General features: G+C 40.9%; 2 protein-coding genes and 1 pseudogene across 13 annotated transcripts; 1 reads left to right on the forward strand and 2 right to left on the reverse strand.

The window, feature by feature from the left end:
- The first annotated feature begins 12,858 nt into the window (after nt 1–12,858).
- On the forward strand, nt 12,859–460,507 carry TENM3 (teneurin transmembrane protein 3). 12 transcript variants are annotated; one of them, XM_088020902.1, is made up of 30 exons: nt 12,859–13,090; nt 33,178–33,456; nt 262,135–262,372; nt 294,742–294,980; nt 320,568–320,690; nt 338,502–338,507; nt 339,158–339,372; nt 344,887–345,097; nt 345,542–345,643; nt 345,839–346,033; nt 347,216–347,416; nt 353,339–353,524; nt 377,166–377,192; nt 379,685–379,831; nt 391,993–392,209; nt 393,228–393,347; nt 393,915–394,176; nt 399,534–399,801; nt 401,106–401,249; nt 405,386–405,635; nt 406,498–406,518; nt 421,324–421,556; nt 422,643–422,797; nt 423,580–424,454; nt 440,898–441,073; nt 442,334–442,569; nt 449,685–449,981; nt 453,072–454,683; nt 457,405–457,535; nt 459,656–460,507. In XM_088020902.1, exons 1-30 carry the CDS (start codon nt 12,859–12,861, stop codon nt 460,409–460,411), a joined length of 8,154 nt encoding a protein of 2,717 aa, XP_087877028.1. In that variant the 3' UTR covers nt 460,412–460,507. The 12 variants fall into 12 exon arrangements, with proteins under 12 accessions (XP_087877028.1, XP_087877025.1, XP_087877027.1 ...); XM_088020899.1 differs by lacking the exon at nt 338,502–338,507 and adding an exon at nt 378,753–378,773; XM_088020901.1 differs by lacking the exon at nt 338,502–338,507 and adding an exon at nt 378,756–378,773.
- LOC114206067 (T-complex protein 1 subunit zeta pseudogene) lies at nt 247,416–248,573 on the reverse strand (annotated as a pseudogene).
- A 64,750-nt stretch (nt 460,508–525,257) lies between the features above and the next one.
- On the reverse strand, nt 525,258–549,450 carry DCTD (dCMP deaminase). The gene is made up of 6 exons (XM_028099857.2): nt 549,360–549,450; nt 547,686–547,800; nt 547,182–547,317; nt 529,297–529,413; nt 527,896–527,992; nt 525,258–526,593 (listed from the first exon to the last, which is right to left on the reverse strand). The coding sequence occupies exons 2-6, from the start codon at nt 547,791–547,793 to the stop codon at nt 526,515–526,517; spliced, it is 537 nt and encodes a 178-aa protein (XP_027955658.1). The 5' UTR covers nt 547,794–547,800; nt 549,360–549,450; the 3' UTR covers nt 525,258–526,514.
- Nucleotides 549,451–576,716: the final 27,266 nt, after the last annotated feature.

Here is a 576,716-nt window from a genome sequence, read left to right on the forward strand (position 1 = left end):
AAGACTTTATCTCATTTCATCTTCATAATCCTTTCCTAAGAAAGATACTGTCATACGCCTTTTAGAGAATGAAATATAGGAAACTACATCTCAGAGAGTTTAAGTAACCTGCCCAAGGTCCTAAGACACATAGGTTGTAAATTGTGCAGCTAGACTTTAACCCAGATCTGTATGATCAAAACACCTGTCCTCCCAGGTGTGGTAGTATCGATTTTTTTAGTTGGAACACCCAGGGTAAGAATTTGTGGGTTCAAAATTGTATTTCTCTCGCTCTCTCTGAGGTCTCTTTTCTTCTACGCAGACTTCAGTGGCAGGCACGCTTTCTCCCATGGTGACAAAAATGTACACAAGACCCACGTTTACATCCTCCCATACGAGCGACCGCACGTTTGCTGGTTTTGAGTAGGCATGGAGTTTCAGTGCATGTCCTTGAGCTAACCTTATTGGCCTGAGTCAGGTCCCATGCTCATTCCTCAACCAATCCCTGAGATCCCCGGAAGGCAGATCCCCGACCCCAGGACCCGGGTCCGCTTCACCTCAACCTCTGGAAACCAACGTCAGAGGCAAGCGTTTATGCAGAGAAATACAAGACTTGCCCCAAAAATCCGTATGACCACATGGGCTGTGATGTAGGAGAGCCTCCTCCTCTGGGAACCGAACCGTGGGGGCTGGGAGACAAGCCAAGGGAATGGTGACTGAGTCCTCCTATGGAATACATAGTACCACAGGAAGGTATCATTTATTTTTTCCTTAACTGTCTTTCCTTGAAGATAGGCTTGAAAATGTGTGCAATATATTTTATCTTTTCAAGTTAGTCTTGAATTTTCCACCTTTCTTACTCCTCCGGTGAATTTCATTTGGCTTTTACTTTTGCTTCCCCAGTACTGTGATCTCTGCAAATTATTTATCATGGTCTTTTCAACATGGCGGCCTCCATGGACTTTCTTAATCCTGGATCTGTTGGCATCCTGACACAGGTTGTCAAACTCTGCTGTCATTTCTCTCTCTCTCTCTACTCTCTTTCTTCGTCTGTGTTTTTTGTTTGTTTTACCTTTTTAAAAATTTGTTTGTTTTTATGATCGCTTAAAGCCCCCATTTGTTCTAAGGTTTGGAAGTACAGTCTAGTGCTTTAAGAGTACAGGTCTGGAATTACACTGAAATACGTTCAAATTCCACTCGGCTACTTCCAGAGTCTGTGACCTTGGACAAGTCAATTAATCTCCCTGGGCCTTTGTTCTCTCGTGTGAAAATACCTAGCAAGCTAACAAGCTTGCTGTGAGGATTAAGTGAGGTCATATATGTAAAGCACCTGGCCTATCTTAAGCACTCAATAAGTAATCAAGATTGAAATTAATAATTCATCAAGGAGCTTTTATGTCCACTTTTCAAGAGAGGAATATGCTCAGCACTTAAGGAAATAATATTAGCTCTTCATTTAAGAAGCTTGTCCAGTTTTCCATAGCATTCCCAACTGTCACCTGGTCAGTAGTACCCATTTTTGAGTCACTTCTCTGATATAATGAGCTGTAATTGCTAAGCCATCTAGAGGGTTTGCTTATTTTTCTTTCATTATGATGAAAGGTGTGGATTTGGAGTTGATGCTCCACAGGACTTACAGTTTGGCAACTTTTCAAAGAAGTAAATGGAAGTCTCATACCAGGGTATGAGACTATGAGCGCCTGCTTCACCAGGCGCTGGTTGTCTGACTTGGAATTTTTTATTAATTTTCCACATTTCCCCATCAATAAAACTGATAAATCACACGAACTTGATGAGCTCTTGTTAAAAGTAGAGATACGATGTGTAAAATACCTAGCATAAAAAAATGTTCTGTAAATGCCAGTTCTTGGTTTTATTGTGTATTTAACTGTGGCTGGCGTGTCCACTGAGGTGAGCATGTTCATATGAAGGTGGAATGACAGTCTGTGACCCAGTTCAATCAGAACAATACATCGAGTGATAGCAAAGTTATCTTTTTGGTTGTTTTTTGTTTTTCTGTTTTTTGTTTTAACCCAGTGTATACTTGAGGCCATTTGGATAACACAGTATTATCTACATGACACATAACTGTTCCCTTGATTTTTCCTCTGAACCAGACAGGATTGCTGGCAAGATTTTCAGAGGCCTGGCTCATGCTGAAACAGAGACGAATACAGCGGTGGCCTCTATTTTCAGGGTTCTGGTTTAAAACATCATAAAAATACTTAAATTGATGATGGATATCCAGGTGGGCAGTCAAATTGAGAGATACTATTTACACTTTACCCGCAAGGTCTGTAAGGTAGGAAAGCTGCATTTAGCTCAGCCTTATTGGATCCTAATGCCTTTTCCCATCTGTTCGAAGTGTGGAGATCATGGCCTTCCCCCTACCATTCCTGGTGCAGTTGTGACCCTAGACCACATAACTGTATTAATATATATTACTATTATATTCCTATTGTCCATAATTGTTATAGGAAAAACAGAATCACTTTTAATTTCAAACTATACAAGTGAATTGCTTTATTTGTTTTTAAATCATAGAATAATATTCTTACTTTACATTACTGAGTGAACTAGCCTCATTATCCCTATTTTTTTCTTTTTCGATCATTTCCAGTTTCTGTTTCCTTCTCTATATAAATAATTTTAAAAGAATTTTTAATGATTTGATGAGGATTAAGCCACTTTTCTTATAGCCTAAGGCACTGTTCTATATATTTTCCAATTAGAAATTTCCCGGTATTCACACTTATTCAGTAGCTATTTTAGTATATTATTCCTATTTGCTTCATTTTCGAAGTTTGCATATTTGCTATCCAAGATAAAGCATGGAGAATAATTTTGAGTTTTAAAACAGTAACCTTCCAATTTGTTATTTTTAAAGTAGACATAAATATATTTTCACTCACATGAAACTGTTCACAATGTTAAGTAGAAATGAGTTACAAGATCATATATTATATGTATATATTTACATGACACACACATATATTCATACAAACACATGTACACACACACATAGATAAAGTCTGAAAATGTGAAGAGGGTAGTAAATTTTTTTTTGGAGCCGGGGCACTTATCTGTATTTTCTAGTTTCCAAATATTACTGCTGAATACATGTTTTCAATGAATTGGGAGCGTGCATTGAGTCGTGATGAGGGATGGCCTTCTCTGTGTGTCTCCAAACCGTCCCTCTCCACCAAATGCTCAAGCCAGCAATCTGCCAGTCCTTCTCAGCTCCTCCCTCTTCCTCACTCTTGTTTCAGCCCATCCCAAGTCTTGCTGATGCCATGGCTATTTCTCACATCTGTCCGCTTCTCCAAATCTTCACCGTCCTCTCGGGTCCCCTAGTCCAAGCTAGCATTCTCTTTCCCGGACTTCCATGCTCTCCACCCTGTAAATCTGATTGAGCGTGTCAGTGGCCCATTTCAAACTCTGCAGTGGTGGCCATTTTTGATGCACTATGGACAAGGCTGCTGAGCCTATGTTAGGAGGCTCAGACCCGGCTGGCAAGTTTCCTCTGGACTCACATCTTCTCACTCACTGTGCCCCAGCCCTGTTGGCATTTGTCTAGCAAGCTCTTCTTGGCCTGCATGCATTTGTCGGAGCAGGTTACTCTCTCAGCCTGGCCTGTTAGGCTGTCAACTCCTTTCCTGTGACACACGTGCTTTTGACCAGGCTAAATCCTGTTGATCCTATGCGCCTCCAACTAAATGTCATTTAAGAAAGGTCTTTTTTTGGCTCTCAGTCTCATTTAGACCACACTTTCTGTTCTCTCTCTTTAAAACTTGCAGGTTTTTTTGCAGTTTTTGTTACACTTTTTTTTTTTTTAAGATTTTATTTATTTATTTGACAGAGAGAGAGAGACAGCGAGAGCAGGAACACAAGCAGAGGGAGTTTGGAGAGGGAGAAGCAGGCTTCCCGCGGAGCAAGGAGCCCGATGCGGGGCTCGATCCCAGGACCCCGGGATCATGACCTGAGCCGAAGGCAGACGCTTAACGATTGAGCCACCCAGGCGCCCCAACACTTTTAATTGCATATTTATTTGTGGGATTAATTATTTAACACCCCCCCGCCCCCATCTCCCCACTCATATTGAAAGAGGATAGAGACTGTGGCTTGTTCATCTCTACATTTACAGTGCCTCTCACCATGTTTGACATGTATGATGAGTGAATAAAAAAATGAAGGAACACTAGTCCTTGTGCACAATTTTATACTAATGCATGTAGATCCATCCCATTCTCTTGAATTGCTGCCAAGTGTTCCTCCAGCTGGGCTTGTCTTGCTTTTTCATCCAATCTGACATTCTCTGCCTTTTAACTGGTGTGTGTAGATCATTTATTTTTATAGTTAATATGATTGTTGATACGCTTAGGTTCCTCTTTTTCTATCCATTTACTTTTTTTTTTTAAGATTTTATTTATTTATTTGACAGAGAGAGACACAGCGAGAGAGGGAACACAAGCAGGGGGAGTGGGGGAGGGAGAAGCAGGCCTCCCGCTGAGCAGAGAACCCAATGTGGGGCTCTATCCCAGGACCCTGAGATCATGACCCGAGCCGAAGGCAGACACTCAGCGACTGAGCCACCCAGGGGCCCCTTCCATCCATTTACTTTTAACCTATTTGTGTCTTTGTGTTTAAGCATGTTACTTAGAAGCAGCACATAACTTTTTTTTAACCAATCTGAAAATCTTTGCATCATGTGGGGTGTTTAGACCATTTACATTTGTTGTGATTATTGGCCTCGTTAGATTTAAGTCTGTCAACTTGCTGTTTGTGTTCGTTTTGCCGCATATATTCTTTGTTCCTCTCCTCCTATCTTCTTTGGATTAGTTGCATATTTTTTATGCTTCCAGTTTTTATGATTCCATTATTTCTTTTGTTGGCTTATTAGCTGCAACTCTCAGTTTTCTTATTTTAGTGGTTGCTTTAGGGTTTAAAGTATGCACCTTTGATATAACACAGTATCTCTTGAGGTGATATTTTGCCGCTTCCATAGTATAAAAACCTTACAACAGTACCTCTATTATAAAATTCACAATATACTGTTACAATTTATATGCAACCAGTCATCTATCTTTAAAAGAGATTTAAATAATAAGAAAAATATCATACATGTAACCACATAGCTGCCATGTCTGAGTGCTGTTCTTTCCTTTGCATGGATCCATATTTCTATCTGATGTTCTTTTCCTTCCATCTGGAATGCTTCCTTTACATTTCTTGTAATGAGAGTCTACCAGTGGTCAACTTTTGTACATTAGAAAAGATAGGTATTTTGCCTTTATTTTTGAGAGATATTTTCATTGAGTATAGAATTCTAGAATGACAGGTTTTTGGGGTTTTTTTTGTTTTTTTGTTTTTTTCCTTTCAGCATTTTAAAGATGTTACCGTACTTAGTCTTCTTGCTCACGTTACTTCCAACAAGGAACTCTGTATTTTTTCTGGGTCTGCTTTTAAGACTTTCTCTTTATCACTGTTTGTTGTTGTGGTTTTTTTTTTTATATACATGTATAATTTTGATTACAACCAAATGCCTTGGCATAATTTTCTTTCTCTTTCTTGTGCTTGGTGTTTGCTGAGCTTCTGGGAATCTGTAGGCTTATAGGGTTTATCGAATTTGAGAATTTTTCAGTTATTGTTTCTCCAAATTTCTTCTGTTCACTTCCTGTTTTTTCCTTCAGGGACTCCAGTTACCTCTGTATCTGTGTTGATCACTGAAAGTAATCCCATATCTCACTGATGACGTATTTATATATTTATTCTCTTTCTCTGTGCTTCATTTTGTTCAGTTTCTTTTACTGTATCTTTAAGTCCATTTACCTTCTCTTTGGCAATGTGAATCTGCCATTCATCCCATCCAATGTATTTCTCATCTCAGACATAGTTGTTTCATCTCTAGAAGTTTGACTTGGGTCTCCTTTTTATATCTTCTCTGTTTCCATTTAATTTCTTGACCATATGTAATTCAGTTATAATAGCTGTTTTCATGTCCTTGTCTATCCTAATACCTGTGTCAGTTCTGAGTCAGTTTCAGTTGACTGATTTTTTTCCCCCTCATTATTTTCCTGCTTCTTGGCATGTTAGAAATCTTTGATTGTATGACAGACATTGTGAATTTTACCTTCTTGAGTGCTGGGTATTTTTGCATTCCTATAATATTCTTCAGCTTTGTGATGGAATAGTTAAGCTATTTGGAAACAGTTTGAGCCTCTCTGGTCTTTTAAGGCTTCAAATGAGAGCAAAACCATGTTTAGTTTAGTGCTAAATTATTCCCCACAACTGAGGCAAGACCTTTCTGAATACATTACCTAATAAATTCTGTGGTTTTTTCAATCTGGCTAGTGGGACTATACACTACTCTTGTCATCGTGTGAGCTCTGGATACTGTTTCTGTAATTTGGTGGTCCTTTAGAAGGGCAGTTTCCCCCCATGGGACATTTGGTGATGTCTGAAGATATCTTTTATTGTCATGACTGGGAGCGCTACTGGTACCTACTGGATAGAGACCTAAGAGTGCTGCTAAACATCCTACTGTAGGATAGCCCCCAACAAAAAGGAATTTTTCCATATAAAATGTCAGTAATGTTGACGTTGAGAAACTCTGTTATAATCCTTCCAAATTGCTTGTTCTCTGGCCCATTGTAGTCTCACACACAGGTCCTGATCAGTACTCTGCTGAATTCTCAAGAAGGATCCTCTGTAATCTTCCAGAGTTCTTCTCCATGCAGCTTTCTTACTTACTATTGTTATCAAATGTCATGTTTAAAGAAAGAAACTTGCCTTGGGGCGCCTGGGTAGCTCAGTTGGTTAAGCGTCTGACTCTTGATTTCGGGTCAGGTCATGATCTCGGGGTTGTAAAGCTCAAGCCCTGTGTTGGTGCTCAGCAGGGAGTCTGCTTGAGGATTCTCTCTGCCCCTTCTCCTACTTGTACTCACTCTCTCTTTCTCTCTCTTTCTCTGTCTCTCTTTCAAATAAATAAATCTTAAAAGAGAGAGAGAGAGAAAGAAACTTGCCTTGGTTTAACTTTCTCAACCACTAATTAATTATTCACTATATTTATTTTTTTCTGTATCTGTATCTTCTCAATAAGCATCACTTTCATTACTCCTAGTAGACTCCTCTTTCCCCATATTTCTTCTCACAATTTTGTTTGTGTTTTAACTTTGTGCTTCAAACAGGATATCTTAATTCACTTGTATTCTTCTATTTAAAACTGTAAGCTTGGGGCACCTGGGTGGCTCAGTTGGTTAAGTGACTGCCTTCAGCTCATGATCCTAGAGTCCTGGTCAGGCTCCCCGCTCAGTGGGGAGTCTGCTTCTCCTTCTGATCCTCCCCCCCAACCCTGTGCTCTCTCTCTCTCTCTCTCGCTCACTCACTCTGTCTCTCAAATAAATAAATAAAATCTTTAAAAATAAATAAAACTGTAAGCTCAAATTTTAGTTGTGCTTGAATTTAGCTTACAAAAAATTCATCATAATATAATTTTATTTTTGCACTTAATTGTTTTAATTCTTGGATTTGTAAATTTGTCTCAGGAAACAAGATTTCCTCTAAAATGAACAATAGCAATTGATTTCTTCTTCTGCTCAATTGGCATTCATCTGGCTATTCAATAAAGGAAACACTTAGAGATTCTTATGGTGTGGCAAAGTTGTACTTACTGCTTGATTAACATAACTGGTAATAAATCATAAATACTAACTTATTAGGGAAAATATGAATTGTGAATAACAAAAGGTAAAATTTTCTTGATATTGTGTACAAATAGCTTAATTTAGATCTATAATCTAAAACATGTTTGTGTAAATTAGTGTTTTTCTGAAGTCCGCTTATTCTTTTGAGTGAGCTTTTTCAAACTATTATAAATGTAGTAGGACAATCTGTGCAGAAGATATTCAAAGTGACATTCAGGAATTTGTAATTCTTACAGAAAATAACTAACAGTGGGAGCATGAGTGAATTTGACCAACAGGTTACTTAATCCTTTGGGCTTGAATATTTGTTTTTATTTCAGTTGCTAGATAGACACATAAGCTCATTGAACTTTTTGAAGTACAGATGATTCTAGGGATGTTTGTTATAAGCCTGATACATTGTAATCATTGGCTGAAGGGTTTTAAAGATATACTAAGTCCAATTAAAATCAGATTACATGCTAAAAATATAATTAAAAAATGTTTCTTTTGAATTAGGAACATGTTATGAAACAATATAAGACTGTTGCTAAGTTCTGTGGCCAAGTTTCAAAGCAGGTTTAACTAATATATCTGAAATAGATGATATGATTACCCTAAATCTGGTGTCCTGCCTCTTCATTTAGTCAATCAAATACTTTGCAGAAAAAATTGAGAAAAAATTAATAACCCAATAATGGAATTTGCTTTAACAACAGCTATGTTTTCCAGAGGTGTGCTGTGGTTAATAACTGAGTTTGATCCGTTTGATATTGTTATATACATGCTGTAGCAAGTTGAATCAGAACTTTTTAGTCAACTTTATTTCTAATAGTTTTTCCTTATTTTTTCAAATGCCTTGCCCACCGTTGCAGCTAAGATCCTGTTCATTAAATGCTTTATGTGGAATATGTGCACAGTGATGCTTTTCCTGTGTAGGACTGTGCAATCACCATCAAAGTGCTTCAACAATTTAGCCCTACTTAAGCAGCTGCATTTCTTAACCTTCAAATCCTTAGCTGTGAGTGCAGAAGATAATGCAGAAAACTGCCTTTTGAAGTCATATTGAACTCATTGACTTCCATCAGAAGCATTACAGTGGTTGCAAACATTACAGTGTAGATTAAATCCTTGAAGAGTTTGAACTATGTACAAAAATGGAGAGACAGATGCAAAAGACTTTTTATTGTTTGGAATTGCTAAGATCAAAATGTCTTTGTCTTTGATGGTATATTTGAATACTATATCTCGATTTATCATGGCACTTCAAAATTGCTTCACAAATAAAGAAAAGTCATATATTTGGTGCTAGAGATATTCTATAAAGCTCAAGAATACCTAAAATTGTCTTTTTATTCCTCATTTATTAACATTTTATTGTTATTGATTTATAAACATTGGTTTATAAAGATGCATAGGGATGCATCTTTACTACTGATGATATATATTTGTATTACCACGTTAAAGAGCTTATTATCTAATTTGCAAGATCGTCATATTGTATCATGGGTTGTATCATAGAGAACACATTTTGCATTCTGAGATCCAATTAAAGACAGAATGGAAATATGGATGATCATTTTTTTCTGTCAGAGCCAGACAGTAAATAGTTGAAACTTTGCAGGCCGTCAGGTCTCTACATTGGTTTCCTAGGACTGTGGTAACAAACTACCACAAACTCAGTGGCTGAAAACAACAGAAGTTTATTTTTTCAGTTCTGGAGGCAAGAAGTATGAAAATGAAGGTATGGGCAGTGCCATGCTTTCTCTGAAGTTCTTGGGAAGAATCTGCTCCATGCCTTTCTCCTAGCTTCTGCCATTGGCTCGCAACCCTGGGTATTCCTTGGCTTTTAACTGCATCACTCAACCCCCATCTCTGTCCTCACATGGTCTACTCTCCTGTTTGTCTGTACATCTCTGTATCCAAATCTCCTTCTCCCATCTCTTAGAAAGACAGCAGTCATTAGATTTAGGACCCACCCTAATCCAATATAACCTCATCTTAACTTGATTGCCACTACGAAGACCATAAGGTCTCATTCACAGACAGGTATTAAGGGTTAAAACTTCAATGTATCTTTTTGGGAAACACAATTCAGTTCACTACAGTCTCTGTTGCAACCATTCAACTCTGTCTTTGTAGCATGAACACGGCCAAGGACAACATGTAAATAAATACCTGTGCTGTGTCCCAATAAAGCTTTATTTACAGAAACAGGTGATGGGTCAGATTTGGCTGATGTACTGGAGTTTACCAGTGCCTGGTCTAACTAGCTGAAGCAAAATTGCAGTGGAGAAAAAAACAAAACAAAACAAAGAAACAATTTCCTCTTGCTTCAGTCAGTCCATTTTTAAAGCATAAAAATGCATACATACGTGTATATATAGCAGCACTTATTTTAAAATAGATGTCAACTCAAGGTAAGAACTGGAACTTTTGTAATAATTTCAAATCCCAAAGTTCTGTTACTAAAAATGCATGAATTATGATATTTATCTGGCCAGTTGAAAGCTTTTTGATGATCATTTAGTTATGAGAGTTAATACATACAGCCTTTTTTCCAAAGAGATTGAGATCACTATGGAAACAAGATTTTTCTTGAACTCAGACATACACATTCACTCTATTAGAAAGAATGTACCTGATTCCCCTCCACAAAAGGTAGGCTCCATGAGGGCAGGGACATTGTTTTATTTAATGGTATGTCTTCAGTATGTGGAAGAGAGCCGAATACATAATAGTCATTCAATAAATATTGACCTAAAGTAACCTTTGTTTTCCCTGGAATAAAGAGAATGAATTGGTGTGTTATTTTAAACATGTCATATAAAAATATGTCCCATTAACAGTATCTTGAAATTATTTATTATCTGAAACTCAAAGGAGAGCTACAATAAGAGAAATTCAATTTCTATTAAGAGCTTTTGGAAGAATTTGTAAAGAGAATAATGGGGTAATGAATCAGAAGGGGTCAGTGAAAAAATGTAATTTTTTTCTTATTTAATCAGATTCATGGAAAATCAGAAAACGGTAGGGAAGTCAAGATGTGTTTCAACAGCCCAGGTAAATAATAGCAACTACTTTTAACAGCCCATCTCAGTTCGGTACCAGGGAAATGTGGAAGCCCATGTGAAATAACCCTTCATGGGCAGTAGGGATAGGAGAAGATACAATTTGGTTCAAGAGATAGCAAGAGGAGCCATCCAGATTTTCCAAGCATGGGCTCTGGAACTCTGTGATCATTCCAGCTCAGAATTTCACCACTCTCCTTAGAGCTGTATGGAAGGCAGAAGTTAGAAAGTGAAAGGTAGAGGAGTCATAATGTTGCTCAGACAGAACAGAGGGTTGTTGACAGCATAGATGTAAACTGAGCCGATGTGAGAGAGTCAGCACCACAGTGCCATGTTGAAAGCACTTTAAAGAGAGGTGTGATGTGTATAATGATAGCCAAAGATCAAGAGAGAGGGAGAGATTCCTTGGGAAAGGGATTCTCCATGGGAGAAAATATCTAAGAAGTCACAGCCCTAAGGATGTGGAACCAAGAGAAGATCTGGGGCCACCAGAAATCATTTGTTTCAAGTTGATTATGGAATCACTCCAATAAAAAGTGAATTTAGGAAAGAAGGAGTGGAGTGGGAGCAAACACAGAAGGCCTTTGGGGACCTTCAGATTTAAGAGAAAGATCAAATGAGAAAGAGTAAAGACAACAGAGGATCATTTAAAATGCAGATTAGGCATGCCTGGGGGCTCTGTCAGAGGAGAGTGACTCTTGATCTCAGGGCCTTGAGTTCCAGCCTCACATCGGGTGTAGAGATTACTTAAATAAATAAATAAACTTTTAAAAAACTTAAAAAGTGAAATGCTGATTAGCCCTGGGCAGCCATCCCTACTTAGGCCCAGTCACTTTTACCCCTGTCCATTGAGCAAAATCAGGAAAAAACAGTTGCTAAGCAAAGAAACATAATTCGCCTTGCGCCTTCTAACTTAATTTTGCTACTGGCAGTTGCAAAAACTACACCATCAAATTAGCCACTTGAATTGCCTTAAAATAAGAATAAGAATAGCACTTTTTTTTTAAAGATTTTATGTATTTATTTGAGAGAGAGAGCACACACACCCGCACGCAGGGAGGCAGGGAGTAGGGGGAGGCAGAGAAGCAGACTCTCCGCTGAGCAGGGAGCCCCATGCGGGACTCGATCCCACGACCCTGGGATCATGACCTGAGGCCAAGGCCGACACTTAACTGACTGAGCTACCCAGGCACTCCTGGGATAGCACAGATTAAATTCATTTTCTAGAGAGGAAAATGCACTTTTAGGAGAGGAGTAGGAGAGAAGGATCTGCTTTTTCCATGGTTGAAGACCTTTAGGTCCTTAAAACATGAAATTGTGCCAACAGAAGAAAAAGTCTTTGCAAAAACTAATAAAATGTTCAATGTATCTGACAAAATTTCACTTCCAAGAAGCTCCCAATTTGCTCCTGCCCTTAAAAAAAAAAATCAAAAGATGGGGCGCCTGGGTGGCTCAGTTGTTGAGCGTCTGCCTTCGGCTCGGGTCACGATCCCGGGGTCCTGGGATCGAGCCCCGCATCGGGCTCCCTGCTCCGTGGGAAGCCTGCTGCTTGTGTTCCCTCTCTCGCTGTGTCTCTCTCTGTCAAATAAATAAATAAATAAAATCTTAAAAAAAATCAAAAGAAATAAAATAGTATAATTTTTGTAAGAAAAAGAAAGGGAATTTATTTGTGAATGGAGAAAATGCTGTGAGAGAAAATTGTCCCATTGTGGAAAATTTAACAAACATACTGAGGCCAACTTTGAGCTGGCTTCTGTAGTGAAATTTGATCTTGGCTTAATTTTTTTTATTAATGTGAAAAATCAGTTATAATACTAATACCTTAAACAAGCATCCATAACTCTCAGTAACAGAAAGTACGCCTCACTTCCTGGTAATACTGGATATTTTACAGTGATTTCACAAATTTTCATTTTGTTGTTGTTGAAAGCAAGTTTTCTAGATAGGCGATAATATTACTTTCCACCGTTTTCCAGATTGAGAAGGATGTAAGGCAGTCTGTTTTTAGATGAATGTTATGCTGACATTATGCAAACCTTTTATCTTCACAGAGAGGCCAATGAGAGTTGAACCCTGAGTGTAATTTGTGCCAAGCAGGACTGATGTGCGCCCAGAAGGAATGAAGTATGGATGTGAAAGAACGTAGGCCTTACTGCTCGCTGACCAAGAGCAGACGAGAGAAAGAACGGCGGTATACAAATTCCTCAGCGGACAATGAAGAGTGTAGGGTACCTACACAGAAGTCTTACAGTTCCAGTGAAACCTTGAAAGCTTTTGATCATGATTCCTCACGGCTGCTTTACGGAAACAGAGTAAAGGATTTGGTTCACAGAGAGGCAGACGAATACACCAGACAAGGTAGGTCATGGTTCTCATAAAACATGGCGCGCTCCAATGGTGCCAACTTGTAGGTGTCACTTTTTCTCCCCCCTCCAAGTTTGATGCCTATCACTCTGATTCAGATTTTTGAGGTATGAGATGGTCACATCGTATTCCAGAGTAAAGGTAGAAAGCCACCTACAGGCCCACTGACTCCAGGTAAGGGGACTGACACGTGTAGAGAATCACTGTACACAGTTTGTGTGTGAGCTTTGCGATTCTGCACATGGCCACTGTGTGTGCATAAACTGGACACCCACGTCTCTTGGGCTCCCTCACTGTCTCATGAAGGTGCTCACAGGCATTGTTTCTACAGTTAGAACTGATGCGAGGGAAAAGGAACAGTGGTAAGAAAAGCCCTGTTACCCTCATTAGAAAGTAAGAATCCTTATTCGAATAATCTCATGATCCACGCAACCTCTCTGTAAAGACAAGAACCTGCTATGGGAGGGTTCAGTTTTCTCTCTGGCAGGCAATCTAGAACGTTACAGTTACACCTAAAACATCCTTGCTTCTCATAATATAATCCATGACGATTTGGTCATTCGCATGTATTTGTTGAACATTTTTATGCTCTGTTTGCTGCCTGCATATTCTACCCGCGGCATAATGACTTCTATAACTACTTCACAATCTTAAACCTACCAATTTCCACGCTTTCAGACAATAGCTTATTTTAAACTTGGCATCTGTAGTTCTATTTTGTTTCTTCTAATACATTTTTGAGATGGGGGCAAGATTACGCCTAATAAAAATGAAATCCTCTTACATTTGTATTGCTTAGTCAATTTGCATAGAACTTAGCATCCCTTAGCTAATTTAATCAGGAAATGAGGAAAAACAAATTGAACTTCAAATGTAAAGAATATCTTCATTCTTTTCCAATCACCTTACAAACAGTGTGACTAACAGTTTGATATTGAGCAGGAACAAATTTAAGAAAAAGTAATAAAGCAATAAATCATTCAAAAGTTTGGAAATTTGCCATGGTTCTTTTCTTCTCTACCTTGTGGAAAGAGCCATCCTAACTAGATTGAAACAGTGTTCACTCACCCAAACCAGTTTACCTCAAAGAAGACTCATTTGATTTGCTAAAGAGAGATTTTTTTTTCCCCTAAAGCATGTCTTACGAATATTATAAGTATCATAGTTTATGAAAGGGGACAAAGTAGCTTAACATTTTTTAATCCAGTTTTTAAGGGAAGATCTAAAACATATGTTTAAGATAACTTCTCTGGGTCAGTCAAGGGACTTTAAGTCATTGTACAATGTCTTATAATTTCCAACCCAGTTATTTTCTTTCATATTGTCTACACAGCTGACATAGATTATCAGGGCACATTTTTTCACCAATTTAAAAAATCGTAGGTACTGTGAAATGCATGCAATCTGAACTCAGTGTGAAGCCTTGCTTTTTGTAACAAAAACAACTGCTTAGTGCCCTCTTGGAAAAAAAGAAATACATTGTGGAATACCATTAAAGGAAAAAAAAACCCGCACATGTGGTGTGATGCGTGGAGGAGGCTCATCTCCACCCCAAGCAAGCATTTAGTTTTGGCAGCAAAGAGGATGCTTAAACGGGTTAAAAATAGCGAGCTGAAATTTTCACCTCCTAGGCAGCGCTAATCCAGTGCAGACTGTTGTGGATGACATGGTGGTACCATCTGTGGGGACCCTGGAACCGAAGCTCTTAGGGGACCAAAGAGTACGATTACTCAGCTTCTCACCAGCCAAGGAGGGGAGAAGGAAAGGGGGCAGAGGAAAGACAGAGTGAGGAAGGAGCAGAGGGAGGCCCCTTGTCAGGAGCCGCTGAATGGAGGAAGGAGAAGAGGTTTCAAGGCAGAAGAGAAAGGAAAAGCAAGAGTGTGACAGTGCTGCAGTCCACCTGACATGTCCATAAATCAGGCCGTGTTAAAAACGTAAATGGAATGTACTGCTGTTTATAGCCAACATGCGCTGATTCCTTAGTAGGCTCCAGGCAGGGCGCTAATCAGGTTATGTGCACAATCAGCTAACCCTCCCAGTCACGGGGTATCTGTGGGCAGTGGTTGGGGGGGGTCCCAGTAGCGCCCTTCTCTCCCAGATGGAGAGGTCTCACATCCCACGGCTGGCCACAGCTGAGCTGGCACTCGAACCCAGGCCGGTCCACCCCTAGCACTCGGCTTCCAACCTCTGGGCAGGGACCACAGCAGAAAACGGGCAGTTCCGTGTAAGAATCGCCCTTTGCTTGAGCGGTGTCAATTTGGCCAGTTTGGCTGGTGTGGATAGAGAGAAATGGGGAGACATCTTTAGGAAATAAAATTGATAGGATTCTTTGTGACCAGGTGGGGTGAGGTTGAGGGAGAGGGTGATGTTGCAGATACTTTGATTCTCCGGTGGTTTGATACAGGGAATGTGTATGGCAGGAGCAGTAAATGTAGCAGAGCAATGACTAAGGAGAGTCTGCGATCGGATTATGTTTTTCTCTAGCAAGCCGAATGCAAAATCCTCCCAGGCTTTCATTTTCTTTGAACCTGACAAATGTCAATTTTTCCTCACTGACTATTATGCTGTGGGATTAATTATTTAATTGACAAAATGTGCTTCCTGCCACAGCTCCTGACATCATGCACATAATAAAAATGAAAGATGAAAAAATACTACGAGTAGCCAGAGATCTTTGAAACAATTCCAAAGAATCATGCTCATTTAGCTTGTCCATGGAGTTTTAAAACAACTTGTCAATTCTCCATCCGCTGATTCTTTGAATGACACGGGAAAAGCCGCTCCAGCCAGAGGAAGGGCTAAGTAGAGACCCTTCTTAATGCAATTACGTGGAGAATTCAAATCTAGAAACACCATGTTTTTATGTTTCTTGACCAATTTTGTGGCCTGTCATCAAACTTGATTTTAATCATCTTTTTGTGACTTTCCTGACTGGCAGGTGACTCTCGTTAATTACATGTTCTAGTTAGATGCCATAAAGCTGGAGATGATTTCGTTTTCACAATAATGTGTAATCTGACTGGATCTCACTAAGGTCTCTCTGTCTCTCTCTCTTTTTTTCAGTCTCTTCATGTGGTTTATTAGGTGATGGAAATAGTTGTTCTTTTAGCAGTTGTGGAACTCTCTGTAGGTGTGATGGGGTTAGGGTAACAATGGCTTGTTTTGCATTCTTGGATACCATTTTCTTTGATTCATCTTTGAAGAGAATTTATCCTGTCAGGTCTAAGACACATTTCTCACGAAACAGCTGCAGAAGATCATCCCACAGTTTTAGAGAAGTGATAAAATAAGAGATCGTTTTTTTTTTTCTCTGCACTATATACACTGTTTGTAGTGTCCTTAACCAAACGAAAATGCTTATCAACTCCAACAAGGAATGTTGGCCATGAGGGTGATTTTTTGAAACAAGGTGGTGTCTGGAAGTCAGAACGCTTTTGTTCCCCAGAACCATGAGCCTGAAAAGAACAACTCTGTGACAGTCTTCGCCCAAAAACATTTACCAGTCAGTCAGTCATTGCTGTTGGGTGGTGAATTGCAGAATTTTAAAATGAAAAGACCACCATTTACTCTTCATTTATAGAATGGCAATGGGGAGGAAGGTTATCCGTTTTTAAATTTGAACAACAGATAACATTATGTCTGTATTTATACATACCTGACATCAAAACAGAACATAAACTTGCAAAGTAGGAAAGGGAAGCAGGAGGGCAGGTTGACAAAGATAGGCCCTCGTTGATGTCTAAGTGTGGCTCAGCGCAAGTCTTCCCTGACAGCTTGCTTCCGGCCCCAGAAACTCTCCTTTTTCCTTACTGCTGCTCTGGGATTTGCCTTCTCTCCCTGCTTGTCATTGTCAGTAGCACCCCTGCCCCCAGCTCTCATAAACATGGCTTCGGCTTCTCCCCTCATCACATTGCTGGTCTAAGACCAGTTCAAGTGTAGTAGATCCCACAGAACCTGATTTTTCACTGCTGTACCTCCTTAATGGGCTGCCTCCTGAGTCCATCTTTTCTACAAATACTCTTCCTTACCAAGGATAACCCCCTTTTGTGAAACAAAAGCACGGTAGAGGAGTTGTCCAGGTTTTCCTGTAAATACGTGTCCAGGATTCCAGCCCGATGGGGTATTGAATAATGCCTCATCTGCCCATCCCCTAGCCAACTCCTTACCTCCTCCGAGCCGAGCGGTGATCTAGGGTGCAAGGGAGATCTAGAATTCTACAGGGCCCTGAAGGACAAAGCTGATGTGGGCAGTTTTTCCCTTTGGGTCAGATGGGAGCTCAGAATCGGGGTGCAGCCCTGGGGTGAAGATCAGAAAGAAAGCTGTGACTTCGTGGCACCACAGAGGCTGACCTCCCTCTCCACAGTCCTTCCGGGAGTGAAGGTTGCCTTATGGGAGCAGCTGGTGTCCTTGGTCCCTCAGGAGCTGGGGAACCCAAGCAGATGCATTGTCTCCACTCTGATATTGTGAGAGTGCCAGGCAAGGAAACAGGGAGGAGAAAGATTTGTCTCTTGGTCCCTCAGGAGCTGGGGAACCCAAGCAGATGCATTGTCTCCACTCTGATATTGTGAGAGTGCCAGGCAAGGAAACAGGGAGGAGAAAGATTTGTCTCTAGAGTCTAATAGGACTTACTAAAGCACCCCAGGAAAGCCACAACATGCTTAATGGCACCCAAGAGGCAAGAAGTAGAATAGGATGCAAGGCAAGACAAACAAATTAGGAAGCTGCTCATGAAAATGAGCAATGGAGATAGAAGAGGAGAACTTGAACCCAAACAAAGAAGTAGAAGAGCACTTACAGAAATCTAAGTACGGAAAAAGGCAGCAACAACAAAATCGACAATAACCACCAAATGCTGGGGCGGGGGGAGGGGGAAAGCCATCATTTACAAATGAAAAAATGTAATAGATTCATTGAAGAAGAGTATGTACTCATCGACGAAATCCAAATTAATAGTTTTGAAGAACAAGTAGAAGAAATAACTCAAAACAAGAAACAAAGTTCCAGGTAAAATTAAAAAGAAAACACACACGTGTACACATATACACACCCCTAAGCCCATCCTAGAGAAATTTTGTGACTTTTGAGAGAAAGATATTTTATAAGATTCTATGGAGAGAAAACAAGTTACTTTTCTTGTTGCTTACAAAAGAAACAAAAAGATGGGGCGCCTGGGTGGCTCAGTCGTTAAGCATCTGCCTTCGGCTCAGGTCATGATCCCAGGGTCCTGGGATCGAGCCCCGCATCGGGCTCCCTGCTCGGTGGGAAGCCTGCTTCTCCCTCTCCCACTTGCCCTGCTTGTGTTCCCTCTCTCGCTCTGTCTCTATCTGTCAAATAAATAAATAAAAACCATAAAAAAAGAAACAAGATTGATGAATTTCTCATCTACAACAATGAAAGTAGAAGACAATACAATACCATCTACGAAGAGAAAAGAACCACAGCCCAGGGATTCTCTATGCAGGGAAGACATCATTCATCTCTCAGAGAAAGTGCAAGATAGCTAGGGACCTGCAAAGACCGTATCAGCAATGTACACCATCTAAGGAAGTATTCAAGAAAGCAGTACCGACTGAATCAGAATCACAGCCCATGAAGAGGAGAGGAAACAGTGATGAGCAGTCAACTTTGCAGTACATATGTGGATAATTCCCAAATGATGATGGCAGAGCAACTGGAAACATATACGAAGCATTACAAGGGAGACTTTAAAAAAAGGCTTGAGCTAAAACTGATCACTTATCTCAGCAATATCCAGTAGCTGGAGGAAAGTAAACGTGTTCCAAAATCTCACCTAAAGAGGGAGAGGGGGAAACAGTCATGGAATAGAGTTTTAATGGGGGAAGATAATTGCTACCTTGCGTTCATATAATAAGGAAAAACATGTATTTGAATATGAATGTCAGGAAAGGGAGGTAATCATTAGAGCAATGAGAAAAGCATAATAGACCTACCTAATTAGCAAGAGGGGGAAAGGAATGAATAGCAATCTGATCAATTTAGCAGAAACTGCTCCAAGGAAAAAGAGGAAACAAGTACAATCATGAATAACCATAAAACAGGACGAAAGAAGGCAAATCTACTATATTACATATTACATGAAATGTAAATATGCTGAATTTTGACACAAACAGAACTATTCTGTTGGTTTATAAGTTATTGGCATTTATAATAAATGGACTTAAAATGGTAAAAGAATGGTTGAGAATAAAGAGATGGATAAAGAAGTATCAGGTAAATACCAACAAAAACAAAAGGAAAGCAAGAATGGCAGTAATAATATTAGGAACAGCAGAATTTACTATTAGAAACACTAAACAAGACAAAGAGGACCATAAATCAAATGATAAAAGACAGAAGGATGAATACTCTTCAACTGCACACATTAAACAATGTAGTAGCTAAGTTTATAAAGCAAAAAGTATTAGAAAAAAATGGTTGTTAAAATACATTTATTGGGGGATATTTTGGTTCACCTGCTTCAGCATCAGATCTAAAAGACAAAAATAAGGGAGCAATTATATAATATTAATAAAAATGTTCAGCTAAGATATATGTACAGACATTTATAACCAGCAGATGGAAGGGATACAAATTTTCATAATTCCGTAGAATAGTTGCAAAAACCGATTGTGCCTTTAGCCACAAAAAGAAACATTTAAAAAAATCAGAAAAGTAGAGACTTTATAAGTCAAAATGTTTGATCATATAATTCAGTAAAATTTGAAATAAATAACCAAAAGATAAACAAAAACTCTTTCCTTCCATGGATTATGGCAACCCTAGATTTTGATAAGAAGCAATGGAAAGCAAGGAAAAGAAAGTTCTGCTTTCAAAATTTATAGGAGACAGAGAAAGCCATAATCATAGGGAAAATATATTGTGAAGGACTATATTTAAAGAATAAAGACCAACAAATAGGAATTTGCTATCCATCCTAAAAAATGGGTAAAATATCAGAAAAATAAACCAAAGGAAATGGAGGTGGGAGATAATCAAGACAAAACTGAAATTAAAAACAAACAAAAAAGCTGATTCTTTAAAAAGACCAAGGAAATAGAAAGCCCTGGATGGTCCCAATTAAAAAATAATGAGAACAAAATAGAGATACTGAAGACTGTGTAACAACTAAAAGGGACTGCTCCACACAACAGTTTAAATCTAGAGGAATTTATTTTTTCTTAGCAAAATATGATTGACCCCAAATTATTTCAAAACAATGGAGAGAACTTATCAAGACCAATTATCTCAGAAGAGATTAGAAAAGTTGCTGAAAGGGCACCATTACCCAGGAAAGAGTTCCTTCTGGTGAAATTTCTGTTCCTAGGTAAATTTTACAAAACCTTTAAAGTGTAGCTCAATCCAAGGTTCAAAAAGCCATTTAACACCACACGTAAACACCCAAAAGATTGAAAGTACTGAAATTCATATTATGAAGCTGGTATAACCTTACTAACCTGAATACTAACTTGATTAAAATAGTACAGAAGAGAGTCTATCTAGAACAAAATTACTTCTCAATATATGTGTAAAAATTAGTCTATATAACTGTTCGCATGTAAGAATCTAGCAATGTATGAAAAGGGTAATCTTCTAGGCCAAATTAATAACCGAGTAGTTACTAATCCTTGGTATAATGTGAGGATTTTTCAATGTTAGGAAGTCTATTAAAATAATTAGATTAATAAATCAAAGTGGAAAAACATTATCTTATCAATAAATGATGAAAAGGTTTGAAATAAAATTTAGAAACCATTCCTTATTAAAATAAAACTCATTAAGTAAAACAAGAATTAAAAACATTTAAATATCTTAGTCATAAATAAGATGATCAGATCATCAAAAAAAAATTAAACAGTATTCTAATTGGTGAGATCCTAGGACCATTTGAACTAAAATCAGGAACATGAGAAAGGCTCACCTACTCTCCCACAATCAAAATTCAAAATTGTTTTAGATGTTTTAGCAATTGCAGTAAGAGAAGAAAAATAATTGATTTATATATTGGAAACAGTTAAAATCAGCACTTCTATTAATTATATATCAATTGTGTACACACAAAAGTTGTGTATCTCTAAAGTTAAAAAAATATATAATTTGAAGCAAGGTACCTGGAGGAATACAGGATAAATATATAGACATCATAGGTAATGTAGCAGAGTAGTTAAAAGTATAGATTCTGATCCAGGTGCTCTGTGTTTGAGCCCCAGATCTGCCATTCATTAGCCAAGTGGCAAGTGGCAAGTGACCTGATCTTGGCCAAGCAACTGGCTTGGGCCAATTACTTAATTCTCTGTTCAATCTATAGTTTATTGAGAATGAAATGAGTTAATATATGTAAACTGCTTAGAATAATGTCCGGTGCATGTTAAATACTATTTTTAAGTAATTATTAAGTAACAATTGGCTAGATTTGGAAGTCAGAAAAAAACTTCCTATCCCAATAGCAACAAACACTATAAAACTCTTTGGAATAAATTTTATAAGAGTGGTATGGGACCTAATATGAAGGAATCTATGAAATGTTATTGGAAGACATAAAATAAGATCCGAATAAATGGGAAGACAGGCAATGGTTTTAGATGGGAAGATTGGTATCATAAGACTCTCACTTCTCCCAAAATAAACGTGTGGAGGTCAAGGTTTGTTTTTAATTGGAGAACGGGGTCTTAAAATTCACATGGAGGAATAAATCTGGAAATAGCCAAAAATATATTTAAAAGGCAAATAATGAGGATAAAATGGCCTTAACATATCTTTTTTTAAAATGCTATGAAGCCACTGTGATCACATCTATATGCTATTGGCATAAATAAAGACAAGTCAATTAGTGCAAAAGACTAAAATTTCAGAAATAGATCCTAGTATATAGGGAAAGTTAGCATAAAACAGAAAATGGTTTTTCTATTCAGTGGGATTTGATAAATGGTGCTGGCACAACTGGTTATCCATCTGGAAGAATATAAAATTGGACCCATATCTCTCAGCATATTCAAAAATAAGTTAAGATGGATTAAAGACAAATGTAAAACGTAAAGCAAAAAAAAAAAAATTCTAGAAGTTAATTTGAAAGGTAGAATAAAGGAGGAATGACTTGATCTGAGAGTAGCAGGAAGCTCCCCAAACAATGGCTTAAACATCTAACAATTAATTATTTCCTGACAAAACAAGAAGTCCAGAGGTAGACTGTTCAGGGTCCGAAGATGCCATCAAGGACCCAGGTTCCTTCTGTCTTTGTTTGCTCTGCCATCCTTAGCGTGTGGCCTTTGTCCTGTGGAGGCCCAGATGTTTGCTGCATTTTCATATTCCTGGCTGAAACAGGATAAAAGCAAAGGGGAGAAGGCCTTCCCTACTCTGGACTGTTTCTTTTTATTCCCCAGAGACGTCTTCCTACATCTCTTTTTTCAGAACTGTTATACTTGGCTATGCTTAGCTGCATGAGAAGAGGGAACATTTACTATTTTTGCTTTCCAGCTTTTATAACAGAGGAAGGCAAGGAAAAAGTGGTTGTGAATCCACACAGCCTGCCCCAGAGACCACACGTACACCTCGAAAATAGGGGAGACCATTCTAATAGAAACAGAAAACCCAGGAAGAAAAGCTTAAATGATTAATTTTCTTATTTAAAACCTTCGATATGTAAATGAAAATGCCATAAGCAAAATTATCATTGGGACGTGTGTTTACAATTCCTGTGACAGATGTAAGGTCTCTACATAATACACTAAGAGTAACTTTTACAAATTGAAAACAGAAAGACAAACAATCCAATGGGAACATGGCATGACTAAATGACTCACAGAAGAACAAATTCAAGTGGTCAGTAAACACATGGAAAGGTGATCTGTTTTTCCTGTTGGTCTGAGAAAGGCGGTAGCTGATCCCCCCCGCCACCATACAGCTCGTATCCTGACTTCTGGCGCTGAGCATTTGTGTACCTCGTGACTACCAGCGGTGTGCCTGGGGAGTTCCTCCCACCTTGGAAAGCAGAAAATTAATGGAAGAGGCTATGGTGATGAGAGGTTTTCCCTGTTGGAATTCTGAACACATTTCTTCAAGGAGACAGCCTCCTTAGCTGGATGTCATGCTCTATTGTGCTGTTAATCCAGTTCCTCAGATACTGCTAACTTAATAGACTTACATGTTCCATCATGGCTTATTTTCATGGGAAAATATACCCAGGTGACCCTTGAACAATGTGGGTATTGGGGACCCTGACACCCCACACAGTTGAGAATCCACGTCTAACTTCTGACTCCTCCAAAACTTAACTACCAATAGACTACTATTGACCGGAAGCCTTACCGATAACATAGTCAGTTAACATATACTTGTATGCCTGTCTGTTACATGTATTATATTCCCTATTCTTACAATAAAGTAAGCCAGAGCAAAGAAAATGCTATTAAGAAAATCATAAAGAAGAGAAAATACATTTATAGCACTGTACCATATAAAAAAATCCACATATAAGTGGACCCAAGCAGTTCAAACCTGTGTTATTCAGGGGCAACTGTACTGATCCCTATCAATTTCTGAACACAATGCATTCCTAAAGTGAGGACTTTCTAGACAACTGTGAAGTTTGGGCTTAGGAAGAAGCCCCCAGAAAAGAGCAATTTATGAATTGCTTTACTCAAAATTTTACTCAAAAATATTTATAAAGGTATATGAAGTAAACACAACAAAAATCCATAGAATTGGTGAGAGAGAGAGTGAGAAAAAGAAAGAAAGAAAGAAAGAAAGAAAGAAAGAAAGAGAAAAAGAAAGAAAGAAAGGAAAGAAAGAAAGAAAGAAAGAAAGAAAGAAAGAAAGAAAGAAAGAAAGAAAGAAAGCAAGCAAGCAAGCAAGCAAGCAAGCTGCATGTGTAATTAAATATGGAAAATTTGGGGTTTTTATTCCTCCTTTCATCCAGCTTCAGCCAGGGTGAGATTTCATTTGGTGCTGGGCAGAGGCACATTGTCTCAACTGAACCATAACCACAATCCTCTTAAAAACAACTTTTGCTGGCATTGCACTATAATGTTTTGCTGGATAAAGACATATTGCCCATTAGGATAATAGCATCCACAACATATCCAGGATTGTGCTGAGGGAGAGAACGAATGAAGAGTTGGTGGTAAAGGGATGGGACTGTGCCTTTAAAATATTTTCATCAATTTCCAAATAGAAAAAGGCCCATTTTTAGCTCTTAGATATAGATCACTTCGGGGGAGGGGAGCAGTTTTATTGCTGGAATATTACTAAAATGATAAATAATTTAAAAATCTTTTTATATGCTGTATGTTCCAGAGAGGTCAAAAGAATTAGATTCATATTTCTTAGATGTAGAACATGAAGGTTGTACATATCATTTTAGAATGTCACCAATAGCATTGGGCAGATGTAAAAATAGTATTGACAGTGCCTTCAAGATACCAATTATGTGTCTTTCTATACCATTTTATCCTGCTTCAGAAGGGAAATGGAATGCATTCATTTTTTTTCTTACCCCTTTTATTTTTATTTTATTTATTTGTGTTTTTTGCATTATGAAAATATATTAAACATCCCAGCATGTTGGAAATTGTGAAAGAGGAAGATTTGAGAGCCAAGAGCAAAATGCTTTTAATTTTAAAGACTGAGATTTAGTTTAGTCTTGGATGCCATTATAGTGAATAATGGGAACTGATCCTAGACTTCAAAAGAAATGTGACCATATGGTCTTACCATTCAGCACTTAATGCTGCTATGAATTTCCAGTTATACCCCAAACTTTTCATTTCCCCAGTGTTCCCCCTCACCTCTGTCATCATACAAAAATGAAAGGAATCTGAAACCCTTTTTCTGAAATACTTCTGAAGATACTTACTGGTGCCGAGAAAACTTTTTCTTTGTGAGAGCAGGGTTTTATGAAGAAAGACAAAAATCCGAAGCATTAATCAGATCCACCAGGCTCATTACCGCAACTCCAAAGTTTATTACTTTTAAATATTAACTACTTAAAATGATTCATTTAGAGATCACAATGATTAATCCTTCTCAGTCACTAGAAATGTCAGCGGCAGGATTAAAGGATTTAGATGGTCATGTTTACTCAACCTTCCATTTCTGTACTTAAAGACACAAGTTAAATAGCTTCAGTTTATCATCACCTCACGTCCATGTTTTCCTCTGAGCTCCCTCTTTTGGCTCCCCTGCCTAACTGATTGTTAACTAATTTGGGCTATTAAGGAGGAAAGGGCTTCGTTCAGACTTGGCGGCCAACCTACTTTGTGGATTACCTACCAGAAGGTGTGAGTACATAGATGTAGCTCATAGCCCTTCTCTGGCCACAGTGGGGGTAATCCTTTCTCCCTGCCTCGGCCTTTATTGGTCTGATGTCTTGAGCCCCCAGCTTCCTGCTAAGTCTGCATCCCGTCCTCACCACGTGGCCGGCTTTGGATCCACGTTGTGAATCACCACGATGCCTTCAGTAGGAATTATTAAACACCTGCTGCTTCTTGCCTGCCCTATGCCTATTTATACCAATACCTACTGTGGATGCCTCAGACATCAGCAGATAGGCGGGAGCCGTGTTATCATCCTTGGGTCTTGGATTGTTCCGAAGAAATAAATACTATGTGAAAAAAGAAACAAATTCATTTCAGAATGCTTTTGATAAAAACCAGTTGTTAAAGTTATTTCTCTAATTACAAATGGCCGCCATTATCAAAGTGGCACTATTTCGTGGTTGGGTATGTAAATCCTTCGTGATTCATGCTCGCGAAGATGCTGTTTCCTTAGAAGTCAGCAGGCTCGCAACCCAACGTTTCGGAGATTTGAGCCACCAAGCCTTCTCTTCGGTTTCTGGGTTTGCCCTCCCCTGGAGCTTCACAAATCTTCTCTTGAAGAAAATATGGATTCTCTGGGCCATTCATTCTAACCCTGCTTTCTCTGCCTGTTCCCTTCCCGCCCTCCTCACCAAGTTCACTGTGGCACCTCCGCCTCCTGTCTTCATTGGCACACAGGTGCCCTTCCCAGCTGAGTTCAGGATGAATGCCATCAGGGCACCCTGCAATGGCTTCCATTAGACTCGTGTTTTGAGTAATAAACCGGATTACAATTATGACATGCAGTGGTCATGTTCTCTGTCTTCTAAGAATTAGAGATTATCAGTCTGTGGTGATGGATGTTAATATCACATTAACAGATAAAGGGAGCAAGCTGTTAAAGGTACTTGCATTTTACATACAGAGTAACATGGGTTGGAACGGTTAAGGTATTTAGTGGGATTTAAAGTTAATTCTTAAAATGTAGTTTTGTGTAGTGCCTTTTAAGTAGAGATGTATACCATCACTGAAATTTCTATTGCATGTTCAAGGATGGGTATTCTATTCAAATAGTGACAAATTTAGCATAAGAAGGTGAAAACGTTTGGATTGTCCCATAAAATATGCATTAGGTCTCAAAGGGGAAAGAGTTACATACATTTCTATTTTTGCGTGATCTTATCATTTTGCAAACACAGCAAAAAAGGGAACGCCAGATAAGATGGTGGTGACATTAATTCCGCAAGCATCAAGTAGGAAATATTTGCCCAACTTGTCGTTTTGTGTTCTGCTCCGCCTTTGGAAGAACATCAGTCCATGCCTGAGAACGGATAATCCACGCAAACTCACAGCAACCAAGGAAAATATTTAAAGAGAGTTGTAGGTTATTTTATTTCGGTCTGCTGAGTGTCTATTGATTCTTCTATCCATTTCCCAAACTCAGTTTGGAGCATTATTATTATAGAAGAAATGGATGGGTATTCTTTTTGCAAAGCCTTATATGTTGAAAGGGCAGAAAGGAAGTGAGAGACAAATATTGCTCCAAGCTTTCTTACATAACTTCACTTCTTTACAATTAACGAGGAAGGATTTTTAAAACCCAGCTTTTCCAAGAGGGGCTAGTAAGTTAAAATTCTAATTATTGAATAGGAGCTATTAAAGAGCAAATCAAAAAAACCATATATTTGTTTCTGTTAAAAGGAGATAAGCTTTAAGTCTTCTTTATTATGTTTTTTAAATTAAGGAAATTATCATGCAAAGTAAAAATTCAAAACTATAAAATAGAATATCACTAACTTCCTTCACTTGCCGTCCCTTCTAAATGATCATCACAACAGTTTTCTTGCCTTCCTCACCTTCATTCACACTCAAAACCAGAAGCACTCACATAATCTGTTGGTTCTCTCTCTTAGTTTCCAAAAATGGCATCAGACTGTACACACCATTCTGCAACTTGTGTTTTTTTGCTTAAAATATGTATAATGGGCTTCCCTCCAGATCCAAAGAGAGAGGTCCAAACTCACTGTTTATGCTAGCCACGTAATGTTCCATCGAATGGGCTATATATAATGTATTCAGCCATTTCTGGTAAGCATTCCAGTTATTTTAATTCATGCAACAGTGCCATAGGAATCATTATTTGCACATGTATGTTTAAAATCAGGTGATTTTAGTCTCAAAGGTAGACTTTCTGAGCAAAAGAGCAGTTTTCATTTTAATAGAAAATCATTTTCAAAGAATAAATCAGCATAATAGAAAGCAAAGAAAAAAATAATAGCATAAAATTATAATGAATTCACATAGCAGGCCCAGAGAATCAACTACTGTTTAAAGGAACAACAATTCTTAGTTTGTCTCCCAAATTTCAGTGCCACTGACCTACATCCCAGTTCCCCACTGCAAACCTGCTGTGTGATATACTCGCTCGCAGTGTGGTATAAGAATCTACCGATAATAGCAGGTCCTGGGGAGGAATGATATGCAGAAATGGGACCCCTCACACACTGCTGGAGGCAATGTAAAATGGTGCAGCCATTGTGGAAAACAGCCTGGCGGGGCTTCAAAAGGTGACACATAGAGCTAACATATGACTCAGCAGTGCCTCTCACGAAGACATATATTGACAATAACTTGTACATGGATATTCACAACAGTACTTCATAATAACCAAAAAGTAGAAACAACTCAAATGTCCATGAACTGATGAAGGGGTAGGTAACTGAACCCAAGTGCACCTGCCTGTTGTGTGGCAAAGCCAATCACGGAGACATCGGGGGTGTACTAAGGAGACCGTCTCTTCAGGAGGCAGGCAGAGGAGGAGATGGAAGGGCGAGCTCAAATCCGCTTCCCCAAAGGGGGACAAGAATAGGTTTTTATAATCATAGGGGTGAGATTCCATACATATTGATGAAAAGGGGCCGCAGGGAGACTTAAGGTTAGCCATGAAGAAAGATGGAGCATGCGCATTGAGCAAACATAGATGTAACATACGTCCCGTGTTCACTTTGGGATGGAGACTTAACATCAGAATGAGGCAGAATTCAGCCCCTGACGTCCGGAGGTTATCTTGGGACAAGGAGAAGGGGCTGTGGGCACGCTCTGAGAGCTGGTATAAGCTGGATGGGGTCTTGGGCTAGTTACCCCTGGGTAAGGAACGCGGGGCCTTGCTTCTTCCTAGGCTGGAACCATATCAGTTGACTTTGAATCCAGGCCTCTGCAGAGAACGCCAGTGAGTTTGTTAGTGGGGTCTGAATGACACAATAACTGATTAAGGGAAACAGTCTCTGGAAAACAAGTTTTAAACCCTCTGCTCATTTTAACCTCGTTAACCCTTTGGGGCACAGATTCAATTCCCCCCTGCGTTATGGTCACTGCTCAATCATGAGGACTTGGGACGATGACCACTCTGGCTACTTCTTGATCTCCTCAGGGGTAGGTGTTGGGTGAAGAGCACTGTTTGTAAATCTTGGCTGTGACATGCCCACAGGCTGGGCTAAACAGAAGTTTTTAACCTAGAGGTCACAGCAGAAAGGGAAATAGAAGCTATGTGAGGTCAGACATGCTGAGTTTTTCCCTGTTAGCGATATTCCATCCGTTGGAATACTATTTGACCATAAAAATGAAATACTGATATATACTACGGTATGAATGAACCTGAAAGCATTATGCTAAGTGAAAGAAGCCGGTCACAAAAGTCCACATATTGTAGGGTCTCTTTTATTTGAAATGTTCAGAATAGTGACAGAGAATGGATCGGTGGTTGCCTAGGGCTGGGGTGAGGACGGGTGGGTACGGGGGACAATGGGAGGTGACCGATCATGGGTACAAGGTTTCTTTGGGGGTGATAAACCTGGTCTAAAACTGTTAGTGATAGTTACACACCACAAGGCATTTACTAAAAACCGTTGAATTGCACATTTTAAATGGATGCAATGTATGGCTTATGCGTTGTGTCTGAATAAAACTTTTTTTTTTTTTTTTAAATAACAAACAAGGGAGAGAGAAAGCAAAATCTAGGCATAGAGAAATCTAGACTCTGGAGGGGAAGAAAATACCATGAGTTCAGAACTGGACCACCCAATAGTACGGTCTGTTTCTTTTCAACTCACATAGAGATAGTAGATGTCTCGCTGAAAAATCCTTCCCTGCTCTGACTGGGTTATAGATGCGGTGTGAGAAAAAGGCCAAGTAGCTAAGCCATTTTTTTCAATCCCTTTCTTTTATGGCTTTGTTGCTATGTGCTGACCTTACCTGAAACATTTGTTCTTACCTGGTCCTGCCCACTTTATCGCAGACCTTCCCTCTCTTTTTCAAAATATGAATTTTTTTTAATGATACAACCTGCCTACATTGTGTTTATTCAGTTTTTAAAATAGATTTTCAAATTTATGACTGTTGTAAAACACAAATGCCTAATCCAATCCAAGCTAACCTTGCCTTTTAATCACAATGACACTCATGCTCAGGTATACTTTATTCTCGCTGCAATTTATTGTTTGGGTACCGCTTCAAATTGTAATGGGAAACTCTGTGTTGGCCCTGCTGATCAAGGTTACCAAAATTCAATGTGCAGGAGACAAATACTTATTTCACCAGTTTCAGCCAAATAGAATTAATGTAAAGACTCTAAAAAGCAGAGAAGGAAATTAGGGACATGTTAGAACCAGTGCAAAGAACACAATCTGAAGAAACCCTGGAAAATAAGGACAAATGTATCGTTATCTCCTTTGTGTTTCTTGAAGTCAAAAGCAAGATGGTCAAGTTTTTAGCTGGTTCCAGAAGCATCTTTTCTGCCTTTCTCTTTGTACTTTTCTACATTGCCCTAAAGCCCTCCGGAACAACCTCACCCAGCCCAGCCCTCCCACCTCCGTGATACCTCTGCCAACTGTCTCTCTTCCCCGAGTCAGAAACCTTTCTTCTCTCCATCTTCCCCCCCCCCCCCCGTTTGTCGGAACTGCATATGTTTTCCATAAGTATGGCCCATCTTGCTAACGCTGCTAGATTGTGGGAAATAACCCGCTAGAACTAATTTATTCTCATTTGATTGCTAGATCTCCCCAGTGGTGTTTGCATTAAAACAAGGGATCCCCCGAGCAAGAATCCTTAAAACCAAAGAGTGGAATTGACAACAATAGAGCCTGAAGCTCTGAGGCAGGTCTGGGCTAGAGGTATTTTTGAATAAAGGAAAAGGAAAAGTCAACATTGGTGGTGGAGTGCCTATTCTAAAATTATTTGGAAATGATCCTCTCCTCGTCGTCAAATTATATACTTCTCTATGATTGTTAATTACATTTGTCCAAGTGTTTATTTTTTAAACCGTTCTCATTAGCCTTGCTTTATGGTAGTCACATTTACAGAAAGCATCTCTTAAACCAAGTCACCAGAGCTCTGAAAGACGAAAGAAATAGAAGAGTAAAATGACTTGACCAGAGGAATGAGTGGCTTAACCGTAGATCTGCCGGAGGTCAGGTTTAATGTTCTTTCCTAGAGGAAATGAAAGCAAACTTTTTAATTCAGGAAGGCAGTCTAACAGGGACTCCTCTGCTTGCGCTTGCTTTCCGTCTTGCATTTCAGAAAGAGCCTGCAAGAGTTTTGAATTATTGGGAGACATTGATTTCAGAGGGTCAGATGTTGAAGGAGTTCGGGATACACATATCAGTTCACAGAGATGGTACCTTGGATATTTATTTGCAAAGTGAACTGTGTTTACATACCTGGATAACAAATACTAAAGATAGCTTTCTGCTTTCCTTCACCTCATAGATTTTTGCATCAAGATGTTAGCAGTGTGAAAAGTCAATAACGTGGAAAATGTTTAGAGTTGCATTTCAGAGATTAGAAAGGAGTTTTTAACTGCTTTTAACCTCCCTCTTATTTTTATTCTCCAATGGGCACCTCCCAAAGTAGAGGAAAGATGCAGAGGGTCTTATCATCCATTTTCGCTCCTTAAAAATTACTTAGTATTCTTATTTTGAAAAATCAACATGTTTAATGGTACTATGTAACTATTTTAGACCCCTCTCCTCCCTCTCCCCATTTAAAATGTGATGGATAAGTAACAGTGGGTAAATTCTTCTACCTCTGTTCCATTAACTGTCCATGACATTGACCTTTTGGGGATTTACTTTCATAAGTACAAGCTACACTAATTATTTAAAAACTACTGACAATACTATGCCTTAATTCATTAACTTGCCCACTTTTTCACTGTTCCATGGTCTCTTTTTTCCTTTTCTTCTTTTTTGTTTTCTGATGTATTTTTTGGTTCAGATACTTATTCAAATCTCTCTGTTAAGCAGTTTGATTTGTAGCTAATTGTAGCAACCGATTTTCATTATTTATGAGTGTCATTGTCAGAACCCATTTGGAAGTCTGACCAAGATAAAGCTGATTCCAACTTCTGATATGACCACAGCAATAAGGCAATTAACCACACTAGTTAAAATGTGCGGAGGCCTGGAGGCTACTGATATCTTTGCAACCAAATATATACTATATCAGGCCTTATGTTTGACTCATTTTCTAGAAGATTCCACATGTTATTATTTTATCACAAATAATTTATGACACCCTCTTTTTTAAAAAACATAATGTGTGTTACTTCTCACACCAGCCAATTAACTTTAAAGCGTTCATAGATTGAAGAGATAGAAGTAGGCAAATGAAAACTCTGAGTGATATAAATGCTTCATATTCTTAAAAGGTTGGTATTATGTGGCAGCATCTAAATCAGTCTTTGTGTACTGTTATTCTTTATATGTATTTTGATTCTGGTCGGTACCTAAATCTCGGACTCCATCATTCCAAAAAGAGACAAGAAATGGAAGGGCCATATATCTGCACCGTACAAGCAGACATATTTCTCTCTCTTCTCATCCATACTGTCATAAAACATATGTGAAATTTCAAGAATAAACACATGATTGGCGAAGTCATTAATAAGAGAGGTCATTTTCAGGTGTCACCTAATTTAAATACTTTTGCTTGAAGTTATGGCCTTGCTGTGAGTTTTATTATGCTCCAATTTATTAGTAAAGCCCTGTAGGGTTCACAGGGAACTTGATTTTACCATTAATTTTTAAATACATATTACTCCTGCTTTATTTTTGGAGTACATTTTATTTGCAAAAATTGGTTTCCTCTGATCCATACGGATGTTTCCAGGTGTTTATTAAAGCAGAGTATCTAGAAAGTCAGATGTCTGCAAATTTTCAAGACGTTACACTCCAAAGCATAGTGAATATATGCACACACACATGATACATGTTTATGCTAGTAGCTAACCTAAGGAGGGAAGATGTAATAAAGACTAACCAAACCCCTGTTTCTATTTACCAAGTAACCTACTCTTTTTTCTCTACCAAGGGAGTGACATCTGGGTGGGAAAGATCCCATCGCTTAGGACTAGAGCCAAGACCCAGGAAATAACCGACAATTTCCATTGCTTCACAAGTGGCTAAACAAAACTCTATAGTTGATAACTAGTCCTTTCTCTGGGTTGAGTTGTCATGGTCTGCGCTCCTTGGCTCGCCCCTCTCTCTCTTGAGGTGCTTATGGGCTTAAGTGGTTGGCAGAGGAGCTCTAAGTGGGGCGAGTGGGAAATCAGCGGAGGAGCTCCACCCAAGCCTCCCTTAATTGCACCCACTTGACCATGTGCCACGCGATGCTAATGTAAACACCTGGTGCCGGTAACTGAAAAACCAAAATGCTTGAGTGTTTATTTTAGGGAGATTTCGTTTAAAAAAAACTGATACACATACTCACTAGTTGTTATCTTTTTTTCCCCCTAATTAGGACAGAATTTTACCCTAAGGCAGTTAGGAGTTTGTGAACCAGCAACTCGAAGAGGACTGGCATTTTGTGCGGAAATGGGGCTCCCCCACAGAGGTTACTCTATCAGTGCAGGGTCAGATGCTGATACTGAAAATGAAGCAGTGATGTCCCCAGAGCATGCCATGAGACTTTGGGGCAGGGGGGTCAAATCAGGCCGCAGCTCCTGCCTGTCAAGTCGGTCCAACTCAGCCCTCACCCTGACAGACACGGAGCACGAGAACAAGTCCGACAGTGAGAATGGTAAGTGCCATTTTTTTTTGCTCTATCATGTTGGCCTTCAGTGCTTCTGTCTGTTGTAGTTGACTGTGGGGGGCATGCTTCTCTTCCTTTCTTCTCTCCTTCCCTCTCTTTCTTTCTTCTTCCTCTCTTTTTGTTTTAATGCACTAGAACTCAAGAAATGTCCTTGAATCATGCATTTATTTTTTCCTGGAAAAAATCAATAGTCGTCATCAGATTGTTAAATTATGCAAGCGGTCTGTCATGTGTTAGCTATAGTTTTGAAAAACAGTTTAATTATGTACAGGAAAAAAAAAAAGATTAGCTTTGACTTATCTGGGACCATGTCACCTGGTATCCTCTGTGGAGTAGCAAAGCCAGTGGTGGTAAAGTTTACCCCAGAGCCAGCTTGTAATCAAAGATGTCTTTGTAGATTCCTCTTGAAGATATCTCAAAGAAGTTGCAGAATCTTAGAATGGATGAGTGAGCACACAGAATAGATTATTAACAGGGCTCAAGTGATTGAAGAACAAATTTGGTCATGCTTTAAACTTACTAGTTGATGAGAGCCAATGAAAGTTTGGTAAGGAGGGAGAGTATGGTTTTCGATGTGCTTTGGGGACCACAACCAAGTCTACACACAAAAGTCAGATTTAGGATATCCAAATAGCAGCTTTACATATTGTAAGAAAGGTATCTTTATAAATTATTGGGATTTTTTTCTTACAGATAATGCAGGATCATAAAAACAGGTCATTTATATGCAATAACAGATTTCAAAGGAAACTTAATTTTTAGTCAGTATTGCTTCTGAGAAGAACTGGAGCGTCAGTGCCAACATACCAGACAATGAAAGGACATTTCTCCTTCAGCATTTAATATTAACATTGCACTTGCTACTTCAATCTAGTTATTGATGCTATGTGAATATGATGCATCAAGAAGCAGGGAGAAAATTAAAATGGAAGAATTGCATGACATTTGAAAAGAAAGATGGTTGTTTCACCAACGGTATTTCATTTGTATTATTTATTGAACAACTTTGTCAGCCTTGCTTTGCAGTACGAAAGCAGGTCTATTCAGCTTTCAGTTTTAGCTAAGTCACAGTATGAAGTGATACCTATTGCTTCCCACTGTTTATTACCCATCCTTTCTATGCGTGAAAAAAAGTCTAATTTAAACCAACTAAAGCAGTGTGTTCTCTTATGTAGAATGCGTTAGTGCACTAAACCAAAGTCAAGATCAGTAATAACATGCAGTCGATGTATTCATTTTGAAAGTGCCAGCTCTTGGTGGAGGCTGGCTTTATTCCAACCCCACACAGGAAACAAGGACAGTTCTTTCTGGCAAAATGAGTCTTCGAATCAGGCTGCCAATGTTTCCCTGAGCTAATCCATTCACCTCAGTTAAAAACTGTATTTATATCAGTTTTCATTGTGGATTCGGAAGTTACTAACCTTAAATGCGTGAGATTTGGTATCAACTTTGTTTCCCGTCTATCCGAACCTTCAGGTACAATGGTTATATTCAAATGTAGTGCTTGGTATTTGATTTCCCTAAAATACATGATAAATTTTATGGTAGTTATAGAAAAGAGTAGAACACAGCAAGATAAGGCGTTCGGTTCGATTCTCTCCATCATATCCATACCCGTATCCATTAAATATTTTCTCACATCGGGTCAACTTGTCCCTTCCACCCACAACCTTTGTAGCATCTCTTTCTCCTCCCTAATAACAAATGTATCCTGTATTGTATCTGTAGTGGTAAAATGTAAATTAATGTAGTGATTTTTAAGATTCTATATCTGCTAAAGCTATCCCACAGTGAATGCCCCAATGCAGGCCATTTTTTTTTTCTCTTAGGAAAATCTAAAACTTACCAAATTGTCAACTTTGAGTTAACAGTATAAAATATCCAACTGGTAGGGAGGAGGGAAGGAAGACTGAGTTTCTCCCACCACTGGCCCTCACCATCTGCATGGATTATCATTACCAAGAGGAAGAACGTGCTTCCCCAGGATTTCATAGACTTTGTTCATAGAGTGATGTCAAGGGAAGAAAAGGTGTGCTCTTTCCTCTGTCCAGGTGGTGGTTATGAAGCAGAATGAAGAGAGACAGGAAGAGGGTGTCAAGGGCTTTGCCTTGAAATTCAGAACATTTGTTGAGAGTAAACAGGTCAGCCAAGTTAAGAGTATAAAGCGTCAAAAACAATGTTTGTTGAGCTGGGCAAGTGATGACTTAAACTTGTGTTTACTCTTTTCCCCAAGGTTTGGCTGTGGTTGTTTAAAAACAAAAAAAACAAAAAAACATTTTAATGGTCCAGGAACTCCCAATGTGGTCAGCTAAGGGAAGGAAACAAAAGAGGAAATAAAAGAGATATGGCCTCTTCATGAACATTGGCTATTGCTTAGATTTAATATGTACGTCCCTATGAACGTTTCAGATTAGTTTCTTTGTTCTGAATTTTCAGTGATTAGTCAGAACAAGCAAGATTCCATTGACAGTAAATAATTGCATTAAGAGATGGGAAGGCATCATTTTCTGAGATATTTAGCAGACCTTTTGAATTGTGGAATGAAACAAGAGCATTGAGGATTTTTTTCTGATATAAAAACTGTGGTTGTTTTTCTTAAGCTGAGTTATAGGAGAAACTAAAATTTGTAACCCTACCATATGGTCTTCTAACATCTTTCTAAGCAATAACCTCAAAACTATTATATATTTTTACTATTACTACCTCTAGTCAAATATTTCTAATGTAAAATTACAGAAATAATTCAATTCTATCCTGTTATTTTTCATTGCTCTAAGTTTGAAAGACTATTGGTTTCCCAGTGAAATTTTCCTTTGCCTTTCATTAGTTTAATTGTCTAATATCATTCATTGTTGTACTAGCTTCAGATGCATCCTTGGAAGTTTGTTATACCCCTCTAGGTCGAAACAAGAAGGACATGTGTGAAATAACTTACCAAAATGAAACTAATTTAGGAACCAGACACTGACTTGTTTTCATCCGGTTTAGCATGGGAGTTCTCGTTGGCTGTTTTCATCATTTGAAATAACTGTGAATAAGGCTGCTTTCCCCAGAAAAAGAATGTTATTCAACATTTGTAAAATTATGCAAGCCGAGCGCCCGATGTTCTAGTTAGAACTTCAAAGAAGGGTTTAGTCACTAAAAGGGATTAGGTTTCATTTATTTATTGATAAAGAGGCCAACAGTTCAAGTTTAGAAGGCGCTAGCACTGCTGTGAGGCTAATGAAATTTTGATGGCCCGAGCATCCTGCAAGAGTAAAAGAACATTCGGACCATGTCACACGTCTCTGTGTTAGCAGAGACTCAAGACAAGTGATAAAATTTGTTCCTTTGCAAAACTAACTCTTCACCAACCATGGGGATTTGAAGTTAAAAAGCATTTTAAGGAATAAATGTTTCCAGTCTATTGAGTTTCGTATGGGATTCCGAATGTTCATCTTGTTCCGAGTTCAGGATCTTGGAGAAGTCCCTTCTTGACACAACGCTTACTGCGGTGGTCATCATCATTCTCAATAGTGAAGGGATTGGTTTGTGGCCACCTAGGAAGCAGCAGTTCTGGTAAGCGGTTGAGAGGTTATGAAATAACCACGATGAGCCGCCCTAATCAAAGGTAGAAGTACCGGTATGCTCTGGATTGTTTTAAGTGTCTTTCCTCTCTCTGATGTGTCATTAAAAGACCCCTGGCTGAATTTCCACTCTGAAACTTTGCAAGTCATCTGATCTCAATTCCAACTGTCTGTTTAAATGTCAGAAACAAAGGACTTTTTTTTTTTTCCAAGACATCAACCTTTAAGCTTTAAAAATGGTCGTTTGTGCATCGTTTCCCAGAAGCAGCCAAAACATATTAACATCCTTTGTCATCCAGCAGTGTGGTATCATGAAAGGTGCCTGGATTTAGAATCACCCGGGTCAGGGTTTAGGTCTTTTCATTCAACCAGTGAGGCTGTTGGCTCCTGAATCACCCAGAGCTCGAGTTCCCGACTTTTCCACTCTCCTTGCTACTTTGTCAGATGTACAGCAGTCCCAGAGATGTACTGGGTCCCCCGCTGGGGGCCCTCATCTTCTCCCTTCCCCCTCTCTCTACAATCTCTTATGCCCCTTGGAAAGCCATGACCTTTGAAGTTGGACAGACCCATAGGAACTGGCACTCCCCTTCTGCCTCGTGGTGATTCCTGACCTCGAGGGCCCCCACTGAGGGCAGTAGATGAGAACATGCTGTAGGGGGGCAGATTGCCTGGGTTTGATTTGGTCCCACCACCTCCTCTGTGACCTTGACCAAGTTACTTAACCTTCCTGTGCTGCAGTTTCCACAAGGGTAAAATAGAGAAAAGAGTAACTAGTAATCAGTCCTTATAGGGTCATTGTGAGGATTAAATGAGTTCAGATCTAGAATGTGCTTGGAACAGTGCCTGGAACCTAGTAACTTCCAAATAAGTGTGTGCTCTTCTTATCATCTGTAAAAAGTGAGAAATCACAGCTTTGTAAGTGGCAATGAAGATTAAGTTAGATAAACAATATCAAGTACCTGCATGGTTCTGGCCCACAGCACATCTCTCCTCCTTCCCACCCCCCACCCCTTTTTACTCTCCCTCTGTCTGCGTTAGTTTTATACATGTGGCAAGATGAGGGGGAGATAGTGATCTCCAGAAAAGGCACTGATAATTTGCATAGTCTGGAATTTCTGTCACCATTTATTGACTCTTTTATTTTTCTCCCAAACCCCACATCCTTTTTAATTTACTGTAATTAAATGAATCTACATTGAATGGTGCTGATAATTAGTCTGATGGCTGTAGACTTCAAAGACTTGAGCATGCTCCTTCCCCTCCTGGCCAAAGGAAATTTCAAAAGTCGTGTTTCCCTCAAAGGCATGTTACTTAGACAGCCAGTCAATTAAAAGGCAATTTAACTGATGCTCATCAGTTCACACGATAAAATAAATCATTCCTGGAAGACTTTATCTCTCACCTGAGGTCTTAGCAATATACCTGTTGTAGGACCCAACTAATGCCACAGTAATTGTGCATGATACTAAAGTATTAAGGGCTAATTTGGCGGACAAAGAGGGTATAACAATAAAGGGCAATATTTTTAGGTGTAATAGATACCTGCTTTGTACAGCTAAAACATTTCAAGGAACCAATTTACTTGTCCTTTGAAATACTATTTTAAAAGTCTACTGTCTGTATAGATAAAGTCTAAAAGTTGAGTTATTATACCTTAAAACGAAGAAGATATACTTCTTAAACCAATATGACAAACTATTGTAGTGATAACGTTTATTTATTTATTTTTTATTCTATTTTATTTTTTTATTATGTTATGTTAATCACCATACAGTACATCATTAGTTTTTGATGTAGTGTTCCATGATTCATTGTTTGTGTATAACACCCAGTGCTCCACGCAGAATGTGCCCTCTTTTAATACCCATCACCAGGCTAACCCATCCCTCCACCCCCCTCCCCTCTAGAACCCTCAGTTTGTTTTTCAGAGTCCATAGTCTCTCATGGTTCGTGCAGTGATAACGTTTAAAGCAATCTCTCAACAGAGGACTTTTCGCTGTTTTGCAATTCACATTACCATGTCACGCTAAATATGTTCTCTGAAAGAGTGGGCAATGCTCTTTCTTCTCTTTCTGAGAGACTGCATATAGGTGAGAGAGGTGTAGCTATTCGATTACCAATTGAATTCTAGAGTAGTTTGGGAGAAACTCTTGAATGGCATCGGAGTATCCCATTACGTCACATAATTGTGATGCTTCCAGCAACGACCCAGATAGCATTTCTCTCCTGGTTCTTTTCACAAAAGGGCTATTTGAGTTTTCTGAAGATCATTTGAAGAGAGGTGTATTATTTTGCCTACCTTAATTCCATTACTTCAACTTTATCCATGAACCTTTCCACCTACTTTGGAAATTGTAAGAATTAAGAAGGAATTCCGTTGCTGCAAGAAATAAATGATACTTCAGTGTTATTCTAATTTTATGAGATTCTGTTACACATACTAAACTCTAACTTGTATATCAATTCCATTATGGGCTCTCTTCTGACATGTAATGGTCACTTCTGGCATGCTCTGCTGTTATAAATTATATTTTATGTTTTAGGTGCTCTGGGATGTCAGAAACAGCAAAAGTAAGATGTATGCTTACCAAGTCAAGCTCAGAATTAGAGTGCTGCTTTGCAGAATACAGTCAAATAGTTTCTAATACATAAAAATAATTGCATTGCCTTGCTATGTATACATTTATGGTTTAATAGCTACTTGTCATTCTTGTAACAAAAGCTTCCATATGTCATTTGAGAATGAAATATATTTATTTCATGGATATGTTACAAGTCACTCAAGCCCAGGAAACTATGATTTAAATTAATTTTTTAAATTTAGCACTATGAAACTGGAATTAAGAAGACTATAAAGTCCACTGCCTTTGTTGTTATCACTTAAGTATTTATATACATTTATATTTCCCATCCTAAGAGGATTTTTGGAACCTCTTGGCAGTTTGCTACTCTTCACATGAATATTGCCGTTTCTACAAAATTCAATTTGTGTTCTAAGTATTTTTGTTCAAAGTATATGGAGTATATGCTCTCTCTCTTTATATTCTAAATGTTCTCTTAATTGTAGAGTTGAAATCAAAGTAAAGCATACCATGCACATATCAAAACTGATGATGTATGCTATTTTGATTTTTGAATGTGTTTTTGATATCCTTGAAAAACCACAGTGGTAGCAGTAAAATTGTTTTAATTAATGAATTGAACGGCAGCAAATGCTGAATCAGGTTTATTGATGTAATTATCACTGAAATAGAAAAATTAAATGTTAGAGCCATAGAACCTTAGTGTATTTGCCATTCTGGGGGTACTGAAGTGTTTGAAGAGAAGCTTAACTGGTGGTTTTTTTTTTTTTTTGTGGGGTTTTTTTGGTGCTATTTAAAGAATATTCTCAAGTCATAATAATTCTGTTTATTAACATTATACACACATTCAAGTATAAATGTGAACATCTTATACATTATTTACCGAGTAGTTTGAATGACAGTTTACTATATGGAAATTTTTTATATTTATCAATGGATTGGGGATAATTTTCCCATAATGAATAGACTGTACATAAACCAAATGTAAAACATTTTAAAATGCAGATGAAAATTCATACAAATGCATACAAGCTTGAGAAAAGGACAGTTAAAACATCTTATGAGTAATACCTTGCCTTTAAATATCATCACACAGCAAATGAAAAGTGAGTAAAGTTTAGATGTGACTTTTTGAATTGATTTCTTATTTAGTATAGCAACTACATCTTCATTCAATGAGTAATAAGTGCTGGGTATTGTACCAGGGGCTGGAAAAACAAAAATGAGTAAGTGTAGTCCCCGACTTCTAGAGATTCGTAGGCTAGTTGGGCCAACAGGCAAGCAGACCCTGTAATTGAATTTTAATGTGGTAAATGGAATTACAGCACAATATGCAAGGTCAGTGTCAACAGAGAGCAGATTGTTGCCAACTGAGACTGGGGAGCAGGGCAGGAGAGGATGTTTCATAAAGGAAGAAGGAGACGGCATTGAAACGGGCTTAAAGGATGTATAGAAATTCAAGAGGTAGACAAAGCAGCAAAGGAGAAAGTGTAAAGTCTACGAGGACTCTTTTGAGAGCCATGAGCTGTTTGGTACCTGGAACACAGGATGTGTGGGCAGGTGAGTGATGAGTTGAGGCGGTAGAAGCAGCCCCACGCCATATTGCAAAGGGCCACATGGCCATGCTAAGAAATCTGTACTTTTTCCTGGAGGTAATGGAGAGGCTCTGAAGGATTTTCATGCAGAGTGACAATGCAGTCCTATTTACATGTTACAGAGCATTCTGAAAGCAATACAGAATGTCGACTGTCTTTTCCACAGGGAGTAAGCTCTGTAGGGGCGTGGCTCTGTTGTTCACCATTGTATGTCTGTGCTAACCTCACAGTGTTTGCTGAGCAGAGACACAATGGACTTGTAGGTCAGACCCGAAGCAGATGGACCAACCAGATAGTATTATAACTATCCGAGTGAGAAGATACAGAAGTTGAAGCCAAGAACTAGAGAGGAGAGGAAGATTGCTTCCAATAGAAAGAATCAAGAGTTGATGATTTCTTCATCACGTTGGGGTTAGGGAAGAGGAAGACATTTTAAAAGACCCTCTAAACATGGAAGGATGGTAGAATACAAGTGATGGTATAATTCAAGTTGGAGGTTTGTGATAGAATTAGTAATTCAGACATGAGTAGGTTGTTTTTAAGGTGTCTGTGGGACATCAAAGTTCAGTAATCTATTAGGCAATTATATAGAGAGATAAAAAAATCAAATAGATTTTGTTTAAGAACACTTACCATATGATCTATATGATTGCAGTTAAAGCCATAAGGCAGCAGTAAAACTCTCCCCAAAAGCAAATATGATGAATGAAGAAAAGCACTGAAGGTAAAATCCCGAGTCCACCAATATTTACGTAAGGGCGTAAAATAAGTACCAATGAAAGAAACAAAGGGAACCTTCCATAGAGACAAAAAGAAAATCAACAAGATCAGTTCACAGGAGACGAGAGAGACAGGTCAGAGGAAGCGGAATCTAAACTTCCAAAAGTCTAGTAAGTTAAATGCAAGGATACTTTTTGAATTGCATAGGAGGTTATTCACTTCTGTATAGGGGCATTGCAGTAGGTGGAGAGATGAACAGAAACCTAAAAATATGGCACCAGCAAGCGTAGATTATTCTTTCCAAAGCCCAAGTAAGACAGGAGGGAGGTAGGCTGCTAACTCCTGAGACACAGAGGGGCAGGATTGGGTGACATTTCAGCATCTTTATAAGGAAAAGGGAGGAGCCATCCAGGAACGAGAAGGGGAAAGGAGAGGAGATTTGGGAACATTAATAGTATGTAACTGTGAATCCCTCGAAACTTTTTATCTCTTAAGGTACTTTTTCATCTTAAAAATCTGTGTGCATAATAATTCTAGTGCTTGTTATAGGAAAGCTATACTTTAGAAAAGTAAAATTCTATCTGTATTGATTGAAATCAGAGCAAATAGTAAGTCAGTGTAGTATAAGTTGATGATATTTGATGGAATTGAAAGTCCATGACATCAAAAGGTTTGGGGGAAAGTACATTCTTACTCAAAATTGATATTTTATTTCAAATAATTCTATAAAACTGTAAGAAAAAGGGGGGGCATCCAGAGTCCTGTGGAAAACAGGTAAAACTGGTAGCTGTTGACTTTGGAGCCTGAACTAACAGGACTGTTCGCAGTACTCCTCCAGATACATAGTAACTGCTTTCTTTTCTTTATCCTCTCCTTTGCTTAAAAACAAAATGCATGTTTATGAACATAAAATTGTATAACCAGATTTTATTATTAATGAATACTGTCAAGACCTTATCAAACATTAATTTAAAAAAAAGAATACAGGGGCGCCTGGGTGGCTCAGTCAGTTAAGCATCTGCCTTCGGCTCAGGTCATGGTCCTCGGGCTCTCTGTTCCGTGGGGAGCCTGCTTCTCCCTCTCCCACTGCCTGGACCACTCTGCTACTTGAGCACTCTCTGTCTCTCTCTTTCTCTGTCAAATAAATAAATAAAACCTTTGGAAAAAAAAAAACCCACAACGGGGGAGGGCCAGAAAATCATATCACAAGTGATATGTCCAAGAGAAATAGAAATACGCTGTAAAAAGCATGGAGCACTGGGTGTTATGCACAAACCATGAATCATGGAACACTACATCAAAAACTAATGATGTAATAGATGGTGATTAACATAACATAATAATTAAAAAAAAGAAAGCCAGAGTGGTAGTTGTTATCTGCAGTTAGGAAAATTGTGACTCTGAAATGATTATTCAGACTAAACTGAATAAATTGATTTGCCTTTAATTGGTTAATATCAAAGTGATCAGTAGGAAATAGGCTTGCCCTTCCAACTGGCTTTTATAGGGGTGTTAAAGTTCACAAAGAGAGATCTTAAATTTTTGACATACAGCAGCTAGAGATTCCTAGGGTATTTGAAAGTGCTTGAATGAAATGTCAGTTGCTGCAGAAAACAAGTAGAAAACATTCCCTTGTAATGGACTGTGTCTCATTTACTGTGACTGGAATACCACTGTATAGATTGCAGGCTACAAATTGTGCTTATAGATACTTAGTCATTGTTTAAATGAACCTATTTAAAAAGTTTAAGCATTCAGGGCGCCTGGGTGGCTCAGTTGGTTAAGCGACTGCCTTCGGCTCAGGTCATGATCCTGGAGTCCCGGGATCGAGTCCCCACATCGGGCTCCCTGCTCAGCAGGGAGTCTGCTTCTCCCTCTGACCCTCTTCCCTCTCGTGCTCTCTATCTCTCATTCTCTCTCTCTCAAATAAGTAAATAAAATCTTAAAAAAAAAGATTGTTTAAAAAAATAAATAAATACAAAGTTTAAGCATTCAGATAATCAGTAGAATTTTTTAAGCTTTCAATCATTGTTTGCACTATCCTGTCTCAATAATCCAAGTAAAATGATAGGTTATAACAGACGTGATAAAAATAGAACTTCAGATCAAACAAACTTAAGTCTAAAATATTGTGAGTGTTTAAATGCATGCCTTTAATGTATCTATTTTAATTATTTAGCGTTACATGTTCATCAGACAAAGCAGAGAAGCAAACAGATAGTATTCTCCGGTTTCTCTTTTGGCATTTCCGCTTTTATTCTTTTCTGTGTGTTTATTTTTTAAAAATTAAAATCGCAATTTATGTTTTGACCCTAAGCTTCCCCATGTTATCTGACATTCTTCTAGAACATAATATTTTTCCATGCTGTGCTTTGTAATAATTTGTTTCACATGTCTACTACTTTCGGACGTGTAGGTTCTTTGAATTTTCACTATTATAAACGGTGTTGTAGTAACTATCACAGTAGCTAAATCCTTGCCCCTAATTCTGTTATTACCCTAGGATGAATTCTTGGAAGTGGCACATCAGAGCCAAAGGGTACATACAATTTAAAGCTTTTGATATACCCTGTCAAAGTGCCCTGCAAAAAAATTGGTATCCATTTACACTCCCACCAGCAGTACAAAAAACAAAAAAGTGTCTTTTTCCACAAGCCATTGACAGCAAATATTGTCAAGCTTTAAGAATTTTGGCAACTGGATGGATAAAACATAGTATCTGACTGTTGTTGTTATTTATGTTCGTGTGATTGATAGGTTGAATCTATTTTCATGTATGTGTGGGTACAGTTCGTATTTCTTCTTTTGTGAATTGCCAACTCATGTCCTTTGTCCATCATTCTCTTGGGGTAAATGAAGAACTGGGTATTCTGGGACTTAAGAAAAACGAAGCGACAGTGGAATTCAAGGACACCAAGACACTGCCAGTGCTTTTTTTCCCCTCATATCCATGTAGCCTTGATGAGACAGGTTTGGTTATAAGAGGACCTGATATGTATAATCATCTCCTTAAATGTGGACCTTCTGCTCGTAGACATACGGATAAGCTGCACGATAGTGATGAATAGAGATGCGAACTTACGTATCAAATGTAAGATCCTCCAGTCTAGCAAGACACTGCCTTGCTTAAGTGGCTGTGCACTCTTTATTAGAGATTCTAGGTGCCAAGAAAATCTGCATCTACTCCAGCTCAGAGTAGCAGATTCATTTCTACCAAGTCTCTGCCTCGTTATTAAATAAATTAAAAACTTAAAGAAAGTGATGATAGCAGTAGGAGGTAAATCTCTTTTCATCAATTCTTAGCCTGATGGAAAAGATGCAGAAGATAGAGATATTAGAGATACCATATTTTTTTCATCTTGAATTGCAAGTACTTTCATATAATAAGAATCTTAACAATTCTTTGTCTCTTTTGAAATACTTAGATCTTAATCTTTTGCAGCTATTTTCCTTTGTTTGATTTTAAGATATTATTTATATAAGGAATTTTTTAAGAAACCTTTTAAAATATATTTCAGTTGTATTATTTACTTGTAGCTTTTTTATGGTTAGAAATGTTGACTTTATCCCTAGAGTAAATTATCATTTCTATTTTCTCTTTTAAAAAATATTTCTTTCATTTTAAATTTATTCTATCTAAATTTTGTTAATATAGTCTGTGTTATAGGGATTTAAAATTATTTTCTTCACACAATTCATTTTTCTAAGTGTCAATTAATTAGGTGATGCTTCATAATGTCTAATAAATGTATCCTACTATACTAAAATTTTGGCAATGAGACATCAATAAAAAATTGTGCTGTTAGGGGCGCCTGGGTGGCTCAGTCAGTTAAGCGGCTGCCTTCGGCTCAGGTCGTGATCCCAGGGTCCTGGGATTGAGCCCTGCATCGGGCTCCCTGCTCAGCGGGAAGCCTGCTTCTCCCTCTCCCTCTGCCTGCCACTTCCTCTGCTTGTGCTCTCTCTCTCTCTCTCTGTCAAATAAATAAATAAAATATTTTAAAAAATTGTGCTATTAAATCTTTGCAATGAAATAGGAAAAGGTTTATGAAATATATAAATAATAGTTTTTAGATACTAAATTCAGGTTTCTGGTTTTTTGAGAGATCTAGAATGCTAATAACTAAAAAGAAACATTCTCAGGAATACACAATTAGCTGCTAGCAGCATAGTATGTAACCTCTTTATGCATTGCAAAAAATGCAATAGTAGAAAAACAGAGTGAAATAGGTTTATGGAAGTTATATATAATGTCGCAAGCAGTTGCTAAGATCTATTTTTCATTAAAAAATCAAGCATTCATCCTGCAAACAGTTAGGATTTACTCTACTTTGTGAGCATCCTTATGTAAAATATTTTGAGAGATATTTGGGGGAAATAAAATATATCTCTCACCGTCAAGCTTATAGACTTGGAGATACAGGGCTTTACAAAGAGGAAACAATTAGAAGGCGAAGCAGCTAGATGGACTACATTGCTAAACTGCACACTGGAAAGAGAAAAGCAATGAAGATTCAGAAAAGGAAAGATTTTAGAGGATTTTTAGAATTTCAGCAGGACTTGGAAAGTGGTGAAACATGTTTCGGTATAGCAGAAGAGAGTGCCTGCTTACAGTTGGGACACCTTGAAAAAATGCTTGGAAGCAATAAGAGGAAATAATAGTAGCATCCTAGGGAGGCCACCCCATCTAGAAGAATCCTCTCAGGAAGCAATGGAGATTAAAGTTGACAGTGAAATGGAATCGATTTATGAGGAACTGTAAATGTCATGCTGAAGGTCTAAGCTTGTCGCTGTGGGTAGTGTCTGGCCAGCCCATGTCCTGAAGCAGAGTTGAGACATGATGGACAGATGATATGAAGGCGATCTTGGAACTGATGAGCCAAGATCCCATATGAACCAGGAAGGGGTTATTGTGAGCAAGGAGGAAGGAACAAGTTGTAGTGCTGTTGACGGGGCTTTGCAATGTGAGAAAGAAAGATAAGGAGCTACACATGACTCCCAGCTTGTGAGCGCCCAACCAGGGAGAATGTTGCTATCGCAGTAAAAGGGGAAAGGCCATAAATCAATAAAATAGACTTTCATCTAAACAATCACATAAAATCATAGTACATAAGAGTTCACGCTACAGTTTGGGAAATAGTCAACAGTGCGTAAAAGATGTTCTTGAAAACTAAAAATAAATGTGGATTTAAAGGAATATGAAGTGGTTTCATTAGAAAACAAGATGGACAGTGAATAATAGTAGAACTAGTTCAGACTCAAAGAGAAAGTTATTTCTCCGTATTTCCTGAGCCATCCTTCAGACCAGGACACTCAGTTGTTGTTCAGTGTCCAACAAGAACACCGCACCATGATGTTCCACCAAGCACTGATTTGCTACTAGAGGAAGAGGCTCAGCGACTGAAGAGCAGAGTCTGAGAATATTTTATCCCCCTGCATTTTAGTTGCTTCCTGTCAGATCTCAAAACAATCACGGTGTGAAATAGACTTCCTATGTTCTTTTTTTTTTTAAAGATTTTGTTTATTTATTTGAGAGAGAGAGAATGAGAGATAGAGAGCACAAGAAGGAAGAGGGTCAGAGGGAGAAGCAGACTCCCTGCTGAGCAGGGAGCCTGATGTGGGACTCGATCCCGGGACCCCAGGATCATGACCTGAGCCGAAGGCAGTCGCTTAACCAACTGAGCCACCTGGGCACCCCAACTTCCTGTATTCTTGATTGCGTGTTTATCTTCACCACAGCCATGATGAGAGTTTTGCAACTGATACATTTTCCATGGCAACCGCCGGAGAAGCCCGGGATTGATGTCAGGATGATGCAAGGAAGAAGGCTGCAAGGTTATTACTCCGCTTCCACCTGGGGTCTCAGTTCTGACAAAGATTATAAATCAAGATAGTTGAGTTCTGGAAATAGCTTGATAAAGGCACAGCAGATGTCCTGACACTTGGCCAGTGGCCCCTTGATGCTGGAGAGAGAAAGGATGTAAATTCCAGTGGTTCTTATTATTCACATTTGCATCTTGAAGGGTCTAGATGTCAACTTCCTGGTTTCACCATTAGTGCATTGAGCGTACTTATTATTTTCTATCAAAATATTAAGAGATTGGTGCAGAGGATCTGAGGGGAAACGTAGACTACAACATTTCTTTAAAGCATTGCTGTATTTTTACCTGTCTATTCCAAGAGTGATCTCTAAAAGGATAAAAAGTACTGAAAAGCAATCTATTTGGAGGTGAAAGTTTTGTAGTTTAAGAGATAAGAATATTGACGCTATATACCCATGAGTTTGGGTTGCTTTCCCCATATTTCAGGTAGTTTGTACTGAATGTATAGCTCATCAGTAGTTGATAGCTGTCCGTCAAGATTTCTTTTCCTGAAGAAATATCAGAAAGGGTGAGAGTGTAGGGTGACCCTTTCCATGAGATCCATTTCTTATTCTATTTTAATTAGAACTTTTCATCCACAAAAATCCTCTCCCCCCAACCAATTCTGGTTTCACTATTCAGATGTTATTCCTTGATGGAGTAGTCTGTATTCTCTACAAAATCCTTTGACTTCCCATAGAATGTGCCGTTACTATACAGAAGCATTTCGAAAACAGTCATTTTGTAACAGGGACATTTCCAATTATAATTGCTAAGGATTTGGGTTATGAATGTTGTTGTTATTGTCCTTTAGAAAAAATTATGATATGAGAATCCAAATGGCAGAGTAGAAGTTTGATAAGGATATAGGCAGAGACAGATTTTGGTTTTTATTGAACACCTATTATACTCAATCTACCGCCCTCTTGGTTTAGTCGTATTATCTCTATTTTACCATGGAAAGAAAATTAAGGCTTAGAGAATCCAGATATCTTGCTAAGGTCTCACAGATACTAAATGACGAAGCCAAGTTGTAAAGCCACTGTTTAATTTCAAAACTCACTGTAATACACCTCCCATTCTTAAGTGGAATCTATCAGTACCAGACAGCAGTAGAGTGTAGGTCCCTCAGATCACTTACTTTTCAAAAACCGGGAAAAAAAAAAAAATCTGCCAATGTAAATGTCTTCCTTGTCACCATGAGCTTCTGTGTAGTTGAATTTATTTCACACTTCTTAGTTTAAGACGTAATTCTACTATATTTAGACAAGAGTTTCATAGGCGCAGTGATAATGACACTTGATTAGAAGTACAGACATCTGATTTCTTATTCTGGCTCCATAATTAAGTCATTGCTTGACCTTGGACCATTCACCCAGTGTCTTTGGGTCTGAGTTTATTCAAACTGTGTCTTCTTATAAAATAATTTTAAAAATCTGCATTATTTTATCTTTGGTTAACATTACAAAGCTAATATTGCAAAGTTTTCTCTTGAGGATTTCCCTCAAGGGAGAGAAGTCATGTTGGGTTAGGATAGGTCCAGCAGAGGGATGATACAAAGCGTAAAAATCTAATAAACCAACTAAAGTAGCAAGAAAAATTAGATTTATTATTTACATCAATCAAACATAATCCAAGCTTCCTTTGCTTGTGTGCATGTCTCTGAGAAGTATTCTGTCTACGAAGAATGGAACTACGACCCTTGAACTAAGATAATATACATTATTGCCTACAAAGTTTTGTTATCTTTTGTTTTGTTTTGACTAACATTCCATCTATATTATTCAGTCATTTCAGATTCCTAAAATAATTTGTTTCAGTGCTAAGAGTCTTATCTAAATAAACACTAAGAATTTCTATGGGGTATTTTATTACATAAGTTTAGAAAATTTGCTTAGTAGTGATATTCAGGAAAAACAATTTTTAAATACCTTGCCATACCTAGCAAGGAGGTCCTTAATGTTTATTGGTGAATAACAAAATAAGTGACATTACCTAAATATTTCAATAAATCTTTTTTTTAGAAAGATAAATAGCCAGTTTTAGCCAACAAAAAATAGGCAACATTTTCTCTTCTTTCTCATCTACTTTTTAAAGAGGAAGATCTGGTTTGGAATATACTATTTTGTTTTGACTATGGTCATACTGGTTTTCATGTATGAATCATTCCTACCCCCGATTTTCCCCACGTATTATTATCTGTGTCTTTCTTGAGATACTATAGACTCTCAAAACACAATGTGGCTCAGGTTATTATTTCACTGGCTGAATGTTCATGTGATAATCAGCTTGTTTCTAGGGGAAATGATCTGTGCAAATCAATTCTGCTTTATGTTGCTAAAGGACCTGCCAGATAATTGAATATCATAATCATAAGTCTGACAGAGATCTTATGAGACATAAGTTATATTCTCTGTAAGGCAGCCTAGAGAGACATGACCGAAGTAGATACCATGATTTTCTGGAATTTGCCCATATCTGTGTTTAATTGGAAATTTTTTTCCTGATCTTTATCCTAAGTTCATGGATTGAAATAGAAAAATTTCGGTGCTTAGCTTCATGTCATAAGCCTTCTTATACTTGAGAAACAAGACTGTTGTCCTTCTTTTCTCAAAACTAATTAGGCCCAATATTCATTCCTTGTGATAAATTGATCCTACCACCTAGCCCTAATCATTTTCATTATTCACTGAACTTTTTCCCAATCTATCATGTCTCCTTCGTTTCTGAGGACCTCAAAACACACACACACACACACACACACACACACACACACACACACACACACAGGCTTTTTCTCTTGCTTTTTTAAAGGCAGTGACACTACATTTCTGCTCAGTTATTTTTACTGCCTATGATATGTATCAACAGTGTGCTAAAAAGCATGATGTCTGTCCTCAAAATATGTTTTCAGTGGTTAAATCCCCGATTAGAGTGCTTTTATTCAAACTCTGATCTAAGTGTTAGCATGCTGTTACTCTACCCATTGAAAAAATCCATTACCTATTACTTTTCCTTTCCATATAAATATCTTTGTAAATATTTCATCAATTTCTTTGTAGTTTCAATTCTGGATTTCTTTAGAACTGCGCATAAAGCTCTTGTTTCCCGGATCTAATTTCCTACTATAGATTATTGGATCAGAACTTTTTCATAACTCTCTTCTCAGATTGGTGGATTTTACTAATCTAATAACATTGTATTGTAATGTGCAATTTACTCTCCTGCTTAAAATGTCCCACTTTTTCCTCTCTCCTGTCATCTCTAAGTTTCAAATGCATGTTACTTTCAACCCACAGTTCCTAATAAGCCAGGATGAGCAGTAAATACCTGTTTGAAGGACTGACTTAGTACCTTTTCAAATCTTTCCCACACTCGAAAAGTCAAGGTAGCTTTCAAGAGATCTAGGTTTAAAAGCGAATACAATATGTGTGTTGGTGAAAGCCTGCTCCACAAACAGGATTTTTTGGTTATATCTGTTTTAAACAACAATAAGGGTACCTTATTTTAGTTTGTAGCTTAAGGTGTTATATAGGTAAATTATGCAAACACTCATTAACAAAAATAACTTGTTATCTTTTGCAAATATCCTTCCCGTTGGAAACCTGCTACTGAGGACTAGAATGGTAGCTGTCTTTGAGTAGCCTACTTGTTTTTTCCTAACGGGTATAAATCATTAGGAATAAATTGTGTTCTGTCATTGTAGCCAGTAATTGGTGACATTTTCTTGTCACTACAGAATTATAAATAACAGCAATATACATACTGTCAACAGATTCATTATGTTATGGAAAACATAAACCGGGAGTCTTTTAACTATACTTTGCATATTTTCTATATTAAGTATGACACTGACATCTTCACAAAATTTTTAGGAATACTCGACAGAGCAGTTTTCATCGTTAATAACTTCAAATTGTTTTATTATGCTTTAAATGAATTTTAATTATTTCTATTCCTTCTGTAGTTCACCTGGAAAATACATTCTTCCAAGGGTATTTTGTTTGCAGATATTTGATCAATAAAACAGATAGGGGCTTTTTTTTTTTTAGCAGTAAAACACACAAGAGACATGCAAAAGACTGTAAGCATTTGTAATGCATTTGAACATAGCTCATGTGATTAGGGTAACTAAAAATACAAGGGTCTCAAATTATATATAATAAATAGTGATGCTCTGTCCCGCGCTCAATGAAAAAAAAAAAATAAGGCATTTGGAGGCAACACTAATGTGGACCAAATCTCATAATTACTTGCTTCCTTGATTATTAAATCAGCACATTACTTTCCAGTTTGAGGGTCCTAGCACTATTATATACCCATCACCTCTTGGACCACCACTCCCTATAAAGGAAGGTATCCCTCGCCTTTGGTAGCTTTAGTACTTTCTGTATGAATCATTCCTTCAAAATTAAGACAGAAAAGCCCCTGTTCGGTTATGGGCCCAACAGGCCAACCCACTCCAGCTTTGATTAGACCGCCATCTTCCTGAACAAGTTTATCAGCCTTTTCTTGGAAGTCTCTGCAGTAAGACTTGAAGGATGTTGCTTCTGTCCAGTTCACTGGAATCGTGTTTGGGAGCTCTTGGCATCCTGACTTCCCCACCGAGAGGATGTCTTCTATGCTCTCTCTTGGATTCTCTCTTTCCAGTCATACAACATTTTTGACGTTTACCTCAGATTCCTCTACTTTGTGAAAATATCACTTTCCACATTTTTATTACTCTGTTTTTCACATATTTATTCGACAAATGTAGCCAAGGCCTTGCTCCTGACTGTCCAGGGGCCACAGGCTGAAAACACAAGCCCTACCAGGGTGTATTGCAGGGTATTTTAGAAATGACTCTACCAAGAGCTAGAGTGTTTGTACCTTTCAGACCTCCTCAGTCATGTTTGTCTCTTAATAGTTCCGTATTAACTTCTCATTTTTTCAGTCAATACATGGTTCAGCTGTTCCTTTTTTTCTCCTAAAGGTTAGCCCTTTAGCAGAATGTTTAGTTTTGTTTTTGTTTTGCTAATGGTGTTTCCAGATCTTTTTTTGTTTGTTTCACAGACTGACTCTGAATTTTGAATTCTGCTTTTCCTTTGGCCTCCGGATACTTCTTTGATATCCCTCCTGTTCTCTCCCTACTTAAAATCATGTTGCTAACTAAAGCTGCAAATATGAGCTCTGAGCTAAACATACTCTCTCACAATGGAAATTTTTAAAAGGATTTTGCAAATATAAGCTTCTGTAAAAATCTTTTAGACTTTATGAACCCACAGGCCATGCATTATATATTTTTCATCATGGCAATCAAAATGATTTCCCAAAGTGGAACTCAGTTTTCTATTTTTTATTCCCTCTTATCATTTAAAAATCACTTCTGAAATTTCAAGCTTATTACTTCATCTTCTCTACTTGAAATCTTTCCCTTTCCATATCCTTTTATCAAACTCAAACAATGTATTTATTTCAAAGCTCTCATTCACAATTCTGCTCTTCTTTTGTCCTTTCCTCGCATCTAAAAATCTTTATTTCTTTCCTGCAATTCTCTTGATTCCTGGCTCCAAAAAAAACAAAATGTCTATTCACCAGAGAAAACAGTATAGAAATTAAGTCAATCTTCTTAGGAAGACTTAAATTCTCTGAGCTTATCTTTTCTGTTATTTAAACAGCAAATAATCTTATCTTGTTCTTTTCCTTGAGGTTCCTTGTGAAAACATTATAATGGACTTTTCTTTTATGACACCATGTGCTTTCTTGCCTCTTTGCCTTGATCATGCCATGCTTGACAATCTACAAAACCCTCGGAGCTCCTTTTTCCTGATCAAATTCCTGCCCATCTTTCAAGGCTCTGTTTAGAGTACTTCTTTCTGTTCATGGTTCCTATAATCCAAAGGCTAACTGAGCTGGCCTGCCTCTAAATCACATTGTGTCTGTTTGCTCTACTTCTTCCATGACATTTAGCATTCACTACATTATTTTGAGATTCTCTGTGTATCTTAACTTTCCTACGCTGGGTCGTACATGTCTAGAGAAGAGGAACTCAGCTTCTAAATCTCTATCAGGGATTGTGTAGCAATAGAACTACACCCAAGAGAGGTGCCTGCTTAAATTTTTGCAACAACTGAACGGATGCATGAACAAATGAATGAATGAAGTGTCCATTGAACTAGGCATAATGTCAGAAAACGTTGGGAAGAATAAATGGAAAAACTTAGCTCCCTGCAGACAAACGTTGTGATCTTGGTAGGGAAATGCATATCTCTATACTCTGACCTGTAAAAATATTTTATGAAGAGTTTTATGCTGCAGATGTTTTTAAAATCACACCTGTAAAAAGGAGAATGAATGCCTTGACTTCCATGACATACTGTTTTAATTAGAATTCAGACCATTTGTGCATCCCTTATTGTGATTCCTTCCTGTTTGCATTCACTGAGTTTTCTTTTCTAAATGATTTATACACTTGCGGAACTTGAAATTTTAAACATTAAATTTATTGTACATTGTCATTATATATTAAAGTTATTTTCATAATCTTGAGTACTTTAATATGTCATATGTTCTTATATAATTTATGTTAAGAATTTCCTTTAGCAAGCTTTACAGTGTCATTTGGAGCACTTTAGAAATCAATATATTATAGAACACTATACGGAGAAAAAAATATTTCTAAAAGTACTCCCCTGTGTTCCCATTAATTTGTTTATTATCAAGGTCTTTATTAGGAATGTAGTTGCTAATATAAGCCTATAATAAACAGAGTATAATTGAATTTTCAATATTTTGTCACCTGGGAGTAATTTTCTTACAAGACCTCTGTTCCGTCTTCTGACTAATTGTCAGCAGTTACTCACTATCACCACATTAATGTCACCAAACACTGCAGAAGTATCTACCTGATTGCATTATATTTAAAGATATTCATTTCAAGCCCTTGATGTTTTCTCTTTAAATTATTTACCTCAATTTTAAATATCATTTAAAATGCAATAAATGTAATGAGCCGACATGTTTTAAAAATACAAATTCAGACATAAGCTAAGATTTGTTTGGTAGACGAGAAAGACAATGATGTTGGGAGTCCCACAGCACTGTAATGATGACAGGGGAGAGCAGGGAGCTGTCTGAACAAGAGTCCGTGCTCCAACATTACAAGGGTAGGCTTGGCACCCTCTACTCCACTGTGGTCAGGTGGGTTTTTGGTCGTTACTATTACTTTTTTTCTGTGAACCTCACCTGGGGTGAGTCAGATGTTATCCTGATATTATTTTATGCCGAATGATATCTTAATATTGTATCATTAAAAAAAATAAATGAAGACAATAACAGTTACGAACGCTAGACACAGGTGGATTGATGGGGAAAACAAAAACCTTTGTTTTTGTGGGTGGTGTGTGTTTAGAAATGAGTTTTTGACAAATCCAGAACACAAGATAACAGCCCTGGAACAGTCCAGGTTTATGTGTATTATCCCAGTGTAATCAATACTGCCCCCTCCGCCTTTTAAAAGTGTTTCTGTTTGGTCATTAAATTAAACGGTCACCCCACCTATAATACATTTTTTGTTTAGCACTCCCTCTGTCTCCCAGACAGCTTGCTAATCATCCATCCAGGAAGATTAAAACAATTGTGTTCTTGTTCAGGAATCCTACTCTTGACCTATTTTGCAAAAATTCTCAAACTCTCTTTGTTCAACAATTAAGTGTTGTTCAACTATTAAGTTTTGAATTTGGATATAAGCACCGTTTTTTTGATCCAGATATTTTCATTGTTTGCTTGTCTGTGATACCATATGTATACAAAACAAATCGTATAAATATAACAAATCATGTAAGTGTGTATCAGATACACGTATATGATTTTAAATTTTTAATTAGAAAGAAAATTCCCCAAGGAAAATTCTCACTATATGTGGAAGCAAGAAAACATGGTGATGCTAGCATATCATTGTACACTCCTACGTGTGTACTCACTTCACTGGGCACTGTGCTGAGTTTTACTGAAGATGCAGAGAGAAGGCAGTTCCCCGGCGGGGGGATTGTGGTTTGGAATGGAAGTGGGAGTAGCTACCAATTATCAGGAACCAACTCTGTGCAGACTCTGTGCTCAGCTTCTTAAAAGCAATGAGAAAACGGAGGTGAAGAGAACTGTGACTCTTTGTCGGCCTTGAGCGTCTTCATGGGCCATAGTGCAGGGCACAGGAAATGGCATGATGAAGCAAACAGGGACGTCCCCTGTCCTTAAGGGAGCCTTCCACGTCCAGGGGGAGAAATTGACCTGACACAGTAAACCACAAATATGAAATCATATCACACATGAGGAAAGAAACTGGCTTCAGTGAGAGCGAGTATCCAGCGGGGGAGGAGGAAGGGACGTCTTTGGATCAGATGGTCCAGGAAGTCTTTTCTGAAAAATTGACAAATTTAAAGCTGGGACTTGAGGGACCAGAAGAAACAAATCCGATGACCCAGCGGGACAGGTTAGGGAGAAGGAGGGCCTGGTGCTGGCCTGAGTTATGCAGGAGCTTGCTCTGGAGCATTTGAGAAACGGAAAGCAGGCCACAGAAGGGTAACTTAATGGTCAAGAAGACTGGATGACTTTTGAAATAAGGTTGGGGAATAGAGTTGGGTTGTGTAGGTTGGATTTTTTTTTTAATTTTTTATTGTTATGTTAATCACCATACATTACATCATTAGTTTTTGATGTAGTGTTCCATGATTCATTGTTTGTGCATGACACCCAGTGCTCCACGCAGAATGTGCCCTCTTTCATACCCATCACCAGGCTAACCCATCCCCCCACCCCCCTCCCCTCTAGAACCCTCAGTTTGTTTTTCAGAGTCCATCATCTCTCATGGTTCGTCTCTCCCTCCGACTTACTCCCCTTCATTCTTCCCCTCCTGCTATCTTCTTCTTTTTCTTTTTTCTTAACATATGTTGCATTATTTGTTTCAGAAGTACAGATCTGTGATTCAACAGTCTTGCACAATTCACAGTGCTCACCATAGTGCATACCCTCCCCAATGTCTATCACCCAGCCAGCCCATCCCTCCCACCCCCCACCACTCCAGCAACCCTCAGTTTGTTTCCTGAGATTAAGAATTCCTCATATCAGTGAGGTCATATGATACATGTCTTTCTCTGATTGACTTATTTCACTCAGCATAACACCCTCCAGTTCCATCCACGTCGTGGCAAGTGGCAAGATCTCATTCCTTTTGATGGCTGCATAATATTCCATTGTGTATATATACCACATCTTCTTTATCCATTCATCTGTCTCTGTCGATGGACATTTTGGCTCTTTCCACAGTTTGGCTATTGTGGACATTGCTGCTATAAACATCGGGGTGCATGTACCCCTTCGGATCCTGTAGGTTGGATTTTAAAAGAATTTGAATTTTTTAAAAGTTATGTTGGTTCCCAGAAGTCTGTCTTCACTCAAACAGCAATAGGAAGCCACCAAAGGGTTTTGAGCAGGGAGAGATCTGCTATAACTTACCTAAGATCTCGGCGCTAAAAATTCCAAGAGCTAGAATGGCTCTCGGGCCAATCTGACTTCAGAGTCCAGCTCCACACGCTAAGACACTGCTTCCCCGGGACTCGGCAAATAACTGAGTGCATGGCAGAAGGTACGTGCATTACCAGGCACCTACAAAGCATTTGGTGATTCTAAGCAGGAGGATAGAGCATCCATTTGGACTTTCATTTAAAAAAATCCAAGGGTGAAGGTGCCACATGTCTGGAGGCTAGCAGAACAATTCAGGAAAAGAAAAGAATGTAAAAACAGGGCAAAAAGTGGGGAAGGGGAAAGTTGGCTGTTTGTGGGGAAGAGTGAATAGTTAAAGCCCCTGAGTATCGCAACCCATGGGGGTTGGGCCGAAAACTGCTGAGGTTGGTTGAAGACTGAACAGGGCTTTCTATGCTAGCGTGAGAACTTTGTATATAATTCAGTTAACTAGTAAAGAGTCAATGAAGGTATCAAGGAGGAGAATGACACAGTCAGAGCTATGCTTCATGTATATGTCCTCCAAGAGTGTAAGGTGTATGAAGGAGAACTTTGTAAGAGGGTTGTGTACCCAGATGGTACAGTGGGTAGAGTCTAGCTCTGGAGCCAGAATGCCTGGCCCCACGTTCCACTAACTAGTTCTGTGGCCTTAGAGAGTTGTCTTCATCCGTGGGTGCCTGCATTTCCTCATCTCTAAGTGGGGCTAATTATAGAACCTACTTCACAAGTTTGTTGAGCAGCGTAAATTAGAAGATCTGGGTAAAAAGTGTTACCAGGGTGGTTGGCATATAGGCAGTACTGGATGCATGTTTGCTACCTCAAAAAAAAAGAACTAGAACAATAATACCCCCAAAAGGGAAACCTGGGTGGCTCAGATGGTTAAGCACCCTGCCTTTGGCTCAGGTCATGATCCCAGAATCCTGGGATCAAGCCCTGCTTCACTCTCTTCTGCTGCTGCTCCCCCTGCTTGTGCTCTCTCACTGTCTCTCTAAAATAAATAAGTAAAATCTTAAAAAAAATTAAATAATACCCCCAAGAGCTACTTAAGGTACAACTGGAGTGAAGGCAAAGTGAAGAGAAGGGAGGAACGGTTTGAAAGGGTTACATTAGACCAGAAACAACTTGAGGACAAGTACCATGTCCCCTTTGCTTCCTGTTACATCCTCAGGAGCTATAATACTGTACCTAGCATTGAGTAAGCATGCAATAAATATGTGTGGATTTGGGTTGAACTAATAAATGACATATAATAATTGCGTGTGTGTTCTGTTATGTATAAATTATGCTTGTGTAGAGCAGACACATATGCTGCTGATGACATTGATTAGCTTTGAATCATAGCAAGACAAACACCTTGAACTGCATATGAAAAATAAGCTAAAGGAAGGAAAGGTATTCAGAAAAATATTAAATTTTGTCTCCCAACTGTGGGAGTTTATGCAGCTCACAAAACTCACCAATTTCCCAAAATTTAACCGAGGCCCCATCTTGCTTTCCCATTTCAGCAGGAGGGTGATTCATTTACCAGTGACGCAACTGAGGTTAACCCAGGGTTTGGCTGACATCCCAGAATAATTTAGTAAAATCTTCTTGAAAGTCTCTACCGCATGCCCCCTCTGCCTTTCTGACCTCGTACCAAACCTCTTCTCATTTGGCCCCCAGAGCATAGGGGAAATTGATGAGGGGCCGGCCACGCTTGTGGGTTGGGCAGCTGCTGTTATCCCGCTATGCTCAGCTAAGGGCCGAGGTTGACCAGAAGTCTCCTTGTGCTGGAGCCTTTCTGTGGATTGGCTGCCTGGAGGGAGGCATGTGCTCTGACCAGCGACGAGATCGGACAGCTGTAGGACAGCCCGACCCGTACTGAGCTGAGGAGTGAGAGCAGGTGCTTTTGACAGCTAAGGAAAGAATCGGTTTGGGAATCTCCCTGACAGGAGGGAAATCACAGAAATTAGAGACAGAAAAAACCCTATTAGTCAATTCTCTTGCCAAAGATAAATTGATCCCTGGCGTATATTCCTAGCTACCTGGCCACTCCAGTTATATCTCTGTCAACATGTAAGAATGAGGAGCCATGGGGATGTGGACAAAAGACTCAGGGCACTAGGGTAGGCTTAGGTACTGGGATGAAAAAGAATCAGTAACCATTGAAGGAAAAATAATGATTTGGGGGAAGAATAAGAATAGTTGACTTTTTTTTTGTTGTTTTTAGGACTGAGAGTTGGATAGAAAATTCCACGCCAGGTTCTGTGGTTATCGTTTTCTTAATAGATAGCTAAGTAATAGGTATCCAAAGGGAAGAAGTGTTTTTATTCACATTTTGTTCATTTTTTGCCAGGAAGTAAAGGTGTCGAGTAAGTATTTTTGACATTGCAAGCCTAGAATTAGAATACCCATTTTGCTTCTGGAACAATGATAGCAAAGAAACTTCATAGGATAGTGCCGTGACAGAATTCACTGAAGAGGGAATTGTATGATAGTTTGTTAAATATATGGAATTGACTGACTAGACCTTTAAGGGAGCCAAAGAATTTTATTGCAAAGATAAGATCATATTTAGATGCAAGTAGATAGAGAATGAAATCTGAATTGGTTCTTAGTGGCTTGGACCATTTTAGTCCTCATTTACAAGGGAAAAAAAGGAACTAATTGTCAAAGAAACTGTGCGTTAGCAATTTATCTTGGTTTTAGTCACATTAAACAGGATGGCTGATTAATTGAACTGACTTGGATTATCTGATATTCTTTTCATTACTTCATGTTTTCTGGATATTTTCAAATTATACGCAGTCATCTTGTTGCGAATTTCACATTCAGAATAGCTGCGCTGAGCAATGTCATTCCCAGCCAGCCTCGGTGTCTTTCTCAGTCATGTTAGGGGAGCAGGACCTAGGCAGGAAGTATTCAGAGGACTTCATTCGTCTTATAGCATATTCATTTTCCAAGCTCAGAGTTTTAACTCCTGCGGCACCCTCCTTCGGAGGATTCAGGTCTTCTGGACTGAGGCTGCCTCTCAGATTTCGGCTTCCTGGGATCCGGATGCTGGCCTGATCCTTTAGCCACATCAACTCTGGGCATCAAAAGGCAGGCAGCGGTTGAAGCCCTAAGGTGCAAATCCAAACGGTCTTTAAAAACCTTTTCTCACACACCCTTTGCCTTGATCACACCCTCTCCAAGTCCCCCGATGCCACACCCAGGTGACATCTTGACCCCTGATATTTGGGCCCGTGCTTGTCACTCTTGCAGTGGTCCTCACCTTTCCAGTTCTTTATCTGGAATCTGGCTCCTTGTCTGGGACCACGTACAGTTGATGTTAAGGAAAAAATTATTCTGACACTTGTTAAAAGGGTAAGGAAGACTTTATTCAGGACAACCGCCGTGGGTGTCAAGTTATTGCAGTCTTGTGTTTGGGTTCAACTCTGAGTACAAGAACGCATAGGGATTTAGAGCCAAGGAGCAGGTTAGTCGGGGGAAGGGGCGTGGGGTGGATGGAAAATTACTAAGAGGAGGCTCCTAGAGTAGGAGGATTCTTGCTGAACTGACTTAACAGGATTCTTGCTGAAGGCAGGCCAAGGACTCATAGATCAAAGGCAGGGGATAAGGAATTTAATCCGATATGGAGGGTGAGCCCAGCAGGGATGGGAAAGGGTGGGGGTGGGGGGCTCAGGGGACCTGAGGGAAGTGTGGTCAAGGAAAGTCATGGTCAGGAGGACAAGTAAGTAGCAGTTTTGTCCTGAGAACATGTATCTAGAATTCAGCTAATTAGGGCCCTGCTAGTGGCAGGACTGTGTTTGCGTGCTCTTAAGCGCACGCGCTTACCACCCCCCTCCTCCCCCCCCCCCCCCCCCGCCTTCTGTCTGAGACATTTTGCGCACACCCTCCACCATCCTCACAGGCCTGAGAAGTCTGGCCTTCAGGTTTCACTGGAGATGGATGTGGGGGGTCGGGGAGGGGGTTGAGAAAGCCTTGAGAAATGGCTCAATAATGATGCTTACACATCTTTCACACTCACCCTGTGAAGCAGATCTTACCAAATGAAGAAATACACACCCCTCACATGTGACATTTTATTCAGAGCCAAAATTGTAAGGGAAGGGAGTTAATACTCAGAAAAAATTTATACTCAAAAATTGGCAAAGTTTTCTTTAAAAACATCTTGTGCCGTTCATTTTTTTTTTCTTCTTGAAAGTATAAACTATTCTTCATGTAGGACCATTACGTTGAGAGAGGTTTGCAAAGGAAATGCAGGGAGGTGTTGCTGAAGAGTTTTATTGTTATGTGTGTTTACAAACAAAGAGCATAAACAAAGAAAGACATTTGTTATATTTATTGCCCCGAAAACAATTTGTACTAAAGTAGCCCTTGAACAAGCTAGAAAATCTTGTGGAATAAATGTACTGGTTGAGCTCCTTTCCATTGGCTTTTAAAAACACCACCGATATTGAAATATTTGTGTTTTCTTTGCTGGAGTGCCAGCAACATAGTAGATGAGGAGTGGATATTCACCGTTCCCCCGAAATAAAACTTAGCCTCTTTTTGCAACTTGAGACTTCCTTGTCTCTGGGACTTCCTGCCTGCTCCCTCCTCTAATTACTCTTCCTTTTGTCAGACTCTTTTCATGACTCTTCTTTTTTCTCCTTCCCCTTTATTCCCTCTTGCCTACATTCCAGTTTCTTTTCAGCTCCCCCACCCCCACTTTATTTGCTACAAGTGCTTAAGACTAGCATTGAGTCTCAAAGGTGAGCAAGCGCCTCTCCTGAAAAACAGTTTTACAGATTTTCTATTGGAAAAGTTAGCATCCCGGCCTCAGCGTTAGAAAGATTAAAACAGAGATCGACAGCCCCAAAGAGAAGAGCTTCCTAAGAAGGGTAGCAAACTGTTCATTAGCTTTAGGCTCATTTTTATGTATATTAAATGAGCTGGCCCTGATCACTGTAAGCACCAGTGCATCATCAGGCATGCAGGATGGAAAAACCCTTTTGCTTTTCAAAGTGGAATTCAGAATTCATCCAAACATTAAACCAAGAGAAGAATGTGGAATTGTACGAGCCGGGAATCTTACAAGGTAAATCTGGTGAATGGAAGTTCTGTTGTGCATCTTATAAAAATAAGACACTGCTATTATTACTCTTTTCAAGAAAAGTCCCTTATAGTACTTGGTAGTAGCATTTGGTAGGGCCTTTTGTTAGAAATGATTTTTAAAATAGGTAAAAGCACAGTGAATGGGCAGTAAAATGTAAAAAATGTGAGATTTTTGTGAAATTGTTTCTCCTGTTCTCCACCTCTAAGATACATCATTCCAACAAGTAACAGATATAAATTGAGAGTTTCTTTAAACTCTTAGTAGATGAGGACTGTATATTTTTAAATTATTTCAGGAGATGGTTTTTGGTCTCTTGAAAGAAGTTATCATTCATACTGTAATTTTTTCTATGGCTTTCTTGTAAAGTAACTAAACTGATACCCAAGTATCTTATTGAAGATGAACACAACAATGAGTTACTGTTTGGAGAAAATCATTTGTGCAACCAATCAGAATTCACAAAAGTATCTTTGTGCCTTTGGCTTTAAAAGTTTAGTAAACCTAGCACGGGTATGATTTGGACCCTAATAATTGTGAAAAGCCAATTTATTCCAGTAGGTTCTCATAAAAGAATCTCACAAGAAAGTCTGGGTGCTTTTAACACAGAAGCGATAGAATTTTTTACCTTATATTTGTTGAAAATGTTATATGAAATAGGACTCTAAGTTCTAGGGGATAATAATTGGGAATTTAAAAAAAAAAAACACAATAATTCCATCTTGGGGTGCCTGGGTGGCTCAGTTGGTCTTGATTTCGGCTCAGGTCCTGATCTCAGGGTCCTGGAATCAAGCCCCCTGTAGGGCTCTGTGCTCAGGGGAGAGTGTGTTTCAGGATTCTCCCTCTCCCTCTGCCCCTGCCCCACCCTCACCCCCCCCCCCCGCCCCCGCTTGCATTCACACACTAGCTGGCTCTCTCTCTCAAAATGAATATAATCTTTAAAAAAATAATTCCATCTTGCTTTGGGATATTTCTTCTCCATGTGGTTAAGCAAATCTATGAACACGCATCTGTTTGTCCGAATGGTGAATGGGCTTTCAAAATTATGAGGAGCTGATATCTTGGATTCCTTTTCTTTTCTCCATGACTGCCCCTTCCTCTCCATTCTGGTTGCTCCCACCCTAGCTCAGAGCTCCATCACCACTTCTCTGGGATCCAGAAACCACTTCCTACCGGGTCTCCTTAACTTAAGGACCTTCCCTCTCAATCCTCTGCCATGGCCAAATCGTGCTTCCTAAAACCTGTTTCTGTTATGTTATTTTCCTGAAAAACAATCCTCTGGTGATGATAATAATAGCAGTAGTAATGTAATAATTATGTATGGAGTGGTTCCATACATAAACGTTGATACGTTGTCCCATTGAATCCTCCGAGCAATCTTAGGAAGTATGTTTGAGTATTAACTGCATTTGATAGGTAGAGACTTGAGGCATAAACAGGTTTAGGTACTTTGCAGTAGACTCCATGCAACTTTTAACCATCCCTAGTTCTCTTACACCATGAGTATGAAATGCTCGGCCTGACTTTCAAGCACCTACGGAATCTATACCCATCCTACTAACTGAACAACACGCGCATTGTTTTAAATGTAATCCCCCCCCCCCCCCGGGACATTTGGTAGAAGATCAACTTCATAGAACATCTGGAAATTTGCTATTATTTGGTTGTATTATCATGCTTTTAAATCTAAAGTTTAGATCATAAATGAAATTGAATGTGAAACTCTCTAGCCACCCCGATTTCTCGGAAACATTTATCTGTATCACAAACCCGAGAGCCATTTTGAAAGGGTTAGGAATCTATGACCAAAAGCAGTTGACCTGCAGACTGATAGCCAGCACGAAGACGGATGAAAGGGATGCTCTAGGTAGAGGTTGCTTTAAGACCTTCCTTGGCACTGTAGTCCTTAGTCAGTGTTATTAAATCTGCTCCCTTCCATAACTGAAATTTCAAACGTAAATTATATTGTAACGTCCCCATGGAAACGTCTGAAGTCATAAATGAAGAAGGAAGGAAGATGCTGTTCTCAATACACCCCACATCATTAACATGTCAAATCTCTGTCCCCAAATAAATGAAACTGGGATGTTTTCCAACTTTTCATCTCGACTGTAAGTACAGTTGCCCGCGTCAGGGAGAGAGGGAGGCGTAGATGAAAGTACTAGTTTTGTGTTTCGACTAATCTGATCCCCTCAACCAGCTGGCCTTCCCACCTGCCCCACCAACTCTGCTCAGAAGCTGCACAAACAACCTGTCAGAGCCAGACCCCTGTTGTAACCATTTCTGCCAAGGGAGCCAATTCGGGTTTGGTCGATGAAATAAAGAGTTTAAGGAGTGATGCCCAGGCCATAGAAATTAGGCTGCAAAAGGGATCTAAAGTAATTTTGAGGCCATTTTACCTGTCAGAAAAAAATAAATTACACGCAACAATTTTAAGAATTAGTGACTTTAGCTCCGTGTATGTGGCACAAGCAAAGAAATCGGAAATGGAACTATCCAACAAGGCATATGACAAAGTAGAAATGTGTTTAGCCGTGCGTCCTGTTATAAGAAGCAAGTCGCCAATCTCAATTAAGTAATCCTGTGCAAGCTCAATGTTGTAGTTTCCAAGCTACATTTCAGGAGATGACTCTTTAAAAGTCATTTTATGAAGCATAAGGTAAATCCTTTGAGGGTGCCCAGAGCCCACCTCCCTCGGTCTGGTTTTATGTTTCATTGACTGTCTTAGCATTAAACTCTTTAAGAGTGACAGACTACAGTAAGGGGATCCCAGGTGGACTCTGGGATCTGCAGGGCCAGCTCTTCCTTAGCTCAGATAATTCTTCTTTTTGAGATTTACAGATCTGTTTGCATTTGACAGGCCATGGCAAGTCTTTGTACTGCCCAGTCCCGGTGTTTTAAAGGAAGGCGGCTTAATAATTTATCAACTGCTCCATTTCCTCTGGGCTTTATCTGTGTGATGCTGTTGAGTCACAGAACATTAGAAGTATGAAGAACTTAGCAGAAGCACATTCTTGAAGAGAGCTATGGCCTTTTCATTGTTGGCATTGCTGTTGCCAAGGACACCTCTGAGAGCTGGTGTTGGTTTACCTGGTTGGAAAGTTGCAGAAAATGATCAGCCTTGTAAAGTGGGACTGCAGGATCGCTTTTGAGGTTGCTAACAATCTGATCCACAAGATACTTAGCGATGTAGTGACAGTAAAATGTGGTTGCAGCATGCTTTTAGATGTTTCTGAGTCGCCTGTGTGCTCCGGTGACATCACACCGTGCACACTTGCCCACCTCGTGCCTTGCCCCACCCCCCCGCGCCCCGCCCTCCTTCAACGGGATGCCCACTGCGGTCCCGACGCCTCCACCCCTTCAAAATCTTGTGCATGTTTTTAGACGACTTCAAAAGTGACTTTTTGCCACGCGGCTTTTATTGATCCTCTTCAAAATGGATATCACTTTGGCCTTCTTTGGCTTGTTTATGGCACTCCCATACCCTACTGCTACTTTTGCCCAGTATGGGATCGGAATGCCGCAATGGCCATAGCCGTGTAATCCCGTTTTATTTCCTGTATGGCCCAACGCGATATCCTACAGATGGTAGATGTTTATTCGCTTCATCAGTTTTAAGAGATGCTGCTAATTCTATGCCCTAATCCTCCTTTTCCATGCTTCTTGTCCCTTTCCCAATCACCTGTAATTACATAATGGTGTTTTCACAACTTTGTGAAACTTATTTTGGCGTGAAAAATCAATCGCTTTTAGAGACTTTTGTGTTAGACTAATAATGAAAATAACAATACGTGTGTTTGTAAACTGTTCTTCAGCAGACAGAATATTTTCATAGATATTATTGGCCATCACATGATGCTTATGACCATGCGAAGGACTAAGGAGAAGCCGCCTCTTACAGATTAGGAAGCCGAGCCGTGGAGAAGTTAAAATTAACTTGTTCGCAGTTGTGTATGTAATAAATCTCCATGGTTAAAGTCAAACCTGGATGTCCTAAACATTCCAATAGGATTCACTCCACTTATGTGTATTTTTTTTTCATCAAATGGCTGTTGAGTGTCCATTTTTAGGCCCTATATAGACACAGACAAATAAGACAGAGGTCTATATGAATAACATAACTACAGAGCCGTTGGGACTGATGGTACCGCCATGCTGCCTCACTGTCCAGACTAATGCACAATTAAAAGGCAACATTCATTTTCAGTAACTGAGCAGATTCAATAAATGTAATGGCATTTAATGATTATTCAACTTGTAGCATCTTTTACTCAAAGGTCAAGTCCAGTGCATTGTAAACACTATTTACTCTGTTTATAAATGGCAGGAGTAAACGAATAGACAACTGGCTACACTGAAGAAATACTTGCCACTGCCCTGCATATAGTGGGCACTTAATAAATGTTTATTACCTAAGTAGAAATTTCCTTTATGTTTCTGAACTTATCTCTTTATGATTGGCCTCTTCCTCTACAAAATGGACCAAAAAACTGACTTTTGAAGTACAGTGGGGACATATGGCATAATATTTAATTTAAAGCAATTTCAGGCAGATGCCGAACAAATTACTCAAATGTTTTGTTCCTTAATATTGAAAGGGATGCTCGAGAGAATAGCATCTGACCAGAGCTTTCCCTGCTTTTAGCTAACTTTACTTGTTATTCAACTACAAGTATTCTCAAGTTACTGATATACCAAATTGAATGGCTGTTTTTATCTACCGTGTTCTCTTATATGAAGTTTTTTTTTTTAATCACATTTTCAGTATAAGGGCTATGGGATTTAAATAGTTAAGGGTAATCCTTCCTCAAGGCTGCTTTATGTCCTTATAGCCACCTGCTCTACCATACAGAGTTGAGGTAATTAATGAGAGGCATTAACACGTCTAGTATCGCCGGAGAGAGGGAAAAACTGAAATCTGTTGAATAGTTTTTAACTGAGAAACAGTAAATGTTGATTCACTCACCATCTTTCACTTCACCTCCCAACTTGAGATCATTTTTGCAAGATGAGATAAATGGTAAGCTCACACCCCAGTGGAATGTTAATGGGTCTAATTACATGTGACTTGAAATACATGTTTGGCTACGTGATGTATCCAGCCACTGGTCCATGACCAGCATTTTGGAAAAGCAGAGCTCGTGCCCAGGAGAGAAATGGGGAGCTGGAAATGCAGACTGGGGATGACAGTGAAACTGTGTAGCATGAGCTATTGTTCCGCAGGGGGCCATGAGAGCAGAGGGAAGGAGACAGAGGGTCTCCCAAGACACCAAACCTAGAGGAATACTGCATCCGGAGGGAGGGGCGGAAGAGAAAAGGAAACAGGCAGGGAACAGTAGAGAACTAGCGACAGACTAAAGAGAGTGCGTGTTACCCAATTAAGAGAGAAATTAATTTCTTGAGGAAGTGGGTCTGGAATGCAGGGGATACGTGAGGATGCAATAAGAAAACTAGAAAAAGCTCTCCTGGCTATTTTTAAAAGAAGTTTAATAGTGAATGAGAAGAGCTATTTGGGGTATAGCATCAAAAGGCAAGGAACTAAATAAAGATAGAAATGTATTTTTTGAGAATCTGTAAGATCTGTGACTGTCCATGCGGGCTGAAGTTGAAGACCCGACGGGGAAAGAAGGAGTAAAGCATGATCAGTGGTCGTTTGTCTTAGTGGGGTTTATCCTTTAGGACACTATCAGAGGGCTGCCTCCTAATGAGGTCCCTCACCATCACCATATGTGTGTGGCTCATCGTTAAAAATAACTTAACAGAAAACGTCTTTTTAAGTGACGCATTAGTTTGTTTAAATCTTTACATCTGAACCCTCTTCCTACTTATTTTCTTGGACTTGTGGACAAGTCATCAGCAAAGGGAGTGTTTGGTTCAGTATTACCTGTCATCTGAGACCTGTATTGCTTCAATAAAGACTTGACGCACTACTGCTGTTTTTAAAACAAAAAGCAAAATGCTCTGAATGGTCCTGCCTCTGTTCACAAGCCGTAAATCTATGCATTTTCAGACATACTTAAAGTAAAATAAGAGGCGGGAGAAGAGTAACGTACAGAAATCTAGGGAGTTAAAAAAAATGAGGTGGTTGGAAATGTATGCAAATATCATGTAATCAAAATATAGAAGTGATCATCGCAAAGTCTAATTTATTTAACATATATCTGCTGCCAAGAAAATAAATTTTTTATCTTAGAACTTCATAATAAGCCCAATAATTAAATTACACGGGGTAGACATCGACAGACATAGCTAACAGACTTCGCAATTATCATGTTTTAAGATACAAGATTCCTTTACCCTGATCCCTTGCTTTGATATTATTTTTAAATACCATCTAATATCCTGTTATAGATTTTTTTAGTAGACTGGTTAACAAAATGTCACCAATCCATGAGAGTTGGCAGGAAGTCAATGACACTTTATCACAGAGGATTGCTGGCATGTTCATAATAATAATGATACCTCTAATATGCATTAACAGTTTCCTTCCGTATCTCAAAACTATTGGATATGATAGATACCACTTGAAATGTGGCCAGCTTGATATTATGACACATGAGTCATTTAGAGCTCTTATTCACTGACCAGAAACCACACACCAGGGCAGAGAATAATTACAATTTTATAGTTGTAATCCCAGGAAAGAATAGTTTGTAGGTAGCACCTGGTGACTCAAAACAAAATTTAGTAATAGAATAAAACAAACACCACCCTTGGGCTATTTCAAAACCCGCAGTGTAATTGTTAGGAAGGTCACCAGTGCCTCTAAGTTATCAACAAGAGCTGTGCGTGGCCTGTAACTTACGGAACCATCCCCGGGTTTCTCTTGAGCTGCCTAGTTTATGTTTATATTTATTTCTCTAGAGAAGAAATCTGAGGATGTTTTTCATTATGGGGACTTGATTAGCAAGAGGGAGGAACCATGTTTATTTACCCCACCCCCTCCCCCACCACACTTACCTACAAACATAAAACCAACCTTGCACAATTGAAACATATAGGCGAAGCAAAAACCTTATATGAATTAGCATTGACCACATACGCATTGGTTGACCCCACTTACCTTATAAGACACGTAAGATCACACCCTGAAGTGACAGGGTAATAAGCAATTAACCAATGAATTGGGGTGGAATTTATCCTCTTAATAACTGAAGTGTGGTTTTATTGCATTTGAGAGCTATACAGTTTCAAAGAATTCTATGTAAGCTCTGGAGCATGAAGTTCTAAGGGTTTTTTGTTTGTTTTCATTGTTTATATAGTTTAGTTTTCATAGACACTGGATTATCTTATGCCATCCTTTCTCCAGTGGCTTGAAAATCTAGTCTAGAGAATCGGATTGATTTTTAATTATGAGTTCTTGATTTTAGACCTCAGATAAACTAAATTGAACCAGCATATTCTTAAAAGCATGAACAATGGATTGCCTAAATTCCCAGCTCTCATTTCACGTATTTGCTAATGTGGCATTGATCAATCTACAATTCCCAGACTGAGGAGAAGTGATAGGAATATTGGATAAAAAATGCTGTACAGGCCAGAAAGATAAATTGTTTGGGTTGTCTTTTTCCAAGTTTGAGGTCACGATTCATTCATCTTGTTACTTTGCTATATCCCTTTAGTGGCTTCAATTGCAGGATTAAATATTGAATGGTGGCAGATCATTCAATACATAGGCTCTCATAGTTGGGCATTAGAAGGCTTTTCATGCTTAAAATGGAACTGTGTGCACACAGAATGCCAAAGATAATCGTGCTGATGATCTAGTCTGTGAGATTAATCCCTCAACAATATTATCAGACAATTCTTAACACATTGATTTGTCCCTGATATGACACTTCTGAAACAAATGGATATACTAAGCATTTTAGGAATAACATTGAGCCTTCTATACTACCTGGTTCTTTCAGAAAATTAACCCATTAACAGATTTGGCTGGAGACTTCCAACACATTACCACAACCAATGTTTGTTACCACAAAAATAAAACTATATTTTAAAAGCTTCAAAATGCTTTGAAAGAGTATTAAATAATAGAGGATTAAAAAATAAAAATTGCTATGGGTAAAATTTTGCCCTCATGGCTAAATATGCCGAACAAAAATACTAAATTAATATACTCTCTAGTAAATCTGATTAGACCAAGTATATCAAACATCCTTTTAGCCTAAGATACTAGACTTAAAATATTTAGTTTAATGATTGCTCTCCTTATACATTTTGGGGATTGCCTACATTCTAAGCCCATTAAAAGGGAAATGAAGACATTAAGGGTTAAAAATATGTTATTTAACCAAGAGACCCAAGGGGCTTGAAGGGGGAATGCATATACTTTTTAAAAATAAAAATGTTTTCTTTATAAAACATAAAAATTAAACTTTGACAAGAACTAAGAGGTCATTCAGTGTCTCTCTGCCTGGGCAGAATTTTTTTCTTCCACACTTATCTGGATTGTCTAAAATGCTCCAGATGATAGTTTTTCTCTTCTTTCTGAAGTTGCAAAAATCCGGCAGTTCTTCAAGGTAAAATTGTTTGGGGGTGGTTAGGGAAGGGGAAAATTTTCACTAAAATGTTCTTTTCTTAGAACCAGCCCATTCATTCTCCCTAGATATGCTATTTTAAATCATTATAATAATTCCATTTTGCTCTATAAACAGTTAGGTCATATTTCTTTTTTTTTCCCTCAGCCTAAGCACATTTGGATTTTTGTCATTTTCTCATAAGTCATCCACGCTGTTCCTTTCATCACCTGGATTTATCTCTGGCCTCCTTCCAATTTATCTACATCTTTGTGGAGCATGAGGGTCTAAGTTAGGTTTCCTTATGACGATGAAGTCTGAAAATATTTCTCAAGGCAGTAGAAGCAGTCTTCGGAGTCAGCTCTGACTTTGAATTCTGTCTCTGCCACTTACGGCTCTGAGACTTTCCTCTAGTTATTAAAACCACACTGTGCCTTGGTTTTCTTATCTCTAAAATGGGAGTAACACAAGGTAAACAAACAAAAATAACTATCATTATAATTATTGTGAATTTTTAATTGACATGTTATAAATTATTTCAGATTAATATGGCTTCCCTGTAAAATATTTTGCGTGGATTTTTTTTTAATAGAAGAGATTTTTTGGATATGCCTATGACTTCTTCTGCATCCAACCTAGTTTAGGTTGGATTTTATAAAAGAAACAAATTCTTGAGTCAGTACACAAATGAAAAACCCTGAGATTATAGAAATCAGGAATCCTTAAGTCACATGTATACTCAAACACAACTGCACACATCATTATGTGTTATGAATTAAGAATGGAGAGGTGAGCTGTGTAAGGCAGGGGAAAACCTAGAAGGATGTAGACCAGAAACAAGACCCACCGAGACCCTGACTCGATCCAAGAAAGACAATGTGAGCAGAATATGAAGACAGTTAACAAGCAGTTTTGACATAAAAAAAAAAAAAATCAAACACGAGATAATGGGGACTGATCAGGACAAGGCAATGAATGGAGAGTCTAGGAGTAGAGAATGGAGTTGAGTTCTGACTGTGTGAATCATACGAAGCATTTGTACCAACCCTATGATGGACATTTTATCCCACTTTATAGATGAGTTGTCCAAGGTTGCGGAAGGTTAGAATGGCACTTGCTCAGAATTTACTGAAGCAAGCAATGGAGTTGGAGTTCCTCACAAAATCATAACCCTACATTGATGTACTCAAACTTCAGTGAGCATGTGAATCACCTGGAGGGGCTGTTAAAACCCAGACCCATCCCCCAAGTCTCCAACTTGAAGGGTCTGGGGTAGAGAAGCTGAGAATCTGCTGTCACCACTGCTCTGGGGACCACACTTTGAGAACCACTGCTCCAAATTAGTGCTGTCCTTTTTCTGCGGGTTCATAATTAGGAAATGGATCTCTATGCCAGGCCCAGCTGTGATTTCCTTTAGGTTTTTTTTTTTTTTTTTTTTTTTTTTTTACATAAGGCAATCCATGTGAGCAGGCTTTTGTTCTCTGTTTCAGGGACATCTGGCATTCCATATTAAGAGAAGGACTTTCAGTCCTGGAGACACTGGTGCCCTGGCCAGCCTGTGAAAATAGAAATTCAAATAAAGTGACTCTACTTACAGGGACCCTTCGTCTCAGGAGAGAAGCAGAAGCCCATTTAGTAGAAAATGAAACTCCAGGTCGGCCCTAGCATGGAGGGCATGTGTCACTGAATCCTTTCCATATTAAACTAGAGCACATTGAGCTCCTTCTTACCAAGGGTGAGATTGATTCCAGATCCGGGACAGGCATTAGGCTATAGGGTCACATGCATGCCTATTGCTCCGAGGAGAGAAGAGATGCAGGGACAGAGACAGGGACACACATACCAGACACCCACCCCTCTCTTGGGGCCACTGGGAATACTGGACAATCATCACTGCTCTCCTCTGTATGGTCCCCGCTCTCCGTGGTGCTACTGAATGGGCTGCAGGGAGCGGACCATTTAGAGGTTGTTGACTGACTAACTGCCCAGGTGGTGCTGGCTGACTTCAACCTGATTGACTCTGAGAGGTGAGGGTCCAAGAAAAGCAAAAGTGCCTCATGCTGATCTTTCTAACTTACTCACTGTGCTGGGTTCCTGGGAACGAGCCACATGCAAAGAGGAGCTGAATACAATCTGTCTACATGCTTGAAGTGTGGTTATCAAAGCCACTGGAAAGCCGGAGGAAAGGCAAAATGTTACATTTTCAGTTTGCATTTAGCTAAGAGCCAGGATAACCAGATACATCTGTGGCCAGAGCTAGGTGCCTTTCTTTGGGGTAAAAGAGAAGGCATTATCTTATCACCAGAAAGCACGTGGTAAGCGCCTCTTTAAAGGGGACAACACCTTGGGTCCTCTGTGGAAAAAAGTCCAAAGACTTGGCCTGACATTTGAGAGTTAATATGGGTTAGTTGCCAGCTCTTCAATTCAATTCCATTCAGTTCAATTCAGTTCAGTTCAGTTCAAGTCACTCAGCATAATCCAGCAAGTACTTATTAATTGCCTGCTTATGTTTACATGCTGCCCAGTCCCGGACTTGGTCTTCTGATGGATAAATACAGGACCTGGCAGGCTAGTGAGCTACCCTGTGCGCTTTCGGAGGACCATTTCAGTTCTCGGATGCATTGACTAGTAAGCTTATAAATCATTGCATATAATTTAGGGGCTAAGTGGCACCCAAAGAGTTAGTGGACCTCAAATGCCAAATTCACACCGTAGTTAAATTAAGAATTATATGAGCAAATATTGTTGGTAAAATATCTGGGGTCAGTATGAATGCAGACACTGTTTTGGAATACTTAAGCTGGTCATTTTTTTGTTTTGTTTTGTTTTCAAAATAGCCAAGACTCTATTTCTTTGTAGAGCCTCCTAACTGAATTCTAAACACGTCAAGTGTTGCCTCAGAGTGGAAGCCCTGGACAGATGTTGGCCACACTGGTTCCCTTTGAATTAGCCTCATGCGATGTCAAAAGCGTGCTATGTAACTAGTACAATTTGTTCACGAGGATATATTTTTTTACGTGTGAAAATTAGCTGCAAGTTTTCTTGGCCTTAGCGATGGGTGATACTTCAACTACCTGGTCAGAGGAACATTCTGCAAATCCGCTCCCACAGACTAAGACAAAACAAGTTTGCCCTGCAATCTCTGTATTATGCCATGGCCCATTTGAGCTATACAATGCACTACTTGTTCAGTTTTTGTTCTAACCTTCATAGAAGATGGAAAACGTACCCCAAACTGCGATGCAATAAGATCACTGCTTGCCTGCCAGTCCGAGGTTTTATGTACAACGTGTTATTGTTGTGAAGGTGAAGTTTATGGCGAGTAAGTCTCTGACAGTCTGTCACTCCACCTAAGGTAAAAGGCTCTCCAGATAGGCTGTGTTTGCAACCACAGTAAATATGCCTATATCTGTAGCATCTTGGTAGTGAAATTTATGATTAACCAGCATTCCTTCTTTGCTGTTTTAAAACTGAAGTTTCGTTTCAAAGGCCATTACCTATTTTACTTGTGTGTCTTGGGGGAAAGAGGAGACAGCAGTTAAGATATTGAAAATATTTTCTTATATTTTCTGTCTCGAAATTTTTTTTGTTACACATTAGAGACCTTATGTAATGTTTAATGTTTCAATTTACTGTATGCATTTTCAGCTCTAGTATTTGTCATCTTGTTCCAATTTAATGAAAGCCTATTTGGCTATGGTTTTCATTGGAAAGCAGAACACACGTACAACTTTCAGCAATAATATATATTTTTCCTTTTCTTTGGATTTGAACAGCCTTCTAAAATTTTCTCTACTGAAATTCTGGCAGAGTTGTTTCTTCAACATTTGGCTGAGGGTTTGGAATGTTTTAAACATTTGAAGTGACTGGGATCAATTACTGTAACCTAAAATGGATAACCTTTAAGACACAAAGCTCATGTTTTTCTTAATCATTTCATTACATGACATTTTTCTGTTTGTATATCGATAAAACACTGTGTGTTGGCTAAATAAGGCACATTTCATTTATTTCCAAGTACTGTTGATATTGTAAAGCTAGCATATTACATATAACTTTAAAGTTATTTTTAAGATATAACATCTTTGTGGATGAGAAAAATAAAATTCGGAAGATGGATAAACTTGTAACAATTTAGCAGTCTAACAAAGTATAATAAATAGCAAAATCGTGTATTTGAAATGAATCTCAAAAAAAAAAATGATTTACAAAACAAACATATTTTTTAAGCTCTGTTTTTCTAATTAAGGGAGTGCCAGGAGTTTTCCGATTCATTCTTACTAGTGTTACTTCGTTACCGAAAGTTTTTCTTTTTCCACTGTAAAATCATGGCTTCCTCGGAGAAATGTTTACAGAGAAAGGGTTATGGAGTAATAGCCTGTTATTTTTATTTATCAGGTTAATTTAGAACTCACATTGCACTTTCAGGGTGGAAAGAAAGTAAGGACTTGGCAGCTTTAAGATTTGACTTTTGATAAATATAAATGCAGAGCAACCCTGTGCTGATGGCACATAGTGGATGTGACCCATGACGGGCAGATGGCTGTGGCGATGGAGAGAAATATTACAGCCAGAACATTCCTGCTTCTGCTCCAGTGGACTCAATACATTAGCAGGGCTCTCTCTCAGCTTGGAGTTTTTTCCTGATGATAGATTAGTGATAAACTCGTATGCAACTTATTCCAGAGTTCCTTTGAGACCTTAGCTTTTCATGAATGAAAAGGTCATTTGTAAGTGTTCTACATTCTTTCAGTATTTTTCCCATGGAACCACATTGCCTCCTACAATTTTACGTCACTGTATTTTCTTTGAAATAATAGCTTGCACTTGTCCAGTCTTAATGTCCTAATTATTTGTTTGGTGGTTTGGAGAAACCTACTGTTTCTTCATGAAATAAATTCTATTTAGTAAAGAGAGAACTTGGAGTTGAAATCATTCTAGAAACTAAAAGCTCAGACTTTTATGAGGCCAGAAGTCTCCTTGCTCATTTTGTCCTAAATGACTTTTGATATAAGGCCAAACTTTGTACCAGATGTGTGGTATTTTATAATAATTACATGGTGCAAACCTTCAATCATTTTCCACTGAGACCATTCAACATCTGCTTTAGCAAAATGGTTTTTGGTTGTGTTTTTTCTTTTTCTTTTTTTTTTTTCCGGGCTGCAGATGAGTACGAATATTAAGTAAGACACTGTGTCACAGATTCTCTTATAATGTGAATTTCTCTTCCATGAATCTGTTATAAATGACCACAGACCTGATTTCCTTTAATGACTAAGCTTAGCAGAGTTGGTTTCTCTGCTATTTAGGGGTTCAAGTTTTTAAAGTCATTCACTTAAGATTCACATTTATTGTTTTCTTTATTCTGTTATCAATTATAGTTCCACAGACAGATGGAAAGTTAATAAGGAAGGGGAAAGCAAGTGGATGGGAAAGGGATAGGGTGGCCCACTGTTAACCATTTCCACTTGGAGATCACTCTATTTTACAAGCCCACTTCACTCTAAGTCTTCTTCTCTGTGCTAAGCAGAGTTTACAGATACTGATTAACAAAGACAGTGGTCAGAAGTCATAGGTGGAAGAGACGTGAGAATCAGGTGACAGCAGCGAGCACAGATAGCTGTTAGCATTTCCTACACGATGTGAAGGGTGATTCAAGAGCTGCCCACAGTTCTGGTGACGGGCAAGTCTCTACCTCCGAACTCAATAGCTGCTCATTTCACTCACTCTTTGTGGGATAGTAAAATGCATGGGGACTTTGCTGTGCTATTCTCAACTGCTTCATTTAAAACTCTAGGAGGAAAGACATTTGTTTTAATTGTTTCTAACTTAATGGGCAAAATACCATCTTTGCAAAAGTGTGTACTTCCTCATCATCCAGGTTTGGAGTCCGGTCGTTCCACATGCCTCACAACTTTATACACCAACTGGCTACTATTACAGTAAAGACAAAGTCGGTGCAGCTTTTCAAAGCATTTTGCTTTCACATTGACACTAGTACAGTAGTCTGTTTTCTGGGCCAACACAGACATAACCAGCCATAAAAATAAACATGTGCACATCCATGGCCCAAAATAAATCAGTGTGGACATAATGAAAATATTCCAGTGAGCTTAAAAGAAAATTTAATATACTTCACCTCCTTTTTGAAAGGGCGAGGGAGTTGGTTTGGTTTTCATCGGAATTTTGATGTGGGTAAAACTTCCTGTTTTCTGCACCTGCCTAGAATTTTCTTATCCTGTGATGATGACGTGCACAAAGAGTTATGAAATTATGTTCATAAATTCTGGTGAACCAAAGGAGTGTTTCATGAGACAACTCAATTTTTTGTAAGCTATATGATATATGAGTATAATTTAAAAGATAATGAAGCCCCGAGAAAGGAAATTTATTTAAAACCTAACTTTTTCCGGACGCCTCAGTGGCTCAGTCGGTTAAGCGTCTGCCTTCGGCTCAGGTCATGGTCCCGGGGTCCTGGGATCGAGCCCCGCATCGGGCTCCCTGCTCCGCGGGAAGCCTGCTTCTCCCTCTGCCTGCCGCTCCCCTGCTTGTGCTCTCTCCCCCCCCCCTCTTTCTCTCTGACACATAAAGAAATAAAATCTTTAAAAAAAAAACAAAAACAAAAAAAAACCCGTAACTTTTTCTTCAAGGAAATAGATTTTTTTTTTTTTTTTTGGTCATTTCTCTGACAAATTTGATTTGAGAAAGGAAACATATAACCAGGATGGAAATATATTTATGTCCCAAAGCTGGTGTGTGTCTTAAATGTCATTGGTCACAATTCAATTAATTCAAAATTATTTTTAGATTTTTAGATTCCTGCTTTGGTCACCATCTAGATTTTGTTCCCAAGTTCTGACCCGAGGGTAATCGCGAGCATTTCTGAAGCCAGGCTATCCACCATTCCTACCATTCAGACACAATTTGGCAAAAATGGCAGTTCAGTCAAGTGAAATCTACTTTTAAGTCCTAAGGTTGATCGGTCGAGAGTAAGATTTCTCCAGTAAGACATTTTTACAAAGGCACAATGACTGTACTTTCATAGTTCAAACAGAGCATAAGGAATTATTTTGAAATATAATGATGGCACACCTCTAACAATAAAAAGGTCTGTAATAAATAAAAGATTGTGCATCTGTTTGGGAAGACCTCTGACTGTCATTCCTTGTAACTTGCCACAGGCGCTAGGCACTGTATCTTAACTGTAAGTACAAATGCTAGAATAGGGTATACCCCATAGGATGTTTTGTCTCAAAGACTGTCTGGCAGTTTAGGGACATCCTATCTGATGAATGGGAGAGTGAAATGGAGTTGGGACATTGGACTAAATTAAGTTGAAGTGTATCTATTCTTCAGAAAAGATTAGCTTTCATCTGTTTTCCTAGAAGTGGTGGCAGATCTTTGCCAAGATAGGCACGTTCTTACCCCACAGGACAATAGGATAACTTTGCAAAACACGATACATTTTAAGAGTAGGTTCTTTTTACATAGAGTTTATTTTCTTAATTAGGAATAAAAACTTGGGCTTGTGCTCAGAATTTTCTAGTCCATTTTTTCAATCACCATGAACACAGTCTGATAAAAAAAAAAAAAAGTTTTCTGAAACTTTGCTTCCCCTCTCGTCGGGTAAAATAAGAATAACCGCAACCCTTATATTATTCGGGGCAGCAAGATGTCACGAGGACTGTTAGATACAAAGTTCGTAACAGTTTTTTAGTGCACAACCTAAACGTGAAAAATCTAGGAGTGCTTAAGAGGAGACTATTCCATCTAAATCTTTCCCAAGGTCAGAAATATTATTTTGGAATATGAAAACTACACCTGCAAAGTGAAGTAATTCATCACTTCAAAAAACAAATTCGAGTTTTTATTAGAAGCAAAACTAACTCTGACATCTAAGGCATCAAAAATCTTGCCAGAATTTGAAGGGAACATCACGATGCGACTCTTTTAATGGATCAAGTACAAATGGAGTTGACAGCGTATGCCTAATCAGAGTGCCAAGAACTGGAAGCTACAAAGACTAGTATTTCCACTTTCCCCTGTTGACACATTGTGTGTGTAGGCCGGGCAGCCAGGCTGATTAAAAATGTCAAGGCTTTGCTAATGTGAGGCACATGCTTCCTGCGTCTGAATTCTGAGTTCAAGAGGCCCCAAGCCGCAGCATGTAAATAAAGCACGTTTATTAATTAATGCATCCTATTACATTGTATTCAAACAGGATGACACTTCGGAAATCCCATCAATGTAAGCTTGCCCTTGATTAGAATATACAGCTCCCCATCAAAGGAGCCTGAGAAATGTAGCCACGGTGCTGTCAGCTGAGGACAAGGCCAAGGTGGGGGCACATAATCATTGGCCTCTCCTTGAATGCTCTTCATCATCACCAGTCATGGTGCTGACACCGGCCCGTGGAAGGCAGTGCTCCTCATAAATGGAATAGAGAGCAACAGGAAGGCAGCTGAAAGTTGCCCCTGGTGAAGTTTATTTTAATATGGCACCACTTTCACTCCCTTCTGACTGGCTTTTTGCATGAGGAATCAAATCCAGCCTCCAGATCTGAAAAGAGGATTAGGCAGAGTTACTCGCAACTCCCCACCAATAGGCTCCACGTTTTACCTGGTCTTTTCAGAAGGTAAAGTCTGCTCCCGGCCTCCTTTCTGGAAGCTGACCTTCCTGATCTCTGTCCCACACTTCACTCAGCCGTCCTGAATGTCTCCTGTTGTGCTCAGAGTTGAGGCTGTGTGAGAGAGGGAGTGGTCAGCTCGAGGACTGACTGTCTTCACGGTCTCACCCCCGTTCTGTCTGTGTACTGATGAGACTGTGCTGGGCATCACGTATGTAGCAGGAAGAGACAGAATGTGTGCTGAGTGCCTGGCACTATGCTAGACACTTACGGAGGTGCCAGGGGGATGGGAAACATCATCTCCATCCTCGAGGAACTTGACATATCCTGGAGGCTGAATACCTGGGGCATGATTCTCTGTTCTCAGTTTCTAGAGCTGTCAGATTTTTCAGATAATTTATAAGCACCGTTCTTACTTTTAAAACAAGACGCTTTAAAGGTTACTTGTTACTATTGTCTGGATATCAGATTCACTGTAACTTCCTCAAGAGCCTATGGAGATAGAAATGTCAAAGACAGTGTTTTAATGCTAAAAGGTAATATTGCAGAAGCACATTTTAATCTTTGTCTCTATTTGCACTAACAAAAATAGACTGAAATGATGTTCCATTAATTACATTTCAGATGTTTTTAATTCTTGCCCTGTTCGTGACAAGCAGATTTGCTATCTTCAGATTGTTAGGACAAAGGAAAGCAATGAAACAAACTTAGATGTACAGCAGGAAACAAAAGAGTGACAACCTTTATATCTGGAGTGCTGTTTGCTTTCATTCCATTTGTACTGATTAGAATTATAAGGAGGTGATTTGAGTAACTTTCTATCCATGGCGTGGCTATAAAATGAGAGGATGGATTTTTGATGTGTGGCCTCTGGAAATCAGTTTTATTGCTTTATACTCATTCCGTGAATATCTCAATCCAGTTCTGGTGGATAGAAGTCTAACATAAAAGCCAGTTTCACATAAAATAAATGCAATAATATGAAAAGGAATAAATAAACTGTTGGTTATCAATTTAGAAACCTAATTTCTTATTTGTAGGTTGGATCTTACCCTTTTCGGTTGAATTTTAATACAACCCAGATGTATCCATTTAAAGAGAATAGAGATTCTCAGGGTCAGCTGCTTCATTTTCTAACAACTAAATGTATCAAAATATGTCAACATAACATATTATAGGGAAGTGTGACCCTTGAAACCTCTATGAAGAAAAAGCTAGTAGTAAGTAGTTCAGATCTTTTAAATAATGTCATTCCCACAAGAAAGAAAATGTCACATTGTTTGTTACTTTTTATAACATTGTAACCTAAATGACTGGTGTTGGGACCTGGGACCTTAAACATTTGTTGGGTGAATGAATGAATGAATTTTGTTACATCCTGACCTTCAATAAGAAGGAACACTTAGGGTGGAACATTTTAAGCTATAAAGAATGACTCTGAATTTTAAAAGTTTCAATAATGAAATTGACATTTGTTCAAAATATATTGCATCATTTAAAAAAGACATCATAATAGATTGTTAGCAAATGATCTGGTTTTCCATAATACCTCTGCTGCTTTCTGCTATATTAAAAAACTTATTCTTCATTCCCAGATCTTCTGTTTTGTCAAGCAGTATTATCAAGTACTAGAATGGTAATACCAATGCATTAAAAAATTCCCTTTCAGAATTAATATACAAGTAATTGATATGAATAACCTTGAGATTTTCTCAAATGTTTATAGCAAACTCCTTCCCATTTTTATAAACCTGAACTACCGAGTTCAAATGTACCTGTCATTTCTTTCTTCAGAGATGAACTCATCTTTAATCCTGACTCACTGACTTAGTAAGAGCCATCTAGAAGTATAATCATCAACTCACCATGGGAAAAAGGCAAACAGGACTATAACCTAACACCCCAGCGTGTATGTAGTAGGAGATATGATATTGACCAGGGAGCTGTCCTTTTCAGGTCCTGTTGCTAGTCAATCATTGTAAGAATAGAGATAAATATTAACTTAGTTCTGTTTAAACTTTTTCTTCCCCAAAATGATACCAATTTATCAACCATTTCTCCCAGAGCCCCTTCCTCCAAATTCCTTAGTAGACACTCCCTTCTGTGACCACACACCATAAATAAAATACAGACAGAAATATAGGCCATATTCCTGCGAGTTTAGGGTAAAGGTATGAGAGAGCATTGACTGGAAAGATTGTGTTCTCCTGGAGAAAACGTCAGGACCAATTGCAAATACCTATCCTTTGCATACTTCTTGAAGAGGAGAAAACAAAAGGATTCTTGACATGAGAACGTGGCAGAGATGGGGTGGCAGGGATTGAAGCTAAGGCTGCCAGCTATGGTTAGCATTGAGTACCACTAAATTGAGCCTCCCCAGTTGAGAAGTTTAAAATAAAGAGTAATCTTTTCTATTCCCCTCTTTTCTTATGAAAATTCAGTGGGCTCAGTGTGGATGAAATAGAATTCATCCATTCATGGAAGAGGCGTTCTTCCCCAGGAACCCGGGTCTCCTGGCCAGTGTTATTCACAATGAAATACTCAAAAAAAAAAAAAAAAAAAAAAACCCAAAAACAAAACCCTATCACATGAGGTGACCTGCATGCCTCTTAGCAGCCTCCTTCCTGTAAAGTTAGCAGCATGGGCATTGTTTACGGAAGTGAAACCTCAGTCTTGTTTGGATTAAGTCAACGAAGCCACAGAGAGGTAGGTTCCAGATAACTGAAGCCATTCAAGGAATCAGATACACACGGCCGGCTGGCAGGGGTTTTGGATAACTAAAACTTGGTTCATCGATGCCGTGGCAGTCTGACAAATGAGGTAAACACACCATACTGAGAGGCAGAAAAAGTAAGGAGTCCGGACAAATAGATGTGGCTCCTAGCAACGTCCACTTTTAACAATGGATGGGCTTTGCTGCTGACCTTCTCTGTGCAGGGAAGGGCTCTGCCACACAAGCTCTGTCGCCCCATCAGGACATTTTTGGTCTTGTCTCCCAGCCACAGGCTGGCTCTTATCTGATCGGGGCACCTGGCATCTCTGTGAGATCATCTCTCAGGATGCACACAGTATCCTAGAAAAATGAGAAACACAGTACGTCTGTTATGATACAATTTCTAGGAGAAACTCTTCCAGTTTGAGTTACAGGGAGCATATTTTCATTCATCCCAGCAGCCAAAACAGAGGCCTCCTGGTCTCATTTTAACTGAAACAGCCCCAGGAGCTTTGGCTGCCGTCTTTTTCCCTGTTGGGAGCAAATCCAGCACTTGGGCTTGATATTCCAGAGTACAAATACCTGCATCCCTTTGCATGTGTGCATTGGTGTAGGACCTTGTTGGTCACATCTCACCCTTCAGAGCTGGATGAGGAGGACTCTGCCTCAGCCACCCTGGGTAATTTGTCACCTAGATACTGACGAGAGAGGGGGCTTCACCATTTTATATATCAAAGTCTACCCTGAGGACAATACCGTAACGAGAATATCGCAAGAGGCAGAAAAACGGGGACGTTTTCTCTGGTTATTGCCGTGTCCTCAAAAACGTCTCTCTGATTGCCATATTGTGTTTTATAATTTTAAGCTCACAAGGATCGTGTCCTTCGATTTAAAATCCCTACAGTATCTCATACAGAACACCAAAAGTCATGGGTGCTACCAAGATGTCAGTAATGAAGATGATAATAATGACAGTGCGGTCAAGCGTGTAACAATTAATCAGGCAACACTTGCATTTTCTTGTTCTGAAAATGGTGCGGCGTACTCGGAAAGACTTTTAACTAGCTGGGTGCAGAGTCTTGACTGCATTTGTGTCCAGACCCATGACAACTGTGAAGGAAGGCACCAGAACCTTGAGAGACAGGAGTCGGCTTTCCCTGTGTCTTTAGAAAAACGCACTGTTCCTCTTTGCTGGGCCTTGCTAATGATTGGCTCTCCGCTGGCATGTTGCCACACAGATGTTTTTAAAGGCATTTTTTTTTTCTCATGTAAAATAATTTTGTGACTCTCCAGTTACAACACATTGCTATAATTAATGGGACTCACTGCCTACTTGGAAGCTCTGTAAGTGTCAGCACCACATGAAAATTAGGATGCAGTAAGGAGGGAGGGGTTCACAGCAGAGAGAGAACAAAAGGAGAATTTGTCTTTAAAAGTGAGCACCACAAATGAAAAGCACATAAATGAAGATATGAACAAGAGAAGTTTTCCCAGGTTATGGAAATATGTAGGTATAAGTTTCACCCTTTATTTTTTGGTACACCATATTGCATGACTGGTGGGAGAAAAGAAAACATTTCTCATTCATTTCTCATTCGCTCTATTTGAACTCAAGGATATTTGGAGTATTTCCTCCTTTCTTCTTTGAAATCCATTCTACTTGTACATTAATGTGCTTGGGACTGGCACTTGTCATCATTTTTATTTGATTCACATTTCTTCCCTTGTCATTGCCTCGGTTTGCTCAAAGGCAGGTGTAACAGAGGGAGGTACAACGGGGCATTAGCCTGCTGTGAGTCGCCATCCACTATAGCAGTTTGATACATGGACTTATCCCTAAGCCCTGTTCCAGTGGTCAAGAGCCGTTCTGTAAAGCTTGTGTCTCATAGCTTTCTTCATTCTCGAACCTCACAATGCCTTGTCAGTCATTAGGTAGGCATCATGGTGATTACACAGCAAGTGATTTCTTGATAGTAACTAACAAGATAACCATTTTAGAATACTTTTTTCTTGCTTTTAAGGTCTTCGTGGAGGGTTTTTGACCAAGTGTTTACTTTCCTCTATAGTCCAGAAGGTAGTGGATTGTTGTGTTACACACCTTCACTGTCCGTCTTGCGATCAAAGGAGACTGACTGCACCTGGAGGATTCTTAGAAACAGGATTTTACAATGAGTGGCTTGCTGGGTGTGCACTAATACTCAGAACTTCAGTTTGCAGAGGAAACAGCTAAAGTGCAGTTAAAAACGCAAACAAACTCCACCTTCAGATATTCCCATATGGTAAATCTGGAGAGGGGCCCAAGAAGGTGCATTTTTAAACGGATGTTTCAGGTTATTCCAGGGCAAGTGCTCTGGGGTCCTTGATTTAACTAACGAAGGAGGGGAGTGGAATGGTGCTGTTCCTTTTCCAAAATTCAGACTCCAACAGGAGACACTGTCCTCAGTGTGCATTATATTAATATGTTGACATTGTAGTTTGGAAGACAATGATTTCCTGTGAAGATGGCACTACACCCTCCTCCACCCACTCATATATTCCTTATTGCCTCCTGGATTCTAAACATCACAACTGATAAAATATAAAAAGGGGAAAAAATTTAAAGCCATATCTGTCTCCAAAAACAAGATAAATATCTCTATGGCTGAGAAAAATAACAGAAATGCACCAGTCAGTGAAACTGAAGCGAGAGTCCACTGGAGTTTGGGGAGGAAGCAGTCAGAGCAGGCGGGAGTCTGTCTCCTACAGAACGAGTGGGGCTAAAAGTGCCCCATCAAAGGCCTGGACCCAAGCCAGCCTCTGTGCTTGAAACCAGGGACTGAGCTGGAGCTGAAAAGTAGTGAAAGGAAGCTGGAAAACAAGTTCTATAAATTGCTCCCTGGAAAGCAGAGTATCTGGGGGTAGCTGGATGGAGCAGATGCAGCCAAGTCAAGACCTGAGCCAAGATACTCCCTGACTTGGAGACCGTATGTGTAATATCTCCAGTTGCATGACACATCAAAGGCTCCAAGTTACTGATCTGGTTCTGGACCAGGGGTACAAATGGCTAAAGCAACCAAAATACCATGAAACAGAAAGAGATGAATGAAAAAAGAGAGACAGAGTCAGAGAATATATAAAATACTCTTCCAAAGGAGTATGCAAATCAAAATTCCAAAATATAGAAGCAAAATTAATGCCAAGAAAGCAGTGAAATTAATGTTTGGGGGATGAGTTCACTGCATATGAAATGAAAATACTTTGAACTAAATATGTTTATTATATTCAAAGTGGTAAGAGAAGGAATAATATCTATGAAGAATAAGAAACTATGAAAACAAAATAGAAATGAAACAAGAGCAGAATATATGAAAAAGTCCCACTAAAAATTCTGAAAGATGTGGTCCTTAAAATGAAAAACATTAATAGATAAGATAAATTCCAGGGTGCCTGGCTGGCTCAATCAGTAGAGCATACAACTCTTGATCTCAGGGTCAGGTCAAGCTCCACACTGGGCATGGAACTTATTTAAAATAAAATAAAATAAAATTTTTATTTAAAAAATAGATAAGATAAATTCTAGTTCCATTATAGTTAGAAAAAATTAGGGAACTGGAAGATACTATGAAGAAATTCAACCAGAATAGAGCATAGAGAAATAAAAAGATTAAAAAATATGAGAGGGCAAACAATAAACATGGAAGATAAAATGATAGGCTACAAAAGTCAAGTTAAAGGAATATCAGAAAAAGAATGAATGAAATAGAAGCAAAGCAGCATTCAAAGGAATAGTGGCTAAGGATTTTCCAGAACTGAAAAATGACAGGAATATTCAGGACTGACTGAACACACACTGTGCAGAGCAGGAAAAAAAAAAAAAAAGACACCTTTGGTAAGAAAATATGGAATGTTAAAGATAGAGAGAAAAATATTAATGTAACTTGAGAAAAAAGATGATCTCCAAAGGAATAATTCTGAAACAGAAGTCCTCTCATGAGCATTAATGAAAAGCGAAAGATTTTCCCAAAATGCTTTTGAGGTACAGAGAAAATAAATAAGTGATTTCTATTCCCAGCTAAACTGCCATTCAAGGTATTTAATTCAAGCTCCGAATGGAAAGGGATAAATAATCTCTCATTTAATAAACACTGCACAGGGTGTAGATCCAGAACATTCCTGTCCTAAAGGAGATTTCAACCAAGTTGGGGACTCAGTCCTATAAACATCACTCTTTTGTTTTTAAGATATTTATTTAGAGAGCATGAGTGGAGGGAGGGGCAGAGGGAGAGAGAAAGAATCTCAAGCAGACTCTGTGCTGAGCATGGAACCCGACCCAGGGCTTGTTGCTGGGCTTGATCTCACCACCCTGAGATCATGACTTGAATTGAAATCAAGAGTCAGTCGCCAACCAACTGAGCCACCCGTGCACCCCTGCTTATAATAAATCTCTTAAATCAAGTAGGTAATAATGTCAATGAGAATGTAATTTACTCCATTAGCACAAAAACACACTAAGATTGGTATATAGTGTAATGAGATAATCATGGAAGCTATAAGATCATAGTTGAAGATTTTTCTCATTATTTTATACACACAGAACTCAATATATTCCTTCCTGAGTTTAGTTCCTAGAAAAATTTATTTTTGCAAATAAATTTGATTTCTTCTTTTATAAAGTGGAAACCATGTAACTATTTTAATTTTTGCTGTAATTGCTAAGAAACTCCTAGTCAAATTTTGTGCCTAATTGTGATGATTGGACTTTTTGGATATCACACCAGAGTAAATCAGGATTTATTTACTTTTTTAAGTTTTTTTTATTTATTTGATCGAGAGAGAGAGGGTGAGAGCAGGAAAACAAGCAGGGGGAGAGGGAGAGGGAGAAGTAGGCTTCCCGCCAAGCAGGGAGCCTGATGTGGGGCTCAAACCCAGGACTCTGGGACCATGACCTGAGCCCAAGGCAGATGCTTAACGACTGAGCCACCAGGTGCCCCACAAATCAGGATTTATTTTGCTAACAGCGCATGCTCTTCCCTACCTGTATTTCTATCAAAATGTATCCCTGACTGTATATGTTATTTAATTTTGCAAAGTACTCGGGATCTATTTGGAGGTAGATACTGAGCTTGATTTCTTTTAGAAGAGAGTTCAGTGAAATCTACCATTTTTCTAACTAGTATGGAATAAATACTATGGTTTACAGAAAAATTGGTTCCTAATAATCTAGTTATTTTATAATGTGTGTGCGGGAGAAAAGAAAAGTGAGCTTTATTTTTTTAAAAGCATGCAACTACATTTCCAAAAACTACCATAGCAGTTGGGGGTTGAAGCAATGGTTTGAAGTGGTTCTTTAAAATAGGAATTCTGATTCTGCACTTGCAGAGAAATGTAATTCATTTAGAACATGTATAATACTGACCTAACCTGAAGAACTGTGTGAGATAAATTCTACAATTTCTCAGAGATCTATTGTGAAGCTATTTAAAAGCTTAGTATATGTGTACATAGTATATGAAATGATTGTTCACAACACAGACACGCACACATACATGCACATACCTGATAAATGTAGGAACCAACTCACATAGAGAAAAAAACTATATAAAATAAATCTCAGCTTTACATTTAATTTTTTAAAAATCTTTTATTACTGGCACTGAAAGATTAAAACAGTGTCCAATGATTTCATTTGTGCCACTTTGCTAGTTTTCAACCTTTGTCACTGTTGAAACCAGTGGGTAAATTTCCTGCCTTGAACTCTAATTGGTGACATTCTGTTAATCAGCATAACATTTTTAAAATATTTTTATGCCCATTACGTCTATTTTTTTCCCCACAAGCCTATGGATTTCAGATGGATCTTTAACAGGAGGGAGAAGAAAGGTCAGCTTTTCCTTGTTTCTTTTAACAGTGCTTTCTGACCACAGCGATTTTCAAGCCTCATGGCACATTTGAATGCTTGGTTGTCTCATCATTCTGGCACTGTTGTCTTTGATTCCAAAAGAGACTGTAGCATTTCAAATGTTGGAAATGTGCTATAGATTTTTTGGCAGTAGGAAGGAAGTCAGTTTGACTTTCGTGTCTTTAAGAAACATATAATGTTATGACCAAAATTAGTACTCAGAAATTATTTTGCTCTGAAATTGGAAGGGACTAATATACATCTATTATGTTATACATGAACACTTTGACTGGCAGCCAGGTTTGAACATTTTTTACTAGAAATCAACTTTCATATATTCATGTATTCCTTTGGCGTGAAAAGAAAAACAGACAAAGATGGAAACAAAAAAAAATTGCCCATAAAAATTTTAAACTAATGTAAAGTAAGGTTCATTAGCATAGAGGAATCATTTACCTATTTTCATATATGACAGTGAATAAACAATCATGTACAAGTATTTTAAGTATAGCAGGTTGCCAGTATATCAAAAAACAGAAAAAACTTAAAATACATCAAGATAAAATAAAGTATTACTTATTGAAATTTTTAAAAATTATTTCAAGATGGGATGCCTGGCTGGCTCAGAGGGTGCAGCATGTGACTCTTGATTTTGGGGATGTAGGTTCAAGTCCCCCCCTTGGGTGTAGAGATTACTTCAAAATAAAATCTTAAAAAAATTATCTCAAGGTAAAAATTGACATATAATTTAGATACAAGCTTTTTAATCATATCTGATGTACTTTTTCCTCTCCATGTTATATAGCACAGCTATGCTAGTTACTTGTAGTCATTTAAAAGGAGTTGTGTGGCATGCACGTCATCCTGAGACACCTTATAATAAATCCAATCCCCCACCTCCCCAACATACCATATGTGAAATTAATTAAAAATAAAACTTTTAACTGTACTTGCAAATGTACCAAGAAATCGTCTCAACTAAAAGGCACCTGAAGCCTATGTCTCAGAATCCCTACAGTTAGTTGCCATAATACTTGTGAAAATCGAGTATTTTAGGAAATGGGCAGTCTCCACTCCCACCCCCAGAGATGTTGCCTCTCTCTTATTGGGTCTCCATTCACATAGCCACAATGTGTTTTTATTTTCAACAGCTGCATGATATGTTATTCAAGTTAAAGCATGGTCAAGCTTGGTCACAGGAAACCTTCTGAGACATCAAGGAATGTGATATTTCTGACCAGCTGCAAAAACGGTAACCTCTCAGAAAAAAAAAAGAGGGGGGGGCATAATAAAACAAAAAGGAGGCAGCAAGCATATTAATCTCTTTTCTTCCTTGTATTTTTCCTCTCATACTTCTTTCTTTTTTTAAAAACCTCTAATAGAGCTCTAACCTTTAAAATTCTTCGAATCAAGCAATTTTTCATGATCTGGCTGTCTCAATGATTGTTTTTATTTCAGTTTAACATTTCTTCTGATTCACTACAATTTTTCAGGGTATTTATGAGATTTTACTCCTGAGTTCAGTTGAGGTTAATAACTCTTGATTTAAATCAGATTACTGAAGATATGCATGTGACCAAGTCAGTTCTGTTTCTAAGGTCACAACTGATTTCCCCAAGTAACTGTAACAAAATTGTTTCTAGATAGAATTTGCTGTAAAATAATGAATTTGTCTATACAGTCAGGCAAAGCCTGTTGTAATAAGTGTCCTTCCATACTAATAACATGGAAATGATTATATTAATCAAGAAGTACCTAAGCCTGCAATCCAATTTTTTAATCTTACAGTAATACCTTGTCTGCAGTCCTGTCTACATCAATATTATGTTTTGATCAAAATTTTGTCACTCGGCATATTGTTAATCTGAATGACAAAATACTTAATTCTGAGGTAGTGAAGCTCCAATATACTGTGCAGAATGGAAAACAACAATAGCGAATAAATCTTCAGTTTTCTCATCGAGCCATAATTTGTAACATTGATATCCTGATAAACATAAAAACTATTATCACCAATGTGAAACCTTACCCCATCCTTCTACTATTGTGAGTGGTATATTTTTACATTGCATATTTTTGTTTGTATTTTGCTTGCATTTGTTTTTTTTGTAGGTTGCTAACTAATAATCGGTGTATAGGCCAATGATAGAAAACACATTCATAAAATATAGTATCCTGTAGCTAAAAATAATCAGTGCCAGAAAGGGACTTATTATCTCATTAAGGCCTAAAAACTACGTTGAGGGGAAAAAATTGTCACATTGGCATCCTTGAGGATGAAGAAGCAAAGATAAAAATAGGTATCAGGAAGAAAAAGTTTTTTTTTTTTTTCTAAATGATAGTTATATATTTTCACACAAGTTTAGTAAAGAATTAAAATCCATGCTCTCGGACGGACCCAAAGGAAAAGCCAGATAGAGTCAATCATTTTAATGTTTTGTTTATGTTTTTTAACATAGCTCTAGAAATGTAGATGACCGAGCACACTGTTCATGTTTTAACTCAATGTTTGACAGCTGTATGTCTCTCCAAAATGAAGATTTACATTTAAAAAGTTGAATTTATGCCTGAAGATGTGTATGTACATGGTTTTTAATACTCCTAATTTGAGGGGGGGAACCATAATTTGGCCCTACATTGTAATAAAAATGAATTACGATACTATTATTTCCAAAACACTTATTCGTGCAGGTGCTAGCATAAAAACAAAAATATGCTCTAAGATCTGCCTTGGGAACAGATGTTTTCAGAAATAGCGGTGAACAAAAGCAGATCAAAAAAGTTGGAAAACGTTTCAATCCAAATGTGTAGGATGCTGGGATTGCAGTAGATGGTCCAGAAAGCTGGGCATTCCTTTTAGGAGCCCTGTCACTTTTCTTTTCGAGTAACAAGCAGAGATAACGTGTCAAGGAGATAGAAAACAATGCCATAGAGCTGGTTCTCCAGCAAGCATTATCTGTTGAAGCCTAGAATTCATCATGTTCTGTGCTGATCTGGAAAGCAGGCTTCTAGAATTTGTTAGGGGTCCACAAACACAGAGGTAATCAAACCTGAATGATTGTTGGGGATAGTGATAGGATTCTATGACCTAGTTTGCGTGTGGGGGACCCAGGGGAAGACAGGAGCTGAGGGCATAAGAATTCAAAGAGTGGAAATTCGAGGCAAGTCCTAAGAGTGATATGGCAAGTATCTCAGTCCACACATCTGTACCACATTGGTCCTAAGGGGGTAGGCATGGAAGTGACAAGGAGATTATATACAGAAGATGATTTCTTTTTTTTTAAAAGATTTTATTTATTTATTTGAGAGAGAGAGAGAGAGAGAGAGAGAGAGAGAAACAGCATGAGAGGGGAGAAGGTCAGAGGGAGAAGCAGGCTCCCTGCTGAGCCGGGAGCCCGATGTGGGACTCGATCCCGGGACTCCGGGATCATGACCTGAGCCGAAGGCAGTCGCTTAACCAAATGAGCCACCCAGGTGCCCCAGAAGATGATTTCTTAAGAACGCTTTTAGAAAATTTGTCTTCAGTGCTGAAAATTCTGAATTACGAGGACCCTCTATGTATGAATGTGTTTATGTATTTAAGATTGTTATTATTCATAGTAACCATCAGCAAATTGTACTTCCTGAGCCCGTTGTGCTGGCTCTATGCTAAATATTTAACTTTTTACATAAAGCCTCTGAAGTAAATACTATTATTATCCACATTTTTCAGAGAAGAAAATTGACAGATGGAAAAGTTAAGAAATGTATCCAGTTGTATCCATCTAGGAAATGGTAGAAATGGGATTTGGGCAAGTCTACCTGATTGCTATATTGTTGCCCAGTTTGCTATGCAGTATTCTATTTTGGATGGATTTCTAAATCTCACAAATTTGGTGGTTTGTTCTCCAGTTCTAAGATGGCTGAAATTTTCATTACATTAATTTTTGTGTCTAGGAAATGGACTGCATTTGACTTGGTTCAGGCACTGTGACTTGTATACTATCTACTCAAACCCAGACACCCATGCAGAATAGTCCATGCATACAGACCTCTCTCTTTCTCAAACGTACACATATACTATACGGGTGAAGATTTATTATTGCCACATATGGCCCCTAATTTGGGAGGCATGACCTCCGGGACTTTTCTGTGAAATGATGAGTTTTGCCTGGAAGTTGCTAGAGCCATTATAAACTTAAAAAGTGGAGCATACGTACAATTATTCCATGGTAAGCCTTACTGAGATAAATCAGTTGCAAGAGGTTAGGCTCAGAGCAATTAAAGGAAAATTTAGTTTCCCGGTGGCTGCTTTGGGGGCAGCATCTTGTGGATAGGATTGTATCACACTAACATTCATGTGAGGATTGATAAATGGATATATACCAAACCATAGGTATGTCCCAGGTAGTGACTGTTACAAAGACGTGCTGGGTTAGAGCCATACCAGCAAACCAATGATAAATGGACAGTTTGAAATTGTTTTTTATTAGACCCACTGAGAAGGCACATCAGTGTGAACAGATGAGGAGTTTTCTTATATCCTCCATCAGTCCATTCTGGAAGCCAGTTGCTTAGCCTGTACGTTGTCCTCACGGCCAGGAATTGACATAAGTGCAAGACCAAAAAAAAAAAAAATATATATATATATATATATATATGTATAATATATAGCACCATCGAAGTGATTCTAGTTCTTCCAGAGATTGAAAAGGTCTCATCACTGAACAGCTTGTAGAACAGCTTTCCGAAGGTAATTCTGAAATGCATGCAGAGAAGTGATACTCCCGAAGGGAAGTTTCACTGTGAGACTACGTCAGCTCCAAATTTCTGTGAGCCAGTGTATCCTCACCCATCGTCATTTTCACCTTCATTATCATCATCCTTCATTATTTCATGGTCTCCTTGAGGCCAACCACCCTGAGAAAAAGTAGTTCGAGAACGTACTATTCCCAAAGCAAGGGACAGCCTAGAGAGATGAAGGATTATACATTGTCACTTACTTCAGCTTGTGGTCACGTCAGGAAGACACATGAGCCCTGGCACAAGAGAATCACCCTTCTAGATCACAGTGTCCCCGCTTCTTACGTGCTTTATGGATGGCTTTGAAACATGAACTAAATGAGAGCTATCTGGTCTTGGTTCCGATTCATTGCTGTATATTCTCTGAACAGTTCCAAAAGAACTTCTGTTAGTAAACGTTTAGCCTCTGGCCATAACTATCTTCCTCTTCAGTGCACTGAGGGCAAGCAAGAAGGCCAAAATGTGACAATCTGAAAGAATCAAAGAAAACTCAGATTTCTGCTCTCACATTCATATGGATCAGGTCTATTTTTATGCTTATTAGGATTCTTTTAAAACAAAAGAAAATAGAATGAAAAGAGCTATGCAAAAAAAGGCAGAAGAAACAATCAAAGCTCTTTCTAATCAGCAGGGAACATTGAATTCTTGATTTGCAACTTAACTCGCTCCAAACCGGCTAGCCCAAATCTTCCCAACCGTGACCTCAGGGGCCAGAGTGGCCCTTCTGGAATTCCTGGGTTCGGGCTGGAGCTCATCCTCCTGGATTACCATCAGGTGAAGGTCAGATTTAAATGCCAGTTTTGCAAGTCGGTCTTTGTTGTAGGCAGTTACCCTGGGAAATTAATCCCACTGTGGTTAGGAAGAAACTGTTTTAAGCTATCTTCTTAAATGCTTGTGGTAAAACATCCCTCATCTCCAAGCTCAGTCTTCCTTTTTTGTCTGTGTAAAAACGATTTGTCATGCAAATGCGTTCCTCTGCCATAAAACGCTTCTGAAGCCATGCAAATTTTTATATTGCCAAAATTTTATAATGCCATAAAGGTGCTTATTTATCAATGGATAGCTAGGCTTTAAAAAAAAAAAAAAAAGATTGCCTTTAGAAGAGTGTCAATTGTAATGTTAGAGGCGACTAACGCCAAGCAAGCAACGGTCTGTAGTGCTTTGAAAATGGCCTCCTGGAATGAAGTTGCATCTTTTGAAACCAAACAGGGTTCTTCCGTGGTGACACGCAAGGCAGAGCTGAGTTGTTGTGACCTATTGTCACCCTGCCATTGTGGCTTCTGTTGTTGGCTTCTGGTAACCTCATAACCAACTCCCTGCTGCCTTAAAAATTAATTATGATAAGAATTTCGTTTCAGTTCAGACTGTTCAAGAATGCCTCACGTGCAGGCTGCAAATTATGAAGTGTAAATTAGGGCATCACTGAGCAGGAAAGGTCCCAAGAAACCAATTTAAGAATTCTCTCCGGATTTAGGGGAGACCTGGAAATCGTCCCTTCTGGAGAAAGAACTTGAAATTAGAGTCGACTTGCCATTCAATTTCACTGCATATTGGGATCAAACTTCTTGGAAAGAATGTGCTAAATGTATGTGGACAAAAAAAAAATTTTTTTTTAATTTTACTGCTTTTAGAGTGACTCTCACAGCTTTATGAAAAAATAATCACCAATAATTGCCGTGTGCCATTCTAAGAATGCTACATATGTAGCAGCTCACTCAATACTTCTAGTGACTCTAGGAAGTGGGTATTATTATTGTCACCCCCATTTTACAGATGATGCAGCTGAAGCACAGAATGTTTAAGATGTGAAGGCCACAGGGCTAGCAGATGACAGCCTCACTCCACGGTCCTTGCTCTTAACCTCGACATGTTAGTTTGACTAACAAATAACTTAGTTATTTGACTCAGTTTAGGTTCTCTCTTTTATGATATTTACAAAACAAATGGTAGATAGCCTCTAAGGCGTGATCAGGAAGACACTTTAACAATTAATTTTCCATACACCAAACTTTGGGAGCACGAGGAGTCTCTTTGCCAAGCTTCTCAGACGTTCTAGAGCAGGAATCCACTTGCCCTGGTTGGTTTTCCTTTCTGCTGACCCTTGCTTGCTTTAACTTCCTCACCCGGCCTTGCCAGGTTTCTTTCAACTGTTCGTTTGTTTTCCACCTTCCAGAATCTGTCCACATCTCTTGTCGGCTGGCTCCGCATTTCCTGTTCCCTCTGTTCTCCTATGTGTGTGTGAGTTTTTAGGAATGTTCTCTACTATCGTTTTATTTTCAGAGTTCTGCTCAGGTTGTATAAATATTCTCTCTGTCAGACTTTGGGAAGAGAGGTGGACAGAAAAGAAAATATTCGTGACACCTTCGCATCCTGAAAACTCTTTCTTGCAGATCACCTGGTATTTGCCGAAGTTCAAGTTTAGTCCCAAATAGCTCTGGATATATGAAATCCATTGTATAAAGTTTTCACAGCTGTGGTCAGTATGTGCCTATTCTGTCAGGCTGTTTGGAAATGTGCTGCATTAAGGATGTAGTGTTCTGAGAAATTGTGCTTCAAAACTGGAGTCAACGAAGCCCAGTGAAATTGTAAATCGAAAGTTCAAGATCAGCAATACGTGAGAGAACAATACTACTACAAGATGCTCTTGTTTTCTCAAATATACGCAGAGCTTCATATGTTAATACCCCAGACTCCGAGATGGCCAATTTATTTTTAAAACAAGAAACAAGAAACACCTGTTTATTATCAACCATAACAATAATATGTTTAATTTTGAGAGAATGTTTTTGGCAGTTGCTAATAAGCTGTACTTTAAGATTTAGAATAGTTTTAATATATTCTAATGGGCTACTTATGAGGCACGAGGAAATATATTTGGATGCATTTTAGCTTTACTTAAGTTCAGTGAGTATTGAATGTATACCTTACATTGACTTTAGTCCTTATTTTACCAGATTCTTATTATGGAAAAAAAGAAATGTAAAGTTCCATCCTAGGGCACCTGGGTGGCTCAGTCGGTTAGGCATCTGCCTTAGGCTCAGGTCATGATTCCAGGGTCCTGGGATCAAGTCCCGCATCAGGCTCCCTGCTTAGTGGGGCGTCTGCTTCTCTCTCTCTCCCTCTGCCTGTCCCCCAGCTTGTGTTCTCTCTCTCTTCCTCTCTCGCTCTCTCTCTCGGTCTTGCTCTCTCTCTCTCAAAGAAATGAGTAAAATCCTAAAAAAAAAAATAAAGTTCCATCCCTTTATCTTACCATGTTCTATTACTCAAAGAAATAATTAAGGTAGGGTTATCATTGCCCCACAAATATATTTTTGAAAAAGTGGTTTCACTCATACGAGCATATGAATGTTTAAATAAAACACTTGGAGGGATGCCTGGGTGGCTCAGTTGGTTAGGCATCTGCCTTCAGCACAGGTCATGATCCCAGGGTCCTGAGATGGAGTCCCGCATCAGGCTCCCTGCTCAGTGGGAAGCTGCTTCTGCCTCTGCTGCTTCCCCTGGTTGTGCTCTGTCTCTGTCTCTGACAAATAAATAAAATCTTAAAAAATATATATTAAAAAAAATAATATAAATAAATAAATAAATAAATAAACAAACCACTTGGGAGGGAGAGAAACCCTACAGGTGAACAAGCTACAGGTAGTCACTCCATTCTGTTTCACGGGGTTGACCAGAGCAATGTTTCCTGTATTTTCTTTGGTTGCAATATGATGATTGCCTACAATCAAAGAGAAAGAGCTAACTAACATTTTTAAAAGCGCATGTGACAATTCAACTAGGAGCTCTTTTTGAAAAAATGCAAAAGCAAAAATATAAACAGAATGTTTCTTAGAAATTTCTGTGTGAAACTATTTTAATAAATTTTTAATGGCAATTTGCATTTTCATCTTTCTGAGATTTAAGGCTTTCAGTTAAAGTCACTTTCTTTCTGGTATTTACCCCTTAGAAAGCAAATATTGAAGGAAATTATTTTCCCTGTTGATTTTGGGGTTTTTTTTTGTTTTTTTGTTTTTTTTAGTTTATTCTGCCTTTTTAAATCTTGACTGTTTAAATGCTGTCATCTCTGGTTTAGGCCTGATTTTTTAAAAATGTACATGGCCAAAAAAATTTAACATAAGAATGTTCAAAGCACATGTTTTATCTGCGGATTTTGCACAAGTCTTGCCATGTCACCACCCGTAAAAGAAATAACCCTTGGACAAAAATGAAGCAGTCAGCCTAAGATAAACTAAATTGACCTCTTTTTTAAGTTAATTCCATAGAAAAGTGAGGGCAAGATAGAGTATCACCCTCCTCCTCCCCACGGTCCCTAGATTTGTTGTTTTTTAAACAGTTGAGGTTAAGAAGAATTTAAAGGGGGAAAGAGTTAGTAATGGAGAGAAAAGTGCCATTTTTGTAAGCTAATTAAATTTTTGCTGACATTATCTCTTAAAATTATATTGAACCTCACTAGGTATGTCCCAAATGAATATAGAAATATTATGTAAAAACTGACTATTCTCTTTGATGATATGGCATGATATAGATATGAAAGATTTCTGGGATGTCTCATCAAAATGTAGTGCCTGCACATTTAAGTCTTACGTTCATATTTTTTTGAGAATATCCATGTCTTACATTAGTTGACTTTTTTTAATGAAGAAAGTCATCCAAGGAGATAACCACATGACTTTTTATTTTTCATTAACGCTTTATTTTTCACTCCATACTCACTGTTGTGCTGTTTAAATACTGGCTTCAGAAAATAAACAACATTTTGTATAATTTGGGGCATTATGTTGAACTCGATTATAGTCTCTAGAGCAATCAAGGAAGATGTTTGTTGTTTTTATTTCTTAAAAAAAAAAAAGGAGTTGAACAACACAAATTATTCTGCTTGCTTAAGACCACTACTGGAAGCATTCATATTTTTTTAGATATCCTAAATGTTGATCCTGTCTAACTCATATTAACCTTTCCTGTAAGGATCACAAATCTTCAGGTAATCTCCTATATCTTAGTAATTTATTTTCTGTCAAACACATAAAACAAAGCTTGGTAAAACATTCCATTAAAAAGGGAGAGAGGTTGGAGGAAATTTTTTCATTGTGGTATGTACTGCATTTTCTGGAGTCTGATGAAACACAGATGTTTCAGAGTGCCCACAAGGATGGCTAGTTCTAACCTGCTGGATCCCTGGTTAATCTCTGAAACCCTGTGCTTCCAGCCTATCAAATAGAGTGCTGCCTTTTGCTGAATGAACTCAACTGAATTTGTGACCAAAAGTTGAATCAAAAACAAAGTGGAAATTGAACACAATAGAATTTCTGCAATGGTTTATTATACATTCCTTTCCAAAATGGTCCATATATAATTTAGTTTGGGAGCCAATGTCTCTTTTGACTTGAAGCAGTGCCAGTTTTACAAAGGGACCGTAAGTCCCGTTCTCATGAATATTTTACAATATTCTACAGTAACAAATAATGGGTTTACTTAAGAAAGTAACTAGTTGTATGGGTAGCTCCTACATTCACATCTTGGAGACCCGTTGAGAATGTAGTTGTCTGGGTCGAAAAAGTCTCCTGCTTCTAGCTTCTTTGGCTGGTCTAATAATTAAATTGACATAAGACAAATCAATGGGAGAAAAACAAATTTATTTTTGTACCTAGAAGAGCCCCAAAGATATGAGACTGAAGGACAAGTCAGAGGGTTGCGACTTCTATGTCGTCCTGAGCTAAGCATGGGAGAGAGGCCTGGGGCTTCAAAAGGGATTCACAGAAAGATTAGAAAGCAGATGTTTGGTAATCAAATGTCTGCCCTGCCATATGGATGGGTCTTTTAGATAAAGTTATCTCTGGTAATAACTCTTTTCCTAGGTCAGGCCCCCTACTTAAATTCTTTTACGTGGGTAAGGGAGAAGGAGAAGTTTGTCCTGAGTCTGCTGGGTCTTGACTTCTGATCAAAATAATCCACATGCCAAAGTGGTACACTTTGGGGTGGCATGCTGTGCTCCCCTTCATAGTATTCTATGTAGTTTTGAATCTTTGACTTTGAAAACCTAATGAAGAACAGATGCCCTACTCTAGAAAAATTGTAAAATCAAAGCAACAACCTGAAAACTGGTAAAACTACCAAAGACAGCGACTGAGGACACTTTGCAGAAATGTGAATAATAAAGGAGTGAATGATTTTTTTTAATCATCTTGATTGTGTTATCAACTTGGAATAATTTGTACCACAAGTTAAAACCAAATAGGGATTAATTTAGTCATTAATGTATTTCTCAGTAAACTAATTGCATTTCAGAATAGTTAGCCCTTATTTCAGTGCCTTGATTTCTTTAGGGCCCAGATCATTCTCTCGTTCTCCTTAACTAACATTGTATAAAAACATGTGATCATCCCATTATCTGACCTGACAAGTATTTTTAAACTTTACATGATTCTGAACCTAAAGTTAATACTTTGATAAGTATAATTCAAAATAATGAGTATTTATTGAATTTATAGAATAATGGCTAATCTTTCAGACAGAAAATATAATACCTCAATGTTCATTATCTTTTGAAAAATAATGAGTTTCCAAACATGTTTCCAAAATATTTGCCTTTTGGTTTTGCATATTTGTATTTCTAGTTTTCTTCCATGCTGAGGCATCTGTTCATGATTTCTAGCTTATTTTCAAAATCTTTTTGTGTTAATGTTTAGATTTGATATTCAAATTCTTTATATGCTGGGTGAGTGCTAGACATCCGCTCAATAAGACTTTTCAGCTTCATAAATTTTAACTTAAAACATTGTAGGAACATATTCATCTTTTTCCTTATACCAATTAAACAAAGGCTGTGTCATTACTTTTAACACTTAGACTTCCAAATACATTAATGATTGAGATAACATTTGCAGTCTTTCTGAAAATTTATTTTTTAAAATAATAGCTTTGGTTCCAGAACACAGAGAAACCTTAAACAAGCAAGAAGGAGCTTTTTGTTTGTTTTATGGAGGGATAGTCATATTTTGAGAGGAACTTCTCCTTTGGGAGAGAGAGGAAGCTGGATTCCCCAGCATGGAACTTCTTGGCTCTCTTTTCTGCAACAGGATTGCTACTCATTAAGGTAAAAGGCTGTGGTTTTGGTTTTACGTATTTTCTGTTAATTCACTTAAAAATGCTTTCCCCCTGTACATATTCCTTATAAACCGTTAAGTCTACAGGATAATATATGTGCCCATTTTTATCTACGGCCATAGAAAATGACATAGATAAATATCACTTTGTGCTAAAAATAAGTCTGTAGTAATACAGAGGTCAGTCCTGATTCATATGGTACATAAAACAGACTGGATTTTGAGTCATGACATCTACACAAAATGCAATACTGCTGAATTTTCATATTAAGAGGTTTTGGCTGAAGGAATTCAGACACATACACAGTATGGCCCCAGAAATCCTGCCAAGAAAAGTTGAGTTTAAAATGTAGGGGAACTGATCCAAGAATAGACATGTTGCATTCATTACACGCAGCTGTGTACATGAGAAGTGACTTTTTATCCCACCTACCAAAACCCTGGCCAGAGCTGTCACTTTTTTTTTTTTTTTGCCAACTTGCTGACCTTTCTGTTCCCACAAAAGGGAAATGTGATTGACAGATGATTATTCAAAACATTTTGGCAATAAAAAAATGTATTTGCTATAAATACAGCACATTTTTAAAGAGACATTTCTTGTGAGTAAGTATTAACAAACCCAAGATATGGAGGAAACCAACTTGGATTCAGAATGTTGATGGAGACTATAAGAGGGGGTTTTAGAAAGTAAGGATTTAGAGGTACTTGGGTCACCAAGGTGATAAAGAATTATTTTAAAGACTTGGCAAAGAAAGAGAAAAACGGAGACCCATTTCAATATGCCTGGAAGAAACGAATGTCAATCATGACACATCAGCAGCTGTTCAGTTGGGTTTTAGGGAAGTGGAGTGAGTGTTAAAGAGATATCCATAGCCACCTATTTATAATTACCTGGTCTGGTCACAGGTTCTTTCCTTCTGCTTCTGCCTCCGCTGCTGATTGATGTTCTCCAGTTTCATCTCCAGATCCAGCTTCCCAAGTATAGGATCTAATCGATGGAGAATAGACTCCATCCCATAGACAGCACAGCCATGTTGGGGAGACCTATCATGGCAGACCATTTTATGGACGCTGGCCTTGCCAATAGTTGGCTTTCTTTGGGTCAGCTACGGATTCAGTCAATCAAGTGGAACTGGAATTGCAGGAGTGATGCCATGAAGCCCAGCAGGGAATCCAAAAAAAGGGGGCTTTTGGAAGGCTTTGTGTGACTTTGGCAGCCCATGTGTTTTATCATAAATGCATGCATTAGAATAATAAGAGATATTTCTAAAAATATATGATGAATTTTAACAATATTTTATTTTGCTCAATTTTCCTCACCCGATGTTTCAATTTCTCCAAGAGGAAGTATATAATACCAAACAAGATAATGAGAGAGTGATTTGTATTGTTGTTTTTCCTATCTCTCTGATGGTCACTAATTCTTACTACGAAGATTATGCTAGCAGAAGTGCTTCCCTGGTCCAGGAAGCCCAACAGATGAATACAGTTTAATCTGCGTGGAGATATGCATGACATACAGAGAGCAAGGTCCAGTATTTCCCAGCGCTAGGAAATGTATTCTGTCTTTTGACCCAACAGATCCTGAGGCTACTTCTTTCCAAAGACTCTAACCAACTCCCTGATTTTCTTTGGGGAAATGTATTTGGGGGTTTTATGACTGTCGCTATTCTAAAAACAGGAAAATAATCTTTGCCTCTTCCAGACTCAAAGAATATTTGCCAAATCACACATAGCTAATTTGGGTCAGAAATAATGATGCTACCTCTGTCTCAAAATCTTTTTCCAATTCCATAATATCATAGGACTGTTAAGCATTATTTGGCATTCTTGGATATTAAGAACTAACTTTAATTTTTATTTGTGTCCATCAAAATTATTTAATTTTTATAACTTAAATCAGTGCTGTGCTTTATTGTACTACCTTTGACTATGAAATATATTTGCATGCACATATATAACTTGTATGAGCAGTTTCTTCAATATTGCTCCAGATGAGTATGATAAAAATAGAAATACTTAAATACTTGATTTTACTCATATCGTACCTATATTTTAAACTCTTTAGATGCAATATTAATTTTTAAGTAATTTATCGCCTAAAGTGATTGATTGAATTAATATTTCCAGTAGTGCCAGGGAGTAAAACTATTCTGCTTTAACAATTTAAATCAAATTCAAATTACTAGTTTTAACGTTTGGAAAATTTCTAAATCTTTATTACTGTAGAACCAAGTGATCGTCTAACAGCTACAGTTGTATTAGCCATGGTAATTTAAAATTTGCCACAAATACAGTTCAGATGAAGCAACTTTATTCAGTGTGTAGACATCCTAAGTACTGTGGGGGCTTGAACAATGAATGAAATGTGAACCCTGCCTTTGAGGTTCTATTGTGTTTCAGCTCTATGATAGGTATGTGTCAGAAATTATCTCATTTAATTTCACAGCAAGCCAATGACATAGGAATTGCATTATTTTTATTTTATATACATTGCTGAGACTCAGAAATGTCAGTTAATTTCCCTAAGATCAGACATCTAGTAAGTCTGAAAGTAAGGCTGAGGCAGAATTTGAACTCAGGGCTCTCTGACTCCTGGGCCCATGGTTTCTAGTTTTCATCAGGCCTCCATGCAGCGCTATCATAGAGGTAGATGATACAGCTGTGGTTTTGGTGTGGTGAGTAACAAAAGGTGGCAGGTAGAAGAAACATTTGATTCCTTTGAATTTGCTAGTTAACGTATAGAAGAATGTGCATAGGCCCCTTACCCTGCAAAGAGGCAAAGAATATTTGAGGAGCAGTAGGTAGCAATTTGATGAAGGAAGATTCTGGGGTGGGTTGAAGAAAAGCAGCAAATGAAGATTAAAAAGAAAGGCCCAGGACCTGTTATAAAAGGCCTAAAGCATCCTGCTAAGGAGGTTAACTTTGGCTTTGTAGGAAGCAAAGTAGAGATACAAGCAGGGTTTGTGTTATTAAAAAAGTAACTCTGGCAGGAGTGGAAAGAGGGACCCAATAAGGTTGAAGGGAAGAAGAGGGAGAGAATATTTAGGATGCTATTGTAAAAATCCAGACACAAGATGATGAGGATCTAAGTGCGGACAGCAGTTGCATGGACAATAAAAGAGGGGTAAGATTCAAGACCTATGTAGGGAGCAGAAGCAACAGGATATGGTGATGGATTCTCCGTTGGAGTTGAAGAAAAGGCAGTTGCAACTTTACGTTGGTCAACTAGGGGGGGAAAATATATGAGTTGAAATACGAAGGGCAAGAGGGAGGAATGGCTTTAGGCGTGAGTGTGACATGTAATATGTTTGACTTTGGATATGTTGCATTAGAATTGTCTCTGAAACGGCCACCGCAAATACTGGGAATTATGCAGTAATACAGTCAGAAACGAAGAGCCAGGGGAATACAGACAGGAAGAGATTAATGTCAACTTATTGGTCAAGGAAGGCTTTGAGAAGAAAATGACATTAAATGCCAAAGGACAGATAAAATTTCTGTGTGCAAAAATTGAGTAAAAGGACATTTGAGGTAGGTTGGAATTCAAAATATGTTTGTTGTTTACTGTTTTGTTGGATAACCATCTGGATGTGCGCACAATGTGATATATTTTTATTATAATTTCCTCTAACATGTAAAGTCTTTATGTTGGGCAGTAGTCAAGTTAAATACCTTATATATCCGTTCTTTTGTTCAACCAATATTAAGCCAATCATATTTAACAACAGGAGGTATGTTGAAACAATAGGTACAGTGTAGTAAGGGCTGTGGTTGTTACGTTTTCTCAGTATAGTGATTTTGCAATAGTCCGGTGGCATCTAGCCATGAGGGGACAGGAGACTTTCCGGATAGAAAGCGGAGGCATCTGGGCTGACACATGAAGGACAAAGAGAAGCGAGCCAAGGAGGGATCTATTCCAAAGAGAAGGAATAGCCTTTGCTAAGTGCCAGAAACCGTTAACTATAGTAAAAACTGCAAGGAGCGGCTAGGTCCCAAAGGATCTTATAAACTCTACTAAGGAGTTTGGAATTATCTTAATGGTAGTGGGGAGTCATTTAAAATTTTTCAGTCAGGAAATCGATATGATTATATTTCTCATTTTGAGACATCTTTTCGGAGTGTTGTGTAAAGAATGTGTTGGAAGAAGCCAAGAATGGAGGCAGGTATGATACTGTATCCAGGTGGGAAATGAGGATTTCATTAATGAAGGCAATGACTATGGTGAGAAAAATAGTGAAGATGGCGGAAGGCTGCTGGAGTGATGTGGTGTGGGGGGCAGGGCTGATAGAAAAGACGAGACAGTGGCATCCGGGTTTCATTCTTGGGCATTTGGGGGGGGCTTGGGGACACACAGGTTTCACTCACTGACACAGGGAATACAGAAGCAATAGAAGTTTCTGGAAGATGATTATTTTAGCTTTGAACATGTTCCATTTAAGATGCCGGTAGGACATCCTATTGAAGACATTAAGTGATTGGATATGAGCCGGGCTGGGAATTGAAATCATGGAATAACATAATTTGTGAATTAGGCCTTGAGAGATGGCAATGACTGTGCAAGTCAGAGATGAAGAAAAGGCTTCTTTGGGGCGGGGGGGGGGCGGTGGTCCGGAGAGAAGAGGGATGAAGGGAGGTAGAGGGGAGGGTGTCTAAGAAGAGGGAGCAACGTGACTTACAAGTGGCAGAAAGGGTAGGGTTGTATTTGAGAAAAATCAGATTGCCAAGGGCGAGTTGAGCCTGGAATTGTCCTCTTAGGTAACAGACTTGAGGACTGGATTTATTCTGTAGTCAGGAGGCAGCCAACGAGGATCTGATCGTGGGAGGAACATTTGCAAGAAAGTCCTTAGGAAGACTCGCCTGGAATATGGATTGGAGTGGGAATGCAGAGGCCATGTCAGAGCTATTGACACATCCTAGGACAGAGGTAATGAAATGAGACTTGAATAAAGAAGGTTTCAGAGGAAAGAGAAAGAAAACAAGAGTGCGAGAGAAGAGGAGGCACCTGTGAAAATACAAGCACTATAGCAACTTCCGCCTGAACACGGCGAGCACGGGGAGAGCCGGCAAAGGACATGACCCCTAAGCGTCGAGAAGTTTCGGAGGGAACGGGAAAATCAGAAGGGGAGTCTGGTTTCAGGAAATAAGTAGCTTGTACTGCAGTGAGAACTTTATGATTATGCTTTACTGAATTAAACGAGAAGAATAATAAATCGGTGTATTTTATCTGTAAGTTGCTTTTCTGTCCTGTTTTCCTTGACTTTATAAAACTATATCGCAGAGATTGGACCAGATGATTTTTTTTTTTCTTTTGCTCTATCCTACAAAAGGGAAAAAAGGAGGGGGTGGGGCGGCTTAGAAATCCACGTGGAAAGAAACTCAAAGGAGAGAACCGCGTAGTCCTTACCAAGAGTGCGAGGCAGTCACCTTCACGGGGTGGGACCCCCCTCACCCCCCCATCCCCCCCACCCTCTCCCCGGGAAATTGTGGAAGCAGCCACAGCCGTAGGACTGAAGGTCTGGGCGCCCCCTTTGGCAGAGATCCGTCAGACACAGGAGACAGAGAAGATGTGCGGCTTTTCCAGGGGAATTGCCCGGGTGCGAGTCGTTCTTCTGAGCGGGGCGTCTTTGAAGTCCACAAAAATATAATTCCGGATATATACCGAGAGGAGTCTGGTGACCGAGTCAAACACATCAAGGAGGCTAGATGCCATTTCCACTTAGGGAGCTGGCTCCTCGAGGGTGGAGGTGGGCGGGGAAATCTTTTCACGGCCTCTGCTGGTGGTCTTCACCAGTTCCATGGTTTTATGGAAGTTTCGGTTTTGTTCAGGAGAGTCCATTCTCCCTGCCAGACCTGCCAGAGAAAGCTATTTTATTTTTTTAAAGATTATTTATTTATTTGACAGAGAGAGAGAGAGTACAAGCAGGGGCATCAGCAGGCAGATGAAGAGGGAGAAGCAGGCTCCCCGATGAGCAGGGAGCCCCCTGCAGGGCTCCATCCTAAGATCCTGGGATCATGACCTGAGCCGAAGGCAGACGCCTAACCCACTGAGCCAGCCAGGCGCCGGAGAAAGCTACTTTACTTCAATTGTATTGCTTCAGGCACTCTACAAATACAGTGTTTATTACATGACTTCTTCCATTCTTCAGTATTTACACTGCAGGTGCATTTTTTTTTTCTTTAGTGACTTGACTTGCCAGTTGAATATTGTGATTGTTTTCCTTTTTCATAAGAGTCTTTATTCCAAGGGGGAAAAAAAAAAACATTTTTAATTCCCATTGAAAAGAAAGTCAGGGGACCCCAACCTGTGGACCCAAGTGTGAAGATGCTTCTTAAGACGGGGCAGTTGGAAGCTGCTGGTAATATGGAGATTAGACATTCTGTCTCCAGCCTAGGAACAAGCCTGGCGTCCGCTGAACAGGCAACTGCTTGCCTGCCTGTCTTCCTCGGGCCAGATAAAGGCCCAGAAGGAATAGCTGCCAGCCGGGAGGAATGCGAAAAAATAGGAAATTGATTTGAAATAGGATAGGGAAAAAGGCAGAAGACTGAATTTAAGAATTTTCAAATATTCCCTTTTTAGGCATTTGTAGTTGCTGTCTCTGCAGAGGAAGGTGATCCTTAGTCTCTCACGAGAGCAGCAAATTCACAGGCAGTACAGAAATAAGAAAGACCGGAAGTTGGTTTATTTCTTCATAATTGGAGGAAAATTGAATATTGATTTGTATTTTACTCTTTGGAAAGTCTCCTTGATCCTTTAGAAGTAAAAAAAGAAGTGGAAAATTATAAACGTTCTAATTCTAGGCTCAGGAAAAGATTTTTTTCCCTGCCAGTGACAATGACATTAATTAAATTTCACATTAACCAGAGGGGGCGGGGCAGTTTCATGTTTGACTGTGAAGGTCGAGGAGATTCTTCATTTTCTTTTTTTTTTTAAAGATTTTATTTATTTATTTGAGAGAGAAAGAGCACATGAGAGGGGGGAGGGTCGGATGGGGAAGCAGACTCCCCGCTGAGCAGGGAGCGCGATGCGGGACTCGATCCTGGGACTCCAGGATCCTGACCTGAGCCAAAGGCAGTCACTTAACCAACCGAGCCACCCAGGGGCCCAGATTCTTCATTTTCTATCGACAGTGGTTCTTTGGCTTGAACAGATGCCTTCAGGTAAATGATAATGTTTCTGTTTCTTCACTTAAGGAAGTATGGGGTGGGTGGGGATCATGCTAAAAATATTTAGGATCGGTGATAAATAGGAGAGATGTCTGTTTTTTAGGGTCACATACACTCGCTGCCCTGTGAGAAGGTAAGAGGTTTGAGCAATAAGCTCTAAGTTTCTCTTGGGTCCTAACATTTGGTGATGTTGTGTGATCTCTTCAAGACCGGAAACTGGTAGTGATACTGACTACGCTTACCAAGAGCCTCTTCCTTGTAGAACAGTTCACTTGAAGTTGTCGATAGGACACAGAGGCATTAGAAGAATGGGATCTTGCAAGATACGGAAATCTTAGCTAAAAAGAATAAACACACACGATGGCCACCAACAATAATGTAACTCACATACACCTTGTCACCTCTCTTGGCTTCTGAAAAAAATCACCAAGGTTGTTCTTAGGAAAGAAAGAACCTTTCACCTCTTACACGCATTGGAATGTGGCCAGTATCACAACTGATGGAATGTTCATATATGGAGTCAAATAAAGATGAAAATACCTGCTTTCTAAATCACATCTGCCTTAAGAAGTCAACATTTGGAAATGACCAAGTGGGCCCTTGAACTTAGTCTTCCAAAGAAACAAACAAAAGTTTGATCTGTAAATTGATATTGGATGGACAGGCCACAAAACAATCGGGAGAGTGGAAAGGCAGAGTAGAAATAGAAGAAACGTTAAGAAAATGCAGGAATCCAAATATCCAATAACTGAACACTAGGATCCTAAGACATCAAAGAAACTCAAAGAAACTGCTTGGTCATTTAAAGGATTCAAAAGACCTGAGAGATTTCCTTTTTTAGAGAGAAAAATTGAGGCCCAGATCAGGGAAAGCTTAGCAAGGTCACACAGCCTATCAGAAGAGTCCTGTCTGGACGACAGATTTCCTGATTCCTAGAGAATTTGTAGAGAATCCTTGAAGGGCGGGCTGTGATGTTTCTTCCCTGGTTTCAGTGTACCAACTGTTGAAGCCTCTTTTTGCCTTTTAGGTTCTTTTAGTTTGCAGCAAGCCCATTTTATTGTCAGCTTCAGTGGGGCCTATTCAAGAAATCTGAAGATACCTGCTTATCTGAATTACAGCCGTGAATTTTCCTGACACTGATTATGACACTACATGTTTTTATTAAATTTGCTAGAAATAATCACCATGCAATAGAAAAAGCTTTTTATGGAATAAATGCCTAGGTGTAATTTAGGACCTCTCTCACTAATCATAAATTGCTGTTAATCACAGTCTAATCTAACTGCTCTTTGTCAGTCAGAAAATTCCTCATTCTAACCATCTTTCTGAAACCCTGACAGAAATTCCTTGAATGGTAAATTTCACCCCACATCCATACTAGAATATAAACAAAAAAGGTACAGTTATTCAACATGGACTCGTACCTAACTACAAGAGCCTTTCTGCTTGTACCGACTGCTTATATCACCTGCACTAAAGCTGAAACTCTGTAGTTAAAGTGACACAGTGATATATTGATCTAATGAGTAATATTATGAAATTAATTCTAAAATACTCTTAACTTGTTCTGCCTTAATCTTTAAAATTCATTTGAATGATCACATTGTACAAACCTTTTGTTGAAAGTCTTGCAAAGGCCTTCGGCCAAAAATAACATAGAGCTCTCTGTATTTTCACAGTAGTTTCTATGTCAAAAGCAAATTGCCACCGAGGAGGGGAGGCATTCAAACACCTGTATAGTCTAGTGCCGATATCTTCACCTGGACACTTGCCTCGGTGGTCAGGATCTTTTGTCTTATGTATTCATCTTGCTCACCATCGGTTAAAGAGATGTCCTTATTTTGCCTTTCAATTACTCCAGACCTCTGGAGAGAGGTCTTTTTTGCCCCGGTTTTCCAAAGAAAGAGACAGTTCCCGAAGCTTGCTATCACTCAGAAGCTGACAGCCCCCAAGACGAGGAACACTACAACTGGAGTTCTGCTTACCTGACAGCCTCTGACTCAACCTGTGTTTTACTTCGTACTCCCCTCCCCCTTTTTGGAAAACTCAGTTCTCCCCCATGGGTGTCTTTGTATGATTCCCCTTATGCTGCCGAAGCTGCCCCTAATAAGACGCGTGAAGCACGTTTGCTTTTTACAGACGGAGAGAGACCTCGGGTAGAAATTTGCCTAAAAGAACCAGTATATGTTTCCCTACAGAGTATTTTAAGTAATGGAAATACAGTTTTCTACCCTAGGTTTAAACTTGTCTGGCCCCGGGAGGATTAAAGAAGGCATCTCATGTGAAAACACCTAAGGTGTTCCAGGCACATAATAGGCATTCAATAAATGTAAGTCAAGTTCAAACCTAAAACCTTTGAAGAAACACGCTCATTTGCAGACGTGCTGTCTCCATTTCCCCACCATCTTGCTTTTAAATCCGACATTCACCCCATTGCTCTACTAAACGGTCTTCTCCTTTAGGCCACAAATTTCTGCTTCCTGCCAAATTCAGGCGTAAGTATTAATCTGTGACATGGAGCTTTGTTAACCATCGCCTTCCTTGTTCCCTGCCTGGAGTCCTGAAACCTCTCTTCTGGGGTTTCTTTGTTGTGCTACACTCTTGATTGTCACCAACTTCCTGGACCTCGCCTTCTGTCTCCCTTGGTGCCCCCTGGATGGAGGCAACCCCCGTGATTCCATTCACTCAGTGCCTCTCATCTCATCTATTCTCAGAAATGTCAGGGTGACCGAATAGGTTAGTAAATGTGCATCGCAGAACAAATGCTCTTCTCCCTACTTCTGAACCCCTTGCTGGCATGTTTAAAGAGCAATATCCAATGAAGTGCTTGCTTCACTCTCTTTCCCTTCTTTCTGGTTCCTTGGCCTAGAGCTGTAAATCTAGAGCCTGATAACCCAGTCAACGTGGTTCTCAGCAACTCTCCACTCCCACGACATCCTGTGAAGGAGGTTCAGAGAATAGCCATTAAGATGCTGAAAGAGATGAAAATTAGACCCATGAGGAACTGGTAAAATAAAGTCAAATAAAAAAAGTCGAGATTATTTAGCCTGACAATGTGGATCTTAAGGGGAGATTTAAGAATAATCATCTTCAAGAATATGAAGGACACTTATTGACAAAATGGTAACCAGCTGCTCCTTGTTTCGACTGAAGACAGAGCAAGAGCATTTGGGCATAAATCGTGGCTTTAGAGATGTAGAGACTTTCAAAATAGAATTGCTCATGGTAAACAATGTGAAATATTGTAATGTATCACTTGAAGTGGATGTGGCAGGGTAGGGGTTAAAAAAACAAACAACTAACAAATAGGTTCATCTGTGTCTGGGGATCCAGAAGGGTATGACCAAGTTAGATCAACTGTTAAGTTTATGTCCAGTTTTATAATTCCATGATCTTACAATGAAAAAGTATACATTCATAGTTTTAAAAAATAGTGATCTCAAACTATCAATGGTGCTAGGTGCCATTAGGTCATAGTCTCTGCCCTCAAAATGTGGGTTAGATTAGATTGGGGTAGGTTAAGGGTGTGTGTGTGAGACAGAGAGACAGAGACAGAGACAGAGAACCAAATAATTACAGAACAGTGTGATAAATACAAATGATAGACTTGTTTTGATTAGCAAGCAGTTTCTTCAGTCTGGACTATTTGTCTCTCATGATCCATCCATCTACCCGTTCCTAAATCAGTATTTATTTAGTGTCTCTAGTGCAAGACACTATGCTAAGTGCTAGGGAATCAGCAAAGAAGTGGTTCCTGCCCTCATGCGTTTATGGTCTGGAGGGAGTTACGGACAAGTCGACAGCCGGCAGAATATAGTATGAAAAGGATATTTACAGAGTTCACTGGGAACTCAGAAAGGGGGCCCTTCAACTATTCTTAGTGGATCAGGAAAAGACTAAATGGAAGAACTGTCTTCCAAGCCAAGTCATGAACAAGCAGAAATTGGCCAGGTGAAAAGCGAAGGGATCAAGCATATACCTACATCCAAAATGACATATGAAAATATGTGCTTAGACATGATTTATGTTCACAAAATAGGAAAAAAATCATTAAAGATGTGTTGCATGTGACTATGTCATGAAACACCTGAAAATAATACATTATTATCTAGATTCATTTGTCAATAAAGACTTGTTAAATAAACTATTTCAAAAATGATCTTAATACATACGGGTTTATGTTATAAATTTTCAAGAGTGACTATAGAAGTTTGTGGGATTCTGTGCTCTGTCAACTGCACAAAGGATTTGACCTGTGGATAGCTTCTTACTTCTATAGACAACTACACGCCTATAAACATCAATGAGTACCTAATTCTTGGTATCTGAACAAAGAAGACAAAGTATTTGTAGAAATGTATTTAACTTCAAGATATATTGCCTAGCTTTTTAACATTTAACTGAAAATGTGTTTTTGAGAACTAACACTAAAATATGCTTTGGGGTTGGGTAAATGGAATGATGGTTGGAAACAAAGTTCAGATTGACAAAATGACTGCAATTAAAATAATTCAGTCATTTTTATTTATCACCTTTACATCTCTTACATATGGACTGTCAAAGAATGCATTCAAAGGACCCTCCACCGGGAATGTATTCTCATTTTCAAAACATAAAAATAAGTTGAACCCAGTAAGTTGCCAAGCATGGACAAATACTGCCATCCCTGGGTGGGCCTGAGAATTAGTCTTGCTGCTTGCAGCCCTGGTCTCCAACCAGCCATGGATGAGTAGCACTCCAACTTGGCCTCTCCTGTGCTTCCCCAATCATGGCGATTTGTACGTGGAACTAGGGTTCTACGCACTACTTTACTACAGAGTCCCTTCTAACATTGCCTTTGGACACTTGGTGGTTTGACTTGGGTCCTCGGCTCCGGCTGTATGCCCAGTTCCTGGCATAGTTACCCCCACCTAACTCTTGCTGACCATCTGGATTTCTCTTGAAGCTCTGCCCTCTTGCCCCCTGTCTCGCTCTCACCACTAGAGAATCCTTACCCCCTTCCCTCCTACTTGGATACTTGCCAGCACAGGGCTGAAGTTCACTAAGCCTTTTGGATACAGTGCATTGCTTGATTGCCCCCTGCAAGGAGTCCAGACCTCATCACACACTCCCAGATCTTGCTTCCTCCTCCTTCCTGCCTGCCCAGGCTGTGGAGGACCCAGCATGCTCCTGCCCAAGGTCACCTGAATTAGGACAAAAATAAGAACCAGTTCTTTTGACTCACAACAAACATGATTGGAGATCTAAAGAAAGAGTCTTAGGTCTTCACATAGTATCAGATTTCAGAAGGCATTTGTGTTTTTGGTGAGATAACATCTTTACAAATAAAGCAGAAAACTTACCTTTTAGAAACGATTTTGGATGTGGGTCATTGCAGATGGTTGTGAAATAAAAAGCTATATTGTGGGTGGATTTTTCTGTGGGTTAAATCAAAGAATCACCTAGATGTTATACTACCCTTTTAGATTTACTGTAAACATCTGTGAAAATTATGAATTGGACTTTATTATGAGCCTTTTTCGCAAGCCTTTATTTTGGTTCCGGTGTAAATGATAATTGAACTTTATTGGAAAAAGGACCCAGAAATATGATTTTAAATACAGCTTTATGTCAGCTTACAACAGCGTCCACGTAGCTGTTAGAGACTTTCTTGCTACTGACAAAAAAACACTTTGGAAAACAGAAGATGAAATCTAAAATTTTATTCACAGCATGTACCAAAGTAATTGTACAATTATTATGTACCAGTTGATGTCAGTGCACTGTAATTTTGGTGACATAAACAGTGTCTTTGACATATTTGTTTATTTTAAAAAGAAAAAAATGTTTACAAATAAATGTGTAATCTTTAACAAAGTTTCCAAACTAAATTCTAGAGTGACAGATACATATTGACCTATCCCTCAATCCCTCAATCAGGAATGTTTATTAACTCTATTTTATTCCTCTATAAGATTCCAACTTGCAGAGAATACTAGTATGTGCACTATTGTTTACCTTAACTCTTAGAGTTAACCTCAAAACACAGGGAGTACCATGTGCTGTGTCTCTTTTTCATCCTCCTAAATCCACACATAATTTAGAACTGAATATCATGTTTTCATAACCTTGGTGTGGCTTATCCTGACACATTCGATTTTGAAAGTGAACTACATGCCTAATACCAGTTTTAACTACTAAATACTAAGTATTTAGTCAAACAGCTTAAGCTTCAGGCTCAGGACACCTGGGGCTGAATTTAAGCTCTGGTATTCTCTAACTATTAGACCACTATTAGCCTAAGTTCCAGTTTCCTCATCTCTAAAATGGGATAACAATATTACTTTTTCATAGGGGCTTGCTTAGAGAAATAAAAATGTGTTAAATGCTCAAGAGAGTGACAGTCGTATGAAGTGCTCAATGTTAGTTGTTATCATAGTCGTATGTTTAGTACAGCAAAAAGTGTTTGATTTTGATTTTGTACCAGCATCTCTGACAGTATGGATTCGGTACTTAATCATTAGCAGGAAAGATAATGATCCTAGTTTTGGTTAAAGTGATTTTTTTCCCCAAGATTTTTGGCTTAAGTAGAGAGAGGTCAGAAGAATTCTTAATACTAAAGCTAAGTTGGTGCCAGTTTGAAGTAACAGCTCATTCATGGACTTTTTTTTTTAATACGATTTGCTTGGATTTGGTTTGGTTCATGCATTTTTAAAAAATCTTCCTTGTGGTGTGCAGTCATTAGGCTTTTATGCCTAAAGAACTGAATTCAGTTATAAGTAAAATTCATTTAATAGCTCAAGTATGATTCCATGTGGTTATTTATTCACAACATAAAATAGCCACATAATTCAACATATTTAATAGTGTCTGCTCATGGAATTGTGGGGAATTCTGCAGATCTTAGACAAGAAATGCTTAAGTTATAAAAGGCAGTATCCATAATGCTCATTATTCCTGATATCATCAAGATGGCAAACCGTAGCAGATGAAAATACAAGTTTAATGTGTGCCTTATTATATGTCTCTATACAACTCTTTAGTAGACTCCTTTATGTGCAAGATAACAGTGATTTACTGTATGGATGGGGGTGGACACAAAACTTTGTGTCTTTTCTTGGGAAGATATATGTGGAAGCCATCCTTTACTTTTCAGTGAGAGAAACTGTTTAAAACCACATCTCTCCCTCTTCCCCATGGGTTGCCACTGCTGCTCAACTGCGTTCAAAGAAACCCCTTGATTATTCTCAAGGGATACTGTCTTCGTGCAATTTGGAAATAATTAGTTTTGTATTCAGAAAAGGTAGAACTAGATATATATGTAGAATATTCCAGTATAGTCCAGTATAAAAATTTACCTAACCTGTATCTGATATGTATAAATGGGCATTGCTTAATTAGCATTTTAAATTGGAATTTTAATAAATGCTATCAATCAGTGGCCAATTTACATAGCAGTTATCTGGGGAAATGAGTATGCCAAGTATCAGTCTTCTTGAGATTCATCTTGACCCAAACAGTGATTTAAGATTTTAAAACCTTTCATTCCTCCCATTAGAGTGTTCATCTTTCTGTCCTCTAATGTTCTAATTCAAATCCACATCTGCTAATGTGCGTCATTGAAAATCCAGGCGTACATTTCTGAAACATGGACAAGACCGGCAAGTCCTGAAAAATTCCAACTGTGCAATGTTTTACCTATTTCATTCTTCTAAGAGTCCAATTAAACAACACCCTCTTCATATTACAGCTTAAATAGTTATATAGTGTTTATTTGCAATTATTTCAGGCAAACCCCGCCCCCCCCCGGACCGGAAGAGTCACACACATCACAGTGATCTGTGAAATGATCACGTTCAAAATATTATGACTTAGGAAGATATTTGCTTAAGAGCAAATATCTTAGAAGTCTTTTTGGTGCCCCACAAAATATCTATTGTTCTATTTTTTTGACCCAATTTTACTAAAGAGAATTTCAAAACCCTGAAATAACTTTGAAGTTTAGACTGTGTCAAAGAAATGTTTAAATAATTTCTGGGATATCTTACTAATGTCCTAATTAAAGGGTGAACATATTGACCATTCAGGGAAGAACAGACATGATGGTTGTCATAATCATGTTGTAACAGAATGCTTGTGAGTCAGGATTTAAGCGGAGCCATTATTACTGAAAGGAGAGAACACTACAGGATAGAGACTTTACTTAAACGTTGAGTAACGTCAGACATTTCCATGTATGATGATGCATGTGTTAGATGGTAATGAAAACAGAAGGAAAAGTATCCACCAAGAGGCAGATGAGCTGTATTCACATCACTGTAGGTAGCATTCGATGTAAAAAGTGACAAAAGTCAAGGTAAAAGGAGAATGCTAAAGTGTAAAAAGAAATTACCGTTTTGAATCACGGATTGAGGTAAGAATACATTCATTACTGGATCTTACTGATAAATGGAGAACACTAATCCTTTCTTGAGGTATTAATTTTTTGGTTTAAGTCCGTATTTAGAAGACAGTTCGTTCAAATGTGGAATGACAGCTAATAATATAAAGGTGTGCTGATTGATATGAATATTGTAAAGTGCTGCTTGTTGTCCTTGTTTCTTTATTTATAAAAAAATACTTTGACGGGTTAGGAGGAATTGGAAAGAAAGCACGCTGAATCCCAAAACTCACGAACACACAGTCATTCAAGTCTCAGTTTAATGGAGGAAGAAGCTGAGGGGGATGGAATGTTCTAGAAAAAAAAAAAATTAGGAGGAGGGACGTTGGACTGGAGGCAATACAAAAATCATGAGAAAAGTGGATCTGGAGGGGGAGGGGGAAAGGACAGTTTTTAAAGAAAAACGTTAAGTACTGCAATACTGAAGTATCTTTCATTTCAAAGTAAAGCTAGTTAGAACACTACCTTAGCTATTCCAGGTCAGGGTTGTGCAGCCCTGGCACATCATTTAGAGTTCGCCGCGACCACTGGAGCACCCACCCCCCCCGCCCCCCGCCCCCCGCCCCAGCCCCAGCCCCAGGGACCTTCTTCCCTCCGCGGAGTGCGCGCCTGGCCCTCTCCGGGGCGTTCGCGGGGGTCCCCAACGGCAGCCGGAGGAGGGGGGCGCGGCGCGGCCGCCGGCCTACTGCACTGGGCGAGCCCCGGGGGGCCGGCGGGGCCGAGCGGGTCCCCGCCGCGGCCGCCAGCCGCACCGGCGCGAGGAGCGCGCGCGCCCCGCCGGCGCTCGCCTGCAGGCCGGGTCCCCGGCCCCTCCCGCCTCCGAGACACCCACCTCTCCCGAGCAGCGCGTCCTGCGAACGAGAGCACTGAGTTGCGCTGAGGCCGGGGGAGCATGGCCATCATTGTCCCTCGGACTAAGTAAACAGCTCAGCTGGGTGATGCCTGAATGGTGGCGGATCGGGGGTCGGGATTCATTCACGTGCGGGGAAAGAGGTTCTTTTGTGAGCACGGCAAAGTAGCGCTTATAGAGAAAACCTATTTTGAAAAATCTACAGCAACCCGCAAAACCACATTAGAGAATAGCGATGTTTTATGGCCTGCCTGTGGGCGTGTGTGTGTGTGTGTGTGTGTGTGGAATACCTTCTATCAGGGTCTTTAAAGCACGCCTGTAACCAGTTTTTGGTGCAGTTTTCGCACTCTTCGTTCGGGGCACGTCTGTTAAAATGCCCCGGCGCGCGCGCGGGCGCGCGCGCGTGTGTGTGTGTGTGTCTGTCTGTCTGTGTGGAAGGAGGGGTCAGAAGGCGGTGGCCGCTCCGGGCCGCCTCTTCCAGCCGCGGCGGCGGCGGGGCGCAGGGCTGGCGGGGCGGCGGCGGCGGCGGCGGCAGCCCGGCCCGGCGCGAAGGGGTTAAGCGCCTCCACCGCCCCCTCCGCGGCCGGGTGTAAACAGAGGAGCCTCAGCCTATCATGTCTGGCTGCCGCTCGCAGCCGGAGCCGCGAGCCCGGCGCTGTAACATGATACGCTCCAGACCGAGGCAACTTGGCAGCGCCGGGCTCGGCTCCGCACGGCCACAGCGAGGGCGCGCCGCGGCAAGGTGGGTGAGCGGCGGCGGCGGCGGCGGCGGGGGCGGCGGCGGGGGCGGCGGCCGGGGCCTGGGCGGCCGGGCGGAGCGCGACTCCCCGCGCGGTTCCCGGCGCGGCTCCCGGCGCGGCTCCTCGGGCGGCGGGGTCGCTCGTTCGCTCGCTCGCTCGCCCGCCCGCCCGCCCGCACTCGGGGACGGCGGCGGCGGCGGCGGCGGCGGCGGCGGCGGCCCCGCTTTTCTCCCTGGTGGTGTCGGAATGGGAGGAGGCTCGGCGCGGGTTAGAATCGCTGCAGAGGCCACATTAGCATCAGAAATGAGGTGGCTTTTTAACCCGTGAGGGACCAAATTTAAGGGTTTGGAGGAGGTAAAGGCTGAACTTTCTCGATTACTCTTCGTCACTCGGAGTGGTGCAGGTAGCCGCGGGGAGAACGGAGTCTTTTGTTCCCGGTATTTTTAATTAGGTGGATTTTTTTTTTTTCTTAATGGGTAGTATACAGTCCTAATCCGTGAGGTAAAGCTGTCTTTTCCCTGTGACTTTTGCGATGTATCTTGTTGGACTCGTTCGGAGCAGATGTTAGCAGTAGAGATTTTTGATCATTTTTGTCTTGGATATGTTTTAAAATCTGCGTTGAGCTTAAGTTAATTAGCCCTTTGGTTCCATTAACTAAAATCCATCATACTGATTGCTTAATGGGGAACGAGGTACAAAATAATCGTGCTAATTAAAGGAGCGGTTTTTCTCTTGCGAAATACTTAGTGTGCGATTTTTGCCAGGAGAGGGTTTTAAACAGCAGAGTCTCTAGAAGAAATGCAACTTTGCCGTCCGTGGTGCTTCCATGCAGGTTACTCCTGGAAAAAGAGTTGGGGGGGGGGGGGATGATTGGGAAAAACGTGCGCACTGTCTATGAAAGTAAAACTCATTTTTTACCATTTATGTGTGTATGTCCATAAAATAAAACAAAGATCTGTGGCAGCTCTGAGAAGGAGAAGTCACATTTCCTCCCTTTCCGTGCTGGCGTCTCTATCTCTCTGGAATATCTCAGAAATGATACGTACAGTATATATGTGCCTGTGTCACAAAGTCATTCTGTCTTCTGAAAGCCTAATATAATCAAATTCAGTGCCTTAAGATGGTGTAGTTGAAGATTTGATCCCTTTCCACTGAAGTGGAAATACTTTCGGTAATTGAAAGCAGATTCACGTCTGGAGTTGTACAAGCCAAGGTTTTCATTTTTAAAATAAACCTTTTGTTCTCTGGTTTTAAATGTTTCAGAGCTTCATCCAGAGACCTCTGTGTGCTAATTGTTAAAGTAGTCCTTAAGAAAGGACAGAAAATATCCAGAGAAGGCATTATGGAAATACAGCTAACTTAGTAAGCCTCCCTCTCAGGAGGAGAGTATTTTAGTTCAGCATATACTGTGTGTACCACACATTTTTTTTCCCCCAGCGGATTCCCTGGCATTAAAATGCAACTGTATTCTTCAAAACCCCCAAGCCCCAAACAATGTCCGTCTGTCTTAAAAGGTTAAAAAAACTTGTGAAATTTTGGTGTTACCCCTTTTAGACTGTGATTTACACAATTTGGTGATAAATTTGAGATCAAATATGAAATATGTTTAATTTAAAAGAGATGCTGATTATATAGTAACTGATACACTGAAACTTTAAAAATATGATTTCAGGTTGTTAACCTGGTTTCTTTCTCATCTTTGGAGGCTAAGTGTTAAAAGCTTTAAAAAATTGGCCATTAAAGACTGAAATTAGGGTACATTCTAGACAAAGAGGGAGTCACTTGATGTCTTATTAGCTGTGAACATAGACAGGAATGGTGATAGGGGAGAGTGTCACCTTCCTTCTCCAGGACATGAAATCTAAAAGGAATTGTGCCATCAGGAGGAAAAAGTTAGGAGAGTTGTACTTCTAACAATGATAACTGAGATCAGAGGAAGAAGGGAGTGTTCCAAATGTTTTTAATTCCTAGCTTCTTGAACCTGTTGTGCTGATTATCAGTAAGAGGTGAATGGACGTATTTACAGAGTGTAACATGGCAGTTCGATTTCTTAAAAACTACTTGGTAGCTTTCTATTTTACCTTGCTTCCTTGTCTTCCTGGTAGTTGATCATTTGGGCATGTTAAAACAAACATGAAGTGAATAACTTGGTCGTAATTTAAATGATATTCTTGTTAACATTTCTCATGTGCAAGCCTTCTTTCATAAAATCAATATTTAAAACCTTCTGCAAATCTTTAAGTACCAAATAAAATCTGATTACATGTTGGCTGTGTCGCATCATGTTTCCTAGATATCAGCGGCCTAATGTGTGGCATCATAGAATTTAATTCCTCCTAAAGACTTAGAAAAATAAAAGTGACTTAATATGGACTCCTGATTTTCAGTGGAAGATCCTTGTCTAAACATTTAAACTAACGCTCTCTGTGACTTCTATTTACTACTAGTTTTTATGTCCTTATTTTTTTTCTTACTTGGAAAACGGCGTGCACAGGATCTTCTGTCATCTGAAATAATACATTTAATTAATCACGGGACTCCTTTCTTTAATAATGTAGGAAAGTGGCAAAGGAGGCACTGTCTAAAATACAGTGATCTTGATAATTAATGCCATAAAATAGATTAAAATGCTGTATTCCAGGTATTCATTTCCTTAAAAGGGCCACCAGAACAGCGTTGCTAAGCACCCGTCACTACTGCAAGTAACAGAAAATGACCCAAATTAAAGAACCTGTTCTAAGCCGTATTCTTGCATTTTCTAAAGTGCATTTCAAAAGGTTTAACAAGACTCATTCAATTAGTGGAGAAAAAAAGATCTATTTTCAGCTCTGATCAGCAATTAAGAGATTGGGCTTTGGAACATCAGTCTCTTTATGTTTATATTTTGTTTTTTGGACTTTAGACAACTGTGAATGAAGATTTTTAACCACCTTTCTAACGATCCAGATGTAAAAGCTAAATATAGGACATTATATTTGTTTTAAATCTTTATCTAAATGAGTAATTTTTATTAACTTTTCCTCATATTGAAAAAGTTTAAATTTTACACCAATATATTATTGCTTTACTATGGATTTCTTATTCTCTGTGCAAATATATATATATATATATATATATGTATACGTGCATTACCCACATAGATGGGTAGTTTAAAGTATGGCTGAAGTTACTGCATCTTATCCTGGATGTGAGTGCTTTCGTGCCAAACTCTTGAGAAATAGGATATTCTTCCTTAGGGATGTTTGGATGTTGTGAATTTGGTACCATGAAGGACATCGAGTGATATGTCCAAGTGAAAAAGTAAGTGATTACAGGCCATAGTTTGTTTGTTTGTTGACTATCAATGTAAGCTGTACCCTTCTGAGTTAGATCAGAACTTCTGCATAGTTTTGGCTAAAAACCTAGTCACAACTGTGAGAGTGTTTAAAGAGTTAGATTTTGCAGTGACCTGATTTTTGGCTAATCCAAGAGCAGTCACAAATAAAGGTGTTGGAACTTCCGGGCAGAGAGAAAGGAAGAGAGAGATGGGGAGGTTAGAGGAAGAGAAGAGAAGAGCCAGGGCGTTCAGGTTCCCACAGTTTTAGATGAGGATTACTTAGCATAATTTTGCTGTATCACGTTGATTTGAAAGAGTCTCAAGCATATAAATATGGATGTTAAGTTATCAATCCTAAGTGCTGTTTTGGCTATAATCATATTGAAGTAATGCTATATCCTCAAATAGTGAATACGTTAAAGCCAAAATAACACTTAATTCTTTCTTTAAATAAGGTATTTTACATTAGACATTATATTTACATTTATCAGATTGGCATTGCAGATTTCTCTAGTAAATAATATAGAATAAATGAAAGTAATATGACTCTGGTAATAGTTTGTCTTAAATAAAAAGTTATTGTAATACTCAATTATGTCTAAGGCCTTTTAAGCTGTGTGAGTTTAGGTATTGGTAATGAGTTGTTTTTGACGTGTCAAAAAAAATTTTTCCCATAGAGAATAATAATTTGATGTGTACCAGTTATTTGATTATATATGGTTTTAGCAGTTTTGTCATGGTATATATTTTAATATTTAAGAAACCAGTTGTCTTAAAATGTATATGTTGATTTTTAGTTACAAACCTACCTGTTCCGTTACAAATCCTATGTGTTTAAGTTTTGAAATATCTACTTTTTAATTTTTACTACAGTAGGGTGAGAGTAACTACCTCTTTGGTATCCTAGAAATAGTTTATGGCATACATATTACTGACGATAAATTCATTTCACAAGGGAAGAATAAAAATTAAAAAGTACACACAGATATTTGAGCGTACATCACATCTAAATAATAGTAAGATTTGGGAAACCACGTACTACAGTATTTAAAAGAAAAAGAGTTTCTCTCTTAAGAGTTATTTCCCTCTCTTAACATTAAACACTGGTTCCCATAAACATCTTGCTTTGTATATTTCCAAGGCAGAATGGATTAGAGAGTATACCAAAATGACTAATATAGAACTAATATGGAAAAACACTTCAGGCTTATTTATTTATATATGTATATATATATATATATATATATATATATACACACACATATATATCAGCCTAAAATTTTTTAAATTAAAATGACATGTGGGAGTTTTCATGAATTTTTTTTCATGTTAGTTTCTGCATGGTACCTTTTCTCCATAGTCTTCCAACTATTTCCGGCAGAGAGAGAGAGAGAGAGGACCTGCTGTCCAGAGACCTGTGAAATGTAGCCTGGAACTCTTTTTATGCTTTTTCTTTTAAAGAAAACAATTACCATTTATAACAAATTTAACATTGTTAACCTTTTATAATTATTTAACCATTATTTCATTTTACCTCCTGCTTAAAAGTTGTGCGTTAGTGGAATAGACACCTGGCTGTGCTCTTAAAAGTTTATTTGTCTTGCAATTCCTGTGATCGTAGGGGGCAGTACATCTCCTTAATTATCTTTGTTCAGGGAAATGCTAAAAGGCGTAGTTAAACAAGGCCATTTGGATTTGTGAGGTCGAAGTCAGATGCAAGGAAAGTGGTTAAATGCATTATCATCTTATTGAGCCCATCATCAGTAAAGTGACCTTGATGGAGGTGGAAAAAGCCATTTGGCTACTTTATGACAGCCACCCTGCTTGTTTTATCACTGACAGATTGTTTGATACCATTTTATCATATTTCCTTTTTTTTTTTCTGTTTTCAAATATTATTGCCTGCGATTGTGGATCATCAGAGTGAAGGTGAACATTAAAATTAGTTTTTTTTCATGACAGGAGATTTTCCTTCCCACGTTTGTTTCATACATTGATATGTCTGAAGATATTCCTTCATTAAAAATTAAGGCGATCAGGCTGACTGACCATTCTGTATTTGCTTTTAAGGATCTTTTAATCATGATGATTAGTCTCTCTGCAAAGAAGCTGCTATCCTGCTACTTTTGAAACTGTTTTTAAGCTATTAAGAGGGGAGACTTGCGAGCCTCAATTTTAGCATTGGGAATAATGTTTGTTTTAACAAGTGCCTAAGTATGTTTACTTGAAGGTTATTCAACTTTTAATAGTTCTGTTGCTGCTGTCTACAGTCATCACTTTTCTTAAAAAGTTAAAACCAAAAGATTTATAATTTATGTTTCTTAACTTTATGGTCAGTACGTCCCTCATGAGGCATTTTCTATCAACTCCATTAAAATGAAATTCCTGCTTCAATATTTGAACAAATATTGTTCAATAATAGGAAGAGTTTTATTAAAGAGTACAAGATCTAACCTTTTTGGAAACCCTCGTTAGAGCAGTTAAGTGCTGCGTACAACAGTTTTTGTTTTCCTAGGCAAAGCTGTCAAACCTCACTGATTGGAGGTTAGCTTATGTTTTACTTTCTACTGACTTCTCTTTTCTTATATTTAATCAGAACAAAGTACAGATCTTATCATAAGAAAGAAAAAAAAATGGCCCATTATCAAAATACCTAGAATACTATTTCAGACCTTATCGGAGATACCGCCTTATCATCTTGCTATGAATTATGTATCAGTAAAATCTAAAAGGAACTCAAAATCACCAAAAAGAGTTATGACAGGAGAGTCAGACTTTGTGGATCGCCAGGGATTTAGTACTTTAAGGACTTTTTAGTTTAAAAACAAACATATTGAATTGAAATGCATTTGAAAGGAATTACAAACTCCCCAGTCTCCCCCTACTCTTCCCACGGCTGGGGGGGCGAGGGGGGGGGCGAAGTTCAGGCTCTTTTCACGTGGTCTCCCTCCTCTGTCTCTTCTTTCCTCCAGCTTCCAAACTGTCATCCTAGTTGTCATTCTGACTCACAGCTCTGACCCTGGTACAGCCCTGCATCACGTCTTCGTTATGTTTTTCGGATCGAGTCCAAATTCTTTAGTATGTCTCATCAGACCTTTCATGACCCCACCTATCCCTCCGTCTCTCCTGTGGGTGCATATGTCTCCACCCATGCTTCGACATTTTCCCTTAGTCCATGCTACTTAGGCCCTTTCTTACCTTGTCGCAGCTCTTTCAAGAGCCAACTTCTGTTGACATCTTCTGTCTGAAGCCGTTACCGACTGCGTCCAGCGGAGCTGGCGTCTAAAACTTCTGTAGCACCTGGTGCATGTTTCTATGCCGCACTTAGCACTTTGTACCCTCATCATTTCTTTAAGGTTCTCTCTCCCCCACTAGGGGGACAAGTTCTTTCAGGTCACAGCTCTGTCTTGTTCATCTTTACATACCAGCACTAACCGCAATGCTGAGGAAACAGTAGTCATTCAACAAGGGTTTGCTGAATGCGTAGAGAACAAAGTAGATTAATTATAATTTAACTTCTTGGTAACAGAAGATCATCATCACGAACGTCAGTTCTGTTGTTCCATGTCCCAATACAATAATTTATCCAGGAGCTGGTGAGGGCTAAGTATTCCCAATCCAAGACACCAGATAATGATACTTAATATTACCATTACTTGGGGCCCTTACTATGCACAGCGTTTTATCCATATCATTTCATTTTATTCTCACAACCTCCCTTTTAGAAGGGGTTTCTCCGTTTTACTGATGGGAAAATTGTTCCTTGAGAGGTTAAGGTAATTCAAGGTTACACAGGTCTTAAATGGTAAAACAGTGATCTGAACGTGGTACTGTGTGATTCCAGACCTGTCCCAGATATCACGTTCCTTCCTGTAAGAATTGTTAATTCCATGTGCAGCTCTAGGTGTAATTTTCAAGATAGGTTTTCCGTTTTTCTTCCTTGTCATGCTCCTACTTTCACTTATTATCCTGTCATTAAACAGCCAAGGTTATTTTGTTGTTACTGTAATTTTTGCATAAAATAGGAATAGGAAGCTTGTGAGCAAAGACTATTCTCAGAGCTACTTTTATTAGCTTTCTTAGTTTGGGCCTCTCAGAAAAGCCTTTTTTGGCTTAATACCTTCATTTCTTTGCATTTATGGTCAGGCGAGAATTTGTGGTAGCAGGGTTCCAATAGGTGTTAGGTGTTCAGGTGAAGCAAAATGTTAATTTCCACAATTAAGGACTTTTAAAAGGAGCCAGGAGTTCATTGAGTCATAACACTAAATTTGAATAAGAAAAAAATGCTGACATTGCATACATAGATACATTTGAAACTTAAAAATACCAATAAAGATACCTGTGATTCTAATTTTTTTTAAACTGGCAAACGTCATATCTAATGAGACTCTTCTAAGTGACTAATGTAGGGAAGACGTATTCTTTAACGCGATCAATTGAAGGAAGAGCTAGTACACCTTCAGGGTTTTTGTCACCAGAGGGTTAATAGATGGGGAGTGTTGGAAAGGAAACCCCATATTTCTGTTCTCTTGCCCCCTCTTCTTTGACCTTAGGAGTAAAAGAAAAACCCAAAATTTTAAAAACCAGTTTTACTAACTTCTGTGAAAGTGAGTAGGATTAGACATTTTCAGAACTGAAGTGAAGCTGGAGATCCCCTAATCCAGACTACACATTTTATAAACTGGAGAAACAAGGCCTAATACTAGCCAACGTTTATTAAGTGTTTACTAAATGGTAGTCTCTGTGCTAAACTCTTTATACAGATATTTTATCTCAAGAACAACTCATGGAGGTCAGTGCTCTTATAATCTCCATTTTAAAGATGGGGAAACTGAGGCATAAAACAGGTAAGTAAGTTGCTGGTTAGAGGTAAAGCACGCACCTGAGGTGAGCTCCTGCCTCCCTTGGGAATGACAGAAGGACCGGACCTCCCTCCCTTAAGAAGTAACGGGGCCCCAGAACCCCTGACTTCCAGTCTGCTTTTTACATTAGAAACTATTATTATGGCATTTTAAAAGACCCAAGATGTAGCAGGCAGTTTATGAAGTAAATATTCTTACTCCCTATTTTATAGATGAGAAAATTGAGGCTTAAAGAGATTAAGTAATTTGTGTCAGGTTATTCATTTACTTAAGTACAAGGACAGGTTGGTCCTAATTTCAAAGTTCTATCCTTCAGGACTGAATTCTGCCTCCAGTTTAAGTCAGATTGGGTTTTGTTTTTACTTTAGTCCTAACTTTGCTTCACACGTAAGTTTTCTTTACTGTTGTAGAAGAGAAATATGCCTGTTTCTAACCTGTAAATGTTGTAATCAATGAATGTTACAAATATTTCCATTTGTTCAAGGCAAAGCATTTATCAACAAGTACTTACTAGTGAGTATGTGTTTAGTATTGTACTCTGTTTTTAATATCATTTAGAATTTTTTTTTTTAGTGAACCATAATTATAAATGACTATCTATGCTATGGCTAATGTCCACTCCCTGATTAATATCCAGCAATGATTAGCATCATTGATTAGAAAATTAGTAGATTATTCCTTTATTGACAGTTCTAGTCCCTATTTAATGGTTTGTTTATTTAATTGATGGCTAATGCCTTAACTGTTAAAGGCTATAACACATCAAAATGGTATGTATTGAACCTGGCAAAATGATAAATTATATTTGTGTTTACTCCTTTGTGCCCAAGGCTAATCTGTTGGTGTTCTTGTTTTTTTCATAGTTTTGGTCTGCTAAGAACTTCTGCTTAGGAGTCAAACAAATTAGCATTTAAACTATTATCTGGTTGTGTGACCTTGGGAAAGTTGCTTGAGTCGGAATTGTACTTGTGAAAGGAGATAAACCAGATCAATGGCTTCAAACTATGGATTCTAGTAGAGGTTCTTTAAAATTTCTTCAGTGGATTTAAAATTATTGGGGAAAAAAAAACTTAAAATGGTAATAAAACATTATGCACGATAAAATATATAGTAAGCTTTTACATATTGTGCTACAGGGTTAGCTTATTTTTATGTACATGCCACATCTGCTTCTTCTGTGCCTGTTATATTTGCATTTTTTTGTGAAGGTGTCATTGGTTAGGGAATCTGGGGCTCTGCACTGGCTTTTTTGGGGGTTAATTCAGCTTGCCTAAGGAATAAGAAGAGAAAGCATCCCCTGCAGAGGAACTCTGGGAGAAGTATACCCTACTCACCAGCTTCCGGGGAAGTGGCTAATGTACTGTGGGCCATGATTTGGCCTTTAGTTGTAATAGAGATCCTGAAAGTGAAGGTGGTTGTCCTCATTATAAGTAGATTGTTACTCTTCCCATGTTCCCGTTGTAGTACCTTAACCAAACTTCTTTGAAACTACTCTTTTGAAACTGAGCTTATTTGCAAGACACAGATAAGAATAGCTCTTGTCATATAGGCATGTTTCATTTTCATCAAATGCCAGTTTGGCTAGTTTGATTATTTACTTCCTTCCCAGGCCTCAACTGACCAACATTTGGCTGTTTCATAAAATTAGATCTATATGCAGCGAGAGAGAGAGTATTTACCACAGTTAAATATATTCTGTGAGTTCCTTTTCAAAAGAGAAGAAAAGAGGATAACCCCTGAGATGGCCCTTTGAAGGCAATAATAGTCATCTGGGTGAATTCTGGTATTTTTAAGAGTTGAGTGGCATTACATGAGAGCTCCTTTTTACATGTCGAGATTCAAGACTGAGCCCACAAATGGTGTCCTTAATGGGCAGAACAATTAAAATTTCAAAATTTAGAAACTAAAGCTTTATAGTTGATTTTAATGTACAGTTGTTTATTTTAAATGGTTCTGAAAAAGATAAATAAATAAATAAATGGTTCTGAGACCTTTTTAAACTACTAAGGTCTGTGTCTGCTGATATGTTTGATTTCTTTAAAGTATATTTAAATTTCATGCATATTACATTTCACTCAGAAAGCTAAGCTCAATCTTTCCTTTTATGCTTCCAGTTAGGAGTAGAGGATTCAGATGCCAGGTCTTTCATAAATTGAAAAAAAGTTATTTACTTTCATGCTCAGATATCAGTATAAACACCTGAAAATGCTTATTAATAACGTTTATTTCATAATGCCTCAGTTTCTCAAGAGGGAGGCATTAGAATTGTAAACGTATAATATCTTCCTACCTCCAATGAGGAAGAACATGGGTAGAATTCAGTATTAAAGATTTTTAAAGTATATTCATGGGCAAAGACAGCTGATAGTATCTTCATTTAAAAGAACATCTCCTTGTATATATTTTGTAAAATTCTTTTCTGACCCCCCCATTTCCAGGAATATGTCAATTAGCAATACCAAGATATCCACTTCTAAGTTCCTGAGGTATACTTTAAACTCTAACGAGGTATCTCATTGGAAGGAGACCACTTGAAGATTTTATTAATCTGTGCAGTGTGGAAAAAGAAATACCGTGAAGAAGAGATAAGTAGTTCCAGGCTCTGATACGAGAATAGGTCACCATTGTGACCATAGGACAGAGGACGTTAGGAGGGAATAAAGGTAAATTTGGTATATTACATTAAATTATTTCTCTATTTCTTAAGTTCACCAAGAATAAAATTTTAATATATAAAAATCTGCTCTGCTTAGGAGAATTCCTCTGTTACATTTTTTTTAAATGATTTAGTCAGTCGTAATCTGGTCAAATGTCAATATCTGAGCCCCTGATTCCATTGCCAAAATAGATGTCAGCCACCTAAATAAGCCTGCTTTTACAGTAGGCTAACACATTTGAGGTGGCGAGTGAAGGCCACTGGAAAATACTGAAGCTGTGGGCCTGGGAGGGGTAAAGGGCAGTCACACGGAGTGGCAGTATATGGAAAGACAGACGAAGGGAAGGGGAGAAAGACAGGAGCAGGGGCAGTGGTGTTTCGCTCTCTCTGTAACATTTGATTTCTTTCAAATAAAGCAAGAGATCTGAAGTTAACAACCTTTTATGACCTGGTTCTGTGTGTGCTATTTATTACACATAACTCGTCCTTCCCTTAAATGCAGGGAAATTGTTAGTGAAATTGTTAGCGTTGAACCGATTTCTCTGTAAAAAGAGATTTTTAACCCAGTAATCACTGAGTGTAAGTCACTGTACTTGGTCATGATTACTGTATAGCAGTTTTTTTCCTCTGGCTGTAAAATCAGAAATCAATATATAATTGACTATCGTGTATTTTAGGCAGTTACTGGTTTAGTAAGGAAAATCAGTTCGTGAATTTTAAAAAGTGAATTTCAACATTCATTGAAAGCCTACTACGTGCCACCTGGTATGCTCTTTATCATTCTATTCATAATCATGTAATTTTGAGTCCATTTAGACTAGTTTCTTTCCATTTATTTATAGATATTCAATCATTAGTCATAAAGTAGTGATTCTACAAACCAGAAGTTTTTTGGATTTACCTACTATAATGCAGTTACAGTCATGTTTTATAGTATCTCCTCATTAGTTTCCCTGCCTTTAACTTTTCTCTTCAAAAAGACAAATTATCTTCCTCAGGGATTTTCTCTCTCTTCTACTCAGAAAGTAGCGCCAACTCATAGCGCCATATCAAGAAAATATCGAGCCCAATGGAAGAAGCAGTAGGGTTATGGACAAGTGACAGAGGGGAGGCATTCTAGGCAGAGGGAAGCGCATGAGCAAAGTTGCAGAAGTTGGAATGTGAGCAGTATATTTGAAAAAATATCAAATAATCTGCTTGGAGCATGAAGTTCCTGAAAGAGAATTTTGGAAGATAAGGCTAAAAAAGTCGCTGGACGCCAGGACATGGAAGACCTTGAATCTCAGATGAAAGGATTCAGGTGTCCATCTGGAGTCCACTGGGGATTTGGCATAGAACACAGTGATAGAATGTGTTTGGGGGAAGATCGCTCATGTCGTCATGATGTCATGAGGACATCATTCCAGACTGGCTGGAAAAGGATCACTTACATTTACTTGATATTTTTGTAGTAGTTGGAAAAAACAGTGATGAAATTTTTAAGGGTCCCTAGCTCTATATGAAAGCCATTGTCTTGTGAATTAAAACAAAAACAAAAACAAAAAAAGCGTTTGTCATTTTGTCATTTAAAAGCAAAAGGAAAGAAATTCACAGTGTCATTCTGTCTGGTTCTGTGAGACCACCTTGAAATGAGATGTCACATAAAGAACATTATTGGATGAAGCCTTTGCAAAAACTGCGAGGTAACCCACTATTGTCTGAATTTTGCTCACAATATTAGTCCTTGCATGTGTTGCCAGCATATTGCTGTACTTTGGTTCAATAGTGCAATTGGTAGAGTACGTTAGCCCAAGTATCTCTTATTTGTGTAAGTCTTTTCCTGAAAAAAGTGCTATTCATTAAATGTAACAGAGGCTCTTACTGTGATTAATAAAATATTAAGGAATAAATGTTCTTAAATAGACCAAGCAATTGCCACTCTTTCATAAACATTTGTAATTGTCAGCAAATCATTAACCTTTAGATTTAGAGATGTTTTCCTCACAGTTGAAAAGATAAAAGCTAGAGATACTGTACTCCTGAAATAACGAGTTTCATAAAATATAAAATATTCATCTGTGATTCAAAGGAGTCCTGATATTACTACACTTGCCAGATTTAAAACTTTTTAAAGGAAATTTTACAATAAATTTAGTCTCAAAATGAGTTAAAAGTACTAAAATATGAACCAGGCTTATGCTGAATACGGCAGTAATGAGTAGTTCTACATGATATTGAATTAGAGTTTTAAAAGTTACAAAATTACAGGGCGCCTGGGTGGCTCAGTTGGTTGAGCGACTGCCTTCAGCTCAGGTCATGATCCTGGAGTCCCAGGATCGAGTCCCACATCGGGCTCCCTGCTCAGTGGGGAGTCTGCTTCTCCCTCTGCCCCTCTTCCCTCTCGAGCTCTCTGTCTCTCGTTCTCTCTCTCTCAAATAAATAAATAAAAAATCTTAAAAAAAAAAAGATTTAAAAGTTACAAAATTACAGAATAAAAGCCTTTAGGCTTTTCATGCTGTAGAGAGATTATTTCAAAGAAATAATAGGTTTTAGATGGATTCTGTGAGAGAACCATAATCCTGTTTTTATTTAATTATCTTACTACTTTATAATCATTTAATGTCATTTTGTATATAGGTAAGATTAATATATTTGTATTTTTTGTTTGTTGATTCGAAGCTTTTTGAATATACGCCTCCCTCAGTTACCTGCCTAAGCATGTGCATTTTTTTAATACTTACTCCCTGAATTTACTTGGTTTTTAGTCTATGAACTTTCCTTGGCATATTTTAGAGACAGAATTTCTTCGTAATGCTTTTGACATTTTTTGGGGTGGGGCACGGGGAGGGGATATTGATTAAAAACTCTTAGGAGAGTTGAGTAAAATATCTCCATAACCCATTAAAGCTATCTTCTAATAGTTAAAGGAAACTCTTTCTTAAGGAAAGAGTTGCTCATAGTAAAACAGATGTTTGTGGTGGTTTTATACAAACTAGTAAAACACTAAAATGTTTTGGGGGCAAATAAATGTCTTAGGGAATTGGAAATCACTGTCCCCAGGTATTTTATAATAGTAGTGTACTGTTAGAGTATTCACTCTAATTTAAGAAATACTTGTTGAGTACTTACTATGTGTTTGGCATCAGTGCTTAATTAATATAAGATAGAAGAAATTCACTAATAAGTATACCGCATAGTAGGAAAGTAAACACAACAATAGTTCTTTTATAACCCTATAGTGCTTATAACACATTAATACATATTGACCAGTTTCTTGTAAAAATAACATGGTTTTTGTTTTAAAATTTTTATTGAGAATGTTGTTCTATTTTTCTTTTTTTTTTTCAATATTCTATTTATTTGACAGAGAGAGACACAGCGAGAGAAGGAACACAAGCAGGGGGAGTGGGAGAGGGAGAAGCAGGCTTCCCAGTGAGCAGGGAGCCCGACGCGGGGCTCGATCCCAGGACCCTGGGATCATGACCTGAGCCGAAGGCAGACGCTGAACGACTGAGCCACCCAGGCGCCCCTGTTCTGTTCTATTTCTTATAGAAACAGAGGTGGATCCAGATCTCATTTCTGTATCAAACTTCATTAAACATAGACCAAGCTAAATCATTACTGGAAGTTGAAGCCAAAATGTAAGACCATTTTGAGTGGTAGTACTAGACTGTTAGGTTGATGACTAAGTTCCCATTGTAGTGTAAATCACCAAAGAGTAGATGAAAACAAAAAACAAGGCCCTGTACTGGCCCAAGAAAGATGTAATGCTTCATTGGCTGGTTTCTTAGGCATTTGAGGATGTATGGTTCCCTAGGGTTACTTTAACAAATTATAAACCGGGTAGCTCACAACAACAGAAATGTGTCCTCTCATAATCCTGGAGGCTAGAAGTCCAAAGTCACAGTGCCAGCCAGCTGTGCTTGGCCCGAAGGCTGGAGGGGAGAGCCTTCCTTGCCTCTTGCAGCTTCTGGTGGCCCAGGCATTGGTCAGCCAGTGGCTGAATCACTCCCATTTCTGCTTCTGTCTTCACACGGCCTTCTTCCCTCTGTCCCCTTATGTCCTTTCCTTACTTTGCTATTTATTCATCTTACAAGGAAACCAGTCCTTGGTGGATTTAGGGCCCACCCCAACGCAGTAAGACTTCCTCTTAACTAACTATATCCACAGAAGCCTGATTTCCAAATAAGGTCTCATTCTGAGGTTCTGGGTGGACAGGCATTTTGGAGAGAAGCTATTCAACATACTACAGAGGGATAGAAAGTAGCAAGGAAGAAGTAAAAAATGACTGTCTTTGCTGGCCTCAGTTTTTTTACTTCCTCATTTCTTAGGGGTTTAGATAAGTTAGAATTGAGCATTCATACCCTCGTACTGTTATTCTTTTTAAAAAAAGAGGGGCGCCTGGGTGGCTCAGATGGTTGGGCGTCTGCCTTTGGCTCGGGTCATGACCCCAGGGTTCTGGGATCGAGCCCCACGTCGGGCTCCTGCCTCGGCTCCTGGCTCGGCGGGGAGCCTGCTTCTTCCTCTCCCTGCTCGTGCTCTCTCTCTCTCTCTGTATCTCTGTGTCTCAAATGAATAAATAGAATCTTTGGGGAAAAAAAAAATATTTTATCTGCTGGGGCACCTGGGTAGCCCAGTTGGTTAAGCATCCAACTCTTGATTTCTACTCAGCTCATGATCTCAGCGTGGTGAAATTGAGTCCTGCATAGGGCTCGTGCCCAGCGTAGAGTCTGCTTGAGATTCTCTCTCCCTCTGCTTGTCATCCCCTCTCTAAATAAATAAATAAAATCTTAAAAAAAAGTATTTTATCTGCCAGAACTGGCATTTGCCTCTTCTCTCCTGAGTCTCACATTATGGGTAACTATAGCAAGAGAAGCATAGAATATTGTTTGCTGTTCAGTCATAGGGGAAATGAAAATTTAGTTTTTATGCTTCTTGTTTGTTTTGAGAATTTGAAAATCTAAGAAGAAACAAAAAACTATTAGACTGTCATACTACAGATACAGCACTCAGAAAATATAAACTTTCTAGTTGTAAATTTAGCTTTATAGTGTATGCTGTAGTTATTAGTTATAATAAAGATTATGTGGGTATGGGTATGGTCTTGTGCCTCCTGATTTCCCTTTGTGTTTTAAACTTATAAACTATTTTTAATGAAAAAAATAAGTGGTATAACAAATGAACTTTACGATTATCAACAAAGCTTATTTGTAATTTATTCAAAAAAATTACCCTTGGCTTTCCATTTAAGGTACAAAATTGAAATACCCATACATACCAGGAAATTTTTTAAAATACCAACCATATTTTAATAAATGCTTGAAATAGTTCTCTGTGAGAATGAATAGGTATCTAGGTCAGGAATTTCAAGAGGTTTATCATCATCCTTCAAGACAATAAATGATATACTGAAGTCTAAAGTGTTATATTCCCAAGGAGTGATGGATGAGATCCTTTCCTGGGAGCGGCTGTTGGTTAATTAGATGGGAAAGACCCTTTCAGGGTAGTGGCCTAGAAGGCTGAGACAAGGGAAGAGCCTCGAGGCGCACACTATACCTGGCTTGTAATTCTGGCAGGTCAGCCCTGCCGAGTATCTGTATAAAATAGAACGCTATGGAGTATGGTTTAAACCCCTCTCTGTGAACACGCTCCCTGTAAATATCCAATCTGAGAGTGTTAGAGTAGTCTCTGCCTCTTTGGGGAGGTGAGGGGTGGAGAATAAGAAGGAGTTCTGAATCAGGAACTTCTCTACCAGTCAGATGTTTTGCGGTCTTTATCAATGGGGTTCACCTCCTGAGATTTCTCATTTAGTCATGAAAGCGTATCTACTTATGTTGTTGGGTCATCACTCAGCTTTCTCTTCAACTGGTGGGGTATTTTTAATACATTTCCACGTTTCTGAAGGACATACATGTTTTCCCCAGGTGTGACTTGCCCACCCACAACTTAATGTCAGCCCAGAAGCTGGTTGGGGGAGAGCGATAGGTTTTAAATTACACACCTTTCCCTGTCTTTCTTGTCTACATGCCATTTACAACTGCGGTTGATTTCATAAAATAATATAAATTTTAAACAAATATTTGACAGGTTTTCTCACAAGTACATTTTGCCATATGAAAGCATATCTGAATCTTATTGCAGAATATTTTTCCATGGAGGATATTCCAAAAATGACTGGCCCGGGAAGATTTGGGTTGGGTACTCCTTCCTCACTCTGTTGCTCAGTTTAGGTCCTCCGTTGTGGGAATTGACACCATCTTCCTTGAAATGAACTTGAGGTACAGTGCTGTCAAAGGAAGTCAGGGACACCCAGGTCTCACCTCATGAGTTCCTCAGGTCGCATGGGAGAAAGAGGAAGGAGTGATGATCTGACTTACAAAACTTAAATTTCTAATACTACTAACAGTATTAAAAAATAAAAAAACGTTTGCCAGTTTAAAATGTTTCAGAGTTCAGAGGCAACAAATAAAAGGCATAAAAATGTATCACCGTCATTTATTTTATTAAAAACCTAGTTTCTCATACTTTGTTCAGAACCAAGTTACTTTGTTAACTTGTTTTCCTTACAGTATTAAGATCCCCAGTATATTTGACAGTGGTCAGATCTCTCTTCACATGGGCCATGGAGTGGAAGGACAAGGTTTATCTCACCGGATGTCAGAGATGCGGGTTCTAGTCTGTGCCCTGCTGCCCACTGCCTAACTTGGGTTGGATAACAAAATCCCAAATAATGTCTCAAAAGACCTTTAAAAACGATTGGTTTGGGATAGAAGATCTCAGAGATTCTTTCAGCTCTGAAATTCTTTTATTGTACTTTAATTTAAACTGACATGTAACACCCCTCTTTTCAAGTGTACGTTATCATAAACCAGAACTGTGTTCTTTCACTATACCTACGTGGAAATTTTCCTGCTAATGAAAATAACTCATTCCTTTTTTTTTTTTACATCTCCTTTTTCAGTTATGTTGGTTTGTTTAGGAATAAATAACCCATTTTGATGTATTAATTTTATTAAGTTCCCTTTCAGTCCTCTATTAGGCTTTGTAGCCACAAGTTCTTTAATTATTTCCCAGGAGTCTTTAAGTAAATTGAGAAAACAAACAAAATCTCGTGTGTGTGTGTGTGTGTGTGTGTGTGTGTGTGTGTGTGTGTGTGATAATTAGCATATTAACATTATCTCTTTTTTGTTTCCGGTAATAATAGTCACTAATTTATCTATGTTTTAAGCTACTGGCCAGTTACTTTGGGGGAAAAAACATCTCAAGGTGGCTATTTAAAATAAGTGATTTAAAGCAAAGATCTGTAAATCAATGATGATGATTTTGGGATTTCTTTTATACAGTTAACCAGAAGAGTCAGCAAGTGATTTTTTTTTTTTTAAAGTTTGTGTTTATTTGTACAAATCTCCAATGGAAGCATTGTTTCTATAATTTTTATTCTTGAATATGGATAAGCATCTGAGTTTCTGCATAAATGAATTCTTAAAACAAGAATAAAGAAACAAGCTGAGATTTTTATCTGTTTTGTTTAGTATTAAGCTCTGCTACCATATGCCCCAATTTCATAATTTTACAGTGGTAAAATAAAATTAAAGCCTTAATTGCCATGTTTTCTATTCACCTAATTCATATTTCATGTGTTACAGTTCAAAAGAATTATGTAACTCTAGATAGTGAAGGACTTACCGAGATCATGAGAAAATCAAGACCCAGAGAGTTTAAGAAATTGGACTGTGGACATCTGTAGGTATTGGTGGAAAGCGAACCAGAACCAGTTCTGTATTCTTACGTAGTATTCTCTCCTTTGCACCACTGTTTTGTTAAAATAATGGCACCGGCCTTAGATAAAATAAAATAGCTATCTTTCTATCTGTGTAATATATATGTAAAATCCTGCTTTATATTAAATATAAAGGAGTGATTTTAATAATGTTTTTTTTTCTGTTGTGTCAGATATCCCTGGACATTTGGAAGAGTTCCTATAAATTTGAATTTTTTAATTACAAAATATCCAGCTGGGACTAGGCCATTTTTAGAAATGAGTAATAGAATTGTAGAGTTGGAAAGAATCTCAAGCGGCTGTGAATACTAACTTATCCCTCGGGTAAGGTCATCATTAAAAAGTATGGAAGTTTTTTATATGTACTATTGGAACTAGTTTCATGCTGGGCCCCTAAAGTCATTTATCTGGCTATATTGTCCTAAGTGACTTATTTATTCACCAGTAAGAATAATATATAAATGCTGTGCTATAAATTTGATAATTAAACACTACTTAAACAGATGAAGGCAACCCCTAATTTATTTAAATCTCTAATTTAAAACCGTGCTTGGAACTCGGAAACTATTTCCTCACAATACCTTAAGTTTCACAGGATAACCCGCAAAATCTTGTTTAAGCCAGAGTATAAGGTAAGAAGAACAATTCTAAAAAAAAGAAAAGAAGAAAGAAAAAAAAAAAACACAATTGTATAATATTCTCAGTCCTGAATGCCAGGAACATGGCGCCTTTGGTTAAATATTTGGACTTCAACCTTACCACTTCCTGTAGTATACTACAGAAGATGTATTTAGATAATTTCAATGTGGGGAAAGGAAAGGGAACAGCAAACCTTAATGACTGCAAAGAGGAGAAAGCGTCTAGGAAATTCAAAGGGTCCTTGGTTAATCTTTGCCAGAAGTGAGAATAAAATACATTGGTTAACACTGCCATGCTTTGGGGGCGCCTGGGTGGCTCAGTCAGTTAAGCGACTGCCTTCAGCTCAGGTCATGATCCTGGAGTCCCGGGATCGGTCCCGCTTTGGGCTCCCTGCTTAGCAGGGAGTCTGCTTCTCCCTCTGACCCTTCCCCGTCTCATGTGCTCTCTCTCTCATTCTCTCTCTCCCTCTCTCTCTCTCTCTCTCAAATAAAATCTTTAAAAAAACAACAACAACAACACTACCATGCTTTGGAGCTTCTGCAAACACCAGGTGAGAGTTTGAGAGATTTGCTCTGGTGTACATCCATTATGCAGGGGCTTGCAAAACTCTTCACCACGAGAGTGGGTCAGGTCTGAGATCTTTTGAAGCTTTGAAGGTCCTTAGAGAACTACCCTCAAAGCAAAACTCCCCCATAACCTACCCCAGGTAAGTTGCTGCACATTTGGTTGCAAAGCCCCGAAACATTTCCATTTGAATAAAACAGTTACAGCATTTTATTTTATTTTATTTTATTTTATTTTATTTATTTATTTATTTTAAAAAGACACATTTATTCAGCATCATGATCAGACTATTACATTTAGCAATCAACAGCATGGGTGCAAAAAAAAAAAATCTACATTAAAACCCTTTGTTGGAATGCTTTACACTTTCCACAGAACAGAAACTAAAATAACCTGTTATACAATTAGTCACAAATACAGTCCTCGAGTTTTTTGCCCATACACATGAGTATTGTCTAAAACATGTCTTCCTTGTAGCAGCTAGGCCCTGCCACCACTGTGCTCAGCTGAGTTCACAAATCTGTTGTAACCTGTAGCTTCCCTGTCACTTCTCTGGCTCTCCGCTCCTGCTAAGCTTTGTTCCCTGGCAGTAATTAAAACCTTCTGCCACTGCCATAGCGACTGCTGCTGCTGGAACCACCCACCATAGCCACCTTGGTTTCGTGGTTTGGCAAAGTATTGGCCTCCACCACCATAGGGGCCAGAGCTTCTGCCTCCAAAATTTCCTCCTTTCATGGGTCCAAAATTTGAGGATTGATTGTTGTAATTGCCAAAATCATTATAGCTTCCGCCACCTCCAAAGCTGCTTCCATCATTACCAAGTCCGTCATAGCCAACCCCACGGCCACCATAGCCACCACCACCTCGACTGCCACCAAAGCCACCTCGACCACCGAAGTTCCCTCCATGACCAAAGTTGTCATTCCCACCAAAACCACCCCCACGACCACCACCAAAGTTTCCAGAACCACTTCGACCTCTTCGGCTGGATGAAGCACTAGCCATCTCTTGCTTAGAGAGGGCTTTCCTTACTTCACAGTTGTGGCCATTCACGGTATGGTATTTTTGAATGACAATCTTGTCTACAGAGTCATGGTCATCAAATGTTACAAAAGCAAAACCTCTCTTTTTGCCACTGCCTCGGTCAGTCATGATCTCGATCACTTCAGTTTTCCCATACTGTTCAAAATAATCTCTTAGGTGATGTTCTTCAGTGTCTTCTTTAATGCCACCAACAAAAATCTTTTTCACAGTTAAGTGGGCACCAGGTCTTTGAGAATCTTCTCTTGAGACAGCCCTCTTTGGTTCCACAGCTCTTCCATCCACCTTGTGTGGCCTTGCGTTCGTGGCTGCATCCACCTCCTCCTCCACAGTGGCATACGTAACAAACCCAAAGCCTCTGGAGCGCTTGGTGTTTGGCTCTCTCATTACCACACAGTCCGTAAGCGTTCCCCGTTGCTCAGAATGGCTCCTCAGACTCTCATCGGTTGTTTCAAAGCTCAAACCTCTGATGAAGAGCTTCCGCAGCTGTTCAGGCTCTTTGGGAGACTCTGACTTAGACGTGACGGCGGTGGGAGGGGAGACTTTAACGATGCTTACTCTGTGGCGTCCACAGGCAGAAACCAGTGACAGCATTTTAAATAAATGAGATTTGGAGCAATATTTTAAGTAATGTAAATGAAGATTGGTCTTGTTCTTCTGGTGTAGAAATTCTCCAGTAACAGAATTTGCCATATCTGTCAATAAGAATAGGATTATATTTGCCTTGAATTTTATTTGGGTTTGTTTCACTGACCATTTTCTTGTGGAAATTTTAATGAGCAGTGAAATGACCAAAAGCTGGACAGCCAGGGGGAGGAAAATAAAGATAATCTAAAACATGCTTAATTATCCTTAGTATAATAAAAACTTGTCTGTAATGGGAGTAATGCAAGAACATTCAGATTATGTAAAAACATTTTAAAGTGGCCTTCTGCTGTTAGGAGAGCAAATATGCCACTGTATATTGTCTCTATTGGATGAGCTTTCTCATAGATATAAAAATAAATATATTGTTACCTTTATATGCCTATTATTATAAATTAAGTAGGTTACTTATAAAAATCAGTACTTAAGAAATAAAAATGATATTGAGATAATCATAGATGAATAGATCATTTAACCATATTCCTTATGATATCACAGTGCATCATGTCTTATTCTCCTATTTTCTTAAAGATTTTGTTTATTTATTTGAGAGTGGATGAGCAAGAGAGCATGAGTGAGGGGGGAGGGGCAGAGGAAGAGGGAGAAGCAGGCTCCCCACTGAGCAGGGAGCCCGATGTGGGGCTCGATCCCAGGACCCCGGGATCATGACCCTGAGCTGAAGGCAGACGCTTAACTGACTGAGCCACCCATGTGCCCCTTATTCCCCCAGTTTCTTAAAAATTATATTCAGAAGTCCACTGTTATTTTGAAACTTCATTAAATCATTATTTACAACCAGACATAATTAAGATAGTCAAATTTCATTTTAGTGGAACACAGTTGTCTGGACTCTTCCTCTCTATCATTATTTCCAATTAAACTTTACCTAGAAGTTAAGAGTAGTTTATTTTAATTACTAAAGATACCCAGGTTGGGATGGGGGCTGGTTTTCTTGAGTGAATTCTTTAATTTTAGAAATTTCGAGGGATTTTTTGCCTTGTGCATAAATTATAGAGGCTAGGACCGCCATTCTTTCTAGAACCTTGAATTTTTTATATTATTCTGCCTAAATATAATTGTAACTGCCTTTTTCTTATCCTAAAGTTTTTATATTTATGTTTTCAGGGTTTTTTTCCTAATTAGACTAGCAGTAGGTCTCTGTTACATTTTTTTTTTCAAATCTTACCTCCCATAATTTATATTTTTTTCTTTTCTCTCTTTTCTAATTAGTTAACCTCCGCTCAATCTAATTGATTCCCCTTTGCTTGTTTTCCTTGAACATAATTATGGCTATTAATATGTTGGCGAGTACAGCTTTGTCCCCATTCCATGTGTAGGTGTTCTTTTTTTAAATCAATATTCTACATACATTTTGTGACTGCAGATTTTATTTTTCTAGGTGTTTTGTAGGCCATTGAAATCAGATAACGTGACTTGGAGAATGTTAGCTTTTAAAAGATCAATTGAGATTTTCTTTGCATTTTTTACAGTCGTCTTCAAACTTTTGGCTTACATTCTCACTAAAAGAATTTTGAAAAACTGAATGCCCCCTCACACATTTTTTAGTTAAAATCTAATGTTTTTCATCACAAGAACAGTTGCAGAGGATTAATTTCCACGTGTGACAAATATTGATATTTTGAATAAAACTGTTTACATCACAATTTTAAATGTGCATTACTAATAATAAACGATAAATGTCCTAACAATTTTATGCTCACCATCATTTATTTACAAATAAATTAAGAAACTGACAGTTGGTTACTTAAACTATTTTATGTTTTCTTCGAGACATATTTTCATTCCACTTTCCCAAGAATATTTTATTTTAATGCAATTTACTTTTATTTACTAAATAATATTATTTATTCTTGAAAGTCCTTTATTTGCAGCCATATGTAAATAAAAATTTGAATTAAAGTTGTTTTCTATGTCCACAAGGTTCTAAGAACTAGAAACAAAATTTCTGCTTTCAGTTTTTAATATAATCAGTACACACTTGATCCAAAACCAAATATGCATATTTGCTTAAAAAAAATGATTGACTGTAAAAATAAAATTCTTTTGGAAATGTATCTTCTATTGGAACGGGGTGTTAAGTGTTTGTAATGCTTTGCTTTATTGCGGTACTCTTTAATTGTTCATTGCTCTTCAGTTTGCTGCTCTATAGTATATGTTGGGGTATTGCCCCATGGTAAGGTTTTGGATAGTTGTCTTTCTTTTTTTGAGTGTAGATAAGAGTAAAATTTCTTCTGCACCTACATCTTCAGGCAAATCAATATCAGGGCCTGAAATTGACTCCTTTGAAGCTATTCAGGCATGCACAATTCTTAGAATGGCTTTTCTTACTCGCAGAATTACAGATATAACAACTTGAAGACCTTTTATATAAAATATGGTATGTTTTTATGAATGATTGTATTTTTTTTTTTTTTGAAAAGGAGAGAGGGGCAGGGGGAGAGGGAGAGAGAGAATCTTAAGCAGGCCCCACACCCAGCATGGAGCCTGACAGAGGGGTTGGTCTCACGATCCTGAAGTTATGACCTGAGCCAAAATCAAGAGTTGGATGTTCAACTGACTGAGCCACCCAGGCACCGCATGAATGATTGTATTTCTTAAAAGGTGTATTCTTTATTTGTAAGTATCAACATTTGCTCTGTACCTACTAAAGCAAATTCAAATTTATTTAATTATTTAGAGGACTGAGCATAATTCCCACTGGGGTACTGTTTAGCATTATGGATGAGGCAAGTCTTGTTTTTGAGGAACTGTCCCTTGTGTTGTAAGATAACCTAGTGTTCTTAACTCCTATCCATAGACACCAAACAGATTTTGTGGCGACCCAAACACCTACCCCTCCCCACACCATCTTCCCAGCCATTCTCAGGCGAGTGGCACTGTCCCTGGTTGAGAATCACTGATTGAAATCCAGAATATTCTTTTGAAGTCTGTTAGCTTTTTCATATATTTAAAAGACCTGTTAAATTTTTAAAGTCTTCCACTACAGTTTTGTTTCTGTTCATTTTTTAATGAGTTTCTTCCTTTCTGCTTTATTTGCTACAGAGTTTTTGCCTACTATATCTTCATTGTAGATTGCAGCCTTAATAGATCCTTTTAATCCAAATTAATGCTTTTTTTTATATCAGAGATTTTTACCTTATCTGATATTAATACTGCATCCCCTGCTTTCTTTTTAATTGAACTTTCCTGGTTTATGTGTGCCTCTAGCTTTACATGTAACCTTCCCATTCTAGCTGCTGCTTTGTACTGTTGACCCCCATGAGTAAAATGGGTTACAAGTCATGTTGTTCCATTTTTCCTAGACCTACCCCCATCTGTACACCTCAGCTCTTCATTGGTGGTGACATGAACCATGTTTCATCAGGATTTCCCCTGTATGAGTCCTCTGACTCTTCAGAGGTTTCTCAGGATGTGCAGTGCAAATTCATTGGAAGAATCTTCCTTCTAAGTGGTCGCAGCTACTGTGGAACTAGCTGAGGTACCACGACAGTTTTTGTAATGTGATGGGCTCCTTCAGTGCTAGATTGTCTCTTGGCTTTATATCCATTAACCATTTCAGTTGTTACTAGGAGAGGGAGAAGCAGGGAGCCTGATGTGGGACTCAGTCCCGGGCCCCTGGGATCATGACCTGAGCCAAAGGCAGATGCTTAACGACTGAGCCACCCAGGCATCCCTTCAGTTACCATATTTCTTTTTTTTAAAAAACATTTTATTTATTTATTTGACAGAGAGAGAGAGAGAGAGAGAGAGAGAGCACAAGCAGGCAGGCAGCAGAGGCAGAAGCAGAGGGAGAAGCAGGCTCTCCCCTGAGCAGGGAGCCTGACGCTGGGCCCGATCCCAGGACCCCGGGATCACGACCCGAGCCGAAGGCAGACGCCCCATGACTGAGCCACCCAGGCGCCCCTTCAGTTACCATCTTATTTGAAAGTTAGTTATTGGGAAATTCTAGTCTTTTAAAAATATATCAGTGATTTTTCAATGTAAGTATATTCAGAGTCCTGGACAAAGAGATGGAGAATGGGTATGTCTACAACTTACGTATATTATGTATTTAAAACTGGTCCCTTTTTTTTGCTCTAGTTTTATGAAAGTTTAAATACTCTATAAAATTACTAGACAGAAGCTTCAGAGAACAAATCACATTTATGATAGAGGATATGTTTTTATATATTTAACCTTCGACTGAAATACCATAGCACCAGAGGAAATGCAGAAAGTATTTTGCAGTTCTTTCAAGATTGATACTTCAGTGGCTTGTATCATTAGAAACCCTAACATCTCTTTGTACATACATATGCATACTTCTTTTTTCTCCTCATAAATTTCACTTATGTAAATGACAAATAGTAGCAAGCCCACACTCAGGGATTTTATCTTCACTGACTAATTCATCAGACATTTTACCTTTCTGTAGTCACACATGGCTTTAATATCTGTCTCTACTGAACAAGCACTCAGATATGTCCATCTCCATCTTTATTAGATAAATAATAATTCAGTATCCCTCAAGTGACTATGATAATTGGATTCCAAAAGAGAATTCAAGTTTTGCACAATTTGTGCTCCATGTTCCTGTCTGTTTGAATATATTCCAGCTTCAGTGGAGTACATGGGATGGTGCTATTTCGTGTAAATTACTTAGACTGGATTTTGTGAGGAAGCCCTAGGTGGAACCTCTTTGCTTTCTAAAAATGGCATTTACCATTCCTAACTCTGTCCTTGGTGGGGTTACTTGACTCATTCCAAAGTGACGTACACTTGATTAAGTGAAGTCTCATCTAATAGCTGAACACCACAGAGATTTTTAGTGGGTGTTTAAAATGAATACCTTTATGTAAAGCCACTTTAGTCTTTACCAAACCTTTATTTTTTCCCCCCTATTTTCAAATTTAGAAAACAGGTTTCTTTTTTCAGTCCCCTGTTAGTAAAAACAGATGACGTGGCAGCGGTTCATGTGTATGGTTTTAAGTTGAACTGTTTGCTTGGCAAGGAGAAAAAAACTGATGAAGAAATGAAGTTTTTAAGACTGCCTTGTGGATTTCCTTGATGCTGGAAGAATGTTTTGTTTTTAACGTGAAAAAAAATTTTTAAGAATTAGAAAATGTTAATTTCTAAGCATCAAATTTCAGCTGCCCATTGTATTTTTTTTAAGTGTTTGAAACTATGTGCAATGCACGCATGTATTTTATTTCTTAAGTTTTTATTGTGCTGATTTAATACTCCGAATGTACTCCCTTCCTTAAGTAACCCCATATCAACTGCAGAAGTGAACTTTTGGATCTGAAGTGAAGCTGAACCACACTCAGGACAGACTGTGTAGTCTGGAAGATCAGATGTTTTAAATGTCACAAGAGCATACTGCTGATAGGAGAAGCTGCCGGACAAGTTTCCAGTTGGCTCCCCAGTAGGCCATTACTGACAATGGCCTCGACACCTGCTCAAATCTTCAGAAAAGTTACAAATGTCTCCTTCTGAAAGTTTAAGCTTTTTCAGATGGACACCATTTTCTAAAGCCACATTTCTTCAAATATCACATTTAGCAGCTTATGTGTTTAATTAGCGTAAGATTTGGTGGCAAAGATATTAGTAACACTTACTATGTTTATATACTTTTTTATGTTTCTGATTATGAGATAACACGGAATGTTAGCTCAGTGAACCCATTTACATGATAGTCTGAGCACTCATTTTTCTTCATTACTCTTAAAGCCTTTTTAAATTTGATACATGCTGGACCCTAGAAAGTGAACGTAGGGTTGAAATTAAAGTATTTTGCCAAAATTTATGTAAAGAGAGCAAAATCGTCCTTGATGCCTCTCTGGTCTTTCAGCTACTCATTGCTCATTTCCTGTCATTAGTCCCTCTTTGCTGTCTGGATTCGATTGGCGACTGATTTCTTTCTACTCTTTCTTCTCAAAGACTAATTGTAATTAGATTATTGCTAGAGAGATATATTATCCTAATTTCTTAATTCTGGCAAACTTCTTAGAAAACTTGCATCCGAAAAATAATCTGGTTTTTGAAAGCAGTCTTGCTCCGTTTCTGAACATATATTGGAACTCAATTGGAATGCGTCTGTGTCGAACTGTTCAGAAGGTTCTCCACACCAGAGGACAGCTGCTATCTATAGTGGAATGGGAATGAGACAAATCTTTCTGTGAGATATTTTTTTACTTTAAATATTAATTTCAAGGATTGTGCCATGGTTAATATTCTTTAAAATTTTTTTAATTCGTGTCCTTGTCTGCTGTATTTGTTGCTAGAATTGCTCCAGGCAGTGCTTTTAAAATGTTCTTTTTCATTCAGAATTTTCCATTCGATGAAAATCTTTAAGCACTTTACACTTGAACCTTTGAAATGACTAGATAGCTGTTCACGATTGTGCCACCTCCCATGTAGAAAGCGCCTCATGGACCTCCTGATGGTTTTCATGTTTGGGCCCAGAAGAAAGTGTGAAGACACTTTTCTTCCATGTTTTGACACAACCAGCCTTAAACATTTATTGAAATCCCTAGAAAGAAGGGCCTGGTGGCCGTGGTTTGCAGGCACTGTTTACATTGTGTAAAAACAAATAAATAAACAAAAATCATCAGGCACACAGTTTATTTCCCATGATCCTAGGGCTCCTGAAGTGAGAAGCTGAGAAGAAGGGATATGCACGGGCCCGTCCTTCCTGCCTCTGGTATCCATTCTCCTGCAGCTTTTCTGTCAAGGGTTAGAAGTTTTTTTCTTTCTTTTGGGTTATTTCTCTCTTGCCTTCTACAGTTTTCCTCTAAGACAAGTCATGTGAATAAACTACATACATTTCCAAGATTACACTTTTTTTGATACAGGAAAGCTATTTGGCAGATTTTATATCTGCGATACAGAAGATCACAGTTCATCTAAGACTTTATTTTCAGTAGCTATTTTAATAATCATAAGTAAGCATTTTATTTGTGTCCTAAAAATACCATTATTTCTGATGATGGAAAATGGATATTGAAAAATAAAGCAAAATAATAAAAAATGATGCAGATACCCGGAGAGGGCTAATTTGGTAAAAAACAAAAGTTAGTTTAAAATTATGTATACTTTTATAGCCTACCAATTGTAAATTTTATACATGGTATAACTGTTGCCTAAAATCTACTTTGTAAAATGTCTTTCATGAACAGATCTGAATATTAATTTAGTTTACTTGGTTCTGTGGTATTTTCTTTACACTTTTAATTTAGAATTTAACGTTTTAGAGAACATTAAAAGTAACTTTTGTAAGGTCACCTCTAAGGTCTAAAAAGAGCCAGTCCAGTAGAATTAAAGAATTGGTCAAGTATTCGCTAATGTCATATAGAAAAAAATTGATTTTTTTCATTTTTTGACCAGCCGACTGTGTTTAATGGTTGATGCACAGTGTTGTGACTTCATTCATGCTGCTCATGTAATTCTTGCAATTTTTTTAGCAAATAGAATTTGACTTTCATATATACAGTTTTCTTTTGTTTAATAATTGATTTCCAGAAAAGAAGTGTGACATATGGTGTAAAATTTTACTGTTCTGTTTTTCAAGATCTTTTTATAGCCCCCCATGTGTCTTCCTAATCACAGGCTTTGATCTTCATACAGTGACTTGACTCTTTGCCACTAGAGGGCAGTAAAAAAAACTGATGTTAATAAACATCATTGTAGAAATAAAAAAATTTTTTTCTACCATTGTTCAAGACTCTCAACCCTGAAAATTTTATCTAGATGTCTAACTGGAAATGCACAAACCTGAGTAAAGTTTATCTACATACCTTCATAGATTGTGATTTAAAATCTTCCCTTTTTTGTTAGTGGTATTAAATTTGTTATGATTCTAGACCAAATGTTATTTAATCATGTAGAATTTCTAGAAATTTATGATTTAAAATATTCTTTGTTTTATTAATGTTTGGGCTTATTGTAGGAATAGAAAACCTCCATGGTTGATGGTTGTTGACTTAATTTTATTGGTTAGATTGTGATTTGCCACATTTTATTTACTAACATTTTACTTGAAGGAATATTTGTCTTATAAAATATTTTCCAACTTTATTGGAAATTGGAGTTAGAAAGTAAAAGCTTCAGCACTTACCCATATTTTTCAATAACTTCATACGCCAAGTGTCCATTTTAATTTGTTAGACACGAAAATGTACATTTTTAGCTTGAAAATGTAAAACTCTCTATAATTTTTTTAAAGATTTTATTTATTTATTTGACACAGAGAGATCACAAGCAGGGTGGGGCGGGACAGAGGCAGAGGGAGAAGCAGGCTCCCGGCCGAGCAGGGAGCCTGTCGTGGTGCTTGATCCCAGAACCCTGGGATCATGACCTGAGCCAAAGGCAGACGCTTAACCCACTGAGCCACCCAGGTGCCCAAAAACTCTCTATAATTTTGACTGTTACTGCTTTTCTAATTCAGAAGTGGTAGAATTACTAAGTGATAGAAATATTAAAATTCTTAAATGATACTACACATATTTATTATTTAATCTTGTGATGAAATAGCAAAGATCACTTTTAGGGATTTTGTATTATTTTAACTTACCTTCTTATTTGTTTTATTTTTATGAATTTAAATTCATTAGTTTGAAAGTTATAAATATATTTATCATAGTCAGCCCATCATCCCCAGAACACTACCGCCTAAACTCAGGCTTATGAATACTTAATTACTAAATTTGAAAGTGTTAGTGTCTTGTTAAAAAAAGCAAAGCTTATGATATCGAATGTGCAATTTTGAAGAAATGAGGAGTGCCATTTGTTTTTATTAAGCTGGGATTTGGATGTTTGAAGAAAGCATTGAGGGAGGCATTTCTTTAGAAATTGAGGTAATAATCCTCATTTGTAGTGTTGAAAATATTATTTTTACTGTACTCTCATTTTTTATAAACACAGGAGTCCATGCTTGAAAGAAATAGGTTTACTTTATGTGTCTGCTGATAAATTGCTTTTTGTCATTTTCCATTCTATGGAGAATTCTACCTAACTCCAAAATTAGAAGTCCAAAATTTTGATCTCTAAATGGGGTATCACTTTCTTCTGATGGAAATACCAATATATTGATTTAGGATTTCCAGGACATAAGAAACTGTCTTATGGTGGTGTTGTATTAATTCTTTGAGGATAAATAAATGGGCAGAATTATAAAAAAGCTTTTCCCCTGACTTTTGCCTGCACATTTAGAAAATAAATATAAAGAGAGAAGATAAAAGAAAGGTATAGTGATTTTTTTTTATTTTTTAAATGGAATCTACACCACATTCTTTTTTGGATATGATTGATAGCACCAGGAAATATTTCCATACATTTTCAAAAATCGTATCAGCAGTTACTCCGTTTTGAGAAATATTCTCTATATTACTGCAGAATTTTCAAGCTGTTTTTCAAACCATCACATTTTTATTCCCTCTAAGCTGTGTAGAAGATTAACTTATGTTCATCATGAAATTGATACTAGAAATAAAACAAAAACCAGTAATAATTTAACAAAATCTTAGGCGGAATGCAGAGTATTATACTAATGTGAGAGCTCACCATAGATTTCAGTCTCTCAGAGAAAGCTGTTTGCCGCAGAAGCTAGAAGAGGCTGTTGGCATAGTTAATTGTTTGCCAAAATTTCCTGCAAATACAAGCAGGCCACGTCCTAATGGTATTTTTCAAAATCACCATTTCATTTCTGCTAAAGTGGGGAAAAAAGCATTTTTGAAATACAGTTTTTGAGTTTATTTGAAGGCCTTAAGTAGCAAAGTTGTTTTGATATATATGTCCATATATATATATATATATATACACACACACATATATATATATTTAATTTAAAAAGCGGTGTTAGTAAAGATGAAAAGTTAAAACTTTGGTTCTAATTGTATTCAGAAATTTGTATCTTTGAAAGCACATGAGTAAACTATAATGAACAATTAGTTGTGTCATATTTCTTTTTCTTTTACATTTTTGAAAAACCAAACACTTAAATATGAAATTTTCTTAGGCTTCTTCTTTTAAAACTCTGGATTTGTGTGGTGATTTCCAGATGCAAAATGAATTCTTGCACAATGACTCAAGTATGGTTTTAATATGTTAGATGTCAACTGACTTCAGGTAATTATTTCAGAGAGGGGAGAATTGGGTATTCAAGGAGTGACTTTGAGGTATATACTGTCATTGGTTTTGAAGGAAACATAATTTTGTTTCTATTAAATATTAGCCTTTTTGAAGATCAGTTTTGTTTGTTTTAATATAATCACCTTTAAGAATTCTCTATTTCCTGGGGCTTTGAGTTAAGAAATTTTGTTTTGTCAAAGTGAATAATTGAGTATTTATAAACAAACTCTGAAAAATAATTCAAAGAGAGGCTAAGATTTTCTAAATTGAGTTTTAAATGTAACAATAAATAAGGAGACAAAATCCTGAAAATCCTAAAATTTAAGTAGTTTTCCTTCATCTTTTACTTTTTAACAATAAAAAAGACACTGAAGTATCTCTCCTCCTTTACCTTGACTCTTCCTAAATTCTTTTATAGTAAATATTCCTCAGATTTGTTTTCTGTGGTCTTTAAACAAATTTTTGTGGTAAAGATTCCTTATACTGGGTAAATCTTCAGCTTTGTACTTATGTTGGATATTTTTTAAATGATAGTTTATTTTAAAGTATGATTTATTTTAAAAATAATTCAGTGATTTTTTAACTTTATATAAGAATTTAAGAAGTGTGTTTATTCTCTCCCTTCCATGGTTATTTTGATGAGAAGGAGACACAATACAGCAAAGAAGCAAATTTGTCTCACACAATTCACATTTTAAGTAAATGCAGATACTGTATCTTAACGAAATATTTTTAAAATGCAGTGTAAATTAAGTTCATATCTTATTGTTGCTCTATTAACCTAAAAACAAAACCATAAATTATAAACTGAATTTTATCAAATATTACACTTTAGCAGAAATATATTTATATCTTATCAAAAATAGTATAAATTAGTTTTCTTGTTTATATCCTGAACTAGAAGCACTCACTGAAAGCTAGGTTTGGGAGGATAATTATTGTTTTACTTTATGTACACATTTTTTGTTACAGTGATGCTTCTGGTTTTATGACGTCTTTCAAAATAATGACAAACTCAGTCATTAATATGCTTAAATCCACATTGTAGATTTATTATGTATTCTTATGAACATAGTAAAACAGACTGATTTTGTTTTTTCCCAATAACATGGAGAGACTATAGTGTGAAGAGACCACCACTAACTGTGATTTAAAAAAATACTAAGTCTTCTCCTGCAAATATTATTGTTGAAATATTAATATGATTACATTTTGGCATTGCAGAAAAGAACCTTCACTACATTGTAGATTAGGATGATAGTCTTTCTTTCTTAACTTTTTGTAATTTTAGCATGATTTTCATTGCTAACCTGTAAAAATATCTACATATAGGCCATTATCTTTTATGTGGGAGGGTAGCATTGCCTCTGAGAGATTCACATTATTTGAGAAGTATATGTATACTTCATGTCAGCTCCTTTCAGAAACCACAAGTAGGTATTACACAGGAATATGATCTATTTTTATGGCCTTCTCCCATAGGATGCCTTCTTGTAACATATTACAATGTTCTTAAAAGAGGTCATTTTATTACAATAAAAAGGATCCAAGGAAGCAGATACTTGTGCAGATTTTCAATATATGAATCACATTAGGATTTTAGATTCGTCTCTAAATTCAATATTTTTAAATTTGTATTGGTTTTGTACATGTCATATGCTTCCATGTTTTCATTGAAACTAAGACTACCATCCAAATTCTTGTATTATTTTAGGAACACATACAGGAAAAAGATACTTGTTTGTTCTTCAGGTAATTTTTTTCTTTATGAATGAGTACATCACCATGATTTCATATTCAAGCTTTTAAAGCAGGACTTATTAATATGTGTTATGTATGTTTTCCCAAAACACAAAGTTGGTTACTTGCTTTATCTGGTGATGACATTTTTAAGTGGAATAATAGCATCGTGGTTGTCTCCATGCAGTATTAGAAATATGTCTTTACATATTTAGTAGATGATAGGAATAAATAGTAGATGATAGGAATAAATAGTACATTTGGACTGTAGAGTGTGTGTTATGTATGCAACAGTTAAAAATTTCCAGAGCCCTTATGCAGTACCAACGCTTTGTGCCATATTGAAGGGCAGTTGGGAACCCGCTGCTTGATGTTAGTTTGTAGCTGAATACACAGTTTAATAAGCCTAAGTGATCAGCAACTCAATTTCTTTGATATGAGGGCCATTTAGACCCCAGTTGTCACGGAGGTGATCTGACCATTGTTTGTGGAAATCAGAGATGGAACTTCCGCGACAAAAGGAGCATTCTGTCATGTGCTGTACTCGGTAACCTCCCTTATACCTCAACAACGAGATATACGTAGAAACACATAGCAATATGAAAAGATTGTCAGAGTGTTCATTAGTACACCTGTTAAGAACTTCATGAGCTCAGGGGTCATGTTTGTCTTGCTGGCAATTTATTTCTAGTAGCACAATACCCGACGTAGAGTAGAAAAGAAATGATAATATGAAATATTATGTGCCAGGTACTATTCTAAGTACCCTATATAGATTAATATATTTAATCTTTACATCGACCCTATAAAATAGGTACTATTTTCATCTGCTGTACAGGAAACTGAGGCACAAAAAGATTAAGTAACTGGTTTAAGGTGCAGCTAAAACTTGAGCCCAGGCAGTGTGGCTTAAGCGTTTGTGCTCTTAATCATTACCCTGCTACTTCTCATATTAATGGAGTGAACCCTTTCCACAGAAGCTTAAAGCCTTGGTTTACTTGTCCTCCCTTTCACAAGTGATAAAATAGTCATAATATTTTACCTTATCTTTTCTACATGGTGATTTTTCATGCATAGAGAGAGAATGAAAGAAAGTTGTTAGCTGATATAAACTGCCCTTTGAATAGGATTCATTTTATCTGATTGTGTGCCTACAGATGAGAATGTTTGTTAAAATTGTGTAGGTCATGAGATTTAGGAAGTATCATATTTTTAATGGAAATAATGATGATAAAATCTGTCATGTATTATTTCTGGGTATGTAGCCATTTTAAAAATGTATTAAAATTTTTGCAAATTGCTCCTTATTTGAGTTACAGATGATTGTCTGCTTTACTGTTAATCTCAAAATCTACTGCAGTTTGTATGATCTTTGCATTATTTATTTTAAAAGTTATAAGTGAAAGTTAACTTTTTATTCTGTATAGTTGATAATGCACTTATTGTTATTAAATATATAGTGATAAATTAAGAGTTACCTAACTACCACAAATACTCTCTTTTAAGCCATAAACTAGAAGTTTTAGGTTTCATTTTAACTGAGAAACGGTAAATAATACTTTTATTTTAAGTACTGTTTTTTCATAGTATTTTATATTAATTCAAATATGTTTTTCATAGGTTTTTATATCAATAATTGAAATACTTTGAAGAACATATTTTACGTGTGCTATAAAGAAAGTTATAATTATGTTTTTTTCAGACTCACAAAAGGTTTTGATATAATGTGTAAATCAGTATTTTTTGGTAATGGTTATGCAAATGGCTTTCACTATATTGACCACATTTATGTTTTTAGGAGGAACATAATAACTGTATGTAACAAATTTCCTTAATTACAGGTGTTTTACCCAAACTCCTGATATTGAACTTGTAAGAGGAATTTCTTAGGGTTTCATTTGTATCTTAAACAGTATTAACTGGTTAATTTTTAAAATGAGAGTGATAAAGGCACTCTCTAATGGCAACTTTATGGAAATGAACATTTCAAATGATTTCACAAATTATTTTTTCTTTATATCCCCCAAACAAACAAAAAGTATCATGTATAAACCCAGCAATTCTATCCAACAACAAAGGCAGTCACACCCAGTTTCAGGCCTGACCAAACAGTAATCAAGTTAACTATGAATAAATGTTTCACTAGACTCTCCCTAAAATTTTCAGTATTTGATCATTGACTCCAGAGGTGAAGAGTGAGCAAAGAGGCCAAAATGTGAGATGTAATTTGATGTGACTCATCTTTTTGGTTTTTTTGGAAGCAAATGTGACAAATAGTGTTTTAGTATATTAAGTATTTATTGAGGAACTGCTGGTGTGTGTTAGGTACTGTGTGAGCCACTGGGATATGGGGCCGAGGAAGACAGAATCCCAGTTCTCCAGGTCTTCACATCTGTTTGTAAATATGGTCAAGTAAACAGGAAATGTTAGGGTGGCCCCAGTTACGGCAGTGTTGAGTGCAGGACTCAGTGGGAACCCAGGAGGTGGGCATCTACCTGCCTTGGAGGACCCCAGGCAGATCTGTGGCAGGAAATCACACAGCTGCTGAGACCCAAGCCAGGAAGAGAAGTTAGGCCAGTGGAGACGTGTCTGTGTTGTGAGTTTCCCAGAACACGGCGTGCGCAGAGCTGGTGTCTGGACAAAGGGTGAGAGAATGTGCACCGATCAGAGTTGATGGAGCGCTGTGTGAAGGGAGAGTGTCAGGGATGCAGCTAGAGAGAAGGGCCCTCGTAAGCCAATCTGAGATGTTTGGACTTTATCTGGAGGCTGCTGGAAAGCCATTTAATAAACCTTAAAAAACAAATTTAGGAAAGAAAATATTTTGCCTTGCTGCATGTCATTCTTAAGAATTGATTTTTAAAAAAAGAATTAGCTTATTTTTGTGGGACCACCCTATGGGAAATACTAGCTGCTGTAATAAATAAGCTCCCAAATTACAGGAGAGCAAGTAACTATATTACTACATCCCCAAGACACCTCAATTCTAGAAAAGGGGAGCATGGAGGTTTTGGTTCGCAGCTACCAATCACTGATATGACATGCGACCTAAAGTAGCTAAGGCAATTCTCATGCAGTGAGCAGCTACTCTTAAAAAGAATTAGGCTATATACTAAAACACACAGAAAATTTAAGAAAAAAATAGCTAAGAAAAAAAAGAATTAGGCTGATCAAAGTAAACCAACAAAAAGTGTGGTAATAAAAATGTTATGTAGGGGGGCACCTGGGTGGCTCAGTCCTTAAGCGTCTGCCTTCAGCTCAGGTCATGATCCCAGGGTCCTGGGATCGAGCCCCGCATCGGGCTCCCTGCTCGGCAGGAAGCCTGCTTCTCCCTCTCCCACTCCCCCTGCTTGTGTTCCCTCTCTCACTGTGTCTCTCTCTGTCAAATAAATAAATAAAATAAAATAAAAATGTTATGTAGGGTCCAGGATTACAAAAGCCACTGGAAAAATATAAGAGTGGAAGAACTCCCTCCCATATGCTGCACTTTTAGTTCAGGAGAGTCCCAAGAGATTCAGCTTTACCATGTCTTCCCTTATCAGCCAAGTGCATCAGGGTGGTCCGGTTGATTTCCAGGCTTGTCTCATTTTTAAGGGCTACCTTTTGTACAGACGGCCCTCGATGTGTGTGTGTGTGTGTGTGTGTGCGTGTGCGTGTGCGTGTGTGCATGTGTATTATATATACTGCCCTGTCCTCAGAACTATTGAAATTCCTTAAATGGTTTCATGGCAAATCTCCTTCCTTGAGGTCTTCCAGATGGTGTTAGCGTACCTAGGAAGAGCTCCAGTTCCGGGCAAAACCAAAGCCAAACAAAGAACTGTATTCCATAATCAAGCACATGGCCTGTCTTCTTACTGTCCTCCTCTCTGCAGTTTGTCCAGTGCTGCACCTCACCCTGTGTCCTAACCTTGTTCCAGACGTCAGCAATGCTAAAGGAAATCCGCAGTGGATATTTCCTTTAGCTTCCGGAGTCCCACACATGGTTTCTAGGATTTGAAGAATCACTGGGGTATGGGATATGATGGAGAGGTTTGTATAGCTGCTGCAAACCAGTGTCGAAATATAATTGTGTGTTCCTCTCATCTGATGCCAGAGTATCTCTGTACTAAAAGCACCCTGATAAAATGTGAAGTGCCTTTCCATTATAAGTGCGGGCTACTCTTGTTATCATTTTGTGTGTGTATCTCTATCTTTTTTTACTCTGCACGGAGATTGCATAAAGGCAGGTATTATATAATGGGAAACCAGAAATTATTGATTATGTGGAAGTTCTGGAAGTCTTTGCCCCCTTGGGGGGCAGGGGGAATGGTGGACAGGGGTCAGGAGAGATAGCAAGAAATGAGGAATTGAAGAATTAGCCCCAACAGTACTTCACAACTGCTAAAAAAAAGGGGGGGGGATTCACTTCATCTTCACTTTTAAATGACTAATTATATAAATGTTCCTCAATGGTTGAAAGATCATTTTGTATTTTATTTTCAGTGAATTTCAGATTACTTTTTGGAAAGTGATTACATACTCTTGAAAGCATACACGCTTTCATGGATATAATATGAACATGATATGTTTGGAATTCTGAATAGTTTTTGTTTTGTACAGTGGACAGAGTTTTATGTTTAAGGTGATGGTAGACTCTAAAATTGATAGGTGAACACTAAATTGACTCTCGGAGCCACAATTGTATTTTGAAAGAGCAAAACTTTATGAAAGGTACTACATTGTATAATGTGCTCTAATAAACCAAGGGAAAAATGTATCCTTGCAAAATAATTTAATTCATTTTCTATTTTTTTTGTGTTTACATGATCTCCAAAGCTGCATGTTCATATTTATCAGAGAGATATTACTATGAGTTAAAGTGGTATAGAGTAGAAAGTTCCAAACCAGTATTGTGTCTTTCTGTGAGTGTGAACTGTGAAATAACCTTTGGTTATTTTAGTAGTAAATTACACATTCAGGGTTTGTGTGAGTTTGCAGGGTGGGGGAGAACATGCCAAGTCACACAGTGGGCATGTATAAAATATTTAGACTTTAATAGAAAGAAAAACCAACCTTTATTGAGTTAAGTGTGAGTAAGAACACCGTGCTGTTGGAATGATTGATGGTTTTCCCCTCACATGTAACAGACTAACATAATTTCACAAAACCTTTGCTTACCACTTACAAATTATCCAAAATGTTTGCAGTAAAGATAGCAATATGTGCTCCCTGAGCAAAACATTGCCTCACTCTGTCCTTATTTCTTTTTCCCCTTCCTTCCTTGTTTCTGATTTCAGAGGTTTTTTAAAAAATATTTTGTATCTTTCTTTAAAAATACAATTTGATAAATGTTTTTGGTCATTAAATATATAGTAAAGAAACTACACATAATAGAAAATGCCCTGGAAAAGAAGGTGGGAAACTAGAATGATTGGTCTCTTCCTTTCTCTTTTTTTTCTTCCTTCGTTACACAAATATTTATTTTCAGTGGCGATGTATATGAAACAGAATGCCAAGAGTGGTGAGAGACAGTGAGAAAATTTCGTTACTTCATTTATTCAACACACAGTCTCTTGAGTGCTTGCTTGGTGCTAGTCATTGGTAATTTATCATTGAACAAGACAAGGTAAGTTCCTGCCGGAATGGAAACATACATTCCAGGTGTGCAATCAGGTAACAAAGTAATTATGTGAGGAGGAATACCCACTGTAACAGAGGGGGGTAGGCAGTGAAGGAATTGAACCAGTGACGCAGAAGGGAGCCACTGGAGAGTCCATCGGTGGATGGAGTGGTCAGGAAATGCCTCCCTGAGGTTCGACGTTGGACCTGAGAGATGAGGGTGGGCCAGCCAAGCCAAGATCTGGGGGAGGGGTGTTCAGAGCAGAAGCTAGCCTGTATGTAAAGGCTTGGAATGAGGAAAAACTTGGTGCTGTTAAGGATCAGAATGGAGGCCGGCGTGGCTCCAATGAGTGAGCCAGGCAGAGAATGGTATGGAGGTGGGCGAGGTAGGAAGGCGATAAATCACGCGGGGGGCGGGGGGTGAGGGATTGAGTTTAAGCAAGGGTTGATGTGGTCAGGTATATCTTTTTAAAAGATACATCACTCTTGGGTGATGGGTACAGATGGAATAGATGTTACCTTAATAGAAGTTACAGTGTAATAGGGAAGCTCAAAACATGTAGGTCATATAATACAAAGTAAGAAATGATGAATTTCTTGTGGGGTAAAGACCAAATTCAGTCTGAGAGGCTTAGCTAAGAAGGTCGGAAAAGACTTTAGTGGAGACGTGTTTCAGGGACTGAAGGATTTAGATATTTAGAAAAAAAAGGAAGAGTACTCCAAAAATGAGATGAAGCCCCTAGAAGAAAGGTTTGGGGATCTAGTGAGTAGTTCAGTTTCCTTAGAACTTAGTGGAAAGTAAGTTCGGGACCAGATCAAGGAAGACCTTGAACTCAGGATTAAGAATGTGAACTTTGCTGTAAGCAGTGGGATGCCAGTGAAGAAATTAAGTGTAGCAGTGTCTCACAAACATTAATTTGGAATCTGTGTGTGAAATAATACTGTGGAGGTTTCAACTTAACTTTGCTACTGACTAGCTGTGCAGCCTTGGACCAAGTTTATGTAGTTTTGTCTTTCTCATCTGTGAAATGAGGTTAAACTAGGTGTCTCTGTGGTCCCTGTTATTTTTAAACACAGTGTATGGTAAAAAACCCCAATATATTTTTTTTAAATATTTATTTATTTGAGAGAGAGAACAAGAGTGAGGGAAGGGGCAGAGGGAGAGAGAGAATCCCAAGCAGAGTCACCTCCAAGTGTGGAGTCTGATGTGGGCCTTGATCTCATGAACTCGAGATCAAGAGTCAGACGCTTAACCGACTGAGCCACCCAGGCACCACCCCGCAAAAAAAACCCAATATTTTTAAAGTACAAGACAGTTAAAGTCATTCATTATTTTTACAAGAACACTGATTCAAAGGGATACATGCACCCCTGTGTTTACAGCAACATTATTTACAATAGCCAAGGTAGGGAAGCAGCCCAAGCGTCCGTCTATTGATAAATGGATAAAGAAGGTGTGGTTTATATACACAATGCAGTACTATTCAGCATAAAAAAGAATGAAATCTTGTCATTTGCAGTGACGTGGTTGGAGCTAGAGAGTATGATGCTAAGCAAAATAAGTCAGAGAAAGAAAAATACCATATGATTTCACTCAAATGTAGAATTTAAGAAACAACGCAAATAAAGGGGAAAAAAGAGAGAGAGAGAGAGAGGCAAACTAAGAAACAGACTCTTAAAGATTTTATTTACTTATTTGAGAGGAAAGAGAGAGAGAGATCAGGGGGAGGAGCAGAGAGAGAGGGACAGGCAGACTCCGTGCTGAGCGTGGGGAAACAGACTCTTAACCATAAAGAAAATTTGATGGTTACCCGAGGCGGGCGGGGGGAGAGGATGGGTGACATAAGTGATGAGGATTGAGGAGTGCGGGAGTCAAAATGAGCACCGGCTGATGTACGGTATCATTGGATGACTATATTGTTCACCTGAAACTAATATACCACTGTATGTTAACCAACGGGAATTAAAATAAAAAATAAAAATTCATTCATCATTTTAACGGGTTAGTTTACAGAGAAAGACTGCAGACAGCATTATTAGGTGAGCTCATTATAGAGCATCTTTATTGTCCTTTCCCAACTGTGTATGTCCTTGTTTGTTGGTCTGCTTTACAAACAGCAAATCTGCAATGCTTGCTGGGTAGATTCCAGATATATGTTTTCCCAGTGCAAAATGCAAAATATTCAACACAATAATTTTTCTCTACAATAGCAGTGTTGTTCTGTTGACATTACCTAAAAGAGGGGTATATGTTCGTTAACCCAAGCACTCATGTCGGAGTATAACATTCTGGCATCGTATGGATTTGCTGTTGGTTCTCACACTGTAATTTGCAGGCTACGCACCATGGCCCTCTCCCCTACTTAGAAATCGGTAAACCATTCCCCCCACTTCCATTCTTCTACAACAGACTACGCTGATGGTGAGCAGCAAGAAGCCACCATCTAGCGCAGGTACAATCCTGTAATTCTCACTATGTTCCGCTAGAAATTTTTCACCACCAGACTGAGAACAGAGTATCAGAAATTGTAAATATCTGGGGGACTATATTTTTGCAACTGTTATATTGTTAAATAAAATACTTTTCCAGCTTGAATAATTACATTCAAATATTTCATTAACCTATAAGAGTGTTTACCAAGGATATAATATAGTTTTATTTTTTGTCATGATTAAATAACCATGATGACCATCTCATGTTGATAGGAGTTACATAAGTTACTCTGTAATTAATTCCTGCACCTTTAATCATATAAGGTACTTTGTATATCATCTTTACAATGCTGTCCTTTTCTCATTTTTTGCATTGGTGAGAGATAGTGAGGGATAGCATCATCCCTGGTGCTCTTCTCCACTGGGCCTTGCAAGTCAAGAGCGCACCAAATAGTAGGTCATATTGTCATATCGTACTTGGTACTTAAAGACATCAGATTATAGGGAAAAAACTGGTTATAATTTTTGATTTGGTGGAAAGGAAGACGGGATGGGTTGTGCTTGGAGTATTGTGTGAGGTTAAATTTCTCCATTATTTATTTTAATTATACCAAAAGAAATACATTTGTAATGATTTTGTGAATGACGGGGTTTCTGAGACTGTGTCCCTAGGCATATTTAGTACAAAATGAAGGGATTCCTCGGCAACTCTAGTGGAATCTTAGCCGTCCCAGTGAGCTTAAACTTGGGAGCTCTTGGCCTTGGAGCACCAGCACTCAAATTGGTGCTGAGCTACAAACCTACAGTTTCCTGAACCTTTTCTGCCCACTGAAGTTTCAGCTCATGCCTACGTGTGTTTTTCTCATTTGTCCTCTTAACTTGCCAGTAGAGTGCACATAACAGATGCAGGAACAATTTCAAGAGAAAAGATAAAGACTTTAACACATGCAGGTGTGTGTGGTAGTTCGCATCTACGACTTTAAAACACTCAAGCAATTCAACAGAACTTTACATTTTTGCTGACCTCCGTTTTGAGGCAAGTAAGCCTGCTCTTGGTTTTTATGTACTGTTTTGCAAAGAAAGATCTGTAATGAGGTTAGTCTTTGAATGCAATAGGGTCAGTATGTTTTTTCATTAGCAAAATAAACTTTAAGGCAAAAAACCTACCTACAAAAATGATTAAAGGACTAGTATTTTTATGTAAACTTTGGGAGCTATTTGCTTATCATGGTTCAGTTTGGGACACAAAAGATGTTGGTCAGATGAGGAATGAATTTCACTACATGTGTGTCCCCAATATTTTGAAACAACTCTATCTGCTTATTTTCATTACATTAAAAATTTCAGGGGTGGCTCAATCAGCTGAGTAGCTGACTCTTGATTTTGGATCAGGTCATGATTTTAAGAGTTGTGAGACAGAGCCCCAAGTCAGGCTCCACACTCAGCTCAGAGTCTGCTTGGGATTCTCTCCTCTCCTGCCCCTGGCTCGTGCATGCAGGCTTGCTCTCTCTCTCTCTCTCTCAAATAAATAATATTTTTAAAAATTCAGTGAAATTTGTGTATATAAATATATATCCCACATATATTTTTTCCACATATATGAAAAAGCAGTTACAACTTATAATCAAACTTATTAGCTATAGACATTTTGATGGTCTGATATTTTCCTGTACCATTTTGATAATGTTTCATATCCTGGTACATGCCTCTAATCTAATCTCAGATCCTGATTTTTTTTTTTAATTAACTCCTACAACATGATATTTTGTTTTTGGCATGTATTCCTATTTATATTTTCATCAGCGTGTTTTGTTAATGTTAAATTTATGAAACATGTTAGAAAAATTGTGTTATTTTTTCCCCCGTTCTTTTCTTTTAGGGCTGAATTATATATACTCAGTTGATGATAAGAAGCCTCAGGGTAGTGCTTTTTGGCAGCTTCAAATTGTTTACCATAGATTTTAATGTGGGACACCTACAGAATCCACTTTTGACGTGGGGAAGATTGTGATAGGATTGCATTACACTGTCAGCAGGTGCTGCCATGGACATTGGTGTAATGCAAGAAGGAAGGGACTGGGATGCAGAACAGTAATTGGAAAGAGAGAAATAAATCCTTCCCTTTCCTTTGCTTCACTGATTCCCAGTGTTCCAGGTAAAGTGCACCTGCTGAGTGGCTGAGAATAACAGGTAGATGCGGGCATTCCAGTAATTTCAGGAGAATGTCAGTGGACTGCATTTACTCAGCAGGTGTGATGAGCTGAAGGAAGAAGATGGACCGAGGGCAGAGGTTAGAGCAGGAAGTGGTACCCCAGATAGTGCGGTTCTCAAAACAACGGCCGGTACGCGTAGGGATATATCCCTCGAAGCTTATATTTCTAATAATTCGCCTGCAATTCCTAATGGTACTCACAAATTCTTGTAGTAGATGAAGCCACATTAGAACCATGACAGCATATGTTAAAATAGTGCAGTGTGGTTCAGTAATATAAAGCTAACATTTCCTGAAATAATTTGAAAACCTAGCAGACTGTGAAGTTATCCTGATAAGGAACTTGGTTTTGATTACAATAATGAGATATACGGTGTGGTGTCAAAAACTGTCTTCCGGTTGACACAACGATCCATAATTTATAGATTGCCTTAAAAATTAAAAGACGAAGTCAATTATAACTAATTATAAAGCTACATTTACTCGAGAAGTTATTATATCCTTTGGGATAAAGGAAGTAATATTCGTGTCAGTCAGGAATCTTTAGCTACAGCTTCCTGGTTCTATCTTAAGAATTCTTCAGTTTCGTTTCATGAGAATCCTAAGCCACTGAAAGCCTGAAACCCCTGCTATTTTTAGAAATAACTGTAGTAGCTTCTGTACGTCGTTGCACATTTGTTCCTATTCTGAGTTTCTTAATGGTGCCAAATCTTCAGAGAGGTTACTGGAAGTTTTCACGACGACTGCTGAATCAGTCAGAAGCGAATTTTAAATCATGCCGGGGAAAATAGTAATAATTAATCTGAGTTACCTCATCAGAGTGTCATCGTTATTCCTATCAGCAATGGTTTCAAATACTCAATAGAAATTAAAAATCCCAAATCCTGCCTATTTATTTAATCTTTATCTCACGGTGGTCAGCATTTTTTTTTCTTTTACAGACAAATGCCAAACTACCTGCAAATGATACTCTGCTTGTATGAGCATCTCCTAAAGAAGTGAAAAGGAGTAGTTTGTATTTTCCAATAATTTTATGGCATAAGGAAAGGAGATCTACATTCTTCCTTCTTCTAAGAGCATGAGTTGTTAGAAGAAAAGAAACACTCATCCTCGTATCAACTTCCTAGAAAATTTAATGACTTTACAAATGAAGAGCTGAGTATCAGGTTGTTGGCGAGACCTTCTTTTGCGTATGCTTTGATCGTGAAGCTGTTTATAAGGGCAGCACCTGTGCCTTACGTTGTGAAATCAGACACAGTGCATGTAGGTAGCATAGATTTCTTTCCTTATCTGGGGGTTGGCGGGGTGAAGGAACATTCTGGAGTAAAATTAAGGTAACATGTACCCCAAGAAGACAAACTACAACATCCTAGTTGTTTGAGTAAAATTGTAAGTTGTGATCCTTTTTATATATTTAAGATTTCATTTTGTTTGAGAGCTTTCAAAGGGTAACCTGGTATACGTGCCAATGACAAAAGCTCCTTGTAACAATTCAGAGCATGCTTTATGCTTTATGAAATGGGATTGTAAAAATCCTCTCAAAAATGGCATCTGAAATAGCATTAAAACACAATTTCCTTTGATAAGGCTTTAAGGCACTCATACGAAAAGTGATACCACTTTGAGTGAGCCTGTGTCAGCATTACTCAATGTTGTGTTGCTCATAACTGACATTAATCCATTAAGGGTGCGAGGGTCATTTATTTTCCTCGTGAAGTCATTAAATACCATTATTGATTTCTGTTCAGTCAGTTAGGTTATACCTTCATTTTATGATCATTATATACATTAATGCTAAGTGTTGATTTCGTGCACTTTAAATAAGAGGTATTATCATATTTAATGTTAAAGTTTAAAATTAAGTTAGAAGAGTAACAATTACGAGAAAGAAATTCTGTAATTGGTTCCCTAACCAGGATCATGTGTGTTAGGATTATAAAAGTAATAATGATGTTTAAAATTTTGGAACTTACACATCTCTAGTGTATTGTTTGCTCGATAGTGAAGAGATAACTTTTTATTCATTTTTAAATTAATAAAGTAAAAATAAAACTGGAACACGGGTCTTTATAATACTCTTTTACTGCTGCCATTTTTTAACTCAATACACTACTATCTGCTGATTTGCAGATGGGTCTAGTGCTCTTCCATTTTAGCAATTCCCTACTTTTTGCCCTGTAAACAAAAACAGAGTAAATACTTAACCAGATTCCTGGTTCCTTGGAGTGTTAAGCAAGAAAATGGGGGGGGGGGAGGACAATGAAAAAATACCAGTATATGATATTCTGTTCCAAAAATACAGATGGATAATGCAACATGGTTTTTGTTACAGAATTCATTTTATGATAAGTTGTTCATTTAATTGAAATGACATAGAATTGATATTTCTTTACACTCCCTCGAAATAATTTTGTCAGAAGAAATGGCAACATAGAGAATTCTGTTCTTTCTGATTTCTGTCATATTTCTTTTAAGACCAGTCATTTTTTCCTGAAACACAAATCTATTATACCTTGTGCTTTACCGGAAGACATACTTGAATAGTACCAGGAACTTGGTAACCTCCCTGTTTTGGTGGCATCTTGAATACGTCTCTTACCCATCCTTTTGGAACTTGATACAGGATTTCTCAGTGTATACAGAGGTGCGATGGTGTTTATTAGATCACCGTTCTCCCAGGAAGTACTGTGGAAGGTCCTCAGCATCCAGTGCAGTAGAACCAAGTGGTACCACGTTTATTACCAACAGCATCTTTGGAGAAGTTGTATGCTCAGCACTTTTTCATAGGCTTCTTGCCTGACTCGTTGAAGGCAACCCGAGCAGAGCTGTGATATTAATGAATTATGACAAGCCTTTTGCCTGTCAGGCAAAGGTTCCCGCCTTCCTCCTTAAAGACAAAAACTTAATGGAAGATGCTCAGATGGGCAAGCTCTCTGATGATAACGCTTAAGTGCTCATCCCTTTTCTGATGTGAATATTCAGAGAGCCGTGAAGCTGCAAGGGGCAGCGTTTAATATCGTCTTTCTCATAATGCCTGAATAATTTTCCGGAGACTGATCGCTGCAGCTACTGTGAACATGGTTATTTGTTTATTTTTCACCTTGGTCCTGGTGGAATGCTGACCTAGCTAATCCTCAGGACTCACAGGGAAAATGGTTTCATATTCATAGCTCTCGTCTGTTCTCTCAAATAAACACAAAACTGAAGCTTATAACCAGCCACTTTAATAATAGAGAAACAAGGAGGACGGGCTCTTTAGTTTCCTTTAAAAGTGTAAACAAACAAACAAAAAAGACTGTTAATGAAGAATTTGGTGAAAAATGAAGACTGTCTTGCACATTTTTAATGGATGTTTGTGAGAGGAAAGGAGAAAGCGTAGGCTGTCGTGGTGAGTTATAGTATGTTTTCGAGATTTCCCTCTGGTCGTGCTGCTCATTATGTCAAACAGCCTAGCTTTTAAGCTACTGTAGTTTTCGTTTTATGTGTATTGGCCTTCATTTGCTGAAATGCTTCAAGTTCACAGCACTAAAGTCATTTTGAAAAGGGGATGTAATTACAAAGGTATCTTATGCTTACCAACAGCTTTTTTGGATCAATTTAATTATCATTACTTGTGGATACTGTAAATTGAATATCCCTTCCCTAATTACATTAAACTCAGGGGTTAGCTGCTTAAACATCTAAATGAGAAAAGTTCATCCTTCGCAATAAATAGGAGAATTGTTCTCTTATTTAGACTGACCTTAGAAGCTAAGCATTTTACATGATATTGTCAGGTGAGCATTATAAAGACAGTCTGTAATGAGATCTGTAATGAGGAACTAAGGTATAATGGCCCTTTGAAAAAGTTAATTTATTCAGCATTTTCTTATTGCATGATGGAATTAAAGTTTGTATGTCCAGACCCCTTTTTTTAAAGGGGCCGGTCACAGCGTTCTTGCTTTATTCATATTCCGCCAGTAGTCCGAAGTGGTTTAATATTACTCTTCCAGCTTAATGGAAGCCACCGTAAAAGTAGTAAATTAGTCTTGCCCTTTTAAACAGAGCTAATTTATTTAGAGACTACGAAAGCTATTTGCCTGCCTTCCCCTTACCCCCTTTTACACAAATGATATACAGGAATTTATTCAAGCCACAGAAGAGTGTGTTTTTCTCAGAGGGGGGAAAAAATGCTTTTAGACACCTACAAACAAGAACTGTTTTTTCCTGTTGTGGAAAATCGGCCTTTAATTAGTTGATGTGTCTTTTAGTATTTGCTGTTTGTTTAGCTCAAGTGATTTTGTGCTTTGTAAGGAAACAGAGATTGTTTCTGGAGAGAGATTTGATTGATTTCTGCTTGTTTTAGTCCTTGTAAATTGTATCGCATGCATAGCTACTTGCTTTTATTTATTTTGTCTTCTTCCTCAATTGTAGCTTCATTAAAAGTCTGTCTGTTACAGTTGAAACTTAAAAATGTAAGCATGAGTACTTATTTTCACAAAGCAGGCCCTGCTGAGTGTGCTTTATGATTTAGTATAAAACTTGGAAGATAGGACAAATCGAGGCTAAGCGTGTTAGGAGCTGAGGCAATTCCTGGGGTAAAGTAACTAGAAGAGGGTTTTATTGTGCCAACAAGTAGCTAAAATCATTAATGGGTAATGGCTAATTGTGGATCAAAACCCATCCTGAATGGTTTCTAGATTTTCTATTGAGGTATATCGTAGAATACAACGAACCAAGAGAAAATGTACACTTAGTACCGTTAAAGAATTAACAAGTGGTTTTGAACTCTGGGTTTTCAAAAACCAATTACGTGTTATATTAAAGTATACCGGGCGCCTGGGTGGCTCAGTCGTTAAGCGTCTGCCTTCGGCTCAGGTCATGATCCCAGGGTCCTGGGATCGAGTCCCACATCGGGCTCCCTGCTCAGCGGGAAGCCTGCTTCTCCCTCTCCCACTCCCCCTGCTTGTGTTCCCCCTCAAGCTGTCTCTCTTTCTGTCAAATAAATAAATAAAATCTTTAAAATTTTTTTAAAAATACAGTATACCAAGAGTGGCGTATTTATAGCTATTTTGAAATATTTTCAGCCATACCACCTTGTAGAAGCTTACTTTTGCTGGGATGCTGAATAACAAAATGAAAATTCTTTGGGTGTAGGTGTGTCTTTTAATACCATTTTAAAACTAGTTTTAAAAATAGAGAGTCTCACAGAGCGGTTTAGTGGTTAAAGGTATGAAATTGAATGTTCGTACAAGTGGCAATTTTCCTGATCAATTCAAACAGGCACTGAACTCTGGAATTGCATTTCTAATATTAGAGGACTGACCATAGGCAACCTAACTTGAAAAATACAGGCAGCAATTTTATGCATCTGATACAATTAGACACAGTTAACAGTGATATCAGCCCATTATCAGTCAGTCAAGTTTTATTCTTCATAAAAAGCAATCAGGGGTAGGCATTTAAACATAGATGTGTATAGATACGGTGGAAATTTCAAAGAGCCCTAAACGTACAACTATTCCAAAGAAGGAATCTTTGTGAAGATACTATGTATCAGTAGTCGCGTAATGAACACAGGATCTTGAAGAGTGAAGAAGCAATGATTTGAATCTGATTTAATCATCAGTGTATATGATGCTTTTCATGTTACATGAAGTAGGGACTTGTGTGGGTTTTGCTTTGTTTCATCTGGTGGTTTTATCTTCATCAGTACATGAAAGCTCAGAGTCATAAGAGTTGAGGTTCTCAGTCCAGAGTTTATGAGACCAAAGTGTATGTGAGCCATAGGCTTCTTGGAAGGAAGGTGCCGACTCATGTAATCTCCTTCTGTAATATCTACTAAAGCTCCAGGATGTAAGTGTTTTTGATGTTGATTGTGATAATTGACACACATTAAATTTAGCTCAGAAATTAAGGGCTATTAGCAAAACTGCTCCTAATCATTTATCCTCTGTTCTTGAGAAATTTTTATACATTGTGGACTATTTTTACTGCTCTGCATGCCCAGTTAATGGTGTCATGATCCCTTCTGATCACTCTAATTATGTTTCACTGTGATGGTACCAAAACCAGCGATATCTTACTAAAACTTTCCTCCTGTTAGCTTTTTCAGTGGCTACCTTTGCACCCTCAAACTGTAAAACAGTTCATTTCTCAGAAATTTATTAAAATTCTAGATTTCAGTACAGTGTACAAGATGGTTTATACAGCAACATCTGTATAAAGTTGGCCATAGGGAAGTTTCCTCAAAGAGCGAAGGAGTCTTGTCTCAAGTAAGAGTAAGCATTTACTGAAATGTGTAGGTGCTTCGTAGGATAGTTTTTGTAGCTTGTTCTCTAGCTTGAAAATGCAAGTATTGAGTTTTTGCTTGGCACAGTGTGTGGTCCCTCGGTGTGCGTAAACAGTGATAGGAGCGTGAAACCACTTGACTCGGTAATGAAACCATTTGTCTGGTCACGAAGAAGTATATGGAGGGCTGAGGCTATTTTAAAGTAAGATGATCTGAAGAATGTCATTTAAAGTTGGAGGTAAAATGGGGTGCATGGGTGGCTCAGTCAGGAACCCAGGGTCCTGGGATTGAGTCCTGCACCCGGCTCCTTGCTTGGCCAGGAACCTGTTTCTCCCTCTGCCCCTCCCCATGCTTGTGTGCTCGCTCTCTGTCAAATAAATAAATAAAACCTTCAAAAAAATAAAATAAAAATAAAGTTGGAGGTAAAAATTCCATCTTAACTTTAGGGAAGAACATAAATTAGAGCCTCGGTTGAAAAAAAAATACCATGACATTTAATTTTCAGTTACTCTCTGAGGTGTCAGTCCCACTTCTCAAATGGCACAACTGAGTCTCACAGAAGTGAAGACAAATTATTTTCCCAGGATCAGAGCACTAATATAACTATCTAGTATGTGAACCCAGGTCTGTATATTTCTGTGAAACCTGCCTGCCTGTACTCTGTGGCCCGTGGATATGGCGCAAAGACAAAATATTAAGGGAGAAAAGCCTTTCCCTCTCCTATGTCTTCTCTCATTTCCTATTTGTATGTTCCTCTCATGAGCTCTCATTGCCCATTCTTCTCCTGTCATCGTCATTACTTGCCCCAGAGTCATTACAAATAAATAAGTGTAAGGAAGAAGTGTGTTTGCAGAGCAAATGCATCTTCAAGACAACCCCTTAAGCCTCCACTATTAAGAAGTTCTAGAACTCTTACTGCCACAGAACTGAAAAAAATAGGCAGCTGGTAACAGGACACACAATTCTTGCAGGTTAGAGTTTATTGACTAACTGGCAATTCTGTAAACCCAGCCATAGGCCAGATTCCCAACTACTAAAATCTCTACCACCCTTCTCCCAAGATACAGACTGTTAAAATGCTGGATTCATAAACCTTGGGTAACAAATGTCATCATAAAGTATCAATGTATTTTTAAGGGGAATCTTAGAAAAGCTTCTTCCAACATGTACCTCTTTAAATAGCAACAAAGCCAGAATCCAAAAGAGTGAAAAATAACTTTTAAATAAGGCACTTACATGACTTCTGGTTTACATAACCATCAAAATATTGTTCCTAAGTGTCAGAAATAGTTCTGGTTTATGTCTGAAGCCGCTACAAGAGGCATGGAATCCAGGAAATAAATACTCAAGTCGCTGAGACATAATAAAGAGAATAACTGGAGTTTATCAATGAATTTTTGAATTATTATAAATATTGTGACGGTATCATGTTCCAAAGACCATCTTTAAAAAACGTGTATTGCCAATTGTATTGAAAGTTAAAGGTGATTCTTCCGTGATGGTAACTTATTTTTATCTTATTTGTACTGTACACTTGGCTTGCATTATATTACCCCCTCCTTCCCTATAATCCATTTCTCCCTACCCCCAACTGCATCCTTGTCTGTTTGGTTTTTTTACCCAGAGACTAAGGAGTAAGTTAGTACAACCTGGAATAATTCTTGTTGTGCCAGCCCCAGCCATTGTTTTTAATCTTTACTCCTGAAGCTAGATCTACAGTCCACTTCTTTCCCTTTTTTTCCTTTCTGGTTCCCAAATTATGGTTTATGCTGAAAATCTTGTGCCAGGTAGGTTTGTCAACTAGGAAAAAAATGGACATCAAATGGCAGAGTGATTGTGGTTGATTGCTGTTTATCTTCCTACTGCCTTAATACAGACACATCAGCAGACCTGAGTTAATATAGCAGCATACCCGATCATATGTTTCACTTACTAATCATCAAAGGCGCAAGTCAATGGTGTTTAACTCCAAACTTTGCAAAATAGCTTTGTGTACTGACAAGAAAGCATTAAATGTTCATCACAAACTCTCCATCCAGAGACTAAATGTGAAAAAGAAGCTTTAGAAAGATGCAAATAAATGAGTTAATTATTTACAAATATTACAGAGGCTTGATATTCTTAATATACAAAGAGTTCTTACAAATCAATAAAAAAGAGACAAAGAGAAAAATGGAAAATTTATAAAAGGAATCCATTTGTAAAATGGATAGCTAAGACCCATGAAAAAATGTTCAGCATTATTAATGATCAATGACTTTGGACTAAAACAGCAGTGTAATATCTTATTTCATTTCTCACACTGGCAAAGATTTTAAAAGCTTATTAATGTTACTGTCACACACTTCTGGTGGGAGTATTTCCTGGTGAATAGTTTACGGAGCACAGCCTAGTAGCATCTGTTTTAAATTTTTTTTAAGTATTTATCATTTGGTTTAGAAATTTATATTTGAAATTCTAAGTAAACAATTTGGAAAAGTTTTCATGTATATGTGTGTATACAAAAACATTTATCAGTATTATTTGTAATGTCAAAAAAAACCTTCAATGGCCAGCAATAGGGGATTGCTTAAAGTACAAAGTTGAACATCCCATAATCTTTGAAAGTACTGATTTAGAGCCACATGATCTCTAATAATTATTGATGGAATTTATGACAGACTAAGTAGAAAAACGGGTTATAGAAGAACACATGTAGTACGTTCCTATTTAATATATATGCAGTGTATATTTGAATGGGAAGAGTCTAGAGGACACCCAAAGTTATAACCATATATATTTCTGGAGGAAGAGAGTTGGGAGGTTTTATTTTTTTTATTTTATCTTTTGATTTCTTTGATGACTCCCAACTCTTTTAGAATGATGAGCATGTGCTTTTCATATATGTAAGCAGTGAAGAGAAAGCCGTGCAACGCTGGTAATCAGAGATTTAATCAATTCTTACCACCTCAGAAAGTTCTGCCAAGCCAATATTTGTCTTAGGAGTAAGAGCCAAAGAACAGACTTACTTAGTGTAGTAGTACCTGCTTTGCTTAGTAACATGCTTACCACAGCCAGACTGACCATCAGGATTAAATCAATCAATAAATAGGGAATAAAAAGTGGAAAAATTAGATAGAAAAATCCAGTTTGAAAGAGATATTGAGAGTAAAAAATTAAAGTTGTATCTAAAAGCAAAGGATTTTTGTTGAACACTGTATCACATACCATTAACCTTTGCAATTTATCTTATATGACACCTTAGGTGTAGTAATAGGGTGACTTACTCAGACTTTATAAATATCCAGGGGCTTTTACAAAAGTAAGTTGGATTATATTTTAGAATATTTATTCTTTCATAAATTATGTTTAGTATAAATAATTTATGTACATAGTTCAAAATTCAATAGTGCTGAAAGATCTATCATGAAGAATGGTAATCGCTCACCTCACCCCATTCCATATCCAGAAGCAGATACTCTTAACACTTCTAGCTGTTTATTTGGTGGTTAAATCCATGTAATTAGATCATATACCATTATTTCTTAATTTATCAGTTTTAGGTATCATCTGTTCACATCTTATGACATGAGGATACATTTCTTTGCAGTTTGTCCACTTATTTTTTTCCTCCATTCTTCCTAGTGTAGTTAAATGACTATTGAAATTTAGTCATTCAGTACATATTGTTAATTTAGAACCACAGATTGTATACTGATGATATGTATTCTCCCATACAGCTCTTTGTTTTTTCTTCTTTTCGCTCAAGTGTATTCTCAAAGTCCTAAGGTTCAGTACAGGGAAGTAAATTCCTTGAGTTCTTATATATCTGAACATTTCCTTTACTCTGCCTTCACATTTGTGTGATGGCTGGTGTAGAATTTCCAGGTGAAAATCATTTGCTCTCAGAATGAGGAAGGCCTTGCTCCATTGTCTTCTACTATCCAACTATTAGTGTTGAGACCTCCAGTGCCATTCTCATTCTTCTTTGATTAGATTCCATTTCCACCCCACCCCGTACCACCTAGAAGCTTCTAGAATGATAACTTTGTCCCTGGGCTTATGACATTTTGTGATAATGTGCCTTGTAGAGGGGGGCGGTGCATGTATGTGTGTGTGTTCATGTGTTTCATTCACTGTGCTTGTTACTCCATGGGTCCTTTAAATTTGGAGACTCTGTTACAATGAATTTCCTTAGGATCTTTCTTTGAGAACTCCCCACCTTCCATTTCAGTTTTCTCTTTCCAGCTCTCCTTTTGAGTGGATATTGAACCCCTTTTGTTGATTTTCCGGTCTTCTCTCTTCTTTCACATTTTCTCCCTGTCAGGTTTTTTGTTCTCCATTCTCAGAGGTTTCTCAACTTTTGCTTCTAATCCTTCTATTGACTTTCATTTTGACCTCGTGCTTTTAATTTCCAAGAGCTCTTTCACATTTTTTTTTTTTTTTTGCTTATTTATCATAGCATACTGGTTCTGTCCTTGGATGTAGTGTCTTAATTCTTGAATGTTAAAATGTTTGGTTGTTCATTTTAATGTTTTCTGTCCCCTGCATTATCCATTGATTTTGGCCTCTTTTGTTCATATTAAGATTTTTTTGGGTGATCTTTGATTATTCATATGTGTTAAATTATGAGGTACTAAAGACTCAGTGGAAGCTCTGTGGGCTGGGTGTCGTGCACTGAATGTTTCTGTTCTCTCCAGATTCACTGTTGAAATCCTAACCCCCAATCTGATAGTGTGTGGAGGTCCAGCTTCTGGGAGGAAATCAGGCTTCGATAAAGTTGTGAGCCGTGGGCCCTCATGATGGGATTAGTGCCCTTGTCAAAAGAGGGGGGGTCGTGGGACCTCTGTGTCTGTTCTTTTCCATGTGAGAAAACATTGAGAAACACAGTCATCTGCCAACCAGGAAGAAGGCTCTCATCAGACACTGGGATCTTGGACTTGTAACCTCCTAAGGCATAAATTTCTGTTGTTTAAGCCACTCGGTCTGTGGTATTCTATATATAGCAGCCCAAACTCCCTAAGAGACATGGGTTGGAGGTTTTAACTGGTACACTTCACTGTTTTATGATTGAATGAAAGTCACTTTTTTTTTCCTTTTTTCCAAATCTCCATATATGGATATTTGCATATGTCCAAATGAACATATTTGATCTAAAACAGATTCATTTCTCTTTAAAAGAATCTTTTGCTCTCTTGTCTTAAGGGTATGCAGCCCAGCTACTGACGTTTCTGTGCAGAGATTGAGAAAGGGGCTTCTGAGGCCCACCGGTCTTTAGAGCTGCCATCCATTTAGCTTTGACACCCCATCTCACCTTTGCCTTCTGTCATGTCTGATGCCCCAAAGTCTTCCCCATTCAGTTTCCTGATTAGGGTGAGAGTTGGGGAGAGTGTGTACAGTTGACTGTTGGGATTCTCTCCCTGGGATGGGGTGCGAATCGACTGGTTATATATTTAGACTTGTAGCTTGTTTTCCAGTGTTCTGTCCCAAATGTCTTCTCCATTTGTCTTACCTGGGTCTTCCCAGTCTTTAGCTTCTCTAGGGTGGTGAGGACTGAATCAACTTTCTTCTCATTGCCTCCGTGAATTCAGCGGCAGACTCTGCCCCTCAATTATTCCTCTTCAATTTCACTAGCTTTTTGCTGTTTTATTTTTCATTCATTTATTTATAAAATGTCTAGTCTGCTATAAGCCAGACATTGTTACTAGGTCCTAGGAATACAACAGTGAACAAAATAGACAAAAGTTTGACTTTTGGAACTTACCTAGAGGAAGAAATGATTTTGAACAGTGTTAAAATAAATTTCCAGGCCCAAGGAAGGGGGAGCTGCTCCCACTTGGGGTGACTTGTCTGCTTTTGCTGTTTCTTATATAAATTAGGCATACTCCTACCTCAGGACCTTTGCATTTCCTAGTTCCTCTGCCTAGAATGCACTTACTACATTTATACTACTCCAACAAACAGTCCTCAAATATCAAGAACTTGTATTACTTGAAGGTTACAGATTGGCAGTGGCTCTCCTGGGATTGGCTGGGCTCAGCTCCACACATCTCATTTTAAGATCTGGATAATCTGTCTGGGGTATATGGTTTATGGTAGAGGGCAAAAACTCAAGACGGGACAGAGCCAAAATTGGCAGGTGCGTTTAAAGCTTCTGCTCAGATGTGACAGACCTCACGTACGTTCGTATTCCATAGGTCAAAGCAGCTGACATAGCCAGACCCCAGATCAGTATATCAGGGAAATGTGATGAGGCCAGGAGGGAAGATATAATTGTGAACAGATAATTTAATCTTCTACATCCCAGATAACAGCATGACTCATTCCCTCATTTCCTGCAAGTCTTTGTTCAAATAGCATCATCTTTGTGATGCCTTCTCTGACTCCACCTTATCTAAAATTTTATTATTCTCCCACTTCCTCTTACCCTTTCCTGACTTCCTTTTCTCCGGGGCACTGTGTACCATCCAACGTATTATGTACTTTACATATTTTTTTTTTTTTCAGTTGACTGTCTTCCCCAACTAGAATCTCTCTATGAGGGTAGAAATTTTCTGTTTTGTTTCTCACTGTTTGCTCAGTGCCCAAAACAGTGCCCGACACAAAGAAAGAACTCAAAGATATTATGAATATCTAGAGATCCCTTCTTTGGAGCTTCTGGATCCTTCAAAAATCTTTTACCAAATCTCAACAGTCTGTTGACATAACTCATCCACTGGTGTATCTGCCTCCATTCTCTTTGACTTTGTGATTTATACCTTCACTCTTATTTTAAAGGACCTGCAAAGGGACAGGAGATAAATACTTTTGTTGTTGTTGTTTTTTAATCAAGTTAGCCACCCTTAGCTAGAAATCTGACTTCTTAAATATTTATTAAATAAAGAAAAGACTCTTGATTCAACATTCTAGCGTTCATACAAACTGATGTCCAGTTACAGATTTGATTGGGATGTTTTGTTAAGGTAAAGGTAACAGAGGGCGCCTGGGTGGCTCAGTCGTTCAGTGTCTGCCTTCGGCTCAGGTCATGATCCCAGGATCCTGGGATCAAGCCCCACGTCGTCGGGCTCCCTGCTCTGTGGGAAGCCTGCTTCTCCCTCTCCCACTCCCCCCTGCTTGTGTTCCCTCTCTCTCTGTGTCTCTCTCTGTCAAATAAATACAATCTTTAAAAAAAAAAGAAAAGGTAACAGACTCCGGTCCTCTCTAAATACTAGAGTAAGGAAACTGCTTAACATAATGACTGTTAAAGATAAGTTTTGGTTGTGATGCTTCTCCCTGTGAATAGGGGATTCTTGCTTGTCCTTCATTTCAAAAAGTAATGTAATAGTCCTCTTGCTTGAAAGTGAGTCGGTTCTTGTGTGGGGGTGAATGAAGGGGCCTGTGTGCGATCAAGAGCATTTTTATACTGAGCACATATGACATTTGTAATCCGTATTCCAAGGACCCATTTGCTATTTTTGGCATGCTTCTAACCTTATAAATGCAAAAAGCAACCCTACTTATAAGCTGTATACCAGCCTGTCTGTCTGATACCATCATTTCCCATCAGATAGTCATAACTGCTTTCGACAGCATTTCAGTGCATTGTTCGCGCATTGCTTTTTGCCTTCACTGCTTGTGATTTCCCCAGCCCAGGCCCCTGTACAGCCGATATTTGGATATCATGCTGTTATATATTCTTTTCCAATTCAGCATAGCAGTGCTGTGATGGTGATCTTATTCCTTTTATTCATATGTGAGCCTGATGAAACTTGTTTCTTTGTAACACCATAATACCTGTTTGTTGACTGCCAAGAGACCCATAAACTTATACCAATATCGTCAGTATCAATCAAAACATTCTGAAACTCCTCCTGTAGAAATACCTTTAGAGACAGCTCACAAGCCACATTTAAAAAGTAATGTTATCGTGTATCAACCTCTTATTTCTAATAGACAATGTTAACTCCATATGAACATGTACATTCTCTAGCATTTTTGTACTTTGAATAACGTGTTTATTCCCCAAAATAAAATCCATTTTGCAAAGATGAAAATCTATATCACACCTAAAATTGTGTGATAGAGTTCTCAGAACTGCCTGATAGCATTCCAAAGCGCTTACTTTGAAGGGAAAATCCTTATTTAAATGTCTAAATTATAATGTTTTTTTTAAATCTACTTACTTTATTTCTGTGCCTCTTATTACCTCTTCTGCTTTATTTTTACACTCCAAATCTTACTCTTCGTTTCCTCATGACATTATCACTGACTCCACATAAATCATTCCTTTGGCCGTGTCATCATGTGCATACTGAAACATGCCTTACATTACAAGGTAGAAGGAGACAGATTTCATGTTTCTCCTTATTAAACCAAAGCATTAAATTTCTCTCAGGAAAGGTAGATGTTGATTATGAAATAAACTCAAAAGATGAGGCTTCACATAGTAAGATCCCAGAATGTTATAAACGGAAAGGGCCGAAGATAATTACTAATGAAGAGAAATACAATAGCTCTGGTCTAGAAAGGAGCAGAAATTACTAAGACCTCAGGAAGACAGAGCCCCGGAAAAATCCTGATTGAGCATTATCAGCGTGTTGCGTATAGTCAGTTAGCATTAGCTTCACTTTAGGCTGAGGTGGATGCGTAGATCCTGAAACCATGTGGACTGGTACCTGTCAAGGCCATTTGTTGTTCCTGTTTTTAGATACCCGTGATAGTTGAAATGTTTTCCGTATTTAGAGATAATACAGTATGGTTGAAAGAATGCATGTTTGGGAATTGGGAAACCTGAAGCTTAATCTTGTCTTCACCTTCAGCTAAATATCCCCATCTGTAAAATGGGTCTATTAACATCTAAATGACAGAGCTAAATAAGAATAGTGGAAACAGTGTATGAGAAGAGTCAGAAGATTTAAGCACAGGCCTGGTACAGGTGGATGCTTAAAAAACAGGCTGTTGGCTGTTCCTTTCTGTCCTCCTTAATTATGTAATAACATTTGTGTGGGGTGTGTGCGTGTGTGTGTGTGTGCACGTGCACGTGTGCGTTAGGATTTATACATCTCTGTCTTACATGCTGTGCGAAAATGGAAAGTGATCATAAGCTGAATGCCTACTATCAAATATTGCCAATATTTTATACTCTGGTTGGGATTAACATAAGTATGTGTACTCCAAGTGTATTTATAAAGTAGGTTTTATTAAATGAACTAAGAGATTTATACACAAAAGACTAAAGTTAAAAGAATGATCAGAGTTTAAGGAGGTGAGTTTGGACCTGATACTGAACCTTCCATGGAAGAAGTCCATTGTCATCTTTTTGAATTTCCTTACCTGTGCTTGAAAGTACTTTGTCAGTTAGTTCAATCATTCTTCCTGTCTTAGGGATGGCTAGCATTTATGGCCCCAATAGTAGTGAAAATGGGCTGGTTAGGTTTATCAGCATTTAATCTCCATAGGCAAATACTGTGGAACATCTTATCTGTCATATTCATGATCCATAAAACCTCTTTTGAAGTCAGGTTGCATATTGCAAAAGTAGAGCTCTAAAGTAGGTCACAGTCCTAAGAGACACACTGGAATCAACATCTGAAATTGAAAAGCTATTCTCCATTCGTATTAAGTTTTTAGGTTACCACCAAAAAAAAAAAAAAAAAAAAAACACACACACTAAAACGATGAAATAAGGAGCACTGACTTATTCAAAATGTAAAGACTGTAGAATTATGCTAACATTTTTCTTGTGTCCTTTTTTCTCTTCTGTCATTATGTCTAAAAATTGATATATAACGTTATATAACATTAGGTCTCAAGATCTGAGAATTGATCAGCTCTGCTGTCTTTTTTTCTTTCTTGTCCAAGTACTCTTGCTCTTGTGCCTTTTTCTCTGTTCCAGAAACTCATTGCCAAGTGTCTTTAAAAATCAGTTACTGTGGACTTACATATTTAAGAACAGAATCAACTCCCCAGTTTGATTTTTCAGGGGTCAGTCTTTCATAGATAATTGCACCAGCTTTTTCTATAAATCAATGTATAAGGGTTGGATTTTCTTCATTCTTGTCCAGGGAGCTTTTGAAGCCTGATGCTGAAGGAGAATGTTTTTCCATAGAAAGGAGATCACAGTAAATCACCAATGCTGTACCCTTTTTATGAGAGACGTTTTGAAAGCAGAAGTTTATAAATTTCAGTTTAGGGAAGGAGACACTTTGCAAAACATTTAATCAAGGATGTGGGAATTTCTCACTTTTGAAATGTAGTTCTTCCAAACCCATTTCTTTAAATGTCTTCTGTATAGTTATTGTCTTCTCCTTTGGCAGATTATGGCAAATAGAAACATGAGAAACGTGTCATGTAAGCATACTGCCTTAATAGTCCTATCTTTATGTTACCTTCTTATATATTGTGCACTGATTATTTCATATACCTAAGTTGTAAATAGAATTTTTATCCTAAATTACAGTTTGGTCACAGAGACTTCTGCTTCCATGTGCCCTGGAGTGGATGGTTTCTGACAACTGAGTGGTTAATACTGCGGGTTTTGGTGTCAGATTTCCTGTGTTGAAACCGTGGTTCTGTCATGAAATAGCTGATTGATCTGAAGCAGTTTATTGAATCTCATGAGGCCTCAGTTTTCTCTGTCCAAAATGGGGGCTAATATGCTTCCTTCCCTGAGTCATTATGAGGATGAACCATCATATGTAATATTGACAATGCCTGGCTCACAGTAAATGTACAATACATGTTAGCCATCATTAGTATTGTTGGGGTTGTTGATGGTCCTTGAAGGGCTAGCTTGCATTTTCTCAGTTATAAATAATTTGTAGGGTAGGCCCCACGACCTTGGTTTCAGATATTCGCAAGGAACGGTTTCTTTCATTTGAGATTTTCATAGTATATTGCTTTCACTTGAGTAACTTTTTCCGTAAGAGTTTGCTCATTGTGATTGCGATGCTATAAATCCCATTGGGCAAGTAAGCACCAATAATATGATATTCACAAATTAGGCGTAGCTACCTGAACCCCGACCTGCTGTCAACAACGACTGAAAGTCCACTTTGTAAATATTGCCACTGTGATGATTATTTCAACTTCATGAAATTCATGAAATACTTAGCTTTCTTTACAGCAGATCAGTATAGTTTGCTTTCATATATCACACAGGCGAGTAATAAATGATACAATGGGATTCTTTTCCTCTAACAGATTGTAGAACAGTGTATTCAGATACCCTGTATCTTGATAGACTTGTGTGCTGATCCGTATACAATTAGTCAGACTTCGTGCAGGTGAATAAGAAATGATGAAACCCCGTCCTTTCTTCTTTTCTTTGAATCAAAGTGACAACCTAACTTAGACTTTCAATTAAGCTTTCCAGCTTCCTACCTGTGTTCTTGTATTGGTTTCTTAGGTGGGAACATTTTCTCTGCATGGACAGAAACAGTTGATAAACTCAGCTCCAACCGCGAAATAAATTACATGCCAGCTATAATGAGACATCAACGCCTAGTAAATTTTCTTTTGCTTGTAAAAATGTGGCAGTATGAAGCAAGAGTCAATAATTATTTATTGTTAATTCCCTAATGTTGCCCTCTGATGCACATGTAAATTGTGATGTGACTCAATTAGACAGAATTATCAGTTATTTAACATATTCACTCTGCTGCACATGGATGAAAATGACTGTGATAATCTGGCGGGGATCTTTTGTGTTGTAGTGAAGCATGTAGGCTCCCATCCTGCAGTCCGGCACAAATGTATTTCTCCCTGAATTTAATGAAAATTACCTTTGCTGGCAGTGAGCCACACACTCAGATCAAGGAAGAGTCGCTTTCTCCTCAGATGTGTTTATCTCCATTTCAGCGGTTCCCCCTTTTTTTTGTTTGCTTGTAATTTCTAGTTATAGATTCTTGTGGGAGGTCCAGGGTCTATTTTAAGCAGTTTTGTCTTTCTTAACAAGAATACCATAATAAGCACTATAAAAATATAGGACACCTTATATAACATAACATAATAATAATGTCCCGAGTATTGATATTTCTTTATTAATTGTCCTTCTTGCACATTTATGTGATGCTTCAGTAATAATGCACAAACTAGCCTTATAAATAATGATTCCATTTTCTAATTTATTTGAGGAAAATACTACATAGAATTTTATTTTCACATGTAGAATTCATCTCAATAACTTGTCAGAAGACCGTGAGTATTTCTCATGAACAAAGACCATGTATGTAATCAAGGAGAGAATTAAATCCATGAAGGGAGAAAAAATGAAAAACTCACCTTGAGGAGATACAGATATATTGTGTATATTTCATATCATATTTCATTTCATATCATATCATAGGATCATTTCTGAACCCGAGCCAGAAGACCATAAACACTTGACACAAAAATACAATGTGCCACTTAAGATCTTAGTTGTGCTTTTACCAAACCCTATAAAATTTTCTTCATATTATCTATCTTTTCATCTCTAGTTCATTGCCACCGCCATAGTGTAGTCCTTCCAGTTGGTTTATTTTGAGTTTTTTTCCCCTAATAAAGCAGCCATATTAATCTGGCTTAAATACTGCTTTGTCAATCACCATGTTGCTTAGAGAATTACAAAAGTTGCCTTTTTCCTTCTCCGTCAGTACTAAATGTCTCCCTGGGCCCAGGCCTTTGTAGATCCAGCTCCACTCTAGCTCCCCACACTTATGTTCTTGACTCTGAAGACAAAGCTGTGCTTCACCTGGTTCCTTTCCCCGTATGATCCCACTTGCTTAAAAGACCTTTCACTACAACCCTCAGTTTTTCTTTTTTTTTTTAAATTTAAATTCAATTTAATTAACATGGAATGTATTATTAGTTTCAGCAGTAAAATTTAGAGATTCATCAGTTGCATGCAATACTCGGTGCTCATTCCATCACGTGCCCTCCTTAGTGCCCATCAGCCAGTGACCTCATCCCCCACCCCACCCCCTCCAGCAGCCCTCAGTTTGTTCCCTAAGAGTTAAGAGTCTCTTACGGTGTGTCTCCCTCTCTGTTTTTATCTTATTTTATTATTCCTTCCCTTTCCTTATTTTCATCAGTTTTGTTTCTTAAATTCCATTTATGAGTGAAATCATGTATTTGTCTCTTTCTGACTGGCTTACTTTGCTTAGCGTAATACCCTCCAGTTCCATCTGTGTCTGTAACCCTCAGTTTTGAAATCCTCATTATCCTTAAGGATCAGCCTCTAGGATTGATGAATTTTCTGATGATTCCAGTTCTTATTGACAATTTTATGCTCTTAAATCTTCTTGTAGCATCAATTTAGCATTTAATTATACTTATGGATAATGTGAGTCTTAAAATCAATGACATTTCTCTGTCTGTTCTTCCCACTCGGAAGCGCAGGGCTGACTTGCTGGCCTGTCTTTAGTAATTGCAGAGAATCTTTGGTAACCATTTCTATGTATTTACAGTTCTATGTAACTTTCCCTACAGTGTTATATTTGTTGTGATACTTTTCTTTTGCAACAAGTCCAATTTTTTAATCTTCTTGTATATTTTGTCTTCTTGTAAGCCACCTCAGATTCTTGTAAGGAGAGGTAATCTTCCAAGGTCCCTGACAGCCCTGCACGTTCTTGCTGCTAAGCCAAAACTGTAAGACCCTGTCTGCTCGTTACGCAGACCATTTCTCAGGGTTGTGTTTATAGCGGGAAACCTTAAGGGATGGGACACCTGGGTGCCTCAGTCGGTTAAGCATCTGCCTTCAGCTCAGGTCATGATCCCAGGGTCCTGGGATCGAGTCTTGCATCGGGCTCCTTGCTCAGCGGGGAGCCTGCTGGTCCCCCTGCCTGCTGCTCAGCCTACTTGTGCCCCCTCTCTCTCACCAACGAATAAATAAAAGCTTTCAAAAAAAAAACAAAAAACCTTGAGGGCTGAGGTGTTAGCCACGAGTGGGCTTGCTTCCCGGTTACTCTAAAACAATGGATGCCCCACGCTCGGTATTCAGCTGTGAAATAAACCTACTGTATGCACAGCATCTGTTTGGGCACTTGGACTTGGGGGCCAAAGGAGCTAACACATACTGATACTCCTGTCGCTTGCTGTGCCATAAGCAATAAAATTCTTTGCCCCTGACCCAGGAGGCTTGTGTCTTCTGTCCACATTCATGAAAGCAACAGGCCAACTTAGGTTGTAATTCAGATAAAATGAAGTCATAGACCAAATAAATCATGCTTTATGGAAAGACAAACTATCCATAAATTAATATAAATAAATGTGTTTTGAGCCTTTATAAAACAACCCACCATGCATAGCACTGTCCTAAATATGCTGAAATGTAATTAGATGTAAGTGTATATACTTACTCCGCTTTGCAGAGCTAAGATTTCATAAAATCATGGCAGCAGTAACAATAATTAAATCGGTCATTTCTTAGCATTATGTGGAGGATACTCAAGCTGTTAAAATTGTTTGGACTTTCTGTTTCACCAAAAAAGATGAATAGAGAATACATTTTACGTCAGCTTTCTTCTGGGGAGGTTTCTGAAGAGCATTCCAGTATAGAGTAAGAGTTCTTTACTTATTTACCTCGGTGTTCCCACTCCTTCCGTTCTCTTTGTTCTTTTGTCATTTTTTGTTTTTTTTACTCTCACTGAGATTTTGAGAACGAAGCACTTCTATGTGGATGAAAAGCGATAACATGTTTTCAAATTGTTCAGGTTTTTTTTTTTTTTAACTCCAGCCTTAAAAGATAAAAGGAAATGATGAGCATAGAAATAATGACATTGACCTCTGAAGGATTAGGGTAGAAAACACATTAACATTTATTGATTAGTTACAAAGGGCCAGGTCTTTTTACAGTACTTTACATGCATGATAACATTAAACCTTCCAATCATCTAAGAGTTAAGTATTATTCAAAGAAGAAACTAAACATTAGAAAATGAGACTAGGGGCGCCTGGGTGGCTCAGTCGTTAAGTGTCTGCCTTCGGCTCAGGTCACGATCCCAGGGTCCTGGGACTGAGCCCCATGTCGGGCTCCCTGCTCGGCAGGAAGCCTGCTTGTGTTCCTGCTCTCGCCAGCTCTCTCTCCCTGTCAAGTCAATAAATAAAATCCTAGAAAACAAAACAAAACAAAAAAAAAAACCCTTCCCATCCAAGAAAAAAAAAAAAAAACACGAAACTAAATTCCATATTATGGCAAAGCATGATTGGAACCCAGAGAGATCAGCCATCAACACCAAAGGTGCGACACGTCAACCATTAACTCTCATCCAGCCCCTCTGATAAAGTAAAGGAAGCTATGGCAGGGCTGGTGTGTGCTCACCAGCACCTCCTCTCCTACCTTGCTGGGCTCGACTACATATCCCAGCCCCCCCACCCCTGTGCATCTACACAAGGACACGCGCCCGCTTCTGTGCAGCGGGATGTGAGCAGAAGTGATGAACCAGGCCAACAGCACACCTCTCTGTGGTCTCTTTTTCCATCTGCTTGCTACAAGCACAGGGCTTCAAGGATCATAGCAGATGACAGAGTCACAAGACGGAAGGAGCTCAGGTCTCTGAGGGATCACATAGAAGACCACCCTGCAGAACACCAGCACTGGGCTACTATGCTACTATTAGAAAAAGAAGGGCGCCTGGGTGGCTCCGTCGGTTAAGCATCTGCCTTCGTCTCAGGTCATGATCCTGGGGTTCTGGGATCGAGTCCCAAGCAGGGCACCTGCTTCTCCCTCTCCCACTCCCCCTGCTTATGTGCTCACTCTTTCTCTCTCTCTGTCAAATAAATAAAATCTTTAAAAAAAAAAAAAGGAAAGGAAAAACTTCACTTATATATTACACCACTAATATTTCAGCTTATCCATTATAACAGCTCATGTTACCTTACTATGGAAATGATCACATAACACCATTAGGAGCATTAAGATATTTAAATATTTGATGAAATCAGGATGGCATTGTTTTTGATACTTCCAAAAGATTTGATTATTATCTTGCATATATGAAAGAGCGAGTATTACTTTTATGAAAAGAAGAAAAACTCTGAAAGTATAAGAATATTGGGAGTGTGGTCAAGATACCGGTAGCCTGGTCCATGAACTGCCTCTGTTTAATCAGGCAACTGATTTCATCTCTACGAGCCTCACTTTCCTAATCTAAAATAAATAATCCAGCCTCTTTTGGGTTGCTGTATATTGCTAGACTAGTAGTACCTAGAAACACAGTGGTGGGTCCACTCCTTTGGGATAGAAATAGTGTCCAATTTATTTGTGTATGTGTCCTAGCATTGTTTTAGCACACCGGACAGGTTAATACATACAGAATGAATTTCTAATGGACTAGAACATGCTTTTAGAAAGCATTTTGACATTTTGAGTCAAAAGCCATAAATGTATCTATTCTGGCTGGCCCAGTATTAACACTCAGCATGATTTGTGAATAATTCCCAAGCAAAATAAAAAGTGAGATAGGATTCGGTCACAGAAGCCTTTCCCTTTTCCCTCTCAACCTGAATGTGATGGAGGAATCTGGTCAAGTATGGTAAACTACTGCAAAGCTTTCCTGCTATTGAAAGGTAAATAACTCATGGTGATTATCGTTAATAATACCGTATTGCATATTTGAAAGTAGCTAGCAGAGTGGATCTTGAAAGTTCTCATCGTGAAAAAAAAATTTTTGTACCTGTGTGTGGTGATGGACTTTAAGTGGGCTCTCTGTGGTGATCATTTCACAACATACACAAATATCGAATCGTTATGTTGTGCGCCTGAACTAATATGTCAGTCATACCTCAGTAAAAAATAAATAAGTGAAAAATGTAAATAACACAAACCATATTAGCATCATGAAAGTTTACATTACATTAGATAACTAACAAACACAGCGTTGGAGCTATGTTTTTATGGAAAGCACGGAAAAAATTAAATTTACACTTGGTAAAGTATTAGAGGGGAACACATAGGAAATTGAAAATAATTTGATATGTTGGTGATAGAATTATGGATTTTTTTTTCCTTCCAATCAGTTTGCAGGGTGAGATGAGAGAAGCTAGGAAAGAATTTAGGGGCTAGCTCTTTAAGGATCTCGAATGGAAAAAAAAAAAAAAAACCTTTGGATTTCATTTTGTAGGTCCTGGCGGAGGGGGGGGGGGGCATTACTTAAGAGTTTTCTATAGATCTGTGATTGGATCTGGCTTTTAGAAAGATAATTTGTGGTAAGAGAGTTTGGTAATAGGGAGATAGGTTAGACCACTATAGCAATAATTCGGGTGGTGGTGGCAAATGCGAATTAACCATGTCTTTTATTTTCTGTTTCCTGATGCTTTGACATCTGGGGCCTTGCTGTCCTGGAGGGACTGCTCCTCCCAGGGTTAGCTAATTCCTAGAGGTAGGAAGCAACTGGCCCAGGAGGATGTTTTTCCGTTGGGCTCTCACACTCTGGGCCATTATTCACCTGCCCTAATCACCCCCCGGCCAGATACTAGACATCTAGAGACAGCCGCTCTGCCCCCAGAGCGTGCTGAAATTATTCCAGCTAGACAGTCATAAGCCTTGTTTACCCACTTTGCCCAGTCCTTCCTGCAGAAACCACAGTAAAGGCTCTCGGTCCCACGTTCTCTCCCGCCCCCCGCCTCCTGACTGATTCTGGTGCTCCCCCCGCCCCGGCTCCCCCCCAGGGCCCCACGCGGTGTGGCATGTCTCTTCCACTTGGGAACGGTGCACTACAACTATCTTTTCAATTATAATAGTCTCCTGATCTGTTGGCCTTACTGTACCTCAGATTTTCTGGGAGTCCTTTGTATTTTAAAGTAAGATGTTGTGGGCCTAAGTGAAAGCAGCGAAAATGCGGATAGAGAGGAAGGTTGAGAGATGTTTAGGAATCAGCATTCTAGGGTTTGATGGTGATAGGATGTGAGGAATAAAGAAATAGAGCAGGTGATTACAGACTTCTAGCTTGATGATATTAACTGTGCAAAGTGAGAAACAACAAGTTTTGAGGGGGAAAGATTATGATTTTGGCTTGGAACTTGTGGAATTTAGGTGCTTGAAATACATCCATGTAAACGTATCTAGTAGGCATTTATAAAGGTGTGTCCTGAATCTTTTATGACCATGACACACAGTAACAAATACATTTTATCTCTGATACTATACGAAGATGTGATTTCCTGTCTCACAAAACAATGCCCCCTTTCTTTGTGTGATGTACTCTGGCTAGTTTCTGTCTGTGACATCCATTTTGTTTCATTTTGAAATATGTGTTGTAAGCCACTAAACTGAATTCACAAATGACTAAAATGTCACAGCCTATTCTTTGGAAAACCCTTGTCTGGAGCATAAAAGAAACTTAGACTTGGAGAGATTTGGAAGTCATAAATCTACCGATGTTAGCTGAAGCTATGGGGCATTTTCTAAGGGCCAATGTGGGGAGCTAAAAATTTCTCAGATTATAGCTCTATAGGACAGAAAACATTTGGGGCACCTGGGTGGCTCAATCAGTCAAGCATCCGACTCTTGATTTCGGTTCAGGTCACGATCTTAGGGTCCTGGGATCAAGGCTTGTGAGATGGAGCCCTGTGTCAGGCTCCATGCTCAGTGTGGAGGCTTCGTGAGATTCTCTCCCTCTCCTTCTGCCCATTACCCCACGTGTATTCTCTCTCTCAAAAAAAAAAAAAAAAAAAACACCAGGGGCGCCTGGGTGGCTCAGTTGGTTAAGTAACTGCCTTCGGCTCAGGTCATGATCCCGGGCTCCCTGCTTCTCCCTCTGCCTCTGCCTGCCACTCCCCCTGCTTGTGCTCTCTCGCGCTCTCTCTCTCGCTGTCAAGTAAATAAATAAAATCTTAAAAAAAAAAAAACATTAAAGAATTTTAAAGCTGATAAAGAGGAGGCAGCTAAAGAAAGTAGGAAAGAATAGTAAATCTTAATAGTAGAGTCAGTGAAGTAAGGCTGAGAAACCAAGGAAGGAGAACATTTCAAGGAGGCAATAATCAGCAGTTAACAAATACTAAAGACGCACATAATCTGAAGAATACCAAGATGAGAGTTGCAGTGTAAGATGTCAGTGGTGGTAAATGAGAAAACAGTTTTAGTACCCCAGGCCGGGGAGAATAAGTTGCAATGGGGGGTAAAGAAGTTAGACTTCTTTTTCAGAGAATGTAAACATATATGTAATAAACATATATATGAATGACATAACTAAGAGGGGCAGAAAGAGGGTTAAAGGGAAATCCTTGAAACTGGCTAGTTTGTTTGCCAGGGATTCATGTTTAAGACTGAGTAAATGTTTGCTGGAAGTTTTTGCAAAAAGAATTTAAAGAGTTTAAGAGGAAAATTGATGAAAGTAGCTGACAGGCAGAAAGATAATAGGAAACCAACTGAGCCACCTAGACACCCCAAAATTTAAAAATAAAAATATATATGTAAATTAAAAAAAGAAAGATAATAGGAACAATTAGAATAAGATTGCAACCATTTCAATTATTTAGCCTAAAAAAAATGGACAACCTGAAACTAATAACAAGAATCATATAATAGCTGTGGTTCAGATTAAGAAAGATCAAAGAATATCTTTAATTCATATTAATTAATATAGTAATAATGTATATTTAATATATATTTGAGTATATACATATACAAATATGTGCACGATTATTTTATTAATAATTAACATATATATAATTCCTTCGATGTAAATTGGTTTGGAGAGACTTAATGAATATAAGCTTTGTTAAGCATAGGAATGAGGTTTAATGGAGATTGAGTAGGCTTTCTGAAATGTGTATTATTAATACATACTTCGGATGATTTAGAATCAGTCACCTAGAAGAAATGATAAATTACTACTGGAAGTTATTTACAATTCTGTGAGTTTGTGATCTTCTTTCCTGTCTTACAACAGAAGTCTAATACTGATTAAAAAGCTTTAAGTAGAACCTGCTCTATAAACTTCTTAACATTTTAAACAAAAAATTTTTCTAATTCCACATGCAGCTTAAAGAAGAAATTCTGGGGACTCCTGGGTGGCTCAGTCGTTAAGCGTCTGCCTTGGGCTTCAGTTCATGAACCCAGGGTCCTGGGGTAGAGTCCCGTGTCATGGTCCTTGATCAGCGGGGAGCCTGCTTCTCCCTCTGCCCTTCCCCCTGCTTGTGCTCTTTCTCACTCTCTCTGACAAATAAAATCTTAAAAAAAAAAAAAAGCAGCAATTCTGTAGTAACCACACTTGCACCCTGCACGAATGTCCTTTTTCAGGGTGTACCCCTAGGTCATGCCAGAGCAAAACCTTGATTGTTGACTCAGGGAGAAAAGCATGATGCAAAAGTCTAACATGAACCTGTTCATTTCACCACGAATTTAAATACACTGTTGGTTGCCTATGATCATAAGCATAGAGTTGGCTAAAAATCTCCACCTGATTTGTTGTGGGAGAGTGGAACCATGAAGTAATGTGAGCTATGGGAGATAGCCCCGGGGTTCTGAGTCTAGAACCGCCAATTCTCTATCGCCTCAAGCAAGTCAATCTCATTAAATTGGGTAGAAAATAACCATACTTCCTCTCTCACAGGACTGTGATTATTATTCAATGAGATAGTGAGTGTGGCAGTACTTTAATCAATTAAAAAAAAAAAGATTACTATAAGGTAGTAGTAATGTGATTATTGGGGTTAGATATGCCCAAACACTGATCCTGTCAGAGTGGCTTAAAACAGCAAATTCTGGGGTAGGCTGGCTCATCCTCTGCCTAAATCCCAAAGTAGCCAAGTGGACTTTTTTTTACTAGGGTTCTTTTTCAGAGTTACTGTGAACTTTTTTAGAGACGACACTACTTCCCCTATTATGTATTAGTGATAGAAAAGTTTTGCAGGACTCTTTAGAGCATGACTTCAGAAAGTCTGTGATATGTAAGCAGATGAAAAATGTTATGTAGGATTAACGTAGATCACAGGGGAAAACCCAAGAAGTGACTCGTGCATGTTTTCTCTGAGTTTCCTCTGGTTCACCCTCATTGATGTAAGAAGAATTGAGTGTATTTTATTTCAGAAAAAGAAGATTCCAAGATAGGTAATTCCTACTGGATTTTGAAATATGAGGCAAGTAAATGATTCTTAGGTTTTTAAAAGAAAAAAGAGAAGGGAGTATAAACTCTACATTTTTAAAGATCTTCTTTTCATCACTTTAACATGCAGGCAGAAGCAAAGAAATGTCCAAACCCAACCAAGAAGGATTTTAAAAATATGAGTTTGGGCAAACTTGGTGGGAGCTGCCAAAACCCTAGTTTAAAAATAAGGAGAAAGGTTCCAGAGTGTCATCATTTTTGGAAATCTCAGAGCTTCACGGTGGCGTCGGAATCCAACAGAGTCTTCTTCCTCTTTTCTATAGTCTCTCTGGTACTCTGTTTTTAAAAAACAAGGTTCATAAAAAAATAGTAATGGGGCGCCTGGGTGGCTTAGTTGGTTAAGCGTCTGCCTTTGGCTCAGGTCATGATCCCAGGGTTCTGGGATCGAGCCCCGTGTCGTGCTCCCCGTTCATGGGAAGTCTGCTTCTCCCTCTCCTCCCCGTTCATGCTCTCTCTCGCTATCTATCTCTCTCAAATAAATAAAATCTAAAAATAAAGTAAAAAAAAACAAGCAACGTTCATCATAACATAATAGATTGTTAGTAAACATAACGCAGGTGTAGGAGAAGAGATTAGCCAGTTTGTACACTTAGACCTAACATTTGTCTTTAATCATTTCAAAGTATATGCTGCAAATATCCATAATGCCCTGAAAATTCAAAATCCTGTGAATGCACATAGGACAAATGTAGGAATAGATACCTCATGAGAGAAAACTACGTATTTATCTGCATGGAAATAAGGGACTCCTGGGCGGCTCATTCGGTTAAGCGTCTGCCTTCAGTTCAGGTGATGATCCTGGGGTCCTGGGATCCAGCCCCGCGTGGGGCTGTCTGTTCAGCAGGGAGCCTGCTTCTCCTCTCCCTCTGCCCCTCCCTCCCGCTTGTGTGCACACGCGCTCTCTCAGATAAAAAAAAAAAAAAAAAATCTTCATGGAAATAAATACAGGTAATCCCCAGGTGTCCAAACTAGTGGCCTGTCTCTACTGGGTTTACCGATGTCATTACTTGATAAAGACGCCCAGATCCTTGATCTTTTATCCTTTTTCTTGTTCTTTTGGATTCGTAAGCCTTCGAAGCCTCCAATCCAGATGCATAGATCTAGATCAAAAAGTCAAGTGGGGGGAGAAAGTGTGTTAACTGTGTTACTGGGACATAAGTAATAATAATCTTTGGAAATACTATTTGAATCAGGTACACTGGAAATCCTCAAATGGTCAGGAAACACTGGCCACTATACTAGAAGATGACAGTGTTAGGCAGAAGTCTGTGATACTCAAGATTCCCGCCCCTCACTGTTCCTATTCTGTATCAGCTTCTCCCGAGTGTGAGTGGGATCTGAAATATGATGAAACATCATTCCTATGATTATCTTACATTATATGGCAAAGGGATTTTGCAGATGTAATTGTGGTCCCTAATCAGTTGACTAATCATTAATCTAATGGGAAATGATCCTGGGTGGGCCTGTTCTAACTAGGAGAGCCCTTAAAAAGGTAGATGCAGATGCAGCAGATCTTCTCTAGGAAGCCTCAAGGTTAAAGCAAACAGCAGTGTTGTGAACTTCCTATGGAGAGAGGCAACATCCAGGGGCCCAGGGCCTCCATCCTGTAGCTGCAAGGAACTGAATTCAGCCAACAACCTTGAGGAACTTGGAAGGGGACCTTGACCTCAATGAGCACAACAGCTTGGCTGACACCTTGTTTTCAACCTGGTGAGATCCTGAGTAGAAGACCCGATTAACCTATGCCCGGGAGGTAATACATTTATTGTTGTAGAAGGCCAAGCTTTCATGACAAATTGTTACTCGGCAGTAGAAAACAGATACAGTAACACGATGAAATCAAAGACTACATGAGAATCCCAAAACTATTCAGAAAAACAAGTGATAACAACTGCAGTTTATTTAGCACCTACTGTGTACTGGACATTATGCTGGAAGTTTTCACTCATTCTCAGTGTATGTTTTGTGAGGAAAAGTAAGACTGAGCAAAAGTTTGGAACTTGCCCGGCTTCCTCCCTCGTCCATTGTTTGCGTGGTCTAGTATAGTATCCACTGGCCACATCTGGTGCTCTAGCATTCTGAAATGTAGCTAGGCTGCATTTGAGATGAACTCTTAAGTGTTAAATAAACACTGGGTTTTGAAGCTTTCGTGCCAAAGAAAATGAATGTAAATATTTCAATTATTTTTATATACTGATACCATGCTAAAGTTTTATTTTGGACATACTGAAATAAATTATATGTTATAATCAATTTTTCCTATTTCTTTTTACTTACTGTGGTTACTAAAATTAAATGTGTGGCTCCCGTATATTTCTATAAGATGGAGGAGAATTAGAAAAACAAGAAAGAAAACAAAACTCCCATCCCACTACCCAGAAGGAACCATTGTTAATATTTTTATGTATTCCCCTTTTGTTAGTGTGAAGATGTCAATTTTTCTGTCCCTCTACAGTTTATTCCAATATGTCAAGCAACATTTGCAGGGCCAGAGAAAGAAACCCCAGATGAGCTTAAAATGTTTGCCTGAGATGTTACGTTTGTTAACGTGAAGAAGCTAAAATGCAACCCCATGTCTTTCTGACTTCAAATCCTTTTGCCTCCAAAGCCTGGGTTCTTTCTACGATACTACAGTGCCTCTCCTGAAAAGTCTTTACCAGAAAAATTAAAAGACGACTTGCAGTGTGGTACATTACAGAAAGCATTAAACATAGGAAAAAAAAAAAAAAAAACTCGACAGGGCCTGAAGATTTACATTTTTGTGAATAGTTTTATTTGGAAAAAAATAAGTTTTGGGATTTCTAAGTAGTTGCCAGTGTTTATAGGATTGATTATAAATTTTTTTCTAGATTATATTCAAAAGGTGGGCAGAGGATGCTAGTTATGGTTGGTTTTGGCTGTTAATACTTGCAGTTATTACCAGGTATGTATAGAATGGAGTAGATAACCACTTTAGAGATAATTCTTGTCACATGAAGTTTGCAAGAAAAAGAAGTCATAGGCATGTAGATAGGAGGGAAAGAACCAACCTTTGTTGATCTTGTGTGTAGATCATAAGGAATCTTTAAAACTTTTTCTAGAACTAATAAGAATTGAGCAAGGTCATAAGATGTAAGATCAATATACAAAAATCAATTGTGTTTCTATATGCTAGCAACAGACAATCTGAAAACAAAATTAAGAAAACAGTCTGTCATCGGTGGCAAATCTGGTCTGTGCACTAGCAAGTTCATTTCCATCAAAGGAGATACAGTTCTTTGGTGTAGAGGCGTTTACCTTAGATGTGTGGTTAGGGTGTTTTACCCTTAGAACATTTCATATGGCTTTGATTTCAAAATCCGTATTACTAACTTGGAGTATTCATTTCTGAATTTAGCTGCAAGTAGCTTGTTTCACATACTAGCTTTTTCAAAAAGCAAACACAAAAAGTTACGCACTAAATTATTCCTGCCGCATGCATGAGTTGACTTGACAGTTTGTTGCTGCTTTTTATTGCACAATAGATGTTAGCATTTCAAAATAAACACAAACTTTTCCCCTTAGAAGTGAATTTCCTTCTCTATGAATCAGGTTTGGACAAGTTAGCATAGGCTTGTGTCTACTAGAGACTACATGATTTATTATTTTTATAACAAAATGGCTTAAAAGAAAAATAATTATAGTACCATGAAATTCATACATCAGCTCTTTCCTTTTCTCCTGGGCCATAGTTCTAATTATTTTTTCTAATGGTAATTGATAACCAGGTGAATTCCCTTGCTATTGCAGCTTTATAGAATTTTTTTGCTCTTAGCTTTCTAGGGAATAACAGAAAATCTCCAAGTTCAAATATATGTCAAAGTGATGTACTCCTTCTGTACATAAATAATAATGGTACAGAAGCCTGTTAAAGGTGGCTTTCATTTTTTATTTCAGATTTGCATCAGAAAGGTAATGACAGTTCATTAGCACTTGAAGTATCTAAAACTTAGAAAATATATTTCACAATTCAAGGTTAAATGGGTCACCACCATCAGTTTTAAAGGCAAGTCTTATGCGCTCTGTGGAACATTTCACATATTTCAAAGCGTTATCTCTTGCAGGGAAACACAACTCACCATTCTTCAGCGAATGACATGCCGATAGGAAGATCTATACTGTCTTATCCCTTAATATATATGTATAAAGAGTTGGCTCTGCAGATTTTTCCTCGGGGAAAGTTTCCTACTGACTCTAGTAGTCGTAGCCGGTATGAAAACATTAGATGAAAAGGATTGTATAAGGATTATAAATTATCATGCTTTGTGTGTGCTTTTGCACCAGCACATTTTAATACCGCTATATTTGCATGTAGAGTTTTAATTAAGAGATAACTGTCGCCACAGGTTGGCTGCAGAAGGCTACAATCTCCAGCAGAGAGAGAAATGCCAGTGCCAAGTCCTACAGGTTGCGTAGCAAATGGGGGGTCGGTAACATAAAATAAGCTTGTAATTAAAAGCATAATAGTCACTTCTATTTAATTGAATGAATAACATAAAAATATTTAAATGCCATCACTTATTTTTTTAATAACTCCCTATCCCTTTTAATCCCTATTAGGAGTATTCTGAATGTTGCTCCCCCTGTAGGATTTTTTTTTTTAAGTTTGTTTTCTGAACTGGGTGATAATAATTCTTAATCACAAAAGTTAGGATCTAAGAAGGTTTAATCTTTTTTTTTTCTCTCTGATTGATTAGAGTCAGGATTGAATTCCATGATCACAAAAGAACTTTTTGCACAAAAGCAACTTAGATCAAAGGTAAATTAGTCTTCACTTCCTCTCTAGAAAAATCACTTAGAAAAGAGACTCGTATGAAGTTCTAACTCTGATTAGCTATCAAGAACTAGTGGCTAGGAATATTTTATACATAAGGGGGGAAATAAACTTTAAATAATTCTGCATTATTTATTTGTCGAGTCTGTTATCCTGTTTTTAGATGCATTTTGAGTAAGACTTCCCTTGAGATTTCCAATCTTAATCCAGACCTACACACACCTACGAGGAATGCTCCCATCTTGAGGTTGTAATTCAGTTCGAGGCTCACTGTTTTTCCTTTGTGTTCACCCTGTCAACGAAGTAATTATTGCTGCTTTGTCCTCCCTTATCTTAACCAATTATAACCCTTTGGAACAGGTAAAGTTCCTTTATGCACTGTATGATGGATGCATGGTAAATTAATGAGTACTAAGAAAATAATTGCCATCATGCTATATACCTTAACCACTTAACATAATACAGTCTTTTGTTCTTGAATGAAGTATTAAAATTTTGGCAAACTTTTTTTTTTTTTTTTGCCCCAAGAGGAAATTTTGGACATTGTGAAAATGTTTGTGTTCGTAACAGTGTATCTTTCCATGTCTCCTGTGATTGGCTTTGGTTTTGTTTGAAACTTCTTCTTTGCATTATTGACAGCACACTTGCATGGAGCCAACACTCCCTACGTTCTCCCGTGAAAATAATTCTCCGAGTGAGAGCCAGACGGGATATTTGGAGAGAATAGAAATAAGGCATTTTACTTTCTTACTTTCCTTTATGGTATCACATAAATATTCTAGAGAGTATTACTTTCCTCATTCATATCATAACCTGTAAGGGACAGTAACCAGTTTAGAGGAAAGAGTTTGCCATAGAAATAAAAGTAACTAGAACACCTAGAAATCGGAGTGTTCCTGCAGTCCCTGTCAGATCTGTTCTTCCTACTGCTTTTGTTATCTATCACCCTCCTGTGATTTGGATGAAGTCATCATCCTTTTATGTTTGCAGTTCAGTTGGCTTTTAAGAGGCAGCAGTTACTTAGGTTTATTTAGACAAGGGGAAGAACATGCCCATAACAGGGAAGCAGAAGCCAAATTACGCCATTTAGTATTTTGCCAAATATTTGCATAAGTTACGATTTCAGATGGTGACGTCCAAAATCGTTCTTGGAGAGCCAGAATAACGACTGTCAGTTAATTCAGAATAATGACTCCATACACTTCTGTACTGATGAATCTCGTTTAGAACCAACCCAGTATATGTAAGTCCAGACTTAACGTTATAGCTTTCTAAAACAAGAGGGAATCAGATTGCATGCAAACAAACAAACAAACAAACCAAAACCCAAGACCCAGGAGAAGCTCAGTAATTTACATTGTCACATAAGGAGGTACTAGATCCATTACTACTGGACCCTTAACTACTTTCCACTCATTGACTCTGCCTGTGACTTGAGTGAAGAGGAAACGCGGTGGTCCAAAAATTTGCAGAAGGACTGACCTTGGGGTTACTTTACAAAGCAGACTGCCATAGTATATTAAAGATGGAATTTTAACATTGTAAAAAACAGAAACTATAGTAGCTACCGGTTCCAGACATAGAGTTAACCATTACAGCCATGCTGTTGGATACGCATTATTATCTCCAGTTTTGCGGATTAGAATATGGAGGCGTAGAGGGGTGAGTTAGATTATTTGCCCAGGGTAGTATGATAATTTAAGCTGCCAAAACCCAGAATTCATTGCCTGGCTAACTTCAAGGAGCAGCCACTTTCCGTTTCACGATGCTTTCTCTCCTTTGTATTTTCTACTTTTTAAAAAAATCGATTTCTTATGCAGCAAAGCATATCTGTTTGGACAAAACTGGAATACTGCTACAAAGTAGTATAGAACTGTATTTATGTCACCCATCCCACTAACATCTGCCTTATATCAGTTACGTCGAGGAATTGCTCTACCTGGAAGGGTTCTGCACATCGTGCCAATCTCCGGGGCCTCCATGCTTATAATTCACTGTGTCCCCACCATCCCACAGAAGTTCATAGGTCCAAAATTACTCCAGTCTTTGTCAACAACTCTGGGTGGTGAAGCCAGCAGGACTTCCAAATAAATGAGGACATTTTGATAAAGAATATGGAAAATGTTGAAACCAAGTAAGAGGACGTCATCAGGAAAAACGTGGAATGACTCATGGTGGGTGTGGCTTATTTTCCACCATTTTCAGTGCCTAACACACCTATTCCTATCATATCTGCCCCTTTCTGGTACGTCTCTCCACTTGGCAGAGGCCGTCTCGGACCATCGCTAGCACTAGGCATTGTGCTTTCTTTGTTTTTGTTTTTTTTTCCTTAAGATTTCTTTTATTTGACAGAGAGCACAAGGAGGGGGAACGGCAGGCAGAGGGCAGAGGGAGAAGCAGGCTCCCCATGGAGCAGGGAGCCGATACAGGACTTGATCCCAGAACCCTGGGATCATGACCTGAGCAGAAGGCAGATACTTAACCGACTGAGCCACCCAGGCGCCCCTGCCATTGTGGTTTCTGATCCCCTGAGTAGCTCTGTAATGTCAGTCCCATTGTTTGGCAACCCCCTTCTCTTTTCACTGACCTTCTGCCTGAGTCAAACATACAACTCTCTCTCCTTCCTGAAATGGGAATGCATACCCGACATGGTTATTAACGCATTCTAGTTACAAGGAGTGACATCAATAAAGGAAAGATTGGGAAGGAAGAATATCATTTGGTTTGGTGTCTGCACCTCACTGGAACGTCACCTCCATGAAGGTAGAGCTTTGACTGTCTTGTTCGCCTCACCATCCCCAGCCTTGCTCAGTGAGCACCTTGAATGAATGATTGAACGGTCTGTGGTCATTTACCGGAAGCCTCGGTAGCTGAGCATTGCTCTCAACCATTTTACTTTCTAACTTGCAACATGGCAACACATCTTTGTTCATAGAACATACAGATAGTTGCCATTCTTGTGCTGACTTGTTGGACTGCATCTGATTCATCTTCAGACTTTGAAAAAATACTTGTGTTTTAACTTTCTGAAATGGCGATGTGGTTTGTTTTTCTTTTAATTGATGTCAAAAGACACTGGTGGAAGAGTAAATTGTGACATGCTTGTCACCATGTGTTATACCTAATTACTGATGATCAGAAGTGATTCAGGAGGGTCATTAGGCTTTAAATGAGGAGAAGGCCTGTGATTTTGTTACCAGTGCAAAAGATGGCATTTAATTATGTGTGCTAAGGGGAGCTATTACCTGTTGATATTAAAAAAAAAAAAAAGCTGTGTACATGTAATGTAGCATTTTACCCCATACAAGATGTAATTAAATGGTTGATTGAGGTTGCAATCCATGACGTCACAGAGGAAATGGAGTAGTTGTGTGATTTGGGGAAGGTTGTTGAAAGTCTCTTAGCTTTGCTATCTTCACCTTAGATATAAGGATTTAGGCCAAGGATATTTCAAGATTTCTTCCAGCCCTAGTTTTCTGTATTTTTACGTTGACAGTGAATCTTCAAAACAAACTGAGGGTTGCTGGAGTGGTGGGGGGGTGGGAGGGATGGGGTGGCTGGGTGATAGACATTGGGGAGGGTATGTGCTATGGTGAGCGCTGTGAATTGTGCAAGACTGTTGAATCACAGACCTACACCTCTGAAACAAATAATACATTATACGTTAAAAAAAAAAAAAAGATAGTAGGAAGGGAGAAATGAAGGGGGGAAATCGGAGGGGGAGATGAACCATGAGAGACTATGGACTCTGAGAAACAAACTGAGGGTTCTAGAGGGAAGGGGGTTGGGGGGATGGGTTAGCCTGGTGATGGGTATTAAGGAGGGCACGTACTGCATGGAGCACTGGGTGTTATACGCAAACAATGAATCATGGAACACTACATCAAAAACTAATGTATGGGGGCGCCTGTGTGGCGCCTGGGTGGCTCAGTCGTTGGGCGTCTGCCTTCGGCTCAAGTCATGATCCCAGGGTCCTGGGATCGAGCCCCGCATCGGGCTCCCCGCTCCGCGGGAAGCCTGCTTCTCCCTCTCCCACTCCCCCTGCTTGTGTTCCCTCTCTCGCTGTGTCCCTCACTGTCGGATAAATAAAATCTTTCAAAAAAATAAAAAAAAAAAACCCAAAAAACTAATGTATGGTGATTAACATAACATAATAAAAAAAACTTATTAAGATTTGAGAACTCTTAGTCCCCATCTGGTGTCATATTCTCTGTAGCCCACAAGGGTTTCTCCAATGCCTGCTTCTGGGATGGTTTCAAAAATGGAAATTATGGAAGTATTGTCAGGCATTTAACAAAGTCACAAAATTCTGAAGAGAAAAAACCAAACATTTTCTTTGATCTATTTATGTATTGGGTGAAAAAAAGAAAGAACTACTTATTTATGAGCAAAGACCTTAACCCAGAAGGTAAGGACAAGTGGGGGTCCCATTTATTCATGCCAAAATGTTTCTTTTATTACAACAATAGTTTATTATGGGAAATGATGTGTTAATGCTAAAACCAATTTTGTCACAATATGAATCATTCAGATTGTGAAGTTAGATTACCTCAAGGATTTTACTTTGATCATACCTGCCTGGCACTCATATCTGGTCTGTACCCTCAGTACTTAGTGCATGATTGTGCACTGCCTAACTGCATCAGTATTTAGCTGCAGTGACAAATTTTTGTGATTGCTGTGCTTGCACCTGAAACTCACCTTGGCTCCTGAGCTTGCCAATTTCTATTCCCATTGTTCTGAAGTGATTTCAGGATAGATTCCAGTTCCTCCTGTTTTCGTATGGAAGGGGGGAGCAGTTGACGTATTGAGGTCAGTGTAGCAATTGAACTTGAAAGGATTGGGAGGTATGGAGAAGAGCACTAGAAAATTGGTGTTCTAGAGAGGAACCCCAAAGTGAACCAAAATTTAAATATCACTCTGTCCTCAAAGGATTTTCTTTATGGCTTATTTTGTGTTTTATGGATAAGTCTCTTGTGCTTCTGAGTATATAAAAATCGCCCAATAGGTCTGTTATTAAGCACTAACTTTCTTATTACTTGGGAATTTGTGAGGGCATAATAAGAGACACACATTTTGGAAAGACAGGCCTCTTTTCTCTGTTATGTTCCACTCACTTTTCATGCTTATCTAGGTCTCTGGACCAGGATGAGTTTTCGGGTCCCATTTCATTCTTCTTCCCTTTGTGCTAGAGTCATATACATTTTCCCCAATCCATTCCGTTTGCTTCGGGAGCCTAGACAGTACCAAAGGCATACAGACCTTTCCCCTGCCATTAGCTATGAGCAGTGCCCTGTTTCATATCCATCTGTACATCTGTGTGTTTGTTTGTATATTCGTATATATGTTCAAATACTGAATAAATACTTGTACAGCACCAATTTATGGGCCAGAGTTTCCTGACTATAAAATCCAAGTTTGCCACTGACCTCATGCTCATGGCTTCTTGCATAACCGGGGAACAGAGTAAGTCAACAGTTGCCCTACAGTGTGAAAAGTACAAAAGTAGACATCTGCACGGGTGCCTGATCTAAATTAGACTGGAGTGAGAGACAAACATTGTTTTAAGCCTTTGCTCTATTCTATGTATCCATAGGATTTTACATGATTAGTTGGTTTTATGTGTTTAGTTTGGTACGGATGTAGGCAAGATATCCTAAAATCAACCAGGAAAGGAAAATCACTTCTTGAGATAAGTGGGAATTTCAGATTGGTCAGTGAGAGATTTCCTCTGTTTTAGAGTTACAGGTGTGGCTGGTGTTGCAGCCTGTTCACAAACTTACTCATATCATATTAGTGACTTTTTTTCTAACTTTTTTTTTGTTTGGTCCATGTAGCAAAAAATATTACTCAGAGGAACTAGGATGGCAGTCTCGTATTTTCTTTTGGTCACTGAAGCCATCTCTAAATGTTATGCATGTCACACTTTTTCAGTAGGCCTCCTCTCCAGTGTGTGGCTTTAGAATCACTGCGGATTTTGGTTCAGCTTGCCGCTTCCTTGTTGATAGTACTCAACTTTACTTATACTCTGTCCTGTTCCAGACAGGATCGATGGCAGTTCAGAAGGATATGTAAAACAGACACCGAAGCATCGATTAAAAGCAAAGCAAATAAGTGTGGCAGTGGTCTATACTGCTTGGTCTCTAGCACGGATTGTCAGCCTTAGCACTCTTGACATTTGGGGCCACACTAGTACTTATTATGGGGGGCTGTCCTGTGTATTGCAAGATGTTTAGCAGCATCTCTGACCTCTACCTATCCTCGTAGTCATGACAACCCAAAATATCTCCAGACGTTGTCATATGTCGCCTGAGGGGCAAAAGTGCCCCCACCCCCCCCCACCCCCCCACCGAGAACCACTGGTGTAGAGTGTAAAGTGTAGAGAAGTGGATCTGTTTGGGAGGTAGCATTGGCAGGACTTGCTTATGGATTCCCTGTGGCGTGGAGGTTGAGGAAAAGGAAAGAGTCAGGAATGTGTCCCAGATTCTTTGCTCATATACTCAGTGGCAGTTGGTGCCATTTTCTGAGATGGAGAAGAATGGCAGACCACAAGGTAGTATGGGGGTGGAGTGAGGAAATCACAGAGTTGTGACTGATTTGGACTTAACAATTGCAGGTGGGTATTAGAGATCCTGGGGAGCCGGCAAATGGACAGGTGAATTGTAATCTGGAGCTCAAAGGAGAATTTTCTGAAGCAGTTGGACTAGATGAGAACACTTCTGGAGAGAGTAGAGGTAGGAGAGAAAAAAGTGATCTTAGAACCAAGGCCTAATGAGGGGGTAGAGGCACCCTGGCCAGGGACGGACATGGGGCAAGACGGAAACAGGGAGGCTGTGCGATCAGGGAACCAGGGGAGGAACGTATGTCAAGGGGAAGTATTCACTTGTGTACAATCTTCTGAGACATCCAATAAGTAATGTTAGATATTATTTTATTATTATAAATAACTAAAATTATGTTTAGCTACCAAAATATTAGGTCCAAAAGCAAATAAAAAAACAGTAATAGAGATGGAAAATGGGCCATGGACCGAAGTTAAAATGCTGAAATTTGTAGATCCTGAGGACCTGAACCCTTGCACTCTCCAGGTGTGCTACACATCTTGGCTTTCTACCTTCTATAAAGGCAGTGTTTTTATGTAGGTTCACAGGGACCATAAAGTAAAAGCACACTGTGTCAGGAGACTCCTAGACCATCTCTAGATGAGATGATTTGCCAGGAGGACTGACAAGACTCCGTATCTAGATATCGCCACAGCTGAGATGTCTTACAGTGAAAGGAGCCAAAGCAAAATCAAGCAAAGGGAAAAGGCACTTGGGGTGAAGTCCAGAGGAAATCAGACACAAGCTCCCAGGAGTTCTCTCTTCACGGAGACACGCAGGATACCTTTCTGCAGCAATGAGTTACGACCACACGTGTGAAATGTTGTTTGCCAGGGAAGCTCACGAGAGGCTTTGTGTCCAGGACCTACTGGGGGCTAGTCATGTAGGCACTCTTGGCCTGGCCTGTACCAAAATTCCAGACTCACAGAAGGAAAGCAGGTAGTCAGTATAAACCACACTGTTCCCATAAAATAGTTTCAGCACAGTGAGCCACTCTTCAGTCTGGGAATGCTGGGAACTCGTCCAGAATCTCGCTTGCCAGATGCCAGCCAAGGGCCAACCACCCAAGCAGCCCTTTCTAAGGGTAGCCACCCCAGGCCTGCTGTGTTAATTCCTTTTTTGTACATGGGACAACGCCCAGGAAAAATATAAGCATTGTTGGTACTAAGACTAATCAGAATTTCTCTGGAATGGACGTTTGAGTAATCAACTGTTTCCAGCCTATTCCAGGTCATTGGGAGAGCTAGTAAGCTAAAATTGTTGTCTTTGTATATTGGAAGGCAGTCTGGCATATAATAAAGTAACCATAGATTGGGATATGGGACAAACCCGCCTTCGAGTTAAGGCTCAGCTACTTGTTACCTCTTTATACCTCCGTGTCTGCTAATAACACCCACCATTTTGAAGATTCAGTGAATTATACACGGTGCCCGGGATAGTGACTGGTACATAAAAGACATTCAATAATGGTGGTATCGGTATTGGTGCTAATAATTGCAGTAATAGTTGTTGTTTTATTATTGTCTTTCTTCAGTTAGCTGTGCCATTACTTTCCTTGGATTAATCGGTTGTAATATACATCCTACCATATTTTCAGCTAAATGGCTTCCAGTTTTTCAATTAAAATTTCAGTTGAACAGTATTATCAGAGGCATTTTAATAAAAATTTTACTGAGCTTGATTAGTTGATGAGAAGTAAATTGCTCATTTTTGATTACCACATTAACTCTTTCTGGCCATTAGGGTACCATTTAGTAAATTACCTCTTTTAGTACAGTACTCAAAATGTCACCCAAGTGACCAGAAAGAGTTAATAATGTACCAGCAGGCTGAGCAGTTTACTACCTTCTTACTAGCAGATCAGTCTCATTAGATTAAATGTTTTCCTTTCTATGATTGTCATTTTCCTTAAAAATGAAATATTGGATGCTGTTTTTCTATTTTTCATAGATCTTATAAGCGCACTGCAAAGTATGGTGAGTTCACTCACAAGCCTTCTAAGGGGATTTAAAGTATTGGTGCTTGCTATACAATATAGAGAATAAATCTGATGGGGATAATACATCCTACACAGTGCACAAGAAGGGCATTATTTCCTGAGGGCACAAGTGATTCCCTGATTATGATCTTGAGTACTAGGGAGTCGTATTAATGTGTCTTTTCTGAGTGTTTGAGCACTGGAAAGAATTATGTCTCATGGAACTGTAGCAGGTAAACTTTTGTGTGGGCGGGAATCTTGCTTTTTTATAATGTATATGTTATCAGTTCTCCTGTGGATGTGTTTTTACTACAAATTCTAATGCAGCTCTTAATTATTCAGGAGCGTTCCTTACTTTCTCCTGAGTAGGGACCTGCAATCGGTTCTTAAAATGTACCTCTCTAACTCAACTATTTTTTCAGGTAGCCTGGGAAAATCATTACCCTCACTGGGAAAGAATACTTGACTCCTGAAGTACTAGTTTTTTCACATAAAAGGATGTCGTTTCGTTGGTATGTTATAGTCTGATAATGTATGAGCCACTAAGTATTTACTGAGTCTCCCTGTATGTGTAACATTATGTGGAGTGCTTGGAGTGATACAAAAGTAATACATGACTGGCTCACTCGGTCATTTATTCAGTAGATAACTTATTGAGCCAACTGTGTGCCCTGTACTCTAAGAATATAAAGATGAGTAAATAGCATCGAAGAACTTGAAGTTTGGTTGGGAAGATGACTAATTATGTCACCATGTTATAACTCCATTGGGCATATAAAAGTGTCATAACAAGAATATGCCCAGCTATTTACAAAGGTCAGAGAGGGAAACCCCACTCAGCTTGGAAGGAGTCAAGGAAAATTATCTGCAGGAAATAAAGCTGAGTTGAATCTTACAACATGAACAGGAGGCATCTAAGGGCAACGGGCATTTCTACCACAGAGGACAATATCAAGGCACAAAGTTGAGCAATGACGGGCAGGGGGCTGGTGATTGTATAAAGCTTGTTTGTTGTTGCCGAAGCAATGTGCAAAGCAGAAAGCAAGGCTAGAAAAATAGGGAGCTGTCCGATTAGTGATAGTCCGTGGTTTAAATTTGCTGAGTTTTAAAACCTAGCCGGAGATAGTAAACATGACGTACATAGTACTGCATGTGGTTAACAGTTAGTCACTGCAGTTCAGTATTGTGTACATTCTTTCCCAAAACCCAGGAGGTAGCATTATTTCCCTCATTTTGTGGCCGAGGAAACTGTTTTTTAGAAATATTAAATAAATTCCCCCAAGAAGGCAGAGAAAACAAGTGATGGAGATAGAATTCAATTCTACAGCATTCCAGAACACAGATTCGCAGAGAGATTGAATAACTTGCCCAGGACTACGTAGTAAATGCCTGAACAGGTATTCGATTCGAATCCTTTTTCCTTGCACGAGGGCAGTATTGACGACGAGTTCTATTTATGTAGGAGGCAGGGAGGCGAAAGCTCAGGGTAAACGTGGGGTGTAGGGGAAGGACGCTGGCGTGCCAGCATCTCGGGACCAGGCATGCACGCTGGCTTTCCCCAGACAGTGCCTGATCACACTCAGAGCCTGGGCATAATGACTAATAACATCCTCTTTCATTCCTAGAAGTTTTCTAGTTTGGATGAGAAATCCTATGATCATGCTAACTATAGAACATTGTACAAAAGTCAGGTTTTGTCCCAAATGCAACGGAGAGTGCTCCTGGGGGAGGACTTAGAAATGTTGGTTTGGGAAGAGGGTGCAGTGTATGTTTTCCAGTTGTAATGGAATTAACTGAAAATGGAAGTGGGACACTAACTGCTTTCACAGTGATATATTCTTAGAGACGTGCCGGAGAGCAAAATGGATCTTTTCTCCTCATATACTCTCTAGCCCCTGGGATATCCATGCTGTTCGTTTGTCCAGGCAAGTTGAAACTTGGTGGATGATTTTCTATAGCAAACTTCTTTGACGTATTCACAGAGCCAGGATTCCTCTGGCATTTTAAGTTGCACCCTGCTCCTCCAAACTGGCCCATGAGCCTCAGAATAGATGTATCTGGAAAGGATAGTATGGAGGATTGTAGGAAAACAGCAACCGAGTTATAAATTTCCCTTGGATTATTAGCCCTGCCTTAGAAAATCCTCTAGAGGATTTCAAATAGAAAAGCTTCGACTTTTCCTCTGGAAAACAAATTCTCAGTGGGACTAGGTACTTATTATTGCCAGCTATCCCCCATGTACGTATTTGGGTGAATTTTGATATTTGTCCTGAAATTCCTATTGGTATTTCTATTTTTTAAAAAGAACTTACGATTATTGTATTCTTTGCATACATTCTGTAGCAAAGACAGAATACTGTTTAGGCCAGGATAGGAACAGAGGAGATAATCTTACCTGATTTCAACAGTCTCCCAAGTGACTGTTACTTGTTGCCGTTTTATTTTGTTTTGGCAAGTATTTCTTCACATATGTAGGTCAAAGAGTTAAGCTTATAAATCTGTAGAGTTTTTTCACATTTTTATTTTAATGGCATTTGATCCATAATTATGTTATGAACCATAAATGGCATTATGTATTATTATGTTAATAATAATAGTACCTACCTCTACCTGTCACATTTAATGTAACAATTAAATGAGTTAAAATAGGTTAATATACGTAAGTCACTTGGAACAATGACCACTATACAAGGACTGGCTATAATTATCCCTTTTCCTAAAATAGCATGTTGACCTCCTAACAGTGAAGAGCTCTGTCCAATCCGTAGATAAATGCTACAAGCAAATGTGGTGTGTTTTTATTTACATTATATTCAGATGGGTTAACTGCTGTTGTTTCTATTTTTACTATCATTGCTACCTTTTTTCCTGTTTAGAGCAAGCTTTTCTTCTGGCGAGATCAAGTTCGTAGCTGGTGATTATGTTGGGGCACCCAGAGTCCACTGGTGCGCTGTCCAGGGAAAAAAATGGGTTGAGGTTTATAAGCCATTCTTACAAAATTAACATCCAAATAGCGTCCCGAGTCTTTCTTCTATCGGGGTGGCCGTGTTCTAACAGTGGGGCTGCAGGACCACTGAATGGGGATGTCACGGCTAATGCCTCCTCTGGGCATCTGAGCCCAAGAGCTGCCAATGTGCATGCCATGCTTTTTACTTCAGTAAGATTTCAGTTAGAAAGCCTGTGAGGTTTCTTAGTGGCTGATGACAGCTCGCAAGTGGGTCAGAGGACCAAATCCTGGCTGCCAGGGAAAGCGTACGCTTTTTTTTTTTTCTTCCCCTCTGCCAAGAAAAAACCCCCACCAACTTGCTGAAAAAATAAGCAAAAGTGACCGCCATTCCTCTTTACGCAGGGCTCCTGTGTTTTCCTGCTCCAACGACTTGGAAGAACCCCATGCGCACATAAACATTCCGTGTTATTTTCTTTTTTTTTTTTTTAAAGATTTTATTTATTTGAGAGAGAGAGAGAGAATGAGCGATAGAGAGCACGAGAGGGAAGAGAGTCAGAGGGAGAAGCAGACTCCCTGCTGAGCAGGGAGCCCGATGCAGGACTCGATCCCGGGACTCCAGGATCATGACCTGAGCCGAAGGCAGTCGCTTAACCAACTGAGCCACCCAGGCGCCCAACTGAGCCACCCAAGCGCCCATTCCGTGTTATTTTCGGCTGCATTCCTTCGCGTGGAGCCCGCCCATGCGCCAGCTCACGGTCAAAGTTGCCGTGAAGTCACTGCTGCTCATCCCATATGCCCGAACATTGCCTCTCCTGGTCTCTGAAAGCCAAGGTTGAACTCACCTGACCTATTAGCTATTTCATTCATTTGTTAGCTAGGATATCGTAACTACCCTTTCACTGTATGTCAAGGAATCTCTTTTTCCCCCTGCTTGTTTATATTTTTATGCATTCCATGATTATTCGCTAAGAGCCTGATGGTTGGCAAGATATCAATATACTGGATGTTGTGGAGGAGTGTCCAGAAGAATGAAAGGCATAAATAGAGTTAACTGTGTGTAATTCAGTCAGGAAGAATAAGACTCCTGAGGAAGTACAGTATGGTTGAAGTGGCGTGCAAGTTCTGATTCTGCCATCTCTTTAAGAATATCTCGTTTTGGGGGGCGCCTGGGTGGCTCAGTCAGTTAAGCATCTGCCTTCGGCTCAGATCATGATCCCAGGGTCCTGGGATCGAGCACTGCATCAGGCTCCCTACTCAGCAGGGAGTCTGCTTCTCCCTCTGCCCCTCCCCCTGCTCATGCGCTCTCTCTCTCTCTCTCTCTCTAATAAATAAAATCTTTAAAAAAAAGAATATCTCAATTTGGGGAGCCTGGCTGGCTCAATTGGTAGAGCATGTGACTCTTGATCTTGGGGTTATGAGTTCAAGCCCCACGTTGGGCATAGAGATGACTTAAAAAAATTTTTTTTAATCTAAAAAAAATATTTCGTTTCATTTCTAGACCTTCCCCATCTCATCCTTCTCCCATTTTCTCAGTATCCTGTGAAGCTCGTGCTTACATCAAAGCGTGCCAGGGCTGGTGTCTTAAGTCAGCTTTCAGAAGGACTGTCTCACATGGTTAGCCGTGAACCAAGATCCGTAATTGCAGAGTATAAATTCTCCCTATCTCAGTATCCCTGGGTCCTTTCTCTTCTGTGTAAGCTCTCTCTTGTCTAGTTCCATTGTCTAATTATATACATTGAAGCTTTTTACCAGTTGTTCGCACCAGCTACTTTATCTTTCTGCTTTCATGGTTCATTCCCCGCGGTACCAAATTCTCAATTTCCGTCAAGTCAATGATTTATTTACCATTCCCCACTCAGGCAGTTTGCTCTCTGCTATTTCTTGGCCTCTGCATTGCAAACCCTTCCGACTCCCATGCAGAATGCCTTTCTTTCTCCTCCACATGAGACCGCTTTTTTGCCTTTGTTCGAAACTTTTCTTCTATGCTTTTCCTGCATAATCTCATTGCCTCTAGGAATTCTAAATCTTCCACTTGTGCTTAATTACATAGCCTTGACTAGTTACTTAATGTTGATTTTGTATTGGGTGTCCGTAGATCCATTTGTGTCTCTCCTGTTGTATGCTCTCATGTCTTCTTCAGTTTCCTGGTGCCCCAAACTGTGTTCTCTGTACACAAAGGCAAACTGTCTACACTTGTTTCACGGTGGAAGAATTGGTTCTTATCTTGCTGCTTGATGACCACTATTTTAGGGAGTGCATTGTTTGTAATCTTCCCAAAGGCTGAACTATTTTTCATTAAATAAGGCTTCTATAAAGCACTTTCCCTGTTGACTGTTCTTTTTGAACAGGAGTAAAAATGTTGGTAATGCCTGACATTTGAATGTTAAAATATAGAAATTAATTGGTCCAGGATAAACTTTTGGATGGTATTTTTTTCATTCACATGTCAGACAGGTAGGTGCCTGTCCTTTACTTGGCATTGGGAGCAATAGACCGTACTGGGCAGAAAGATAGCTGTTTGGCCAAAAGTCTGCCCAGGAAGAATTTGATACAACAATTTCATGAACAAGTATTTATGGAGTGCCTAGAGGCATGAGACGTTTTGCTAAATGCTGAGAATACAAAAGTAAGCAAATCCAGAGAAGGGTCCCATACCTTGGGGAGCTTATAATCTTACAAGGCCTATCAGTGAAATGATCACAGAAAGAGATGTAAAGTCACCACTGAGATAAGACTTACTCAAGAAACTGTTACCCACCCTGAGATTTGAAGGGTGAGTAGAACATAAATGGGGCACAGGAGGGGGAAAAGGAAGGGGATTACAGGTAAGGGGTAGGGCACATGCAGAGGTAGCAGGAGGGGATCGGACATGTTTGAAAATTGAGAGATAATAATGTGGCTGGAACACAGCAAAAGGGAGCATAGTGCAGTGGTAAGCTGTGTCTGAGGATTTGGCTCTTTACCCAAAAAACAACAGGTGCTGGGGCTTAGAAGGATATGTGTGACCAGATTAGTATTTTGAATTATTACTTTGACTACAATGTAGAACAAATTGGTGACTGCAAGGAGGAGGTGGTGAAGATGGATTTAAGTAGGTGGAAGATATTTAGGAGACAATATCTATATTGAATGCAAGAGCAAGGGAAAAGGAGGTTTCCAAGATGACACCGACATTCTGATTTGCGTGAAAGGATGGATGATGGCCCCATTTTCTGATACGCAGTAGACTAGAAGACAAGAAGGTTTGGTTTGTCGTGAGTTTTGTTTGTTCATGAACATACTGAGTTCGAGGCATTTTGCAGCATCTCACTGGAGATAAATAAGCAGTTAGATGTAGCTCAAGGGAAATGTCAAGGCTGTAGATAGAAATTTTAAAGTGGTCATTATATGGATGATAATTGAAACTGTGGGAGTAGATGAGGTTGCTTTCACTTAATATATGATTAGTTCTTATCCAGGTGGATGTCGGCACATCTCTAACCACTTCCTGGCCCTCCGTTTTCTTACCTGGATGATAGTTGGGGTAGATCAGGAGCTCTGCATCAGTACATCAGAATGGAACAGTAGAGTCTCAGAACTTGCATGCTGATCTCTTTTGATGAAGTCCTCCCAGGGATTTACTTTTATTCTACTTCTCCATGGACAGTTGCTGCTCCTCATAAAATGGGTATGTCTTTTTAGCCAAGGTGATTTCTAAGATCCCATCCAGTTTGGTAATTATGGAACTGTGATTCCATGAAATGATTAAAATAAAACTGAGGAGGGTTACCTGGTTGGCCCAGTCAGTTAAGCAGCTGCCTTCAGCTCAGGTCATGATCGCAAGGTCCTGGGATCGAGCCCCATGTAGGGCTCCCTGCTCAGTGGGGAGTCTGCTGCTCCCTCTCCCTCTGCCCCTCCGCCTGGCTCATGCTCTCTCTCTCTCAAATAAATAAATAAAATCTTAAAAAAAAATAAAATAAAATTGAGGGGAAAAACGTTAAGACAACAACAGCAACAAAAAACCCAAATGGTTTATTTGATGTGCTTATGGTTTGCATGGAAACACCTCTTTTTGATTTGTAGGTATTCATTAATAGATATGTTTTTTAATAAATAATATATCAGTAACTGTTGTTATCCCCTCTATCATATATCTCAAATCTACCAACTGGTCTTCAGCTCCACTTCAACCACTCAGGTCTGAGTCACTCACCATCATCTCTTGCCTAGACCACTGCAGTTGCCTGCTGGGCTGGGCTTCTAGCAGGCAGACTGTCTTTTAATTGAAAAGCCACATCTTAGTTCTGTACTGCTCAAAACCTCCCATGGCCAACAGATTCTGTATAACCTGGCCTGTGCCTTCTTCCCATTCTTGTCTTGTTCTCCTTTTGCCCCTGCCCTCTGACCTCCTTTTGGTTTTAAAACTTGCCAACAGACACACACAGTTCAACTGCATATTTGGTTTCCTCTCCCTGGAATACTCTGCCTCTCTGGCTCAGTATGGCTTCTCTTTCTCTGTATTTAGTTCTCAGCTTAATGTCAGCTCCACAATGATGAGAAACCTTGCCTCACTGTTTTAAATGGGGTCCTTCACTTTTACTCCATTTCTTTGTCCTGTTTGTCTCTTTTCATAGCGATTAATTTGTTTCCTTTTTTCTTATTCCTTTGTCTTTCTAGAAAAATTGAAAGCTCTTGATAGCAGGGGACAGGCCTGTTTTGTTCACTACTCTACACCTAGGACCTGGTACCATGGCAGGACCATGGTGGGTGTTCTACAAATATTTGTTGAATCATTGGACAAATTGAACATTTACCTTCTTATTTGTGTTTTGCTTCAGTTAATTAAAATACATTTTTATTCTCTGAAAACCCACACTATCTGGGAACTGACATAGATAGTCTGGAGATGTGCGAAGAATAGGGAAGCCCACCAGACATTTAGTCTGTCCACAAATCATCCAGAAAATGGATGCGTTACATATGGATAATCTAAGGAGCATCCAAGAGGTATCTGTTTTTGGACAGGTCCTACACATGCCCCTTCCTCTATTTGGTGATCACCTCAAAAGATACGCATATTAGAATCTGAATACATATGAGTTAAAACATATCTTAATAAATATCTAAATACATAGGACTTAGTCCTTAGATGTAGGTTTGCAACATGTTTATATTTGTAATGCCTGATCTGCATGATTGCTGCTGAACTAATCGTGTGTGTTAGTTTCGTAAATCTTGAATATGCATATTTTTACAAAATGAGTATCTCCTCTCTCCCATTTCTTGATCTACCTCATGTGGTAAATTCTTATAAACAAGCAGGGATCTTGACCTGTAGCTATTACATCTGCCTATTTGTTTAATAGATCAGAATTATGGTAGAGCAGAGGAATGATTCAGATGTATGTGTTTGTTTTGAAATACTTCTCTCTTCTTGGTCTGGAATATGCTGTGAGCTCTTAATTTTGGATTTTCTTGGGTTTTCTGTTAAGAGAAAATAGAGTGCAATGTTTTATAAATTTATTTTTAAACTATATTATAGTTCCTTTACCTCCTTGTGCTTTTTAAATATTTGATAAATTGATTATATGTTATCATGAATGCAAATTCATTATTATATGCTAATGAGTAACATTCCTTCAAAAAAAAAATGGTGATCCTGTGCACTTTTCATCTGTAATATCCTAACCCATATTTTCGTTTTTAGTTATCTTCCCCTAGTTCCTTCTATGTCATCTTTATCTGGTCCATCAGTTATCGAACCTACACATTCCCTTCCTCCATTATCCAATCTCCATGACAACCAGAGGTGGTTGCTAAATGCTGGTTTCATTCAGGGCATTTTGATGCCAGTGCTGAGTACATGACCAGCCCCTCTGTCATGTGGATTGGTACACTTTCCATTGGAGTTCCATTCCATTGAGAGAAGGTGACAGCTTGTTCCTAGTTTGACTAAATTCTCTATTTTTCACATCATGTAAGAAACCGAAATCTTATTTTATTTTATTTTAAGATTTTATTTATTTATTTGACAGAGAGAGACACACAGCCACACAGCAAGAGAGGGAACACAAGCAGGGGGTGTGGGAGAGGGAGAAGCAGGCCCCCTGCTGAGCAGGGACCCCCCCAATGCGGGGCTCGATCACAGGACCCTGGGATCATGACCCAAGCCGAGGGCAGAAGCTTTACGACTGAGCCACCCAGTATAATTCTTACGTGTCCGGTGACACTGCAGAAAATTTTAATTCTTTCAAAGCAGTGTGTTATTCTGGTTCCTGTGTGAGAGACAGACTGACACAGAGAAAGAGAGGGAGGGAGGGAGGGCAGGAGATGGGAAGGGTGTGCGTGTGGATGTTACAATCAAGTAAAATGTCAGCATAGTAATTATAGACCAAAGAAGTTCACTCCAAAGAATTAATTCTGTTCAAAGGCAGATTCATGATCTAGAGACTCGCGTTTTAAAAAATAAAGCATTTTCTTCTAGTTCCTCTTCAATCAAAGATGGGTGGAGTAGTTACCCTTCTAAAATGAAGTCTGTAATAGCATAACAATGCCCCTGGATAAGAAGGAGTGTGTTGTTTGAGTTTTCCAGCTCATCTTGGGGGGATTTCAGAACTCTTTTAAGTGCTTAGCCTCTCGTGTTTTTCATCAGGACTATGTGTTGGGTTAGTTCTTGTAGAGGATCAGAAGGCAAGTGTTAGGCTTGTCTGCATCTGAGATCCACAGAAGCAAGCGGTCCCCGCATTGTTTGGGCCAGCTTCCAGAGCTCAGCACTTTGCACCGAGGAGCCTGCTTTTGAAGTCTTCTCCTTGCTTAATTTTCTGCACCTTTGAGATCCTTTCAGAGGTATTTTCCTTTTGACATATCAGGCATTCTTGTTTAGAAGAGTTGGTCTTTCACATAGTATAAAGAAGCGCAGGATACTTGTAATCTGTCAAGTATGGCTAAAAACCTTAGGGCATTAAGGACAGACAGAATGAGGGTTCTGGAAGAAGCAGCTTTGCAATCATTATAGATCTGTTTTTTTTCCTCTTTAATTTAGTCTGATCAGAGAGGAAGCTATGTAGGCTAAGAAAGTAAGAAATTTTGGTTTCATTTAGGAATTAACGGTTTGTTCTTTTCTCACGTAGTGGGAAATCAAGGTGGACTCCCTCTCTGGAGATGTATGTGTCAGAATCCTCCTTGTATATGAAAATAGTGAAAGGTCTTATAAAAATTCCACTCAAATCCAACACCTATTTTAATAAGGAGTAACTTTTAAAAATTATCAAAGATGACCATAAAATTATTTTGAAATTTTAAGTTTAAGAAAGCCAGCATTAATTGTTAATGTGGGAGTCACATTGAGAAATAGCAATTCCTAGAAGAATTCATATGGTCGTATATATGTATGTAAATGGATTTATAAATTTAAATACAAAATTAAGTAATCTGAGTATACTCTGATTCACAAAGTAAATGAAAAGTATTTGTCCTTACAGATCTGTCTGTTGAGGGCTTATCCACAGAATAATATCATATACTGCTAAACTATAGCTTCTCTTCCTTTCCAAAAATAAACACTGGGATCACAGTCCCTGAAATAACTCCTACTTCCTTATTCTCTTTCCTGTTCTAATTAATCTGTGTCTTTTCTCTCAGGTGGCAATGTCTCTCACAGATGTTAATAATTTCAACATCTGGTAGGCTTGTTCTTGATTCTGCTCTGTGAAATCTTCTGGCTCTAATTGTTAGCCGGTGACACTTGCTTAAAATGTTTATTTCAGATTTCGTGGGTTTTCATCACTAGAGACAGGTTATTAATACCTCTAACACTCAGGATATATGGAGGATCTTCTATTACTATCAATCTGCCCTTGCTTGCTGGAAACTATTTGAGACAAAAATAAAAGGTTTCTGTTTTTGTAACCCCAGTCCCTAATGTAGTGCTTAATATACAGTAGTTAGTTACTGAGTAAGTGTTTATTGGATGAAAACATGTCCTGAGGTGTGGGGACTGGAAGGAAAAATATTCATTTCAACTTCTGCAAGGGCTGAGCGGTGCTTTAAGGAGAAGCCAGGTGGGGAACTGGTTTAAGTAGTTTCTGTTAAATCTTTATATATATTTGCACCTCCCTCCCCACTCAATAAGACAAAAAAAAACAAAAAAGCTTCCCCCTTCTTCTAAACAGAGCACTCAGGCTAACTTTTCTGACACTGACAATATTCTGTTCATGCTACTCATCATTTTTATAAAAGTGTAAGGGCAAGGGTTTGGGGATAGCTTAATAAACTGCACAAGTACATGCTCAACTAAAGTGGCGCCTGGGTGGCTCAGTTGGTGAAGCGACTGCCTTCGGCTCAGGTCATGATCCTGGAGTCCCAGGATCGAGTCCCGCGTCGGGCTCCCTGCTCGGCAGGGAGCCTGCTTCTCCCTCTGACCCTCCCCCCTCTCATGTACTCTCTCTCTCTCATTCTCACTCTCTGAAATAAATAAATCTTAAAAAAAAAAAAAAGAAATAACTTCAATCTGATGACTGGAAATAGTACTGCTGAAGTGCATTAAATCTATTATAAGGTATACAAAAAGAGGAATAGTCATATTCATAACATAATAAAATTAATAATGTACATATAATTGAATAAGACTACTGAAAACATCGTTACGATTTTACCTGACTTAATGCGACCCCCCCGTCCATTATGCAGACTAGTAAAATTTGATAATCATGCAGAAGCATTCCAGGGTTTCCTCTTTTACTGTATTTAAAGCTAGATGAGACATGACATTTGAGAGTGACAAGACCGTTCATCAGCTTGGGCCTTGGCAACAGTTTTTCCAGTCTTAGCATTTTTCCTTTTTCCCACCATCGCTTAAAAATAACAACAAAGAAATAACTCTTGATTTGCTTTCCAGTAGTGAGTGACATTTTGAGCTCCAGTGATTGCACAGCCATTAATTCATCATTTATTGAACACCTGCTATGTTTCAGATACTGCAAAGGCATACGAGACTTGGTTTCTACTCTCAAGGATCTCTTAGCCTGGCGGTTCAATATTTGAACTATTTTATTTTGCATCAGTTGGACCTTTATCAGAATTCAGTTTTGCCGCACCATTCTGAAATTTGACAAGTGTTCTGAGGGCCACGAAGCTAATTAGAGGAATAGAAAATGAGACTCATGTGAAGAAGAAAAAAAAAAACTCAAGAATTGAATTATTTAGTAGAGAGGACAGAAAGCTAAAGGGAGATGTATTAATCGTTTTTGAAGTGTAATAGATGATGACCATCTGGTGTAGCATTGGCCAAGGATGGGAAAAAGAAAAAGTGGATTCAACTGTAAAATGAGATATTTAGGTTAGACTTGGAAGGTTTAAGACCAAATGCATTATTTTAATATGGGTCCTACTAATTGAATGTACTCTGGACATTTTTAAAAGATACTTTACAGCTACATAAGATATCTGTTGTTTCCCTAAGTTGAATCTTGACTGAATTTCGGGATCAACCACAGAAGAACATTCAGAGTTCTCCACAGTCATTCAGAAAATCTCAGAGCCTGACCAGGGAGAAAGCAAACACTCGGTTCCAGGACGTACGTTACAGTGAATCAGTAAAACAACAAATGGTCACAGCAAGGGCAGCCTTGTTATAAGAAGTAAATCTTAATTCACTTCTATCATCTTAAGAAATCATTTAGAAAATTGAAACTCATTTACTCTGGGTAAACGTAAGGGCACTATTTTGATCCTTTTAATGATTACAGTTTCTTTTTAAACAGTTTCTCACATCTTGCTCAGATTGCATATTGCTTGGGAAGATGTGTGTGCCCAATGAGGTAATGCCTCTCATTTAGGATCCAGAGGCGTTCTTGCTTTTGGCTTTTCTAAAAGCATTTTTTCAAATGACAACAGCTTGATAACTTGGGTTAGGATCTCACCCTTCAAAAAAAACAGAGTTAATGTCCATCCGCTTCATGATTTAACTTATTTCAAAGCCTCGGATTTTAAGCTCTTTCAGAGGTGCCAAATTTCCACAAAGGACGAGACCCCTTAACTCAATCTTTCCTCTTTGCCAAATGAACAACTGTGTGTTTACTCCCTTACCATACAGCCCCTGGCATCTAATATGCACTAATATGCTTAAGACGGTGTCTCAGCTTTTTTTTGTCCGAAAAACCTTCTGTATCATATTACTTATGGGCAATCGTAGGCATTAATGTCCATACCTATGTGGTGCCAGACCAAAAAATTAGCCTGGGGAAGGTAAGGATCCCTTAGGGTAAAAAGCTATTCATTTTTCCTCTCTTGTGCTTTGGGAGAGTAGAGAAGTGTTTAAACATAACAAGGGTTTTCTGATGACAAGCTGATTTTTGAAAATCTCTTCTTGATCTTTGATAGGAGTGATCTTTCCTTTTGTGCTTTTATTCTTTAGTTGCAGTGCCAACGCTGTTTGTACTCTTCTTCTAATATACGAAAAATACATATTTGCTCAGTTTTATTACATATTCTAACTTTCACCAAGAGGTAATTACTGTCCTCATCACATCTAACCATTGACTTGCAAAAATCAGTTTTTTTAGTGTGGTTGAACAGTTAGTTGAACTGCATTATCCTTGTAATTCATTTTTTCCCCAAGAATTATAGATTTCTACTTTTTTTCCTTAATGACAGAGACAAAGACCAGTTCTGCCCTCCAGTTCTCTCTCTCAGAGAAAAATGTCCTCTACACCTCTGTCATTGACTGCGCGTCTATCTCTAACAATGATTTCATCCTAGTCACAGATGAAGAGGTTTGGAATAGCAAATGATTCCTTCCACAAGGAGACTATCTCCCAGATGGGCTAACTTGCCAAAAGTATATAGAACATGCTGGAGACATGATGACGTCCAAAGATACAGTCCCATTAACATGTAATAAGAGAATGTGAAATCCAAAAGAATCTAGAAAGGGCATAATTGATTCTACAATGGAAGTGATATCAAATTTTTGTCAAATTTTGTCAAACTCAAATTTTTAAAAAACACGTCTTCAACTAAAGGACACCATTATCTCCAAATAACAACCAGGTTAGGATGCAAAAACTTGGTTCCAGATAACTCTACACAATCAACACTAAATCCATTCATGTTTCATCCGAGCTACTCTGAAATGTGCCGTTAACAAAAAATCATGAGTAGTAAAAAAATAAAATTCAGAAACCTCCACAATTAGAAGGGTAATTTGGGAGGCCAGCTTAATTCTTAATCTAACTTTTAAATACCCACAGTGATGATTAATTTTAATGTTTCTTTGCTTTTTCAAACGGGAGTTACTTTAAAAACATTACTGAGATGAGAAATGTAAAGCTTATTATTTTAGATGTGTGTGTATGTTTTGTTTAGCTTTGGTGACTTTCCATGTGTGTCAGTGATGTGAATACACCAGGAAATGAGGGAAAGGAAACCAGTATTTATTGGTGCCTACTATGAGCAAGCCAATACACCCGACTGTGTGTGTCGGGTGTGTGTGTGTGATATTTAGTTTAATTTTCATAGCCCTGAGGAGGTGGTATCATTAGCCCTGTTCTACAGATGAAGAATCTGTGGCATGGAAAGGTTAAATAACTTGCTCAAGGTCATAGGATTATGAAGTGGCAGTTAAAATGCAGATGTATCTAAAAGCCAGGGAGAACAAAATAATCAAAAGAATTCGGAAACAAAGCCCACTTCATCATATCAAGAGCACTTGGGAGACCAGGAGCGGTTGCCTGATTTGTCTTTTTGCAGCTTGAATTCCATTTCTGCTGCTCTCCTTTTTCCTTGTAAGCTTTCCTTTTTCCTTTGTCATGATTTACGTGTCTCTTTTTTCTTCACTCTTCCTAAAGCCAAAGCAGTGAACAGCTTAAAAGGTTAAGGGAAAGAGAGACTAGGGAGGCACAGTTGTGGTTCTCTTTGTTTTTTATGCCTCAAGCGTATAATGCCATCATATCCCGGGTCTTCCAAAAGAAGCAGCAAATGTGGTGACATAGCTCACATTATTGGCCATGTGAGTACCTGCTGAAAATATATGGTAAATGCGAGGTAAGACCATAATTAACATAACAAACCATTCTAATAGAGTTAGTCTATCACTAAATGAGGCAGGTGATTCCAGATCATTCTGTATTGTTTAGTACAATTCTCTCTTGATACCAGGTATAAGTTTAACTATGTGTCATAACCACTGACAACCTTTGTTTTTTTTTAAATCAAGAAATATTGTTTGACTTGTCCCCCCCCATTAGCTGTACTGCTCTTTAAAGTTTATTTAAAATATCATGCTGAAGTTGTAGACGTTATGTTAGTATAATTCTGAAAAAAAAATTCAGTTGCCTGGTTGTCGTAGTGGTTGCTTTTAAAAAATTATTTTCATTCCTTTTAAAGAAGTCTGTATGACTTGGGGCTTCAACATAGATTTGGGGTTTACAGTACATTTAAAACTGCAACATTAGAAATAAAAATTTCGTGCCTGATTCATAGTAGGTGCTCAGTAAGTAAGCATTGAATGAATGTTCTAATAAATAAAATGCTAGTATAAACTAAACAACCATACAAGTAAATAGCATGTCAAGGAAAATTCAATAGCTCAGAAAAACAATTGCAGGTAGTAACAGCAGCACTATATGAATTTTAGATTACCCTTCCGAATTCAATATATTCATTGATTTTGATTTTTACTTGTAAAACATTCACCGTTTTATATAATATTCTGAAAATTAAATTTAAAAATTTAATTCACTTATCCAGGACTCTCCTGCATGAATTTTTTTTTTTTACAAACACTTAATGCAAAAAAAAAAAAAATAGTAGGAATATATATATATTTTTTTCCTGCATAGTCTCTTTCCCTGTCCAGATGCATCACAGAGGTCAGCCTCATGGTCCCCAGTCCGTGCAGAGCAGCCCCTTTTACTCCTCTTCTGCACCCGCTTCTGAGGAATGTAGAAATCTGGCAGGAAGGCACCGCAACCGCCCTCCTTCCTAGTAGACCAAGGATTCCTATTGTCGGATGCAGTGGGCATGAAAGCAGCAATTTTCCTGCACAAAAGCTCCAATAACATTTCCCTCGGTTGGCTGAGATTGAAATGCGCACAGGCACTGCTCAGTCTTGGTTGCTTAAGCACCAGCTTCCCTTGGCTTTTTGCCACTTTGTGCATTTCAAAGAGACAAGTCCTTTAAGGAAAGAATTTTCCTTGTAGCTTGCGGTGGAGTAAACAGACCATTCAGGCATACATTATTGCATTACAAACTCAACTCTGCAAACTATTCCAAATTGAACGCAACAAAGTAATTAGTGAAATCATTTGCTCGTTAGAATTCATAAGCATGAATTGTCCTATTTAATAAAGTTTTTCTCTTCTAAAGAATCACTAAAAGTTTTATATGTAGAGAAGGATGACCTGGCTCTAAAAGTTTTTCCTTGCTCAAGTATTGAAGTCGAAGGTTCTCCGTGTACAAATGTCTCCTTCCCCTTCCCACTCCCCTATAGCCAACACTTTGTTGAGTTAATGTGGGGATTCCTAAGCATGCACATTACATTGCAAAGCAGTCATCAAAATGAGGATGATCTGTTTCAACAGGATAAGGTGTTGACCACACCAGTCCCATGTTATTATATAAAGAATAAGCAGAGAAAGGCCTACCTGATAGACCTACAGAAACATTTAAATATCCTGACTTAATGCTGAACTAGGTAAAATTGCATGCACATTATGGCCCCTTACTTCATCAGAAAGGCCCTAGAACACAGGCAAGGAAAGGCAAGACTGTACCTTAGGTGAGCCTAGAATCAGTATTAATCAAGAATGAATGATTCATTCCTGCAGCCAAATTTTATTATGCATCTGACTTGTGCCAAGAATGAGTTGCCAACCAGCCACGCCATCCCTCCCACCCCCCACCACTCCAGCAACCCTCAGTTTGTTTCCTGCAATTAACATAACATAATAATAATAAAAAAAAAATGAGTTGCCACATATGGTGACCAGACATTATCTCCTTTCTATAGGATTCTTAGTTTCTGTATCTGTATTTGTGGGAGTGGGGGCCCAGGGGGATCTTAAAATTATAAGATGTCATGTAATTGTAAAATGAAAGGACTTTTCTCATTTCTACTCAACATTATCTCTAATGATTACCTGTTTATAAATTAGTTCTGTTCATACTAGTCAGATCAAGTTGCAAATTTCAAAAAGATGTTATCAAAACTGTACAAAATGATTAGCACATTTATTAACTAGGATCCTGTTTACTGTTCATATGTCGACTCGAATCACCTGTTTGGGTGAACCAAGCAGTCTGAACTTCGTTAAAGTCATTGTCCTTATTAAGTAAATTAATAATAAGTATCTGAATTTCCTCAGTTGTGTCTTTTTTCACATTTTGTTGAATAAGCTAGGGTTCAGGTCCCTAATCAATATTTTCAAGTACTCCTTTTAATAAAGGACAAGTGTCTCATTTTAACTAACAAATGAGCCATCATTCACAAAGAACCCTAAACAAGGCCTTATTAATCCATGCATTAATAGTTTCCCTGATGGATGGATTTGTCCCCCTGCTCTGTTTAATCTGCCTGTTGTCTCCATCCACTGATACTCAAAGAGAATCCAGAAGGCACAAAATTATGGGAGTTGGAGTTCTAACCTCACAGTCTCCCTTTTCCCACCCTGAAGATTCGAATCACACCCCAGGGCAGACAGATGTATACACACTCTTCTCCCCACCCCACACCCACCTCTGCTCTCCCTCCACCCCCCCTTCTCTCCCCCACAGCCTCCCGAATTGTCAGAATTGTCACCAACCGGCTGAGAATCAGAATCAGTTCTGCATTGATCCCGCCCCTCAGGTCTGCTTGGGCATAAAAGACTTCATGTGCATCAAAAACACTTTTACCTAGATGCTGCACCTTTTGTACGCACGGCTACTTCTTTTTTTCTGGGTAAATATATATAACTATCAAAATTTCCAATAGTTACCTGCCGGTTGCAGAGTTGCAGTCCTGGTTTACCTCTGGTTTGATTGGATTGGTTCCATTTTTTTTTTTCCCCCAGAGTCATTAGAAAGAGAGAGAACTTACAGGCAAGCTTGATAGGTTTTGCCTCTTTACCTTGCTGTGTTTTCATCTGTGGCTACAGTCTGATTTCCCATGAATGTATCAAGGAAGGGTTTCAATGGCATCTGAGTCATCTTGAGTTTCTGGGTTACTTTTCAGTGGTTTGCCCTCCTTGGAGTGCTGAAGAAGAAAGAACGGGAATAACCCTGCCCTCTCAGTACCTGCCCATAGCGTAAATGCTGCAGAAAACCAGTGAAGCACTCCTAAGGAATTGTGCTTTTGGTTCCTTGAATTTGCACAGCATCTCCATCAGGTTTTTACAGCTGGACTCTAGCTGTAATTGCTACTGGAATGAGACGCATGACATGGGGTCTTGAAGCTAAGTACTACAGTGTTTTAGTGGCCGAAAATACATGGCATGGCAGGAGCGTCAGGCTCCGTGAAATTCACACTTGTAGATCTTCATGTTCCTCACCCATTTCTGACATGCTGCTGATTTGCCAGCAGGCACTCTAGATGAAGGTGATAAAAATGGCAAAGCTGAAAGATGCGGTTTCTTAAAGGGTACTGTATATCAATTGAGCAAGAGGAAGTAGAATGGGATTATAAACGTATAAAAAGCCCCTGAGGCCCTTTATTCCTCAGTACGGAGAGTTGATATTAATCTCATCAGTGCAACCAAACGAAAAAGATAATCGTCTTAATCTTATTATAACATGCTACAAAATGGTACACATTAAAGTATTTCTCCTAATATAAACAGTAATTCCGTATTTCTGTAGCATCAGCTCTCAGACCCTTTGTCCTGATTTGTCCTTAGATATAAATCAGTTTTTATGCTTCTTCCAGAGAAGCTTTAAAGCCTAATGTTTTCTTATTGGAAACATTATAATTCTAAAGAGGGTAAAATTGAGAGTTTCACTAGTGAAAAGTATCATATCCAAAATTATAATGTATAAGAATAATCCAAACATTCAGGCTGAGCCACCCTTATGGTTATTTAAGGCATAATCAATGAGGCTTGGAATTTAATGCAATTCACTTGGCATCATGATTCTCCAGGGTGTTAGCTGTGACCACTGAGTCTCCAGTCAAGTTATATTATCCTTTAACATTACTCTCTTCATTTTCTATTCTTTCTCTTTTTTTTCCTTCTTCATATTTTAGTTTTGTTTTCTGAAAATCAACCCTTCTTGTGTCGACCCAGCAGAACGTTTTCATGGTGCTTACATTAACTTGTGTCTTAAAAGCAATTTAAATGTATATATTAATTATTCCCAAGAATAAGGCAGTACACAGGATTGAATTATTTAAATGAGTCAAAACGGGTAAAATGCAAAGAGTTCCCTAAAACCTCTGAAAGGAGTTATTTTCTCGTTGCCATAGAAATGAGTTCCTTGTGCTTTGGGGCCTTACCCAGATCACGCTACTTTTGTTTAATTACAATAAAATACTAACCACTAATCAAAAGGTCCTTTGTTCTATTTAGAATTCAAACTTTTGTCCTTCTGAACATATTTACCTGCCTTGCTAGGATTACCTTCTGAGGGGGCAAAGCCAGAAAATGCTAATATGGTAGCCCAAATGGAGAAAAAAAAATGCATTCCTTATGCAAGTATCCTATAATAAACATTAAGATTTTCTATTGATCTTTTTAATGCCCAAGCTTTGCTATATTCTTTCTGTAAAGTATTTTTCACTCCACTGGTCACTTTAAGCTTTATTGCATTCGGAATTGCTTTAAAGCACATGCTTTTATTGACATTTAATTTGAGAAAGAGTAACTATCCCCACAGTACAATACGCATATGCACATGCTCCCCTTAATCCTGGCGACACCACAGTACACACTGCGTCAGCTGTTAGAATGAGAATTCCGAGAGTATTTTAATGCAAACACACCTATCCTGCGTAGTCACACACACACTTCTATGTGTTACAACCTGAAAAGGGAAGTCAAAAGACTGAAAACGTGTAAAAAAAACAGTTGGTATAACCATATACACATATTCCACGATATTTTTCAGATTTCTTCGCTAATCATTCGAGAGTGAATTCAACTTTGAAGGTGATTCAGCCATTTAATATTTCAAAACTTGGGTTATTCCCTAGAGTTCAGTTCCTTTGCTGCTTCTGCCAACAGTGATTTCCTAGTAATGTCCTCAGAAGCAACAGAGTGAAGCTAATGCAGTCACTTTGCTAGGGAAGAGAGGTTTTCAAGGGAAGCAAAGGCGGTTTCACTCCTTCTTTCCTACTGGTTAATGCCATCAGTGGGTGGTCATGCCTGCTCTGTTCTTGAACAAAGGACTCCTTCCTTGGAGCAGCACGAATAAAACTGACAAGTATCACATCTGTTTCCTGCTGCTTCTCCAATTCCCAAGGGCTAGCGCCACATACGTATATAGCAGCAGTTCTGATGGTACCACAAGGGAGACAAGGCAGTAGGGCATCCTGAATGAACGTATCCTGCCTGAGTGAGAAAGGGACAAAAAAAAAAAAAAAAAAAAATTAACCATATAAAAGAACAGCATTCCAGAGGTACAATAAATGGGCAAAGACACAACTTGTCAGAGAAGACAATGCTTTAGAAATAGTCTCTCCATTTGGTATAAAATCCGATTTTTTTTCAGTCTCATAGGATAGAGGGCGTCTGTCTCTCCATGTATGTGCAAGGACCTGGTCCTGTATAAAGAAAGCGTGGTTTAATTTGAGGGACACTTCCATCTGGTTATAACTTCTGGCCTTTGCTGTCACTGTTTACAAATGGAAAGAGACGTGGTAGGCACATTTAAGGGCCAGAGAGGATTTTACAACTCTAGTTAATAACTGAACGAATGGAACATCAGGAGATGGGCTCAAAACAACATTGATGGAAATGTTGTCAAAATGGATTGGCTGATGGGTATAAAATTCTGGCAGTTTCTTAAAAATTGTTGATTTTTAGTTCAAATTTCAAAATTACAAATTTTACAATATATCAATGATCCCTAAGTAAAGGTGTTTAAAAAACTGGCTCATAGCTCCATAGTTCATGACACTTTAAAAAATTCTTCCAAATAGTCATTGACATAGGAAAATGCTTACAACGTGAGGATACATGGAAAATAGCAAAACAGAACTATATAGTATGATTTCAGTTGTGACTATATCTGTATAAGAAAAAGAAGACAGGAAAGAAATAAGACTGCCCCTGGGTGTATGGATTACAGATGATTTTTGTTCTCTTCTTTTTCTAATTTTCTTTATTTTTCTATAGTTCTGGTTTTCCCAGTATTCATATTGAGCATGTGATATTTTATGATGAAAAAATGAAATTATTGAGAAAATTTTTTGTCAGTACCTATCAAAATTGGTTATGTGGATGCACTATTAACTCAGGATCTTGTCTGTTTGTATCCTAGAGAAATAGATGTAGAAGTGATTAGACGTCCTAGAGAGACTTTAGAAGCCTTATAAATGCCCACCAAAGCAGAATTCATGCCCTGTAATAATACTCTTCAGTTATTAAAGAACTTTAAAAACTATACATATCCAAGATTATTGTATACATCTGTATGTCTGTAAACAAGTGTGTATGTATATACACACACAACTTGAAAAGATACCTATAACCTGTCATACAATGGATAAAAAAGCAGTTTGCAAAGCTCAGTATGAAGAAAGATTGCACTTTCAAAAGAACATATGGGTACAGTGCATTCAGGCAAACTAAGGCTACATAACAAACGTAACTGTCTTTATTCTTTTAAATAAGTTTTTATTTTGAGCCTCCATTCCACCAGGTGATAGAAGCTCTTTGGATGGACGTAGTCAAATCAAGGTTTCTTATCAGTTTCCTGATCCCATTTTAGGAATAGGATTATATTAATATCCCGTTATGCTGCGTGGTATGGATTGAACGGTGTCCCCGAAATTCATACGTTGAAGCCCTAATCCCAATGCGATGGTATTTGGAGATGAGGCTTTTGGAATATATTTAGGTTTAGTTGGGGCCATGAGGGTGGAGGTCTCATGATGAGATTACTGCCCTTCTAAGAAGAGACATCAAAGCCCTCTCTGTCATTTGAGAACACAGCAAGAAGGCAGCTGTCTGCAAAACAGGGGGCCGAGAAGAGAGCCCTCACCAAGAACCCAAGCCTCCAGAACTTGGAGAAATAAATGTCTGTTGTTTAAGCCACCCAGTCTGTGGTATTATGTTACAGCAGCCTGAGCAGACCAATGCAGTTCTAAACATTTGACCGTCTTTCACCCTTCGTCGATTGAGGTCTATCAGTATCTTTGCTCATACTATAATCACTGCTGCCTCAACAGTCCATAGTGACCACAGCACCTTTAAAAATTATGACTTGCAGGGCGCCTGGCTGGCTCAGTCAGTTGTCCAACTCTTGATTTCAGCTCAGGTCATGATCTCAGGGTTGTGGGGTCGAGCCCCGCCTCGGGCTCTATGCTCAGCAGGGAGTCTGCCTGAGGATTCTCGCTCTCTTTTTCCTTCTGCCGCTCCCCCTGCTCTCACTCTCTCTCTCTCCCTCTCTAAGTAAATTAATAAAACTTAAAATATATTAAAAAAATAAAAATTCTGACCCTCTCTCAGTGGTTTCTGTGACCCAGTGAAAACTGGGTATGGCTTTCCCAAGTGACACACTGGGCATGGTAGGGACTGGGGGCAGGTGTGGGTTGTCTCTTGGAGGCTGCCTCAGTTTCATCTTCTTTAACACCCAACGCAACTATCTTCAGTCTCATACTCATTCACCGTACTGGGGAAAGGGAAAAATCTTGTTACTCTTGGGTCCATCTTTTGTTTCTGCTCTATCCAGCATGGTAGGGGTTGACGTTGAGTAGGGTCCTCCTCAGTGCATCAACACCTTCCAGATTTTCTTCTCCTCCCATCATACAGTCTTAGTCAAGTACTATGGGGTAAGTTTAGGGGGTTGAGTGCTGGAAAAACTGGCTCTGCATATATAAGAATTCTTCCAGAATCTTTCTGTTTCTTGCATAAATCTAAGTTTTTGGAACTCAAGAGATCAAGAATTTATTTATATATACTCTACTTCTGCTTTAACAACTTTTTTTCTAAGGTACTGTGTATTCACAGAACGTTGAGAAAGATACAAGGGACAAAGGCAGTGGCGGTGATGGTAGGGAGCTTTGATTAATATTTCAAAATATTACTCTGGTACAATTGGTTATCTTCAGAATCTAGGATTAGAGCAGGGAAGGGAGGACTTTCACTTCCTGCTTTATATAGTTATATAATATTTAAAATTCATAAGCATCCCTTTTATTTTTTTAAATTTTATTTATTTGTCAGAGAGAGAGAGAGAGAGCACAAGCAGGGGGAGCAGCAGAGGGAGAGGGGAGAAGCAGACTCCCTACCGAGCAGTAAGCCCAACGCGGAACTCAATCCCAGGACCCCCCGGGATCATGACCTGAGCCGAAGACAGATGCTTAACCAACTGAGCCACCCAGGTGTCCCAAGCATCCCTTTTAAATAAAAAGTTAACCACATCCGTAAGTTGCACATCAATTGATCCTTACTACAATACCATGACCTAGGTAGGGCAGTTACTATTATCCCCATTTTAACAGATGAGGAAACGAAGTCATTCACACAAACTATAAATATCCTTAATCTTGGACAAGTAAAAAATGGGAGGCAAACATGGAATGAGCGTCTCCAGTGTGTAAGGCACGTGCTACGAAAGAAGCTGTTAAAAATGTCTTAATGCATCATGTTTCTCTACAGCCTTATTGATTAAAAAGCATTTCCAAAGTTACTTTTTTGATTGATTTTTTCCATTGAAATCGCTACGTCCATTCTTTCGTTCCCAGAGGCATCTCCTTCATTCTGGTCCTGGTGGTTTCATGTTTCAACTCCAGCCTTATCCTTCCCTCCTGCTGTGTCCATTCCTGCTCCGACACATTCTTCACACCAATTGATTTTACTAAAACATGGCTCAGATCGTATAATCATAAGGGCCTTTGATTTGAAAGAGCCTCACAGGCAGCTCCTTCGATAGCTCAGGAATCTCTTCTGGACGATCCCTGGCATATGATTTTCCAACTTTTTCTTCAGCCATGGGATAGAGATTAGCTACTTTACGAGGCAGCGTGTCCTATTTTTAGCGAGCTTCAAGTGTTGGAAGGTTCCTTCTTATTGCTGTACCAAATGTCTCCCATTAACTTCCACACGGCATGAGTTCAGTCTTCCTTTTAAATGATGATCTCTCCACAAAAATAAGAATGTCTTCCTGTCTCAATTCACCAGCTTAGGTATTCCTAGTTCCTTTCTTGTTTTATTTGTTCCTGTATGCCTGAGACTACCACAGTTCTTTTTTTTTTTTTCTTTTTTAAGATTTATTTATTTATTCGTCAGAGAGAGACAGAGAACACAAGCAGGGGGAGCAGCAGACTCCCCACTGAGCAAGGAGCCCAGTGCAGGGCTCGATCCCAGGACCCCAGCATCATGGCCTGAGCCGAAGACAGACGCTTAACCAACTAAGCCACCCAGGCACGCCTCTCTCTATTATTTCTTAAAACTGCATATGAATCTACAATCGTCTCAAAATTTCAGTTAAAAAAAAAAAAGTGGTTAATAATTTTCAGGAGCCGGATGGCAGACGCTTAACTGACTGAGCCACCCAGGCGCCCCGAGACTACCACAGTTCTTGACACAGAGTAAACATGCAGCACCTGCTTGTTTCATGGGTTAATAATAATAAATGGTTAAAATGGCCAATCGTGACATTATTACTTTGGTTCTAGTTTTATAATCTGTAAAGGAAAGCATCAACACGTCTCCTCCATCTGGTAGGTGATCCGTAGTAACTTCTTGCAACGATAGAACATCTGTTTCTTCTTTTGGCTTCACAGAAATGTCCAGTATTTCTATGCCAGGATAATTTTTCAATCTGTACATTTATTCCCTCTTCTGCTTTTATAGCTGTTGTTTTTGAACAGCACATTCCAGCACGAGAGTATAAATATCTTAAGAGAATATGTGCAATCTTATTTATCACATGTATTGGAAACATGTCCCACTCGGTTTCAGTTTTTACCCATTGTGTGTGAGAAGTTCCCATTTTCGTTGGTGTTCATATGTAATTAGGTCATCGCTGGAATGAAGCGATATGGTTTTTATTAAAATGTGCAGTTATATCGTTAGTAAAGACGCTGTGTTGCACAATTTGTAAAGTGCACATCCTAAAGGAATAGGACTAAATTATAAGAGATATTCCTGGTGAAATCGTAGTCTTGATTACCACTTACTTTTGCTTATTTATCCTACTGTCTAGACTTTTTTTTTTTAACCTAGATAATAAAACCAGAAAAGCTGAGAAAGTAATAAATCAGCTAATTCTTGTCTTGTGATAGGTGTCTTGGCTGTGAAGATTGAAGCTACAAACGAAATTATATGTGACTTTTAATCATACCCACACCCACTTATCACAAATAGTCAAGGATTTTCTGAAGTTGAATTTTTTACAATTATCCAGAAGCAGCTGTTCCAAGTCCTCTCTGAGAGAATGTTGTAGTGTTGCAGCTATATATGTTGGTTAGTCAACAATAGAATTTTTTAAAGGAAAATATAAAGCCAGATATCTCAAGAAATGATTTTAAAATTATCACCTTCGAAGTCAGCATCCCCTCACACCGACTCTCTTGTATCAGTACGTTTTCAAACTTTCTGTCTTAAATCACAGTGTCTATTTTTTATAGTGCCCCAGATTACTCTGTTAAGTAAAATAGTCAGAAAACACATTTCCTCCTTGCCATACATAAATGGATTAGACATCTAGAGTATTCTGCTTTAACGAAAATTCTTCTTGGCATTCTTTAAAGAGGAAAGGAGAGAGAGAACAGTGGGATTTTCACATCTGTTAAATAATCATTAGCATGGAGGATTGAAACGCTATCTTCTTTTTCAACTTAAGACCAGCTGTTGAGGTAAACTTGAAGGGCCCCTTAATTATTGCATATTTCAATAGCTTGTGGAGGATTCAGTTACCTCGTTCCACCACTCCGATCAAAGGAACTCATTTACTTGGTGCACCATTGTTATTGAAAGCATTCCTCATTTGATTGTTTTGCTTCTGAAATGTTCTGTAAAAGGTCAGACAGGGTGTCTTTCTCTGATTTCATCATGCCTCTGCGAATAACCTCTGCTACCAATTATGTGTTACTTGGATGGGTGCTAGGATACCCCAGGGCTGCTTTTCTTGGCCTTAGTATGTGTTTGCTTTTGTCACTTACATTGCTGAGTCAAAGATGTTTTAATGTCCATATGATATTTGGAGTCCGTGAGAAACAAATTCAGACAAGTGAACAGATTTTTTTCTCTGTGTAGTGTAACATGATTTGGTAGTGGTACCAGAGACATATTTGCCATGAGCTGTGCCTCCCAATCAAAGGCTTTCATTATGTTGAAGGCTTCTCATTGCCTTTGGCTTCATGACTTTTTCTAACCATGGAATAAAATCTTACCCTGGCATAACACAAGACTTGAGGAACGAACAAAAAGCGAAAACAACGCATAGAACTTTGGCCCTCCCACAGGACAGCATGTGAATGACTAAATATGAAAATCAAATCTTGACTACTTCCAAATAGATCGCAATACTGAGTTACTGTGCTGGTGTTATGTTTATTGTTTCTTTCTCCCAGAGCATAATGTGCTGTATCAAATTGGCAAACTATGGAGCTGGCCCATAAGCTCTTGCATTTGGAAACGGGTGCTCTCCCTTTGTAGGTAGCCTATGGACTGACTGTCCATACAGAGTTACAAAGCTGTATTCCTTTTGGAATATGCTCTCATGTCTGCACAGTGAACAAACTTTGGATCTAAAGTTACTTTCTCAAATAGTGGATGTCAAAATTTGTTCAGAACCCCTTTATAGCAGATGTACAATAAACTGCTTACCCGGGCACAGTTCTTTTCTATAGATTAAATTTATTGGTAGATACAGTGACATATTTTAAGACTTAAAAAGACTGAAGGCTTCTTACTGTGATGAAAGGTTTTTTTTCCCCTAAAGATGTGTGAAAGAAATGAAGCAGTGCATTACTTCCCACTACAAAGGGTACATGGAAAGGGAAATAAAATAATAATAACTTTTCAATAAAGAGGTAAATATCAGAGACACAATCTAGTCTGTGCTCTTGAAATCCAAATTTAGGGAGTGAAACTCAAAATGGAGGTTGCTCTTCAAGATTTACTTTTTTTGTGATGGAATGACTTGTATATTAAAATCTGAGTAGGTTGGCTCCATTGGCAAAATATACTCAGAATCCAGCAATTTCCTATCATCTCTACTGCAAACACATTAACCTTAGCCAGTGACATCTCGCGTCTGGATTTAGGCAGAATTTTCCTCTGTGGTCTTTCTGCTTTCACCCTTGACACCCCCCTCACCATCTGTTGTCAACACAGTGGCCAGAGAAGATTCTTTTAAAAGGTGTTAGGTTATGTCTACTAATCTCAAAACTCTCTCCTGGCTCCCCATTTCACTCAGAGTAAAAGCTCGCCTTTATAATGACTGACAGGTCCCATGTCATCTGGGACCATCTCCGAACCTCCTCTTCCTCCTCCTCCTCCATCCTTGTACTGCTCTAGGCATGTGGACCTTTCTCCTGTTCCTGGAATACACCAGGCATACCTTTGTACCATTAGTCCTTGCCTGGAACCCTCTTCAACAGATTTCCTCCTGTTTAACTCTCTCATCTCCTTCATTCAGTCTTGGCTCAGTGAGGCTTACCCTGCTGTCCCCGTTTAAAAGGACAGCCCCGCCCCCCACGCCACACTCCGGAGTTTCCCTGTCCTGCTTTTATTTCTCTGAAGCACCTGTTGACTACCATGTTACCATGCAATTTGCTTTGTAATTATATTTATTACTTGTCTTCCCTCAAAAGAACATAATCCTCAAAAGGAGATTTACTCTGTTTTGTTCACAGAAGTAATCCACATGCCTAGAACAGTGCCTGGCCCCTACATAGTCAATACTTACACAATATTTATTGAGAGAATGAATTAAATCAAAAGAACTAGTGAGGTTGGAGAGTTGGCTTTAACAGAAAGATACGAGTTCACTACAGTCCTACTGAGTTTTAGAAGTCAGCAGTAGAGCTTTGGAAAGACAAAAACTGTACGTGCAGTTACAGGAGTTGCTGTGCATCTAGATCACCAGCAAATTCTGTCCATTCTACCTTCAAAATACGTTTAGAATTTACCACTTTTCACCACTTCCACACTCCCGTAAGTCACCATGGTTCCTTACCTGAATTACTGCAGCAGCATCCCATAATAAACCCCCTTGATTCGGCCTTCACCCCTCTCCCTAGTGTAAGCTCAACACAGGGAGTTGGACGGTAAGGATCCAGGGAAGAGAGGGCCAGAAGCTGCAGAAGAGAGGCAATAAATAATGACGAGGTGTCTGAGAGGAGGCTGGAGAAGGTTAGCTTAAGAATGAAAGTAGAGCAAGGAAGAGCAGGCCTGCCTGTCCTTCGCAGCTGCTGGGGAGTGACTTAGGAAGATGGAGAAAGTCTGAGTACGGTTCCCCCACTAACACCAAAGAGGCTGGTAACACCAACTATCAGGTAGCCTGTGACATGGCTGGAGCCGGCATACACCACTGTTGAGGATTTCGTATGATACAGACACCTTCGAGAACCGTTTGACGGCTGTTTGTAAGCTAAACATCCACCCTCTGACCCAGTAATTGCCCTCGTAGGTATTTATCAAAAAAGACATGAAAACATATGTTTAAAAAGACTCATACAAAAATGTTTAAGGCAGCCTCATTCATAGTAATCTAAAACTGGAAACACGTCCAGTGTCCATCAAAAGGAGACGAGGTTATGGTATATTCATACAACGGGATACAATTAAACAATAAAAAAGACCACTGCGTTCACCACACAATGGATGAATGCATCTTAAAAACATGTTGAGCAGTGGGGCACCTGGGTGGCTCCGTTGGTTGGGTGTCTGGCTCTTGATTTCGGTTCAGGTCATGATCTCAGGGTTGTGCGATCGAGCCCCACGTCGGGCTCTGTGCTCAGTGCGGAGTCTGCCTGGGATTCCTCTCCCTTTCCCTCTGCCCCTCCCGCCGCACACACGTGCGCTCTATCTCTAAGGAAAAACAAAACAAAACAAAACCATGTTAAGCAAAAGAAGCCAGACATGAAAAAGTACATGTTGTTTCATTCCAATTACATGAATATATATAAAACCCGAGAACACACACAAAATAGAGGATGATGGATCTCAGAAAGCAGCTGTCCGGAGTGGGGTGGGGAGGATGGAAATGACCGGAAAGGGACCACAAGGGCATTTTCTGGGTGAAGGAGACACTTAACATCTTGTTTTAGGTGGTGGCTACAGATGGATGTGCATAGTTGTCAGATTTGTTGAACTGAACACTTCAGGTCTGTGCACCTTAGTGTATGCTAATTTTACCTCCATAAAAACCTAGATGATAAAAATGTAATGAACCCTTATCGTGAGATTCTGAGCTGTGAACAGGGAGGAGAATGGTAGAACAATGCGATGGCTCAAATCTTAGAAAAAAGTAAGATACCAAAGTCATTTCCTGTGCTTGATACACGAGTGATTAGAAAAACGCTTAGCTTGGCTCCTTTAAGGAATGTGACAGGAAGTTGAGAAGAGAAAGCACAAGTATTAATAAGCAGAAGGGAGGGCAGTGCTGAAGCCGACGGTATGACTGTGGAACCAGTCGGTATAATTTTGTGATTAGGGGTGAATAAATTAGGTAACTGCTGCTTAGGAAGACAGGGGGACAGTTGGAGTCTCAGGTGTCCGTGTCTTTCTGGCAATCCTCTCAGTGAAGTGGGGTTTGAATCTGCCTCCAAGAGTGAATTGAATTTTCCCCAGTAGAGAAAGTGCAGATAGCATACATTGGGTTGAATGGAAGGTATTATTAAAAATTAACTCCACTTGCTTCTTTTTGCTTTCTTTAATAGAAAATCCAAAATTATATATATTGCTCACCTTATATTTCTTTTGGACAGTGCTGGCCTTGAGGCACAGAGAGAAGTTAAACTATTTCCATAATCAAAGCAAATGATGATGACTGTCTGGCCAAGGACCATGGCAGTAGGGAAAAAGAGGAGCAGTGAAATTCAAGAGAGATTTCTTAGGACAGTGTTGACTGACTTGGTTAGTGATTGCATTTGGCAGTGCCCGGGTTATGGAGTGGGACAAATCAGAGATTGCTCTAAGATTTCTAACTCGGATAGTATTGGTTGGGATGGGATGCCATATTTGACATTAGAGAAAACACAAGGGAAAAAGAGAATCAGATCTGAAAGTTTAGGAAGAAGGAGAATAATACCACATATTGAGTTCCAGGCGCTTGTCATATATTAAATCATTTTAACAGCTGCAAATATGGAAGAAATTAAGACCCAGAAAGGCTAAGTTAGCCAAAGATCAGTCACCTGGAAATGGTAGACCCCGGATTCAAACCCACACCAGTGGCGGTGCTAAATGATTTCAAAATTTGGGAAGCAAATGATAGTCTGGCTTCTCTACGTAGTGATAGGGGTGTTTATCCTGAGTCACATTTCAAGAATGCCGTGTGTACCGTAATTATAGTTTCCTATAAGAACTGACCGACTAAACCCAGAATACAGTAATCAGAAATGGCGAGATTCATTTCATGGGGGTGGGGTGGGGATGATTGTTAACTAAGTGCAAGATTACAAAATCTGTACCATTTTATACAGTCAGCTCCAAACAGATACGTGTAAAGGACAATACCTATAGTAAACAATAATTAGTAACTGTTTATTACTGTCTTAGAGGAGTAAAGGCACGTGCTCTATGAGGATGAATGTGTATTGTCACAAGGACAGGCCCTAGGCGGGCTTTGTATTGTGTTTTCTCTAAGTTCTTTTTTGTCTTTCAAAAATTGAAGAATAGGAAAAATACCAGTTAACTAAGAACTGTAGTTATTTTGGTTCGTATTTCCTGGTGAGACATTTTGGTAATATGGCCTAGGTTTTAGACAATGTAAATTTCCACTATAAAGTAACTCGATAAGAAACCAATGGTATGAGCATTTTAAGAATGAGTATTCCCCCCTCCTTGTATATAATTAATACACAAGACTGCAAATTTTCAAGCGCTGGGACATAAGTATAAACTGTTACAAAACAAAAACCAAAGACCTTTGGCACATAGCAATCAGGAATGATGTGAACTGTTTTAAAACAAAGACTTTGGACTGACTCTGGAGTGAGTGGTAGATTTGCACACAACAGTGTATTTTATGAACAGCCACAAACTAAAGATTAGACTTAAAGTGAGAACATTGTTGTAAAGACGGTTGCTTACCTGTCAGATCGGTCTTTTCATGCACACGTAAGTAGCTGTCAGTCTGGAGGAGCATGTATTTAAATGCCCAAGATAACGATATAATACTCTAGTGCACTGAGTCACGTATCCCAGCACCATCTGGTAATCTTGGGCCCCGGTCTATATTGCATTATAGTACCTTCAGAAATTCAGTACCTTTGAATAATTCCAACAATAGAGTTGACCTTGTGACATAGTCAGCATTGAGAAGCCTACTTATTTGCAGATGGGTATACCTATTCTCAGTGACCTGTGACTCTTCCTAAATTTAGCTAAACTGGTATCTCAAGAGCTAGGTAGAAAGACCAGAAGATACTCAAGTTAAGGAGACTTCTTTTAGTGGTTTTAAAAGACACTAGAAATAGTTGCCCCTAGTTTCAATAAAGAGGCTCAAATTCACATTCATTGTTGGTAACTTCCTGATTCAGGGTTTTGAGACATTTTTAGGGCCCCGTTGGGGGCAAAGAGTGCCATATATATTAACAATACCTGTTAAGGTCACAGACCTAGGGTGGACATGAGAGAATGGGAGGGTAAGTATATGAGTGCTTCATATAGTTCACCAAGGCTTTGCTGATTCTGCTTAGGTCAAACTAAAAAGCTATTATTTATTGATCATCTACTATCAATTGCAAATTGTGACAGATATTATTTCATTGACTTTCATTCTCCTTGAACATCCAGAATGGTAGCTGTTAAGCCACATTTTCTACGCTAGAAAAATGAGACTCAGAGATTCAAACCCAAGTTGACCGGATTACAAAGACATCGCTTAGTTTTTGCATATCAGTGTTGTTGAGATTTGAGTAGAAGGACCCATCTGAATAATAAGAATTTTTGGAATATAGCCAGTACTGTGGCGTGTACTCATGAACTAAACGTGTTTCTGATATTGACACCATAAATTTATCAAATCTGTTTAAAATATTAATTTTGAAGAAATTTCTATAAAATGTTTTTGTCAAAATGTGTCAGTTTTCAGATATATTACTCTGAAAAAATAATTAAGCTTTTTGACGTGGGAATCGAGTCTCTGCATTCCATTTTTGGGAAAGCACCACAATAATACAATGATGAAGTTCTATAGACACCATCATAAGCAATTATTTATAAAGAGAAACGGGGATTTAATAAAAGTGAAAAGAAATATGGAAAATCCAGTATATTTGTGGTTTAGCCTAGTTTGCCACATTGAATGAATTTCATAGATATTTATGACTTTGAAGCACTGTATCTGTTGAAATTCCTGAAGACTTTCTCAAGGATTTGAGATGGGTCATAGAGAAACAGATATAGGAAAATGGAGTACTGAAGCTTTACATTAGAATTGGATTTTTGTGTGATTTCATATTTAAAAGAAAGTTATTTATAGTTTACTTCCGGATATTCCCAAAGGTCATAATATTTTATTTATTACTAAGGAAAAATATGGAGATTCATATTTCACACATCATCAAAATGATTGTACTTAAAGCAGGAATTCTCACATTTCTCATGATTTATTACTACTTACATTTATACAGTTGAAAACATATTTTTTTTTGTTCAGGAATAAAAATAAATTAACTACAATAAAGTACCAACAACTAAAATGAATTCTTAAAGGCTTTTAGCCCAAAAGGAAAAAAAAAAGGCCTTACCTCAAAAGTATTTCCCATTTCATTTCTAGCACTGAAAAGTATTTTAATTCACAAAAACTCAGTTCTTGAACATGCTGCCTTCTGCCTTTGTCTTAGTTTATCCAAAGTCCCATAACCTTGGCAATTTAGATTTGTTATGTGAGGCTGGAAATTTATGTTCTTTCATATGCCTTTTTTTAACCTTTTAAAATGACCGGTCAGGTCAAATTGATTCCCATAACATGTAGATTTCTACACTTATCAGAACGGCAATTTACCACAGCTTTATTATTTATCATTTATCTTTCACTTTCTTCCAGAAAGGATACTCGTAAGAAGGGTTTAACTTATGGATTGTTTTCATTTGGTATGCATTACTTCATGCATTTATTTATTGCCGTTTCTACTAAATTGTACTTTTGAAACTTCTGCTTCATTAGTTCCTTGCTTTAGGAATGAAAGAAGCATCTTTTTTTTTTTTTTAAGATTGTATTTATTTATTTGAGAGAGCGAGAAAGAGAGAGAGAGCTTGAGGTGGGGGTAGGGTCAGAGGGAGAAGTAGACTCCCCACTGAGCAGAGAGCCTAATGCGGAACTCAATCCCAGGACTCCAGGATCATGACCTGAGCCGAAGGGAGTCGCCTAACCAACTGAGCCACCCAGGCGCCCCGAAGGAAGCATCTTTAAGCAAAATAACTTTTCTGAGCTACTACAGGAAGAATTATTTAAAATGTTAAAGCATTTCATCGAGCCATTCATAGGTGCTATCTTTTGTATTTTTAAGATTTTATTTATTTATTCTAGAGATAGGAATGACAGGGACAAGCAGACTCCATGCTGAAAGCAAAGCCTGATGTGGGTGGGGCTTGATCCCAGGACCCCAAGACCGTGACTGGAGCTGAAACTGAAACCAAGAGTCAGACACCCAACTGACGGAGCCACCCAGGCGCCCTTCTATTGTATATTTTAACTCAAATGAAACACAGAGTAAAATATATTATCTTTGCCTTCTTGATAATAATTTTAAATGATACATGTAGATAAAGTTTTAATTTTAAAGCAAATATTTAACTGACAAATAACCTAAATTTGGTTACATTTTGTTCCTTTCTCTTCCCCTACCCCGCCACTGCCTCCCAAACCCTCCGTCCTCCCCACAAGATTGGGTAGTAAGAAGGTAAACTTCTCAATAAAACTTATTTCAAAAGGGAAAATCTTTACAATGCAATTGCAGATGGTAAAACAGTTTATTCTACTCATAGATGTCGAGCATATGTTTCCTTTTTAAAAAATAACTTTACAGACTGGCCTGAAATCTGGCTATCTTTACAGGTTATCTCACCAACTTCTGCTAAATTTCAAGCTAACATGAACTTTACAATATTTGGTTTTGTAACTGCAATTTTTACCTTATAAACAAAGGATAAGAAAAAGTTCTTATTATTGAGGAAGCAATTAACAGGTTTATGTTTAAAACTGGTCAGAATAGAAATGTAGAAAATTGTGTACAATACACATACATATATATGTATGTGTATATGTGTAGGTACATGTATATATCCAGGACTTCAAGTAAAACTGGGGAAATCTGAATAAGAAAGGTGGATTGTATCAATGTCAATATCTGGTATAAGTTTTGCAAGATGTTACCATTGGGGGAAATCAAGCAAGTGTACATATACCTCTCTGTATTATTTCTTTTTTTTTTCCAAAGATTTTATTTATTTATTTGAGAGAGAGAGAGCACAAGCAGGGGGAGGGGCAAAGGGAGAGGGAGAAGCAGGCTCCCCGTTGAGCAAGGAGCCTATTGAGGGCTGGATCCCAGGACCCTGGGATCATGACCTGAGTGGAAGGCAGACGCTTAACGACTGAGCCACTCAGGTGCCCCTCTCTGTATTATTTCCTAAAACTGCATATGAATCTACACTTGTCTCAAAATTTCGGTTAAAAAAAAACTGGTTAGTAATTTTCGAGAGCCAGATGGTGAATATGTTAGCCTTTTTAAGGGGGCTTGAGGTGGCAACTGCTCGAATTCATTATAATGTGAAAACAGTCAAACATAAACAAGTGGGTGTGATGGTGTTCTTTTGAAACTTTATTTAGAAAAAGTAGACTTGTGGTTTGCAGACCTCTGGTTAAAAAAAAAAGACAGGAGCTTTTAATATTCTATATGCTACTCCCTTCCAAAAAAAATGGTAAGAAAAGTAAATCATATATTATAATGCTTTAATTTGCAGTGTCTCTGTCTTCATGATTTCCTTAATTTGCATAAATATTTATACATACAGTATGCATACACACACTTACATTTATCTTAAATATTCTGTAAAGCCCTTCTTGGGTACCATGTTTCTGTATTTTGGGAAGTCAAAATGAGTTCAAGTTGTTTGACTTAGAAAAGTAAGAAATCCTTTTTAGGCAAAGCACTCTATTAGAGGAAGATGTAACATGGAATTTCTGTCCTAAAATTTTCATCTGTAAACATGAGCAGTAATCAGTTAAGGAGTAAGAGTCGAAGTTGAAAAATAGCCACTTTCTGTGCTTTCCTTTCTTTTTATCTATTATGTCCAGGGGTTGAACATCCTCCGCAAAGGTTTAGACTGTTCAATTACTTTCATTTTCAGGGTGCGACAAAGCATTACCGCAAGCAGAATCTAACTTCAAGTAAGAGTGCAGTCAGGCTTATGTTTCAGACAATTTCCAAAAAATCCACTCTACAGGATATCAGTATTTATTCTGTAGGCATATTTGTTAACTTTTTCTTTCACTCCACTCTGCCCCATCATGAGCATAGTTTTCAGAAATCAGCTTCAGTTTCCATTGAGTCCAGTTGCTTTCTTCCCATATGATTCTTTTTCCTTCTGCTTCTTCATCTCTTTTAAGGTGAGTGGCTTGTGGAGAAAAGCACCTTGAAAGTGGGATATAAAAAGGAAAGAATATGCTTTGCAGAGACGTGTATTAAGTTTCCCTCCGCACCCTGGAGAGTTATAAAGACTTTGCAATTTCAAAGAAGAGACAATATAAACACTAGGAGGCACTGGTGAGAAAACAATTTTAATGCCCACAATTGAGCAGAAATATAAACCAGTTCTGGAGAGATTTCCAGAACGATTAGAGCAGTGAGAGCCAAGTAGGGTTAACATGATGAGCTTGTGTGATTTTAAGTAATTTTAAAAGATGAAAGATATTTCTGAGAGTGTTTTGAAAATTCCATGCACATCCCTCTCTTGTACCCTACCCTTCGTTTAATCTTTTGCTAAGGTCATCAGTTTACTCTGCCTCTTCATTATCTCTTGAAGGTGGCCCTACATCTTTATCCCCATTGAGGGCCTTTGTTTATGTACTCCGTGCAATAATGAAAATATCTACTAACCTTCCTCACTCACCACTCATGCAGACACAACACACACACACATACACACACACACACACTCTCTCTCTCTCTCTCTCTCTCTCTCTCTCTCTCTCTCACGTGTTCATCCCACATGCATCCCCATGCTGCTGCTAGACTGATCTTCATAACGTGCATCCTGGACCTTGTCATTCATTTGCTTAAAACCATTCAATAGCTCCCTGTTACAGTACAACACGGGTGTGAATTCTATAGCCCATAGGCAAGGCAAGGCAAGTTAGAGTCTTTTTCCGTCCTATGTTTCCAACTTCATTTCCTAAGTCATTTGCCTTTCTCCTGCCTTCCTTATCCCAGCATCTGCCCACACCTGTTAGAGTTCAGCCACTCTGAACTATGGCTGTATTGTGCACGTGCCATCTTGCCTTTGCTTCTTTCCCAGCTGTCCTGAAGCCTTCTCTGCTCGAAATACGCATTCCTCGGGACAATTCAAGCATTATTTTAATCGGAAAAGCATTGTGTGAATCTTTCAGAATTGAACATATTTCATCTCTTAGATTATTTGCCAAATAATACTTGATCTCTTTGTATGTTTATACCCAAGAGTGGGAGGGCAGTATGGTATAATAGATAAAAGAGCTTTGGAGTCAGATGTAGTGGGAGCTCCAAAAGGGCAGGAAAGAATCCGTTTAACTCAACACTGAATTACTAGCCCCTGGCAGGTACCTGAAATACTATAGGTATTCAGTGTATATGTCTTGCATGAATTATTGAAGGAGTCAATCAGTCAATAAATAAAGGAGATAATTTGTGTCTTACTCCTTGGAATTGGTTGGAATATCAGCCTGGGAGGCATTTCTAAAGATATTAAGGGTTTAAAGGAAGACTCCCTTCTATAGTATTTCTGTAATGAAGGGGTGACCATCTAAAGGGAATTTCTAACCATTTGGAAGAAAAAATATATAAGTTGGGGGAATATATTCTGTTTTAAACACCAATAGTTACGATTATCATGCACATAACTAATGCACTTCTTTTTTTCCAGTTTCGGCTACCCTTACAACTCCTCAAATATTCAGCAACCTGTAGGACATCTTAATAAGATATCCTAATATGTAAACATTTCGAAACCACTATCGACAAGGCTGAAACCTAAGTTTTTAAACTAATACATCTCTCATGCTGTGGCAGGTGCCCAGTAAATACGTGTGGAATGAATAAATGAACCACTAGCAAATGAGTCTATTCAGCTCCCACACTTAAAAAGATAGTCATCACGGGGCGCCTGGGTGGCTCAGTCGGTTGGGCGACTGCCTTCGGCTCAGGTCATGATCCTGGAGTCCCGGGATCGAGTCCCACATCGGGCTCCCTGCTCAGCGGGGGGTTTGCTTCTCCCTCTGACCCTCCCCCCATCTCATGTGCTCTCTCTCTCTCAAATAAATAAATAAAAATATTTAAAAAAAAAAAAAAAGATAGTCATCACTTTACAGCCAGATGCCGTCCCAAGATCCTTGGACCCTTGACAACTACCCAGGTTAATCGTCCTTCCACTTCTTTTCTCATAATAAATCCCTTGCAAGGAACCTCTGCATAGCCTTACCGTATTGAGTAAAAATTCTCCTGCTTGGATTTTAAAGTCATCCAACTGAGCGCATGTTGGTCTATCCAGAACTCTCTCTTCTCTTGCTTTCCAAACCAGTGTCTTTGCTCACCTCCTGGTCTTCTTTATGATGGCCCCATTGACTTGCCTAATCCCTGCTTCTCCTTTTGGTTTATCTAAGGTTTAGCCTACACTTGAAGCCTTCTAAACTAACCCAGCACAAAGCAAAGGTTTCCTTATTTGCTTTCCTCATACAGTTTGAATTGCTTTAAATTGGTTTTTTTGCACTTGCCTGAGATTTGTGTTCTAGCTGCTTCGAGTATGTAAGTCCCATCTCCAGAAACAGCATAAGCTCCATTAGGCCAATCAACCTGTCTTCTCCTTCTGTATCTCCACAGTACTTGAACATTATTGGGGAAATAAAATTTGTGGTTTGGCAGCAGTGAACCATTGTTGACTCAAGAAGAATACATTTATGAAAACAAAGTTGTCCATTGTATGCAGGATCGACTTGCGTGGAGAGAGTCAATAGACAAAGATGTCAGCATACAATTTTTTACAACGTTTATACCTAGTCAGCAGACAAGGGTTTTTATCTAATAAACGAAGGGCAGAGAGGGAGGGACGGTAAGGATCTAGATACAGTGAGGCAGTGGGAATCCAGTGGAGGGTACATAATCAAGGTACATTTTTATAATCAGCTAACAACAAACTTGTTGATGACTGAATACAGAGGATCAAAGAGAGCGATAAGCCAAAAATGTCACCAAACTTTCAAGTAGAAAGCGGTGATTTCAGTGGAAAAGTGAATGGTTGAGAAAGAGGCAAAGTGTTGGGCCTCTTTGTGTTGGGCTATGGAAGGAGCGGGATGACTTTAGTTTTGGGCGGATTGGCAGTGTATGTGAAGACAAGAAATATGATTCCTTTAAGGTGCGTTTGGCTATGAATGATGACATTACGTTGGCTACAGTGGATTTTTGAAATTGTATCCACAGATTTGAACATTTCTCTTCCTTCCCACCCCCCCCCCCATATAGATGTGCTATCTACATTAACCTTCAGGGATCACACTTTACACTGATTTTTCTTTCTTTTTTTAAATCACATTGGTTTTATTTTGGAGCAAAGTTGTTACAGTAGTCTGGTATAGAGAAAGTTCATTGAAACACTCATACTAGTATAATTTGGTTGTAATTCTCATTTCAAATGTAATGGATCGGTGCCTGCTAGAGAGGAGGAGACACACTAGGAACTAATTTACCTGTAAGAAGGCAGAGGGCAGAGACTGAAATCCTTGTTCCTCTAAGAAAATTGCAGGCTCAGGTTTGTTTTTGCTGTTGGGGTTTCTCTTGCTTTGAATAGGCTATAACTATGCTTGAGGACCACTAGAGGACAGAAATCAAATCTTAATCAGTCTTAATGTTTTTTTTTTTTTCTTTCTCTGTTTAAAAGAAAGTTTCAAATTCACTTTAAAGCCTAGGGAGTTTAATTAAAGTAAGTAGAGACAAAAGTACTCTTTTGAGAGCTGTCATTTCTTTTAGTATGACACTATTAATGTAGCATAATGCTATTTTGGAAGTTTGGTTCTTTCCTTGTCTTTTGTCTTGTTCTGACTCTTTTCTGTGTTCTAAATGAAAGGGGGAATAAAGCACTTAAAGGAAGGTACTCTACTGAATCCACTTTCTCCTCCTGCACCCCATCATCTCTGACCTTCGCTGTAATTCTTTGAAGAAATAACCCTTGCAAGCACTGTTGTTGTTGTTGTTTTTCTTTCCCTTCCTCTTTTGTTGCGAGCCTCTTTAACCAACAACATTTACAGGGTTCTTCGCAAAGAATTTTTTTTTTTCCCCAATTAGGGTGAAAACTAGATCATTATGTGACCATTTCATTGTGAGTGTAACTTCCCTTTTTGACAGCTCCATTAGCTCTACCCGGTTCTAAATCTTCGTATTTCTGACTTGCCTTGAAATCAGAAAGCGTTTTCATTACGCTAGTCTTTGTGAGCAACAAGCATGAATGAAGGCATGGCAGATATCATAGCCTCTCCGGGGAACTTACCTGCCTTACAACTCAGGGCCAGGGCAAAATGTTTACCGCTTCGACCTGATGATTTAGCTTTGATTCCTAATTAAGTGTGGCACAGTTTTGAATCTGAAGAGTGTTTCTGAGGTCACTTTTTGTTTTTGTGTGCACCGTAATGTTTTCCCGGTAACTTGGATTTGACGATCTCCGTTGTTTGAAAGTTAATTAGTATTCTTTGTTTAGAATACCTTCTCATTTGCCTAAGTGTGTCATTGCATCCGCCTTTGTCACTTGATTTCGGTGAATATTTTTTAAGCCTGATGATAGTTTTAAGGTGTGCTACCTCTAATTGCATTGACTTGCAGAAAGCCGGTTATTAAACGTGATAATGTAAATTGCACTTTTATTCTGTTCTCATGCTCTGTTTTTATAATATGCATAAGGTTGAAATATTAGAATTACCCAGTATTTTAACATGATAGGTAAGAAGTAAGAAACTGTAAGGGAAGCAGAAATTATTTTGTTCTAAATGTAATATATGAAATTTACCCTAGTTTGATGTCCTCACTACAATATAAAACATGGCAGTGTATAATGAAGGTAAGAAGTTAAAGAGTTAACAGTTCTTTATAAACCAGAAGGCCATTAACTTTTAATAATGCCATCTCAAATATTTGTCTGTAAATTGTGGTGATAATCAAAGATGAGCCTATGGGATTGTGCTTTGTAGTACTGTTTGATTTGATAACTCTGGTAATCCCTTAAGCACGTTAGGAAAAATATTTTATGCTTACATTAGCAACTATCGTGAGTTTGTAAAATAACCTGCCAACCCCAAGATGTATTATAAGGACAAGAAGAAAAGCAATTATATCTCAGATTTTGTGGGGGCTTTTTTGAATGATTACTTTTAGAAAATTTTTTTCAGCCTAATACATTTTTGTTTCTAGCTGTGAGAAAGAGATGAACTGGCTTCAGAAAATTAAAAAATGAGACAGAATGCTGTCTACATACTAAAAAATGTTGAACTCTTTATGAAACAAAAATAACTCTCCAAGTTATCTTTTTATCTGCGTTTCCCATTTAAAATGCTGTGCAGTTTCCCTGTAATAAAGCAATGCTTTCTCTGTCACTGCTGGGTTGTGGTCTCTACCACGGCCCTCACTAGACAGCACTCTGACCCCAGAATCAAAATAAAGCAAGCATTTCTTCATTTAAAATTGAATTTCTAAAAAGTTGAAATAAAATCAAATCGAATTTCTACAGTACAACTTTTTTTAATGGCGGTAAAATTGATATATAACAATATGTAAGTTTCAGGGGTTCAGCATTCGAATTCAACATCTGTCTGCCCTACAAAGTGGTCACCACTAAAAGCCTAGTTATCCTTCACCACCATAGAGTTGGTCTCCTTCACCCATTTCACTCATCCACCTCTTTCCCACCTGTAACCACTGATCTGTTCTCTATATCTACAGGTTTTTTTCCTTGTTTGTTCTTTTGGTTTCTTTAGATTTCACATATAAGTGAAATCATACTGTATTTCTCTTTCTCCATCTGACTTACTTCACTTAGCGAAATACCTTCCATGTTGTCGCAAATGGCAAGAGTTCATTCTTTTTTTATGGCCGAGTAATATTCCATTCCGTTCCATTCCATTATACATACACACCACATGTTCCTGATTCATTCATCCGTTGATGGACGTTTGGGTTGTTTCTGTTTCTTGGCTACTGTAAATAATGCTGCAGTGAACATAGGGGTGCATATATCTTTTTGAATCAGCATTTTCATATTCTTCAGATAAATACCAAGAAGTTAAATTGCCGGATCACGTTGTAGTTCTATTCTTGATTTTTTGAGGAACCTTCATACTGTTTCCACAGTGTCTGTACCAATTTACATTGCCACCAACAGTGTATCAGAATTCCTTTTTCTCTACATCCTTGCTAACACTTGAGTATGTATTCTTTGGAAAAATGTTTATTCCCTCTGTCCCATTTTTTAAACAGGTTGTTTTGTTCTTGTTGGGTGGTATGAATTTTGTGTATATTTTGGAAATCAATGCCTTGTCGGATACATGATTTACAAAAATCTCCCATTCGGTAGGCTGTCTTTTGACTTTGATGATGGTCTCTTTCACTGTGGAGAGGCTTTTTAGTTTGATATAATCCCATTTATTTATTTTTGCTTTTGTTTCCCTTGCCTTTGGGGTCGGATCCACAAACTACTGCTAAGACCGATGTTGAATGTTTTCCTTTAGGAATTCTGTGATTTACAAGTCTTTAATCCATGTGAATTAATTTTTGTGTATGGTGTCAGATAGTGGTCCACTTTAATTCTTTTGCATGTGGCTGTCCAGTTTTTTCAACACCATTATTGAAGAGGCTGTCCTATCTCCATTGTATTAGCTTGGAGATAGGACATTGTATTAGCTTGGAGCTAAGATCCATTCTTAGCTCCTCTGTCATAAATTAATTGTCGATATAAGTGTGGGTTTAATTCAGTTGCATTCCACTGATCTGTTTTTATACCAATACCATACTGTTTTGACTCATGGTATAATTTGAAATCAGGGAGCATAATGCCTCCAGTTCTGTTCTTCTCTCTCAAGATTGCTTTCCTAAGATCTTATTCAGGATCTTTTATGGTTCCATAAAAATTTTAGAATTATTTGTTCTAGTTATGTAAGAAATGCCATTAGAATTTTGATGGCAATTGCTTTGAATCTGTAGATTGCTTTGGGTATGATGGACATTTTAACGATACGAATTCTTCCAATCATGAGCACAGAATATCTTTTCATTTATTTATGTCTTCAGTTTCTTTCATCAGTGTTTTATAGTTTTCAGTGTACAGGTCTCTCACCTCCTTTGTTAAATTTATTCCTAGGTATTTTATTCTTTTTTGGTGCAGTTGTAAATAGAATTTTTTTTAAATTTCTCTTCCTAGTAATACATTATTAGTTATATAAATGCTACAGATTCCTATATGTTGATTTTGAATCCTGCTACTTTACTGAATTTACTTATTGTAACATTTTGTTTTTGGTGGAGTCTTAAAGATTTTCCATATATAGTATCATGTCATTTGCAAATAATGACAGTTTTACTAATTCCTTTCCAATTTGGATACCCTTTTATTTCTTTTTCTTGCCTAATTGTAGTGATTAGGAATTCCAAAGCTATGTTGAATAAAAAGATGAGAGTGGGCATCCTTGCCTTGTTCCTGATCTTAGAGGGAGAGCTTTCTGGTTTTTACCATTAAGTATGATGTTGAGTAGTAGGAATAACTTTGGGTTTGTCATATGTGGCCTTTATTATATTGAAGTATAGTCCCTCTGTACCCAGTTGGTTGAGTTTTTATCATAAATGGACGTTGAATTTCATCAGTACTTTTTCTGTGTCTATTGAGGTGATCATATGATTTTTATTATTTGTTTTGTTCATGTGCTATATCATATTGCTTGATTTACAGATATAATGTTGAACCAACCTGCATTCCTAGAATCAATTCCACTTGATCATGGCACACTATCCTTTAATGTATTATTGAATGAAGTTTGCTAGTATTTTGTTGAGAATTTTTATCTCTGTTTGTCAGTGATATTGGCCTGTAATTTTGTTTTTTTGTGGCGTCTTTATCTGGTTTTGATATCAGGGTGATTCTGGCCTCATAAAATAAATTTGGAAGTGTTCCCTCTTCTTCAATATTTTGGAAGAGTTTAGAAGGATAGGTATTAAACCTTCCTCGAATGTTTGGTGAAATTTACTGGACCTTTTTTTTGTTGGGAGGTTTTTGATTCCTAATTAAATCTCTTCGCTAGTGATCAGTCTGTTCAGATTTTCTATTTCTTCAAGACTGAGTGTCGAAAGATTGTTTTTAGAAATGTATTCCTTTCTTCTAGGTTGCCCAATTTGTTGCTGTCTAATTATTTGTAGTAGTCTCAGATGATCACTTCTATTTCTGTGGTGTCAGTTGTAACTTCTCCTTCATTTCTGAGTTTATTAGAACTAGCTCTCTCTTTTTTTCTTGGTTGGTCTAAAGATTTGTCAATTTTGTTTATCTTTTCGAAGAACCAGGTCTTAGTTTCATTGGTCTTTGTTATGTCCTTTTTTCTGTTGACTGAGGGCTTTGTTTGTTCTTTTCCTAGCTCTTTTATGTGTAAAGTTAGATTGAGATTTTTCTTGTTTTTTGGAGGTAAGCCTGTATTATCATGATCCCTCTTAGAACCGCTTTTGCTGCATCCCCAGATTTTGACATGTTGTATATCTGTTTTCATTTGTCCCTGGGTATTTGTTCATTTCTTATTTGATTTCTTCATTTACCCATTGGTTGTTCAGTAATGTATTGTTCGATTTTTACGTTTTTGTGATTTTTTCCAGTTTTCTTCTTATAATTGATTTCTAGTGTCATGCCTTGTGGTTAGAGAAGAAGGTTGATAGGATTTCAGTCATCTTGAATTTATTGAGCCTTGGTTTGTGGCCTAACATGTGATCTATCCTGGAGAATGTTCCATATGCACTGAGAACAATGTGCATTCTGCAGTTTGGGGATGGAACGTTCTGTATGTATCTGTGAAGTATATCTGGTCTAATGTGTTGTTTAAGGCCAGTGTTTCCTTAGTCTGCAGTACTGTATTAGAGCTAACATTTCATCTTCATTTTCTTCTTGACAACATGTCTACATCAAAACTGACAAAAATAATTATCCTTGTATAAATGAGTGTGGAAAGCTTTGGAGTCATTTTCTCTGACCATTGTGAGAGCTCTTAATTTCTGAGAACTTTCTTTTCTTGCTTATGAAATAGGAATAAATACCGACAGCTTATGGTGGCTGTGAGATTAAATAAAATAGTGTATGTTGAGCACCTAGCCTAAAGAATTTAATAAACTTTAATGAGTATAAAATTTCCTCTGTAGATTTCTCCCTCCCATTGTGCCCCCCACTTTTGCATTTCAGGTCTATAGAGTTACATTAAGCCTAGATTTTTAGAAACTCCCTTTTAGATTTATATTAACTTTTTTCTGAAATTACTGGGTAGAGCAATTTAGTTATGGCTAGCAAAAGAAAATACAGTAGAGAAAAATATGTAGTTCCTTTGTTTTTCTCTTTCTTTTTTTTATAGTGAAGAGCATTATCTTTGAGGCACACAGTGTTTTTGAGTATCAGGGGTTAAAGGAATTGTTATAGACTGGATATGGATGTGTTGGAATGCTTTAGAAAATCGATTCTCACTAATGGAGAGAATGTTTTTAAAGTGAACTATTGCCATTCTTTCAGTGAGCCACATACAGCAGAAAAAATTCAAGTAAACACTGAAGGAGAGGCAAGCTCTTCCTTATAGAATTAATGAGAATTGCAGTGATCTGCCACGGGGAATTCGAATTGGAAAAACCTTTTCCGTGTGCATTATTCCCTAATGTCTAGAACCAGAGAAGTAGACTCTAATTTTAAATGTGCAATTATCCAAACAAGATGAATGGGCAGGGCAACGCTGGGTAGGACTGTCGGTCTTCATGTTAATATTTTTATTCTCCTCTGTGATAGACATATAGTTGGCAAAACCCCCATGTCTGCGGGATCCCTGAAGACCACAGCTAACTCAGGAGAGACGTAGCCAGCTTTATCTTACATCAACGATGGAGATATAGACCAGGAGAGACACATCCCAGAATAAACCCCTTGCTGTTGTCCGTTATCATGTCTTCGGTCAGTGGTTTTATCTTGGGGAGATTGTTTTGTTTTGTTTTTGAAGGAATACTTAATAACAAGTTAGATCACATATGCCGATCTAACATGTATTTTTTAGATCACGGAAGCTAAAGCCAAGCATCCTGTTCCTTGGTAAAAATGGCCTGCTTAATGTATGTACACTGCAGTGCAATTTTTAAAATGCTGTAATTATAATTCCAGAACTTAAGAATGCAAATAGATGTCAGAGTTTTCGCCTTTATATGGGAAATTACCTTGAAAAAGCATTTGAAGCTTGGACAAAAATTCCATAGCTCTATTCTTAAGAGCACTGTGTAGAGTCTTCATGATTCAGATGATACAGGGGAAGCTTCAGTTCGACCTTCTAGAGAAGGCATGGCGACTTGCACGATCTCATCAACCGGGAGAATGCTGGCGGCCATCACAGTACAGGAGTGAAGGAGCTGTTTCTTCACACATTAGTTACGCCATTTGCCAACGTCTGCTGCTGCCATTGGCTCAGCTCTGTTTAAGTGCACACCTCCAACAAGTTGACCTGATTCTGAATGTTCTGCTTTCGCTTTAATTTTAATTCATGCTTCTGGAAAGTCAAAACCAGAACTCTGAGCAAGAACCATGGGAATAATGAACAACGCATTCGCAAATGCTTGAACTCCCAAGTTGCCCGTTACTGGCCTTATAATCGGGGCTTCTCCCATTGCCAGCTCCACTGCCCTGGGACCTGGAACCACCCAGACATCAGCCATAGCATTTTTAACAGCCCTCAAGTCATCTCTTATTGCATCCTTGACTTGAGTGAGGATGTGCTTATTTGGTCCTTTGACCAGTAACGTGACAGAGCGAGGATTGTTAGATTTCTCACTAAAGGTGAACTTCTCTTCTCCAGATGTATACTCAGAGCCAAGACCTGCATGTCCCAAACAATCAGGATTTAGGTCATCAAAAGAATTTAGGGCTACCCCACCACGAGCAAGAGTCAGCCTTTCTATATTTCTCTTTTCAGCTCTGCACAGGACTGTTAACACTTTTTTTTTTTTTCTTCTGCAAGAGCATCTAAGGAAAAGGGTCAGTTCCCTTTTGATTAAATAACAACAGATCTTTTCTCTGAATCACCACAGACTTTCTTTTTCAGTTCTATCATGTTTTTAATTGTTATCTTCAATGAATTTTCTTTCAGCTTTTACTAGATTCTCTCTCTTCTGAATTCTTATTTTAAAAAAAGCCAGAATTGACTTCTTTTTTTTTTTTTTCATATTCCTAGAACACATCGCACGTATGAAGACGTATGAATCTGCTACTGTTTTTTTCACATCGGGATACCATGCCCTTTGGTCCAAAACAAGACCTCTGATTAAGCTTGTATTCATTTCAGATTTATGTTTCATGTCTATAACCTCAGCCGTGAAAGGGTCAGTAGGTTCATCTTGTTTTGTAACAGCCAAAATGGAGGCCACCACAGCCTCTCTTAGGACATATAGCATATAAAATGCTATAAAATTGTGGAATTTTTTTTAAACTGGAAAAGATACTAGAAATCATGCTCTATCCCCCTAATTTTATAGATAATGGTAACCAAGGCTGAAAGAATAGAATATGTTGAAGATAGAGCCAAGAGGATACACATGTTGGTTTATGTTCAAAGCAGTATATATATTTATCAAATACAAGAATTTCTTTTTTTCACTTGTATCCTCCTAATTTATATATAAGTAAGATTATATTATGACTCTGGGTCTTTAATAAATGAAAATGAATTATATATGATATGATTGAGTTTCAGAAATTTTAAGATTAATGTCAGGACACGAGTTTCTATTAAAAATAAATTAGTAATTATATATAAAAAATAAAATACATAATTTTGCAGCACAAACCCAGTCAGGATTCAATAGTTAATGTATATGTATATCCACATACTACATATTTTCCTTACTAGGCAGAAAATGCACATGCTTACAGATGAAGGGTTTTGTGAGCGATGTGTATTTGGCACGTATTTTGCATATATTTAGAAGAAGTGATTTAGTAAAATATTTGGGGTAAAAGCAAATATATTCAAGACTGTGCAAATGGGAATGCAACAGATTCAGGTAGAAGAATTTTTTATCGATAAGTGAATTCTAATAATACAGATTCCACCTCAGTTTTAAGAATCATCATGATTTTCAACAGAAGGGCCTATTTATTGTAAACTCTGAGCAGTCTTTCTGAAACCTGAAAAGGATTTGTGAAAACAGCCTGCAATAAAAATCACGCACGCTTCATAAAACACTACTTGATAGATATCACTTGCACCATTAGGAACTAAACGACAAAGGATGTAATTTCAGTTCTGGCATGCAATATTAATCGAAAGCCTTTAAAACATCTTGCTGATGGGAACTATGACAACGTGACATTGAAGAATTAGGAACTAAAGACATCTATCTTAATCAGATTTTCAAAGTAAATGCCATAAAACACAAAATTGTTTCATTCATTTCTCCATTTGCACATGTGTTGGTGGGAGAATCATTTTCTTCTGTGTTGCTTTAAATGCAAAGAGTACCAAGTCAGTACCTGATAGTATGAGTTCATTACCCAGGATGGAAGCACATTTTAGCCACCCTGCACACACATGGAATTATTTTGGCATTAATGTACATGCATTGCATCTTTTATGCTAGTGATACATTATCATCCTCAGCAAAACTCCAAAAGTTTTGCAGCAAAAACAGCAAAAACTCTAAATGATGTTAGAAGGTACTTCTAAAAATATTTAGGGGGGTGTCTGGGTGGCTCAGTTATTAGGCATCTGCCTTCGGCTTGGGTCATGATCCCAGGGTCCTGGGATCGAGTCCTGCATTGGGCTCCCTGTTCAGTGGAAAGCCTGCTTCTCCCTCTCCCACTCCCCCTGCTTACGTTCCTTCTCTCACTGTCTCTCTCTCTCAGATAAATAAATAAAATCTTTTAAAAAATATTTAGGTTATATTTGCATTTATAAGTTTAGAAATGAAAACGGAATGTTTTTAAAGACCTTGTAGAAAGAAATTAAGGCATTATCTTATGGACATACTCGCATATAAACACCTTCTTTGGTCAAAAAAATATATATATAAATATATATATTTTTACATATATATATGGTAAAAATATTTTTATTGCTTTATTTGAATAAATGGGGAAGTCTGGAAAATAAAACCTTACATTAAAATAACACTTCACAGTTTATAAAAATACTTTAATATACATTTTCTCCTTTAATCCTCGGTATAGGAGTAATTGTTAACCCCATTGAACAAATGAGGAATCAGAGAATTTAGAATAGGAAATTGATTCGCTCAAGTTACATAGTTACTAAATTTTAGACAGGGAACTTCAACCCAGGTGTTACAGACTGAATGTTTGTTTCTCCCCAGATTCCTATGTTGAAGCTGTAAGCCCCGCCCCATGTGACTGTGTTTGGTGATGAGAAGTCTAAAGAAGTACTTAAGGTTAGATGAGATAGTAAGGGGGAGGCCTTGATTCAGTAGGATTGGTGTTCTTATAAGAAGAAAGACCAGAAATAGGTGAGACCATATGATAATTGACTTTCTCTGCTTGAGTTATTTCACTTAGCAAAATCTCCAGTCCCGTCCACGTTGATGTAAAAGTTGGGTATTCATCCTTTCTGATGGAACATAAGGAATATCATGGAGGACATTAGGAGAAGGAAGGGAAAAATGAAGGGGGGTAATCAGAGGGGGAAACGAACCATGAGAGACTCTGGACTCCGAGAAACAAACTGAGGGTTCTAGAGGGGAGGGGGTGGGGGATGGGCTAGCCTGGTGATGGGTATTAAGGAGGGCACGTATTGAATGGAGCACTGGGTGTTTTACGAAAACAAGGAGTCATGGAACACTACATCAAAAACTAATGATGTACTGTATGGTGACTAACATAATAAAATAAAATTTAAAAAAAAAAAAAGGAAGAAGAAGACGACCAGAGAGCTATCTTGCTCTGCCCGGTGAGGACACAGGGGGAAGGCAGCTGTCTGCAAGCCAGGAAGAGAACCCTCACTAGAAACGGACTCTGCTGGACCTTGATCTTGAATTCCCAGCCTCCAAAGCTATGGGAAAATAAGTTTCTCTTGTTTTAAGTGTCCCAATCTGTAGTATTTTGTTATGGCAGCCTGAGTGGACTACTGTCCAAGCTCGTTTTTACTCTTCTCCACTGTAAATCCATTTATCTCTTCAATGGAAAATTCTAATAAACTGGCCTGAAAATGTTTGTGGACTCATGAAAGGAAAGATCAGAAGATCTGTGAAAGAATATCTTAGTCACCTGCTTTCTTTTGAACCTCTATTGTGAGAGGAAGGTTTCTAGTGGCAATTAGCATCCTATAGAAAGTCCTAGCCTTCCAGCTTCAACAAGTCATGCTTACTACTATTTTAAAAGACACAACAAAGCCTCAGGAACTCCAGATCGTTAATCTCCTAAACAATAGTACCTCACATTTCTATAGTCCTTTGCAGTTTTCGCTGTACTGTCCTTTCTGATAGTGCTAAGTCATTATAGCAGCAGAAAAATATATGTTGGGAAGAGGCTTTTAGTGTTGCATACACACAAAAATTATCCCAAAATTATTGACAGGGAAGGGCATTCACCAAATATCAAGTGTCAGCTTAAACGAAGATGTGGTCCCTTTTAATCAAAGAGCATCATTGCAGGGTTTCCACTTAACAGATCAGCCTCATTGCATAGGCCAAGAACGGGAAGGATACTGTGGGTTCTGTTGAAGTTTTTTTGCGTCTACATAATAGTTAATGTTTGCGGTAACACACTTCTCTGCCTGGAGGCCATCGTGTGATTGGAAGGAAACTTAAAAGATTTTATTCTGTTTCAGTGTAAGACATTTATAGATAATGTCTCAATAAATATAGTTAATATCTCAATAAATTGCAGATAACAAATAGGAGATCAAATAATATGCTAGGGGAAAAGTCAATGGCAAAGGTAGTATTTGGGGGGAAACAAGATCATCAGTGTTGTTGGATACTCTCTGAGTGTTTTCTGATCGCTTATTTTTCCTATAGTTGCTGAAATATCCAAAAAAGAAAAATCAGAAAAAGGTTTCAAGTAAACTGAATCTCTTTTTCCTAAAATTGATTAACTGTAATTTTTAAAATGCATTATAACTGTCATCATAACTTTTAAGAGACTGGTTGGTTTTCTTTTAAGTTTGAAAGTTTCATGCTGGATTTTTTTTTCCAGTTGTTTCCATAAGCAATTTTATATTGAAATCTGAAGTCAGGGGCGCCTGGGTGGCTCAGTAGGTTAAACGACTGCCTTTGGCCAGGTCACGATCCCAGGGTCCTGGGATCAAGCCCCGCATGAGGCTCTCCGCTCAGCAGTGAGTCTGCTTCTCCCTCTCCCTCTGTGATCTCTCTTGCTTTCACTCTCTCTCAGATAAATAAATAAAATCTTAAAAAAAAAATCTGAAGTCAATTTAAGTATGATACAAAATGATTTTGACTATACATACCTTATGACGTTACTAGTCACAACATGTGTAATACAGAATGGTTTATTTTAAAAATAAACATTATTTTTAATATTTATAACAAGATCATATGCTAGGCTATCTGTGCCATGAATTAATATGGTCAAGTTCTCATAATACTTCAGCTGAAATAAGGTAATTTTTTACTGTATGTCCCTTAAATGTTTTATATGTATGACTTGAGACAATATGGGGCTTTTAATTACCTTAAAATTTGAATATTCATAACATAATTTAATATTTTACAGGAAAATATTATATAGTGCCTAAAAGAATTTAGGAGCTAAAAAACTTCAGAATTCATTGCCTGAGCCCACCCTGTCCCCAAACACCCTTTTTTTTTACAGAGGAGAAAAACTGAGCCCCAGAAGTTAGTTGATTTATATGAGGTTATGTGTAGTTAAAACCAGCACTAGGAGCGCCTGGGTGGCTCAGTCCGTTAAGCGTCTGCCTTCAGCTCAGCTCATAATCCCGGGGTCCTGGGATCGAGCCCCGCATTGGGCTCCCTGCTCAGCAGAGAGTCTCCTTCTCCCTCTCCCTCTGCCTGCCACTCCCCCTGCTTGTGCTCTCTCTATCTCTCTGTCAAATAAATAAATAAAAATAAAATCTTAAAAAAAATAAAAATAAAAAAATGAAATAAAACCAGCACTAAATACTTTGTCTTCTCTTTCCTCTTATAGTACTTTCTTCTGTACAAGACATCTTTGTGACAAAGAATATATTATCTGAAAAGCATAGCAAATTTGCATTATTTGGAATATTGGAGTTGCTTTTCTTACTCTTTAAAGCCATTTGTTATATTGTACTAACTTTTAGTTGCCTTCTAGCCTGTCCTTATCCATATCACAGATATCTGCTTTATTTATATCATATCATGTACTCCATCTAAAGTCAATAAATTTAATTGCACTAAAATCAAATGCTCATTAGGCAATGAGAGAGGAGAGAAGTATTTATTGATTTTATGTCAACGATTCTTTATTGTCAAGATTGGGATAGTTTCTTCCCTTTTTGCTTACTCTCTTAGGTAAAGTATTTTAAAATGGGTGGAAGAATATATCGAAACATATACTGAGACATTTTCGAAGGTATTTTTATCCAGTTCTCTATGCATGTATAATAAGTAAGTTTTATGTATGTTTCTATGAGAAATGATTATGCAAAACTAAGAATTCCATAGAGGATAAATCTGTGGCATTACTGGGGTTAAGTAGAGTAAAAGATGAACTGTTCTACAAGCACAAGGTAGCCATTTACATTTGTTTCCATCCACTGAAATAAGTTAGGGTGCTTGACATTTGAGGTTAGCTGCATGCTTTTGAACAGCAACCACAGAAGTCAGAATATCTTCAAAGAGAAGTTACAGCCATTTAAGAGAAGTTACCTTTTATAAAATATATCCCCCCAAAAAGCTGTCATCCAATAACAAAAAAGACAATAGTAGAGATAATTTATATGAAACAAGAAAGAGATGAGTAAGTCCATGTCCTGTATAATTTGGCAGCCATAAACATGGTATTAGGAAGTTTGGAAAAAGCTGTTTAACTCTAAAGAAAGCTCTGTTCTTGCCTTCTGCAACTCTCTCTGGATATATATTGAGCTCCTTTATCCTATCTTCTTTCGTCTTAGACCTACTGTTTCATATTTAAGCACTCTTCATCTTTCTGATGCCATCATCTGAGTGATTTCCTCAGATCTCTTTTCCAATTCCCTGATACTCTCTATAGTTGTGTCTAATATCCTGTTTAAACCATCCAGTAAGTTTCTGATTTCAGTGGCTTCATTTTTCCTATTTATACACATTCCACTTTTTTTAACTTCCTTTTTCTCATACAGTCTTATTCATATGGTTTTAATTTCTTTTAAGTCTTTAATCATTGTAAACATACTTAAGTTTTATCTGATGGCTATATTATCTGAAGTTTTGGGGGAGATCAGTTCTGGTGTCTGTTTTGTCTATAGATTTTGGCTCAAGGTGGATTGTTTCCTCTTATATTTTGTAACTTTAGACTGTAAATTTATCGAAAGCTGTGTTTTATTTATGGAAATACTTTGTGACTTCAGTTGAGAGCATATTCTTCTAAGGAAGTTTCACTTTTGTTTCTGCCAGGTGCCCCAGGGAGGAGCATTGCACTTTTAATATTAATTTATTGGCTTGGGGTTCCAGAACTACATTGAGAGTATAAGCTTCAACCTCACATGACAACCCCAGGGAAGCCCAAGCCAGTGGTTAAAATTTTCAGGAGTTGGTTTCTTCCCCATTCAGGGCTTAAGAAACACAACAGCAAGAATCCTTATTGTTCCATTTGCAATGAGATTTTTAAGTCTACTCTTAAACTGAGGGTATAGCACTTCAGAGGGCCCAAGCCTCATATATGTAGGGGTCTCAGTAACAATTGATGTATTATCTCTTGTTTCTTCGTTGGACATTAGAAAGTTTACAGAGACAGGCAGATCTCCTCAGATCGCCTAATCTGAACAATTTTTCTCTCCTCTTGGTTTCCGGCCTATTCTTTCTTTCCAATTCAGTCATATTAACCTAAAGTATAAGTTGAGCTGGTAGGCTGAGACTGTTGGCTGTTTTGTTTGCTGTTACATCCTCAGTGCCTGGAACAGAGCCTGGTAACTGTTAGACACTCAACACGTATACTAAATGAATCAGTCCAAAAGGTATTTATTATATTTTACCCAGAACTTCCAGCATTTTACGGCAAGGGAGTTGATGGGTCATCCAGATGGCCACATGGTTTGAAATAGAAAGTACAGTGAACTCTCAAAGGAAAAGAATGCAAAAGTTTAAAGTTTTCACATCTTTCTTCTAATCCTCATTTCAGGGTATGACCCTAAGGAAACTAAACCAAATGCTCCCTAACTCAGTTAAGTACAGTAAATCGGTTCATCTGTGCTCACTGAAATTATACCCTTTGGTCAGTACAAGTTTTTCTTTTGTATCTTCTCATTTATCTCTCAGGTTTTCATACTCAAATGTTTTTATATAAATTATCTTGCAGTCAGTTGTCTGGTCATGAAGGTGGGTGATGAGAACAATATTGTTTATTTATATAGTATTTTATGGTTTTTAAAGCACATTTAGAATTTTCATTTGATTTGCGTGCAGCTGTGTGAAATGTTTAAGTGACAGATCATTTGTGGTGGGAATTTTTACATGGTGCCATATTTTAACCAAAGGCTTATAGAGGTGCATCAGTGAACAGTTGACTTTCAAAGACTTGTCTTCTGTGAGAATCACTAGATAAAATAACAAACCAGAAGGACAAGTTTATGTGAAAGTCATTTTCTGAATAAGGTGAGGCCTTTCTTTTCCAATTTCCCCTTTACCATTTTAGGTGGTTATCTTATTAGTACAGCGTTGTGGGGGGAAAGAAGAGTAGGAGTCACCCTCAATATCTAAGTATTTGTGCTCTGATAGGAGCTCCACTGACGTGTGGTCTGACTAAAAGGACCTAGCTCCTTAACTCAGATTTTCCCCATTTATAAGGAAAAGTCTTGCTACTTAACTTTTTTTCCTCGTAGGGAAATAATGACAGCTAAATATCTGTAAAGTATATATGAGATTTTCTGGGCAAAGGAAAAAATTATGTATAATTTATGATTTTCAGTGTCTTAAAACTTTTTGAATTTATATTACACCCTTCCTAGTAGCTCCTGGAATGTAGCCAGATGAAAGAGGTGTTGTTGGGCGCCTGGGTGGCTCAGTTGGTTAAGCGACTGCCTTCGGCTCAGGTCATGATCCTGGAGTCCCGGGATTGAGTCCCGCATCGGGCTCCCTGCCGAGCAGTCTGCTTCTCCCTCTGACCCTCTTCCCTCTCGTGCTCTCTATCTCTCATTCTCTCTCTCTCAAGTAAATAAAATCTTTAAAAAAAAAAAAAGAAAGAGGTGTTGTTACATAAATTTACCTTTGGAATTAATTTCCATCAGGCCACAGAGTTAGTTGATAATGGAACACAAGATTAAGCTAAATCCAAGAATTAGATTGGGATTTTAAAACTCAAGAGCTAACTATGATTTGGTCCTTGTACATTTGGAACATCTACTCTAAGCTCTGATCACTACAGTTAAAACTCATATGGTAATAAAATGTGCAACAAAAAGTTGTTTTCTTTTGGTGACGTGTTTAAAGGAAGAGGTCAGCTTTGAAGAAGATTCAGGTTTCATTTGTAACAGGTAGGAGAAGATTAAAGATACAGCCAGGAAGTGAAGTGAGAAGGAACACATGTTACGGTATAGAACCAAGGGCTTTAGCCCCATCTTTGCTTATCACCAATAAATGGGTTGGCCCCTTCTGAATGTTTGTCTAGTTCAACATGTTCTATGTATCCTAACATTAAACTGTTAGAGGACCAGAACCGGAATCTATTCCTTTATTCAACTTGCTGCTGGTGATGTCCAAGGGGACACAAGCCCTAGGCAAATGACTGCCTAGAAGGTGTTTTCTCTAACAGCACTTCTCTGGGATTCAGTAAAATTAAAAACGTTTTTGTCCTTTTGTATTTCTTTCTCTCTCTCTCTCTCCCCCTCCCTTCCTCTCCTTCCCCTCCACCCCCATTTGTCTTTTGTTACCAGATTGCAAACAATTGTTTTACTACAACACAGCTGTCAGCTCCTCGCTCCTATCCCCCTTGTGAAGTAAGGTATTTCTTCTGTAGGGACCTTTGCTGCCCCATAACTGAGATCCAGGGAAGGAGAAAGACAGACTCATGAAGGAAGTGTGTGGGACAGAGCAGTTGGGGTGACTGTGGGGATACCTGCTCAGTCCCCCCCTCACCTCTCACCTACACTTACTTTCAGCCCCTCCCACGTGAACAGGCACGTGCGCACACACGCACACCCTGCTCAGTGGGGACCTGCTTCTCTCTCTCCCTCTGCCCCTCCCCATCACTCATACTCTCTCTCTCTCTCTCTGTCTCAAATAAATAAAATCTTTTTAAAATTTTTTAAAAATAAAAATTATCTGCTCTAAATTATGTTTACCAAATAAAAACAAGCAGCTGCTAAGGTGTCATGAAGTTATATGTGCAATAAGAACTTGAAAAAAATCAGGCACGTAAAATTTTTAAAAAGGAAGAAAAAGAAAAAAGTCAGGCAAAAAGAAGGAGTATAGTGAGTAAAGGCTTTCGTTGGGTATAAGACATGATTTATAGTAAGCATAATGCAAAGAATTTTATTTAAAAAAAAAGCAGGGAAGACTATTTTGAGAAAATAACCTACACCTTTTCTAAAATACCTAATCTGGAACATTTCTAATCATAAGCTTTAAAATACAAGGAAGACATAACTGTGTTTGGTTAAGCTATACTATATATAGATACATATATATATATTTATATAGTTTCATATCTTATAGGTTTATATTTTATATAGTCACGTTTATGTAATCTTTTCATTATTTTCACACCTTCAAAGGCAGATTTTGAATATTGGAACATCTGCTGTGGTTCCAAAGAAATATTCCTAAAACCTGATGTCTGGGGGAAATAACGTGGCGCCCCGCCTCTATGGAATGAGCCCCAAGGGTGCCATTATTGCCTAATTGTTACCAATCAGATAGCACATTTCTAGGAGTCTTTGAAGTACAAAGCTGATGAAGATATTGAAAAGTCCAAAGAAATTTAAGTTAGAGTCCCGGCCTTTCGGGATCTAAGAATTGAGCTAATAAGGAAGTAAGACAGGTTGCAAATTACCTTACAATTAAAGGTGCTTGGGCAGGCTCTGCTCTTTACCACCTCAACATTCTCGTCATTGAATTCTGCACAAGTATTCATTAACCAAATATGGATTGAGTGAATAAATATTTGCTGACCACACATCTATCCCCATGTGCTTCTTAGGGGTTCCAAGGTGAATTCGATGTGAATCCTGCCCATGTAGAGTCTAACAAGAGACATGAGACCTATAAAGTTAATTGTAATTGGGGAGATGAAAAGAGCCATGAAAAAGGCATAGGTAAAATTCTCTAAGACTCACAGAAGAAATAACTGATTTCTACTTGAAGAAAACAGGAATGTCATCTTTCTTAGAGCTTGAAGTATGTAAGATTTGGCTATAGAAAGATGGAGGAAAATGTCTTTCCGGTTAGAAGCAAATACGCTTGTGTGGAAAGGTGTGACGTATACAGTGGATACTGACGAGAACAAGATAGATGAAGGGGCTTCCTGGGGGAAACACTTGCAAAAATATTTTGAGGGCTAACTGAAGAAATATGACATTTGCCTTTAGAGAGTGCATTTTACGTTTTATAGGTGCCAGGAAGTCATTTGGAGTTTCTAAGAAGGAAGATGACATGTTCAGAGCTATGTCTCAGGAACATTAAACCTGATAACTCTGTGAGGTCTAACCATCCCCTGTATAACTCAGAGTCGTTATATCCAAAACTTTCTCAGATCTACCGAAAGCCTGTATCAATGAATCAGCTTAAAAGCAAAGGCTACAATTTTATGTTTTGGTTGTTCTTATGTGGATCTGGTCACCAGTGTTAGATTCTAAGTGCTTGTCTCCAAATCCACACCCCTTTTCTGTTTCCTTGTGTCCATTTTTTTTTTTTTTTTTTTTTGGTAGGGGAGGGACCGAGGAAGCAGGAGAGAGAGAATCTTAAGCAGGCTCCACACCCAGCACAGGGCTGGTTGCAGGGCTCCATCTCACAGCCCTGAGATCAGGACGGGAGGGAAAATCAGGAGTCAGACAGTTAACCGACTGAGCCACCCAGGCGCCCCTCCTTGTGTCCATTTTGAACCCAGGTCCTGAAATTTTCCCTGGATACTCAATTTTTCGTCCTGTGAGGACTTAAAAGAGAATTTTCTATTTTCAGTACCACTAACGGTTAACCCTTTTCTCAAGCAAACGTTGTGATCTTTAAAACATCCCAAATCACGTAACTGATCATGTTTCCCTTTTTGTGTTGGCAACTAGATAAATAATTTAGAGCCAGATTTGTATCCTACTTAAAAAATGTACAGAACTGTGCAGCAGGCATTGTGTCCACTCGCTTTGGATCTGGCTTTACCTTATCTTTCCCACTTTATTTTCTTGTATTCTCTCTTTCTTCCTTTCTGTCTGTGTTTAATTTTCTTTTATCTTGTTATATTTTTTAAATTTGTGCTGTCTTGAATAAGTTGGGAGAGATACATACTTCCACTACTTCTTACATCCCGTAAGCCCAAGTCCCTAGAGGTAGCATGCACCTCCAAATGAATCCTCGGATTTTGCCTCTGTTTGTGGACTGCTGCAGAATTTACATTTCTGGCCGTCCACCTCCTCTCACTCAGGATCTGCATTTATTCCCTTCCCTAAAATTTTAGATTGAATCTAGCTTTCATTATCTGGATTTATTTTATAGGGAGACCTACTGATTATGTAGTCAGATCAAAAGAGGTCCCAGCAGACCCAACACATTGCGCTGAAATCACCTGGATAGACAGTTGAAAAGGGCATGGATCTTTGCATGATGTCTTGTTCATTGTAAGTTCTTGACAGGTACTTGCCAAATGAATGAGTGAACCTAGAGAAAGCCACCATAGTACTAATCATTTTTGAAACCTTAAAGGGAAGTTTCTTCTCACTGTTTAAGAATAAGAATCTTTTTTTAAAAGATACATTTATTGGGGCATCTGGGTGGCTCAGTCGTTGAGCGTCTGCCTTCGGCTCAGGTCATGATCCCAGGGTCCTGGGATCGAGCCCCGCATCGGGCTCCCTGCTCTGCAGGAGGCCGGCTTCTCCCTCTCCCACTCCCCCTGCTTGGGTTCCCTCTCTCTCTGTCTCTCTCTCTCTGTCAAATAAATAAAATCTTTAAAAAGAGAACCTCACACACATTAGCCACCAATGAGATTAGCTGTGTTCTTACTTAAAAAAAAAAAAAACACAAAAAACTGTATGGGTAGATTAGCCCTCTCGTTACCTCCAAGGGTACCTTCAATTTAACTGAGATGTAGATACTCTTTTAATTTTTCATGAGCACTAAAGCAATGGACCAAGCAAGATTTCTATTGTTTCTACTATAAGAATTCTCAAGAACAGAGACTGTGCAAGAAAGTAACTTTATTTCATATATTTAGGTTTGTCTCTGTCCCTCATTTCAAGAGTAAGAAATTATTAGTTAAGTGATATTATATGGATTGTTAGAGACCATTAGAAATACGCAGTAATTACCGGTATTATGTGCTATGGGAGGAGTTATTTTAATTATTGTACCCCGTAAAGAAACCTCTTTACAGATAATATATGTTCAAGCTATTACATATCAAGTATTCATTTCATGCAGTCAGAATTACAGTGTTAGACTCTATTTGGCATAACAATTACTGCTGGAGTTCACACTGCAGATGAAAGATAGTCCCTGTGTTTCCTATTCTCTTTTAATACGTGCATTTATATTAATAGCATGATTTAATACATCACTTTAAAATTATATTGCACTTTGAACTGCATTTAGTCAAAAATTGACATTTTCTATGTGTGGAACCATAATAAGTTTAGCATTAAATTAGGGAGTCATCTGTTTGTTAAAATGTGGTATTTGTGAATTCTGGCATGTCCAAAGGCAGGTAATGAGATTGAAAAGTCAGTCTCATGTTAACATTGATTTGTAAATTTTAACTTATGACTTACTAAGTTTTAAGGAATTTTTCCATGGTTATAACCTAGCATCGTGTTTATATTTTGAAGTTGCTGGATCCCTTACAATTGTGGTTTAGAGCAAAATATTTGTACCACTTGACACAATGGCATGAGTCACTCTGGTCACCTATGACTTACTCCAAAATGTAGTCATATTGCATACTGTGAAATTGGAAAATCTGTTCTGTGTGTGTTCTAATGGATGTAACGGTCATTAAGTATATGAGCCTTCTGACGTCGTAATCAGATGTGATTCAGTCTGTTAAATATCCATGAAACAACATCTGCTTCACAGAGTGACCTTCTGCTAAAGAATACTTAGTGTCTATTAGTGGATCATAATGCAGATCTGCCTTATTTGAAATGCACTAAACTAGAGTAGTCTACTGCTGTTTGGCAACTAGCTTGTAATAATTTATTGCAGTTAAATAAAGCTTAAAAAACTCCATTAAATAATTATAGGGATTATATGCATTTCGAAAACCTTTGTGTTCAACTGAAATTACCCATTTAATTTCAGGGTTGGTTTGTTAAAAAAAAGCTGAAGTCTAAAGGCACATGAGGGAAGCTGTCAGATACTGTTTTCTGTAGGTGTTAATAAAACCAGTTGAAAAAAATCTGAAACAAATTAAAACCAAAATCAATTTTACCATCTGTTGTATATTAATTAGTACTTCATGTATCAAGGGTAAACTTGCTCTTAGAGAATGTCACTGAACACCCGCTTAATAGAATAATATGCAGATTTATTAGGTTATGGATTTAAATGCAGGTTTTAATTCTAATTCATCTGCAGTGGATCCCCCAAGAAATTGGTGGTGTGTGTAGCTACGTATGTACATATACATATATCAGTATATATAATGAGTTTCCTTTTCTTTTTTCAGAGCAACCTGCAAACAACCAAGGCCAGCCCACTCTGCAGCCTTTGCCACCACCCCATAAACAGCACCCCGCACAACACCATCCGTCCATCACTTCTCTCAACAGAAACTCCCTGACCAATAGAAGGAACCAGAGTCCGGCCCCGCCGGCTGCTTTGCCCGCCGAGCTGCAAACCACACCCGAGTCCGTCCAGCTGCAGGACAGCTGGGTCCTTGGCAGTAATGTACCACTGGAAAGCAGGTAACTCCTCTGTGGGAGACTCTCAGATCATCTGCTTGCTAGGGCTGCACGATGAATCTGCTTGGAGAATGGGTATCCGAGCATAGTCAACAGACCATGTTGTTTTAACGTCGAACATTGAAAAATGCACTAGTCTCACCCTTTTCTTGCTAAGAAATTTAGTGTACTTATATACTCTGTGTTTTGTCTTCTCTGAGAACAGCTCCAGGTTATGGGTAATTTTTTAGTTGCTGGGCCCGTGGACGTTCTCGTCCTTTCCACACATTGTGTAGGCTACAAGAGACGAGAATCAATGCCTTCAGTGGAACTCTTCCTTACTATTGTTTTTCTCTTCCTCATTTACAAATTATCGGGCATGTCGAGAAAAAGATGGAGATGTAGGATGTGATTCTGCGTCCCCTGTGTAGCTTGAGTCAATGAACACGTTCAGCAGAGACTTGGTTCTAGACATCCCTCCTTTCCCAGGATACGTTGTGTTCATTACATCATAAAATCATAGTGGATTCCTAAGCAGGAGAGTGAAGCACAAGTCAGATGACCATTTGTGAAGGATATTTCCGTTTCCTGCCATAGAAAGGACATGGGACCTACTCTCTAAGGTTCCAACATTATTTCCTGGGACATCCCACTTGTTCTTAGACAGTAATATTAGACGGTAATATTCTTCCTTATGATGAACTGAGATACCTAACTCCTGAACTCCCATCCTCTGTTGTAAACCGTGCGACACATCATCTGTCACGATACAAAGCCATCTTGCCCCATTTCTGTATGAGGACCCGTGAGCTTCTCTCAGTCCTGTATTCCAGAGGCTTTCCCAGCTTAGTGTCCTTTCTCCCAGGTGTGTTTCAGTGAGGTTCTTAAGTTAAGACTTCTAACGCGGCTTGGCCCGCAGGGAGCAAACTGCTCAGACGAAAGTGTAGATCAGGAAGAGCTGTTTTGAGTTAATCCGTTGCATTTGCAAATATCTCCAGGCACAAAAATTTTACCTTCTTTCTTCGGACAGAACCTTGACAATGTCTTCTTTATACCACGTTCTGCACAAGCCAAGGGTGGTGTCCTTCCTCACCGGCTTTCTGTTCACAGCTTTGTGACAAAGGCCCCCCAACATTCCTGTCAGTGTTTATTTCTCTTCTGCCCTAGGCTTCCAGTTGGCTCAGAGAAAAAGAATCATCCCCACATAAAATCCAGAAAATAGAGGATTCTGGACCCCGGGGAGAGTATCCCCGCCAGAATGCCCTGTCCCGTAGAGCGCCTGGCTAATGTCAGCATTAAATGAGTTTATATGATGAAGAAACAGGTTTCACAACAAATAAATTGTAATTTTTTTTTTGCCATTAAATGCATGATCTAAACCAATTCTGCCCTGAGGATGAGCTAGCAGGAGGTCCTCACAGTTAGTTATCAACAATAAAAATCTTTTTCTTTTCTTTTACTCTTGACCTAAGTAAGAACATGGTTCTGAGGAACTCGTCTTTTTATCTGTAGTGTCAGCCAAGACTAGTTGGCCTTTATTGTTTATTTTGTATTATTGAACACTTGTCTGGGAGCGATTAGAAAGAGAAAGTACAGAAGAGAAGTAGGCAAACAGATTTCTTCACTTAAGATAAAAAGTCATGTCTACAGATCTTTTTTTTTCCTGAGGTTATTAGCACAGAACTAAATTTACCCAGTGTAATTAATTAGCACACACTGAGCAACTCATCAACACCGATTCACTATTGTCTTTTGGAAGAATTTTATTAGGAAAAAAGTAATTTTCCAGTTGAGTCATCAAACTGAATATGGATAATTGCATTGTAGTTGACAGTAATTGTTTTGACAAATATGTGTGAAATATGTCGAGTTCAGTCAGCAGAAGCGTGTTTCATTTTAGGGATGTTGTATCGTTCAGGAGCCTCAAAAACTGGGTCAGTAGAAGGGTTGATATTCCTTGAATCCATGTCTTCTAGTGGAGATATTTGGAATCATTTGGGAGGAAGATAAGGTGTGTTCTTGTTATTCCTCATATTGTACTAATGAATCTTGGTTGGTGGGACATTAGGAGAGAAAGTAGTGGTTTAGAGGACAACCCGTTCTACCCATTTGTGTAGTTGTAGCTGATTTCTCTGTATTCAGACCGTGTAAGAAATCACTCTCCGGGTGATCTGAAAGCAATACCATTTGAAATTCCATTTCAAAGCGATGCTGCCAGTGAACCATCCATGGAATTATATTGTATAGTTTTATGAACTGACATGGAAAGGAAGATCTACCGGTTGCTATTCTCTCACGAACGTGTAGATGAAGAATAATGAATACAAAAAATGTAAAAACTTTCCGTCGTCTAGTTGTGTTGTCTTCTCGTTTTCAGGTGTCCACCTCTTAGAATATTGCCAGTCAAAAGAAAATGGTATTTCAGCTTACCACATACTCAGTGTATCAACCTCAGCAGCGATGTGAAAATCTCACACTGTACTAACAGAGTACTACTGTGGTTTCTTTAATAGTCTCACTTGGTTGGAACTCTTGAGGTGAAGAACCAGTCTTATTTATCATTGATTTTTCCTTTTTTAGTTAAGGTTCCCTATTGAGTATGATTCTCAGGCTCCGTTTCAGCTGTATTAACAACTTCATCCGGGCATGTGTCTGCCCTTGACTAGTCTTTTAATCCAGGGCACGGTTTCGTCTTTGGCAATTATTTCTATTTGCACGTATACTCATTTTACGGATTCTCACTTTTCTGAAACTGTCGTTTAAAGGGTGTAAGTTATGAAGCATGGCATTCCAGTCTGTGTGTGTGTAAGATTCTGCAGGCTTTCTTTGTCCCCAGCCCTTTCCTCCTTCCAGCATATATTATTGATCATGGCTGCTAGCAGACTGGCACGTAATAATCCACGAAACTCTTGGTAAATCGTAGACTTCGTCTATGCGAATTGGTGGAGAAAGCATCAAAGATTTTCCACCTTGCCCTGTTTCAGTACAGTTTCTAGTCTGATTTATTAAAGGCATTTATTTTTTCACCAGCAGTTTCTTGCTTCCATACCAATGTTTATTTCCTTTCCCTGATGAATTTAACATTTGTTGCTGCTGGAGACAGTCGATATGATTGTGTACCATACATTTCTACTCAGTAAATAGAGCCGTTCTGGTCTATAATCTCTGGTGAGTTTCAGGTCTCCTAGAGTCACATCCAGACCCGGACAAGCATTTGCAGTTTACAAGCATTTCCTTATTATCTTATCATCTCCAATAAATAATAGCACCCACATATACTACCAATCCTTGCTTAGAATTTTTCCTTCCAGATTCCTTTTCTTGGCACTCAATATTTCTTATGCTTTGTATGATTTAGTTTTAGGGCATTTGCTAGCCTGTAGCTCATCCTCTGTTTATTTTATATGGTAGCTGCTTCAGTGCATGGTAGTAGCTACTACCAGAGTACAGAGCAGCTGAGGAAAAGCTGGGACTCGACCCAGTACAGCGGCAGCCCTGAAAGGTGGGAGTACAGCAACTCTCATTGGGAGCCCTGACCTTCAGCAATTGTGAAGTTAATTGCCTGCAGGTTCTTCATTTATAGATGTGAATTAAGTAGCTTAGTAGTTACCTATTAGATGTTAACAAAATGGTTCATTTGTAGCCATTTAATAAAAGATTTATTAAAGTCTTGTTTTATTATGAAGTCTGCTTTGGCATCGATAGTTCATTAGTTATGTTCCCCTAGCTCTGTACCTTGCAGCTCAGTAATGCTTTGCTAATTATTAATGTATGAAATTGCATATTAAATTACCTCTTTATTATCGCATTTTTTATTTAAATATTGAAATGTCCTGGGCTGCTTTAATGTGAGATCAATTGCTGTGTCTTAAAAAAAAAAAAAAACCTAAGCAGAAGTATTACTTACTAAATTAAGATATTCTCCTTTTTCCCCCCTCTTTTAATCTTCACTCTAAACGGTTCTAGGAGAAGGCAAGACTCCCGTACAAGCTTTGGATATCAGTCATCCTTTCCTATTAAAAACCCAGGCAGCAACCTACACGTTATGGCCTTATCATACCAGGAAAAGCTTTCCCATGTGAAAAATGGTACCATCACCTGCATGCTGGTAACCAGCGACCTTTAGCAAGATACTAAGTAGTTAGATGCTCCATAATTGCAGATATAGCTCTAAGTAAAAGATCCCTGGGAAGGTAATCCACTGACTTAAGTTTATGGACTGATGCCATATCCTTTTGTTAAAGATAGTTTGGGGGGGAAGGAGAATATCACAGAATGTGGAAAAGAGATGCAAAAATGAAGCAAAGGTTACTGAGCACCAACCTCAAAATTGGATTTGGGCCTAGGCTAAGAAATTCTTAATTAATCTTTGAGAGTCTCACCATTCTGTTCGTTAAAAACAAACGAACAACAACAAACCCTGTAAACCTATCTAAAATTATATGCCAATGAATAGTAAAAAATCAATTGGATTCTAGATCTCTTGAAATATTTCACCTTCAATAACTTACAGTATTTCTTAAAAGGCCTGTAAAAAGGACATGTGTGCATTTGTAAGACTAATAGGAAGAAGGGGCGCCTGAGAGGCTCAGTTGGTTAAGCATCTGCCTTCGGCTCAGGTCATGATCCCAGGGTCCAGGGATCAAGTCCTGCATTGAGCACCTTGGTCAGCGGGGAGCCTGCTTCTCCCTCTGCGTGCCACTCCCCCTGCTGGTGCTCTCTCTCTCTTTCTGACAAATAAATAAATAAAATCCTTAAAAAATGTTAAAACAATAAAAAAAAAATTAAAAAAAGAAAGGGTTATAAGAACAATTGCACTGGAACTCTTACAGGTGTAAACTGAGTCTGTCCTGGACACAGAGAGACATATTTCTACCCAACTAAGTTTTAGTCCCACAAATAAAGTTACATATTAAGCCCATATTATCTTATGTCTAAGATAAATAAGAAAAAGAAACCAAGTGAGAGAGGAAGTAGAAAAGCAGCCATTGGTTGGAATATAGCCATTGGTTGACTCTCACCTTGAACTTTCCTACTTTCTATGCCAACTTGTAGCAAATATTTAACCCTTTGTCAGGGAAAAGCTTCTTCAGAGAAAAGGCTTCTGTTTTTCTCTAAATGTAGTTCTTAAAATAATACATAAAATATTTGTTTTTATTTTCTTCTCGCAATACCAAGAAGACAAGAGGGAGCATATATTGAAGCCAACATATTGAATGAAATTTTTTTTTTTTTTTTTAGTTTTTGATGTAGTGTTCCATGATTCATTGTTTGTGCATAACACCCAGTGCTCCGCGCAGAACGTGCCCTCTTTAATACCCACCACCAGGCCAACCCGTCCCCCCACCCCCCTCCCCTCTAGAACCCTCAGTTTGTTTTTCAGAGTCCATCGTCTCTCATGGTTCGTCTCCGCCTCCGATTTCCTCCCCTTCATTGAATGAAATTTTGTTTAAGAAGTTCAAATTTAGAATTTTAAATGTAAAATGTTAGATTTACAGGCAAATCATGTATTCACCAAAAATGTAAAACAAAGGTAAAATGTGGTCCTGAATTTACTCAAAGAAGGAACAACTGTGTGTCTCTAGCTCTCTAGCAGTGTTATAATTTTTGTTTCCAAAACTCTGCAGCTATACTGAAATAGAGACCTCATTCTAAAATAAAGTATGAGATTGAAGGTGACTACTAAAATAAGGGAAAGCAAAAGCATGATTTTTATTTATATATTTTTAAAGATTTTCTTTATTTGAGAGAGAGAGAGCGTGCGCACAAGCAGGGGGAGGGGCAGAGGGAGAGGGAGAAACAGACTCCCCGCCGAGCAGGGAGCCCGATGCGGGGCTCCATCCCAGGACCCTGAGATCATGACCTGAGCCAAAGGCAGACGCTTAACCGACTGCGCCACCCAGGCATCCAAAAAGCATGATTTTTAAAATGAGATTATTATTAACTAATTGTAATGCTCCTGCCTCCAGCTGCTTGTTTAGCAGGTATCATGCCAAAAATTAAAATAGAAAAGTAGGCTGTAGATTGATAGTAGCTCTAAAATGAAGGTCATTCCCGGAGTCAATATTGATATATATTCCTGAATAAAACCTAGTAGTTTTACTTTTAAATATCTTTTTTTTTTCCTCAGAATGGTTTTATGGAAAAACTAATCTTGTCACAAAAACTTGGCATTGAGTGTGAAGGCTCCGCCAGTCTTGAGTGGAGCATACAGAGGTTCCTCGGGGACAGGGTAGGAGGGGGGCCCAGACATTTACAACAACAGGCATTTTCTCCTTCTCTTCCTGAGAGGTGGGCAGAAAACCGCCAGAACAGTTTCCTCAAACTCCATCCTGAAGCCTCGCTGTGTGAGAGCCAAGCACTCCGGGTATTTATTTATTTGGGAGAGAGAGAGAGAGAGCGCGAGCGCACAAGCGGGAGGGGCAGAGGGAGAGGGAGAGAGAAACTCAAGCCGACTAAGCTGAGCCCAGAGCCCAGCTCAGGGTTCGATCTCATAATCCCGAGATCGTGAACGGAGCAGAAACCAAGGGTCTGACGCTTTTAACCGACTACACCACCCAGACACCCCTGCACAGACATTTTCAAATGAAGCAGGACTCCAAGAGAAAAGAAAGTTAAGAATACGTCTGTTTACGGATGGGATAGGGGACGTAATCTAATCGGTCACAGTCTTGTCCGGCTGTATCCATAAGCCCAGATAAAAACACAGTTCAGCATCATAAATAGAGCCTGTGCTTTGCAGTTAGACCAGGGCTTTCATCCTGGATCCATCATTTGAATGATCTTTATAATCATCTACAAATTATTTCAATCTTAGGTCAATTTCCAATGCCATAATACTACTTACTAAAAAGAGTGTTTTGACTTAAATGAAATAATGTAAGTAAAGTACCTGGCAAATGATAGGTGTTCCATTAATGTTTTTAAAATACGACCAAATAATAATAGCAACCATGGCATAGGATAAGATAACCTAATTAGTTAACAGTTGAACAAATATAAATATCATTTATCATCAAGTAGCTCTCTTCTCTCCAACGGACAAGAAAAGTATTTGTCTCAACTGGAATAGTTACAGTCTAATTTATCTTCATGGGGTACGTAGGTCAAGCCTGCAGCCACAAATTTATCAGAATAAAATCTCTTGCTTCTTTCACTATTTCTATCATTCAACAAAAAGTCAGGTGAATTTTTGCAGATAGGAAACGCAAGTCTGCTTATTTCATCCCTGAGAAGGAAAAAAGAAATCTTTAAATTATAATGAAAGGCAACTATTCATATTCTTGAAACATTTAATTAACTAAAGTAGTAAATGTTTGGAATGAATCAGTCCAAGCCTTGATAGATGCATTGTCTCCACATCAGTCAGAAGTTAGACCTCAGTTTTACTTAAGGTATTTAAAGCTTTAGGTGTCGTTTGAGCATGATGAAGATACTGTACAATAGAGTAGGCGTGTTATTTTGTTTAATTGAGGTTTCTTTATAATAGCAATTAAAACACCAAGAAAGCATGCATTAATATTCGCTATGGGCCTTAAGTGATTTTTGAAAGCATAATTCCAACAAATTGCAATTACTGTATACTCTGATAATGTTTGGTTTTGGATAACCAGCAATCTGTATAAAATATTCATACATGATAACCTTAATTTCCCTAGTACCTAGGAAAATGAATTCTTAATTAGTTCTAACACATTTCTAGTCACTTCTCTGAACATGATCAAAGTATAAGGTCATCCATGCCATTACTCTGGTCACAGCTAATGACTGATTCAGTCCTTATCTTTTTCTGAGTATGACCTATTCATTTTGAGGCACCTCTCTTCCTCTTCGTCAGCAACCGTTTTGTGAGGTTTTTTTTTTTTTTTTACATCCTTTTACTCTTCCCTAATATTGTTTGAAAATGTTTCAATCCTCTTGTGTGCGTGCACATGCGTCTGTGTGTGTGTGTGTGTTACCTCTTCCTAAACATCACTACTACAGGGTGATTTTTATCTTTTTCCAGAATTAATTTCTGTCCAGTTCTAAAACTGTGTTTTGCTCTAAAATTTCATCCTCTGGTTACATCACCAATTAATGAACACCCTGTCAAAGACAATTGCTTCTCGCTTCCTGTGTTTCTTCATTTTTCCCTTGACATATTTTGCCTTTTGTATTTCTTTCTTCAAACCTGAGGTGAAGTCTGTTTTCTATTATTTTCTCAGAATACTTTCTCCTTAGCCTGCAAGATTACATTCTTAGACATGCAATTAACCAGCTAAGCTTAATAAATTCTATTTGATAACCCCTCTGATTCTACTGTGACCCTCTTTATGATTTCTTAGCATCTCACCTCATATTGTGAACCATTTGAAATATTACCACCAGAAGTCATCTTGTTCCAGTCACCCCCGGCACTAATATGATAGGGCGTCTTTCTGCTCATGGCAGGGGTGGAAAAAAGCATTGGTTTGGGGACAGACAAATCTGGGTTAAAATCTTAACATTCTACTAACTATGTAACCTTAGGCAGATTACTCATATATTTTTATCTCTTTTTTTTCCATAAAATGGGTTTGGTAATATTTCTCAAAGATTTTATAAGGATTTGTTGAAATGTCATTGCAAAGTATCTGGCACTTTAGTTTCTTTGCTTTTCTTTATTCTTTTCCTCTGCTATACATTTAAGAGAAAAATAATTCCGTATTTAGAAAGATGAATAATAACTTGGAAAGCACTAAAGGCTTGGCAAAGGAAAGGCAATGACAACTAACAAGAATTGGCATGTTTAATTTCTGTGAACAATTGGATAGCCTTTTCAACTTTGGAGATAGGTATTTTTTGATTGAGAATAACCAGTATTTTTCCTGTTTAATTGGGGTGACTTCCTACAGGAGATCAACTATGAAGTAAATTTTCAAAGACAGGTTTGCTTTAGAAAAAAAATAACAGGGGGCGCCTGGGTGGCTCAGTCAATTAAGCGTCTGCCTTCAGCTCAGGTCATGATCCCAGGGTCCTGGGATCGAGCCCCGCATCGGGCTCCCTGCTCCGCGGGAAGCCTGCTTCTCCCTCTCCCACTCCCCCTGCTGGTGTTCCCTGTCTCGCTGTGTCCCTCTCTGTCAAATAAATAAATAAAATCTTAAAAAAAAAATAACAGTGATCCTAAGGGATGGAAGTTATCTGAGATCATGGTGGGGTAGTGATATTTCATAAAATGGAATCCTGAATGCATTCACTCATTCAGTGGGTATTTATGAACATCTTACAATGTACCAGTATGAAACACTCAGGGTTGTTGTAGAGGACCTGGAGAAGTTGTGACTGCTTTTGAGAAATATATGGAGTGCATTCCAGAACAAATTCACAGTTGGAGTGAATTTGGGAGATTACCTGATCTTACCTCCTTTTAGAGCCCATTGAGATCTAGCCATCTGCCCGAGGTCACATGACTGGTCAGTGGCAGCTCTCAGCTAGATCCCAGATTCTAAATTTATTCCTTTTCTTCTTGTAGTGACTCCAGTTTTGTTAATTACATATGAAAGAAAATAAAAGCACTCAATCCCAAAATACATGAATTTATTCAATTATTAATGGTACAGATGTAGCAATGTACTAATCTTACGCACGTTATCATATGTATATAAAATTAAAATTTGAAAGGATGAAATGAAATAAATAGCAGTTCTAAGTAACTTTATTTTCTTTCAATCTGTCATTTATATTTGTTTAATAAATTATTAAATATACATTTATAAGATAATTACATATCAAATATTAATCATATGTAAACATTTTTTGACCCTAACAACTATATGAACCTCCTTTTGACAAATAAAAATTATATACATTTAGATTGCACAGTTTGATTTTTTAAGGTGTACAACATGTTCGTTAAAAATATATATATATATAGGGCGCCTGGGTGGCTCAGTCGGTTAAGCGTCTGCCTTCGGCTCAGGTCATGATCTCAGGGTCCTGGGATCGAGTTCCGCATCGGGCTCCCTGCTCAGTGGGGAGCCTGCTTCTCCCTCTGCCCTTCCCCTCTGCTCATGATCTCTCTCTCTTTCTCTCTTTCTCAAAATAAATAAATAAAGTCTTTAAAAATAATAAAATAAATACACACACACACACACACACACACACTGTAAAATGCTTAATATATCCATCCCCTCCCCCGGTTAACCTTTTGCATGTGTGTGTGTGGTGAGAGCGCTCAGGGTCTACTCTCAGCAAATTTCAAGGACCCAGTACAATGTCACTAACTATAATCACCTGGCTGTACCTCAGATCACCAGCACTTAACTCATCTTATAACTAAAACTTTGTACCCTTTGACAGACATCTCCCCACTTCCCCCACCTGCCCAACCCCTTGCAACCACCACTCTGCTCTCTGGTTCTATGAGTTGGACTTTTTAAGATTCCACACAAGTGGGATCATACAGTATCTGTTGAAATTTGACTAATGCCTCTGATGTTCTAGCAAACTAATTAGAAGTTGTTACATTTGCACATCTTTAAATAAACAAGGACCAAACTCACTAACATACTGTGTTTTGCAGACTTTTAAGAAGTTTAGAAAATTAAAAATTGTAATAGATGGCAATCATTGTTCTTGGCAACAAAATAATATATGGATGGGAATATTTCCAAACGTGAGTTTTAAAAAATCCTGTCTGAACTAAAAGTTTCTTTAAAGAAGCAGTACTTCCTTCCTTGTTCTTGAATACTATTTTACAAACTTGAGGGGGCAGATTAATAATTTCCTGAAAAACAGATTCTTGGTAGCTTGCTCCTGACAGCCACTTGGAATCCCAGAAAAGGTCATCAAATTTGGACCCTTCTCCTTTTTATATATGTAATTCGCTTTTAAGGTTTATAACTCTTTTGGGTACTTTGACATGAGCCAGCTGGCTCACCTTGATGTGGTTAAAAAAAGATTTTCAGAGGAGGTGAAGATGGCGGAGGAGTAGGAGACCTGGATTTCGTTTGGTCTCAGGAATTCAGCTGAATAGGGACCAAACCATTCTGAACACCTACGAACTCAACAGGGGATCGAAGAGGAGAGTAGCAACAACTCTCTGAACAGAAAAGCGACCACTTACTGGAAGGTAGGACGTGCGGAGAAGTGAATCCGAGGCGATATTCGGGAGGACAGACGGCGGGGGAGGGGGCCTCCGTCGGCCGCTTCTGGCAAGTGCTAGAGCCGCGGAGCACAAAATCGGACCTTTTAGAAGCCGGCTCCGCTGAGGGACGTCGCTGCACTGGCTAAGCAGGGGTGAAACCCTCGCAGGACGGTGTGGTCTCAGGACCCTCGGGGTCACAGAAAGACCGGGGGTGCCTGAGTGCGGCAGAGCTCCCAGGGATCGGAGCGGGGAAGCCGGCTGCAGAGACGGAGCCAAGGCGCGGGCTCTCAGCTCAGGGTTGCCATAAACCGTGATCGGTAACACAGTTGGGCCACTGCTCCTCCAGCAGGGACCCAACAAGTGGCAGATCCGGGGAGACTCCCCTTCCTCCCCCGGGAGGAGCGGCGCGGGAGCGCACCGCAGGGATCTGCTGGGTTTGGAGACTCCACACGGGGTCGGATGCCAGAGATAGAAACACTCGGTCACAGGCCGGGTGAGCACGGAGTGCGGCAGGAGACTGGGGACACGGGACTGACTGCTTTTCTCTGGGGGCGCACTGAGGAGCGGGGCCCCGAGTTCTTGGCTCCTCCGGGGGGAGATTGGGAGGCCACCATTTTCGCCCTCGTCCTCCAAAGCTGTACCGAGAGCTTGCAGGGAACAAAAGCACAAGAGAGCAAACCCGAGCAGCTTGCTTAGCCCGGACCGACAAGGGCGGGGCAATTCCGCCTCCGGCAAAGACATTTGGGAACCACGGCAACAGGCCCCTGCCCCAGAAGATCTGCACGAACAGCCAGCCAAGACCAAGGTTACCGATCAAGGACAACGGGAGAACTGCAGCGCTGGGGGAATACTGCACATAGAATCCATGGCTTTTTTACCATGATTCATTAGTTTTTCAAAGTTTATTTTTTTAATTTTTTTTCCTTTTTTTGAATTTTTCTTTTTCCCTTTTGCAACCAACATCTTATCAATGCCTTTTTTAAAAAAAAAAATTTTTATTTTTCATTTTTTAGAGTCATATTTTATCCCTTCATAGTAGTTACCCTTATTTTTGGCATATATATATATAAGTTCTCTCTTTAAAATTTTGAGATACAGTTTGTTCTAACAGATCAAAATATACCCTAAATCACTAGTGTATGGCTTTGTTCTAGTCTCCTGCCTGATCACATTCTCTCCCTTTTCTTTTTTCTTTTCTTCTTCATTTTTTACTCTTCTTCTTTCTTTTTTCAAACAACTTCTTATCAATTCCTTTTATAAAATCTTTTATAATTTTCATCTTTACAGTCATCTTCCATCCCTTCATTGTATCAACCCTTATTTTGTACATATATAAGTCTTTCTTCCTTTAAAATATTAGGAGGCACTTTCTTCTAACAGACCAAAATACGCCCAAAATCTAGTGTGTGGCACTGATCTATACACTAGTCTGATCATATTTGATCATATTCTGTTTTTTTTTGTTTTGTTCTGTTTTTGTTTGTTTTTATCTTTTTTTTTCTTTTTTTTTTTTTTCTCTTTCTTTCCCTTCCTTTTCCCCTGGTCTCAGGTCTTTTCTGATTTGTATAGACTATCTTTGCTGAGGACCTTGTTAACCTGTTAGCATTCTGTTCTCCCATTCATCTATTCTCCTCTGGACAAAATGACAAGACGAAAAAAAATCACCTCAGCAAAAAGAACAAGAGGTAGTACCGTCTGCCAGGGACCCACTCAATACGGACATTAGTACAATGTCAGACATAGAGTTCAAAATCATCACTTTAAAGATACTAGCTGGGCTTGAAAAAAGCGTGGAAGTTATTAGAGACACCCTTTCTGGAGAAATAAAAGAACTAAAATCTGAACAAATCAAAATCAAAAAGGCTATTAATGAGGTGCAATCAAAAATGGGGTACTAACTGCTAGGATAAATGAAGCAGAAGAGAGAATCAGCAATACAGGAGACCAAATGATGGAAAATAAAGAGGCTGAGAAAAAGAGAGAGAAACAACTACAGGATCATGAGGGCAGAATTCGACAGATAAGCGATACGCTAAGACGAAACAACATTAGAATAATTGGGATCCCAGAAGAAGAAGAAAGAGAGAGAGGGGCAGAAGGTATATTGGAGCAAATTATAGCAGAGAACTTCCCTAATGTGGGGAAGGAAACAGGCATCAAAATCCAGGAGGCATAGAGAACCCCTCTCAAAATCAATAAAAATAGGTCAACACCCCGACATCTAACAGTAAAACTTACGAGTCTCAGAGACAAAGAGAAAATCCTGAAAGCAGCTCGGGAGAAGAGATATGTAACCTACAATGCTAGAAACATTAGATTGACAACAGACCTATCCACAGAGACCTGGCAGGCCAGAAAGGACTGGCATGATATCTTCAGAGCGCTAAACGAGAAAAATATGCAGCCAAGAATACTATATCCAGCTAGGCTGTCATTGAAAATAGAAGGAGAGATAAAAAGCTTCCAGGACGAACAAAAACTAAAGGAATTTGCAAACACGAAACCAGCCCTTCAAGAAATATTGAAAGGGGTCCTCTAAGCAAAGAGAGAGCCTAAAAGCAGCATAGATCAGAAAGGAACACAGTCAATATACAGTCACAGTCACCTTACAGGCAATACAATGGCACTAAATTCCTATCTTTCAATAGTTACCCTGAATGTAAATGGGCTCAATGCCCCAATCAAAAGACACAGGCTATCAGATTGGATTAAAAAACAAGACCCATCCATATGCTGTCTGCAAGAGACTCATTTTAGACGCAAAGACACCCCCAGATTGAAAGTGAGGGGGTAGAAAGCCATTTACCATGCTAATGGACACCAAAAGAAAGCTGGGTTGGCAATCCTTATATCAGACAAATTAGATTTTAAAACAAAGACTGTAATAAGAGATGAAGAAGGACAGTATATCCTACTTAAAGGGTCTATCCAACAAGAAGATCTAACAATTGTAAATATCTATTCCCCTAACATGGGAGCAGTCAATTATATAAGGCAATTCATAACAAAAGCAAAGAAACACATTGACAACAATACAGTAATAGTGGGGGACTTGAACACCCCCCTGACTGAAATGGACAGATCATCTAAGCAAAAGATCAACAAGGAAATAAAGACTTTAAATGAAACACTGGACCAAATGGACTTCACGGACATATTTAGAACATTCCATCCCAAAGCAATGGAATACACATTCTTCTCTAGTGCCCATGGAACATTCTCCAGAACTGATCACATCCTAGGTCACAAATCAGGTCTCAACCGGTACCAAAAGATTGGGATTATTCCCTGCATATTTTCAGACCACAGTGCTTTGAAACTAGAACTCAATCACAAGAGGAAAGTCGGAAAGAACTCAAATACATGGAGGCTAAAGAGCATCCTACTAAAGAATGAATGGGTCAACCAGGAAATTAAAGAAGAATTAAAAAAATTCATGAAAACCAGTGAAAATGAAAACACAACTGTTCAAAATCTTTGGGATACAGCAAAGGCAGTCCTGAGAGGAAAGTATATAGCAATACAAGCCTTTCTCAAGAAACAAGAAAGGTCTCAAATACACAACCTATCCCTACACCTAAAGGAGCTAAAGGAAGAACAGCAAATAAAGCCTAAACCCAGCAGGAGAAGAGAAATAATAAAGATCTGAGCAGAAATCAATGGAATAGAAACCAAAAGAAGAGTAGAACAGATCAACGAAACTAGGAGCTGGTTCTTTGAAAGAATTAACAAGATTGATAAACCCCTGGCCAGACTTATCAAAAAGAAAAGAGAAATGACCCAAATCAACAAAATCGTGAATGAAGGAGGAGAGATCACAACCAACACCAAAGACATACAAACAATTATCAGAACATATTATGAGCAACTCTATGCCAGCAAATTAGATAACCTGGAAGACATGGGGGCATTCCTAGAGATGTATCAACTACCAGAATTGGACCAGGAAGAAATAGAAAACCTGAACAGACCTATAACCACTAAGGAAATTGAAGCAGTCATCAAAAACCTCCCAACAAACAAAAGCCCAGGGCCAGATGGCTTCCCAGGGGAATTCTACCAAACATTTAAAGAAGAATTAATACCTATTCTGAAACTGTTCCAAAAAATAGAAATGGAAGGAAAACTTCCAAACTCATTTTATGAGGCCACCATTACCTTGATCCCAAAACCAGACAGAGACCCCCATCAAAAAGGAGAATTACAGACCAATATCCTTGATGAACTTGGATGCAAAAATTCTCACCAAAATACTAGCCAATAGGATCCAACAGTACATTAAAAGGATTATTCACCATGACCAAGTGGGATTTATCCCTGGGCTGCAAGGTTGGTTCAACATCCACAAATCAATCAATGTGATACAATATATTAACAAAAGAAAGAACAAGAATCATATGATCCTCTCAATAGATGCAGAAAAAGCATTTGACAAAGTACAGCATCCTTTCTTGATCAAAACTCTTCAGAGTTTAGGGATAGAGGGTACATACCTCAATATCATAAAAGCCATCTATGAAAAACCCACAGCGAATATCATTCTCAATGGGGAAAAGCTGAGAGCTTTTCCCCCAAGGTCAGGAACGTGGCAGGGATGTCCACTCTCACCACTGCTATTCAACATAGTATTAGAAGTCCTAGCCACAGCAATCAGACAACAAAAAGAAATCAAAGCATCCAAATCGGCAAGGAGGAAGTCAAACTCTCACTCTTTGCAGATGATATGATACTGTATGTGGAAAACCCAAAAGACTCCACCCCAAAACTGCTAGAGCTCATACAGGAATTCAGTAAAGTAGCAGGATATAAAATCAATGCACAGAAATCAGTGGCATTCCTATACACCAACAACAAGACAGAAGAGAGACAAATCAAGGAGTCGATCCCATTTACAATTGCATCCAAAACCATAAGATACCTAGGAATCAATCTAACCAAAGAGGCAAAGGATCTGTACTCAGAAAAGTATAAAATACTCATGAAAGAAATTGAAGAAGACACAAAGAAATGGAAAAACATTCCATGCTCATGGACTGGAAGAACAAACATTGTGAAGATGCCAGTGCTACCTAGAGCAGTCTACACATTCAATGCAATCCCCATCAAAATACCATCCGCTTTTTTTCAAAGAAATGGAACAAATAATCCTAAAATTTGTATGGAACCAGAAGAGACCCCGAATAGCCAGAGGAATCTTGAAAAAGAAAAGCAAAGCTGGCGGCATCACAATTCCGGACTTCCAGCTCTATTACAAAGCTGTCGTCATCAAGACAATATGGTACTGGCACAAAAACAGACACATCGATCAATGGAACAGAATCGAGAGCCCAGAAATGGACCCTCAACTCTATGGTCAACTCATCTCTGACAAAGCAGGAAAGAATGTCCAATGGCAAAAAGACAGTCTCTTCAACAAATGGTGTTGGGAAAATTGGACAGCCACATGCAGAAGAATGAAACTGGACCATTTCCTTACACCACACACAAAAATAGACTCCAGATGGTTGAAAGACCTAAACGTGAGACAGGAGTCCATCAAAATCCTAAAGGAGAACACAGGTAGCAACCTCTTCGACCTCAGCCGCAGCAACTTCTTCCTAGAAACATCGCCAAAGGCAAAGGAAGCAAGGGCAAAAATGAACTATTGGGATTTCATCAAGATAAAAAGCTTTTGCACAGCAAAAGAAACAGTCCACAAAACCAAAAGACAACCGACAGAATGGGAGAAGATATTTGCAAATGACATATCCGATAAAGGGCTAGTATCCAAAATCTATAAAGAACTTATCAAACTCAACACCCAAAGAACAAATGATCCAATCAAGAAATGGGCAGAAGACATGAACAGACATTTTTCCAAAGAAGACATCCAAGTGGCCAACAGACACATGAAAAAGTGCTCAACATCGCTCGGCCTCAGGGAAATTCAAATCAAAACCTCAAATGAGATACCACCTCACACCAGTCAGAATGGCGAAAATTAACAAGTCAGGAAACGACAGATGTTGGCGGGGATGCGGAGAAAGGGAAACTCTCCTACACTGTTGGTGGGAATGCAAGCTGGTGCAGCCACTCTGGAAAACAGGATGGAGGCTCCTCAAACAGTTGAAAATAGAGCTACGATCCAGCAATTGCACTACTGGATATTTACCCCAAAGATACAAATGTAGGGACCCGAAGGGGTACGTGCACCCCAATGTGTTTAGCAGCAATGTCCACAATAGCCAAACTGTGGAAAGAGCCAAGATGTCCATCGACAGATGAATGGATAAAGAAGAAGTGGTATATATACACAGTGGAATATTATGCAGCCATCAAAAGGAATGAGATCTTGCCATTTGCAACGACGTGGATGGAACTGGAGGGTGTTATGCTGAGCGAAATAAGTCAATCAGAGAAAGACATGTATCATATGACCTCACTGATATGAGGAATTCTTAATCACAGGAAACAAACTGAGGGTTGCTGGAGTGGTGGGGGGGTGGGAGGGATGGGGCGGCTGGGTGATAGACATTGGGGAGGGTATGTGCTATGGTGAGCGCTGTGAATTGTGCAAGACTGTTGAATCACAGATCTGTACTTCTGAAACAAATAATGCAATATTCGTTAAGAAAAAAAGAAGAAGATAGCAGGAGGGGAAGAATGAAGGGGAGTAAGTCAGAGGGGGAGACGAACCATGAGAGACGATGGACTCTGCAAAACAAACTGAGGGTTCTAGAGGGGAGGGGGTGGTGGGATGGGTTAGCCTGGTGATGGGTATTAAAGAGGGCACATTCTGCATGGAGCACTGGGTGTTATGCACAAACAATGAATCATGGAACACTACATCAAGAACTAATGATGTAATGTATGGTGATTAACATAATAAAAATGGGAAGAAAAAAAAAAGATTTTCAGAATCACCACACAGCTCATCCCAAAGTATTGGGATGTATTGAGTCTTGTATTTGATTAATCACACACAAGCCGCGGAAGTTAAAAGGTGAGAGCTGTTGACTCCTCAACTTGCTGAGTTCTTCCTTCTCTCAGGGAGCTCATAGACATCAGTGCCTTTCCCACAAAAGGACCGAAAACAGCCTCTACTATCGTCCCTGTATGACATATTATTAAAGCTGAGTATCTTGCTTATTCTCTACAGACCGGAGATAAGCACAAACTGAAGTGTGTTTTATACACGAGCTAAGATACATACCTCGTATGGAAACTACTACTGTATTATGTAACTCGTTATGAACAGTAATTTTAGGGCCAAAAAGACCTGGCTTTGCCTCTGTATAAACTTTAAGAAATTAAGGCTCCATTTCCTCATCTTAAAAAAGTAAATTTTATTACATACACACACACACAGTGGAGGTTTTGTGAAGTTTAAGATTAGATAATAGTTTCCTTGCACGTAGTAAATAGGTGCTCACTAGGGTTTATTTAAAACGCCTTCCTCTCTTTGGACTGGTTGTTTTATGTTTTGTTTTGTTAAATACTTACGGTTCACTAGCACATATATGACTGACTAAGATACACACCTTCAGCATCTCTTACAACCCTGAAATTCTTTTATGAACTTACACCTACCCTTGAAATTCTTCTTTTTATCTAGATCATACTTCCTTCTCAAACTTCTCTAGAAACTCTGAACAGTTTTAAGCATAGATGGCCATCAATAAATGAATGAGTTAATTAAATTAAATTAAATTAAATTAAATTAATTAAAATCTTGCTCAAATAGCACATTGGAATTTTAAGACCTTCTTTTTCGTTCCTATGTTAATTTTAATATATTTGGTATGTAATTGCCAACAGTAGGTGTAATTGATAATCTTAAAACATGCAGGAAAAGATCTAATATAGATTTGTGCATTTGATGCTATGGCCACACCATTATAATAACTAAAATTTGAAACAAAGACTGTTAAGCTATCTTAGCCTTCTTGATAATGGTAAAAATGGAAAAAAAAGAAAAAAATCTGCATATTTAACCTGTTGTTCAGTTCCTAATCCTCCCAAACTCTGTGACACGATTTTGTGCTTGATTATAGATGTGTCTGTGTTTAAATAGTCATAATAAAAATATTTTGCTTCCTGTTACAACCCTATATATTTTTATACAGCTGTGGTTATACGTAAGTTTTATATAGGTTTCTCACTTAATACTGAAAAATAAATATGAATTCACTAAAATGCATTTCCCACAAATCACGTTAATACTCTAGAATTTGTCTTCCCAGTTTTCAGAGATCAATGCTATACTTACCAGGAACGTGTTTGTGTATTCAGTATAATTACAGATTGATACAGTGACAATTGCTAAAATATATAATTATTCATACATTCATATTGCAGAATTTTTTGGTAAAATATTAAAAACAGGTTTGTCTCAAAGCACTTTTTTGTACAACCACTAATAGCTCATACTAATTCAGGTAACAGCAGTGAAATGTATATTGTTTATAAGCTTTTCATTTAAGACATTCTTCTTGCTGGGATCACCTCCTGGTGTGAAAGTTGTCCAAAGATAATAGCACATCAATTCAAAAGTGTAATAGATTGGAGACCACAACATGCTATCAGCGTGAAGAAGTAGTTTATCAGTCTCACTAACTCACTGTGTCACAGCTAGAATCATTACATATTTGTTCTTTTGTTTTCACATCAAAATATATAATTTATATTCTAATGTTGATTACTCACTTGGGGGTCTTTAATTTTCTTATTTAAAATATTTTTCTTTAAAATGCATACCGTAATTAATTCAGAGGCAATAAAAGAAGAAGCATTTTAATTAGTAGGACTTTAAAAAACATTTTCTTTTTACAATTCAGGGATGCATGGTATATCACTTACTATAAAACATTTTCAATTAAGTTTATAGTAATAGTACCTTTATATTAGAGGCAAAACAATTAATCCATTTTGAACCAGCCCTGGCCGGTTCTTAGTAAATTTACACACACATACACACACGCACACATACACCTATGCTTGGACTCACCCTATTTCAAAATTATCAGAGATTAAATTATCAAAAGAAAAAAGAAAAACTAGAAGTTCAGTCTGTTATTCAGGCTCAATCTAGGTAAATTTTATTATTTCCTAACTGTTTCCCTTTATGTCAATCCTTGACGCAAGCCTTTTCAGTTTTGAGATCCCATTTTGCAAGTTTTTATTTTTAGTTATAGCTTTTGTCGAGTACTATTGCTACCACAGTGGTTATTGAAGTGAATTAAAACCTAGTCCTCTAAGTCTCCTGCTCCCACCCTTGAAAGCATGTTTGAAAATAGTATCAAAAGACTGAGAGAAGAAACTGTCTTTAACTGTAGTAATGAGGGTTCAGGATGGGTTTTGTTTTGTTTTGTTTTCAAATATGCTGGAATTCCGCTCCCTCTGAGCCTTAGTAAGAGGATTTTTTTTTTCATCCTGTTGTCTGGTAGATCTGAAGCTGTCAGGGTTACAACCTTGGTCAGAGTGTTGGGGGTGCCTCCCCGGTGGCCCGTACTAAGAACACCGCCTTGATTGTCACTCCTGGTCCTCAGGAGCTTCAAAGAAGGAGAAAACTAGAGGAGAAGGCATTTATGCAGGAAATACTTTTATTTCTTTCCCTTCTCCTCAATAGAGCAGATGTGTAAAGGGGTTAAGAGGATATATTTGTGTGTGGGGGGGGGGTGCGTGTGTTTGTGTGTGTGTGTGCATGGTGCCTTAAAAATATTTATAACTGAGCTTTCCAGAAGTCTCTGCTAACAGATAGAGAGAAAGATGAGAAGTAGCTTTTTTTTTCCCCTATAAATTTTAATATAGGTTGTAAATCGAAGCCAAGATTATAGAGGAAAAAAGAATGTATAAAAACGATTCCAGCCAGAAAGGTTAAGGGTAGAGAAATAGCATTTTCTGTATGAAGAGAGTAGGAACCTTTTGGGAAGTTGTAAATACCCATGGTGAACTATCAGCTAGACTTCTACATGGCTCACAAATCCCAACTACTAAGTCGAAGAGAGACAGAAAGAGAACCCCCTCAAGAAGGGACTTGTGGAATAAGATAGTGTTTTGGTGAATGTCTGAGAGACACACGGAAATATAGGTAGTGTAGGAAACACAGAAGAACCAAGAAAGAACAGATACTGGTATTTCATTTAGAGATAAAGTCCAGTAAACATGCTAGATGCTTAAAAGTAGCAACGGGCTGAGAAGGCATGAAGGGCCTGATTTCTTAACAAACAGACGAATTTGAAAGGGAAGTACCACAAAGAGGAAGGTTGGAAGTAAAAAATTAAGAGTGAGATGATGTAGAACGATGAAAAATGTTGAAGCCGTTTGATCCTGGGGTCAGATGGATTGAGCCCTCGTATTGTAAAAATTCCATTCGTTCTAAGTTGACAGCTTGAGGTGAGCTACCATCCGTTAACTTTCTAAGCAGGGGGGCGCCTGGGTGGCTCAGTTGGTTAAGCGACTGCCTTCGGCTCAGGTCATGATCCCGGAGTCCCGGGATCGAGTCCCGCATTGGGCTCCCGGCTCAGCGGGGAGCCTGCTTCTCCCTCTGACCTTCTCCCCTCTCATGCTGTTTCTCTCTCTCTCTCTCTCTCTCAAATAAATAAATAAATAAATAAATCTTTAAAAAAAAAAAACAAACTTTCTAAGCAGGAATCTTTTGAACGGTTTTCTGATTTGTTATAGAATCTTGATGAGAGTCTTGAGTGAAACTAAAGCTAAAGAACCAATACTCCAATACGTTACTGTAGCAGTTCTCAAAATGTGGTCTCTGGACTGGCAGTAAAGCTGTGGGGTTCCCCTAAGACCTTCTGGTTTAACAAGCCCTCCAAGGGACTGTGATGTGAGCTAAAGTTTGAGGACCACAGCTTTAATGGATGGCATGGTCTCTAAGTAGATCTTGTTCATATCAGTGGCCACTAAGTTTGCCAGGCCTTACCAAAACCTATGATTCCATAATCAGTCTGGTTAAAATGTTTTCTTGTGAAAGATTGGAGACTGCAGAACACCTTGTACAGCCTTCCTCAGCTGCCAGTGTGGGTGGACTTCTCCCTGAAAATTCACAGCAGCCTCTGCAGTCTCTTCGTTCAGGAATCTCACAGAGCTTCCGAGGGCCAGCATCCTCAACTGATGGAGATTTCTTTCCAAATAGCTAGGTATCGAGACACAATAAGTAATTGTACTAGACGTCTTAGGATACCTATCGAGAATCAGTTGCTAAAAGGTAAAGAAAAACAAGCAGGAACCCAGCCTTGAATAAGAACAGGTAATTTTCTATATAGGCTTTTGCTTTCTTTAGTTTTCTTGTTTAAGAGCTGCCACAAATTTTGTATTTCGCTGCATTAATTTTTTTTATTTCGCTGTGTTATTATCTAACGTACATCACTAAAAAAAGTAAACTGCTTTTTCAGTCTTTTAATTAGTTATAAATACAATACTAAATATACATTTAACAGATTATCCAGTTGGCTTTGGAACTTAAAATTCAGGATCTGGTAGTGAAAATTCGGAAGACTGTGATAATGAACCGCAGGTTATTGGTAAGTTTTCACAGTGTTTGGATAGTAAGTTAGTATCATCGTTCAGGTATATCATGTCTTTCAAATATATACTGACAAATACTGGAGGCTGTTTCAACAATTTAATCAATATATTCTCAATTATAGACTACAAGCCATTAAGTAAGTGGTAATGAGCAATATGGAAGGAGGATAACACACAATAATTAAATTTTATATGTTTTGACAGTTCTTGCAAAGTATTTTATCTTAAAATGAATTCTAGGCAATCCGCCCATTGTTTTGGCATCGTCAAGTGACTAAAACTATTTTGAACTTGGTAGTTAATTTTAGCCTTCATATATTTCCAGGTAAATTTAATCCATAAGTGTGAGATTCATTTGCTTTAGATCTGAAAATATCATTCTGGAAGAGTTGTTTGATGTTGAGGAAATCTTGTGAGACTTTTAATAAGCCTCTTAAATCCAGAAAGTTGTTTTGCCTGCAGGAAAAGGAACCTATATCTTAAAATTCCCTCAGCTCCTTTTTTTTTTTTTAAGCAGTTAAACGCATTTTATTTTTTAATGAGGAATTTAAGAACATCGCCACTTTCCATTGGTTACACCAGAGTCCCTGTATTAATAATTACAAAGCAAAATTTCTGTTTATCATTACTCTAAGGAAAACTATTCCATGGTTTGTAATGAGGAAAAATATAATCACATCATTTGTTTTGTTTTGTTTAATTTTATTTTATTATGTTATGTTAATCACCATAGATACCATCATTAGTTTTTGATGTAGTGTTCCATGATTCATTGTTGGTGCATAACACCCAGTGCTCCATGCAGTACGTGCCCTCTTTAATACCCATCACCAGGCTAACCCATCCCCCCACCGCCTCCCCTCTAGACGCCTCAGTTTGTTTCTCAGAAGTAAGAGCGTTGGATTCTGAAAAGGTTGTAATTGTGACCAAATATAGTCAATCTTTCTTCTCATTGACACACTGTCTTTGAAATGAGAGCACCTAATTTGAAGTAAGCAATCTGTATTCCAGGTAAAAGTTTTATTAATTTGCCCAGAAACATAAGGAGAAAGCAGGACATCAAGACGTTTTATTTAAGCAGTTCACATTAAGTTTGAAGTAGATTACTCTCTTTGTTCAACCAAGATTGTAAGGAGAGCAAGAAAGCATTCACACCTCCTGGGCCGTAGTGTCTTTCTCCCCATAAGACATAATAGATTATATACAAAAGAAATAATATTCCAGGTATTTGTATGTCACTAGTAAAGGTTTCAACTTGCCATAGGGACCGCACTAAACGCTGTGACACTCTTTTTAGTCATTTGCTCTGTTTGCTAATCTCTAAAAAGGTTTTTAACACTGTATAAAATACTGAAGAAAAGAAACCTCTTTTGTATGAAGACAGCCAGTTCTGAAGGTGATTAATTAAAATTTCATTCGGTGGTTGCACACTTTCTTTTTGACTCTTATTTTCTCTCTTAATGTCCCATTGAGGAAATGACTCAAACCACTTTGAGTAATGCTGTGTGTTTTCCAAGGATGCTTTTCATTTCGGTCCCTGTAATTTGCAACTTATGAAACTGTGCTCTTGATATTAGAGGAATAACATGATTATATTAACCTCCTGAACAAAAGACTAGTATGAAACTGATTGTTTCCTAGCGACTCTTGTAAGCTCACAATTTTATTATAACTTATTTAATTTTGTACTTGATGTCACGATCTTTTCAAATGAGCACTGATATGGTGATATTATAATATAATATAATATACAAAAGGACACTTAAATTTACTTTAAAGATCTGATTACTTCGCCATTAAAAATTTTATGATAGTTTTGTAGTTCATTATTTTGAATGACAAAACCAATCAAAAGTGAAGAGTTTCTAAGGAACAAAGCATACCTGCTAAGAGATGGAGGGAAAAAAGCAAAACAAATGACAAGAAGCAGTTGTAAGCGGCCTGAGATAAGAGTAGGTAGGCATTATGACTGGCTGTATAGAAGTAGTTCCGCATACTGTGCAGATCTGGTATTTAAAACATGAGGTTTCATTTGAGAGTAGAAAATGTGAAATGAAAATGTTACTTTTGCCTCTCCTTTGTCTCTGCCAAATAGGTTCAAAAGAGGACGTTGAAGTGTAAGAACTCAGAAGAAGTTCTCAACCCCACAAAAAAGACAGACAGACAGGAAGGGAAAAGGAAAGGAAGGAAAGAGGGAGGGAAGGAAGGAAGAAGGAAGGAGAGAGGGAAGGGAAGGAAGGCAGGAAGGCAGGCGGCCATAAAGGAAAGAATGTAGGGTTCTCTGGCAGGGTAGATACTGGGCTGGGGGGTAGGTAGGGGACTGCCCAGGGCAGGCAGGCTAGAAGAGTAATTGAAATTTGCCCCTGAGTCCCTCATAGAGACCCACAGGATAGAGTTACTAGTGACCCAAAGGCCTGAATGGGGACAGCAGGAAAGACGGGATTTAGTCCTTGTCCCTACGAATTTTAAATTTGTGACATGACCCGTAGAAAGATACATCACAGGATCGGTGGGAAATATAAGCTAGGACAGAAGGCGGAAGCTGAAATGAAAAGGTCGGTCCCGAAGGCCGGTCAACAAAGAAACAGCTCTTTCAGCTTCAGAAGAAAAACGATAAGTTATTAATTGTGCTTAATCCAGAGTAATTGTTTCCATTGCTGTTGGAGCGGCTACACCACGAATCATGCGGTGCGTGCCGTTCGCCGGCTCCTGTCTGCTTGTTGTTGTTGTTAAATAGAATCCCCCCTCAAGATTCCAAAGCCACAAAGCAATGGTTAGTGTTCAGTGACCTTCTGCACCAGCTGTCTTTGGGGCTTTGAAATTGATTTTCCTCATCTCAGTCTCTGATAGTCTCTCTCCAAGTGTGCCTGTCTAGTTCATCACCAGAGTGGAAACGGTGGCTCGGAGAGCTGAGGGAGTGGAGGTAGGCGTCACGCAGGGCATCATTAGAAACATCAGAACAGAATCAGCCTGCGCCCGTGTGCTCTGTGTTAAAAAAGAAGCAGCTGCTTTATTGCCGAATACAATGGGGAATATTCTCACAGGATTCACTTTTCACATTCCCAAACACGGGCTGAGAAGTAAAGAAAATTCCTCCCTTTCTTCTGCAAACCTCATGGGGATGCCAGGTCAAAACCGTATGTTTTTGATGGTAATTTTTGCAGAATTTTTTTTATACATGAGAAGCATATTCCCGAGGCTGGATGACCTGGCAGAGAGTCACAGGCTCAGGAGAGGCTAGAATGACACACAGAAGGACGTGCCTGATGGAGAATTCGATGACAGAAAAATTCTCTCGTAAGAAAACTCATGGGCTACTCTTCACGTGGCTGAATTTCAGTGCCCACTGGGCTGTTTCTCTTTTTGATCGTGGTGGAGTCTACACATACGCTAAGCGTTGTGTTGGACAAAGAAGTTCTGGGCTCCAAGATGTACATTAGTCCCAACATACTCTTGTCAGCGTTTTACATTTTCTGTGTTGCAATGGAAAAGCCATTTTTGGCCTTGGAAAGAGGTCGTCTTATCTGAACCTCAAAATCAGATTTTTACCAAATCTGAAACATGTCCCACTCTATACAAAATAGGTTGACAAAGACCTTTTCTGCTTGTCCACTTAGTGTCCAAGAAGTTATTGCTTGTGTGTTTTAACATACCTGCTTGGAGGCCTCATTTTACCTAAAGGAATCACCCTCACACAGATGATACCATTTGTCTGTAAACAGTTTCAAAATACATCATTTAAGCCATCTTTGCAACTTATTTCTCTGCTTACATACTAGAAAGCCATGTAAAATTACTGAAGACCAGTGGTTTGATTTGATTTGATTTGGTGATTTGATCTTTTGAGAGAGAGAGAGGGAGTGCAAGTAGGTTGGGGGAGGGGCACAGGGAGAGGAGAGAGAGAATCTTAAGCAGGCTTCGCACCCAGCGCAGAGCCTGACACAGGACGCGATCTCACAACCCTGAGATCATGACCTGAACCAAAATCAACAGTCAGACGCTTAACCGACTGAGCCACCCAGGCACCCCAAAGACCAGTGATTTTAAGATATAATAGATAGTGTCTCCAGGGCATTAATTTGATATGGATAGTCGTTTGGACAGAGGAAAGAGAGGTGTACTTCTGAGTTTTAAAGTCAGTGACCAAAAAACTACAATTAAATTCTATCTTCTCTTGCAGCAACAAAATTAAATGTATATATGAAGTTAGAAACTCTTTCAAAGTATAGAGTTATTTTCCAGTTCCACTAATATTGATGAATAGTGTATTTTTGAATATTACATCTTTGTTTTCAACAATATCTCAAAGTTGCATTTTGGTGTAAGAAAAAATATTAACTTCACAGCAATTCAAAGCCTAGCTTGTGAAAGAGTTCTTTGCCAGGGTTACCAAAGCAGAAGGACATCATGTTGGAAACTTTTGGAATTTGAAAGCGAGACGCCTGATTTGAGGTTGACAGGTGTCTAGCTCATAGTTTTGCACATGGTAGATGCGTGTTTCAGTGTCGGGGCTGTGATCAGAATCTTTAGGGTTACATAGCTGCAGGCTCAAATCCCATTTCCTATTTGAAATGACTCAGACTGCTTTGAATAAAGCTATGACACATTTTCCAGGGATGGTTTTTATTTGGGTCCCTGTAATTTTCAACTTTTATTTTATGATTAATTTATTGGCTATAGGTCTTTAGCCAAGGTTCTTGATTTCTCTAAGACTCACTTTCCCCATCAGCACAGTACTCACCATTTTGGTGGTTTTGCATTACTTATTGAGCAACTACTATGTGCCCAGAACTTTCTAAGTTCTGAAAATACAGAGGTGAGTAAGATTTCATGGAGCTCACATCCTAATGGGAAAAGACCAACAATAGATTAGTGCTGTGGACATATCATTCTTATTCATCACCTTAGTATGAAAGATAAACAGTTTTTTAAGTATATTTCTGTCTAAATGTTATTTAAAGCTCTCATGCCTAGAAACTTTACGCAGATGACTTTGGTCTCTCCCCGTCCCTCCCATCTTACACGATGCTATGGGCATAGCAAGAAGCTCCTCATCTTTGAGTCTTCTCCCCCAAAACATCGAGCTTTCTTTTTCTTTTTTTTTTTAAGATTTTATTTATTTATTTGAGAGAGAGAGAGAGCACAAGCAGGGGAAGTGGCAGGCAGAGGGAGAGGGAGAAGCAGGCTTCCCAACAAGCAGGGAGCCCAGTGCGGGACTGGATCCCAGGACCCTGGGATCATGACCTTAGTTGAAGGCAGACGCTTAACTGACTGGGCCACCCAGGCGCCCCCAAAACACTTGAGTTTTCATGCTGTCTCTTCCTTCATTGTTGATGGCCATGTTATTGCTGAGACAGCCTTCATTCCTACCTGCGTGGCCTCTTCAGGCCCAGTGAGCACTCTGCTATATCCAAGCTACTCTTGAAGCCATAGAAGTAATGCTGCTTCTTACAAATGATGTTGAGGCACAGAAGTCTCAAGGAGGCTGTCTCTGACTGAAACACCTACATGCTCCATGCATCCGTTTGCTCTTTGGGATCCTGATGCCTCCTCAGGCCTCTGTCTGATATTTAAGATACAGGTTTCTATTTCTGTCAGGTTCTGCTGACACGCTCTGTAGTCTCTACTTCTCCAACACCAGGGAAGCCAAGAGCAGGGCCTGTGTCTCTCAGACACGGGGAATCTTCTGCCCTCATCGACCCTCTCCCCATTTCCCTCCTCCTAGATAATAAAATGAGAAATTTTTTCTAATCTAAGGCAAACCTTTAAACTCTTAAATTCTGTATCTTTCACACATTTTGGTTATATCCCAAATCCTCTCTATGTCTGCTTTTCTCCAGAGGCTCTAAGGCAAGGAAATGGAATCTGCCTTTGGCCATGGGCCGCCATACTGGTTGCTATTCAAATGTGTCTTGTTTCTGTCCATAGTTTCGTCAGGCAGTGCTCTCTGCTATTTCTGTACCCTCATGCGTGGCATGGCAGTAGTAGAGAGCGCCTCATACTTCCCTGGAGTCATGCCAGCTCCCCAAGATGCTGCCTACGAAGTGGAGGGCAGGCGTCTCTCCCTGGGCCCTGTGGAAGCCTCTGTTTTATTAGCTCGCCTCCCATAGATTTCCTCCTCATCTGGAGGGAAACCCCCTTTCGTCTCACCCCACATTTCTCCCAAACATTGTGGCTGTTCCCCAGTAGACGGGGCTGTAGGAAACCAGCTAGAGACCCAAGCTCTTTCTGCTTCTCATTTTGTCTCCTCTCTCCTGGGGGCAGCGTGGTGAAGCAGCCACTGGACTTGAGAGAAGTGAAGTAGAGCAAAGACAGCCGGGGGTGGGGGCAATTTCAGGAGGAAAAGCACACTTTAAAGAGTATTGTACAATTTTTACCCCCCACGCAAGTCGATAAACAAGAACTGATTGTAAGAAGTGCTTTGAAGAAAGAAAGCGTGATGGTGTGGGTAGGATGGAGAGTGACCAAGTCGGTGTCACCTTCTCCAAGAGCTGTGCATATGCATCCTTCAGACTGCCTTGTTAAATCCTCTCCAGCGGCATCCAGGAAATAGTCTGTTCCTCTGAGCTGCTAAACATCTTGCTCACTCTTCATGTATAATCCTAAAAAAAGGTAAGAATTCAGATCAGAGGACCAACTACCACTCACAGGTCAAATCCAGCCTGTTGTTTTTGTAGTGACCGTGAGCTAGGAAGGGTTTTTATACCTTCAAGTGACTGGGAAAAAAATAAAAATTAAAAAAAGAGAGAAAAAGAATATTTCATGACTTGGGAGAATTCTACAAAATTAAAATTTCCGTGTCCATAAATCATTTATGTATTATCTGTGGCTGGTGTCATGAGCGGGCATGGCCAGAAAAAGCTAAAATGCTTACTATTTGGTCCTTTACAAATAGATGTTGCTTGCAGCTCATCTGAATGATCAGGTTCCTGCTTGGTCTGGTACAAATCCATCTTCTCATCCAGAGTCCCTGCCCATGGGTAGAACTGCCAATATCAAGTTCGTAAACCTAGGAATTCATTTTGCAAACATCGGTTTCAGAGGCTAGTAACATTTTGAATTGGAATTTAAGGTCCTCAAATCATCCTTTTTGGTCTTTTGGAATACAGGTTCTAATACGTGACTTTGGGAAGACAAATAGCTACTGCTTGTTGAGCCCTTACCTTGTGTTAGACATTAACAGATACATGGCATGTGTGTTACTTCCATTTAATCCTCATAAAATATCTACACAGTTGCTACTACTCGTATTCCCATTTTACAGATGATAAAACCAAGACGCAGAAGATTTGAGTCATTCACCAAACATCATCCAGCTCATTATAGGTGAAGTCTGGATTTGAACCCAGATAGTCTGGTTCCAGAGCCCACATTCTTAATAACCGTGCTGAATAGGGATATGGTAGGATCAAAAAATGCTGTTTCCAATATAACATTTAATTCAGACTATAAACTTTAAACTTTGCCTTATAAAATACTTCCATGGGGGAAAATGGATTCACAGTACAGTTACTAGTATAATTTATAGAAGTAGCAATTGATCATTTGCATCTGTTCTAATTTTGTGGTTGACACAGCATTCTTCTGGGATTTTATTTTATATTTATTTATTTATTTATTTATTTATTTATTTATTTATTTATTTGACACAGAGAGAGAGCGAGCACAAGCAGGGGGAGTGGCAGGCGGAGGGAGAAGCAGGCTCCCCACTGAGCAGGGATCCTGATGGGGGCTCGATCTCAGGATCCAGAGATCATGACCGGGGCCAAAGGCAGACGCTTAACCGACTGAGCCACCCAGGCCTCCCTGACAAAACATTTTTAGATGCAGTAACTGGTTTATAACCCTGTGAGATAAGCAACTCATTAGCTCCATTTTACAGATGAAAACCAACAAAACTGAGGCTTTGTAGGATCATGTATCTAAGAAATGATCGACCAGGAACTTAAACTCAGATCTGATTTCTACTCCAGAATTCTTTCCACTACCCCTGTGTTAGGCAAACTTTGATGACTTTTGCCCTATTTCTACTCCAGCTAAGCTGTTAATCACTTAGTAACTTTCTTGAAATGGATTCTTTGTACCCGATTAGCCCTCGCAATAGTAATACATAAGCAGTAATGTGCATAGAATCATGAGTCTGATTCCTCTTTGATTTACCCAACACTTCTGTTGTGCTTGCTATGTTCCAACCCCTTTACAGTAAATATTAACTCCTTTGAGCCTCATAGCAACCCCTGAAGGGTCGAGGCTTTGACTGTCCCCATTTTACAGATTAAGAAACCAAAACACAAAGAGATGAAGTAACTTGCCCAAGGACATATACCTACAAAGCAGTGAGTCAGGATTTGAACCTCAGAGTCTAGCTTCCAAGTTCTATCCTCTGAACCCCTTAAGTTATTTGATATATTCAACTTCTTTTTTTTTTTTAAAGATTTTATTTATTTATTCATGAGAGACGAGAGAGAGAGAGAGAGAAGCAGAGGGAGAAGCAGGCTCCCAAGGAGCAGGGAGCCTGATGTGGGACTCGATCCCAGGACCCTGGGATCATGACCTGAGCTGAAGGCAGACGCTTAACCATCTGAGCCACCCAGGCGCCCTCAACTTATTTTCTAATACATTAAAATAAGTACATCAGTAGTAAAATTTAAAATATTCAGCTGTGTACCATCTGTAGTCATCTTTCATAAAAACTGTGTTGTTCCATAGTGGAATATGCCAGAATACCCACCACCTCCTGACTATGTAAGAGAGAACACAGTCTGGTGACTTCACTGGGCATGTTACTAGGAAAAATAATAATACATGTTAGGACACAAAGTGAATACACAATAACTTACTGCTACAATGTGAAATATAAACCATGAAAAACATGGTGCGTTGTTCTTTAATGTGGGGACTTTTATTGTTAATAGGAATTTTAAATTAGCTGTCTTTCCTGAAGAATTTCTTATACGGCACTCTTATCATGTGAGCATTTAATTTTTGCTTACACATTTTCAAAATAAGAGACTGTACAACTTCTAGAGGCAGCTTCCCCCACAGCCATCCAGCTCAGTTGTTAGAGACTGTTTCTGTATTTGATCTAAAACCTGTTTCACTGACCCCTTCATTTATTTAGGTTGGTTTTAGAAGTGTTCTGTGATTCCTCCCTCTTTCTCCCCCTTCCCTGGTTATGTTTGACACAAGCTAAAAATAAAATTAGTTTGCATCCCTCGAGACCTGACCAGCTGCCTGTGGCCAAGTTTGATAGTGCTTGTTAGTGGGAGAGCAGGCTGGGGTTAGAATGTTTCCGTGGACTTCCAGAAAATAAATCAGTCTGCAGAACATCAGCGTGATCATGCATACTTCTGTTTATACGAGTACATAGTCTCACATAGTGGTAAATACACATGTAGCTCTAAAGTAATGTGATTTGTCTTAAGTGGAATGTGACCGTGTTCTTAATGCAGTTCATACGAAGAAGTTCCAGAATGGTTTTGTGCAGGAAATGGTATGATTAGAATAACTTTCTAGCATCTCAAGATACCTACTTGAAGGGACGGTAATAATCGGTGTGCCTCAATACTTCTATATACAAGTCAGTTTCTGTCATCAGAGTACCCTTATGAGTTGGTTAAGATATTCCCTTAATTTCCATTTTTTTAATGACATGAGGTGACTAGACAGAGGCAGAGAGAAGACAGAGGGAAGAGCTAATGTATAGCTGTGTGTGTCTCCCACTCATTAGCGTATTTGTATCTTCTGATTGCATTCTCCTGTTCCACAGGCATTTCCTATTCAAAACAGGAACAGGGACAACGCCACTGTTCAGCACTGCAACCCCAGGATACACAATGGCATCTGGCTCTGTTTATTCGCCGCCTACTCGGCCACTACCTAGAAACACCCTATCAAGAAGTGCTTTTAAATTCAAGAAGACTTCAAAGTACTGTAGCTGGAAATGTACTGCCCTCTGCGCAGTAGGGGTCTCCGTGCTCCTGGCAATACTCCTATCGTATTTTATAGGTAAGAACACAGTTTAACAGTTGCTTTGTCTGTATGTCGGGATGTTTTATTGTTGTCTTCTTGGTTGTATCCATTTATGTGGCCAAGAAGCATATTACCAGGTTTATTTTCTGGAGGAGGGATTAGTTAATACCTTATCAATCCACAGAGCATCTTCAGTAATCTTCGGGCAAATTTGGATAAATAGGAAATCTGTATTTGCACAAAAAAATGAGGTCTAGGCCACAGACTAGAGTGTGAACTTGTGTTCGGCGTATCCCTCTTGAAACATGGACAAGTCTGTGACATCTCATGTACACATAGTCATTCTTGCACTTGCAGGAAGGGACACTACGCAGGTGTCCCCTTCGATGCGTATTCGATGGGGAACTCTCTGCCACTTGTACTACATTACACACCTTTCAGCTAACTCAGCTATCTACGTGTAAAACTCATCACTCAGGACCATGATCTTGCACTCAGATCAGCTTGCACTCAACACTCTCCAGAGAACTGTGCATCCATAAAACAGTGAATGGCTTACATACTCATTCATATATGTGGATTTTTCATCTTCTGATGTCGTATTGAGCATGGTTTTCATTTCATAGTAACCCCAATGATGGGAGCTGCTAATAGAAGTTGTAAATAGTGCTCTTCTTTAACTGTTTAATAACATGTATGAGCATCTGCACTATTGGAAATGGCTTTTGTAAATGCCAGAAACGACCACATCAGATTTTGATCTGTTTGTGAGTGTGGAAAAGGCCTACCACATCGAAATGCTAACAGTGTCCACTGAGATTCATCACCAGCGATATGGTTTACCCAACAAGAGCCATAGCCAGTGATGTGTCCTCAAGTTTATAACGCGATTTGTGATGCCCATGAAATTCTAGAACCAAATACGAGTATTACGGAGCCGTATATAGAATAGTATGATGCTTTTGCCATGAACCCGTTTCTGTCATTCTCTGCCATACTCCTTATAAATGATGTATTTTGGGAAGTGAACTAACCATTTTGAATCACAACATTTAAGAGAAATACAGAATTGTAAAGCATAAAGGAATTTTAGAGATAATTGAGTCAGGGATGGCAACTCGGGGGCGTGTTGCATACTATAACTTCCAGTTCTTTGGCCATGGCAGATATCACTAATGAATCGGGGCACTCCTTCCCCCCGAATCTGGAGACAGTCTCATTATCCCCATCACTGTGCCTCATACACCATCTCATAGAGCCACTGTCCATCAGAGATGAAACCTCCCTGTCATTTTTCAATCTGAGTTAACTCCCTCCTCGTAAAAATGCTCCAACCAGGTACCACCAGGGTTGTCGCTTGGCCAGGATCCCACACTCATGAACCAATGCTACGCTCTTTCATAACTCAAGGTAAATGAGGAATATCACAACAAAAAAATCAGTATTCAGAGACAGATTTCTAGTATTCAGCTAGAAAATACCTAGCCATTAAGAGAATCTCTTCTAGTTAGTTGTATAAATTATGTGTATCTGTCAGTGGTGTGTTGCTAAAGAATTTTGAAAGGTTCTGAAATGCACCAGGCATAAATGGGATGTAATAAATTAAGCATACATATTTGTCAGGGATTTTTTTTTTTTACCATGGTACATGCCAGACAGATCGAGAACTATGTGGGGCTGGAAGTCAGTGTCTTGTGTTTTTGCTCTGTTGTTAGGCATCCTTTCTGATCGCCCTACCAGATGTGCGATATTTGGAATATCAGTTCTGATACCATGTAGTTTTATTTACAGTGGGTACTAGCAGGAAAAATAGCATTTTTAAAAAAGATTTTATTTATTTATTGGACAGAGAGAGAGAGACAGCGAGAGAGGGAACACAAACAGAGGGTAGTGGGAGAGGGAGAAGCAGGCTTCCCGCTGAGCAGGGAGCCCAATGCAGGGCTAGATCCCAGGACCCTGGGATCATGACCTGAGCTGAAGGCAGCTGCTTAACGGCTGAGCCACCCAGGTGCCCCGGAAAAATAACATTTTAATATGCGATTAGCTCCCTGTTATTTGTGAGACTTGTCCTCCTTTCAAGGGCCCCTTAGTGAATATAACTGAGTATCAGACTTCTAAGTAAAAACTCAGAATGTTCCTTTTCTTCAAGCTTCCTGTTTTCTCGTTTCGTAATTAGCACATTATACTTTATTCCACTGTCATCAACTTGTCCCTCTGATTTTATCTCACCCCACATGGAAAGACACAAATTATATAGTTAATGTACTCAGTTCAACAGGTATTTGTCGAACATTTGTTATGATCTAGTTCTTGTGCTAGAACTTAAGGTGATGCGATCCACCTGTTCTCTGGCAAAAATTACTTTTATCGTCAAAGAATTATCTCAGATTTCCGTTGCTTTAATTAAGTCCAAATATACTTACCATTTTTACTGGTCGTCCCGTACTTAAATGACTAAGACACTAATGCAATGATTTTTTCCGTTGTGGTTAAAATCAGGTAAAGGATTTGTTCATCAGTTAGTGCGATACGTTTTTTCAGGCCGAAGAGACCACCTCTACCCTTGAAAACAAGAACAGGGCACTCCTCGTCAGGGAAGGTTGTCCTTTTCTATTGAATGTGGTGTACAGCAGAGATAGAGACAAGGGACCCTTGCCTGTCCAGCTTAGATCGGTCTGATAAATCCCAGAATCAATGGGGAGACCGATGTCCTCATCAGGATGACCTCACGACCTTTAACAGAAGTGCAGCCATCCTTACACTTTTTTCCCCATTCCCTTAGAGGTCCCTTTTCTCATATTGACTGTCAATAGAAAGCCAAAGCCTTAAGAAAGAAAGAAAAAGAAAAGCTTGAGGAATAACTTCTGTTCTTTGTCACCTTCCAGGAAGGTCGTGAGAAGTTAGGAGAATGTAATATTAGCATTTCTCTTCTCTAAGATAAAGTTATCTCAGCAGAGTAAAGGTGAATAACTTCTGAAAGGGAGGGAGTAGGGGAGGAGAACAGGCTTTGTTGTTTGCTTTTCCTATTTGTATCAGAATTTCAGAGAATAAGGAAAGAGTGAAAAAGAAAGCGAAAATACATTCCCATAGGTCGCTGTGAACTTTTTGCATAGGTAACCACTTATTAACTTCTTGGTGTATACCCTTCCAGATATTTGTCCATGCATATGGTACCAGGCTTTCTCACTTATCACTTATTAAATATCATATGTGTATGATTTTATTTAGTGGCTATGTTTAACCAGTTCCCAAAAATGCAGTGACTATTTTTGTGTGTGTGTGTGTGTGTGTGTGTGTTCAGTTGATCAAAATTTTTTATTTTTTTTTTAAGATTTTATTTATGTATTTGACAGAGAGAGAGACAGTGAGAGAGGGAACACAAGCAGGGGGAGCGGGAGAGGGAGAAGCAGGCTTCCCGCGGAGCAGGGAGCCCGATGCGGGACTCGATCCCAGGATTCTGGGGTCATGACCTAAGCCAAAGGCAGACGCCCAGTGACTGAGCCACCCAGGCGCCCCGATCAAATATTTTTAAAAGATTTATTTATTTATTTTAGAGAGAGAGTGAGTGCGTATGCAAGCGGTGGGGAGGGGCAGAGGGAGAGAGAGAATCCCAAGCAGACTCCCCTCTGAGCACAGAGCCCCACAGGGGGCTGATCTCAGGATCCTGAGACCATGACCTTAGCCGAAATCAAGAGTCACACCTCAACTTACTGAGCCACCCAGGCACCCCCAGAATATTTTTTATCAGAATAAATTCTTTGAAAGGGTGTACCAAAATAGTGGGTACGTTTTACATTTTGCAAAACCATGGCCAAATTACCCTTTTTGCACCAACTACAAATGCTACTTTCTATCAATGTTTTTGATCCTTGACAATCTCAGTAAAACATGTATTGTTGTTTTCATTTATTACCGAATATCTTTTCATAGACATATTGACCATTTCTAGTTGTGTGTGTGTGTGTGTCTGTGTGTGTGTGAATGGCCTAGTTTCCCCCATTTTTCTACTGGGGCTTTTCTCCTTTTTTTTCCCTTTGATTTGCAAGTGTTTATTTAGGATATTAGTCATTTGTCATATGTGCTATATATTTCCAGTTTGTTATTAATTTTGCTCATAATTGTTTTGCTGTATACCATATAGAATTTTTTAGGTAATTAAATTTATCAGTTTTTCCCTATGATTTCTTCTTTTTTTGAGAGAGAGAGAGAGCACGTGAGTGCACAAGCCATGGGGGAGAAAGGGAGGGGCAGAGGGAGAAAGAGTCTCAAGCAGGTTCTACCCTCAGCGCAGAGCCCAACATGGGACTCAGTCTCATGACCCCGAGATCGTGACCCTGAGCCAAAATCAAGAATAGGACGCTTAACTGACTGAACCACCCAGGAGCCCCTCTCTGTAATTTCTGATTGTCATGTTATACCTTATAGAGTATTTATACTCTAAAGAGTAGTTTTTAAAATTCATGTAAATTTTCTTCTGGTACTTTTATGGTTTTTCCATAATTACTTTTAGGTCAACATTTTTCTGGGCACTCTGATAGATGTTAGAGGTTCAAATTAGCTTTTTTCCAGAAGCTCATGGTCAAGCGACGTGCATGAACACACTTTTAAGAGTACATAATTTCATAGCAACTTGAGCCTTGTGAACAAAAACTAGAAGAGAAAGGAAGGAAAATACCAATCTCTGACTGAAGATGTTAGGGAAAGACTTGATCTGGCAGGTGATGCCTGAAAGATGAAGAAGAGTTCAGTTCACTAGGTTGGACAACAAAATGGTTAGCAGGAGATCACCTTGAAGAGAGATCATCGGAAGCGGGGAAAGGAAGAAATGTGGAGTATCCACAGTGGTGCGCGTGGAGTGCTCACAATGGGCCAGACGTGGTGTTTGAAGCTGCGTAGGAACTGCCTTATTTAATTCTCACGACACCGCGAATTTAATAGGAAGCATCTGTCATCCATTTAACAAGAAGAATCTATCACTTAGGGAGGCACCTCGCCTGGAGTCACACAGTCAATGATGGAAGCTGAACAGGAAAGTGTCGAGGACCCCACTCTACTATATCACATCCCCTGAGGTTTGTAAAGAACTGAAAATAGGGAAGAAAGTGAAGATATTAAAGCATAGCAATGAAAAATAATCATTTCTGTTGTTGTTGTTCTTTATATAAGATTGGTTTAGTGGTATTCCAGAACATGTAATTTGAAGACAAACTTGTGCTTCGTAAACTTCAGTCTGCCTAGGAATCACCTGGGGAATCTTGTTAAAATGCATATCATGACTCAGCAGAACAAAGAGTATGTATTTTAAAGGGGGGGAGCAGAAGGAGAGAGAGAGAATCCTAAGCAGGCTCCAAGCCCAGCCCGGGCCCCGACGCAGGGCTTGATCTCACAACCCTGAGATCATGACCTGAGCCGAAATCAAGAATCGGACTCTTAACCAACTGAGCCACCCAGGTGCCCCGAAGGGTCTGTATTTCAAACGGGCTCTCGGGTGATGCTGCTGTGGTCCATAGGCCACACTTTTAGTAGCAAGGCCATAGGCTAGCACTGTCAACTGTTCTATTTGATGATGGAAACATTCTGTTTCTGCCCTGTCCAATTCAGTAGCCACTAGGCACATTGACTATTGAGCACTTGAAATATGGCTAGTGAACTAAAGAACTGGAGTCTAAATTTTATTGTTGATTAATTGAAACTCAAGCAGCCACATGTGGCTAATGGCTACCATTTTGACAGCTTAAGTATAGACCAGCTGCTAGAAGACTAGCCTAGGTAGGAGATCATGAAACCCTGTTGGGATAGAGGAGTGAGCAGAATTGAGAAGGTATAGCTGAAACATAATAGAATAGATGGGCCATGATTGATCACAGCCCAATTTTAAAAATCAAATGTTCTAAGCATGTACACATGGCAAACTTCTTTTTGGCAGAGTCACATTATGATTTTCTTTAGATGAATGAAATCCCATTTAAAATCCTCTTTTAATGCATTACTCTTCAAGTTGGTGTATCTTTACACAATGAAAGTTCTACTGAACACAAAGGTGAAGCTCAATGATAATACTTAGTAATACGGACCTATCAAAAAAATACCTGTGCCACTTTTTCTGGGCCTGAATTTACCCATTCTTCTTTTTTTCTGTTCTAAAAGTAGAAAATTATAAAGATGGGCAGATATCCAGCAGTTGTTCACCAAAGAATGGATAAAAAAGGGATGATCTGTTGGTTACTTTTGCTTCTGTGCACAGTTGTGGAATGAGCAAGAACCTTGATTATTCTTTACTCACAGAACGCTCTTTTTCCTGGGTGGGAGCTAACCTGGAATTTTGATGTTGCACACGCAGAAAATGCCCAGAAATCTTATAAATCAGAAATGTTATTAAAACATTATTAAGTCAAAATAAATGTTGGAATAATTATGTTTACCCCATTTAAAACTACAACAAAATCAAGTCAAACTTCCAGTGACACCATGAGGGACATTTAGCCTCACTAACATTTCTGTATACTTTTAGGCAGAGTCTGAAAACTCAAATAATTTCCCACATAGAGTAGCATCAGAAGTATTTGCACAGGTTCTTTAAATTTCAGGAAGATGAGAGAAAACAAAAATCTTAACAAATCATATTTGGCTAACATATTTTCTCAATTTTTGGCCCAGTTTATCCCAACAAATAATTCCTTGGACGACAGGGTTATTTTTTTTTTAATACAACAGCTTTATTGAGGTATAATTCACATATCTTACAACTTACCCATTGAAAGTATACGATTCGGTATTTGCACAGTTTGCAACCATCACCACACTCAATTTTAGAACATTGCCATCACCTCCCAAAAGGGTACCCTGTTCTATTAACAGTCACTTCCCAAGTCCCTCCAATGGTTCCATAGTCCGTCCCCCTGACCCCCCACAAATATCTTAACTTTTAAGGGACTGGTTTGTCAGCTCATTTCCTAATAACAAGAAATAACTCAGCATTGTTTTTCTTCTGGACTCCTGACATTTGCTGCGAAGCAAAGAACTACTTGCATTTTCATTATTCCTTTTCAGTTAAAAAATACATGTGTAGTTATTTATTTCCTTTGAACAGCTGCTACCAACCGATTCCTAAAATAGATGTTGTCACATGTCTGCTAAAAAGGCTGTTTAACAACATAAGCGTTCCCTAGATCTAGCAAAACATAACCTGTTGAATTTATGTTCATTGCAGTTATGATTCCATGGCAGTTATCTGTCCTACTTCTGTGTTGATTTGCATTTTATGAACATTTTTACCTCTCTGTGTACCTTGAAATTGATTATGGTACTAACTATATATATGCAACTCAGGGTCAGAGGGAAAACACGCCAGCCTTTTATGCTTCATGAAAAATCAACCATTTAAATATATATGGCAAAATAAAATGTGTTGTGACATTCTTTTTTCTTTTTGGACATGTCTTCGCAATAAAAGTGCTGTTTTATTAGGTGATAGAACACAGCCAAGCAATGAATTACATACCATTTTTCACTATGGCTTCTTCCCTTAACTCCTGCTTGCATTACATTCAGAAATGCATTTTGCCTGAGATGAAGTGCTAGCTTTTTAATAATACGAATGTGATTTCATCACAGTGAAGAAAAAATATATTGCCTATATTTTAGAGGATTGAAATGTATAAACTAAAAATTTTAAATCAGTATATCAATATTTTATTTTATCCTTGGCCACATGAAATTAGGACATATTTAAGCCTGATTCAGTGTTGAATGCAGGATTAGAATGGAACAGTTTACCTCTAGAAGAACAGGAAACTAGTAGTATGATAAAGCATACTACCACAGCACTCTGAAGGGAGTCTGCAAATTCAAAAAAGAAAAAAATCTACTAAGAACCCATTCTAGATAGTTGTATTATTTTTTTCTTATTGAGGACAGTACTTTGTATGAGTGAAATTGTGTTTTCATATATATATATATATATACGTGTGTGTGTATATGTGTGTATATATGTGTTTTTGTATGTGTGTGTATCTGTGTGTATCTGTGTGTATATGCGTGTATATGCGTGTATATGTGTGTATATATGTGTGTGTATATATGTATGTGTGTATATGCATGTGTATGTGCGTGTGTGTGTATATGCATGTGTGTATATATGTGTGTGTATACATATATATACACACACACACACACACATATCCCTCCAGCATCCACAGAAAGTTTAGCTCTCGTCATATTTGCACTCTATCCTGACTTTCAATATGAACTATAGAAATTTATAGAAAATATTAGTTTAATTATAGAAAATATTAATTTATAGAAAATATTAGTTTTCTATGTCTGGCATATCATAAAGAAACCTAGCAAAGGTTGAGAGGTCACTTAGAATTCAGTTCCTTTATAGTCAAACCCGTATAATTCATCAGTGACTTCTGAATTAAACCTAACGTGAGAAAAAGGTTGTATACTGCACACTCAACTTTTGGACATTATAATTTTTTCTTGCCTTTTATTAGCACAACATACAAATGTTCAGTTTTTAGTTTATCCTCATATTGTTTATGACTATACATAAAAGAGAAATCACCACCAATTTCAAGAAATTAATACAAATGTCAGAAATAAGCTCCTCCTCTCCTCCCCCAAAATAACTTATTTTACTCTTAGCTTGATACGAGGTCAGCTAAAGTAAATAATGTATGAGAAATACTCTATTTACACAGACTGTTTTTACCATCCAAATGTAATGATCTCCCTGACTTGAAAAACACCCAAGGACAACAACAAGAGATACCTTTAAACTCCAGTTTCTGCCAGACATAAATATCTTCTCTGTGAAATACCGTGTTGTTTCTCTGTTTTAGGCTATCATTTTTATGGAATGTAGCAACATCTCCTGCCTAATGACAAGTGGAAAGCATAATACAATATTTACCATTTCAGCGCTGCATTGCATAAATATTTAATTGGTGTTGCATATGCCATTTGCTTTTACATTAGCGGTACTGAGAGCAGTGTGTTTGGAGAGAAATATCTACATATAGAGGAGTGAAAGGAAAAGTAACTGGCACATATACGATTTTTTACAAACTTGATAGATGGCTAAGAGTTTTAGGAAGGAATTCATCATAAAACCTTTAAGTTCTATTGAATCTATATTCAAACAAAGGTCTCATCCTAGTATAACAGGTAAAATAAAACTCAAATATGTATCCACTCTTTTATTGTTTCTACATACCCTTAGCATGTCTACTGACACCTCACACCTCATCTTTCTTCCTTAAAATTAAGGTTCCACTGTTCCTTTGTTAGTGCTTTGTAATGTCACTCTAGAGAAGGAAGTGACCGTCCATTCATCTATCCATCATTCATTCAATGTTTATTTATTGAGACACTGTGTGAGATACAGCAGTGAACAAGATAATACAGCCCTTGCTCTCTTGGAGATTGTATTTCAGGGCATGCAAACAGTGAGCATTTAATTGTCATCATGAGGGCTATTTAAAAAGGAAAAGTGTAGGAGACTAGAGACTGCATAAAAGGCAGAACTTACTGAGTTTGAGCATTAGAGAAAGGTTTTCCTGCTAAAGCCTGAATAATAAGTAGGTTTATATGTTTGGACAAATGCTGACGTTAAACCTAAAGGTGGTTTAACCACATAAACCTAAATGTGGCCCAAAAAAATTAATACTCAGTATTAAAACCAATATATTGTGATATAATAAAGAAAATCTCGATGTGTCTGAGGGGGGAGAAAAGTGATGATATTCATTTGTTTTCTTTGTTGAGTTAGCATAGCGAGGAACCTGTCTTGTAGTTAATACCTAGAAGGGGAAAGAAATGTTACTTTGGAAAGTTGGGGCAACTGGATTTAAAATTGTCACAAAAATTTATGGTCTGTTCTGATTTATTATGGTCTTTCTGATTGTCCCTTTCCCTTAATTGTATTTGTAAAACAAACATACATACTTTAAGAGTTTTGTTTATCAAGTATGCCCAGAAGATTGTTTTAAAACTGTTAAAAGAAACGGTATCTGAGTTGTTAATAAACATTCCTGAATACTCTATTAATCTGTTCTGAAGAAATTTAAGAAATATATGCTTCTTGTATTTCAGACGTTGCTGGGAAAAGAAAATCATGTTGCTCTGCATTTGATAACCAAAGAGCTCAGCATGTCCAATTTCCATTATTGAGTTGGACCTAAAAGGCATTACTTTGAGGCCCTTCCATTGTGCATTTTAAGCACATACCAAACGGAATCAGAGAACAATTGATAGTTTTATCTAGACCCACTTCTGTATAATACCAAGATGGTTTTTGAGATAATATTCAGTGTTTTTATTTTATTTATTTTTTTAAAGATTTTATTTATTTATTCATAAGAGACAGAGAGAGACAGGCAGAGGGAGAAGCAGGCTCCCCGCTGAGCAGGGAGCCGGATGCGGGACTCGATCCCAGGACTCAGGGCTCATGACCTGAGCCGAAGGCAGACGCTTAATGACTGAGCCACCCAGGCGCCCATAATATTCATTGTTTTTAAAGATAAGAACTTCCGGTCTTTCCTTCACCTGTTGAATGTCCTCACTGGGGACTTATTCAGGTTTCTAGAGACAGAACTAGTGCTCCTTTCCTGGTGGCGGTCTTCATCAGCAGGGCTGCCATGACATTGACTGGCTCCCATCCTGGAATTGTCATTTCTCCCTAATACTAACCCACAGACTGCTCTTTCCCTTTCTGCCTTCATTAGTGAGCTTTTTGTCCACTTCATCACTTTTCATAGGCCTTCTCGTGCCTCTAGAGAAGAGAAAGCCTTCCACATATTACCGTACATTTGCCAGGGCTGTTGAAGGACATCCAAGGCTACCTTGAAGATCACCGCATTTGATTCTAGAATATGGGGCCCTTCATTCTTTTTTTTTTAAAGATTTATTATTGGGGCACCTGGGTGGCTCCATCGTTTAAGCATCTGCTGTCGGCTCAGGTCATGATTCCAGGGTCCTGGGATTGAGCCCTGCATCGGGCTCCCTGCTCCGTGGGGAGTCTGCTTCTCCCTCTGCCTCTGCCCCTCCCCACTGCTCATTCTCTCTCTCTCTCAAATAAATAAATAAAATCTTAAAAAAAAAAAGATTATTCACTTATTTATTTATTTGAGAGAGAGCATGCCCGTGTGCACCATTAGGGGAAAGGGCAGAGAGAAAAAAACCTGGGTGGCTCAGTTGGTTAAGCGACTGCCTTTGGCTCAGGTCACGATCCTGGAGTCCCGGGATCAAGTCCCGCATCGGGCTCCCTGCTCAGCGGGGAGTCTGCTTCTCCCTCTGACCCTATTCCCTCTCATGCTCTCTATCTCATTCTCTCTCTCTCAAATAAAATAAAATCTTTAAAAAAAAAAAAAAGAAAAAAACCTTCAAGCAGACTTCCCGCTGAGCGTGGAGCCCCAGGCCAGGCTCAGTCCCAGGACCCATGAGATCATGATCTGAGCCAAAACCAAAAGTCCGTCCCTTAACCAACTGAACCTCCCAAGTACCCCAAGGTGGGAGGGGGAGCTTCATTCTGAGAAAAAAACGATGCAGGTAGTTTTGCATTTTGCATATTTTAATTTGTTTTTTCATAGGCATTTCCTTGTAATTATGACCAGTATCACAGTCAATTTAATTCCATTAAGTTTAGCAATTATTGAATTTCCCTCCTAAACACTGAATTCACAAAGGGAAGACATAGTCTTCACCACGATGATCTCACAATCTTATATGGAAAAATATAATGTCCAATTTGCATATCCCATTACAACATATTTTTAGAACACTGTTTATAAGTGCAGAACCTCAAAGCAGTAAGATTTGAGGTTTTTTTTTTTAACTTTATTTATTTGACAGAGAGAGCCACAGCGAGAGAGGGAACACAAGCAGGGGGAGAGGGAGAGGGAGAAGCAGGCCTCCGCTGAGCAGGGAGCCCGATGCGGGGCTAGATCCCAGGACCCTGGGACCATGACCTGAGCCGAAGGCAGACGCTTAACGACTGAGTCACCCTGGCGCCCCAAGATTTGAGTTTTGTATCCCACCTCTGTTACTTACTAGCTATGTAATCTTGAGCAAGGTACTTAACCCTCCATAAACTGGAGTTTCCTCATCAGTGTAGACAGGATTCGTAATAGTACAGCTCTTGGAAATCTTTAATAAAATAATTAATGTGCCTGATAAAATGGAAGTGCTCATTTAGTGTTAGCTGCTATTATTATTCCTTATAACAATCTAGTAAATCAAATATTCTTATCCACACATTTTAGAAAGAAAAGTCTTAGGCCCAGAGAATCAGTGGCTTGTCCTGTGTTAAAGTCCAAATGTATTTAAACCGGGACCATAACCCAGGTCTTTTTGTCTTGAGCCTGGGACTTTTCCCCACTGTATGGAGGGCACTGTTTCTCATAAGGATTTCAGAATTTAAAGGTGGTACATGGACAATAGAATAAATAAGACTGAAGGACAAAATGAGGAATGTGCTCCCTTCTGTCTTCTTACCCCATGGCATCTGATTATGTCACAATGAAGATCTCAGTAGATGTTTGCATGTCATGACCCACCTCTTTCACAAATAAAGAACACTTCTGCTGGCTATCATTTCTATATAGATTTTAATAATGTTGCTTATAGTTTACTCCATTTATTCTTACTGTTGCCTTCTGTTTGTATCAAAAAATGTTGATGTTTTCTTTTAAGGTGGTGCTATAAAATTTTCTTTTAAAATGTATTTAAATTTTTAAGCTAGTCCTCTCACAAAAAATAAACATATAAATGTAAAAATATATTTAGTTATAAAACAAAAAGGCACAGATGGTTCAAATTAAATCATAAAGGTGATAAGCACTTTTTTTTTTTAAAACATGTACAGGAATCATTACTGAGGAGACTGAAAATGCTATCGGTCTCTTTCATTGGGCCTTTTAATTCATTCTAGATCCTTAATCTTTTCATTAACTACATTTGTATTTTAACAGCCGAACTGCATGATGTAGTTAGTGAGCCCATGTGAGTTACATAGTATTTGTACATAAAACCTAACCCGTCATTTCAAATAGTCACAGATTTTACCATTATTTTCTATTTTTAGAGTCAAGATATTTTTAGATGCTTTTTACTGCTTCAGAGAAATTCTTTATGATCTTAGAAAAGAATCACATAGCAAGAGAGAAGCAATGCATGTTTAAAGTGGAAAAGTGGGCCACTTATTTCTAGGAGAGGAGAGTGAGACCACCAAATACAAAAGCAGGTTGGCGGTGTGAGCAGGTATCCTGGGGATCAGAGATGACAACTCCCTTTGTATCTTGCTTTGAAATAGACGTCCACAAGTGCTTCATAAATCTCCATTAATAATAGGTAAGTTCATAACTAAGGAAACCTGCTCTCCACCTTGGCCCAGATTAATGGGGGGGCAGCTGGAAAACTGGCTTCGGAGGGTCTGTTTCCACCTGCGTGATGATGCGAGCGGGTCAAGGAAAACTGATAAGATCTGTCAAAGTTACCATCATGTACTGGATACTAGAAGTGGGGAAGCATGGGAGTCCATGCAACAGAACTTGATAAGGGAGACGGTGACCCCATTTTTGTTGATGAACAGATGGTAAACAACAAACTGCATGAGCCGGTTGTACCTAGATTCCTGAAGAGTCATTGATTTTGTTTAAAGTCGCCACCTGAGAACCATGCACACGTGTGTGCACGCACACATTACCAGATCACATTTTCCCTTTCAAATGTAACCGCTTAGAGAAGTGGCCTGTTTTGAAGGGGCTGTTTTTCTGGATTTTACCATATTTTTTAATTTATTTTTTTATGTTGAATTAGCCAACATACGATAATACATCATTAGTTTTTAATGTAGTGTTCAACGATTCATTAGTTGAATATAACACCCAGTGTTCATAGCAGAGATGTCCACAATAGCAGCCAAGATGCCCTTCAACAGATGAATGGATAAAGAAGATGTGATTCATATATACAAAGGAATATTACTCAGCCATCAGAAAGGATGAATACCCACCATTTGCATCGACATGGATGGAACTGGAGGGGATTATGCTAAGTGAAGTAAGTCAAGCAGAGAAAGACAGTTATCGTATGGTTTCACTCATATGTGGAGCAAACCATGGATTTTGCCATATTTTAATATACCAGTTTTCCTCTAGAAATCTCCGTGTCCCTAATAGTTGGATCTTTTAATAATGAAGGTCAAAGTGTCTTAAAATTTCAAAGACTTATAATTTTCAGATCTATTCTACTACTTTTTCAAAAAGTCAAAACAAGCCGGGGCACTTGGGTGGCTCAGTCAGTTGAGTGTCCAACTCTTGATTTTGGCTCAGGTCATGAGCGTGGGGCTGTGGGATCAAGCCTCATTGTAGGGCTCCAGACTCAGCATGGAGTCTCCTTGAGATTCTCTCTCTGCCCCTCCCCCCTGCTGTCTCTCTATGTCTCTGTCTCTCTCAAATAAATCTTTTTTTAAAAAAGCCAAAACAAGCCAAAGAAAGTTTTATGTTTGAGTAGATTATTAACATACGTACGCATTTGTCACATAAAAGGAGGAGATAGCTCTTAAAGCTATTATGGAAGAAAGGAATCCAGATGAAAACTGAGTCAGTACAGCAGGCTTTTGAATAATGAGTGGATCCGTGGGGCTTCAATTGCAAAGCTGCTAATAACTGTCACTAATGAATCCTTTTTTTTTAATTTATCTATTTGACAGAGAGACACACAGCGAGAGAGGGAACACAAGCAGGGGGAGTGGGAGAGGGAGAATGGAGCAGGAAGCCCGACGCAGGGCTCGATCCCAGGACCCTGGGATCATGACCTGAGCCGAAGGCAGACGCTTAACTACTGAACCAGCCAGGCGCCAGGCGCCCCTGTCACTAATGAATCTTGTGTTACATACATTTTGTGAAAACAGCCAAGTCAGTATATTGGCATGTGGGGAATCATCCACAAATCATGTAAATGATTTCATTGTGTATTTTGAACGTTTTTGAAATAGGTCCTCTTGCCGTATTCCTTAATGTTGACAACTGTTACCTCAAAGTTGATTGATAATGACTGGCCCCTTTGGACAGCTAATCATAATGGTGAACACTTTGTTTTTTCCATGCGATTGGAAAGGGAATGCTTCTTTCATTCAAAGAACAGAGCCTGGACATGAGAGAAAACTAATGAAACATTAGGAAAACAGCCTGTTTTCAAAGTCCTGACTTAATTCCCTTGGTAACAGACACAGCAACTTGATTTTCATAAGCGCTGTCGGCTTCAGCGTTGGCCGTCAGCAGACAGGTAGAATAACTTTCCTCAACAGCATCCTTCAACGTGTGATAACGAACCTACATAGTGAAGAAAGAAAAAGTGCAATGCAATTTAGAGGTGGAATTTTTAATGTACATTTAATTTGCAAAAGAATATGAGTCAAATATTCTGGCAAATCGGCATAACTGAGTCACTGTCCCATCAAGACATTTCGATAGCCAAAGTGATTCTACCTTCCCACTAATGACATACTGCCAAAAAAAAGAATAGAAAGGAAAAATACACAGCATGGATATATGAAATAGCAGCAGCCACTCCTTGTCTCCTTTCCCGTCTCCCCACCAAAACTATTAGCTTACATAAAACCTATGATTTTAATATTATCTTACAACACTCAGAGAAACTTGCTACCTCAAGTGTTATCAGTGCCTTGGCATATCAGAATATCCTATAGTTGGGATAATTCCCTTCTTCTTAATGACAGCTTCAGTACATATTCATAGGAAAGCTTTCCAAAAAAATTTCAGTTTTAAAATGACCACATTTGGAAAAAATAAAATAAATAAAGACCATGTTTGGGCCAGCAAGATATAGACTGTTCGGATAATATTAGACTTGAAAGCTAAGAACAAATAATAATGGATTAGAATGCCAAAATATTGCCTCACACACTCCGTCAACATGTATATGAACACAGCAGGAAATCCAAAACAAAAGCTAATTTATGGAAAACTATGTATTCCTAATGACAGTTTAGACTGGTAGGGGTCCAAGTTACAAACTGCATCTTTACATGAGATGCTTTCATTTTACATTGAAAACCTGGCTGTATTCTGTAAGCATGTATCAAAGCAAATCATTGTCCTATATTTAAGAGTATTTTTCTTATTTTATTCTGTAAAATCTAATCACTGCACATGCGCATCCTGTTTATTTATGTATTTCTGAAATTGAAACATAAAATGATGAAATTTTGCTTTCAAAACCCAAGATACCAAAGGAATTGTATGCGTGAAGTGGTGGTTTGACCCCATGCAATTTTATTTTATTTTCAAATTTTAAAAAAAGGAACAAAAGCATTGGTATTCTAATATGTTGGTATCTTATTGATGCCAGATGTCTTTGCCTCTACTCAGTGATGTAACCTAATATTTATATTTGAAAACATACTGACCTATCAAAGAATTTAAATCTGGAAAAGACCTTAGAGATCATTTTGTGCAAGCTCTTTGGAGATTTATATAAACGGGAGATCTAAGCCTCAGAGAAGCCCCGTGACTTGCCAAGGTCCCACAGCTAGTTCGAGCCAGAATGGAGACTGGGACCCAGTTCTCTTTTAATATCAACAAAGGCTCCACAAGACTCCACAGGCAATCCATGTTGAAAACTGCGCTTTTAGCTAGAAAAGGTCAGATTCTGATTTTCTTTTCCTGCAACTTCTGATAACATCTTCCTAATGAATCTTTCTCAGGGAGATTATTTTGGGGAAAATGTACCATGGTGGATGTGAGGTGAATTACAAGATGGGGAAAACTTTAGACCTTCGCTTGCCTCCATGATGAACTCTCAGGGTTTTGGAGGCAGACACAAAACTACATTGCAGACATTTTCAGGATGATATTTTTTAAGTCCATTTTTTCTTACCACATTCTGGTTCTCATATGATCTCAGTTTTTTGTTTTTTTTTTTTTGTCTTTGTGAGAATGTTTGCTTGATCTTGTAATAGTAAACAGCATTTAGCCAATAATGGCAGGCCTGCTAAGAACTGCGTTCCAGGTTGCCAAAACCTCAGAGTGTTACTCTTCAGGGTTCTGGTGACAAAAGCTGCACTCGGGTTTCCGATGGCTAGGGTGCTTGCTTCTGTCTTCGCTTCACAACATCCCCTGTAATTTACTCCAAGGTTCTGGCAGATTGCTGGACCCTGTCGCCAGCTGTCACCACCCCTCCTTCCCATCCGTATTTGGCAGTATCTAAGAACACAGGCATGCCAGCAGAAATAATAGTAGCTGTGATATAGCAACGTCAGTGCCATGGTCCCCAGAGACAAGATCAAAATTTGGCACCTTTTCCCTCAACACAGAACTAAAAATGGCACTGACCTTGCTACTTGGTGGTATATAATTTTCTTTAATTATACATTTTGGTTTCAAGTATACCACATGCTGGCTTTTAAGTATCAAACCAACATACATTGGTTAAAAACAATGGTATGCCCTTTTTTTTTTCCCTATGGGGAAGAAGTGGAATCCTAGAATATCATGGATTCCTTTCATCTCCATCAGCCTGGAAAGGTAAAAGCAATGTATGCTGTAATTTCTTTCACTGGAATGGTCTTTGAGTTGGAAAGAAAATGTCTTCATAGAATTTCACTACCATCTTGTCTCAAAATTATCTCAGTTAGTGAGGCTTTTTTGCTCAACATTAACTGGGAAAGCCCACAGAAAAAAACTAGGAGGCTTTGGAATGAATTTTTTTAATTATATAAGTAATATTTCATTGTAAACATCTTCAGATTGGTTGAATCCAAGAATACCATGAGACAACCTAGAAAGCTATAGTCTATAAAGTAGACCATTTGGCGGTTAGTTACATAGTTTGCGATAATGACAGATGGCTTCACATCCATGTGTGTTATTTCTAGAGTTGATATCATGATAATTTTTATCATCAACGTGGGTGACAGTATTAAAAGTATGCTCATTAAGTTTATAGATGACAAATGTTAGATATATTACAACTAACTTAAAAGGGTTCTGGGACGCCTGGGTGGCTCAGTTGGTGAAGCGGCTGCCTTCAGCTCAGGTCGTGATCCCAGGGTCCTGGGATCGAGTCCCACGTCGGGCTCCTTGCTCAGCGGGGACGCTGCTTCTCCCTCTGCCTGCCACTCCCCCTGTTCCTGCTCTCTCTCTCTCGTTCTGGCCAATAAATAAATAAAATATTTTTTAAAAATAAATAAAAGCATTCTGACTGGGAATCATCTTGGAAATCTATGTTCTCTTGCCCCCAGAAAAAGGGAGGAATTAGACGAGGTGCCCGCAAGGCTTCTTGTGACTGTTAACAGTCTCAGGGGCCCTGTTAGTCACCCCCTGTTTCTCAGGAACCAGTGCAGTTACAGAGATTCAGGCCTCTAAGATCAACTTTCAGCAAAGTATTGAAAAAGCTGAATTATATATTAAGCCTGTCTTATTTTTTCATAGCTAAAATTCTATCATTTCTTCTCTTTCTTCCCAAAGTCCTCTCTCTTTTTCCCCCCGATGTGCCTGTTTTACCCCCTCACCACAAAGATCCATTTCTGTTTCTCTTACAACTCCTCGCTCCTCACAACTGCAGAAAGTAAAAAATTTATTCAAAGAATGGGATGTTTTAGGTAAAATACTACCAAATGCTATGGTAGGGCAGGGTAGTTATTCATTCCAGGAAGGCCTCGTGAACAAATGTCATGTCAACTGGACTTCGAGGTATTGGTGAGATGTCATCCAGTAGAACTTGGGGGCGGTATCCCAGAGGCCAGGAATGTTAGGAGCAAAGGCGCAGAAGCAGGGAAATTAAGGGCATGATTTAAATGGTGGACAAGCAAATCTGGCCAGTTCATGGGCCCTGTGATATATTCACACGGTTATGCAACAGATCTCCAGAACTTTCCATCTTACAAAACTGAAACTCTACACTTTTTAAACAACAACTCCCAATTTCCCCTTACCCTGACCCCCTGGTAACCACCATTCTTTCTGCCTCTATGAATTTGAACTACTTTAGATACCCCATATAAGTGGAATCAAAACCGTATTTATCGGGTGCCTGGGTGGCTCACTTGGTTAAGCGACTGCCTTCGGCTCAGGTCATGATCCTGGAGTCCCGGGATCGAGTCCCACATCGGGCTCCCTGCTCAGCAGGGAGTCTGCTTCTCCCTCGGACCCTTCCCCCTCTCATGCTCTCTCTATCTCATTCTCTCTCTCAAATAAATAAATAAAATCTTTTAAAACAAAAAACAAAAAAAACCGTATTTATATCTTTTGGCAACTGGCTTATTTCACTTAACATCATGTCCTCAGGGTTCATCCATGTTACAGCCTGTGACAAGGCTCCCTTCCTTTTTAAGACTGAGGAATATTCCATTGTGTGTATATATTCTTTATCCATGCTTCTGTAGATGGACCTTTGGGTTGCTTTTGCCTCTTGACTGTTACAAATAGTGCTGCTTTGAACATGGATGTGCAAATTTCTCTTCGAGAGACCCTGCTTTCAGTTCTTTGGCGTGTATAACCAGAAGTGGCATCTGGGTCATATAGTAGTTCCAGTTGTTTGTATGTATGTATGTATGTATGTATGTATGTATGTATGTATGTATTTATTTTGAGGAACCACTATAGTGTTTTCCATAGCAGATGAACCACTTTACAATCTCATCAACAGTGCACAAGGCTTGCAGTTTCTCCACAACCTCACCAAGACCAGTCATAGTGTTTTAGCACTACAAATCAGTCTGGGAAGGCCATGAGCTGACAGTCATTAACCCAATACATGAATTTGTTTAATCAGATTGCTTCCCGTCTAACCCCCGAGATTTCCACTGAGCAAGCCTTTCCTCACTCTCCCCTCTAGCTCCTATCTGATGAAGTCACTTGCCATTCTACACTGGATATCTTTCCTAGGGAACACCTGGGAACCTTTTAGAGACGAGCACCTGCAGGTAGGGTGTAGGGAAGGTGAAAATACACATCCTTTAGTTATGCTATGTGTTAGATGGACTACTTTTAAATAAAATTTTAATTTAGAAAAGTGTACAGATCGTAAGTGAACACACCAGTGGACCCACTTCCCAGATGGAAAAATAAAAATATTACCAGCATTCAGAAGTCCCCTATGGCCTCTCCCGGTCATTACCTAGCCCCCCTCCCTAGAGGTAATTACTCTGGTAATTACTTCTGTTCCTACCAGTTAATTTTACCTGCTTTTGAACTTTATGCACATTGCCTTATACAATATTCATCTTTTTTTGTGAATGGGGTCTCTTGCTCAGCACTGTGTTTCTGAGATGTACCCATGCCATTGCACCTGGCAATGCCTTGTTCATTTACTTTGGTCTATAGAGTTCCTTGGTTGACTCCAATGATATGGTATGATATATGATAAACACTATAATTCGTTTATCCTTTTTACTGCTGGCAGACATCTGGGTTTCCAGTTTGAGGTTATTACAAATAATGCTTCTGAGAGCATTCTTGTTCATGCTTTTTGGTGCTATGTAGATACATATTTCTGTTGGATATAGAGACAGACTTTTGTAGACCAACTGGGGACTGAACCATCATTTCTAAGATTTTTAATGTAAAGAAAATACATGCGAATTCCAAACAAGCAACTTACAAATGATTTTGCGAAATGCAGCCATTTTCAGTGAGTCAACATCTTGTATTCAGAAGCCCATTTCAACAAATGGACAACCTCTGATTATATGTGCTGCTGTTGAAAAAGAAATAAATCAACAATTTGTGTTAAGATTTTTTTTAATTCCTTAAATTTTAGATTCAAAACAGTTGAGATTAAAAAGGACAACAGCTCAGTATAGGAAAAGGAATCCTGACATTGGGTCAAGAGATCTGGTATCATGAGTCCTCTTTATACACTACCTTTTTTTTTAAAAAAGGCGTTGGGTCAGTCACTAACCTGCTCTCTTCCTGTGTTTCACTCGTACAACAGGAATGATGACCGCTGCCGTGCACCATTCATTCGTTATTAGAAGATAATAGACATCGGGGCACCCGGGTGGCTCAGTCGGTTAAGCGTCCGACTCTTGGTTTCGGCTCAGGTCCTGATCTCAAGGTCCCGAGATAGGGCCTCACGCCAGCCTCTGCACTAGGAGTAGTGTGTGCTTGAGATTCTCTCTCCCTCTCCCCCTTCCACTCGTGCTCTCTCTCTCTCTAAGATAAATAAATCTTTAAAAAAAAAAAACAAGTTAATAGACATCAAGCTATTTTCAAAGGTAAAGAACCCACTTGAGCAGACATACAATGTTACTGCGGTCATTCACAAATTCCCCTCTTCCTTGGATAACATTTTAGATATGAATCCAGCCCCCACCCCTCATTAAAATCACCCAGAGATACATAGAAATAACCGTGTGAAACTATGAAACATGATATCAGAAACTAATTTTTTTAAGATTAAGTCTACATGAATGCTTTCTATAACTTTAAAATACACACGTATAGGGTTCACATGTAATTTTTTAATTGTTTTAAAGAGTCTTAGAGGGGCGCCTGGGTGGCTCAGTAGGTTGTGCCTCCAACTCTTGGTTTCGGCTCAGGTCATGATCTCAGGGTCGTGAGATCAAGCCCCGCGTCGAGCTCCATGCTCAGTGCAGTCTGCTTGTCCCTCTCCTTCTGCTTTTCCTCCAGCTTGCGCTCGCTCTCTCGCTCCCTCACTCTCTCTCTCAAATAAATAAATAAAATCTTAAAAAAAAAATACTCTTAGAATTAACCAAAGTAGCCTGTCGTGAATTTTCATCCTTATCATATTACTATAAAATTTTCTTCTACAAAAGAGTGGAGTGGAAAAGTTCTTGTACAGAAGAACCATGCCTGCATTACACAAATGTTACTTAGAGGAATCTTTGCCCATCCTCTGCCACCAAATAGTATCTCTGCCTTCCGTTTTCTAGATCTAGTAGAAAAACCTTATCTATCCTGTGGCCCTCACTGAAGGTACATTTCACTTCCTTCGGTACAGATTTTCACATTCCTCGGCCCCCTGGGAGAACAGACAGGTGTATTGGGCTAAGCCCTTTGTGATCAGAAGGTCTGGGTTAAAGGGCAAGGTCTACTGTTTGCCTGCTTGAAACCTTAAGCTCCCCAAAAGCCTCAATTTTCTCCGATTTAAAATGAAAAAAAAGTAATAGCAGTAAGTATTCATTGGAGTCTCCATGAAGATTAAATGAGATAAAGCAGGTGAAACACTAGCACAACATTTGATATATAATAAGTGCTTAATGAATGTTTTCTCTTAAAAAAGAAATACTGCATCGTGATGTCCTAACACCAACACAAGAACAACATTGCTGCCGGCCGATAACTCCTCACCTAAACTATGTGCCCAGAGGGGTGAGGGACCCCGAAGGGGCACAGAGCTCCCAGCCACTCCTTGACACTCTGGGTACACCAAGGATCGATTTTCACTATTCACGAGTAGTGGTGCCACAGGCCCTCCCGTGGGTTCAAATCTTGCTTTCCAACTCGGGTATTGAAGAATTGGGCTCATCCTGCTGTATTTACATATGTATTTTATTTCACTGATTTTCCCTTATTTGTCTGCCAAGACCTTCCCATACAGCACTATTGTGCAAGTGCTCAGAAATTACTGTAGCATTTTTTTACTTTTACGAGTTTGCTGCCTCCCTTGGTCTCCCCCTCTCTCATTTTTGGAGTCAGTTTTACTAACACCCCGTATTTGTAGAAAAATCTCAAGTTACACATAATGAGTGTCAAGAGCATTGCTAAATACCGAACGCCAAGATTTTCAAAGTACATAATATCCCAAGACCAAACAACTTGTTGGTCTCTGTTTTCAATGCAGTGTTAAACAAGATATAATATTATTTGATATGGTTCTCATTATACAGCATCTTAAATAGACTGGGATTTCATTTTATTGAGATTTACTCTAAGAAGAAAATATATAATAAAGCTATTGCCCATCTGGCAAAAAAAATAAATAAATAGCTTTCCAAACAGAAACATAGCATTACTTTCTCACATTTGACATCTGTGCAGGATCCCGTGGATTATCTCTCTTCTTCAAAGTCTATTAAAACCAATAATATAAGCAAATCTATCATTCAGGAAGACTTTTTATGTTACATAAAAGCTCACAATGATGATAAATTATTTTGTTAGAAACTTTGACCCTTTTGGAATATTTATCATCACTATGCCAAAGTATGTCTGTCAAAGCTTTTACTGTATGCAGAACAAGTTCCCATTATTTTATTCAAAAATTGCTGAAATACCTAAAACCTTGAAAAAAATGTATGAAGTGATAAATGTTTAGAAAGCTCCTGACATTTTGCTACTCAAACACTATGTAATTTAATGCAAAATGACATATGAAGTTATACCTCCTTACAAGTTGACAATTTGTGAATTCAAGGATTCTATAACCTATATCTCAATCCTTAAAAAAACCAGAGCTTGAAAGGAATTGCTGCCAGATTATAATTTAAGAAGGGGAGTATATACATTTGTTAAAAATATACAGAGTAGATGTAACTATGTTTGTATGTGTTCGCTGTGTTTCTTATTATAGCATAATTTTATATCAGGAGTGGTTAACAAAAGAATGTAAAACGTGTAGAATACCCGCAAACTATTGAATCTTTTTTTTAAAACTTTAATTATATAAAGTACTAGTGGACTTTCACTCAACTGCTTTTCATATACCATTATGCTAATATAGTCATTATTTATTAATAAGATCACACTCTATTCTTGGCCATTTACTTATTTGTTTTATATTTATTTACTGTTCCCTTCAATTACTATATTTTTATCCACAACAGTGTTTTCTTAGATTTGCAAACATCAGAACGTCGATTTCATTTACCTACAGACACTTATTAAGACTACTAGGTATTGGGCACCAGATAAGGTAAATGAGGTACAAAAGTGAATGAAAGCAGTCTTGGGAGAGATGCTTGACCCAGTCAGGGAAGGCTACCCCACAAAGTTGGTGTCTACCATCTGAGCGATGAATGGGTATTTTACAGTGGATGAAGAGCCTTACAGACAGAAGGAACTATTTATTGAGAGGCAGCGTGGTCTGGTCAGGTGACTTCAAAGAGTTCAGTAATCTAGGGGCACCCGGGTGGCTCAGTCGGTTAAGCGTCTGCCTTCAGCTCAGGTTGTGATCCCAGGGCCCTGGGATCTAGCCCCGCGTTGGGCTCCCTGCTCCATGGGGAACCTACTTCTCCCTCTGCCTCTCTCTCTCTCTGTCTCTCATAAATAAAAAAAAAAAATCTTTAAAAAAATAGTTCAGTCATCTAGAGTCAATAAATAAATGAAATCCCTATGTACTAAGAACGGTCCTGCTATGTACCAGCTGTCCATGATATACCCCCATAGACCTATCCTGTCTAGAAATTTCACATCAATTAAGTAAGGTAGGTTTAACCAACCTCACTTTTTAAGTAAAACGAATGTTAATAATATTCCATCATTTGTCCAAGGTTAAATTCTAAATTGAAGATTAGACCAAAATCTAACGCCACCTAAAGCCCCTGCTCTTTACACTGCCAATTTAATTGTGTTACTACATATATTACATATTTAATAAGGGCTTGCCTTTTGACAGTGGTAGTCATCACACTATTTCTAACAATACTTCTTAAACACTATGTCTTTCTTCACCTCTCTGGTAAATTCCATATATATATATGGTGAAATGTCAAACAATGTCCAAAAAAATCTTTCGTGATACGGTAATATGATCATCCCTGGGTTTCCCTAGGGTTATTTAGCCTCCTTAGGGATTAATTCTGAAACTGTATTCTGTGGAACACAAATGAAAGTTTAGTTGAGCGTTAGTGGTCAATATCACAGGGATTATTCTTGTAAGTATTTCAAATAAATTAAGAAAAATAATATAAAAAATTTTAAGTATATTACATTTGTAAATGTATAAAGTCTTATAGTTGTCTATTTTCTAAATATTTCAAATAAAGAAAATTAGTAAATCCGTTTACAAAATTTTTATAAATTTGTAAGATTATCATACCCACATCAGAAACTCTACATGAAATTAACCTGACACAGCATGTTGCTTCATCTGTGCCGTTGATGAATTGAATGTCATAAACACATCTTAAATCTAGAATATTCAAATATTACTATATTTTGTGCATATAAATCCATTCTGATCATTTCATATGCCAGCAAATTTATCTGGGAGACCAATTGTTACTTTTTACCTTAGTCCAAGTGAACAGCATCATGTTTCTTGAGAATCTACAGATGTTGCAACTAAGTATTCCACGTGTGCAAGTGGCCTGAGCTCAAGCAGGTTTGGCGGATGCTGCTACAGAGCATTCGACCACTTACCTAAATGACAGAGGGCAGTGGAACTCAGAGCAGAGCAAATAATCATTCATTCCTAAGAGCCTCCTGGTACCTATATTGCACAGCATTGCTACCTAAGCTGCATTTGTTTGAGGAACGGTTTCCTTTCTAATTTTTATGTGCAATTATCTTTGGCATTTCAGAACATGGAAATTTTCACTTTACATGTGAATCTTGTTATAAACATGTTTACCATTTGCTATACTGCTTAAAAACAGCAGAGCTTTAAACAACTTGTATTCTTTGCTCCCAGCAATGCATCTCTTTGGCCTCAACTGGCAGTTACAGCAGACTGAAAATGACACATTTGAGAATGGAAAAGTGAATTCTGATACTATGCCAACAAACACTGTATCATTACCTTCTGGCGACAATGGTAAGAGAAAGAATTATGTGTCTTGTGTGTTTCTTTTAACATCTCTTTTCCATAAATTTATTTTTATCCATGTCACATCCAGCTATATCTGGGAGAGGGAAAAGATTTTGAAATACAGATGTCATCTTTTAATGAGGGGTTTTTATTCATTTACTTGAAAGATTGGAAGTTCACATTTTTATTATAGGAATAATACGATTTTCTGCCTTCTGATTTGATGGCTAGGCTTTTCCGGCTTTCCCTCTGCAAGTGTGTATTTTGTCTTATTTTTAGTCTGTAAATAGGCTGTACTTCAGTACATCATCTCATATATTATATCTTGGGTGTATTAAGCTTTTTTCATTCAACTAGCATGTGGAGTTGGAATACTATATGAATTTTGTTTTAAAAGCTTTCAAATACAAGACACATTAAAGGATTATAATTTATTGACCTTTCCTCTGCTTGTCCTTTCTGTAAACCTTCAAAAGTTTGCACTTTGGGCTAACAGACTTTCAGATCATTTGGTTCTGAATTAAAAACAATTTAAGAAGCTTGAGAATGCTTCCTTTCATTTTTCCATATAAACACCCAGGAAAATGTATATCTACCTGTGTATATTTATATTATATGTACTTGTCCATTATTTTGATGTGTGTGTGTATTTTGACCCTTGGCAATCTCTGACTTTTTGCAAAATGTCATAATATTTTGTATCTCAAAGCAACCGGATCAAGATACCTTTTTTTGTCACATAAATATATTGTCTGCCTTTAAGCATTTCCCAAGCTTTTCTTCCCCCTTTGTTTCTTCTTATCTCATGTATTTGTATTCTGCTTTGGCATCAATTATGTCCGTCCTCATGTGGCTAGTTTCTTTGCAAGACTAAAAAGAAGCTATTGTGTATTTATAGATAACATAAATATATTTATGTTTTTATATATATATATATATATATATGCTGCCATTTGACATGTCCCCATTCACTATGACTAATGCCTTTATCATTTTTCTGTTCTCTGTTTTCTCATCTTCTGTTTTATTTTAACAACAATAATTTATGGCATTTCTCTTCCTTCTTAGGGAGACTGAGGAATTTTATAAGATGTTAGATTTTCATGGTAATAATAAATACCCTTTGCCCCACACCTGTATGGAGCCTTTTGATATAAAGCTCCACATGTTCCAAGAAACTATAAGTGGTAACGTATTAGTAATGAAAACTGTAGGTGGGGGAAATTGCAATTAAGTAAACAATTGTTTAATGTTTTATACACTGATAACAGATGAACCGCTTAAGAGTGTTTATTTTGGGTTTCTGTAGATTAAAATGTAGCCTGTCTCTTAAAGCGGATGGTTTCTATGAAAAGAGCCTGATGGCACATACTAACCACACGTGGAGGGAACTTTTTTTAGACTCAAGAAATTAGACTAAAAAGAGAAAGGCTTATTGTAGATATGTTTAGTTTTACAACATCCTAACCTTTTATCATGGTTAAGATGGAAATAGAGCGCAGCTAATCAGTTTCACAATACTTAAGCAGCATAATACTAAGAGAGCTACGGATTGAGAGATGCTCCCCCAGCCTCATGCTGGTTCCTGGTATTCTGCCGGGGAGTACCTTCTCTGCTTGAATCGGCAGCATTCCTCAGCTCCCATAAACCATGTTCAAATCCTTAGCTTCTTCACCTGTTTACTTTGTAACCTTGGTCAGGGTGCTTTCATGGTTCAGATCCTAGAAGAAGATTTCAGGACAACCCTGGAATGAACTGCCTGGGATCATTTGAAAGAACATCATGGGGGCGCCTGGGTGGCTCAGTCGGTTAAGCGTCTGCCTTCGGCTCAGGTCATGATCCCGGGGTCCTGGATCGAGCCCCGCATCGGGCTCCCTGCTCGGTGGAGAGCCTGCTCTCCCTCTCCCTCTGCGGCTCCCCCTGCTTGTACTCTCTTTCTCTCTCTCTGTCAAATAAATAAAATCTTAAAAAAAAAAAAAAAAACCCATCATGTACATACGGCTTCAGAAATTCTGTGGAGTTAATAGAGTTTTAAACTCTTCTCTATGACTACAGTAAGAAATCCACATTATGTCAAAATCCACAGACCCATGCACATACCCATCTGAAATACGTTTCCCAAAATAGTGCTTCTCCTCGTTTTGTGACATGCACCCTGGTTTTCTCACTCTGCTGCATTTCCCATTTATACAAGTGCTGGTTGACACAAAATTTCACGGTTTACAAAGGATGGTGGTCCACAGTTTCAGTAACACTGCTCTGAAAGTCCCCTCCTCTAGGAGAGACTGGAGTTCCCCCACGTGATCATAGAATGCACTGCGGACAGTTGACTCACATGAGCCTGTCGGACTGTATATACACGGAAGCAAAGAACCTATCTTCTAGCCTTGTAAAGAAGCCCCCCACGTAAGGAACAGCCACCAGATGCCCCAGGATGAGTTAGGAACTCTGGAGAAAAACTGATCCTCCAGCTGTCAGCTGGACTGGGGATTCATAGTCATTCCTCCTTACGGAAAGGAAGGCTGTCTCTGGGCTCAGACCTTGTCCACAAAGTGGGACCTAATTAGTAGTCACTTGTCCTCTTTATTATTTCTCGGATAGCACCCCCCCCCAAAAAAACCCCTAAATTATAAGGAATTCCTATTTCCGTTTTTCCAAGTAAAGATTCTTGGTATGTATCTCTTAAATACTTGCAGTCACGGGGTTCAGGGGGGCAGGAGGGGACTATATTTACAAGACAGAGGAGGTACCTGAAAATCACAGCTTTTAAACCCCTGTGATGATCCTGCACTGTCCAGACACCATCGTCCACAACCTCAGCTTTATCCAGAGAAGCCTATCACATCATCTCTTTAGAAATTCGAGATCACCACCCTTAAGAGAGCCTTAGAATTCAGAACAAAGCTCATTAGGAGAATTAACTGTGCTAAACATAATGAGACAATTGAGTCACGGCTTCTAAATACAGTACTTTTGTTTATGCAGTCCTATTTCATTCTTATTTTATAAATAGTGTTCTAAGGAACACTCATGCTGTTAAGGCGTCAGGAAACTCCAAGCTAGCTTGTAAGCCCATTTGAATGGAAGCTTCTACGTGGTATTTAGTATATAAAAGAAGAATTTCTGTTATATTCCACAAGGCCATCTTTGACTGCCACTTTTAAAGATGAGATATCAGAAGTGTGGGGTCTCAGGCAAAACTGATGGAAGTGGACAGTGTGAATGTAGAGGTGAGAATGAGGCCTTTTCAACTTCCAATACCAGTCTCTTTCCAGAAATTAAAATTATTCCCTGGGACCAAGGAATTCATTTAGCCTAATGTACTGGAAAGAATGACACAGGCCTATATTCAGATCCTAGCTCCTTCATTTATTTACTTTGTAACCTTGAGCAAGTTACTTAACCTCTCGGAGCCTCAATTTCCTCATGTGTAAAGAGGGAATCATAATACCCATCTCCTGGCTCACTGACCCCAACAGTCTGGCCGCCCTACTTTTGTTCCCTTACAAACTCTCTTCCACATTGTTCCACATCTTCCTACTGCCCTCAGAATCCCCGCTCTCTCAACAGATGGGCCCTTCTCTTCAACCACAGATAGAAACCTCCCCAGGAAGGTTCTCTTAATTTCTTAAAATCAAAATCCTCATTCCTCTGCATGTCTGGGTCTGTACTTCCACTCTTTGCCCTGTATTCAAGGCTAATCTTTCCATGAGCACTCTTGATCCTGTTCCATATCTTCCAAATTTGCCCACTGTGGACACCTTCCGTCAACACGTGAACCTATGGAGGCCTCTCAATGTCTTAAAAAAAAAAGCCAAAAACCCCTTGACTCTCCCTTCTCCCACAGCTCTACCCTATTTGTCCCTTCTCCCTTCACATCCAGCCTTCATGAGCAGAGCATCTGTATTCGCTATATTCATTTCTTCGCTTTCTATATACTGCTTTCTCATAGCTGTTCTCTACCACAGTGCATTGAAACCGATGTCTTCTTGGGTTATCAGTTGCTATGTTGGTAGCATCTGTGAATACGCTTCCATCTTTATCATACTGGAGTTCTTGGTAGCATATAATTGTTAACCTATCCCTCCTAAATGAAATGCTCTTTTCTCTTAGCTTCTGTGATACCGCATTCACCTTGGCTCTCTTCCTGACTCTTTGGCAGTGACTTCTCAGTTTGTTGAGTTGACTCATCTTTCTCTGTCTGATCCCTCAACATTGCCGTTACTCAGGACTCTGCTCTTTTTTGGAATATGATTCCTCTGGGTTCTCTTAACAGCTCTCCAGGCTTCGGTCACATTCTGTATGCTGTGTGCTATGGTACATTTTACCTACTCCCAAATCAATATGTGAGGTGTAGATATTTCTCTCTTTGAGCTCCAGACATCCCTATGCAAAACCTATCCAAGGCCCTTTGGAACTTCTCCACCTGGGTGTCTTCCAAGCTCCTCAAACTTCACAGGTCTAAAACTGAACCCATTGACTACTTTAGTTCTCTGTTACTGCATAATAAGCCACATCCAGATTCAGTGGCTTAAGAGAACAGTTGATATCACCTCTCCTGATTCTGTAGATTGACTGGGAAATTCTGGTGATTGTGCTTGGGTGTTTTCGTGCAGTTGCTTTCAGATGTCAGCTGGGGCTGTTTGAAAGCTCCACTGAGCTGGAAGTCCAAGGTGGCTCACTCTCATGGCTGGCACTTGGTGCGGGTGTTGGCTAGAACTCAGCTGTGGCTGCTGACCAGAGCATTCCATGGGGCTTGGAATTCTCAGAGCATAGCAGCTGGTTCTGAAGAGAAGTGTCCCAAGAGGGAGCATTCCAAGAGACCCACACAGAAGTTACAAGCCTTCTCAGCTCCTACAATATTGGACACTTGAGGATGTCACTTCCATTACATCCTGTTGGTCAAGAAAGTCAGTAAGATCAGCCCAGATTCGTGGGAAGGAGAATTAAACCCTGTCTTGCATGGGGAAATGGCAGGGATTCATTTCATGAGAGCATGTGCGATGGAGGATATTGTGGTAGCCATCTTTTGGAAAACACAGTCGCCATATCATCTCTCTCTTTCCAAATTTGCCTCTCCTTTGGGGCTTTTGGGTCAAGAAATGGCATCGTCATTCACCTACTTACCTGGGCCAGAAGTTCAGGAGTCATGTCTGGCTCCTCCTACTCTCTCACCTCCAGGTTCAATAAGTTCTCTAGTCCTGTCAGTTCTAACCCCACAGTATCTCTTGGATCCATCATCTCTCACCTGGATTATAGAAGCCACCTTCTGTCTGGGCTGTTTTGTCTCTAGTCTTGCTCACAGAGTCTTCAAACACACATTTGAGATATCAGGACCCCGCCTGAACCGCTCCAGTGACCTAGACTCCGTCAGATGCCTTTAAATGATTTACAGGGCTCTCCACAATCTGTCTGTTCATCACACCATACTCTAATATAGAAACAGTATAGGAGGCAGATAGAGTATAGGCTTTTAAGCCAACCCACCTGGCTTCACATCCTAGTTCTGATCATTAATGGCTCTGTTACTTGGGACAAGGTATATATATATATATATAGCTTCTTTGGCCTTAAGTTTTCTCATCATTAGAACAGTCTTAAGGATTCAATGGAAATACTTGAAACAGTGTGTAGTATGTAATAAATGCTTGAAAAATGGTAAGTGGCTATCATTATTCCTACTTAATGTATGTCTTCGTTGCTAGAGTATGAAGCACAGATCATATCTGTTTTCCACTGCTTTGTCCCAAGTCCTCAGCCCAGTGATAGACATGTAAAAGGTGCTCAATTAGTGTTTGTCAAGTGAATAGGTGAAAACAGTACAACTAAATGCTATAAAGTATATAAAGAGCCCAACACTGTGCCTTGCAAAGTGTACACAGAGCAAATCTTGGTAGATTTGGTTAAGTATTGAAACGCTGTCACTTACTGGGTGGCTTTACATAAATGACCTTCCCTAACCTCCTGTTTCTCCACGCAGTAGTACTGAGGTTTAAATCAAATCATGCATGTAGGCTGCCAGGCAGTGATTGGAACATGACAGGTATTTGATACATGACAAAAATTATTAGTTCACTCTTTTTAACAGAGTTCCAGATCATGCACTTGTAATTTGTAGCTAAATTTTTAAGAAGATACATTTTAAATCAGCATCAAGATTATTCTCTAAAGTAATGATGGAGGGGCGCCTGGGTGGCTCAGTCGTTTAGCATCTGCCTTCAGCTCAGGTCATGATCCCAGGGTCCTGGGATGGAGTCCCACCTCGGGCTCCCTGCTCGGCGGGAAGCCTGCTTCTCCCTCTCCCACTCCCCCTGCTTGTGTTCCCTCTCTCGCTGTGTCTTTCTCTGTCAAGTAAATAAAATCTGGAAAAAAAATAGTAGTGATGGAAATCCTTATTATTAGTTATTTGGATTTTATGAAAGGAATCTTACCCTTAATATTCCTTTGAATGCATAGTATTGTACAGTTATTTATTGAGCATATATTACATGCCATGGCACAGAGCAAGGCTTTGAGAGTATAGCAGTGAAAAAAAATAAAAGATAATCACAGTTGTTCTCAGAGCATGTGAATTGCTAGGCAAGATAGAAATCAAGCAGGCAATTACAATGAGTTGGCAAATGCATACCTAGTAGGGAAAAATAGAGGGTACTGTGGCAGGATATTTCTTTTTTTTTTTTAAGATTTTAGTTATTTATTCATGAGAGACAGAGGAGGAGAGAGAGAGAGAAGCAGAGGGAGAAGCAGGCTCCCAAGGAGCAGGGAGCCCAATGCGGGACTCGATCCCAGGACCCCGGGATCATGACCTGAGCCGAAGGCAGACGCTTAACCATCTGAGCCACCCAGGCGCCCTGTGGCAGGATATTTCAATACTACTTTATTTGAAAGGAACAATAAGACAAATGCCAAAATTTAGCATAGAATAGTTTGGGATCATATAAGACAAAAAGCCATAAATTTTGGCTAGTGTAACTCTGGCAAATTACTTCTCCAATCAAAAAAAAAAAAAAAAAAAGCAAAAAAAACCAACCACTGCTTTTGTACACACTTCCAGTTATAAAATAAATAAATAAGTTATGGGGTATAATGTATAGCATGGTGATCATAGTTAATAATAATGTATTGGATTTTTGAAAGTTGCTAAGAGAGTAGATCTTTTTTTTCTTAATTTTAGTTAGTGAACATAGAGTGCAATATTGGTTTCTGGAGTACAATTCAGTGATTCATCATTTACATACAACACCCGGTGCTCATCACAGTGCCCTCCCTAATGCCCATCCCCCATCTAGCCCGTCCGCCACCCACCTCCCTCCATCAACCTTCAGTTTGTTCTCTATCCTCTATCATTAAGAGTCTCTTATGGTTTGTTTCCCTCACTAAGAGAGTAGATCTTAGAAGTTCTCATCACAAGAAAAAAGTTGTAATTATATTAATTACATAATTGTTAATGTGAAAAAATAACAAGACTCCCTATGGTGATTACTTCACATTGTGTACAAATGTCAGGTCATTTTATTGTACTTCTGAAACTAATATAATGTTTTACATCAATTAGTTAGGAACAGAAAATTTTTCAACTCCTTTTGTTTGAGTACGAATTTAAAAACTACATATATATATGATTCATCCTGTTTAAACAAAATAATTCCAATGCTTTTAAACTTTATATTATTGTTCATCATGTATGAATATCCTCAAATACTGGACAATTTCAGAGAATCAAATTTTATAGAAGTTAAAGATTGACTATGATTTGAAGAAATGGGCTATCAGAGCTGCAGGTGCCTTGCGTTTTATTCAATATTATATTGTTTATACACTTTGTGTTGCCATGTGCAATAGTTCCTTACTTAGGTGCTGTATTGATTTTGTTCATTAAACTATGTTTGCAAGGTAGTTATGTTTTATTTCACTTCGCTTGTGATGTCACACTCTGTGTCCACAATGTTAAGTTATGGCATGTGGTTGTTTATAAAAAGATATGTTCTGGGGCACCTGGGTGGCTCAGTCGTTGGGCGTCTGTCTTCTGCTCGGGTCATGATCCCAGGGTCCTGGCATCAAGCCCCGCAATTGGGCTCCCTGCTCGGCGGGAAGCCTGCTTCTCCCTCTCCCACTCCCCCTGCTTGTGTTCCCTCTCTCGCTGTCTCTTTCTCTGTCAAATAAATAAATAAAAATCTTAAAAAAAAAAAAAAAAAGATACGTTCTCTCAGAGATCTCAAAGTCAGGGTGTGAATCCAAGGTTAAGTCATAGAAGTGGAGGGTGGGCTATTGATTGTAAATGCCTACCCTTGCTTCCTGACATCTTAATTATTAGTGCCTCCGTGGAGCTTCAGATGATATCATCATTCACCCTCCTCAACAATTGCGTTAGACTTCTACAGTTGGATGTCTTTAATAATTATGGGCTTGTTTACTCACATTATGTGCAGGCAGCAGATTCATGATATGGAATGGCAAAATAGTATTTTGCTCTCTCTGTTTTTTCTGATGTCACAAAATAATTTTCAGACAGATACCAAACCTCCTAATTACCAGTATGATTTAAGTGTTCCATTTTGTCCTTATAACATCTAGGGTTGGGTAAATTATTATTTATACAATATCTCAAAGGTCAACGCATGGTTAATGCAGTATCTGAAAAATGCCAGTGTTACTGAAAAAATTTCTTGAACCATTTTCCTATAAACAGGGGATCACCTAAGAGGGAGAGGAGTAACAATAGCTTTGGGGATGTGGTCTCTTTATGTGTTCGCACTCTGACAACCGTGTTTTAAGACACTGAGACTGTTGGGACACATACTTACTGATGAAAGGGAAGTTCACAGTTAGTAAGTAAAAAGACTGCTAGTGGTTCCCACAATCAGACGCAACAGGACGCGTTGGAAAAAAATCTTCAAGATGATACCCTATTGTGTTTGAAGACATGGTACACCTCACTCTTACTGTGAAGGCTTTAATTGGTTTGATTCCTAACCTACACGCTTTGAGTTTAGAATACCTATAGGGCGCTCTGCTGTCCTGTCTATTTTTTCCTCCATTTTTCCTCCTTTCTCTCTTAGTAAAGCCTACAAACAACCTTCCCATTTCCTATGATCATTCCCAAGTTCAGGCTCCGGGGGCTTAAGTATGAAGTGATCTCGGTGAGGGAGGATAGAGAGCACCAGAACTGTCCCTCCTTTTATTTCCTCTGAAGCCAAAGTGTTCTGGAATTCAGGACATGATGAAAGACATCTGTGTCCAGGCTTCTATCTGGGAGGACGGATGAGCTTCAGACCAAAAGGTTGCTCGAGTATTTACAAGTTTATCAAACTGTGTCAGTGGCTCACTGACTTCCAGGTGTGGTGCCAACCAATAAGGAGCATTTGAAAACGCTAACAGGAATGACCACACTTGACTTGGCCAAATGAGAGAAGAGCCAGGACTTGAAAAGCAGTAGTGCAGAATTTAGAAAGACAAAGCACCTTCACACAACTACGGTCCCCTGACATTCACACTGGAAGCTTCAGCAAGAATGTTACACTAACCTAAGCTGCTGGCTCAGTGGATTTAAGTAAAGTCAGCCATGTCCCACTACATCACTGATTATAATGAGAGGTCAGGTCTGCATCTGCCTTTTAGAAAAGACACGTCGTAAGGCTTTAATTCAAAATAAATTCTTTTTTTTAAGATTTTATTTATTAGAGAGAGAGCATGATCGGGGGTGGGGGGGGAGAGGGAGAAGGAGAAGCAGGCTGTCCGCCGAGCGGGGAACCTGACATGGGGCTCGATCCCAGGACCCTGGGATCATGACCTGAGCTGAAGGCAGGTGCTTAACTGACTGAGCCACCCACACGCCCCAAAATAAATTCATTCGAAGTGGTGTAACAATCGGAAGCAAATAGAAGTGGATGGGCACTTTAAAGTGAGAGTCCTATTTCAGAGGAAAAGCTAGACTAGATACATGATCTTCAAACTATTTAGTTCTTGTGCCTTAAGACAAAATAGGAATACACATTTAAATTAAAACGTATTTCCTGCAACCATAAGACTCATAAATATTTTAAAAACCTGTTTTCTTTTGTATGGAATTGTGCTTATAATTATTAGTTATACACATTTGACTAAAATCAACCTAATTATTATATAACTATGTGAACTGTTTTTGTAACTATTAAATATAAAAAGCAAACAGGTACCTCTCTGAATGAGATGAATGGGGACTTTTCCAAATAGTTCATGTAGTCATGGATGGATATTATTTATTACAAAAGCAAAGGAAGATGATTCAGTATCAATTTTATTCCTGTACTTCTTTTTTTTATAAATATAAATATAAGAAATCTTGCTACAAAATAAGCAGATGGGAAGGAAAGGATTTTTTTAGAGTGATGCCATTCGACTATTTGAAATCCTTATTAGTCATATGTCAAGAATCACGTTGTGATCTATTTCTAAAAGGTGTGTTTAGTGGTCTACAAGCTGTTGGCTCCATCACATTTCTTTGTCAGTCATATGGAAAGAACAGAACTGACAAATACCTGCTTTCAAAAATATTTGTTACCCAGTCTTCCAAATCCACCCATTTCTCAGCTTCTGTGAAGTATACCCACAAAAAGCATTCCCAAGGCTTAGCAAAACACTAGCAATTGTGCCTGTTACTCTTTTATTTAGTGGCTTTGTTTAATCTGGTATACACAGAATGACATGGAAAATGGGAGTTCTGTTCATTTTATTTTATTTTTTTTAAGATTTTATTCACTTTTTGGCAGAGAGAGAGAGAGAGAGCACAAGCAGGGTGAGCAGCAGAGGGAGAGGGAGAAGCAGGCTCCCCGCTGAGCAAGGAGATCATGACCTGAGCAGAAGGCAGATGCTTAACCAACTGAGCCATCCAGGCGCCCCAGCTTCTGTTCATTTTAATTCACCTTTGTTATTATAATATCTTTTGAATGCTTTTGTTGTAGCATATGCTTTAAGTACCTCAAATTGCCTCATTTACTTTATGGGAAATACTATATAATTTACTGGCAGAGCTAGGACTCATTAAAATGAAACTTTCTGTCAGAAAAACTCTGACTTACTTCTTCAGTTCAAAAAAAGTAATAATACATTTTGTCACAATCATCACAGTTCTGAATTCCTACTCTAAGGTGATAGTAGAGAGACAGAGCACAGGTCCTTGTCATGAGTTTGGCAGTTGGATCAAATGATGCATCACTGCCTTTAATATTTCTTACCTTATGGATGTTGTCTTCATAGTCATGAAACTTTTCTGCCAGTGAAAAGCATTCTCTGCCAGAGGTTGGGATGGATGATGAGGTCACCAGATAAACTTGTTCTCTCTCCCTCTTGATGTATCAGACTTCAAAACCTACCAACAGTCTTAAATATTCCGGTTCTTTTTTTTTTAAGATTTTATTTATTTATTCGAGAGAGAGAGAATGAGAGATAGAGAGCACGAGAGGGAAGAGGGTCAGAGGGAGAAGCAGACTCCCTGCTGAGCAGGGAGCCTGATGTGGGACTCGATCCCGGGACTCCAGGATCATGACCTGAGCCGAAGGCAGTCGCCCAACCAACCGAGCCACCCAGGCGCCCAATATTCCAGTTCTTAATGCCACACTTTGTCCTTGATAGAAATACATGCAAGACAGGGAAAAACACTGAAGCCCTGACTTGGGTTTTTTTTATGGTGTCTCAAATAAAGGAGGCTTCATTGACAAAAATACATTCAATTTTGCCTTTGGCACATTAGAAGCTTTATTTTTTTTAAAGGTTTTATTTATTTATTTGATAGAGACACAGCGAGAGAGGGAACACAAGCAGGGAGAGTGGGAGAGGGAGAGGCAGGCTTCCCGCCGAGCAGGGAGCCCAATTCGGGGCTCCATACCAGGACCCTGAGATCATGACCTGAGCCAAAGGTAGACGCTTAACGACTGAGCCGCCCAGGCGCCCCGCATTAGAAGCTTTATGCTCAAGACAGTATGTCATCATAAGATTCTGAATATGTGAGAGGTATGCCCTTCTGTTGTAAAGAGAGTCTACATATGGAAATTATTGAGGTTCTAGAAATTACTTCCCTTAAAGCAGACTACTCCTTTCCTCATTGAAAATCTTCCGGAAAAAAGTATGGAGGGAGGGAGGGAGGGAAGGAGGGAGGGAAGGAAGGGAGGGAGGGAGGGAGGGAGGGAGGAAAAGAATTCTTCACATAGTCTTGATACCTAGGTCTATGGGTCCTCTTATTTAAAGACTCCTGGAGTAAATGCCCTCCATGGCACTTGAACTCTGAGATGCTATGGTGTTATGATTAGTCAGTCTTTTACATTATAGGGAGACAAGAAAACAATTATCTCAACTACTATTGCCCCCATTCAAGCACATCCAACCAACCTTGGTTCTTTTGTTTTACAAATGGAAGAAACTTCTTTGTGAAAAAGAGCCACCTGTTTAATTGCTGTGGGACTAACTGGTTAAGTAAATACACATATTGGCACAACGGTACACACACATATCATTTCTGTGAGAAAAATCTTAACCCCTTGAAATCAGTATACAGAGAAAGGAACAAAGCAAAACTGAAACCCTGCAAGTCACAACTTGAGTACTATTTCCAAAGCTAATGCTTGGGCCAAGATGATGGTTGGGGGAAAGAAAATTCTGTGATGAGCACCATTTTATGCTTATCAGCATTCAAAGCACAAGTATGCTATCAAAGCTGCTAAAAACCCTTTACAGCAGCACTGCATACGATCAACACCATTGAGTAGATTAGATCACATAAGCTTTGGAAAGTAACAATAGAACTTATTAATAACAACAAAGTATAATGATAACCTTAGTGATGTACGAACTTGATGAATGAGTCCAAATATGAGCCATTTTCATATTTAAATATGACACGTATATGAACCAATCTTCGCGGGGAAAAGGACTACTACTTTATTCAGTATTTTAAAAATAGTTTCATGTGGAAGTCAACCAAAAGACAAAAACCTGTTAGGAATGTAGTATAAATTATTACTCAAGGAATATCGCATTATGGTATCCATGGCAGTCTTTATTTCATAAGAACTCATCATTTCTTCTAATAAAAATAAGTATAGGGGCACCTGGGTGGCTCAGTCAGTTAAGCTTCTGCCTTCAGCTCGGGTGGTGACCTCAGGGTCCTGGGATCGAGCCCCGTGTCAGGCTCCCTGATCAGCGGGGGGCCTGCTTCTCCCTCTCCCTCTAACCCTCCCCTCCCCCTGCTCATTAGTGCACTTGTTCTCTCTCTCTCAAATAAAATCTTTAAAAAAAAATAACTATAGAAAAACCTATAACTGTATATCCTAAAATTGAAAGCCAAGCAGATTCTCTAGTGTGGTTCGATGGGTTTTACCACATCTGATTTTATATGAATTAGACAAACTCAAAACTTAGTAATTTAAAATAATATTTTTTAATAAAAAATGAAGATTTTACTGATGACTATGTAAGACACATAGTTTTGGAGTTTAGCAGACCTCATTTTGAATCTTGACTCTACCACTCACTTTGTGCAAATAATTTACTTCTCTGAGCCTTAGTCTCTTCATCTCAAAATAATATCAACCTCATGGAGGTTTTTTTGAAATTAAAAACAAATAAAATAGGTGAAACTACCTGACATATCATAGGCTTTCAGTAAAGTTAGTTCCATTTCTCTTTCCACCCTCTTGAATCTTTTCATTAAAAACTAATTTATGGGGATGCCTGGGTGGCTCAGTCGGTTGAGCACCTGACTCTTGATTTCAGCTCAGGTCATGATCTCAGGTTTGTGAGATCAAGTCCCATGTCCTCTGCGCTGAGCGTGGAGCCTGCTTAAGATTCTCTCTCTCTCCCCACTTTCTTCCTCCCTCTCCAAAACAAAAAAAAAAGGGGGGGGGTACCTGGGTTGCTCAGTTGGTTAAGGGACTGCCTTCAGCTCAGGTCATGATCCCGGAGTCCTGGGATCGAGTCCCACATCAGGCTCCCAGCTCAGTGGGGAGTCTGCTTCTTCCTGTGACTCTCTCCCCTCTCATGCTGTCTTTCTCTCTCTCTCTCTCTCTCTCTCTCTCAAATAAATAAATAAAATCTTAAAAAAAAAGCTAACTTATGACAAACGTAGGTGCTAAGTGCAGAGAAACATCCAAAATATAAAGTAAAATTTGGCCTCGGGTATTTAAAATTTTCTGTGAATAAAGAACGCTGTCTGATTAGAGAGGAAACTAACATAATCCCTGGGTGGTCAGATTATATTTTTTTATCTTTGTATTTAGCTCTATGTTTTGATTTCGCTAGAATGAGTATGTATTACTATCGTAAATAAATATTGGATATTTCAGTGAGTGATGTAGTTTGTAATCTATGAGCTGATACATAAAAAAATTACAAAGATTACTATAACTCAGTTTTTAATTTTTATTCCCTAGAGCATATCATATTACTAAATTATTAGTTAAAGGAAAACAGACCCGGTAGCTGATGCGTTAACCACTGCCATGGTTATGGACATCAAGAGAAAAAGAGGGGGTGGGACTGGAAATAATGACTTTTTGTTAAGCTTTCTTGTACAGCCCCCTCCTGCCTCACACCTGGGTTATAGCAACTATATCCTGTCTTGTGCCTCCACTTCCAAGCTTCTCACTATGGTAGACCCCCTGACCTGCAAGAGCATGTGTCCCAAGACCCCCAGGGGGTGCCTGAAACCACGGATCCTACCAAGCTTTCTATGTACTGTGTTTTTTCCTATGCGTACATACCCATGATAAAGTTTAACTTATAAATTAGGTGCAATAAGAGGTTAACAATAACTGACCATAAAATAGAACAGTTACGACAATACAGTAAAATAAAAGTTACGCGAATGTGGTCTCTCTCTCTCAGAATACCTTACTCTCCTTACTCACCCTTCTTTCTGTGGTAATACGGGGTGGGGTAAAATGGCTCTGTGAAGAGATGAAGTGAGGTGAACGACGTAGGCATTGTGATGTGGTGTGAGGCTCCTATTAAACTTCTGAGGATACGTCAGAAGGAGGATCATCTGCCTTCAGACCACAGGTGACAGCAGGTAACTGAAACAACAGAAAGTGAAACCAGGAATAAACGGGACTACTGTATATGCCTTTAATGTCCTTGAATATTACTTCATCTCACCTTTAGCCAGATGGTCTTCCTTTACCTTATAATTCCTTTGCAACCAAAGGTTCTTTGGTCATTGTAGGCTATGGTAGGCCGGGTAGAAGACAATCCCCAGCACTTATGAGTAGTAATATACTCTCCCTCAAACTTCACATTTATCTATAAGCGTGAATTTATTGTGAATTATTCTAGACCCCAGTGGGCATAACTTGGATATCTGCTCTACTCATCTGTGATCACAAGACACTTTCTTTAGTAATCTGGAATTCTGTTTCTCCTGATCATAAACACATGTGCATGCGTGTGCCCACACACGCACACCACGCATGTGTACACCACACAACATAGGAAAAGTGTTTTTATGGCACTGAAGTACAATTTACCCATATTAAGTCAACTTCAGGTATCGATTTTTTAAGTTTTTATTTCAAGTCTAACATACAGCGTAATATGAGTTTCAGGAGTACAGTATAATGAATCATCACTTCCGTACATCACCCTGTGCTCATCACAAGTGCCCCCCTTAACTACCTTCACCTGTTTCCCCCATCCCCCACCCACCTCCCCTCAGGTAACATCAGTTTGTTCTCTATAGTTAAGAGTCTGTTTCTTGGTTTGTTTCCCTCTCTCTCTTTTTCCACGCCACTCATTTGTTTTGTTTCTTAAATTTCACGTTTGAGTGAAATCATACGGTATTTGTCTTTCTCTGATTGACTCATTTCACTTAGCATTATACTCTCTAGCTCCATCCACATCATTGTAAATGGCAAGATTTCATTATTTTTATAGCTGATTAATAATTCCATTGTGTATATATACCACATCTTCTTTATCCATTCATCAGTCAATGGACACTTGGACCACTTCCATGACTTGGTTGCAGTGAACTGTAGGGGTGCATGTATCCCTTTGAATTACTGTTTTTGTATTCCTTGGGTAAATAGTAGTGGGATTACTGGATCATAGTATGGTTTTATTTTTAACTTTTTGAGGAACCTCCATACTGTTTTCCACAGTGGCTACGCCAGTTTGCATTCCCACCCACAGTGCACAAGGGCACCTTCTCCACATCCTCGCCAACACCTGTTGTTTCTAGCATTGTCGATTTTAGCCAGTCTGACAACTTTGAGGCATTGTAGTTTTGATTTGCATTTCCCTGATGACACGTGATGTTGAGCATCTTTTCATGTGTCTGTTGGCCATCTGGATGCCTTTGGAGAAACGTCTGTTCGTGTTGGAGACCAGACTCTTTAAGCTGGCATTCAGGGCCTTCCACACGCTGATCTCACTCTCCCTTTCTAGCTGTATCTTCCATTACTCCCATGACAAACCTGTTACCGTCTCAGTATATACTGACAGCCAAATGCTTTATATATAATGCCTTATGTAATTCTTACAATAGTTCTGTGATTGCATTATTATCACCCCCGTTTTACAGATGAGGTTTAGAACCAGGTATTTAATATCTTCTTTAGGAGCACACAGCCAGTTATTGACAGAGCCGGATTCAAACCCAGTTTGACTCCAAAACCAGTTTTCTTAACTTCCTTTCCAGCCAAACAGATCTCTCTGTTCACCATCACTGTAACACATATCCAATTACACGTCCATGATTTTTTTTAAAGATTTACTTATTTGCGAGAGAGAGGGAGAGAATCTCAAGCAGACTCCCTGCTGAGCACAGAGCCTGACGTGGGGCTTGATCTCACCACCCTGAGATCATGACCTGAGCTGAAATCAAGAGTCAGACTCTTAACTGAGCCACCCAGGCACCCCTACACTCCCATATTTTTAATCAGATTGTTTATTCCAACTCAGAAACCGTACCCTGCCTGTCCTTCAAAGTTTACCTCAGACTTTTAACACTTCTGTGAAATCTGTCAACCACCAGCCTACAGTGATATCACCTTCCTCCAGCATCTGAATTTTTATATTTAACTGTATATGGTTTTAGATTGTCATTTAGTTTATTAGGTTCACGGTGTTGTCTTCCCAACCACATAATTGGTTGCTTGATGGCAGAAACCATGGAAGCCAGGTTAGCTACGCATATAATCTCTAAGATTCTGTTCTTTGGTTTATGTTTCTATCACCTGTAGTCCTATGTCCCTGGTAAATGCTCAAAAATGGACTCAGGGTTAAACTAGTAACTTTTCATAGAAGACTCTCTCCTCCTGCCATTAGAGGAAGATAGTTCACAGGTCTGTGATTTGAAATGAAACCCTCTAAATTTTGAATCGACAACTTCTCTGGAGGCTATTGTGTAAATAGATGTCATATAAGGTTACGTAATACTTGAATGAATATTCAGATTAATATTTTTAAAAGAAAAATCGTAGTAAGTCGTCTTTGTGACTTTAAATAGTTTGAATGGACAGAGGATAATTTTCCCGTTTCATCCTGTCCCTGAGCCTTCATGGGCCTTTTCTGAATAAAAGACAATGTGGTTTTACTTCTATTTAACACAAATTGTAAAACCTCCTCTCTCACGGGCCCTTTCAGAACCCTGAGAAAGAACCTTAGCAAAGAGGGAAGGTGGGGAAAACCATGCCCAAAAATATGAGTCTTAGATCTGTTTCCTAAAACCAGGAGGTGGCAGAGACTCATGGAGGAGAGAGGTTTTGTTCCTTGGTTGAAGGTCATTGAAAGGGGTAATGCAAGTATGCTTGGTGAGGCTGTGAGTGAATTTGAGGTCAGGGTCAAAAGAAAATGGTTATGGCAGCCTACTTGAATGTCTTCGTGAGAATTTGAACTTACCCCTCCCTTCCTTCCCGGCATAATGTCCCCACTCCCCCTTCTCTGCCTCCTTTTCAGCATCTGAGTTTTTATTCATTCTAATGTAGAGTTCAGAGGGAACTACGTGAATCTGTGCCATTGATTGGTTTTGTTGTTTGCTTAAAGATTGATTTGGAAATCTCCATAATCCATTCCGCCTTAATTTACACTTTGCAGTGCTATGGTACATTTAGAAGGACTGATTAGTAACAGACTTAATCTCTCACAAGAAATAACAAGACATATATTTGTAAGATAATTACGTTTCAAGTGATCAAGAAAGACTGTAGGTGTGAAAAGAGTTTCAGTAATAGGCATACCTTGGGGGAAGTCAAAGGATTTTTACTTAAATATCTTAAAGGCTAAATCAGAATTCATTGAACAACAGTAGCTCACAAAAAAAGCTTTTAAAGTGAGAATTATAGGAGAGCATTTCATTTATCAGAAGATGGAATGCCTGAGCATTTAGTGAAAAGAACTTTTAGAAAGGAAAGCTGTTTGTTGTTTGAGGCTTTTCGGGGGTATTTGTTTTGTTGTTGTTGTTGTTTTACTTTTTCATTGTTTTTCGATGGATCTCTTCCATTCAGGAAAATTTGGTGGATTTACACAAGAAAATAACACCATAGATTCTGGAGAACTTGATATTGGCCGAAGAGCAATTCAAGAGGTTCCTCCTGGGATCTTCTGGAGATCACAGCTTTTTATTGATCAGCCACAGTTTCTTAAATTCAATATCTCTCTTCAGAAGGATGCATTGATTGGAGTATATGGCCGAAAAGGCTTACCACCTTCCCATACTCAGGTAAAAGTAGGCTTTGTTGTCAATAAAATGGGAAACTGCTAGTTTGCATTTTTAAAGTTATTCTGTTTCTTAAGTTCAGCTGTTTAACTGTTGGACCACTTTTGTATTGATCTTTTACAGTGAAAAGAATTTTGAATGTAGGTTACACTTGAGGTTTTCGGATTAGTAGGAAGAACGGCATTTTCTTCCTGACTTGCGTTAATCATTATTGATGGATTAAAATGTACTAAAATTTGTGAGTAACTAAATGAATATCGAACATCATCTGAACACCTAGGAAAACATCATGGATTTTCCAAGTGTTTTACAAAGATTCTAGGAGGATTTCAGAGGATCTTATTCCTTTCATGTAATAGATGCACAGTATTTTCATCTCAAACATTGTATTCATGGAGTTGAAAATATATTGTATTTTTTCTGCTTAATGCCAGACTTACTGTTAGTAAAGAAATTATGAGAACATAAACGTAAAGAGGATGACATGAACTTTGATCAACTCAAGCCACAGTTCCTCAAAGAGGCAAGAGAACTTTCATATATAACCGAGGGTGATCATCTAAGTGTGGTACTCAAAACAATTCAAAGACCCTTCAGTCATGCATTCAAGGAACTTTAAAGTCAATCCGCTTGCATGAAAATTAGGTCACAGTAACAGTCACAGAGAACTACTATCAGTAATTCTATAGGCGTTTTCGTAATCTAATACCGGATCAGGGTATGTAAGTTGGAAATTGTGGTTTAAAAGAGGTCCCATTGTTGGGGCATCTGGGTGGCTTAGTCGGTTGGGCATCTGCCTTCCACTCGGGTCAGGATCTCAAGGTCCTGGGATCAGGCCCCATGTTGGGCTCCCTGCTTAGCGGGGAATCTGCTTCTCCCTCTCCCTCTGCCTTTCCCTCACCATGCTTCAGCTCTCTCTCTCTCTCAAAAAAATAAATAAAATCTTAAAAATAAAAAATAAAAGAGGTCCCATTATGTCTAAGAGAAATTATTTAAATTACCTACTATAAATTTGGAGCTCGGACTTTCCTAGGGTCAACTATTATGTTAGTCAACACAGGAATTCCAAAAATGTAATAGATGGTTAATTAACATTGACAGTTGGATGAGCCTAAAGTTATACTTGATAACCAGTTTATGTACCCATAGAATTTCATGCAGATTTTAATTTGATTTATGAGTTGAGGACTGGAGGATTTTCATGTATGCTTTAGAGTATGTAATTTTGTGAGAAATGCTTTTTCTATAACCTAGGAATATAAGTTAGGAAGAAAAATTGATCATATACCAATAAAAGAATCATATCTTCAAAGAAAGAGGAGTAAGAAATTTTGAACATGCTTTCTCTTATGTCACTGTAGATCAGGGAAAGTTTTGTATACATATATAAATTGTATAGCTGTGAAATTTTTGAATATCAGGCTTTGGTGCATTCATCTTTCTGATAACGTTTTTTCATATCTACATTATTAAAGTAAATGCCTTTGGTCCTTGCACATTAAATACTCCCCATTGTGGGGCCACCTGCATGGCTCAGTTGGTTAAGCATCTGCCTTCTGCTCAGGTCATGCATGATCCCAGGGTCCTAGGATGGAGTCCCGCATCGGGCTCCTTACTCAGCAGGAAGCCTGCTTCTCCCTCTGCCTGCCACTCCCCCTGCTTGTGTTCTCTCTCTCTCTCCCTCCCTGTCAAATAAATAAAAAAATCTTTAAAAATATAAAGGCTCCCCATTGTGTACTAGTGTCCAATTTAAATTTTTGATTGCAATTCTGTTTGACACCAGTTTATGCTGTAGGTGACACAGAGTACGATATAATAACCAGATTGACTTAAATGGAAGTGTGGATCTCTCTAACTTCACTGAAAGCAGAGAGATTGCATTTATATCAATAGTCTGGTGAAATAGAAAAAAAATTTTTTCCATTGGAACCATATACATGTTTAAATCACTATTTTTGTAACTGAAGAAATATACCTCCAAAGCTAATAAGCACAACAGTGCACATAGAACCTATAAATTCCAGAAAATAATTTCAAAGAAAATTGTTGTGTACTTTAAAGATTTATTTAAAGATTTAGGGTTGACTCTTTTCCAAGTTATATATACCATATGAGATTAGGGAAATAAAAAGTGCAGTTTCAGGTTTTCCCATAATTCTTCTGGTATTTAAATACAATATACATAATATCCACTTTTCCTTTCTACCACAATATATGTGTTTAACCAGATTACGCATTTTCTGAAGCTCCACAGTTATTAGAGTTCCTTCCTCTAGTTTATTCAAGATCAGCAGAGCAAACAACTATTTCTGAGTTCAGTGTTTAAACATGAAATATGCTATAAAGCAGCCCAAATTGAACATTTCTCTGTTTCTGGGGAACATTAAATAAATCAACCTGAAATAATTAAAATTGGCCAACCATTCAGAATAGTCACTTGAGTTTTAAAAGTCTTTGTGACCCTTTATAAAACTGTCCGTTTGATTGTTGCCAAGGAATCAATTGACTTTTTTCTCCCTGATGCCCAACTCATTCTCCTGGACATTTAGAAGCCTAAAGAAGCAATTTGACGCTTCTCATTTAAGTACATTTTAATTTAACACTGTATCATTTAAGTACGTTTGCATGAAGGCTGTTGCAGAATGGTAGCTGGAGACCTGAGTTCTGGAAGCATACACCCCTACCACTCTTTGACCTTGTGACCTTGAAAAATCACTTCACTTCTCTGCGCCTCTTTCTGTCCAGAAAATGAAACCGTTGGATCAGATGATGTCTAAAATCTCTTCCTCCTCTATGTGCCAATGATTTACAGCAAGACCGTGCCACCACCAAAAAGCTGATTTAAAAATACAGTTAATGGGACACCTGGGTGGCTCAGTCAGTTAAGCATCTGCCTTCAGCTCAGGTCATGATCTCAGGGTCCTGGGATTGAGTCCCTCATTGGGCTCCCCGCTCAGTGGGGAGTCTGCTTTTTGCTCTGCCCCTCCCCCTGCTTGTACTGTCTCTCTCTCTCAAATAAATAAATATTTAAAAGGAAATAGTTAAGTATTCATAGATTCTGAGTTCTCATCCTTTTCTTTAAAGATTTTATTTATTTATTTATTTATTTATTTATTTATTTGAGAGAGAAAGAGAGCAAGCACAAGTGGGGGCCAGAAGGGGAAGGAGAAGTAGGCTCCCTGTTGAGCAGGGAGCCCAATGCAGGGCCTGATTCCAGAACCCTGAAATCATGACCTGAGCCACCCAGGTGCCCTAGTTCTCATCGTTTTAATAACTGAATTGAGTTGAGCATTTGGATAATCTAACTGCTCAGAAATGACCCAGTAGGATAGCTTTATCAAGTCTAACCTTGTTTCATGATCACTTCCCCAAAGTGGTGAGACTGAATAAGATCCTAAGACTTGCCCCCACAAAAAAAAAAAAAAAAAAAAAATCCATGTCTCCATCTTATGAATAGGTATTACAGAGTTAAGCCAGTAGCCCAAGTTTGTTCATAAGTGATTGCTTTTTACTTTACACCCTCAGAACAACAGTTACTAAATATTTTTGTTACATGTAATTTGTTTACTTTTTGTAGACATAGGCTTAGTGTTAAGTAGAGGACTTGTCTTTAGGTATTTGAATAACCCTCCTGAAGGCATGTGTGAAATGCCCCTACGGAAGAGCCTAGACAGATTCTCAGCAACTGTGGCCTCCTGCCCACCACCACCCCACCCCCCATGCCCAGCAACTCCAGCCTCATTTTATTGTTCAGGGTGTGATGCAAATGGTGATTTCTACAAATGAAGGTGATTGACTATGAGTATGAGCTTGAAAGACCAGTTAAAACTCAAAATTTCCTCCCTTTCAGTCTTTCAGCTACTGAGTTTAATGTCAGAGGAGAAAAATGCTTATATGCAAAGGAGCCATAAAAAGAAACTTTTCCCTGCCTCTTTGCCAAGCTAATATAAATATTTAAATCTGATGAGAAAACGAATGGCTTATTTGAGATACAGACACCTTTAGAAAGTGCTGCATTCATTTTCCTCTGATAATTTTGGAATACAATTCCAGTGAAAAATTTGCAGGTTAAATATCCATGCCAGTGATTATTTTCATCCTTGTAAGATAGAAATGAAAAAAAGTTACTGAATGCTAACCAACTTATGGCTTTTTGTGTGTATTTCTCACAGCTGCGTGATGTCATGAGGTAGTTTTACTACACACACAAAAAATAAAAAATGCTTTTACATTTAAATAAAAATTTTAATATGTTGGAAACTGAATTAGATATTCTAAATTCTGTCCAGTAGTAATGTTAGAGTTCTGTGATCAGTACAGTGGCGACACATTTAATCATGAATCTTGGAATCCCAACGGCTGATTTTATTCCAATTTGGCTGTATTAAGGGATTCATATAATAAACTTGTCTTCAAACAGGGCTCTGATGAAATTCCATTTCTGAAATCTATCAGAAAGTAGAATATTGGTAATTCACATAGCTAGTGCTGTAAAATTATATATATTGCACTGTGGTGTATTTTTCACCCTCAGGAATAAAGTGAAACTGGGTAAGAGTCTAAAGCAACTGAATCACTCAGGGATTTAAAACTCAAACAAAAGTTTAATGAACTTTTATCCAAGTTTATTAAAACCATGTTGGAAAGTCTGCAGTGTCTTCCAAACTCACTGCGTTATCTCTGGTTACAGAACTACTCTTACCAGTCACCCTTCGTATTTTTAATTATCTAATTATCTTTAAATGCTCCAGTTCTTCTAGCTACCCAATGTTCATCATTAATCTTACTAAATCAAAACTTGAGCTTAACGATGTTGACTTCATAAGAATAATTGGGCATAGCTACTGTTACTGTCATCCCTTCAGAACCCGTCCATTGTTGAATTTTTTGGACTTTCAGTCAGAGATGTACCCCCGTCTTGATACCGGTTTTTAGTTTCACTATAACTGAGGACAAAGCCATGGGTTTCTCCATGGTGCCTGGGATGGTAACATCAGGGTCACAGGGAGGAGCATGGTGGGTGGTTGGAAAGACCTGAGCTTTCTCACAAACCGACTCCACTGCTTACGAGGTATCGAACCCTCCTCAAGCTCCTCAAGGGTTGGTTTCTTCCATCTTTGCTGTGGAAATATCCACACCATCCTAGAAGGGTGGCCACAAGGATTCAGTATGATCCTGACACAGAGTATTTATCAGTGATAGTTGTTACCACACAGGGATTAAGTAGGAGATGACCCGAAGAGATGATCTCCTGGTCTAGGGTTAGGTTGCCATGTTTGAAATGTTACAGGCTCGTGGTTGTATCCACACATGGCCTTGCACTCATCAAACTCTTTATCAGTTGCAAGGCTTAGCTCTAAATCTAGAAACCGACTTTGTTTGTATCAGAGCAGAGGGGAGACGTTGGAACAATAAATAAATAAACAAACAAATAAATGAATGAATGAATAAAGCGAGAAGCAGCTACAACCGAAATGTGGCTGAGCACTAAACATATGTACTTGTCCTGCCCCTCAGTATGACTTTGTCGAGCTCCTGGATGGCAGCAGGTTGATCGCAAGAGAGCCGCGGAAACTGCTGGAGCCCGAGAGAGCAGGGCGGCAGGCGAGGTCCGTCAGTCTGCACGAGGCTGGCTTTATCCAGTACCTGGATTCTGGAATCTGGCATCTGGCTTTTTACAATGACGGGAAAAATGCGGAGCAGGTGTCCTTTAATACCATCGTCATAGGTAAGAACGGTCTTCAAAAGCATCTTTTTCCCGGGCTGCAGCCTAAACGGTGTGTTGAATGGAAGCTCGGTTGTCTTCACTGATTTGGAGTGATTCCGAGGGTGATAAAGACTGAGGTAAAACGTGAGACATATTTTTTAAATCGTTTATTTATGCGTATGTGACATACCGTGAAGCATTGGGAGAACCTGTTCTTTGCAAGTATCTTGGAGGACGGTGCATCTTGAAAACACTTAAAAACATCTGCATTTGAGATGGCAGTGCTTTGCTTTTTACTACTCGAGTAATCTGGTGCAAATGAACCTTTTTTTTTTTTTTTTTTGGTGATGGAGCGGGCCATCCATCACTCCTTCCGTGGGGAGCCAAAACGATCAAAGTGACACAGTTTACCTTGTGCGAGAAGCAGGCTGGACCATAAGTGTTCCTTCTCTCTCTTTTCTTCAGAGTCTGTGGTGGAATGCCCCCGAAATTGCCATGGAAATGGAGAGTGTGTTTCTGGAACTTGCCATTGTTTTCCGGGATTTTTAGGTCCGGATTGTTCCAGAGGTATGCGAGTTAGAGCCTTTTCTTAAGCCAGTATAAATAAGCCGTAGAAACACGAGTAATGCCGAAAACCAGCCAGACAAGAAAGGAAAAGGGAGAAAACCGGCAAACTCCCTGTTCCAGCGACGCATCGCCTTGCTCTGGGGCTCTCGCCTGAGAACGTGGCCGTTAATCCCTCTGTCGTGTTTTATTTCACAGCAGCCTGTCCCGTGTTGTGTAGCGGCAACGGGCAGTACTCCAAGGGCCGCTGTCTCTGCTTCAGCGGCTGGAAGGGCACGGAGTGCGACGTGCCCACCACGCAGTGCATTGACCCGCAGTGCGGGGGGCGTGGGATCTGCATCATGGGCTCTTGCGCTTGCAACTCGGGATACAAAGGAGAAAATTGTGAAGAAGGTAAACTGTGCCCGTATCTGCAGAAGTCTGTGCTTCTCTTCAGAGAGTATCTCTGTAATCTTCACTTTGGCGGCTGCATCTTTTCTTGTGCCTCCTCGTGAAAGTAACTTTGATTTCCATACTTAGATGCATCATTTTGTTAACATTTCGACTAATAAAAAACACAAATGCCAGAGAGCCCCTTGGCTTTCAGTCCTGTGAGTCTTTTTTTTGTTTTGTTTTCTTTCCACTCTGAGGAAGGAAGCAAACGTTTGTGTCTTGAAACCAACAGTGGACTGTTGTTTCGTTTTGTTTTGTTATCTTTGCTTTTTTGGGTTTGTTTTGTTTGGGGTTTTTTGTTGTTTTGTTTTGGGTTTTTGTTTTTTTGTTTTTTTGTTTTTTTTTACAGTTTTTCACATTGATGCCAGCTTGTAAGTCTAGTATTTGGGCATCTCTAGAAAGATGTACTATACATTACGTAATATACTAGTGGAAAAAAGTAGGCCATGGGCTTGTTCCATAACTGTATGTAGTGGTGGTAGTCAAGATGTTATACTGTAAAGTACAGTTGAATTGTTTTTTCCAAAAGCAGAAAAACATCATTTCCGTTCTTCAGTCAAATTGACTTTATTGATCTGCACACAGAAAGTAATGCAATTAAGTCTCTGGAATTAAATTTTCAGGCCATTGACCCTACAAGTGTAAAGTTTTATTGAGTCAAATTGCTAAGTTAAATCTCGTCATCTAAAGCACATTAAAGTGAATTAAGAAGGTTAGAGAGTATGCAACTCATTTATTTCTCAAACAGTTTGAGAGTCCCATACAGCTGTCAGGATTCAGTGGTTGTGGATTAGGTCATCTGATACAATTTTGTTACAGAGAAGCCAATACTTATTACTATCTGATTAAGCAGAACAGAGAGCAATAGTCTGAAATCTCAGGAGCTTGTATGTGTGCAATTCGCGAAAATTCCAAATCCTTTTAAGAGTCACCATTACCTAAATGGCATGATCCTTAATGCCGTATTGTATGATTCTTTGCGTTTCCAGAAACAAGTTCTTGAAAATGGTAGGTAAATAATTGAGTCTCCAGAATTTTCATATACATTGGACTGGGATTTAATTCTTTATCCTGCATGCACTGTGTATGTGTGACATCTTCTAGATTTAATTGTGAAATTGTTCTCTTTTCTCTCTACTCCAGCCGACTGTCTGGACCCCGGATGTTCCAATCACGGTGTTTGTATCCACGGGGAATGTCACTGCAGTCCAGGGTGGGGTGGTAGCAATTGTGAACTAGTGAAGACCATGTGTCCAGACCAGTGTTCTGGTCATGGAACGTATCTTCAGGAGAGCGGGTCCTGCACTTGTGACCCTAACTGGACTGGCCCAGACTGCTCAAATGGTAAGGTGCATAAGTGCAGGGAGATTGCATGCTTAATATTGTGTAGCTAAAGATTAAGATACTTTAATTTTAAAAACACACTTATTAAACTTAATACAGATTTTATTAAAGTTATGATTTATAGAAATAAATGTTAAAAGTAATGAAATTCCGTTGCCTTGTAAGAAGGAACAGGCTAGGTCAATTTGTCATTAAAATTTCTCCTGTAGTAGCATGGTAAAGAATAATATTTCATTTGTGCAGAATACTCCATCTTCCTAACTCTCAAGGCCTGTGTAGAGCTTGGGGATTGAAAAATGCACATTATCTCATAACAGAGAAGCCTCAATTAAAAAAGTATTTGCCACCATAAGGCTAAATGGGATCACAATAGAGTATACGTATATAGATATTATGATATGCAAAACGGTCTGACACTGATTTTTTTTTAATTATGATAGTATGATTGTAATAAAAATGGCAGGTAGTAATTTTTTTTTTTCAGTCAGTCAGTTCATTATTGAGCAGCCGGCTCTGTGCATGGATGAGCCCTGTAAGAATAAAGAATAATGAATCATTCTTACCCTCTAGGATAGCGGCTTTCAAATTTTTGCTTTCAAATTTTTGACCGTGACCCACAGCCTCAAATAGCTTTACCTTGTGACCTAAGGTGCGTACACATAACACTCACGTAACTGAAACAAAGCTTTACAAAGTGGTACACACTGATACTTTCTTCCAAGTATATTCTATATTTTTTTAATGCTGGTTATATCCCATGAATTAACTCCATGACCACATTAGTCCCACAGTGTGGAAAGGTGCTGTTCTAATCTAGAAGATGACAGTTTAATTGGGGAGATGAGATTGAACACACATGAAATACTTAGAAACCAACACATCCCATTTTAATCTTTTATTGCATATTACATGGAATAATATGTAAATACAATCAACATTCAGAGGAGTGCTCCTGCATTAATGCACACTGGAAGTTTTCAAGGAGATTTTGATTCACGTGCGTTGCCTTCTTTTAGAGATGGCAGTTAGTGTGGGGCTGGGAGGTATTTTCTGACTCAGGGAACAGTATGAGAAAGTACTTCAGAGCATAGACCCTGAGATCAGATGCTTGGGTTCATATCCAACCTCTACTCCTTAACAGCTGTGTAAACTTAGGCAGACTACCGTATGTTTTAGTTTACCCATCTGTTAAATGGATTTAATCAAGACATTCTTTACAGAGATGCCTTGGGAATTGCTTGAATTAATGTATATCAAGTACTTAGTACAACGCTTAGTCCAGAATAAATTCCAAATATACCTGCCACCTCCACTGCTACGATTTTACTGCTACGACAACTACCTTCGACAAGGATACAACTGTGAGAATAGCGTTCTCCATATGGGAGAAGAAAGGAAAGGTATTTGGAGGCAAAGGTTGGGTTGCACCCGGTTCTGAGGGACGCAGCTTAGCAATGATGGTTCAGACAACGGAGAATCCACTCGTCATGACGATGTGTGCCCATCAGTGTGATGAGAGCAGTATGTGCGAACTCCCCAATTGATTCTGTGTCAGAGAGGGTGGCTAGTCGGAATTTGACGGCTGGGAGGCAAGTTTGAGAGCTTTCCCAGAGTGTGTAGTGCTGAGAGTGTGAATTCCTTTGGAGTTCGTAGACATGAAAAGGATAAATCTGAGGGCCATTTTAAAGGAGAACTAGACAGAGCTTGCTGAAGAGACAGCAGAGGAGTTGGTGCAAAGAGCTGAATGTCTGCAACCAGGGTGGGATGGGGCAGTGGCCGTGGCTCTGGAGAAGGCAGGGAAGCTGGGAAGGGGTGAGCGGCGAGGCAGGATGCAGGGCAGGTGATGGTGAGACACGGAGGCGAGGATGCCTTCTGTATGGGAAAGTGGAGGAGGAGGGGGAACTGAAGAGGGAGGGGGGGAGGAAAGGAGAAGGCAAAAGCATAGGTCTTGTTAACGCTGTTGAGTAAATAGAAACATCTGCGTAAGCCTTGGCTTCAGGGAAGAGGGCTGTCTATCCTTCATCCCATTGACACTGATTGCCTTCTTCCCTGAAGCCCTGTTTGCAACTGAGTGGCGAAGAGCAGGAAATCTGGAGCCTGGGTTCAGGTCTTGGGTTGGCCATTCCCTAGGTCTGTGGCGTTCCATCGGCTATTTAAAATGCTTCTCTGTGCCTCAGTTTCTTCCCCTGTAACATGGGGACGACAATAGTACTACCCTATACAATCGTCATAAGGATGGAAATGAGTTAATATGTGAAAAGCACTTAGAATAGTGCCTTATACATGGCAAGTACTTGATAAGTTTTATCCATCAATAGTGATGGTGATGGTAGTCGGAGTTAGGGTGGTAGAATCCTAAAGGCGAATTTGGCCCTTACAGTTTGTCATCTTAATTCTCCATTGATTCAGAGGAGTACTTCCACATGAAAGTACTGCTTGGTTACGGTTCCTCCAATTGTGAAATTTATGAAATGCAAATTATTTCATCTATTAGTATAGCCTAATGGCATTAACCCAAGAGAAATCCCGCTAAGCAGTGAATTAACACGCTTATTTTAAGAAGAAAAAAAAAAAGACTAGTAATTTTTACAAATCACTCTTTCCTGGCACTTTGAGAAACTTGGGTGACATGACTGCTACCCCGTGAATCATCATCAGCATGACAGATTTGTGTGCCGTTCTTCACCGGCGACAGACTCCCTTCCTTCCTCCCTCTGCTTCTTCCCTCCTCTGTCTCCCTCTCTTCCTCCCCACCCTCCTCCCTCATCCCCTGCCCCCTCCCTCATCCCCTCCCTCCTTCCCTGCCTTCCTTCCCTTTCCTCTGCTTCCCTCATCTTTTGGCCATACATTTTTGGAGGCAGACAGGCTTATGTTTGTTCCTGCTTCATAGAAACACGAGTTGATTCACATAGTTAGGAGAACTAGAAACTGGTTAGGAAATTCATGGCCCCTAGAGCAAATAACATGTACCGGACAACTGGGAGTGAAAACAAAAACTGAGCGGTGGGGTTATAGAGGACCTTGAATGCCCCACCAAAGAGTTGTTGGAAATCATCACCACCCAACAGTACCAAGCACAGGTGCAAGGCATTATTTAAATAACACATTAACTTGTTTTGTCCTCTGTTCTTAAAAATGTATTTTATAATCACAAGCATCAGAATAGGCATTTAATTATGTCTGTTGAGTTTTTATTTCCCTTTCTGGCTTCTGTACTAAAAAATACATCCCACCAAAAAAATCCACTTAGAGTTTATGGATATAATTATTTTTATAGTAAAGCTCTTGGGTTCAGGTCTCTTATGCCTTCATCAGTAAAATAAGCATAATAATACTAGCTGTAAAATAATACTGGTTTGAAATATTGCCATTCTAATTTGTCTCCCACAATTATTGGAGTAGGAAAGAAATAATGAAACAGCCTTTTTGTTTCATATAACATTATTTAATGTATTTAATACATTACCTGAATTATTTTATAAAGGATATTTTTGTAATTGATACTGTAGCTCAAAAGATAAGTCAGCCTTGGGCCACCTGGCTGGCTCAGTCAGTACAGCATGCAACTCTTGATCTCGGGGTTGTGAGTTCAAGCCCTCCATTGGATATTACTTAAAAAAATTTTTAAAAATAAAATAAAATTTAAAAAGATAATTCAGTCTTCTTCATAAAATGATATTGCCATGAATGGCAAAAAAAAAAAAGGTATAGATGTTAAATAAAAAATTAAACTGGCTGCCAAAATCACCTATCATTATTTTACATATTTAGACTGATTATTTTTCATGCTGATATAATTATTTTGCCAGCTGAAAATCTAATTTTACGTGTAAACAAAATGACACTTAGACATAGTGGGCAAAGATCTTCCTACTATTCATCTTTACACCCCCAATGCAAAGCAGAAAAACATATATTAAACTCTCAATATATAGAGTTGAATAATGGATACAGTACTCTTCTTGGAAGAAACTAAGCACAGGGAAAAAAAAGACCTTATTAAATTTTGCTAGGAGCTGCAAAAAGACAGAAAACTTACTTAGAATTATTAATAAAGATATCAAATATGCATGTATTCACCCTGTGAAAATATCCTGGTTCATGTGCCTGAAGTTTATCTGCATGTCTCACAGCTGTCATTTGAAGTTTACAAAAACACAGTTGGTGACTTACGTTTGTGGCTGGAAAGTTTACTAGCAGCATTATTGGGAATTTCTACCTAACTGAATCCCAAAGCAAAACACTGTACCAGCTGCCTCTTTTGTTGTTGTAAAAATGACCTTCAGATAACTAAATTCAGTAAGAGTAGATTCTACACCTGCAGAAGCATTTGGTTAAACTGCCAAAAGAGAAGAAATGAATTATTTCCATCAGAAAGTTCATAGGTTTGAAAGCAACAGAGCTTTCCTCTATCTTCATCAGCAGTTTGTCCATTAATTAGCCCTTCAATTCCACTTCAATTAAATTAACTCTAATTAATAAGTTCATTACAAAGATTGACGCACCTTGCTCAAAGCTAGTGTGCTAAACGCTGATAAACACCTTCACCCTAATGAAAAATTGATTAGATTGAATAAAAGGGGTACCTCAGAAAGAAACCTCTCTCTTCTGGAGCTGAGTTGACGTTCTGTTCGTCTGAAGTTAATCACCATCTTGGATCTCTTAATCAAAAATTTAATTCAAACGAGATGGAAAATGTGGCATGAAAAAACATCTACCACTCTCTTCCAGTTAATAGTCCGGGCTGTTGTTTATAAGAAATGTTACAACTCTCACAATGCCTTGATTCGGGGTTTAAAATTCTGCAGGACTGAGCGGCAGAAGGAAGGTGCCTGAGAAATGTTACCTGGGCAGTGAGTAGGGAAAACAGGAGCATGGGACTACATAAACAGTTACTGTTTTTTCATGTAAAAACAAGGCTGCAGTCCATTTTCTGTTTGTTAGAAATGCTTTCAGGTTTTTATCGTTCAGCATTATTTTTGCAAGGAAACCGAAACCAAGCAATGGTCTGCAATTGTAGAATAGGGCAGTTGATTTTAACTTTATATGTAAAAAGTAAAATATAAAAATATCCTTCAGAATTCATTTTAAAGATCGAACCTATTGTTAGGGTTTTGAAGTCCTTTGGTCACTTGTGCTTTTAGTCCATTCGAGTACCTGAAAAGCCTACTTTTTCCAATGACAGAGTCAGTAGTTTGGTGTTCTGGTTTTCTACGGTGGTGTGTATCTGTCCACAGTACGAATTTACTGACTAGGAAAAACAATTTCTTTTATTTAACCAGCATGTGTGTGCCTCAGAAGCAAGCCGAAGTGGGTACTACAAAAGATTCTTTTTAATTAAAAATTTCTGAGTAGTTTAGAAATTTAAACATTAGGAGTAGAAATAACCCCTTTGCAATTCTTGCTATGGGGGTTAAATAGTGGACATGCTTAGACACTGAAATATTTTATTAATTTTATATGAACTTGATGTGTGTGTTTGTATGTGTGCATGTGTCCTGGGCTGCCAAAAGATACTCTCAGATACATTACGTGTGTATTTTCCTCTCCTTATGAATCATGCGTTGTTTTGTTAGTCGCCTGTGTGTGTTTACACACACATACATATAATAGAGGGAATTATAACAAAATTCTCGTGTATTTCATGCACAGTCACAGTGGGCATTTGAAATTAAATGACTACTGACAAAGTAAACTTTGACCATGTATAATTCTTACAAGTCGATGCTAATAACATGTACTGAGTCTATAAATACTTTTTATTTTTCAAAACGGTTCTGTTTTTTGAGTTGAAGATGCAGTCCGGCTGATTCACGCCCTTTCTCACTCCGCCCCACCCCGCACCTCCCCACCCCACCCCACCCCACCCCACCCCACCCCATTGCCCTGCCCTTCGTGCTCTGCTTCCTCTGTTCAATGCAGAAATCTGTTCGGTGGACTGCGGCTCGCACGGAGTGTGCATGGGGGGCACGTGTCGCTGTGAAGAGGGCTGGACCGGCGCCGCCTGCAGTCAGAGGGCCTGCCACCCGCGCTGCGCCGAGCACGGCACTTGCAAGGACGGCAAGTGCGAATGCAGCCAGGGCTGGAACGGCGAGCACTGCACCATCGGTAGGCCCCGCTCCCCGGCCGCCCTGCGCGCGCATCCCGGGGCGGGGCGGGGGAGCGCTCCGGTTGCTGGCTGTTTGTTTGACTCCCGCTTGGAGAAAGCTGATTTCCTCTCGTTAATTTTCACTCGTCTTTCTTAAAAAGGAATTGTGTTTTCAAGTGAGACCATCGTGTTGCACAGGCAGTTCGGTTCTTTTGTCGCGCATATGTCACGAGCATGAAGTATAAGGATTTTTTACTCACTGTTTTGTGATGGCCACAAAAACGGACTCACCCGAAGACGATTTCATTTCTTTCTTATACGGACGCTTTCACTGAATATTATTTTTCGGTGTCCCATAGGGCCGTTGCATAACCGCAGTATTTTTTACTTTAAAAGAGATGCCACATAGGGGGTCTTTTTGGCTTCTCTAGATTGGAGCACCACACACCTTAGCACCTGTCGGTATATTTGAGTCTTTCAAAAAAGAGGTTTGACTTTTTTATGACTTTATTTTGTAGTCGCACAAGAAATAAAGTAGAATGAAATGCACAAGCCTAGATGTTCTTCAAGTTATATGCTAACACGTCTTCAGATACGATGTTGGTGGAACTCCGTAGGTTAAATAAAACAAGCAAGTGTTTAATTAATATCAGAATGTCGGTACAAAAACGGTAGTTAGCATGGATGCAGAAGTGTCCAGAACATCCACAGTACCGTATTTTCAGGGTGTTCAGTGCCTTTGTTTTTTACTATTTGAGTCGCTGAAATTAAAATATAACAAACGTTAAGTAGCCAAGGTCTACGTTACTTCCCTGAAAGTGTACAGTGTCCATTATAAATGGCACAGTCCCACAAAAATTTCAGAATTTGAGGTATGGTGTTTTATGTCCATAGGGTATAATTTGATAAAGCTGTTGGAGGGAGTCTCAGTATCTGAAAAGATTTCTTCTTCCAGTGCAGCTCTAAGTATTAAGTACTTTACTTTCCTGCTTGCAGGAACTGGCTAGCTAGGAATTTTTTCATGGGAAAGCTGAAATCACATACATCTTATAAATTGTCACAGTCTTTACAGAACTTCAAGTAAGGTCCTTTTCCATCTGAGTGACATTCCTGGCATCTGTTTTAAGGGTGGTGATGCCCCCCCACCCCCACATGTGATGATCCACAGGAGGGCTTACATACTCAGGGCTCTTGTGCTCATGACTATAATAGTTATCAGAAAGGGAAAAGACCCATCAGGTGGTGTTTGGAGAAATCCATGCTCAGGCTTCCTGTGTTCTTTCTCTCTCACCAAGAGAGGTCACATGGATCATGTACCTTTCTCCCACAGTGAACTGTACCGACACGTGTGCAAGGAACACATGCTTCTTCTGAGGGAAGCCCATTTGAGACTGAGCTTTTTATTAGGGCTGCTCTAAGAAGGAGCCTCTGTCAGCCACAGCCACCAAAATTCCAGATTCTCCGAGGAAAAGATTCTCCCGGTAGGCAAAATCACCTTCTCATTGTAGAAAACATCCAATTTTCCAGATGCCAGCCAACAACCAGCCCTGCAGACTTCTACAGGTCAGGCATGTTGTGTTAACTCTTACCTGGGAACCGTCCGTAGGGTCTCACTTGTTGAATGTGAGCTTACTACCTTACATCCGGGAAGCGTAGGGTTCCCACGGGGGAAAACTGCAAGTGCACATATTCCTGGCACTCACAGAGTGCTCATCCCCACGAGCTTGATACGGCTTTCCCCTCCTCTACTCTTTAAGACAGGAGTCTAGGGCAGTGGCTGCCTGTTGTCTATGTGAACCACACTTGTGAACTACAGTAAAACAGAAAAAGTTGACAACCACAGTCTGTGTATCTTTCTGTGGACATAGAGAGGAAAATGCAGCGCCCCTAAGACCAAACAGCACCATGCCCCAAATCTCAGAATGCCCATATTACCAGAGGCAGGGCAGGAGAAATAGACCTCTAATCATACTCCATCAAATTATGTATGACCCCACCGCCCCCATACCCATCAGAAATGAATTGATTCTAGCTAGGGTGGGTGGAGGGGGGAACGTTATATTTTTGACCCTATGGGTCCTAGGAAGTACAGCAAACACACGAATATACAACTTGGAAAAGCAAGAAGTGTGCTAAAAAGTTTTCCATAGGCAAATTTAACCTGCCAATCTATAGTTACTAAATAAATCATCCTGTTGATGTCCTCACTGACCATGACAATAGTACATGGTTAGTTTCCCACAGATGAACTCTTCTTGAACAACTTCTCAGTTCTCTGGGAACACATAGGATGTTTGTTGGTAGGAGGTCTTTGTTGGATAACTTAGCATATCTTGCTGTGGTTGTTAACAATTCCATTTTCTATTGTTTTATTTCATTTTGTTGCTCTTATACTCCATATGAGTAAAAATGTGGAAATAAAGGACCTGTTTCATTTAAATCACTCTTCAGAGTGGACCTTTTAAAAGACGTAGAGGACCTCAGATCACCGTTTTGCTCACTTGTACTGTTAGAGCTACTTATTCCAAGCTTTGGCTTGCAAGGATCCAATTACTTGTTTCTGTCTATTTACAACCTGTGTATATGTCCACGCTGAAGCCTAAGGGGCCATTTAAAAAGAGGCCTTTGTGAGCCACAGGCTTAAACATCCCAGGAAAGTACAGTACATTTTCTTATTTGGGATAGTTCCTGCTCTGTGCATTTCCTCTCAGTTTCAACACTTACACATCTGGCTGAAAGAAGCTGCCACTTCATGAAAGAACACTCATAAATCCGCAAGATTTTTTTTTCTTTCTCCATATTATGTGCCATCTCATTGAATATAAACAGGGAGGTTAATTGAAAGAGAGATGGAGGAGAAATTAAACAGTTAGAAGCAAACAGAAGTTCCCAATAGAAAGCAAAGAATATTCTTCGTTAGTCATCTTACTGTCTTCATAAACTGTTCATGCTTTCATAGGCATTTTGATAGTCAAATAGGCTGTGAATTTAGAGTGTTTGCTAAAAACCCTATCTACCTGAAAATATTCCATCTTGGTATTTTTATTAATGTGTTCATATTTTCCTCTCATTATGAATCATGTGTTCAGCAGATCGGGCACACTAATCATCAGGTTCATTGTCCCAAGTCCTTCTCCTTTCTGGGGTTATTAGGCTTTGACTAGTGGTGCATGCAGGTGGAAAATGCAGCAAAGGGAAATCTACTTTAAGAGTGAGGGAGAGGGAGGAGTTGGGGGTAGGGGCAGAAGGAGAGGGAGAGAGAGATTATCAAGTAGACTCCATGCCCAGAGCAGAGCCAGAGGCAGGACTCAATCTCATGACCCTGAGGTCATGACCTGAGCCGAGATCACGGGTCAGACATTCAACCAGCTGAGCCACCCAGGTGCCCCAAGGGAAATCTACTTTCAGCAATATTATGATTAAAATAAATATTTCTCCCTTCCTCCCCAAAAAGCATTTATGACTGTTGGACCCTTTCTTAAATTAAGAGAAGTTAGTTACATGATTGAACCGCAGCAGTTAACCACCAGCAATTATCACCACCATCATTTAATAGTAATAGCACTGCTGTAGATGCTCAGCTACCCTAATGTCATCCTTTGTATGTGACCGTTCCACAGGAGGGTCACACGATTATCACACTCACGTTCCTGTTTTTGTTTCTCATGAGAAAGGAAAGATGTAAGAATATTTAGAGGACCCAGGAGCAAGTTAAAGCATATTAAATATAATTAAGTAGTTTATAAATAGGAGTTGACATAATTGGAATATTATGTGGCTCTCTCTGTATAAAAGGCCAAAACAGTTCTGTATCGATCAAGGTCAGATCTGTGAACTGGGACATACTTGTCGTGGCCGAATTCAGTAAGTTCACTGTCAATGTGTTTAACCGAAACCAGAATCTATAATCACGTAAAGGCAACCTCAGTTGCTTCGGCCCTCCCTATTCTTCTTGGTTAGAAAGACAGGAAAACAGCTCTCAGGCCTGTGCCCGGAGTTAATTGGCCATGGAAGCAAGGCAGGTGCCACACCAGCCTCTGCTGAACAGATGTTTGTGGACAGAATCCCCAGCTTTTGAGTGCAATACAGCTAAGTATTCTGGACAACGATAGATCCTCAGTTACCACATTTTGAGTGTTACCAACCTGTACCTTCCCCCAGGAACTCTTCTTTGTAGCAGTTGCTGGAAAGAAATTGTCGCTACAGCCATCCATCTGTATCTGAGAGCCCTGGAAGTTATAGGGGTGAGACTGTGACCTCAAGGAGTGAAGGGAGCGGGGGTGGGGCCTGGGTAGCCCGTTTGATTGTCATCTACCATGGAAGGTTCTTACCAATGTAGGGAAGGCTCAGATCTGTCCGTAGATGGGAGGGTTGTCTCCTGGAGGCTGACTGGGCGTTCCCATTTCCCCACAGACGGAAATTGAGACTATGGGCTTAACACCGTTCACATGTTGGTTAGATAGAATGAAGAACCTCAGGTTGGAAGACGTATTTAAATCCTGGAACGAGATCCCAAAGAAATGTTTTCATCTCAATCCCTATGAGCTTTGGCAACACCATAATTATTTAGTTGTGGAACACTGGGGTTTTTGTTTGTTCTTTTTGTTAGTTTGGGGAGTATTCTTTTTTTTTTCTTTTTAAGATTTTATTTATTTATTTGACAGAGAGAGACACCGCGAGAGAGGGAACACAAGCAGGGGGAGTGGGAGAGGGAGAAGCAGGCCTCCCGCGGAGCAGGGAGCCCGATGCGGGGCTCGATCCCAGGACCCTGGGACCATGACCTGAGCCGAAGGCAGACGCTCAACGACTGAGCCACCGAGACGCCCCAGTTTGGGGAGTATTCTTAAGAGGGGAATTCTGTTTAACTTTTTTCCATCCATTAAGTCTCTTGAGTAGTGTCCCTATCTGAAGGGCCTCTGGAGGTCTCTTACAATTCTAGAATTTATTGATGACTTCTGCTTTATTTGGAAAATTATGGAATTTAAACAGGGGATTCCGTTTTTATTCTCAGTTTCATTTTGCTTTTGATTTTTCCTGTGGCATTTACATGCCTCCGTTACCTTCCATTTCTGAACTTCTTTCTTTATCCATTAAGCAATTATTGATCAGCTCCTCTGTGACATTTTAATACTTCTTATGCAAGTTAGTGGTAACATAAATGAGAAAAAGTCTGAAAGAAAAGGAAGATACGTTTTCAATCGGCTCTCTAATTTATCACTGCAACTTGTATCTTAACTGTTCCTAGCCCCAACTGATTTTTTTCCCCAAATATAAAATGTCTATAATAATCTGTATCATATGTGATTTTGAAGCAGAATACTCTAATGTTTAAGAGCTTTGGGGGAGAGATAAAAGATGAAGAAGAAAGAAAAAAGGGGCTTTTGGAATTTGAGTCATGGCCACACCATTATTTACGTAGCGTGTTGCCAGCGGTTGAGTCCTGTTCCCCAGCCTTGGTTCTTGAGTTGGACCAAGAGAGAATTCAGAGTCAAACTCTTCGGCAAGCAAGGGTTTAATGGCAGTTTAAGCAAAAGTACACTCTCCAGATGAGAGAGAGCTGGTGGGCCCCGAGGGGGCAGCTGCATTGGGGGTCAGGGTTGTCTTTCCTTCTTATGTTTGAATAGGTGGTGGGTCATAGCTAGGGTGGTTCCTGAGTAGGGTGCAGCCAGTCAAATAAGGGACTCCTCCTACCGGTCGGGAGGGACAGTTTTTGGCCCTCTGTGGTCCTTATCAGAACTGTCAAGGCAGCCTTCGGGGGCGTGGTGTCGAAACTGTAGGACAGCAGCGGTCGTTTGTATGCGTGTCCCCTGGGGTCTGAGCCGGCTGGCTCTTTGAAACTGGTTTCCGTAAGAAAGCACTCGTTCCCTGCTCATATCTAACTGCCTACTCTATCAGTGTGACCTTGGGCAAGTCATTTAACCTCCCTGAGTATGTTTCCTCATATGTAAATATTATGTATAGGGTTGTTAGAACCAAAGGCACTACTGTAGTGTAAATCACTTGTGAAAATGCAAGCAAATAGTGTCCAATACATGAGAATTCTTAGAAGTATAAATGAGGCAAACTGCAGCCCAGACAATGTTTTTTTGGGTGCTGAAACTTACAAAAATAAATAAATAAAACAAAATTGCCATCATTGTTATAAAATGTAACCTAGTCTCAATGGGTGTGGCTTATCAAGAAGTTAATATGTTTGAGTTGAGGGTTTTGAGAGGTGTTGCTTTCAGAAAGAAAGAAAAAGAAGGAAGGAGGGGAGGGAGGGAGGGAAGGAAGGAAGGAAGGGAAAGGAAAGGAAGGAAGGAAGGAAGGAAGAGTTTAGTGTGGTATTTGTCTTCCAGTGATGTCTCAAACACAGACTTGTTTATTGAGCTACATTGATTTTCATGTACTTTCAGGCAATTCAAATGGAAATTTGGCCTAGGGGAAATCCTAATTCCTTTAAGCTACAAAAGACCAGCTATTTGTTTTTATTCTAATTCTTTAGTACAGTGGGAACCGGGATCATTAATGATCACAAAGGCATGCTTTGTTTGTTCAGACAAAACTTATACAGTAGTCAGCATCCCTCTATTAAATACTGTGGTTGCTCTGGGCTTTGGGCTGCAGAAGATTAGAAATTAAAGATGAAATACACAAAGCTGAGGGAGTTATCCACTAAACAATATGGGGGCAAAAACAAACAATGAATCGTGGAACACTACATCAAAAATTAATGATGTAATGTATGGTGATTAACATAACAATAAAAAATTTAAAGGAAAAAAATATGGGGGCAAAAGAGAGAAAGATCAAAACTATATCAGTGTGGACAGAGCTTAGCCTTGTTGTTCTAATTCTTATCTCAGGATAATGCTGAAAGAATAGTATTTTCGTTGTTAAATTTAGAAATAGGTGACAATTTGGGAGAAAAAAAAATGACCACTCTGATAGATACTTCACTTAGATTACAAAATCAATATTCTTTGTAACTTGTAATGTTCCCAAGTTGGGAATCATATTTATAATAACACAGATCATGGAAATTCTCAAACTATCTTTCTACATTTTTATTGAAACTTTATAAGTCCCCCTTAAAGGAATACAGGGTACCACATGACACCTGCAAATGAGTGCTCTGGGAGACATTTGGCTTCACATCTGTCAGAATGATGTAGTAGTTTGAAAAAGGGGTGTCCAGTGCCACCTGCCTGGATCCCTGGCAGGTCCAGTGACATACTTGTCATCAAACTGGAAAAGCTGGAGCATCTCACTTGCACAGCCCCTTCTAAGGTCTTGCAAGGGGACGTGGGTTTATATGGTCACATGTTCATCTAAAACTTGCAGATCAGTTAGGACCTTTATCTTTTTTCACTTCAACTTCCTTTCCATCATGCCTTTCCTTGTATAGGATGGCCCTGGAGTGACACTGTGGGCACTTTAAGGACTCAGCTAAGGAGACTTTGAGCTGGGGATACATTTAGTGTAGATTTAATTGGATATATTTATGAGGTGTGGAATCATTGCTGTCTGTGGTTGTTATTGCTAGCCATCCAGGAATATTCCTACCACCTGCTGACTCACCTAGTGACAAGGAAGTCCAGGGTCAGAGATTATATGAAGCTATGAATTTGTCCTGCGGAGCCCTGCACCAGACGTAAATAGGTAGTAAAGGAGAAATAAGGTTTGAAATGTACGGAAACGGAAGTTAGTCTGTGGAAAATTCCTCTTGTCATCAGAGGTATTATAAAATGCCTAATCAAAAGGGAACTTTCCTCCTGTCAGAAATGTACTTGACAATGGAACTTAGATAATTATAAACTTGCCAGAATTTTCTCCTTTTTGATGAGTATTTCTTTTCTGAGCAATTTATCAGAATTCTTGCATTTTGAGGGCACAAACCCGTAAGCAGTGTTGCAAAATTGAGTCCATCAGCGTGTGAAGTCACACGTGCTGTGCATCGCAGTGTAGCCCTGAATCGTAGGAATGTCGCAGAAAAAGATTTCTTGTTTATGTGACATGAAATACTGATATTGACAAAGATAATATAAAACTCAATATTCTGTTGTGTTTCTTTTTGTTTTAGGTTCTTATTTAAATTCTGGTTAGTTACATATAGTGTAATATTGGTTTCAGGAGTAAAATTTAGGGATTCATCACATACATACAACACCCCGTGCTCATCACAAGAGGTGCCCTCCTTCACGCCCATCCCCCACCTGGCCCATCCCCCACCCACCTCCCTGGGGCAACCCTCAGTTTGTTCTCTAGAGTGAAAAGTCTCTATGGTTTACCTCCCTCTCTTTTTCTTTTTCTTCCATCCCCTAGGCTCATCTATTTTGTTTCTTAAGTTCCACATATGAGTGAAATCATCGAACACTCATAATATTCTATGAGGATATCACAACAGAGTATCTAATGAATGTCATCAATTCAGAGTATTTAAGATTTGTTTATTACCTAATAAAGTCTTCCCAGCTTAGCAGTAATGCCAAAAATTTACGTGGCATTAATAATAACACATTTTGAAGCCAAATGAAACTTTTCTAAGCTATCAATTATGAAAACTATATTAAATAATTACATTGAATAAAGGCTAAATTATCTTTGCTTTCTATCGATAGAAAATATTACAAAATCATTATCTTATAAAGAAGCAATGAAAGAGTAAATATTGCCCAAAAATATAGAAAGAAAAGCGTTTATTAGAGACCAGTCAGGCACTTAATAAAAAAATGTTATGTGCTTTTCTGACACTTGTGGTGTTAATCAGCTCAGAAATAATTTCCTGTGATTTCTTACTCTAAATAACTCCTCACCTTATACCTAATTTCATATTCATAATTTGGTATTCTTTTTCTTAATGAGGGCCCCCCCACATTATGTAATTTCAGACCCCACAAAACCTGGATCCGCCTCTCTTCCCAGCTCTGTTTCTTGATAGCTGTGTGATCCTGGGGAATTCACTTCTGTGCTCTGTGCTGCAATTTCCTCATCTCCAGAGTGGGAGTGAAAATAGCACAGCTTCAGAGTGCTATTTCGCAAGAGTGTGAAACGACTTCAAACGTGTAGAAGAACACTTAGAACAGGACCTGGCACAAGTAAACACCATCTAGATGTTTCTTACTGTTACTGTAACTGTCGGGAACTGAAACTCACGTCAAGGTCACAGTGACTGATTCTTCCCTGCTGAGTCTTCTCTGTCTGCAGAGGAATTAGCCAACAGAAAGACAGGAGTGCCTGCTGGTTCCAGAACTGCTACGCCCCTCCACGTGCTGACCTGACCCACTGCCACTGTGGACAGGGATGCCTCCTGATCTGTCAAACATGGTAGAGGGTGGGTCCACAGGAGTCAGCAGGCACGGAGTGGAGTGGAAGGAAATTCTTCTAAGCCGACTTGGTTGGCAATAAAAATCCAGAGAGGCCAAAAAGCCTCCATGGGGCATGCAAGAAAGAGAAGTTCTTAAGATCCTCTCTGCTCTGCAGTCCTAGCTACTCTAAGTCATTTAATGTGACAAAGAGGACAGCAATTCCTAAGAGACCATTGAAAGCCCCCTCAGAGCTCATTGTGTATCCCATGATCTGAGCACCAGGCTGATTGTTAGATATCTGTTTTTTTCCTTTGAGGTCAATTGTGCCCAATTGGGGCCTCCCCGTGTTATTTTTTTCATTTTAGTCTTCTGTGTTCAGTTCCCAGTTTAGACATGGTAATCTAAATCTGTAATCCCCTCAGAATGGGTTGGGTTTTTTAATTTTTTTTTTTTTTTTTTTTTTAAGCAATCTCTACACCCAGTGTGGGGCTTGAACTCACAACCCTGAGATCAAGAGTCATGTGCTCCACGGACTGAGCCAGCGGGGTGCCCCTGGGGATTTTTTTTTTTTTTTTTTTTTAATGAGGCCCTTTGGTCCCTTCTAAAGAGGCAAAACTAGTCCCTTGACCTTTCTGAATGGTGGAGGCCCTATTAGGTTGTCAGTGCTCTCTCTACTTGGTTTCAATCTTTTTAAAACTATCCCAGAGATAATGCTTATTTTACTAGTTAATTCAACGATGCTGCATTTTGCTTCATTATGATAAAGAAGTGCCTGTTGGTGACAGTAGCTAGGTAGCTGTTTTCATTTTTTTTTTAAGATTTTATTTATTTATTTGAAAGAGAGAGAGAGTGGATGCACAAGCAGGGAGGAGGGGCGGAGGGAGAGGGAGAAGCAGACTCCCCACTGAACAAGGAGCCCAATGTGGGGCTCGATCCCAGGACCCCGGGATCATGACCTGAGCCAAAGGCAGACGCTTAACCGACTGAGCCACCCAGCGCCTGTTTTGGTGTTTTAATGGACCTAGCCTTTGGGTGGTCTTTTTCTTCACTGTAAGTTGTTCTATTGTAGGAGTCTTTTTTCTTTACGTGTACCGATTTCAGCATAAAAGGACAGGAAGTTGTGGGTTCAGTGTAGGTGTAGCCAGCACCTTCAGCAGGGGCCGCTCGGCACTCTGGGCTGAAGGATTCTTTCACTCTGAGCTTAGTAGCCGGTTGCAGGAGAGAGTCATCAACCAGCAGAAATGAATTTAGTGGGGGGCACCTGGGTAGCTCAGTCGGTTGAGCCTCCGACTCTTGATTTCAGCTCAGGTCGTGATCCTAGGGTTGTGAGATCGAGCCCCACGACGGACTCACACTCAGCGGGGAGTGTGCTTGGGATTCTCTCCCTCTCCCTCTGCCCCCCTCCACAAACGCATGTGCACTCTTTCTCTCTCTAAAATAAATAAATCTTTAAAAAAATGAATTTGGTGGTTGAAATTTGAAACTTTAGTAAGTTTGACTGTGTTACTGTCATATTTTAGTCTTCGGTACTGCGTTTGGTCAAGGTTTTTGCATCACTCTTAATTTCTGCTCACTTTAAGAACCTGTATCCTCTAAAGCTTCAGAGTTGTTAAAATTTGACTCCTCTACTAACATTTTGTGAAGTCCCTTGCAACTTTAACTTTGTAGCATCCCATCCCCCCTTACTTTGTTAACCTGCCTATGCAAGTCACATAACGTCTCGAGAGCCCCCTTAGAATTACATCCTCCAGTCCGACAAATCCTCAAGAAGATTTGGATTCGAATCTTCACGTAACTTTTGCACCTGATTTGCTGTGTGACCGTCAGCAAAATCATAGTCCCAAGGGCCAACTTGATAAATGTTCTCTCATCGTCTTGATGATTTGTTTCCCTAGACTTCATTTTCTTTACCCCTAAGAATGGGAGTAACTGTTGTAGACATAAACAACTTTTACTGTTGACATCAGGCATTTGAGTCCCCCTTCTGCTCTGTCCTGTCTTTCATGCTGTAATTTATCCCCAGAGAAAAGAGAGGCAGTGACCTAGCCGTATCCCCGAGCCGTAAAACCTCGGTGATGGTTAGCCTCTTTCGGGAAATGTTAAATGTGTTCTGTATTTCAGAAAAGGGACCTTTTATTTTTTATTTTTTATTTTTTTTTGGATTTCTAAAGCTCAGTTCTGAATGTAGTCATTGTTTTGTGGATGAATGTATTTGGATTAACATGTATTTTTCCATGTAGATGATTTATACATGGCCTTACAAGGATGAGAATTCTGGGTTCTTTAGAAGGAATAGGCTTCATATACTTTAGAGTCATATGATGATGAATTCTATACTATGATCGTTATTTGTGTACAGATTTTCCCTCCCATCTACGTGCTGTGATAGAACTTGGGTCTCACCAGCTGCTATAAATTAAGCTGATTCCTGCTCAGCTTTCACTGTAACTGCCACCGGCTATAGAGGCAGTATGTTTGGGGGAAAAAAATGGAAAATTAAATCCACTGTCATGTTTTTCAAATTGCAGCAGTGTATAAGAAAATGCTGATTGTTTGTGTTGTTTTACGATCACTTAGGTATCATTGAAATATGCCTGATTTCTTTGAAATTGATCAACCTCATTCCTTCCTTTCTTACTGTCTTGTGTTTATTTTTCACCGTGAACTTAGTGGTTTTCTAGCTAGCTTTTTTTTTTAAGTCTCCCCAAATAATGTACTGTGTAGGTGCTCTGCATCTTAGACAAATGATTTATAAATTATAATTATTATACCAAGGAATATTTTGAATCTGTTAATTTGAATTAAAATGTTATATGCCATAACATATTTTTAAAGTATGAATTTACCCATACCTAGGAGTTCCCTTTCGCTTTTTTAAACTTCATTTCTCATCTTGTCAATTTAAGTTCTTTTTTTTTTAATGATTTTTTAAAATTTACTTAGAGAGCGCACAAGCAGGAGGGGCACAGGGAAAGGGAGAGAGAGAAACTCAAGCAGACTCCCAAATGAGCACAGAGCCTGGATGCAGGGCTTGATCTCACGACCCTGAGATCATGACCTGAGCCCAAACCAAGAGCCGGACGCTCAACCAAACAGAGCCACCCAGATGCCCCTAAATTGTCTCTTAAAAGTTTGTAGAGAGACATGATATCTGAAAAAAAGCCAGTCATATGTCAAATTTTTATCATACTGTTTTATTAACCGCCTGCCATTGTGTTCCTTTACTAATATACTACAGTATCTTTTTCTGTTTGGAACACCTCATTGATTTGCATCTCTTAAAAACCATCTTAAGACCTGAATTTCCACCAAAAAGCTAGTATACAGGAGGTTTTAAAGCTCGACTGACTGGATATACAATTTAACTAGAAATAAAGATGGAAAACCCTCCTTTCAGTTCTTGCCAAGTTCATCAGAAGGCTTTTATTGAGGAGGTTAGGTTCAAGGCATTTGGGAGTGAAACCAGCTGCAAAATAATATGGTGTCAGCTATTTTACAATGGTAGCAAGGAAGGGAAAGGCTGTGAGTAGTGTCGGATTATAAATTATGTCCGTTCTCCTTAAAGCTCAGGCCGGGGAACTGCGGAGCGCCAGCCAGCTAAGGTAGTATTCTGTGTAGAGGGTCCTTACTACCCTAGTGGAGGAAATAAAAAGTCAGAACTTTGCATCCCGTTTAATCTAAGGGTGGAAGAATGAAGCCCACAATTTTAAGGGATATGATTCCTTCCCACAGTGGTACATTGGTATCCTTAACAATGGCAGAATTTACCTCTAGCATTTCTTGAATGTGACAATTTGAAAATAGCCTTCTCCCATCCTGAAACAGTTCCTTTCCCACCTCTCAGTTTTTAAACTTCAAGTGTGCTTCTGGTGTTAGTCCACACAGAAGCCATGCCTCCCCTTTCTTTTTGTATTTAAGATACTATATTCACAGATTACAGTGTGACTAGAGCCAGTTTTTTTTCTATTGCTCTTCTTCATGATGGGTTCACTGACCCTCTCCTGTCTGAGTGCCTCTTTAGTGAAGCTGGAAAACAGCTGTCTGAAATATGGCTATTAGTTCTAGGGTTTCGCTGACATGTGCCTTGGATAAATTAAGGAGCAGTCAAAGGAAGTCCATAAATATGAATCCTTTGCCAGTTGCTTTTCCATTAAACTCTGTTGGTTGAATGAAATTAACAAATAATTATGCTGGTGGGGAATCTACTACATCCAAATGTAATATAATGTCTTCCTTTAACGACAGAGCTTAATTTTTCCTGTACACCAGATTAGTTTTTAGGGTAATCTACATTGCAAATTGGCCGATTTGCATTAGAACCATGCCTACTTGTTCTGATTTGTCAACACCTCTTTTTTAAAAAAAAGTCTTTACCATTGAGCATGGGTGGGTAAGACCATCTGCTTGTGGAGCTCGCTGGCAGCTCCATCACTTAACACATGAGACAGGGTACAGCTGTTTAATTGTTATGGTGCTGAATGATTACCATTCTATTCAAAATTAATATTTATATATGTGTGCATAGAAAGCATGTGGTTAAACATAAGTGATCTAATTGTGAATTAATGGCATTAAGTGTTCATTAATTAGTCCCCCCATGAACAATGAAGGGTAAAATAATGCTTTTCGCATACACTCCCAACTCTTGGCTTTTAAGAAGAGTCCCCAGGAGTGATTATTATGCATGTGAGTAGTCCACTCCAAATGCATTGGTGTGTAGAGAGAAAAAAAAAAAAAAAAATCACTGTATACCTGCCATGAAAAACAAAGAGAAAAGTATCTATATGGTGATGACATATACCCTAACTCTTTCCTGCCCCCAAAAGCATGATCCTCTGAACTGTGACCCGTGTAGGTTCAAGCCACGCAGTGCAGGCCTACAGGTATGTCTGCTATGATTGCATGTACCAGCATGTCACCCACAGGAGCCACCACAAGCAATTGGGAGCACTTGCTCAGCTGAGAGTGGGTTTCCTCCTATACTTAGGAATGGTGACCCACAAACTTAACAGCATTCTGCTACAAAAAGTTAGCAACCTATATTCCATCATGTCTGCTCAGTACATTTGATAGTGAGGAACAAAAATGAAAAATTGTCAGCAAAATTGCAATGTAAGGATAGAGAAATGCATGTAAAATAGGATATTTAGATGTCTTTGTTTCCAAGTAGCTCCTATAAAAAGTGACTTGTATTTATGGATATTTATACAGATATTTATACGGCTTCAGGAAATACTGACTTGCCCTGCCCAAGTACGATTACTAAGGAGGGAACGTACAATATATAAGGACAAGTTGTGATGGGTTCTTTATTCCCAAAAGCTGAATCACATTTTGATTGGGAAGTATGTATCTACGCCAGTAGAGGGTTTATGGGAGACAAAAAAGAAAACTTCTGGCACAAAAGTGGAATTCCCCACCCTGGGAATTAGCCAGTTCACATAAAGAGTGTTCCCATGAAAGGGAGACTCTGTGGAGGAGGTAGAGAGTAAGAGGGCTTATCCTGACATTATTAGGGTGGAGTGGGCCTCATGGCTTTGAAGACAAAACCACTGGCAATTCCCAGCTCCTTCAATTAGTCAGATTTCTTACATTCTTCAGTCTCTTAAAAGATACCAATTGCTTCCTGCATCAGTCCCTTCTAAACTCTTACTAATAAGATGAATTAATACTACCTAGTATTTATTGAGTGTTTACTGTGTGCTAAGGCAACAATGCAACGTTCTCTGCATACAATACTTTTTTAATCCTCACAACCTCAACAGATAGTAGCTGTTAAAATCTCCATTGAGGGGCACCTGGGTGGCTCAATCAGTTAAGCCACTGACTCTTGATTTCTGCTCAGATCATGATCTCAGGGCCCTGGGATCCAGCCCCATGGGCCTCCGTGCTCAGCGGGGAGCCTGCTTGAGGATTTTTCTCTCCCTCTGCCCCACCCGCCTGCTCATAAGCACAGGTGTGGCCCTCTCTCTCCCTCTCTCTCAAATAAATAAGTAAAAATCTTTTTAAAAAATAAATAAAATTAAATCTGCATTGGAGGAATGCAGGCTCAGAGAAGTTACCTAATTTTTTTATGGTTGCACAGCTAATAAGTAAGAACCTGAACCCACAGGAGCCATCCCCAAGCCCATTCTCTTGAGCAATAGGCTATGCTGTCTCCTTTTAAATTGTTTTTGCACGGATGTGTATAGGGGAATAGGCAAAAATTAATTTTCTTCTGTGATAAAGAGAAATTAGTATCTATGAACCTGTCACAAAAGACTGAATTTTCATAGAAACTGGTGCAGTAATAATGTCAATGATGTCTCAATAATAAAGTGTCAGTTCTTTTATTCAGCAAAATTTAAATTATAGCTGATAATAGGACCCATGGCTTGCCAAAATAAAAGTAACAATTACAGCAACAAATAAAGGCTTGAGGAAAATGAATTTATACTGTGAGAGATTTAAGAAAATTGTAAACTATTTATTGAAAATTCCATATACCTAACCTTCCAAATTTTAAACTTACTTCCAGTTCTTTTCTCAGCTGAAATTAGTAGGCTAAATACCATGTACAGACATTGACCAGTGAAAAACACTCACAGTGTGTAGATGACATGTAACTAGTATCAGCAAATGCAAGTGGTAAACATCTGCACATGCTCTTCTCTCGCCCACAAATAAAGAAACATTACTCCCTGTGTAAGTCGCCTTTGAAAAGAGCCAAGATTATCTATGGTTTTCCCAAAATAAATTACGGTTTATCTTAGGTGAGTTAAAGATTGTTCAGTTATGTTTATTGTCTTCCCTGGTGTCTTCAAGAAAACTAATAAGAGGAAGACCCGATATATTTCACATAATTATTTACAAGTCTTATTCTATAAATTTTCCTTAAATACTAAATTTTACACAGAGGCAGAAGCAATGATGGCAGCCCAGAAATTATATTCATTGCTATTGATCAGTTCGGTCGGTTATTTTTATGGTTTCCTGCCACTCGACTTGTTAGTACTATACAGACATGACTTTAATCATTGTCATAACCAAGTTCATTGTATCAATTTAAAGATCCGAATATTCACTGATGTAAAAAATGTTTGTGTTACAGTTTTTATTTATTAAGGTTGAGAGCTGGCTCCGGATAGTCTTGTTCCCAAATCAAGGTGCCGAAACAGACCTGACAATTTTTAAATCTAGGAAACCCTAAGAAAATGTGGTTATGCTTATGTCTGCCAGGGAGTGCAGATCTAAAGGAGACGTGTGCTACCGACATGTTTATGTATGTGGTCCAGGGGATGAAGTCCCACCACGTGTGGAGACCACAGAACTCCTGGATCACATGCTGAACAACACTCATCTCCGTGTAAACTGTGTACTTGCCAACGTCAGTGAGTCAGTGTGCTGTCCCCATTCTGAGTGTGCCACGCTTCCTTCCATTATGTAGACATAGTCCACGGTGAGGCACGAAATTCTAAACTGAGGGAAAAATACCAAACATTTTTCTTTCGGTTATCTTTACAAAGCTTTGCAGCTTATGGCACTTTTCCAGCAATGCTGACTTGATGAAATTCGGTTTGTCTTATAGCCCCTTTTCCATGGAATCTCTTTTTTTTCTGGACTGATGTAAATCAAGAAAATATTCTTTCACTTCCTTGGAATGTCTTAGGGTAGTGGTCCAAACTGAAGTACGGTATTTTGCTGGGGTAGGGCGCATGTAAGAGGCCAGTGTATTTGTACAGATAATTTGTTTACCAAATTTCCAATCTATAAAAAAGAACAGAATATGTAAAGTTTCAAAAACAATTTGTTTGAAACAGGTTTTCAAAAATGCATTGCCAATGTTAGGGAAGCAAAAGCTCTTCCAAACCACATGCACACGTGTGTGTACACACAAATACTCACACAAACTTTTTTTCCCCACTGGCACACCTCACTTTCTAGTTGTTAAAATTCAAATTAAGTGACTTGTCTAAACGGGATAAAATATTTGTGATGTTTTATTCTAATCTTAGAATGAGAATTCTATGGTGAGGGAGAACATAGTCTAGTAAGGGGTCCGAGTAAATTGTTTTATGACATTTAAAATTAGATCACTGCCATAATCCTTTATGACAAGGTAATCAGTAATTGGCAGTGTGTACCAATTAAGGAACATCAAACCAATGGGTGTGCAGCTTGTACACTGATTTAAACAGTTACTGATTGGAATAAATGGATTTAATATGTACTTATTTGCAGACTGTTGCATTCCTGTCATCCTCCAGGAGCTGGTAGTGAATAATCTAAGAATGATACCTACTTACAATTTTAATGAGATACTAATGTGAATCATTTTTTTAAGTCTGGGTTATAAAGTATAAGGAAACACCCAATGCTAAATCAAAATTTGTCCTCAATTCCAAGGACGTTGCGGTAATCGGCATAGTGAAGAATATGGCTGTGTTTTATTATGTTCTCATCTGATTGAATTATCCTCTTCTGAAGACGGGCGCCCAAGATTTTATTGTTGTAATTAAACTGAGAAATATTTCCCGCTTCTGGATTCTGTGCTGTTTGCCTGCATCTAGGCTCTACCCAGGAGTCAACTCAGTGGCCCAGTGAAAATACTGTACCATTTAATATGCTCCAACCAAGCATACTGTCAACAGTAGAAACAATGTGAATAGAATAGTTTGTAACTATATACATCAGCAACTATGTATACACAAACGATTTCTATTTTTCCCTTGTGAGCTGTCTAATGGATATACAAGCAACTTGGTTTGCCCTTGTTTCTTCTTTGTGTTTTTAAGAGTTCTTTTGACACTGAAAGGAAATTTGGCATTGATCCCATTCTGTGTAGACCTCCAAATATCCTAGTTCTTCCCCCAAGGTGGACATACATCCTCCACTGACCTCTTTTTTTAAATGAGCAAGCTTCTTTTGGACTACCACTCAAAAGACATTTCTTATACAGAATTTATACCTTAACGGAACTACTTCTGTTCTTTTATTTTTCAAACTCACTTGTTTTAATTTTTTCTTGGTTTTCTCCCTCTATTTTAATATCTTGCCGGTTGGTTTTCCAAACTTTGGGTTTTTCGAACACGTTACAGCAATTCTTTTTTTTTCTTTTAAGGTTTTATTTATTGATTTGCCAGAGAAAGAGCACAGGCAGGGGGTGTGGCAGGCAGAGGGAGAAGCAGATTTCCCCGAAGAGCAGGGAGCCTGATGTGGGGCTCGATCCCAGGACCCCTGAGACCATGACCTGAGCCGATGGCAGACACTCAACTGACTGAGCCACCCAGGCGCCCCCGGTTACAGCAGATCTTATCATAAAGCTTTCTTTAGTCTACATAAAGTACTCTCATATTTATGAAGCTGTGTCAATAGATGAATATTTTAAATTAGTTTGGATTTTAATATTACTTCCTGAGGTCTCCCTTTAATTGTCAGTGTTGAATTAAGGATTTCCACATTTTTTCATCTTATTTTTTCATGCAACCAAGTAAATTTATTGACCATTCCAAAAACGGATGATGCTTCTAGTCTTCCATAGGTTACATAGTTCCGATTCTTCTGAGTTGTGACTATAGCTGATTATCAAGTGCATGGACTTTGGCCACAGGCTACTTGGTTGGAATTTTGGCCTTGCCACTTGCTGGCATTTTGACCTTGAGAAAGTTGTTTCACTGTACCTCTGTTTCTTCATTTATGAAGTAGGGAAGATAATAAAAGTACCTATTAACCCATAGGGTGGTGAAAATTAAGTCATCTCGTAAAATGCTTAGCATAGTTTTCAGCACTTAGTAAGAGTAGTAAATGGTAGTTATTGTTAATACTATTTTATGTAGTTAGGATGGATGGATGGATTGGAAGAGGGGAGAGGAACAGATGAATGAAGAGAGGGGAAGGATTTTGGAAACGAGGTATTGCTCACACATGCTTCTCAAAAAGCAGCCACTGTATTATTCATAGAGTTTCTTCAAAAGCTGCAAACACGTGTAAGATGTACTAGAACCCCCATAATAAGGACATTTAATCATTTTATTCAGCAGATATTAAGAATCCCTTATGAACCAGGCAATGGGAAGACAGGGATTAGCCTGGCCTTGGACTTTACATTTCTAATGGAGGAGATTCACACATTCAATTCCATATGTCTATATATCATTAAAGCCTTAGATTTTTTTTTTAAGATTTTATTTATTTATTTGTGAGAGAGAGAGAGAAACAGCATGAAAGGGGAGAGGGTCAGTGGGAGAAGCGGACTCCCCGCTGAGCAGGGAGCCCGATGTGGGACTCGATCCCGGGACTCCAGGATCATGACCTGAGCCGAAGGCAGTCGCTCAACCAACTGAGCCACCCAGGCGTCCTTTTATGGAATCTCTTAATGAACTGATCACAGCTAGTTCTTGTTTCTCCTCTTCTCCTTTCACATCTACTCTAGTGTCCATACTCCGAGACTTCTTCCAAGACAAGGACTCAGTGAGAAAAAAGGGAAGAATCAGATAACTAAAGGAAATGGAGGGAGGTGGGTGCCCATAATTTTGATAGATCAGCAGATGAGGCACCAACATGTAGGTAGACTTTCCCCGTTGCTCTTCCTTTCTAGTGTACTCATTAGGAATTAAAAACCGTTCAAGACTAAATATGAGCAAAGTCCCTCCTACGGGACCTTAGACTCCAGATCCTTCCTACGGGGTACAGATGAGAGTAGATCATTTTGTGTCTGCCTCCACCCATCTTCCCCAAAACACAGAGGGGAAAATACGATCATTAGGGTCTTTGAATAAAGAAATTATTCTTTTTAAAAAGAAACATCTGGGGGTAGTGTGTGAAAAGGATACAGTACTTCTCATTTGCTTGGGTGATACTGGAGGCCTCTGGGCTATTCATATGATAAAAATATTCTTGATGGCCCAGACCTTTCTTCCACATCTGCAATTGCACCGAATCTTTGCCCACATGAACCAGCAAGTAGGCCAGGAACCTCCAAACCCATGGGCTTGAAACCCGAGCAGTCATTTCATCTGTTACGTTCTAGAGATGACTGTATCTGAATGTATTTTGAAAGAGAGGCAACACAGACCAAGAATTAGCTCTGACGTTGAAAAGACACTCAACTGCATTCTGCCATTTAAGTTAGGTCCACCTGGCCATTTCCCAAGGAAGCCATGTAGAAAACATCTAAGAGACAGTAGAACTACCCTCTGGCTTTGTAGCTATCTGCTTAAATTCATGTTAGGTCAGGAATAATTGCAAAGTACTTCTGAGTAAGAAGAGGCATCATGACGGAGACGGTGCCCCTGCACACACTGTCTGTCCCTCCTCAGTCTCTCCATCTGTACTCACTGTATCAACTGTGTTTATATCATAGGGTTGTGGGGAAGATTAAGTGAAAGCCCAATAGAGAGGGCTGAGAGCAGTATCTGACACAAAGTGAATCTTTATTATTTTCAGGGAGTAGAGCTGGGATCAGAGTACTTTAGGCGTGTCCCCTACATTCTTCTGAATCTGGTCTGGACCTGGACCAAAGCTAGAAATTTGGGGATCATTAATACATCAGCCGGGTGCTCACAGTCTGCAATTTATAGGACCAGAGCCCATGGAAGAGCTGAAACCACAGACAGCATTTTGTGTCTGTAAGCATGCGTGCATTGTGTCGGGGGGCGGGGGGGGTGGGGGTGGAGTCCGTAGCTCACACCACTTTTCTGAGACGTGAGACCCCAGAAGAATTAAGAATCACTGTCTTACAGGAAATACGGTAATTCTCACCCCCTGTGTCCCACGCGGGTCTTTTTAAAAGATAAAGAACTGAAACTCCAGGGAGAGTGTTTTATGAATACATTTTCCTGGAGAATAGTTTTAAGAGGTTCCATCTTATACATCTAGCACTGATGTTTATAAGAGTTTTCTTCTATAAAGCAAATTTAAAACTTTTGGTGAGTAGATCTAATAGGAAGGATTTTGTTTTTGTGTCAGAGCACACAGTTTTCAAAGCAGGTTTTTTGCAACTTAATGTGCATTTCAGCCATTGTTAGGTATATTAATTTTTAAATATACTGTATTATTTTTACGATTATTGTTCCTAATGGCTTCTTGCAACATGCCTGCATTTTTCTGATAATTTCCTGTAATGATGTTTTTATTGTCGCATTATTATTTTTAATAATTATTTGAACCTCATATATCGACATCTCCTTTTAGCGTCTTTATTATTTAGAACGAGGCTTTTGTGCGATTGTCAGAAATTTTCATCTTCGAGGACAAAATATACGTGGTGGATTTTACCCCTTTCTGTCTTGGTTTGAAACTATCAGCCTCAAAAAAAAAAAAAAAAAGAAAAAAGAAACTGTCAGCCTCACAGTTATTTCCTATGATATAAAATGCAAATGACAAATCTTGGTATCTTTTCTCAGTATGGATCCTGTTCTTATGGTTGGTTTTAACTGTTTGCAACATTTGTGTTAAATATTTTTAATATCTAAAGTGTTATATAACTTTAAATTATAAAATTGACCTGTTGTATATTTGAACTATATTTGCTAATTTCATCTCCACTTTTGTTTGTTCTTTTGACCCAGTGACAAACCTACCTTTACCTGTAATCAGTCCACTGTTTTGTATAATTGATTCTGTTTGCTAAAATAATAGGATTGGCTGGATTATAAATAATCCATTCCTCCTTTAAAACTACTAATCCAGATCAGAATTAATTGCATTCCTTATTTTGGTTGTGTTACCCGAAGTGGACCATACATAAAAGCAAAAGACTGTCCAACTAAGATCTGCGTGATTAATTTTTATAAATTAAGAATTCCTTCAAAAATACTACCCTGTCTGAATCAGAAACTCCAGAATTTTTAAACAAGGCACTTTGTTTACATTTAGATCATCAGTTGAGCTATTATGAGTCTCTAGTATATTATATAATGTCCGCAAGGGATCACTGAGAAATCATATGCATGATGTTATACAATAGTACACTTTTATTTTAACATCTGAAAATAGAATTATTTTCATTAAGTTCTCATTTCAGAGTCATACCTACTAGGAGTGTTTCTTCACCTTAATTTCCCCTGCAATATATTGTCAATTAGTTATAAACACTTATGTTTAAATGCAATTCAAAAGCCTCTAATGGAATCCTGTGGCAACGTGAAGAATCCTTTTATATATCCACAGTACAGATGTGTCAGAAGCATTTATGGTTTTGTTTATGCACATGACAGAACTACCAGATCTGAGTGGCTCGACTGGAAGTTAGAGTTTAAATCATTCTGTTAGGAGTTCGGCTATCACTTGCATGTGTCAGTAATGAAAAATCATCAACATAAGCATCTTTGAAAAGCAACTTTAGATCATTAAAGATGTATGAATTTTGACAAAGCAAGAAGATTTCAGACTTATTAAGAATATATTACGTCTCTATGCTGAGTGAAGGGAGAGAGGTGTGTATGCCTCCGTTCAAGAGGAAAGGTGTAGCCAAATTGTAACCTCATGAAAGATTAAATGGACAGGTACAGTAAAAGACTTCAGGCTTAATCCTGACTGTTCCTACAGAGCTTCTGTGAGAAACAGAGCTGTTCCAGGACGAATCCTGAAAAGAAACAGGATCTTAGGAGAGTCTGTATCTCGTAATAGACTACATATGCGATACACCACTATCCATCCGACATGTAGTCAAGGGCCACGGGGTAGTCATTCTCTATAGAGTTTACACATGCCTTTTTCATATTATATTAAGTTTGCTCCATTTGCTCAAAGATTCTCAATTACTTCCTTTTTTTTCTTATTTACTAGACATTAAAGTTTGATAATATGTAAATACACAAGTGGCTCAAGACAGAAGGTGAGGGCAGCAGGATTTCAGTGTGTTTATCTCTCAGGTTGAAGAAAGCCAGCATCAGAACACACATAAATGGTTCCTCCACAGCTTCTGTGTTGTCCTTTTTGCCCTGACCCGTGCAACCCTTACAAAACTACTTTGTTAAAAGCAAACGCTTAAAAATTAGCATTATTTTGTTTGTTTATTTGTAATTCTCATCGGCCTAAATTTCGCAATTTCTTTAGTAAAAAGAATTGATTCCATTTGTTCTACTTAGCTATTAAAGTATAATCTCCAGAAGGATCCGGGTGGGTGCATTCCAGGTAATCTGTGAAAGGTAGTGTTAGTTTACCTGCACACTTCTCTTGAAAATGCTGAGTATTTCCTGGAATCATGACCACACTTACTGAAACATGAATATATTGCAGTTTTAGAAGATAATGAAGTGCATCTCTGTCGTGTGATGTGAGTCTCATGTTAGCTAGAGCTACTCGATTTGCATGTGAATTCTGAAAATTTCCTTGTCCCATGTGACACCTCTGAAATGTCTGTCTGTTCTTTTTTCCTTTTTAATTTCTCAAGCTCACTATTTGGATAAGATAGTTAAAGGTACTGTATACTTGCACTTTGTTGACATATCTACATATATATCTATATATAACCGTGTATCAGACTGTACTAGGTATGAAAATAGACTGTTTCTCATGCATATTTTTGTAAATTATAAATCAGGCTTACATTATGTGAAATGCCTTGGATTTAAAGTATTGAGACTTCAGTGTCCGTGTCTCATTTTTATAATTTTGGGTTATCACAGATCTCATTCCTATGTAAAAGCATTAGTTTTCACGGGAACCAAAAACTGAAGATAACAGTACATTTGCTGTTTTTTGTTTGTTTTCTCTTCTTTTGCCTTAAGATCTTCATTGTTGGCAATTCAGCTAATGAGCTTTAAATTCTGTCTTGAAGAATCACAAATGCTCACTCTCTTATCATAGAATAAGAAATTGTCAGTCTAAAGAAGATTCTGGCTAATATATGTTGAGAGAAGTCTCATTTATCCTTATATGGAAACTTCTTTGGCTTCTTCTAAATGTTTCAAAATATACGTGATATCATAATTTCCATTCTGTTATTTTCTGAAAAAACGACAAAATTACAGTGCATTCTGCCAAACAGAAATGATAACGTTGCTCAGCAGAAAACAGCAGATTCTCGTCTCTTCAGTTCTCGTAGAAATAGGTGGAAAATATTTTTTCAGAAGAGAAAATTCCCTCTCCCTTTCTCCTCAGATTACCTATTTTCTATTCCTTGTTTGTGCTTTTCATTAGAATATGAAAATATTCATGGCAATATCCAGGCTTTCATATAATAACTCTTATGTGCATGCAGTCAGCTGATGCACCTCTTCTTCAGTGGGGCAATTAAATCTTTCTTTTTCGTTAAAAACAAAACAAAAAACATCCGGAAGGAAAACTGACTTTTTTAGATATTGGAAATCCATAGATACAGATGATAATTGTCTAGGAGAAAAGAAGCAGCAAAATTAATCTTCTCCTAACCTGATGGTATCCATACGTATAATTTCATTTTCTCCTGCCACAAGAGACTGTCAAGATAGTCTTCTTTCTCTTAGCTCTCATCTTAAGAGACAGAACGTCTCTTTGAGATATTTTCAAGTTCCACAGTGGAGGAGGGGAAGCCAGTATATGAATAATTCTTTTAAAATGACATAAAATAAACATCTTTAAACAGATTGTTCCCTTAAATTTTGTCACTGAAACAAGAGTAGCATTCTAATTATAAGAAGCTGGATAACCCCCATGCTCTAGCAAGTATTTTTGGCTAGTATGTATTTTATGGTCAAATTATAAATAATTCTGTCCAAAGAGATCTGATCAATAGCTAATTATTCTTAACAATTTTGGAGCATCTATATCCTTGTTTCTGCCAGTGTCACATCACACTCATAGACAAGAACACCAAACTCTACCTAAGTGTCCATCCTCATAAACAGATCATGTTGGCCGCATGCCAGATATCATCAGTAGGAAGTGGCAAAAAATTGTTTTTTTTTTTAATGTCATGTTAGACTGAAACAATTATAGATTTTGGATATATTAAATTATTTTAATTGTTTCCCAAATTTTCCCTCCTTGCCCATAAAAGCAGACAAGATAGGATATAAAGGTAACAGCATAAAAGCCTTAGGGAGATTGTCACAAAATACCACTCTTCGCTCTCTGTCTTGAAGCACGTCACTACCGTGTTTTTGTTCAGTCTATCAATGTTTTATTGTGGTCCTTATGGTATTTCATTTTGTCCGTCCTAAGTAATCAAATATGCACAGCTATTACATTTAGTTGGAAATCCTGTCGGTCCTGTCCCATCCGTATGCAGCCTGAATCCTGATGTTTGTTAGAATAGATGCTAAGCTGCTTCACTATTTCCTGGGCTTTGCTTATTCTGTGAAAAGGAATGTACTCTTGGCATAAAGTATAGTCATCAAGACTGGCCTATACTTTGTGCAGTTATTTAATGCACTGTAATTTCACATGAATGTACAGCAACTCTGAGGCCAGATAAAATTAATGTTGTCTTTTTAACATCGTTCACATCCTCATACCTACTTTCATGCTTTTGAATTTAGAGGGAATTTTTTAAAGCAACAAGGTGCTTTAAGAAGGCATGTCCTAATGAGTAGCCGATAATGTCTACAACGGATTAAAAATCTATACCAGGGATTCTGAAATTGTCTTGTCGAGATGTTTTTTCACACCGTACGGTCAACCTTGTTGCTTTGCTAAAGGGGGAAAAAAAAGTTAATTTTGTCTGGCCTGCGGCTAGTTAGTGGATCGTTGCATATATTTCTGTCCTGCACAGGTAAGTGGTGTCTCAAGGGTCAGGCCAATCAAAGATGCCACTTGGATAAGAATTAGATTCCTTAGAGACTGTTGCTGTTTCTATCCATGTGCAATTACAGTATTTGTGCTGTTTACAAAGGCCTGTTCCCACTAAGTGTCCCTTATCTGTTTATTTTAGGTGCAAAAACTTTCAATACTCAAGTCACTTGTGTTTTCCTTCTTTGTCTCCTTTGATAGAGGGTTGTCCTGGGCTGTGCAACAGCAATGGAAGATGTACACTGGACCAAAACGGCTGGCATTGTGTTTGCCAGCCAGGGTGGAGAGGAGCAGGCTGCGATGTAGCCATGGAGACTCTCTGCACAGATAGCAAGGACAATGAAGGAGGTAAGAAATGCTGAGTGTGAAAACAAGTGTGTGCCAGAGCACAGGCTTATAAGTTACGTAGCTCTCTGGTGCCAAAAAAATGAGATCCCCATAGATTAGATTGATTGAAAAATGTATGAGTGCTGATCCAGTGATTTTGCTCCCTATTTTCCCCGAAACAAATGCAAGATTATTATCATTCAGGGAAAAGGCAAGGTAACCAAGCTACTGTATAATGTCCATTGTTCTCCATCGCTTTTCCTGATCTCCAGATGACGATTCTCCTCATCACGGTATATACGGCCCTGTGAATTGGGAGCTCTAAAGCAATATTTTAATAACTAAACATTCCAAAAGTTGCAGGGCATTTCCCAAGCTCTTCTGAAAAAAGGCACGGGTGGAAAAAAAAAAAAAAAAAACAGTAAAGAAAACAGCCTCCTTGAAGCTGTACTCCCGGTGTCTGTCTATCCTAAACTTAACAGCCTGCTAAAAGATTGTGATATTCCACCCAGCGCAGGCCCTTGGTTAAGAAGTAATTCTTTCCCCTGTTCGCATTTTCATTTCAAAGAATAAAGAGTGAGAGCCGGTGATTTCTTCTCCAGTGATGAAATGGGTGTCCCCGATAGCTGCTTGGTTTTGGCGTATCTTTGGGGCTGAGTTTTTAGAAGGGATTTAGTTCCTCTCTGGGCCCCTGTGGCCACTTGCTCTGTGCATGAGGATGTGTTTCCTCAGCCCCTCCTTCGTTCCCCCTGCTCTCTGGGAATGTCCACAGGAGCAGTAGTGTTGGGGAAGAGTGCAGATCTTCACTCTACCTTGCACCTGTGTGACTTTACAATTGCTTCATCTGTGACATAGGGACAAAAGAGTTTTTGAAAGGGCTAAGTGAGAGAATGCAGGTACTTAATACAGTGCCAGGCACATAGTTAGGTCATCAGTAGGAGTTGCTCTGACTCCCGTTTTCCTTTTGCTGTCGTCTCGGCTAGCTGAAATTCACAGGAGGGTGTCAGGGAAGATGAACAGTCTTTTCTTTCCTACATAGTGTGGATCTAACTACTGTTCTTTGGGAAGCAGAAGGACTAGAGCCGACCCTCAGCCTCCCCTTTGCCAGCTCCCCAACGCACATGCGCACATACTACGCGCACATGCGCATGCACGCGCGCGCGCGCAAGTGAGAGCACGCACACACGGACGCGCATGCGCACCCTAGCCCATGCCTACCGCCATTTTCAAGCCAGATGTCGTTTGTGTCTCGTCTTCCGGACGGCGGGCTGCCATTCTCACTTTTAGTTTCTAGCTAAATGTTCAGTTTTCCCTATTTTTTTTTTTTTTTAACTTGGGCTGTGGAGAAACCTGAGCCAAAGCTTCTCTTCCTTCTCGTCCTGATAGATACGGTGGTCCTTAGCCCTCAAACCTTTTCCTGCCTAGTGATACCTTGTTGCCTCAACTTTCTCTTAACGGTGCGCTTTGTAGAAATGGCAGCATTAATCCTCTCCGACCACAGCCCAGATGGCAGCGTTCCTCATTGCTTTTCCCCAAGAAGCCTCTGTCCCATTGTTTTCTATTGCCTAGGGAAGAAAGGGAGCTTCTTTCCCTCCTTGACCGTATATTCCAGATTTTGTCTTCTAAAGGAGAGTACATTGAGGTGGTTACCGACTCTCTCAGAGGGAAAACGACGGCAGGACCAGGTCTGCAGAGACATGGCAGAGTAATTTAGGGACTAATCAACTCTTTAGTGTTGTTATCAGCTAAGGAGGTTTTTCCCTTGCCCCAAACTTTCTCAGCTGTGAATTGGCCTGTTCCCCCTTTGTTTATTCTTATTAGCATGAAACTATGCTATCTCTAGGCTTCCGTCTCCAAGGGGAAATCTGAGCTAATAGAAGACCTCCTGTGGGTTCTTTACTTATTTCACATTAATAATTTCTATTCTTGTCCCTAACCTGATTTTGTTGATCTTCTGAGAAGGAAACTCAATGCCAGCTTTATTATACCCTGAGATCATAACCCGGCTGCCTTATAACCTAAGCTAGAGGGTTGTTTGGACTTAAGCATGGACTGTGTGAATAAAGACAGTATTTTCCACACCAAACCCCAAATCAAGGCATATAATCTGGCAATTAAGGCTATCATTGGCATCATATGAGGTCAGTAGAGCAGAATGTTTAAAATAAGGCCCGTACCTGAAATTTCATGACATACACTAACTTGTGCTGATATAGACCCATTGTTCAAAGTAAGTTTGTTATCAAATGGTGAATTTGCCAGAAGGTAGCTAAGTAGTTTAACATGTTAAGTGAGTAAGGAGGAAGAACAAATGAAGAGATTGGCTTGGCTCTAACCAGCATGTCATAAAAACAGCTAGTAGTCCAGTCTGAGCAACATTGTACAACACAATCTTTGTTTAAAAAAAATAAAAGAACAAAGAAGGTTGCTTACTATCCCCAGACCTGAAGAAGATACATTAAAAATGTTTAGAAAAGACAACATATTTGGGGAAATAATCATATTTTTTCTTAGACCAAGCATCTTCCTTCCCCCCCCTAAAATGTACTTTTCTTTACCAAATCCAGCTTGCCCCATCTCCACTAAGACTACAGATCCTCAACATCTAAATCTCACTAAATAGGTGTTCCTCTTTGCCCATGGAGTCCCATTTCCCCTTTATGTCTCTAAAATGTGTAAGAAAAGACAGTCTTACGAGGGAATTCTTTAGGAGGCACAGAAGGAAGAAGCTACCATTAAAGTGGATTGGGGGAATTTATCTGTAGCCACTCCCTTGACACCCACACAGTCATAAGAAATGAATCTCCTGTTCATGAGATGGACTTCAAACTGTGGACCGTGTTCCTTTAAGGCTCAAATAACTCTTGTCATGCACTCAGGGTCACCAGCATTTCAGAACTAAGGGCAGTCTGTAAAAGCCACAGTAAAAGCCCTGACAAAGATCCCCACTCTGTATGGAATCAACCAGTTGCCTCCCCAAACTGCTTCTCGAATCTAGCTCCAGGTATCAAACAGAGGCTGTTGGAGCAGATCCTCTGGACAAAGGCAGGCAGTGGAATAGACGATTTTTAAATCACGCCGCGGAAGTGAGAAATGAATAGTCGCTGGACCAGGTAATTGTGTATAACATCTCCCAACAGAGCATGGAGACGCTTTGGGAGCAACCTCCCCATACCCTGCCCTAGTTGAGAAAACTTTCAGGGCAAAGAACGAGCGGTGCATGCCTAGCCTTGGCTTCTAAATAATTCTTCTTCAACTCTTTCCACACCTACAGAGTCAGCCTCCCTCTGGGCTGAGCCATTTTCCCGTTCGTACCCCAGAACGCACTCTGATGGTGAAGTTGCTAAGATCAGCAAAAAGGCAAGTGAAGAGCTGGGAACCGGTCACCATTAAGTGCAGTGTGACCAGGACTGGGGTGTCAGACCGTGAGCCTCTGCTGCCTCATTGTGTAGCTACTCGAGTGTCCCCATCAGTCAGCTTCTGAAAATGGCCCCGTCTGTCTCACAGCTACTCTACCGCAGGCTTCAGCTTCCCCTCCACAAGGATATCCCTTGCGTTTGTTACTCTCACCAGGAGAGACTCTTTGGTGGCGCATGATAGAAATTCCACTCAAACGGTCTTAAGCTTTTAAAAGAGAAAACCTTATTAGCTTATACAACTGAAAAATTCAGAGATAGCTGCACCTAGGTGTTTAAACAATGGTAACAGAAATCTGGGTTAATTCTTCGGTCAGCTCTGCCTTATTCCGCATTGGCACCATTCGTTGACTGTCTCTTCCTCAGAATGACCCCCCAGCAGCTCTGGCTTTTACATCACACCGCATAATAACCCCCGTACAAGGAGACAACCTTTCTCAATGGTTACAGGAGGCCTGGGTCTGAGCCTGACCTCGTCCCCTCGCCAAAGGAAAATTGACATTCTATCACCAGAACAAAGGGGTATGGATGCTGCATAGGCAGAAAAACAGATTCAACTATGGGAACATTAATAGCTGTCCACAGCCTTTAGTTTTAGTATACCCAGGGAATATACTCCATTAACTCTTTCATATAGCTCATAGGCTTCTGTTACTCTCAGGAGAAATTCTTCTTCTATTCTTTATTTCCCTCTTTCCCCCAGAATTATAGCCTTCTCACATGAGAACAAGAAAAGCAGTGCCGAGCCTCGATATGCTGTCCATGCCCCAGGTTGGCAAAGCACGCTCCAGTTCTCCCTGCATACTTTTATGAGCACCCTTGTTTTTTACCTAGCATACCCACTGAGAATCTCATTCAGTAGAGGATTTCTTGATTTTAAATAGTTCCCCATATGGTGGCCCCACTATGCAAGCATCAAAATGCAAAAGCTTGCCAGAGGCAATTCTACCTTTATAGCAACTTAAGATACTCATTAACAAGACAGTTTCTTGGGGCACCTGGGTGGCTCAGTTGGTTGAGCATCCAACTCTTGATCTCAGCTCAGGTCTTGATCTCAGGGTTGTGAGTTCAAGCCCCGCATTGGGCGTGGAGCCTACTTAAAAAAAATTTTTTTAATAAATAAATAAACGAGATGATTTCTCCAAAATATGTTATCATTGTTACCATGTTCCCATCTTCCTAGTTAAGAGTTCCTTTGACATCTTGCTTCCCCTGTCTGGTCCTCCAGTGGATAGCTCCCCTGTGGGTTCTTAAGGCATGGGACTCAAGCCCTCTCCTAGAGATTGGGTGGTTGAGGACACAAAAATACTAACCTTTATATGTAAGAATAGGGGCATGCCAAAATACAATGCCAGGTGTGATCCATCTTACTTGTAATTAGATAATTATTTTTTTGCCCTTCAGAAGTATTAGTTTGTGGGAATATGTCAGGAAGATGGACCTAGAACAGGCTTTTTTTTTTTTTTTAAGTGGAGGCTGATGATAATGGAGAGGAAAGCACAATTCAATTGAGGTTATTCAGAAATTAGAAAGATAAAAACAGTCAGGAGAGAGAGGGAGACAGAACACAAACAGAAGTTTCAGACTGCAAGAAAATGTGGGAGTGCACTAGCAGTAAAACCCAGAAGTGGAAAAATGAATGAAATGTTAATGTAAGCAGCATATTGAGTATGGTGAGTGGGCAGGGCCATCTAAGTTTGGAGATTACCAGATGAAAATAAGGAAATGTTTGAAAATAGATTCCTTAAAAAGTCCTAGCAGGAAGATGGGACTACTGTGTTCTCCAAACACATATTAAAATAAAATTTAAATAAATAAAATAGAGAGTACCAGAACTGGGAAGAAAGGGGGGATGGCTTAAAAAATGAAGGAGAAGAAGAGGAAAAAAGCAAAAAGAAGGGAGGGAGGAAAAAAGGAAATTAGGAAGAAAGGAGGGAAGAAGGAAAAGAGAAAAGAAAAAAAGGATTATAGGAGATCATAAGTACTTCCCGAGAAAAGATTCCAGATATCAGAACATAGGAGTGGCACTCAGAGTCTCCAAGCATTCAGATATATTTTCCTGGTAGATCATAATCTGGGGGGGAAATTACAAGTTTGAAAGACTCTACCAGCTCCGCCTTTAGGGGAGAAACTCGGGCTCGTCTGAACCCTTTTGCTCTGCACAGAATTTTTAGAGCAGTGTCAATTGCATTCGAGGAACGAGAAGTCCAGCTCGTGCTGTCCGACACAAGGCACCCCAGTAGTTGCCCAATAGTATACAAGGAACACGGGGGTTTACCGCTATACTGGAATAAGCTCTAGGGGGAGAGAAAAATCAGAGCCACACAGGCTGGAACTAAAAGTCCTCCCTATAATTTACAGCCAGTACCAGTAGCTCCTACTTCAGGTTTCGGACTATAGAAATGGGCGGGACCCAGGACGTCTTCAGAAACAGGTCTCCTTGATGCACGTGTCTCCACCTTAAGAACCTCTGTATTAATGGCGAGAAGTAGTAACCACAGTGTACAATGAGTGCGTTCGCATTGTCAAAGAGTTAACTGCTGTCAACGACTTGCTGTGCATATTTCTGCTCCTCCTTCAGTGAATTTATAGGCACATTTATGTTTTTAAACTTAAGTGCGATAGGTGCTGTTCGAAATTTGATTCTGCCAAAGAATCTATCTTTTTAGAGATTTTTGTCAAGCCAGTACATAGAGGTCTACCTCGTTCTTTATAATAGAAACCCAGACGTAGTCATTAATTTTACCGCTACTACATTAATAATAATTATTAGTAATAGCCTAGTTGTTTCTTTTTTTCTTTTCTTGCTCTTAGTGTAAAGACAAATATGTAGTGTGTCTCTCTGTCTCTCTGTGTGTGTATCTGCATATAAATCCTTCTGTGAATGTACAAGTATTTCTTTTGGACAGATTTTAAGAAGCGAAATTCCTAGGTTAAGGGGTATTTAAATTTTTAAATTTCATAGCCAAATCGCCTTGCAGTGGGTTTTGCCACTTGTAACGTCATCAGTACAAGAGTGTTTATTTTCTCCATGTCTATAGTCTGTACATAATCATAATACACAAACAAAATTGCCCAACAAGTGAAAAGTAGGAATGTTGTCTGATGGGTGAAAACGATTCCATTTTTATTGTTTTAATTCGCATTTCTCTAATTACTGATTCAATTGGTGATCCGTATACATGCTTCTTGGCCATTTGTATTTCTTCTTTTGCTAATTATTTATTTCTCTTGCCCATTTTTTCCCTATCAGTGGCTTGATTATCCTTTTTAATTTTTAGGACTTCTTTGTATATGCTACTTATTAATTCTCTGTTAGGCGTATTGCAGGTATTTTATCCCAGGTTTTCACTTCTCTTTTAACTTTCTGAAGGTGTCTTTCATCATGTAGCAGTTTCCATTGATATGAGGTCAATTCTGATGAGGTGTATCTTTTCACGAACTCTGGGTTGTGTGTCTTCAAAAACAGATAGGGCCTTTTCCCTTTGTAAGATTATACATCGTGTTTCATATCATTTCTTCTAATGCTTTTTTAAAATTGTGTGGATTGGTTAATGTCAAATTAATCAGAACATTTAAAAAATAACTGTTTGGGTGAAAAAGAAACCAGAATTCAAGGGTGAGCATAGTATTGAGGGTTGGAGAAGGGTAAGGAAAGAAAACCAAGAGGGTGTCTCTGCTGCACCTTTAAGACATCATTTTGATCTGTTTCAATCTAATTGTCTCTAGGAACTGAATCCATTCTTCCATTCTTTCAGCAAATACATTGTATGCTGACTTGGTGCCAAGAAGTGCACTAGATAACTGCGGATACAGTGGCGAACTCAGCTCTCAAGGAGCTTCCTGAGCCATTGCCTGAGCTGCTGGCTTAAGGAATGGGGAGTGGGGTTGGGGGTCCAGGGAGTAGGGAGCTAGAGAGCAGACCAGAGGTCTCCGGGCAGTGGAAACAATAATGGTGAAAGCTTTTAAAAGCCCCACAGTAAGGAGTCCTGACTACTCAGAAGGCAGGAGAGGACGTATTTGAGCTAGGAAGTGAAGTCATCAGATCTGATTTCTGCAAAGATGACTCTGATGGAGCTGTAGAGGATGAATAGTGGGGACAAGGCGGGAACCCAGGAAACCAAACCATCGTAGAGATCTCCTCGAGAGATGACCATGGTGGCCTGAAGGGCGTTTTCAGTGAAATGGAAAGAAGGAGACTGATTGAAGAGATATTTGGGGTGAAGGAAAGAAGGACCTGGTAATTGATTAGGTGCAGAGAAAAAGGAAGAGAGGAGTCAAGGATGACCCTCAGGTCTCTACTTTGAGAGACTGGACGGGTGGATGATGGACCATTCATCGAAATAGGAAATAACAGAAGAAAACAGCGTGTTTAGAGGAGATTCAATATGCTGTGTTTTAGATCCACTAAGTTGTTGCTGCCCGTGTAATATCCAGATGGAAATATCTAGAAGGCAGTTTGTGGATTTGAAATGCAGAAGAATGATCAGCCTGAAGACATATGTGAACATAGAGACACACACACACACACAAAAAGAAAACAAGAAGAGTCAGAAAGCCAAACATGATTCCAATTCAGTAATAAATGAATTTCATGCGTATCACAGAATGGTGACTTTAAGAAGTAATGAAAGGTATACCTATACCCTTTGAAAATTCTGAAGTCTACAGATAAACTATTCTATCAGAATTTCTATCTGTACCTCTAATTTGGAATGGGGGAGAGGGCCTTCCAAATACTGTGGGGAAGGGTGGTGGACATTAATTATCTTTTGAGTAAAAAAGGAAAATTCACTGAAAGGAAATTCATGACTTTTTATCCAGTCAGTAAACCAAGGTTTTGAAAAACAGGTTCAGGTATCCATAGCTACTTAAAAGGAGCAAGTGAGTTTTGACAAGCAGATCAAAGCCAGCATAGGAGTAACCTAGGAGAAGACCTGGAGTCAGAAGTTTTAATAATCTGGCAAAATATGCATTGTGTAAATTTGCCAGAAACAATGTCAGGAATGATCGGAAGATCCAAGGAAATCGAGCAGGGTAGAAACATTAAAGCAAGACGAGAGGCTTGCAAGCTATGACCTCTGGGGCAAAGGCTGTTTTTGTAAATAAAGTTTTATTGGAACACACCTATTCATTTCCATAACGTCTACGGCTGCTTTAGCTCTATAAAGGTGGAGTCGAAAGGTGCGACAGAGACTGCATGGCCCACAAAGCCTAAATTATTTACTATCTGGCCCTTTGCAAAATAAGTTTGCCAACCACTGTTATAGTCCAACGAAAGCCTGAGGTAAGATTAGAACATGTTTTAAAATGGTAACTAGAGCAATAATGTTCAGGATTCAGTGGACGGAAGCATAAACTAAATTCTCTGCTTTACTTCAGAGTACCACTTATATTGCAAAGAAAGAAAAGCTCTTAACTGATCATTGAAGTTATTATTCAGTGGGGTGTTGAGCATTTCTGATTTTTTTAGATTTTTTTTATGATTAATTCTATTAGATATGGTGTCTATACCAATATAAATTTATACCAACTGAATATTCCTGGTACTAAAAGGAATCTCAATGATTTCGAGAAGCTACTCCACAAAGACAATTTTACTACGGTGTACATTTGGGCAAGCGGGTAATCAACTTAGCTGTAGTAGAAAGCCCTAGCTATATAAGTACAAAGATTGAAAAATGTTTTCTCAAGTTATAGGGAGCCAGATTCATAACCATCCGTCACTTGCTTGGGCAAGTTACTGATAAACTCTGCAGAAAAATAACAAACTGTGTGTCCCTGCATCTTGGCTGTTGAAAATGAGATTCTTTCTCTGATTGATGTTAGCAGAGAGGCTTGTAAAAATGCATTTCCAACTGATTAGTTCAGAAGGTGTCAATCTCATGCAGTTTTATGACCTGCAGACTACATGCCAGATGTACATTTGCTTTTTATAAACTAACAAAGATGAATGACTAAATTTGAGCATTCCTCTTCGGCAACTGTACCATATATTTTCTAAAGGAAGATACTGTAGTTGTAGTGTGGGGGGAGGAGAGGACGAAGGCATTTAACCTTTAATTTATAAGATTAATGAAGATAAAATATAATAATTGGAAGTACTTTCTCTAGTGAGTAGTTTCTATTTAGGTTAAAGAATGAACGTAAGGGAAAAACCTGCCAGAATATAAAATATTTGTGTTAAATGATTCTCCCAAGCATCTGCTCACCCATTCAAAAGTCATGGAGTAAGAACTCTTAAATATATCATAAAACACGTAATTGAAGCTTCCTTATAGTCTCAGTATATAATCATGGGTTGTTACTGAAAGGGTTTTATTTTTTAATTGGTTTCTTTTGAGCCAGAAATGATATTGGAGCAATAGTTCAGTAGTCTACTACTTTAAAAATCCAAGTCTTAATAACTGCTTCTATTTCTTTGAGAAAGATAGAGAAAAAAATATATACAATGTATTGCATTATTATTATAGCTTCGTGAAAAGTAAGCCTGTAGCGTAGTTTTATCTTCCAGAAATACAGAGAAATATTTAGACATTTTTCATCTTCATGGCCTTTTGGCTAAGAAAGTAGTAGTATTTTGATAAATCTATATAAAATTTCAAAGCTCAGTTTCATTTGATTTGCTTAAAACATTTAAAATTTTTATCAAAGGAATAAAACTACACTTTCAAATAATTAACACATTTTAAAAAATGTAACAGACATCTGCATACAAATGTAACTATTATAAAGGAAACAATATATATGAAGATCTGCCTGTCAGAAATTCTGACTCATCATCCTAACAAAAAATTAAAATATTAATGTAAAAAGGAGTCCAACACCATAAATTTAATCCACGTATTCACCTCTTAAGCTTGTTTCTTGACTACAAGGGAAATAGTGAAGAGATTTTTAGTTGCTGTCTCTAGATAAACTAAGTCTCTTTCGGTTTTAAGTGACAAAATCTAACTCAAACAGGCGTAAGGAAGAAGAGAATAGCCTGGCTTCTCCAACTGAAAAACCCAGGAGCTCAGGTGCAGGTTGTTGCAAAAACCCTAAAGATGCCACGATGACCTCTTGTTTTTCTCTCCAGCCCTTGGCTCTGCTTCTTGAATGCCGAGCTGCCAGACAGGTTCTCCTGTAGGAGCAGCAGGATCGAGGCAGCAACCCCAACCTCACAGCCTTACAGCTCCAAGTCTCAGGGGAAAGGGGAAGGGGAATCTCCGCAGACAGTTCCTGAAATTCACTTCAGATAGACAAGTTAGGTCAAATGGACACATCTGAACCAAACATGAAGGGGGAAATGCACACAGACAGACGGGGGGACGGATGGGTATATAAATGAAAGTGTAGAGCTGTTGCCCAAAGAAGAGGAAATGAGCGTTGGGAGAACTCACAAGTGTTCACTACATTCTGCTTCAGGTGGGCAAAATGACTGAAGGACATTGATCCAGGACCCCTCGTCTCTTATTTCTGACCTTTCCTGTGTTGTCATTGACGTACTTTTAGACTGGACAACATAACTCAATTTAGTCTTATTTTCTTGCATCTCGGTTTGCTGTCGGATAATGAAGGAGCAGACTTGTATTCTATTAATAAGAGTGGCCTAAAGCAAAACATATGGCTAGTGTGGTTTGTTTTTGTTTTTTGTTTTTTTCCAAATAAAAGTTACTTAAAAAAGCCCTTGTGTAAATAAAATATGTAGGTCAACTAGATATTTTCAACTGAGTTTGCCATAATAGGGTCACACTAAGACTTGAGACTTAGGTGTGAGGATAACCATTTGTCCGATCTCTCAAGAATGATTTAAAGTCTTCAGAAACTAATGTTTTTGTTTATCTGTACTGAGAAATGTCATTGCCAAGCAGATCAAAATTCATGTATCAGCTGGGCAGTGAAAGAATGATCTTAAGGGGTAACGTCACTAAATCATTATAACCTGACACTCTTGTCCACTAATGAGTTGGTTTATATGTTTCGAACAAAATATTTACATGGACCATGGAATGTGGTTTCCTTTTGATGTTCCTGGAGAAGGCACTAGCAAATTCTTTCTTTCCATTACACTCTTCACGTCACCAGCCTGTAGGTCAGTGGGTTTTTTTTTTTTTTTTTTTTGTGGTAGGCTTCTAATCATTTCCAATATTACGACTCACTTATATTTGCCACATTTTAATGTAACACCTCCATTTTAGCAGGGGCATACGAGGGGCTCAGGATCCTGTTTAACACTTGAGAGATGCCTTCATTTTATTTGGAACACACTTTACCTTCCTTGAGAAAGCTATTTCTTTGAAAAGTGGTTGGCTTATCTCATCCATTGTATGTTGATTGGTATTTGCTTCACTTCACGGACTTTTATTCTCTGACCCTGCCCCACATTTTAGAACTTTACCCTATGTAGGTCCCGAACCACTGACCCATCGTTCTCACTATGTTAACTCCTAGTGCATTTTCTATAAAATAGAAAAGGCTTCAGCAATTATACTTAAAATGAATCTGTAGTCCTTCCTAGTCCTAATAGATTATTCTTATCAGCAGTGTTTTACTCCTGACTCAGAATCAGCCATCTCCAATCCAAACATTTATTCTATGTGAAAGAGGCTGTAAGTCTTGTATTAATATTTTATCTGTTTCCAAAAAGTGTGCCTTGTAGAAATTACTCTCAGATGGGGGAAAGATTCACTGGATCTGAAAGAAAACGAACCAACAAACAAAACGCGTCTCAGGTCACCATGTAACAAGAGGAATTCTCTTACTGGCTTGCACTTCTCTCTGCAGATGGGCTCGTTGACTGTATGGATCCTGATTGCTGTTTACAGAGCTCCTGCCAAAGCCAGGCTTACTGCCGAGGCCTGCCTGATCCTCAGGACGTCATCAGCCAAAGCTTACAGTCACCCTCACAGCAAGCTGCCAAATCCTTCTATGATCGAATCAGTTTTCTTATAGGGTCTGAGAGCACTCATGTCATACCTGGAGAAAGTCCTTTCAACAAGAGGTTAATGCATTTTCTCCTTACATAGATTTGTAGTGATGTTATTATCAATAGTTCCATGCACTTTTCGATGAAATGCTGATGACTGTGAATTTGAAGAAAGAGCTTTTTCTTTTAATGCAGTTGTTTCTCTTTCGGCAAATTCCTCACCAAACTTCGCATTTCAAGCATTTTTGACACAGTTCACGTGCTTTGTCAATTTCAGTACCTGAGCCGGAATAGGACATCCCGTTAAGGAGTCAATAAATCTTCATTTAACTCGTTGATTTTGTTAGCGCAGTTGGAAATGTTTCAAAAGAAGCAGTGAAAAGACCCCAAAAGGCAAAACAGAAGTGAGCTTTTTTTTTCAGCTGAGCTCGCTAAATAATATAAATTATGAATTAATGTAATAGAACTGCTAACGGCATGGCAATAAGATTGCATAAGCTGTTTGACTGGTGCTTTACAGAGCAGTAATGACCTGAAAATAAACCAGTAAGTGAAAGCAGGTGTCTCGTGTCTTACTGAGTAAAAGAAGATGATTTACACTAGAACTCCTGGATCTGCAGTAATTTAACAGCATTAATGCTGTTAGACCCAGCAGTTGATTAAAAGTTGTTGCACAAATGTGCCTTATTGCCCCTTTAAATCTTGTACTTCTTGGTCCCTGCAGATTTACGGATTGCCTCGGAATTAATTGGAAGGTATACCTTCCTTCATGTAAGCACCAGATATACGACTTATGAAAAAGCACAGTTTATAATTTTAAAAAAACCCATCTCTAAATTACGGATCTTGATAACTCTCCAAAACCCAGATTGCAACAAAGTAAAACCCAGGGTAAACACCAGGCATTTAGAGAACGTGAATTGCCCTGAATTAAAAGGGAGCATTGTCTTGGGACTCTTTCAGGTCTGGTTTTTGTGAAGAACAAGTATGTGTGACAGTGTTATTTTATCCTTAGGTTGAATTATCTCTAAATCATGATAATGTTGACCTGAGAAGACAGATGTTCATTTTAATTCTTCTACTTTTCCCACAGCCTTGCATCCGTCATTAGAGGCCAAGTACTAACTGCTGACGGAACTCCACTTATTGGAGTAAATGTGTCGTTTTTCCATTACCCAGAATATGGATATACTATTACCCGCCAGGATGGAATGTGAGTCAGTCCCACCACACTCTCTCTGTGTGAAATATTTTCAGTATAAAAACTAGGCATTCTTATAGCTCCCAATAGGTTTTATTGTCCCTTTTCATATAGAACTGCAACAACTTTTAGGCTCCAGAAATCTGTGCATGTGGCAGAGTTAAAGTCACATGCTCATGTGGTTCCTTAAAAGTTGATTTCATTTGCCAAGACATGGTAACAGTGTTGTGGTTTCGTAGGAGAATTTTCTTTGTTTTAGAAGATTCGTGTTGAAATATTTCGGAGTGACATTCCATAACACCTAAAACTTAAGCTTAGATCGTTCTGAAAGAATAAGAAGATGGGTAGATAGATAAAGCAAATTTGGGAAGATGTTAATGAGTTGGTGAATCTAATTAAAGGTATCTGGGTGTTCATTGAATGGTTATTTTAATATTCCTGTAGATTTGAAACTCTGTCATATACAAGTTGGGAGAAGAGTTGGTTTTCTTTGTAAAGCATATTTATTTAAGGAACTGAGTGTTGTTGGAAGCTGTATGGGATCCAGATAATTCACTAAGTAATCTTGTTTTTTCTTAGGTTTGATTTGGTGGCAAATGGCGGGGCGTCTCTTACTTTGGTATTTGAACGCTCCCCATTCCTCACTCAGTATCATACCGTGTGGATTCCGTGGAATGTCTTTTATGTGATGGATACCCTCGTCATGAAGAAGGAAGAGAATGACATTCCCAGCTGTGATCTGAGTGGATTTGTGAGGCCAAATCCCATCATCGTGTCTTCTCCTTTATCTACCTTTTTCAGATCTTCTCCTGAAGACAGCCCCATTATTCCCGAAACACAGGTAGAATGTTCTGGCAGGCAGTACTTTTAAGGAACCTGTTTTCAGATCATGTGGTTTCCAAAGAATCTTTAAAAAGGATTGCAGAGTTCCGGTGCTATCCCAAATAATTCTACAGATGGAAACACAGAATGTGGGGTGTGTACGTGTGTGCGTGCCTGTGCAAGAATAGGTAATACTGTGGTAGGATTATTTAAGAAATAATCTAGTTATTTCTTAAAGATCTATTCAAAATACTTTTTTGTTCAAGCTGTACTATATCTGTATATATTTATTAGTTGTAACCAAATGGAAAAAACAGCTTAAACTCAACAGCTAATAACGTCTTTGTTCATGTACTCATTCACTAGAAAAAGGCTTTGATACTTATATGCTCCTGACCTCCTGACTGATGTGGGAACAAGTGCTATTATATGTGGTCATTACTCTCAGTGACTTACTGTTTAGTTATACTTATAAGTAAAAAGTGTTTCAGAAAAGATGATTTTTAGCAGCAAATGTTCATTAATTTACTCAAGATATTTTTATCTAAAAAACTTGGTATTATGTCTTAAGTTCTAATAATTTGTGGTAAATCCTGTTCTCCTCAGGGGGGAAAATACTATGTAACTTTTCTAAAAATAGCCATACTTTCACTATTCCTTTTATCTACTGAAATATCTGGAGAAATATATGGAGATTGTTTTCCTTCCTCTTTATTTCCAATTAGAAATAACTTTGAGAAAAAAAAAGAACTTTGAGGTCTTGAAGATAGGACATTAGGTACAATAATAATAGACTTTATTCATAAATAGCTAAGTAAAACTGCGGTCTTTATTTTTTTAAAGATTTTTTTTATTTATTTATGAGAGAGAGAGAGTGGGGGGGGGGCAGAAGGAGAGCGGGAATCTTAAGCAGACTCCCTGCTGAGCACAGAGCCGGACACAGGGCTCCATCCCACGACCCTGAGATCATGATGTGAGCTGAATTCAAGAGTAGGTCGCTTCACCAACTGAGCCACCCAGGCACCCCAAAAATATGCAGTCTTTAAAATACAGCGGCACATAGCAGCTTTGTCCCATTCACTCTTCAAATATTTATTTGATATCAGGTGCTGTTAGAATTGAGCGAAGCAGTAAGCCAATCAGATGAAGTACCTGCTCTCAAGGAGCTTCCCAGCTAATGGGGAGAGAGACAACAAATGTGTAAATATATGTCAGCTTGTGAATACGACTTATTTTTCAAAGATAAAACAGGGTCAATTGACAGAGGTACAGTTTTGTAAAGTGTGGCCCAGGAAGATCTCTTTGATAAGTTGATGTTTCAGCAGAAACTTTAAGAAAGTGAAAGAATAGGGCGCCTGGGTGGCTCAGATGGTTAAGCGTCTGCCTTCGGCTCAGGTCATGATCCCAGGGTCCTGGGATCGAGTCCCGCATCGGGCTCCCTGCTTCTTGGGAGCCTGCTTCTCCCTCTGCTTCTCTCTCTCTCTCTCCCTCTCTCTCTCTCTCTCCTCCTCTGTCTCTCATGAATAAATAAATAAAATCTTTAAAAAAAAAAAAAAAAGAAAGTGAAAGAATAAATCCAAAAATAGAAGGGTATTCCAGTTAGCACTAGGAGCAAGTTCAGAAGCTCAGAGGGAAGAGCATGCTTGGCTTGTTCACAGAACGGCACAGAGGCCAGCAGGTGTGGCTTGAGTGAAGGGGTGACAAACCACAAATCATTGAAGACAGTGGCCTTTTTTTCTTTAAGATTTTATTTGAGAGAGAGAAATCGGGGTGGAGAGGGCAGAGGAGAGGGAGAGAATCTCAGGCAGAGATTCTCACTCCGAGCTGAGTGTGGAGCCCAATGCAGGGCTCGATCCCACAACCCCGAGATCATGACCTGAGCTGAAACCAAGAGTTGGATGCTTAACTGAGCCACCCAGGCACCCCTACTGGTTTCCTTCTTAAAAGGATCACCGTAGTTGCCACACTAAGAATATTTCCATATTGGGCAGAGTTTTGAAACGAGGAGACCAGGTAGGAGACAATCTCAGTAATAGGAGAAATGGTGGCGTGGACAAAGGGAGTTGGGGAGGAAGGGGTAAGAAGTGGATGTCCAGGGCAGAGGTTGGAAGTAAAACGGAAACTTGGGGGTCATCAGTGATACAGCTAAATATAAAGCATAGGATGAGATACCCTAGGGAGGGAGTACAGATGGGGAGCAAAGTCTAGGATAACAGGTAAGAACTGTCACGGGCAAATTCAATGCACAAGAGACACCTCAATGATTTACTGCATAACAGTCAAGCCAGCTTTGAGCTGAAGCTTTTGCAAAGTCATTGTAGCCCTTATGCAATGTAGTACTTCCTCACCAGGGGCCATCTTGCGGTAACTCTGAACTTCTTAGCCACTCCTTAAATAGATTTAATCTTGAGGCTGTGTCTGTCTGTCTGTAGGTGGCAAATTGTTAGCAAACTGAGTCATTGAAATGGGTTTCAGATAGTCAACAGTTGCAGGAATACATGAAGGGTTTTGTTTTTTTTTTCCATTCCATCAGTCTGCAAACATTTAGTAGAAATTTACTGAGAACCGATTATGTATGAGGTACTCTACTAGGATAAAAAAAATAATAAGACATGGATTCCCACCACTCTAAATGTGGTCAAGATGTGAAAGAAGAACTCTGAAAGTTCAAAAGAGTGGTCTATTCCTAAGGAAGCCCCAAAAAAGCATCACTGAGGAGGTTGGCCTTCGAAGCGGGGAAAGGATATTCCAGATTGAAGAAAATGTGTGAGCAACCACAGGGTGGTAAAAACAAATTATGTCATAGTAAAACTGGTGAACTACTGAAGTGTAGGGCATATAAGAGGAAAGGTTGGGGCTAGATCATGAGTGGCCCCAAAATACCATACAATGGACACCTTGGATTCTCTAGGCAATATGGAACCAGGGGGCCAATGGTGTCTTTTCAGATTTCTCTAAAGCTAACTCGAGGCAAAGTGTGTAATTGATAGAAGAAGACAGATAAATCAGTCGACTGACTAGTGTTCGCTACATTTCTGTACATATCCAGCACTGAGATGGGGAGGGCCCAACACTCACAACGGTGGTGGAGGTGGAGAAGAGAGAACAGATTAGACCTAGACCTGGAAGGTAGAATTGACAGGATATAGTTTCTTTTTTTTTTTTTAATGATGATATGTAATTTTATTTATTATAAAATAAAATACTAAATTATTATAAAACAGAACAAAAACAATAACAAAATTTTAAAAAGTAAGTCTTTTATTACATTTTTTTATTTTAATTGTAGTTTCTAACTGAATGTTTAATGGGGTGAAGAATGGGGCTTACAGATCACACAGTTGGCAAAAAATAGACTTGATGGTTTATTTTTCCACTCTGGCTGAATGTCCGTTTCCCACTAATGCAAAATAACATGGTCACGTCAAATTACAAAGGAGAAACACGTGTTTTAATGAACTAAACTCAGATAGTTGTTCCATGGAAATAGGTTTATGATGACAAAGACAAGAATCTGTTATTAAAATTGGGAATAACATATGGTATTTTGAATTAGAGAAGCAGATCTTACCAGATCACAGGAAATACATATTTAATTAATGAAAGACTGCCTTACATATAGAAAACCTATCAGATTTATGAGAAATTATTTTGAAAATAAATTATGAGGAAACAAATTATATGCTTTAGGGTTCAATCACTTAACATTTTCAGAGAGCCAGTCAAGAGTCACAGAATCCATTTTTCAAGCCAACCCACTGATACTTCACCCCAGTGATGGCAGAACAATGAGTCCTGTTTAGATTATTCACCCTGTAGCCTACAGCCACACAAAAAGTGCTGTCAATCTTAAATGTAATGTTCTCCGTGAGTCAAACAGAGCTCTGGAAAGTTTCTGTATGGCCATAAACTATTTTGCTTCAGACAGTCTGCAGCTGAAGTCAGTGCACATGTTCAGTAAAGAAACCCCCCCCCACTGTGCTGAATAGGTGCTATGAGAGCAGAGCAGTGCCTTCGTAGTCCACGGTATCGCATCCCATTGCTCTTGATGCCAGCACTGGCCCCCGATCACCATGGAGGTTTACTCAGCCCATCCTTTGGCGCTCCTCACCTATACTCACACTGACCACTACAAATATGCATCGATCCCAACTTCTCTGTGCAAGAGGAGCTGGATCCTACTGACCCCTGGGTCGCTATGCTAAGATTTTTCTAACACAGTCTGAATAATGAATCTCGATAAGCCAATATGAGGAAATCTTGGAGAATGTTACTTAATTCTTAGTGGACAAAATGGTGACTTCCCGGTGCAGATTCTTGAGCCTAGATGGCCTTGCACTTCACAATATATGTATTGTAGTAAGCCTCTGGAGAGCTACCATTGTTAACCAGAGAAATAGGAGCTTAGCAGTAGTCCTTAGCACCTGCGCCATCTGGAAAGATGTTACACGCTACATAAAATCTAGTTTTCAAAATAAATAATGTTTGGCATAATATACTTTGGCATATGTCAGTATAAATTTGTTGATGTTCACTGAGCCAGCCACATTGATGGATAAATTGTGGGGTTAAGAATATGATTTTTTAAAATCTATAAAGGAGATCATTCTTAGGCAGGGAATTATTTCAACTTTTCACAGTCCAGTTTCAACTCAAAAAGTGTACATTGAGGGTCTTGCATGTGCATTCAATAACACATTAGTTGCTCTCTCAGGGAGAATTTATGCAGCTCTCAGTCCAGCTACTCTCTTAGTCCAGCTACCATCATATCAAAAATCAGTGGTGAGTCCTCGCTCAACGTTTAACTAATTATGAGAATATGCTGTTGTTCTATTACCTTTCACCATGGATATAGAATTCACTACAATTTAACTCAAACGAATTGGTCTTTTCTGTTACTGCTCCTGTCTTTCTAGGCTGTGACCAGTCAGCTGCCGAGGCCGTAGACACAGGATTAATCCCTAAATGAGCCAGCTGGCGTAGGCCAGATCTTTGGCCCAGACCACATCCCTGCTCTGAGCTAACCATCTTACAGATGTCGGCTCTGATTCTCCAGGGTGACGGGGTGAAGGATTGGGTTAGTGAGAATCCGCTGTGACCATGAGCTAACAAGTCAGTGCATGTCAAGTGCTGTGTCCTGTATGAGGAGTAGCACCTACTCCGAATGAATGACAGGAAGCTTTTAGCAGGAGAAAAATTGGGCTGGTGGCAGAGTTACTTTTAATTATCGAATAAAGTAACAAGCTCAGATGTGTATTTGTGAATAGTGACTCTTTGGTGTCTTATTTTAGTTGCTCTCCTCGCTTCTTTTAAATCTGCTTTACCTAATAGTTACCTGTGATCCCAGTTTGAAGCTTCTGCTTTGTGCAAACCTAGGTACTCCATGAACAAACGACAATTCCAGGAACAGATTTGAAACTTTCCTACTTGAGCTCCAGAGCGGCGGGATATAAGTCAGTTCTCAAGATCACCATGACCCAGTCCGTTATACCATTTAATTTAATGAAGGTTCACCTTATGGTGGCTGTGGTAGGAAGACTCTTTCAGAAGTGGTTTCCCGCCTCGCCAAACCTGGCCTATACTTTTATATGGGATAAAACAGACGCCTATAATCAAAAGGTCTATGGTCTATCGGAAGCTGTTGGTAAGTTCCGTATCGATATATTCTGTGTCAAAAACTATCACGAAGTTGATTGTCAACCCATGGGCATCGATGGATAAACAAATTGGAAGACAATAAGATTATCCTTGGGGAGTAATAGGCTGGTTGACTGAGACCTACCGTGGGAAAAGGGAATGTATTCCATATGATGAGGAGAAAGTGTCCCTTCTTTTCTGGCTGAAATTCTGTCTTCGAAAATGTTCTGAATGAGATTCCAAGTTGTCCTAGCCTTTCCTTCATATTCTTTTTCCTTACTGTTCTCCTTCCTTTTTTCACTTTTTGTTTCTTTCTAACTTTATCTCCTTAGCTTTCTTTATCCTTTATGTTTTCTGTATCTAACTATAAGGGTAGTTTCAACTCATAATGATATTTAAAAGGGTATAGACAATATTTGTGCCCAAAAATTATTTCAGCTCTTTTGACTAGGAGTCAATTCAGTGGAATGCCATTCTTAAAACATCAGTTAAGCCCATTGTTTCACTGAATGTTGGGACAATGCAATCAAAGATTGGCATGTTGAGATATATATGGTATAGCTTCATGCTCAGGCTGAGAGCCAAAACTAATGGATGCTTTTTGTTCCATTAGTTTTTACCTGAGACTATCATAGATATTTCATTCTGAAATTAATATATAACTTGGGCTTGAATTAGTTCACGTCAATCAGATAATTGCCACTTCTCCCTTCACTTTGCTCTAAATTTTAAAACCCATGTTTCTTATAACTCTGAAGCTTTTCATTGGTGATTTGTTCACAGTAATTTACTGCTAGTGTTATCATTCAGTCCTGATAATAACATGTGAATATAATGTCATAATCAGGCTATCTTCTGTGCTGTGTTGAACCTTACTTATCATAAACGTTTTGCACAACTTTTAATACTCTTGGAAACTAGACAGCTCTAATTACTCAGATACCAAATATTATTTTTAGTTGTTACCATCTGATCACCACCTGGGGCTGATTTATCTGATCTAATTACTTAACCAGTTGCCCAATCTGGTCTTCATTTTGTGCTGTGAACCCTTGTGAAAAAGTGGTGTGAGGGGAAAAAAATACTAATTTCCTATCAAATCAATAGAAAAATAATATTTGAAGATCGTTTCTTAGAAAAACACCTTTTATGTGGTCAGATCTTCTCATATAAAAATAATTTCTACACATAAATGAGTGGAAATAGTGTCTTAGAGTCTTCAATTGTGGGAAAAAAGCAGTTTTATCAAAATAATAAATTGCATTTCTGCCTGTAATTGAGAAGATGTACTGTGATTTGTCTTGACTCCAGTGTCGGTTGGATACGAATACGAGTCATGTCTGGACCTGACTCTGTGGGAAAAGAGGACCGCCATTTTGCAAGGTTATGAATTAGACGCTTCCAACATGGGTGGTTGGACATTGGATAAACATCATGTGTTGGATGTTCAGAATGGTAAGATCTTGTTCGTAGTTAATATCACTTACCTTGATTAGATTATGGCAACATTTTTATCCTATGCATGCTGTAGGATTAGAATTAGTAGAAAAAATAAAGATATATTTTTAAAGACTATACATGTCTGAAGTGGGAACTACCTAATATTCTTCTTGTGGACTTTGAATCATTCATAAATTCATCACCAAAATAGGTCTCCCATTTGAATGTAAGAGACTTTGGTGCTGCATTGAAAGTACTCTATGTGGTAGTCTTCACGACAGATTCATCTAGAAGTATCTAATTCTATAGTAAGCCCATGAGTGGATCCAGAGTGCTTTAAGAAGGTTTACCAAAAATGGAGGGAGGGGACTTTTTTAAGTAAAGAAAAAAAATCCATGTGACTTTACCAAAATATTTCTGATAGATCTTAACTCTTAAGTAATTAGCCTATTCTGAGCATGTAGTGGTTTTTTTTTTCAGTTCTTAGATTGTATGTGAGAAAAAAATTGTTCTGCTCAAATTGGGTTCCATATGCTCTTATTTAACTTTGTAATTCTTAGGAAAAAATAAAGGAATAATCTGAGAAGAAAGCAAGGATTGAGAGTTATTACTTATAGTAAACCTTATACTATAAAGGAATATGGTCTGAAAACACGTATTTCAGATATCACAAAAGACATAAATTATTCTACAAAACTTGACCAGCTTAATCTCATAAAGGATATTATTTATATTAAACAAACTCTGTCGTCCTTACTGTGTGTCTGACATTTTTGCCCACATGCTGGCTACACCTCAGATAATTTATAGGTACTTTTCTAGAAAAGCGGAACCTTAAGGTGACTTCCTCTAGCCCCCATCCTAAACCATATCATGCTGGTAACTCTCTACTCTCCCTTTCCAAATAGCCAAAGGAGATTTCACAGTCGTGGCAAATCATCTAGCTTTGACTTCACAAAGGTTTTTGGAAGAATCAGAATTTTGAATTGAACATGTAATACAACTAAATGTTTGAGTAATGGTCACTTTTTCAGATTAATGTTACTTTGATATTTGTTCTTTTTATTAAAAAAAAATTTGTTGTGGAAGCTGGAAAGGGTGCATTTTCAACTTCCAAATGTAATAAATCTACAGTAGTGTCCAAGCCCGTGCTCTAGAATGCTGGTGTCTTACCTCTAGAAGAAAGTAGTACTGAGCAAATCAATATAGGAAAAACAAAACGGAAAAACCCTCCACCCTTTTCCTACCTTACAGCAGTGCTGAGCTCTGCCCCTGGTCCAGCTGTGTCCTGGACATCCAGTTGCCATTCAGTGAGCATGCCAGAAGGTTGGGAGCAAAGCCCATAGCTAGTGCCACGTGCAGCTCATACTTTGGAAAAGTGAGACTCCCAACCAAGAAGGATGTTCCGTATGTTATCCCTAATCATCAGCGGTGCCTGAAGCCGTGGTATTTCAGTCTGTCATGTCAACAACACCAGGTGTAGTCGTGGGCTTTCAAAATGCAAAGCCACGTGCCAAATGTGCCCCTCCCTGGCTGCTCTTGATTAAATGATGTGAAATTGTATTTCACAGAGTTTGACATATTGCTGGATTCCTTCGGAAGCTCTTGATAAACAAAACCAGGGGAACCTCTCTAGAAGCATTTTAGCTATCATGGGCATATAGGGTCAAGTTCGTAGCCCCAGGATTTCACCAGGTGATTATGAACTGGTAGGGGGTCAACAAGCAGAGAGCTCAGGAAGGCCCATGCCATAAACCCATATCATAACAGTGTTAAATTACACTGTAACGGTACCCAAAACTGAGTACAGAATTCAGGTGGATTTGAGAAACGTGTAGATATTCTGTGTATGTATATGTAATAGAAATACACACACAGACACACTGTCTACCAGAATAATATATAGTCTGCTTTTATTAAAATATCAGGTCAGCTGTAGAAACTGGGCTACCCCAAGTTCTGTCCTCGAAAAACTGCTATAAATTATAAACTCTGTGTTGTTTTAAAATGTGAGGTAACCTAATTCACAGGGTAAACTGATTGTGATTTCAAATTTTACCCAAGAACCACTTGACAAGTAGCGGCTTCTCAAAGTGACACGTATCTAATTGAATAAACAAAGTGATTTGTAATCGTGACAAGGTGGATGAGCTGTGAAATGTAGTAAAGAGGAAGAGAAGGCCAAAATGGAGACAGTGACAGGTGTTTGCAGGCCTGGGACGTGGAAATAAATATTCTAATGTTCATCTTTGTCTTCTGTCAGAATAGAGGAGAATCATGAAGGACCAATCCCTTAAAAGAATGGCTGAAAAAATCAGGCTGAGCAGAGCAGTAGGTTGGCTTGTAGGGTTAGCTCTTACAGGAAAATATAGTTCCATAATTGTCAAATAACATAAGCACAGAAAGAAGGTTCTTAGGTATCATTAATGTATTCTTTGAATATTCAAGGTAAAAGGCTTTTCATGTGTTACGATCCAGCCTTATTTGGCTTATTTTCCCTTAAATTTGAATAAACCTGTTTTATCTCCCCTGGTTTCTTTATGTAAATTTTCTGTGATTATTACATCACTTGAAAAGCATTTAAAAAGTAATCCATAGAATCCACCTAAAAATGTGCTGCGCTATAAGGGGAACATAATCATTCTGATCTCTTCTTCACTTTAAAATTATCCCAAAGTGGGAGGAAGAAAGCACATTTTTCGGTTTCCTGTTTGCTCTTTCATGGATTGATTCTTTTAACAGCATAGCTGCTAAAAAGTATAAGCATTGGCTTGAAGAACTGCTTTGAAATAGAGAACATTCAATAAATACATAATACGTACAACTCCAAAGTCCAAGGAGCAGATGGTTTATACAGATAATCGCCCTCTGCGAAGTGTCACGAAATATGTATGGTAGAGTAAACAGCTGACCAGCCAGGGTACCTCAGGCCATAATGAAACCATTGATCTGCCGTCTATATAATAATGGCAAATGAATAAAATTAGAATCGCAACTCAAATCTAGTTTCTAGAACTATGAGAATGTTTTAATACTCATTTGGGATTTTTTTCCCTCAGATTTTCATTGAGGACCCAATGGAGCAGACTGGCATTGTGTCTTAAAATGATTGGCACTTTCATGCCATAAAGCAGAATTCTCCTTAAATAATAAGTTTGCCCTTCCATAACAGTTTTGTTATGTTTGGAATTTTGAATAACCGCATGTGTATGCATCCTCATGTCAGATAAGAGTCTAAGCAAGAAGAATGTTCTTTGACAGCATAGTAGTATAGAGGGGCATTGATATTTATTTTTCTAACTTCATTTTCCACAAAGTACTTTTAACATTTTCAAAATCAGTGCTAGACTCATAAGGAAGAAATTCATATTTGTGGTGCACATTTTTATTGATTGGATTAATATATAATATTATAACATCATTTCGCAATTAGGCAAACTTGTTATTCCCTGAAGAACATGTAGAGCATGGTTCTCAAACTTGGTTGTACATTAGGGTCATTGGGAGGTTTGGGGATTTTGTTAAAGATTTTGTTTATTTATTTGACACACACACACAGAGAGAGAGAGAGAGAGCGCACAAGCGGGGGGAGGGGCAAGAGGGCAAGGGAGAAGCAGCCTCCCCACTGAGTAGGGAGCCTGACGTGGGACTTGATCCCAGGACTCTGGGATCATGACCTGAGCCGAAGGCAGACCCTTAACTGACTGAGCCATCCAGGCGCCCTATCTGGAGGGTTTTTTAAAAGACTGGCCCCAGACCAATTAAATCAGACTCTCTCAGGATGAGATCCAAGCACTGGTATCTTTTACAGTTCCCCAGTCATTCCGATGATGTATAGCCAAGTTTGAGAACTGTCAATGTTGACAATTGGGCTTTTAATTTTTCTGGTTAGTCCTTTGTTTCTTTCACCAGCCCTCCCTTACATTCATAACAGACAGCATTTTTCATATATATCCTTTATATTTTGCCAAATAATATTTTGCACCAGATAAATGAATAGAGTCTTGTTCTTTCCAAGAGAACTTGAAATAGTGTTCCCAGGCTATATCTACAAAGCACTGAATTATAGTTACATCTAGAGTGAACATGTTTACTTTTCATCTTTCTACTTTTTATCACAAGAAAATTCTTATGCATTTTATGTCTTCTAGGTATACTGTACAAGGGAAACGGGGAAAACCAGTTCATCTCCCAACAGCCTCCGGTTGTCAGTAGCATCATGGGAAATGGCCGAAGGCGCAGCATCTCATGCCCGAGTTGCAACGGTCAGGCCGATGGTAATAAACTGTTGGCTCCAGTTGCATTAGCTTGCGGGATCGATGGCAGCCTATATGTAGGGGATTTCAATTATGTTCGGCGAATATTCCCTTCTGGAAACGTAACAAGTGTTTTAGAATTAAGGTATGTCTTTCCTTAATTTGGATTTGTTTTTGTTTTGTTTTGTTTTGTTTTTTAAGATTTTATTTTTAAGTAATCTCTGCACCCAACATGGGGCTCGAACTTTCTAACCCGGAGATCAAGAGTTGCATGCTCTACCAACTGAGCCAGCCAGGCACCTGCTTAATTTGGGATTTTTACCAAAGCTAAGCGTGCCTTTATAAGGAAAAGTGTTTAGTCTAATGGACCAATTTATTTATTTAAGTATACCTTCCCAATGTTTAAAATTTGCCCTGAAAAGAAGTTAGATTCTTGGTTAAAGTTGGGAAAAGCACAATACATATATACTGTGCCATAAATGTATAAATGTATAAAAGAGTATAAAGTCACCCAACATATAAAATGTCTCACTGATTTCAGGGCATTTTCTGTGCTTCAGTAGGGTAGAACTATGATTTTTAAATCCCTTTAGTTGTTCTTTAGAATAACTTCTTGATACAGGTTGTTACTCTTTTATTTCACATTAGTTGAAATTAAGAGAGAAAATATTTCCCTACATTATCAGGACATAATAGTAAGGCTATAATTTTTCCATTAGAATACTGGATCTTCAAGTTGGGTTAACCCATTAGCCATAATACCAATAGTTAAAGTAACAAATCGTTGCTTTGCTTTTGTTCATTTAAGTGTGATTATTAAAATCATCCTATTCTGTAAATTATTTGATAAACCTTGGCCTACAAAATTCATGTCCAGTGTTATTTCTGCTTAAGTTGGCAATTTTCCATTCAAATAATTAAAATCTCAGTATGCAACTCATTATATTTTAGAAACTTTTTCTAACTGTGCTTTTTTTTCCCCACCTTTTTTATCTGCTTCCACCAAGAAATAAAGATTTTAGACATAGGTAAGCATCTTGCTGAAAGGTTACTGTATATTTTCAAATGTCCTTTTTACATTTTGATGTGACTCTCTGACATTGTTTTCTAAGAACATTACACATCATGAGAGAGGAAACTCAGTATCACAGAATATCTAAGGAATTAAAACTGCTATATGAACCATTATTATATAGCATATTGCAAATTATGCAATATAATCTGAAAAGCTATTTTCAAGTTGGTTAATAAAATAAATTTTGTCACAAAAAATACTATAATGAACATGTCCGTAGAACAAAAAATATTTCTAAACTTCAGTTACTGGCTTACATAATCTAAGCCATATTGAACAGAACCAAATTTGAAGCAGAGTAGGAGAGTTTAGGACACATTTAATTTGACCAATAATCAGGGCAGATCCTGGCTTATTCAACTGGGGGATTCTGTTTAAGAAAAAGAATCTAAAAAATATTTTACTTTGGCAAGTTTTTAAAAACCTAAGATCATGTGATCATGTTTCCGAGGACCTCACTGGGCTTGCAAGGAACCATACAAAGGAACCCTAATGCTTAGGCTTTGTTAACTTCCTGCTGTCGTTTATATTTTCCCAAGTTGAGAGAGTAACTACATTTGAGTACTACTTTTAGGAAGTAATGTTTTCATGGACAGTATTATGAAAGAAAATACTTTCTTCAAAGCTAAGGATAAACAGTTGAAGCAAATATGTAGGCTCAGAAGTTTTTCAGATTCTACTTGTGATGTATACTTAGCTAGTGAAGGTATAGTAAAAGCTTGTTATGGACACTTTTGACTGAAAAACTTTCCCCAGGGCAACAAAAAAGGAAAAAAAAAAAAAAATATATATATATATATATATATATATATATATTTTTTTTTTTTTTTAAAGTAAAGCTCACCAAAAAGCTAGACATATTGGACCTGCTGGATCTAGTTTGGCCAGTAAAGTATCTAATGAAATGATATCAGATGGAAAAATTAGCAGTAGTTTATGTGACATCCTTGAGATGAATACATCAACGTTGCCCACTGGAACTGTGTTGTGGAGATGGACAACTAGGAAATAAGAGACGAAGTTCCACCGGAAGATGAGTAGCTGTCGCATATCAGTGTGACCAGGCATGGCCCCATGACCCTTCCCTGACATCCCGTATTGATCCTGTGCTCTCAGCTAATAGCTCAGTCACGTGCTAAGATTAACTCTAAATTTCTCCAGACTGCTGAGCACACAGAGCTCTGCTATGAGAATCCATGGCAGAATATCAGTTTTCTGGCCTCACCTTCTTGGTAACTGTGGAGAGAAGAGGAAAGACAGACACGTGTGTCCACCATCTAAATTATGAAAATGCTGGAGGCAATAGATAAAGAAATATCAAAGCAGCTCCCTTTGAACAAACCAGCCTATTACATGCCAGGCTCGGTGCCAGATATTTTATACACGTTACTGCAGATCCACACAACAGTCCTTCAGGATTACAGATGAGGTCATTGAGGTGCAAGGAAGCCTTGGGGAAGCCTTTTCTTCCCCCAAGACACATAACTAAGAAATGGGGAGCAGGGATTTGAACCACTCTAAAAAGTGTGTTCATTGCACTATACCACACAGCCAGTTTTTATGTATCTTTTTTTTTTTTAAAGATGTATTTACTTAACAGAGACGGAGAGCACAAGCCCGGGGAGCAGGAGAGGGAGAAGCAGACTCCCCGCTGAGCAGGGAGCCCAACAGGGGGCTCAATCCCAGGACCCCGGGCTTGCTGCTGAAGGCAGACGCTCAACTGTCTGAGCCACCCAGGCACCCCAGTTTTCATGTATCTAAATGGCTAGGTTTCTGTGGGATAATTCCCTGGGTATACACAAAGCTAGATTTATTTCACCGTCATTTGACAAATTACTTAGAGCTATAATCTCTCTCTCTGGGGAAAAAAAACTACATTGATTAGAGGTTAGAGCTCCATTATTATTAACAATACTTTCTAATATGAGCTCATTCTGTAGTAGCTCCTGGTGTCTGGCAGTGATACTCACTGTAATCCCTCTCTCATGATCCTCCTTAACCTTTCCCCTTGTACGTTATCCTGGCTAAATGTGAGCTCCTGCATTTCCCTTATGCTCCATGCATGTAAAATACACTGTTTGGGTTTTATATTGCTATTCATCCTTGTTAAATTGATGTGGACTGATCACTTCCCTGGTACTAGGCACTTTGACAAATAGTAGTATAAGAAAATCCAGGCTCTCAGAACTCAACAATCTAGTAGGGGAGACAAGATATATAAGTAACAGACTAAGTAACGTGATCAGTATCATTCTTCGGCACTTTATTGTATCCATGGCTTATACGGTGAGAGTAATTCTATGGAGGAAAAGATTACTGGGGATAGGGGTGTGGTAATGGAAAGTTCTCTGGAAGGTTGATGTTTGATGTAGGTCTAAAAATGAAGTCTGCTTAAACAGAACAACAGAAAGAAAGGCAGGGGGTGGAAGACGGTCATGAAGAAAGAATACAGAACAAGGGAAGTTACTGGTGTTTGTGAAAGACAGGAGCAAGACATGTTCTGGGAGGAATCAGATTTACCTGGATGGAGCAGGGGATCCGTGTGGGAAATAGAGATACAGGTAAATTAGTTTTTGATATAGTGTTCCAAGATTCATTGTTTGGGCATAACACCCAGTGCTCCACGCAGAACGTGCCCTCTTTAATGCCCATCACCAGGCTAACCCATCCCCCCACCCCCCTCCCCTCTAGAACCCTCAATTTCTTTCTCAGAGTCCATTGTCTCTCATGGTTCCTCTCCCCCTCCGACTTACTCCCCTTCATTCTTCCCCTCCTGCTATCTTCTTCCTTTTTTTTTTCCTTAACATATGTTGCATTATTTGTTTCACAGGTACAGATCCGTGATTCAACAGCCTTGCACAATTCACAGCGCTCACCATAGCACATACCCTCCCCAATGTCTATCACCCGGCCACCCCATCCCTCCCACACCCCACCACTCCAGCAACCCTCAGTTTATTTCCTGAAATTAAGAATTCCTCATATCAGTGAGGTCATATGATACATGTCTTTCTCTGATTGACTTATTTCACTCAGCATAACACCCTCCAGTTCCATCCATGTCGTTGCAAAAGGCAAGATCTCATTCCCTTTGATGGCTGCATAAGATTCCATTGTGTATATATACCACTTCTACTTTATCCATTCATCTGTCGATGGACATCTTGGCTCTTTCCACAGTTTGGCTATTGTGGACATTACTGCTATACACATTGGGGTGCACATACCCCTTCGGGTCCCTACATTTGCATCTTTGGGGTAAATACCCAGTAGTGCGATTGCTGGATCGTATGGTAGCTCTATTTTCAACTATTTGAGGAACCTCCATCCTGTTTTCCAGAGTGGCTGCACCAGCTTGCATTCCCACCAACAGTGTAGGAGGGTTCCCCTTTCTCCGCATCCCCACCAGCATCTGTTGTTTCCTGACTTGTTAATTTTCACCATTCTGACTGGTGTGAGGTGGTATCTCATTGAGGTTTTGATTTCGATTTCCCTAATTCCGAGCGATGTTGAGCACTTTTTCATGTGTCTGTTGGCCATTTGGATGTCTTCTTTGGAAAAATGTCTGTTCATGTCTTCTGCCCATTTCTTAATTCATTTGTTCTTTGGGTGTTGAGTTTGATAAGTTCTTTATAGATTTTGGATACTAGCCCTTTATCTGATATGTCATTTGCAAGTATATTCTCCCATTCTGTCAGTTGTCTTTTGGTTTTGTGGACTGTTTCTTTTGCTGTGCAAAAGCTTTTTATCTTGATGAAGTCCCAAGAGTTCATTTTTGCCCTTGCTTCCCTTCCTTTGGTGATGTTTCTAGGAAGAAGTTGCTGCAGCTGAGGTCGAAGAGGTTGCTGCCTGTGTTCTCCTTTAGGATTTTGATGGACTCCTGTCTCACGTTTAGGTCTTTCAACCATCTGGAGTCTATTTTTGTGTGTGGTGTAAGGAAATGGTCCAGTTTCATTCTTCTGCATGTGGCTGTCCAATTTTCCCAACACCATTTGTTGAAGAGACTGTCTTTTTGCCATTGGACATTCTTTCCTGCTTTTTCAAAGATGAGTTGACCATAGAGTTGAGGGTCCATTTCTGGGCTCTCGATTCTGTTCCATTGATCGATGTGTCTGTTTTTGTGCCAGTACCATACTGTCTTGATGATGACAGCTTTGTAATAGAGCTGGAAGTCCGGAATTGTGATGCCGCCAGCTTTGCTTTTCTTTTTCAACATTCCTCTGGCTACACAGGGTCTCTTCTGGTTCCATACAAATTTTAGGATTATTTGTTCCATTTCTTTGAAAAAAGTGGATGGTATTTTGATGGGGATTGCATTGAATGTATAGATTGCTCTAGGTAGCATTGACATCTTCACAGTGTTTGTTCTTCCAATCCATGAGCATGGAACGTTTTTCCATTTCTTTGTGTCTTCTTCAATTTCTTTCATGAGTATTTTATACTTTTCTGAGTACAGAGCCTTTGCCTCTTTGGTTAGATTGATTCCTAGGTATCTTATGGTTTTGGGTGCAATTGTAAATGGGATTGACTCCTTAATTTCCTTCTCTTCTGTCTTGTTGTTGGTGTATAGGAATGCCACTGATTTCTGTGCATTGATTTTATATCCTGCCACTTTACTGAATTCCTGTATGAGTTCTAGCAGTTTTGGGGTGGAGTCTTTTGGGTTTTCCACAGAAACTATCGTATCATCTGCAAAGAGTGAGAGTTTGACTTCCTCTTTGCCGATTTGGATGCCTTTGATTTCTTTTTGTTGTCTGATTGCTGTGGCTAGGACTTCTAATACTATGTTGAATAGCAGTGGTGAGAGTGGACATCCCTGCCGCATTCCTGACCTTACGGGGAAAGCTCTCAGCTTTTCCCCATTGAGAATGATATTCGCTGTGGGTTTTTCATGGATGGCTTTTATGATATTGAGGCATGTGCCCTCTATCCCTATACTCTGAAGAGTTTTGATCAAGAAAGGATGCTGTACTTTGTCAAATGCTTTTTCTGCATCTATTGAAAGGATCATATGATTCTTGTTCTTTCTTTTGTTAATGTATTGTATTACATTGATTGTTTTGCGGATGTTGAACCAACCTTGCAGCCCGGGGGGTAAATCCCACTTGGTCATGGTGAATAATCCTTTTAATGTACTGTTGAATCCTATTGGCTAGTATTTTGGTGAGAATTTTTGCATCCATGTTCATCAAGCATAGGTCTGTAATTCTCCTTTTTGAGGGGGTCTTTGTCTGGTATTGGGATCAAGGTAATGGTGGCCTTATAAAATGAGTTTGGAAGTTTTCCTTCCATTTCTATTTTTTGGAACAGTTTCAGGAGAATAGGTATTAATTCTTCTTTAAATGTTTGGTAGAATTCCCCTGGGAAGCCATCTGGCCCTGGGCTTTTGTTTGTTGGGAGATTTTTGATGACTGCTTCAATTTCCTTAGTGGGTATAGGTCTGTTCAGGTTTTCTATTTCTTCCTGGTTCAGTTTTGGTAGTTGACACATCTCTAGGAATGCACCCATTTCTTCCAGGTTATCTAATTTGCTGGCATAGAGTTGCTCATAATATGTTCTTATAATTGTATGTCTTTGGTCTTGGTTGTGATCTCTCCTCTTTCATTCATGATTTTGTTGATTTGAATCATTTCTCTTTTCTTTTTGATAAGTCTGGCCAGGGGTTTATCAATCTTGTTAATTCTTTCAAAGAACCAGCTCCTAGTTTTGTTGATCTGTTCTACTGTTCTTTTGGTTTCTATTTCATTGATTTCTGCTCTGATCTTTATTATTTCTCTTCTCCTGCTGGGTTTAGGCTTTATTTGCTGTTTTTTCTCTAGCTCCTTTAGATGTAGGGTTAGGTTGTGTATTTGAGACCTTTCTAGTTTCTTGAGAAAGGCTTGTATTGCTATATACTTTCCTCTCCGGACTGCCTTTGCTGTATCCCAAAGATTTTGAACCTTTGTGTTTTCATTTTCATTGGTTTCCATGATTTTTTTAATTCTTCTTTAATTTCCTGATTGACCCATTCATTCTTTAGTAGGATGCTCTTTAGCCTCCATGTATTTGAGTTCTTTCCGACTTTCCTTTGTGATTGAGTTCTAGTTTCAAAGCATTGTGGTCTGAAAATATGCAGGGAATAATCCCAATCTTTTGGTACAGGTTGAGTCCTGATTTATGACCTAGGATGTGATCTATCTATTCTGAAGAATGTTCCATGGGCACTAGAAAAGAATGTGTATTCCATTGCTTTGGGATAGAATGTTCTGAATATGTCTGTGAAGTCCATTTGGTCCAGTGTTTCATTTAAAGTCTTTATTTCCTTGTTGATCTTTTGCTTAGATGATCTGTCCATTTCGGTGAGGGAGGTGTTAAAGTCCCCCACTATTATTGTATTGTTGTCAATGTGTTTCTTTGCTTTTGTTATGAATTGCCTTATATAATTGGCTGCTCCCATATTAGGGGCATAGATATTTACAATTGTTAGATCTTCTTGTTGGATAGACCATTTAAGTAGGATATAGTGTCCTTCTTCATCTTTTATTACAGTCTTTGTTTTAAAATCTAATTTGTCTGATATAAGGATTGCCACCCCAGCTTTCTTTTGGTGTCCATTAGCATGGTAAATGGTTTTCCACCCCCTCACTTTCAATCTGGGGGTGTCTTTGGGTCTAAAATGAGTCTCTTGCAGACAGCATATTGATGGGTCTTGTTTTTTAATCCAATCTGATAGCCTGTGTCTTTTGATTGGGGCATTGAGCCCATTTACATTCAGGGTAACTACTGAAAGATATGAATTTAGTGCCACTGTATTGCCTGTAAGGTGACTGTTACTCTATATTGTCTGTGTTCCTTTCTGGTCTATGCTGCTTTTAGGCTCTCTCTTTGCTTAGAGGACCCCTTTCAATATTTCTTGGAGGGCTGGTTTTGTGTTTGCAAATTCCTTTAGTTTTTGTTTGTCCTGGAAGCTTTTGATCTCTCCTCCTATTTTCAATGACAGCCTAGCTGGATATAGTATTCTTGGCTGCATATTTTTCTCGTTTAGTGCTCTGAAGATATCATGCCAGTCCTTTCTGGCCTGCCAGGTCTCTGTGGATAGGTCTGTTGCCAGTCTAATGTTTCTACCATTAGAGGTTACATATCTCTTCTCCCGAGCTGCTTTCAAGATTTTCTCTTTGTCTCTGAGACTCGTAAGTTTTACTATTAGATGTCGGGGTGTTGACCTATTTTTATTGATTTTGAGAGGGGTTCTCTGTGCCTCCTGGATTTTGATGCCTGTTTCCTTCCCCACGTTAGGGAAGTTCTCTGCTCTAATTTGCTCCAATATACCTTCTGCCCCTCTCTCTCTTTCTTCTTCTTCTGGGATCCCAATTATTCTAATGTTGTTTCGTCTTATCGTATCGCTTATCTCTCGAATTCTGCCCTCGTGATCCAGTAGTTGTTTCTCTCTCTTTTTCTCAGCCTCTTTATTTTCCATCATTTGGTCTTCTATATCGCTGATTCTCTCTTCTGCCTCATTTACCCTAGCAGTTAGTGCCCCCATTTTTGATTGCACCTCATTAATAGCCTTTTTGATTTTGACTTGTTTAGATTTTAGTTTTTATTTCTCCAGAAAGGGTTTCTCTAATAACTTCCATGCTTTTTTCAAGCCCAGCTAGTATCTTTAAAGTCATGATTCTGAACTCTAGGTCCGACATCGTACTAATGTCCGTATTGAGTAGGTCCCCTGGCCGACGGTACTACCTCTTGTTCTTTTTGTTGAGGTGATATTTTTTGTCTTGTGATTTTGTCCAGAGGAGAATAGATGAATGAGAGAGCAAAATGCTAACATGTTAACAACGTCCCCAGAAAATATACTCTAAACAAATCAGAAAAGACCTGAAACCAGGGGAAAAGAAAGGAAAAGAAAGAAAAAAGAACGAGGAAAAAAAAGAAAAAGAAAAGGATAAAAACAAACAAAAACAGAACAAAACAAAAAAAAAACAGAATATGATCAAATATGATCAGGCTGGTGCGTAGATCAGTGCCACCCACTAGTATTTGGGTGTATTTTGGTCTATTAGAAGAAAGTGCCTCCTAAAATTTTAAAGAAAGACCTATGTATGTACAAAACAAGGGTTGATATGAGGAAGGGATGGAATATGACTGTAAAAATGAAAATTATAAAAAATTTTAAAAAAGGAATTGATCAGAAGGTGTTTAAAAAAATAAGAGGATTAAAAAAAAAGAAAGATAAAAAAAGGGGGAGAGAATGTGATCAGGCAGGAGACTGGAAAAAAGCCATACACTAGAGATTTAGGGTCTATTTTGATATGTTAGAAGAAACTGTATCTCAAAATTTTAAAGAGAGAACAACTTATATATATATATATATATATATATATATATGCCAAAAATGAAGGTAACTACTGTGAAGGGATAAAATATGACTCTAAAAATGAAAAATAAAAATGTTTTTTTTAAAAAAGGGATTGATAAGATGTTGGTTGGAAAAGGGAAAAAGAAAAATTCAAAAAAAAGTTAAAAAAATTAACTTTGAAATGAATCATGGTAAAAAAGCCATGAATTCCATGTGCAGTATTCCCCTAGCGCTGGAGTTCTGCCGTTCTCATTGATCGGTAAACTTGGTCTTGGCTTGCTGGCTGTTCGTGCTGATCTTCTGGGGCAGGGGCCTGTTGCCGTGGTTCCCAAATGTCTTTGCCGGAGGCGGAATTGCCCCGCCCTTGTCGGTCCGGGCTAAGCAAGCTGCTCGGGTTTGCTCTCAGGAGCTCTTGTTACCTGCAAGCTCTCGGTACAGCTGTGGAGGACCAGGGTGAAAATGGTGGCCTCCCAATGTCCACCCGGAGGAGGCGAGAACTCGGGGCCCCGCTCCTCAGTGCGTCCCCAGAGAAAAGCAGTCAGTCACTCCCGTGTCCCCGGTCTCCGGCCGCACTCCGTGCTCACCCGGCCTGTGACCGAGCGTTTCTGTCTCTGGCACCCGACCCCGTGTGGAGTCTCCAAACCCAGCAGATCCCTACGGTGTGCTCCCGCGCCGCTCCTCGCCGGGGGAGGAAGGGGAGTCTCCCCGGCTCTGCCGCTTGTTGGGTCCCTGCTGGAGGCGCAGTGGCCCGACTGGGCCGCGGATCACAGTTTATGGCCACCCCGAGCTGAGAGCCCGTGCCTCGGCTCCGTCTCTGCAGCCGGCTTCCCCGCTCCGATACCCGGGAGCTCTGCCGCACTCAGGCACCCCCGGTCTTTCTGTGACCCCGAGGGTCCTGAGACCACACTGTTCCGTGAGGGTTCCACCCCCCGCTTAGCCACTGCAGCGACGTCCCTCAGCGGAGCCGACTTCTCAAAGTTCCGATTTTGTGCTCCGCGGCTCTAGCACTTGCCAGAAGCGGCCGACGGAGGCCCCCTCCCCCGCCGTCTGTCCTCCCGAATATTGCCTTGGATTCACTTCTCTGCACGTCCTACCTTCCAGAAAGTGGTCGCTTTTCTGTTCAGAGTTGTTGCTATTCTTTTCTTCAATCTCCTGTTGAGTTCGTAGGTGTTCAGAATGGTTTGATCCCTATTCAGCTGAATTCCTGAGACCAGACGAAATCCAGGTCTCCTACGCCTCCGCCATCTTGCTCTACCCTCTTGATTCAGCACTTCTTATTGACTTAATATTTAAAAATCAAACAGGCACAGAAATACCACATCCCAAAGCCCTGTTTGCAAGTATAAAAAGTTTTCGTTGCCAGAAAAGAGGCATTTTATTGTCATCCACAAATATAATTCACTCTTTTCTGTGTTCTAAGGGCTATGGCACAATTTCCAATAAAAAGATGGAAGTACTAATGAAATCTATTCTATAGCTTGTTCTTTGCAAGTATTTTCTCTAGTCTAAGAAGGTTGAATTATGACAGAATGAATAAGCACATCTAGTCTGTGTTTACCGCTTGATCTGTGTCCATGGAGAAGTTTCGCTAGGGAATCGTGATAATCTAGGCAGTGCAGGATGGATACATCAAGGTGCAGGATACTAAAGGTTCTTAACTTGCTTTGATTTTGCTGCCCTTAGTCAAAAATCTTAATATTATCCTAAACCTCTCTGAAATGAAAATCTCAATCAATTGTACAAGAAGGCCATGGTGCTTCTCCTGGTGAACAGGGACTCCCGCAAACCATCCATTTTGTTCAGCCACACTCAGTCACTGTAGCTTCACATTTTCCACATGAGACCTATTGTTGACCTAAAAACTCACCACCCATTTGTACTAGTGCACCAGCCTCTCGAGGGCTTTGGCTTTTCAGGAATTCAGAGCACAAGGGCTAGCTCAATCTGTCAGAAAGCTCTTGCTTACATCCAGTGTCCTTGAACCCCTGACCCATCCCATATATTGTTCAGAGCTTCTCTGCATCCAGTCAACTGAAAGTTTCCAAACTCACCTTTTTTTTCTTTTAGTGCTTGGTACTGATCCCTCTTTTCATTTAGAAGGGGCTGGGCTCTAAGAAGCAGCTCTAATCTGCCATGCTAGGCTGCACTGCAGAGAATTCATCCAGTTCTCATTTCCTACCATTCCGTGGGGGAATATTTCCAGAGGTAAATTCTCTTCTCCAAGACTCTGTACTCCTCCACATTTGTTATTCTGGACAATGGAGTTGTGTGCAAAATTAGAGCTTTCATTTGGCAGACATTTTTAAAACCATTGACATATGTTGCTTGATTTAGACATCTCTGTGTCTTCAAAGAAGGAGATGCTTCAGGACAGGAAATGGCAAATGTAAGCACCACTTCGGACATTCTCTTATTACTATCCCACTGGAATAAAACTGACGTCAGTAAAGGCAAAGCTTATGACTCGAATGTCCACTATTTTTGGACTCATGTCCTATAGCTCAAGCAGCCACTTCAAAGATCTGGTTTTTTTATTCTCAAAATGAAGCACATCATGAAAAATCATGTATAATTTTTTAAAAGATTTTATTTATTTATTTGACAGAGAGAGACACAGCGAGAGAGGGAACACAAGCAGGGGGAGTGGGAGAGGGAAAAGCAGGCTTCCCGCTGAGCAGGGAGCCCGATGCGGGGCTCGATCCCAGGACCCTGAGATCATGACCTGAGCTGAAGGCAGACACTTAATGACTGAGCCATCCAGGCGCCCCTAAAAATCATGTATAGTTTGTATATAATTATTTTGTTTTAAGATTTTATTTATTTATTTGAGAGAGAACGCACGCAGGCAGAGGGAGAGGGAGAGAGAATCTCAAGCAGTCTCCCTGCTGAGTGTGGAGACTGATGCGGGGCTCCATCACGACCTGAGCTGAAATCAAGAGTCAGATGATTAACCGACTGAGCCACCCAAGCACCCCTTTTTTTTAGATCATCCTTCATCAGGGTCCTGAAGTTTTTATTCTCCTTTATTGTAAAACCATGATTTATATAGTTAGAACTGCTCAGTATTAAAATTCTCCCTTATACGCTATTAAATGAAAAAGGCAAGGTGCAGAACAGCTTTGGTGCATGATGTATTTATAGACATATGTATATGTCTATAAATAGGTACGTCTTTTAGGATAGATGCTTTTTTTATCATGAAATATTGGAGGTAAGGGACAAGGGAGAGTCCTTTCACTTTTCATTTTGTACGGTTCTATATAGTTTATAAGTGGGTTAAATAGATGGGGAGATCATGATCTAAGTTTTGCTTTGTTTTTATATATCTTTGGACTGAAAAATTGAATTAATATTCTTTATTTTAAAAACTATCTCCTAGAGGTTGCTCTTGAAGGATTTTGCTACAAATAGCCTTTTCAACAGATATTTTAGAAAAGATTTGTAAAGAGGGTGAAAAGGATTTCATGATTAAGTCCCCCTAACCCTGGGCTTGGATGTCATTTAAATGAATAATTCTGCATATTATCCTCCACTTGAAAAATTACTGAATATTCCCAGAGTACCCCAAAGGTCTTTGTCCTTGAGCCAAACCATATGTATTTGAAGACCAAGTCATATGGCTCTGAAAATTCAGAGGAACGATTGATGATCGTCCTTCAACACTGAGAAACAAAAAGATCCTGGCCTGCTCTCCTGGAGTTGGTACCTTCCCACCCTTTGTACATGTGAAAGCGAGAGAGACTTCTTGATGCTATTTTCTTAAAAGTGACCTTGTGGCTTTATAAAGGTATTTCATACGAATACCTAACTCCAACTGAATTTACACTGGATTGCATTACTCATTTACCTTTATCATCCTTACTCTAGAAACAATTCCAAGTGGATGTTTAAAGAAGGGTCTGCATTGTTTTAATAGTTTAGGATCTTATAGCATAACAGCAGGACCAAGAAAACAAATTTGAAGGTATCCCAAGTTTAACTAGTTATTTTTTCCTTAGTAACATTTTCAGAAAGCTAGTCATACTTGAGGTCATTAACAATAATTATATTACACTCCTCTACTATAGAGAGTTACAAGGCAAAAGACATAGAGCAGTGTGAGAGGGGCAGAACAAAAGCAAGTATTAAGAATAGCTAATGCTTATTGAGTGTGTATTATGTACAAGGCACTGTTCTAAACATTTTCTCCGTATTAGCTCATCTTATGAAATGTGTACTATTGTTATTATCACCTTTACAGATAAGGAATCTGAAGCACAGGTAAGTTCAATAGGTTGCTCAAGTTCATACAGTTAGTGAGTGATGAAGCTAAGATTCACATCCCAGCGGTCTGGTCTAGGGGTCATGCTCATAGATACACAGCCGACAAGAAAACGAAGTGTGTGTGTGTGTGTGTGTGTGTGTGTGTGTGTGTGTGTGTGTGTGTGTTCTCATAACCAGCTATCTATTTATAATTAGTATATAATTGGAGAGAGAGGAAAGACTAGAGAAGTCTCTCCAGTGTCATGTCCCTCAAAATAGACCCAGTTTGGTTGAGTTGCAACCTTGTCACCAACTGTAGATCTGAAAGACCAGCTCTGTCCATATTAGGCTGTTTTTAGGGGGAAAATAACCTCTTAAAATTGCCCTGAAGGTTATATTGATATGTTGTAGCTTTTCACTTAGTTACAAAGTAATAAACTACCACATCAAGGAACACAGTATGTCTGTGCATTAAAAATTTCAGGCATCAATTTAGAAAAGTGACATAATAACACTTAACATGGCAAGGTGATCATTTGGTAAAACCCAGTAGGTCTGAAATGGTCTTACCTCAAATGACTTGTATCTCTTTGAGTCCTTTGCTTCAGTGTTCACCCTTTTACACATATTTACCCACTCAAGACTTCTTGCTCAAAAATGTCTCGTTACTAAAAGATATTGAAGACTAGAAAGGAGACCCGAAACCTGAAGTTATTCAAGGCTTTGTGTGTCTCAGTGTTTCCATTAAATCCACGTCATAGCCATAGGCCTTTTCAGAGTTCCAGAAGATTCCATGCAGATTCCACGTGTGGCCAGCTGTGCACCCACCAATGTGAGGCACACTCATGAAACCAAGAACTTGCTGTTTTAACAGCGGTCTCTCTCACAGGACCCATAAAGTACATGTATTCACCACTTAAGAGGAAGAGCATTAAGTGGTGAGAATTGTCTCCTTAGAACCTAATTGTAATGAGGAGACTCCTACACCATTATTTAGAATCAACATTTTCATATAGTTCGATTTTTACTACATCTTTTAGATGTTCACAGATAAAATAAATGGAAACAAGAATAAAATGTGTGTGTGTGTGTGTGTGTGTGTGTGTGTGTGTAGAGAGAGAAGGAGAGAAAGTAAAGCCAAGTTTATCATCAAGATAATGTGGAATCTGATGGATTCTTATCTGTTGACATCTTTATGGGGACACCAAATTGTTTTAATTCTTTTTGGAAATTTTTTTTCTAGAAGGCATTATTTACACCATGTACAAAATCACATTAACCCTAAGAACGTGGTGTTGAGTGTTTATCAGGAGATTAACTTTCTCATTCCAGCTAAGTGTCATAGTTTGTCCAGTCCTTGATGATGTTTACATTTGCATTCCTTGATATGTATAAAATTGAGGCATGGTATTTTGTGAAAAATGCCTACATCTCACCAAATTCATAGAAAGGTCTTAGAGCCGCTTAATTTACAATTTTAAAAGTAAAACTGATGGGTTTACCGTTCTGGCTCACTGCATTGGGCCACCGACTGAGATGGCCTCCTGCACATGAGTGACCTCATTTTAGTATTTCACTCCCTAGCTCCAGACAAACGTCATAACTGCATCAGATCGCCTTTCTGGATGATGCTAGAGCAACCAAGACAGACACAATGCTACTTTTGTGAGGGGCAAGTGTTCGTGTGATTTGGATTTGTAGCAAAACAGGAGAATTCCCTGTGACGAGGTGTGAGTGGAATCAGTTCTGCTTCCCTGGAGTTGGACAGAGACACCCTCCCCCCAGAATAAACTTCATGTCTATCACTCAAGGGCAATTTATTAATGGCTTTTCATCAAACCAAAAGGATTTTAGAGAACTTGCTTCTCTCTTTGTTTTAGGCTAAAAACATATTGCCTTCTAAAGGGGATTATTTTCAAGATGGCTGTTTTAATAAATTTAATAAATTAAATCCTCCATCACAAGCAAGGGAGGACAACAGTCCTATCAGAGTTCGCTTTCAATTCTTCTCATTCCTTGACGTCGTTATTAAATATGCTGTTCATTTTCCGGTCTTTAATGATGGATTTCGGTTTATAATCAGTTCCTCATGATCTGTTTTGTTTTGCTCTTAATTCTCCCCTGTGTGTTAGGAGTAACTGTCTTGGGATGTTTACGTATGATCCTTTTTTTTTTCAGCAGCAACCCAGCTCATAGATACTACCTGGCAACCGATCCAGTCACAGGAGATTTGTATGTTTCTGACACGAACACCCGCAGAATTTATCGCCCAAAGTCACTTACGGGTACAAAAGATTTGACTAAAAATGCTGAAGTGGTCGCTGGGACCGGGGAGCAGTGCCTTCCATTCGATGAAGCCAGATGTGGAGATGGGGGGAAGGCCACAGAAGCAACACTCATGAGTCCCAAAGGTACTGGCATTTATCAATTTGAGGATTTCTTTTTATTAAAATATATATATATAGAAAACCCAGTTAGTGCCTGATTGTGTTTAATGCTGAATCTAACATTTTACCCTCAACTGTATTCTAGAAAGCTGTTTCACATCCAGTGTTTTTCAAAGCCGTGAAGCAAGAAACTGCCAGAATCCTAAGTTGATTTTACAGTAAATACTGGGTTCGTGGCATTTTTTTTATCATATCATTTTTTTTCAACTTTTCAAAGAATAAAGCAACTAGTCCATATTATTCAGGTCACATCCTGTTAAACTTCAAGGAAGTGTCCAGATTCTTTCATTGTCCTGGAATCTCTTTGTCGTGAATGAGTCCCAGGCCTCTTTAAAAACCATCACTAAGCAACGCTATTAGTCCTCACCCAGTCTGGAGCTATTAAACTTTTGTTTCTATGCCATGGGAAAAAAATGCTTGCTGTGAGGAATTTCTAGAGGTAACAAGGGGTAAAATTCTATGTGATAAAGGTTTCTAGCTTTTAAACCAGTTGGGACTGACTCCTTGCTCATGTATTATGCCATTCATTACAGTGTTTTTTGGTTTGGGGCTTTTTTTTTTTTTTTTCATTATAGCTAGCAACTACTATGTGAACAAGGACTGGAAAAAAAGCATTTGTTGTACTGAATTATTCATAATAGCAAATTTCATTGTAACAAGGTCAACGAAACGCTAACCTTGGCTCAGATCTATTTTTGTTAGAATACAGTTATTCTAAGTTCCGAGTAAAAGAATTTGACCTGTTTCTATAATTGATAGATAACAGCATTATACAGAAGTTTTAATTTTATATTTAGGATGCAGGGAGCGCCTCTATGATTCATACACTAAGTGGAGATTCTTACAAATTTTGGTTATTTCTTTATTACATTTTACATAGATTTGTGTTATAAATACCTCTGTTGGGTTTTTCCTAATGTATTTGCAATCTACAACCTTACCTGGTACCTATCACCCATGTTATCCCTGGCGTTGAATGTTGAATTTAACGATGGGCCTAAAAATGAATCCCGTTTGAAAAGTTGGTCATGCTTACTTCTCTTGGAAAAGGAATGGCGATTGATAAGAATGGATTGATCTACTTTGTTGATGGAACCATGATCAGAAAAGTTGATCAAAATGGGATCATATCAACTCTCCTGGGCTCTAACGATCTGACTTCAGCCAGACCTTTAACCTGTGACACCAGCATGCACATCAGCCAGGTAGTTAAAATCTTAAGCTGCATTGTTTGTTTTCCTTCTGAGCGTCTGGGTTGACTAGGTCGGTAGTCTGTGATGGCCCCATATTAAACTGGATATACCATGTGTGGCATTCGTGGTATTAAAGCTGTTCCATCTAAATGTTTCTCAGGAGCTAATAAAAAGCTGTTTTCTTCTGTCGTTCTGCGTTTGATGAATTCAATGAGATTACAGAATAATTAGCACAAAGAAACGCTAAAGCATTCGTAATAAAATACCAGTAAAGTAGCAACAGGCAGATATTCCAGAAAGAACAAAACAGCTTAAATCTCTAATCTTTTGATTGCATGAGCTCTTTAAGTAGTAGAGAGAACCCACTATGATTAGTCCCACGGGACTTATATTTAGAATGAGGAACTTTACTGTTGGCCCGATTGAAAACACAATAGAACACTCATGTATTCATAACCTAGAAAGCCTCGACATTCGGTGGTTATTACAGCTGAAGGAACATATGTGTTCATATCTCATTGATACCTATTAACTCACTGCTTAGAGGTTCGTTTGCTTGTTGGCTATAACGTGCAAATCTTCCAATGAGCTGCCTTTTTAACTAAAATGTTATTTCCTCCATTTGTCTCCCCTCGAAATGTTTAAGTTTATTTTACAGTAGCTATGCCAGAAAACAATTTTAAAACAGTTTATCAAATTAAGGGGAATTTCCTTGAATGGTTCTAATTTACTCCTCTGGCAAATTAACTGCCGCACAGCAAGGGACTAACCAGGCCGTTTCTTTTTTTATTAAGGTGCGTCTGGAGTGGCCCACTGACCTCGCCATTAACCCTATGGATAACTCCATTTATGTCCTGGATAATAACGTAGTCCTGCAGATCACTGAGAACCGCCAAGTGCGCATTGCTGCTGGACGGCCCATGCACTGCCAGGTCCCAGGGGTGGAATATTCCGTGGGGAAGCATGCGGTCCAGACGACCCTGGAATCCGCCACCGCCATCGCCGTGTCGTACAGCGGGGTCCTGTACATCACGGAAACCGACGAGAAGAAAATTAACCGGATAAGGCAGGTCACCACGGACGGGGAGATCTCGCTGGTGGCGGGGATACCTTCCGAGTGTGACTGCAAAAATGACGCCAACTGCGACTGTTACCAGAGCGGAGACGGGTACGCCAAAGACGCCAAGCTCAGTGCCCCGTCCTCCCTGGCCGCCTCCCCCGATGGTACCCTGTACATTGCGGACCTGGGCAACATCCGGATCCGGGCCGTGTCGAAGAACAAGCCCTTCCTTAACTCTATGAACTTTTACGAAGTTGCCTCCCCAACCGACCAGGAACTCTATATCTTTGACATCAATGGCACTCACCAGTATACTGTAAGTTTAGTCACTGGTGATTACCTGTATAATTTTAGCTACAGCAATGATAACGATGTAACTGCTGTGACAGACAGCAATGGCAATACTCTCAGAATTAGACGGGACCCGAATCGGATGCCAGTTCGAGTGGTGTCTCCGGATAACCAAGTCATATGGTTGACAATAGGAACAAATGGATGTTTGAAAAGCATGACCGCTCAAGGACTAGAATTAGTTTTGTTTACTTACCATGGCAATAGTGGCCTTTTAGCCACCAAAAGCGATGAGACTGGATGGACAACATTTTTTGAGTAAGTATATCCAAATTCTGCTCTGATTATAAAATGCTGTGATAAGAGTAATGTAATCTAAGAATAATGATATAATCTCAAGGGCAGGTGGGGTCCAGGTTTGGGGGGACCTGGAGCTTCTATAATTTGGGGATCCCTCGCTCTCTGAAAAAGAAGACAAAATTAGACCAAAGGAGGGGCCCGTGCAATGAGAGGTTCTAAAGCTTCCACATCATTGGCCTCCCGGTCAGTCTACTTCTGCTTAAGGATTAACATTTTGCTTCATGCAGACCTAACCTATTAGCAGCAAAATTTGGGGGAAATACGCTACAGCTTTGGTTTTTGGCATAAACACTTTGGGCTTACATTTGCCCCTGTGAGAAAGCTGTCACTGAAGAGGACCGTTAAAAACATTCACAATGAATTTGGCGGTTTATATCAATGCTGCCGACGTCATTCCTATCCAATAGAAGGCCTTGACTTTTTATAATCAGTTATGGGAGAATCTAAACTGCACTAAAAGGACCTTTCCACTAAATGCAAATCAGCAAGTGCTGGTTGCTGTGGAAGGCGTATGAAAAAGCATGAGTTTCATGCTGCCAAGATATTCTTGTACTAAGTATGTGAGTAGTGGCCGGGGGGGGGTGCTATTTGAACAGTCACATTCTGTGAGGTCAGTCAGAATGAAATGAGAATCGGCCATTGTATATTTTATGGGATATGTACTTTGCAGTGAACGCATATGTAAAATCATTTTCGATTACTGTTCACTTCACTAACATCACACAAACCATAAGGAGAAATTAGATGTACAGAGATGGCATGTTGACAAATGCAAAATAGTCCTTGAAATGAATATTGAGTTCCTTGGTGTGATTTTTACAATGATATGCTGAAGCAGAAGTATTTTCTGTAGGAGTACATGTACTCTAAAATTATAATAAAAGTCGGTAGAAAAAAAAATGATCCAATATACAAATATTTTCCGTACAACTTTTCGGGAATGGATCTTATACATAAAGCTGAGTTCTCCTGTAGCTTGAATTGCTTTTCTTTTTTGACAGGTTCCCTTTTAATAAAATGAATGTTCCCCAGCAGCATGATTTTGTCAGAGGAACAAACCTTTTCAATTGAATTACATTAAAATTCTGTTCTTAGCATTCCTTTTGCTCATTTTAGGATCGCAATAGGAAAGGAATAAATTGGAAGTTAATGGAAAGCACTTCCTTTGCACCATTTTCAAAGTGATAGCAGGCTATATTGCCAAAGAGGCAAAAAAGAGTGTAGGAAAAGTGCTACCATCAGATGAGACTGGGCAGGAGAGCTGCTCTGATTATAAGACCTTCAGGAAATCATGGTGGCGTTGGTAGGGTTTCGGTTTAGTTCAAAGCAGGGAGGAAAAATAAAATAGAGCAATAAGTTTTTAGTACAGTCTAGGACTCAAGCTCTGCTCTGTGGGCCACTTTTGAATGTGTCCTTATTTGTTCCGGGAATTGACACTGCATAGAAGTTTATCGTGTGGGTTACTGCTGACACGTGAACTTATTGCAGCAGATACAGTGGTTTACTTGTGACCTACAAAGGAATTTTAATCAAGTTTGGAAAAATTAGAGAAAGGGATATACTCGATTGGTAGAGTTGATCTGGACTGGTATAAACAAATTCAGGATTTTTGCCTTTTTTTTTAAAGTGTGGCACACAAAAACCTATATTTCTCCAGTAGCAGACACTCTCCAAGAACCCCAAACTTAGTTCAGAATCAGCACAGCCAACGAAAGTAGACGTTGAATTGGCAAGCCAATCTCGTGAGTATAAGGGGCAAGCATTGTTTTAAAGAATAAATTTGTAATTAACAAATACATCACAATCATATCTTCACCGATACAAATTCGTTACACATCATATTTAAAGAATAACTATTAAGTCATAAAAATAAGCTAAGTGAAGGCAACTTATTACCAAAACCATTATTAAAATATTTTTCCAAATATAAAACTGCATATATTTATACATACAAATATACCGGGGTTATAATTTAAGAATATAGTGGTTTAGTAAATCAGTGCTTGAAAAATCATTTCTCTAATAAAATTAACAGAAATATTGCTTTTTAAAAACCATGCTTTCATCACTTGTTCTCTGGATGTCTGCAGCAAAAGATGTGACTAAAAAATGTCTAAGAAACATTTCTGCATTTTGCAAAACAGTGTGTTACAGTCTGAGAATGAAAATAGGGCACTTAACCCAAGTAATTCAGAATCTACATGTCAGAATAACAAGTGATCTTTTTTTTTTCTTTTTATACATTTTCACACTTTGGCTGTGAAAGAGCAAGGGCCCACCTCTTCTAGCTAAGCTTCAGAAACTTTAATTTTTTTTATTTTTTTAAGTTTTTATTTATTTATTTATTCATCAGAGAGAGAGAAAGGAGAGAGAGTGCACAAGCAGGGGGAATGGCAGGCAGAGGGAGAAGCGGGCTCCCCACTGAGCAAGGAGCCCGAGGCAGGACTCCATCCCAGGACCTTAGGATCGTGACCTAAGCCGAAGGCAGCTGCTTAACCGGCTGAGCCACGCACGTGCCCCTAAGCTTCAGAAACTTTAAAATACATTCAGAAGTAAGCGCACGAAAGAAGGGAGGGGAATGCCATTTGCAGGCAGCCCCTCTGATAGCCCTCCCTCTTGAGACAGAACAGCGCGTTTTGTCTGCGTCTGTTGGCAGCTGTGGGTGGGTAAGCTTAACCCCTGTCTCCCCCCATCAGTCTTGAGGAGAGTTTCTGCTTACTACCTCCTGGCTTGGACACGTGACTGGGTGACGGTGCTGGGGGGCAGGGGGTGCGCAGCCGGGGCGTCTGAATTCCCTCCCAGATTTCCTCGGTGTTCACCATCGTTGATGAGCCAGCACACTCCCAGAATGCTAGTAATATCTGTCACACTCCCCTTCGTATTTGTGCAATACTGCGTGTTTAAGTTAGACCTTAGAAGGATATTTGGTGATTTCATAAAGAAGGGATATGGGAGGTTTGACAATGGTCAGAATTCTACGAAAACCACAAGGAGATTGTGGGGTGGGGGGGGGGGAGAATCACCATTCCCAACTGAAAAACACCTGTTTTCTGTGACTTCCATGACCCCAGTCCCTAGAGCTGATACAGGCTTTGTAATCATATTTCTGCACAAATTCCTCTTTCGCAAAGAGAAATTAAACTTTTCGGCCCAAATTCCCACCTGTACATGTCCGGCTCTCGTCCTAGCCTAGTGCCTTAAAAGCCTTGAAATTAAAAGCTTTCTAGGACAGAAACAGCTCGCAGAAGACCTGAGGATCAATAAATCTGCCTACTGATTAAAGTACAGTTGCTGTCCTTTCTACCAAGGAAATTGTAAAAGTGAATTAGCTCAATTACTTACCTTACATGTTTTAATTGTATTACTTTTTTCTCGGTACAAACTTTAGTTTACCAGTAATGTGCCACAGTACTGCTGTGAGTACAGAATAAAATGTGAAAGCATTTTATAAAATGCAAACTAATTATCTTTGTGGCTCCCACAACTCCCGGAATGTCGCAGTGCATACAGAACTCTTCCAATAACTATTTGTTGGTCGAAGGAATAGAGAGAGAAGCCAACGATGTAGACAAGAGAATATTTATTTTTACAAAGAGCCCGAAAGAACCCATCACTGGCTCTTGCCCAGGCTCCATGGAAAGAGCACCCTATAAAGTTTTCTCACTCGATTTCTGAGACAGTTTGGACCTCTCTGTACCAAGAGTCAATGCTGAAAATATTAACAATTTTCATTCTTTGTTGTTGACATTTTTAAATATATTTACCCAATATTACATGTTTACTGAAGTTTCGTTTGCTTTGTACAATCAGAACTTCCTCAGTTGGTGTATTAGTAAAATAGTTAATGAAAGAATTACTTCATCTTGGGCGCCTGGGTGGCTCAGTTGGTTAAGCGACTGCCTTCGGCTCAGGTCATGATCCTGGAGTCCTGGGATCGAGTCCCGCATCGGGCTCCCTGCTCGGCGGGGAGTCTGCTTCTCCCTCTGACCCTCTTCCCTCTCATGCTCTCTATCTCTCATTCTCTCTCTCTCAAATAAATAAATAAAATCTTTAAAAAAAAAAGAATTACTTCATCTTGATGGCACTGTGTTCTGAAATGTTGGTGTTAAGGAGTCAGCTTGGAGTAAAGACAGAAAATGTGTCCCAGGAAGGTGCAATTGAAGTACATTGTTGTACCTGTGATCAGAAAGGATGAATCTAGGAAGAGAAAACCCAGTTCCCAAATTGAGATTCTTATCAGTCACCAATAAAATAGGGTGATTTTTCAGGGTACACAGATAGTTTCCAAAGTACAAGTACCTTCATTTCAAAAACTAGAGGTAGCATCTTCTCCTTAGCAGCAGTTTTTCTCCTTGCTACTTGCCATGATTATGTCCCTATCGTGACTTGTTAAGAGAAGTGACCAACATTCTTAGACGTGCCGCTGGACGGGATGATAGGAAGACTGCAGTAGGCAGTAGAGGGTTTGTAACTCAGCTTTGATATCTCGGAGGTAGACTGATCTGTTTCTTGAACTGAGTAACTCTGTATTGCTGATTGAATAAGCCATCCCGTCCAAGATCTCCTCTTCCATTGACTTGCCAGGCAGTACAAAGGATGTCCAACTAGCTAATGGGGCCCCCTTGCGTGAGGACACTGTGATAAGCCTCGTTACTCCCTTCCCTTAGTATTAGGGACTGTGTCATGCTGGTCTTCACACCTTTTAAAAACAATGATCACATATTACGATTCCTTAGCTGGAATAATTCCGGGATGGTCAAAAAGATCTCACCTGCTAAAAATGTATTATTTGAAACGTTCAGACCCAAAGCAAAACTGCGGTTCTTACACTTGAATGCACACAAAAGCAAATCCGGTGTATTGAAATGGGGCAATAGAATAAATTATTGAATAGTAAATGGCATTTCACAGTTCTCTGCTTGCTCACCCCCAGAAAAGACAAACTGTTTGGGCATAGCTTTCTGATGCTCTTCTGTTTGGTTAAAGAAGACAACATGTTTTTTTAAATGCTGTGTGAGTCCTCACTGATCTGTACAGATACAGAAGCAGGTTGAGGGTCGTTTTTCTCTTGGGACTCTGGGTGTTTAGAGCTTTGTATCTGTGGAGCTGACTCTGTGATCTTTCATGAGCTATATTCAGATGGAGGGAGTAAATAAACGAGTTTCAGCTTTTACATATTTATGTAGGTCTATCTGGGTCTCTAGCTTCTCATTTGGGTGCTTTATCATCCCTCATCCAAGCTTAGCAATTTCAGAATGAGCTTCTGTACCATTTCTTGATAATGAAATTACCTCTGTGCCCATGGCAAACCCATCACTCCCCCTGACATCAGTTCTGAGACTCTGGGAAAGTATCAAAGAGGGATCTCAGAGGAGAGAAGACAGGCAGGGTAGAGAGGGTCTGGAGCACAGACTCAACCTAGTGCACGGAGGGCGCAGGTGATTTGGAAAACTCAGTGACAGTTAATCCAAATGAGAAGAGATGTGTCCGTACCCGTGAACACCGAATCTTGTCTAAACAGCCTGACATCCGTGCCGTGGTGTGTCCTCCTCACGTGTGTTACCGCAGGAGCTTGTGATGTCAGGGACACTGGAGAGGCATCTGCCACAGGACAAAACAGAGAGAATCGCCTTTCCTGTGACGGGCCGCTGATCTCCGAGCCTAAACACTCCAGCCCGCAAACCACGTTGCCAGGCTGTTTCTGTCAGAAACTGCGTGAAAATCAAAGCCCATTTTATAAATACGTGTCTAAAAATGGTACTGGCCCCCCCACCACCCTTTATTTTCTTTTTTCTTTTTCTTTCTTTTTTTTTTTTTTTTAAGTTTCTGTTTTCATTCCAGGTAGTTAGCATACCGTATAATATTGGTTTCAGGTGCACAATGCAGTGATTTCAACACTTGAATGCAACACCCGGGGCTCCTCACGACAAGTGTCCCCCTGAGCCCCCATCACCTGGCTCCCCCATCCCCCTACCCACCTCCCCTCTGCTAACCCTCTGTCTGTTCTCTGCTTACTTTGTTCATGGAAGGAAACACTTAAGACATGGAGAATGATATTTAAGAGATGTTATCAGATCACTTAAAATCATGGGGAAACACTACGGTTGATTTCCGTGTTTGCCATTTTGTTTAATTGTTTAATAATTTTGCTTTAAATTTTTAACCAGAATGTGTATTCCCAGGGACATCAGTAAAAAAAAAAAAAAAAAGAAAGAAAGAAATGTGCAGGCATTTGAAGAAAGTGGCTGCTATACATTTCAAACATTAACCTGAGCTCTACAAAAGCAATGCTTTTATTAATACTCGATTTATTCTAATTTTCTTCTGCAGTCTAGTTTGAAGATATAGTTAGTTCTGTCCAGGTTTGAAAACAGAAAGCGGAATAGGGTGTTTGTATTATTCATGGTACTTGAAAAAAGTCCCAGCAAAAATAAAAACAGATTAGTCAGATTTTTTTCAGTAGATCTCGGTATATAACGTAATAGAAAATTTTCTCAGATTTTCTCAGGATAATCTGCAGTGTTTCAACAGTTGCAAGCCTACATTAACCCTTTCAGTGTGTTGTTCCATTTAGCAATTTAATGTTCTAGATGTGTTAAATTGCTCCATAATGGTTCAAGAGTGAGTAAATGCAGCTTCCAAAAGTGTTGAATTCCCTCTTTAATCATGTAACTGTCTAAATCTGATAGCCTCATATGTGTGCAACTCCCCTTTGACACAGTGATTATCCAGTGATTTACTCTAAGACTGAGTTATGTACACCAACCATTTTAAAGGATCGTTCGATAACAGGACAAGAAATTGCACACTGACAACCACTGAAGGGGAACTTCTTGTTTTTTAACAATTGCAGAACTGAAGATCCACAGTTGGGTATTTTCCAGAGCCTCTCCAGTATCTCGGGCTCATCCATGATATCAAAATAAAAGCAGCTTCAGCGGCCCCCACCCCCTGGCTACCCTAGTTCCTCAGCCTGCCAGAGAAAGCCCCTTGCCTATATTCCAAGGGCCTGGAATGCTTTCAGAATGTCTAGGGGCTGCAAATGCAGAACTCCTGTGGCAAACTCTCTCCCAGGGTTGGGGAAGGCAGTCTGTGAAGAAGATAAAATGATTGGGGGTACCATCCACATGCTTCAAACCACCCCAACTCCTCACTTAGCATCCCTCCCATCCATCACTATCCCCTCTCAAACATACACACACACACTTCAAAACACATTTCCCAGGCCTTGGTTCATCCCAAAGGTTGGTAAATCTGCAGTTCGTAAAGTGAGACCCCCCCCAAATAAATAAATAAATAAATAAATATTAAAAAATTAAACTTCTGAGGAAATGTTAATGTAAAGAAATACCACATTGTATCTCTGGCTAAAAACTAGGTTTTGCTCAGGTTAAACCTATGTTAAGAATTTAAGTCTTATATAAACTAAGATTTTCCCATCTGAGCCTCATAATGAAAAGCAGTATATAAACAGCAAAAACTGAACAAACTTGTAGTTTATCTAAAGGAGTAGTGGATAAATTTTTAAGTACTTAGTGAATGTAAGGCAAGCATCAGCTAGAAGGAAGACTTCTTTCTGTTTCCAGCTCTAGGAAAGGGAAAAAGGAACCAAGTTCTAGTAAAGGCAAGCCAAGGCTGCCCGGAGGGATTGGAAGAAATTTCTTTACTCACAGATGCAGTTTTTAAACTGGATTGTTAGAATCAAAGTAACAAAAGAAAGATTTCAAGAGTGTTCTAATCCAGGGACACAAAATGGCTGAGTATCCGAAAGCATCACACAACTCCTGCGTGAACCAACACCGAGTCAGGATGACTGAATAAACCTTTAAGACCCAGAGGAATGAGTTTAGGCAGGGGTTATTTGAGCTAGTGAGAAAGGTAACACCCTGCAGTTTACCAGTCTGTATGTGCATATGCAAGTCAAGATGAGCTCACTTAGGGGCACCTGGGTGGCTCAGTCGGTTAAGCAGGTTAAGCATCTGTCTCTGGCTCAGTCATGGTCCCAGGGTCCTGGGATCGAGCCCCACATCATCGGGCTCCCTGCTCAGCAGGGAGTCTGCTTCCCTGTCTCCCTCTGACCCCCCACTCGTGCTTGCTGTCTATCAAATAAATAAATAAGATCTTTAAAAAAAGATTAGCTCACTGAAGCCTTATTAATTTAATCAGGAATTCTGCTTTTTTAATGTAATTTGTAAAATATACTTCATTCTCCTTAACATGGAGGTGTTCCCACAGGCCTAGTTAGTCAGTCCCACTGGGGACTGGTCCAGGCAACACCAGCCTCAAGGGAGGTACTTTTTCCAAAAGTGGTTACAGCACCTAAAAGAAAATGCAAGACTTTAAAGAAAAGGAAAGTCGTTACGTGTGATGTCCCAGAGGCACACTGATTTGCAAATTATGAATTTATTTCAACCCTCCTAGGCGCTGATGAGCTGGGAATTTGGTGCTTGCCCTTGGGACATCAAGCACTTCCCATTTTCCCGCTGACTTCCTGGGTTTCATTTACTCACTCTGTACAGTGTTCGTTCAGTAAGAATGTATCATGTGCCAGATGCTAGTGTTAGATGCCGGAGAATCGCAAGCTAGTGTTAGATGCCGGGGACTCAGATGCTAGTGTTAGACGCCAGAGAAGGATGCTAGTGTTAGACAGGGGAATCGGATGCTAGTGTTAGACGGAGGAAATCGGATGCTAGTGTTAGACGCCGGAGAATCGAATGCTAGTGTTAGATGCTGGAGAATCAGATGCTAGTGTTAGATGCTGGAGAATCAGATGCTAGTGTTAGATGGGGGCAATCGGATGCTAGTGTTAGACGGAGGGAATTGGATGCTAGTGTTAGATGCCGGAGAGTTCAGAGTGAAGAGGCACATTGGCTCCTGGCGGGGAGCTCAGAGTCCACGGAGGGAGACAAAGAAGTACACAATCACGTGAACGACGAGCACAAAGGTGGAGTTGTTAGATGTGCGGTGAGAATAAGGAGGAGAACCATCTCCGTCAGGTTGGGGACTGGGGCAGGCATGAGGCGAGAAACACTGCCCAAGGCGGGTCATTTTTAAGCTTTGTCTTAAGGATTACAAATAAGGCTAGCAAGAAGAGCTGGAATGTTCTAAGCCAGAGAAAGCCTCTACTCGGGAGGCAGGATGGCAACTTCTGGAAAGAACATATGGCCCGAGCATAGAGCATAACACGCACGTGGGGCAGGAGGAGGGTGGGACCTGGGCAGGTGGCCGTCCAGCTCAAGTCGGGCTTGTGGTGACGTGTGCGGCGGGCCTTCCGTCCTGGGCAGACAGGGCTCCTGTGAAGGAGTTTAATGGCAATATGGTCAGTCTGGTGACAACAGGAGGATGGCTTTCACGTAGAAGGGAGAGGCTAAGGGAGGGTAGTGCGGTCAGGTAGGAGACAGCGGATCCAGTTCAGAAAGGAAGGCCTGAACTTGGGCTGGGCACTGAAGGTACAGGGAAGGAGGCTGACCCGCCGTGAAGAAATGACTAGAACTTGGTGACTGAAGGCTAGCAGAGAGGGAGAAAGCACCCCCCTGACCTCCCCAGCTGAGGTGACTGCGTGGAAGGGAGAGGCAGGGAAGAAGCAGGGTGTGGGCAAGCCCTGAGTTCTGATTTGCAGACTATGAGTTTGAGCTTAGCATAGTGCAGTCTAGCATGTGGTCCAAAATGCCCAGGCAGAACCTGGCAGAAGCCAGGCTGGCTGGGGAAAGGCTGGGAACCTGGAAACAAAAACTCTGGCTTCCCAAGTGACTGATTTTTTTTTTCCCCCAAATGACTGATTTGGCCACTTCCTCCAAACAGTGTGACCTTGGGCAAGTCACAGCACCCCTCCAAAGTGTGCCTCCACCTGTGAAATGAAAGGCTTTTTTTTTTTTTATTTTATTTACTTATTTGTCAGAGAGAGAGCACAAGCAGGGGGAGCGGCAGACAGAGGGGGAAGCAGGCTCCCCACTGAGCAGCTGAGCAAGGAACCCAGTGCGGGGCTCGATCCCAGGACCCTGGACCATGACCTGAGCTGAAGGCAGATGCTTAACCAGCTGAGCCACCAGACATCCCGAAATGAAAGGCTTCTTAATGATCAAAACTCCCTTCCTATTTTAAAACCTCTGTGATTCTGACATTTCTTCCCAGCTTTTCACAGAGGTCCCTTCCAGGCTGATTGCAAAAAAAAAAAAAAAAAAAAAATTTCACCAATTACCAGTCTCCTTTGCCAAAATAGTTAGGCACGTTTCTGTCAGACCTAGTATCTTATATATGATGCTGGTGTTAGTAATAGCAACTTATAATAATAAATACATGTTATCTTTCCAAATGGGCTCCCTATTTTTTTTTTAGCTTTTCCAACTGACCCTCAGTCTCCTTGTCATCGCGCAGGGCAATGCCCTTTCCCGGGTGGGTGTCTGTATTTGGCAGAACAAGGGCCAAAACACAAAAGAGGAAGACAAAAGAGAAGCGTGGCTTTGTCCTCCGAGCACTTCCTGGCCCCGTGGAGTAGATCCGGGAGGAGGAGGGCATGCCCAGTTCTGTCTTACAGATTCTTTGAAGCCCAGATTTCCCTTGACATCAGCTCTCTAGCAAGCCGAGACCTGTTCTCTAAACAAATGAGTCCTGCTCGTCTCAACCCTGCTCAGTCAATAAACAGAGTTGGTTTGTTTGATCCTTCTCCTAATGATGGCCAATCCAGAATCTTCCAAACCTAAAGGGAACTAATTCTGGAATGCCCTGACTTGGATGCCTTTGTCTTGAGGCAGATGAATTTCAAAACTGGGCCGTATGTCCTTGTCACGACTCCCCGATGTGGTCATCATAACTGTGTAAGGAAAGAGGTGTCGGGTCACTTTTCTTGGATTTGATCTCTGAACGATATGTCTTGTCTGACCGTCTGTCACTAGGCTCCATGCTCAGAGAGAGGGCTGGACCAGAGAGCTGAGGAAGGAGGGGTCCATCAGGCCTCTGCCTCTCTAAACTCGTTTTCTGAGGTGTTAGAACAAGAGAAGAGTGGCTTTGTCCCGGTTTGTCACCAACAGCAAAGACCTGTGACTGAGACACAGCGTGGCAGTGTAAATAGGTCTAGCCACGTCCCCAGCCCCATGCAGTTCTCCCCTGCTCGTCGAGATCCTCCCAACACCTGAGACAGAAACCATGTAAATTAATACTTTGTGTCTTTCTTCTTTTGCACTTTCCCTGTCATTTTTGGTGATATGTAGGGAGCAGTCAACCCAGGGCCAGATGGACTCATGATTTAGGAGTTGGTTGATTGCTCTGCTTTCCTGAGTGATGGAAGCATTTTACATTTTCTCTCCGGAACCTAATTTGTGCGGATTTTTTACTGATGATATTGCTACTGAAACTCAAATTACAAACTTGTCTCTGAGATAATTGTTAAAATGCCTAAACCTCAGATTCATTTCTAGAATAGGTCAATGTAAATTATTTGGCTGTTAACAGTGTTACAAATCACAGTCTTGTTATTAGGGTTCCCAGTGAGTCCACCATTAGAAGTTTAAATCAGGCTCCACTTTGCGGTTTTTGCTGTTGTGCACGCCCTTCATTAGGAATGAGGATCGAGGAAGGATTTGGGCACCGTTTTGCTATGAGAGGGTTAGTAATTCTGCTTTCCTGCACTGAAGTGAGATAAGATGTTGTGCTACATTAGCACTGTGAAAAAAAAAAGTATTGCCATAACAGATGGCGAGATTAGGGGAGGATTTTTTTGGCCGGGGGTGCTGCTGGCTGTTAAACTATGGAAGGAAATTTGAACCTAAGGAACTCTAGTAGTTGGAAGGGAACATTCTCCCTCTGTATTAGGGGGACAGTGGGGAGCAAGGCAGGTTGGGTAAGTCTCCTTCGTAGTCATCCTTACTGTGTCACAAGCCTGAAACCAGAGGATGTGCCCTCACTAAGCAGCCCCCAGAGTGCTGGGATGGCCCCGGGGAGACAGGGAAGGGCCAGTCTTAACTCGGACTTAACTGGAACATTTATCCCCGCCAGAGGTCTCCAGAATGTCCTCAAGCCAACATCTCCTGCTGTCTTAACCTTCTCGGAGCAGGTTAAGGGCTGGAGAAACCAGTTGATTAAAAGCATACATTTTTAGCTTCACTCTTCTACAGGTGAAGAGAACAAAGGTTTGGGAGAGGGGCATCGCCAACATTATATGAGTAAATACATAAGCCTGGCTCATCTTTGAGAAAGACCAGCTCAGTGTCAGGCTGAATCATAAGCCCACACTCAGCGTATGTAAGGGGTAAAGAACGAACCGCTCCCCAAAACAGCCCCACCTCTCCAGAGTGATCATTCCTTCTCTTCTCGGGTTTACTTGCTTCTCCGAAGCCCTACTCTCATTTACACAGATTTTTCTCAAAAGCAGAAGATAACTTTAGAAAACATAATATTTGACGAAAGAGGCCATTTTATGGGAAAACACGGAAGACAACAGATATTCCTGTTGTTGAGTTTTAAATCAAGTTTTCCAGAAGGGCACATTGTCTCCACTTGAATAAATTTGCAATATCAATAGTCTATTGACATTGTGTTGGTAACAGTCTGACTCAGGCGATTTTTCTCTCAGTTGAGGAGCCACAGAAGATGTGTAAGCAGGGAAGTACTAGAATTGTGGCGTTCCAGAAGATTAATCCGCTATCTGTGACTGTGGGGAGGGGCAAGAAGACGCGTGTTTACATCGAGGGTGGCTGTGCGAATGGGAACGGAGGTATCTGAGAGATGGGGAAGGGAAAAATGGCGAGTGGGACCCTCCGTCTACAAGGGGGAGGGAGGAAATTTCACGTCAGGACGAATACAGCATTTCAACTGACAAGGGCTGAGGCTCTAACTCTCTGGGGCATTGGTCGATAATCGCGCGGCTTAGGAAACTTAAAAAGATTTAGAAGTACACCACAAAGGCTAAAACAGCAAGTCTAGGCAAAAATGCAATCAAAATTACAGACGAACAAATAAACATCAAATAAGGGCATCCCATCAGTGAAAGAGCAGAAGGTCATGAAGAGCCTGAGGGAGTCTGTCTTTACCCAGTGAGGGTCTTTTGTGAAGAGGAGCAATCAGGAGCAAAAAGAATGTGCTGTGTTATGAATTTGAAGCTATGAGACTGAGACCAGAGGAGTGGAATGGAGAGCCTGAAGTTGATATTCTAGTCAAATTCCCTAGAGCCTATTGCATTGTAAGTTCAAAAGGCTAATAAAAGAAAGCTATGTCTGATACACAAGCTGGGCAGGGCTGGTTCCCCACCAAGGCCGAGCAACATTAACTCGAGCCACAGAGTTGTACAGAAGCAGAGAACATGTCCTGAGGCATATATTTGATGGGAAGGCCTCTTTGGTACGGAGGGTCGGAGCATTCCAGAGTACAGTTGGACATCTGCTGGTGCTTTGTTTTCTCTTCTCTTGCCGAGGTAAAGAAGGGTTCACCGGCCACTTCTGAATGTCATCCTGGACTACTTCTCTTCTCCCGGCCCTTCTCCAGAGTCCCCTGGTAATTAATGTCAGGGCCTCTCATCCATCTTGTTTTTGGTTCTCCTGACATGGGTGCTAATCTATGGGAAAAGTTTTCACTGATCCATGCTGAAATGGAAAACATAAACGATGTGGAGAATTTTTTCGCCAAGCTTTACTTACTCCTTTTAAACAACGGTCTCTCACCCCCGAAGTTAAGTCCTTTCTACCTCTGGTTTGCTTCAATGGCCTTTTCTTTATGAAAGGAAGGGGGTAACAGGTATTGCTTCTTTAGACAAAAATGCTCTGTTGGTCCCTGTTTTTTGTTTGTTTGTTTGTTTGTTTTTTCCCCTGGCTGGTAAAATTGGCAAGTCTGGGAAATGCTCGCTGCCTGACCTGTGAGGGTGACCGGGAACGCCACACCTCTGAGGGCCCCTCCGCCCTGGCACCCGTCCTGACCTCCCTCGTGCAAGCACTTCAGCCTGCCTGCACCTTCATGTCGACCCAGCCCCTGCTCGGAAGGCACAAATTCGGGATGCCCAGGGCCCAACCAGGAAGCTGGGCCCCTAAGATGCCGGCTTACCCCCGTGTCATTCTGAGTATACCACCTACAAAGGCTACTTGTATTTGTATTTTCTGAAGAACCAAAGGCTAATAGGTTAGAGTCTGGATGTGCGGCATCCCATGGTCTGTCCCAAATGTGCTCAACATCCCGTGATACGGAATGCCTGCCCAGCAGGACGTGGCGCACGTGGTCAGCCGATGAAAGAGCAGAGGCAAAGGTTGCGGAAATGCTTTCTGCAGGAGGAAGGTGACGTTCCCACTTAGATTAGAATGGAGCTAGAAAACATAAGCCAGCAAACGGGTCAGAAAGGGCAGGTGAGTGACGGCAGCGAGAATGAATCAGCAAAGTGCTTGCAGGTGGCTCTTCTATAAAAAGCAGTAGCCTCTGTGATTTACGGAAGGATCCTGGACCTGGGGTCCGGCGCAGGGGAGCCCCTTTATGGCCCAGTCATTGGACGCCATGAGAGCCTGATCGAGTCACTGGAGCACGGCGTGTTTTCATTTTTCCACCTGTAAAACGGGAGGGAGGTGGGGGAGAACGCGGTACTGAACTACCTTCTGTGTAGGAGCATTTCTTCAAAACACAAGAGCCTGCGAGAAATGTAAAGAGATGCCAGATTTCTGTCCAGGTGAAGATTCAGCCTGAAGCTGGTTTTGTCAATAATTCTGCCTACACAAAGCTATGCCTTGTTTGTTTCTCCACGAGCAGTAATTTCTTTTAAGGAGCAATGACAGCAGTAAACCATGTTGGATTTCTTTCATTGATGTCTTCATCTGCTAGGGGTATTTGGGTTGGTGGGGAGTGGAAGGAGGTTGCTCTTTTTATTTCAGCTCTGCCTTTTATGGGTCCAAACAATGATTACACTTAACGGTGCATTTCCTTTCTCTTTGCTTCTCCCTTGCTTGCTTGTCTCTCCTGAGTGCCCACGCGTGCCGCTGGCTAAGCAGCATGGCAGACTGTCAGATCGGGTCAGTCAGACCCTCGGTCTGACTAATGCTGTCCCCCTGGAATTAATGGGATCACCTCCTCCCTGGGCCCAGAGCAGACATCCTCTCTCCTCCTTCCTTCCTGTCTCTACCATGCCATTGCCCTTGCTGAATCTTCTCTACCTTCATTGCCTAGAATCTTCTCCTTAAGTACTAACCACAGTTTCCAAAACTACTTGTTTTACCCTCTAAAACCCTCTCTTTTTATTGCGAAGTATCATTTAAGTTCTTCTTTCTACCCCTTATTCCCTGTTGCCCCAAATTTACACCTCTTATTGGGATCGTCCCCACCATTTTTCCCCTCTCCTGGGAACTTGTTTCGCTAAGAAGACCCTTTCTCTACCGTTCTGCGTCTGGGCTTATTTTAAGTAGGACGTGGTGCAAGTCTTCATCTTGCTTAGGCCTTTTCCTAACGAACAGCCTTGGTATCAAGCTGAAATCCGAGCTTACGTGTGCTGGAATTTGCGATCTGTTTTTTTCTTTCTTCAAACTGCCCTGTCACTTCTGAAATTTTCTCTGGTGCCACCACAAATAGAAAAGTCACCCAAAAATCAACTCTTTATTAAAATGTTATATCAATGATGCATATTTATGATTATAGGACAGCTTTTTAAAATATATCCTAACATTTTAATCATATGTCCCTCTTCTATTTACATGCTAAAAAAAAGTAAGTGTATAATTGGAAAAGCAACTAATCATTAAATGTCAGGAAACAGTACAATCACATTTCAGTAAACATAATAAATCATCATTCAAGAGCTCACTCCTACGACATCAGTCCAGACGAGATAGAGTATCACCACCCCGCCAACATTTAGGTGCCATTTTACCATTCTAAAGTATGTCAACAATGAGGAATAAGAAAGTCTTTAAATGGCTTTATTGTATTAATTTGTTGAAGATGTCACAAGCTACTACAAGAATATTTTTACTTATTGTATACAATGTATACATACCATTTTACAAAGTTTCATGTATTCCTATGGCACTCCTATTCCGTGGAGGGCGTAAGTTAGTAAAACTTTAAAAACTGATATAACAGTGAGTTAATTCTACTTCGTAGAAAATACCGCGAAGACTAAGGAATTTAGTATCAGTAAATATGTTCCCTTTGAAACAGCAAATTGGATGTGCAGGAGGATTTTGGTCACACTTCAGAGAAGAAGATGCTGAGGTGGAGACCTCTTCTGTTTACTCTTGCTCTCGCCGGTGAGGTTTTTCTCTTTTAAACAGGCTTTTGATTACTTCAAAGCACGTTTGAAGTCCTCACTCTGCATGGCTCATGCACAAAGGCAAATATCCTTCCAAATCTCTACAGCTGATATTGCCGCCCCTGGTATTTATATGTAAGGAGAACCTGCTGTTTGCTCTTTAACACTGAGTCGATGCCTCTTTTATGTAGCTATGACAGCGAAGGTCGTCTGACAAATGTTACATTTCCAACTGGAGTCGTCACAAACCTGCACGGGGACATGGACAAGGCCATCACGGTGGACATCGAGTCATCCAGCCGTGAAGAGGATGTCAGCATCACTTCAAATCTGTCCTCGATCGACTCCTTCTACACCATGGTTCAAGGTAAACATGAAAGCCTAATTTGGGACAGGTAACCTTAAATGCCACTAGCACCCCCCATAGGATGTGGTGACCCATGTTCTAAGATGAGCCAGAAAAGGGAGGGTGAAAACATAAACCTCTAGAGATGTTGGTGAAACAGCCCCGTGTCTATAGGTACTGTTTGTTTTGTGATATCTATGTATCTTGGATCACGTAACGTATACTCCAGCTTCCAAAAGCAACTTCACTGCAACTCTTCACGTGCGTCATCAGACCCTTTGTGAGTCATCTGCAGTTTTGGGGAGTGGGTCCTTTTCAGGGCCATGGAACTGCAGTCATTTGAGACAGAGCAGGTTCTGAGTCCGCATATGATGCTGCATTTCAGTCCATATATGATGTGATCCCTGGAAATTTGACACCAAATTCTGCGTGCCCGTTTATGTAATAAATTTTTTTTTCCCATTCGGTCCATATCCAATATATTCGTGGCGGAACCTCCTGCCATATTCCTTTTTGACATAATCTTGGAAAAGCCTGTTTACCGTGACAGTTGCAATTGTTGAGGTCACAGCTCTAAGAATAATTACCAAATCTGAGTTAAGCTTCAGCTTCTTTGATTCATTATTTTTACCAGTTCTCTCAAGTAATCTCTGCAGTCATCTAAAATTAATATTGCTTGAATTCCTTTCTTCCCCAAATGGTCCAATATCATTGAAAAATTTTAAATTGAGGCAATAGCCTATAATGCAAGAGGGGGTTTTTTACAAAATAGAAGATGGCTTGCTTTTGTAAAAGTCCAGTTTCAGGGAAATATCGTCTTATCTTTTTGGTATGCAACATATGGATATGAAATCTTTGCAAAAGATTTTAAATAAGGGAGGGATGGGTGTAGGGGAGGGGGGTTCTTCTGAGACCCTGGCAGGGACTGCCGCGACACACCAGCCTCCCAAGGGGGCACGAACGTGGCTCTTGGCAGAGCCTTCCTGGCACATCTGTGGAGAATGACCCTTCATGCATTCCATCAGGCAAACGAGAAAAAGAAATCTCAAGTGGAGAAGGATTTTAAATTCCCCTGAAGCCTGCCTTTACTATCCAGCGCGAAACGCCAGAAATCAAAGTTGTCGTGATATGTTTTAAAAGGACAGCATTCGGTACTTTTTGTTTCCCTATACATGGAGTTCGGTCAACATTTTAAGAAATGTGTATCACTTCCAACTGCACAGACCAACCGAGTGTTTAATCCATATCTGTAGTTCCTGTTTTCGGCTCCTTGTCTTTCAGATCAGTTAAGAAACAGCTATCAGATCGGTTATGATGGCTCCCTTAGAATCATCTACGCCAGTGGCCTCGATTCACACTACCAGACGGAGCCCCACATTCTGGCCGGCACGGCTAATCCGACGGTTGCCAAAAGAAACATGAGTCTTCCTGGTGAAAACGGTCAAAATTTGGTCGAGTGGAGGTTCCGGAAAGAGCAAGCCCAAGGAAAAGTCAACGTCTTTGGTCGGAAGCTTCGGGTAAGCCAGTGTCAGAGAGTAGGCGACGGCCACCCAGCCGTCCGTGTCCCCAAGGGGGGGCCTAGCCCTCATCCCCTCCTCATCCTCATCTGCCCAGAACCACATGCAGGGCGGCACCTTCCCTGCCTGCACGAGGTGTAGCCAGCCGTCAGGCCATTAGGTCATTCTTAGTAAAAGCCAACTGTTGGAGAAAAGCTTTTCCTCAGTGTGCCTGTGGTTAAAAATCAGTTCTTCCCTGAGAAATCAGGCAGTTGCATGGAGCACAATCCCAACTAGCCTGGATGTCAGTTCATTGTTGTTTTACTAATATTATCTTGATCATCTTATACTTTTCCTTTAGCCACTCGGTAAAGATTGATGGCTTCCTAATGGGATGAGGATAAATAAGAGCTTAAATATTGAAAGTTTTCCAAATCATAAAGAGATGGGCTGGCCATTGAAAAGCGGATTCTTTCTTTGCATTCTCAATATTTTTAGAGTATAGCGAATATATTCACGTGGAAGAATATCAGTGGCAGAACCTAAGTGCTGCCTCCTCGCTATTGATTTATATTGTCTTTATGAGAAATGCAATGATGTTTCTGATTATGCTAGTGTAATTGATCTTTGCAAAATGTTCTCCACCTTACCTTGTAGGGTGTTTTTTATTTTCCCCTCCCTCCCATTGTGAACCAAATATATCGAGAAAGCAAGCTGTGATTTATGACAGCTGTTTGGTAGAGACAACATAGATAGGTACTAAAACACAGGTTACACGAAACCACCTTCAGACACTGTAAACTGAACCTGGCTCATTCTTTCTATTAGCAAACAGATTTTAGTTTATCAGATGAATGGAGACAACTGTTCCTAAAAATACTTCCCCTTGCCATTTAAAAAGACTGAAAGTCAAGGAAAGAGAACAGAACATGGAGCATACCATTAATGTCCTTTTTCCTGCACCAAAAATGGTTAAATTATTATTATAAGAGGCCCACATGATTTACCTTGACAATCCTTGAGGGAGTAAGAAACAGCTACTATATATTATGTCTGGCTATTTCCAAGAAACAGAAATAAAGGAATAAAGGATCAGTGGATCACATACAGCCAGTATCCAACTTACAGGTTACATTCTGATGTCACTTCAATTTCAAGGCAGGTGTTTGGGACTCTAAATACATGACCTTCTGGAACCAGTGCTGTATGCTCCCACCTCCCCCATCTCCCAGGCTGCGGGAGCCAGGATGCCCTAACTCCAAGCCACCTGGCTCCGGAATTGTGGCAGGCAGGAGCTAGGGGACACTGGAGAGGGGGGCTTGTTCAGAGAGAGAAGTGAGGAGGAAAAGCAAGAGAACCTAGAGGGAAGAGCACAGTAGAGGTGAAGGTAAAGTGACAGGAGAGGAAGCCAGCTCCTGATTTGCTTCCGGTCCCTTTCCTAGGGTTGGCCTGTCGACCGAGTAGACTCCAGCTCCCCCGCCTTTCCCACTCCTGAACCTAGGAATCAGTGGTGGCTGCCCCCATCTACTACTTCTTTCCAGGACCCCTGCTTCCTTGGGCCATTGCAATCTGGAAGCTAGTTCACAGGCTCTATCTTATCCAGCTCTCCCTATAATGGGCATGGTGTACATGGACACGTGTGCTTGTGCACGCACACGCACAGAGTCACACCTACCCTCAGACACAGGACTTCCTTCACCAAAAGATACAAAGATGCTGCTCACATTTGTGCTCCTCATTCCACATACCAGAGAAGACACAGCACTAACTAGAATTCCAAAAACGAGGGTTCTAGATCAGGCTCCACTTTTTGCTAATAATAAACCTTATGGGAAAATCATAACATGTCTGAAACCTGTTTCCTTATGTATATCATGATAATCCATATAGAATATAAGTAATATGTTATCAAGATAATATCATAACATTATGACATTATAACATAGACATTATATAGGTCATTGACATACACTTCATAGCATAGACAATACACTGGATACAGATAACGGATAAATACAGTTTTACCCTGCCCTGCCTCCACGTCACACAATTGTTACAGAATCAAATGAGACAATGTGAAAGTACTTTACAAATAAAAGGCATGATTATATATTCCCTAACCCTAACCCCGAGACTCTGTACCACATAGGCATACGTTAGGCATTTATATCCACGCAGCCGGTAAATAAGAGAGAGCCCTTTAGCACACTGGTTAGGAGAACAAGGGAAGAGTGTGGGACACGCTTTGCCCAGAAACTGGCCGCAGAATATGCTGCCTTCTCTTCTTTGAGACAAGCTCTGTCTAAGCGTGTCCTCTGTTTCTTTGTAACATGGCTTTTCTAGGCATAAAAAGAAATCAGGAAGAGTAGAGGAAAAGATGGAATCCTATCTTGCGTCTCTGGTTCTCTGCCTGATTCAAAATGAAGCAGATACCTCACTCTGGGGGAAGAAAAAACAAGAGCGCACAAGCATGGGTGTTAGTTTCTTCTAAATAGTGGGCCCACCACAATGGCCTTGGCAAGTCGTTTCGGAGAATGCCCTGTTTTTAAAGTAGCCTGTTCAGCCACACTGGGAGGAGATTTCCAGCTGATAGGTGTGATTGCTCTCATAGAGACAGTGCCAAGATCACAAGGGAGGGTTTCTTTCTTTTAAGATAAGATTGGATGTGCCGGCTCTGACTGTTAATTTCATTCCTCTGTGGTTCTAAGGGAGAAATTCTAGGGAGAGAGTGACGATAGGAAAACCTGGCTTAGACTGGACCGGAGTCTGCCAAAATAGGGAAGAGAAGTGAAGGGTGGGGGGGTGGGGGAAGGACCAAAGGCCCCCGAGGCACACTGGATCAGTACTCACCTGCTTCCCACCCTTCCCTGAAACAGAACATTCCCTCGCTTACCTTTCATTATTTCCTAGCAGAAACTTCTTTTCATTCTTAAGGTATTTGCCTAAATTCAGCAAGCTGCCTGACACAGAGTGGGTCCTCAAATATTTATTCAGTGAATGAATGAGGAAAAGCCAGTCTTAAAATATGGATTATCTCACTGCATCTAGATCCAAGGGAGAAGCTATATGGATAGCACATCCTTGCAAATGTTTGACTGCTATACACAAACGTAACTCTTAAGTAGATGACATATCTATAATAGAACACCAGATATTGTAGTTTAACGTTTTTTAAAGCAAAGAGTAGAAAAGGAAAACTAACAAGGAACTAGCAACATGGAAAGCATTTGCTCTGAAACGTGCAGTAAGGGGAAAGGGAAATACAGTCAGGAGTCACAAGCAAATGAAATGGTGAGAGATGTGGGAAAGCATTGCAAACTAAAGATTAGGTATTTCCAGAGCTCACTTGTTTGTGGCTAAGTTGGAAAAAAAAAAAAAAAAAACGACACAGGCATAAAAATTTCTTGTCTTTCTCTTATGTTTGGTAAATATTCCTCATTTTTTGTCTGTGATGGACTTTGGAACCAGTCTTTCATCAGTTATAAAAAAAAAAAACCGCTATGGTATTCTGAAAAGAAAGATGTATCTTCTAAACTTTCCCAGAATTCAGATGCTTACAGGAAAAAAAGTTAGTGAATCACTTAAAAAAAAACAGTTCTCAAAATTTGAAAGCCAAAAGTGTGTTTTAAAGGCCTACACGCATATGATAGCGTACTTGAAGCTCATTCTGCGAGTCACGTTCGCGTGCTGTGCTGTTCCTCACTCGGAGCCGAGCGGCGCAGCCCGGAGTGGGATGGTGCCATGCTGTTAGCCCTGGCTGACATGCAGAGAGACACAAAACCGTCTGCAACCAGCTGATGTTCCAACAGGGACACAGGGGAGTCGTGATGTTGTCACCGAGTGTACTGGGTAATGAGACAGCCCTTCCTCACTTGCCTCCATAACATTCCAGATACATGAATATAATCTGATGGTGCTTGATGTCTTTAAACATAAAGGCGTTGTTTAACATCTTTATACCTTAGTTTTTCAAGCATTCTGGAGGGAAGATGATCACTACCCCCATTCCCATATCCAAGGGATGCTGTGATCTCCTCACAGTCACGCTAGACATGATCTTTGAAAACAGGGACTTTCCATGCTTGCTTAAAAGAAATGCTGTATATCACAAAGGACTTCATGGTGATCTCTTCTCCAAACACAACATTTGGCTTCATTTTTATATAGCTGGAGGTACAGTAATGATCTAAGGTTTTTCATCTTAGATGAACTATTCAATTTGAATTGATATTTTTTATATTAAAACTATTCATTTAAAAGGCCACTGGAACATGGAACAATGCCGGGCCTTTATGATTGTCCAAAAAAAAAAAAAAAAAAGCGGTAGAAGCGTTGCCATAATTTCATAAAGGTAGAGTTAAGTAGGACTGTGTCCTAGAATGGAAATGTCCCTTGACTTCTGCACTTTGTTTATAATACCCGAAGGAGAAAGTTTGGGTGTGTATGGGAAGAACAGAGGAAACAAAAGGTCTATTCGTATCTTTTGAAATCTTACATATTCAGTAACAATGACTGGTATCTGGAAACAATCCGAAAATGGTTGAAACCTTAGCTCATTGGGAATGTGGGGGGAAATAGCCACATGCTAATTCTTTCCTCATTGCTCTGATCTGAGGACGCAAGAAAGGCATTGCACCGCGTTTGTCTGGATAAAAAGGAAAATTGAAACTTGTACCCAGATGTTCAGTATCCCAACGCTTCTAGATGTTTCCATATGGCGGCATGTTGGGTACGGTGGCACACACAGCAACTACCACGTGATTGTCTCCCGGATGCTTTGGTGTTGCGTAGCCGCATCCACGGACCAGAGGAAGAAGAGGGCGGCAGGGTGCAGGCGGTGGGAAGAAGGGGCCCCGCGCTGCTCTCTGCCCAGCTCCCTTTGATACGCACACAGTCGGAGCAGGCCTGCAGTCCAGTCTGCCATCCAGATTGCTCATGCTCTAACCAGAGGCAGCACTGCAGAGAGCAAGTGTGGTTAAGGAAGGCAATAAAGAATTGAAATACAAATTAAAATGAATACAAAGTAAAATGCAAACAGATGGGGCAGTCCTGCAGGCTGCACAGTCCTTGGAAACTGCACAGGCAGTCCGACGGGGCTGGCTCCAGCCTGGAATTACCTACGGAAGGAGAAAAGAGGGCAAACCTAAACATTCAGAGGTGGTGGTTTTGTTTGGTTTTTCTTTTAAGTCACAATCGGAGAAATACGTCCAAGAACCATAAGAAACCATTTAAATCGTGCAAAACCTCATCCTAAGGTATCAAAAATTTTGTGCCAAGATAAGCTGAAGAAGAGCTGGATCCTGCCAGTTGACTGTTGAGTTCATCTGATGGCAAATCAAATCTTCCTAGAGGCTTTAAAGTAGGTATTTGTAATATTAGCCAGCAGCTTCTCTTTGGGGTCCGCAAAGCATTCTGCAAGCCTAACCTCGTGAAGTTCCCCAGAATTCACATAAGGCAGGGACTAACATGCAGGCGTTTCCACATGGGAGAACGGAAGCCCTGAAAGCCTCTAGCTGGCCTGGCAGAATTCGGTCAGATCGCTGACAGAGCCTACAGCCTCTCACCCGAGCACCTCACAGATGGACAGACAGCTTCAGAGGTGCCAAAGCCCAAAGTCATGCTGCCTCTAGACCCTGTTAGGTAAGGAGATGGGGCTCCTCAAGTCCTGGGCTCCTCCCCGCAGCGCACCCACATGCACACACACATGCACGCCTTACACACCAGATTCTGCTGTGGCAACCAGCTGGATCTGCAAGGACGGAACCGGAACATTAAGATCTCCGGATTGCCCTCCAGGGCTCTACCCTTTCTCAGTTTCTGTGCCCTGTCTGTCTGGGTACTTTTTTGCCTCCAACATCACCTAGTTCGCTCCGTGGACTTCTTAGTAAACCTTTCCATACCTTTCCAGGGCCATTACGGTACTCCCCTTGAACCGCTGATTGGAAAAGTTTAAGCTTGAAGAGTATCTTTTCATGGGGCTTGGTTAATGTCAATAATGGAATGCACAGATGAGTTTTATCCCAGAGTTTACATAAATACACATGCATATTGTATGTGCACGTACACGTCGGTGTGGATGTCGGTGCGGAAGTGGTGTGTGTGCTTATGTGTGTCTAACTGATCAGCTGCAGCTGTCCACTTCGAAAGTTCTAGCTAAGACATGCTCATGTAAAATTCAGATTTTCCTGTTTAATGTTTAAAACAGTCCAGTAGTCGATGCAGATTTTTGGTATATCCAGGCTATCACCATCCGAAAGCTTCTGTCTTGCTACAGAAAATCCACTCTTCGGGGGTCCTCAGTACGCTGCAGACTGTTTCTAAAGTAGAGTGTAACCACGGCCACATTTCCTTTGCAGTAACAAGTGCTGGTCTGTATGAGCCTTGGATCCCAGACAGTAATAGCCAAATGTAGTCAGAGATTCTGGACATGGCACAGAGCCACACGGAGACCCAATTACAACAACATCGTGCTAGATCTGTACCCTAAGCATAATTGTCGGACCCTGTAGATGCGGGAGTGAAGCATCTGAGGTCCCTGCCAGTTAACCAGATGTTATTAAAGGGAAAGGCATTCTAAAAACTTGTGACATTTCAGCACGGGGCCAAAAGCAATGATCATGTTTGTAACCTCCTGCTATTTAGACTCATTAATAATTTACTGTAATGTGGGTTCCAACTTCTACTTAACTGTTCTTCAAAGGGCCAGAGTCACATTTACTGCTTTTATTTAATAGAGCCATGATTAATCTACTAAGCAGTTGTTTTCCAGTGTCTTACAGAGGGAGGGGCTCTGAGTAAGTTACAGAGATGTCATGTTGACCACCTTCATATCTTCTGAACAAACTTTAAAGCAAATACATTTTGGTATTTTTCTCATCAGTTGCTTAAGTTTACATTTAATTGAAGAGGTTTTGAACAAATGCCAGGCTTCTCTTTCTGCTTAATGAAACCTTTTAAAGGAGCTGTTAATCTACTACCTTGCACTTGTACCCAAGAAGTTGCTAAATTAATTTACTGACAAAGAGAATCAATCATCATAAATGGTGTTTAAACAATAGCAGGGCCTCTGAAGAGTAATAAGGGACTGGCGTTGGAATAGGATGATTCATGTTATCATCCTGTTTGTGTTGTAACAGGTTAACGGCAGAAACCTCCTTTCAGTTGACTTTGATCGAACAACAAAGACAGAAAAGATCTACGATGACCACCGTAAATTCCTGCTGAGGATCGCCTATGACACGTCAGGGCACCCGACTCTCTGGCTGCCCAGCAGCAAGCTGATGGCAGTTAATGTCACCTACTCGTCCACCGGCCAGATTGCCAGTGTCCAACGGGGAACAACGAGCGAGAAAGTGGATTACGATGGCCAGGGGAGGGTCGTATCTCGGGTCTTTGCCGACGGTAAAACCTGGAGCTACACATACTTGGACAAGGTATGCCTGCACGGTGAGAGTCAGAGGAGGGAGCCATGATCAGTATTTTTCAGCAGTCACGTGGGGCACTGTGGGGGAGGAGAACGGGGGGCATGTGATGGGGCTCCATTTATTATTCTAAGTATCAACATGCAAGTGGCACTGGTACAGCGGGTGATGAATTTCTGCATTAGCAAAGTAGTTTCTCCTTAGTTAAGTTCTACTACCTGAGACCCTTGTAAGTGATTTATGCCACAAACAAACAAGCAGTAACGCTGTCCACCTGCCAAGTTTCTACATCGACAACATTCACAAATTAGACCTTGAGCATGTAAGTCATTAGTAAATAACCTCCATGCTAGCTCTTTCATTTAAGAAGGAGCCTTACGTCAGCACAGCGGGAGCTGTGAGTGTTGTACTCTCGCTGGCAGAGCTTCAACATAACCATAAAAAGCATGGAGACCCTATTTATGCATATTATTAACCAAAAGAGGCTATTTTTAAGGAAGCCACGTTTCAGGCACTCTGTGGCATCTCTCCTTTCTTGTGCACATAAAAGGTGTAAGCATCCCCGCTTAGGCTTTCCCCCATCCTTAAGCACTAGGCACGATACCTTAAAGTTACCCGTGTGCAAAATCCTTGGTCGTACTCTGAGAGGTTTGGGATGGTGACTTGTGGTCCCGAGGGATGAAAGCAACAGAAAAGGGACAGGGAACCGGCCACCTCCCTGCACTTCCCTTCTGAAAAAAACAGAACCCGCCAAAGAGCATATTCGTGGAACGTTTCATTTGCCCTTGAGACAAGCATCAGCCCTAGGGAAGGGTTCTGTTTTGAGTCCCAGTGCCTGTCGCACCGCAGAGCATGCCACCACCAGGCAGGCAGCAACCCAAGTTACAAACACAGCAGTTACTGCCTCCAGCCTTACGTGCATCGGTCAGAGTGACCTGTCACCCAGAACACAAGTCCGCGCCACTGTCACTCACACTGTCGTCCTCACTCACCTCACACTGTCTTGTTCTTCACGAGAGGCCTTCTGCACAACTCCTCAGTCTACATCTAGCCCCACTGCCTGGCAGTCATCCCGTCTACATCTAGACGGCCTCGACACGGACTAGCCTTCCAGAGAACCAGCGTCAGGTTCAGAGCTCACCACGGATGCCTCCCAACTCTGAAATGCTTCCCCTACTTGCCAGTCTCTTCTCTCGCAAACCTGCTCATCTGTTCTCCTTTGAAGAGACTCAACCCTTGAGACAGTGGACCGGCCCACTGGGTGACAGTTCCCCTCCACACTAATCATCACACTCGACAGTTACTCTACTGGTGATTTGATGAGAGACCACAGAGGAAGCCCTCCTACACACATCCCTTCCTGGGAGCAAGTCCTCATGCCCGGAAAACACTTCACCCTCCAACCTAATAAGCCCCAAGACAACTTCGTCCCGAAGAAACTGGGAGTGGGTCCCCACTTCATCCTGGAACACTTTTCCCAATGTAAATTAAGTGCATTACAGAGAAGTGTAACAAATACCAAGACCTTAAAAACTGATAGTAGTGATCATAATGTCATGGGAAATTGTTTAAAAGGAGATAAAGAGCATGTCATTAATAAGAGCCACTACCAGCAGTAACTGAGGTCACATTCATATATCAGTGGGGATCAGAAAAGCCAGTATTTTCATCATCTCTCCCAAATCCCTAAAATCCATCAAACCATTTCCATTTCCTTGCTAGGATAGGCACACTAAACCAAAACCTATTCATAGCAGAAGTAGTAATATTTTATTATCATCAGATGTGATTTTAAATGACTACACAACTAGGTACTAATTCCCGTGAATTCAGCAATAATCCAAGCCTTCCTTGGCACAGTGCAAACTATTAGGAACAATTCGCAAGACATCTCCTACACAGCCAGCCTACAAAGACTGCCCCTAGATATGCCCACAGAGGAAACTGCAGAACCTGGCTTGCAGGCTGCTTTCAAAGATGGTGGACGGTAAAGAGAAAGGGAACAAGCCTTGGACAAGGGATTATGTGTTTCTCTGGCAAAAGCAAAGCATACGTCCCAGGAGGGCACCTAACACACGCATCCTTCCTGATCTGCCATCACTGCGTTTGGTCTAACAGGGTTTGGGAGAAGCTTCCTCATAGGAGAGAATCACCCATGCTCTGTATTACTATTGAGCTGTATTATTCACTATTGAGCCTCAGGGTTGAGCTTCTCATGCTGGCCTAATAAATGATTGTCTTGTGTCTTTCTGCAATTACTTGCAAAATAAGCAGAACTCATTTTAATTTATATATTTATTCACCGCGTTATTTAGCACCAAAGTAGAACGTAGCCCAGAAACCTTCTTACAGCAGCTGAGACACAAATCAGACTTGGTACTCGCTAAAGGAAATTTCAAAATGTAGATTTTATTGTCATTCCAGATGACAGGTAAGAATTTGCAAACAAACAAAACCCATACCTGGATCCATATTTCAATTAAGGGCCTTTACAATTGTCATTCACCGTGTGATTTAGCAATGTTTGTTGACGTTGATGCTTTATACACACATTATCCATTTTTGACTAATTTTATGTCTTGTCTTCATAAAGTAGTATTTTGAATGCTTTGCTCCTCCCCCACATGCACTGGAAATTAAAACATGATTTGAGTGGCTCTTCAGTCAAATGAGGGGGAAAAGCCACCTTCCTAAATAATTGCTAATTATGGATAGGATTGCTTTTCCCATATGCTGTTTTCTCCTTGAAATATTGTCTTTAAAGCAGCTTTGCCCGTGCCTGTATCATGACTTACCCACATCCATTGACAATCTGCTGCTTGGCTGTGAATGCCTAGAAAAAGAATGGTACAATCATGACAAGTGGCACATTATGAATCTTGAGCCACTAACTGCAGAACCCCTCACAATGAAGCATCCAAGCAAATTAGGCAGGGAATCGTTAACATGTAAGGTCAAGGATAACTCAGTTAAAACGAAAATAATTTTCTCAAGCAAAATGTTTATACGTGTGGTCACTGGATCTACTTTTGCCCCCCCCCCGCCCTTAGCCCCCCCACCCCACCCACAAATATTGAACAACAGTCTGTTCTGTCTTTCCAGTCCATGGTCCTCCTGCTTCACAGCCAGAGGCAGTACATCTTCGAATACGACATGTGGGACCGGCTGTCTGCCATCACCATGCCCAGTGTGGCTCGCCACACCATGCAGACCATCCGGTCCATCGGCTACTACCGCAACATTTACAACCCCCCCGAGAGCAACGCCTCTGTCATCACGGACTACAACGAGGAGGGGCTGCTTCTGCAGACGGCCTTCTTGGGGACCAGCCGGAGGGTCTTGTTCAAGTACAGAAGGCAGACCAGGCTCTCCGAGATTCTATATGATAGCACAAGAGTCAGTTTTACCTATGACGAAACAGCGGGAGTCCTCAAAACGGTAAACCTCCAGAGCGATGGTTTTATTTGCACCATTAGATACAGGCAAATTGGCCCCCTGATTGACAGACAGATTTTCCGCTTTAGTGAGGATGGGATGGTAAATGCGAGATTTGACTATAGCTATGACAACAGCTTTCGAGTGACCAGCATGCAGGGTGTCATCAATGAAACGCCACTGCCCATTGATCTCTATCAGTTTGATGACATTTCTGGCAAAGTTGAACAGTTTGGAAAATTTGGAGTTATATATTATGATATTAACCAGATCATTTCCACAGCTGTAATGACTTATACGAAGCACTTTGATGCCCATGGCCGCATCAAGGAAATTCAGTATGAGATATTCAGGTCACTCATGTACTGGATTACAATTCAATATGATAACATGGGCCGGGTAACCAAAAGAGAAATCAAAATAGGGCCCTTTGCCAACACAACTAAATATGGTTACGAATATGATGTTGATGGACAGCTCCAAACAGTTTATCTAAATGAAAAGATCATGTGGCGTTACAACTATGACCTGAATGGAAACCTCCATTTACTGAACCCGAGTAACAGTGCCCGTCTGACACCTCTTCGCTATGACCTGCGAGACAGGATCACCCGCCTCGGGGATGTTCAGTATCGGTTGGATGAAGATGGGTTTCTGCGTCAAAGAGGCACAGAGATCTTCGAGTACAGCTCCAAGGGGCTTCTGACTCGGGTTTACAGTAAGGGCAGTGGCTGGACAGTGATTTATCGGTACGACGGCCTGGGAAGGCGCGTATCTAGCAAAACCAGTCTGGGACAGCACCTGCAGTTTTTTTATGCTGACTTAACTTATCCCACGAGGATTACTCATGTGTACAACCATTCGAGTTCAGAAATTACTTCTCTCTATTATGATCTCCAGGGACATCTCTTTGCCATGGAAATCAGCAGTGGGGATGAATTCTACATTGCGTCAGATAATACAGGGACACCGTTGGCTGTTTTCAGTAGCAATGGACTTATGCTAAAACAGATTCAGTATACTGCATACGGTGAAATCTATTTTGACTCCAATGTTGACTTTCAACTGGTAATTGGATTTCATGGTGGCTTATATGACCCACTCACGAAATTAATCCACTTTGGAGAAAGAGATTATGATATTTTGGCAGGACGATGGACAACACCTGACATAGAAATCTGGAAAAGAATTGGGAAGGACCCAGCTCCTTTTAACCTCTATATGTTTAGGAATAACAATCCCGCAAGCAAAATCCATGATGTGAAAGATTACATCACAGGTAAGCAGGTTTTGGGGTTTTTTTTTTCCTTTCCAAATGCTGAATTACTTTAATCCTTATATGAGTACACACAATAATGGGAGTTGCTTTCTTTAGCCTTACACTTTACTCTTGCAAAATCAAATGCCTAGCCTTTTAAATGTGTTTATTTCTCTATGGAACCATAGAGAAACCAGAAAGGGAAACTGAGGCATAGTTTGTTACTTCCTATTCTGTCTCCAATGCCCAAGGCCACAAGTTTCTGAAATGACATGGAATCCAGTCACTTAAGGAAGGGAGGTAACATGGGGGTGTGGAAAACAGGATGAACTTGGGAGTCCCCAAATTGGAACTCCGATCCCAACCCCTCTCCTGTAAGTCATGTGGCTTTAGAGACAAGTCACAATTTTTTTTTTAATCTGTTCCCTTAACAGTGAAATGGGGAGAATAATGCCTCCCTTAATGGTATAAAATATGTGCAATTCTGCTTTAATTACTAACTCCCTTACAAATGTGTAACATTGGTTTTTCTTTTATACGCGTGTGAAGTTCTAATGGAGGAATTGTGAAACACGGCAAAGTGCGATTCACCATCTCATTCCCGGGATGTTAAACTCTCCACCACCATCACCTCAGGACAATAAAGGAACAGTTTCTCCCACCACTTGCTCAGTCAGCGGATCCTGTTTCTGTTTTCACTACTTTGTGCTATTTGAGGCAGTCCGTGTGTGGTTGCACTACTAATAGACACACACAAATTTTTCTGCCAGTAGGGGATAGTAAGATCTTTCCAGGTTTCGGGCATGATCTGATTGAAACATCTCATCCCACTTCTGCCACCACAAAACCACCAGGATGAGAGAGACACAGTCTTTGCAAGCACTGCTCTGGCTCACTTCAGTTTCTGACTTCTCCACTCATCCTCCACTGCATGTATTCTGAATCCTTCTGCCCCCACCTTCCTTTCCTGATTTACACTACCACATGAACCTCTCTACCACATGTATGCTTCCTGGAGGAAGGTTCTTTCCTGTTTTCTTTTTTGTTGTTGTTTTTGGTTTGGTTTGGGGTTCCCTGTTTTGTTTTGGCTTGTGTTAGGGCCTCCTTCAAGCTGTCTCTTTTCTTACTCAATATTTGAGGCATAGTGAAATGCCTGTTTTCTCAGTTCTTGGTACAACTCTCAAAATGCTGCCCCCTGTTCATTTCACATCTGCTTCCTGCTTTCCCAGACTGCCAAAAGCTTGTCATAGCTCTCCTCCACGTGAACCAGCTGAAACTTGCTTCTTTCACAATCCTGGTTCAGCAACACCCTCATGGTGTTCTCCTTCAGCTTACTCAATACACATCGGCATCTGAGTCCCGTTATTTTGGCAATGCTTTTCAATACTTAAGACCCTGTGATCTTTTTATTCTTTTACTAATACACAGACATTGTTCATAGTAGGAGAACCTTTGCCCCCGACACTGCCATTCAGGAGAATTTTCTCCAAAACATAAGACCCTCCGTAATCTCTTATGTACTCACACACACACACATGCACACCCCAAAAAAGTAGCGCTCTCTATTCTATGTGATGAACTTGGGATTTCTCTCTCCCACCACCACCACCACCCCTCCTTTTAAAAAGGGAGAATACCATTGCTTCTATAGCCATATGACGTTTGGACAAAGGACCTGCCAGCCTGGTGATGAGGTGAAGTTTGTGCCCTAGAGGAGGAAATAGGAAGCAAGTGGCTCTCCATCATTCTGACAAGCAGTTTACCACTGGTTATTTAAGAGGTGTTGACAGGGCTGCCTGAAAGGTGGGAAAGCCCACAGCTCCTGAATCCATCCTTTCCTAGCAATGTGGACTGCAGGGAATGCCATAGCAGCAGTTTCTGAAAAACATCAAAAGAGAGATGGAACAGCATAAAATATATGAGGTGAAATGCAATTTCAAATTTTCCAGCAATGTGCTTAATATATAAAATAATCTACACCCAACTGTACTCATAAAGCTGCAAGCCTGCTGAGTCGTTCTGTAACATTATAACCTCCAGAATAGAATAAAAGCCTTATTCTGCGCTTAATGGCTTTTGGAGTCACATGGCAATATTTTAAAATACCATTTTAAAGGTTTCCAGGTTCTCTCCCCAAAAAGTTCGCCCCCACCTGTGCACAAGTGAGCCTTTGAAGTCATAGCTGATGGTAATCAGAACTTTTGTGCCCATGGCCAGTTCTGCCAGTTTTCAGCATTAATCTTTGATTAAGAATCAACTCTTGATTTTAATTCTCTCAATTTAGGGTTTTTATTAATAGAAAATGGGTTGTGGAAGCTGCATATCCTTGGGCAATCGCTTTTGAAAGCTAATAACACACAACTTCTATTTAAGACCAGTCTTGACTACCAATTCCCTTTGTTTACCTCAACTGTGGCTCTTTCATGCTGCTGTGCATTGTTATTACCCCTGTTTACCACTTACTTTTAGCACAGGATGCACCCCCGCACGTGTGACGGTTTATGCAGTCTCAGTGAGCAGCTATCGGACTGTGTTTTCCGTAGCCCTTGCCATAGCTCCATTATGGAGGCTAGTGGCTTCAAGTCCGCGAATAGGGAATGGGGTCCGAATTGGAGAATGAAGGCAAGCATGGACTCCTCTTCGGGTTACTGTTTGTGAATTTGGGGGTTTCTTAAGGTAAGAATTTAAATGTATGAAAGCATAAAATAACTCTCACACCGTTCATTTTGAACATTCTCTTAGATGTTAACAGCTGGCTGGTGACATTCGGTTTCCATCTGCACAATGCTATTCCTGGATTCCCTGTTCCCAAATTTGATTTAACCGAGCCTTCTTATGAACTTGTGAAGAGTCAGCAGTGGGATGATATACCGGTAAGAACAAAAAGTAAAACTGTGAAAGGGTGACAGATGGCTTACCTGTGTCATATTTACCCATTTAATCAAACTGCCCTTGTGAAAGCTGGACCACAGACCGGTTTTTAATATTTTTTTGACTCTTTTAGGGTAGAAAAACATCACATTTCTGTGCAGCAAACCAGGGGCCTGTTAAACAGCCTTGAATTTGTTTTTAGTGATGCTAATAAAAACATAAAAAGACATTATCAGAAGGTAATAAAATGAGGGAGCTCATTTTTTAGCGCAAGCTTTCTACAGAGAACCCCCGTGAAAGCACATTTATAGCACTTGGGACCTTAAGGCAAAGATACTATAAATGGGAGGGCAGGGGATTCGTATTACAAATTAGCAGCCCACAAACAATGCCGCAAAGTTCAACTTCTTTAAAATCTGAACAGTGTTTAATGGGAACAGATTGAAAATAAAAATAAAATGTCCTCTGATAAAGCTCCATCTGCAACTAGGTGTTTATAGAATTTTCCTGAAAATAACATTTCAGGAGGCCTATAATTGTTCTGAGAACTAAAATAAAAGAAAAAGAACGGAAAATTGCAAAGTCAAAGCTGCCATTTCAGAAAATGGCCCTTTTAATTCCTGCCATTGAGAGATCAGAAAGGAATGTACAACGAAACACTAGAATCTCTAGCTTAAAGCAAGAATAATTAAAGATCAAGAAATTGGGTTACCCCATAATGATAAGGAGAAGAGAGGGCAGAGTTTCTTAGATTAATTCCCCCCCCCCGAGCAATTTCCTATAATTTCAGTGAATACAAAGAGAAAAGGCAATCATGGCTGAAACACACACACACAACACACACACAGTATATTCAGTGCCAATACCTCTGTTTTCTGGTATAGGTTTCATACCTCACATAAAACAGTTCCTTCTTCAAGATGTCACCTTTCCATTTAAGAAGCAAAACCCATCAAGTTTCCAAGGTCTGGGAGCCATTTTAACATTTCGAATTGCAAATACATCTACAGTGATAAAGTGTCACGAAGACACACTGAAGTTTCCCAATGCATTTGAATAGGCATGTCCTTACTGTGTCTAACTTCCCAACATGTCTGCGAACACTTAAGTCCTACTGTACAAATGGACTTGCCAACTTTTTTCCTAGGCAGCCTCCTAAATGTGGTTCGAGTCCTCTGTCAAAGAGAAGCGCACCATAAGGACAGCTTAGGGAATCCCCAGCAAAGACACTGGAGGCTGCCCCAAGCGCCGAAAAAACAAATGTTTCTTTCACTGCTGCAGATGAAACAGATGTTTTTGGGGAAACACTGGCCAGGCAAACATCTGGCAGGAGAAGAAATGGCTGAGTTCAGATGCCCCCAATTTAAAACGCTTGCCAGCATAGATGGTCCACCGTCCCTAGGTCTCCAAAAAAGTAAACGTTTTCCTAAAGTGATAAATACCTCCAGCTGTCCCGCTGTGCACTCAGCCCTATACATTTCACTTGTGCTACCGGTAACAGTGGCGAAATTTGGGTAGAAACTGTGTTCGCCGGGACAGAGGACAGAGTTCACCTAAATTAAAGCACAGGAATTTCAAAGCATATAAAGTAGGAGGACACGGTGGTCCCGTGCTGAGTACCCCCACCCCCAGCCTTTCAAACCCTCAGCCTGTGTTGGCTCCTTCCTCCCCGGGCTCCCATGGAGAAAGCCGCAGTGACCCTGAGAAACGGGGTTCCCCATATGGGATGAGCGTGGGAAAGGGGCGTCCAGAAATCGAAAGAGAAAAGCTAGAACCATTATTTTGCCCACATCAGAAACTAAAAAGCTCTTAACTAATACATGATGGAGTCACCTCCTTTTACGTTTCAAAACTCATTTGGATCAACTTGAGGGGAGGAGACCTCTGAGTGCCTTCCTCTACCCAGAGTTGTTTGTTTTGTTGTGTTTTTAAGCCTTTTCATCTAGAGAACCCACTGAGGTTTTAATAAATGCCTGGGAGCTCTCCACAGAAGGGCCCCCACCCTCCTCTTTTTTGGGTTGTTGTCAGGACTGGGCGCGCTGCCAGGAGCCGGCTCCCCGGCAACCAAGAGCTGCAGATGTTCTCTAAACCGTCCTCCCCCTCTTTCTGTTCCGCTTTTCAGCCCATTTTTGGAGTTCAGCAACAAGTGGCCAGGCAGGCCAAGGCCTTCCTGTCCCTGGGGAAAATGGCGGAGGTGCAGGTGAGCAGGCGCAAGGGCAGCGGCGCGCCCTCGTGGCTGTGGTTCGCCACGGTCAAGTCGCTGATCGGCAAGGGCGTCATGCTGGCCGTGAGCCAGGGCCGCGTGCAGACCAACGTGCTCAACATCGCCAACGAGGACTGCATCAAGGTGGCGGCCGTGCTCAACAACGCCTTCTACCTGGAGAACCTGCACTTCACCATCGAGGGCAAGGACACGCACTACTTCATCAAGACCACCACGCCCGAGAGCGACCTGGGCACGCTGCGGCTGACGAGCGGCCGCAAGGCCCTGGAGAACGGCATCAACGTGACCGTGTCGCAGTCCACCACCGTGGTCAACGGCAGGACGCGCAGGTTCGCCGACGTGGAGATGCAGTTCGGCGCGCTGGCGCTGCACGTGCGCTACGGCATGACGCTGGACGAGGAGAAGGCGCGCATCCTGGAGCAGGCGCGGCAGCGCGCGCTCGCCCGGGCCTGGGCGCGCGAGCAGCAGCGCGTGCGCGACGGCGAGGAGGGCGCGCGCCTCTGGACGGAGGGCGAGAAGCGGCAGCTGCTGAGCGCCGGCAAGGTGCAGGGCTACGACGGGTACTACGTACTCTCGGTGGAGCAGTACCCGGAGCTGGCCGACAGCGCCAACAACATCCAGTTCCTCCGACAAAGCGAGATCGGCAAGAGGTAACCCCCCGGGCCGGCTGCGGCGGACGGACGGCGGCCACCCGGCGCTGGGAGGCGGACCCAGCCGGGGGAGGGGCGCTGCGTTTCTCTCGAGCCTCAACCACACCCCCCCGCTCGGATTTTTCTGTAGCACAATCCGAATCGGACTCTCCGACACAGAAGAGCCTTCCGGGAGAATGGACTGCTATTAAAAAAAAAAAAAAGAAAGAAAGAAAGTAAAAGAAAATCCACACACACACAAAAAAAGCGAAAACCACACTTTTTTCTGAGGGACCTTAAAGGTGATCGGCTTTAAAGAATATGTTTACATATGCATATCGCTGCACTCAGTCGGACTGAAAGTATTAAAAGGAAAAATCAGTAAGTGAAAGAAAGGAAAAAAAAAAAAAGGCCAAAACAGTTTGCGCGAGGCCATCCGTTCCTTCGAGGCACTGTATTTAACTAAGGTAAAAAATGCATACAGTGTTTCCAGATATTACCGAATTGTCGACCTTTGCTTACAAGAAGTAGTCTCTCTGCATAGGATGTGATATCTATCTCTGTTAATTTTAAAATGTGGGGCAAAATTACTGTTTATAGACATCCCAACTGCTTTGCCTGTGCTACTTTGTAAAAGGACATTGGCACACGTGACTTCTGCCCTGGCGGGGATTTCATAATGGATTTTACAGAGCTAACGTGGTTTGCCTTGGGGGGAAAAAAACTGGCAAATAGAATCCTTGTCACTGATAAGCAAAGGAGACCCTGATTTTTTTGTAAATTATGTGAGACAAGTTGTTTATGGATTTTTATATGAATTACAATTTACTGTACATCAAATAATTAGTCTCAGAGGAGTTAATTTATGTAAAGTGTTTAAAAAGTTTATACTTAAAAATAAAATGATAAAAACATGTGAACTGTGTGATTTTTTTAAAAGGATTGCACCTTTTGTTATCTGTTATACTGTACAGTATAAATTATATTGTAGAGATATAACGACTTATGCCTATAATGTCCAGAAGTGTTAATATTTTTGTATTAGGTTGAAAAAAAATGTGCAACTTTCTATCACTAGATGGATAGGACAGTGCAATCCTAAGTGGGTGGCTAATCGGAGAACTGCTCCTTTCCCTTTCTTCTCTTTCTCATCAGGCCAGTGTCCTCAACCATTATCAACTAAGAGGCACAGTAGAAAACTAAGGCTGGTGGAACGTAGCAGAAGATATGAAAAAAAAAAAAAAAAACTGGGCCGGAGAGGTCCTCTCTCGTCCCTAAAAGTCGAGGGGAGTTGATAGAATTAACCACAGGGTTTTTACTGTTAACCATTCCTTGAAGCTCCATTTCACGATGGAGGCGAGAGACCACATCAGATGCTCCGGGGAAATGTGCGTGAGAAGGAAAGGATCTGATGTAGTCATGACCGTAAACATGTCTTAAGATCTAGGAAAGACAGCAGAACCCGAGCAGCGGGGAGCCGGCCCGATGGGGAAGGTCAGGGTCCCTCTGCTAGTTTTGGGTTTGGACCGCCAGGTCACCAAGGGGGGGACAAAAGGGAGACAAAAGCTCCTGTAAGGCCACACGACCCACCGGTCCTGGGAGCTGGTTTGAATGGGAGCCTCTGCTCTGTCTGGGGGAAGCCGGGGGGCCGGCGGGGGGGGGGGGGTGGCCGATCCAGCTGGAGGTGAAACGGCAGCTGTGCCCTCCTGAACGCGTGGCGAGCAGGCCCGGGCACAGCGGCCATGTGCACTCTCGGGTCGGCCCAGCCGCTCTGGCAAATAAATCTCTTTTCATGAGCACTAAATTCAGCCACAAAAATATTTTTAGAAAAATATTTCTCAGTTCATTGAGCTATAGTACACACTGTTTTCCTCTATGTATAATGGTGATAAAATATAGCAAGTGAACATGTCGTAAATATAAAGGTTCAAGTGACGTATTGAAAATAATTTTCTAACTGCTTTGTATGTATCACATACTCTAAATTGCACAGTAGGTGTGTTTATTAAACAGATTGGCTGGGAAAGTTTCAAAATAGCTACTGAATTTACAGTATCAGTGCTATTACTGTCTTTGTGTATTTGGTAGAGCATACCGAAGTAATTAATCTTCTAATGAATGCTGATATTTTATTAGAATGAAAGCACAGATTAGCATTAATATTTTTTATCCTGGAAATCCTTTGGCAAGTATTACGAAGCCCCAATTTAGAAAACTATGAGATCTCAAACCACATAAACATGGCTCCGTCTTAGATTTTATTTTTTAACTGTTAACTTAGGTGTTTGCAGTTCTGTTCGATGGAATTTCTGCAGGACTGTGTTTAGCATGCTGTTAAGTACTTTTGGTTGAAATAGGCTCTGAGTCTAAATTCTCAGAAATGTTTCTGATGTATTGACCATGAAAAGCTTGTACCACATGACAGAAGTGAAATCATAATCTTACCCTCTTCTCGACATGGACTGGTCCTTTAGGTTGGCACCGATAAATAACAGATTGGGAATATCTCTTGGTGCTTATTTTAGATGAGGTCAAATCAACCCAATTAGTGTCTTGTTAGTAGGTATAATGAGCCTATTTCTCTCTAAAAAGACTTGTGATCTGGACATGCTTTTACAAGAAATAGTGACCTTGGGGAAATATGTAAACAAAAGACCTTTTTCTAAGAGTTGGGGGGTGGGGGACTGTATAATGGAAAGAATTCGCTTACAAAAAAAAATTGATATTCAAAGTATTTTAGGCAAAGCCAGTCAAAAATGCTTTCATGATATTTTGAGATGTAAATTTTGTCTGATTTGTATTGTTCTTTTCATTTGCCTTCTTAACTTTCTATGTGACCTGAATTTTCCATAACTTGACTATAGATTGCATCTAGGCATTCCAATAAAAGCCAACCCAATGTGTGCGTGTTTATATTTTTTTTAAATCGTGGACTAGCCAGCGTTTGTTTTAGGGCAAAGGATGCAAAACAGATGCCTTGTTGGGGGTACTGATTCATCTGCAACCCAGTTGGTAATTTTTTTTTTTTTAATTTTTGTGTCCATTGGCCAGACTGCCAGCTCAGCATTGTGCACTTCACAGGGGACTCCTCCCATGGCCTACTTTAGAAAAACGTTAAATACACCCCCACAAAGCCAAACATTATCCCCGTAAAGAAGAAGAAAAAAAAAAAAAACTGCCCATTACTGCTTGAAAACAGGCCTTGTTCCTGCGATCCTGGCAATAAGTGCTTAATTAAAACACTTGATTAGAATAATCAGTTTAGGCCTGATAGGCTCCCAGCCTCCTGGAGATATCTAAATCTACATACAGCCCGGCTGATGGGGGGGGATGCTTAGGTCAGCAATTCCAGGCTGGAAGGCAGGGCTTTGATTTTAGTCTGAAAAGGCGGGCTTCATCACACTTGCTTTGTAGTGACAACATGTTGATCCAACAAGAATCAGGTCACTCCGCTTGGCAAACGGGTCTTTTTTTTTTCCTCCTCAAATTAGAGTTTAACGGGCTCCAACCGGGGAAATCCAGAAAATCCCATGTGGATCCTGACTTTCGTTTTCCCCACGCCTCTCCTTAAAAGCCATGTGTGAACAAATGCAAAGGGAAGCACTGTAGGTAAAAATCGTATCCTGGGAAAGAATTTTCTGGGTCTGGGGTACGCTGCTGGCACATCTGTGAAATTCCCGTTCACCTGTTCACATTCATCACTCGTTACCTGATACTTGCATGTGGACCCGAACATAAGCACAGCACCTGATTATAAACAGCAGCCCTCAAGCACCTTCAAAGAGGAGAGCATCCTGCCCGTGGTGCACAGACTAACCATGCCCCCTGGCCTCTGTTCACCGGTCTTTTCTTTCTTTTATCTTGGTCGGCTCCCAGATGAAGCTATTGCTCTCGCCTGCTGAACAGCAAATCAGCTGAGGTGCTTTTGAAATGGAGGATTCCAAAAAGGGAAGCAGGGAAGGCAGTGATCCGCATCCTGTTCTGTCTGGGGCAAACCCCCCACCCCAATCCCCTGGGCAGCGCTCGCAGCAGCTCCCTCGCTGTAATGCAGAGAACTGCGCCCACCCTCCCCCTTGGGGATGTTGAGCTCCTGCAGAGTGGAGCCACCCACCCCCACCCCACCCCACCCCGAGGCCCTGAAGGGCGACTCAGCTCTTACTCTTTTCAACAAATTTACTCTTTTCAACAAATACCCAGATTCTGTCTCACTTTCTCTGAGAGCAGCAAGCTCATTCCAGCACCCCAGTCTGGGAAATGCATCAAATTCTAGATGTGGGGCCTGAAGGGACTTAGAGAGGTTTGAGTGTGTTGTTCAAGTTCACAGAGGCAGCTCAGGCCAAGGCGAGCAAAGATTGCTTGTCAGCGAGCACCCTCCACTGCATCAGATAGTCTCCTGTTAACACTATCCACCAAGGCACTAGGGACACCCCATTCCACTCTCATTCCGTCACTTAGTCTTTCCAAAGTTGCCATACTTCAGAGTCATCAATTTTCATCATATAAAAATGCCCAGGCCCTCTAACAGGGCATGTGTCTTGAGCTCCCCTCTGCCTGCCAATATTTCTGGTTCCTCAGCCCCTTCATCTTAGATAAGAAAGTCTGCCATGCAATATTAATGACTTCGTAATTTCTCAAAAGACTTCTAAAAGAATGACCTCTGATTTGCATATATGCACGTGTCCGGCTATTTATCTAGATTTTCCATAAGCTATTCATCTGGCTTTGGTCATCCGATGAAGCCAATGAAAAAATAAAAATTAATTATAAGTCATCATAACCTATTTTAACCACAGCGTTAAGCCAGAGTACCAAGGAGGTACTGATAAGCCATTCGAGTTTTCTACCTTCTCATTTAAAGCACATGATGAATGTCCTCCCTCGCTGGAGTTCCCGTTTGCTCTTCACCACCTCAGCCAGCAGTGGTCTCTTGATGTCAGTTAATTACTAAGACCTTTTAGGTAAAAATTGAGAAAACCTTTTCATTTATGAACTGACTTAAAATTCTGTTGTGGAGGGATACAGGCTTCCTAGAGTCCCGTGTGCAGAGAATTTACCAGAAACTGATTCTAGAATAGCGTCATTATTCAGTTTAGCGTTAATGGGTTCCACAAAGCAAATTCAATCAATCCTTTGGGGACCTAAGCTGAGGAAAATTAAAATTAGGAGCATAAACTGTGACTTCCAGGGCAAGATGGTGGTTCGGTTACATCCTCCTGCTTACAGGGTGATTTGTGAGCTGGACCCTAGCCGCAAGCATCCAGCCTGCATTTAGGAAGGGAAACCGCCTCCTTTTACATGTGTGCAAAGATTTTCTGGATTCCGCCCACTATGGCTATTTCCATACAGCGTAACTTGCTGCATACGACTGACAGGATTTACAAGTGGTCCCCTGAATGGATCAAAATGAATTCCATAAAATGTTCACAGGTTAACTTCATCATTGGGGTCTGAGGGGAGCCTAAATACCCAAGGAGTTAAAATGGCCAGTTCTGTGACCGAAAGGCTGAAAATGGAATGGCTCAGTGGCAGTCTGTGAGGACGCACACCAAAGGCGCCTTTCAACCTGGACTTCCTATCACATTAAGTGATTAAAGACCTTCACCTAAGTGCAGAAACTGCCCTATCCCAAATGTTTCCCTTCAGAATAAATGCCAGGGAGATTCTAAGAGATCCTAGTCTACCAGTTCTATTGGCTATTCTACAAAAATCAGCCCAGGACTCCTGTCTCTACATGCATGAGACCCTTTGCTCTCACATGCCTTCTCTCTCTCTCTCTCTCTCTCTCTCTCTCTCTCTCTTTCTGATATTACCCTGGTAGAAGCTGTCTGGGTTGCAACCCTTCAAGTTGTATCTAAACATGTCTCTTTCTAAGGCAGAGAAGGAAAACCATACACCTCCCTGCAGTAGACCAGATTGACTTTAAATAATGACCCAGGGCATCACGGGAAATTGGAGTCGGTTGTCCCCAACTTACTTACAAAAGATTATAAACAAGCAGATTTTTAAAGTCTCCTCACTTCAGCTATTACATTATTTCTAGTTTTGACCCTGTGGGGGCGGGGGAGGCTGGGGTTCATGCTTCCAGCTCAAGCATTGCCAGGTGCCACGGCATGACACACAGAAGATTCAGGGGTGACCCAGCAGCATGAGAGAACCGATCCAGGCTGAGGGCCCAGAGGGAAGCTGCACGTGGGAGGTAGCAGAGGGAAGAGCATCTTTCCCTAAAGTCCCCTGCATCTCCATCGCGGGTCTGCCCTCGTCTTTCCCTCAACTTCCAGGGCTCTGGCTCCTGCGGAAATGAAAAGCCATCCCAACATCCGGTGGCACAGTGGGCAGGGCCTTTGGGACGCTTCCTTCTCCGAAAATCCCAAAGAGGGTCCGGGTTAGGGAGGACTTGGGGCCACAGGATCTTCCTCGGCCATCCCCCGAGGTTAGTGCCGCTTCCCAGGCACTTTCGGGTAGGGCTCTAGCGCCCCCTGGTGATGAGCATCGTTGGCGAAGACCGCGACCGATGCCAAAGCAGCCTCTCCCAGACCGAAACCAGAAAGCAGCCCCCGCCCCTCCCGCCACCCTCTACCGGGCTCCCCGGTTACGCCAATGCCAATCACCCTCCATTTCCCCATCTTTGCCCTGCCCACAGAGTTTCACACGTAAAACGATTACTTCTGCTTCACGCACTCCTTCACTGAGGCTTGGTCCTTGCAAAAATTGCTCCCGGAAGATTTCCCTTCACGTCAGGCAGAAACTTTGTCAAACAATGTTCATCTTGCTTGGCAGATCAAAAATAAGGCCCTTCCTCCCAGGAATTGTCCGCGGGCTATGTGAGTTTTGCAGCCCCCCGAAAACAGTGATTTCTGAACTAGCACATTGTTTCCCTTTTACTTTTCATGTTTGAACAGTCCTGTTGCCGGGGAGAATTTCCCAGAAGGGCAGATCATTTAAATTCAGAGTGGCGTTTTATTTCTGAGGGAGCCAGGCTCTCACTGTTAAGTGATCGAGTAACAGCCTGGAAAAGTGAACTCCCTCCAGATTCACCGGGCAGCTGAGGCCTGAGCAGGGTCTGCTCCTCGCCTCATCTTGGCCTCCGGGGTGGAGACATCCATCTCCTTCACGTGCCCGGCCCTGCGGCAGCCACGGGAGGGAAAAAGGGGATTTCAACCTTTTGCTCCCTTGTTGTCACCCAGAGAAGCCAATGGACGCCATTTGTAAATGGCATCCTGAGCGAGCGTCCTATTTCAGAAACGATCTGTGCTAGAGCCCACTGTCATTTTTGGAGGCCTGTGTGGAACCAACAGCCCTTATTCCCTACCCAAGTTTTCATGGAAATAAAAGGACCAGAGTTGGCATATTAAAGCCAAAATATCTCCTTAGATTAAGACCAAGTTGAAGACTGTAGCTTCACATGAAAAGTAAAGGAGACTGCTAACCAGATGCCAAAAGTAGATAAGGTCCCCCGACTTCATTGGCAGGGCTGGCCCCTGGCAGGCTTCTCCTGGTGGGGCAGCGAGGCCCTTCTTCTCCCCGTGAGCCAAGAATGCCAAGTTCATTCTCCCCAACTCACCCATAAGGGTAAGCCCCTCTCCTGTCCCTTGGGGGCTGGAGTGATGGGGAGAGAGCACCAGGCATGAGATCTCTCTCTCTCTCTCTCTCTCACACACACACACACACACTCGGGAGCCCACACGCCCTCAGAGTCACCAGGGAAGAAGAATCTTGCACCACATCTCAGAACCCTTGGGTTTACCGGCTTCTACCGCCAATGCCTTGTGGCCTCCTGCCAGGTCCCTGTGGGCCTCTGACCAGCGCCCCCTCCCTGCTCTAACACCAGTGGGCTGCTTGGAAACCCATCCTAAAACATAAAGTTCTCACCCTGGGAGCAGACCCCAGCCCTCCAGATAAGGAGGCCCTGTTTCATAAACCTGCTCCCCGCCGCGCTCCTAAACCCCATCACCCCCACCGCCACGTCCATATCCCCATGAGCCACGACGCTCTCTGGGGGAGGAGAACCAGGGCTCTGGATTCTTAGAAGGCAGTTCCTCCCCAATTACTCTGCTGCTTGTTAAGAGGGGGACGCAGACTTGCCTGGCTCTTGTAAATCACAGGGAAACAGGGCCAGCCTTGCCACAACTCAGGGCTCTTTCTGCGGCCTCCGCCAATTAGTGCTCTGGTTAATCAAACTTAGCAATTCCCCAGAGAGGCTGCGCGGCTGGGAGAAGCCCCGCAGCGGTGGAGAACCGCCTGTGAGTCCCAGCTCGGCCCGGTCCGAGTGAGGTGGCTACTGCGGGCTCTGCGCCTCGGTCTTCCCCATCTTTAAAGTGGGCCCAGACCTGTGCCCCTGAGCCCCTCCCTCCGGCCTCCCGTGCCCTCAGCTGCTTGACAGAGACAGATCCAGAGCCACAGCGCTTCTTTCCACGGTTCATACAGAGGAGTGTATACCTGGGTGAATACCTTAGTTTCTCACTGCGGCGAAAGCCCAGACAGGACAGCATCGGGTCTCCCAGGTTATGGGTCTTCCGCTCCCCAGTGATGGCAGCTACCACAGAGGCTTAGCCAGCCAGGCAGATCCCTCAAGACGTCCCTGTCAGGAGGGAGCCAGGAGGAAGGAGCTGCCGTCCACTTGAATAAGTGGGGCCCACCCAGGGCCCACCATGCCGGCACCCCCTCTCCCTCCCTGGGCACCTCGCCCCTGGAAGCCCAAGGAGACCCTGCAGAAGGCCAGAGCCTGAGGATCCTTTGAGAACCCTCATCCATGGTTTGCAATGGTTTTTACGTGTGGATCTCACATGAAACCAACACAGGCAAAGGCCCTGCTGCTCCAACTGAAGTAGGAGTCCTACATGTGACCGGCACTACGGCAGGTCCCAGAAGAGAAAGGCCCCTGTCCTCTAGGGGTGCACGTCCAGTTGGGAGGCAGATGCGGATTCTTTCTCAACAGAGCAGGGATTGCTGTGAGAGCACAGGCTGAAAGACCTGAGTTCTGCCTGGGGGCACCCCTCAGCTTCCTGGCGGGGGTGGGGTCCTATCAGCAGCTGGGAGGACAGACGGACGTTGTGCAGCATGGAGTGCAGGTGAAGGTCGAGGTAGAGGCCCCGGATCCAGTCTGCGGGGGTCTCCCAGCTCTGCAGAGTACTAGCTGCAGACACCTGGATGAGTGACTTCGCCTCTCAGTGGCTGTTTCCTTTTTGTAAACTGGGGATTATGGCTCCGTGGGGTTGCAGTGAGGTCCGGTGAATCAGCAGGTGTCAAGAGCTTGGAGCGGCGCCCACCCAGGTTCAGGGCTCAGTGTGGCCTATGCTGGGGGACAGGGCTGCCCTAAGGACTAGTGCTCCTGGCCCTCCCTGCTCTAGGGCAGCGCAAGGTCAGTACCCCACTCCGCATGCATAGGGATGAAGGCCTGGGCAGGGCAGAGCTGCTGAATGCACATCCCCAGGATCATTCCAATGGTGCAGGTCCAGGAAGGCCCCCACAGCAGGAGTCTGGAGCTGGGCTTCCTTCCAGGCTTTTCCCACCTCCCCCAGGCTAGGAACTGGCCCACGCCCCAAGGCTGGTTCTGCAGGAGCTAGCGCTGTATCCTAGTCTGCCTGACGACAAAATCCATGCCCTTCCCACTCATCTTGCTGCACATATAATCTAAGTTCCAAGCTTGATGTCTCAGACCCCAAGCCACGTCGGCTTCCCTACCCACTCGCTCTCTGGACTCTCCGGGTCAGGACGTGCTCGACACATCCTGAAATCCAGTTAAGGGGACTTTCTCCCGTTTTCCAGGAAACCCCGCCCCTTCACACCTCTGTGCCTGTGGGGCTTGGCTGCCCGCTGCGCCAGGCTCCTCTCTCGACTGGCACCTGCTCGGTGGCGCACGAGTCGGTCCGAATCTGGTGGGTGCACATGCCCAGGCCGTGAGCAGGTCTGGCTCCCTGGCCCCCATTAGGCCCCGGGGGTGCTTGTGGTTCGAAAAGCGCCCCCATGACTGTGTTCCAGACACCTGCCGAAATCCTAAGTAGCTGCCGTTCCAAGAAACCTCCAGAATGCCTCCAGATTAGCCCTTATTTCAAAAATAAACTTTAAATTTTAAAACATCAGCCATTTACGGTGAAGAAAGAAATGGCCTAAATTATTGAGCAACTAATTAACAAAGTGAAGCAGTAGCAGGTGATGGGTTCCCGTCAGCCCAGCGGCCCCGAGATGCGTGAGGGACACACTCTCCACACAAAACACCAACCCGACGCCCCCATCCGCCTCCATCTGCGTATTGGGGCCTGTGGGTTCCCCCTGACTGCGGGGTGGGGGGGCCTCTCTCCCCAGGCCTGGCGCCTCTCGGGGTTGCTCCCTCCTTCCTCACCTCTTGGCTGGCCCTATTAAGGAGGGAGATGCCTCCTAGAGGCTTCCGAGCACAGGACTGACTGAAGACTGACCCCCGTCCCAGGCCTGAATGGGCTCCCTTCTGGCCCCTTACGGCCGCAGCAGAAATCCCAAGTCTCCTGTCTCCCTCTGGCCTTCATTCCTCCCTAACAGGAGGGAGCCAGGATGAGGGAGCGGCCCTATACCAGGATAAGGAGCCTCCTGGGCCCAGATGGCGGCACGGCATCTCCCATCCCTGGGCACCTCATCACAGGAAGACCCTGCAGAGGGCCAGAGCGTCAGGATCCTTTGGGAACCCCCGACCTATGGTTTGCAAAGGTTTTTTTGTTTGTTTGTTTTTTGGTTTTGCCGGTCTTTACACCAACTGAATTCCTTCATTCGGGAGGACCAGACACTGAGGGGCCCTGCGGGGTCCCTCGTGTTTGCATCACCAGCCGCCACCACGGCGTCAGCTGGGTCACAGGACTTCACGTTTGCTCGATAAATAAGTGGGCGAGCAATGAAAGAATGAACTACCTAACTGGCCGACGTGCCCTTCTGTCTAGAAGCACCCAGACCCCAGTCCCCCTGGCCCAGGAGCCAGGGCACCAACCAGCCCGACGGCTCTAGAACTGCTCTCTATCTAGAGTCAAGGCCCTGCCTCTGCTGCACAGGGGCCCAGGCGGGAGGCCTGCGGACCCACGAAGCCCACGCTCACCTCACCGCTCCAACACGCCTGTCCTTGCCTCTCTTGTTCGCGACGGCGGCCGCCCTGGCTCACGGCGGGGGGACCGGCGCTGCGGCCCGTCGGCCCCGGACACCAGGGCCTGGCCAGGCCAGCAGGGGAGTCCGACGGCAGCTGCGGGCACGGGCAGCCCCAGCCCCCAAGGCAGATGGACGTTCTCCCCCGGGCCCTGGGGCATGGGGCGTCTCTGGAGCAGCCTCACGCTGATCAACACGCCTCTCTTGGAAGGCGACCAGCTCCTCTCTGCCCGTGCACATGTCCACCATGCTGCTGGGCTAGCGCTGCTTCCAACTCCTCTTCCTCCTCCTCCTCCTGGGATCTGGTTTTGGGAGATGGCACCACAGGCCTCCTAGAACGCAGGCTTGGGTTCTCAGCGTCACCTTGTGTCCATGTCCGAATCAGTTACCATGTCCTGCACATTCCTCGCGAATGCGGTGGCCGGCACTCAGGCCCCAGCCCCCGCGGTGACCCCTTGGCCTCCCCCACCCACTCCCAGGCCTTTTAGGCCCCCGGGCTCCAGCCAGACTGACTGCCGCCTCTCCCCCTCACCGCGCCCCATCTTCTCTGCTTTTGTCTCACAATCCCTGTTCCTTAGAATTCCGCACAACTCCGCCAACTGGCTTCTGGGCTTCCAACCGCCCCTGAGTGCCCCTGATTCACTCCACCACCCGCCCCCCCCACCCAGCCTCTTCTCCCTTCCCCAGGAGGGAATTGAAGCCCGTTTAATATAGAGCAAATCCAAGTGCAGAGGCAGGAATCACTGGGAGGCTGGCTCCCTCCTGCTGGAAGGCCTCCTCTAGGCAGGCGCTGTGCTCCCCTCTGTGCCTCCCCCCGCGTGTTCCAATCCCGCCAGACTTGCCTCCAGCTGGTAGACATGATGTTCAGACTGCAGGCTGCTGGCCGGGCTCAGGGAGCCAGGAGAGAGGAGCATGAATGGGTTTAGAAGCCGCTCTGCATGGCTTGCTGGCCGCCCCCTCGACCTTCCGGGGGCACAGGTCCATGGGCCCTTCAGAGAAATGGCAGGCTGGGGAGGCAGCAAGCAGGGGCAGCGGGCTAGGAGTGGCATATAAAATGCAGGACTCCCAGGGGAGCCTGGGCGGCTCAGTCGTTAAGCGTCTGCCTTCGGCTCAGGTCATGATCCCAGGGTCCTGGGATCAAGCCCCGCATCGGGCTCCCTGCTCAGCGGGGAGCCTGCTTCTCCCTCTTCCACTCCTCTTGCTTGTGTTCCCTTTCTCTCTGTGTCTCTCTCTGTCAAATCAATAAATAAAATCTTAAAAAAAAAAAATACAGGCCTCCCAGCTAAAATTGAATTTCAGATCAACAAGAAATAATTGTCGGTATAAGTATGTCCCGTGCCCTATTTGGGACATACTTACACTAAAACATTTGTTTGTCGTTGCTCTGAAATTGACATTTAACAGGGTGTCCTGTTTTGGTTTTTTGTTCTGTTCTGTGTGTGCTAGATTAGGGCAACCCTAAGGGAAACTCTGATGGTGCCTCTTCCTCAGATCCACACCTGCCCCTCCAGCTCGATGGAGGGGACGAGAAACAAGGGGGGAGGATATGCCAGGTTCCTGGGCTACCCTAACAAAGTACCACACCCTGGATGGCTTCAACGACAGAAAGGCATCTTCTTACAGTTATGGAGGCCACAAGTCTGCAATCCAGGTGCTGGCAGAGCCATGCCCTCCCGGAACGCTCAGGGGGAATCCTCCCTCACTTCTCCCAGCTTCTGGTGGCTGCCAGCCATCCCTGGCATCCCCTGGCTTGTGGCAGCATCGTTCCAATCCCTGTCCCTGCCGTCACGGGGTGTTCTCCCCGGGTATCTCCCGGGTAACGTTTCCCCTGCTTAGAAGGACACCAATCACTGGAGGCGGGCCCACTCGCCTCTCCCAAGTGTCCCATATCTGCTCACAGAGTCCGTGAGGCGAAACCCGCACGACTCAGGGCAGCAGCTGACCTCCTGGAACACCCTGGCCAGAGCTGCCTCTCTGCTCTTCCTGCAAAAAGCCCACCAGAAACGACACCCAGCTGCGCCTGAGAAACGAGCCTCATGCCACCAACCCCACCCCAAGAAAACCCTGGCCTCAGGGTTCATGCGCCTGGGCCCATTAGCTGGCCCGGCCCTGAATGTCTTGCGAGGCTGAGAGGCTGAGTGCTTGCCAAGGAGAAGGAAACATCCTCTGAGGTCAGAAGCGCATCTCGATCTGCGTGTCGGCTGTGTGGCCCGAGGTGCCCACGCCCCTGGCTCCGCTTGCCCTTTGCTCTGACTGGGGCCTGGGGCCTGGCCAGTGAAATGCCCACAGCTGGTAAACGGAGGTTCAGAGAAGGGACTGAGCTGCACAGGGTTCTGAGGAGCAGATCGGAAGCCTCCCAGAGTCCCACCGAGCCCCCAGAACCCCAGCCCACCACGGTGGCGGCTCCAGCCCCAGGGTCTGGGGTTCTGGGCCTGGACTGTGTTGTGAAAATCCACAATGTTGCGGAGCTGACAAACTGGGGCCAGAGGTGCTTCCCTTATAATTTGGAGCCTCTCTGAGTGGAGAAGCCCTCACTTCAGTTATGTAGTACCAATAATTAACTAATGGAGCCCATTGTCTGGGTAGTCATACTAAATAGTAGAGAGTAGAGAGTAATCCGTGACCTACTGCATTAAAACCACACACACACACACACACACACACACACACACACACACACACACGTGCCCACACGCACAGAGGCATGTAGGCACGCCGTGGACAGCTCTTTCTCAGGGGCCCTGTATGCCTCCCTCCCCTTGGCATGTCCCTCATGCCCCCATGGCACAATTCTGGCCCTGGGCCCCAGGTGACCTCTCTTAGGGCTGAGAGTGGTCAGGCTGGGGCTATGTCCCCCTCCGCTGGGTCTGCAGGGGAACACTTGGTTTTCTGGGCCTGTGACGCTTCTCTCTGGCAGGCGAAGCCCCAAAACATCCTTCGGCCCATCCTCCTGGCCTGAGGCACTCACCCTTACATGCCTGTGGGAATCTTCGGAGAAGCGGGAATTCAAAGCCTTGAATCCTCCATTATGTGGCCTCTGTCAATGGTTTCACGTGGCATTGAGGGATTCAAAAGTGTAGGTCTTAGGGGCGCCTGGATGGCTCGGTTGGTTAAACATCCGACTCTTGCTTTCAGCTCAGGCCATGAACTTAGGGTTGTGGGATCCAGCCCCAAGTCAGGCTCCATACTCGGCAGGGAGTCCGCTTGAGTTTCTCTCTCGCCCTCTGCCCCTCCCTACCACCCTCTAGCTCTCTAGCTTTCTCTCTCTAAAAAACGCATACATAAATCTTCAAAAAAAAAAAAGGGGGGTGGGTCTTTGAAGCACTTAGGATGCTCTCATCTTTCCAGATTCTGCGGAGCATTCCAGCACCTTGCATATGCTCTGGCCTCAAGAGCCTAATGTGCCATGATTTGTGTATCTTTTCTAAAATGGCATAATGTGAACACGATGGGTCCTGACCTAATTAACAGACTATTTTAGTATAAAGAGGAGTAACTCGTGTCTGAGTGATCTGCTCACACACATCCACTGGGGCCCCATCTTCAGTCAAGTTAGTCTGTTCAGAGACAGACTGCCTTCCTCAGGTGGGGAAGTGACAAAGCAGCCTCCCCGGGGTGGGGGAGGGGGGACGAGCCCAGAGAGACCCCTGCAAGGGACAGAAGCAACTTCAGAAACTGCTGGAAAGAAAGCAGAGGATCCTTGCATCCCGCAGTTTCCTGCCTCAGGCCAGAAAGAGGAGGGCACCAAAGGAGACCAGCGTCTCTGACAGCAGGGAGACCCCAGAGACCAGGACCCCAGAAAGGAGCTTTGTCACAAGCCAAATATGGGGTGGGGTGAAGTGGAAGAAGCCGCGGGAAAGGCCGCTGGGTGGGCCGTGCAGGGAGTCCTTTGCTCCTCCACACGGGGCCTTCCTGCGTGTCCAGGACGTCCCTTAACAGTGAGCAAGAACGTGTGATTCCAGAGAAGACCATCTGTGCACCACGCAAAACCTCTGTCACCTTCAAGGGATCTCTTCAATCAGACTGCCTGCCTAGCACCTCGCGCTGAGCCAAGAATGGCTGAAGGTGGTCACCGCACCCCAGCTTTCCCTGGCACGATTTCTTTGTTCACATAAATATAGAGGAATTCCAGGTGATGCACAGAAAATGTGCAGTAGAAATTATTTCATGTCTGGCCTTTAAAAAAAAATCTACTATTTTTTTTTTTATCTATTCCATCCAGAAGGACAGAGTTCAATGCCATAGCAAATTTTCAAAGTAAAGTTGGGCCTAGAGCCCTCTTCCCTAGCATTCAGATCCCCTCGGACTTTGACATCTTCTTCCGTCTGCCTCTTAGGAATACAGATCTTCCAGGAGGCCCTCCATCCAGACTCACCCCCCTCCCGGCATCCACCTGGCCCGAGCAACCCCCACAGAGCCCTGTGACCCTGAACCACTTTTTTTTTTTCCTCTCTCTCTCTCTCTCCCTTTCTCCTGAAGGTGATTCTGAGCTAGGAAGCCTCCCAATATTTTACTTTGCTATGTTGACAATAAAGGGAAAAAAGGAAGGGTTTGTATGTCTCTATTTCTTCTTCTCTACCTTTCTTGTTCTTAGGCTCATCTTTTTCTTCATGTGACACACAGGAATACCTTTTGGGAAGTGGATTTCACAACCTTTAAAACCAGGTCCTGACACCCTGACTGGGGCATTTGCCCAATTTGCCCCCTCTGCCCCTGGACACCGTTTCCAAAGGTAGGCAGGTCTGTCTCCGCGCCCTTCTCCGCCCCCCCCCGGAACCTCTCTCCCCGCCCCCCCGCCATCTTGTAACCCTCCACACGCCCGAGGGCTCCTCCTGGCCTTCAGACCCTAACCTCCACGCCAAACACTCCCATTTACAAGAGTCAAAAACTCCAACGGGCTCCACTCAGGAAACACGATTTCAATAGAGAGACTTTAACAAAGGAATGGGTCACATGGGTGATGGAGGGCTGAAAGGGAAAAAAACAGGGTGAGGGACACTGGAGCACAAAAGATAATAAGAGGAAGCAGCTACTACCCCTAGTGTTGCGGGGGGAATGTAAGGGTCCCTACAGAGCAGGAACACAGACCTCCCGGACGGGGTGATGCCCAGCTAGCTGCTGGCTGGTGCCTCTAAGGAGGCATCACGAGGCTGCTTCTGGGAGCAGAGCGGAGAAGCCCACAGCGGAAGGACATCTGCTGCCACCAGGTCGGGACAGAATGCCAGTCAGAGCAACAGTGACAAGAACAGTAACCAAACAAGAAACAGGGAGTCTCCTCTCCCTCCTCCTTCCCCGCCCCTGGCTCCTAGGGGCCCTTTTGGCTGAACCACCAGAGATCAGCCCGCCAAGGAGACAGGCGGTTTGCAGTCTCAGCCCAGCAGCACAGAGCTGAGAACAGGCGCCCGGCTTTGGGGTGAGAGAGGTAAATGCATGGGGCATTCGCTGCACGGACAAGGGCTCCGGATTCCAACACCTGGCATCACCTCCCAGGGAGCCCGGTGCTTCCGGAAGCCTTAGAAATACAGTCATGCCAAAAGATATTTCACAGGAGACATGTATTTCGTATCAAATCTATCGACTGAGGTCGTTGCAAAAGTCCGCTGTCTTAGGATGTCCTCGGGGAACAGCGTCCTCACTCAGGTGTGAGGGATGGGGTGCAGAGGCGGGGGCAGGGCTGGGAGACGCCTTCCTCATGAATCCTTCAGTCGCCGCCAGCGGTTTTGCAAAAGCGCTGGACGCCCCCGGCATCCCACCTACATTTAGTCCCAGCACCGCCCCCCCCCCGCCACCCTCTCTGTCTTCCGGGGCTCCCCACGGTCCCAGGTTCTGCGGACGCACAGCGCCCTTATCCCCGGGACCCGAGGCAGGAACTGGGCCGGCGCTCCCCCTAGCGGCGGCCGACGAAACTCCTCAAATGACCTGCCCTCCCGGAGAAAAGATCACGGTCCGCGTTTCACGGCACACTGAGCGCTGCCAGGCCGGGTACTCAACTCCTGACTCTCCTTGTCTCGTTTAATCTCCACCACAGCCCTATTAAGGAAGTGCTCTTGTCAGTTCCAATTTACAGATGGAAGCATTAAGTCTTAAAGAAACTAGATAAAGACCATGGACAGGCTGATCTTCTGATTAGGGGAAATAATGAGCACACCGCTCAGGGTCCTGCCCAGCCAGTGCCTTTATGCCACACCTGCAACTCTCAGGTCACCTGGGTCCTTCGGCTTTGTTGGCCACGAAGTGACACTGTTGCAGCTCAGCCTGGCGCTGGGCTGTGGTGCTCCAGGTGCCCAGATCTGGGTTCCTAGGCTATGTTAAGACCCTAACCACTGATGTGGAAAGTAATTTTTCTTTTCCCCTTACAAATTCGTTCACTCCGCTCCGGCCCCCCCAAGTCCCGCCCCCTCTCCGCCAAAAAGCCATTTTCTCAGAATACTTAATTAATCTAGAAGATTCTCTGGTTGGAGAGATTTAACCCCATGCATAAAACAGGCTCATTTTCCTGGGTCAGATATCTGTGTTTTTAGAACACTTTGCTCATTAAAAGAACAAGCAAACAAGCCAAAGGAAGGAGGGAAGGGAAAGGGGAGTGGGAAGCAAGAAGGATGGGGAGAAAGAGGCGCGATTTCTGTCCCCCCCTCTGATTCGCCTACCTTGCCAGGAAGTAGCAAGTGAAACATACAGAATGCCTGCAAACATCCCCCCCTGCCCTGCGCTGTATTGCTGGTCAGAAACAGGTTGCTCAAGAGTCAGGGCAGTCCCCTCCCCCTTCCCTCAGGCACCCTGCCCACCAGGTGTGCCGTGGCCCAAGGTTCCAGGAGACTTCCTCTGGGGACGGTGCCTGCTGGTGTGGGCTCCTGCCAAACCTATTCTGCAAGAAAAATTCTGCAAGTTTTCTGCAAGAAACCTCCACGGGGTCTGGAGAGCCCCTCTTAGAGGCAAGGATCCCCCCTACCTGGCATAGAGGAAGGGCCTCCTGGTCAGAGTGGCCCCAGTCTGGATGTCCCCAGTGACCAGGACACTCCTAACCCCATGGGGTCTCCTAATCTGATGCTGGCCAGCTCCAGTGGTTAGGAGCATCTGGCTTGTACTAACCCAGGACACCTGTAACTTCCAACCTCTGGTCCTCCTTTGCTCCTGGGGCCCTGCAGAATAAGTCTGATCCCCCTTCCACAAATGTCTGGATTGTCCTGGCTGCCCCCTACCACCCACTCCAGCCACGATCCCCATCAAGTCTGCCCTTCTCCCACTGCTCATCCAGCCACTGTCCTCTGGACACCTACCTATTGAAAAGGTTCATCAGTCTCTGTTAAACTTGACCCACTAACCTAAGTGTGATGGGACGAGCTCAGCTCTGAATTCCACACTTAGAGGGCATCTTAAGATGCCAAGTCCAAGTCACTGAGTGGGTAGTGCCAAGAGCCCTGCAGCAATCCGCTAGAAAGCCCTGCCATCCATTAGGCAACATTCCTTATTCGTTCAGCCAGTTACCTGTACACATATATCTTCCAGTTTACTTTTTCCATCTTGTACATAAAAATTGGCCAAAAGCCTTGCTGAAATTCACATTTTTATTTACGCATTCATTCATTCATGCATTCATTCATCAAATACTTACTGAACTTTTAATATGTGCTGGGTACTATCCCCAGGGCTGGAGCTACTATATCGAACACGATGAATGATGTCCCTTCTCTTAGGGAGCATAAATTGATGGGAGGGTGGGAGAGGAGAGGAAGCAGTCAACAAACAAGTGAAGAAATTAATGAGATAATTCCAGACAGTGCTTTAAAGAAAATAAAGGGACCTGGGTTGCAGCAGGGACGAATATGGAAGCAGAAGAAGACTTGGGACACCCGTGATGTCTCAGACGCATGACACCTGCCACACACCTCTCACCTCCCAGGCTAATTGCCCTAGAACTATGCAGGGTTGTGAGCCCAGGTTTGTCCTTGGTGACCTCGTGCTGACCTTTACACACTCACTCCTCTCTTGATCACAGACCCGGGGTGATGTGTTTTAGCAGTTTATTGGGACCCACAAGGTTGCCTCACTTTCCTCTCTTTCTTCCACCTTGAGAGAGCTGCCCACGGCCCCACCCAGACTTCTAGCAGGAAGCTTCTCCAGGGCTCTCTTACGGCTCTGGATGTCCTCACAGCTCCCTCCCAGCTTCCCAAGGGGGGAAAGCACAATCAAGAGCAATCAGGAGCTTCGCTTCACCACTCTCCCCTACCTTGGAGCTTATTTTCCTATTCTCAAGGTGTCGTCCACCTTTTCCCACCTGGAGATCCTTCTCTTAGAGAGAAAGCAGATGTGGACAGGCCCGGCACTCCAGACACACCCTGCAAAGCAGTGGGTCGGTCTTGACCTAGTCCCCATCTCGCTCAACTTGCTGAACTTCTCACGCCCTTGATGTGACCTTTTAACCCCTGAGGACCTGCTCACATCTTGGGACAAGCTTGTGCAAGGCCAGCCATCATTTGGCCCGTGAGTTGATGCCTGCCTTCTGCTGGGCTGCCCAGAGTGCCCTGTATAATGACCCTGGCTTCCCTAGGCACCTTCCCCTCCCCCTCCTCCAATCATGGGGCAAAGGACCCTCAGGAGCTTACCCCTGAGAACTCCCCATCCCTCCAGCACAAGGCAAGGGTTAGGATGCAAACTTAGGAGGCTGCCAAATAAACTCAGGAATCAAGATCAATATGATTTTAAGGCAAAAAAATTTTTGAGCTGAATTAATGCAAAAAATCCAATGATGAACAAAATTAACAAAATACTACCAGCTCTAGATAAAGACAGGGTCAGAAGCGCCTGGGTGGCTCAGTCAGTTAAATGTCTGCCTTCGGCTCAGGTCATGATCTCAGGGTCCTGGGATCGAGCCCCACATCGGGCTCCCTGCTCAGTGGGGAGCCTGCTTCTTTCTCTCTCTCTGCCCCTCCCTCTCCTTCACTTGTTCTCTCTCTCTCTCTCTCTCTCTCTCTCTCACACACACACACACATGCACATACTCTCTCTCCCAAATAAATAAATAAAATAAAAATAAAGACAGGATCCGTATTTTTCCTTTTGCCTTGGGTGCCAGTATGGCCTGGCACGGCCTTTTTCTAAGTTGTAGTAAAATATACATAACATAACATTCACCATTTTAAGCATACGGTTCGGTGGCATGCACACGTCCACACTGTTGTACCACCACCCCCCAGGGAACTGCCTTCACCCCCCTTCTCTCCTGAAGCCCAGTCACCAACCACCCCGACCCCCTGCCCGGGGGCGATCTGCCTTCCTCATATGGCCAGGACGCTTCTCACTGCCTACCTCGACCCCCCAAGGCAGCCTGGAGTTTTCCCCCGAGTTCTCCAACCACATCCACGTCACTCTGTATCGGTCAGAAACGGAGTAGCGGTTTCCTGGTCTGTTCTGGTACCTTCGGAGGAGGGACCATCGGCCCGGGCTTCTGCCGCCTCTGCCAAATGAACCGCCCAGCAGCTGTGCGCACAGATGGGGCCCCTCGTCTCCACTGGCACCCCCCCCCCCCGCCCCGCGTCCCCACGGTGCATCAGCAACGCTCCATCCCTGTCCAGCAGGAGGCAACCGGCCCCACCTGAGGCACAGATCCTGAAGGCTGGGTATGAAAAGGTCAGGCTGCTTCCTCAGCTGCTGAGAAGGCTTTTTTGTTTGTTTGTTTTTACCAAGTGCTGGAAAAGGAAAAGGAAAAGCTGTTCTGGATAGTTGACTCGTTCCTCTGATTAGAAATAAGAACAGGCTTTTTTTTCTTTCCCTCCCATCTTCTGAGGCGGCCACTGTGGGACTCCACCATCAAGTGATTAGTGAGACAATCACAACCATGACTGAGCACCGCGAAATGGGCGCTTGGCTCGAGCGGACCGAAGAGTTTTCCCCTTACTTGGCTATTTATCGATTCGGTGTACCCTCCCTTCTACCTTAATGGTTCATAGTTTCAACTTGTCTACATGATTTATAGACAGGCTCTGAGACAACTAGTATTTAGCCCTGGCTCTGGAGCAAGCACCCAGGGGAGCGACGCTTTGCATCACTCCCGCCTGCCCCGGGAGGTAGGGGAGCTGAGGAAGCCGCGGGCCGACCCCACCAAGGGAGGAAATGGGTCAGGAGCGAGTGGGAGACTCGGTCTCCAGGGACTAGAAGCAGCCGACTATTAGGGAAGTGAGCACGAAAGCTCAGGCAGAACCAGGCCCGCCATCCCCCAGTCCTTTAGGGGGGCTGCCGTGTCCGCAAGGCCCCCCTGACCTGGCGGGGCTGGCCTGGCTCCCGCCACCTCCCCTCCCTCCCAACGCAGGGACGTGCAGCCACTCCTCCAGCAGGGCTGGGGGACAATATTAATAACACTGATTGTGGGCCTAATCTTTTTTTTTTCTGGGCACTTATTACCAGGGCTACGTGAGTGCTTATTATTAATAATAATAATTTAGTGCAGACTTTACTGCTTTGTGTAACACTGAGTACCTGGATTCTAATTATCTGTCTTATTTTAATATTTATGGAATTAATCAAACTTTTTAATGGAAAACCCCACAATGAAATTACTGAGAGCATGCTTCAATGAAGACAGATGGGACGTGCTGGGCGAAGAGACAGCTAGACTTGATTAACATCACTGGAACCAGCTCAGTGAGGCAGCCTGGCGCTCCCTGCCTGGAGGCCACAGGCCTGGCCCACCATGGGCCCAAGAGCACCCCGTCTGTGGAGCTCAGAAAAGGAGGTCTCCACAGCCCCGTCACCCCATGTTTCAGAGGGCGGGGCTGGCCTGTTCACCACTGCCGACCTGTCCGCGCAGGTGGCCCCACAGGCCAGGCCTGGTGCTGACAGATGCTGCCGGCGCACCTGACGCCCCTGTGGTAGATGGGCAGCAAAGCCAGACCGTGGCCTTGAGGCCTGCGCTGACGTTGGAAAGGTCGGAAAGGCCGTCACTCACCTGATCTCAACCCCGGAGGACCCTCATCCTGGGCTGATGGGGTGAGCCAATGGTCACCTGAGACCCCGCTAAGGTTGGGCAGCTCCCAGGGCCTCAACAAGAGGATGACAAGTGACTCCAGTGAATCAGCCAGGCCACCACTCACTAAGAGCTTACCCCGGGCAGGCGCTGTGCAAAATGCTTTCTGGGCATTTTTGAGTTTGTGTTTTACAGCACCCTGTGCATGGGGCAGTTCCTATTTGCCTCTCCCAAGTGGGAAAACCAGGGCTGAAGAGGTTCATCAGCTTGTCCGACGTGGCAGGGAATGCAGAGGCCCCACGCTGAGCTCTGAGCTCAGGCCTCGGCTGCCAGGCTCCCCGCCCTGAACCAGTGCCCTCCACGGCCCTCACCTGCTCTTCAGAGCCCCTTTCTCTACAACTCCTCTCTCGGGGGCTGGGACCTCTGGCTTCCAAAGCGTCAAGCTCCTAGAATCGTGGGGGCCCTTTCCAACCCACTTTCTTTTTTTTTTTTTCTTTTTTGTAAGACTTTATTCCTTTGACAGAGAGAGAGCACAACCAGGGGGAACAGCAGAGGGAGAGGGAGAGGCAGACTCCCCGCTGAGCAGAGGCTCGATCCCAGGACCCCGGGATCACGACTTGAGAGGAAGGCAGATGCTTCACTGACTGAGCCACCCAGGCACCCCTCCAACCCATTTTCTACCTTACTCTACACGCCTTACCCCAAACACCTTGAGGAAACTGAGGAGCTGGAGAAAGCCTGATGCCCAGACTACACACTCACCCACACCTCAACCCCCCGCCACCCCGGGACCCAGGCGAGGCCAGATGAGATGAGCCCATCCATATAAGACATCTAGCTGATTCCACTGTGCAGCCAGAGTTACACTGGGGTTCTCAGTTCTGACTTCTCACAGGGAGCTTTTCTTTTCTTTTCTTTTTAAGATTTATTTATTTATTTATTTGAGAGAGAGAGAGAATGAGAGATAGAGAGCACGAGAGGGAAGAGGGTCAGAGGGAGAAGCAGACTCCCTGTTGAGCAGGGAGCCCGATGTGGGACTCGATCCCGGGACTCCAGGATCATGACCTGAGCCGAAGGCAGTCGCTTAACCAACTGAGCCACCCAGGCGCCCTCACAGGGAGCTTTTCAAAACACCCGGGTTGGGGCCCAACCCCCAGAGAGCCTATTTAATTGGTCAGGGGCTACTTCCAATGCTCTGAGAGTTGGCATCTATCTTCTGAAGCTTACCAGTCGGTTTTAGTGTGTCATCTATGTGGAAATGTCCTGGTTTCAAATGAAAACCTACGGTCTAGAGGGGAAAAAAAATGACATAATAAATTTATAAATAAATGTATTATAAATTCTGAAAAGAAAGGTTAGTGGGGTGAGTGAATAATACTGTCTTCTGTATTTGCAAGTTGCTAAGACAGTAGATATCACAAGTTCTCATCACAAGACACAAAGTGTGTAACCATGTGTGGTGGTGGATATTAACTAAACTTACGGTGGTGACCGTTTTGATACATAGATACATATCAAATCGTTATGTTGTACATCAGAAACTAATATAATGTTATATGTCAATTACATCTCAATTTTTAAAAAAGAAAATTAAAAATTAAAAAAAAAATTTACGCTAAGAAGTAACCACTCTTCCCACAGCAGTCATCAACCCTGTTGGGAAAGAGGGTCTTTGCACCTGTGATGCAGTTAGAATGACATCATCCAATGACGCGTGTCCTCATTAGGATAGAGGTATTTGGATACAGGGACACAGGGGGGGATAAATGTCAGAGGCAGACACAGAGGCTGGGGTGACTCATCTCCAAGCAAAGGAATGCCCAGCATGGCCGGCAGCTCATAGAAGCTGGAGGAGGCAAGGAAGGACCACCCCCCCCGACCCTGAAGCCTCTGGGGAGATCATGGCTCTGCTGTCACCTTGATTTCAGACTCCTAGCTCCAGAACTGTGAGACAATAAATGTCAGTTGTTTTGAGCCACCCAGTGTGCGGTAATGCGTTGCTAACACAATCCCCACGTGAACCCATGGGTTGGTTCCCGTGTTGGCTTGTCCTTTGCCCTGCTCCCCAAATGGCACATCGGCACCATGGTGGCCTCAACACCTAAAACAGTGTGTGGCATGGGGTGGAGGGGTGGGGGGCTCAAAACTTTTGCTTGAATGGAGAACTAAAACAATAAAAGGCATAATCCTGCCTTGTAAGGCAGATGGGCGAAGCTCTGTTAAGACCATGTGGGCCGTAAGGAGAAACAGTTGTACTTTCACACTTCTTATAAGAGGATTCTTGTTCTAAATGCTTTATACGGATGTTATCGTTTAACTTCTTAATGAGCCTGTGAAGTAGATGCTATGATTATCCCCGTTTGATAAGGAAGGAACCTCGGTTCAGAGGTGAGGTCAGCTGCCACTCAGGTGGGAAAGTGGAAGAATGGAGCCCAGGGCTTGTGACACCAGAAACCCCCTTGCTTTCCAAGGAGGGGGCTGTCCCTGCCAGTGCCCACTCAGATGCCACCCAGAATGCAGCCCCAGAGGCCAGGCTGAGCAAGCCGGCCCCTCGCGTGGAAAGGCCGTGAGCCTCGGCCTTGACAAACAAAGATCTCTCCAAATTCCTCTTCTCTCAATGGTATTTCTCTGTCTCATTCTGATCACACCCGGAATTGGAGCTAGAGAAGGAATTTATCAAGGGCCCTGGAGATTTCTGAAAGATCACCTAAATAGGATAAGCCCAAATGAGAAATGTTTTTCTTGCTTCATCTGACGTTGCATTTCAGCTCTCCCTAGAATGGACTTTTTTAAGGGATGGAGAAGGTGGGCAGACCCAACCTACATTAATGTCCCAGGTGGGGAGGGGGTGCTGAAGCGCCACACAGACACGGCCCTCTTTTTTTTTTTTTTTTTTAATTTGGGAAAGAGAGGGACAATAGTATCCCCCACTGAAGCGGATACATCGGATCCTGGCTGATCCTTTCACGGGGACCTTAAGGACCCGGAAGAATCTGGTCTCTCCAAACTCCGGAAGCCCAAGTCAGCTCTGTCTGAAAATGACTAACAAGGACATGTTGATTCTCCTTTACGATGATGATTGAACATGCTGCTAAATCGAGTGTTCTGTGATTTACCTTTACCGTGCCTCCAAATTATTCTGACATCTTCTCTCTCCTCTTTGCCTCTGCTGGAGTCTAGTTTTAATTAATTTTCAGGACCAAGTCAATTGTCGCGTTTGTTTCCCCTTCAAAACGTGTTCATCACCAAAGCCACATTAGTCATAAGTGACAGTTACCAATACAATCAACAGCCACACAACCATGGACATCGGAGGTACCAAAGCCCTTCTCCTTTCCCGTCTCATTGACTACCTGTCCTCCCTGGTGAGGCTGCACCAGACCAGGGTGACCGCCCCCATCCGGTTCATTAGTCCCCTAACCAAGGAAGGACCCAGAACTGAGGGAAGGTTGGAGGGAAGCAGGGAGAAGAACAAAGGGCAGGGGAAATGAAGTTGCTGGTAGGGAGAGTGAGCAAGGGGATGCAGATGGAGGGGAAGGAAAGGGATTCAGGTTTTAGAAGTTAGGAGCCTGGGAACCCTCTCTTCTTAGTGTTGTTAAGGAACGCCCCTTCCCCCCTGGGGAAATAGGAATTGAAGAGGCTGGGTGGATAAAGAAGATGTGGTGTGTGTGTACAACGGACTACTACCCAGCCATGACAGAGGACGTCTGCCATCTGTGACATGGATACACCTTGAGGGCATTACGCTGAGACAAGCCAAGCAGAGAAAGACAAATCCTGTAGGATCTCACTTATATGTGGAATCAGGAAAAAAAAAAAAAAAGCCAAACTCCTAAAAACAGGGAGTAGAATGGTGGTTACCAGGAGCTGAGAGGGGGTGGAAGATTTGGGGAGATGTGGTGTAAGGTTATAAACTTGCAACCAGTAGATCAGTGAACCCCGGAGAGCTAATGCACAGTATATTGATTCTAGACAATACTGTATTATAAACTTCAAAGTTCCTAAGAGACTAGATCTTAATTGTTCTCACCACAAAAAAGAAACGATAATTATGTGACATGATAGAGGTGTTAGCTGACACTAACAGTGGTAATCATATTAGAATATGTAAATGTATCAAATCAATACCACGTACACCTTGAACTTACACAATGTTATATGCCAATTATATCTCCATAAGAAGCCCGGCTGCCACTCTGCCTCCTGTCGAGTCCTTCCCCACTCACTCCATGCTCCCCAGCCACCCAGACTCTTCTCCCTCCTTCTGCTTCTTACTTTCTCAACACCTAGCATCATATGTACATACATATGTATGAATGGCAGGTGACAACATCCTGCCCAGGCGTTGAAGAAAGACCTCCCAAGGGAAACACAGGAGACCCGAGAAGTGAATTCCAGGTGTTTCCCTGCAATGCTCCCCAGGAGAGGCTAACCCTGGTCTCCACTGGTCAGAAGTAGCATCCTTCCCACCGGTGAGCACCACTGATGATCAACGGCTCCGTCCGACCCACGAGGAGACCCTGTCACCTGTCTCACGGCCCACGGTACCCCAGGGCCCACGAAGCTTCCTTCTCTGCACGTCTGGTGGCCCTAAGACCGAGGTCTTCTGATTGTAAGAAACAGAAAACCAATTTATTCATTCAACAAACACTCTTCTGACACAGTACTGGTGATAGAGTGCCCAGGATTTACGTTCAAACTGTTCAGTAAAGATGGAGCCGATATATGTGTGTGAATTAACTCTAATCCATTCCCAAGGAGGGCTTGGTTAGCATTCAGAGAACTACACTCAGGGGTCTGCCCTTCAGCGGCAGAAACTCCATGTTCCGGTTAAATCTGTACCACAGGGTTCAGTCGCTGGTACTGGAGTCTTAGAAATGACTTTCCCTTGTGCACTTAACTGGTGTTGAGGCTGTGTGGTTGCCTGGAAACATGTCTTCTGGACTTGCATGAATGGGCTGTGCCTGTCTGGGAGCCTCGGACTTCCCTCTGGGGACAAACCCTCCACCCCAAAGACATTTAGCAGAGAATCTACTGCCGGATTCGCCCAGAAAGTTACTTGATCCCGCTGTCAGAATGTTCTTATGTGTGTCTCAGAGTAAATCCTTCCCGAAGGGTGGTGAGCAGGGACTCTGCCCAAACCATAGGTACAGGTGGCGCATTTGTTTGGGGCCTCCTAAATAACTGTTCTTTTGCCAACAGTCAGCTAGAGATTTGCTTTCATTACAAGACACCACCTGGTAGGGAGGATTAGGAAAGAAGACATATAAGGCTCTGCAATGCGAGGATGCTAGCAACATTTTCCATAAAGTATGGACAAATTGGTTTAGGCCCGTTATTACCTGCTTGAAGAGGCGAGCAAGTAAGAAAAGGTTCGGATCTCACACCTTCAAGGCGAGGGAGAACTGGAGAGAATTATTCAAATAAAACGCTTACTTTTTGCCAGAGCTCTGGGTTTTTGCTTGGAGACCTCCGCACTGGAGGTCCGAAGACCAGCCAAGCCAGGAATTGTGTGGCTACAGCATTCATGCCACTCACATGCTGTCTGGATGGTGGGGGCCAGGTGGGACAGACCCACTCCCAGGAGCACGTGGGGGGCGGGGTCGGCATGATGCTCCCCACACCCTAGGGCTGCCGGGCAGGGATGGGGGGCCTGTGCTGGCTCTTCCAAGCCAGAAGAGGAGACTTCATCCCAACACGGGCATGACTGTGGAAAGTTCCGGAAGGCCTTGGTCCTGCCTTGCTCAGAGAGTCTAGCTGAGGCCAGTGAGCAGACAGTCAACAGAAAGGAACCGTTGCCATCACAATGTGCTGAGAACACACACTGTTCCATTTCCTTCTGTGTTTGTTCAAAATTCCCCATAGTGAAAACACTGCGGGAGCAATATTATACGATCGAAATAAATACATTATTTAGTGATATGCATTTACTTATTTTGTTATTATAGTCAAAGTATGGAAATACAATGTCATTTAATAACCATGTCATTGTTATATAATAAATACATTGTACGTAATAAAATCGATATTATAAGGTAAATATTATTAACATAAAAATCAATAAAACACATATCAATAGATCTGGCTAAGCTCCTACCCATTCTTCCTATCTCGGTCATTTTCTGGAACTGAGGGCCCCTCTTTTGGATTCATGAAATCCAGGAACCATGGCGAAGACTTTGGTCTTCAGCCCCTTTGGGTTTACAGAGATTCACCGACAAACCAAAAGCACATGGCTCTTCTGCTCCTCTTCCTCATAGCCAGGTCACCCACCAGGGTCTTCCCAGAGGCTGCCAAGGCCACTCCGGTCCCTCAGTCCCTTAAGGTCTCTGTCGCCCCCGCCCGGGGGGGGTCCTGTTGTCCTCAGGCTCTGGGTGGGAGGAGGGTGTGGATCTTTGCCATTCTCATCACCTGCCACCTACCAGCCTCCCTATATAAGTTAACCTCCCTCCTGCACTCTCTCCACCCCAAGCAGCAGCTCCTACCCCCGCCCAACCTACACACACACCCCAAATGGTGTCATTTAGATCAAAGCCCTTAAGTCAGTAAACCGAGACTTACTACCTAACCTAACTGCAGTTTCACACCCCCCAGAACTGCCACCTTCAACCAGTGGCCACAGCAATTTCCTGGTTGGCACTAGGAAGTTTACTGATAGACCCCTTCCATTCCCCGTAGGAAGGCAGCCTTATGATGGACTGTTTGCTAATGATTTCCTTTTTTTCGGCTCCCTCTCTACCGTTAAAAACCTTTCCTTTTCTGTAACCCTTTGGAGGAATCCTCTCCTTGCTAGATGCAATACTGCCTGATTCATGAATGGATTAATAAAGCCAATTAGATCTTTAAAACGTACTCGGTTGAATTTTTGTTATTTAACACTAGGGAAACTCCAGAGCTAAAGAAAGGGAGCAATCTCTTTTCCTTTCCCATTTCTGAGGGCACGGCCAAGTAGATGAGATACTGTTAATTTTTCCCATCGGGTTATTGCATTGCTCTCAATTTTTGACAAATCACTGTGCCTCAGAGGATGCTCCAGGGCTGGGGTCAGACACCCGAGGCCACCCTGTGCATGGAGGACACACCGACGCCAGCCCATCCGTCTGCAGCCCGGCAGGGAGACACGTGCCCCATCTCTGCCGCCCTTCAGACCAGCGATGAGAAATCCAGCATGGTTACTGGCCCCTGGGGCTGTGAGGGCTTCCAGCCCCGCTTCCCTGCAAATGCCAGAGCTAGGTCCCTCCAACAGCAGCGCTCCTTCACAGAGAACGGCCCTCTGCAGAGAAAGTCCCTTTGGTTGGGGTCTCCGCAGCGGTGCCTTCGTGAAGAGGGTACATTTATTTTATTTTATTTTATTTTATTATGTTATGTTAATCACCATACATTACATCATTAGTTTTTGATGTAGTGTTCCATGATTCATGGTTTGTGCATAACACCCAGTGCTCCACGCAGAATGTGCCCTCCTTAATACCCATCACCAGGCTAACCCATCCCCCCACCCCCTCCCCTCTAGGACCCTCAGTTTGTTTCTCAGAGTCCATAGTCTCTCATGGCTCGTCTCCCCCTCCGATTTCCCCCCTTCATTCTTCCCTTCCTACTATCTTCGTCTTTTTTCTTTTTTTAACATATAATGTATTGTTTGTTTCAGGGGTACAGATCTGTGATTCAACAGTCTTGCACAATTCACGGCGCTCACCATAGCACATACCCTCCCCAGTGTCTACCACCCAGCCACCCCATCCCTCCCACCCCCCACCACTCCAGCAACCCTCAGGTTTGTTTCCTGAGATTAAGAATTCCTCATATCAGTGAGGTCATATGATACATGTCTTTCTCTGATTGACTTATTTCGCTCAGCATAATACCCTCCAGTTCCATTCACGTCGTTGCAAATGGCAAGATTTTGGGTTTTTTGATGGCTGCGTAATATTCCACTGTATATGTATACCACATCTTCTTTGTCCATTCATCTGTCGATGGACATCTTGGCTCTTTCCACAGTTTGGCTATTGTGGACGTTGCTGCTATAAACATCGGGGTGCACGTACCCCTTCGGATCCCTACAGTTGTATCTTTGGGGTAAATACCCAGTAGTGCAATTGCTGGGTCGTACAGTAGCTCTGTTTTCAATTTTTTGAGGAACCGCCATACTGTTTTCCAGAGTGGCTGCACCAGCTTGCATTCGCACCAACAGTATAGGAGGGTTCCCCTTTCTCCACAGAGGAGGGTGCATTTTAAAAGTGATTAAAATATTGTGCTGAACATTAGGACTTCTGCCGGATCAGTGAGGGAAAGCCCATAAATGGGTCCTGAGAAAGCTTCAGTCATTCAATGGCAGGTGCAGTGACAGGGAGCAGGGGGCCTAAGGCAGGGCATGGCCCCCCGATCCAATGTCATGTCTCTCCCCACTGTCCTGCCAGCAGAGCCCACTGATCAGGGGTCCATGCACCCTTCCCAACGGGCAGTGGTGGGTGGGTTGTATTGTGTTTCCCCCACCGCCCTACTTCATATGTTGAAATCCTAACCCCCCTTACCTCAAAATGGGACCTTCTGTGGAGATGGGGTCTTGGCAGAGGGAATCAAGTAAAAATGAGGTCATTGTGGGCCCTGATCGGACATGACTCTGTCCTTATACGAAGAGGAAATTTGCACACAGAGACAAACACAGAGGGAGGATCATGGGAAGACACGGGAAGAAGATGGTCATCCGCGAGCCAGAGAAAGTCTGGAACAGACCCTTCCCTCCCAGCCCTCCGAGGAAATCAGCTCTACGGCATATACCTTAGTTTTTTCACTTCGCTTTCAGCCTCCGGAATGACGAGATAACGAATGTCTGTTGTTGAAGCCCCTGGTCTGTGGTGCTTTGTTACAATAGCCCTAGTACAGGCAGCCCCCCTGTTCTTCAGGACGCATGCCCCCCACCCTACAAGCCCCCCACCCCAGCCCCACCTGCTCTCCGCTAAGATCCCCGGTGAAGACCATGTGCTACTTGCTGCTCTTCACACACACACACACAGTAATAACAATAGAAGAAAACAAAGAGAAAGGGCAGTGATGAGCTGGAGACAGGAAGGTGAAAGGTGCACATCCCCATCAGAAGTGACCAGTCCCCCGGGAGCCACACATCAGCTAGACTTCTGCTGCGTCTCCCTCAGCAAAGCAGCAGGGGAGATCCAGGGCACCCCACTTCCCTGGTCCCCAGATCAAAGACCTTATCAAAGCACTACTGAGTTCTTCGGATCGGAACAATGCGGGTGCGGAAACCAAAGGGGTAACGAAGTTTGAAATGCCCAAGGATCTGTCCTGTCTGCCCAGGAGAGACCCAACCACTGCTACCTGATCTCTCTCCCAGCACCAAATAAACATTTTCATCCCACAGATTCCTTGGAAGCAGCTCCTCTCCGTAATATGCAGATGTTAATATACTTTTTCGGCTGCCAATGTTTTCAGAAAGCATTCTCAGTCTATGACAGGTAGGAAATTTGCATTTCCATTAGGGAGGCCTTCGTCAATTGTGAGTCATAAAAGCCCCAGAAGAATAGGGTGGGTGGGTGGGTGGGACGTATTGTACTTTAAAAAGGAGATTTTATTGCACGGTTCAGCAAAAGGTACCGGAGGAGATAAACGCTGTGCAACGGGACTCAGGACTCACCCCGGCTGCTGAGAAAAGTCACAATGAGGAGAAACTTATTAATGCCCACGCCTGTCACCGGACGACCGGAGGGGGGCCAGCCTGAATGTGACTTTACTAGTTTGCAATTTACTGTGTTTAACATTAAAAGAATACGCTCTCTGAGGGTGAGAAGGGGCATTCGGTGCTGCCGGCCCAGTACAAGTACTTCTCGCTCCTGCTCCATTAGCTGCAGCTGTGATCTCCCCATTTAGAATCGTTTGTGTTTCGCCGCTGCCGCCGAGGCTCTGGCCTGGCTGGAGCTGTGATTTGTGTTGGCGATTTGTTTTACTCTTTACGTCAGTCGGTAAAGTCGGGATGCCCAAGAAATATAAAAGCTGCAGGATCCCCAGCAGCCGAAAGAACGATGCCCCTGCGCCGCTTTGTTATCTTCTTTGCCCTGCAAGTTGGGGCCCAGCCCCCGCCCCCTCCAAGTTCAGGAACTCAGAGTCCACACTAAGTCCTGGAGAGAAGCAGGGGGGAGGGGGAGAGGGGCCACGAGCCTCCCTGGGAACATGCATTTCCTAAGAAACAGGAGTCTCCCAACAGAGGACCTCCGGCCTTTCCAAGACTGTCCCAAGGCAGCCTCTTTTGTTAGAGACAGGAAGTGAAAACTCAGAGGCAAGTGACAAGCAGGAGGGCACGCACTCATTAGTGGTGAGCAGGGTAAAGCCAGCCCCACTTCTCTTGGTTCCTACAGAGTGTGCCCTGGCGATCCCGCTGCTTCTTCCCGACACGTCCTTCTTTCATTCACCGCAGGGGTATTTATTGAGTGACTACTGTGTTCCAGGCTCCATGGTTGCAGAGGGACTAGAGAGGACCAGACCCCTGCTCCAATGGGAAGGCGCCCCCTCTTACTGAGGGGGACAGACAGACAGGACGCCCATGAATACACGTGATTATGTCATCAGTGATGCGTGCTATCCAGAGAACAAAAGGACCGAGTAGAAGAGACGGGGCAGGAACTAGTTTGGAGCAGGAGATGAGAGCAGGCTCCCTGGGGAGGCTAGCTTGTCCCAAAGAACATTCCAGATGGTGGGAACGCTACTGCCAAGTCCCGAGGGCCCTGTCAAGCTTGGTATGGATTGAGGCAGGAGCCCTGAGTGCAAAGGGGAGGGTGAGCTGGGCCAGGGCTGGAAAGCAGAGGCCAGATCCTGGGCTCAGGGACAGGAGTTTGGTTTTACTCCAGTTGCAGTGAGAAGCCAGTGCAGGATTTAAGTAAGAAGGAGCGTTATCTGATTTGTACTCTAGAAAGCTCCCACGAGCGGTGAGAATAGATTGCGGGGCAGCAGAAGTTGGAGATCATTGTGATATTGTTGCAGCCAGACTGCTGGGGTCTTGAAGGGCGCCTCAAACGGCATTCCTGTTTCTTGCCTAACTTCTCAGTCAGTGGATAATAAACAGTGGAGAGGCACTTGGAGGCTAAACTCTCATTCTCGTTGTCGATAAGCAAAGTATAGGAGCGCGAGGGCTTCCTAATACTGACCCCCACGATTGATCAGCTTCCCACCCCCATGAAGGGGTACAGCTGACCCTCTGGAGGGTCGGCAGAGAGCACCAGCTCCCTGCAGGTGGTGCTCCCAAGAGGAAGAAGGGCAAGGCTGAGTCGAATGTATCCAGTCCATGCTTCTTCAATTTCCCCCACCAGCTCGGGCCATGGTGGAAGGAGTCCAGGGCTGAGAGGGGCCAGGAGGAGTCCTGAATGAGCTCCCGCAACATGCAGGCAAAGGCCCGCCCTGGAGGAGAGGCATGCTGCCCTCCCAGGCGAGAAGCGATAGGATGTTAGTGCGAAGTGTTGGTGGTGAAAACAAAGAGCATCTCAAGAGAACCTCTGATCATTTGTAGACTTCGGAATACATAGGCCAGACATTGCGCTGGCCAGTCCAGGCCCCTGTCCCTGGGGGGCCCGGAGCCCCAACCTACCCTAGGAGATGGTTATTAATGAAAACGTTAACCACCTTCCACTTCCCTCCCCACACAGACCTTATCATGCAGGAATGGGAGCTCATGTCCACCTCTTCCACCCTCTGTGGAGCTGAAGGCTCTCCCTTCTTGTCATAGCTTCCCCCGAGCAGGAGAATAAGGCCCTGTGTTCTGCAGTCCTTACATCTCTCTTTTACAAGTTAAACAACTTCCAACTCTTTTGTCCCCTTTGCTCATTTCTGCTTTTGATTTGCTGCAGTTTTACTTTATTGCTCTTAAAATTCAGAGAGCAAAGCACGGCGTGAAGTCCTGTCAGCGAGCCTGAGCTCCGCTGTGTCCCGAAGCCCGCGGCCTGCTCCCTGGTGGTCCCGTGTCACCCCTGTTCGTCCCAGCCACACGTACGCTCTCTCTGTCAATACGGGGGTGGCACTGGCCGTCACACCCTGCTCTGAGACTCAGTGATCCCCGAGGTTTCGTCTGCTGCACTGTCTCCCACCTGGAGATGCATAAAATCGCTTGTATTCAGTCCCTAAAAGCATGTTATCCATGTTATTACTGAAGGTTATTACACCTTATTATTCATCAAACGTCTGCCTCACTTAACTGGGTTATGTTGACTTCTATTCCTGGCATTTGCAGGAGCGTAAGGAAAGGCCTCACGGCCCCTTCCGGCCTGGTGGAAGCTTCTAGACAGCAGATCTCCGGGGCCTCAGGGAACAACCTCTAGCCAGTGCCCATCACCCCCGGGTCTGTGCTGCTTGGGGCCTTTGTCTCCCGAGCTAGAGGTTCTGGGGACGTTCCCAGAGCATCACCAATAATGATGAGAGAGTAGACTCTTCTCCAAGGTCGCCTGACCTGCCACCCAGCCTTGCGGCCTGCTACTCCCCATTCCCCGCCTCGAGCCTTGTCAGGCTATGCTGGTTTCCTCCCTGTTCCCTAAACCACAGCAGCAGCATTCCAGGTTAGCCGCGGCCCTGCCTAGAACCCTCTTCCTCCTCGTTCCCACTCCTTTCCAGCCTTCTAGCAGCCACATTCCTTCCTCACGTTCCTGCCCCTCGATGTGCCCTCAGCAGGGGGTCTGTGGATGCGATGTGAGCCTCTTCCTGACCGGCACCCTCCCTCCTCCCCCCGCCACCGTGTCCCCTCTGTTCCCATGCCACCCCCCACCCGGACCCTCCGCCTCCAGGAGAACACCCAGTGTCGCTGCAAATGCTCTGGGTCCGGGCTGCCCACACTCTTGAAATAGGTTCGGTGAGATGAGGAACTGGATTTTTAATTTTATTGAATTCCCCCTAAAGTAAAAGCCACACAAATGAGCTGAATCAGAAGCTCATTGAGGAAATGGACTTCCTGCTCCCCATCTGGTATATTCCCCGGGCAAACAGCCGGGACTCGGGAATGAATGAATGAATGAATGAATGAACATAGAGGCAGGCAGCCCTGTGACAAACCCCCTGCTCTCATGCAGCCGCCTCTGCCCCCCCTTCTTCCTGCCACCGTGCTGCCCCCTTTGCTCCCTTTCCCTCCTGCCCCCGCTCCCCCAACACCCCTCAGGTGCAGCTGTGGTTACCTGTCTCTCTCGTCCTCCCTTCTCAACGCTGTGGGAACGCTGCCTTACAGGACGCCTTGTGCCCCGCACCCTGTGTTCATATGCTGAAGTCCTACAGCCCAGTGATTTCCAAATCGGGTCTTGGCAGATGTCGTTAGCTAAGCTGAGATAAGGCCAAAAGGGATGGGGTGGTCCCCTACCCCAATCCAGTGACTTTATAAAAGGGGAAGTTCGGACCTCGCCGGACACACAGGGGAAACACCACGGGGCAGATGAAGGCAGAGATCACCGTGATGCTTCTACAAGCCGTGGACCACCAAAGATGGCCAGCAATTCCCCAGAAGCCAGGGGGAAAGACCTGGCACCATGTCCCCCTCACAGCCCTCAGAAGAAACCAAACCTGCCAACGCCTCCATCTCACATTTCTGGCCTCCAGCACTGTGAAACAATACATTTCTTTTGTTTTAAGCCCCTCCGTGGTGGTACTTTGTTATGGCAACGCTGGGAAACCAATCTACATTCCGGCTCACTTTTTTGATATAAAGAGATAAATTGGGACAGAGAGAGAGAAATCGCGTGTCTTCTAGGAGCCTTCTAGGTTGAGAGGTCTCTTGTATTGGACTAGGGTATTTTCCAGGATGCTCTGACTTCACATTTTCTGTTCTAATTTTCCTTATGGATACACATAATTCTTACCTTCCAAGCTCCACTACCCCATTATTCTTAGATCAGAAAACGCAGGCCCAGTATTAACAGTCATCAACAGAGATATTAGGAAAGCTCTATTCCAGTGTGCCAGGGGCTCACAAAGCATATTAAAAAGACGTTGCCTTTATCTGCTGGCACACCGAGTCCAGGCCAGCACGTTGATACTACCGTGCTATTTATTTTAATCTGCTGATTTGTTCAAGGATAGTTATTGAGCACATGGTCTGCATTACGGGCTGTGGGAGAGTCGTCTCAGGCTTAAGAATTATCAAAGAGAATGGCATACAAGGGAGATATTGATATAATATTGTATTTCAGGACCTGCTGTCTCCGGGGGAACACTGGGTAAAAGGGCCATTTGGGAGCACAGGGCAGTGACTAGGCAGGAGTCCCGGCCATCCATCTCCCTTCCCCACCCCTGGCTCACACCTGCGGCAGGCCTGTCGCTTCAGCCCCATTAGGACTCGGCAGGTGGCCCACCTCAGCCAGGCTCTCCCGAAACTTAGAAGGCAAATGGAGAAAAATGCGTCTATCTGGCTAAAAGGAGGCCTCCTCACCAGGCCCCCAAGCCAACTGCTGGGTTCTGGCAGAGCGTGGCTCTTGAGTGCCGCACTCGGGTGAGCACAACCACCAGGAGTTGGGTCGTTCTCAGCCTTGCCCTCATCCAAAAGGTAGCTGCTCCAGCAAACCAGAAATGAAAGGAGGCACATGCTGCGCACCAGCTGACAGCCTTTATAAGACAAAATGGCAAGAACCACTGCTGCTCCTTGTGCTCCGGAGATGCTCCGTTCAAGCAACTCTCCAGGTGCCCTCCTAGCGTTTCCCGCCGACCCCCAGCCGCCCTGGGCTCTATTTGTGCCCTTGACCAGAGGCTCGGGCTCCAGCAGCCTCGCCACTTGTAAACTGGCCACTCGGTCAGCTCCCTCCCTGCCTTCTCGGCAAGCCCTGGGCACGCTCGTCCTCTTGGCAAGAGCTAATCCCACCTGTGGGATTCTCACTTATCTCCGTAAAGTGGCGGGGGGGGGTGGTGGATGGAAAGCAAGTCGGTATTTAAAACTAAAGCCAAAAAGCTTAACCTCCTCTTGGGAAAGGGTTCTCCTCCTGGGACTGGCTTTGTTGTGCCAAGTTCAGGAAAGAAAAGCAAACGCAAGAACAAAAGCACCAGGCTGCAGCCGCCCAGGGCTAATGGGCAGGTGGCCGGCTGCTGCCTTTCAGTGGAGGCAGGACTGCACCTGGCAACTCTATGGGGCAGGACCTGAGAAGGGGGTAAAAGGGTGTGGCTATTGTCGCCCACCGAGAGGCAGAAATCTGGGGCTCCCTGATGCCCCAAGTTGGAACTAATCTGAGACAGGCTGCCTTGTTTTATTGGACCCTGACTTCCGCCCCCGCTCCCCAATTTGGAGATCATTCTACCTTGCACCCACTCATCTTTAGATTCTTCATTAACTGACAGTGATTAAATACCTTGACATCAAAAACTGCTAGAATAAATAGCACCTCTCGTGTAGAGAGGTCACAGCTCTGGCCTGGATGTCTAGATCGTAATTCAAGACTTGCCACTAATTTTAGTGGGTGGCCTCGATCTTTCTGTTTCCCTGAGATGCAGGCATCTGACTCAAACTGCCCTATGATTTCCTGCTCTTTGTGTGGCGGGGCCGATGGAGGCACAGCACCTTAGTGTGGGCGCTCCAGTCCCAAGCCTTCGCTTAGTCCCCTTCCTCCAGCCATGGGGCCCTTCCCCGCTCTTAGGCCCCCAGCTCCCCCTCCTCTCTTCTGGTTTGCTCATCCTGTGCTTCAGGTCTCAGCAGGGACGCCGTGTCCCCACTCAGCACACCCTGCCTGCCACCAGCCTGCCCCGAGTCCCTCTGCTCCGTGGTCTGCGCGTCCTCCCCATGACACTGTGTGTGCCTCCTTTTGCGGGCTCTGCAGGCAGGGCAGAAACCGTCACTCGGTTTCCCCCAACGCCACACAGTCCTGGCACAGAGGAGGTTCCCAGTGATGAAGAAGTGCAAAGGGCTTGCATCATGACTGCTCTAGAAAGAGGTTACCCAAGGCAAGACTAAGGCTTTCCTTTATTTCATGAGTCTTCAAAGAAACCAAAGCCCACAGGGTCTTTTCAGTGGATGTGGATTGCTTTCAGGGAGTCCGTTTCTAGGTTCTCAGCTTCCTAAACTTGATGGGTCCCAGGCTGTGCCCGCCCATGTTATGAGGGCTTTCCCCGCTCCTTCCCCTCACACAATTGTCCTCACTGTGAGCAAAAGTAAGGTTTCGCTGTCTCTCTCTCTCTCTCTGTCAAATAAATAAATAAAATCTTAAAAAAAAAATAAAGTAAGGCTTTCCTCTCAATTATTCTGGATTGCCCCAGAGTGTAAACACCTCCAGGACACCAAAAAAGGGACAATTGTAGAATACACTGTTTCCGAGGACCCCCAGGGGAACAGTAAAGAGAGCTTTAGATAGACTTTGAAGGGAGCAGCAACCCCCCGCCCCGGCAAGGACCCCTGGCAACAGCCTCACACTTCCACCCACCATCTGTCTCCACCGACTGTCTATACCACACTTCCACCTGCCATCCGTCTCCACCTACCGGCTATACCGCTCACCTCTCTCTGAGTCCTGACCATGTCAGAATTCGAATTCAGAACTCAGATGGTCATCAATAATAAGGGTGATTTACCTGATTGGTGTGACACCGAGGACGGGCTTTGTCATTCAGTTACATGAACTGGATGAGATAAAATGTGCAACACCAAGGTTTTAATAAAAGAGGCCTTTAAGCCAGGTAGACAATACACAAGATGGAGGAAAATAAATCTTTCAGACGATCTAAACGTATCATGAAAATTTGGAGCTGTTGATCTAAAAATGTGTATCCCCAAAAGAGATTACAGGGTGTTTCAAAAATCTTTGAGGGGCTTTACAGGCAAAAAGATTGAGGCCACTGCCTGATTTCCCAGACAAGGGGCGCGAGGGGGCAGAAGGAGCCCACACCCCAGGTGTCTGGGGCCAGAAGGAACCATGCGCAGCCAAAGCCCAGGAGGATACACTGGCGAGAGGCGCACAGTCGGGCAGGACACCCTGTTACTGAGAGATTATCTAACACGCACCCCGTAGCTCCTCCTCCCTCCAATCTTCTGCCTCTTCTGTGCTTCCAAGACATTTCTTTGGATTTCCCATTGTGTTTACAGAACCAAGAGAAGTAAACAGCTTTTTTTTTTTTAAAGGAAAGGTATATAAGTATCGAATCGTGATGTTGTGCATCGGAAACTAATACAATATCCATTATACCTCAATTCAAGATTGTTTTAAAAAAGAAGGTGATCAAAAGACTGAAGAAGGAATTCTGAGACTGCACAGAAGATGAACAAGAGCAATCAAAGTGGTTGGGAAATTAAAAGAACTAAAAGGCAAGAAGAAAGAAAGAAAGAAAGAAAGAAAGAAAGAAAGAAAGAAAGAACGAACAAAAACCAAGAACAACAATAATCAATTACTGTTTCCCTAAAGAATCTTGAGGGGAAAAAAGCTAGGCTTTCCATTTCCTGAAAGGAGGTCCATGAATTCAGGGGGACCCCTCAACTTGGGCAGGAAAACCATCTTTCTTGTTACTAGCCCCCAGCTGCAACTCACCATTTCCTTTCATGACAAATCTGGGCCCTGAACCACGGGATTATTGACAGTTGCTGTGTTTTGATCCCAACAGAAATCACAGACACGTTCATATTCCATTGCAAGTTGCTACAGACATCTTGAAATATTATTTATCCTTCTCATGACCTCAAAATGATGGTGGTTTTTAAACCTGTGCTGGATCTTATCTAACTCATTAATTAAAAACGAGTATTTACTCCATCACAAAAGAGTTGTAAAAAATATTTTGGTAACTGTCTATCCATATGACTGGTTTCCTTTGTAATCCCACGGATTTTATTTTGTGCATTTAAAAACATTATTCTGAAAAAGGGTCCATAGGCTGCCAGAGGGGCGCCTTGGCCCCCTCAAAAAGTTGAAGAGCCCGTGCTTTAAAACCACGCTCAAAAAAAGAAGAAAAAAAAACACGACTTTTTAAGTGTTTATGGTGACAGCAGGTTGCAGTGGCTCAGGAGGGACACAAAGTAACAGCCACACTGGAGAAATGGCGTGAGGACAGGCTGAGGACCTTAAAGACCCCAAGGGACCTGCTGGTCACACTCTGGGTCTCAGTGCACGAGAAGCCTTTCCTGTGTTTAGCACATGGACCAGCTCAAACCTGGTGACTAAGTACCCAATGCCCCGTGTTCTTCTAACACAGACTCGAGTCCTGGAAAAGCCACTGGAGAAAAGTCATCTCAGGGCTCCTGGTTTCCCGCAAAAATCTCAAGTGCTGCTTGACGTTCGATCCCAACAAGGACCCAAGATGGCAAAAGTCGAGCTTGAATCCCATGCCACAGCCTCCCTCCAGCTTTTGCTGGGTTCAGTGTCTGAGATCACCACAGAAGACAGACACCAACCTCACTCCGAGTTTATACCAGTAAAGAAGCCGGAAAGAAGAGTCTCCGGGAGTCAGACTGCCTAAGACTGAGAAACTGGATTAAAATAATTCAGTGAAGGGGCATGCAACTCTTGATCTCGGGGTTGTGAGTTTGAGCCCCACACTGGGGGGGAGAGATTCCTAAAAAAAATAAATAAATAAACTTAAAAAAGATAATAGTTCAGTGTAGCCGGCAGCATGAACTACCTGCTAGAACAGTAATTTTATTCCCACCCAGAGGAAACAAGGAAACTCATTTTTTCTGGACAAGGGGGACAAGGGGAAGCCATTTTTCTTGGGAAAGTGGGGGAGTGATGGGAAAACAATGAACTTGGAGGTCAGAGCTGCGTTTGACTTGGGGCCCAGGGAGAGCTAATAAACATTTCCGTGCCCCAGTCTCCTCATCTATAAAATAATGCTGACCTGCCAGGTTGCAGGAGGATGGGAAGGCCCACCAATCTCGTGCTCTTTCCTTCTTTCATAATAAAATAGAGAAATTCTTCCCCAAGAAAGGCAGCAGGACATATTTCCTCAAGAGAAGGCTACAAAATTAATAAAATCGTGTGCTTTTTAGAACAAAGCCAGTCTTTCTTCTCTTCAGAGCAGAAATTCTGTTAAACAAGCCCGTCTTCAGCAGGGTTCTCCCCTGGGCTTCAGAAACCAGGGGAGGTGGGGGGTGTGGGAGAGGGGCAGGCTGCCCAGGAGGGAAACTGAGGCTCGGGGCTCCATGCACATTTGACAGCCGAGGGTTGAAGAGTCCGGGATTGATTTGTTGACTGGCACCAGCAGCGCTTCCAACCCCCCGCCCAGATTAAAGCATCACAATTTTGCCAGGTTTTGATCTCTGTTGGCAAACAATGATATGTTTTTAATCATTCATTTATGAATTCAATTTTCTTACTTTCCTTTCAAAGTACAAATTCACAGTAAAATACTTGAAAAGCCTTTCTGCTTCTTTTTTTTTTAATTATTTTTCTCTTTCCATTCAAATGAAAATAATGTTCACCCATCCCAGTAATAGCTCACATCTGAGAGCACTGAGCGTCTGAGTTGCTCTCAGCTCAACTGTCCCTAACCTGGTTACACACTTCTGTGAGCCAACACAGTGCCCTGGACATCACCAAACCCAACTCATCCTTGACATTGCCACTCCATCCCAAGTGTCTCTGGTGGTGCTGTTTTATTTGTAATACTTTTGCCAGCAAACATCAACAGTCCCCTTGAACCCTTTCGGGATTGGCCTTCGGTCAGCTCATCTTTGATTTTCATATTCATACATCACTTGGAAACAAAGCTTTACTACCCTGTGGAAACCACAGTCTTCACCCTCTACGTGAAGCAAGCCCTGGGCTTATTCACAGGGAGCTGCGAGATGGCTCTGCGGTCTTCTGGAAACTGGCACTTGGCTCTGGAGCTGCTTCTTCTCATCGTGGCTTCATCCTGTGGTTATTTCCTATGTTTCTCTCTTTTTACAGAAGTAGGAGCTTTAGTGAGATACAGTTGCATACCACACAACTCACCTATTTGAAGCGTCCAATTCCGTGCCTTGGAGTATATTCACAGAGTAGAGCAAATATCCCTGCTATCAATTTTCAAACATCTTCATCACTGTTTCATCACTCCAGAAAGAACTCCATACCCATTAGCAGACACTCCCTGTCTCCTCCCAACCCAGCTCCCCCCACCCCACCCCCACAAAGGCTAATCTATGTCTGTCTGTAGATTTGCGTATTTTGGACATTCGTAACAATGGACTCCTACAATATGTGGTCTTCTGTAACTGGCTTCTTTCACTTAGCATAGTGTTTTCAAGGTTTATCCATATTATAGCATGGATCTATACTTAATTTCTTTTTATTGCTGGATCGTATTCTATGGGGAGACTGCATTTTATTTATCCATTCATCCCATTGGTGGACATTGGGTTGTTTCCACTTTGGGGCTATTATGTATAATGGTGCTCTGAACACTCATGCACAAGCTTTCGTGTGGACACATGTTTTCCTTTCTCTTGGGTACTTACCCAGAAGTAGAATTGCTGGATTATTTCCAATGTTTTTAAGAATCATGCTACTCTTTTGCCCCATTGCTCATTTAATTCTTTTCAGGCTTTTATTAAACAAGTATCCAGAGGTGTTTATGGGGTTATTAATTAGCAGTAGCAACAATAAACCCCAACATTTCAATGTTAGAACATTCTCAACATTTACTACTCACTCACATAACAGTTTAATGTGGGTGCTCCTGGTCGGCAGCCAGCTTCCCCATGAAGTCACTCAATGCCCCAGGCTCCTTGTATCTTGTGGCTCAAACATCCCTTCTGCTTCAAGCTAAAGAAAAGGGGTCGGGGGCGTGGAGAAGGAACATCTGCTTCTAAAAACCACTATTCCAGGTTTTTCCATTGACGAGAACTAGTCCCATAACTCCATCCCAATGCAAGTGGCGCTGGGAGAGATGTCTCCGGGTGGGCAGCTGCTGGTTCTCAGAAACAGCTTTGTGCTGTGACAGAAGGAGCATGAACTATTGGTGGTCAGCTGACAGACTGCCACACCGGGGTTCAGGAAAGGCTGTTTGTTGGCAGCCAGAAGGCACAGGGCAAAAGATTTGAGCCAGGATCTCAACAAGGTCAAGAAAGGGGATTTCTCTCTCTCTCCATCTCTCTGCCCATCTTGTCTTCTTAGAAGGGAGTTATGCCCATGTTCAATGAGACACTGAAATAGGAGGAGGAGTTGTTAAACATAGGAAGCTAGCTTCCATGAACGCACCCCCATACGGAGAGGTCAGCCATGAACTTCTAGGTGCCTGGCATTCATTTAAATGGTCTTCTGCTGGGAGCACTATAGACCCCTCTGTCTTCTGGTAGGACTGTCCAGGGAGGGGTCCCACCGCCTCTGGCCACAGGATGGATCACTGACCCAAAGTACACCAGATTAACCCTTCTCCAGGGAACTGGAGCCTTCAGCAATGTGACACAAAAACGGACACCCCCTGAGGGTGGGATCCTGAGGAGGTATTGTGCATTCTTTTCTTCTTCTTGGATTCCTGAATGGTGCTGGGATCCTGGTGTTTGGGGAGGCTGATGTGTCAGCTCTGACTCTGTCGTCTGCTCCGCAGCCCTACAATAAGCCTTGTTAACTAAATCAGAGTTGTTTCTTGTCGCTGGCAACAAAGAATCCCAACCAATACTCTACCAGAGGCAGAAACCTGAGGCCCATTCCAACATCCTTTCAACGTTCTGCATTCAAGTCCTATTGATTCTGTGTCCTACGGAGTGCTCAGATCTGTCTCTTTGCTAACAGAACCTCCATGGCTGATGTTGAGGTTCTCACCATTGTCCACCTGAACTTCACAAGACCCCCTAACTACTACCTTCCTGTCCCCATGGAAACTTTTCTAACATGCAAGTAAGGGTTTAAAAAATGACAATACCACCATCAATGCAGTGAAATGATGCATTCATATATTACTAGTGGGGTTGTAATTTTTATAACCTTTCTGAAAGGCAATTTGGCCATATGTATTGAGAGCCATTTAAAAAAATAATACATCCTCTGACCCAACACTTTCACTTGCAAGAATCTTTTTCCTAAAGAAACAGAGAGATATAGATGTATGCATGACAGTGTTCTCTGAATCATTCATCCATCCGTTTATTCAACCATAATATTGAATGTCCGCTCTATGCCAGGCACTACTAGTATTACTTTTAATAACAAAAAAGAATTGTTCAGTTAGTGGAAATCAGTTATTGTTGTATGATAGAATACTATGTAGTCATTAAATACCATATTTTAGAAGAACAATGACATGGGAAATTCACATTAAAGGAAAAAAGCCAGTTCCAAAATAGTGTATAAAGTATAAACTCAAGTTTGAAGAGAGAAACACACACACACACACACACACACACACACACACACAGTACCCACCAAAATGTTAACAATGGCTATTTCTAGGAAGTGAGATTACGAGTGATTTTTATTTTTTTGGTCCATGTTTCTATATATTTCCAATTATTAACAATAAACAGGGAAAATTACTGCAAAAATTACTTAAAAAGCAGTAAGCAAATATGATCATGCTCCCATTCTATATAAAACCCATCAACAGTTCTCTCCCTGCAGAGTAAATGATACAGAATTAGCTCTTCCAACGTCTCCAAGCCCCCCACCTGTCCCATTTCAGCTCACCCACCACTGCAGAGCACACCATGACCTTTCACACCTCGGGGCCTTCCCTACATCCCTACCCCGTTGGTCCCTTTTCCTGCACTGCCTCTGTGTCTTTGCTCATTCAACAAACACTCATGGTGGGGGGGCATTCCTGGGCCAGCCTCTGTCCTAGGCACTAAGAATATAATGGTAAAGGAGCGCCTGGCTGGCTCAGTCAGTTAAGCATCCAACTCTTGGTTTCAGCTCAGGGCATGATCTCCAGGTTGTGAGATTGAGCCCCGCATCAGGCTCCAGGATCAGCAAAGAGTCTGCTTGAGATTTTTCTCTCTCTCTCCCCCTCTGCCCCTCCCCCTGCCAGCGTGCTTTCTCTTTCTCTCTCTCTCTCCCTCTCTCATAAATAAAATCTTTAAAAGGAAAAAAATAAAACTGAAATCAAGGTGTCAGCAGGACTGGTTCCTTATAGAGGCTCCAGGCAAGAGTCCATTTCCCTGCCCTTTCTAGCATATAGTCGTGGCCTCCCATGTTCTAGTGGTTTCCTCCATTTCCAAAGCCAGGTTGGCAGCATGTTCTCTTGTCTTTGAACATCTGTGTATCTCTGTCCATCTGACAAGGACTCTCATGATTGCATCTGACACACCCAGATCATCCAGGATCATCTCCCCATCTCAAGGTCCTTACTTTAATCACATCAGCAAAGTCCATTTTGCCGTATGAGCTAAATAGTCACAGCTTCCAAGGATTAGAACATGAACATTTTTGGGGGCCAGTACTCAGCCTAACATATGTGGTGTGTCGTATGTGTTGAATGCTATGGAAAACAAAAAAAAAATAAACAAAAGGCTGAAAGTGCTGTGGAGGAAAGGTAATGAGTTTGCTCTTTATAGGGGGGAATCAGGCACAGGCTCACTCATCAGGTGAGGTTTGAGCACAGACCCCACCACTCTTGGCATTCCCGTGGTTGTCCTGGCAAAAAAAACATTCATTTTCCAAGAACTCATTCAAGGATCCCTCCTCTGGAAACCAGAGGCCGATGACTCCATCGACCACCTCCCTGGTGGGTTAATGTGACCAAGATTGTTTCCATATGTCCCACTATCATAACGCTTGGCGTCCTGGGTGATCATTTTTGGGCTTTCCCTGAGAACTTCTTTATGAGCTTCTTTAGGGCAGAGTCAATGTACTGTGACCGCCCCCCCCCCACCTCCATTCAGCAAGCAGCGGGCACAGATGTCCACTGAATGGGTGTAGAGCAGGTGAAGAAATGAGAGAGAACTCGACTTGGAATCGAATGTGACCCCCAATTCTGCCGCCCCCCCCTTAGCAGCCCACGGCAACGGGCAAGTTACGACACCTCCCCATCGCTCTCTTCTCATCTGTGAATGAGATGACAATGTCACCTGCTTTCCAGGATGAATCCAGGAATCCAGTGAGGATGAAGTATGTAAAACTTCTAGCTATTGGCTTGAAGGAGTCCCATTAAATTATACAAAGCTGTGTTGTAATATTGGAGGTGAAGAGCAGCCAAGAGAAAAGTACATTTTGATAACTTGTGACCAGTTGATTGAATTTAAGCTGAGGCTCTAAGCTGAGCACAGACACTTCCCTCCCTGGCCTAAGCAGGAACCTGGTCTCGTGTCATATCTCCCATGGGGTCTAGAACATATTTGTTCAGCCCACCGAGTATGGAAGGTGCTGCCTGTGTGCCAGGAATTGTGCTAGCTGCTGAGGGTACACAGTTGACCTGAGAGACAGACCCATTTCCTGGCTCACAAACAGGACATGCACTAACTAGCACAGAAGGGCCAGACTCTGAGGCTCAGGAGACTCCTGCGGCCGGAGGGCCTGTGTTTTGGGCGGTATGGGGATGTTATTGGCCTCCAAAAACGCCTCGGCCAGAAGTCCTGCATTTCCAGCTTTGGTGCAATTTTGAGAAAAGACAGGACTTTCTTAAGACACTCCAGATTTTTCCATGCAGGTTTCTGTTGACAGCAATACCACTTTGCATCTGTGAAATGTGCTAATGCACAATTCTGTTCTAATGCATTGTAAGGCATTTTATGACATCCGTGCAGCGCTGTTGAAGAACATGCTTACAACTGGGAGAATAAACAACAAGCCAGGAAGAGAGCGGCGCGGGCTCTCAGGAAAGTTCCGTTTTCTCCTCACTTAGTGCTGTTAACCATCATGCTTGGGGTTCCCCGACTCCAAGACGCTATTGGGGCCGCCCTTTGTGAGAGAGCCTGCGTTTCCGGAACCCCGTGCAGCTCTTTCTGGGCTCTGAGATGGAGGCTGAAGGAATACCGAGTTTCTCTGCCCTTCCACAAGGGAAAGGGGGGCTCCGGGTGTCTCCCGCTTCCCTCCCTGGGGAAAGGTAACACGAGAGAGCCTTCTCTGACTGCCTCTGCGTGGACACTGTCCTCTTGGGCAGTTGTGTTCCAAGATCATTGTGTTATTGGCACTCCTTCCCCAGCCGGCCAGAGAAAGGCCACTGGCAGAGCTGAGGCACACGCACCTTGCCCTTTGCAGGGGAGATGACCTCAGTGGCCCTCCAGTCCAGCCACTGGTCCAGTGGCCGTGGCAATGAAGGTGGGTCCTGGGGACACTGACAGATCTGCACACTAGGACGTTCCTGGTCTTGCCCAGATCGTGTCGGGGCTCCCTCTCCACCTGCACGACACACCTGAGCTCAGATTTGTGCCTTACTTGCTACTCTCTGTCTCCCTTGCCTGGGATCAGCATCTTCTCTGCGATACTGCTTAGATTTTCTTTCCTGCCCATGGGTACCGGCCCCTGGCTGGGGTTCAACAAGAACGATGGGCCAATGGCCATAGGGTCTGCGAGGACCAATCTGGCTTATTTCGAAATTTAAATTTGGTTTTAAGTCATAAAAGGACTATAAAAACCTTACACTAAATAAGGAAAACTATCCCATTCGGGGGCCTAATCCCGGCCCCGTTCTGCTCGGTTTCTCTCCCTCATTACACTTGTATAATACAGTATGGTTTCTACTGAGTCTTTCCTTCCTGTTTTTACACTTATTCTTGCTTCACTGACTTTATTGTTGGCAGATTTTTGCAGCATTTTTTTTAACACAGCCATAAATACTATTCAATTCAACAAATGCATACAAATGGTTTCCATTAGAATTTTAATCTACTCTCAAAATGAAAGAAAAGCTTAATATAAATCTTTTTAAATTACCAGAACATAAATTCAGACAGGGACAGCTCCACCTAGACTACACACAAGGGGTCACATCCTGCTGTCCTCACTCATAAATTAATTGAGGTCTCTTGCCGCCGTAAACGAACAGTGCATCCTGGAAAGATCATATCTGTCAAGATTGCAGATTGGTTTCCCTCAGACTTTGTAAAAGTCACAGCTTACAATACCTTCATTATGCCGATGAGAATGGCTGTCTCCCCAACTGGAAAGAAATAGGTGTTTTGTTCTGTTGGACCAAGATTTACAGAAAGCAATTTCCCTCCATGCAGGAGATATGTCAAACCTGCTGGAAAAAAAAAATGTCATTTCACAACTTCTTCCATTCCATCACCTTTTTTACTGCTCGATGCAGATTCTCTCCCCTGTGCGAATGGGCTGATGACATTTAATGGCTAAGTGAGGTAGTCACCGGTGAGTGGAGGCACCTTTCCAAGGGGCTAAGTCACAGAGCTGGCGTTCCCTCCTCTGTCCCCTCCCAGAGGCTGTCTGGAGATGCCCCCGCACCCGCCAGTGCCACGGAGCGAAACCCAGAGCCCCTCAAGCCCTCAGACCGACTTGAACTTGAGAACTCGTAGGAGTCTCCACGGGCTTTTGCAAACTGCGAAGTTGGCTCAGTTTTCCTCCTGTTGGCTGAGCCCAAGAACCTCCCACAGCCCTCTGTCCTTGGCAGCACGCTCTCTCCGGAGGACACCTCAAGGGCAGAGATTGGGCTCAGGTTTTTTTCCATTTCCTCGTGTCATAACCTAATGCTGTGGGAGCAGAGCTTCTGCATATTAAATTGCCTTTTAGCCACTGGGAAGGGGGTGGCGTGATCCGTGGAGAAAAAGCTCCTCATATAAATGTATGATGGCTGACACCCCCCCCCCCAACAGAGGAGAAAGGGCAAGATGAGCTTGGAGACCGGAGGTCAGCAAACCCCGGGAAACGTCACTCTTTACAGCCACTTCGCTCTCCTTGAGTCAAGAGCCACCGTCCTGGGCTTCTGGCCCCCAGCATCCTCATCGCAGGCCTGTCACCGCCTGATCTCGGGGCCGTGACTGGCGACAAGGCCGAAGAAGTCTATGGGGGAGTGTAGGGAAGTGCTTTGGGTTCTGAGAGCTTCTCTGCAGTTCGGGTACCAGAGAGAAAGCAAAGGCAAAATTAAATCTCTCTCCTGCCAAGGAGGAGGGACTGGATCTTGGGCAGCAATCATGCTACAGAGGCTTCCTACCTGAGCAGCCACTTAGCTGCTCCGGGCAGGGAGGGCCCGGCCACTGAAAATCTTAGTGGGGTGTCGCCTCTGCGGGGTTGGTGAGGTTTTTGCAAAATCTTTCTACAAATGATGATCTCTATCCACATAAAGTGGCATAATAGCCTCTTCGCTTTACTGAGTGGTGCTGGTTGTTCAAGTGCTTATTTCTTGATTCTTAGCCCATTTGCTTTCCATTAGCAGTAATTCCAAGCCTGCAAAACTCCAATTACCAAGTGATAATAGAAATGCTGCTCTGCCTCGAATTCTCTGGAGCATGGGGGTCCAGAGCTGGCCCAGGTTCCATTCACAGCCCCATGATGATCATAGGGTTGCCATGAGAGCGAGACATCTGGCCAAGCCCTGCGTGGAAGACCCCAGGGCGGTGGAGGGGGGGGCGGTATTCATAGCAGGTGTCTGCCCTGCAGGGTCCTAGGAAGCTGGGCGAAACAGGAAAGGTGCCCTTGACACAGTCCAAGGCACTCAGGCAGAGAAGTGGCATCTGGAGGGGCCGAGGCATAAAGCAGGATGCTGAATGTGTGCTTCTTTGAATTCTCGAGTTGGGGTAAGGATGTCCGGGGAGCAAGTGTGGAGAAAGACGGGAATACAGTCAGGTGGGGCAGCTCAGAACTACACCCAAACTGAGGAGAAATTTCACCCTCTCCGTGGCCCCTGGTGACCACACGTGGGGGGTGGGTGACTGGTTTTGTTCTTTATTGTGTTCAAACACACATAACATAAAATTTACCATCTTAATCATTTCTGAGTATGCAATTCAGTAGTACATTCACGTTACTGAATCCAATCTCCAGAACTTTCCATCTTGCAAAACTGAAATTCTGTATCTATTGAATTCCCCCCCACAGTCCCTAGTAACCACTTTCTACTTTCTGTCTCTGTGATGTTTAACTACCCTAGATAGCTTCTATAAGGGCAACCATACAGTATTTGTCCCTTAGTGACTGGCTTACTTCACCTAGCAAAATACTCCCAAGGTTCATCCGTTGTAACATACATCAGGGTTTCCTTCCATTTTAGGGCTGCATAATATTCCACTGTATATAAATATTCTACATTTTGTTTCTTTGTGATGGAGTCTTGGGTTGCTTCCATTTCTTGGCTATTGTGACAAGCACGTGTCTCTCTTTACAGAGGACACAAGTCAGACATTATAGCAGCACTCAGGGGAGTCCATCGGCCCCATCTGGCTCCTCCTGAAAAACTAGCACTCTCTTCTCCTAAGATTTCCTGCTCTTGGCACCAAGCTCCCTACACCCTGATCCGCGCTGTGCCAACTTCTTACTTTCCACGGCTCCTCTCTCTCCAAATGTCCCCATTTCCCCCCTCTTTCTGGCCTTCAAGAATCACTATCTTTTTTTCCACTTCTTCTTCAACCTTAAAACTACTCACCACCCTTAGCTGGTTTCACTCCCAAGCCCTTCTGCTGAATTTCACCAAGCACTGGCCTTGCCTCTCCCCAATTTTTCTTCAAATGTTCTCAACTGCAAGATCCTCTCCTAAATATACTAGAAAAGTAGACTTGTCTAACTTTTATCTATTTCATACCCAGGGACAGATCCCAACAGACAATAGAGTTTCTGGTGCTCCTGATATTTATTTTGGTGATTTGGGGGTTTTTTGTTCAGACATTTGTACAGCTATCCCCCTTGGAAAGCTCATAATTCATTGCCACTGCCATCCTGCAAAAACACAGAGACCTTCTCACCTGAGCAAATTTCATCCTAACCATGTGTCCTCCCTAACAATGGAAAGTAGCAAAGACAGTGAGGAGCAGGTGATCTCTCTCGCTGGCCCCTTCGAACTTTTTGAGTGGCTTCTCACTCAAATTGTTAATCATGGCACCAGCCACAATTTTTTTTTTCAGATTTTTTAAAAAGTTAGCAGACTTGAGTTTTTCAGAGCAGTTTTAGCTTTACAGACAGTATGGAAAGTTCCCACATTACCCTCTCAATTCTCTACCCCACACCCCCAGAAATTCTCCTATTATTAACATCTTGCATTAGTGTGGCCCATTTGCTACAACTGATGATCCAATATGGATACATTATTACAAACCGAAGCCTATAGTTTACCTTAGGGCTCACTCTGCCTTGTACATTCTATATGTTTTGACATATCTATAATGACATATATCCCACAGTATCACATGGAATAGTTTCGCTGCCCTAAAAATCCCCTGTGCTCCACCTGTTCGTCCCTCCCTCCCCCTGAACCCCAGCAGCAGCCATATTTAAAATCACTTTAGACCAAGGGGCGCCTGAGTGGCTCAGTTGGTTAAGCGGCTGCCTTCAGCTCGGGTCATGATCCCAGGGTCCTGGGATCGAGCCCCATGTCCGGCTCCCTGCTCAGCAGAGAACCTGCTTCTCCCTCTCCTTCTGCCTGCCACTCTGCCTACTTGTGCTCTCTACCTCTCTGTCAAATAAATAAATAAAATCTTAAAAAAAAAACATTTAAAAAAAATCACTTTAGACCAATTTTCATGAGACTTTCTACTGAGAGTCTCTGATATGTTTGGCCTCACGTGTCCTTGCTTAAATCCAAAGGAAGGGAGGGGGCATTGATAGGACGCAGTGAACTCTAGTTCTCCTGCCAAGGTTTCTGCCTGAGAGGCCACACACCAGGAGATTGGAGCAGAAAGCTGATTTACAAATCTTTTCTTCTATGTCATTGAGAAAAAATTGTTCATTGCAAAAAAAGGGGGGGCAGGTTATGTATTCTTCTGCCACACCATTCCAAAACAATGTAATGAAATAAATGTTCGTTACGTGGAAAATGGTTGTATTTATTAGATGATCAGAATTTTTTTTTCTCCGTACAGTTCTCAGCTGTGATCAGCTCTCCCCAGGCTTTCTTGGGACTGGGTCCCGAGTCCAAGCCCTTCTGGCTTCCTTCCCCTGAGCAGCAGCTCCAAGACACACTGGCAGGTGTCTCTACCTTGCTGTCTTAGGACCAGTTCCAGCTCTGGGCCCCAAGTTTGGGTTACAGCCTGCCCGTTCCCAGTCCTGGCAATCATGTTACCTGCCTGATAACCCAGCCCCTGGAGAACAGGTAGCCCTGCCTCACTCGGGCAGTTCTCCTCTCCAGGCCCTGCTCTAGTGGCTGGGGCCCCGTCACCTCCTGACAAACCTCTCCCCACCACCCATTTAGATGGCCTGCTCCTGGGTGCCCCTCACTGGCTCCCCTGGACCTCCAGTCATCCTCACTCTGGGTTTGTCCCCTCTCTTGCCCACTGTGTCTCGGACAATCGATGGCTCTCCCTCCCGTCCATCATCCCTGGACCCAATTACTGCGAGTCCTCACTCACTATTTGAATCTAACTCCTCTAAGCCTATCTCCAAAGCTCTAGCTGACCTGTCCCCGCCTCCAGCTGTCCCACTCCAGGACAAGATCTGAGGCCAGGGTCCAGAACTTCAGTCTGCCTCTGTTGTCGTTGGCCTGACCACAGTCAGCCCTACTCTAAGGTAAGAAAGCCTCTGAGGAACACAGCAGGGGCATCATTCACAGAGAAACCAGAGGGCGGTGCTCCCAGGAGCTGTACAACGGGGTGCCTGCCGGGCAGATGCCAAGCAGCCACCGAGGGTGGAATCATAAATACCTCTCTGGGAAGCACCTTGTGTATGGCAAGCAGAATCCCTTTATACCACCCCTCCCGCTGTGACGTTTCCCCTCTGCCCTTGGAGGGGGAAAAGAGAGTCTGCCTGAACTACAGGAAGCGTTTCTGACCAAGACTTCCAGAGATAAGTTCATCCCTTCACTCGATTAGTCATTTAATACCTTTTTGTTCAGGGACGCCTCGGTGGCTCAGTGCATGAAGCATCTGCCTTCAGCCGATCATGATCCCAGGGTTCTGGGATGGAGCCCCGCATGGGGCTCCCTGCTCAGCGGGGGGCCTCCTTCTCCCTCTGCCTGCCACTCCCCCTGCTTGTGCTCTCTCTTTGATCAATAAATAAAATCTTAAAAAAAAAAAGAAACAAACAAAAACCTATTTATTCAGAACTGCTCCCCACCCAGGCCCTGTTCTACACACTAGGGAGTCAACAGAGAAGAAGAGAGACTTTGCCCCTGCTGTCTTGGGGAGAGACAAGTAGAAAACAACTGGGTGCTCTAGTAGAAACTGGGGGTAGGGCCGCTGGGAGGGCAGGGAGGCAGGGTAGGCATCTTGGAGGAAGAGGACTGAACTAAGTGTGGAGATGGGAAGGGCCGGGGAGGGAACTCCCGTCCAGGAAGAAGAAATAGCAAGTGCGGCAGCTTTGACCTGAGAAGGAGCACTCAAGAAACAACACAGCAAAGACCAGGACGGTAGAGGGGAGGCGGGACATGCAGCCATGGTGGAAAGCCCTAGAGTGGGTCCCTCGTGCCTGCTTCAGCCGCAGAGCCAGCTTCAAGGCACGACACTTAGCCCAGTTTCCCTGCCAGGGCACTGGCCTCGGAGTTGGGAAGCTTGTGTTCCCCTCCTGGTTCTACCTCTCAAGCTGTGGAACCCCGGAGAAGACCCTTAACTGCACACCACTTTCCCACAAAGAAGAAGTGCGAGACCAGATGCTTGGAAACCCTAATACCCTCTGCGACAACTGTGCCCCGCTGCTCAGCCCCCAGGGCGGACTCGGCAAACAGTGCTCTGTCCAGGCGCCCGGCTTGCATTTCGAGAGCCTCGGATCTCCCCTACAAAGCTGCTGCCATTCCTGAGAGGGTGGAACCCTGCCAAGCGTAGTCCAGGGACACTAACAACTCACTTGGCCGGTGAGCAATGTCACCGTCGTGTCGAAGAGAGGACAGGCAGGAGGAGAGAGCAGACAGGCAGAAAGCCCACTCCCAGACAATGAGCCTCTTAAAGAGTCCTGACTAAGCAGGATTCTAAATTGAAACATCATCCCAGTTGGGCGGAGTGATTGCACTACAGCAGGCTGGCACAACATTAGACAGCAGGTAACATGGCTGCCGCGCCGCAGGTTCCCGCTGACTTCCTAATTTGGCCAAAGCACCTCGAGAGTGTTCCGAAGCCCGGAGTTCACCGCCACCGCCGCCACCGGGGGCTGAAACAACTAATCCTTTACTCAATTAAACTGGGCTTCCAAGGCAGCATGTTGCCCCTCCCCGGAGGGGCCAGGGACTGACTCTCACAATCTGCTCTGGCCTGGAGACCCACATCCGGGCTGCAAACCGGAAGTGGGGGGGGGCTGGAGCTCGCGCCCAGGCCTCCACCCGCCTGGCCTGGGCGCTCTGCCCCTCTCTCCTCACGCCGCAGCGGACGACATTAACCCGAGTGTTCTGTGATGGGGGAGGCACGCTCCACAGTGAGTCCTTTCTGTAGCCACGCACCTAGCCCTCAGTACTGCTCTGAACTCAGGGTGCCGCTGCTCTTCGATGAAGAACCCTATACCGGGGAGGGAGGGTGCGTCCCTGTCCCAGTGCGGCTCAGTACCTCTTTCCTCTCTGCCACAAGCTGGAGCTGCGTTTCCCACCCCAGCTCCTGCTAACTCCCGCTTTTAAAGACAGTAGTAGTTGCTTCATCAAAATATGCCAGGGCAGATGGAGGTGCATCCGCGGGCGGCACAGGGCTGAAATCATGCGCATGCGTATTTCCGGCAGGCACTTTCCTTATAGCGGGCGGCACCTTCCCCGGGGCTGTGGTACAGGGAGGTGAGCGGACACGGAGTCGTGGGCACCAATCTGTGAAATCTGGGGGCTAAAGGAGAGCTGCACTGTGGCCCCTTCCCCAGCCCGTGCTCCCCTCTCAGAAGCCAGCGCTGCGGGCGGGGGAGCTCCGTCAGCTCCCTGCGCCCCCCCCCCCCCACCTGCCCGCCTGCCGCCATTTCTGACTCCTCGACTAAGACGAAGGAATCAAGGTCACAAAGCATGCGGAGAACACGCTCACAGTATGGAGTTTATTCTAAGTAATACTTTCCTGATTCATTTCATTTAGAAATTAAATAGTTGATCCATTTGAACTCTCATTAATAGATGCTAAATGTTGCTTGTTATAAAAATGCTAATAAATCATTAGGTTTTTTAAAAATTAACCACCAAATAGCTAACAAATTAAATTTGAATAATTAAGTCCGATATTCCTAGAGAGGGATCACAGAGGGTGGTACATTAGAGAACCTGTTTTTATTTTGTTTGGTTTTAAACAAAAGAAGCCCGTGCTGACTGCTGGCTCGTGGCTCCCTGGCCCCCTTCCAGAAGGCCATGAGCATCTGCGAGCCAGCTGCCTGGGCGGCGGCTGCAGTTTGCAGGGTGGCCGGGCTACCTGGGCTGCAGGGCCGCGTCCGTGACCTCGGCCTTATTAGTCCTTGCTCTAACCAGCCATACTAATCAGCGCCGACATGTGTTGTTCAAGTGTTGATGGCTCTGTTGCTTATCGCCTCTTCTCCAGGGCTGCCAGAGATAGTTAAAAGCTCTAAGTCTACCTTGAAGATGGCCAGTCAGCCTCCTCTGGAGTTAGAAAGAAAAACTATTGTCCCCACTCAGTGAAAAGGAAGCAGGAAAGAAGGCGGCCCCAGTAGGGGGACCGAGTTTTCATTAGAACTCAGAGCCCACCTTTCCAGTAGCTTGCCTGGGTGGCTGACAGGCTCCAGTGGAACCCTCCATCCTCTTGAAATACAATGCTGTTACTTGATTCAATGCACTGTCTTTTATTAACATTTGAACCCAGGGGCATTAAATAAGAAGAGAGTCTGTGATATTCTAATGTGCAAAACCATAATGGACTGTTTCATTTGTTGAGCTGCAGCAAACCAAGCTAGCCTGCTATGTATCAAGGTTTGGTCTATTTTTTCTTCTCTTAAAGTGAAGATATTAATCATACCTTGCATACTCACTATGATATTAGAGGAGATAAAAATTACAGGGGTGAGTGGCTGGGGAGGATCAACTCTTAAAAAAAAAAAACAAAAAACTCAGGCCATGTCACCAGGCCAAGAAATGCATGAATACAAAGGGGCCAAGCCTACAGGGAACAAACAGTTCCAAGTGCCCCTCAGTCTGGCAGCACACTGTCACCGCGGGCAGCAGTTCTCAAAGCATGGTCCCGCAGACTTTCAGGGGTTCCACACTGTCGCAACTATTTTCATTATACTACTGACATGAAATGGGATTTGCCCTTTTCACTGTGTTAATATTTGCATGGATGAGACAAAGCAGTGGTGGGTAAAGTGCTGCTGAATCAAAGTGGGGCACCAACTTGTGCTCCTATGGGTCATCACTACACACTGGGGGCAGACACGAAGAAAGAAAGAAGAAAACAGGCCCATTTCACTTAAGAATGTCCTTGGTGATGTCTAAAAAAAGGTATTATTTGCACTAAATCTTAACCCTTGAGTCCTTCTAACATTCCCTGGATGAGATGGGAATTGGGCACAAAGTACCTGTGGTGGTCGGTGATTGTCACCAGGGAAAGCACGTGCTCGGTTGTTTGAGTTGCAAGCCAAACTAGCATCTTAGGTCGTGGAACATGTTCACCAGAAAGACTGACAGACCGTGGTTTCCCAGGTTTGGGTATATGACAAAAGTTTTCTTGAAAATGAACAAAGTAAGCCTATCACTTCAAGGAAAATGAAATGATAAAACTCAAGCTTTGAAGATAAAATGAAATTAGAGTTTTGGAAAACTTGTTATCTGGCGCTGTGAGCCAGATGAGTCCACTGACTGTTTCCCAATACTTAAAAGACTTTTCTAACAAGATCAGCTGTGATATTTACATAAGCGTGATTTGGGGATACAGTATAATGAAATGTGTTAACATTTGCAAGATCTACCTAACTCAGTGAACCAGCATTCTCCAAATGACCAATGTTATTTCATGCATCGGTAAAACATCGATTCAATGTAGAAGATAGACCACTGGATTATAGTGTAAGGTAACAGGAAATGTTCACTGATATGGTTTCGGATTTCACATAACAACTCATCTTAAGAAAAGTACCATTTATCAATTTGTGGTGTGGTTATCAAAGAATATTTATGGGGTGCCTGGGTGGCTCAGTCAGTTAAATGTCTGGCTTCAGCTCAGGTCATGATCTCAGGTTCCTGGGATTGAGCCCTGCATCGGGCTCTCCACTCAGGGGCAAGTCTGCTTCTCCCTCTCCCTCTCACTCTGTGATCTCTCTCACTCTCTCTCAAAAAAACCAAATAAAATCTTTAAAAAACAGGAATATTTACAATTTTCTGAAAAGGCTATTAAAATACTCCTCCCTTTTCCAGCTACTTATCTGTGAGAAGCTGGATTTTCTTCACATACTTCAACTAAAATATCACCAGACGGCAAGCACTCACAGAAATGAGAATCTGTTTTCTATTAAAACTCATTAAAAAACAGTTGTAAGACAATGCTACTCTTTTCACTACATATCATTTATTGTTTTGGAAAATAGTTTTTCAAAGAAGTACTTGTGTTAACATACAAAGGGTTTATTATCGTTATTTGAAATGAATTAAAACATTTTTAAAACTCGTTTTAATCTCTGACATGGTACATATCGATAGCTATAACCCACAGAAACAAAAGTGCTTTGGGGTCAATTTTCTTTTTTTTTAACAAGGAATAATCTAATTTTCTTCCCTCTGATGAGAACTCTTAGGATATACTGTCTTGAATGGGAGAAAATATTTGCAAATGACATATCAGATAAAGGGCTAGTATCCAAAATCTATAAAGAACTTATCAAACTCAGCACCCAAAGAACAAATAATCCAATCAAGAAATGGGCAGAAGACATGAACAGACATTTTTCCAAAGAAGACATCCAAATGGCCAACAGACACATGAAAAAGTGCTCAACATCGCTCGGCATCAGGGAAATCCAAATCAAAACCTCAATGAGATACCACCTCACACCCGTCAGAATGGCTAAAATTAACAAGTCAGGGAACGACAGATGTTGGCGGGGATGCAGAGAAAGGGAAACCCTCCTACACTGTTGGTGGGAATGCAAGCTGGTGCAACCCCTCTGGAAAACAGTATGGAGGTTCCTCAAACAGTTGAAATTAGAGCTACCATTCGATCCAGCAATTGCACTACTGGGTATTTACCCCAAAGATACAAATGTAGGGACCCGAAGGGGTACGTGCACCCCAATGTTTATAGCAGCAATGTCCACAATAGCCAAACTGTGGAAAGAGCCAAGATGTCCATCAACAGATGAATGGATAAAGAAGAAGTGGTATATATACACAATGGAATATTATGCAGCCATCAAAAGGAATGAGATCTTGCCATTTGCAACGACGTGGATGGAACTGGAGGGTGTTATGCTTAGTGAAATAAATCAATCAGAGAAAGACATGTATCATATGACCTCACTGATATGAGGAATTCTTAATCTCAGGAACAAACTGAGGGTTGCTGGAGTGGTCGGGGGTGGGAGGGATAGGGTGGCTGGGTGATAGACATTGGGGAAGGTATGTGCTACGGTGAGCGCTGTGAATTGTGTAGGACTGTTGAATCACAGATCTGTACTTCTGAAACAAATAACGCAACATATTTTAAGAAAAAAGTAAAAAGAAGATAGCAGGAGAGGAAGAATGAAGGGGGGTAAGTCAGAGGGGGAGACGAACCGGGAGAGATGATGGACTCTGAAAAACAAACAGGTTTCTAGAGGGGAGGAGGGTGGGGGGATGGGTTAGCCTGGTGATGGGTATTAAAGAGGGCACATTCTGCATGGAGCACTGGGTGTTATGAACAAACAATGAATCATGGAACACTACACCAAAACAAATGATGTAATATATGGTGATTAACATAACAATAAAAATTTTTTAAAAAAGGATATACTGTCTTAGCAACTTCCTTATATATCATACATATATCATAACCTGTAGTTATCATGCTGTGCGTTATATCCCTAGTACTTCTTTATCTTGCCCAATAGTTGTTGTTTTTTTTTTATCTTGCCTAATGAAGGAAGTGGAAAAGGGCCTTTTAAGAATGGAAATGGGGTGCGCCTCGGTGGCTCAGTCATTAAGTCTGCCTTTGGCTCGGGTCATGATCCCAGGGTCGTGGGATCGAGCCCCGCATCCGGCTCCCTGCTCCGCGGGAAGCCTGCTTCTCCCTCTCCCACTCCCCCTGCCTGTGTTCCCTCTCTGGCTGTGTCTCTCTCTGTCAAAAAATAAATAAAATCTTAAAAAAAAAATGGAAAGGGGCCTTGAGACCAAAAAGTTTGAAAACTGCTCCTTCTAAGGAATCTAAGTCTAAGACAGGAGAAAAGGGCTCGCTGAAGAGAAGCAGTGCCACCGCGGTAATGTTCCAGGTCAAAGAAGCTAAAGCCGCACGAAACTAAATGTTAATTCCAACCTCTGAACTGGATCCTGTACTTCCGTGCTGTAAAGAAAAATTTTAAGCCAACTGACAAAATTGGAATGTGAATGGTGAAGTACTGTAACAATGTTAAGTGTACTGAAGTCGATAAATGTGCTGTGGCTATAGACGAAGATATCCCCATTCTTAAGAAAGACACACAGTATTTAGGGTGCAAAGTCCATTATATAACTTGCCCTCAAATGGTGTGTGTGTGTGTGTGTGTGTGTGTGTGTGTGTGTGTGTGCGCGCGCGCGCGCGCACGGGTGCACGTGTGCTTTTTGTAGTTCTGCCCAAGAAATGAATTTTTTTACACAGGAGTTTTGAAAGCACAAAGGTCCACAAAATTCCCATGAAGCAGATGTCACTTTCCAACCAAGCAGATATTTTAACACCTAATGTGAAAAACAGCTATGTAAATTGCATAATTTGCGATGCTATTTGCCAAATCAGGTGTATATTAGGGCCAACGTCATTACTAACAGCCGCTACTAAGCCCCTTCTCCCTTGCAGCCTCCCCTCTAGACCCTGGAACGCAGGTACCGGGCCAGCCTCCCCGTGCAGCCGAGGGTGGTCACGTGATCCGCGCGGGACCAATGAGACAGACGCGAACGCCTGCCGAGGCTGCTGAGGCTTCTGGGAAAGTCCCTGCTTTCCTGATAAAAGGACCCGCCCACCCCACTTCCCATCTCCTTGTACTTGCGTGGTGTGGGGATTCCTGGAGCTTGACAAAACAAACCGAAAGACATAATGCTAAGAAGGGCCAAGTGAAAATTTAAAAAGCCTCGGTCTTTGCGGAGCGGCTGAACCAACTCCACCAAACGCTTACGTCTGTTATTTCTTATGTGAGGGAAAAATATACTATTTGTTTAAGCCACGGAGAGTCAGGTGTCTGTTACTTACAGCCGCGCGTACCACCGATGCCTGCTTATTCAGGAGAAAATGGGAAGAGGCAGGAGAATAAATGGAAAGGCTATATACCATGCACTGCTGTGCAGAGAAAGCAATCCCATAGCAAAATGACCATTAAAAACATGGGCCAAATGGCATTTTTAACAATACCGAAGATGTAACAAGTTTCATTAACAAAAGTTAAATTAAGAACCCCTGGAACAGTAAGCATTCTATCGTGATTTAAGACCTAGAAAGGTCAAGACATCCGTGGGATGCGAGGCAGTGGGGCCCAAAGATACGCAGGACACAGCACCTGCTCTGTGGAGTTAATCATCTAGTTAGCGCAGGAAGAGAGCAACACGGAAAGTTAAACGAAGTGTTTCAATAACAGTTCTAGACAGTAGAAGAGATGTCATAAAACAGTGCATGATTCATTGCCAAAAACATTGTTGCTGACAATAACTGCTGCAGGATTTCAAAGAAAAAGGTCATTTTGAGCTGAGAAAGGCCTGGGGAGACTTTACAGAGAAGGCAGGATCCCAGCTCACTCCGAGATGTCGTGGAGCCTGTGGGTGGGCAAAGGAAGCACATCTTAGAAAGGCTGTTTTGTTTTGTTTTGTTTTTAATGTACATATATACACATATACATGCACATATATATACACACATATACACATATATATATACATATACATATATATACATAAACTCCTCCAGCCAGGATGTTTAGGTGACTAGTGTAGGAAGGGGAGGCAGTTGAGGGCCCAAGTGGATGATGCCAGGTTGTAAAGAAACACTGTGACATTCAAGAGAAAATTTGGCCAAAAGCTGGAAAAAATCCAAGGGTCCACCAACAAATGAATGGATAAACCAAATACGATATACAGTGGAATATTACTCAGCCTTCAAAAGGAAAGTTCTGGCACATGCTACAACGTGGATGAACCCTGGAGGCATTACTGGCTAAGTGAAATAAGCCAGTCACAAAGAGAAAATTGTATTTGATTCCACTTTTATGATGTACTTAAGGTAGTTGAATTCAGAGACAGAAAGCAGAATGATGGTTGCCAGGGGCTGAGAGGAAGGGGGGTTGGGGAGTTAGCTCCTAATGGGGACAGAACTTCAGTGTTGCCAGATGAAACGAATTCTGGAGATGGATGGTGGTGATGGTTGCAAGATACGAACGTACTGAATACCACTGAAGATGGTAATGTTTACGTGCATTATACCACATTAAAAAGTATATTTAAAAACAGAGAGAGAGTGGGGCGCCTGGGTGGCTCAGGTGGTTAAGCATCTGCCTTTGGCTCGGGTCGTGATCCCAGCGTCCTGGGATCGAGCCCCGCATCGGGCTCCCTGCTCAGTGGGGAGCCTGCTTCTCTCTCTCCCTCTGCCTGCCGCTCGGCCTACTTGTGCTCGCTCTCTGTCAAATAAAGACATAAAATCTTAAAAAAACAAAACAAAACAAAAAAAACAGAGAATAGCAGCAGGCAAGAGAAGGTATAGACTGGGGTTCGGGGAGCGCAGGGTGGGAGAGAAGAGATTTAGCAGTTGGCTACAACCAACAGGGGCAGCACCTTTTCCTAGGCTCCAGGCCTGTGAGCCCCGTGGGCTCCACCTAGGAATTTCATGACTGAATGGTGAGCAGGTGGTATAGAGAATCCCTCTCCCCATTTTCTTTGGAAATACTGAACTCAATTTAACAAAAGACCTTTAAAAATCTTTTTTAAAATCTCTGACCTTGGAAATGGAGTAAGAGCCGGACACCTGCAGACATTCACTTCTGCCCACTGTCCGTTTCCCACTGGCCTTACTCAGAGGATGTGGACACTAAAAGTAGACAACTCAACCCCAGAGAAAGTGCACAGGAACATGGACAGCGTTTTCTCTAGCTTAGCAAAGAGGTAGCCAGAGCCAGCTCGGCAAGATGGCGCCATCTGCATTGTTGCACCTGGTGGGGCTGCTGGCCTGGCCAGGCTCCTGAGCTGCTCCTCAATGAGGGCGAAGTCCTGTGTTTGAGAACCACCACATGACAAACCCGACTGGCTGGAAGTTGGACTGATCTTGGGCACCTCTCTGTCTTCTTGTGGATCCATCTCATCAAACAGCATAATGAAGATGTTTAGAGTATGTAAGAAGAAATGGGTTGGAACAAACTTTGGAAATACTAATACAGCATATTACATCAAGTGATGATAGCAGTTCCTTTGGATTCACCAATATGTTGAGTTAAATGAGGAAAAAATTGTATGTGAATGTATGTCAGGTCAGCATTTGTTTCTCATCATTACATGAAAAAATCAAGATAGTTCTGTATTCTTCAGATTATGTATATTGTGACAAGGTGTAGAAAATGTCAGTTCTAAGGCTCATTATGAGAAATATTTCAATGTGGAAGTTACCGTCTGGGAACAGGGTCAGTGGTAATTAAAGACACATTGATAAGAAATCTTGTTTAGGAGACACATTTTTTTTTCAATCACTTCTTAAGGATTTACTCCTTATATCAACTCTTAATTTCTAATCAAAATAGTCTTTGGTGGATTAGGGTGTAGAACTACTTTATTACTCAAAATAAAAATGAGCTCAAATACTGTTTTCTTCTAGAGGTGCCATTTTGGTAAGTCAGAAAGTAATGATGAATCCAATTATCAGACCAAAAAAAAAAAAAGTTGGCAAAGTTGAGCTTCATGAAATGAACAATTCTATTACCTAGCCATTGAGGTCACTTTAACTGAAAGCTAGGAACCACCAGAGAATCCACCTGATGCACAGCAGACATTCAATAACTATTTGGAGATGCATGTACTCTCATGGTGAAATGGCTTTAGACCCCTCCAACAGTTATGAAGGAAAAATTGGGCTAGCCCTAGGTCTTTTCAGAATTCATGGCACCCATCAATTGGTCTAAATGTGACAAGCTTTTTCCTGTAAGTGTGATCCTGGATCCAAAAAGCCCTGGGCCCAGGGATATTGTGCCTGCCTCTGCCAATGATGATCTGTAATTCAGCTCATCAGGGGTCACTGGCCGCTGGAGCTCCGGTCCTCCCACTGAGTCTTAGGCAAGGCCTCCTGGCCCATGACTTGCTGAAACCACCATTTTTTTAAGTGGCCTTACTTTAAAGAACAGAAACAACTGAACTATGAATATTAAAACTTCTTACCGGTGTCACAAATAGAGGAGAATTACCTCCTCTGCATCCTTGGGTCCTTCTGCAACAATCCATTCTTCGACCTAAATAATTTTAATCCTCAAGTGGGTATGGACATCAGAAGATCAGAAATTATGCCTGGCCCATGGGAAGTTTAGATCACTGGTCATCCAAGTCTACATTTTTATTCAAGCTCTTCTCAATTTTTCTTTATACGCTTGTTCCTTTATTTTCTTCATTTCTAATATAGGAAAAGATGGCTAATACACGGGTTTTGTTGGGCTTCAGGAGTCTTTAAGGACAGACTTGTAAAAAAAAAAAGAAGAAGAAGAAAAGCATGAAATGTGTCAGGGAAATGGAGTTCCTATCATTTCACTCACAAATTTTGCCTTTTAAATGTAGTTCTCCTGCCAACAGTTCGGTGAAAGATGGTTTCCTTATTGTGATTTATCAGCTGTGACAGGTAGCAACACTATTCTCAGATAGAGTTGCCACAATTATCTAGTAATGCCTGCAAGGCAGAAAACTGCTCAAAACTCCTTCCTTCTGGAATGCTTTTCCCAAAGGCAACAGTTCAAAGCAAACCTCTATTAACTGGAACACTGACATCTGCAGAATTCTCTGGACAGGAAGATCCCACCACTCCTGCAGTGATACCAGAAACCAAGACATAATTACTTACACTCCTGTCACCAGGAAATCAAGTTCAGCAACTGTTCTGTGTGTGGAAGACTTATCGACCCACACCGAGAGAATCATCACCCCATAAACAACCCAACCACAGACTGTTGGTGGATGTACTTCTTTCTGAGCAAGGATCTGTCCTTGTTAAACATCTCCCAATGGGGAAAAAAAAACCCTTTTTTCCCACCAGAATTCCATGTAACCAATGGGACACAATGTAAGATAGTACCAACATGAACTAAATTAGATGCACTTCTGGCTTATTTGCCCCTAGACATACTTACGAATGTGACATAAAAATTACACACTCCCTGCAACAAGGCTCATGACTCGTACTGTGCAGCCACATAAAAATCTAACATATTTTCTATCTTTAAGTATCTTTACTGATTTCTTTCTTCTATGTACCTTTTGTTTTATGTATTTTAGAGCTGGGGACAAGTGGCTGGGGGGAGAGAAGAGAGCCAAAAAAAAAAAAGAGAGAGAGATTTAGAAAGAGAATAAGGCGACGGAAGTGCCACAGGAGGGGGAAGCCTAGGGCCCATCAGAGGGCTGGGATGACCCATCAGATGGCCCGCACGTGAGACTTCCTTAACACCTTCAACCTGGTCCATAAAGACGCATCGCCCATCAACTCCGGGGGAAAGCACCCAGCACCCATCCCTCAAACTGTTCTCTGAGCATGAAAACATATGCGATGTGTTCCACAGACCATACAGAAATGACAAAAATGGAGAGCTAAGCATACAATGAAAACATAAAAACTGAACATACTTCTGTGTGGTAGATTTTAATAACATTTTAATAACATTGGTAAGGAGCCAAATTACAAAACGCCCTAGAATATGGAGTACAAAACCTCAGAGACAAAATAAAAACTCATGAAAACATAAGAGCACTTGAGAACGGTAATAATCTTTAGGATAAAGAACCCATTTTCTCAACAAAGCTACTGAGCACGTTTAATAAAAATTAAGGGAGATTAAAGACGAGGCGCACCGAGCCACATCCCCGAGCCGCAGTGACTGGGAAGGCGAGCTCTGTGCTGCTGAAGACACAGTGCCAGGAGCACAGATGAGCTCCCATTACCAACAGACCTGGAATAAACCACCGCGAGGCAGGCTGAACTTCTCACATCTCACTTCCAGGGTAGGAATTAATCGACTCCCTGCTTGAGCAGCCTTGGACACGCACCGTGTGGGCACACGGAGGAGCAGCGACTCTTCCACGTGGTAGAAGGGGCAGGTGCACGCGCCATCTCCATCCACACGACCCTGCTGCCCCAGCAGCCATGGTCTTGGGGGCAACAAGGGGAGACAGGCTGTCTCTGCCGGGAACAACTCATTATTCAGATAAAGTAACGTAAGAGCTCCGCGTGGGGCACAAACCAACAGGGGTCCCCACTTCCGGAAGCAGAACGTGCCACCACCCCTGTGGGCAGCAAGACAGCAGAAGCAGAGAATATGCCCCGGGCTCAGCTGTGCTCATCATTCCTCAGGAGAGCTGTGCCATCCTGTCTAGGATTTTGGGGTGGGTGGGTGGCGGTTTCCCTCCATGTCCTAAAGCCAATACGTCTGCATTCGCACCTGTCATGGGGGTCCTATTTTTTTTTCCCCAGGGCGCTACACGTTATGCTTCATTTGGGCCAGATGTTCAAATCAGTGCATCTGTTCATCCTGCCAGGAACACAACAACAATTATTTATTTGTCCTTCCAGCACCTTAGCAGCGAGGAGTGGCCGTCTCACACCACCAGTGTCCCAGCAAACCAGGAGACACAGGGGGAGGCACCCCACGCCAGCCCTGAGCGACAGGCCATCTACAGGCTCCTTGATTTTAAACCCTAAATCAATAGTTTAAACAGATGCACATTCCATGTGACAAGAGAGACAGTCGGGAAGATTTGAGGCTTTACATTCTTTAGATGTCTACTTTTGCTGGACTGGCTATTAAAAAGTTATGTGTAACTTCAAGATGAAAGGCATTAGCAGCTTCTTAGAAGAGGATAATCCCAATCTTTTGGAGATGTAATGAGATGTAACTCACTGAAGCTTCTGGCTCGGTTTGTTGTTAATTGAATCAAAGTCAATGACAATCGTGCTGCACTTTGGTGTGAATTTCCTAAACACAAGAAACAAAATATATCAAGATATTATCCAGCGAGTAGTTAAAGCAATTTGTTTACTTTGGCTTAACCTACATTTTCTGTGGGGGAGGAAAAAAATTTCTGGGGATTCGCTTGGTATCTCTATAGGAGCCAATTATAGTGCACCATACCGAGAGGAACACGAACGAGAAAAGACTAAGACAAAAAAAAGATGCATGGGGTGGCTCGGTCTGTATGTTCTCCAGCAGCTGAGTTCATGAATTCAGGGAGTCAAAGGATTTCTAACAGGTTAGCTGCAACATGACACCCGATTACTAGTTTTCCCAACAGATTTATCTTCCTTCCTAGGAAATTTCTGCAGCCAACTTGGAATCACTCGAAAGCAAAAAAGGGTAAATTTTCTTTTGCCTCTTATACACACAGCAAAAAAAAAAAAAAAGCAACCAACTAGCTTTAGTGAGGAGTAATTTTTAAAGTCCCATTCTAAAAATGCAGATGTAAAATAAACCCACCATGTAGTTTTACTCATTCGTGTACCTTCTAAAGCAGTTCAAAGGAAAATATTTGGGGACTAATCCTATTCTTTTAAAAACCGTAAACAGTTAATATCTAATTATTATTATTATGTAAATAATCTGGATTTAAAGTCTCATAACGCACAACAGTTAAAGAGGATTCATTACGTATAACCTCTATCCCCAGTGATGAACACAAGGGGTTAGGTACATTACTAATTACAGAACCCCACTGCTGACCACAGATGCTGTAAAGGAATTGCTTTGAAAGCTTTCAGTCCCAAATGAAGTTTCCACCATGAATCGAAGGTGGTTGAACCTGCTTACAAGTAAAGCATACCTCCCAATCTTTGCCTAGCACAGATAATCATAAAAGTCAGAATGACTTCAAATCTCAATTTAAAATGTTGCTGTCAGAAGAATTCCTGGTGTTTCAACCTAGCAGGTTACTTTCATCCTAAATTTTCGATGCCAGAATTGTTACATATGCAAAATTTACAAAGGTTTAATGTTAATATTACGAAACTTGTGATTTTTACAATGTCTCGCTACTAGGGTAATTTATTCCAAGCCCCAGAAAGCTCCTAATATTTAAGTGCAGGATCATCAGTCCGATTGTCTTCAGATACTTCTGCACTGCTCTTAAAAATCCACCCCCCACATCATCTTGAGATCCTCAGCCCATCGCATTTAAAAAGATGCTTCTGAGTGTGGATGTCAGGCATCACAAGTAGAAATTAAACAAATAACGTTTCTTCATTCGGCCTTCCACCCCCTTTCCCCCAAGCTCTTCCCGCTTACCTGAAGGCCACCCCAGCCATATCAAACAGGCGCCTCGCGGCCGTCATCTCATCACTATCATGGTATTTATCAGATATGAAAATAACTTCTTTTATACCTTCAAAGGCAACAACAGAAGAAGCCTCCTTAGTATATACACATAGAGCTACTGCAACAGACACGCAGGGGCAGACAGAGCCCCGTAGTGTCCGTGATGAATCACCTTTGGTGGGGGGGGGGGCTTGCCCACAACGTCCACTTACTGAAATACACATCTGCCCCGTTGCAATACAGCAGACAATGGATTGTATTTAATCTGCCCTCCAGTCTTTATGGATTTTTTTTTTTTAACAAATGCAAAGTGAAAACATGTCAAGTGGTCAAGCCTTGATCCGATTAACAAATTTTCTTTACTGCGGGCAATCAAATTTCTTTATTCACATGGCGACTACTCTTAACACAAGAGGCTGATGGTTTCAGGGGGTGGAGGGGGAGGGTGGTGCGGGGGAAGTGCCACCATGCTTCCAAAAATGGCTCCAAGAACCGATTCCAGCCAGCTCCGCCAACAGCAGATCTGTTTTCTTTTCCTGCCCCCCAGGGCAGTGCTAACTGGAGGGTCAAGAGTCTGGGGGGCATTCGAGACACCTCCCTGCCTCCGAAGGGACTACGTGCTGGGTAAGGAAAACTCCCGGAGGGTCACGCACCACCAGGGAGGGAGCCCACGACATTCTTTACCGAAGGCCGGCCTCTGATTCTGATACCACCGGACCTCTTCTCAGAGACCATGGGCTCCTACCCTTTAAACCATGCATCTGGCTAACATGATAAGTCTTTACATCTCAAGCTGAGTTTTATGGCGACACAGTGTAGCCCAATCTCAGATGTGACAGTATGAAAAAGGTGAAATATTCAGAATACAATGGTGTAGATTTATGGCAACTGTAATGTAAGGAAAACTTAACAGGAGTACCATTCAAGTCTGATGACATATGCAAAGATATGTTTAGGTCCTAAAACATCTACCATATATTAATACAAATTAAAATTTCATATACAGACTCCCAGCTGACCTTGCTTCTGACAGAAGTTCATTTCTCTCCCTCCCCCTAATCTATGCACGACATGTCAAAGAAGAGTAAATTGGCAGTAATTATATGCAATGCCTGTGTTGTTTTTTGGCAGCTTGCAGTTTAAGAAGTTGCAAACTAAATTAAAAACATGCTAAGAATCACAGAAGATGCAATTAGTCTTAGAATACCTGGCACCATTCAAAAACAAAACACAGGAAATACCTTGCAAAGTTGATAGTGCAATTAATTTAGATCTAAACAATAGCAATTTCAGATCAAGCGCTTCTGCAATGAGCTGCTGATGAGCAGGCAACAATGCAAATGTGACAAATGGAACAGGCCCAGCTCCTACCTGCCTGGATGATGAGCTTCGCACATTCATTACAGGGGAACAAGGCGACATACATAGTGCAGCCTTTCACATCAGCTGAGTTTTTGTTCATGATGGCATTCAGCTCGGCATGGCACACTGTGGGTTTGAAAGACAAGGAAAGAAAAACTTTCATCGCGACTCATGAGGAATTTACTAACGCTGCTAAAGCATTCCACTCGCCCCTTTGAAAAAACATATGTAACAGACTCGATTTCCTAAAAATTGATTAGAAACGGAAAGTACCGAGAATACCAAATGAGGGCCACGTGGTCCGACAGGTTGGCGATTAGCAGCAAAACCGTTTGCGGCTGCGGCCTTGGGTCTGTAAGCGCCTCGAGCAGCCAGGAGAGGCCAAGGTCAAGTATCTTCATCCACCCTCAGCACAGCAATAGCTCACGGCTCCACAAGACCCTAGGGTATGGGACTGCGCACACAAAATGGCTCATTTGTGTGTTGATACGCACATGCAGGGATATTTGTTTGCTGTGACAGTGAAGAGGGCAGGGTGCAATTTTAAGAGCAAGAGAATCAGGAAGTGAAGCTGAGCATTTCTATCCCGACGGATTTCCTTCATCTCATGGCTCTCAGCCCCCATACACACGAGAAAGGCGCTGGCAGATAACCAGTGGTTTGGCTTACGTTAGAAAAGCCTTCATCCACTTAATGAAAAGTCAAGTTCTTGCTATCAGGGCCCATTCCACCAACGATCCCCAAACAGTGATCCCGGGTCATTCGCAGACCTGCCTGAATTCAGAGTTAAAGAGAGCACCTTCCTCTCTTCTCCCCCAAACCTGTAAGCCCCGCCGTCTTCCCAGGCGTTGGCGAGGTGTCCCACCACCTAACATACAAGGGCGCTCCTCCTCTCCAGGAAGTAGTTCTAACCCCCTGATTGAGTTGAGAATCCCCTACCTGCGCTGTGAGGTCACCCTATTGCTCTAATACTGTTATTTAAATTTCTGGGTGTGTGGCTAAAACTCTATTATCATCTCCCTGGGGCAGTGATTTGCAAACCTGTCTGCACTCGTCTGGGATGCGACCTGGGATTAAGAGACTCCCCGCCTGATTCTAATGTGCAGGCGCCTTGCAGAAACACTTCGTTGCAGAATCCCCTGGTAACTCCTAGGAGACCTAACACATACTAAGCACACAAGTGCTAAAGTAAATGTTTGTTGAACAAATTAATGACAATCTGGCCATGGTCCAAATCACACAGAACTGCCGGAATTATAAATATGGGGGCCCTCAAGGGGCCCCCACCCCCTACTCTCTCCAACTCACCAACCTTCTGCACTGAACACCTTCTTCTGGGAGCATGGGAGCCTTAAATGAAGAGTAGCCTACACTCAGAGCTCTTGGACATTTTAGCCCTGACTACTCACTTAGTCAATGAGCCTTTTTTAAGATCACAGCCCATTGGAGATTAATCCCCCGCCGGCAGGCCGCAGAGGGACCTGAGCCACTCTCCCGGGGACGGGACGAGAGGAGAGAGAAGAAAGGCTCCCTGGCTCAGTGGCTTTGAGGACGTTGGCCTCAGAGAGGCCCCTTCAGCCCCATCTACTTCCCTGGTGACCAAGATGTTCCCAAGCCGGGATTAACACTGCTCGGTGTTAAAAAAAAAAAAAAAAAAAAACAATTAGATGTAATTGTTTCTTTTATTTCCCCCTTGAGGGCAGAGACCGGTCTTCGAGGTTCTTTCCAACTCCCCCAGAGTCTAATGCAATGCCAGGAACATAATGGGTGTTAAATATTTATTGAATGAATAAAGGAGGAGATGCAGATTCCAATCATTGATGGTGACGTTGGGAAATACAAAAAGTCCTCTTAAATTCAAATAGCAAGAAGATGCTTTCCCATCTAATAAATATTTTTGGATGGTGTTGGTATTAATCTTCAGCACTACAGTTTCTGAGTCTGTGCAGAAACACTGTTAATAACCATCTTCTTTTGAATCTCTAAAAAACGGTCACATTGACTACAACCGTATTCCTATTCATCTGAGGCAGTTTGGGGATAAAACCGAACATTGTATGGTCTGGATTCATTAATGAAAATTACCACGTGAAACAGATTCTCTTGAGCTGCATCCAATATCCCCGTATAAAGGGTGGCTGATAGAAATAATACTTGGGGTCATCAACAGAATTCCTTTCTCTTAGCTACAAAATCATGAGAAGAAAAATACAAAGCTTCTTGTTAGAAACATGAGGTCTACTGGGCTGTATGAACAACTGAATGTCGGGCACACGGGAGACTCTATTTTTTTTTTTAAGTTTTAAGTTTTACTTTTGATCTTTATTTTTTCATTTAAATTCAATTAATTAACAAACAGTGTATTCAAAGCCCAGTTGGCACTTAAGGCTGTGTGACCCTTGACAAGGCGTGTCCTTTGGGTGGGCAGGAAGAAGAGACTCTGAGAAAGTGCATTTCCAGCTAACAACATAAACGTGAGTTTTGAAATACCAAGTAATCTGATTTCTAGCTTTTTCCTATTGTGCGTCCAGTTTCCTCCCTCCTTCCTCTAGAAGAGTGGGATCTTCTCCAAGACAGGCTCTCGACAGCAAATCATGAGCCTTCTCTCCCAAGGCCAAGGGCAAGTGGAAGCTTTGGCCCAGCTTCCCCAGGGGGGCACCAGCTCCCCCCAACTCAGGTTCTCTCCATTCTGTGTGTCCTTGGTCTCCACTCTCAAGAGGCCATCTTTCTCAGCATTTCAGATCTCTTTCCTTCTTCCTTTTGAGATGAAATTGTCCTGCCTACAACGGCAAGACTTATTTTTAAAATAATCATCTCTTGACTTCGTCACGCATATACAACCTCTAGTTTTTGCTAAACCGATACTTTCCAAACTGTAGGTCAAGAAATCCGTTTAGTGAGTTACAAACAGCTTTTCCCCCTTTTCAATGGAATGGATGAAAACAGAAGAGATCAGAATGCGTCCCACATGGCAAAGGTTAAGTGCTGTTTCTAAAAACTATCTGAGGTGTGTGTGTGTGTGTGTGTGTGTGTGTGTGTGTGTGTGTGTGTGTTTCAGGTGTGAACTTTGTTTGCTGGGTCGCCATGTAAAAGTGTGTAACTACGGGGGCGCCCGAGAGGCTCAGTCGATTAAGCCTCCGACTCTTGGTTTTGGCTCAGATCGTGATCTCAGGGTCGTGGGATCCAGCCCCATGTGGGGCTCCACACTCAGCATGGAGTCTGCTTAAGACTCCCTCTCCCTCTGCCCCTCCCCGCCTGTGCACTCTCTCTCATTCTCTCTCTCTCGAAATAAATAAGGAAATCTTTTTTTAAGTGTGTGACTACGGAAACCTGTTGACTCTGTAATATGTTATTAATATTTACAACCACTGGAAAAAAACAAAAAAAAGGCCCTGATTTGTAGAATCTGCCGATTTCAGTGGGGTGACTACTCCCACGTGGCCAATTTCCAGGTGCTGGCATGACCCAGAGTTGGGAAGAGAGAAGCAGCTCTGCTCAGGTGAGCTGGTATGAGCTAGCTCTCTCATACACCCCTGAATAGCCTGGATGGCCTTCTATTCACCCAAACCCGCTGCCTCTCTGGGTGCAATCTCTGGATTCGCCTGCCCACCAGGCCCTCGGTGAGTGACAGCTCTCCACTCGAAACCCTCTCAGGAACCAGGCCCTGTGGAGTCTCCTACTTTTCTGTGGGTCCTTTTCTTTCTCTCGCCTTTCAGGTCATTTTCCAAAGTTCGATCCCGCTCTTCCCAGTCACTGAGTATTCATGCATTTGTCGATTCTCCAGGAGCAGGTCGATTTAGTCAGACCCAGTGACCCATCTTCTCCTCAGGCCTTGGTTTTGGATGGTCTGAGGCTTCTCTGTGACTTTTCTCGCTATGATGAATACTCCATAGTTATCTGACAGCAACAAATGAAAGAATAAATTCATCTTTTTCTAGTGCTACCATTTTTACTGTGTCACCCGGGAAGAACTACAAGAGCTACAAATAGATGAGAGCAAAAACCAACCGACGAGGAGGGGTTCCATTCATGACCTTGAGATGCACACAATTTTTATATTTGTAGTAGGAACAGGACCGGGTATCCCAAACATACACAGTCCCTAGGAAGTATTCATAAGATAGCTAAATTGTCCCCAAAAAAGACACATTTGCCAACTACCTCCCTGGAATAATGCATCTATGACTAAGCAATAAGCAAAAGAAATCTCCAAATACTACAGGTATATTTGATAAGCACAAAGACTGACACAAAACCTTTCAATTATTCTCACCACTGTTTAAAAGGAAAAGAATCAAATGCTGAAAATATCAGATTAATGCTTATAAAGTTCTTGATTGCCAGAAGGAGAGCCTCTGTTTCAGGTAATTATAAGACAATTCATATGCTTTGGTCTTTTTTTTTTTTTCCTTTTCTATTACTAACTGTCAGAATTGAGAACTGCATTAACCTTGGACCACTGAGAAGAGATTGTATAATTAGAAAACTGTATTTTTCAAATTCCCTCTTACTAGGGCTTGATTAATCCTTACTGTCTCAGGTAGGCGGTTCTCTCGAAGTTTGACAAATTAACAGGATATATTCCATCCTGGCTAGATTTAAGAGATTCAACATTTTACAGATTTGACTTTCATCTCATTTGATACAAGACTAAGACAACATCTATTTTAGATAGTACTATTATTAAGGTTACTTAAATAGGTTTTTTTAAAGAAAAAAAAAACACCTGAATAATGCTAAACAAAGGTTAATTGCAGTACAAAGAACTCAGCGGTAACAACGTGGCTCTACCCTCATCTCCTGTGTGCTACTGGGCCATGATGGGAGATACTGGGCCTGATAAAATTTGGAGTCAGGAAAACTAAGCTTCTCTTCTGGTTAAAGAAACTCTCCAGGGGCGTCTGGGGGGCTCAGTTGTTAAGTGTCCGCCTTCGGCTCAGGTCATGATCCCAGGGTCCTAGAATCGAGCCCCGCATCGGGCTCCCTGCTCCGCGGGAAGCCTGCCTCTCCCGCTCCCACTCCCCCTGCTTGTGTTCCCTCTGTCGCTGTGTCTCTCTCTGTCAAATACATAAATTAATTTAAAAAAAAAAGAAAGAAACTCTCCAGGTTTGGTTAAAACTCCCCCATTTTTAGTGGTACAGAATTTTACCTGAAGAAAACGACTTCCTTGGGCCTGAGGGGTGTTCTGTCAAGGAGACCCTGAACGGGGGGGGGGGGGGGGGGGCAGCCTGTTGTGGCAGCTCGGGGAGGGGCGGCTCGGAGGGTCACACTTGGAGCACCTGTTGCCACCCGGCCGGTTCCTGCCCCACCTTCCGCCAACACTCTCCAGGCTGGACACTCGACGAGCCTCGATAAGTCTCTGGGGAAATGTGCCTCTGCCCCGACCTCGAAGGTTCTCGGGCTGTGCGGCCACCCACATGAGTAGCAAGGACAGTTCGCTCACTGACAAGCCAGAGGGACAGCACTCAAGGGCCAGGAAGCATCTGCTCGCGGCCTTCCAGAATGAAAAGGTGGGAGGTTTCACCCTGCAGTTAATAACTGACATGACACGGGGTGCCCGAGGTCAAAGTTGACCCTGTGCATTTTTTAAAAATAACTGTGTTGATTTTTACAAGATATTCCACTTCTATTCTATCCTTTTTATCATGACCTCTCGAAATAAGGATCTAAGTGCTTTTATTTCAGGGGTCCTACGGCTGTCAGTCACTGCACCCTGGCGCGTCTCTCTGTCAGGGCTCAGGCAGCCTCTTTCCTGTGCTCGAAGCCCCACAGATGCAAAAAGTCCACTGAAGGGTGGGCCGTGTACTTGCTCCTCTAACAGATCCATTTAGGGGCTTCTGGAGCTAAAATGGAATTTCAACTACTTGTTTCTTAATTATTGAAAGATATCCTGACAGGGCCTCATACATCACTGCCAGCCTCCAAGTACCTATCCTTCAAGTCAATAATTTAACAACAGAGTAGCCTCTGCATTTAAGCCCCCGACCACCACCCCAAAGTACCACCCCAAATGTTATCAATGTTCACTATTCCGGCTACCCCGAAATCCAAAACAAACATTGCTAGGATTTAGCCCCCAGGGAAAGGTCAAAGCTCAAGTACCTTATCTCCCCATCATGAAGTTTCCCTATCTGTAAAGCAGCAACCAGACTCAGGATCAGAGTTTTCAAAGGATTTGAGCTACAGGTGGGGAAGAGGAGAGGGACAAACAACTTGGAAACAACAGTTGCATCACGTCCTGAGGCCAACCCCAACCACACAGGCCCGTGGACCACATGCAGCTCTGCTCCCCAACTCCCCCAAAGACCCCTGCCCAGAGTCTTCCTCTCTGACGCTTCCTGGCGTGCTCCAAAGCATATCTCACTTCTTAGGGCTTCTCAGACAGTTCTGCCACCCCCAGCCAGAGGAGCATCCCTCTGGACTGCGCGGCAGCAGGGAGAGGAACCAGTTTTAAACCGTAGGCACTTCCCTCAGACGTGCAGTGAGGAGTTCTGGTCGCAAGCAGAGTGCTCACAGGGCTGGGCACCGGGGCTTGTAGGAGCAAGAAAGCCCAGTCCTGGAGGGGCTCAGGCCCCGCCGGGCGGGAGATGCCTGAGCCCCGAGCAACAGGCTAGAGACACCAGAGAAGAAGCACCGAAGTAGGAAAGTAGTGGGAAGGGGCAGGAAACGGGCTGACAGTTGAAGGGTGACAGGCGCCATGGCGCCCTTCGGCCTCACCTGACCACGTCCACCTGCTCAGAATCAGACACCACTGCCCCCTGGCCCCACTCCATGCAGTGAGGGGTCTTTCTATCCAGAAGATGGAAGGAACTGGGCCTCACAGCCTTCTGGCTTTGAGGGACACAAATTCCAGCAGAGAGATGATGATTAGGACAGCGTTAAGTCTGCGGGTGAAAATTAAAAACAGGTAACCGCGATAAGACAGAAGAAGCCAGCCCCAAGCCTGGAGAATGTCCGGAGTCTGTTCCGTTACTGCCCTGTGCCCCGAGAAGCCTCTGGCAGAAGAAAATGACAGCAGGGATGCAGCCTGGCCAGGCCCGGACAGACGGAGATAAGTCACTCACTCAGAAGGCAGCCAAATCCTCCAGGCTCTGGGTGAAGCACCAAAGCCCGGGGCGCCCCAGCGGGGGCAGCGGGACCTGCCCATCTCCACTTCTCCAATGTGCCCTGGGGCCGGACAAAAGGCGCCCGGGCCCTGGAGGCAGCTGACGGCTCTGCCTTCCCCTTGCTTCCTCCCTGCGCGTCCCCGCGGGCCCTCCTCACAGGCTCTGCCTCCCCCACCGGCTGGTTCTAGGAGCCTACCCACCCCCCTCGTGGCGCCTCAGCCTCCCGGCCTGTGAAATGGAAAGAAAGACCCACGATAGTGACTAAGGTCCGTGAAGGGATGGCACCGAGTTGCAACCTGGTACACGCTTGTGCTCCCTAAGCTCTCCTGCCCGGGCTGCCCCCCTGAGACCGGCTGCCGCGGGCTGCTTGGCTCGGACATGGGAGAGCGGACGGTGTTTTTCTCTGCCTCCTTCGCTGGTCCCCGTCCCCTGCCCCCTTCCTCGCTGCCTCTTGCTAAGGCTGCCGGCAGCACCGTGCGGTGCCCGCGGGCCGCTTAGCCCCAGGGGTAGTGCTTAGGGCTGAAGAGATTTCTGACTGTAGTGTTTCCACTACCGACAATAAAGCCCCCAGAACTCTAATTACATTGCTTGCCTGTGTGCTAAGGGCACACAATCAGGTCAGAGGGAGGAGGGCATGCAAATGCTGCATTTCATCGACGGGTAAGCCATGCCCAACTCCCTCCCTACTGTTCACGTGAAATACATGTTTGATGCCTAAAATGTACTCAAGAAACATGAATAGAAACAGAACACTCATCGCTGCTTGACAGCTTTGTAATGCAAATATGCACAATAAAGACTCCAAGCCTCCCTCTCGCGTGTTAATAGCTCTCAAAGGGTAAACTGGGACTGAGCAGTGAGCACTGGAAGAAGAGTCAGCATGTGTGTGTTCTAATTCATTCCGGCGCTACGAGGCCCGTCTCGGGCCAACTCACTGATCCTGTTCGGATGTGGACAAAATGGGGCTCAACCGACCTGACTTGGGCTTGTGAGATGAGACAGGAGCTGGTGACCCTGCCCTACTTTTCTAGGACGTGACTCTGGCAGGCCTGCTCCACTCTGCACTGCCATCTCCTCTCCGCGGCCCCTGTGTCCGAGCCCGCTCACACTCCTCCTCCCTCCCTGTGGCTGACGGCCTTGCCTCATCCTTCACCGAGAGGCTGCGATGGATCACATCCCCCCTGCCACTAGGCGGACCTGCGCGACGGCTGCCATCCGCCCCCCCACCCCGACCCCTACCCCACCAGTCAGTGATCCTCCTCTACCACTAATGAATGTGCCTGGGAGGCCATCTTCTCACACCCTCCCACACCTTCCTCTTTCTCCCTTTCTGGATTCATCGGTCTTGTACGGACATAGAAACCCTTCTCTTGGTCCCATCACCCTCCTGTCTTGCTGTCCTCACACACAAGCCCAAACCCATGTCTCTGCGCTGTCCCCATACCCTCACCTGCTGTTCTTCCTTCCGCTGGCTCTCCGTTGGCCTTCCGACACCACCACCCTCCATTAGAGCTGCCCGTGACAGCATCAGTAATGACCTCCAGGTCGCTAAACACCGAGGACACGCAGTCTCCCTCTCAGACACCCTGTCACCTGGCCCTCTTGATGCTGCCTCCAAGCTACACCCTAGATCATCCATTCCTCTCCAGCCCCGACACCCCCATCCCTGTCACCAGAGAGACACGCGTGCCAAAGTCACTTCAGGGCTGCCATCTTGTTTCCACTCCTGCCCCGAACCATCCACACGTCTCCCACACGCCAACTTAATCTTGTGAATCCAAACTCCTCATCTCACGGCTCCCAACCACCTCCCATTACTCTGACCTTAACCTTCACCACTAAGCGTGGGCCAAATTCTTTCCCTCCCACATAATGCTCCAAGCACCTTCCTGCCCGAGGGCTTGCACCAAGCACTCTCTCAGCAAGGAATGTCCTTCCCGTCCCCAAACACTGACTAGCCCACCTTGACCTCTGGGAACCCATCAGATCCTTCAGCTCTCAGCCTAAAAGTCACTTCCTCAGAAAGGAATATTCAACAGCATCTGTTTATTTCATTCATGTCTACCTCCATCACTGTGAGTCTGCAAAGTCCTTGAAAACACAGACCTTGTACACTTTCTTTACTCCTGCAGAGTGCCTGGCATGGGACGTGCTGAGTGAATGACCGACCACACATGAATGGCCTCTGAAGAACGTACTGTGATATAAAATTAAAGTCGTGATTTTTAAAAAGGAAGCAAGTGACTCGAGAACTCCGCCAACACCGACAGACAACTCATAACTGATAAAAGAGACGACTCATGAGTCTTTATTTCAATTCCTAAAAGTTGTAACTCACTTGCAGAAGGAAGAACGAGAGTGAGGAATCCCGCTTCCCTTTTTCACCTAAACTCAGAATTAATGGCGTTTTGAACAAAGTCTTTTAATTGCAGAATTAAAAAATTCATGCTCAGTTATCATATTCAATATTTTAAATTTACTGTGGCATCTATCATTTGGAAGAAGCACAGAGATAAAATCTACACGTCCGCTAACTGGCTAGGACCGACGCTTCAGAGAGTGCGCTCCCTGGAGTTCCAACTCCCTTGCTTTCACCAATATTCTCCATTCATCCCGGAATCTCCCGACGAGGCCGTATTTCAATAAACACTGTCACACTGACTGATTCACAAAAGGATTTCTGAAGTGCTTCTTCTCCATTTGGTCTTAGAATACCCTCTTGTCTCAGAGTTCTAAACCTGACTCCTCTATTCAGACATTTTCTTGGGACTTCGATGTGGGGTCTTTTTCTACCCTCCAACCTCTTTACATCCAGTATCTTCTAATCTCCACGTTTGTGGGGTAACTGTAATCTTCAACAGCCCCCTCATGCTTGTACGTTCCGTCCCTGTCTGACTTAGAGTCACCTTAGAACTGGCGCAGAGTTCGACCGCTGGAAGGGACAGAGCGAGTAAAACCTGCTCCTCTCCTTATTAATTTGTCCACACACACACAGATGCGTGTCCTCTCCATGTCACTGCCACCAACAGCTTGTTACAGCTCGGCAACTTTCGCCCAGGATGGCTTCAGAACCCCCTTCAGCCCTCTAAGTAGAGAAATGGTGCCCTAATGGAATGCAATCAAAGCTATACTGTTTAATTTTCCTTAGAATTCTAGCACTGATGGAGTCCTCGGTGACCATTTATTTCATAAAGATACTGAGAAGTAAATGTCAAGTTATGTTTAACAAGCCCACAATCACTGGGTATAAACACTCCACACCTGGACCCTAAACTCTGGAAGCCTGTCTGGGATTCTGCCACTGGAATCTCGTCCTTGATGTCTTAAGCACTGTGGGGGATTTCTTAGCTAATATGCATATCAAAGACATATATTTGATCTCACCCAAATATTAAAAAAGGTCCTAAGAAGTAAAGCAAACTGCAATATGAATATCTGCAAAATCTCTAGGAACCCAGTTTGACTGCATATTTCCAGGAACAAACAATATATACATGTTCTACCTTTATACCAGTATTAACGTAAGTTAATGTTGACATGCTGAAAATGTTCAATGTCGAAAAATAACGCAAAATAAGACCTTAGTCATTCAGGCTGATTTCAGAGAAGATCCGCCCAAATCAGCAAAAACAGATATAGATCAACAGAACAAAGAAAGGAAGCCCATCATCGTCAGCTGCTCCCCAGACCCCCACTGCACGGTAGCCCAAAGTTCTAGGCCAAAGACTTACCGAAATTAAAAAATTAAAGAAGTTCTATTTACCACAAGGAATATCCACTTGCACTCAGAAAATTAATGTGCTCACATACTTAAAACCTAAAATGGGTTGAATGTGACCCTGAAATTTTATTGATACTCTTAAGTTTCTCAACAGACCTTTTATTTTGAGCGATAGTACAAAAATAAACTTGAGCTCACTTCCTGTTCGTTAATTTGGAAACCACTACCCTTGGATTATTTAATTAAGGTTTTATTACAAATTAGCATGAAGTAAACTGGCTCTAAAACACAGACAAATGTGTGTATTTTCATGAGTAGGTTGGATCCCCACAGATGAGCATTTTAGGTTTTCCTACATATGCTTTTCTACATATGCTTCTCAGAACTTGTTACTATCTATATATGCTTTGTAGATATTCCTAGTGAAACAGTAATCTGTGGCTCTTCAAAAATGATTAACCCTGAATCTATAGATTAAAATACATAGACAAAAGGGCCCCTGGCTGGCTAAGTTGGTGGAGCATGTGACTCCTGATCTAGGGGTCACGAGTTCGAGCCCCACACTGGGCACAGAAATTACTTAAAAAATAATAATCAATAATAACATAAAATAATAAAACACACAGATAAAAATCAAATAAATTAAACCCTCCCAAATCATGATTTATTCTTAAGTCTATTTATAAACAAGTTATACCTGAACATGAAATATCCTTAAAATAAGCTGGTTCGTTTCCAGGGGGAGCCTCACACATGTGCTGTTCTATTTCCCCATTTGTCTAAAGCATCACACAATGAAACCTGCGTTTGTCCCTTGATTCATAAAAATAATGCACTTTATTTCTTTCCAGGGATAAACTTGCTCAAAGGTTTCCCATTGATTATACTCGTTATTTTGTACAAAAGGTCCTCCTCAGGCACACTGTCAGGGCCACCGCTGCTAGGAGGCAGAGCCGGGGAGGGACGGTGGGAATCTGCAAGTGAAATGAGAATTCTGGAGCGAAACAAACAGCAAGTCATCAAATCCACGGACCTGCCTAACAAAACCGGAGGGCGTTCAATTTCAGCTGGCTGAAGGAACAAATTTGATCTTAATTACGAAGAAGCTCTTACAAGTTTTGAGGAAGTCACAGCTTAAGAAGGATCAGCCACCTAACTTCTTGATAAATTAGTTTCTCAAGACTAACCTTTTGGATGCCAAAGAAATATATCACACGCACGGCAGTCAGGAAAATGTCAGTGTTCGAGGGGGTAAGGTAAATGGCTAAGTCATCACTAAAATGACATCTTTGCATGCTTAACAATATGCTAAATCTAGAAAATAAAGAGTAGGTTTAAAGGTAAAATTTAAAGAAGCACCGCCACACACTGGCAAAGCTGCTGGACGTTGCCAGGCTGCACAATGCCTTGTTGAATTCCAGCACCGGCCTCCCCAGCACGAGACTGTGTTTCAAGTTTTCCTGCAGAAAACAGGAACTGACCCTGGAAGGAGCCCCACGTCTCCATTTCTGCCTGACGCATCTAGAGCATGACTACCAGCCCCTCTCGGGGCACCAGAACCATGGTCCTTCCATGATGAACAAGTGCGAGGCAGCAGGCAAAGCGATTCTGGCTTCTGGACTGAGTGGGACAGAGGAGGAGGTCGGGCAAAGAGGCGTGCTCACCCACACACCCCTCACCGACAGGAAACAGCACGACAGGGAAACGCAGGCGAGCTTGGTGAGTGGAGGGAACACGATTTAAAAAATGCAAAGTTTTGAAAAAAATAAAAATAAAAATAAAATAAAATAAAAAATGCAAAGTTTTGGGTGCCTGGGTGGCTCAGTTGGTTAAGCGACTGCTTTCGGCTCAGGTCATGATCCTGGAGTCCCAGGATCGAGTCCCGCATCGGGCTCCCTGCTCAGCGGGGAGTCTGCTTCTCCCTCTGACCCTCCCCCCTCTCATGCTCTCTATCTCTCATTCTCTCTCTCAAATAAATAAAATAAAAAATATTTAAAAAAAAAATGCAAAGTTTTGAACAATGGCTCTCAAGGATGAAGGATGTTGACTCCACTCCAGCTCTCTGGTCTGTAAACTATGTCATCAAAATTCGTTATGAAACCCAAGGAAAGTGTGATATCTGAATTACCACGAGTATTTTTACCTCCATTTTATAAAATTGGTATTTTGATTAAATGTGCTTCACTCTAATGAGCTTCACAAAGAGAAAGGAACTAAATATGTCAGCTGAATACTTCATCCCAGGGTTAGCAACCACCCCCGCCTAAAAATAAAAGTCTTCCAAAGCTTTTTCATATGGTTAAATTAGATCAATCTGCTGCTTCCCGGTTTTTTAATTGTCACTCATGTGAAAAGGTGTCACTTTTAACGCTGACTTCTTCCTGCCACTTAATGTTACTGACATCATACTATCTTTTGGATTTTTTAGGAAAAGAATGAGATAAAAAGCAGTTTCTGTGGCAGGGGGAATTTTCATTTTCCATATTAATACTACATTATAATCAAATAGTTTCATGAAGTTTTGATCCTAAGGTTGGAAGAACAAAAACACCCTTTAAAAATGCCTCTCCAGAGACACAACCCAGAAAAAGCTCCATCTTCCTATTATGTGACAAGTATTCTGCGCTTCTCTCCTTTCCACAAAGTGTCAATCAAGACTAATGACTCTAAATTTACAGAATTAATAAGGAAAATTAAGTTGTATATGTTGTTGGTAAACCCAAACTTACACGGCTCCCAAGCTCCGCTTTGGAGAAGCGTTAAAGCAAGCCCTGGACATTCTGCCTCACGCTAGGCGAGGGCACCACCATGCGAGCCCCTGACCTCCGGGGTATTACTTCGCCTAAGCCTCTGCGTGCTCAAGGGCACGGTGCAAAGGAGAGAACAGGTAGTCCACTGTGCTACGACCCAAGCAATCTTTCAGCAAAGCTGAATTCCCTGGCCCCATGGGAGAGGCAGTTGGGTAGTGGAGGGCACTGACCTCAGAGTTAGGAGACGTCTCCCTACCTACGTGGCATTACAAAGGATACTTAATGTTTCTGGGCCTTTCTTTTCCCATCCATAAGAGAAACGGGCAGGCTCAGACCCTGTGGACACAGGACTCCGAGGCACTACTACAGTTCTGCAAGGGATCCAAGCATGCAGGAACATCATACCCTTTCTCTAAACGCACACAAGTGCCGTTTAATAAAGCTCAGAGTAATGCAAAGCGTTACTGGTATCAAGTTGCTTTTGTCATCCATGGATTTTGTTACTCAAAAGATGCTAACAGGGGCACCTGGGTGGCTCAGTCGTTGAGGCCTCAGACTCTTGATTTCATCTTAGGTCATGATCGCAGGGTCATGAGATCAAGCCTCACATGGGGCTCTGGGCTGGCTATGGAGCCTGCTTTAGGTTCTCTCTCTCAAAAAAAAAAAAAAAAAAAGCTAATGATCTCACTTATGTGTGGAAACTTAAAAAAAAAAAGTTCACTGATGCAGCATACAGATTGGCGGTTGCCAGAGATAGTGGGTAGGAGTGGATGAAATGAGTGAAGGGGGTCAAACTTCCAGGTATAGAATCAGTAAGTCCTGGGGAATGTGACATACAGCATGGTGATTGCAGTGAAGAACACCATATTGCATATTTGAAGGCTGCTAGGAAAGCAGATCTGCAAAGTTCTCATTGCACACACAATGTTGTGTAATGATGTAAGGTGACAGACACTGACTGCACTTCTTATGGCAATCATTCTGCCATGTATACAAATAACAAGGCATTATATTGTACACCTGAAATCTAATATAACGTTACATGTCAATTATACCTCAAAGAAAGACAGGGAGAGTTTAACCAGCATTATATAGGGGTCCTGGAAGTGTTGTTGACATTTGAAAGAGGATCCTCATATATTCAAAAGAACAAAGAAATTGCTGGTCTAGAACTCTGGATGACCCCTAATGCTCCTTTATAGGGATTAGCACATCATCTATCCTTCCTCAGCAGCTTGGCCGCCAATAATGTTGGTGAGGAAAGAAAGGGTTCAAATTAAGCCTACCCAATCCCAGACATGATCGCTGATTTTTCAAATTAATTTAATCTTAAAATGTAGGTAAAAAAAAAAACAAACTTGCATTTTGGCCAATTATCACCAAACATTTCTATCACCTCCAAGGAGATCCAAACATGGATTTCTCTGTGGCCCAAAATCCCTTGATAAAACAAGACTGAGTGTACAGTCTGTAGCTAGTCATCATTATTTAGACTTAAAGCTCACCTTTACATGTATTATGATGGCACTAACACTAAACACCTTTTAAAAAGCATTTAATACCGTCTACGACTTTTATGGTACATCAAAGTACAAGTCTACTCTTGTGAAAGAAAACTGTCTACATTCTAGCATAGCCACATGTAAAATGAATAATTGATAAGCAAGGGCAAAGAGCTTTGAAAACCTAGAGGTAGCGTATGGAGAGTACAAAATAATGCACAGACAACCAGTGTCCTGAAACTCAGCAACTACTCAATTAAAAAAAAAAAACAGTGAAGTTGGACAAATGCCTACATGGGTTTTGGTTTTCTTTTTAATTCCTTTCGGAAAGGAGCTCTGTAAGGTACTGCCTCAAAGTTGGGCAAAGCTACCGGACAGGTTTTGGAGCACAGCGAAGTCACGGGTTGCCAGTGGGTGGCAAAGCCTTTGGCCTCTAGGTCACTGCCCCGATCTGCCTGGGGCTCAGTGACCGAAGAAGAAGGGATAGGTCCCTTCTGGAGAGCCGCTAAGGAACCAAGGAGGACCCTTCTACGACGGTCCGACCACTGGCATCTTTTTACAAGAAGCCTCCAATTTTTACAAGACTGACACCTACAAACTCCTCCATTCAGCAGGAAGCCCAAGGCTCCGCCGTGTGGACTGGGTGAAATAACACCGTGGTTGTCCGGCATCTCAGGGTAGACCTGAAACACATCGACCTTCTCACTCTTGCCGTTTCTACATGGGACGTTGACCCGTGAAAAATTACCTTCCCCACGTACCTACGAACAACGGATCCTTTCCCTTCTTCCTTATCATGGAAAGCTGCCAGAATCACAATCAGGATGACAAAAAGTTTCTAAAATACGTTAGCATGTTATTCATTTCAGGAGCTCCACTCAGCTACAAGGAATGCTAAGGCTAAATGGTTCTACCTTCTCCCGTCTGGGACCCGCTTCTTCTTTCCCCTGCCAGGGATGGAGTTAAAAGGACTGGCAATTAAATCCCCCTAATCACTGAACTACGTTTTATTCCTGGAAAACCCAGAGTGCTTTGCAGCCCCGCACCCCCACCCTGCCCGCATTCCTCAGTGCCTTCCCCACCTCCAGGAACATTCTTTTTCTTTGGAAAACAGAGCGGTTGCCCTGAAGCAATTTAAAAAGAAACTCAAGGGGCTTATTTAACATGATTAAGGTCCAGGAGCATCAGTAAAAATATATAAAATATATAAATTCCACTAAGTGTAGACTTGGAATTCTATAGAAAACCCCAGAGGCCAGCCTACTGTGGAAGAGTCAACAAAGGAGAAAGGTCTTACATCACTCCTTGACTCGCGTTTCCTAAAGGCCCCATCTTTCCCATTTGGATGGCCTTCATCTGCTGTACTCCCAGCAGAGGCGGTCGGTTCATTTGCAGACAGAAACACAGGCCCTCACGTTATGAAAAACCAGCAACCAGCGTACGTAGCCCCATTTGCCTTAGAGCATCAGCTGCATCTTCTCCAGGGAATTAAAGTTAAAGCGAGGCTATGGCTCGTCCCTCCCCATCTCTGAAGTGATTCTTCTTGGGGCTCAGATGTTCAACAAATTATAAAAAGCACCCTTGCCTAATTTAAACATGAAAACCAGAGCTGGCCAGGCCAAAGGTTTTTGGTTCCACACATCTGGCTTGTGGTCTGACTACCGGCCGCCCTGGGAATACAGAGCCCCCAGAACAGGAAGAAGACACCGAACCATCCATTCTCTGACGTCCACATTGACGTAGAAAAGACGTTAGGGTTCGAAGCCGGCGGCCAAGAAAGAATTCTTAAGATGTCTTTGGTGCAAAGAGGTGGTTTTATTAAAGCCCGGGGACAGAACCCGTGGGCAGAAGGAGCTGTACTGGGGTCAGAAGGAACGGCCCGTTATATGTTTTCAAGTTGGGAAGGGGTTAGGGATAGCATCGGTCTCTAAGGAATTTTGGAAGCAAGGTTTCCAGGACCTTGAGGGGGGCTAGTTATTGTTGAGAAAAGGTCATTTATTACCATCTAATAAAACCCTAGTCATGAGACCCTTCACATGTATATCGGAGGGTCATATGCTTGGGGGATGATTGCCAACATGTATCTTGGGGGGTTTAGAGACAAAGGAAGTTTCCAAAGGAATTTTTATATGTTAAAGTAGACTTACAGGATCCTGGGGGTCGGGCTAGGATTGCCTTTTGCCCTGAGCACAGTATTAACATGGAGGCAGCCGAGTCCCTGGAGGAAGGTCACTCTTGCCTGTTTCAAGGACTTGTCAGTGGGCTGTAAGTAGTGAGGACATTTAATAATTCTTCTTCTGCCTTTGTTTCCCACATCACAGCCCACAGTCATTTCCTACTTCTCAGAGATGAGCTTGAGACTTCCTCTGCAGGCAGAGGGGCTGAATGAACCCTGCTTCTCATCAGAGCTAAGCCCTGGCCAGTCCTTGGTTAGCTGACTTTGCCTCCAGGTAGCCAAGAAACAACCCGCGGAGCCCCCGTTCACATCCTCCACTACCCCCACCAGGGGCTGTGGCCCTCTGCAGAGAAGTCCACCATCCATGCTCTGGGGTTGTAGAGCCTGGCAGGCCCTCCACAGGCAGCTGACCCCTGGACCTCAGGGCCAGGCCGTGTGACGACTGACATGCTTTCCATTCACGGACTCTCCCGGAAACATTAAGGGTTGGGGACAGGAAATTGAGGCAGTCCAATAGGATTTTTCTTTTGTCCAGCTGTTGATGACTAAAAAGAGACGATACTTTCTGACCAGCTATCTGACTTAAGCACCACCAAGGCTAGGCCCCTAAAGCAGAAGGAAACATAGACCAGGCCCTACCGTAAGGGTATTTGGTATCCAGCTTGCTCTCCGCCGTCCTGCTCCAAGGCAACAGGTCATCACTGCACCCGTTCGGCATCCCGTTATACCCGATGCCGACAATCTTGTTTTCTGCATTCACGATGCACGCTCCGACCTACAGGAAAACGTGCCCAAAGGCTTGGTGACCTGGCAAGGCTGGTCTGCCCCTGGACAGGCAGACATGAAACCAGAAGCTTGCAGAGCTCCAAAGCGAGCAGGGATGTGTGAAGAGCTCTCTATCTCCTCGCTGGCTTTCTGCGGCAGGTCCCACAAGCCAAAGAAAGCAGACCCCCTAGCCCCCGAGGAGGTCCAAGAAGCCTTGAACGGTGGCTGAAAAATGTAAGCACCTAGGGATGCAGCACAAAAGGCAGATTTACTCTGCCTTTAAGTTGCCAAGCATCCGCTTCCTGCTGTAATTTGTTCATTTCCAGCTTATCTCTGTATCTGTGAGCGTCCAAACACTCTCTTAGAAAACTCACTTACCTGTGAATTTGGATCTTTGCTTCTCTGTGCTGATAAGAAGGCCACAGCCATGAAATACTCAGGCCATTCCAAATAGTCATCACGTTTATTGCAGGGAACTTCATTCATGCTGGGTCTAGAAGGAAAACAGTGGTTGAGAAAAGCATTTTGGTACACCTGCTTGCCAGGCCAATGCAACCACATGTCAACTTTGGATCTGCAAAGTCCATTTCCATTACACTTATCCGTCAGAAATCACAGATCATGGGACCTCAGATCATGTCTGGCCTTGAGGAAAAAATTATGTTACTATTTCAAAAGTTTGGATTTGGCACGTAGAGTTTTGCATTCCCAAATTTTACACCTATGTACTGCTTTCTCATAGGATTTTTTTCAACCTACTACAAATGCTTGCTCCACAAACTGTTCTCATCCCTCACCTCCCTCCCTTAGGAAATAGAGCCAGCACAAGAGAGAGGGAGGGAGAAAGGAGAACATTTATTGATCATCTACCATCTTTCAGACACTGTGAAGGGTTATATGCAGCATCTCACTCAAGCCTCATTCCTAGCAAAGATAGTAACATCCCATCTTACAGAAACTCCCCTAAATCACATAGGATTATTATCCATGCCAGTCAGATTCCACTGGAGCTGTCCCAGCTCTGATATTAACCACAGAATCTGTCCCTTTTCTGTCCCCTTAGCTTCCCCAGAGGAAAACAGAAGTTATCAACTCTTGAGTACGGAATCAAGTGAGAAGAAACAAGCAAAAGTGTCAAGTGCTATGACTGAGGCTAAGTTTTAGTAACATGGGCTCTACTCACTCACTCACTGGCACGCACAAGCTGATCTACAACAGGGGGAGCCCCTGAAACTTCCAGTAAGGGGTGGGGTCCTTTCAAGGAAAAATAAACAGCACAAGGGAGTAGGGCAACACAAGAACTGAGTGGGTATCACTGAGCATTCTTGAGCATCTGGGTGGAAGGCAGGTGTTTATTTCCCTCCACTTGGGCTTCATGCTCCAGCCCTTGGCTTAAGCGGGACAGCGTGCCCGTGCCTCAAACTGGGATGCAGGGAAAAAGTCGCTACTGGGACCCATGATTATCCACTGATTCTGTGGCCCAAATTCTGAGAAGCCTGTAAGCCCTCTTAACTGCACTGGGTTTACCACCGGCTCAACGGTTAGCATCCATAATCGCTGGACGGTGCCAGTTACGTGCCCACTAAACAGGAGGTGGGAAGGGAAGAAGAGAGGGAAAGGGAGGTATTACTCCCACGTCTGCTTTAACGCTCAGGGGAGCCCCGAAACCCAGCGGCAGCAAATGGAGGGACGCTACTCCCGGGGGGACACCTCTGGTAACCTCCCCAGACAGAACCCGCGCTCCTCCGCCCACCACCCCCTTCCGGCGTCCGACCCCGGCGAAACCCGGCACCCCGAGCCCCCACGTGGGCGCAGGAAGAGCCTGCCACTCCCAGCCTCCCAATCCCACCCTCCCTCGGCTTCCTGGAGGGAGCAAGTCTCAAGTGATCGGGCCCTCCTAGCCCGCACTCTTTGGCCCGGCAGGAGGTTTCCCGGGGCGGGGGTCGGGTGGGGGGGGAGAGGGGGCAACCTCGGGCTTCCCCGCCCGGAGCCCCCGCCGCGAGCCCCGCGCCCAGCGCTCGGGCAGCGCCGCGGGGCGCGCAGGCCGCGTACCCGCACCGCAGGGCTGGCCCCGGCTGGTCCTCGGCTCCGGGTCCGCGATCGCAGGCCGCCACCGCCACCGCCGCCGCCGCCCCGCCGCCGCGCGCCCAGGGAAAGGAAGTCGGGAGAAGAGGCGGGGCCGCCGCGGGGCCGGAAGGTGACAGCGGCCGGGCGGCCACGCGCTCGGGGGGGCGGGGGGGGGGGCCGCGGCGGGCGCGCACCGGGCGGGAAACTCCTGGGCGAGGTCGCCTCGGCTTCCTCGTCCCGGACACACAACTCGCTCGGCCCGCGATCTGGCCGGCGACCTTCAGGACCAGCGCCCAAAAGACTCCTCCCGGGGGCTGGCTGCCTCCTTTTGTTGAGGGGGGTGGTTTGGGATTTGACTCTGACCCGGCGCCGGCTCCTGGATACCCTTGAAGCCGCCCCCGAGGCCCCTGGGCTGGGACCGGCGGAAGCGCCCCGCCGCGGAGGTGGTCCCGCGGCCCTGCGCCCCGGGCTCCCCGAGCCTCTGCCCGCGTTCGTGGTCCCCAGCCTGGGCCCCACGGGGAACTGCTCGCGGCTGCTCCCGGGGCTCTGACTTGATAATCGTTGCGTTTTTCAGATATCTGAGTCTGAGGGTTGGGTGGTTTTCGTTGGTGGTGGTGAGTTTGTTTTTACCACCATTCACACCGCCCCCCCACCATCTACCATCCACCTAAAGCTCTTGCTGTAAATCTCTATTATTTGTAAATAAAAGACGACCCGAAGGAGTCTAGTGCCGTGAAACTGAAAAGGGTAGGAAGTAAGGAGACCTGGTTTTGGTCTCTGGGCTGGGCCTGCGGTGTGACAGTGCCGTGGGGAATGTGGACGCGTGGAGCTTCACAGTTTCCTGCAGGAGGGGTAGGGCGGGACGCCATGCCTCGAGGCACAAATGTCTCGAAGTTACATTTGCATTTGTGCTTTGCATGGAAGTTACATTTGCATTTGCGCTTTGCATGGCCGGCTTAGTTTCCACTCAAACGATGTGGAAGGGCCCGAGCTGTGTGCTGAAGCCTGCTACCCCTTGCCAACCCCATCGCGGTGTACACACCTCTCGGGTTTCCCCCCATGCATTGGCCGGGTCTAAATAAGCACCCTGTGTTACAATTGATAAAAAAAAGAAAGAAAGAAAGAAAGAAGGGAAGAAAGAAGGGAGGGAGGGAGGGAGGGAGGGAGGAAGGGAGGAAGGGAGGAAGGGAGGAAGGAAGGAAGGAAGGAGAAAGAAAGAGAGAAAAGATCAGAGAAAGGGGACACGGGTCAATAGGAAAGGCCATCAGGGAGATTTCTGAAGCCATAAGCCCCAAGGAAGTAAATCAGATTTTCTTGAACTTCATTATTCTGTTCAAACTGTAGCCCCTCATCCTGGCAGAACAGGGGTTCCCGCGCAGAGAATGACAACCTGTTCTGTGTTACACATAGAGCTTGAGGATACCATCAGCACCCCACAAATGATAGCTACTGTAAGAATCATGAGTTCTGATCAGCACATCCCAGATCTGAGCCACTAATCCAAACAAAAGCTTGTTAACTATATTAATTTAGCCTAACGGGGGAAGAATGATGAGAGTAAACAGTTGGTTCTATCTAATTTCTCACTACCGCGGACACATCATTCTTCATCTCCATGGTCCAGCCTGTAGATTCAATAATTAAATTATATATGGGGTTTCGTGGATGCCGGGAAAGCAAAGAGAAAAACACTTCATCATTAACTATAGTTTTTTTTTTTTTTTTTTGGCTTTGATAAGAGTCAGGCTTGAAGAGCTACACAGATTAAGATAATGATTTTTAATGTCAAGTTAACTTTACTTGGCTGGCTGGTTGCCACTAAAATGTATTATATACTGAGCTCTTGGTTCCCTTCCCCCTCCCAAATCCACTGCTTGGTCTTTGTCACACTCAACTATAGCCTTTGAGTCTTCATAGATCCATTTCTCTTCTTACCAATCTCCAGCCAATACATCACCAATTGCTGCTGGTCCTTCAACCACAACATCATTAAGCTTTCTTCCTTCCTCTGCTCTGTAAAGACTGTCATACATAATTTAGTTACTTCTCATCATTCTCCATTTTGGTCAGCTCACGCGCTCCCCTCTGCAATAAATTCAGGATCCTGCTTGCTGCAAACACATTACCCTGAATGTTCCTGTGTTTCACTGCAAGTCTCTCATCTTACAAGATGACATCATTCATAATACAGGAAACCCTCCCGATTCATAGTCTCAGAACTTGAGGGTTCAATTATTCGACACCCACAGCCAACCCAGGCAGCCAAAGAGGAAGAAAAATGCATTCCTTGGTTTATCTTGCTCATTAACACCTTGTAACTCCAAGTGTGAGTGTGTTAAATCTCTCTTGCTAATACCTTGTATTTTGGCTTATAATTGACGCTCTTTCTCCAACTACCACAGATGCAGAGGCTCACTAGGTTTTCAGCCAAATCAAGAGCAAGAAGAGGGGGCTTCACCTAAGGGTAAACACAGTCAGACTTTTGTAAGGACCATTGTCCCAGGCTGGGCTTGGCTTCTCTGCTTATGAGACTGTGGGTTATCTATGCCTGATCTGTAGCATAACCTGGGATATATTTCAGGACCTCAAAAGTGGGGGATCCCAATAAAAAAAATCAACGTCAAGGTGAGATTCTTTGGGGGCTCCCTCAAATGGGGCTTTGATAGCATTCATGGATGGCTGCTCTACCAAGAGACCACTTACCACCTCCCCCACCACCTCTTGCCCAGAAAACGGTGTGACTTGCAGCCTGGAGACAGGCAAGGAGTCTGGAAAGCAACCGGTGTGTGCATCAGGTTTGGCATGGGAGAAGGGCACACTTGGACTCGAACCAGAGTTTGAATTCTAGTGCCATTTCTTACTACCCAAAGGACCTTCAGAAGGGACTCACATTCTTGGTGTGTTTGTCTCCTCATCTGCCAAATCAGTAACATTCAATCTTTTTTTGTTAATTCTCTATGTGCTCAGTGCTGTGAATACCAACATTGAAGAAGATAAGCCAGCCCTTACCCTCACAGGGCTTACCTCCCTCTCTCAAACAAATGCCGAATAAATGAACCTTCATTGCTGGCTCAGTGAACACAATAAATGTTGTGAAAAGTCTCGTGTTGGAATATGTTGGTTCTTAATCCAGTAGTCATCAGGGTCAAAAATTGCTTTTCATAGCTCCACAACCATACTTAGAAGCAAAGTACCACAGTTTCTGTTTTTCAGAGGAATAATTGTTTATATTTCCATGAAGCAGTCCAAACTAGAAAGAACTGTTCAAACCTTAAGTACGGGGATGACTAGAATATCTGCTAACCAGAAAAGAAGTCAATGAAAATTCTAGGAAAGAAATTACATATGTGTTGTTGGATATATATATTTTTTTATATGTATGTTAGAACATGAGGTCAGTTGTTCACAATGGAAGACATACAGACCACAGATTGATATATCAGAATATTATTTTTTTCTTTTTTTAATTAACATAATGTATTATTTGTTTCAAGGGTACAGGTCTGTGATTCATCAGCCTTACACAATTCACAGCGCTCACCATAGCACACACCCTCCCCAGTGTCCATCACCCAGCCACCCCATCCCTCCCATCCCCCTCCACTCCAGCAACCCTCAGTTTGTTTCCTGAGATTAAGAGTCTCTTATGGTTTGTCTCCCTCTCTGGTTTCGTCTTGTTTCATTTTTCCCTCCCTTCCCCTATGATCCTCTGTCTTGTTTCTCAAATTCCTCATATCAGTGAGATCACATGATACTTGTCTTTCTCTGATGGACTTATTTTGCTTAGCATAATACCCTCTAGTTCCATCCACATCGTTGCAAATGGCAAGATTTCTTTTTGTTGATGGCTGCATAATATTCCATTGTACCACATCTTCTTTATCCATTCATCTGTTGTCAGAATATTAATATCAAAAAAAATTCAAGATTCTTGGGGCACCCAGGTGGCTCAGTTGGTTGAGCATCCGACTCTTGGTTTTGTCTCAGGTCATTATCTCAGGGGTCATGGGATCAAGCCCCGCATCGGGCTCCACGCTGAGCACGGGGTCTGTTTGAGATTCTTTCACACTCCCTCTCCCTCCCCTTCTATTCCTCCCCCTGCTCTCTTTCTCTCTCTCAAATAAATAAAATCTTTTTAAAAAAATTTTTTTTAAATTCAAGATTCCTAAACAAGATTTCTGTTATAAGTTGATGGCCCAATTACCTTTATTGCCACACATCTTCAAATTTATAATGAAGCTCAATGAGGAAATGTTAACTTGGCAGATGTACAGAGCCGGGTGCTTTGCTATTGTATGTCAGTAAATGTTAGTTGACCAAATTAAGGAATAAACAATAATTGCTTTACACCAAAAATTTTGGAGCACCCAACACATAAAGAGAAGTCTTCATCAGTAAACTCTAGTTATACCTCTCTATCTGCTTCCTTTTTCTCCTTGCATTTAATGGACCTGGGAAGACATTTGATAACTGACATCCTGGGGCTGGTGGATCAGGAAGCAAGAGCAAGCAGAATTGCTTTCAAGACATGTAGTATCTCAGTCTTAGGATTTTCATCTTTGCCTGCAAATAACCATCTCTAGAACCTGGGAAGGCTGTCTGCTTTTTTGTGGTTATGTCAGCTCTCCCCACGACTTGCTTCTCCTCTACAGAGCTGAACTTGTAGCCTCTTTCATACATAGCTGGTTGAAGTTGATGGAAATTACATGTCTTATCACTTCTTAAAAGAAAAAAAATACATAAAATGTAAATCTAAAAGAAATGGGCAATTTTCTTGTACCACTTTATATTTCTGTGTAAGTTACCAAGTGCCAATCATTCTTACTTTTTAAAATTCAAATTTGTCAAGCAGCATGTAAGCTTTCAATGTTGTACAAGAAAAGATAATGCTTCATGTGGAACAGTCACTTATGCTAGTTCTGCAAAAGTGCCTACCAAAAGAGAACTTATCAGATTGCTGGTTTTATGGAAATATTAACGACCTCATTAAATTGTCCCTCTACTCGGGAGTCACCATGGAATCTACTGAAAGGTAATCAGCAAGGTATTATGGTCCTGGATATAGAATTCTTTATTAACATCAAAGTCACTGCTCAGTTTGTAGTGTATGTTCTAACTAATGTAACAAGCTGAGTGCCCAAGAATCATTGAAAATGAAAGCTGCCGTTAGAACTGTTTTCGGAAGTTAATGGCTATCATAACCTGCTTGACATGTTGTGTCTTCCGCCCGTTAACCGGAGAGCTCATGAAGGGTAAACTTCTAAAGTGAGAAATTAAGAATTAAATTAATATTTCAGTATTGCAGCACCCTGTGTACATGTATACGGAAGGTAACATCTGGGGTCCGGCCATGACAACAGTCAATGCCAGGAGGCGAAACATTATCTTCTGCACTCACGAACAAACAAAATAAGGAAGAAAGCCTATCTTATTTGAATAAGTATTGACATTGTTTACAGTAAGAAATTCGAAGCTTTGATGCACGAGGCGACGGAGAACAACGCGGCAGGAAAAAGGTCAGAGTCCTCCAAAAGTCCCATTTTTTATCAACCTCTGTCAGCTCGAGTGTTCGATCAACAACCCAGAGGTGAGGAAAGGTAGAAAGCTGTCAGCCATGAAGCATTTTGAGAGAGTTTGAGAGTAATGCTATCTTCAAATTAGCCCTGGACTGAGTTAAATATCCAACAAAGAGAGTAGAACGCCACTCGTGAAGTCATCCTTATGAGAAGGAGAGAGATTTAATAGTTTGGTGGTTACAGTAACCACTAGCTTGCAAGAAAAATCAATACCGACACGGTGTTAGAACCGCACTGAGAACTTTTGGAGCTGAGCCATTTCACTGAAGAATAAACCCAGATTCATTAAAGTAGAAAGTCAGGATGTGGTAGGAGGTCGGGCACAAACACACCCTGGGCTCTTTTGTCCGGAAACTCGAGAAGATGTTCTTCTTTCAGGATCCAAGTATTTTTTAAAAACAGAATTGACGGAGCTGGAAGTGACCTTGGCCATCACTGAGTCCAACCCCTTCTTTTTACAGATAAGGAAATAGTGGCCCAGAAAGATTACTTGGCATGCCCCCATTCAACAGCTGATCTACTGTGATTTCCTCCACGCCACACTGTTTGTCCCGTCTTAGAGCCTATGAATCAAACCACCAAGTGTTTATTGAGAGCCTCTGTGGAAGACGCTCTGCTGAAAAATAAAAAGCTGGACCAGCTTTCTCTCAGTCTTTGCCAGAGAGGAGATAAAACCGCAGACATAGAGAAGCATCTGCATCTCATCCTCGAGTAGAAGAGGTTGCCCTAAGTATGGTGCCATACAATGGAGGGAAAAGAGCCCATCTGAAGAAATCCAAATTTCCTTCTAGAGCTGTGGTGAAGCCCAGACAAGGAAGAATGAGTGTCACCTCCTTGCGTTCACTAAATATTCGTTGGGAATATGTCTTCCACAGAATCGTAGCCCCCGAGAACCAAGGAGTTTCAGGCAAATGAAAATAGATTCACAGGCACACGTATACAATCTTCCTGCTTTGTACTATTTAATTCAATCCTTGTTGAAATCCCAGGGATAACATTACCTGTTCGTTAGAGTTCTACTATCTTTCACCTACACAGAAAGCTTCTGTGAAATAAATCAGCGTGTGCAGAAGGAAGACCCTCTAGGATTGCCGGGCCAGGTGCCTGGATCTGGCAAAGACACTGAGCTCACAGCGAAAGTCTGGCTGCAGAGAACCAACAATATCTACACAATAATGCTTACACCCCCATGGAAACTCCTTATCTTTGCCTTCCATTCCACTCCTTTATGTTGTCATATTCATGGCTCCCCATGAAACCCAGAGGAATCCATCTCTTGAAAGTCTTTGTTAATAGCCCATTCACTCCCTTGCTCTTTTTGCGTGCACGTTGCAAATGGTTTGTGTTGGCAAAAGAGGAGATAGCAAGTTTACATTTTAGAGGGTAATTTCCTTACGAAGCCGTCCGTTTGTTTGCAACGATCTGGCGCTGTGCTAGCCAGGGTCTGGGAGCCAGGCACCCAGATAGAGCAAAGAAACTTCTTTTTGTAAAAACGGTAGTGAATTCTATTAGTGATTTCAGTGGCGCATTAAGCAGGTTATTATTAGAACCGACATTTCACATGCAGAAATATTCTTTGCTTGAAAGTCAAGTGTCACTCAAGAGAAGGAGAAATTATTTAGAATTTTGAAAACATCAAAGAAGTCCCCTGCAAACCGATCCTTATAAATACCTCAATGGGTTTAGGAAACGGGGCTAGAATTGATGCCTTTGATTTCTCTTTGATGCAAACAATAATACCAGAATGGAATGGCTTTGCGAAATGCTCATAAGCAGTGGCCAGGAGAGTAGATTCTTCTTCTATCTCCACAGCCAGACCCCAGCGCTGATGGGCCGGAGCACAGCTGACGGTCGGTGGTATTCATTCACAATGCACGCCACAAAGAACTCCCCCTTGCTTCACCAAACAGAATCTCCTCCTCCTGCTGTAGAGACAGATATTACAGCAGTCCCGGAGATGCTTGAAGAGTTTTTCACTGCATACGCCTTTAGAGGTACACATTTGGCTCAGCAGAAGCTAAACATTTTTAAGAGCACAGTAAGAAATAGGCCAGAAAACATCAAAGCTTTATAGCTTTTTAGAAAACTTGATGGTCTTGCTGGTACAACTCCCTATGATATGGTTCAGTTGTAATAACAATGGAAAGTGTATCAGTGCAAACTGCTGATGAGACATCAGAAAATGTAGCCAAGCGTCTTTTAAACACATTTAAGAACTGTTCTTTTGAACTGCGCCCCTTAGCCTTGGAAAACCTCTTCAAGATTTTAACCAGAGCTTCGGATGAACTGCAGAGTGAGAACCTGAAATTATCTCGTGCCCGGGAATCAATATCAAGCAATATTTTCTCTTTGAGAGAAATTCAATCTGACAGAAAAGAGACCGAGCAATAAGGGAACTGGGACCCTGGCTAAAACGCTCGCCTTAAAAATACCCTGTAAAGCAGTACAAATTAGGTGATGTCACTAGAGGCAGAAAACCATAGTGACAGAATAAAATGTTATCTGGGCTGCAGAATACTTCATTATCACTACCACAGGTCACTAAGCTTCACAAAATGCATCCATCAGCCTTGACGGCCCTTTGTAAGTCATCGCTTAAGCTAGATGGCGCAGCGAGCGTGCGGCCCCTCGGCCACGGGAGACCAGGGTTCAAACCGAGGCCCGGGTGCCTGGCCCCAGCTTTGTTAGTCTCAAAGTGCTCTCTAGTGGCCAGATGAACATAAAATTTCCGACGCACTGGAGGTACTTAGGGAGAGGATTCAGAAACTGGCAGTTGTCTTGGAAAGGCAAGGTAGAAAGCCTTTCTATTGCAATTGGCATCTCCTGGACCCAAGGGAATGTTTTACAAGCAAACTTGCCTTTTCCAACTATTGTGTGGCAACCCATACAACACTTTTAAATTATTAAACTCCACTGTGTAATTTGTATACCGTGTATTAGAGGCTTATCGAATTAATGGGGAAGCGTTTAGGTTTAAATTAATCCTTGGGCACTTCTGGGAGGTTCATTAATGAAAGGTATTTCTACACAGAATACAAAGTACATTTGATTTGTCTGTCTATGCAAAAGCTTCGTACCGTGCTTCAAAACCATCTCAAAAGCAAAAGTCACCATTTTACCAAATGTGATAAGTTTCAAGTATCAGGCTTGGTGGAAGGGAATCATTTCTCAAGCACCTGCAGATTCCAGGTGCAGCCCCATATTTTACTTCTGGTATTCATTTAATCCTCACACACAAAAATAACCCTCTGATGTAGGAATCATTATCCGTTTTTTGTTTTTTTTTTTCCAGATAAGGCAGAGGTGGACAAACATTTTTATAAAGGACCGGAGAGTAAAACCCACAATTCTGCTATTACAGCGTGTTAGCAGTCACGGGCCGTATACAAACAAATGAGAGTGGCTGTATACCAATAGAACCGTATTTATGGGTGCTGAAATGTGAATTTCATGTAATTCTCACAAGTCTCAAAATAGCGTGTTTATTTATTTATTTGAGAGAGAGAGAGAATGAGAGAGAGAGAGCACGAGAGGAAAGAGGGTCAGAGGGAGAAGCAGACTCCCTGCTGAGCAGGGAGCCCGATGTGGGACGCGATCCTGGGACTCCAGGATCATGACCTGAGCTGAAGGCAGTCGCTTAACCAACTGAGCCACCCAGGCGCCCCACGTGTTTTCTTCTGGTTTCGTTTCAGCCATTTAAAAATGTAAAAACCATTCTTAGCTCATGGGCCATATGAAAACAGGTAGCATCCGAAGACAGCAAGTGGCGTTGTGCTCTGGCCAGTTTGCTGAGTCCTGTGATCAGGAAACTGAGTCTCAATCCACAAGTTTGTGAGTGGTGACGTCAGCAGCCAAACCAGCCTATCTGCAGTCTGTGCTGAACTGTGCCTCCATTTCTTCTACCTCAGACCTCTTCCTGCCATCAACGCCAGAGTAAAATTTATTTTCTTGGGTTTGTTTGTTTTGTTTTGTTTTGTTTTGTTTTAAGAAAAAGAAGAATCAAAAGAAAACTCCAGGAAACGCCAAGACAAAGACTGAGAAAGGAAGAATAAAAGCATTGAGGGAGGGGCCCCTGGGTGGCTCAGCAGGTTAAGCGTCTGCCTTCAGCTCGGGTTATGATCCCAGGGTCCTGGGATCGGGCTCCCTGCTCAGTGGGGAACCCGCTTCTCCCTATGCCTCTCCCCCTGCTTGTGCTCGCTCACTCTCTCAAATAAATAAATAAAATCTGGCATCAAAGGAAGCCAAGTAGGCATGAAGTAATGCATCTGGTGCCTTCTTGGAAGACCTCTATATAAGAATTTGTGGGCATTTCTGAATCACATAGAAGGCACAGTTCCTGAATTCAAAAGATGTCGTATCATATAGGGAACACATAAACAAAAAATTCATGGAAACATAAACAAAAAACTCACAGGTGTATAATCAATCATCTTTAGCCATTAAATATGCGTAGCAAGAGTTGCTTCTAGGAGAGAGACCCCCCCGGGGAACACAGGTCTCCTGCCTGCAAAGGTGTCAGGTGTTAACTCATTCATAGTCTGAACAACAGTTGCAAGCTACAAAACCCAGGTGAACAAAACAAAAAGGTGCAGTTTCTGATATTTCTAGAATTTAGATTAAAATCTACCTTGAGCTCTCATGTTGTCTAGTGAAAGAAATGTAGACTTGGTCACTGAAGGCTTAAAATCAGTCAGATCAGCATTTCCTGTCCCTCTCCTGTCTAGGAAGCAAAACTTCCTTCTAAATGTTCGGTGGAAGGTAACTTTGCAGCCTCAGAGGACAGATGTTTGGTTCTCGGTGGGCATCTGCCCACGCAGGTGCTTGGCCCCCTCTTATCTCCAATTGCGGGCAGAGATCCCCACCTCAGGGGAGATGCAAGTCTCCTCCACCTCCAGGAGCCCTGGGTCTTCCTCATGCCAGTGCAGAAGCCCTTCCTGTGTGGCTCCCACTTCCTCGCCCCACCAGGCACTGCTCAGGCCTCCTTGCTTAACCCCATCAGGCAGTCCCGTGTCCTCCCTACTGTGTGACCCCACTGTGCTGGCCCTGCGCCGGACAACCCAGGACCCTGCTCTCATCCCTGCACAACACCAGAAAGCAGGCACAGACTCCACCATCCCCAAGCTGCCAAACTTAAGGATGCGTAAGCACACAGCTGGTGACAGGTGAAGGACACTAACTCACAGCACCTAGCTCACTCCCTTCCCCTCCAGCACTCGACCTTCCCTCCACGTGAAGTTCTCCCACACCCCCACCTGCCCCAGCTTTTTTTTTTCCCCTAGAGGATAATGTCAATTCTCTCATGAGAAATCTTCCATACCTATTGTCAAGGTCAAGATCTTGGCTCTGGAAGCTTCACATCTCCTTTTTTCCCCTTTCTGCAACCCCAGCAGCCTTGCCCTGACAGTCTGAAGTCCCAGGTCTAGGTGTAACTGGGGAAGGGGAATGTGACTTTTGAAAAGATGTGTGTTTCACTGGGCCAGATGGACTTCACAGATAGATTCAGAGCATTCCATCCTAGAGCAACAGGATACACATTCTGTTTGAGTGAACATGGAATATTCTCCAGAATAGATCACATACTGGTTCATAAATCGGGTCTCAACAGGTACCAAAAGATTGGGATTTTTCCCTGCATATTTTCAGACCACAGTGCTTGGAAATTTGAACTCAAGCACAAGAGGAAATTTGGGAAGAACTCAAATACATGGAGGCTAAAAAGCATTCTATGAAAGAATGAATGGGTCAACCAGGAAATTAAAGAAGAATTTTAAAAATTCATGGAAACAAATGAAAATGAAAACACAACTGTTCGAAACCTTTGGGATGCAGCAATGGCAGTCCTAAGAGGGAAGTATATAGCAATACAAGCCTTTCTCAAGAAACAAGAGAGGTCTCAAATACACAACCTAACCATACACTTAAAGGAGCTGGAGAAAGAAGAGCAGATAAAGCCTAAACCCAGCAGGAGAAGAGAAATAATAAAGATCATAGCAAAAATCAATGAAATGGAAACCAAAAGAATGGTAGAATAGATCAATGAAACTAGGAGCTTGTTCTTTGAAAGAATTAATAAGATTGATAAACCCCTGGCCAGACTTATCAAAAAGAAAAGAGAAAGGACCCAGATAAATAAAATCATGAATGAAAGAGGAGAGATCACAACCACCACCGAAGAAATACAAACAATTATAAGAACATATTATGAGCAACCATATGCCAACAAATTAGGCAATCTAGAAGAAACAGATGCATTCCTAGAGACGTATAAACTACCAAAACTGAACCAGGAAGAAATAGAAAACCTGAACAGACCCATAACCTGTAAGGAAATTGAAGCGGTAATCAAAAATCTCCCAACAAACAAGAGCCCAGGGCCAGATGGCTTCCCAGGGGAATTCTACCAAACATTTAAAGAAGAATTAATACCTAGTCTTCTGAAAATGTTTCAAAAAATAGAAATGGAAGGAAAACTTCCAAACTCTTTCTATGAGACCAGCATTACCTTCATCCTAAAACGAGACAAAGACACCACCAAAAAGGAGAATTACAGGCCAATATCCCTGATGAACATGGATATTAGCCAATAGGATCCAATAGTACATTAAAAGGAGTATTCACCATGACCAAGTGGGATTTATTCCTGGGCCGCAAGGGTGGTTTAACATCCGCAAATTAATCAATGTGATATTAATAAAAGGACAAGAACCATATGATACTCTCAATAGATGCAGAGAAAGCATTTGACAAAGTATAGCATCCTTTCTTGATTAAAACTCTTCACAGAGTAGAGATAGAGGGAACATACCTCAATATCATAAAAACCAGCTATGGAAAGCCCATAGCATTCTCAATGGGGAAAAACTGAGAGCTTTTCCCCTAGGTCAGGAACACAGTGGGGATATCCACTATCACCACTGTTGTTCAACATAGTACTAGAAGTCCTAGCCTCAGCAGACAACAAAAAGAAATAAAAGGCATTCAAATTGGCAAAGAAGTCAAACTCTAACTCTTCAAAGATGACATGATACTCTGTGTGGAAAACCCAAAAGACTCCACCCCAAATTGCTAGAACTCATACAGGAATTCAGGATATAAAATCAATGCACAAAAACAAAAACAAAAACAAAAAAACAATGCACAGAAATCAGTTGCATTTCTATACACTAACAATGAGACAGAAGAAAGAGAAATTAAGGAGTTGATCCCATTTATGATTATGCCAAAAACCATAAGATACCTAGGAATAAACCTAACTAAAGAGGTAAAGGATCTGTCCTCAGAAAACTATAGAACGCTCATGAAAGGAAATGAGGAAGATGCAAAGAAATGGAAAAATGTTCCATGTTCATGGATTGGAAGAACAATTATTGTTAAAATTTCTATGCTACCTAGAGCAATCTATACATTTAATGCAATCCCTATCAAAATACCATCAACTTTTTTCAAAGAAATGGAACAAATAATCCTAAAATTTGTATGGAACCAGAAAAGACCCCGAATAGCCAAAGGAATGTCAAAAAAGAAAACTAAAGCTGGTGGCATCACAATTCTGGACTTCAAGAATTCTGGAATAGAATAGAGTACCCAGAAATGGACCCTCAACTCTATGTTCAATAATCTTCAACAAAGCAGGGAAGAATATCCAATGGAAAAAAGACAGTCTCTTCAACAAATGGTGTTGGGAAAACTGGACAGCCACATGCAGAAGAATGAAACTGGGCCATTTCCTTACACCACACACAAAAATAGACTCAAAATGGATGAAAGACCTAAGTGTGAGACAGGAATTCATCAAAATCCAAGAGGAGAACACAGGCAGCAACTTCTTGCTAGACATGTCTCCAGAGATAGGGGAAACAAAGGCAAAAATGAACTACTGGGGCTTCATCAAGATAAAAAAACTTTTGCTCAGCAAAGGAAATAGTCAACAAAACCAGAAGACAACTGACAGAATAGAAGATATTTGCAAAGGTCTCATCAGATAAAGGGCTAGTATCCAAAATCTATAAAGAACTTATCAAACTCAATGCCCAAAGAACAAATAATCCAATCAAGAAATGGGCAGAAGAGGGGCACCTGGGTGGTTCATTCGGTTGACTGTCTGCCTTCAGCTTAGGTCATGATCCCGGCGTCCCAAGATCGAGCCCCACATAGGGCTCCCTGCTCAATGGGAAACCTCCTTCTCCCTCTCTTGCTCCCCCTGCTTGTGCTCGCTCTCTCTCTCTCTGTCAAATAAATAAATAAATAAAATCTTTAAGAAAAGAAATGGGCAGAAGACATCCAAATGGCCAATAGACACATGAAAAAATGCTCAACATCACTCAGCATCAGGGAAATACAAATCAAAACCACAATGAGATACCACCTCCTACCAGTCAGAATAACTAAAATTAACAAGTCAGGATACGACAGATGTTGGAGGATGCAGAGAAAGGGGAACCCTCCTACACTGTTGGTGGGAATGCAAGATGGTGCAGCCACTCTGGAGAACAGTAGGGAGGTTCCTCAAAAAGTTGAAAATAGAGCTACCCTACAACCCAGAAATTGCACTACTGGGTATTTACCCCAAAGATACAAATGTAGTGATCCAAAGGGGCACCTGCATCCCAATGTTTATAGAAGCAATGTCCACAATAGCCAAACTATGGAAAGAGCCCAGATGTCCATTGACAGATGAATGGATAAAGAAGGTATCTTCTTTATATATATATAATATATATAATATATATAATACACACACACACACACACACACACACACACAATGGAATACGACTCAGCCATCAAAAAAATGAAATCTTGCCATTTGCAACATTGTGGATGGAACTAGAGGGTGTTATGCTAAGCGAAGTAAGTCAATCAGAGAAAGGCAATTATCATATGATCTCACCGATATGTGGAATTTAAGAAAAAAAAAAAGAGGGAAGAGAGGAAAAAATAAAGCAAGATTAAATCAGAAAGGGAAACAAACCATAAGACACTCTTAAACATAGGAAACAAATTGAGGGTTGCTGGAGTGGAGGTGGGTGGGGGGATGGGGCAACTGGGTGATGGACATTAAGGAAGACACATGATGGAATGAGCACAGAGTGTTACATACAACTGACTAATCACTGACCTTTACCTCTGACCCATCCAGGTGGGAGTGTGGTGAAATATGATGGACAAGAAAATAAGTTCACATATCATTATGACCCTTGAGAAGAGCTTTGAAGTGGGGGGGAAGAGTGTCCCCATCCATTGGGGGAACACCTTCTAAAAACCCAGAGACTGGAGAGAGCTTGCTCTATACCCGGAATGAAACAAAAGGGTATCCGGAGTGCCTGAACCCTGGGTGACGTGGGGAGAAATACAATGAAGGCAATGTTGGAGACTAGGGGCAGTAGTCAGACCATGGTAATGAGATTCGATTATTCTGAATGTGGTAGGAACCCCAAGAAAGGAATTTAAACCCAAGAATGGCATAATCTGCTATACCTTTCTGAAAGAGAACTTAGCCACTCTACAGAGAACAGAGTGGAAGGACCGGTCAGGTGGCTATCACTGGAGTCCAACAAGATGTGGAGGGAAAGGGACAGATCTTAGGTAGACTTTGTAGGGAAAATTGAAGCATTGGGTAGAGAAGTTAGGGGGAGTGAGGAATTAATAATAACTTCCAGATTTCTGTCTTGGGCAACTGAGTAGGATGAGGATGCCACCTTCTGGAACAGGGAAAATGGATGAAGCATGGGGGTTGGTCAATAGAAGGTTTGGGGACTATTGTGTTTGAAAGGCCACTAAATCATATAAGGAGACCCCAAGTCAGCACTCTCCCCCTACTGCATGCTTCCAACGCCTCTACCTTGCACCTGCCACAGTAGGGGTAGCAAAAACTCTGGGCTCTGAACAAGCAGGGGTACACTTTGAACAAACTAAAAGATGATGGGTGAATAAGGTACTCACAAAGGGAGGGAAATGCCAAGTGGAAAGGGATGGCTCCATCAATGTGCTTTGTTTATAGAATGATGGTTGCTTTCGGAACGGCATGATAGATATGCAAGTAAGCATAGAAAGTATTTACAAATGATGGGACGTATTACCAAGAGCATTTCTGGGTAAGGAGGGCATCCACATTGAGGGATGGGCCCCATACAGGGTGCCAAAGTCCAAGCAGGATGAGGAGCGTGGCCATGTAGGGGGTGCGGGCTGGGAGGATGGGTGGTCTAAGTGCAGGGTGCCAGATCTCAATTGAGGCAAGGAAAGCCACCACTTGTGGAGAAGAGGGGCACCTGACACCGAGTGTCAGCCGAGGGGAGAGGAGGTGTGGGCATGCCCCAGCACAGGTGTTGAAACCCAGGTGGGGTAAGGAATGTACCCATGAGGAGGGGAGAGGGGGCTGACAGTGACAAGAGGAGATTTGTTATTTACTGAGCGATTGATCAAATAAATAAATACATTAAAAATACAGGGGCGGGGGTGCCCGGGTGGCTCAGTCGGTTAAGCGTTCGACTTTCGGTTTCAGCTCAGGTCATGATCTCAGGGTCCTAGGATCGAGCATGTGGGCATCAGGCTCTCTGCTCAGTAGGGAGTCTGCTTCTCCCTCTCTCCACTCATGCTCTCTCTGTCTCTCTCAAATAAATAAATAAATAAATAAAATCTTAAAAATATATATATGTACTAGGAACCTAGCTTCTCACTGTTAGAGAAAGGAATGACAGATGAGCAAAGGGGAAACTAGATGGACACTGAATAGCAATTAAAGATATCACTGTGAACTCATTGTTTTATTTTATTTTATTTTATTTTTAATATTTTATTTATTTATTTGACAGAGAGAGACACAGCGAGAGAGGGAACACAAGCAGGGGGAGTGGGAGAGGGAGAAGCAGGCTTCCTGCCGAGCAGGGAGCCCGATGCGGGGCTCGATCCCAGGACCCTGGGATCATGACCTGAGCCACCCAGGCGCCCCAAACTCATCATTTTAAATATATAAACAGATATAGAAATCAGCACAACTGGAAGGACGCCTGGGTGGCTTAGTCAGTTAAGCATCTGCCTTCAGTTCAGTGTCCTGGGATCAAGTCCCATGTCGGGCTCCTTGCTCAGCAGGGAGCCTGCTTCTCCCTCTGCCTGCTATTCCCCCTGCTTGTGCTCTCTCTCTCCCTCTCTCTCTCTGACAAGTAAAGAAATAAAATCTTAAAAACAAAAGAAATTATTACAACTGGAGCCTAGAGTTTGGTGCTTATTACTATTGGGGTATCCCTGCTCCCAGAACCTCCCAGATGACAAAACTTGAGAATACATGCACACACAGACATACAACATTCACATTTACGTCTATATTAATGTCTGTATCCAATCAAATCGGCGATAATTTGAGCATCAAAATAAGTAATGATAGTAACATAGTCCAGCCCATTGAGTACAACAGGAAACTATCAGTTCATCCTGATATAAATTAATTCATTCATTCATTCATTGAAAGCTTATAGAGATAGAAGGTACTCACATAACTTCAAAGTACCTTCCCCAAGAATATTTAATCCAAAGGGGAAAAAAAGGAACTTTATACTGGAAAAGCCTGACGGACACCACCTTACTCAAGTGTTCAAAGTTAATATGACCGATAATGGCACAAATCAAACTGATGTGCCGCTTGAGAAGATTCAAGAACACAGCATTGCCAGTATGATAGTTCTGCCAAAGACATATGACCCAGATCTAATACAGATCGAACACGAACCACCCCAGACGGGGGGAACATTCTACAGAGTAAATAGCCTCTCATATTCAGAAAGTGTCAAGGGCACAACATTCAAGGGAAGACTGAGAAATATTCTAGATGGTTAAGGACTAAAGAGACATACCATGAATGAAGGCAATGGCTCTCGATTAAATCCTTGGGACAGCTTGAATGGGGTCTAAGGTTTCAATGGTAAAACTGTCAGTGTCATTTTCCTGATTTTGAGGGTTGATTTTACAGGGGGGTGTCTTTGTAGAAATACACCGAAGTGTTCAGGGGTGATGGGGCAACTTACTCTCAAATGGTTCAGAAAAAGAGTGATTGTTCTGTACTTGAAACTTTTCTGTGAGTTTGAGATTATTTTAAATTAAAAAATAAAATAAAAGTATGCACGGAAATGTAACAGTTTGGGAATAGTCAAGACATTGCTGAAGAAGGTGACCAAGTTGAGAGGAGTTGCCTTACCAGATGTCAACACATATTTAAGTATGGTAATTAAGATCATGTGGTACTTAGCGGCACCAGGGGAGATAAATGGGTTAATAGAACAGAATAGAGAATCCATAAACAGATTCACTGATAAATAGAGAGTTCATAAATTACTAAGTTAGCCACTGCAGAGCAGCGGGGGGAAAATAAATAGTGCCGGATTAAGTGGGGATGCATGTGGAAAAAATTAAAATTTACCGCTACCAAACACATACGCAAAGATTAATTCCAGGTGGATGGCAGAACCAAATGTGAAAAGTAAACAATAAAACTTCTGGATCAGTGCTGTCCGATAGAACTTCCTACACCGTCCAATACGTTAGCCATTAGTCACATGCCGCTGCTGAGCACTTGAAATGTGGTTAGTGCGACTGAGAAACTATTTTAAATTTAATTTAATTAAATAGTCCTATATGGTCAGTGGCTATTATATTAGCACAGATCTAGAAGATGATTTGAGGTAATACCTTCATAACGCTGTGTTAGGAAAAAATGTCTGAAATAAGACATGAAGAGTACTAACCATACAGAGAAAGGGATACATCGTACTTAATTAAAATTAAGAACTTCTGGGACATTATGCTAAGTGAAATCAGTCAGTGGCAAAAGGACAAATACTAGATGATTCCATTCATGTGAAGTATCTAAAGTCAAAACCACAGGAACAGACGGTAGGAAGGTGGTTGCCAAGAGCTGGGTGCAAAGGGGAGGGGGCAGTGTTTAAGGGGTATAGAGTTTCCATTTTGGATAATGAAAGAGTTCTATTGCACAACAATGTGCGATCGATGCCCGTAACACGGTTGAATCTCACAAACATCATCGTGAGCTGAAGGATCTCTGCAGGTTATTCAGCTGTCGGCTTTCAGCTTCAAGCCCATCCTTCCATTCCCTGCTCCCAGGGCTGGGGCTGGGCCTCTGAAGCACGTTTGTGCTCAGCAAACTAGCTCCCCGCCAGGCTCCGCCACTAGGGGGCACTAGCGGAATCCCGCAAGGCTAGAAGAGGGAACGGACCTGCTCCCCACCGCATCGTCAAGGGTTTCCACTTCTTGGTTTTCACTCGTCTCAGAAAAAGCAGCAACTTGTTTTCTTCGCTCCCCAGTCCTAGAGGTGGTAATTGCCTCCTGAGGTTGGTTGCTACCTACGCGCCACCTTAGTGTCCCTTTTTGCCTTCTCCAGTCCCCATGCCAACAGTTCGTGTAGTAATGAGATTATCTCTGTTAAAATAACTGGTGTGGCTTCTATAATCCGATGCTACCAAACACAAAAGTCTCTCATTCAATTTGTATAAAGTTCAAAAACAGGCAAAACTAGTGGCACCTTTATAGAGGTACTATAAAGTGTTTCCCGGGAAGCTGGCCATGGTGCCGGCTGACCTGCAAGGTGCTTACACGAGTGTGTTCCCGTGTGATAAGTCACATGGGCTATGAATACACTTACATTGTGTGCCTTTCTCTGTGTGTGTGGCTTCTGCTTCAATAGCTTTTTTTTTAATTAAACTTCTTTCTGTGTAAGAGAGAGAGATTCCTGAAATGGGAAAGTGCCAGTCTTTATAGCATTTTTTTCTCCTTGTGTGGACGACTGGCAGGCGTCAGGATTAAGTGGGGTCATCAGTTAAAATGCAGATGACAGGATCCCACCGTCCAAGGTTCTAAGTCAGTAGATCTGGATACCCACTCAGAAACTGGAGCTTCCATGGTCTCTCTAGAAGGGTCTTATAAACATTTGAGAAGCACGAATACTGACTGACTTGAGCCTCTTCCTGGAGAGCTGATTCATCTATCAGACAGAGCAGCAACTCCCGCTAAACCTCTATCTAGGAAGCCAAGCATTGGCTTTATTTATCTCCAAATTGGGGCTTCACTAATAACCTGCATCTTCTGCTGAAGAAAAGACTAGAAGTCTGGAAACCCGCAACAGATTCAGGTGTAAGAGTGACCCAGATGATGGGTGATTTGATGGGCCCTTTGAGAATCCACTGATAGCTCTGAAAACAGGCACAGAAGCACACAGTTTGCATTCACTTTGGAGCGTTCTCAGAAGCCCATCTGTAAGCCTCGTCGGGATCCATGGGCTCGTGGTTAAGAACTTCTGCTGTGGAGACTCAAAGCCCACACTTGTGTGAATCTTATTTCAGAAGCAAGGAAGACCTGGCGATGTCTGGGAGAGGATGATGTGCCCCAAATTCTTGCTGATGTGTTTTGGATGCCTCAGAACGAGGAGAAGCTGCCAAAAGAGAAGTCAGCAAGGGTCAAATTCTAGTCCCACTCGTAACAACTCTGGGGACCTATTCCCGTTTCTCGATTTCTGTTCCAATTTCTTCTCTTGAAAAATGGCATAAATATTTGCCCTGCTTTCTTCACAGGGCTGTTCTGAGGCTCAGACAAGATGTGGAAAAGCGTATGTGCTTTGAAGAGCGTAAGCATCACACGTTTACTGAACGCCTGACGTGGGTTCTGTGTGCAGTCTTCAGATATTTATACAAATACAAGCCATTATCCATAGTCTATGTACAAGGGGTGTAAAGCCTGCCTCTTCTATTGTGACAGTAGAAGAAATAGGCGCAACCAAAAAACACAGAACGATTGAGATTTTTTTTTTAAGGGAGAAAAAGGAAAAAACCTCACAGATAAAAATCATAGACCTGAGGGTCAACAAAATGTACAGTGACCACTATTGTGAGGGCGTTTAAACTCTCCAAAGGGGGCTCTTCAGAGAAGAGCTCTATCAGCACGCCTTCCCGTCCCCCCCCCCATAAGGAATGCCGGTCTGGGGGCCCTGACCCCTTCAGGTTCCCTCCTGTGGCCAACCACTGTGCGTTCATGCTCACTCTCTTGTCTCTGTTTGCTACTCCCACCACCTGGAAATGTACTTTTATTTCAGTTAATGCAATGGATCTCAAATTAGCTATTGTAGCGTCATTTTGTAATCTGTCATTACCAATGATGTCTTTACTACTCTAGATTATTATAAATCATGGTCTACATAATGTGAAAAATCCATTCCAATTCCTCACCTTGTGTAGACACAGCTTTCATCATTAGGCACCAATCCTTTCCATCAAGAGATACAGCATAATGTACTCTCCCGCCCCCAATTTAGCACCAACAGTTGGCTGACGGGTAGCAATTTTAAATATCTCTGTTGCTTTGTTCTTGGCCAGATTCTGCCTTTCACTGTTTTCGATACTCCTGGGTTGATGATTTTAATATTTTTGAAAGTTTGTTTGAAAAGGTTGGAATAACTTTTCTTCTCAAATTTTCATATGCTGTTATAGGAAAGTATTATATTAACATAGCCAAAGCTAATTGCTCCGTGCATTGAACAAGGTGAAGCAAACAGATCTGACACAGCTTCAAAAGAATTTGAATTACATTTCTGAATTCAGACCTGCATCAGCAACTGAGATAATAACGAAGATTCTACCAGGATTTTTCTCTGACAATAAGAGATATTGTATTGAATTCTTTAGCACTCGAGTCATCAAATAGAAGATTATGTTGGAGAAAATAATGAGCTTAGTGATCACATGAAAACCAGTGTGACATACGCTAGGTCATATTTTTAGCATCAAGCCTCGAAGGCAAAGAGAATATTAATAGATGTGTGTATGCTTTTATTCATCATAAAGTGACATAATCACTGGGCTCACCAAAGCTTCCTGTTTCCAGAAAAGCATAAACACTCTACGTGACTCAAAAATAGTAAGATTGTTGTGGAATCTGTCTCATTACTTTACAATCAAATTACATGTTCTCTTGAAGTGGTTGATCTTTTCCTTTGATTCGACAGTCTTACTGAAAAAAAAAAAATGACACATTAGTTGTTACCATACAAGTTTTACTTTATTTGCACCAATCAGAGCTCCCCCTCTTCCTTCCCCCACTGGCCAACTTTATAAGCACTACACTTTCAGTTAACCTTACCCTCTAGAAATTATAAAATGAGTAATGCGATTGGCATACATTGGAAACATCTTAAATATTTGAAAACACCACCACACCACCACCACCACCATCATCATTGCTAAGATTTACTGAGTACTTCACATGTATTGTATCAGTTAAATATCATAACAACTCAGGAGAAATGTATCCATTTCACAGGTTAGAAAATTGAGATTATAGAAGTTAAGTAACTCATCCAAAGTCATAGGGATAGTAAGTGGTGGAGCCAGAAGTTAAACCCAAGTGTTTTGACTCTGGAGCCTGCCATTATGCTGGGCTGCCTTAGTTTCTACATTATGGTCTGACTGACAAGAGATGGACATAGAGTACATAAATATAATGGGATACTAATGGGAAAGTCCTGTATTTGAAGAATATTTAATAGAATGAGAAATTTTCATGATATCTTAGAGAAAAGAGAAAATTCCTTGAGTACTCAAACTGTGTCTGACACTGTGGTAAGTTGCTATATATACATTATGTAATGTAATCCTCATATGAACTGGTGGTAGATTTAATTTACTATTATCTCCACTTAAGAGTGTGGAGACTGGGGGCGCCTGGGTGACTCAGTCAGTTAAGTGTCTGCCTTTGGCTCAGGTCATGATCCCAGGGTCCTGGGATCGAGCCCCACATCGGGCTCCCCGCTCAGCGGGAAGCCTGTTTTTCCCTCTCCCACTGGCCCCTGCTTGTGTTCCCTCTCTCGCTGTCTCTCTCTCTGTCAAAAAATAAATAAAATCTTTAAAAAAAAAAAAGAGTGTGGAGGCTGAGTCATAGATTTAAGAATCTTGGCTAAGATCACACAGCTAATAAATGGTCAAGCCTACATTTGAACTTAGGTCAATTGACTCAAGAGCCCACATATTTAAGCACTCTGCCATAGTGATTTTAGGACACACTGTGTGATGTCAGTTTGGGTAATGAATGCATGCGCACACATACATGTGTGCACACATGTAGGAAGAAAAGAAGACTGGAAGAATATACACAAAATATTCAAAAGTGATTACCACCAAGAGTCAGATTATTGATGATTTTTACTGTCTTTTTTTATACTTTTGTATACTTTAAATTTTTTCTTTAATGAGAATTTATTTTGCTTTAATTAGTGAAAACATTATTATTATCAAACAAACGTATTACTTGTGTATGATGCATTCAGCTCTCTGGAACCCAAATTCTGTGATAAGCAAAACTCTCCCCCCAACTTTTTTTTCTCCCCCCATCTTAAGCCTCTTCTTGCAGGCTCACCCCATTTCCTGCCTGTCACTGAAACCTTGAGCTCCTATGTACAAGGGGACTATTGCCACTCCAGACCATCACTCCCCCCTCCCTTGAGACTCATAACAGCTCTCAGTACCACCCTCTCCTCCACTGAATGCTGTCATTAGCAAAGCCGGTCTCTCTCCCTTATGTGTCCCTCTCCCCCGACCTTCATCATCTTTCTTGAGAGCTTCAATATTTACATGGATGACCCACCTAATGCCTTGGCCCATCACTTCCTTGGTTTCCTGTGGCCAAAGTATGACCTTTTCCTCCACTCCAGTACTGTCATCCTCTTGCATGGTTGTATACACATCACCAAAACTTGTATTACCTTCAAAACATTACACACACTAACCCTAACCTCTCATCTTCCATGACACTTGACCAAGAACTTCCACCATACTTCACATTTATCATGACACAAAATCCATTGACTTCTACATCTCCAACTGCCCTTTCCTTTCTTCACATTCTTCTCCTGATTACGTTCCATGGCGCATCACTGTAATCACTTAGCCTCTCTCTCCCTCCACCACACTGGTCTCAACAGACCCAGATGCCCTCCAGCCCCATTGTCTGTACCCAGCAGTTGAACTTTGCCAGATACACAAAATTGGGCAAACTGGCTTTACTTCAGAATTCGTGATCCCACACCCAAGATGGCCTTCATCGTAACCTACCACCCCAATGCTTTTTTGCTAGTAAGATTACTGTCCCTCTTTCCAGGAGAACCATTTTTCTCTCTCCTCTTAAACCTTCTACCTTTCCCGGTTGCTTGCTCAAATCTTTCATCACCTTACCTTATACTTGGTTGAGAAAGTAGGAGCTTTCAGATGATTACTTTCTTACCCTCCCACCATCAGATTTACAAACTTACCTGCATCCATGCTGTTATCTTTCCCTTCCTTCAGCAACTGAGGAAATGCCCCCTTTCTTTTCAAACGCTAATCCTTCCCTGTGTTTTCTGGATCCCACCCCTTCTCAAGGAATTTGCTCCTTAGTAATCCCTTCTTTCTTCTGCCATAACAATAGTTCCTTAGCTCATTTCCTATGTCATAACAACACAGAATCTTCCATCTTTTAGCATTTCAGCCTATGCTAGGCAAGGCCAAGAGTTAGGACTCTAGTTATGTCATTGGGCAGACATCCCATAAAACCAACACATGCACACACACATATGTGAACACAACACCTAACAAGTAATTTTCTGAGTTTCAATTAACTTGGCTTTTTGCCCTGAAAGACCTGTATCCCAGATTTAGATTCAGCATTCTTTTTGAGGTTATTATAAACGGTGGTGACTTTAACTTATGGAATAAACCTTTTCAAATGTATTTTTCTCATTCAATTATTTAGGTTCAACATTTATGTGACAGTGTTGACAACTCTGAATATGTTTCTATCATATTCAAAGTATTTCTACTCTCTGGACACCTCAGGGTAATTTCTGACATTATGACAAATATAAAAACCTGAATGACTGAACCTGAGAGTCCAAGTAGTTATATTATGGCATTATAAAGTAGCTCTCAAAAGAACCCATTCAGTCATATATTAGAGTTCATTTCTATAACATAAAATTGCACACTAGGGAATCTCAGGAATAGTTGCTTTATATGGTTCTAGGCTTTGCTTCAAGCACAACAGGAAAAAAATGCCTCTGGCATTTCCAGAAGAATACAAGAGGGAAGATCTATCTTGAAACCACTGGCCATAATTGTTAGCTGTAATAGCTACAAAATATGACTGTGTATATTTTGTGGAATTTATTTAAACTTATGCATTTTTATATTTAGCAGCTAATGTAAATAAAATCTAAATAAGCAAATATTTATGTTCATATACATATAAATAAGCAAATATAAATTTGTCCCAAAATAACAATGTAAGTATGATACAAATTTCTTTGGTCTTCCTCTTCACTTTTGATTCTCTCCCTTTTTGAAGACTCCTCCTCCACTGGCCTCCACGATACCCATCTCTCTCTTTTCTTCTGACCTCTGTCTGCTCGAGTTTATTCTCCTTTGATGGTTCTGTTCCTCCAGTCCCTGCTTCAACACTACCTTTCCCCAGGGACTTTACCGTAGTTGTCTCCTCCCTCTACACTCTCTCTGGGGACCCCACTCATACCTTTTCACCCACGGAGGATGACTTCCATTTATCTTCTTGGAGCCCATATTGCTCTTCAGAACTTCTGAATCAAGGATATATCTTCCTGCTGGGAATCTCTACTCCTGTGATCCATGGGAACCTCAAGCACAACGCGTCCAAAACTCACACAGTCCTTCTCCCAAATATGTTGCTCCTTCTGCATTCCCTTGCGCAGCAGGTGATACCCTTTTCCCATTGTGAAACGTTGGGGGTTATCTGACACTTCTTTCTCTCCCTTGCCTTAAAATTAATTGTTTAATATCTCCTATTGAAACTATAGCTTAAATATCTTTTAAGTGTTTCTCTATAGTCTCCATCTTCACTTTCGATGACTTGATTGATGACCCAATACTTCTGTAATATTTCAAAATCTTCTCCCTCTTTTAGGGACCTTTGTGAATCTACTCTTTACATTATGGTCTAGAAGGATTTTCTTAATATGCACATAATATCATGTCCCTTTGCTGCTCAAAATCTTTTAATACCTCTTCTTTCTTTCTTTGTTTTTTATTTTAATTCCAGTTAACAGACAGTGTTATATATTAGTTTCAGGTGTGCAACATAGTAATTCAACACTTCCATACAACACCCAGTGTTCATCAGGACAAGCACACTCCTTAAAACCCATCACCTGTTTCACCCACCCCCCCACCCACCTCCTGTCTGGTAAACAGTTCGCTATAATTAAGAGTCTGTTTCTTGGTTTGTCTCTTTTTTCTTTGTTCACTTGTTTTGTTTCTTAAATTCCACATATGAGGGAGTCATATGAATACCTCCCCTTTACTCTCAGGAGAACATTCATTCTCCTTAGAATAATCTACAAGGTGTTTTCTGATCTTACCTTTCACCCATTCATATTCACTGCATCACGATCGTGAACTGCATTTGATTTCCAAATCTTGCTCTGCTGCCTCCTACCTCTTTGGCTTTACCAACACTGCTTGCTGTCTTTCCCTGGAGTGACTTTCTCCCATTTGGTTGCCCAGCTGACTCCTGCTGTCCCTGAGAGAGTGAGCTCAAGCAACATCTCATCTAAGAAGACTGTCCTAGTCTGATTAAGTATCTCCCTATGTGCGGACACACTATTCTGTTCATACAGCTATCAAGCAATATAATACAATGATACTCATTTATTTTCTTGTCTGTGTCCTTCACTGGATTGTGAAATTCCTAAGTGTCAAGCTCTGTCTTTTTAATCTCTATATCTGTGTTAACAACTTGTATCAAAGTGTTTCAGGGCATTGGGTCATTCAAATGTTATAGTTGATATTGAAATAGAACATTGGGACTGATACCCACAATGAAACATCCATTTTTCTCAGCATCAAGTGACCCCAGATCTGTTGCCATGGAAAGTAAAAAGTAAATTTTCAAATGGTCTACAGAAAGTTGCCCTAATGATTGTAAATTCTCTAATGGCATTATGGTAGAACCATTAATAACAGATGCTGTTCTGAATTCTCAATGCATTTTTACTTACATGAGAAACCTAACTATTTTCCAACACTCTAGGTCTCACTTATGGTTTCTAATTTGCATCCAGCCGAAAGGTAGCTAGCTGGAGATTTTGAGAAGAAATACTCTTTCATCATTTATACAAGTGCTGCGGCTTCTATGATCTTTAGGAGGTTCGTGTGAACCACTAATTTGTGACAAGATCAGTTGACATTTTATAGATCATCAGAATCTTCCTCAAGGCAGAAATTTAGTCTTGCTTCTAATAGCCAAAAGTCACAAAAGTCTTCATGTGCCTGCTAACATTCATATTCCTGAACCTCACTGTACAACTTCATTGTACTGAGCAGCCTTCAACAGCAATTCTTTCTCTTGTTCCCAATTATTTTTGGTTATGGAGCTATAAAATTATGAACACAGGAGGATTAAGATCTTCTTTTAACCTTTTCCTTGACTATGTTCTTTAATAGAAAAATGCAATCATTCAGCTAACATGGAGACTTACTTAAACCCTCCATTTCTGTTTATTGTCAGTCTGCTTCTTTCCAATGGAAAGAGATACTTTGTTCCTTCAGAATGAAGGACAGAGAATCCCAGTTCCTCTAGAACTCCATTTTAGGAGCCAGAATCCTGTTGAGATTATAGTCCGTAACATCCCCCCTCATTTTTTTTTTTTTATTCCAAGTGTTTCTTTAAATGCCAGTTAGTTAACACATATGGTAAAATTGGTTTCAGGTGTA

This window comes from Eumetopias jubatus, unplaced genomic scaffold (genome assembly GCF_037043125.1).
Source record: "Eumetopias jubatus isolate StellerSeaLion01/CBP00866 unplaced genomic scaffold, mEumJub1_p1.0 scaffold_2, whole genome shotgun sequence".
NCBI classification, from domain to species: domain Eukaryota; kingdom Metazoa; phylum Chordata; class Mammalia; order Carnivora; family Otariidae; genus Eumetopias; species Eumetopias jubatus.

Bases quoted from the DNA above. Each gene is read 5' to 3' on its own strand.
- TENM3 (XM_088020899.1), top strand. From the start codon at position 12,859: ATGGATGTGAAAGAACGTAGGCCTTACTGCTCGCTGACCAAGAGCAGA. The intron at 262,373-294,741 runs GTAACTCCTCTG...CCTGTTCCACAG, and splicing joins AATGTACCACTGGAAAGCAG to GCATTTCCTATTCAAAACAG. The intron at 401,250-405,385 runs GTAAGATCTTGT...TATGTCTTCTAG, and splicing joins TGTGTTGGATGTTCAGAATG to GTATACTGTACAAGGGAAAC.
- DCTD (XM_028099857.2), bottom strand. From the start codon at position 547,793: ATGAATGAAGTTCCCTGCAATAAACGTGATGACTATTTGGAATGGCCT. The intron at 529,414-547,181 runs GTAGGGCCTGGT...TCAAACCCACAG, and splicing joins GGATACCAAATACCCTTACG to TGTGCCATGCCGAGCTGAAT. The intron at 526,594-527,895 runs GTAAGCGGGAAG...TCTTGTGTTTAG, and splicing joins ATGGCTGGGGTGGCCTTCAG to GAAATTCACACCAAAGTGCA.